Here is a 557,129-nt window from a genome sequence, read left to right on the forward strand (position 1 = left end):
AAGTTATTTTAAGAATGGATTTTGACATATGTCATTCATAGTTTAAATATGACTTGTTCAATAACATGTTCAGTTGTAATTAGATAATTTAATGTCTACTGACAGGTCTTTTGTGACTGAGACCCAATTTTAGCTCTGCATACCAAGGAGCTTGCCAAGGAAAAGCAACCCCTTTTACTCAGTAAGGAAGGATAATGGATAACTTCTGGAATTAAGTGAAAAATTGAATCCAGCTTCCTGTGTGCACTTTAGGTCCCACACTGGGATTACAGAGCTAGCTCTGAACTGCTTGGCTGCTGACAATAAAGATTTTATGTATGTCATGTTGAATTTTCAAAAAAGTTCTCAAATCAAAAAGGTCATTTTTACATTGAGTCCAGGCTGTTTGTTTAGGAATTTAAGTGCTTTGCACTGGCTTGTCTTCTGTGTAGGATTCAAGTTTATGTAGCCATTTTGGAGAACAATGGAAATATACCAGTTTAAGGAAAGGGGAGAAAGAAAAGAAGGTCATATGCAAACAGAATTTCAAAGTGTTAGCCTACTTTCCATCATTAAGAATTTATCCACTGCTCTTATTGGCCAAATGCTTGCTTGCCAATGAGTTCACTATAACAGGAATTTTATAAACACAGACATCATGCCATTTTGTTACATTATTATATATTTATATCTATCCATATATCTGTGTATGTATAAGCAATGCATAATTGGTATCTGTGCCAATGAAGGTGCTTTTGCCCTTGGTATGAGACAGCAAATAAAAGCAAAGATGCTTTTTCATGTATTCTATATTTTGAAATATTTATATGCTGTCTTCTGTGGCACATAACCTATTGCATTATAGGTCATATTTTCTGTACAGTGTTTCATTCTGAGAACCGCTTGACTGTGTCATGTAATCACTGGGAGCAGGCATATGAGACCCCTACAAAAAGGATATGCCATCATTTCTAATCTGTGCATTTAAATGGATCATGCAAGACAAGACCTATATGAATATCCACTTTGAAAAATTTTAAAAGTCTGTATTAAAAGTTCTTCATTCTAAAATACCATGCTCACATGCCCACAGAGACTTTTTGCAATGCTCCATTAATCAAGAAAAGCTTCATTAATCAAGATATAGTCTGAATTTTTGAAAACATATTTAAATTAAATACTCAGTCCTGCCAGACTATATTTTCTGATGTATTTAGCTAGAACTGTGTGAAACTCTCAGTCAAAAGAAGATCAGCCGGTCTTAATGCAGACTTCAAAATAGGGTGTCTTTAACTTTGAATTTAGGTTTCTTTTGGTATGAGACAGATTTACAATCTCTTTTTGTAAAGGATTTCTATATTTTATATAAAACTCCTGTGTGTACTGATGGGAGAATATTTTTCTTTGAAATTCCACTGTGTGAATTCCACAGGAAAATAACCAGGAAGCCCTGTGATGTGATATTGTTACCAGACTCACACTTAACTACTCATTTGTCTTTTAACTCGGTCGTGGGAACAGTAATTTACTAATCTAATTCAATACATTTGTTGCCTTTAGAGATCAATGCTGCTCCAAGCAAAGTCAATAACAAAACTTTATTGATTTTACTGGGACCAGATCAGCCCCTTTACACATGAGTGAGACCTTATACCATCATTTTTTTTGTATAATTGCTGAAATATTAACCAATGTTTTTGTCCAGCATAGATTCTGACAAGCTTTGTAAAAGGGAATTCAGAAGGCAGCTGACTTCCCCAAAGAGCTGTAACAGGTCAAACATACAGCCAGGATTTCCAGTCCACTGAACCACCGTGCATAGGAGGGCTCCACTGTGAACACATGGCACAAAGAGGTAGATTACCAAATATGTTATTAATATCCTTGATAATTATTGCTTTCAACTACTGAAGTGACTAATTTTTCATTCCCAGGCATAAATAAGGGCTGAAGTTTTCAGAAGAAATCAAATAAATTATAAACCAAGTATTTTTGGGAGGAAATCTAATTTAGTACCAGAATAGTTGTGCTTTTTGCCAAGAAGTAGGAACTATCTTTCAGTCTGTGCTATTGAATGTACTGTACATCCAGATTCTTTCTGGAGTAAATACAATGAAGAAGTGAGGGACTGAGACACTGTTCATGGTGTCAATCCCATGTCTTTCTCATATTCTGGCTCTAGACCAGTTGTAGGATTTCACAACTAGCACAGAACGATTCTAAAACCCATCAGTTGTGTCTGTAAAAGCATTCCCAGTAAAACATACGATAATTTGGGAGCTCTTAATCCTTAAAATTTAGACAGAGGGTCATAGACAGAGATTCACAAGAGCCAATAAGGAAACTGCTGGGGGATGTTAAAGTGAAATTCAAATAGATCAAGGTATATGGTGGATAGCCTGAGTTTAGGAGAAACCTGAACTGTTATCTCAATGTACAGAGCTGAAGAGGAACAGGACTATTAGTAAGACATTTTTTAAGATAGACTCTCTCTGTTGGGTTTGTGAGAGGAAAACCTGTAATTAAAAACTTTAAACAAAGAATATGCAAAATATAGAGGAAAGCATGTAGTCTGGGAATAGAGTCAATGAGAATGCATACAGAATGAGATTTGTCTACAGCCTAGCAGCTTTTATCTGAACTGCTTCAGCTCTGTATAAATGACTGGGACATGATTCATAAGCCATTCCGAATTTTCTGATCATGGCTTTATAGAATGAACAACAATGCACAACCTCTGCATCTTCAAACAACCCTAGGTTTAGTAAACTATAAGGATTGTACCTCGCAAAGGTCTCATATGCTGTTTCAGTTTAATTAAGGTATTAAAAACACCGAAACCTGTTCTTGACATTTATGAACATATAGTGTTCTTTTGTGTGTGAAGCAAATTCATAGCTTCGCTCCATCTCCATTTTTTGTGTGTGTGCAGGTAAACTGTGTTTGAAATTATCCTTTATTTTATAGAAATTAGTTGAACCCAGTAAAATATCTCTTCTAAATAACATTTTAAATATAAAGGCTTTGCTGATGTGTGGCTAAGTATTATGAGAACTAATCTATTAAGAACAGAACCAGTAATTTCTTTACTAGAGGATCCTACAGCTTTATCACATCGTGCTATGTTAAAGTAATGCTGCGTCAAGCTCCCCATTAGTTACTGAGCAAGAAACCCGTAGGGCAATTGAAATGAAACAGCTTAATGTACAGAGTACCTGGCAAAAAAATTACAAGGCTGACAAGAAGAATGTGCTACGCTGGAGGTCTGTAACCACAGTCTCCAGGAGCTGAGAGTCCTTGCTGTACAACAGCAGTTGTTACAGACTGTTCTTCCTTGTAGCAAAAAGATCTTCTGTCTCTTTAAGAGTATGGACTGTGTAACAGCTAAGCTGTATAATGTATTTGTAAATTTGTATTTGAAAGGTCTGCACAAGACAGCTTTATTAATATATTTCAGCATGGGATATTGAAAAAATTCCTAAAACTCTTAATTAACCTTTGATGTGCAAACCCCCTTGTTTCATATTCAGAAAATAAAGAAGTTGTTTAATAAACAGGTTGATTGTCTTCTGGAAAGATTTCTGTACATTTGAACTGGTAGATTTAACAAAACTAGCAAAGAACCTGCATATCAAACTTTATTGAAAAATCATTTTTGTAAAGAATTTTATTAGGTTCTTTTGTCAGTTTATATTTGCTTCCACACTTGGAACTGCCTGGCTTCCCAAACAAATGGAGGTAAGTTTTTACAAGACAAATTATGACTATAAAGATTAAACTTACTTTGTTTGCTGTAAATAAATAAATAGCTAGCTTTATTTGTGAATTAGAGAACAAGTTACAATGAAATTAGATAATTTCTGTTTCTCGGGTTTTATTCCAAAATGATAATTAAGAACTGTGTCTGACATGGAATTTTTTTGTGAAATTTCAAATATGCCGGATTTTTAATGAACAAAATTTGTGCTGCTAATTGATTATATGAGTCATTTTATATGTAGCAGTGCGCAGAAGACAGAAATGGAACATTTTATGAGGAAACATAACACAGGAATGCAAACATTTTCTACACTTCAGTCGTAGAGCAAGACAAAATAAATAGACAGTATGAAAGAAAAATTAAATGTGAGGACTCTGCTACTATGCATCCTATACAGGCTGAAACTGTGCTCAGGTCTTTGTTGTGGGTTTCCCAAATATTTTGATACTTTGTATGAGATGACATTGCCAGTAATTTATCTTTTCATTAAAGCATTGCTTGTCTCGTACGTATCTGTATGTTACCCTTCATTGCAATTACAGTTATATTTGTAGATCTAGTATTTGTAGAACGATACATGTTCTATACCTACATGGTATAGAACTATATATGTAGAACTAGTAGGCCTGCGCAAGAAAAACTACAGGTTCAATTATTTTTGTTTGCCTCATTGCTTCAGCTTCTGAAGACAGAGAAGCTGACTGACTATTGAAAATTACTCGAGTGGTAGATTGAAGTGGCAATTACTCTTACACCCTTGACTGGAGTTCTCTCTCATGCTGCTTTATAGCAACTAGTATGTGTCTTTCATTGTTGATCTACAGCATGAAAATTCACGTCAAGAGACGTTTTATTGTAATTTTGGAAGCACAGCATTTCTGCGCTGACACATCAGTTATTTTAATGTTACATATGGAATTAAATTATTATTATCAATGTTACTTCCTTACACTTCTATCAGAGGCAACATTAATTCCCCTATTAATGTGCATATTAATATATGCACCTAAAATATGTCTGATGTTGCCTGAGGTTATTTAGCTCCTAAATCCTAGGCCTTGAAGTTCATAGAATTGTTCTCTCAGCAGAAAGTTACAAAATTTTGTCAATAGAAGTAGGACCTACCTGGTATGATGTTCTCCTTCGTGGGATCCTGAGTTTAAATTAGACACACCACTAAAATCGGAAGGAGCAAGCCTATGAGTAACAATGCATAGGGACAATATGTTTCGATTCTGCAGTCCTCTCTCAATCAGAACTTGATAGTCAGTAATGAATTGTAGGGACAAAAGTAGGGATTGGAAAGTCTCTAGAGTCAGGTGTTTGTATGATTACTGTTATTTTCACCAGCATCTGTGGTTTAAATAACAGAACAGTAACAGATGTGTTACCATCTTTAAATATTAGAGCTTTGTTTATAATTTCACTTTGTTAAAATTTTAATACTTTGAAGTACAAGTGCATGTGGCATAACTGTTGCTAGAATTACTTAAAGGGGATTTAAAGAACTCTTTTCTTAGCCATTTCCTACAAGAAGCCTTTCAAATTCACTCTACTGACTCCAAACCATTTCAATTTCTACTTGCATAATTTTACAAGAAATATGACAAATGTAACTGTTTTCCCAATGTTTTATGTCCCTAATGAGGAGCAAAAGGTCAAGAACTTTGGGATGCAGGGAGAAGCCAATTACTCTTGCTACCATGCTTTGGAATACTGTTTGCAACTTCCACTGATGTTCTACCAGCAGGATTACAGTACAGTTAATTTCCTTAGAAAGTTTATAAGGCTCAAAGGATTGTTTTTTATATTTTTTTTTTTAAATGTTTGTAGTTCTTTCTTGAAAGAGGCTCCACAAAATTCCCTCTGGATATGTGTATAACATATCAAAAAAAAAAAAAAAAGCTTTTTAGAATATTTAGAACTTGAAGGTTAGATTATTTTTAAGGTCATTAGGTGCTTTAAGCTGCAGATAGATGTCTGATATTTTCAAAAGCACTTATATGCCTACCTCATCGGTAAAGGTGATATGCCTAGCCTATGAGGTATTTGTTAAAATCTTAATTGTCTATCTGCTTGTTAGGTACCTTAATTAAAAATCTGGTTCTAAATGTCATTAAGGGCTACGAAGGAAGGCAGTCACTGGAAAATAAAGGTCAGAAAGAAAAACAGTTCAGTGCCATTAGCAAACTTGATAAATTCTTCTCATGTTTGGTTTTGCACAGCTGACTTGAAGGCTGGATACTGAGAGAATCATAGAATGGTTTGGGTTGGAAGAGACCTATAAAGATCATCTGGTTTCAACCCCCTTGCCGTGGGCAATGACATCTTTCATGAAATCAGGGCTCAAAGCCCTCTGATACAAGAAAAAATGTAAGAGCTTTCTTTTCCCATATAGTAATCAATTGAGTTTTTCCAGCATAAGGAGAAAGGTCAGAAGGGCAGGGTCCTGCTTTGCAAAATGTTAGCCCTGGCTTTGGTTTAATTAAGGCTTGTCAGCTCTCGCTGAGACGTTGGGCAAGTCTGTGCAGTAGGTGAAGATCACTTAAGCTAGTTCAGTTTGTGACGACCCCAGAACTGGAAGTACTGGGGCATATGGGGCCTGGTAATCAATCTTTCTGGCCAAACAGCCATGCTGCTAAATATCCTAATGGCTATAAGACCTCAGGCACACCCCACAGTGCTTTGTAGCACCAAGGGGGAGATGGGGACAAAGACTGCTTCTCAGGCCAAGGACAGCACTGCTGCCCCATGGGTCCCACCACCACAGTGCAGGCCAGGCCTCAGCTGGGTTGTCGCTCCTCACAGTGGGGAGTCAGGATACCCCTGCTGTTCGCGTGCCATGTCATCCAGATGGAAGTCATGCTTCAGTTGCCAGCAAACTGCATTCATGGGCTTCTGTAACATGCTCCATTGCATGCTTTAAACACGCCCTTATAGCCTAGGAGTCTGAGACTAACTTTGAGAGTTTTGAAGGTCATTTAGGATCAAATGTAATAAGGGGTTTTAGCCACATAGTGAGCAGCCCTGTAGCAGAACCCATAACCTTCAGCTGGGGTCCCTCTCCATGGGCTGTAGTGGAGATGGGGAAGAGAAGGGAGAGATTTAAGACACTTCAATCTTTCTTCCCAAAATGGCTAAAGACTGCAGAGATCTGTCTGAGATCTGTAGCCCTGTACCCTGTATAGCCTGCAAAGGGATTTCTGTTCGCCTTTGGACTGAAAGTGAAGGTAGTGACTCCCATTTAGCTTTAATTTCCTTTAAAGGTAAAATACAGGCATGGTTGAAGAGCAGAGACAGGAATGCGCTCGTATGCTAACCATGAGAGTGCAGATCTGTCCTTTTGATTCCATGTATCTTGCATTTTTTGGGGGCATGCTGTGGTACAGATTCCTGCAGAAGGTGGGGTGTGCTCCCAGCTTAGGGGTAGTTTAGTGTCGTCACTGGAGCGCTCTAGGGAGAGGGGAGTCAAACCCACAGCTCTACTCAGACAAGGTTTCCCTTTTCTGGACTGAGTGCTCTTACCTACTCACAATATAAAATCTGGATTCCAAATCTTGATGTACTAGGAGCGAAAACACTTTCTCTGAATATGTGCAGAAGATCAAAGATACCTAGATTCTTGTTGGTTTCAGAATACTGAGGAATTCAGCATAACTGTAAAAGACAAGATACTGTGCCAGGGAATGAGATGAAGCCTGAAAGGTTGATCTTTGAATGAAATCCCTCTGCCAATGGAAGCACTTAGAGTTGTACAGAATTGTGATACATAAGACCTTTGAAACTGCTTATCAAAGTAATTTATTTCCAGTAGTTATTTAATAGTGATGCAAGATGTCGGGGTTTGCTCTACTTCTTCATTAAGTGCATGCTCATTTTCGTGCACATTCATAGACATTAGCTTTTCAGTTTCCTCGTTTGATACCCTCTCATATTAAACTGATGTGCCAGGTGGCCAGTAAAAACATATGGTTCCATCAGACTCGAACAGAGTTGCTTAATACACTACTAATTCTTCTCTTCCATTGCTGAGTTCTCTTCCTTCTCCTATCGTGTGTCATGGCCAAAGTCCATGGCTTATGTGAAAATTAATACACTTAAATGTCAAAGCCATCTGAGGATTTGCACAGTCCCTTTGTCCTGTGTTTTGTTTTTTGGGTTTGCTTTTGTTTTTTAATTTTCTCACTTGGATGCCTCTGTGCTTAACTAAAATAGTACTAGTAGTCCTAGAAATAGAAATTGGTGGTCCAGCTTTTTAATAAGCCTGCTTTACACGTTCCAAATTTCAATATTGGATTCATATGAATCTGTTCTAAATCTTATGTTCTGTACTCACCTAACCTTTTTCTAACTTTAACAAAACCAAAAATAATTTAAAGCATTTGAAAACAAGCATTTAGAGAAATCACTAGGTGAATATGGCTATTTAAGTACCGTACCAACCAATTCAGGCAAATAAGAGTGGTTTCTTTCTGAAATAGCCTAGTACTTTGGGTATAAATTTTGTCTGCAGGGGAGACGATTACATGAGATGCATGCTGTTGGGGAATTAAGCAAAATTCAAGCCGTGATTCACTGGCAGAACAGATAATTGTATCCTCTAAGATCTAGAGTTTATATACGAAGAAAGAACTAAGCTCTCTCTGATTAAAGACTGTGCAGGTATCCCTCTGTGATGTGACTAAGCTCAGTCATCAATGAACTTAATTCCTATGATCCAAAACCTTTGCTGATTTACTCTGGTGTAAATGAGCACAAATTCCAAAGCAGCTCTAGTTATATTTCAATGTAATGGAGAGCATAAACCTTTGTAATGGTAGCACAATATGGCAGGTTTTTGACTGCCACTTGACTCCAAATGCTGTTTTACTTGACCTTCAAATAGCATAGTCCCTTCCTAACAGTGTTTGCATTGCTCTTACTGAGTTACAGTATTTCATTTTTGTATTTGATTGTAGAGATACTATGCTAAAAAGACTAGAAGATAAATGGACCAATAAATAGTAACTGATTACTTGAGTGGAGCTTAACTAGCAGAGTCTAAGTAAAGCTCTGGAGTGATAGGAATGTTTTTGGTTGGGAGGTTTTTTGCTTTTACTGCCAGCATGACACATCAAAGTTTTCCTGTGAATGGGGGTGGGGAGAGACATGGATGGATTTTGGTTCTTTCTTTGGTTTCAATTTAATCAAATGGCTTAGGAAGATGCATTGTTTATTAGGCACAGACCACCATCAAACAAACAAATAAGTACAAAACTCCTGGCAATTGTTTCTGAACATTTTGGGTTTCTGTTTTTCTGAGGCTTTTTTTATATGTCTGAGAACATAAGAGTATAATTCTGGTTTTGGTTTCTGCAGCCAAAGTTTTAGAGTAGAGTTGCAGTGGCTTTTTTGTATATAGAATAAATTCCAGCTTTCCTTTATAAAACATGTCTAATGAGACCCTGAGTAGGAATGCTGTGAGACGAGGGCAATGCTCTTCCCCTTTCAACCGCAACTACAGTCTCCAGACTAGATACTCTCCCTGGCAGCGATTATGCAACTTAGACCCAAGCAAGAAAGTCTTATTTTGCCTTCACTTTCTCTCTCTGTCCATTGGCAGAGAACTCGCCTGTACAAACACTGTATATGGTTTGTCCTCACCTTTTCTTACCTAAAGTAGTGAGGAATTTTGGCTTTCCTGGCATGGAAATATATATTTATATATATGCATGTATGCATATAATATATGCACATACATAAATACTGTTTTTTTCAAAAGGTCTCACAAATACTGTCTTAAAATTTTAACCATAATGTATTATGTTTGCACCGTTTCTTGCTATGGTGTTTATAGAGTCTATGTCACAAAGGTATGCTTAGTAATGACGTCTGTTCTGTGGAAGATCTGTCATGCAACAGTTTACCCTGTGATAAGAATGGACAACTACTTTTGTTCTCTTCTACAGCTGCAGTGGCCTGTAAGAACATAATGGTGTGCCTGGCAAATTGACTTATAAAATATGAAGGAGTTCAATGTATTGCTATCTTTCACAGACTGCACTTGGCATTACACTTTGGGTGTCTCATTCTAGTGACAGAGACAGCAAAAAGAACAGACAATGGAGTACAACAGTCTCTAAATCTGATGTGCGACATAATGAAAATGTGAAATGATGCAGTATAACCTGAGTTATTCTCAGTACAGTCTGGATTGAGATTCTTCAATAGGATGATCCAGTGTTCTCCTGCTGTCATGATTTGGACTAGCCACAAACTTGTAGTTTATGAGAGTTCTCTGGGTAGCACTAGTGACTGATGAATTCCCAGGGCTCCTGGCACATATTGTTGAGGGATTGGGTTTAATGATGAATGCCTTTGTTCCTTTCCAAAATCCAGCCCTGTTTCATGAAAAGAAAAAGAGAAAAGACTACTTCTGGAAATGGTAGTTCATATCCACTGCCACATTTAGAAATAATGCATCTTCCCAGAGCAATATGTCCAGAAAAGGAATCAAAAATTTATTTTTTAATCCCCCCTTGCAGATAAGAATCTAACTAATTTTTCAATCAAGTGAAAGTGGAGAATGAAGAAAATAGTTGCGTTGCATTGGCTTGATTTAATATCCATTGGAAACTGTCTTTATTTGCATGTTGGTTTTAGGTTTTCTGAGTAACCATCTGCCCTCATCCTCTGTTCTCCTAGCCCTCTGCCAGCTCTCTTCTGGTGGAGAAGCAGCAATACAGTTCAAGTATTGTCTCATGTGAATCCGTAAGTTAGCCACACGTATACTGCCTCCTGTAATTCTAAGCCTACTGCTTGCATTTGCATCTGTTAGAAAATGAATATGTTAAGCTTACTAATCAGGTAAGTCCCCAAATGGCTTCTCTTTATGTGCCTCCTATTAAATAGCTTTCCTCCATTTCTTAAGTGTTTCATATTTGGACACTAGATCAAGCTGGCCATGCTGCTATAATTGTCATCTTAAAAGAACAGGTTTTTTATGAGAGCTCATATGGTTAATGGAAAACTGAATATGCTTGGGGAATTGCCTAGCATGTTTCCTCAGCATTTTCACTTGCCTTTCCTAGAAGTGTTATGCCAAATTTGTCTTGTCTTTTGTGGTTTTGGCTTCTTAAATATCTTGTCAGCTCTGAAGCTGTAAACTGCAAGTTGAGCATGTTAGTTAGAGAGGAAGTTGAGCTAGTTGACTAGAAAAGGTGGTCATGGAAATAAAGAAAACAAATTCAAGTGGACGCAGTGGGTGGCAAAACCTCAACAGGTGCAGGATGTGTTACTGTAGGAAACAGCTTTGTGTTACAAGCTGTGCAATATAATGTACTTCTTTCTGCTTTGACAAACCTGTGCCTTCAGCCTCATGCTTAATAAAGCACCTAAACCTATATTCTGCTCCCTGTTGTGTCTTTCTGCTTAATTATACAGTATCTGTTTGATATTTGATCATATTTTCCTGCAGGAACAGTTTTGAAAGTAATTACTCAACATGAGCATGGAATTATTTAAGGGTACTTTACAGTGACAATTTTCTGACTGACGTTTCTGCAGTGGAGGCTCAGTGAATTGTCAATTCATCAAGAAAGTTGCATTTGGAGAGGTTGTATGGATGGATGGAAGAGTGTTTTCCAAGTGCAAATTTGAGCTTTCCTCTTTAAAAAGAAGAGAAAAATGCCAGGAAAAAAAAGAGTTATAGGCTCCGGATCCTTTTCTGACCTCTTATTATTAGACATGAAGAATGCTAACTAACAAAGTTCAGATATCTGAGGAAGAGGAGGTCTGACCTATGTATTTTGCTTCCTCCTCCTTGATGCTGTTGTAGCTGCCACAAGGTCTAAAGAAGGCAGAGACTCTTGTCTTCTGTGCCAGAAGCGGATGCTCCCTGCAGATGGAAGCTGAAAGCCCAAGGCCTGGTGCGTCCATTCTCAGGGCAGGGATGCTGAGGGCTGCGCTGTTTCCTGAGACCTAGCGCTTTTTTTGTCTGCTGCAGCTGTATTGTTTTCATTTCCTTTGGTCTCTATTTGCCAGTGTTGAAGCCCAGTTTTAAACACTGCCACTTAATTGCAGTGCCTCTGCTTTTCTTTCAGGTTTCTGTGTTTTTTTAAGGTAGGCGAGGGTCCAAGGAGAGTGATAGTCAACACTGAGGGCTGTGAGAGTGATTCCAAATTCAGTGCTTATTTCCCCTGAAAAAGGCATTGGACACATGTAAATAGTAGTAAAAAAGCAATTAGAAAAAAGATACCTCTCTTCTCTAAAAGCACCCCTGACTAATATGAATGTTTTAATTTTAATTTTTTGTCCTCATCAAAATGACAAACACCAGAAGTGTTTTTCCTCCAGTTTCTGAGGGCTTTTTGCTTTTGCAATAGACGACTAGGATTTCCCAAGAAATATATTTCTTGGGATTTTGTAAATGTAAGTTTTTAAGCATGTTTTGCCTTACTGCAGCATTCAGTAATGAAAATATTGATCTTATTAACTGTGCTAATTAGAGCTGAACAAAATACCTCCAGCAACAGCTAGTGAATATGCAACAGCATAACAATTCTGAAATTGCTTTGCCAGTGTTTACAGGAGATGAATATTGTCAGGGATAAGTTTGCTATTAGGAACATTGTTAGAAGAGATCATGGTAAATATTTGCACGCTTTAAATTTTAAATTCGTATTTTGGTATTAAAAGTTTCCCTTCTAAAGTCAAAGAATACATTTTTGTTTTTCAACTAATCGGCTTAATAGGAGAAACAGAATTAAGCAGGTTTTACTATGCAAGTTCAAATCAGAGTAATCCCCAGTCGCCATAGACTGTGAGTAGTGTATTTAGGAGGTAAACCTTTGGATAGTTTGGAACCAAATAGTGGTGATATCTGTGAAGAAATTACTTGCTCTCTTCTGACCATGACTCTGTGTACAGGATGTGATGTTAAATGTTGAGCGTGCACTGCGTTTACAGGAGATATGCTTTAATGTATATTAAAATAGTGGGTTTAGTACACAGGGAAAGATGACTGTATAAAATACTTTGTGAAAAGGCTGAAGATGATTCAATTTACTAATAGTGTGAGAATCCACTGAACTTTGAAGTAGTAAGTCACGTTTGCTTTTGAGTAACAGTTGTGCAATACACTTGTCTTTTAGCAGGTGGCAAAAATTTCAATGAAGAGAGATTCTAGGCCCATTGCTTTTAGACATGTGCAGCAATGTAAGTATTGAGATTTCACTCTGAGCTATTAAATGTTTTTCTACCATCTTCTTTTACACTACAAGTCTGATTCTGGCATGTGTTCCTGCAACAGAGCTGAGTTACCACTGTTGTAACGAACTGTTTCATTACTAAAATGTTGCAGCCATTTTAAGCAGCATACACAGTACTCATATGATTAATTCATTAGTGTATTAATTAGTTATGTTTAGTTCTAATTATTTGGTTAATGATTGTAGAGTGTTTTTCAAATGTAAAATGATAAGTACATGTTAGGGATTTTCATTAGTATTATGAATCCCTGACATATTTTTGCTTTGCATATGTAGAAAAGAGTTAGTTTTAGACCTACTTCTAACATAAGGGGCCAGAATGAAAGATGCACCAAATTTATGATGCCGTAGTGGCCAAAAGCAGGCAGAGTTAAATCCAAAGTCTGACGTGTGCTCTTTAAAGTGAGGCATTTTGCCATGTTTTTGTTGGAGAAGCACTAACTGTTGGGTAACAAGAATGAAACTTCTTAATTAATAACATCAACTCTTGTGTGATTTTCTTCAGAATAAGGAATTAGCTATTTTTTTTTATTATTTTTTTTAATGCTTAGTTCCTTGGCCTATATTATATTGTAGATTTATGTTCTAGTATCTCGGTTCTTCATGTACTTCCAACCCTGGTTTTGCAACACAAAAATGGAGTTAATTCATGATGGTTTCATTTTAGGCACCCATCCCACAAAGTCTGGCATATAGGAATGTTGGTGGGATGACTCGCATAAAATTAAGCTTGTGTTTAACTAATTGTAGGATCAGAGCTTTAGTCACTAATGAAAATATATACTGGATTTCCTCCTGAAATTAGCATAACAGGGAAAGATATATTCCTAGTGGGAGGGATGGAGAGAGGGTGGTGGTCAGGGAACAGGGACAAGTCCCTGCCCCTCAAGAATTTGTTCAAACTGACAATTTTTCTTGCAAAATGAGAGACTTGAACTTCAGGATTATTTTTATCTTTCAGTATTTATGATGGTTCTAAAAAGAAAAACACCCCCAAAAAAAGAAAAAATCACAATAAAGTAGGATGGCTGGCTAAGATAGATCAAAAGCTTGTGTTCCCTAGTCAGTTGTGTCTCTCTTATGAGATTCCTTCTGCTGTCTTTACAGCTAATGACAACAACAAAAGCCACTATGAGACTCAGCTCTACTGTGCTTCTGCTTTTGGCATTGAAAACAATAACAGTCATACTCTCAACTCTGACCTCTGAATGCTCCAGATTCTGTTTTCTTGGAATTTTATGTTCATACATGTTGTTTTCATTATTATCATAATACTCATAAGAGTACTCCTGCTGCATATGTTTATAGTGTGTGTGAAGCCCTGAACTGTATCTGAATATGTATCTTAGTACCATGCCAAGCTTATGTTAGTTTTTAGCTGCTCAATAGCTTCTCCATATTTTTCCTCTGTTCTCATGCAATGGTCAGATGTGTCCTTGTGTAAAGCAGAGTTAATTGCTGCACTGTTCTTCTGCCCATTCTTCAGAGGAATTTCTTGTCTGCTTTATATCCTATGTCTTCTGTGGTTGTCTTAGCTGGGTGCTTGGCTAGACAAAGCCATGAGTAAGCCGGTCTGGGTAGCCCTACTTTGAATGGTAGATTGGACTACAAAGGTCCTTCCTAGCCTAAATTACTCTGTGTTTTTATTAGAAACATGCTAGTTGCATAGAACCTGTGAATGTTGGCTTTGGGATTGTTTATATTTGGCTATTTCAAATGAAAACCTTAAAGAATGCTGCCTGCGTGCAGCAAGGAGCTTCGTTTGCTGATTTCATTACTCAGAGTGGTGCTTTATCCTTTCTCCTCCCACCACTCAACAGACTTCTGAATTTCTCAGTTTAGCACAGAAATGACAGGTGACTCTGATCACTTTTCATGAAGTGACCCTGTCAGGTTTGAAGTGATATTGATTTAAGTTTGTAGACAGAGGGGTAACAGTACGATCCATCTGATGTGGCAGCCTCAATAGACTCACAGGGATATGACTATAATTATCATTGCCATTAAACACTAATTAGTACTGTTAATTGGTTAAGCACTAGAATAGCTTGTCTTGTTCTGCTGTTGTGTTGTTTATTTATTTATTTAGGGGAAATAGGGAAGGTAAATTAATCTTAGGAAAAATTAATTTGGTCCCTCTCACAAGAAGAGTAGCTCTTGATCCTGTTACTGCTTGTCTGTCTCTATTTTATGAAACCCTACAACTTACCTTGTAGAATAGCTGGAGAAGGGCAGCAGCTCAGCTATATGTATCTAATCTCCTGAGGAAAATCCTTGCTTTTTTACAATAGCTGTGCTCTATAACATAATAGCAGGTCTGTGCCTGTTCAAGCCAGTGGAGGGGTTTGCCTTTGACTTCAGTGGCAGCAGTAACAGGCCCCAAATGTCAGAAATGTATTCGCCTGTCTCAGAAACAGAAGTAGTGACAGGTCTGGAATATGATTACATTTTCTGATTACTCTGCAGTGATTATGTTGAGGTTTTTTTCTATGTATCATGTCAAGAAGTGCTCTCAGTGAGACAGTTCTCTTGGCTCTTGAAGGGCGAATTTGTAGAAATATTTAATTTCCCCTTATGGAGATTTGTGCTGTGAAACAGTAGTTGGCAAGAAAGGATAATGACTCATGGTGCCCTGGATTGCCAGAATTGGGGAAAACTGAAGTGAGTAACTTTGCTCTGTAGCCGTGAGAAAGACATTGTAACAGATTCTCTTGCTTTCAGTCTTACAGTTTGGGGCACACAGTTTTCAAAAACTCGGGCAAAATTCACAGGTTCTTGAATTGGTATGAGAACCACTCCCAAGTAATTTCAGAATGGTACAAGGATGAAAACACAAAAACCTTCTCCTGTAGAAACATGCGTGCTAGCCCAAGCATAGGGTTACCTGTGGGAGGAAGTGTCTTACTGGCATGCATATATAGTCCTTGTTCGCAAGAGTTATTCAAAACAGGCAGGGGGAGGTCTATAATGCCTCTACAAAATAAAGGCATGTAGCTTCAGTTGTGAGTAACCTTTCTCACTTGTCATTTTCTTCAGAAAAGAGAGTGTCTTTGCTGGGTAGTGTTTTATACTGTTGTCTCTCTGAAGCAGGATTCCCTTTTGTCTTTTGAGGTGATGGGCATCCTAAAGGTGTCTGGAGCCACTGCCATACAAACGTTAATGACCAAAAGTGGAAAAATCCCAATGATCATGTCAGATACTGTAGCAGCTAAAAGACTGTAGAAGGGGAAGAAATGTGCACTAATGAGGGGGAAATTATGTGTCTTTGTGTAAATAAAGTGTCAAATATCATTGGGTATATAATTTCCAGGGTTTCTCTTTTAAAATCTTTTTTGAAGTTCCCTTTCCAATTTTAATTACTTAATTTGTTATTTGAACTTTATTTTTTCTCATTTGTACTGTAAATGCTTTTTATCCAATACAGGTTTTCTCTCTCTTTTTCCAGGTCACTTGATCCTGGAAAATGTTCGAAATCTATCCTCATCCTCTGTTTCTAATTAAATTGTCCATTCGTTCATGTAAGTTTGCTTTTGCCTTTTTTTTTTTTTTTTTTTTTAATTTATACGTGTTTTACTTAGTTTCCAGATATGCGGGCCCAGCTTTTGCATGTATCAACTTTTTCTTTTACTTCACAAAATGGGAATTCCCTGTGGTTTTGATTGCATCTGCAATCACATGTATAGCAAGCACCTAACAGTATATAGTAAGGGTGTTTTGATAAGCTGCTGTATAGCATTGAGTAATTGATTATTGGAACAGGTACCTGATGAATCATTAGCTGTACCTGGACAGCTCTATACAGTAATGATCTATGAGTATTTTGTTTTTCAGTGGGGTGGGGAGAGCCCATGAGGTATACACAAATTTCATATACTCATACCTCTTTTGCAGAATGCAGGTGGGATCTGATCCAACCTCTGGAGAGCTGAAATCATGAATACTGATTTCTGCTTTTTGTTCTGGACTCAACTGAAAGCTTTTGTGAGAAGCATCTCCCTCTTCTTAAAAAGAACTCTGCTGAATGCCATACCTCACCATTTTTACTGGAACAACAAAACGTGCTTTCTTTGATTTTCGCTGTTGTCATAAAAGCACATATGACAGGAGAGTCACAAATTAAGACAGTAATTAGAAACTAAGTATCAAATATGCACTAGCAGGTTTCCCCCTTTGAGAAAGCCTGAGCTGCATGTGACAGATCCTCTGCATTGCTCTGTATGTCATTGGTGCCATTGTTACAAGTGTGGTGTAAGAGGCAAAATACCATGGAATGCGTAAGTACCGTTTGGGCTATAACTCAGAAGGATGATGTGATGAGATGAGGGTAGAGCATTAGCTGTAGATGTCAATGGTCTTGCTTTGATTACTTTGTGTCATCATCATCCTAAGATTACATGAAAAACAACATTTTTGGGGTGAGTAATGTTAATGTATTTTACAGTGTGATTGATTTAGCAGAATGTACTAAAATGCAATCATCTGACTCGCAACAGCAGAAACTGAAACTGGAGAAGGGCATTTCATTTCCGGCAGACAAAAGTGGTGATTTCCAAGACTTCCTGAGTTTCTGCACCTTGATTTTGTAATGTTTTGTTGATGTGACTGTGGGTTATGATTTGCAATAGCAAAATAGAGAAGTCTTGTAATGGCAAATCATTAAGGGATAGTTTTGGTTCCCACTGAAGCCTTTGACAAATGCCCTCTTGATGCTAGTGGGAATGTTAGTGAAGTGTATACCTCTAATTTGAAGCATTTAAATTATGAACAAAGGCCAGTCTGACTATTCTTTAAAGTAAAGAACTTTCAACAATGAATCCTCATTTCTGTTTCTGCCCCCATTGTCATCAGCTCTGTTGGTGGGAGAGGATTATAACCTGTCTCCAGTAATCAACGCCAGCCTCAAGCATCTTTCTCTTGGCCCTGCAGAGCACAGGCTTGCTACAGTCAAGGCAGCCGGACGGAGTCTGTGCATTTGGGTGAGGGCTCTGTGGTACCTCACTATTTGCAACTAGAAGTTAGTACTTCGGAGGGAAATAGTTGTGGATTTTTTTCTGAGAAAAGAATAGGGAATTTTCAAAGAGAAGAGCCTTTTGCAAATGCCGGCTGCTTGAATAAGAAATCTGGCTAGCTGCTTAGGCTTGCTGATGTACTCGTTCCTTGTTTTTAATCCTGTGATATGCAATGAATCATTAATGAGCTCAGAGGAGAGCTATAGCCTCCATAAACAAAGATAGCACTTGTACTCTTATTTTTATATCAATAGGTGAAATATCCTCACCTTTCTTTGTTGTCTCCTGTTTCTCCATATTTTCATTTCTTTCCTGTAATCCAGTTTCCTTATGCATCTTTTCATGCATCCTGCTTATAGAAAGCTCATCAGGCTCGCTAGATATGAAAATGATAATATCTTCTAGGAGTTTTGTAATTTCTTCTGCTGTAATGGATAGCCACATGTGAAACAATGAGAAATGTAAGGATATTGAAACCACCTTTGTGTAATGACCCAAGTAAATTATGAAGCTGGGAGTTTCTAAGAAGCCTAAAGGGCTCCTTCAAAATTAGGACATTACTTCCTAATATAAGTTAGCTGGTCCAAAAAAAACCCCCAAACTCCTCCAAAACCCCAATAATCAAAAGTCAGCCTTCACTGGGGGAGCCCCTGGAAGACCTTGTACTCATTTTCTAGTTCATTTGTTTTGTCTTAAAATTCCTCTCAGTGCCTCCTGTTCTGCTTTTTGGCATGTTCAGAAGCATCCTGTTTTAAGCAACATAATTCAGAAATGGGCAGATGGCAGGGTTGGTCCAGCAGCAGGTTCTACTCAGACCATCCCTAACATACATGTTGACATAGACTGCCTCAGAAAAAATGAACATGGCTGCTGTAGATAAATGTGAATCATTTTTTTATATAAGGGCCTAGAAAGTAAAAAAAAAAAAAGAAAAAACCCATGAAAAAACCCTTACTCCTCTAGCTTGAGAGTTAACACCATGTCTCCTTCCTTGGAGAATGCCCACAGAGCTCCCTGACTGGACAGAAAAGGGAGCAAGGATGGCTCCTGTCTCTGTGGTCCAAGTGACTGGTTTTAAAAAAAGCAGAAAAAGTGAGTGCATTTTGACACCAAAAGAGGGCTCTACGGTGTGGACAGAGTGTATTCTCCTTACTGCTTTTAAAAATTTAATATGGGAAAAAGGTTAGAAATATTCTGGTACTGAGTGTGCTGTGCCTGATGGCTCATTGCTTAGCATGTTAACTTCTCTGGGTCACTCCTGAGATGTGGGGCTTCCAGCCTGCTCCAGGGCTCAGCCGCCTTAGGAGTGAGGTGTCCCAGCCCCTTGTCTGTAGGCAGGGAAGTCTATTATTAGCTCTTCTTTCCTTTAAACCTCTTTGAAAATTCTGGATGTAGTACCTGTCTATAAAAAGAGACTAGAATACTTTTGCTGTCTTTTTATTTAAATAGTAAGAATAAAATCCCTAGATGAAGGAGTTAACAACATTGCCTAGATGTAAATGACAAGCAAAACAAAAAAATCGCCAGCACCAAAACCAAATATACATGTATATTTCTTTCATATACCACCACTGCATTGAATTAAACTGCTAAAAAGCTTTGTGCTCTGGCTGACAAGCTGAATGAGAACTGAGACCACGTACAAACTTAAGATAAGCAACAGTTTGTTTGTGGATTGTCACTTTGCTCTGAGAGAAATGTCTCCTTGTTTCTTTTTGGCTATGATAACTAACCTTAAGTCTCTGCAGAGTACTATATGATGATGAGCTAGGGCACCTGAGAGCTAGTGTTTCTGCCCTCTTGATCTCTCTTCTAAGAAATGGGACTTCAGTTCTTGAGGAAGAAAAGAAGAGTGAAAAAGGCCAGTCTGTCAGGGAATTAGAGCAAACAATGCCTGTATACTTTCTGATGACACAAACCGGTTCATCCACATCTAAAAGGATGTGAAAAACAGAGTTTAGAGTGTGTATATCTTTATTGAACAAAACCTGTATTCTGGGCCTTGAGTCTGTTTCAATGATTCAGACATAATTATAGAGGCCTCCTGAAATTCACTTTACATACTACTTTTGGTAAACAAAATGGTTATGGTTTCTGGGGCTGTACTTTAAATTGTACATTTCAGTACGAGAGAAGAAAGAGGAGTGTGAAGGCAAGTTGGTTTGTGGATTCTGCATGCCTCTACTGAAACAAGCAAGATGAAGTGTGATTCTCATTTTAAATTGGTGCTGGCACTTTTTTCCAGGTGAATTTGAACGAGACTTTCACAGAACTCATTCTTCTAATGGCAGGCATGTAGTTCAGATTAGAGTTGGGTCTGGGCTGGAATATTCTGCTGCCCACTCCCACCCCCCTACCCCTGTTCATTTTGCCCCATGTAGATTGCCTTGGCCAAAGCTCTGCTTTCTGTTCTTACTGTTCCTGGCATTGCTGAGGCTGACAGTCAGGCAGAAGGAGAAAGTTATCTTTTGTTAGATGTTTTTCTCTGGTACGTCTGTTAAAAATCTACCTTTACATAAAAGTAAAAGCTAGGTAGTTGTGCCAATTTAAGACTGTATCTCTGTGGAAAAGGCAGCTTTAGGGGGAAAAAACTAGATAGCCTTATTCCTGTATTCTGTCTTTCTGAAAAGAAGAGTCTGCCTGCTCTGAAAACTATTTTGAATAAGTATTTCCATTACTCAGACATAATCAACATAGTAAACTGAAGTAGCAGAACTAGTCGTTTACCTCAGGATGGGTAAACAACTAGATGGGATTAGATGGGTTAGTAGGATGGTCACTAGGTTTTAGTCATGTGATTTATAACACTGAGATTTCAAAAACAAAGCACCATCTTTTATAGTTTGAATTCAGAATACGTAAAATCAGAGAAAATAAGAGAAGTTTTGAGATTGTGCTGAGACAACTCCAGCTGTCTCATCTCTTGCAAATACTTCCCAAGCTTTTTAAAGACTTCTGATGAAAGAAGCACTGCAACTTCCTTGGAAATTTATTCCAGCATTTAACTTTTTATACAGTCAAGGTTTTTCTCATTTCTTGCAACAATTCAAGCCCATTTTTGCACATCCTGTCTAGCACAGATAAGCAGTATCCTCTTTACAATAACTTATGTTTTGAAGAACATGATCATGTCCTCTGGGTTTCTCTTCTGCAGCTTAAACAACCTCAATTCTTTTCTCATAGGTCATGCTTTTAAGACCTCTAGTAATTTTTGTTTGTCTCTCTGGGAACATCTGTAGTTGATCCATCTCATGAAGCAATTTCTAAAACTTGACCCACTACTCCCAGCTGAGGAATTGTTAATGCCCTGTTTTAAAGCTTTTCTTCATATGTCTTAAATGGAAATGTCCAATCATACGTAAGTCGCTTGTTTTATAATAGAATGATTTGCCTTTACATAGGTCTCGTTCTGGTCTTCAATATTTGGATAATTTATTTTCTTCTTAAATGTGAACTGCCATTAATTATTGCTTCACATATTTGGCAATACCTTGTGAATGCTTTTGGAAATATACTTTTAATCTTCAGGTTTTTATGTTGGTGACTTCTGTAACATGATGCAGAATGAAAAAACCCCTTTTTAACCGTGTTTCTTTTTTATTTTCATCTAACGCTATTCTATAACAATATAGGCAATGCAGCCATTCCCCAAAAATCTTTTCTATACCATTCTTTACTTTTCTGTTCTTCTTTAGGCCTTCCCAAGTCTTCTCATGTCCAAAGAAAGCACTCCCATTCTTCTCAGTCTCTCATCATGTTTGAAGCATTCTCTTTGATTATTTTCATTTTTCTTCTTTGAGCTCACTAGTTTGCCAATGTCCTTTGAAACTAGGCTTACCACCACGATAGATGTCTCTCCAGATATAGCCAAAGCATAGATTAGTATTAAAACACATCATGTGTCTGGTAACATGAGATGGAGAAGTTTTTATATTCATCCTTGTAGAATATGATGCATATTGGGATTCTGCTGTTAGCTGTGAATACAATCATTATACTTTGAATAGTTGTGGGGTTTTTTTAATTTTAATTTATTTATATTTAATCCTCTCCTGTCTCTTTTCCAGCATTCTTCCTTGAAATGAATAGGTGATCATTATGAGCCTTCTAAATTTTTAATTAGGTCTTATAGACTAGATAACTGTGTATTTTAATTATTAAAAACCCAAATGTTTTTCTTGATTTCTAGAACAACAATTGTAAAGGGGGTGTTACCCAGGCAGTAATACGTACACTGAAATATAAGGCCTTATCAGTCTATAGTTGGAGAGAAGTCATGTTGAACAGATTCTCCCTGTATCCATGATAAAGGCTCTGGTTACTTCTATGACCCTAAGCCTTACTTTGAAATCTCTGTAGGTCAAGATATGAATATACAAGGGGAGATGGCTGTGACTGAGGTAGGGGTGGGCGTGATTCCCTGCTATGCAGCATCCTGGTATTTATTCTATTTCTTAATATTGTAGTGCAGTTTCTTACACACTTGGCAGGAGTTGCTTTAGAGATAGGAAAGAATGGGTAGCAGAGCTGTGCAGAAACCTTAAGTCTGTATGGCTGCAATACCCTGACTGTAGAAGTTGGCTAAAGGACCACAATTTCTTTGTTTTGAATGCTGAGGTGGCATTTCCAAAGAAGGTGAGAAAAAGAATTTCTGATGAAGTAGTCTGCCTTTTTCTTTATATAACAGAACTCAATGTTTTAACATGGAATTATTCTGTAGATCCACTGAAATTTTTTAATTGAAGTTGTTGGGTGTTTTTTCTTCCCACTTGCAGGGCAGACATTCTGTTTCCCAAATGTCTCCACTTTTTACAAAACTGGCAGGTCATTTTACTTTGGTGCCTGAACTTATGTCTTCAGGTAGCTTCTGACAGACCATACATATTCTTTATAATTCTCCTGTGGTGTATAGCTTCAACAGAAACTTGACGGTTTGTGTGTCTTGTGTTCATTACAGTGGGATGCATAAAGAGGTTTCTTGAAGAGAAATTAGGAGAGCCTTCTCAGAAGAGAATTAGAGGGCAGCAGCCAACTCCTTGCCACTTCCAGATGCTCTGGCACAAAGAAAGAAGAACCTGTTGGGCTGCCTCACTTTGTCCTGTTTGGAGTGGATGACAGTTGAGGCAAGTGCTCGTGTCAAATGACACACTAAATCCCTTATGTATCACAATGCAGATTTCCACTTATTTTAGGGTTCGTGTTACACACTGTGAGCTGGATGGTGATTTTTATTAAGTGCTCAGACTTGTATTGTTCACTTCCTCTGATTTCATTAGACAGCTCCATGACTATAATTTTCACTGGTCCTCTTATTCAGACACATGCATTTACCTGTCATTGGGGTATAGATTATTGGTATTGCAAATTTTGACTTATTAAAGTTCATGTTGCCACAGAAACACTTTTACTTTCAAAATTATTTATATTTCCTTTGGGGCAACTGACTTTTCTGTATTTTTCATCATGCCTCTTATTTCATTTTTAAATGAATTTCATAGCTAGGTACAGTACCCTACTGCGCACAATTATTGCACTAATATAAAATCTAAATATCACAAAGTCACTCCCAAAATCTAGGCAGTTATTGGTACCATCGCAAGAAAATCAACAGAAAAATCCTCTTTTTTTTTCCCTTAAACTGGATGATTTACCTGGCATTTAAAATATTTGCTTTAATATTTCTTTCTACCTCATTAGAGAGTTAAATAATCCTTGAGACAGTGTGTATTAAAAATCAATTCAAAATATTAGAATATTGCTTTTAAAAAAGCCTCAGAAATCTACCTTGTATCCTAAGCTGATACCTTGTATGTTGGTTAACAGCCGAATTAATGGAATATTCATCTGCAATCTCATGGAACTATGTCTTACAGTCTAATTAAAGGTAAAAATCAGGACAACCAGAGTTGTCTTTTGTAAATTAAAAGCCCTCTTTTATGTGCTGTGGAGGTGTCAGCACTGTTATAAGGACTAATTAGACATTTTACAACATCCTGGTACCAGGGAGGAAGTGGTATGGTATGTAGTTTAAAGATTAAGTATCTTTAGCACATTGGGGTTAGATTTTTAAGGATACCTTCAGTGCTCACCTGCTGTTGCAAGAGGAAGTATTTTATTGTCTCGTAAGAAGAAACTGGGCTTTTTGAAGAATTAAATGCTTGTCTGTAATGGCAAGCTTCCACTTCAGAAAGCCAGTAAAAAGAATGAGCAAACTGTTGTAAATGTAGTGGACTCCGTTCATGTCCACTTACAAATCTCAGCCACACAGTATAAATCTAAATTTATCCGTTGTCTGTAGATGGCATTTCATATCAGTTTACTCTATGAAATACATACAAGAATTTCTATTGCTCATCTCCCCTCCCGCAGCATACACCTAGATAACTCTTCTTTGTTTTCCTTAACAGATGTTATTAGCAGAAAGACTGGTCCAATGCTGCATGCCTTTTCCCAATAAGATTAGATTATCCCATTCATGCATAGGCTATGCTCCATTTCATTGGATGGGGCTTTGAGCAACCTGGTCTAGTGGAGGGTGTCCCTGCCCATGGCAGGGGGTTGGAATTAGATGGGCTTTAAGGTCCCTTCCAATCCAAACCATTTTGTGATTCTGTGATTTAAGATCTCATGATTTACAAACCAGACAGATGTTCAGCTTGTATGGTAGGAAAGGTGGGAACAAACTTGTTTACATACTTTTTTTTTTCATGCTTACATTGTTGTCGCTCAGAACTTGCTTATAATCTTGAATGATGCTTCAGTTTTTGCTTCTGTATTCTACCTGTTTTTATGTGCATTCACATCCTGAGTGTGAAAGTCCTTGAGTTTTTCACTTGTTAATTCTTTAAATGCCTAACTAGAAAAAAACCCCAGCAAATACAAATATGCATACACTCACTTTGTCTTTATCTTTAATGATAGAAAAATTGTGACAAAAATTATGTTAACTGTAGTACCTATAGTGCTTGTAAAAAATAAGCATCGCCCTTCGTGAACAAAATTTGTAGTTAGATCATAGATTTATCTGAAGCTTTTAGCATTTATGAGTAGATCTTTAGATGAGGCGTTATGAAGACGTTAATCAGTGTCAGCTCTAAAGAGTCATTTTAAAAATTTCATTTAGTATGTGAAGTTGTTGCAGAAATGTATCTTGTGATTAACCATCTAAACTGAAACGAAGAGAGAAAGTTCTGTCTGACTAGTGTGAGAGCAATGAATGTTTAATAGACTAACAACTGTTTTAAAAAATCCAACACCCAAACGTAATGGGCACTTTTGAAACTAAATTTTAAACGTGGTGTTTAGGGATTTAACCATGCAGCACACATTAGTGTTAATGGGAAATTGTCCAGTCAAATCTCTACACATTATACTGCAAATGTACTCCCTAGTGTTTAAAGCTGGCCTGTTAACACTCATTATGAAACTGCACTCAAGGAAGGCAGATGAAGTATGGTACCTGAACATCTATCACACAGCAATATAATCCCCCATGTCCTCCCAGTGGTTTTTGGTTGTGGTGGGGTTTTTTTGTTGTTGTTGTTGGGGGGGGGGTGTTGTTGTGGGGTTTTTTTATTTTTTTTTTAAACAGAAATTCTGCAAGAAGACTGTATCAGGATCTTCTTGGCTATGGAAAGGCATTTTCCCAGAATGAAAAATAACTGGGTTTCCTGGGGGGCCAGTTGAATTGCTGTTGGCATGGAACCTGTGGAGGGGTTATAAATATGGCAATAAGCTTTCTCTTTTTCTTTTCCTGTTTAATTTCTTCTCTTTTCTTTTTAAATAGTCTTCGTGCCAATCGCAGCTATCCTTATGCTGATTCTGGACCTGATTGAGCTCCAGCAGAATTTAGAGGTGGAGAAAGCCACACATAAATTTGCCAATAGCATTTTTTTCTTTTCCCAATTAGAAAATGCTGGTTTGGCAAAACTGGACTTTGTGCTGAGAATAAGTAAGTTTAGATAAAATTTTCCCTACCCACTGCTCAATTTTTCAGTGATTAATCTTCCACAGCTAGCTATATCTAGGGTCAAGATCTGGTTTCTCCAACCCTTGCAACAGGCACTTCAGCTATTCCAACCCCCTAGGACAAGGTGCGAGATACAACAGAGTTTTTCAGGAGATCTTAGTCATGGAGGAGGTGCATCTACATATGGAATTTTTAATTTTCTTCAAGTCGCTGTGCTTTGTTTTGTTATTCTGGATCTGGCACTGAAAAAATTTGAGATGAAGTGGAGTAGAATATATTTGCCATGGAGTGACTCAGCAGAAAAGCAAAATTGCAGTTATTCTTTCTTTCTCAGTCATTGAAGTGGATGAAATATATAGCTACAGTCTAACTCTGCTTCCATTAATATCTCTCCCTTGAAGAGTTATGACCCTTGGAACAAAATTTCTTATGGTTCCTACCACCTCTGAGAACTTGTGCAAGGAAAATTGAACTCAGGTTAATCCCCTGTTCTTTGGGGAGCTAACATGGGATTTTGTACCTTTAATGATACTAAAGTCCTGTGATAAAAATTCCTTCTTATTTTTCTTGTTCACAATGGGCATTTTATTTTTACTGGCACAGAGTACGTGCTCTAGAGTAAATATGCCTTGTAGTTTTTCACAACTGAAATATCTTAAAATTGGCATGCAGATAAATAACACATGCTCAAGGTGCCCACTAATGCCCACTAATTTCTACAATTAGTGGAAAAATGCCACAGCTTATTCTAAGGAGTTATTAGGGGTATATCTGTAGGAATACAGTCAATTCTTTGCTCTGTATAGTTAGCCAAAGCTAGCAGAGCTAACAAAAAGTCCTTTTAAAGATCCTTTAGAGACAAGTAAAGCTAGATTTGAAAGACTTACCACAAAAATGCTGTTGATCCACTAATTTGGTTGAGGCTCTGATCTATGGTATTTAATTTTACCTCTTTATAATACTTTTTTGAAGGATTTTGAAAGTTATCTACATGAGTTTCCCTTAAGTTGCTGAAGTGGCTCATGCTAATATTTTATTCTTTCTGCATCTTTCTCTGTGATGTATGCAGTGGTAAACTATTCCTGATGAACAAATATTTATTTAATGCTCTTCTCTGCACCTGTTCTTACTACACACCACAATATCACTCCCCCAAACCCATGACTGCTCTCTGCCTTCATTTCAGGTTCTTTGATTTCCATGCTTTGTCCCGTGCCTGTCTTCTCTTCTGACTGCAGCTCACAGTGCTGCCTCTCAGCTGCCTAGCCCGGGCTCTGCTCGCCTGCAACCAAGGCAGCAGATGTTGTGTGTAGTTCCCTGTTTGAATAACTTTACAGAGTTCCTTACAGCTACATTACTAGCAGTAGTGGCTTAGTGCCTCTTGTCATGCAGTCTTTTTGCTTTACTTACTTGTAAGCTCTGCTTCTCTTGCATGTCAAGTATAATCGTAGAATCCTTATGGCCACTGATCCCACCTTGATATTGCATCCTTTGCTTTTGTAATGCCTTCTCCAAATCCTGCTCCACCTAACTTCCTTCTGTCTTCTGCAAATTTTTTTTTATATTTTCCTACCAAACTCAGGATCCCCCGCTCTGCTTATGTGAAGTGCCGCTGTCTTTAAGGACCCTTGGCTAAAGGATCAGCTACTGACTGGGATGTCCATGTGACTACAATGTGGGCCAGGATGTGCTGAGCTACCAAAAAAGGGAAGATTGGATGCAAGACCCTAAAGAGCCTCTGTCAAGCCAGGAGGCTCGCATTATTCCTTCTGTAGGGCAACTATATGATGCCCCATTGCCAAGAACAGATACCTCCTCCTCCTGGCTTGTACCAGAAGTAGTGTGGCCAGCAGGACTAAGGAAGTGATTCGTCACCCTGTACTCGGCACTGATGAGGCCGCACCTCGAGTACTGTGTTCAGTTTTGGATCCCTCGCTACAAGAAAGACATTGAGGTGCTGGAGCATGCCCAAAGAAGAGCAACAAAACTGGTGAAGAGGCTAGAGAGCAAGTCTTATAAGGGGCAACTGAGGGAACTGAGGTTTAGTCCAGAGAAAAGGAGGCTGAGGGGAGACCTTATCGCTCATAGAACTACCTGAAAGGAGGTTGTAGCCAGGTGGGTGTTGGTCTATTCTCCCAAGTAGTAAGTGATAGGATGAGAGGAAATAGCCTCAGGTTGTGCCAAGGGAGGTTTAGATTGGATATTAGGAAAAAAAATCTTCACTGAAGGGCTGTCAGTCATAGGAACAGGCTGCCTAGGGAAGTGGTTGAGTCACCATCCCTGGAGGCACTTAAAAGACATGTAGATGTGGTGCTTAGGGACATGGTTTAGTGGTGGATTTGGCAGTGTTAGGTTAATGGTTGGACTAGATGATCTTACAGGTCTTTTACAACCTAAACGATTCTAAAAGTGTCTTATGCAATGATAGGTATGAGCCCGGTCGTTCCACATGCTCTTGCTTTCTTGTCAAGAGCTACACACCCCACCATTGTTCCATTGCAGCTACAATGAGTTGCTGAAAATAGAACGCCTGAATGCCCAAAGTTGGAGGCAGGGTGACAAGCTCAGCACAGCTCAGCCAGTTCTAGCTGGACAGAATATGTTTTCGGAATACTGGAACTGTTTAAAGCTGCCAAGAGAGTATAAACTGTAAACTGACTAGACAACTACAAACACTGATCTCTGATTAAAAGAACCAAACCTCTAAGTAGGGAGGCTTGCTGAATTAAGATAAGTATGGTAGTTAGTCACTGCTTATCTCACATGATCTTGATGCATCAGCTTTTTGTCTTAACCACATGCACCTTGTGGGAGAATTACTTTTCCATCTGTACTCTTGTTATCGTCAATTCAAATGTAATGTTGAATCCTCTTGGACTGTTATCACAATTGCAGCCTCATCCTGTGCTAAAAGCCCCATAGACGTTAGTAGCAGCTTTGTTTGACCCTTCTAATGAATGCTCTGAATTCTGCTAATACACAACAGAGTAACTGTGTACTCAGAGGAGTGGAATGCTCTGCGTTTACTCCAGTGTAGGGGTATGGGTACTTGGGAGGTATGTATATCTGTACTGCTGTTTGAGCAGAAGAGCAGTCTTCTGATTAAACAGACGGATAATAGAAATAACTGCTCAGGGAAGTTCCTCCCCCTGCCTCATGTAGGCACTCAGTTTCTTTGTTTAAATAATACATATTTTACATTTCAACCGTAGAAAACAGGCAATTGAAGAGTGTTTTATTTCTTCCAAGTTTGTATTCTTATCTGCTGGTGGGTTTCAACTGTCCATAGCCATAGTACAACTTTTTATTACCTTACAGCACTGAATTATGATTTTTTTTTTTCTATTAACTTGACAGCCTATTGGAATACTATTTGAAAATATCCAGACATTTTTAATAAAATATTTTTGGTCATAAATGCCATGGGGATACTTGGCACAATATATCCTGCTTTTAGAAGACAAATTTGCATTTTAGCAGGAGCGGCTAGTATGACAGAATAATTTAGGTGCAACAGAATTTTGGGTGAAATCCAATTGCTACAGCAAAGGTACTATTAGTAATGTGCTTAAATCAATATCATTTATCTTTAACTTTCTAAGCACAACTAGTTTACAGACCTTGGGAAGAAACAGCAGTAATTGGTAAGCAGTGCGAAGTCTGCTATTTTCTCTCTTTATCTGTTGTTCTTATTAGCTCCAATAAGAATACTGCACATTAATTTCTTGTTCATTGAGAGGATAACAGACCTTTTTGTATTCTTAGCTTTTAAATTTGTCACATAACACTTTCTCTCCCCTTTAATATAACATTCCAGGTGTTCTCCTTCACTATGTTTCACCCTTGGATTTCTTTTTTCTTGTTGTCACGCAGCACTGTAGCAGAACCCTACTGTGGAAGTAACTGTTCCCAAATCGTGACTCAAACCAGGTTTTGGTAGCAAGTGTGACTTGGAAATCCAGACTTGGAAAGCGATTGCAGGGATCAAAAAGAAGGTAAGTTAAAACCACAGCACTGCTGCCTTTACCATCCTCTCTCACTGGAGCCTGTGGGAAACCTTCATAAACTGCTTTCTTTCAAGAAGAAATGTTGTATTTCAATCTCAACAACATATGCATTTTTGTTCCTCAAAATATGATTTCAAAGCCTCCTCTTATCATAATGAACCAGCACCATTAGGAGTTGGGATTATATGTTGATAAAAATGTTACCTTCTTTTAACAGTAGCTAGTAAGTATTGTCATTTTGGTCTACACTGTCATTTACTTCAGTGGGGTTCCTTTGTGCTTGTGATGGCATGATACTACAATAGCACTCCTCCTGGATTTCCAAGCAAAAGAACCAATGGGGATGTGTGAAACTAAAAAATCTATCTATATTTTCAGATATACTAACCGGACAGACTTCTAAGGAAGAGAATTTCTATTTGTGCATTATTTATCCACTCTTTACCACCTACGCTTACCTGTAACCTGCAAAGTCATTATTACCTATTGTATCTATCACAGTAGCGCCAACAGGCCCTGACTGATCTTGTCTAGTTGCGCCATCACAGAATGCAAGAGTTGGCGGCCCAAAGCATGGCAATGCTATTACGTACTGTACCTTGGAAACCTCATTCTCTTCTCACTTCGAGAAATCTTCACTGTGCACTTAAGTAGTGTAGGGATCTTCAGTATGTCTCTCTGCTGTTGCCAAACCCAATAATGGGAAAGCACGGTGAAGTGCATTTATTGAGTGTTATTCATTTCAGCAGTGAAACATAACTCTTCAATATTTTGCTTAGCCTAAACTTTATATGGAAGGAACGAAAGTCATGAGCAGAGCTGGCCAGAAACTTCCAGGGGTTTTTTGCAGTAAGAAAAATACTTATATTAGTAAACCAAAGCATTCTGCCCCGTGTAGTGCTGTTATTTAAGTTGCACTGGAGTCTACAATGCATGAGGTTTATTTTGCTCCCTTCAAGGCAAATGGAACCTATGGAAAAACAACTTCTTATCCCCTAAACTCACCAGCCAGAAACTCTTCCTGCATTGCTGTTGGGTGGGAGTGCTGTGTCCATTACCACATATCCATTCCTCTCATTCTATTACATTCCCCTTGACAAACCACGTTTCAATTTGAAAGGAATAAAACGTGGGTTTAATCATCTGACTTTTGTAGATGATGTTCTTTGTTCAGCTTGTAGAGGAGCAAAGCCTGTGTAGTGTTGTTGGTAGACATGCCACTTAAGATCAGCAAACTCAGGAATTGAACAGAGCACTGATATCAGAATCCTGATGCAGTTATCTGAGCAGTTACTTTGTCTCCTCAATCACTTGTCATTCTAGGACAATATTTGTATTGCGTGATGATTTAGCAACATATGATCTTGGAGAACAGTGATTTCCCCTTACCAGACTATTAGACCACCCACTGATGGCCCTACATAGGATTCAGGAAGTTCTTCCAGTCTTTGATGTCCAACATTGTTTTTACGATGTTGTTCCAATCAATTGCCTTGCCTTTCTTGAAGAGTGGCCACTGGGGATGTGTGGTTTATGCTGCAGTAAACTTGCTGAAACTGCAGTGCAAAGGAACATGCTTGTGAGCAGTTCAGCTGGACTGAGACTGTCTGCAAACAGGATGGCATAGTAATCACTAAAGGCTTGTTTGGGTTATTCCCGAAGACCAATTTGAAGGGAACTTCTTTGCCGCAGCCTTTATGGAAATCTGTAGGGAGCAAGAACCCAGAGGATTATGGGTGAAACTAGTCTTTTTGTAAATGCTGTAAACAGAGAACTGTGTATAAGGAGTATCTGGGGAGAGCTTCAGTCATGGTCAGCTTGCATAGCTGGTGATGAGAAGAAACCATTAATTTTCTAGGTGGGATAGGTCAGCTCCCATATTACTGCGAAGCATGCAGTGCCAGGGTTGGACATGAGAGGTTCACATTAGCAGCCATATCACAGTATGTCCCAAAAGCTTCATTGGCATCCTGTCTTTCAGTCAAAATCTCAATACATTATATGCAATAAGTTTTCTCTTTTTGATAAGCCAGCAGTTTCAAGCTAGCAGCTGGTGCAGTCACTTTGTGGGCTGAGAAGTTGACTGAACCTTATCTTTACAAGGTAGTGAAATAATGACAGCTCTTGATTTCCTGTGTTGTACACTGAACTCTGTACTTGCCGCCGTTTTGGATCATGCAGGCCCCAGGGATTTGGAAGATTGTGAAGTACCTGATTTTAAGCATTGTGGTTTCTTGCAAATGCAAGGAGACACATGGGAAAAAGATCTATTGTCGATTTTTAGTAAATGTAGGAGGGCTTCTGATGTAATCTTGGAAACATTCATGTGCCCAGGTAATCACCAGAAATATGTTTTGGCCGTGTTTTTTCCTTGGCAATGCTTACTATTTCTCGTTCTTTTTCTCTTGATGCCTTTTGCTATTTACATTTTCTCTTGTTTAGCTGCTAATGTTGCTTTCTTACATGACATGGCTTTGTTGTGTTGCCTCCTCTCTGACACGCAACAGCTTCTTAAGTCACAAATGATTTATTGCTACCATCACACCAAAGACATTGCTAGTGATATTGCATGGTTTGTGTTAGCATATGAAGGGCTGTGTTAGAGCTTTTAAAGGCTTCACCTCTGGAAAACTTCAGTCTCTAACAAATGTAGTTTTGAAAGGAATAAGGTGCCTGACAGACTGATACTGATATTATACAGTCTTGCTTCTTTAGGAGTCATGCTGAAGGGTAACACTGTTGCTTGAGCTTTTGACCTCAAGAGATAAAATTTGGTTTACTTTTGGCTTATTTTCCAGGCTTGTCTAAAATACCTGGTTCAGTCAGCATTCTCCTTATAAACAACAGGGTTCCAGATCAAGTATTGTGCACTTTGCGTGCACAGATCACACAGCAGTCCCATTGATTCCTCCCAGTACAATCCCACTGTGCAGCTACGTAACACTTGCACTGCTTTATAGTTCAATGGAAAATATCAATTGAAGAAGGTGAGCTGATCCAATTTCAGAGACAAAAGCTGCTCTGCTCTGACAGTAAAGATGTGTTTTCTGCAATTACTATCTGCAAACCTCTTTTGTGGAGGAAATAGGAATTGAATTGAAAGAATCCCTGGCATTGTAATGCTATCAAAGCAAAATTGCTTATTATCAATTTGCCATTCATTCTGAAAGTCTTTAAACCAGTTAGAATTATTTTAATTCAGCACAATCATTGCTTCCAAATTACGGACATGTAATCTTGTTTCAGTAACTCATCAGTGGCTCTTTTTTCATTTTCATACATAATTCTATATAAGTGTTCTTTTTCTCAAAGTGATTTAATATTCATTAAAATATCAGAAGCTACAAACATTGATTTCATTTATAGAATAAATAAATGCAAAATTTTACTTAAAGTACTTCATCTGTGTCCTCCAAATATTGTGTAAAAGGACCGTCTCTGAGATGGAGGAAGTGTAGTCTTTCCATCCACTCAAAGCTCCTGATGTTGCCACTTGTAGCAGGTGTCCACCAAATGAAACTCTCCTCTAGGAATTGGACTGAAACCAGCAAGTCAATGCACCTAAGTCATTGAGTTGTGATGTAGCTGTAACATAACAGCATTGTCACCTTCTTTTGTTTAGAGCGCAGTTCAAGCAAACGCCTTTCCTTTTTTTAATTAATGCTCTATTGTTCTGACCTTTGCTTGATGAACAATACTTTTTCCTCCTTGTTTTTTCTCTATCTTGCCATACTAAAGACAGATTTATAAGGCTGATTGCATTGGCAATGAGGTATGTAAAGTTCCACATTTTGCATTCAGTCCAGACTTGACTATAACTAAAAATATTTTCATTTTAAATTAGAAAGGTTTGTATTCTCAGGCTTGCTTTTGGCTCTTGTAGACCCCATCCAATTTGCTACATGTGAGGAAAACTGTAATGGGAGATGGAGTCTAATGATGGAATTGGTTTTTTGGGGATGAATTCAAAACAGTATTCTCTCTTAACTTTATATGCCAGTGGGTGTTTAATTGAGATTTTTGTAATTTGGTTTGTGATCTGATGACACAGAGAACTTCCCCTTTCACTTCCATGAAAGTAGTTACTACTTCTAAGCAGATTATGTGTTTTGATTCTTTTTGTTGTGGTTGCTGTTGTTTTTTTGTTCATTCTCTGCATAAACAAAGCAATCTAGCCTTGATCTCAGATACATCTGATATCTTTAGTGCAGGCAGAGAATGCTGCCAATAATGTGCATTGAAGGCTAAGTAAGCCTGTAGATAATAAAACCTGCCTCTTTTTTCAAAATTTGAATTAGACCTTTATAGCTCCAAATACTTTCTTTTGCTCAGTCTCAGACACCTGCCTGGGAATACTCTCCAGAACAGTGTATCTCTAGTTACAAAGCCTATGTCCCATGAAAGAGGTGTCTCATATATCAGAATCCAGCCCAAGAGTTCTCTGTTTCAGAAACCTGCAGGCTGGCTTTAAACAAGTTACATCTTTGGACTGGGAGAACATTTTAGGACACCTGTCATCTGCTATATCCTCCTGCCATCAAAAACTTACAAGTTCTTATACTTCTGTTCAATGCATGCATATATAAAAAGCTTTTAACTTTGGCTGATTAAATCTTCTGCACTAATACAAAGCAGATTTTAAACATGTGAATGTACAATTGTAACAAAGTTGCTGCTCTTTTTATTTTACTTTAAAATGTCTCTGAAAAAAAACACATTAAGAAGTTATAAGATGTTTGTATGCCACCTTCTCCTTTTTCCCTTACATTGTAGCAATGACGATGGCATTTATTTTAAAGAATATAAGATTAATGGTAAATCCAGCTAACTCAAGGGCCTCCTTGTCTCTCAGTCCCTGTTCCCCTCTTTTCGTTCCCTCTTACATCTTTTACTGTTCTTGGTGTCTGTCTTTTTCAGGGTTAATTTGTACTCTCAGAAACTCATGGAATAAGCTGCTGGCTGCAACAGCTCATGTTAAGCAGCAAAGATGGTGTGGGAACAATTACTGAGGGCTAGCTTGGAAGTGGCCTTGCTTTCCTAGCTTTCTGATGACTGTCACTGGGGCAGTTGCTTTAGAGGCTCATTCCAGTTTTTTGCTAGCTGTTCTACAACCACTCAGCAAGTGAAATTGAGATGGTATCACTTACAATGCACAATGACCAAAATCCGAGAAAGCATTGCTTTATATTCACAATATTGCTAAAATTCTAGAATGAGAGTTCATTGTCTCGCTCCCCTCTTCTCTCTCCTGCCCTTTAAATTTTGTTGTTATATGCCATTCTGCACCAGAAAGTGTTAAAATCAGGGTAGTCTAATCTGGTCTGCTCTAAAAAAAAGGTGAAAAGGGATTAGGGATGGAGATTTATTCTCAGCCTCTATTAATTTCTCAGGCTGTTTACTTGAATTTTCCTCTCTCTCTCTCTCTCTCTTTGTTTTTTAACAACTTTTTCTTCTTCTTTCTTGGCTCTGGGTGAGGACAAGGCGGAGCAGGGACTTGCTGAACACAAGCTGCTGGTGGAACCCTGCGGAGCGGGTTGCTGCCAGGGGCAGGAAATGGAACACGTGCCTTCCACCAAGGCAAAATTCTTTTTCTAATCAGATCAGCAGTCATGCAGGGAGAAGTGGCACTGACAAAATGTCAAGAACTCAATCCTCACATGCACATGGGTTCCAACTGCAACTATGGATGGAATTCTGGCAGAGAGGAAATGGCCATGGCCAAAATTGGTTGTACATCATGATTACAGCTGGAAGGAACAGTTCATTTAACCCAAATAGTGGGAAGTCTTTACATTGTAAATACCTGACCCAAGTTTCCTAATGGAAAATTAAAGTGAACTTAATTATCAGCTTCAGCTTGTTGTGTTTCTTGTCAGGCTGTATTAGTGCTCTGAGCAATACCTATTCTGCGAAGCTTTGGCTCAGAGGCTGCTGAGTTTCAAATAAATCAACTGTACTCATTTATACGTTTTCACATTATTACTTTATCAACTAAATGTATGCATATATATTCTATATTTTCGCCAAGTTTGAAGTAATGGTTTCCCCTATTTTTAACTATAACTTTCATCTTGGGGCTTAGCAGTAGAGTGCACTACATTCTAGTGCAGAGAGAAAAGCCGAGATGCCCTTGTAGCTGTCTTTGGTATTCATCACATGCAGCTCTGGCTGCTGCCGTGCTGCAGCACTGTAGTCTTCTTCCTTCTGCACAGAACATAAAACAGTCTATTTCCTGGATTCCACAGTTTATATGTTTTACATAGAAGATGAAAGCTACTGGAATTTCTCCTAAATTAGCTCCCTGAAATGGAAAGGACTGGGAATATGTTTCTATCTCTTCAGGCCATAAAAATTCTGGGATAAGAATTTCATAGCAAAAGCAATACAATATCACAGTGCTGTGGACCCTTGATGCATAATTTTAGGTGCAAAGCTCAGAGTAAATATAAGAGCACAGAAACAGCTAAAAAATACCCAAACATTTAAAGAGTTAACTTCATAGTAGAACTGTCATTTGATTAACTTTGATACTTTAGCATTTAACTTCTATTAGCAAAATACTAATATTTCAACCACATAAGTTATAAGAAAAATCTCTAAGGAAGAAAATGTGTTTTAAAAATGTAACTTTGAAGTTTAGGAGTAAATAATGATTAAAGATATGAAGAGTTATGAAGTCTTGCCCATACAGAGAAGCAAGGGAATGATTAAGTCTGTTAAACAGGAGTAGTTGAAGTGATATGAACAAGATATATCTATTTATGAAGAAATGTGAACTGAATATTACTGAGAATGCTTCTGATTTTCTTTAATGTGTTCGAACTAGCGATGTGTAAATGGAAAATAAAGTACATCTTGTTAAATTAACTTGTGGAACTCACTGCTGCAAGATATTGTTCAAGGCAGAACATAGTAATAGTTTGTAAAACGCAAAATCATTTTTATCAGTGAACAGTCATACAATAGGTGAGACGAAGAGCTTGAGATCTATCTGTGACAAATGATATGCTGATTATGGTTGAATTTGTTGTTTGACAGACTATTTTACAATTGACCATAGTATTGTTACCTGTATCACCCTGATATAAACCGTACTGCTGCTGTCACAGAGAGGGCACCATGCCACCTGGTTGAAAGGAATTTTCACGAACAGCTTCTTTTCCTGAGGTATGTAATGCGTGCGTGTCAGGTGAAAACAGCTACTTGTCTTGAGATTTCAGAACGTCTTTGGAGGCCTTTAACATTGGCAAATACAGCTTTTAGAATTTTCTTTCAGGAGCAAAACAAGCCTTTTTTTTCTATGTTTTAAGACTTAAGATATCACTATTTAGCATTTGTTATTTGATACTCATAATCCTAATAGGTGCTAGCAAACATGGGTGTGAATAGCAAGTATAAAACTTTGCATTTCTCTTCAGACCAAGCACAATCTTAATTAAATCTATAAAAGCATGGAAATTCTGGATTAAAGCTGGGAGTCCTTTCCAGTGCATCCTAAAGCTTCAGGCATGAGAAAAGACTGCTGGAATAGCTAGCTGTATACTTGACAGAAGGGATCCTATCCATGGGCTCTAATAGTTGGAGATCAATTTGATAGCTGACTACTTCCAGCATTAGTGAAGGCTAACTCTGAACCTTGTGTAGTTTGCTGATCGTATCAGCGCCCCAGCCATTGAGAATACATCACAGTGACAGCACATATTATTACCCTTTTTCTAAAATATATCCATGACAATTAACTGTCTACCTCTTAATAGCTCTGTTTTGCATTACTGTGGAGAATGAACTCACTGAGGAAGCAGGGGCACTGAAAGAGTCATACAATGGTATGTTCTGATCTATTGAAACATAACATGTACGGTATACATAATTGTATTGATCTGCTGCTGCTAAAAGCACTATATTAAAGTACACTGCTACAGTACTTTAGTCCTGACTACCTCCTCAGTACCCAGAGTGGCTCCATGGACTACTGTAGAGATGGCCTGAAGGAGAATCCTGACTTGGTGATGGAGGATCTTTTTCATATGTATGACCTTTAACATCAACTTACCTGTTAAATCTTTTTTTTTAATGCTGTGAAGATTTTGGGGTCTGACACTTGCAAATATATGTTATCTAATATGTTTTTTTAATATATAGTCAAGCCACATACCTGATATCTGATGGCTTGGTGTATGCCCATTAGTTTTGGAATGAGTTATTTTTATTATTCGCTTTCCTTCTTCTATCTCCAGGCAGAATAAATCTAAATTCAAATTTTAAAGAGGCGGAGGGGGCAGGCAAGAGAAAGAGAGGCTAGCAGTCAGCTCAGCATGCCAAGGTTCATCCCAAAGCAATTTTTACAGCTGCATTTTAAATTCATTTAAAAAAAAAAAGAAGGGGGGCAGGGGGAGCCTATAATAGAGATTTGTACCATTCCCTAACAATAGCAGAGCAGCTGGGTACTGCTAGAATATCAGAGGTTGCTGAGCATTGCAGTTTGAATGAAACTGTCTGCCCAACTTTAAAGATTTCAAGTGTAGACCCTCTCTCACTGAAAAAAGAAAAAAAAAAAAGCGCCTTATTGATCCATTTAGCTGGTAACAGATATGTATCAAACCAAAAAGTATATTCTCTAGCATTCAAGTTAGAGAAATGTCAAGAGCTGCAATTGATCTGGAGTTCACTGCAAAGCCTCATGGCCATATGGTGTTGGAGTAGTGAATTCTGCAAAAAGTAATGACATTCCATAGAGAGATTTTTATCACGTTTTCTGTGAGAAACCACATTTATACGGTAACCTGCTTGAATGATGGGTGTTACAGCATGCGACACTGGTAAGAGCAGAACTGGGCGGAATTCCCTAGTTTTTTGAGAAGGCATGAAAGAATTGTATTAGTTCTCGTATAGGATTTGGCCTGTTGGATTTGCTCACTTTTTCCATACTTTTCTACATAGCACTAGTTATCTTCAATTATATGCTGTCCTGCTTTGTGATGCTTTTATAAGAAGAATAACAATGGCAGTGAGCAGCTTGCTCTATGAAATCTGTTAACTGTGCTTTAACAAATGGTTATTGGCTTATCCTTCATCCTGGGGAATGAAGTAGATCACCCTTACCTCACAGCTGCCCATGCTGACATCCCCTAATCCCCTGAGGAACCTGCCTGCATGTCTGCATCTATCCAGAAAAGAATGACGGCCAATTCTGCGTATACTAAAATGAAATATGGAGCTGCCTTTGACTTGAAGCTCAGCCAGCGTGGCTGAGTCCTGTGCAACTCCTGCTGAAAGGGATTGCACAGCCAGCGCAGACCTGAGCAGTGGCAGGACTAAAATCCTTTTGCAGTAGAATTACTATTTGCAGAGCCCATCGAATGAGGCAGGCTGCAAAACATCTCGGGAATTTCACAGGCTGGATATTATTGATAGCAATGTAAGGACTGTACTGTGGTAGCATATTTGTCAATTTATTAAGACAGGCACCTTAACATCCAGTACTGCAGAGCCAAATTTTTAAGTATGGCCTTTGCCAGCCAAAAAGCAAAACTCATCTCTGCACCACACCTGTATCCAGGATTAAAAAAATGGGAGTTTTATAAAAATGTATTTTAAAAAATTTAAAATAAAGATACCAATAGTTAGAATTAAAGTCTAATCCACAAATACAGGTCAGTTTTCATGTGCTCTGAATTATTCAAAATGAAATGCTCCCAGAAGTATATTTTATGTAATAATGCCAGCAAAAAGTTGGCTATTTTTACCTTCAAAGAATCAAAAAAATATAAATGTAGTGTGTTTTCAAGGTCAGATTGTATTTGCATGAAATTGATTTTATTTATAAAAAATAGGTCAAGAGTCATATGTGCTCAAGATAACCATTTGTAGAAAAGCTCTTACTGTTCTGGACTAAAAAAGAAAAAAACCCATACAGTCATTCTCTGTGATACCATGACACAAAAGTGTTGAAAAAGCTCCAGACAAGGTAAGGAGGTAAGAACAAGGTATGAAAAATAGACATAGCAAATGTCATGGAGTAGATGTCACTCTTGCCTCTGTGACTGCAGAAGCATGGCTGCTGCAGGAGCAGTGAAGGCATGCATGAAACTCGTATTCTCTCCTGAGAGAACAAGGCAGATGGAGTCTGCTGTTTCTTCGGTGGTCCCTGTCATTTGACCAAATTGATCCAACCAATGTCATAGGACAGCATGAACTTTGTGGCCAGGGCTGCAGGACAGGGCAGGCGGAAAAGAAGATATGAGGTAGCACAAAGCTATCCTATTTTTTTAACTTATTCAACCTGTATATCAACATGGAAAAAACTCAAGATATATATTTATGATGTGTAATGAGAAGATAAACTGACAGTCTATTAACACGTAATCTTTTGTGAACTGTGATTATATGCCAGTATGAAATAGATCAGTCACAGGAGCTTCAAAGCTAGATTTTCGGTTGCTCATGTATCTGATGGGATTTTGCAAACACTAAGTAAACCAGCAGTAGGAAGGGAAAAACCCTTAAGTATTTTTTGCATTGTACACATTTGTGAATTTTGCTTTTGCCTTTGATGTTTTGCTTCTGGATGATGCAGTCCTGTATTTGACAAAATGCTGGTAGGCATATAATTAACATTTTAATGAGATAAATGCCTATGTGAAAAAGTTCTGCTTGGTAACAGTGGAGGAAAGATGGTGGATTTGATAAGCAGGTGTCCACCAAAGAATTTCTCAATATCATTGTTCCCAACATAACATACTTCAAGTTTAGCTGAGTACAAGAAAACATCAGCATATGTGAGCCTACAGGATTTGTCCAAAGGGTCTCGTCATGTCTGAATCATTGAGGCAAATGTTTTTGGCACAGAGTGCCCGTTTTGTTCCTCTGCCTGCTTATGGAATGATAGCAACCTGGGAACGATGTGAGCTTGTCCTGGCCTCATCCCATTCCCACCCCTTTGGCATCCTATTTCAAAAATGGTAAAACCATTTTGCTGCCTGAGGAAAAGGCTGCATTTAGTGACATGTGACATTACATTTAGTTTTAACGTGATGAATACACAGTAAATACCTATGCATTCTCAGGCTGAGGAAACTCTGCATTGTTCTAAAATAAATGGAGGAAACAATTCAAAATGTTTATTAGTGTATATATATTTGTACCTGCAATAGATACATGCAAAACCAGTTAATGCTAACGTACGCAGGGAAGGGAAAATAAAATACCACTGTGTATGTGGACAGAGAGAACTAGAGGGGTTTCTTGAAAGTATCACAAATCTTCTAAAAGATTTTATCTCCACAATGACTTATTTTATCCTTCATTGTTCTTTGATTCCCTCCCTCCTCAGAAGACATTTTTTGGGGAAATGAACAGATCAGATAATTAATAAGACTTGGGAGGATTAAACGTTCTGATACCCCAAAGCAAGAGGAGCTTTCTCATTCTTTCTAATCTTTTGAGGGTAGTAAAGGTCTTCAAAGTCCATAGCTCTGAGCACTTTCAAATCTTACTAGGAGCTGAACGTGTTCATATCGCTGACCCACATTCTCAACTTCAGAGTTTTCAACTTCTTACTAAGATTCCTCCTTCCAGTTAAATGAACAACAAATCTATCTGCAGATTTGTTTTTTTTAATGTATGATTATTTAAGGCACAGCAACAGCTCCAGTTGAATTGTTATGAATGATTGATTCTGTCTTCAGGGGCTCTAATCCATGAAGTATGTGTGGAAGATAAGTAGAAAAATTCAGTCCGAGTATTAGCTATAATTGGATAACTATTCTGACTATATGGTATGTGAATATGTTTCATATAATGACTGTACTAAAATGTGCCCTAATGGCACTGGGCTACCAAATCAGCCTCTAAATAAAATAAGAAACAATTCTTCTTGTCTAAACACAAGAGTGGATGTAGCAAGAGTAATATATTTTACCCTTCTTTCCAAAAGGAGTAGAATGAATGTTAGATATGTGGTCACTCTCACACCTTGCATTGGTGTTGCACTCAGTTTCCTAACAGGCCATCGGTAAAGAAAGATGATATTTCCTTAGCCTTAGTAGAGACAATAACCATTATGTTACATTGGACTTTATGAATGGATCTCTAAAAATTTACAAGTTTTTTGTGACGATCCAAAGGAGCCTATGCAGCAAGAACAGTTTGGTGTGGGTTTGGAGCTCCAGAACTGTTGGTACAGAACTCTTGGCAAGTCCTTCCCCTAAGGTATGTCCTCAGTATGTTCTACATATGTCCACTAAAGAGTTAATTTCCACACCCAAGATTAAGACTAAGCAATGAAAGAAAAATACAGAAGCGTCTGAGGAAAAAAAAAAGACTGCATGAAATCTCAGCTTCTGCAAAGTCTAAGAAAATGAGCTTTGTTTCATGAAAATTTGAGATTATAATGAATAGCGGAGCACTTATTTGCCAGTTGAATGGCTGCTAAATATAGCCATTCCATCAGACGTTTCTCATATTGTGGATCACTCCATAAAAGAACAACCTGCCTTTGCTCTGAAGATGCCTTTATCTTTAAAATTCTATTATTTAAAATATTCTTTTTATTCTTTAAAATAACTGCTAACAGAGCTCACTAGCAGGCCAGGCCAGGCCACATGAAAGTCCCCTCCAAGAAGGCTCTCAGCTTAGACTTCTCTTTACAGCAAATTGTTCTAGCCGTGCTGGTTTCATTCTCTTTCAGCCATGAGTTACTGTAGAATTAGAAAGAAAGGGCTTAGGACTTGAAATTACAAATGTTTGCCCCCTTCCCAAAGTCACCAAGTCTGGTACTAAAGATCAGAGCAAACTTTTGTGATGATTCATGAGATACTACTACCCTGCCGTCTCTCTCAAGCTCCCTGGTTGCCTGATTCCTTATATACATCAATATGGTTTTTTATTGCCATTTAATAATAAATGGTATTTTGTTTGCCTACCTGACACTTTTATTAACTTCACTTTTGTGTGTATGTGCACACGTTTCTCCAGGCATGATTTCTCCTCAACACCCCCCAAATAAAAGTGGGGAGAGGGAGAGAAAGCATAGCTTTATTTGAAGAGAATTTGTCCATAATCTGTTGCAGCTGTAGGGGACCATTCGGCCAATTAAAGAGAACAGGCTTTGGCTCCTTCCCAGATGAGGCGACCACATGTTACACTTGGATTGGTCACCTCAGGGGAACGGTGGGTCACAGGGGCATCTGGTTGTCATTTCCTCTCCGGTCAGCATGAGGCAAGCATACAGGAGCAAGAAGAAAAAAAAAAAGTACATTTTCTTTAGGTCCTGTCTTGTCCTGCAACGTCAAAAGGTCCAGCAGCATCCAGTCAGAGTAGGAGAGTCTCCTACAATGTGGTGCAGTTTGGGATTTGGGAATGAAAACTATACATTTGATTTACTTGGTTTTGAGTTGTCGTTAACTTATTTCTGGCTCTCTGCTACAATAGTGTAAATGTGAAGGTTCTGTTAATGTAAAGGAATTATGGTAGATTTATGCTGGTTTAACTGACTTGAGAATTTCTCTTACAGGTGGGAACTGTGTCCCCTCTACAAGGCAACACTCCCTTCCACTACAGACAAGCAAAAAAGTCAAGAGCTGTTAGGCAATAGAGGTTTGATAGAAATGTAAGAAGACATTGCAATCTTCACTGTCTCAAATGAGTGATGTAATCTCATGCGTAGCAAATAGTGTAGATCATGAATTATGAACAATTTTACTAGCTGATCTGTAGCTTAATTGACTCCCAAACTGCACATACACCTAGGGTTGAAGGGAAATACAGGCTGCCAGGGCCATCACAGTGAGGTTTTCTTAAAAAAAATCAGGAACATCTGGTTTCAACTAAACCCAGGCACTAATAAACTAATACTCATCATGAGGGGGGAAATGCTTCAATGAACTAGCCAGGTCACTGAACTCATTTTCCTCTGAATGTGGCTGGCCCCCAGTTTTCAAACTGTTATGGTTAACATAGACTAGTTATTTAGCTTTGTTAATGAAGTAGTGTTAATGGTGAAAAGGTTTTCTTGATCTGAAACTTTCATCTTTTCAGTACAATGAATTTAGAGTTGTAACATTTCCATTCCAGGGTACTGAGCTTCATAGTAGCTAAGGACTCACAAACAAGTTTCTGAATGGCAGCTGAGTTGATAAATGTGTTTTCTTAGCCAGGGTGAGTGCAGCTGTTGCTGTTAAAGGGGCTGGGAGGCCCACTCAAAATTGTTTGAGAGAAAGAGTGCACATGGAGCAGGTGATGAGCCATGGCAGCCTCCTTGTAAGCCTCAGCCTTGATCAGAGGCTAGAGAGGAAGCAATGGGTTGTTCCCCACGTGGTGGAACACAGCAGATTGTGCCATGACCTAGGGGCACAGACCAGTATCAGACCTGCCGCAAGTTTTGTGGGGAGAGAATTTGAAAGTGAAGGACAAATTAAGTTATGGGTGTGTGCTGCTCAAAGCAGCACGCTTTGGTCAGAAATAGTTTCTCTAGTTCTCTTAAATTTCTTCACAGAGAAGGAAGAAAGACCAAGGTTTAATTTCTCTCTGGCCTTGTTAACTCCTTTCTTGTCTTTCCCCCAATAGAATTTTTTCTTATTTTTCTGGAAGCTGCCCTCATCTGAAGCCTAAAACCCAGGGCCAGCCTGCCATCTCCATAGTGACACAATGCTGCTTCAGCTTCATCCGTCCATACATCCCGCTCCATTATATGATCTAGTTTTGTCACATACTTAATTTTCCAAATTGTGCTGTATATGACACATTTGTCTGAAGAATCCTATGATTTCAGTTATGTTTGCTTTTTGAAAGATTTGCTATTTTATTTATTTTTATTTTACTTAAATATTATTTACTTTATTATTTTATTTAATCAACTATACTGTGTTGCAATCATCAGAGTAGTAAGTCAAAACACTTGCCATGACTTTGATGTCGTCTTCAAATCTGAAGCTCTGTCTAAAGCACTGTTAATAGAGTCTTAAATAATGAAATAAGTGTGTCCTCTGATACAGATTTAATTCTCCAATTACTGCCATTTGTTCACAAAATTGGAGGCCATTTTATAATTGTAGTTAAATATACTTAGTATAGTTTTCTTCCAGTTTGGGAGCAGAGACAGACTAGGAGAACTCAGTATACAGGTGACATCCTTTTTGATACATGGAATTGCAGAATGGTAGAGGTAGGAAGGGATCTCTGGAGATCATCTAGTTCAACCACCTTGCTAAAGCACGATCACGTAGACCAGGTTGCACAGGATCACATCCAGGTGGGTTTTGAATATCTCCAGAGAAGGAGACTCCACAACCTCTCTGGGTAGCCTGTTCCAGTGCTCGGTCACCCTCAAAATGAAAAAGTTTTTGCTCATATTCACTTCCTGTATTCCAGTTTGTGCCCATTGACTCTTGTCCTGTCACTGGGCACCATTGAAAAGAGTCTGGCCCCTTCCTCTAGACATCCACCCTTTAGATATTTATAAGTATTGATAGATCCCCTCTCAGCCTCTCTTCTCCAGGCTAAACAGACCCAGCTCTCTCAGCCTGTCTTCACACGAGAGATGCTTCAGTCCCCTCATCATTGTCGTAGCCCTCCGCTGGACTCTCTCCAGTAGTTCCCTGTCTTTCTTGTACCAGGGAGCCCCGAACTGGACACAGAACTCCAGATGTGGCCTCACCAGGGCAGACTAGAGGGGAAGGATAACCTCCCTTGACCTGCTGGCCATGCTCTTCTGAATGCACCCCAGGACACCATTGGCCTTCTTGGCCACAAGGGCACAATGCTGGCTCGTGGAATGAATCACAGAATGGTTTGGGTTGGAAGGGACCATCTAGTCCCAACCCCCTGCCATGGGCAGGGACACCCTCCACTAGACCACGTTGCCCAAAGCCCCATCCAGCCTGGCCTTGAACACTGCCAGGGAGGGGGCATCCACAGCTTCTCTGGGCAACCTGTTCCAGTGCCTCACCGCCCTCACAGTAAACAATTTCTTCCCAATATCTAATCTAAATCTCCCCTCCCTTCAGCTTAAGGCCATTGCCCCTTGTCCTATCACTCCATGCCCTTGTGAACAGTCCCTCTCCAGCTTTCCCGTAGGCCCCTTCAGGTACTGGAAGGCTGCCATAAATTGTCCCTGGAGCCTTCTCTTCTCCAGGCTGAACAACCCCAATTCTCTCAGCCTGTCCTCATGGGAGAGGTGCTCCAGCTTTGTGGCCCTCCTCTGGACTTGCTCCAACAGGTCCATGTCTGTCTTTGTACTGGGGACCCCAGGGCTGCACGCAGTACTGCAGGTGAGGTCTCAGGAGAGCAGAGTAGAGGGGGAGAATCACCTCCCTCAACCTGCTGGTCATGGTGCTTTTGATGCAGCCCAGGACATGGTTGGCTTTCTGGGCTGCAAGTGCACATTGTTGGCTCATGTTGAGCTTCTTGTCCTCCAATACCTCCAAGTTCTTCTCCTCTGAAAAGGAAATCTGTCCTAATATTAATTTGGCTCTAGAAAATGTAAATGGTTTCTACGAAGATCTGACGATTTATCTCCACAGTGGATTTGGCCCTTGGGTATGTGATCAAAGATGGTAATTGTGCCACTATACTCTGGTATACTTTAACCTATGTCTGAATCCTTTGAAGTTGATGATATGGCTGAGGAGCTAATAAACTGTACCTAGTCAGTTTGGCAGTATAGTCTTGATTAAAACCAAGATGGGATTTCACATAGAACTATGGAACAGGAGTCCATAAATCCATTTAATTTCAAAAAGGAAAAAAGAAAAAACACCACTGAAAAACCAAACCAAAAAAAAAAAACCCTGAAGCTTCCTAGGTAACTATGAGAAGAAATGGCGGACTCAGCATAAGCATTTTATTTATTTTTTTTTCTCTGCACATGCTTTTGATCTAGAGAAGGGATGGAAGTTAGCCCCCAGTATTTCTAAAACATAGTAATTTATGAATGCACTATTTGTCTAGAATGGATGGTATAATAAAAACAAGTGACAAAATACTGATCCTTTGCAAATCAGATTCACATTTTTCTTGCATAGCCTACAATATTCCTACTGTATTTTGTGGTTAGCAATGCCAGTTCCAATGAATTCTCAAATTAGAAAATAAGAGAAAACTGGAGCTAAAACTAAACTCTTTCTGCTTTAAGGTAAGGACTTCTGAATCTTTAAAGTTTAGCATGATTTATAGATGCCTTTAATCCATTTTCAATTTAACAATATTGTCAAAATAAATGGCAGATAATAAATAATTGTAGGACATGTGTTTTAATTTTCCAGATACTGCATTTGTTATATCTCAAATACTGTCCCTGAAGTCCAGATAGCTGCTTTTCAATCTCTTTACTGCTTAATATCAGAACCGAAGATAAACAAACTATGGTCTTTTAGCCTGTAGAGTTTGACTGGCATAATGTTAAACTAACATACTTTTACCCTAAGAAAACATAAAGGCAGCTTTTTCCAAGGTGGAAGGAAAACTGCAGGGCTTTTTGGATAAGGTCATGTTCATCCCCCTTTCCTTCTTTTTAGAAAACCTGATTTGTAACATCTTCCAGAAGCATGGAGAAATGGCATTTTTGCTTTGCGTTATTAAAGAACTGCATAGTTTGACTCAGATTAAATATAAACACTTCTAAACATGACTGGCAGAAGTAGGAAAATTTGAAGCCACTGGAGTGAAGGTAGCTTGCATGTGGAGGACTCGAGGTTTTGTCTGTGTAGATTAATCATGTAGAGAACAGTTGACTCATCTTCTGTCTGCTTTTTATTGCCTTAGATTAGGTGAGTGTTATATCATGCAAACTGAAGCATTTGTTACCTGTCTTTCAAAGTTCAAGTAAGGCCCAGTTATGAAATTTGTCACAAAAATGTCTTCAGCTTTTATGAAAATAGACTTGAACTCCTAAAATTAACTTTCCTCTTAAATTTCTCTTGAGAGCAGCAATGTGGTGCTAAAATCCCTGCTGAAATCAGCATCTGCCAGGGTTACCCCTTCAGGTCCTTACCCCACACTTATTTATATACATGAATTTAACTTTTTGTAGGGAAAACCTTCTGTTGAAAATTAATATGTTTGTACAATTGCCATAGACATGTTTATAGGATGTTAGACTCCTGTGCATAAGATTACAATTTAGCCATATGGAAATTGTGTTAGAGTAAAATAAAAATATTCTGAAAAAGTTATAGTGCCGCTATAGTCATTGTGAATAATTCTGTGGAATTTATGAGAGAATTATTCTACAACTTACATGTAAACAAAGGAAACAATATTATTGCTACAGTAGTTCTATGATTTTAGGAAAATGTCTGCATCCATCAATACGCAATAAAATACAGTTCTTGGTCCAATTGATCACATCTCTCTCAATTAAAATCCCTGATCCAATACCTCAGGAGGTAATTATGACCTAACTCTAAATTTCCAGCCTAGTGCCTGGCTCGATGGTGGGCCAGACTGGGACCTGGGTAATGGCAAACCCTGAGGAGGAAAGCTTGTTTCGGCACGTTCTGTTTAGGTTCGTCTCAATGTCTAAGACAGGAAGCCCTAAGACAGGAAAGTAAATATGTGGGATGTGTTTGTTTTCTTTTCAGGCACTAAATACATGGAAACAAGGAAAATGAACTAACAAAAACTGAACAAAGTTACCATGAGGCTCTGTTGACAAAACTGCCAGGCAGTCCAGGAAAGTGAAATTGATTTTGTGATCCCGAGTGCTGTTGTCCTCATTTTGAAGAAAAATAAGTTCTCTCTTGTATTAATATTATTGATTCAGTAAGTAATATGTTGTGATATTTTATCCCATAAAACTACAAACTGTGATGGAAGTTTGCAATATGGCTGAAAGCTGATTCATTTCAAATATGTATCTTAAGCTTGTTTAAGTAGATGAACAAATGAGAAATCTGTAACACGGGTGTAATATTTACAGTTTGTGTGCACAAGAGCTGTAGTGAGCATGCAGTGTTTGTTTGGAGAAGTGCTACTGGGTTTCAGAACTGGCCCCCAGGTCAGTGTCAACACTTCACAACCATGGATAGAAAAATGTTTCAGGAATTTTCTACCCAGGACTGTGAATCAGGTTTTCCCGTATTTGCCTGAGAGTTGATAGATGTAACCCAGTAAAACAAAGATGTCACTCTTGTCATGCTTTTCATGGTTTATACTTGAAATGTAATGGCAATAACTTTCCAACATCTCTGTTTGTTACTGTCTCTGCAAAGTAAGGTGCATCCCTTTTCCCTACAATACACATGAAAATGCATAAGTAGTCCTAAACTCACAAGTATTAACTTGGTTCAGCAACAAAGCCTCCCAGTCTTTTTTAATATCATTATCTCTGTTTTCTTTTAAGTGGTTTTGACATGAGATAGAAGAGGAGTGCTGATATTAAAGATATCTCTAATGAGTTGTGCATGGAAGTAATGGGGGTTTTGTCTTTGTTTTATGGATTTTAAAAACTGAGATGAAAAGGAACGCTTAAGGGTATTTAAGTAATAGGTGAATTGTATGCCAGTCCTTTTGTTGGATTCAGGCCTGTGACTTCCCTTTTTCAATACCTGTATTCATAATGTTTAAGACAAACTAAACAGAGAACAATCATGGGGTAAAGAATCATTTAGCTAGGAGATACACGAACAATATCAAAGCATTCAGAGCAGATTTCTGGAGATACGTGAACATAACAGACACCTAAGATAAACTATCAAAAAACAGAAATACAAAAATGGACCATCAGAAGGGTTTACTGTTTTCTAATCCTACTTGCTGTAATTATAGTCTAACTGTACATAACATGAATTAAACAATTAATCCCTGATTTTGTAAATTCAGATTATTTCCAGAAATAGGTAAGGTGCATCTTTGTTATGTAGAATCTGAATTTCACAACTATTGATGTTCTGAAATGTGCAGCTATATAAAATCAAGAGAATGAGGTAAACCAGGATATATCTGTGCTTTTGCTAGTGAAAAGTTTAGGAGGCTGAGGATATATTCTCCATGAACTCTGCAAATGGATTGATGACGTAAATTGCTAAGTCACATGCTTAAAATCTACCACAGAAAAATACTTCTGATTCTGTGTTGTTGTTGGGTTTTTTTAAACTCTGAGTATCTAGAGAGTCATATTTAATTTCAGCATATTTTAGATCCAGCAATTCTCTTTTTTTAATGGACATGTTCTCTCCTCAGGATCACTTTTTTTTTTTTTTTTTTTTTTTTTTTTGCATATTTCCTCTTATTTTCTGTGGAAGAACAGGGTAGGAGAACACCTAATGATTTGTTTAGAAAGATGCACTTTGACTTCAATAGAGTCTGTAACAGCCTTTCTGGAAGGATTACTGCCTTTTCCAGAGTAACAGAGTAATAGTGCAAATTGCAAGGCCCTGGAAAAACCACCGCCATCACACCTTGGAACTAACTGCAAGGGAAAATAATCAGATGCAAATTTGTTTTGAGTTTCTCTGAAGGTTTTCCACCTCTCTGGGTATCCCAAAAATTGTGCTAGGCAAGGGATTTAGAACCATAGCTACAGTAAGAAGGCTGCTGGCATAACCCATTGTACCACCTCTTCTGATTCCTTCTGGTTTGCCTGGTACCAGTACTGGATTGTAGGAGTCCTCCTCTAAGCAAGGCTTTCCTTGACTGACATTCCTTTAAACTTTCTCCAAAACTCCTTATGGTAGAAACTTCTCAGTTTCCCAACCTGTATCTCACTGCTTCTGCCATCAGAAAGTTACTTTTTGCTTTTGTTTTCCCTGAAGTTGAATCTTTATTTTCCGCATCTTAAGCCCTCTCCTCTGCGTACTTTGAGACTGTTTGTGTCTCTCTGCACCAGACTTTCACATACTTGATGACTTACATTCACTGTCATTCTTCTTGGGCAAAACAAGCCTGTTTGCTCAATCTGTACTCCATTTTTTTTTTTTTTTGGGGGGGGTGGGGGGGTGGGTTGTATAACTCTGCTTTCTGTTACTGCACCCATTGAATTTGTATATGACTCATGCACTTTCTGGGGATTTAGGTAGAAGAAACATCTTTGCAAAACTCCCAAGTCTTTAAATTATGAACACAACTATCCTTTCTTTATCTAATCACATCACTTATGGATTTTACTGGGGAAAACTGAATGTCTTTGGGATGCTGTGTTGTACAGATCTATTACAAACCAGTTAACACAGACATTTCATGTAATCTAACTTTAATTTACGTAACATTTAAAAATTGGATTATGAAGGCTTAGGCATTGTAATGCATGAGTGGAGCAGGGTGCATCCCTGCTTAAAGCACAAAAGTCACTCAACCCTTAAAGAAAGTGCACCATTCGATCTCACATTGCAGATTTGCTGTGGATTTATGTTGTTTTATTGGGAAGCACAACCTAGATGTAACAAACTGAAAAATGTTTCAGGAAAGAGTTAATTTCTTAATATAAATTGTGTTTCCCAACTCTGCTAGATAGAATTAAGTAAGAACTTGCTAATTGGAGAAGGTGGGAGGGCCCTGGATTTGTAGGCAGAGCAGGTGATAATGTAACTGGTAGAGATTACAGACTAATTACGTCAAACTAGCAATTGACTGCCAGGTGTGGAAGATGCACAGCAGGGTGGAGCAGAGGGGTAGGTGGTGGGGAGTAAGCAAGGAAGAACTTTTAGGTGTGCTATAAAGCACTGAGTGAACATAGCTCTGATTAGTACTCTGTTCAAGATGGTTTGTGTGTGAGAGGGAAGGACAAGCTAGTAGTGAAAGAAAGTGGTTGTGTTTTTAGAGATTTCTTCTCAAGCGTAACTTCAAACTTCTGTGTTACCTTTGACCATTGCCTAATGTTGTGTCCCCTGTTAATACTCAGCAGATGCCTGTATATCAGTATGAATGAACAAGAATTCTGCTTTTTGATATTGGTGAAATATCCTTGAAAAAAAGGTAACAGTTTTCTGCTGTATAAAGGTCAGGTTTCCTTCCAATTTAGGCTGTCTTTTGAACAAATCCTTGGTATTAGCTACAGCTTTAGACAGTATGGGGATTGGTGGGAATGCTTCGTTATTCTCAAGTACAGGCACTGAAGAGTAGTTCAGTCATTACATATTTTAATACAAATTACAGCTTCCTGAGGAGCAACTATAAATAAGCCTCTGCTGCCGTGTGCGTAACAGGCCAATGAGTGTTGTGGTCTTGCAGAGCAGCCCCATAATTGAGAACCAGATGCTCCTAAGTTCTAGCCCTGATTCTGGTCTTCATGTGCGTGCTTAAGTGATCGCCTGCATCAGTGAGTTGTAATTAATTAGATAGTGACTGGGAATGTGCAGAAGGTATAAAAGCTCTACAGAAGGTATTTAAGGAGGTGTGTCATTGCTCTGCTTCCTTCCCATCAGATGTAGGTAGTATGACTTGTTGAAATGTACCTAGGTAAGTATATGTTTCACAAAAAAGGAGTGTTAATATTTGTTCCATTTTCTTATTAAGTGAAGAGTGAATGTGAATTGTTACAGTTTTCAATATTATACTGTAATGAAATTATATCTTTTACTTATTTGATAGGTAGGTAATGGTCATGTGTTTAAAGCCTTGGCCGTCAGCTAGGGGGTTATGCTGATGTCAGGTATTAGTGTGAATGTACTGATGGGGATTTTTTCTTTTATATACCACTGTAATCATTATTAACAACAATAATGCTACCAGCTCTAGATGATGATGGTATTGTAACAATAGGATGAAAATATAGTGCTTTCATAGTGGCATAAAGAAAATTTTGTGTATCTATAGGGTTTAAATGAATGACTGTGTATGTTAGGAAAAGGACCAATATAATCATATGTGCTTAACCACTTGTTATATCTAGGGTATGTTGTAGATATATCATATACTTCTAGAGATATTAGGGAAGGTAACTTCATCTTTTAATAGGGCTGTTTCTTGCACTTCTAGCAGTTACCAAAGCATTCAGTCAAATATGAATGCTGTAATTATGGTATATTTTTGGAAATATGAATTAATTTTAGTGTTAGAACATTAATATTCTTTGGTAGGCTATTAATCACTTGTCTACTGGGTGTTTAAAACACAGATCTTTTAAACAGGAGATGTATAAGGAGATGAACGTGCCTTCTATCTTCCTTTGGGCATACAGACCACAGCCATCCACCAAACCATTTATAACACAGGGAAATCTGGTGAGTGAATGTCCTAAACATGAGTAAATAACTTGATGGATAATGTACCTGCCTACTGGATAACAGCTAAGTAACCTGCTGCCCAGCAAAGGCCTGGGGCTTGGTTACCTTGTGTAACATCTGGTGTGAATTTTAGATGAGAGCACCATCTCACATATTTAGGCTCAGCTACAAGAGTAACGAGCTTTACCACGTGTGTTCAGAGCTTGCTAAGGGCTTCAGAGATAGGGCAAGCTGATGAAGAAGTCTCAGTAGCTCTCTGGGTCTGCTGTAATACAAACAGCAACACGTAGCCTGGGAATGGCATCCCCCCAAATATGGTGATCAGGCTATCAAGTTACAGCTGCTAAAAGCATTTTTGCCTCAAAGAGAAAGAGTTAGCTGCAGGTGTTGCCCATATCTTGGGCTTGTAATGCTTGTGGCACAGGTGTGAGTGAAGTGAAGCCTTTCTGCTCCAGTGCAGCACTGTTTTTGTGATGCTTCCCTGCTTTCCCAGTGGCACTTCTCTTATGGATTGCTTGGTTTCAGTCTCTGAAGTTTAATGATTGAAATTTCTTGTTCCTCTGAGGTACGTGTTGTGGATCTAATAAGAAACCTAAGGTTTTGTCTTGCAATGTGAAGTACTATGAAGGGTCAGGGAGAGAAGAGGAGGGCTGGGTGCAACATGGCTTTGCTGGTGACATGGAGGTAGCAAGAGAGAAGTCTTCCCTCTTCTTAGCAGTTAAGAATATTATATTAAACACTTCTCCAGGAGAAAACTATTGTTAAAGTTGTAATATGTCAAATCTTTGCTGTACTAGGAAAGTGATTTTTATTTCATGGTTCTTGATACCAATTACAGTTCCCTTTAAATTAAAATTAATCTAAACCTGGGCCATCAAGGCTAATTAAACCATATTTATTTATACAGCACAGTCTGCTGTCTTTGAAACCATAGGTGGCATCTGCCTATTTGTGAAGGCACAGGAGCAGCACTGCTTTTTTTGAAATACAGGAGTTTTTAAATTGCTGCTTCTTATTTTACTTTACAATAAAATTACATATTTTTTTTTTTTTAGAAATGAGGCAATGGCTGTACAAGTGGAACACCTTGGAACAAAGATTTTGGTTCCAATTTGTGACTTTGCATCACTGTTCTCTCCCTCTTCCCTGGGGAACATCCTAAAGCAACACTTCAAATTGCTGTAAAATGACAATGTGTCCCAGAAAATCCACCCTGCTTTTCTGAGCACTAGTTTCTTTGTGAAGAAGGCAGTTAAGACTCTCTAACCTTGGGAAGATGTCACAACAAATGGGATCTTTGTGCCCATTCTTGATCTTTTTGCTGATTATTGTAAGTATAAATATGAATATAATGAAATATATTGCTGTATGTTAAGACGTTAAGAGAATCCAGAAATCTATACATTCTGCTAAATCTTAATCAAACAACTTTGTATGGCTTGAAACTTATTAAGGAAACAAAATGGTGAATTTCTCCTTTTCCTTTAGTTTTACAGAGTATATTGATAAGTCTATGAAACAAAGTCAATGTGTAGGGTTATTTTTTTATTTGTTGTTTGGGGTTGGTGGAGGGGGTTTAGATGGGATGGATAATGTTTGGGTCATCAGTTCTTGAGTGCACAGGAGTACTGGTATATGAAATTAGAACATTTAACAGAAAATAATTCTGAATAGAAAATAATACTGCATTGTTATAAAACTGAAATTAAAAGATTGCAATGTTAGCAAACTAAGTGTGCCTAATACTTAAATAGTATACAATTTAAATGTATTGTGAGTCCTAAACCTGTGGATTCAGGAAAAAAAAAGTTTACGATTTACAGTCCTCTGCATCTCTGGCTTCTGTTCTGTGTGCCTAGTACTCTTACGATGTTTTGATTTGTTTCAGTTTTTCTTGTTGAAATTTATCCAGAATACTTGATTGTGTTAATGACTCATGGAGTACAGACCTATTCTTTCAAATGAGTTCTATTTTGTGGGCTGGTGAATTCCTAGCAGAGCACATTTTCTTGATTCATTTGAAAATAAAACTTAGCTTCTTTTCTAAATCAAATCAGTTTTATAAAAAGATATACACCACTGAGACTTATAGATAAGACCAGAACTCTAGATATTTTTTTTTTCTCTACATTAAAACTCCACTCAATACTTTCTTGAAGTTGTCAGGGGGGAATTTAGTACTTTTTATTTGAGTCTGTTATTCTGAAATCATTTTTAACCACATATCCTCTATGTGGTTCCCCCTCCCTTCTTTTTGGAGCTCAATACTGTTCTTCTGGTCACTTGGGGTTTTTTTGTTAAATTCTTGTGATGCTAGTCCTGTGTCAGTTAATCTTCATATTGTCTGTGAGGAAAAATCTTTGTCTAAATCTTGCAAGCATCCCTACCTTAAAAATACAAAATGAGCTCTATTTGTAGATTAATTGGTACCTTTTCTCGTACAAATGACAAAAGAAACCTGAAGTATGTTAGTAATGTGATTGAAGTACTGCTTCAAGCACAATTACCTTGTCTTAAATGAAAGATAAGCAGAATTGCAGAATTCTCTCTAGCAATAAAGTCAACTCCTTCATGAGGAATTAGGAAGAAATTGGAGGAATGTTTGTGAAAATGTGTTCTTTTAGGTCTTCGTGGGTTTCTGTCTCTGGTAAAGGCTTGTGGGAGTACCAGGTTGAAAAATGGAAAGTTGTTTGTTTTTGTTTTTTTTTTTTTAAGAAGTATTTTATTACAGTTTCGACGGCTCATGGCTGTGGTAGTTCAGTCTGTGTTATGGACATGTTACCACAATTATCTCTGGCAGCCTGTTAACAAGTCAAGACCAAACCTTGAGACAAGAGGCGTCAAATCTGGTTATCAGACTTTAATTGTGTATTAGTTTTTTCTGCTTGGATGTATCCAACATTGATGTCAATCAGCACATCCACAAAACTGCCTCTTTGAAGTCATTTTTTTAGAGACTTCATACAAGCTATTTTAACAAATTGCCAACAATAGATTTACTAAAATGTAGGTTATAAGCCTCTTTCAGAGTCGATGGGTGAAAACTCAACTGTGGGACATCTATGTGAGGTTAATGTCATCATGTGTTAATATATACTTCAACTTAGTGTTTGGGTCATTCTGTAACTAAACAGCATGGGCCTGCTTGGGTTTCACATTAGAATTTTGTGTATATGTCAGCAAGTAGAAATTCTAATGGAGCATAATGACAAATTAATCCATAATAATATGTGGAGTTCAAATACAGTTTAAAAATATTATCTGAGTTACAAAAATGTGAAATAATCCATTTGTGTAAGGATGTGTCTCTTGAGCTAATCCAGGGAATCTTCCCAACAGTAGTCTCATCCAAGGGGTCAGTAACCTTCTAACAGCTCTGTGTCACATTATTTTTCTTTCTTAAATCGGAAACTCTGCAGGATCTGGTAGATATTGACTATCTCAAGACAAAAAAGCTGATGATCAGCCATTATGCAAGGTCTTGAGTCCTCCTGCAACATGCAGGGCTCCATGGCAGTGAGAATCAGGAGTCTCCTGCCTCTGTCTACTTTGCTGTTGGAGGTAACTGGCTCTCGGCCTACAGTAAACTGGAGGTTACTAGATCACACAGGTCAGGTTCTGATTTTGGACCTGGTTAATGTTTGCTGCTTTAAAAACCTGTTGCAGCTGAGGTTAGGCATTTGTGCCAGGGTCTGCAACTGGAGGTGGCAGAGAATTCTTCTCATGTAGCATTGGTATTTTGGGCTGTGAGCTGATCATTATGGAGATTTTTGTTAAAGAAGGACTTCAAAGAGTTAGAGAAGCATTTTCATTGCGTGATCTGAATTGTAATATACAGATACTTTGACTACTTAAGCAGACTTCTGCTGTGGTATTGTTATGAGCTACTTTTCAGATGTTCTAAAATGTTCTGTTCAATTAACTACTCATTTTCAGCATAAAGAGCCCCCTTTGACTCAATGTGACTGTCAGAAAAACTACTGGGGGGTGTGTGGAATTCTAGTTTTGAATTTTTTAACATGTAAGAGGAGATACTTGTCAGTTGAATTGGAGAAGTCAGTGTGCTCCTTCTGCCCTATTCTTCTCATCAGTACAGCTTTGCATCAGTACAGCTTTGAATGTCAACAACTCATTTTTTGGCAGTGGCAAGATTTCTTGGGAGCAAAGTGTTGGGGGATCCCTGAAGAAGAACCTCTATTTTGCATCATTCATAAAGAAACACTAGGAGACGTTTGCTGTATCAAGAGACCTCAGCTTCTGAGCGCAAAAGTCTGCCTATGCAGAGCTCCTTGCAAAATTAGGGTTAGGTGCAGAACCTGAACACTGGAGGACTTTTCTCCCCAAACTTTCATCATCTTTCCCATCTTCTGTGGGTACAGCCTTTGGAGCTGGTGAGAAACTGAATGCTTGAAGAAATGCTAACAACTCTGGAAAATGTTATGTGTATAAGCAACACTGGATGTGAGAAAGGTGGCTTTTAAAATGTATTGAGAGAAAAACACTTGAGGCATCTGAGGAAAGAGAGAACTATCAGAGGAGTTGCAACATCTGCGAATTCTCTGACGCCAAGTGCGTAAGTTCCTTCTGAGTCTCTTGAATCCTTGCACCAGAATAAAGCTGCTGAAGGTTTTTTTTTTGGGGGGGAAAGGAAAGCTCTTTGGACATGGCATCCAATCTAATTGCCCATTGGACTTCTCTAATACCTGAGAGGAAGGAGAGGACTTGACATGTAAAGAAGTTAAAATTTAAATGTGATTAGATCAGAGATGCAATTATCTACCCAACAGTTTGAAGAAGTTCCAGGGGCCTGATCCGAAATCCATTAAGTTTAAAAGAAATCTTTAATGGGCTCTGGATTATGCCTTAAAAGAGGAGACCTGCAGTAATGTGCCCATTCTGTCTTTCTCTCAATTTCCTGATTTGGAAAACTTAACACTTTATTTTGCCCCTGCAATTTGAAGTAAGAGTGAATTCCTTTATTGTAAAAAAAAAAAAAAACCAAACACTGGAGAGGACCATAAAGATTTAGGTGAATGAAGAGGTGCTGTATTCATAAAGTTGTTTCCAGTAGCCAGTGCCTGGGTGGTTGTCCTCTGGTTTGTAGAAGTAAGTTTCTGCCTAGTGCCACCATGTTATCACACTTGCAGATGGAAGACTGGGCAGTAAATGAAGGTATTTGTTTTTACATCCACTTGCTATCTTTGTAGAGATGTTTTTGTCTTTGAAATTCTATTTTATTTTTTTCTGCAGTCAGATGTTGCCAATCACTTTTGTCTATGGCATCATTCAGTCTGGCATGTAATTTTTTTTAAGAACTTTTTATGGCTTTGGAATTATTTTATCTTTTGATGAATAACAACATATTTTGAGGACAAATATATCTGTCTCTGTATTTCTCCTGTGCTTGAATGGAAGGCTGTGAAGAAACACTGCTTTACAGGCTGAGAGACTGGGAGCGTTTCTACTGTATATAATTGAACAGAAGGTGTACTCCCAGCTTCTCAAATACGAAAGACTGATTTATTTTCAAAGTGTGGCCTTCTCTGTTGCAGATGCTACTCTTTGCCTGATATTGTGTGACTTCTTGATTCTCCTCCCACTTGATGTGAAAAAGTTTTTATACTCAGCAGGTTTGCAAGGGAACCCCTGCCAAAATCCTGTGGGTCAGCATAAATGACAGGACTGTATGATCTTGAAGGTTCCCTCCATCTTTTTAAGAGCTAGACGTAATTTCAAGGAGGAGAATTAGTATTCTACATTTAGGTGTGGTGTTTTGTGGTGGTTTAATTTTTTTGGATGGGATCCAAATGCAAAAAGGCCAGATAAAATAATCATAATTGTTGTTTCACGTATTTCTAGAAATACATGTCTTATTATGATGGCCTCAATTCTTTGACCTTGTGAGGTTTTTTGATTTTTTTTTTTTTTTTTTAAATTAGGTTTTATGACTGGAGGAAAACAAAAAATCCTGAATGCTTTTGTTGTTAGTGGTAACAATGAGCCAGTGCTGTTGGTGAATAGTGGCACCTCTCTGACTGGAGCTTCCTGTTAGCAAAATACACATCAGTTCTCTCCTATCCTGGAAGATTCTGCTTCTGGAGACACTAAGACATATGAGATTTGTTTGTGTTTGCTTTCATAAAGCAGTTTGGAGTTGTAAACCCAAGTGTAATCAATGTTGCATGACTTTTCTTTGAATGGCATAATTACATTCAGATGCCAAGTGTGAAGTGCTTCGACAGTCTCGCAACTTTGAATAAAAGCTTTGAAGCAAAAGAAAGAAATGAAAAATCAACTATTGTCTTTTGGTGAGAATAATAACATTTGAGACTCCATCATGCTTATCCACCAAATGTTATGTGGAATGCTGTTTATATGCAGTAGGCTGTTTACAGTGAGCCATTTAAAAAAGTAGCTCATGAGACTATTCCCTGATGCAGGCTGCTATATCTGGAGAGTTTGTCAGATACCATCAGTAAAATGGACCATAAAAGCAATCCCAACCCTAAATTCTTAGCAGAATTTATCTGATAAATACCTTTCTAAATCCTAAGTGTTTCATTCATCTTTTTAAAGTGTGATACACTGATCTGCTTATCTGTTTAGCCTCACTGGCAGCATTCTCTCTAGAGGTTAAAACATGTAAGGCAAGATACATCCATTCACTTTAAGAGTTATCTCAGGAAGAATGAGACCTGCAGAATCATTAATTAAACATGATCTTACTGGGAAGGTCTCATGATGAAGATGTATGCATGACTCACTCAGTGTCAGTAAACTCTATTTCTGATACAGTTTTTCACATTTGACCATTTTTAGTGTCAGGTGAAAACTTATCAAAAAAAGAGCCCACATATCTAGAAAACATAATTTTTAATAGACATATAACCAATCCCTTTCACCTGCTTCTGCCATCTGTAATATGTGATAATGGAAAGATAACAGATGCATAATCTTATAACGTTGTCATAGGACTGGAAGCCAGGAACTATTTTGCCATCAAAGCTCTGTGGAGGATAGAAATTGTTTAAGATAAAATTTCTGTTTAATCACACAATTGTGTGATTTCAAATTTGATTTTCATCCCACTTCAGAAGAAAATCACAACAATTCTAAGTTCTTGTCAGAGACATTCCAAGAAAAATTTATTTAGCAGAACAGTATTTCAGTCAAAATCAAAATATTTCTGTCAAGTGCGAAATAAATCCCAGTGTTTTACTCAAAGTATCCAAATGTTCCACACTGATGTCTTTTTCTGATGAAAAAACCCTAAATTTCTGTGAGGTATATTTGAAGTCAGAAGAGGTTTAATCTTCCTTTTTTCCTCACCTCCTTATGCTTATATCCTTGTTTATTTCTTATATACATGTCCACCTTCTGTTTCTTCATAATTTCAAACACCTCTGCCTTTTCTTTGATGTGTTCCCTACCGCCCCCCCCCCACTGCCCCCCCCCCCCCCCCCCCCCCATCTATAAGATATTTCTCACAAAATTAAGTAGACCCCTATCTTCAGACTGAAAGAATGGGCGATACCAGAAGCTACTGGAATAGAAGCATAATAAAACAGAGGCACAGAGGTTTTGACTGTCCTTGAAAGTGGAAGAGCAGCCATGTAATCTATGGATCAGGGTAAATTTTCAGATCTACTTCTATCTGGTTTCAATTAATATATTCCAATATAAATGGTAAGCTGAAGGCCTCCTTTTCCTTTTGTTCAAGACCAGTAGTAACTAGCAAAACACCCAAAGTGAGTAACTTTATACATTTCCTTTCTGCACAACTTGGTGGATGCTGGATTCCTTAAAACTTGGGAAACACCAAGGTACCATCCGTTAATCAGTATAGTTCTGAGAGTTTGCTTTTACAAGGTGTGTTGGTTTTGCGTGGCAAGGTTTTGGTAGCGGGGGGGCTACAGGGGTGGCTTCTGTGAGAAGCTGCTAGAAGCTTCCCCTGTGTCTGACAGAGCCAATGCCAGCCGGCTCCAAGACGGACCCGCCGCTGGCCAAGGCCAAGCCAATCAGCGCCTCTGTGATAACATATTTAAGAAAGACAAAAACAGTTAGAGAGAGCTTTTGCAGCCAGAGAGAGGAGGGAGAAGATGTAAGAACATCTGCAGACACCAAGGTCAGTGAAGAAGGAGGGGGAGGAGGTGCTCCAGGCGCCGGAGCAAGATTCCCCTGCAGCCCGTGGTGAAGACCATGGTGAAGCAGGCTGTCCCCCTGCAGCCCATGGAGGGAGGATGAGGGGGTGTAGAGATTCCACCTGCAGCCCGTGGAGGACCCCACGCCGGAGCAGGTGGAGACACCTGAAGGAGGCTGTGGCCCCGTGGGAAGCCCGCGCTGGAGCAAGCTCCTGGCAGGACCTGTGGATCCGTGGAGAGAGGAGCCCACGCCAGAGCAGGTTTGCTGACAGGACTTGTGACCCCGTGGGGGACCCACGCTGGAGCAGTTTGTTCCTGAAGGTCTGCACCCCGTGGAGGAGACTCACGTTGGAGAAGGCCGTGAAGGACTGTCTCCCGTGAGAGGGACCCCACGCTGGAGCGGGGGAACAATGAGTCCTCCCCCTGAGGATGAAGAAGCGGCAGAAACACCGCGTGAGGAACTGACCGTAACCCCCACTTCCCGTCCCCCTGTGCCGCTGGGGGGGGCGGAGGTTGAAGCCGGGAGTGAAGTTGAGCCTGGGAAGATGGGAGGGGTGGGGGGAGGTGTTTTAAGATTTTGGTTTTATTTCTCATTCCTCTGCTCTGTTTTGCTTAGTAATAAATAAGATGAATTCCCTCTCTAAGTTCGGTCTGGTTTGCTCGTGATGATAATTAGAGAATGATCTCTCCCTGTCCTTATCTCGACCCGTAAGTTTTACCTTTTCTCCCCTGTCTAATGAAAGAGGGGAGTGATAGAGCGGCTCTGGTGGGCACCTGGCCCTCAGCCAGGGTCAACCCACCACACAAGGTGAGCAGAGGATGGTATGTTTTGTATTGCGTTCAAGGTATCCTAAAGGATACCTACCTGTAAAGAGTAACAAGAGCGTGATGTGTACGTGAACGCAAAGTTGTGAATGGTTTGTAGGGTAGAAAACGTTAATTTTGGCCAAGAACACAAACATCTGCCATCTATTCCATGAGCCAATTTTGGCAGTAGCTCTGTCACTGGATAGATGGATCAATAGACCCTGTCAGTTCCTGTCTATGAGACCATGTGTATTTATAGGAGGAGTTTGGTCTGGTTGCCTTCTTTTTCTATTCCACTAAAAATACAGAAGTGATATGCAATATCTGATTTGCCTATCATGAAGTATACTCCTTAGACTCTTTTTCAAATTCATGCTGTTCTTTAACAGCAGTACTGGAGAGTGTGAATTTCTTGTGGTCACCTCTCTGCTACAATTATATCAACCTGAGCGGCAGAAGTAGTTTCCAAGCAGCATAGGCAGTATGCAATCTGGCACTTGTCATGAATCCTTTATCAAGGCGGGTGCTTCCTATGCGAAGTGGAAAAGGCTGGTCAAAGTGGAGAAAGGTAAAATAAATAAAATAGCTGATAAGGTAAACATCAGCTCGTCTGATGGGCTGTGATGTGGGGCTTAGCCTCCAAATTATCGCTCAAACATCAAAAAGATGTTCAAGATTTGAACCCCTTGCTTTGCAAGGGAATGACCTAAATTTGTTGTAATGACTTTTTGGAGGATTCCTCTTAAACTTTGTCTGGGGAAAGTCCTCCAGAGGTCTCGGTTTCACTCTCACATAGGATGTGAATCGTGCGGAAAATCTACCAGAGCTCTGTGGGAGCAGTTCTTTCCTACTCAGCTGTGACGCTGAGAATGAGCCCTTTCCTTTGTGACAAGATGCTAGATCTGTGTTCTGAATAACTATCTTCTCTACATATGTGAATCTCTAAAAGGATTTGCTTCTAAGCGGAGTAGAATATCTGAACTGAGATCAGTCATGCAGATCTAAGGGAAGAACTTGGTCTTGAGCGTGAATTAGTCTCAAAGACAAAATTCATAGCAGCCTACTTGTTAATGAAGTACGAAGTCTTTATTTTTAAACACTTTAAGTCTACTTAAGTTCACACGAGGAACTCATTATGCTTTGCACTTGGAAGAATATGGAAAAAATGTAAGTGGCACTTTGGAGGGTGGGGAGTCCGGTTCCAATACAGATGAAGTTGGTGCAATTTTACACATGTAATGTAACTAAAGGTACTGATCAATAGAACATGCATTGTAGGTAGCTGCGTGCTCTAATCTGTGATATGATGCATATTTACAAATGTGAATAGAATTAAAAGTTGGTGCTCTAAGTGTCAATCAGCACAATTTATACATACATAGATTGTTAGAGGAAACTCATTTCATGAAATGCCAGAGTATGTGCAGTGTGGACCTGCTGCATCTGTTGGCTGCAGGTTATGGTTCCCCATTTCTTCATTTAAAGCTTCCTTTTATGGCTAGAGATCTCAAAATTCCTTGAAGATAGTAAGAAGATAAATATTTCTCAAAGTAATTTCTTTTAAGTCTTGAATGTGTGTGGGATTTTTCAGATTTCTCTTTCTTTTTTTGTTTCTAATGTGAACTGCAAAACAACAGAGGCATAATTAATTGAATTTGGAGGACACATTCACAAACTTTTGATATAAGTGTTTAAAATATGCATGGTTTTCAGTATCAGTAGAAATGGAGGAGAATGTCTAGCCATCCAAGGTTTGCTGAAAGTACTCTGGAAAATTATCATTTTGATGTGATAATGTTCTATCATGTAATAGCAGTTATTTCAATGAGATTGAGGGCCATAGTCAGTGAGGTGGCACGTTATTATCAAAGCCCATATTACCTGCCCTCTGGATTGTTAGGGCCTTGATGGGAAGAGGTGCAGACTGGAAGCTACTTGAAGCTCAATGTGGATGACGTGCCCAGCTAAGTTAATAGCTAACACTTCAGGAGGGAGGAGGGTGGGCTAATTTGCCATAGATTGGGAAATACGCTCACTGAATCAGAGACTGGAGTGTATGTGCAACTGGTACCTGTGTGAGGCTAGCAGAAATGCATTTGTCTGGTTGTGGGGGTGGATGGAATTTGGTTCACATATCTAAAATGAGCTTGATTTTCACTTTAGCTTTGTAGCTCACCTTTAAGAGAAAGCAGAACATGAGTGGCTGTCCAGTGAGTGATTCTGTGCCAGCTGATGTGGAATGTGAAGTTTTTTATGTAATTAAAAGCAGTGATTTAAAACATCTGCCCATAGACCTGTTTTTTCTATTTGACTGTTGTTCCATAGTGGATACTTCTTAACTTGATGGAGACTTTTTACCATACAGTATCATATTTCCAGAGTTATCTTTTCCTTCCTTTTTAGAAGTAAATATGTATTATTGTGTGAATGATTGTTTATATCTCTGATAATTTTGGGAGGCTTTTTAGAAGACTCTTTTCCTGTTGTGGCTGTTTAAAACTTCTTGTATTTGTGTTTTAGGTGTTTTGTGGTTTTTTGTTTTGCTTTTTTTTTTTTTCTATGAGGAAAAGAAGTATTAGATGCCATAAAATGAAACAACTGAAGGATAAAAGATGTGAGGAAATGTATGCAGGAATGTTTCCTGAAAAAATTTGTAAATGCACTGACACAGATGAGTATGAATAGAGCAATAGATTTACATGTAGAAGTAAAGCAAGTGCGGTTTACAAACATAATTTTTGGTTCTTTTGTTGCTTTTGTTTGGGTGTTTTCTTATGAACAACTTCAAATCCAATATGCTATATGACTGTCGTGGCTGTTTTAAAAAAAAATTAAAATTGCTAATCCTGCTGTAGGATACAGGCTGCCTTGGTGTGACTGTGCAGATCTGTGGTCTGTTTATACTAGCTGAGAGTCTGATCACTTTTATTTGCTCAGTCAAGGAATAAGGGCTAATGCCACAAGTTTGTGGAAACTGTTCACTCTCCCTCAAGAAGCAAAGGACAGTGATAACTTCTGACCATAAGCACAGTCTAGAAAATTAAGGTAGGTATAGGTTTGGGTAAATTCAATTTAATATACTAAGGGCTTCCATATATTGAGGGTTTGCAGCTTTTTTGATGAACGGTTGTGTGTTTGATATGAATATAGTGTTATGCAGACCTTGTGCTGGTGCATCATTTAAGTCCAACCCAAGCCCTGTTCTGTATATTAGGATCTAATATGGGGATCTCTTGTAAGGTGTCTAAACACAAGTATTCCCTCTGTCAAATGCTGTTACTAAATAATAATTTTTTCAATTACCAAATGCTAACCTTGATCGTGTCTAGACTTGCTGTTGCTCGCAGCATACACTGCAACCACCTTAATTTACTCTTTTTTTTCAGGGAAATAAGAACTTTCAATTAATCAAACTTGTATAAAATTCTTTGAGATGGTTCATTCTTGTTGAAAATTGCCCAATCTGACAAATTAAAAGGAAGAAAAACAGTCAACTTCAGGTTTTATTGCTTTTTTTTTTAATATTAGCAAACTATTTTTTAACTTTCTTTAGAATTGGTTTGTTAGAAGCTACCCATTTGCAGTTAATATGTAGTTATTTTTTTAGGACCAATGAGTTATGAAAATATTTATATGGTTAATCAGACATATTATTAATGGACAATGGTTAAAAATATAGTAAGTAACTTTATAGTTATTTATGGCTTATAATCTTTAGAGGGTTATAGGTCTTTAACTACCCAGTAAAACTATAGAGAATTTACTGATTGCTGTTTTATTAGTATTATAACTTAACCACTTTGAAGTTTCATTACTGACTGTCGAGGCTTTTTAAAGGATGACAATATCTATTTTACATTTTGGTTATTAATTCAAGAAATCTGTGAGATGGAAGCAATATATAACGGTATTTTAGGTAAGATTGAGAAATTGAGATAAATGAGAACAATGGTAACTGAAACTGTGAGATGTTCATAACCAGATAACTTTGTACTGTAGTAACAGGTTAACAGAAAATATCCCTATTGTGTCAGTGTTAATGGTCACAGAAGCATGCCAAATAGGAAAGTTGTGAAAAATGACTCCTAGATTTTTCAAATAAGTGTGAAATAAAATCGAATGTATGTCTAAAACAAGTCATGTCACTATGAGGTTATTCCCTTGATTCTTCTAGTTATTTGGAATTCAAAAATCTACAAATATATGAATACTGTGCTGTTACTAACCTGGGAGTAAATGTATCTTATAGTATTCTGCCTAGTATCACTAAGAGTGAGGAAAGAAAGAATGCTGAGGGTTCAATTTCTAGGTACAATTTCTGGGTTCAATTTACCACCAAATGGATATAAATTATTGAAGTCTCTGTGGTCACAGGGCTGTGAGCAGCATAAACAGGAAAAGACTTGGATTTAAGTAGTGGATATAACCGCTAATAATCCCAATTAACATTAGAGTAATTGGGACTACTCTCATAACTAGTTGGAGCACGTTCTTGCGTATCTTGCTGGCTTAGACCAGTTGTCCCAAAAACTTGCAAATTCAAGTTTAGCAAGTGGACTTCTTCATTAAGCAGAAGCAGCAGTGCTGTGCAGGGTCTTGGTCTCAGTGGGCAGAGCCCCACAGCTGGTGTTGGACAGCCCTGAATCTCGTGTTATGGGGCTGGAGGACCTTCTGTTGCCCAGTGCTTAAAATGGAAGTACAGGTCCTTGAGGTGGAACAAGAAAAAGCTACTTATATGTGCAAAATACTATGAGGAATGTTTCTTCTTCCTCCCACCCATCTTGAATCCAGTTCTAAGGTGTTTTGTTAAATAAAATTGCAATGGTCAGGAAGGACAGTTTTCTTTCAGAAGGTTGCCTAGGATTTTATTGTATGTTCAGTTCAAAGTGTCTTATAAAATTAACTCTGAGAACAAAATTATGAATATGAAGTCTTCCATAAAACATGGTTTTCAGCTCATAACAGCACAAAAATTTACTCGAGATAATTGCATGGGCTGTCATCTTCAATTACTTTCAATAAAACTGAATATTTGCAGCTCATGTTATACAACACAGTCCCAAGATTTGGTTTTGAGTAGCCTGTAAAATGGTCTGTGCCTTCTCTTAGGTCAACAAATTTCTCTTAATACTGTTTTTCCCCAATACCATTATTCTAGCTTTTAAACTCTAGCTCAAAAAACAGGCAGCTGTAGATATATGGATTTTTTCGAAGTACTAAACCACACTGAGCTTTCTAAGTACTAAACCACACATTTCATCTGAACTCACATCAAGTAGGTAAATGTTTATGTGAGTTTGCAACAAATTCCATGTGTAAAGTCTTTCATTTACTGAAAATCCTTCATTTACTGAAGCCAATAGCATATGTGCCAAAACTTTGCGGTATGTTAGATGTGCAGATTGTTTTCAGTGCTTTAGTTATTTGCTATTGTGTCCATTTGCCAGGTGGAGGCATAGTTTCATTAATGAATAGAAGTGAGGGAGAGGAGTGGGAAGCCAAGTTACTCAAAGGCTTTGTTCTTTTTCATTAATTAGCCAGTTTACACCTAGGCTATTAAATAGTTGAAGGCTTTTTTGCTGTGAAGGCTGTAGCTAATATGAAAAGGACCTAAATTTGGAATAACACAATCTAAGCCAAGTAACTTTTTTCTCCACCTTCAAGTAATAGATTCTATTGCCCTATAAACTCAAATGATTCTTGTTGCTCATTTTTCCCCTCTTGCTTCTTCCTGCTATTCATTCTTTTTCTTCCTCTTAATATCCTTGAAATATGGAAAGCATTTGGATTTAGTAGAGCTGCTTTTGTTCTCAGCCTTAAAACATCAGTCTCTGCCATCCATATGCTAACTGGATCAGTTTGTGGGCTTTTAAATGTTTCTCCAAACACGTACACAGAGTAATGCTGCCTGTTTCCCTTTATTTTTGGTGGGCTGTGGACATGTATAGGTAATCTCAAATTATGGAATATAATTCACGTATCAATACTGGGTTATCTGGATTAACCATTGTGTTGTAGGTTGAGGGGGAACAAATTCAGATTCTCCCTTGGTTCTGTTGTCTTACTGACCCAGGGCAAAGAGGAGATTCAGGGAAAAGGTGTCTCATTGCCTCTGCTGTCCTCTCCTCCAGTCTTATTAAATACTCATTGAAGGATGTTGGTATGTACTGGGGAAACTTCTTATGCCTCATTCTGGGTAGGTCTTTTCCTGAGTAATCTGACCAGTGTTTTTTTCTTTCTATGAAAGATGGAAATTTGTCAAAAGTAGAATCTTTTGCAGAGAATATTATTCACAATGAGTGTGTTATCCGCTCATCTGTGTGGCAGTTTGTCAGATTGTCTTGTTGATCCAAGGAAGATTTACACTCCAGATTTTTGGTAGTTTAAGGTTTCCATACTCTTTCTTGTGGTCTTGGAGCCCCAGGTCTGCAGAGGAGAGACTTGAAGCTCTGGCTATGTCAGCTTTAAAGTTTAGCTCCCTGCTGCGCATCCAGGATCTCTGAACAGCTGCATGTAGAAGACTGATTCAGTAGCCCCGAAGGCATCTTAGGTTGTGTTGACCAGAATAAATAGCATTACATAGGCAATAAAACTAGAATTAGGTCTCCTCTTTCACAGTCCTATCTCATATCATGAGGAAAAAGTTTATTATCCAAATTTTATATTATATTAAAGTTAGCAAATCAAAGCAAATGTGTGGGGCTATTAGAACTTTATTTTAAACTCAAATGGAGCTGGTGTGCTTCAAGTTTTTATGGGGTTGAGGGACAAGAGTTTGGTGGGGTTTTTTCCTTTTTCATAGGTAAATTTAAATATAAGCTGGAAACAAATTCAGTCATCTTCCCCTTATGAGGGTGAACAAAGCATCACTGATGTTGCACACAATACTGGTAGAGTGACTAAAGGACATCCACATTCTGCAAAAATTTAGCTTAATCCCAGCTCACCATATAATTAAATTGCTGAGATTGAGTTCAGTAACCCTAGGTGTTTTCCCAGGCCTACTGGTCCTCAGAAGGGCGTCTCTATGTGTTGACTGTGGAGGGAGCCTAGGGCAGCTGTCGTCTGAACAGGCACACCGGTGCTAAGTGCTTAAATGAGGTGGATCTAGTTCATCTGGGTCTGAAAACCTCAAGGCATAGAGGGAACCAATGCCAACTGATTGGGAAAGGAGCATACATCCACACTGACAAACCTCTGTTGGCAAAGAAGGTTGTTTCTCTCTCCAGCAATGTATAAAAAATGGGTCTATGCTTGCTTGACTATATTCAGTGCAAAACAGTAGGTGTGGAAAAAAATATCAGAGAGTGTAAATTAACAATCCAAATACTACTTTTTAATTATCAGAACAAAATTAAACAGCAAACATCACAAGAGGTATTAATAGCAATCAGTATTTTTCCTTTAATTTTCCTAAAGTCTAATTTAGTGTTGATATGCTTAGTATCATACTACTGATATTTTTTCTTCCCTTTCTAGTGTCTTTGATTTTTAAAATGTGGATAACCATTCACACGCTGAACTAAAAATTTATTAATTGCTGAAGCATTGTAATTGTCCTACCCTTATGACAACTGATGTGACAATAATGCTTCAAGTTCAGTCAAATGGAAGTCTGTTTAAAAAAAAAAAATACTCAGAACTCTTGTGATGCTCATTTTAATGTATATATTAAGTTTCAAAAACATAATTGAGAAGTATGGGTATCTATATATATTAAAATAATGTATCTTACACTAGGAACCGGATATATACTAGGTTTAACAGGTTTATTTCCACTTTGTGGTTCTCAAATTTGAGCAGAAGTAGCTGTCAAGAGAAAACAATCAGGACTGTATTTTTCAGTTTGTGGTATTGATGGCTGAATAGTCTCTGTGTTTTGGGGGGAAAATATCAAAATTTGTCAGTTGACCACAGGTAATTTTCCTTGAGTTGTGTTAGTCCTACTGTTCAAATATGTCTCAGAGGAGACAACAAGCCTAGCAGAGTCTTCATTCCCTGTCCTGAACCTGAATGGCTGGTGCTGTAGACCATTGACTTGCGCAATCCAGCAGGTTGGTGTGGCCAGCGGCAGGAGGAACTGCTGCTTGTCACAGATCACTGTCAGCTGCTGCACCACCAGAAAGATGTAACCTGAGCTTGTGTTGATACTCCTAAGATGTTGTGTGTCTACCACACATTCACACTCGCTATGCCTTATGAAATGAGCTTGAACTTCAAATTGATATACTGTCTTCAGCTCTAGGTTTGAAGTATAACAGTTCCTGGTTTAAATCAGCTTATAGTCCACAGGGAGAAGTATCCTTGGTGGTTCCTGGTTATAAGTCAGGGGAAAAAAGTCAGAGCAGTCCTGCTGTGTCTCTGATTTGCCTATGGCTCTGAGGTCACTGGCTCAGATATAGAGGAAACCTCAGCAAAGAGGAACCTCAGGGCCCCAGTGCTCACCTGTCAACCATGGTTGCAATGCTATTCTTCATTCCTCCTGCTTATCCATCAGGCAGACACATTTATACCAGAACCAACAACATGGTGTTATTCACCTAAATCTGAGTTTATTATCTCTTTTTACATTAGAAATCACTAACCTCATTTATATGGGAACCTCATACTGTACAACGTAGAAGTAAAGAATCTGATTCCTCCAAGCTGCCTTTTTAACTCTGCAGGAGACCTGGAACAGGAAAGGGCACTCAGACCATTTCAGTATTTGTTCTTGTAGTGGGTTTGCATGGCAAGGTTTTTGTAGTGGGGGTGGGATGGTGGCAACAGGGGTGGCTTCTGTGTGAAGCTGCTATAAGCTTCCCCTATGTCTGATAGAGCCAATGCTCATCCCACTATTGGAGATGTCATATTTTCAGCACCCTGTCTGCATAATCTTAATAGCTTGGTGCTCGTAACGTGGCTGTAGAGGTGCTGTATGTGGATATCGCCCAAAAGAGCTCTCTGTAGGTGAAACAAGGAAAAACTTCCCTGTTCTTCAGACCAAAAATAGTATTTCCATTTGCAGCTTAACTAGCCTAAGTGATCTCTCAGCATTCATCGTATGTACATTATGCTAAGCTTGGGAACACAGAAGAATGGCATACAGCAGAGGTGATCTGACTGGATTGCTAATCATTTGTTCAGCTGTCAAATAATCTCAATGAAGATGGCTTCATGTCAGGCATCCTGTTACAGTTGTGGCTACTTCATGCTTATTCTTGTGTAATTTGTTGCCTGGGTGAAGTTGGCAAGACTCACCGCAACACAAATGATCTTGCACCCGGAATCTTCAGCTTTTACCTAGGAAATCTGTTCAAAATCCCTGTGTTACCAAAATGGCTTGCATCCTGCCTGTTTCATGCTAATATTGATATAATTAATATTGATCACAGCTTAAGCTTCTATCTTCAAAGCAAGATAACTTTAATTCTGGCTGAAGTCCTCCGCTGTGCTTTAATTTATAATATTTTACTTTGAAGTTGCAGTGTTTCTCTGGGTACCATTTTCACATCTAAATATATTGTCATGTAAAGCCCACTAAGCTGTTTCGTGCCCATTTATTGCGCTTAAGCATTAAGACTTGATTCCGTCCCCTCAAGCATTTCCTTATTTTTTGAGCGTGTGCCTTTGTAGACTTTACAAGATGTGTTACCACATTAATCACTATAAATTCCAGTGTATGCTTAAGGTCTTTAATGTTTAGTCCCAAGAGTCTTCATATATAATACATAAGTTAGTAACTCGTTACGGTTTGACAAATGTGCAGAATAAAGATGTTCTGTAGAACTTGAAACACTTTGTGAAGTGGTTTGTCCTTTACAAGTGTTGCTATGCTTTGCATTCCTCTACCTGTAGCAGTGCTTTTCTTTTGACACACTTGGTGCATTGGACCTCTGCACTGTGCAGTTAATTTAAACATTTAACTATGCCTGACCAAAAACATTTGATGATTTTTCCTTTTAATAAATAATTCTGATTGTCCTAAACTCCAAAGCAAATAAAAAAAATATATTTGTATTTAGAGATAAATGCAGCTCGGACCTTCAACAAGATCTGTAAGCTATGGTGCTCTGCTTAAAAAAAGAGCAGGACATATTAATCAGAAATGCAGATACTGATTTGCAGGAGTATTTAATTAGAGACCTGTTTTAGAGACGAGAAATGAAGTGAGAATTCAGCTGACCACAATGTGTTCTTTGAGAATTCATTGCTTGCTGTGTTGGAAAACTAACTGGTCAAGGAAACTTACAGTACCTGTCACGGTTGCTATTTCAGAAACAACAATCGCCTCCATCAGCACAGCTATTTAGATAAACCGATCACTTCTTTAATCAATTCTGAGTGGTGAAAAGTTGCCATGGATACAAGATCCTGCAGCAATCAAAACAGAAAGTAAGTTTAGAATTGGAAGTGACAGATTTATTCATCACATACTTAACAAGCCTTTGAAGGGAAAGAGCGAGTTTGTCGGAGTCCTTAGGCTGTATATAAAAAGCTTGTGGAGAAATACTCGCAGAATTGCCAATAGGCACTTCAGTTGGAGAGGACTGGGTAATATTTGCGTTAGAACTATTGCGCAGATGTGTTTGCTTGAAACTTTTGCTCTGGATGACAGAGCCATCGAAGTCTGCAAGCCTGTTGTTATTTATCTTGGTGCTCAGCAATAAATAGTCAGCTGAAAATTGCTCTGTCTTGTTGGTGGAAGGTTTCAAACTGTTCCAGGCTCAGCTTAGGAGGCAATGAGGACAGGGCAACCACTTTTGAAATCAAACTGTTGGATCCTTCTTTCGTTCTACACAAATTTCAGAAAGTGCGTTTTCAGTGTCCCTTGCTAAAAAATGTTAGAATCGTGCAGAAATATTTATTGGATTTCTGTGGGATCCTGCTCAGCTGCTTTCCACTGTACCTTTTGTAGTTTTGTAAGTTTAGCAAATTTTTCAGCTTTGTATTGTAAGGATGTTCCCCCTTCATTACCTGATGATGCCATGTAGCAGTTTGGTACACAGGACTCTGTCCTCAGAAATTCACTCACTTGTAGGTGTGAGATGGGAAACAAAACAACAACAAAATATTTCTCTTAATAACTTTGAAAGGTCATGGAAGACAAAACAAATTAAAACAACCATTAGAAACAACTACAGGAAAGCATTACAGTCATCTCATTCTCTTGTTGTCTTAGAGCTGTGCTGAAGTTAATTTCCTCTCTTGGTCCTTTCAAACTCCCCAGTGATCACCTTTCCCCTTCCCCCTGATTTCTAAAATGAATATATATTTAATAAGAAGACATGCAAAACCAAACTAATTTCCTGATTTCTTCTATGTATAAACATAAAATGCTAACTGAATTTTTTTTTAAATCAACGTTCACCCAAAAAAGAGCATGTTTCCTCAGTTCAAAGCATTACTGAGTTGAAGGGGTTTGTGTTCAAATCAAGAAACCTCCTTGGCATTATTTAAACATGCAAAGAAAGTCAGTATAATTTATGGGCTTTCTTTTTAATTTTTTTTTGTTTATTTCAACCTGAGGCTCTATAGAAAACTTGGACATGCATACTCACTTGCAAAAATCCAAAAGAAAATATTCAGTGGATCTATGTGTGACAGAACAGCTATGTGTAACTGACTTCTCATCCCAGTGAGGTGATCCACCATCTAGGTGCTCATACAGCATTTAGTGGACATGGGGAAAGACTTTAAAACACGCAATTTATGTCTTGATCAAACTGGCTTTCTCTGAATCAATATACTATGGTGCTTAGTTACGTGTTCCTTTGAGATGCTCTCCAATATGAAGAGGTTCTTGTTTCTCTGCATTCTCTAGTACTCTTGCCTCTACTTAGCAATTTAATTCTTGTACATACTGCGTTTACTAATACAAAAAATGAATCAAATTTCTATAAAATCTTCAATTTGTGGATCTTAGTATATGTGAGTTAATGCTTATATATTTAAGTTCACATACCCATTGTAAACACGTACATTGCATTCCATTATTAGAGATGAATAATGAAACATATAATATTTATTTCAATTGAAATAATCCCATAGAGCTGGCTAAATTAGTATAATATTATATATCTTCTTCATTATTCTGAGGGTTCCAAATGAATGAAGCCCATCTGATGACAAAAAAAAAACCAGTCATAAACAATTCAAGTTTTTGTTTGGTAGTATTACTGAAGCTAGTGCTATTCACTATTCATGAAAACTTGGGTGGCTGCCCAATGTTCTTTTGCAAATCCTCAATGCTTCACAGATATGCACAGGAGTGTGGTTTACGGCACTTTCTTGTATCCTGTGTGTCTTTCTCCTTTGTCTCAATCATCCAGTCACAGAGGAAGAACACCACCTTATGGCCTATAGAATCATGCAAACAAAGAATATCAAACATTTGTGGGGGGGACGGCCACACTTGAAATGCATTTATCCAAAATATTGAGGCTAAGATTATGAGTACCTAGTACCTTCTAAGAATTTCTGGAAGGATAAAGGAGAGTTAATGTTCACAAAAGTGTTGCATGAGTGTCTCTTAAATTATACCTTTTTTTAATCTCTGTAATTGCAAAGAATTATTATTGTAGTTGTCCATTGTCCCACTGCAAACATATCAGCTCCTACCTGAGCACTCCTGGTCTCTCTCGGTGCATGGCCAACTTTGTTAGCGTAAACTCATTTTATCTGGAACATCAGAGGTACACGATTTGGGCAGCTAAGCGTTATAAGGCTTTTTTGTCTTGTTAGACTAGGTTTAGGTTGATGTTTTGCTCTGAAGCAAACTCACGTGGTCGTCTTGTGGGGCTGCAGTATTTTAGTCTACTCTGAAAGACCAAATCTGTCTATGTCGTTCATCTGCAAGGGAAGATGGACAAATATAAGACTTAATCTTACGTCTCAATTCTTTCAATAGTTTACAAATGTTTACGTGACGTATTTATGAATAGAATTTGTGTTATCTTTCCACTTATAATTAACTCTTTAAAATCTAATACCTATTTAAGAAAAAAAAAATCCTCGTGCAACGTGGAAATTGTTTGAATGTCAGTTTTCTTGGATAACCAAAACATGAGAGAGAACATTACAAATGTCATTGTGCATGGCATATAAGGAAAATATTTTTGTGGTATTTGTTCCAGGTTAATTGTTACATTACAAAATCAAGTTGCTTTGTTTCACAGCTTATATCTACAGTAACTTGTCCTTAGTTGTGTGTTAGCAAGTACAGTGTGACCTTATTAAAATAGAAATTCTATTAGTCCTTCATATCAAAAAAGAGAGTTGCACTTGAATATGCTGTGGTAGACAATCAGGTTTGAAAACTCTGAACTTAACTTACTTGGGCTATCCTATAGGTGTGACAGTTTCTTGATGTATATAACTATTTTTCTATACATATATTCTCAGTGGACTTTATAAAATACGTGAAATAAAAGGTTAGAGATCAGACTTAATTTTATTCTCTTTATACAGCACAGAATCAATCCTTTTCAACAAACTCCAAAACTGAACTGATCCTATTCTGAGGATATGTGGTTGTATATATTACCCAATAGATCAATTCTCTACTTTTCCTTATGAAAAATAAATTTAGATGTAGAAGAATTGTTGCAGTATGTTTATAAAGAGAGGAAGGAAATGATTTTATACAAAAGTAATGAACTGTAATTCCCAAGAAGGTAATGGAATCGTTGTCCCTTGAAAAGCTCAAGTTGAGATGTAATGACTTGCTTCTTGCCTTGGTAGGTTGTACTGAGGGCAGGCCAGCTGGAATGGCCACTGGTTTAAACTGGCAACACCTGATCATAGGTTCAAAATCTTGGCAAATTTTGATTTGTATCCATGCAGGTTTAGTAACTAGGAGTAACTGGACAGTTGCGATACTCCATTAAGCCCCATTGTATCTGGTTAAATACTTTGCCCTCTGAAGAAGAATGCTGCAAAATAGTATTGGAGTTATACATGCATGCTGGTCTCTTTGTGGTGCTGCTGCAATAGAGTTGTACTGAAATGGAAAATTCGTCCTGACAAATGAGTGAGCCATCTATTAATTCTGCTAGGACTGAAATATATTGCTCTAAAGCTAGAATCTCTAAAGGAATGAAACCAAACTCATTTCATCTTCAAGCTCTCAAGTACAACTAGAATCTAATTTTAAAAAAAACCTCCCTTTTTTTTCTGACATTGATTCCATTTTTAGAGTGAACTTATTTAATGCTTCCTGAAAGGCACTGAACTGATCTGGATTTCTGGAGAGATTCTCAGAGTTGCACGTCCTGGTTAACAGCAGGGTGATGTTCATTAGTATGACTGAGCAGATAATTAGGCTGATAATACTAATTCAGATCTTGATCACGTTGATAACAGCAAAGAATGAAGCTGATAATTAGGAATTGTAATTTGTTAAGTGGATATTTGTTCACAGAGCCTAGATCAACTACCAAAAAAGATTTAAATAAATAGTTTTTTGCTTTCAATCTTATCTTTTTGGTGGTTCAGAAACATTTTTTGGGGGGATCACCATAAATTATTACTAAATTTTGGGAGAGTAAAAAATGGTTGGCATATGGAGTCACTAAATAATTCATTACCTATTGAACTATCAATAATTAGTTTTATATTTTTGAGAAAATATTGATGGGCTCTTTAACAAAATAGATTGAAGTCCTTAATTCTGGGGAAAAAAGTCACTAACACTATTAAATATATTAGATGTAAATGTAAAGATGAAGTTTAGATAAACTTACCAATAAATGGTTCAGCATGCCAAGCTAATTTTATACATTAAAAAAATATTTTGCCCAGAACCTTTTCATTTCTCTAATGAGAAATACCTGCTTTGCCTCTCTGCGTAATGGAGACATGTGAATTGCTTCAATTTAAGATCTTGTGATCTCCGAAAGTTCCAAGCTGGTTTGTGTCAGGACATCCAGCAAAGGCTACACTAACCACTTTGTGGACTTCCCTCCTGTCTATGTGGCTTTCCCTCTTCACGGACTTTTCCCAGTGCTCAAAATCTATGCCTTCAAAATGGTGCACTGAATTTTATTCATGGTTATGTAAGGAACAGCACATACTCATAACACTTTAATTTCGTACTGTGAGGGGAGGACCATAAGAATTCCTCTTGATGCTGATTTAAAAAATTAGTTCGATTGTATAGATCAATTGTTTGATGTTTACTCTCCGAATATTTAGTGGCAGAAAATTGTTGTCAGGAATTATTACTGACACAGCAAATTTTAAAGTGACACTAGGGAGCATTTGTGGGAAATATGTTTCACAATTGGAGTAGGAACTTTCAGTAGAAAGTCATCACCTTAATACTCTGTGATCTACATGGTTAAAGAAATTGGCATGTTTCAAATGTTTACAAAAAATAGTGGAAAACAGGCAGCAGAACAAGCATTTTTAGGAATTACCTGTAATATAGCTTTTAAACAGCATAAAATTGTAAGTGGCACAATCATCTAGTAGAGGAGTCCTAAAGAGAACCCTTTTCCTCTGAAATTTGCCATTAAAAGTAGGTGAAAATTCCATAGCTTTATGGAGGGAGGGTTGGTTGTTGGATGGTTGTCTGCAAGAGAAATAAACAATTTTCAGTGGTAATGGACATAGAGCTGAGGCCAAAACTGTATGCTTGTATAATGTGAAATATAGACACATGAATGCAAGTATATGAAATAGAATTTATAGATTTCCATGTATGCTTTCTGAAATTTTTGTACTAAGGGCATCATTAAATCATAAGTGTAATGGAGTATGCTGATGCCTTCTTTCAGTATGAAAGAAAGTTTGCTCTTCCTTTCTTTTGTGCCCTTTAACAACTAGTAAATGCCAAAAATAAACAGAACTATTATCTTGAGAATTAATGAAATTACAGAAGTGTTGGACCACGATAATTGGAAAAAAAACATAGAAATGTATTGGGTAGTTTCAATATATATGTGGTACAGAAACCATCTTTTTTTTTTTTTTTCCCCCCGATGTAAAACTTTTGAGATCTGCTGAAAGGTGACACAGAGCAGGATGCTTTTTGTGTGCACTAAGTTATTTTTTTGATACTTTCATGAATGTCCTCTGAATCTCCTTTCAATAAATTACTTTATATCAATTTTTATATCCAATTATTTGCAAAGCAAATTTAGACAGTATTTTTTCCTAGCTTAATGTCGAGGGAATCTCAGGTCTTTGCGTCTCTGGACAAATTTGTGTGGGCAAAGGATTGCAAGCAGTTGTCTCATGACATCTTCGAAACTTAGTACCTTTCAGCTATGACCTGGTAATGGCAGGCAGCATGGATTGTTTCTAGTCCGAGGGAAACACAAAGCTGAAGAGATGTCCTTAACCCTCAGTGGTGGTGGTTTGATCCAACTCTGTACTTTGCATTTGCGCTGGTCTGGGAAGGTGACTGGTACAGTAACTTGTCTCAGCTGAGGCTTAGCAAGTTCTTAAAATGTGGTGAATCATTGGCTTGTGGTTTCCTGATCATCACCTTTATGTCCTTCTGACAACATAAAAAGGCTGTATAAGGCAGGTTTAAAGAATTTTCCTCTTGATTTAATAAATAGTTACAGAACCAGAGTAAATTAAAAGGACCCTGGTAAAGAGTTAATAGATGTTTCATAGAATCATAGAATGGTTTGGGTTGGAAGGGACCTTAAAGATCATCTAGTTCCAATCCCCCTGCTGCGGGCAGGGACACCCTCCACTAGACCATGTTGCCCAAAGCCCCATCCAGCCTGGTCTTAAACACTTCCAGGGATGGGGCCTCCACAACCTCTCTGGGCAACCTGTGCCAGTGCCTCACCACCCTCACAGTAAAGAATTTCTTCCTCAGATCTCATCTAAATCTACCTTCCTTCAGCTTAAACCCATTACCCCTTGTCCTGTCACTACACTCCCTGATAAACAGTCCCTCACCAGCTTTCCTGTAGGGCCCCTTCAGGTACTGGTCAGCTGCAATTAGATCTCTCCAGAGCCACCTTTTCTCCAGGCTGAACAGCCCCAACTCTCTCAGCCTGTCCTCATAGGAGAGGTGCTCCATCCCTCCAGTCAGCTTCATGGCCTCCTCTGGACTCGCTCCAATAGCTCGATGTCTCTCCTGTACTGGGACCCCCAGAGCTGGACACAGTACTCCAGGTGGGGCCTCACAAGAGCCGAGTAGAGGGGCAGGATCAGCTCCCTCGACCTGCTGGTCACGCCTCTTTTGATGCAGCCTAGGACACGGTTGGCTTTCTGGGCTGCAAGCGCACACTGCCGGCTCATGTTGAGCTTCTGATCAATCAATACCCCCAAGTCCATCTCCTCGGGGCTGCTTTCAATCCATTCCTTGCCCAGCCAATAGTCGTACTTGGGATTGTGCCGACCCACAGGCAGGACCTTGCACTTGGCCTTGTTGAACTTCATGTGGTTCGCAGGGGCCCACCTCTCCAGCCTGTCAAGGTCCCTCTGGATGGCATCCCTTCCCTCCAGCGTGTCGACCACACCACACAGCTTGGTGTCATTGGCAAACTTGCTGAGGGTGCACTCGATCCCACTGTCCATGTCGCCGACAAAGATGTTGAACAGTGCCGGTCCCAGTACTGACCCCTGAGGAACACCGCTCGTCACCGTTCTCCACTTGGACATTGAGCCGTTGATCACAACTCTTTGAGTGCAACCATCCAGCCAATTCCTTATCCACCGTGTGGTCCATCCATCGAATCCATGTCTCTCCAATTTAGAGACAAGGATGTCCTGCAGGACAGTGTCAAATGCCTTGCACAAGTCCAGGTCTTCTAGAAAGCCATGCGTTCAATACTGAAAATGATACTTTGGATGTGCTTATCCAGTGCTTTTGGGTAATGTTTCAGACAGCAGTGTTGCAAGCTGGAGTTAAGGGGGAGGGGGGAGAAAATAGTGATAGGTGATTTTCAAAGCTTTAGGTATCATTCTAAAACAAATTGTACGACCTTGGATGTGAATTGTTCCACTGAATTGAACACACTTATGTTCCTGAGGGAACATAGTTCCTGTCAAAATGAGACATAGTCTGAGTTGTCTGAGGCCAGTGGACATCAAGATGTGTTGTTTGCAGCTACTGATACAGGATAGCTCATTTATAATGAGAAGTCTGAGTCCAGCTCCTTGTTGTTCAAGTGAAAAAAAAAGGAACAATTCTTTGCTTCTTTCAGTTGTGCAGTGTGAGGTTTAATTCCTCTTCTCTTGTTACCTCCAAATACAAAGTGTTTCAGCAATATGCCCATGACTTGGTGAGGTTGTCTGTTATAAATCTATTTCCAGTGCAAAGTACATCTAGTTATTATTAGAGGCTGGTGGTGGCTGTGTTTACATTGGAAGTACAGACCTTCCTAAGTATTTCAAGAAAATACTGCAATACTACATGCACTTCCGTTCATATAGTTTAGTTTGTTTTCACTAGGCCCTAGATTTTTTCTCCAGATTTTCTATACAGACCCTGAAATTCATTAATCACGTAATAGCTCTGGGGTACTAACCCCAACTTCACAAGGGACTGGAGGGTGAAGAGTGAGAGAGGGGTTGGTTTTTCCTCTTGGAAATAGCTCTTAGGCAAAGCACTTCTTAAAGCAACAGATTTTTTTGCTATTAAGTTTCCTAGTCCCTTGTTGCTCCCCACTATTCTTAAGAAAAGACTAGTTCTTGATTTCCTGAGTTAGTGTGCTGTGTGCCAGAGGAGTTTAAAGTTTTCTGAATACTAAAATTGAATGCTACGCATTAATTTTCTTTGCTAAATTACATGTGCACTGCTATGTTTCAATCTGTCTTTCATTTGATTTATTAGGCACACATTATCAGTGTATAATGAATGTACAAAGTTATTTCTCTTAGAAATGACAACTATATAAATAATTCAAATAGTCAGAAATCAAAATTACTGTGGCTTGCCTTGTGGCTCCTGCCCTAGAAATCTGACACCACAGAATTATATGGGTAGGGAACGCTGCTTTTGAATGATCGACAAAGGATTTCACTTCCTCTACATGTGAAGCTAAATATTGTCAAAATATGAAAGAAAATACTAATATACTGTGACTGGTCAATAGATCCCTAAAATTGAAGAAGACTCGAAGGAGATGGGCTAGGGCAATGTGCCTGTGAAGCTCAGAGAATAATGCTCAGGGAATAGTATGACTGACCGCAGCTGTTGCAGTGAGCTGTGACAAAGGGGTTTGGAGGGTGGCCCTTGTTTTAGACAAACAGCTATCAACAGTTGATGGATCAAATGGTGGTGTCAGTGTTTCTCCCTGAGTTCACTAACGAGCATGGATGTCTCCCTGAGTTAGGCAGACCAGCGCTGGGGGAGCAAATGGGTGGCTCAGCCCAACATAGAGTATAAAAACCAAAGAGAGCAACGGGCTTGGGCTGGCTTCAACCCATGTACTCTTTCCCTGCGACTGGGGAGGCCCAGCATCCTGATGGTGAGCGTGTTCTGGAGACCAGTAATGGGAATCGCATTGGCATCATGATTGAACTGTGTATTGCAATTGCTATATATATAAATAATTTTCCTAAGTTTAAGTTACATTTGTATTGTTATGCAATATATTTTGTATCATTCCACTAAATCAAAAATCCTGTGTAAGATCACCCATCTTCAAATAGTAAATTTGATATTAAACATTACACTCTCCACACATGGAATATCTGAAAGAATCTGCTCTGAGAGTATTTGACTCTGACAAATACTACTAATAAGGATGGTCTTGCTAGAATGATTTTTCTCACGAAAGCAAGATCTAGGCATAAAATAAATGTTCGTTCTATATAATTGTTTTTGTTTTTAATTTATCTATATAATTGCATTTTTCTTTTGTTTTCTGTAGATTTAGGAGATACTGTAAAGAGATTGGGACTTCAAAGTTTACTTGAATGACAGAGTCTGATTTTTCTTAAAGCTCAACTATCTTGTGTGGAAATGAAATGCAACAGATCCTGATATTTTACATAGCAAGGAGTAATTAATATGAAATGAATGGGAGATAAAATACCATCTTTACAAGTGAAAACATAAACAATGTTTTCCCCTTTGAAAATAAAAGTGGGTGACTACAGCAGTTGGAAAACTATTTGAAATTTATCAAATATTATATAACTAATAATATTTTGTTTGGGGGTTTGTTTTTATTTCAGCTGTCCTTATTGGTTACTTTTATAACGTTCATTGCTAGCTAGAATTGTAATGTAATTTTAGTACCTCTCATGTTAGTGGTTTTATTTCAACCACAACAAAAAAAAAAAAGCCCTGTGTGTGCAAAAAATGCTTGCGATCCCAGCGTGTAAGTTTGAAGGGCAACACAGATTGCAAAGGATTCAAATGCCATTTATCTGCATCATGATGTTATTTATAAACATTTTTTGAAAATGCCCTTTCTTTACTTGCTGATTATAGTATGATTCACATTATGAGGAATTTGTATCCATATATCTCTCTACTAAAAAAAGCTTATAGAAGGGTTAGTTTGGTGTGATTGCTGATGTCCTATGTTGCCAGGAAATGAAGTAATTTCATGTCTTATGAATAAATATTTCATATAAGATAAGCTATGAAAAATATCCTTAAGATATCTGCTCAAAATACTTATGAAGTATTTGAAGACCCATAACTCTGTAACTGACTACCACAAATTATATTAAAGAAGAAGAATGAAAAAAGTAATTCTTTTGCTGATGGAAGTTGGCAGCTGTATCACTCATTTTCTTAGTGAAATGAATTCAATGGAATTAATGTTGGACATAAAACTTACTTTGAGAGGCAAAACTGCTTAAATTACAACCTTATAAATATGATAGGTCTTCTATAGTAATAAGAATGAAGATTTCTAATAAACTACAGATTTAACGGGAATGGTGGTTTAAAAGCAGGGAAGTGGGAGTGTACCCATTTCCAAGAACCAAACCTGGGACTCCTGCTGAGTTGCAAACCCCTGCTCACACAGGCAGGACAGTGGTTTGGGTTTGCGCCTGGCCAGCTTGCAGTGCAAACACAGCCATTGGTGTTGGAAGCCTTTCCGACGTTCTCAACGTTCAGGATTGTGGACTTGGTTTGGGAGGCTTAATTTTTAATTTTTCTTTTTTTTAATCTTCAGCTGTTGTAATTCTTTCTTTCAATCTAGAGGTAAATTTGCAGACTCTTAATCAGTACAGTAGCCATCCTGCAAACCACAATGCACGCACTTTTCTCAAGTTCATCATTCTGTTCTCCGGTCTAAACAACTGTCTTATTTGAAGCAGCTGCTTGCATTTTTAAGGGTGCTTCTGACCAGGAACTAAGCAGTTGCCTTGCTATTAATATTATTTCTTTTAATAGGGAAGGGATGACTATCTTGTATTTTGGCCAAATATTTATTTTTCATTTCTTTGTGGAATAACTTTATCTCTTTGGAAACAGGCATTCGGGGGGGGGGGGGGGGGGGGGGGAAGTGTGTTTTATACAGATCATACAATAACTCTCTGGGTCAGTAATGATGCCTTTATTGAAATAATTGCTCTAAGGATGCTGCCTGTAGGCATAGAGAATTGCATTCATTTAGGTAAGATTGCTAGCATTTACATGAGAGTATGGGCACATTCATTTCTATCAAAGCGTTCTTTTTTCCAAGATAATTTTGTATTGTGTTGTTCAATTAAACACACTTTTTATAGACATTGTTAGACATCACAAAAGTGTCTTCTTCAAATGGACCTTTTTTCAATTGATTAAGTTGCTATTTTATTTTTTCAGTTTGTTCTGACAAACGTTGTGGGAGACAGGGACTTAAACAGTCAAGCAATAATTTTTATGCAGGTAATTTAAATATAACTAAATCAAATAAAATTGAAGTTATCTGCCAGCTATCTAATTTTCCAAAATTCAGACTTGCTCAGAATTTAATTTCCTAGTTTAGTCCTTGACCAGTCTGGCCCATGTAAAACTTTCCTCTGCCAAGTTACCTCCCTACTCATCCCCTTGTTCTGTTACTACACTAACATGGTAGTTGCTGCACTCACTGTGCATTTTTGGAACCTTCCTAATGTCAGTGAATCTGACAGCTGGAGAGACATTTATGATGAGTTTGTTGGCACTTTTTTAGCCTTTTGTTGCTGGAGTACCTTTTTAAGCACTGCAATGTGAATTTATCCATGAAGTAATGAATATAAAAGCCAGGTGACCGTTCCCTTGCTCAAGTTACTGTCTTTGCCTTCGCTGGGACTTATCCACGTGCAGTACTCGAGAAAAGTGAAGTCAGTCCTCTAAGTGGAGAGAAGTCAATGTGCTCAAAAGCAGAAAATATTAGAATCTGTTTGTGGATGCTCTCATCCAGAAGTGAAGTAGCCTTAGACTGCTATAGCTTAATCTTTGGAGCAACAGGTGGCGTCACGTTTTCTGAAGAGGGTTAGATTACAACAGCACTCCAAGAAGTTGCCACGCAAGTTTAATGTGCTTTATTGCACTGCTTTCCCAGCTTTACCTGATTTGCTCGTATTTATAGAGAGTTTAGATAAGTGCTATATGATACAGGTTACAGAGAGTGTAGATAAGTGATTTTTTTTTTCAGTTCAATCTGTGATTCAGTGCTTAAATCTGATTGACTTTTTATTTGGCTGTACTAAACATGTGGCAAGTGCCTATACCAGTTTTTTAAAACACAAATTAGTTTTTTTCATCAGTCACTGCTTTGTTTAAAAAAACCAGACATCTTAGTGTGTCCTTGGTTGTTTAATCTGTCCTTAGTACTCTAGCTAAAATACATTTAGTTTTATCTTCTTTTGTAATTCACAAAGTGACTTTGAGCACAAGCTATCAAAATGATGTGGCTAGCAGGGTGAGAGATCTGCAGCTGGCAAGTGGGGGTACACTAAATGCATCTCACTTGGCTTGGGAGTTAGCAGAAATCTCAGATTCGGGAAATGAGTCAGTACGTCACTCAGGAAATCAACATAGGTGTGACAACAAGAAGTAAGACACCCAAAAGATTTTGTTTTTTCCTTTCTTCTTTCAAAAGTAAAATGCAACCAAAGCCACTCTTAGTCTCTGTTCCCTCAAGGATGTAATTCATTATTCTATGCAGGGTCAGGGCAGGAAGGAGGTGGGTTAAGCTGTGCTTAGCAATAGGCCTGAAGAGCTTAACCAAATCAGACCAAGGATGAAGGAGTTGATAGTGAGAGACAAACAAAATAGTGCTGCTCTCTGAATATCACATTACTGTCACGTGTTTTCCTTTCTGTTTTGTGAAAGAAAAGATCTGGTCACATATGAATATCTGTTTGTTTGTCTGGTGAGATGGGGTTAAAGAACCCCCCCTCCCTTTTTAGCAACAGAAAAACAAAAACAAAGATGGATGGGGGGAAAAGGTAGAATACAAAAGTGAGTGGGATGAAGTTAACCCGGGGTTCGGCAGTAGCTACAAGGGAGAACAAAGGGGATCACCAAAATGAAAAGACACCTCCCCCTCCCAACCCCCAAACAAACAAAATGCCACCACCACCAACTAAAAACCCTACTGCCCCACGCATTCTAGCAGTTTTAGGGTAGGATTAATCTATCCCAAGTTAGGTGTCTAAAGTGTAGATTTTTATATTTGACAATTTATATTTTATAATAAAAGAAAAATAGGTGCTGTCAAATAATAATTAACCTCATTACAAAGATAGAGATTGGGAGAACATGTAAGTCCTAGCACATCAGTAATATTGTAGTATCATGGTCTGAATGTAAGTGTGGGTATTTCTTTCTATATAAGTATATATGCATATATTTATTTTTCCTGCTTTTTTCTTTTGCTATTTTTGGGAAAGGGAAGGGTTTGTGGCTGCTTTCTGTTTGTTCCTCTGATGGTTTTACTAGTCAAAACGCTACTCCTTTCCTTGGCTTTTTAATCCAATCATCTAGATCTGTATGCAGATCTGTGGTTTACAGTCAGCATCATGGAAAATTTCAGTTAAAAATAACCTATGCTGAATTGTTAATGTTTTCATTGAATTGTCAAATTCAGTGAATTCTTGGTTACTGAGTATGAATTCTCTTTGTATTGCTGAAACTGATTTTTGCCATTCTGCTGCATTGTATTTGGCTATAAGAATTACAGCTTCCAAATTATTGGTGGATAGAGAAGCTACATTCTGAGAAAATTCATAGAAATGTTTGTTTTCAAATTTGTGGAGAAAAGGGAAAAAAATACCAATCGTTGTGGTTTTGCCTATATTGCCATACCGAGAAGTTTCCATACCCCCTAAAGATCATATTCTAGTAGAGTCAGTCTAGATTTCCAGGAATAGGAGTAATTTCTGGGTAAACATGTAAAAGGAGAGTATGATTCTTTTCTTCCAGAGTTCAGAACTATAGTTTTCTCTCTCTGACAGCATCCACTTTTAACTACAGAGCTATCCATTCGATGTTGTGTTCCTGACACCGAACACTGCATGAGGCCATTGCATTTTTATTCCTGACTTTATAGAAATAAGCGTTACGCTGTCGAATTGTAGGCATCATGGAACTTTGCTGTGACAGAGTAAAAAAGTAGTACTGGAAAACAAATAATATGCAATAGATTAAAAAGGTCCAAGCTCTATCATGAAGGGAAAAGAACCCCAAACTGCTCATGACCAGTGGAAATGAGATGAAATTACTGAAGGAAACATAATTATCTGGCTTTATGAGGAAGGACACTCTGCCAAGTATATGGTACAGAAGAGCCTGAATTGAGGGTTGTCTGCCAAAGAAGCAGAAAAGAAATGAAGGGAAATTTCATTCCTACATAGAGTCCAGCAAAACTGTAAATGAGTGAGAACGTAGAGTGGAGTGCCATCCGCTCATCTGGAAATGCTTTTTGAGAGTCCTGTAAAATGGATGCACTTGGCAGAACATTTACCTGAACAACAGCAAGTAATCCCTAATTGAACTTCCAGAGTCTGTTTCTTGATGATCCAAAGCAGTTGCACTCATCGAAAAATTTTTACTTTTATCCTCCTCCTTGCTGGTGCTGATTGGTAGATAGATTGATTCTGCAGTTGCCCCTGTAATAGAAATCATCAGAATACAACCAAGTACAGCTTGGTGGGGTTTTTGTTGCGTTCTCTTTCTTTACAGTAAATTTATCAAGAGCAAAACCAACCAATTGGATTATAAACACTCGAACTATTTAAAAACAAATCCATGTGTTCGCTGTTTTGATTTACAAAAGTCAGCCAAAATTTAAAAAAAAAATTAATCTTAAAACAAAAGTTTTATTTTTAAGTAAAAACATCCATGTTCCAATATGCATTGAAAAGTCACTTAGAATTAAGTACTTACCATGGGTCTAGGTTGTATATGTATATATAATTTAATGAATTTCTTGCTATCTCTAAATTTCTATTTTTTTAAAAAATATTATGTTTTAGTTGCTGCTGTGGCTAAAGCCAAGAGTTCATAAGAACTTACAAAGAGGAGAATATTTCTTCTTTGATGCCTGGGTCTAGAGTATTGTTGTCATTAAAACAGCAAGTTGGGAAAAGAAAATATGTTCATGAAACAAGAAACATCCACATGCCACGCACTTAGAGTCTATATCAATTTGCACAGCCTGCTTTCACGGAGCCCAGCCTTGTTCACATATGTTGCATCTGGTGTCAGTTGATACATTATATATAAATATGTTATATTTTTCAATTCTTTGTCAGACACCTACAAGTTTATTTTTGTAATTTTAGTTTTATTACAAGAATATTGTACCTGGACCCTTTGTTGACTTTGTGCATCACTTTCACAGCAAGACTCTGCTTGAAAATCATTAAAGACTCAATGAGTCTTACAGATGCCATAATGTATGTTCTCATCTTTCTTCCCATAGGTGGTGGCCCCTATCGAGTATGTAAACAGAAACGCAACCAACTGTTGGCTACCAGAAACGATGAATTAAATTATTTAAACAATGCCAGGAGTTTGGGTGAACCAGACCATGTTCTGGTACTGTTGTGCTTTCTAGGTTCTGTAAAAGGGAAACCCTACAGCATTCAGAACAAGAAATCTCTTCTCCCTTCCCCTAATAATTTATATCTTTTATTACATTTTTAAATTTTTTTTCTACTTTGCACTTGAGGGCATGGAACAGGTAGTGATGTTGTCATATACATTGTACTGAGGAATCCCACCATTATGTTCACTTCGATCAGTCATGTGTGACAAAAATATGTAACTGCAGCTGAAAATGCCGGAATTAGGAATTACTGTTACTCCGATGCCTACTTCTCATCTGTAAGTATTGGAGGAGTTACATTTCATCTGTTATCTGTGAAACTAATAGGGAAACCGAAGTGAGAGAAATTCAGCAGCTTGTCCAAGTACAGAAACTCATGGGCAGAAACTATGATAGATTTGTGTCTTTTAATGTCCTTTATTCCAGCACTGTTCTTGGTGCCCTTGCTGTTCTTCCCAGGGAGAGCGATTTGGGGCGTTTCTCTCTGTCATTTGAAGAACTTTCTTCTAAAGTACTCAGATGTGTTTAAGCAGTTATTGCAGGGAAGGGAAAAAACTACATGGTTTTATTTATTTAATTTATTGTTTATTTTTAAAGAAAATCTTGAAAGATGTCACCTGGAATTTCTCAAAATGCTGATGCACTGTGCCCCTAAAAAAGGGGAAGTTATTGGTATTTTAGGCCATTCCTGTATTCAGTTTGGTGATTTCTGATTTATTTATTTATAAATCACACTCATGCGCACACACACATTTAAGAAGGGATTGATCTCATCCCAAAATTTGACACAATTCTGGCAAAAATTGAGGCGATTAGTTTTACCCTTTAGAATAAAATGTGGCAAGTGAATAAAGCCTGATGGCATGGCTGTGCAAAATTTCATTTAACAGCTCATTGCAGGGAGGCCAAGCTGGATTGCCAAATACATCAAATCACTTTTATAGATCTAAGCTGTCTACCTCCTGATTTTCTTAATCGTAAATGGTATAACAGATATTGCTATAGTTTTCCCATGCATTGTAAAAGGAAAGTGTTTTAAATAAGGAGCAGAGCAAGCTGATTTGTTTAGTTAAGTTTACAGGTATAGGTTGTATGTACTCCAGATGTTTGCACACATTCCCAGAGTCCTAGGGCCCTTTATTTCTCCTGCATCCAGTCTGAATACTCCAAACATACCTATTCAGTAGGCGGTTGCTGTCAATGAGTTACTAAAAGGGCGCATCTGTTATATTTATGTACTTTTCATCCAAGAATGAATAGTTCTTGCTGTGCTGTTTCCAATTCCAGATATGAAGAAATATGCCAGACTACAAGCTGCTTGCTTTGTTTGCAGCTACTTTGTTGGTTCTGACTCTTAGTACACAGGATAAAAAGAAAGGGGAATAATGAAATAAATGTCAAATTTATCTGTTCCTCCCTTCTTAGCGTTGAAATTTTATCTAGATTCTTATCATGGATTTAATCTGTGTATCTATAATAATATCATGTAGGTATTTCTGCATCATCAGTTTAATATACATGATCTCTAACACACTTAGCATGCATGTCCTGGGAGTTAAGGAAGTGCTATTATCCCTGTTTGAAAGATGAGGAGATGAAGAAAAGTGATTTGTTCGAGATTATGCACAAAGCTCATGCTGAATTGGGGATAGAAGACAAAACTGTTCGGCTGATGCCTTAAGTTGATTCTGCTTTGGATAGTTCTCAAGCTCTAGAGCCCACAACAACTTCTCAACTCCTACTGATAGCAGTTAGTCTGGGGGAGGGTATGGTAGGCTCATGAAAAATCTGAAAGCATTCTTATGCTTTCAGCTTACCACTTATTACTTACAGCTACCCATAGATTTTTTGCTTCTGTTTGGGAGTGTTCACTTTAAAGTCTGGTTTTGAGTGTTGGGGAGAAAAGTGGTGTTTATTTCATCAAAATTATTGTCAAAATTGAAATTTTTGAGGACAGGAACATTTTTCAAGGACTCTATACTTGCGGGAGTCCTTAGAAATAGTAGATTCTTACTTGAGTTCTTTCACTTCTTGAGTGCAGATTATTCAAAATGCAAGGAAGACATTTCTCAGACTGTCAATTTTTATGTGGTAGTTGGATGACAGCAAGTCTGAATGACTGCTTTTCTGTTCATCTAATTTCATTACAAAGTATGTATTTACAGGTAAATCTATTACATGCAGAATTATTCCCTTTAGAATGAAATCTGATCATTGGTGTATGTTATGTATTTGAGAAACCAAAAGACCAACCATCAATTCATCACGTGCTACCAAAAAAAGTTCCAATAACTGTGTCATTCCTTCAGTGAGCAAAGTCAAAGTAATGTTTCTATTAATTTCTGTGAGCATCAGTTATATGGATACCTCCTCATTTATACACTTGTTTTGAGTGAATATGAAGGATGATCAAGGTGTCTGTGGAAATCCTTTCAGGTTGGAAGAGTTGGTTTTGCTTATTGTGCTTTGGAGGCTTTCTGCTGCTTTTCCATTTCTATAATTGGGCAGAAGTAGCTTGATCTATGCCCTTATCTAGGAGAAAGAGGTTTGTTATAGCCATTGTGCAGCACTGTATCCTGGAATACTGGTTGCCTTGAAAGCAGAAGTATTTGCTGAGAATCCAAATGAATGTTCCCTAGATGAGAACAAGTCTTCATGTCTTCTGTCCTGAATTAGGCAAAGCTTCTCAGACTGCCTTTGAAGGTCCCATATGTCACTTGCTAAGGTCTGAGGCAGCTCTGCTGCCTGTTAGAGTCTGATCTTCAAATGGTTGTAGCCAGAACTTAGTGCTGGCTGTCTTGAACAGGCATTGGGAAACCTCCTGCCCTCTCATGCCTACTTCCTTTCCACTGTAGTCACAAGGGCAGTAAACAGCATTACCTAGTTTCCCTTTCAACTAGGTTGAATAGGTACCACTCAAGTGCACTGAAAGAAAATTACCTGGCAGACACCTTCTAGATACCTGATAGGCAGTTTCTAGATGATACTTCTCTAGTATCTCGCTATTCTTTGCCTTGAGTCTTGACTAATGCCATTTTTGATGTTTTGAAGCTGAGAGATGATATACATCTCATTATACAGAGTGAACAATTGTGGAGTAAGTCATGGGCTATTATTCACCATGGCAGTGCGACTGTGTAATATATGGAGACACTAATAATGGTGCTGACAGGTCTGCTGTTCTTTTGGACTTACTGATCTCTTAAAGTTTCATGTATGGCACTTGAATTCATCATATATGTCAAGTATCAGGGAAAGTGCTTTTGTTTTCATCTGAATCTAGAGATTTCAGGTGTCTAAATGGTGAGGGGTTCTTTCTAGATATCAGAGATTGTTTGCAGTATCAACTCATGCTGCAATTAGTATTTAAACCCATAGTACCTTGTACCCTAATAAAAAACACTTTGTAGTCCTTTGAAGGTGCTTTAGCCACATGAGCAGATCAATGCAACCTCTAACAGATGCTAGAAGCATGCTACAATTACATATATTTGCACTGGTACACTCAGCTACATCATTTTGGGCTTCTAACTAATCAGAAGACTATTTTTTTTTGCCCCCAGTATAGTTAAATGAGCAAAACCAGTAAGTCATTCTCTGTGGAGGTTTATGTTTCAAAGTTGACTATGTCATGGTCCTAGAGAGGACCTCATCATGTACATTGGGTGCTTAAATGTATGCCCTGTGGTGTTATTCTTAAATGTGTTCCTCTGATTATTTTGGCATGGGTAGATTAAGGATCTGGCCCTGCAGAATTGAGCGTTTTCTTCATGGTACCACAATACATTTAGGAATATCTGTACCACAGTGGAGGGCAGTGGTGTGTATCGCAGTATTCATTTTGACACTCTCATACCTTGAATAAAAAAATGTGTTCATACGGGCTTCTCTAACCACCTATATAAATGTAACAGGCTGAATGTTGTGGTATACCTGTATACTAATATAATATCTGAGTTGCTCAAATATTGGATCATTTCTCTTCATAATATATGAAATCTCATCTAGTTAATGTATTAATTCAAGTCCCGTTGATTGACATGGACAGCTTTTTGCAGAGTATGAACACAAAAGGAAATAGGAGCAGCGGCACTAATTTATTGACACAAAGTGATAACTAACTCTGTAGATGTTCAGGATTTTCATTTGCACCTCTGTGAACAAAAGGTACCACTACTTCTAATACATAAGATTCTGAATAATCATCAGAAATGTCACTTGATAGTGAAGAACCCTCAGTTCTACTTTTCTAGACCCAGTTAATCCTGGATGAAATGTCAATGGTTTGGATGAGTATAATTTATTGAAAGGACCTTTGTTGCTTAATAGCAGCATGATTTGTCAGCTAGATTAGAAAATTATAGTTAGTATGAGTTTAGTATAATATTTTCTGGTGTTAGAAGTGTTAAATCTCACTATGGGAATGTAAATTAATGTGGGAAGGTTCACGTGGGTGTCAGTACAATTGTCTTATAATGCTTAACCAAGTCAAATTAACTTCTAACACTTTGTAGAAGGTGCTTTTATTCAAGGGATTATTCAATATTCTGCAAGCTAAAGGATCTTCAGAACTAAGATGTCAAACCTCTAGAACATAGTTGTATGACCAAAAAAGTGCAACAAACCCAGGAAACTAGAAATTAGAGTTCAAATTCATTTTGGCATTGTTTGAGTAGTTCACTGCAAAGTAAATTTATATGAACAATTACTGCTATTTAATAACTAAGTTTGGATTTGAAAATAACTTTTTTAAAAGTTTTTGAGAAAATATATTCAAATTGCTTAGCTTGATGTTGTTGGTGACTTTACTTCTTACTTTTTGCTCTTATAGGAAGAAATCCTGGGATATCTTGGGAAAAGCCTTTTCTCATGAGATTTACGGGGGGGGAAGCTAGTAGACAGAATGAATCTCGTTAATGTGGCTATGATGTGGAATAGGAGACAAAGTATTTTGAATTAAGCTGAGTGAACTCAGCATCAGATATCATAGCCTTGGGAATAGTCAAAGCTTTATATTCTCTCTGAAGTATTATACTGGTTTTATTTTTTTCACATTTTACCTCATGGAGTGGAGGGAGAGAAAAATTATTTTGGGTAATGGAGTGCCATCTAATGCAGCTATTACACCTGTTTTTTACCAATTAAAGATTTTGTGGAATTCTGAGAATATCTGTCTTTGTTCTTGGCTTATAAAGAAAGTAAAAACTTAGTTTGATACCCATTTAAATCAAAAGCACGTTCACAAATTACTCCAGTTGACTCTGGGTCGGGACTGGGCTTCAAATGAGAAAAGAAAGCATGTTCAAAGATCAAGAGTAGTCAGGCATTTTGGCTACATTGTTTTACTTGTATATTTGTAAATATACACAAGATAATTTTTTTGGTTTAGCCTTTTCTTAACAGAGAACAAATATTTTGTTGAATCAAGTGTACTTTGAAAGACAGAATTGTTCCACTATAGAAAATGTGCAGAACACATAGAATTTTCATACTGAAATTCTCTCTGATAATTTTCATCTCTTCTCTGACAATATCTTATGGTTTACTAATTACTGATTTTCAATTGTTCTGGATACGTTAGCTCTTTATAGGTTTTAAACTGGAAGCTTCAATTTATATGAGAGTATTTCTTCTAGACAGGACGAGTATAGCCTGAGATAAGTGTATATGGTGATTTTCAATGTTTACTTCACGATCACTGGCCTTTGCCAGTAGAGTATCTTACACACAAATAAAACTGCATATCAGAAGAGTTCAACTCTGCCAGTACGTGCTGCTTAGCAAGAGGAATATAGCATTACTTTTCACTCAGATTGGTACTTAGAGGCCTAAAAATGAACTGTAATTTACCTAAGTGATGCACTTTTACCAATCATAAATATAAGTAAATCATCAACCTTTGTGGCAATTTTTCCAGAGAAATGAAGATTTATGTGATTGTGCTATTTATGAATGTATATGGGTAGAGATGTCTCAGGATATTTTTGTCTTTCCTTAAGAACTATTGGCCCTCTTTAGTTGAACCTAGACAATCCGGTCTCAAAAACTCAACAGATGTCAAGGAATTAAAACATTTGGTACAGAGTGATATCCTGCTAGTGTATCGTATTCAGGAAAATGTGAGGGTATGAGTTCAGCCCTTACTGGGCTTGAGACAACCTGTACTGATGTCTAAACAATGGGAAAATGTCTGTTGGAGCTTTTACCAATCAGTTGCACGTTCTTCTTAGTAAATTCAGTCAACCTTCACTTGTTTTGCTTCTTATAAAGCTACTTATTTCTCTTTGGATGTTATTTGTGCACAAATATTCCATGTTAATCTTAAATTCCAGACAAACTTGTATATCTCTTTCTGTACATCATCTTTTTAGAAGAAAAATAGAAAGAAATAGTAAGAAAGGACATTCGATTCTCTGCACAATAATCAATATAGACACCTTGGATACAAAGCAGCTCTTAAATAAGAGCTAACATAGGCCTTGTTTTTATAAAGAACCTTTAATCTACAATGCTGATTGACTATCCACTTGTAGATGAATACTGACAAGCATTGTGACTCTGATCTGAGATATAAATGAGATCCTCTGGATACTGCCTGATTTTTCACCATCTATCCAGTCAATCATAAATGAAGTTATACAAGTCAGGTGGTAATTAGGAAAGGACATACTCGTTTTTCCTTACTTAAAATACAGGCTGCAGGATATAGGAAGGAGTGAATAACAGTGGGGGGAATATATTCTTATTTATTTTTTTACTTACAAATAAGCAAAACAAAGTAAGAAAATATTCTATTCCTTAAATTGTTTTGGGACATATTCCTGAAGTACATTTTATTCTTTTGGATTTAGGTCTACGTTACAGGATTATATGTACGACTTCCTGCTCTGTGCCTTGCAAATCATTCCTAAAACTAATTATTCCTAAAAATACCCCAAAAAGACCCCTCCAGGAGAGAGCTACACTTCACATTATTTTTGACTATACTTGTTAGTATTTTAGAAGCTCTGTTTGCTCAAATAGAAGGGCATCCATCAAATATAATTTCAAAAAGAGCTTAAAGGATTTTTCTTCCTGCCTCATTAAAATTGTAGTTTGCAACCATGTAGAAAATGTCACTTGATGTGTAAACGCAAAAATATTGTCTTGAACTGTGCGTGATGCATTAGGCAGGTTCTCAAAGCCAGTTAACAAGGGTTATTTCCTCCTTAAAGCTTGAATAATCTGACTGAGGAGGTTTTTAGATTTGACTTTCTCTCTTTTTCTTCCCCTCTCCAACTTTAATTTGCAGTGTTCATAGAGTGCATTCATGTTCTGCTGATTGGCACATCAATCTTGGGCTATATTCTTTTGTGCCTTATTAGTTACTAGTAAAACAGGTACTTTTTTGGTTAATGGGTCTGCTGAGCTAATCCCAGTCGGTGGGAGGTGGACTGTGGGTGCCTGAGGGGAAAGCTGAAGGTGGGAAGGTACAAAGTAAGGAGGTGTCTGTAGAGACAAGGAAAAGGGAAACATTTCCAGCTGTTTATCTTGCTAAAAGAGGAAGAATCTGTAATAGATGATGTTAGAAACAATTGCTTAGAGTCACATCAAAAATTGTGTCTTACCTTGGTAACCTAAGTAGCTGTGGGTGGCAAGGAAGGGTGGTAGTGGCCCCGTAGACTTCTCATTCTTTGCTATACAACAGAGGGCAGTTTGGCGGTGTTAAGAATTCAGCAGTCATTGATGTGGTGGAGAACGGCAAATAAGGTATTACCATAAACATCTATTGAAAGGCAGCATTTACATCATTGGCAAATTTGTTCGAAGTCTGCAAATTGCAATTGGATCATAGAAAACATCGTATTGAGGGCATTAGCATCAAGGATTAACAGGGATTAAATCTCTTGCTTACGAGGGGCATGGTAATGTAATTTAAGATTTCATAAAAATCACTAGATGTTTGCAAGGAGGTCGAAGATGATTCAAAACACAGTTTAAATCTGATTTAAAGTATTTTAGACTAAAGAAAAATATTTGCACTTTATTTTAGCCTAGTTTTCCTAATGAAAAGAGATTAATATCATGAAATTATTTGTCCATCCTGTGCCCCATCACTTGTTACAACCAAGTTTGACAGTAGACTAATATTTTAGAGTAATATTTACAAAGAGGACAAAGAGACAGCAAAGGCAATATTATGATGCAAGTCATACTATGATGTGGCCGGTGAGCACATGTGTACTTGTTGCCTGGGCCTGCGTGGCACAGAGCAGGAAAGGGAGAAGAAGAAAAGAAGCTGAGGCTACTGAAAGGCTTTGGAGGACATGGGTGTATTGAGATGGGAACCTGGTGAAGACCAGGAGAAAATGCAGATGGATTCCTAGGTGTAAAACAGGGCATACTGTTAAAGTGAGGAAGTGTGGGGATTCCAGGCACAAAAATACTGAAGTGAGGTTTCACAAGCTAAGTAGAAACAAATTGTTACATACACACTGAGAAACTGTGTTCCTGTGTTTGAATATCAACATGTTCAACTAGGCTTTAAGTCTTGAACTGAAAACTGGCTGATTTGTTGTCCAAGGCAGTGAAAAATAAAAACACACAAATAGTAAAATCTTCAAGGAAAAAAATTGCTGCATCATTAATGCATTGAGTTATGACTAGTAATGTAGTAAGGAAATCTGAGTAAACCTCTCCTGACAGTGTTCCTTTAAAGAGTGGCTTTTTGTGCTGGTTTTGGCTGGGATGGAGTTAATTTTCTTCACAGTAGCTAGGTCAGGGCTATGTTTTGGATTTGTGCTGGAAACAGTGTTGATAACACAGGGATGTTGTCATTACTGCTGAGCAGTGCTTACACAGAGCCAAGGACTTTTCTGCTTCTTGTCCCACCCCACCAGTGAGTAGGCTGGGGGTGCACAAGGAGTTGGGAGGCGACACAGCTGGGACAGCTGACCCCAGCTGCCCAAAGGGATATCCCATACCATATGATGTCATGCTCAGTGTATAAGCTGGGAGGAAGGTTGGCAGGGGGGCTGCTGCTCAGAGGCAGGCTGGGCATCGGTTGGTTGGTCATGAGCAATTGTTTTCGTCTGCATCAGTCGTTTTTCTTGGGGTTTATTTCTCTCTGTTATTTTCTTTTTAAATACAATATTATTATTATTCTACTCTATTTCAATTATTAAACTGTTCTTATCTCAACCCATGAGTTTTCTCACTTATACCCTTCCAATTCTCTTCCCCCCATCCTGCTGGGGGGAGTGGCTGCATGATGCTTAGTTGCTGGCCGGGGTTAAACCACAACAGGTTTCTAACAAGTCTGTGGAAAGCCTGCTGCGAGGAGAGGGTGAGCACAGAGGAAAAGTTAGGGCCAATGTATCTTTCTGTGTTACAGAAAGACAGATTTATGGTTTGGGATCTGTCTTTATCAGGTTGATCTGTTTTGTAGATTGAGTATTAAAATGACTAGCTCTGGACAAATCCTTACCCTGCTGAGAACATTAAAATGTCATAGAGTTTAATATAGAGTAATTGGAGAGAACTCTACTTGAGAAGGAGATAAAGTGAAATTCCTAAAACAGATTTTAAGACTGCTGTGAACCCTTTTTGTCTGTCTTGAATAAGTGTGTTCCACTTTAATGAGATTATTCTGAGGCTCCCATCAGGTTTTATGCACAATTTTCTGCTGGTTTTCCAACAAAGACTTCTTTCTGTTTTTCAATAGAATTTCCCTTCTATTGAGTTAACAGTAATGTCTTTATAGCTGATCAAATGTAGTCAAGTTAACTGACAGGCAAATTATTATAAACAATTATTGTCCTGATTTATAGATTTCAATTATGTCGTTACTTATTTTGTTGTTTGGCTGCCTATTCAAGTTTCTCCTTAGTAGCTCTCACAATCCAGTTGCAAGAGCTTTTCCTTTCCCCGTTGCAGGCTTGTTGCAGGTTTACATTTTAGGGGTATTATTTCCCTGCTGCATCCTATCATTCTGCGTGAGGAAAAAGCAATTGGAAAGTACTCAGGAGGAAGGTAAATAGAAGGGTAAAGGCAACCTATAGCCTAGCATCATTTGCATACCCCATAAAACTCATTTCAAACAACTCCACTCCCTGTTGTTATGAAAGAAAAATAACGCACATCTTAATTTTGTACTTTAGCCATTGTTTCTCCCGAGAGAAAAGGCGTTATTGTAATTCCAGCTTAGTGGAAGTGTGTAAGGCTTTTACCCATCTTGTGCGTAAAACTGATAACCCATGCAGTTGGGAGTGCTTATTTATTTCTTATTAATTCATTTCAGTCTTTATAAGTCAACTGAGCATTCAGCATTTGTAAAGTGATTCTGGAAAATTATTTTGCATAAGTAATAGTAAACACTGGCGTTGCTTCCTGGCAGGGAATGAAAATGATTCATACAATTCCCAGTGGCCTAATGAGCAGAAACAGGGACTGGAGCCATGAATAGCTCATTGGCTGAAGTTTGGCAGCAGAAAAGCCATGTTGATCAGCTGTGCCTTCACTAGCAGGCATCTTTTGAATCAGTTGGAATTATTTATTGTGAGGCGTAGAGGGGCACAGAGGGAAGATTTGGCAGAAAAATTTGAAGCAGGGGGAGATGGAGAAAGAAGAAAACCTCATACCTGGAAAACAAAATTAGCTGTAAACTGTGTTTTGCTTTCTCCTATTAATTTATCAAGATTTGTAACAATGCCAAGAAGTTTTATATTCTGTGAAGCACTCCAGCAAGCTTCCAAAGTATGCCTGAGATTTTACAGCCTATGCAAATTCAGTGCTGCTAGGTCTGCCAAGTTCTTGGTATTTAAATGGGACCCCATTACTTCAATTTCACTGTCAGCCATTACACAGGAAATTCTTCCTCTCTCTCTTGTTTGTTTTTGAAGTAAATCCAGTTTCAACTTAATTGTAATTTGGATTTTTATCTTCAAAAATCAGCAAGTGAGCCAATGAAAGCACTCTATAAAAACATAAATAACAGCGGTAATCAGATACCAAAAATAAAATACATGAAACAAAATCTCATCAAGTAATCAACTGACACAATTTTCTCATTTCTGTCTTTGTTTCGCAACAGCTAGATTGTCAGATGACTCATCTGCTTTGATTTGAAAGAAGATGTGTGTCTGTAGATTCCCTTATTTGTATCACTGCCTTTTGTCAATGTGAATTAGGGAGGCTTTCAAAAAGCTGTACAACTTAGAACAGTTTACAGTTGTTATTATATTGTTGGGATATTTTGTTTTCTTCACATCTGATGTTACTGTTTAAGTATTTGTCTGTGCTGTGATCCAAAGGCCGTTGCAGAGAATACTTGTGTTTCCATTGACTGCAGGAAACTTTAACAGCCTTTCAGAAAGCTTTGATTCATTCCGTTAACTTCAGACCCAGAATAGGGCTCTTTCAGCCCTTCTATATATCCTGTTTGTTGTGTCTACAGAATGCTCTTGCTCCAGATCGTAATGAAAATAAATGAATGCTTAGGTTTAAGCACTTGAGTAAGTGCATCTGTTGATGCTCTCAGTCAAGCTGGAAGGAATCGGATGCTTCCACATGCAGGAGGATTACTAGTGTGAGCCAGGTTGACAGGAGAGGACTGTGGGTACAGAATGTATTTCCAACAACCCGAAGTGTATTCAGTTCCCTCTAATGCTCTGTTCAAACCAGTAAAATAACAGTGCTGAAAAATAATTTCTGTATAAATTCTTGCATGATTTCAAAGGGAAATGTCAGTGAAGTTTTGGGTAATTTCAAGTGCATTTGTCTAATGAGTATTAGTGAAATAAGGAATGGAAACAAATAAACTGAGCCCGGTATTGTTAAGATAAAAATATTTAATATAATGGAGAATGGGAATAAACAGTGAATAAAAAAAAGAGTAAGGAGAAATGAAACTAATATAGAGGTTTTTACATTACCTTGCAACCCAGGTGGTTGTTTTGTGTAACTCTGTAGTTCTTTTTACCAGTAATAATGAACAACTGTACTATAAAATATATGGCTGTGCACATGGCTACCACAAAAGCTACAGGAAAGCCCATTAGTAATTATTATGAACTTTTTTTTTTAAAACAAAAGCTACTCTTTTGCTATCTGCACATGGTAGTCATCCTGCCTCAGTCAGCTCATTAGAAAAACAAAGTGATTTTGTTTGATCATGATGTAAATGGTACTCTACAGGGACTTCAGCAAGTGTTTCCTAAAGCAAAGCCAGTGTATGAAGCCCATGTTCTTCTCATGGGGTGTGTGAGGGGGGAAAATAAAATCACAGCGCTCTACATACCACACTAGCATGTTTTAATATCACAGTATGTGGAAATGACTACTAAATGCAAATACAAGATAACAGCAAATGTGTTCATAGATTAATGTTCACAATCGTGTTATCTTGATTTATTGGGAAGACGATTATGTTTAGCTGGGTCAATAATTAAACACTTCCATTGGTTTTCCGAATCATTGCCAGACAAATGTGGAGGCTTTACAATTTCTTACCTCAAAGGATTGCTTTGTTGCTCCCAAAGGAGTTCTCTGTAGCTTTCTTGGACTCTTCAGAACTCCATCTTAAAGTTTGGTTTTGGGTTTGTTTGGGTTTTGGGGGTTTTTTTTGTTTTTTTTTGTTTTTTTTTTTTTCTTTGTGAGCTGCTCTGTAAAATTGCCTATTAGTTTATAACCAATAGCAACTGAAAATGCTACAAATAGCCAAACTAAACATTCAAGACCACGAAGAGATCAGTAACATTTGAAGCAAGTTTGGGCACGGTATCAAGATTAAACCAGTATGGAGTCATGCAAAATTGCTTAGAAAATCATAATTTATCAATGTTAAAACAGAAGGAGGTGCTGAGAGGCGTTTCCGTGGGTAGCTATTCTGCATAAAGTATTATTTGTTGATTGCAATAAAGTTGTGGATCAAATAGAGATATATGGATATATATGTTTGCTAAATCTGTAAAGACATCTAGCAGGCAGGGAATGCAGTCTGCTGTGTTGGTGCAGAGAAAATGGACCATGGATTGTTTAGGTCCCTTTTGATTCTTTGATTAGCCTTGAAGGAGAAAACGTATGGATGTAATTTTAGGTCATGTCCTACACTGAGCTTTGTATTGAATAGTCTCTGTGTAAAAATGAAGTACTACCCGGCAATGAACCATGGTCACCAAATACAAAGCACTACTTCTCTCTCTTGTGAAGTAAAGCTGCTCAGGTGAGCAAGAGAGGTGTTTTCCTTCCCTTCAGAGGAATATTGAAAATCTGGGTGATTTTTATTGATTGCTGAGACTGCAAAAAAAGTTATAGCTAGCAGCTAGCTAGAGACCACAAATGAGGTCAGGGACGTTTATTTTAACTTTAACTTGTGGGGTCACTCGGTCCATCTTTAAAATAACAGCTACGCTCCAAATCTTGTCTGTATTACAGCACAGAACTCTTGGCTGTTAAAACACAGCGTTGAACTGTATGAACCATGTGGTAAATTCCAGTAAAAAAATTTTAAATATTTGCATTGTGAAGCTAACTTAAGTCATATTCAGTTTGTTGAACATATTTAATCAGAAGAGCATAGAAATACCTTTAAGGATAAATACCAAGAGATGCTGTAGTGTAAGCAGTGTCAATACCTCACTAAGGAAATATTTTTCTCTTTCTTCGTTGGTGTCTCTAAATTCATCCTCAGGAACATTTTGTGGGGAACAAGAATTATATACACAAAACAAGTCTGAAATGATTCTGCAAAATACAGCCAGCAAAACCTGTCTGAAATTCCTGGAGTATAATCATACCCTTTGCAGCCACATTACTCAAAAGCTAAATCTGTTGTTTCTTTGTTGTGTTTTTGTTTAGGAAAGCACTGTCATGTAGATCAGACTTTAGCTTTGCTTCTTATTTTTATTTCCATCCTCAGAGTTCAGTGGAAATTAACTGTCATCCTCTTCCCTTGAACAGCTTTGAGATTTTATTTCCTTTTAAGAAAATATTTCTTTTTAATAAATATTATTTTTTTAATTAAATTGCTAAGCTAATCTTGAGACAGCTCCAGAATTGCAAACACAGAATAATTAGGAGATCAATAAACAGTTCAGTAATTCTGAGATGACTTTGAGGTGACCTTCCAGAATAAAAAAGCCCAAAGCTGTGTAGGACATGCAAATCTTAAATGATAGTTACTGTGCCAAGAGAATTTGAGTAGGTTGGTAATGTTGATTTAACTGTCTTAATTGTGTTGAGCTCTGCAAGTCACAGAATAAAAGAGCAGCGGTGAGAACAAAAGCAGCACACACAGTAAAGAAATACTTGTGGAAAAAATATACATGAAAGAAACAGTCAAAGTGAAATAATAAAATGAAGTAAGGAAGTAAGGACTGAACACAATAAATAACATTATGGCAATATTCAACCAAAACCTCCTCCATAATTCCAGGTAAAGCACAATTCCATTCTGAAGCACAGTATTTTAACTGCCTGTATCACGTGTAGCGAGGCTAAAAGCCAGGACTCTTGCATAACAATGTGGAAAATGATGCCTTCAGCCCCTCCAGTACAAACCTCAATTATGATGATGTATGCTTTTTAAATTTATTTTATCATGGTTTTTGAGGTCAGTTAGGTACAAAAAAAATTCTTGTGCTTTCATGTAATATTCCTGTAGCACTTAACGTTTCCCCAAGACTGATAGCAATATTGTTTGATTTTCTTTAAATTTTAATTTTTCAAATGACTGTCTTGAATATGCAGAAAGGATTTTCAATCCACTTACAGTATTTCCTATGTAATGTTCCAAGAGGCCCTAATGTATGGGACACAAAAAATTGTGGGAGAAGATGGAGTGGTGCAAGGTATGTGAAGATGTGATTCCATGCGGCAATGTTCGTGTCTCTTGTTAATTTTTTTTAGCACTATTTGAATGTCTAACTCTGTTCAGATACTACTGCTCAGACAAGTACATTTCCCTTTACCCTAGACAGACTTATTTTATAGGTGAATTGCTATTCTCCTTTTTGTCAATTAAACAGTTGAGAAAAATGGGGACAAAGGATACTGTTTGATAAGTCCAACCTCCTCCGGTAAAGCCCGTATAATCTTTGCTGTATCCATTGTTGGAATAGTGTATCATTCGTGCTATCAGCAGTTTGTGTAGATGTGGCTAATGTGTTTCACACCTTAGCCGGAGGAAGCTGGATACAAAACTGTACCAGCATAAGCTTCCTCATGGGCTGTGCAAACCCAACAGGATACCTGTGCTGATAGACTGTCATTACATCACATCTTTTGGTAGGGGCCGGGGTGGAGAAGGAAAATTGGAGGAGAACGACACTTCAGTTTGGGAGATGTCAGCACGCATGTCAAATCAGCTCTGGTTTGAGCCAGGTAGACGTAACCTTCAGAAGGCAGCTTAAATGCTGCTGTTCACAGTGCGTCGCTAGGAGTCAGCAGTACTTGACTAGATAAGCTGTATTAAAGAATTCTTTACGGCAGAGAGATTTGGAAAGATTATGAACTATTTGGAAATAGAATGTAAACAGAGAACAAGTTATTGAATTATGGGTTTATTCCAAATTGTTTTCCAGTGATAAGTTTGAAGAAACCTTCTCAGTAGAAAGAAAACAAGGGAATAGGAAGGTGATGTCAGCCTTGAAAAATAATAATAAAAAAATTAGTAAAGGTTCACTTGTTGTTGCTTCTTGTCTTAGACAAATAATACCAGGCGACCACTACTGTATTTCTAGCTTCACATTCCAGTGTAAAACAATACATTTCTTTTGATTTCAGATGACATTTTATGTTAAGCCTATGACAGTTTAATTTCAGTTAACCACTGCTAATGGTGCGAACATACAAAGAAAGCAGGCAGTCACGCAGTCATTGACTGTATGTGTAAATGAAGTAATCCATTGTGTTGGGTCATTGTGGAGGATGCTGATTATTAAAAATTTAAAAAAAAAAAAAAAGGTTCTTCCCCCATCATTCTGAAAACCTTTCTGCCTGAATGACACTTATAAAACATTTTGTCTGTGGTTATGGAAAACTACCTGAGGCTGTAATAAGTTGCAATGTTAGAAGACTGAAATATTAAGTCACAATTTTATTGTTGATTCAGTGTTCCAAGTGTATGTCTGTTAACTGACTCTATTCTGAAGTTTAACTATCTTTTTAATGTTCCTTTCATTTCGTTTGTTTTCAGATGTGTCACTGTTGTCTAAACACATTGTAGTTACGTTATTTTGAGAAGTGGATAGGATGTTCTGTGTGGTGCTAACTTGGTTAACTAGAGAATCGGAGATTCTGGAATGCAACGTACTCCTGAAATTTCTGTTGTGCTATAGGAGCGATCCATTTTTTACGTCTTTTTTAATTACTATCTATCGCTTTAAGTGCTTTATCCAATATACATCTTATAAATATGCCAGTAACAATCCCCTCTACTTACGGGGTAGAGTCAAGCACAGTTTTTTCCTGGAATCATAGAATCATCTAGGTTGTGAAAAACCTTTAAGATCAGTGTGAGATGTTTTGTAACTTCTAAGGGACCTACCAATCACCAAAGACTGCCAAGACATATAATGATTTAATGTTGTTTGTTCTCAACCACCAAAAACTACATACAGATAATTTCCACAAATACCTAACATGGAATTTCTCCATGGAGTGATGCTATACATTGATTTGGTTTTGCTGCTCCAAATTGTATTTGTTATTCCATAAATACACTTAATTTGTCCTTAGGCAAAGAAACGGCAATATACAGTTTCTCAGTAGGTTAATGTAAGATTATGACTTTCTGCTGGGAAACATTATTACTTATGGAAAAGGAAAGGAAAAGTCTCCATGTGCAAAATTAAGAAAAAAAGAGGGTGGATGAAGGAAAGGAACAAAGATGATAAATAAAAGGATATCTGAATATCCTCCACCTTTACTAGCACTTTTTTTTCTCCATTGAATTGGACAGAGCGTAACTGCATTGATTTCATGGGACTGCTTTTAGAAAAATTAAGAGCAGCAGCAGAAGGGGGTCACTTTGAGGAAAGACTTGATTTTTCTGCAAAATAAAATACCATTCTTTAAAACATGAAAAAAATATCAAATTTGCTTCAAAGGAACCCCTTCTGTCACTCTTATTCATGCTTGGCATCTTGTGCTGAAATTAGTCCTGTGGAATCAGTTATTAAAATCTGTGTAAAGGCTCTCATTAACTTTGCATTGTAGCCTACAAATGGGTCTCTTAAATGTATAGGCTGTTCAGCAAATGCTTGGCATCTTAAAAATAATAGACTAGTCATTAAAAACATGCAATAATATTGTTATAACAATATGATTGTTGTAATGCAGATCATTTACTGGGCACTCTATAGATTTGAGAATTACATTTGTGTGGCATAATCAAAGTCAATGAGAGTCTTTCCTTTGATTTCAATAGGCTTTGGATCAGGCTTTTTGAGAAGTACCATTAGCTGTCAGATGTGTTTTTGAGACTATATGTATCAATCTGATTAATTAGTAGCAATCTAAAATGTTTTCATGAATGGTTTCTTCAAATTCAGGCTCACATAAAGAACTCTGTAATATCTCATTGTTGTGGTTCCTCCTACAGCTCTTTTAAATTCCAGTTAATTCCCATTTGATAGTTAATTTAACCTCCCTACCAAAATAATTGATTAAATAACAGGGATCATAATGAAATTCCGGTAATGCTTTTCTGCATGCAAAGCTGAAAAGGGAATAATTACTGTCAAAGAAACTTCTGGATTCATCTTTCTCAAATTCTACTTCTTTCTTTATAAAAAGTAAGAGTTCTTTTAATCTTTTAAACTCCTCCAGTTTTGTTGTACTGTGTAAATAAAGATGCTCTTTTATAATTTCCTTTTTACAGGGAGGTAGCACATAGAGGTGACCCCCACATCAGTGTGTTCCTATGCAAGCCTTTCCAAAGGCACAGTTTGTACCCACAGCAGGACTTGTTTTTTCTTCTGGCAGAGCATTTAGTGTGTTGGAGATTGACAACTGTGTTGTCCCAATGTTAGGGCTGAGAAGCAAGAATAATTTAAGTTTACATAATGCTGACATTAGCGTACACTGACATCAGCACTCATTGTGTCAGTATTATTTAAGAGGAACTAGAGCTCTGGAGATTTAAATAGTTCTACAGTCTTTCAATTCAATCAGTTATTTTATTGCAATCCTCCCATTTGGATAATTTTCAGATCACATTTCAACAAGCAAAGCAAAAAAATCTGATTAGAAATAATTTCTGCAGCGTTTTGCTCTTAACTTATTGCTTATTAATCAGAGCAATGAATTCTGTAGCTTTCATCATCAGCCAATTTCAGCCTGCTAAGAAGCATGAAATTTTATCTTCATCAATAAGTTTTCCTTTAAAGAAGCTATATAAAAATTGATTACAATGAGTACTGTGTCTTTGCCATTAAGAAAGATGGGTTTGTTTTCATCATTAAAAAAATTAACTAGATTTTATAACTGTTTTTCTTAAATCCCTGAGGCTGATCGTATTTTCCCTTTACTTCTATTTCACTGAAGTAACAATCATACAGAAAATGAACCTTTTCTCTTTTAACTGCTTAGTTAGGCTAATAATCTTTGATTGTAAAGTCTGTCATTGAATTGAATATTGATTTTATTTATTTTTTTTACCTGTTAGGTACACTTAATATCATACTAATTTACTAATTTCCATGAGTCTTTGACTGAATTATTTTTATATGAGTATCACAAATAATAGTTCTTGAAGGATCTGGTTTTGTTCTAATAATGGTGTTTTGGCATACTAAATTAAGTGTTTTGCAGAAGTTTATAATAAAAACTTGACAAATATAAACATTAAATTTGCCTGTATGCAATGAGTCTGAGCTCAAGGTATTTCACATGTCTTCAAAGGAACCAGAGGCACTGAGGAAAACTATAACATAAGATTAGGATGGGATTTTCCTAACCAAATTCTTCCATGGAGAAAGTAAAATTTTGAAGGTGAAACAGCTTTAAAGAAGGCCTTCACACAGTCTTTCTACAATATAAATCTTACTTTGGGTGTATAACAGGGCCTTATTATTATTATTTTTTTCAAGTTCTTTGAAAGTGTGGGAAAATTCTCATATTTTTACTCTTAGTGCTTATTCCTGGAAGGATGTGGTTCCACACTGTGGTTTTCCTCTTGATTCTCCTTCCCTATCCTCATCTGACTTTGGGAGTTACTTGGATTGCTGCTTTATCCCATCCACTGTCGTCTGCATCTCCATCCCCTCCCAATACTTGTATACAACAATGCTCTTGGAGCCAGAAAATGACATAGAAACCATAGTAATTTAACATAATCTTCCAGCACCCTTGTCTTGCCATCTCTGCGGGCTTGCTGGCTCCAGGCTTCCCAGATTTCTTCGTGGAGAAGCAATGAGAGAGACAAATGCCTACTTAGCTAGGAGTTGCTTCTCTGCAATACCAATGCACTCTTCCATCATCGTGCCTTGTGAAAGGGGGATTTGGGCCATCAGGGAGGCAGACTGAGTTTTAAAAATGGATTTGCATTAGATTTTCTTTTACAGCTGTTCATACCTACCAATCACTTCAGCACAACATGCCTTTAAAACTGGCTTCCATGTGAATATCAAAGATCCTTACTTTTGATAAGGTAGTTTATAAAATAGCTTAAATATTTTTGTTACTTTGTGCTTCATCTTCTTACCTTCTTTTCATCGTTCCTCCAGGTGATGGATAGATATCTGTATGCTTGGTAAATGCTCCTGGCCTTTTTTGCTGATTTTGAGCAGTTTTAAGGGTTGTATATATGCTCTCCCCCTTCTCAATGAATGCAGAGTACAACGTATCCTCACAAACCTTCAGTCTTCTCCTCCTTTCATAGTATCACAGGCAATAAATAGCTAGGCCCTGCAGTCTATTTATGGAAAGAAAAAAAAAGCCTCTCAGTGGGACATCAGTGTCAGTTTTTCATGGACTTTTCAGAATGTCATTTTCTGGGCATAAATGTTACTGTAATTAAGTATTCTCCATGCAGCAAAATTGATTCTCTATTCTGCAGTTTATAAACTTAAGGATTTCTTTGTGAATCCACAGCTCATCTGCAAAGCACTGTGCCTGTTTCGCTCAGCATGCTCCATTTTCATGTTACTAATAAAGCTGCTTGTTTAAGAGAAAAAAAAGGCTATTGAAATATAATCAGATGCTATGTGGGTTGTTGTTGTATTAATTCTATTCTAATTATGTTGTTGGCATCCAGATGAGTCACATTGAATCTAAAAATAATGTTGATAGAAATAATTCCCTCATAGGTTAAAAATTTATCTACTGAGAAAGCCTATGAATTACTATGCCACATACCTATCTAGGACTAAATAAAAATGTATTTTAGCTTGTGTGATTTTTAGTCACACCAAGTCAAGAAATGAAGATGGATCCTCATTTAAAAATTCTATTTAAACATACTACCTTGCTCCTTCCCCCAGGAGCGCATACAAAGAATGCAGGATCAGTCCGGCAAAACTTTGGTTATGTAGGTGTTCTATCTTTTGGATACATTCATGTGGACAGATTAAAAGGATACTATTGAGGGCATGGATCTGTATGTTTTACTTTGTCAGTGAAATCAATGAATCAGATTTGCACTCATTTTGCATGTTGCATCACTTGTATGCATTTCTAAACAACTTTGTCTCACTAGTTTTTGATATCACGTGATGTGTCAGTTCTCCTGAGCTAAGCAATACTGGGACAAGCCTGTTCTTAAAAGTTTCTTAAACCACTTCATAATACCTAGTGAAAGAAAGTCATCTTACAGGGTTAGGAGACAAAAAGATGATAGTTCCTGATTACTTGTAACAATTGGACGGGTTTTACGTTTTTGTAAGGGACGTAGAAAAGAGAAAGGAGGGGGGTTTGGGTATGCACGCGTTCACACATGTTTTGCACAGTTCTGTGTTTTCAGCACATTTTGGTGGTATAAGTAAAACATATGTACACATTAAGCAGTTACTTGAAATCTCAGATTTTGATTAGAAAGTAGACTTTGATGTAAGTGTTTTTATGTATGACTGGTGCACTGATCCTTGTTGGCTGAAATAATTTGACTCCCCTTTCTTCCTTCCTCTCCCCTCTGACCCTGCAAATAGTATATTGAAAATAGTTTTAATTATTTCACACCTGAAAAGGAAAAACAAGGGGGTTTTTTTTGTTTGTCTGTTATTTGTTTGTTCATTTAATTATAGTTTTCTAGCTCACAATTGCCCGAGTACCTGAGTCCTAAAAAATCTCATTAATGCAAACTCTGGGAAGAGAGGAACCATTTAAATGCTGCCATGTTCTCCAGCTGAGTCAGGTGAAAGGGTTGTACTTATCAGCTGGCTGCCAATTTTAAACTGTTTCAATAGGTGAACTTTCCATTGTTGTTGGTCCTGCTTGCTTTTATTATTTTTCCTGCTAGGAAAAAAAACGTTCTCCTGCTTGAGGTTTTTATGATATATGGGTACCCAATATTGATTAGTACCTTTCAAAGAGAAAGTGTTTCCTGTCCTTTTTACTCTAAATGTAACAGTTCAGTAAATGCATTTCTGCTGACTATCGTTCATCCAGGCTGTATCCCTTGGACAGAGGAATACTCCTGTCTTTATGGGCCAGCAATTGGGGGACTTATGAATTTCTTATTTGCTGTAGGATCTCATGAATGGCAGTCCCCATATGAAAGTCTTGTTGTCAATTTGGACCTGTGTTGTTCATCTGCTGTAAGAAATGAAAGACCAATGTTCTTACCCTTTTAGTAGAAGCAAAAATAAGAGCAGTTTCGAGTTCTCTTTGCTGGTTCAGACTAAACCAGATGGGACCTTGCAGCAACTATCAACTTGTCCGCTTACAAAAAGTCAGAATGCCAGGATTAAAGGAAAGAAAAGTGAAGGAGGAGAAAGCCTTCTTGTGACCTAATGAGACCCAAATGCAGAACAGCAAACAGAGAAGACAGCGGAGGAAAATTCTACCCTCAGAGGGTAAGTTTGCAGTAAATGCAAACCATCCACCATTGTTTGGTCTTGCCTGCTTGCCAATCAGTCAGTAAAACTGGCTGCCAGTAAGGAATGATTATAGCTTTAGCTCCATGATTGCTCCTCTTTGCCGGAGAGTGTTCATTAGGAGGAACGTTACTATTCCATTCTTTCTCTTAGCACTGTAGGATGCTACTTGATTTTTTTTTTTTTTTTTTTTTCAACTGTTGGGGAGGCGGAGGGAAATCTGAGAATTCATTCTAAGGAGGTCTGTGATAGTTGTTCCTTTTAATGAAATACTTTTAAAATGCCTTGAAGTCAACAAGATCCTTTTTCTTCAATCTCCCTAACTTTTCTAACGAACTATTAAAACTAATCTTGCTTCTAGGCTTCTGAAGCACTGTGGGTGGGAAAGCCAATTACATCAATATTTTATTTTTAAAAATAGCATGTATTTTTCCCCCTATCGAGACCTGTTACATTTCCAGCAGCATTCAATACAATAGAGTACTGTTAAATATACCATTGGCATACAATCAACTACCATTTATTTTACTGTTGAGTGATTTGTTACAGTAGATAGAAACCATTCAATAGCATTGACAAACAACAGACAGTCCATAGCTCTGAATTACTGTTAGACTATTTTTGTAATGAATAGAGACTTAATTTCAGCTCTGTTTTCTTGTGGGTGCCAGACAGAATTGTGCAGGGCAGAACAGCAACTTTATTTATTAAGCCTTGCAATGCAGTTTTGTCTAATTACTGCTGACTTGTCAGACAATAGTCAATGACCTTCATCAGGGAAAGTGAAACAACTCTTCTCACCTGATTTCTCTTGGCCAAACATCTTTGAAGAAAAACACTGGATTGTCTAATTGATTACCTAGAAATATTAGAAACTAGTACAGTTTTAGAGGCCTTTAGGGTCAAGCTGTGTTTTTAGATATGGAAATTTCCCTTTCTATCACAATATTTTGGCAAAAAATTAAAGGTATTGTGGAGTTTTTAGTCATGCCTGTGTTAGGATACTCAAGGGTCCACTCTGAAGTGTTGATATTGTGCAAAAAATTTATTCTCACTAATGGATTTCTGAGATCAGACCAAGTGTTGTGTAATTTATTCCATCCATGCTCTGTAAAACAAAAGGTATGAAGCACACTCTGCAGGTAGATTGCCCTGGCATACCAATGCACATCTGGCACACAAGTGTTGGGTTCCTTTTTATTTGTTGGCTAGTAACCAGTGTTTACCTGAAACAGTTGAGGAAAAAAGCAGGCAATAATAGAGTTGGAGAGTTCTCACCTATGTACTGTAAGCTATACACTAGACTCTCGTATACCAATAAGCCTATACAGAATAGCATTAGTGACTTCTCTGCAATTCTTGTTTCCATCTCCAGACTCGAGAACATTCCACAACAACTCAAATTTACTAAAGTATTCTCCATCCCAGTTCATGCAGAGATACTCCCAGCAAGTTCTGGACATTCTTGCAGAATTGACTTTATCAATAACTGGCACTATACCTTTGCAAAAGTCCTCAGGGAGTTTATAGAGTAAGTTTATGACACTACAGTTATCATTCCACCTCAGTAATAAGAGTCTTTTGAGTTCATTCTTCATGGGAAAACTATAGTCCTCCTCCTCTTTGGTTATGAGGAGAAGAAAGATCCAGATATTGTTGACAGAGACAAGCTCTGAAGCTATGGAGCCATGATTAACTTATTAAAAGACCTAAAGAGAATAGCACATGACTGGGAATAAGATTGTTTTCCTTAACAAAAACAAAAGGTAAGCCAGCTGTTCAGAATGAAGACCTATATGCACTCTCAGTTGAAAATAGTTTATTAATTCATAGCTATTGAAGATAATATTCTACAGATAATGATAAAATGGGATCCCCACCCACTCAGTGATTGTTTTCATGCTTTTTGAAGACAACAAATGCAACAACCATCTCTACTTAAAGTTAAGCAGAGAGACAAATGTGCTCTGATATACTGTGACAAGGACAAGCAGGACAATACAGTCAAAAGCTGTAGAACAAATAGAAAACCTCAGAAATGCTGGACTAGCATAAGTGTTACCACAAACAGAAGCTATTAAAAAGAAACAAAGTTTTAATAGCACTGCCTAAAGGAATATTTGACCAAATAAACAGGTTATTGAGCCTGCAATCATAGTTATGTTAAAGTCCATTAGAAACTAGAATAATTTTATTCTCTGGAAACATCAGTGTTATATCAAGAAGTCCTGTTTTGTAATAAGAATTTAAACATGCTATTAGAATGTGATCTGTTGACTTTTTTTTTAATGTGTGCTTCTTCACGTTATTGAAATTGCATTGACTGTTGAGTGAATAACACTGATAAGGATTGAACTAATTGGAATAACTGAGGTCCACTGATTTCTCACCAATAACATTTGCTTCCTGAAGAAACAAGCTAAAGAGGCTTGGGCTAGATGCTCTGAAATGTCATCACAGGGAGCTTGCAATCAAAGAATGCATTCCATCAAAATTTGGTCAGCTTTAATAGCAGGAGAGTTTTGGAATATGTGACCAGCCTGAAGGGCATACTGGCTTCACTAAAATGACATAGTTATCGAATATTGGGTTTTATTTCAGTAAATTTGTGGCCTATGTGTATAGCCAGAGGATTTGAGGCAGAAGTAGTGACCTACCAAAAGCTTTGCACTAAAATCTTCAGCTACAAAACAGAAAAACAACCAAACAAAAAAAAAAGGAAAGAATATTTTGCCTTTTAAACCAAAATGAATTTAAATTAAATTGTTCTTTAAACTGTTGAACAAATGGAACAATGAATGCAACTGGAGTTGTAAATGTTGTTGAAGGATCTTTGTTTAACTATTCATATAGTTTTAAAAAGAAAAGCCAACTACTTCATATGTCTGTGCCTGAAGCCCAGCAGTCTTCAGGCATAACAACTTCTTTAGCTGAAATAATAGGAGAGAGTAGGTAGCGCCAACTAAATAACACATTTTGTCAATTTTGTTATTGTCCACGAACAACACGTGCTGAGCCAGTACATTTCAATAAAGTGTGAAGACTGAAATATATCTAAGAAAATTATAAAAACACCAAGGGGATAAAAAGATTGTTAAATGGAAAAATAACAACTGTATTTGATAAACAGCCTCTAAGGGATCTCTTGATTTTGCACAAGCACAAAACAATTAATAATTTCCTGAAGCAAAGGAGTGTGCAGAGCTAGACTGGCCCTTCTACAAAATAAACATATGAAGGACAGGCAACCTGGGATTCTCACAATGAAATTTTCTGGCTTAGGTTACTGGTTATCCCCCATAGCAAGAAACACCTGCATATATCTGGGGATACATTAAGGAGCTAAAGAAATCTTAATGTAACCTTTAGGTCCCAGCTTTACCCTGCACCTCCATCCCACACACTTCAAGAGCCCAAAATCACTCACTGTCATCCAGGACTTCATCACTCTCAAGGTAGAGATTTATGACTGGGCGGAGTGGGCAGCCTTACTTGCCAGGATATTTTATGTCCTGTGAGTCTATAGGCACTTTTTAGAGCCTATATATCCCAGTTTATCCCTACTGTACTTTACTAACTCTTGAGAGTTGACATAAATAAGAGAGATCCTAAAAACTCATGACAGGAATTAGGAGGTGAAAACACTCTTCCTAAATATTTTCAGATAATTTTGTTTTATAAAAACTTTGACAGAGAGAAGAGGGTACTCAAGAGCAAACATTAGGAGTATAAAGTCCCTTACATGGCCCAAGTGATATCTTCCAAAGAGATGTAAAGGACACTGAGAAGTAGCTGCAGTAGTGGGGAGTTACCTGGCAAAGAAATGCTCACAGTTAGCCACAGACATTCAAATACAGTTCTGTGGAATCTATAGAGGACAATTCAAATCCTCTTGAATTGCAGTTTCTGTTAGGGGAAAAAAAACAAGAGTCAGTTTGGAAATCAATCAATTTAGAAATTATAGTCAGGTTGTGTGAAGTATAAGATAGGGCAAGTTTAATATGAGCTCAGCTGCACTGCTGAGAGCATGCTGCTGCATTGTGCGCTGCTGCAGGCAGTAAGAGAAGACCTTGTGATGCAGCTGGTGGACTCCAGGCATGTGGATGTAGGGTTTAGGCATGGCTATGGAAGGTACAGTTTTAGGTCTATTTAGGGACCAAAACGTTTCACCTTATATATGTCTACATACTTTGTATCCATAGCAAGTGAACGATTTAACAAAACAATCCCAAAGATCCTTGGCTGGCATCCTCTTTTCACAATATATGTCTGCTTCTTCCTTCTTCTGTGGGCAATATCAGGAAAGGTCAGGAACTCTTTTCATCATAATTGTGATAAATTGAGGTAATCAGGCTAGGAAAACCTAGTACACCAGGACATCACTGATGTGGGTTCTCCAGACAGGCAATAGGTTTAGGAGCCTGTAGTTTTCTTTAAAAAAAAAACAAAACAAAACAAAACAAAAAACCAAAAACAAAAAAACCAACCCGAAAAAACCCCACAACAAAACCAAACAAAAAACCCCCAAACCCTAATGAGACTTTGGACTGGTTGTGGAGAATAACTGTGACTGTATACACTATGTTATTTCACTAGAATATTTACTAATTGAAGTGGCGAGAAGCGCAGGCTGAATAGACCTGTTGGTCATTCTCACTGGACCTGGACGGAGGAGGAATGAATGCTGCTGGATTGCTTAAAGGGAAATTTGAAAGACTCTTTGCAAGGGAATGACTGGAAAACGTACTGATGAGATGATCTGGAGCTGTAAAACTACATTTCATGTGTTGTTATCTGCTATTTCATTCATGACAAAAATTATGGCTTTCAAAAGAAAAACAAAACAAAAATACCCTGCTTTGGTAACTTCCACAGTTTTCTTCTCAGGGTCCAGTTCAAAGTAGAAACTTCTGCTATTTCTCTTTTCATTTAATAATATCCTGGAATAAGTAACTGGGAAAACAAAAATTGACAAAACATCAATGAAAAATACTATGTACCTGTAATCCATTTTGTCTGGATGGGAATTTGTAACCAGCTCCATTTAGCACCTACCTACTGTTTCACATTCACTCCTGCTGTCTGTCCAGATTCTAACAGAATTTTTTTTCATACTGATGCTTTGTCTAAAATACTTTCCATGCCTCATTCACTTGCCATCACTTTTCAACCACAACCATTTTTATTTTCCCCCCCTTGATCTCTGTCTCCAAATTTCTTTCTCCCTATGTCATTATTTAAGCTGTGTGAATACATTACCGACTAGTGAGCTTAAGGTTTTATTACGATTTTGCTTGAAATACAGGTTTTATTCAAAAGTCTGTGGAAATGAGAGCCTGAAACTAAATATTTAAATGTGGCATTTCAATGTGATATCTGCAAATAGAGCCTTATATAAATGGCAATGAACTAGGAAAAAAAAATTCTATGATTAGCAATCTTATTTGTAAAACTACACTGTTATTTATTCCTCACGTATCACTTTAAACCAGAGGTGAAAATTTTGTTTCAGAGAAGTTGTGAAGTTTTAAAATATATTTTAATTTCTTAAATGAGAGATAAAATGTTATAATTTTCCTCAAAAGAATTTACAAATAATTGTTGCAGTTTAATGAAATGAAGTAATTTCTGGTCCCTTCTCCCTCCCCCCTCCCACGCTACCACAATAATAAAAAGCGAAGGTTGAAATGACAAGCCTTTTTGGAAAGAAAGCACTAAAATATTTTGTTATAAAATAGGGGGAAATTAGTTATTTTTAAACCACTGTGATTTTTCACTTCCTCTCTCAAGTTAACCTTCAGCTAAATTGCAGTATTTCCATGCAGCAGTCAATTACTCCATAGTTCTCACTGCCATTTCCAATTGATCTGCTCATTTTAAGGACAGTGGAGTGGAGGTGCTAAAATATAGTATTACTCACTGGAACCTACTACTGAAATAAAAAAGTAATAAAATCATCCCTCAGGATTAGATGAAAGCAAGAAATGTCTTTCTCCACCTTTAATTTGGCTTTCTCAGAAAAATTCTTTACTGAGCCCTGCAAACAACTGGAATACTCTCAGTATGTAACATACGCCTTATAGGGGATCATACTCTGAGTTCACCATCTAGTTGTATCTTGCGCCTCAAATTTATTTGGATATCTTTGTACCATTCCAAAGAGCTTGAGAAAATATTTTAAAAAGGTTGGACCTAAATGAGGGGAAGGAGACGTTAGGTTATATCTTGTTGTTGTTGTGGGGAGGAGGGTGTTGTTAGTTATATCTTTCTTCAGTTAGTCCAAACTCTCTTTTCCATTTATCTTGTATCAGTAAGATCACTGGTTTAAGTTGAGCAGTGATCAGGAATGAAAGGAACCTTTGTGTTAAACCATCTATTTAAGCTGCCCCTGAGGCACACTCCTTTCCTTCATTTGTCTCTCCTCTGCAAGATGGCCTACTCATTCAAGGGCCAGTGGATATAGCTAGCGACTTCCAATCATGAGGCAGCAAAGGCCATTCATAAAGCTGTAGAAATTGTAACGTGGGCCCTCCTTTACTAAAAGGACTGAGGGGAGCACATCTTTAGGCCATATTTGAACTTGCGGAACATTTATATGTGAGTCACTGAGCGATTTGGTGCAAATAATAAAAGCAATTCCCCTCTGCTTATGAACTCGCTAAACACATTTGTATTAACATCCAAGTAATTTCAAAGAGTTTTTAATAACTTTATTTTTTTCTGATGCCTTGTGCGATTCCATGAGTCAATCAGCTGAATATATGCAACAGCTTACATACCAGATATGAGCTATCTGCTGCTGGGGTGGTTTGTTCTTGAATTTTTTTGCTGATGTTAGATAATCTGCAAATTTGTTTGTTGACCGTATGGATGCATCCATAGAAAATTAGACCTACGTGCCTTTCTATATTGTATCATACGAGTATATATGCTTGGACTACTAGACCTTATTACATGATGGTGCTTCATTCTGTGTTGATTACGTTTGTGAGTTTTAGTCAACACAGTCCAAAACTTAAATTTAGAAGCTGATCATATTGCATTTGAAAATTTCTGTAGTGAAGAGCAGTTTGGGAAAAAAAAAAAAAAAACAACCAAAAATGAACCTTTGTGAGGCCAGGGGGCTATTTTGCTGGCAGGAAAAGTGTGTTTTCACTGTTTTGCATCTCCTGAAGATGTAAAATGGCTACAACAGGAAGTGGCAAATCTGTCCACAAGTTTAACATCAATGAAGTACAAACCATTAAAAGTACTAGATGAGATTATAATGCAGTCAGTATTGTCAGATAAAAATGATGCTTTAGGGGTAAATTTCCTCTCTGAGAATGAAAATGGTATGTATAGTAATTAAATGGGACACCTTTAGCAATATATAATCTACAGTTCCATCATACACCTTCATTATTTCCCCTATAATTAGGATTTTAATCCTTGTATTTGTTCTTTTTAAAAGCATATTAGCATTGCAAGGCATTCCTACTGATTTATTGATTTATTATGTATATCATGAATGACTCCTGAGGAGCATAATAATGAAGGAGAATGTTATTTAATTCTACACAAATATTTAGGGATGGAGCCAATATTGCATAGCTTTATTATTAGAAGCCCTATTTCTTCTAATATCAATATCACCTTACAAAGCTCCTCATCTGCTATGATGAAGGAAGGATTATTAGAACTGACAGAGTACTTGGCTTTTCAAGGCTATTATATTTCTTGTAATTATTCCTTCTGAATTTCTGCGTGCAGTGCGACTTCTACCGAAAACCTGTTTTCCCTGTTAGTCTGATAGCAATTTAAACAAACAAGTTGCTTCCTTCAGAATTGTTGAAACAAAACTGCTATTAGATAATTAAATAAGACACCTCATATGATTCTTAGGCTTTTATTTTGGGAACAGGAGACATTGGCAGTTATCTTCATGTGGCCTTCCATTAGCCACGAGTTTTAACAGATGTACTTAAATTTTAATCAAATTGAACACCTAATCTTCCTATCTATGCATAAGGGGTTTTTTTATGGTCATTGCCAGGGTTCTCATGGTTTGGGAAGAGAAGACAGTATTTAAAAAAGAAAGAAAAAATAAATAAAGGAAAACCTAAAAGAAAAATCTATAGAGAAAAAACCTAATAAATTTCCAATTGGCTAACAACCATCGTTATATTTTTCCTGTTCACTATATAGTTTGGCATTTATCTTTTACAAGAAATGCTGCTGGTTTTAGTAAGCATAAATGGCTTTCTCTGGGGTTTTCTATTAAAGGTAGGGAAAGGGAATAGCATGAAAGCAGCATGTATGTTTTATAAATTATGTTCTTTTTTTCTAAAGAGAGCTGTACTAATCTGCAGTCTCATGTGGCAGAGACATTTTCCATATGTTTCCATATGTGTGTATATATGTGTATATTAGGTATATATACATTTAATTTTTTTCTTTTTTTCATTTTGCCTGGGGTTATAATCACATCAGATGTCCAGGCCCTAGGCTGAGGAGATTCTCTAAGGAATACGCAGGATGCCACAGGAGCTGTTTCAGTGGGTGGTACTCTTCCTTTTGAGTCAGAACTGAATGAATGCCTTGGCATGTGGTTCTGGAAGGAAGCATCTGAATGAGAGAGAAAATTGGAGTCTATCAGTGGGGAAGTAAGCTGTGTTGTCATAACCTGAATACATGTCAGTAATAGTAGTAGATTAAATTAATCTTGGGTAAACCTTCACTTTTAAGGAAATTCTTAATTCTCTATGACTGGAGGGATTGCTTTGTTCAAATGAGGCATCTAAAGAAATAAAAAGTTTACAACCATGTAAAAATGGCAATGTCGTGTTCTGTATTTGGATTGCACTTTGGACTTAAAGTCTCCTTTTAAAAAAAAGCTAGGAGCAGATGCCCAGATGCAGGACTCCATGTGTTTGTGGTAGAGGACTGTATTTCTCAGAACAGAGAAACTAGCTTTCCATCACTCTGATCCCAGAGACCATCTTTACCATGCAATTACTTACACACAAGTCTTCCTGATTTCCTTAAAGAAACTCAAAAACTGCTCACTAGCAGCTGCTAAAAATAATTTTTGTATAGCAGTCACAGAGGTGGCTTTTCCTGTCTTCGCAGATGCAAACACAGGCATGGTGACCTATGCATTCACAATGCACATGAGCTGGCAATAAAAATGCTGGCCTTGCAAAAAGTATCCAGACTTTTCACCTTGAAGAAACATAACCAATAAAGCAAGACAGATAATTGTAACACTGTACTATCTGGGATCAGGCAAGCTCTGTTGAAAAATAAATTAAAAGTACGGGAATTTATGTTCAAACACCTTCTTCAGCCAGGTTTAAATATTTTTTAGAACTAGTCTTGAGGAGGGGACTTTGATTTATCATATCAGACACTATATATGTGAATTGTGATTTATTAAGATGTTACATGTGTCTTTCTTCAACTTAAACTGTATCTAGTTAAATTTCTTCTGGAGGTACAATAATCATAAATTACTAGTGAGAAAATCTTTTCCTGAGGATGAAAAATTCAGTTTGCATCTTTACTATAACTTTTGCTGGTAATGATTATTCTGAATCTGCTTGATATCCATAGTTTCACAAATTCTACATTTAGACTCTGTATAGAATTCACGTAATGTTGTTAGACGCTCAGATACCATAGCAGAGTGTGCAGAGGGCTGCCACACAGAATGATTGATCTGACAGATTATCTGTGAATGATTCTGTGAAGGAAAACAAGCATGTTTATCAAGTGAAGCATTTACCTTCATGTAGCAGGCATCTTTCTAAAAAGTATTAAATTTGAGTATAATTTCAGGGTGGTTCTTAATACAGTGAATCAAGTTCTCATAGTATAAGTTGGCAGTCCTTCATGAAAGTCAATGTACTGAAGTCAAATAATGTTTCCAATGTATACATGAACTGAGTATCTGCCTTATGCTTGGTGTTTGTCACATCCTTGAAAGAAGAGGTGAAGCGGAAAGGTAGACATTTTCAGGTAAACAGGCCTTCATTTGTGTTATCACAGTGTACATAGTAATGAGATGTTGAAATTAGGACCAAAACTACATTTTCAAACCTGAAAAGGAATAATAAGGCTATTTAAAAAATAGCTATGCCAGCAAACCTCTATGGTGTGGTCAAAGGAGACCTTTCTGACTCAATAATCTTGGGTAATTACCACAACAAAATGTAGAAAACAATAAGTCTGAGGACATGGTATAACCAGGTATATTTGTCACTGCTGCTTGAACTTGATCTTGACTTGTCAAAAGGTCTTCTGATTTGCTGAGGAGCACAGATTACCTTAAAGATAATTAAGTATAACTAGTGCTATTTCAGTGAATAACTTGACCTGAATTATTTGACGTTTAGTACGAGGTTTCTGTTTTTGTCTAGGAGGAAGATGTGAACATCTGTGCTTCTGAAGAGCTCCGATATATGCCAGTTGGCATGGATTGTTGTGTTGAATAGAAGATTAGCTCACTCGGTGCTGATCTGTTAAAACTGAGGCTTGGATTATGTGCACACTGATAATTATCCACAAACTCAGAGCGTTATACTATTAATCCAAATCATAGGGCTTGCTATTTTATTGTCTACAGTTCACACTGTGGCCTGTAACAGAGTCACCATGCTGCACTAGTTGCATCTGAGGGTTCCCTTGGATTGTATGAAACTGAAATTTTAGGAATTGCTTCTCTGCACCATTGGCTTGATTTTGCAAACACCTTCGGCCAGCTTTCTGGGCTGTAACGCATCTTTGCTCCTTAGTTTATTGCCCATTTTACTCTGTTCATAAGATAGGGAAGAGACAATGGATTTGGTGTGTCAGCTTAATAGGTGATGGATGGTGTAGGTGCATCAGCCTGGCTCGAGGTGTCTGCTCAGCAATCCTGTGTGGATGGGACAGAGAAAAGAAGCAGTGAGAATACTCGTTTCGCATCTAGCTTCCAAATGGATCTCAGATATGTCTATGAAAAGTGACAAGGGCTGACAAAGCAATGTGTAATAGCTACTGTAACTGTAACTATGTATTACATTATTTTGACTTCTACCAGTGCCCTGTAAGAACTGTACTCTAATAATATACAGAATGGAATGGGTCATATTACATTGAGAATGGACAAACATCACTACTTCCTTTCTTCTTTTTTCTGTCTGTCTGTCTTTCTTTGGCCAGTTTATACAAATGCTGTGTCTGAAAAAAATGTGCAAGGTTTCAATCAATTCTTGTAATGGAATCATGACTAATCCCAATCCTCCCTTTTAAATAGCTCTATAAATTCCTGAACTGAGATGGAAAGAGTGGTGGTGATGGAGGGTGGGCAGGAAACAGGAAAGTTGCTTAAATTAGCAACTGCTGGACTTTATGGTATTTTTGTGACACTTGATCACAGTGTAGCCAGAAGCTACAGCACAAAAGCAGTGGACTTGAATCTCACAAAAGAAAGGACTAAAATCAAGTCTAATTAGCTTTCATTTAAAAAAAAAAAAAAGAAAGAAAAGAAAAGTTTGTAGACATACTTCCCTTCAGGACATTGCACACTGAAATGTTTACAGCCTGTAAACTAATAAAAATAGACAGCTACACACAAGGCCGTAAGTCTTGCTGGGTGGGAAGGGTAAGCCTTATTTCCTTCACTCTGAAATGGATTGAACCTTGTTGTATATATTTGCCAAGCTAGAGAGAAAATAGATACATTCAGCTCTCAAGCTAGCTCAGCACCACAAGGCTCATCTGGGTTGCATGTGGGAGAGAGCATTGTCTTAGGAGGAAGACAGACAAGATTTGAGTTGTTTGTCTTTAACTTGCCTGCAAATTTATTTGAATTTTCCTGGGTTAGCTGACAACAACTTCTCCCAAGGAGATGATCATCCCTTACTCTCACTGCACAGATAAATGCTGCTTCCTCTATTCAGCTTGAATTAAAAAAATGACACCAACTACAAAAACTTTTCCATGCCCCCAAAGGCACCTAGTCCTGTGCTAACAGTGCAGCTTTAAATGGAGAGGAAAAATGTGCTGGAGGGTGGGAGGGGGAGAATGCATTTCTTTCCTGGATGATCTGATATTCAGAAGATGTTATACCTGTTCCCATAAAAAACCGGACCACGAATCCTGCTATTTTTCTTTTCCCTTTTCTCAGCCTAAAGCAGAGAGAATATTTAAAGATTCTTCCTTTCCATATTTCTCATTTAACTAAAAATACTATTTCTTTCTTCTCTAATTTCCTACTTCCAATTTTTTCTTTTTTTTTTTTTTTTTTTTTGGTTTCCCAGATCTCAACTTTGAAATCAAGCTTGAACACCCAAATCTTTACCAGTTTCCATATTGCTTTAGAAAGGCACACCGTTTCCACAAAAAAGGTGTAACGTGAATACTTTTGCATCAATTTTCTGCCAGCAAGTCAACTCAGGTGCCCACCAACAAGACTTGGCTTGAAAATGGTATGTTTGTCTTTGTGTATTTTTTAAATTCACTGTGAGTATTTTTGTAATCTGGAAACTTCAGGTATGGAGGTGTAACTAGAAGGCTTTGAAACAGAAGGTCTATTAATGTGATTTGTGAGTTTGTTGCAGACTTATGTGCGGTTGCTAGTGAAATCATCTTTAAATACAGTGCTTGGGTATCTCCTCCACCAAACAAGACTAGGGTGGAAAAAAGAAGCAGTTTAGTTGTCTGTCCCTGGACCACGTGTGAAATTTTAAGCCATTGTCGCCATACGTTCTTATTCCTCTTCTCGCTTGCTCTGTATAATTGGTTTTGATATATAGCATGCATTATAAACAGAGTCTGAGTTAGTGAGTTTGTTACAAAAGGACTTCTGATTTGCATTTAACAATAATTCATAAGTTGTAGTTGACTCCTAGGTACTCCCACAACAGAGGGACCAATAGATTAGAACTCAGCTGGTGATCTGGCTCTTGAAATACTGTGTCAATGCTAAATTGTCTTTACATTGCTTTTATTAAACAAATACTGCTTCAGAAAGTAAAGCTCTCATCTGCTTCCCACTGAGCAGGTTTAAAAGACGTTTTCCTCCTTTTCTCTAAAGTCTTACTGTGGAAACCACATAGTTGTCCCCACTGTGATCTGTTTTGCAAAAGTAGGCTATTAATTGAAGATGTTTTTCAGTATTGCCAAAAGGTCACTACAATCAATTACAGAGAATATTTGTAAAGAAGAAGTCTTGCCTATAAAGCAATATATCCTGAGTTGTCTAATTTGTTCACTGTAATAAGGCCATGCCCACTTATTGATTAATCAATCTTTGTTTTCTGTTTGCTGATTATATCAGGAAGTCTCTTAATGTAATGGAATATCATATACAGAGTTGGCTCTGGGTAATGTATTGCAAAAATATTTATTCCTAATATTATAGTGCATATGTTCAACCTGAGGAGATGACTTTTCCAGGACAGACCACTCTGATTTGTTATGGTAAGCCTAGAACTGAGAATGAAATCATATTTGGATTTGAAACGTGAATAGTAACATGACTAAGGTCACCAACAGAAATTTTTCTGTTGTGATCCAATTTGTAACTCATTACCTGCTGTATTCCCTTCAGAAGTCTTAATGTTATGCAATTATACTGCATTGTGGATATACAATGCATGAATATAATTGATCAAAATCAAGCTTATGTTGTCTGCCAAAAACCTGGTTGTGGACAAATTCAAACTGGTTCTCAGGCTATCTTTAAAAGTGTAAGATTTGGCTACTTTTGAGAATCATAAAAGAAACCCCGAGCATATTAAAATTAATTCATCTTCATGTGCTTCATGTAATCAAGGTTTTTATCTTGTCACAAGCCTTAATGTGATTTGTAGGGGACAGAGTAGTGGCAAGAGTTATGTACACAGAAGATGTTCTGAGTTGTGGTATAATTATCATTATCTCTGTTGGCATGAGTGCATCTTTTCCACTAAATAGTATGCCTTATTTTGCTGTGATTCCATGATTCATTTGTGTTCTTTCGTACTGTAGTTGATGTAAATGAACCACATTAAACTGCCCCCCTGCTCACTTTGTGCATATTTAAGCATTTATAATGTCTCAAAAATCCATTATCACTCTGTGACAGAAAGATGAGAAAAATGTGTGAAAAACTCATATACAGGTAGAATTAGAACATGTCTATAAATTAACTTTTGACAGGTGTAAGATATCTAAGATTTAAGCTTGAATTTGTGTTGGAATTCAAATAAAATAATGCTACATTTTAAATCGAGGAGAAATAATGAACTACTGATGCTGATACTTGGTGTTAGTATTACAAAGCAATAATGTTTTTTTCAAAACTCATGAATTTTCCACTAAATGAATACTTGATGATCATAGCATCTGCTGTTAAAATACTCAGTAGGACCAGAGAATCAAAGGGAGAAACAACAGAACACAGAAATAATTTTCCATTAATCCTTACTTCAGTATTTAACGTGCTAAAGTGTAAGTGCCTCTTTTTTTGCTGTATAAAATGCTCATAACATGATTTAGCATGATGCAGATCTCATGGTGAGTAGTAAAATGGAAAGAATAAAAATAGGCCCTAATTCTGCAAGCATTTATGCACACGCCGCTCTGTTTGTATTACTTATGTACATTAAAATTTACTGTGATATATAAGGAATATTCAAAAATGAAAGGACTTCAGTGACAGGACAGTTTTTATGAAACAGTGGCACCACATATCAAAAATGCCAGGCTTAACATCAACAACATGTGCAATGTCTGCAGTGCTTTCAAATTATAAAACAATGTTTTTACCAGAAGGGTACTTAAAGTCGCAAGTTCAACTAACACATCCATTGAGAATGAAAATGTAACAGTTCTCTCTAAAAATTTTAATATGTATATTGATTCTCAGTGCATTCTGGAATGTGGATTCAGCTTTTCCGGCTCTGGAAATCTAATGTTCAACACATGGCCACCTGCAGTTTCTTTTTACCATGGTAAAATTTTTGTGCCTTTCCCCAGGGAAAAATCGAGGTATCATAGATGTTTTCTGGTTTACACATGTTATGTAGATTACACCTTAAATACGTGACATGCAATTTAAATCCAGACAGATTTTTGGCACCGATATTGATGGCTTGAAAGGTATCATACTACAAATTTTTAATTCATTTATGTGGTAATCACAGTTGTTGGAAATACAACCTGTTTGCTTCGCTGCATCAGGGCTCCATCTCCGAATCAGTGCCAGCCAAAAACCTCAACTTCTCAGTACTGACCCACTTTGGGAATGCTGCAGTGCTATCGCATTCCTTAATCCTAGGGAAACTGAAGTGGTGAAAGGGTTGTATAGTTCTGCTGTCATTACTGTCAAAACCAGGACAAAACATCAACATCTCCACAGAGGAAAGAAATACTCTCTCTGAGTTTTCACAGTAAGGACTGAAAAAAAGAAGTGAAATAGTGTCACTAAAATGCCCCACTGTGTGTTATTACCACAAGATTCTTCCAGTGTTTAAGTAGGGACATAAAATTTACATAAGTGATATAATGCTTTGACATTTTTTAAGGTGGATCACAAAAATGCCCTAATAGAATAATAAAATAAAATATGCCTTACGTAGCCAAAATACCATAAATATCAGTTTCTTAAACATAAATCATAAAAAATTATGCTTTTTATGATATAGAGTAGTCTCCATAATTCTTTTAAGCAAAGAATTGGGCTTTGTTTCATTTAAACTATTTGTCTGCATTATCTTAAATAAGAATAGAACTTACTGCCATGATATATTTAGCTTTTCTTATCTTTCTTTCAACCGTTATACTATACACAGTTCAATTATACCTTTTTATGTCACTGCATTGAGAAGAGCATGTTGTCCCACGTGGGCAGCTGCATAAGATTTCCCAGCAGTTAGTTACATGCAACAACATCCTTGACTCCAGTGTCTATGGAGGCAAAGTACGCTGACATAAAACAGCTTATGGAAGTGGATGTCTCTCTGCATATGTGTATAGGGAATATACATACAGCCATTAGACTGACAAAGGAAGTTGGTTACTTAAGAAAAGTTCTCTAATACAGATGAACAGTATCATGCTCTTGTGCTCAGGTTCTCCTCTTGTGGATTTCCATGCAAGCATAACTGGGGGTGGTCAGACTGTTATCCTTAGGGAACTCTGGTGTTGGCAGGAGAAAAATCAGGTTTAATCGGTGGACACTTGCATACTAACATAAACTGAAGTACAAGTATGCAGTTGTCAGCTTCAGTTGCTCAATTACAAAATATCAGAGAATCTATAAGCTAAGTCACAAAGGTGAAAAATAATGTTGCGTGTGTCATAGAGTGTAGGAGACTGCCCCATGAGCTCGATGTGTGGATTACTATGATGCTGAGTGATTTGACTGATTGATTTATCTAGTGGCATGCGGTTGATCTTGAAACCAGTTCAGTCACACAGACGTGGTATTTCAGGTGTTCTCAAAGGTCTCTGTCTGTCTGTGTGGGTAGCAAGATATCACTGTGCAACATGATGGTGATGGTAAATATGTTGGATCCATTGATTGTGATCAGCTGAGAGTGAAGTGACAAAAATAGGGATGAACTGTATTCTACATGCAGAGAAGGATACCTTCTAGGGAAAGAGGTCCACAAGATCCTACAAAGATCTTACAGAAGATATTTACCTGTCTTGCAGCAATCTTATTGAAGCTGACATGTGCTGTGGATGCTGGACTTCTGCACACTTCAGCATCGTTCTCCTAACTGTATTGAGGAAGGTAGTTGTAGTCTGAGGTCCTAAGTTACCTTGATGTTTTGAATCTGTCAAGACCCCAAATGCAGTCTATCAGTGTTAAGAGTGTAAGAGTGTGGCACAAGTCTACGCAGGGAGATTTGTTTAACATTTTCTTTTCTACCTTTTTTTTTTTTTTTTAAGAAAAACACATTAACTATAGAAGTTGGAGCTCAACAAAATAATTTAATGTCTTTCCGACAAATTTATTACTGATTTGGTCAATGTGTATTACTCAGAAAAAATGTGCTATTTTCATTGTAATATCTTTAGGGAACTACTACAAAGACAGTAAAAAAGTATTTTTCATATTCCTTATTGCATTAAAGTGTTACATAATGTAGCAATGCAAAGGAAAATAAATGAAGTTTGTCTGGGAGAGGCAAGAAAAAAGTTTGAGGCTTTAAAAGTATATAAGACTAAATTATAGAAGACATATCTAGAAGGTCAAGAAAAACCCCATCTTATATTTTTAGGCTTCAGACTCATGACACAGGGCAATGCTTTTAATAGAGTGAAATATTAATCAGCAGGTAATTCATAAAAGGTATCATAAAAAGTGGCTCAATTTTTAAAAAAAAAATAAAATTTGGCAATCACTATCTTCCATGGCCTCTAGTCCATTTACAGAATGTGTTTGTGTGTACTACTGAAGAGGTTATAAAGCGATCTCCTAAGGTTTGACGGTTGCTCACCCAAGGTTCTTGTGTGTCTTGCTGAAGCATTTAGTATAAAGTATTCATGGAGAGAGGCCATGAGATTAAATGAAATCTAGTTTGACTTGATAGAATAATTCCTTTGGGTTTTTTACTTTTAATTAAAGCTAAATGACACAAGAGATTATTGGCATCATAGTTAAACTTGACAGGTTTTGATAAGACAACAGCCTGAGCATGTCATATTTTTTCTGATTCTAGTTCATCCAGATATAACCTCAGCAAAGCATGTTGTGAGTCAGATCTGAATCAACAGTAGCAGTAGATTTATTGATCTCTTTTGTCAATACCTTTGGACAACTCCTGAAAGAACTCTAATTATCTTAGAAAACAAAGTCCTTGCAAATGGCAATTGCACAATTGATTAGTTGCCACTCTTTTACCTTGTAGTCTGAAACACAAAACTTAAGGACTCTAATTTTGAAGTTCAGCCCTTTGAAAGAGGTCTTTGAATAGGGATTGTTATTTCAGAACAGCTCCTGAAGCAGCAGAAACTTCTAGAAGCAGAAGAATTTTAGAATTTCCTCTTTGCCATATAAAGAAATTAATCTCAGAAGACTGCATTAATGAAGTGCTACATAGCAGTTGACCTATACTGCTATACCCAGACATGGGCTTACAATACGTGACTTTGGATGAGAGAATGCCTCATTTCCTTCAGTAAATTTTTCTACACTATACATGTTTTCTGAAGCAGTAGTACAAAGGGAAATAAACAGTTTGGTGGATAAAAAAAAAAGAAGAAAAAATATTCTTCACCAAGCACTTGGGGATTGAGTAAGGCAAAACCAGGTTTCAGAACCACATAACTACCAAGAAGCTTAGGAGAGTATCTACCACACTGTTTTGTTGCATGAAGACTAAAAGGAAAGAAAGTCTAGTTGCGGGGACTCCATAGAAGTAATCAGGCACACAGGGGGACACTTGTGTGTGTCTGCTCATAAAAAATGCACTAAATTCTTGAGGAATTCCAATAGCTTGATCAAGTAAAATATAACTGTACCAGATTGCCTTTTTCTAGAACTGCATACAGAGCAGGAATGTTTACACTCAGTGCAATGGTTTTCTGATGAGCCCGTTAACTCTCTCAATCTGTAATGAGAAAAGGAAGCACTCTAGCCTGGCTGCAAGTTTTATTTCAAGAACTTTCATAGGCTAGAAGATAAGGATAGAAATGTAGACTTTAATTGGAGATTTCACTGAGATGATAGAAGGTTAGATCAAGCCAGTGATGACAGCGGAAAGTTGAATTCTCAAGTAGTCTTGCCGTTAGTAAGTAATTTTTTATGCTGCTGACATGGTAAGAATAGAGAGCAGACAATGAATCAGAATTATTAAATACCTATGGGTGATAGACCAGATTTCATCTCTGGTTTTGGGACATAGTTGAGTTCCATTTGGAATAAAGAACACCCAGGAGTAACCTCATAGTAACTTGTAAATCCACTAAAATGTCAACTACAGTAAAGGTTAAAAGGGATTTTTTTCCCCTAATTTATGGCACATATTAACATCTTTTAAAAGGTTCACTCTGCTTTGGTAAGAGTTACAATGGAAGATAAAAGAAGTACTTATTTAATCAGAATTCACTCTCGGCATAGTAGCTGCTTTCTATGTCTGTCAAAACATGACAGAAGGAGTCAGCTTCTCTTTATAAATTGAGAAAATGGGATGAGAGTAATTGTAGAGATTCTGAGTTGTCAGCTCTGCCAGAGGACATGTGGACCCCTCTCTTCCATCCTGCAAGAGATACTCTTCTCTTATCACCCCACAACAAATTACTCCGATGTGGGCCACGCTCAGATGCTTCTTTGTTATCTGCCTCACTTTGCACAGGGAGGACAATCACCTCTCTGGAAGGTGGGATGCTCCCAGTTGAGAGTAAGGTGACAAAACCAGTGTTAGCATAATTAGACCAACCCCCAAATATTTGTGGTGAGCTCAGAGTGACTGCAGACCCTTGAAATGCAATGCTGGTAAGCTCAAAAATCATACAGATGCTTCTGAAAATGCTACCATAGAATCATGTGGTTATTAAGTCTAGCTACAGTGTTTCTGTGCGTAGCCCAGAACTCCTGCTCACTTTCTTTAATGTTATTTGCTTTATATAATCAATACCTGTCAAGCTGGGTTTTATGGAAAGTGTATTTTACAGAAAGCAACAGGACAATTTTCACCACAAAATAGTTTTGTGTGTGAAGGAGGAGTACATGTAATTGGTAAGTTAAGATTTACATTGTAGGTATACTCAGCTATCTTATAGACAACTTATTAATGAAAAAGTGGGATGCACAGTTAACAATTATTAAAGGGACATTTGTGGCTTGTCCATTTTATCTCTACACTTGATAGCTCTGGCCATCTCCCTCTCTCTTAAATCCCTTGCAGAAAATAGCGTTTAATATCTATATAGTGCTTACTATAATTAAGATGTCTCCATTTTGCACAAAGAAAAACTTTTTTTCAGTGTGGAATATTTTTTTCAACTGGGTTTTTTTTATCTTAACATCACTAGTTGTGTTAATGTTGTCAAAGTGTCCCACTTTATCCAAAAATTAACTGAAAAAATGAGTAGTGGAAGTAGCTAGATACTAGATTGTGCAATTATTTTTTTTTTTTTTCCACCTACAAATTCCTAAGATTTTTCTTGACTTATATTTGGGCTGTGGACCTTGCAGGTCAGAAGTCTCTTCCTTGTTGCATGTGGTGTGCAGTGCTCAGTGTACAGGGCTGGGCTTGCATGGGAGCAGGGTGGGGAACTAATCACAAGAGCTCAGGCAGGGAGGAATGGCAGTAGTACTCGTGATCTTTAATTAAACCTTCCTAAGAATGAGGGGTAACTGATTCTGCAAGTGCTGAACAATATTTTTTTTTTTTTTGACTGATGTAAACCATAGCTTTCTTTGATGTAACACCTGAATTTAGAAAAGAGCTGACATGTAAACTGTGAAGTTTGCAAGCTATAGGAAATCTGCTTTTGACTCCCTGGCTCATTCTCAGCACTAACCCTGCCAGTGGTGCCATAAACGGCAGTTTAGCTGCATGTAGTCTATTTACAGACAGCAGCATTACAGTCCTTGATTTGTGCATCCTCTTAATTTCTCCCTCCCCACTGTGCCCCCTCAGATGCACCAGGCCATTAGGATTATTAACCTCGGCCAGTTTATTAGCCTGGGATTAGCAGTGGCTGTGATGCGAGGAACTAGTGCAGCATAACTCTGTAGCACCCGTCAGGCCAAACCGGGCCTGCAGCCCAGAAACTGTGCCTTTGACCTTCAAATTCAAATCTTATCCTAATCCCTAGAGTTAGAAGTTTGCTTAAGTCCTGAGTAGTTTTAAAGGATCTGTAATGGCAACCCCAGTCTGTGCTCGTTATCAAATAGACAATTTAGTTGATGGTAGATGGGCTGGGGAGGCTGCCTGGGTCCAGAAGGGCTGTCTCTTCCGTCATACCCACACAAAACACTGCTGGGCTTGCACAAGGCGTTTTTTGTTCCCCTTAGCCCCTAGAAAGGATGGTAACACACAGCTAGGGTTCACAGCCACCCTGTGCAGGTGGAGCTGTGGGGCCGAGTGCTCCAGAAGATTCCAGAAGCTTCTGCAGCAGCACCTAGAGGAGCCCGCAGGTGGGTGGGGCCACACCTGGGGCACCCTGTGGCATTAGGACCTGGCAAGTGGGGGTGAGGCAGCTTCAGCCAGCAGCACTGGACCCGGCATGGCTGCTCTCCAGGAAAGTTTGTGAGGTGTTATCCCCTGTGTTTTAAACTGTTTTTTTCCTCATGATTCATTTGGTGCTCGAGTGGTGTCAGATCCTAACCTGCTTTCCTTCTTTGGCCTTTATCAACACAAGGAATGGCATGAGAACACTGCTCTGAATGTATTACAAAAGCAGCCATTTTAGAGCACGGGACTGTTGCCCAGTCAAATTGTAACACCTTTTCTTACATGGTGAAAGAAAACAGCAACAGAAAAAGGCATCAGCATGATAGCCCCATGTTTGGCTGGGCTCAAGCAGAAGCAGCAAAGTGCTCGTGTTGGCCTTGTGTAGCCTGTGAAGGATGTTTTAGCCTGGCTCTTCTGGCGCTAAAGGCTTGTCCTCTGAGCGGGCTGGCTGATGTGCCTGGGGAAGCTTCTGGCTAGAAGATCTGCAGGGGCCGAGTGATGGTCAGGCACCCCAGCTGAGTTCAAACCTGGACATCTTGGAAGCATGTGGAGAGAGAGAGAAAGAAAAACACTGACCACCCCAGCATGCTGGTAAGGAAAGAAAACACTGGAGGGCTGTTGAAATATTCACAGAGGATTAGCACAAAGTTACTGTGTTTAGCACAGGTGTTTCTGTAGCTGTGATACATTAAGAAAATTTACAATGTTCAATGACTCACACTTTCTCCCATGTAGTGTGGTAGTTTATTTTACTGGGCTAGAGTACAGAGTGAGGAGGAACACCTGCTGGTATTTTGGTTTTTCTGTAATGTCTAAGCTTTGTGAGCTTTTGTGTAATCTAGGTGTGTTTTGGTTGTTGTTGGTGGGTTGTTTGGTTGTTTTTTGTTTTTTTTCCCCCCCCAATGCATGAAAATAAAACATTTTAACACATAATGTTTACAAGGAAACAGATTTCACCAGAGATATGTAGAAATAATCTGTTCTCTGCCTCTGTGGAATTGCATACCATAAGCTACTATCACTAGGAAAATTTTAGACCTAGTTCTCAGTACATCTACAATTTCTATTCCTTTTGGTGATGCTATTCAATTCAGTGAGGGGATCTGAAAAGTGGAGAGCTGGTTATTGAGTGCTGATGTGTGTTCTGTGCTTTTTGTCTCACTAAGTTTGTCAATTAAGTTTTAATTAATATAACTTAAATGTGCTGATTTTCAGCTTAAGTAAAGCTGAACTACAGCTGTATTAGCTCAATTTATCTTGAAATAGGACAGATTTGGGGAGAGAGGTAAGGAAAATAAATTTAGTCGTCTTCCTGCTCTGAGATTGATGAATTATGTGTTGAATTCCTCTGGGTTTTGTGTCTTGTTCCACGGAGAGGCTGAGGAGGGACCTGACATGGCAGTGCATAGGCACAATGGGATGGACTTCCTTTTAAAACTTTATCAGAGATGTCTGCTCCAATGTCTTATAAAGTTGCATATGGTCCAAACTAGTTACAGTGCAGAAGTATAGCTAAGAAAAGATCCTCAAAACTGTTATGAATTCAATATTGATATGAAATGATTGTTTAGCTTGTTTCTCGTTATAAAATGCTCAGTAAAACATTAAGGATCAAACCTGAAACTCCGTAGAATAGATGCAGAAGCTTAAGACTGATCATCTTGCTATTTAAGAAATATGCTTAAAAGGACTAGAGCTGGATTCCTACTCTTTAATAAAATTAATTATTAATTTCTACAAAGGCATTGATGAATTTTTTCCCAAAAGCATAGAAGATTGTACAAGCAATTGAAGGTATTCTCTGTTACATGGGCTTTGCTGCTGTGTGAAGGAATGAAAAACAGATAAAATAGAGCAAAAATAAGGGAACTCAGCTTATTCAGCTGAAACTGTGTTTCAGTGGAATATTGAAGACTGACATTTAAGGGAAAAATCAACTAACATGACTGGAACTTGTCAGCTGAACAATTTGATCTCAAAATCTCTGAACCTCCATGATGTCCTTTTTAAGATTGTTAATAAAACTGTTATTTAGGGGACCTATACCAGTTGTAACTCAATGACTTTGTACTTTTTTCTCTCCTCCTACTTTCCTTGTTAAATCTCTTCCTTATTAAATTACTGTCTACGTTGTAGAAGGAACATAATAAAAATACAGAATTTGTGAGGTGGGTGAGTTGCTGTAGCAACATTATCTTTAGAATTCCCTGTATTGTGTACTTGATTTTTCAACTTTTTTTCCATCTGATACAGTGTATAAAATACACGTTGCATGTTTATTTTGAATTGTTTATTTGAAAATAAGTATTTCAAGATGAGTTTTAAAAAATAGCACCTTCAAAACATCTCCTTATTTTCAAAGGAAGACTTTGATTGCAAGGAAGACTCATGTTTTGTTATATGTTCTGTGACCTGCAAAATGCAGGTTCCAGTACATCATACATTTTCATGGAGAATATGTTTAAAACTCACCAAAGTGATTTGGGAACACGTACTCCACATTCAAAAGTATATCTGTCCTGCAGTCCAAAGTGTGATAGCAGGTGTCATACCTCAGCTAATTTCAAATTGATAACTGTGTAAGTGCAGTAGTGCTTTACAGGTGGTAAAGCCTAAATTGGATAAATTTTTTTTATGAGTTTTTGGTGCATCTTTTACTGAAGCACAGTCTTACTTTTAGTTTCTTGAGAGCCTAAGATTTATGAGATCTCTAGGTCTAATAAGAAAGGTAGTTAAGGACTTGCAGAAGTACATTCCTGGTGGGACTAGGGTTTGTTTTGTGATTGGTTTGTTTGTTTTTAATTAGACAACCATGTATTTCCAGTGTCTTCAGATAATTTTAAAAATTAGGCATTTTCTCTTAAATTTCATTCTCTTGAATCAATTAATTCTCTTGAAGCAGTAAAGGATATTCAGCACCTTATTTTATTAGACTACATGGAAGTTGGCCCAGATTTAGTGATTCAATTGCTCTTGATTCACAAAAATCTGAGAGCACTTTGTCTATTGATAGGGCCAGATACATAGAGGGATTGTTTATGGCCTTCTATAAATGCATATATAAGAATAGGTTATAGGGGACAAGCAAGCACTTGAGTTCAGATGCATTCCACATATGTTCAGTAATCTTACTTATATGAATAATGCCTTTTATGGAAAAAATGCAAATGGGGAGGATTTTATCTGCTAAGAGAGAGTTTTCCATGGGGTTTTTTTCGGGTCTACAAAGCAAGAGGAAAACATAACAGATGTATGCTACATTAAAGGGGAGCAGAGACATACATTAAATTCCTTATGTCTTTTTAATGATGCAATTGTGAATTATATTCTTGTTGCATTTGTAATTAGAGGGCGAAACAGATGGTAAAGGCTTGTTCTGAAGTAATGTGTCTATTAAAATTACCCACGTTGCTAAACTGATGGTTGACTATAAGAGTGTTTCTTAGCCATTGAAGTACTCTGTGTGCTGATATGTACTTGATTATTACAGCTCATTACATATGAGCACACTTGGAACATATATACACACACACAGACACAAATCTATTCCTATATTAGTTATACGCTGTATGTGCCTTTACATGTCACTTATTACAGAAGTAAAATGAAGCCTGATTCTATAAAAAGCTTTCCATGTGGGTAGACAAGATGTGTTGTTGTATGGTCATATATCATATTGTTCTTTATCTCCAATTTAAGCTGAAGCTAAAGTGCAAAGATTAATTTATCCGATGAGATGTTACGATACAGAGCATGACACAGACAACTATGGCATTGTTTTTATTACTCTGCAGAAGCTTTATTTTTAGGCAGTATATTTGACCTATCATCTCTTGTTTATAGATTTCTCTTATTTCAAGATCTGGAGATACTTGTGATGGCAACCATTTTTTTCATGCCACCTGTAATGTTTTCCAATACAAAGCATGGACTGAACAGATATTATCTAATAATTCTGGATAATTCATAAAGTTTTCTCCTGGTACCACACACACACACACACACACACACACACACACACACCCATGTTTTAGGGATTTAGGAAAGTATGAAAGGCACGAGAGGAGAAGATCCTAGTTTTTGCAGCTCTTATTCATAAGCTGTTTGATGAATGAAACAAAATTATTCTGACAACTTTGTATTGACTTAAAAAGGGTTCCATGCAACATCCCCAAATATATTCAAGGGGTAACCTTCTTCTCTGATCTCTTTGTCTCAAATATCTGACTCCCTGATTGCTTCCTTAACCTGAAAGCCCATCTATAATAATGGGTATGATGGAAGCTCCTTAGGGTGTTTCATTTCAAACATCAAATTTCAATGAATTTCTATATCAGGGTGTGATACTTTAGTTCAGAGAAGAGGCTGTGTGCATGCATATGGTTGCATGCTCGTAAGATCATCATGGCTCCATACCGAGAAAGTACAGTAGCTGCTATTTCCATCATGCTGCCAATTCTAGCCAGAGGTGGAAGACAGGAAGGCCACAATAAATGCCGAGCCCATACACTCATGAGGAGAAATCAGCTCATGGCATTTTTTAAAAACAGGATTTGACAGGCAAATGACTAAATATATTTCTTTAGTGATCCAACATTTCTTCTTAATGAGGCAAGTTGTCATTGACTCTGCTTGTTGTCTATAAATTCTGACTGACTCAATCTTCATAATGTCAGACTGGTCAAAGACATCAGTAAATTGCATGAATAAAACATAATGCTTGGTAATTGTCCTTAGCTGGTAACATACTGTAATTTCATTTGTTCAATAGCGTTTCTCCAAAATAGCGTTTCCTGAATTGGCTATTACTTTTATTTTCCTAAAATGGACACCGTAACCTCTGTAAACACTTTATCTACTGCAGTTTTATGCATTATGAAGTTACAAAAGCATTGCAGCTAAAGGCATACCTGGTGAAAGTAAAGCAGAGACTTTGATTCTTTACCTATGTAAACTGGACTGAGTCTCTTAGTAATGTTGTTGATCTTTCCTCTAATGTAAGTACAGTGTCTTTCCTAACATAAGTATATAGAACTAGACTAAATCTTTTAGTAATGTTAAGCTCTCATCTAACATAAGTATAGTGTCTTCCCTAAATTCGATGTAGAAAGTGTAATCTACCACAAATACGTAACTTTTGCTATTGTGACAGGGAAAGCTTTGATTGGGAACTGATTAGTACTAGTTCGTATCAACATGTTCTCTCTGAGGAAAGCAAATTAAGCACTTTTCTGTACCTCTGGAGGCTTCAAAACATGAGTTTCATGCATCTGGCAAATAAAACTCTTGGCCAGGTCTCAGTTATTTTAGAATCACATTTTCTTTGCATGTGAATGACATCCCCTACTATGTCCCACTCCTAGAAGAGCCAAAAATGAAAGACCAAGAATGATCCTGGCAATGCCTTCTGGATTTGGGGACATATCTGGAATAATGCATGTACTGTGCATAGTGCAGTATGTCTTTGAGAAAAATCAAAGTTAATTTCTGTGTTTTGGATTCTTATTTATTAAAAAAAAAAAAAAAAAAATTGTCTGCCAAACACTAAATCAATTGACAGCATTTCTTTCTTATCCTTAGACCAAGTCTCTTGCATACAAATATTTCAAATTACCTCTGCCAAGTAAAATTGTTGTGAAGCAGGCCTTTTTTTTTTTTTTTTTTTTAGGTTTCTTTTGAGAACATATCATTCTAACATGTCCTCTGACAAATGGCCAGGAGGACAATTTTTAACATTGAATGGGGTAGAAAAAGAATTCATCCTATAAGATCCGCTTATAGCTACTTCCTACTGTGCTCTTTACTCTGCACCTGGAATGTTCTTGCTTGCTATGTACTTAAGTGCTTTACTATAATGTACATATCCTCTGGTTTTAGAAGTATGCCTCAATGCATGCCTTTCCAGTCAAGCAGAAAAAAATGTCAGTCCAACTCCAAAGAAAAGAAATCAAAGCTAAGTAGATAGCAAGCCACACTTTCTAGTTGAAGGACCTTCAGGCAATGAAAATGTAAAGCAAAAGAGAGTTCTGTGTTGATTATATTCAACTCATTTTGCTGGACCAGCAAATACATCAAGCATCTGATGAAATTTCAGCAGTTCATCCAATATTTGGAAAGAAACATATAATCAGTGTACAACCTGCAGTGAGAAGGAAACATGAAACTAATACTGAAAAAAAAGCTTTATTGGAGACCCGTTCAGCCAGATGGAATAGCCATCACTTTCTCCTAAAGTGTATATTTCACACCACTGTAAATTTACCCTTGCTGATTCAGAGTCACCATCTCAGAGCCTCTGGTCAGATTCTTATGGGGTGTAAATCAATCTAATTCTATTCATTTGTGTAAGCTATACTAAAGATCTGACTCATTAAAGATTAACTCAGTCTGAGGAATACTTCTTTATTTCCACCCAAAATATAGCATATTTTGTCTGGTTAATCATAGACCACAAAAATTATAAATGCTCAGATGAAAATCTAGCAGATACAATGAAATCAGTTTCATTTCCTTCCCCCCCCAAAAAAACCCCAAACCAAACCAAAAAAAAAAACAAAACCCCAACAAAAAACCAAACCAAAACACAACAACCTAGTTTAAAGTAGGATAAGCTAAAAGTCTGGAACAAGTATTTATGATATTTCAAAAATATGAGGTTTATAGTATCTTCCATTAATTTGCAATCATTGTAAAATTACCTGAAAATAATTATTATCTTTAGCTAGCTTGACACATCTGTGTAGGACAGCTTCTGAGTTTGCAGAACAAAAGATTACTAATAGGAAAGATCTTATTTAAAATAAATGATGTGATCATCCAATATCATTTAGCATAAGTGCTACTTTTTCACCTTGGGTTTATAAACTTGATCTATCAGCAAAACGTTACGCTGGAAAATAATATGTGTCTATTACTTCATTATTGAAGATGTATTAAATATTGTAAGAATCTTTTGATCGATAATAATTTTGGACTTTGTTCAAAGCTTTGATAAGTTGCTGTGGTTTGACTATTCCAGAGCTTTAGACAGGGAAAAGAATTAGATTGCATTATAGAGTAAATAAGCAATTAGTACATAGAATAACCAGAACTGAGCTGGCGCTCAGTGAATTGGAATAGAGTCAATGATTGCATACATCACCCTGATTTACAGATGTGTTAAATCTGTTTCTGCTCTGGTTTCTGTTCTTGGCTAAATAAGCCAAGAATTTTCATAAGAAATTCAGAAACCTGTTTGCTCATCCTTCATTGGTGTCTCTAGTCATATGCTACATAGATCAATTATATCCAAATTTGGTATTTGAAAAATTAAGTTTTGATTTAGGTATCTACATATCTAAGAAAACATCCAGGCTGGTAACTTAGATTTCACACAATGATGCGCTCATTTGTAAAGCAGAGTCCTCCCTCCTTTACTTTTGCGTTTTTTCCTCTCTCTTTTTTTTTTTTTTTCCCTCTCTCTCTCTCTTAAAAAATACCTATTCCCCCTCTAAAGGCACCACTTGAGTCATATAGTTCAGTCTAAAATGGCAAGCAGGAAAAATCTACATTCACTCTTTCTGGTGGGGGAGAAGAAAAAAAAAGCTTTTGGCTCTATGATATAGGAGGGATACAGACTAAACCAGCAACCTGCTGCAATTAATTAACATTTTAAAACTCAGACATTGAGGAGAATGATTGATATGCTGAGATGCTAATGGGTAAAATTTGGCAGAATTTCTAAGGGGTCCTGTTATTGATAGGTCCAAAGTATACTGTCGATTCATCTATCTATTATGTTGCTTAGCTTAGGTGTACTCCAGCATTTAAATGGCCAAAAAAGTTTTCAGGTTTTTTTGTTTGTTTGTTTTCTACTGAGATTTCCAAGACCCTTATCAGGCCCATATCGCTCATGGAAAAAACACTTCAGTCATTCTTCTCACATTATGAAGGACTACGTTAACGTTAAACAATATTCCCAGCTGCATGCTCTGTATTTCCAATTGCTGAACTGAAATCTTTCACCCACCAATTGTGTTGAGGGAGCAAAATAGTCTTTGCTTTTAGTCAGAGATATTACCTTTATAATATTGTAAAGGATTTAATACAATACGTGTGGATTGAATCAAAAAGGGGCATCTAGTTTTAGATACAGAAAGTTATGGTTAATCAGTGTTGGAACCTGAGGAGAATTTAATGAATGGTACATTCTACAATTTTATTTATTTATTTTTTAACTGCTGAAGTATAAATGAGAAAAATGTAGACTGAGAAGGATACAGTTAAAGTGTGACTTTGGTCTTAAAAAATGAAGGTTGTGATGTTGTTAGTGAAACAGTTTCAGAAAATCAAGATTTCTTGACCAACTCACTGACTCAAAATTCTGTTCTGAAGTGGCATAAGAATTCGACTCTTGCTTAATCAAGCCTTTTTTCAAACATTACTGTACATCAGCTGGTCTGTGGAAAGTATCCCCTAAGTGGGCCCTTGCAGCAAATAAAAAATAATTTGACTCAGCCTTGCAGGAAAATGAGTGGCATGACTGCAATTTTCTTGCAGATGAAGAGTGGACTTGCAGATAAGCCATCACAACTGAGCCAATGTGCACTCATGTGCGTAGCCATGAAAGCTTGGTTGGGTGTCAACATAGTAAAGGCTCTTTTCCCAAAGTTTTCTGTTAATTTTAGTCAATCTAAGAAGAGGGCAAGAGGACCTACACTGAACACTTTCTTCATGCAGTTGAAAAGGAGAGAGAATACAGGTTGGTCGCTTTGTGGTTTTGTTGTTGTTTTATATATAGCAATGCATAGAGGCTTTCAAGACACACCCTTGATTAGCTGACGGTTCTGGTTTCTAGTAGACAGTAGGAATAAACCAAATATTAATATATTATCCCTTACTAGCTGGTTAAGCAAGTTGAAGACTATGACTAGTAGAAGGTAACAGTTTCTCCTGAAAAGATTGCCCTGGGTTTTATGTATTTTCCAAACATATTCTCTGCTTTGTGATCTGTCATGCAGTATCAGTGACAGGATAGAGGACACGCCAACTTTTCTCCCTTTCCTTGGTTCCACTGCCTCAAATAGAGAAACCTGTGAGACGTATGAAGTTGACACCTTTTGGGCAGTACAAATGCCATTGCATTCCTCAACAGAGGCAGTCAACACTTTTAATGATTTTTTTTTTCCTTCTCATTATTAAAGTATCTTTAAAAATGCTATTAAGCAGTTTTTCTTTGTGACAAATACCAAGTCTTCAATTATGCAAAAAGTGAAAAATTTGTAAGCAAATAGAAAAATAAAACAAACCACCCAAACCCAACCAACTATTACAAGAGAGGTTGCAGAGGCCCCATCCCTGGAAGTGTTTAAGACCTGGTTGGATGAGGCTTTGGGCAATGTGGTCTAGTGGAGGATGCCCCTGCCCGCAGCAGGGGGCTTGGAACTGGATGATTTTTGAGGTCCCTTCCAACCCAAACCATTCTATGAATCTAAGAGATGGGGTAGTTTTAAACGCACTCGAAAGATTCAAAGCTTTCTCCTATTTTTTAAGTTGGGTATTTAAAAAAAACCCCTCCAATTCCTAGGTTCTGCTTTTTCTCACTAATATTAGCACATTTTTATTATTTTTATTAAGCCTTAGTGATATCTTTTTATCCAAGCGTACTACGTTGAGGCTTTTTAGCTTCTGTGCAAGGATGATACAGTTTGTAAAACAGTAGATGATGTGAATTCTCCTCTTTCTTGAATGTGCGTAAAATTATTCTACAAAGGAACCAAGGGAGCGTTTCGTTATTTTAACAATGTGTGTGCAGACCATTATGCTTTTAAAGACTTATTCAGCTCATTCCTTTTATAGAAATGAGTATTACCACCCTATTATTTTCAAGACAACTAAACTACAAAAAGAGTTATGAGTTTTAAACTCAATGGCCCATTTAAAATTCATTGTTCATTCTCTTATTTAGGACTCAAGATACGTTTATTGTATTTTTATGAGCCACAAAGCATGGCAATCTTATCTGTTAAAGCATGGAAATCTTTAACATACTGATGTAAGATGAGTATTTTTAGGATTGGTTCAAGTGATGTGGCAAGAAGTGGAGTTTAATGTGACCTGCTGAATTAGGAACATAGACTTAGTTAGGTCTAATCTTTAATCCTATTTCTGATTTAACACATGGGTTTGCTCTCTGCTTGAATGTCTGTTTCCCAATGTATTAGCATGAGTAATGATATTTATTAAATTCAACATATGGCTTAACCAAAGAATTATATGAAGTGCTACGAAGAGCAAGGAATAGCCGAAAACTTAAAAGATGGTTAAAACAAGGAAGTTACTGACTTCTAATTTACATTCATGGTGTTTCATGACACAGCACATATAGACTGGCATATAGGATGGAGTTGCATGGCTAAAATAAAAAGAACTGAATGAAGATAGTTCTTTTAAATTTTTTTGAACAACCAGTTCCAGCAGTGTAGTGCGATATAATTACTGGGGTTTTTTGTTATCGTTGGCTTTCATATTGTATAGTAAAGGTGTGATTCTTTTGAATAGTCTTCTGTAGGTTATGATTATATTAATGGAAAAGAATGTGTTTCTGTCCCTGAAAAGTATGTAAATAGTTAACCTTTGGACTGTTTTTGAAAAATTATTACATAACAAATTTTATGAAGATCCTTAATATACACTTAGTTCCTGAAAGATCAATGATGTTCCCTTCCTTCCTATCTATGGAAAATATATAATTCCTTACTCAGAGCGAACTCACATAGTCTTGATGTAGAGACTGTTGTTGCATGTCATGTCAATAGTGTTAATTATTCCAAGTTATCTTTTGAACTATGCCATTAGAAAATAAATTAAAAAAAAAAATCTTAAAACCAATAAATGTGAACAACTACCTTTTTCTCAGCAAATCAAGCAGGCTGAAATAAAAGCTGAGATTCTTAATAATCTGACATAAAGGGAAACATCAGATACTGTAAGACACGTGATTAAGTTCTGAGAGATGATATGTTTGCATGGAGTTACAGCTAACAAAGACAATGGAAATCAGAAGAGCTGTATTTGCAGAAGGAACAGGAGTAGGACTAGATAATACTTTCTGTTCATTTGCTCCTAAAGACAAAGATGACATCCTCTTGTAGAGACAGGAACCCTGGATGTGAACTACTAGCATGTACTTAGACCCACCAAGCCACTAAGAGTTCTGTATATGACCACCTGTGTTGGTTTTGCGTGGCAAGGTTTTGGCAGTGGGAGGGCTACAGGGGTGGCTTCTCTGAGAAGCTGCTAGAAGTTTCCCCTGTGTCTGACAGAGCCAATGCCAGCCGGCTCCAAGACGGACCCGCCACTGGCCAAGGCCAAGCCAATCAGCGCCTCTGTGATAACATATTTAAGAAAGACAAAAACAGTTAGAGAATGCTTTTTGCAGCCAGAGAGAGGAGTGAGAAGATGTAAGAACATCTGCAGACACCAAGGTCAGTGAAGAAGGAGGGGGAGGAGGTGCTCCAGGCGCCGGAGCAAGATTCCCCTGCAGCCCGTGGTGAAGACCATGGTGAAGCAGGCTGTCCCCCTGCAGCCCATGGAGGGAGGATGAGGGGGTGTAGAGATTCCACCTGCAGCCCGTGGAGGACCCCACACCAGAGCAGGTGGAGGCACCTGAAGGAGGCTGTGGCCCCGTGGGAAGCCCGCGCTGGAGCAAGTTCCTGGCAGGACCTGTGGACCTGTGGAGAGAGGAGCCCACTCCAGAGCAGGTTTGCTGACAGGACTTGTGACCCTGTGGGGGACCCACGCTGGAGCAGTTTGCTCCTGAAGGTCTGCACCCCATGGAGGAGACCACGCTGGAGCAGTTCGTGAAGGACTGTAGCCTGTGGGAGAGACTCACGTTGGAGAAGTTCGTGAAGGACTGTTTCCCGTGAGAGGGACCCCACGCTGGAGCAGGGAAACGATGAGAGGAGTCCTCCCCCTGAGGATGAAGAAGCGGCAGAAACACCGCGTGATGAACTGACCGTAACCCCCACTCCCCGTCCCCCTGTGCCGCTGAGGGGGGCGGAGGTTGAAGCCGCGAGTGAAGTTGAGCCCAGGAAGATGGGAGGGGTGGGGGGAGGTGTTTTAAGATTTGGTTTTATTTCTCATTCCTCTACTCTGTTTTGCTTAGTAATAAATTAGATGAATTCCCTCTCTAAGTTCTGTCTGTTTTGCTCGTGACGATAATTAGTGAGTGATCTCTCCCTGTCCTTATCTTGACCCACAAGCCTTTCGTTATACCTTTTCTCCCCTGTCTAGTGAAGGAGGGGAGTGATAGAGCGGCTCTGGTGGGCACCTGGCCCTCAGCCAGGGTCAACCCACCACACCATCCTAGTATAGAAACAAATGGTTTAATAATACTGAAGAGTTATTCAGTTATTTTTCAAATAATTTTTACCACGTTTAGTAATGTCTCCAAGTAATGTAATTGCAATTGTAGAGGCTTAAAAGTGAAGAAAAACACTATTGTTAACATATTCCTAAAATTCTGAAATAATTTCTGAAATAGCTTGTAAGGACATGATGATGTAATTAGTTTTATATTCAAAATGTGTGATTTAGTGTACATTGGTGGTTGGTCATTGGTCCAGAGAAGATATTTGCATCTTTTGGGCTTCTGGCCAGTAAAATTAAGAAAAGAAACAATCTCACTTCAGCAGGTGGAGAGGCAGGACAAGAAAAAGAAAAGCACGATTCTTCTGGTTTACTTTCAAAAAGTTTCCCTTGAAACTACTCAGATTTCAAATGATAGCTGCAGAACTGGGGAAATGAATTGGAAAGAAAAGTTTGGAGTAGTGATCACATGACCGGTAAAAAAGTCAAAGGTCTATGATAAATGTAATTTATAACAATGTTTTACAATTTCCTCCATCACAGCTTGATCTAACCTGTTAGTAATTCACACTGTATTGTGTGGTAATGATAACTCCATGGTTAAAGTTGGATTCTACTTTCACAGCAGGAATTACATCTATTATTTTGTATAAAAGAATATTGTATCCACCAAATTAAGGTACATGCTCTAACTGCTGAAAAATTAATTTAAAAATCAACAGGTTTGAGTTTTGATTAACTTAGACCCTTTTTCTGAAAAGCTACACTATGCTTTTCATTGTACTGGCAATGTGCTTAGTACTGTATCAGGAGCACACAAGGGGTAAAAAACAATGGTGCCACTTTGATAGGTACAAATGTACTGTCAGTACTGTCACAAGCACCTCTATTTCTTGCAAGTCAGTTCCAGACTAATATGGCTTTTGATTTTTAGCTATTGACTTCTTTATTGGCTTTTCCATTTTTCTTTAGCATGAGAAGAGACTCCTGCTACAATTTTCTTTTTTTTTTTTTTTTTCCACTGAGAAAGCATGAGTGGGGCACACTGGTAGTAACAATGTTCCTTAAAGATACCCCCAGGCAGCTTTTAAGGACTGGAATGTCTAATGTTTACTCTTCCCCAAACATCTTCCAGTGTAGTGGGAACACAGGTCTCTTCATCCTCTTTCCTACATTGTAATGCCATCAGTGCTCTTAAACATCTCCCAAAAAAAAGCCTTTTTCTTGCTGCTGTACTTAGTGCTATTCTGATAATGTCATGAGTCAATGTAGGAATTGCCTTGTACTACTACACACTACTGCAGAAAGTTAGCATTTAATGCACATTTGACTGTATTTTATGGTACATTTTGGTGAAAGTGTGATTTTTCTTTTAATTTACCAAATCACTTTCATATAATATGTTTTCAGGCATGATAAATTATGAGTGGCTGAAAAATCTTATTAACTACTCCATGTTCAATGAGGCACATTTAAAAGATTCTGAAAGCTAAAGTAAAATAAAGATTATTTTAAATAATAAAGATTATTTAATTGGAAAAGCTATCACATGTGACTAAATCAATGAGTCAAAATTGTGTGTAACTTGAAAGACCCCTTAGCACTGTTTTTCCTAATAAAAATGTTTTCCTGGACAGGGAAGGTTAGACAGTAATACACTGAATGGGAGCAGATGACTGAAAGATGGACCTCACAGTGAATGAAATTTAGGAAATTTAGTAAACCAGAAATCTCTACATGTCTGAAGACAATGAGCTGACACTGGTAGCCTGCCTGCCTTTCAAATGTGAAATGCAACTATGTATTTTTGAGGGAAGCTGAGAGATATTATATGAGGCAAACCTGTCTTTTCTAATGGCCCATAGATTCTGTTGTTTATATTCTGAAGTGAAAAGCTGTGATTAGGAATCTGAGTGCAAAAGCATTATGTACTTGACCATTTCCTTATAAATACTGTATTTACTGAATTGACTCATTATAAATTACATATTTAAATTATTGCAATTTTCAGCAGCAATACTGAACCCTGAGCTATTTGATTCCTAGGTTCCAGGACTCAAGGAGAGTCATAGGACCTTCTTTCTTAGTGTCTGTGGGTCTTGGACAGTGTTTGGTGGTTCCTACCATGCTTCCTAGTATTAAATCATTGTTACCACAGGAATTTGGTGATCCAGTGAGAGATCATCAGTATTACTTTCTTATAATAAAAACCACAATGATATAAAATCCTTACAAAAATCATTGAGAAAATCTAAATAATCAGAAAGAGAAAAGATAAAAATATCTGAAATAATAGACTAGTATTATCCTGACTTCTAGGTCAAAGTACAGAATGTCAAATGTCAATTTGATACGCAGTATGCTTCCGCATAAAGTTATTACACTTTGGTAATATGGATTTGATAGAGAACTTCCTTGACATGACCTTTGTGATATACCCTCACCAATAAATCTCTGTTGTTTAATGCTTTGTTTTCCCTTTCTAAGCTTTTATTCTCTCTCTTAATCTCATCACATTAAAATTACATCTTTCTTTACTGTAGGTTGTGGTCAGCTGGGGGGGAGGGGGAGAAAAAGAGAAAAGCACTTATGTTAACTAAAAATCCCAAACACTAGAGGATATTTACTGCATAGTTGACACATGTTGCAAATTTTTCTGTGATGGCAATTAAATAATTAGTTATCAGTGACTGAGTCAGTACAATATGTCTCAGACATAATTGGTTGCAAGCTCTCAAGGGCAATATATAGATGAGATTTTGTGGATAACACAGCTGTAAGAATTTTCTATGTATTTCACCTAATTTAATCAACTTGATTTCTGAGAAACCATACAATTTCTTTAATGGAAATTAAAAAGAGTAGAATGGTCCAGTGGCCAACATCCTAGTAAATCGGTTGGCAATGGGTTTTACCTTATTGTACAATAATCTATCTAGGTCTGCTTTGAGCTAAAACTGTAGATTAGAGACTGTGAGGTTGAGAGATACTAGAAAGTGGATGGCTTTGTGATTGAAAGAAGTATGTCCCAGAAATGCATGGAGACTCTCAAGTGTTGTTGGCAAAGTAGCTTTGAAGTGGTTCCAGGGATCTTCAGATCTTTCCAAAGACAGTGGCTAACGGGTCTGCAGTAGGTGGTCCCTCAGGAGCTGAGGGAGGTTTGCCTTTCAGCTTCCTCAGCTCTGGGGATGAAAGAAGCTATGGGTAGGCAGAGCAGATGACTTGCTGCAAGCTAGAAGAGCAGTGGAAGAAAATGGTCTGTAATCGTTTTGTATAAAGTTCAAGGGCTGGAATCTGTAGAATATCAGGGATGCAGGTGGAAGAGGTTCCCAGGAAGAGGGGCCTACTAGGCACATGAAAAGAAAAGGGTTTCTGCAAGGATGATTAGGGCCACAAGAGTGCATTACTGGGAGCAAACAGTCTGATAAAAGTTTTCCATACATGGTAGGGATAAGCAGAAATCCATTCTCGTGTTTCTTCTTTGTGAGATCAAGTTAGTAATCTCTGTTGATTTCATTACTTGAAACAATCAGTTTTTCCAAAGAGTATGATTCTGTAACTTGTTTTGCATATGACATTACTATTGCAGATATTTTTTTTTCCTATGCTGAGTATTAATGAGGATAGAGTAGAGACAAGAGGATTATTGGAGCATGCATCATCCTGCTGTTCATCCCAACATTCAGAAGTCTGGCAGAGTTTGTCAGAGGTTTTCACGTTTAAGAACAGAGGATAAAGTTCTAATGCAGAATTCCCTATGCAGCCTAAATCATCTGTGATATAATTTCTGAATTTTTTGCATTGTTGTTTATTATTATGAGTTCCTGAAGAAATTCACAAATATCTATTTCCTTGTCTAAAATTCTTTGTCTGCTTCCTAAGCCACAGCTGTTGAATATGTGAATTTCCCACAAACATTCTCCAAGTTCTTGTTCCCAAGTTCCTGCCAGCTATACTCACCATGATCTTGTGCTTCTTAAACGTTCAGTCCATATTATTTTCAGAGAACATATGTGGAAAATAGTTAGGAAGTCCTACGGCTATATCTTCATGGAGATATTTTGTGGCTTTTGCCTATGCTTACAGCAAGTCTTAAGGTTATTGCTGACTACTACAGAAAGACTTAGAATTAAGAGCTCAGCAGATTGGGTATACCTTGTCCTGCTGGAGCTATTTACTGGGAAGTGAAAGTTTGGCTTCTGAAGTGGTGCTTAGCAGCGAGATATACCTTCAGTGCTGATGCCAAGGTGATAATAGTCACAACTGAGAGCTAGAGATCCTCTATGAGAGCTAGAAGATCTTAGACTTAAAGGTGTTCAGAAGCCTTAATGACCTAGGCAAGTCATGGGAATGGTCTAGAATAAATAGGTCATTTTAGTGCTATCTGCAGTCAAATTATTAGATATGCCACACCATGAGCTAACATGATTGCTGAAGTGGGAGTGTAGCATTTTTTGTTTTACAAAGGTCATGCACAGTTTATCTATGAATTGTGATAGTGCTGCTTAGCTGAGTAGAACGCTAGGGAACCTAGCAAAGTGAAGAGAGTAACTGTGTCATCACCAGAACAGCAAATACTTGGGCTCTTAGAGTAGCAGAATTATATTCATGTTTTTGATGTCTCTAGGCGGTGTTTATTGTTTTGAATTAAATTCTGAAGTTCCATGTAGTGTTTGTACAGTTATTCCATCAATTTGCACTGTGACTGCAATTATATCAGGATATGAATTTTGTCTGTTCAGATGAAATATGAATGTGGGGATTAGAAGACTCTTTGACTAAAGTGTCCGATCTTATTTCTAAAGGGAATGTCAATAAAAATCCCTTGCCACTCCCAGGCTCCTGAAAATAAGCATATGTTAAAATACTCCAATCTCTTTGGAGACTTTGTAAACAATCATGATTTGTTTTCTGTCTCCAGTTTCTCCCATGCAAGTTTGTATTTATATTCTGTTTTCTATTTTGAGACAATTAAATTAAAACTCACTTTGTTTCATAATTACAAACATTTATTTTGACTAACTGGCAAATCTTGCTGGAATTTTGTTCCCAGACCGATCATTCACCAAGACACACAGCAACAAAATTATTTGGATTCTGCCTAGTTTCTTTGAATTTTCTTCTTTGGAATTACACTGCATGTATTAATTTACATTCACTTGTCTCCCTCCGTTGCTATGTGATTTAAAGGTTTACTGATTTTTTTTTTCTAATTTTTTTCTTACTATAATAGAATTAAGTATAGATAGGAAACACACAGTAGAGCTAGAGAAGTATCCTTGTTACTAGTTACTACAGAAACCTACTCTCTTATAAAGTGACATTCATAGTAGATGGCAGGAGTTTTTTTAAGGCTTCTACTAAACCTCACCTCAGCAAAGGAGTTACGCAATTAGGGACAGAGTCTCATTACCATCTGGAGCGGAATTCAGCTCAAGTGAAGTGAATAGAAACAGGATGATATTTACAGAGAACAGCTTCATGCAAAGATGTCTGTTGTTTGGGTCATGCCCTCTAATTTGGTTCCTTTTATTGGGCAAGTGTGAGCCGGAAATTCAAGCATGTTATGTAAAAACCTGTCACCCCCAGCCAATGAGGAAAATATTAACGAAGAGGAAATTGTAAGACTATCCTTTGCACCAGCAGCTAGAGATGAGCATTCCAAAACAACTGCCCTTTCTGATGTGCTAAACAGTTAATTGTCATCTTCTGCTGGTAAGAGCAAATGTGGAGAGTATGCCCCATCCCTCACACCAAGGCTCCTGAATCTCCTGTCCGCTGCTTCTTGTAGGGCTTCATCTTGAAATATGGGTTTCATTCCTGCTGAAGAGTTGAAATCACCTGTTTTCTTCAGGTGCTGCTGACTGCAGCTTTGCCTCTCATTCCTGTCCTGATAAGGTAAGAGATATTCCAGGTTTCCCAGACACTCCCTATCTCTTTGAAAAGCTCAAGAGAAAGAGAATGCGTGTTAGTCAGGAAGAGTACAAAAGAAACAGCATGAACTGAGGATCAGTTTGAAAGGAAATATGCTTGGCTGACATTCTGAAGTGTTATTTGAATATTCTTTCTTTTGCATGCAGGGTATGCATCTGAAATATGTGAGTCTGGCATTCAGGACAGTAGAAACAGAGGGATTAGAAGACTGTAGGAAAACCTCAGATTTTAGTTTAAATTGGAGACATATAAAATATAGAGTCAGGTGAATAGGAGTAATGTTTAAGAGATTTATAAGTCAACTTTATAACACCTTTATAACACAATACATATTCACATTCACTCTTTATAGCTCTTTTGCATAGCAGTAAGGTCTAAAGCAGTTTCATGTCAAAGCAATTCTAATTTATTAAGACTTAGGGACCATCTCTGAATAGGTTTTCTTGAATGAAAGGCTTGAATAGAAAATTAAATTCAAAGCACAGGTGAACTTAACTGTGTCAGACATCATAAACAGTCCTGGGGATTTAGAATGGTATGGGCCACATTGTGTCCTTGTGTGAATGAATCAAGAACCGATCCTTTTCTGAAGTTTGATGAATAGGATTCTTGGAACAGCAGTTGAAAAGCTACATATTATTGGGATACACTAACTTGATGGGGAATATTTTTCTTTAATTAATTTTGCTTTCCTTTTCTTTTTCAACCTTAAAGTTCCGTGAGGCAGGTTGCTACTTTTTCTCACTTTTTTTCTTCTCTTTTGCACAAAGGATGTAGATGAAAAGCTATAAGCTAACCTATTAAAAGAGTATCTGTAGAGCTGTTTTCTTAAAAAGAATTCATATTTCCGCTGTGGAATTTGAAGAGCTCTGGAAAAAGCTGTATTCCAGAGAGGCCTTGTGAGACATTTAGGTAGAAATCTGTGCTTATAGTTCAATCATGTTCAACAGCTATATAATCCAAATGAAAAAATCTGCATTTAGCTGAGTGTCCAAATACCAAGTCTGCCTCCCTTAGCCTGAGCGTTCCCTCTTTTGTAAAAATAATGGCTACTTCCTCTATTTTTCTTGTTGGCTTGCTCCACTTGCTTGTGAATGTTTAATATTGATCAGCTCTGTCCTTCACTCTGGGATGTCTGCCAAACACCTCATGCTAGCTATTATATGATTAGATATATTTTGTCTATCCAGAAGATTTTTCAGTCTCTGTTGTTCCTTGGCATTCAGCTTACAAGGATAGCTTTAAAATATCTTGCTCTGGGCCAAATCACCCCTGCTAATAATAAAACCTACAAGAAGGCCACCGGCAGGGCAGGAATTTTCATGTGGTTTACAGGGATGAATATTTTAAACATCATCTACACAAAAAACAGAGTTGGAGTGTAGGCTGCTAGCCTTACAGTGCCATGGAATAGCAAGCATCCTACTAATACTCACCCTTAGTTTCTTTGCTGCCTCACCATATGCAACATTTGCTCAGCTTCTCAATTACATTCCTGTATCCTTCCTGGAAGGATAGTAACATACAGATACCAGATACAACATTACACGGTGTTCCTCAGCAATGCCTCAAGCAATATTGATGCCATCTGGGACACCTGCACACATCCAGGCCCTTCCACGCTTGTTTGAAGCCCTTCTAGTGGGCCCCTGACCTGGACTGATCTGGTCTGGACTGATCAGTTCATGCTCGTGGAAGAAACGTTGCAAGAATATTACTGTACTTCAGCCTGATAAGTTTTATATACTCCCCCATTTTCACAGAGGAGTAGCAACATAATCAGCCTGTTCAAGTTATGGCTGATTCTAATCTTTGTGTCAATAGGTAGAAATACACTACACTACTACCGTCTGACTCTTACCAGTTTCTAGAAGACATCTTTACAGCCTTGTCTAAGTACTTAGCTGCTGCTCTGTCCCGGAAAAGTTGAGGTATTTAAAGCATGGGCAGTTCTCATTGTAATTAAAGGCTTTGATTTGGCAATTGCTATATGCAGTATCTTGCTTCTTCAATGCAATAAGCTCTGTTTCTGAATCCTGGCACAGAGCTGTCAGAAAGACTTTTTATTTATAGCCAGAAGATCACGTGCAGTGGCTTAAAGGCATCTTTCTGTCTTCATTGTAAGAGCAGTGGCTCATTGAACATGAGGATTGAAATGCAAATGTCAGAGTACTGTTAAATATTGAACTGAGCAAATAGCTTCAAACCTTCCAGTCACTGAAGGAATTACCATATGATAGCACCTACTACTGAAACCATGTTGCAGGTCTGGTTGCCACTACCCCTTGCAACCAGATAGGCCTTAGAGTAAAATTGTACCTGAAGTTCCAGTGAAATCCTTGGGCTGGAGAGCTGTGCAGGCAACAAAAAAGTACCAGTATGAAAGACTACAAGAAAGGTACCTTACACTGTAGATATTGCATACCTTTAATAAAGGATCCAGCAGTGGTGGATGAGCCTGACTTTTACCCTGAGATTTTGTAATTTTGCTTGTAGCCATTTTTGCTCGTGCTCACATCTTTTATGGCCCCTGTAATGCTTCAGCAACGTAGAGCTCAGCATAGGCTAAAAACCAGCTGAATACATGCTTGTAGCCACAGGCAGCACAAGCTGAAGGAAGTGCTGTGACAGCATTGTTGTTCTGAGATGCTCCCTTATCAAGGACAGCTAGAGCTCTCCCAGGCAAAGCAGCAATGACACCCTGGAGCAGAGATGCAGGCACATCTGGAAAGAGTTGAATGAATGTGTGACTGATTCTTTTTCCTATCTCCATCCCCTCCTACTATCCACCTCCCATAAACTGCTGCATCATTTCTAAGCTCAAGCACAGTATAATACATTTACCTACTGAGGTCCCTAGAGAGCCAGTCAAGAAATAAGACATCAGTGTACTTCCAGAAACTAAGTATTACAATATCTCCATAGCCTTATTCCAAGTGGATATAAATGGATGTTGTACCACTGAAGCTGATTTTCAGCAGCTGAAAATCTGACCTAATTAGTTTCCCTCACTACTAATTTTTCTTTCTCAGCTACTTTCCTTCCATAATTATGTAAAACATTGCAATCCTATTGAAATAGTCTGGGCTGCAGCTACTCCCAGTGACTTACAAATGTTTCTGACTCACTGTGCTCAGACTTTGGAAAATAAAAATAATCTAAAAAAACCCTTCTTTCTAGAAGGTTCTTACTACAGACTTTAAAAGCGTGTGTGTGTATGTTAGTGGTTTTTTGTTTTGTTTTTTTTTAATAGTATTGAATTTCTTCTACAGTACTTAGGTTAAAAAACAATCCTGTGGGGTTTGTTTTTTTTTTCTTTTCTATTCCTAATAATCTATTCTACCCTTCTGATCTCTTATTTAGTTACCTGTTATACCATATATTAATTTTTGATCTTTTTAGGTCAAAAGTGCTGTTTTATTTACTTGATTTCTTTTTTGTTTTTAAAGATTCAGTTCTTTTTCTTTTAATATTTTATCGCTTGTGGACCTCTGTATCTCTTGACCATGATGTCTGATAGGTATCTGAAAATTTATACAACACTGTATCAGTAAATATTCACTGATTTTATAACCATGACTGAATTAGTCATTCCAGTTCCTCTCTGGAAGTCATGGCCTTAATTCATTGGATGCAAGGAATGCAGTACAGTGAGTGTTTTGATTAAGACTATAAAAAAAAGTTATTTATAAAGACAAGAGTTAAATCCAGAGTATATGCAGAATCTAGCAGATGAGTAAGTTTCTAGGGTATAAGATAGTGTGTGAACCTGATCTTTACTACATGAACTATTGAGTGTTACTGCCTATGTGCATATTCTCCTGTCTCAATACTGTATTGTAAATATTAGGAGGCTTATACTTTTTAATTTCTTTCATCATTGGCAGTTACTAGGGAATAGGAGGAATATTAGAAGGTCACTCAATACTTTACTTCATGATACTTGTCCATGTCCACATTTAAACGTGCCTTCAAATCAGCTCCACCATGAGTTCGTCTTCAGAAAAGAAACTCTTCTAAAGTCTTCTTGTTTTTAAACTGGGCTAAACAAGTTTGCATGTGCCTTTGCTCTGTGTGACAGTGCTGAAAATTAATATTTAAAGACATTTCTCTCATTTTCCTTGTATTTATTAGTATGTGCATTTGTGTATATGCTCTAGTCTGTATACTCTTCTATCTGTAATAAAATGAACTTGAAAAGAGAATCAAACAAACATATCTGCCTCCCTATTTGCAAAGTTTTAGTAAAAGTGTTTTCTGAATTCAGGTGCCTATAACAGCACTGTAGAAGATGACAATAGAATATAATGGCATCTATCTGCATTAGTGGCTTTTGTTAGATGCCATTTGGAAGCTCAGAATGTGCTTTCCATAAATGGATACACTTTCTCTTTGAGCCCTATGGTGCCAAGAAATATCGACGATTGGATTCTCTCTGGTTAGAAAATTTGACTTTGGTTTGTAACTGAATCATTGTCATTACTGGGGTCTAGTAGATGCTATGAAGAATAAACTTCCACACTGGAGGTGAAGAAATAACAGAAATATTTTGTATCTATTTTACATTAAAAAAGCTTACATGTGATGGCCTTGTGAAGCTGATATATTAGTTGAAAGGTTAAACATTTATGGAGTTCTCTTATGGAGTAAAAATTGTTTCTCAGCCTACTGTAGTCAACAGGGACAAAACCTGATTTCATTGGCCTAGGACCAGTCCCAAAGTAAAGGAAGAATAAACTGGTTTCTGTTAAGAGTTAGCTATGGTGGCAATCCATTCCTTCCCCACAGGATAAAAATACATAGTGTAATTAACTGGATTAACCCAGTGCTCTTAAATTCAGCATAGGAGGGCAGGCAAGAAATGCACACACCCCATGAATTTTGGAGTGTTGTAGTCCATATTTACACTATCAAGCAGTGCAGACTAACAGGAGTGAATCTGTAGAGCAAAATGGTTTGTGCAATCTATAGAGCAAAATTGTGAGGAGATCTACAGTTTGTAATCTTGGCTGGCCATGGTACAGTCTGTGATACACACGTAAGACTTCATATGACTTTCTCAGTGATGTGGTAATGTAGCCAAAAGCAATATAACTCTGGAAATCATAAAGCAGGTAGGTATTTTTGACAGATGTAGAGCGAGTAAAGTGATCTTACCTCTGCCATACTTGCTTTGCCCACAGGCTGGCTGCTACTCTTGCCCAAGTATGTGAGTGAAATTGAGCGTTTAATAAAACACTAATTAAAGTAAATACTGTAAAAGCATTAACCTCCATAAGGTGTTTAAATTGAATTCCTAGGTACTTTGGCATAGTTCCAGCTTTCAATAAGTTCCGATCTAACTGTATCAGATCACCAATTCAAAGGCTCTGATTTTAGTTTATGGAATATTCCCGTTAATAATGATACCTTAGACATCCATTAAGTCTGGAACATTAATTTTATGGAAAACTTCCAATACAACTCCATTAGATTTTTTTATTAATTTTTTTAAGCTAAATTAGCAGTATAGGCTTTTAACAAATGTCATAAATAGCTACATTTAATGGAAAGACTACCCAAATTAAAACCAGACCAAAATAGAAAATACAGCTCCCTCTGTTTAAGTCATGACCTTCAGAATCCACTTAAAAGTTACAAGCTAAATGAGGCCATGAGTGGTTCAAACTCCTTGTTTGATTGTTGTGTGGGCTAGGAAAATAGGGGATGATTTATGAAACACTGATGTGCTGCTTTTGTTTTCTTTTGTGGAAGGTGCAATCCTTCAGTTACACAGATTGATATGATACTTTTGAAAATGCAATTGTCATATAAATTTGTGGTATATGATACTAGTCATATAAATACCATGAAAATTTGTACAGCATCCAGATACTCTATCTTCCATCTTCAATTTTCATGCTTAGATCATGTATGGGATGATTTCCTAAATGAATAACTGTAAGCTATTGAGCTTACCTGTCATCTTCACCGATTTCTGACCTGCAAGTCACATTTAGCCAGTTGCAACAGGCAAGGAGGAGGAGGACTGTACCTTCAGACATTCAAAACAATTTGAAATGTTTTAATCCTGTCAGGTTGAGCTAGTGTTAAATTTCTACCAGCTAATATTAAACATGTACAGAACTAATGTTATCAAATTCCTTCAAACTGGACTTCTTGATTAGATCTCAGTGACATTGAAATTTTAAGCCAAATATAGAATATGTTCATTTCATGTGTTTGTGTGTCAGACTGTGAGAAATTCTAGTTAGAATTTTCCTTATAACCTGAATATTAAAGAAAATCAAGAAACGTAAAATGACTCAAACCATGTGACATATTTTAATGTACAAAGCAGATGGGGCAGAATTAACACTGATCTTTGGGCTTTAACTCTGCATTTACTAGCTTCCAAGAACAAGCTTTTACTGATGATGTGTTCTCAGCTGTTGCATGTTCATTTTTCAGTCATAAGCTTCTAATAATGCTAATCAGCTATAGAATTTTTTCTTTTTGCATAATAAGACATTTTTGTATATGTCACATTATGCTTTTTTTTTTTTTTTCTTTCCTTTTGTAAAAACCTGGCTTCATAACTGTGGTTCCTGTCCCTTACCTGTTGTCAGTGCTTTGATGTGGAGGGAAACAGGTACTGAAACCACTGTATCCATGCAATTTTGGAGATATTTGTCATTTTTTGTGTTAGGAGGAGGAACCAGAGTTACTGTTGTTAAGTGCAAAGCAAAAGTAACAATAATATTCACTGGATTATAGTTCCTCCTTACATAAGTAACTGTTAAAGCACAGTGACTAGTCCTGTGTCGGGTGTCTTAATAGTCTTCTATTAATACAACTGTATTCATATTTCCCAATACTGGCATCCTTAAGAAAAAAAAATTCTCTGTGGAAATACCTCCTCGCTGTTTTGAAATACTGCAGTGAAATAAAGAGTTGCTTTCTTTGAAGTATTTGTTCCTTACAGTGATATCTCCACTGTGTAGAGATTTGTATTAATATAAGCCATTGAGGTGATCTACTTAAATTTATAAGCCACACACTCTGAAGACAGGCAGTCAAATCTGCTGAAAGATGAAGAAGAAATTGGTTTGTTCTGTCTGAACTCCATGATCATAGCTATACTTTGTGCCTTGCATTCCTGGATAATCTAGACATACAAATTCAAGAATACACTCCCTCAGGAACTTTCAGTGTCTAGCACTATTTCTCCCTTTGTACAGGAGATTGATTTTTGCCACACGATAGGTCATTTTCTCCATCCAGATCACAGATAGAAGACAACTCTTACACACCTATCATTCTTGAGATTAGGAAAGGGTTGAGAGTGCTGCTTGTATAAAAATGTATACGGAACAGAAGACTCTTTACAGGATTAGAGGCTTGAATGTGATAAAAACCGCCAGGTTTTAGCAGACAACATGAGTTAACACTAAATACTATATATAATAATTTGAAGTCCTTAAGCAAAGTTTGTAACCATGTAGGGTATGTATTATTTTTATTAGTATAAAAAGCTGTGAGGTGTAATGCTAGCTTGAAAAATTACATTCACTTAAAATAGCGACACTAAATGATCATAGTTCTGACTCTGCTCCCATGTACAGTGGCTTAGGTAAGCCTTCCATGGTTCAAATAAACTATTCAGAAATATGGCAGTAGAGTCTATGCCTTTAAACTTCACTAGAACAAAAAAGAGGCTTCTCGTAGGCATTGGATTAAGTTTCTAGCTAACTCTTCAACTAATAAGAAAGGTAAATGTGTTGTCCAGATAGCTGACTTACCGTATTTGATGATTTTAAAAAATAGGGAAAATTTTTGGTGCAGAATACACCTTATCTGTTCCAACTGTCATGCCTATATTTTAGCTGATGTACTGCAATTCCCTAATATTTGTCAATTGCTTTGAAGTTTGGTGAAAAGAATATACAAAGTAGAATTTTGAACTAAGCAAACAAATTTTTAGGAAAGAACAGTAATCCAACAAATATGGTGAGCTTTCCTACTGCTGGGTTTCAAACATTTAATGAATAAGTATTAGAGTCAGATTTGACCTTGGCTTTGTAGTTGTATTTAGCACAAGAAACTGAGAAATTTTGTATTTTAAGTAAATCTAGTGTGACAATATTTCTGACAAAGTAACATTATCATTCTCAGTGAAATAGAAAAAAAACCCAGGTTCAGTGAAATGTAGGCATTTAAGTCACTTTGAGTTTGTGGTCCTGAGAAGTGTATCCCAGTTAATCCAGAACAAGGGAGTCATCTGACTCCTCATGATTTTCCCAGGACTGGCAGACATTCTATGTATTCATTCCTACATACCTAAAAGCATAGATTTAGTTTTCATCTGAAAAAAATAACTTATAAAGCTTCTCTAATTAATTCCTTTTTTTACAGTTAACCAAGATTCCAGCGTCCTTTTGGACACGTACACAAGTTTTTCACATCAATAAAAGAAACACTCAATCTACGTGAGAGAATAACTCTTCAAAATTAGAACATCATGTTGTATCTTAGTAATCCTAGCATTGCCTGAAATTTCTCTAACCTAAAGCTTTTGATTTTACTTCAACAGAGGGCTTGATCCAGGTCTCAGTGGAATTAATAGGAGTATTTCTGTTAACTTAAACAGGAGCAGAGTCAGGGCCAAGGTCAACAATACTAATTTGCTTTAGCTTCAGGCAGACTTCCTCCTTTTTCAAGAACAAATCTTCGCTCCACCTTGCATGAAATTTAATAACCATGTATAAAGCTTGAAAAGTTACAGTTTGTCCTAAGGACCCGGGAGTGTCTAATTTGGGTGGCATGCATGTCCTGTCCTCAGGGACACTTCAAGTCAGCCTTTACTTCTCTGTAGATGGGGTTGGGCAGTTCTTTGGGCTAGAATGTGATACAGAGTATTTTGTCACCTCATTTTTCTTTGAGGAGTAATTCAACATTTTTAGGCCCATCCACAAGATCTTCAGTAGCTGGTTTGCATTTTTCTTAATATAATTGCCTAGATAAGCTAAACTGCAGAACACAAATTACAAAAACTTTTTCTTACCAAACTTCCAAATCTGGTTAAGGTTCTGTCTGTCTGGCCCTCTCTCTTTTTTCCCCTCCAGCTTTCCTTTGGATGCTGTCTGCCTTTTGGCAGACTCAGAGATTCATAAAACAGTAACTTCGGCACATCAGTACAAAAACATTAGCAAGCTGATGACAGACACTGTTATCCAGTGTCTCAAATTCCAAGGTCCCAGTTTGTCACTTTGTCATTTTTTTTCTTTGTATTTCATGTGTCTCTTTGGTCAGTAGTACAGAAAATTACCAGTACCACAGCTTTTTGATATTAACAGAACTCATAAGACTAAGCCAGGACCAACCAAATCTAAGATACATGTAGTTACAATGTTTAAATAGGGATAAAAGCAGTAATTATCTTGTAAGTTTGGTAAAAACAAGGAACATATTTTAATGCCATGGAAGATTCCTAAAGTTAACAAACTGCAAAGCAGTAAGAGATAACCCATTAATCTTTCAGAAATAGCCAGTGGTTTACCTTGATACAATGGCAGATTTTCTCAGTTGTTTTTTCAAAGAATTTTCTGAGTGAAGTAAGCAATTAGGAGTTCAAAAAATTCCAATTATTTGCAACGTAACTTTTTTCATCTTGTCAATGAGACTGGGAAATAAAACCTAAAAATGCATATATGTCTGGATATTAGGGATGAGCTTATATGTAGGAGATGTTTGTAGCTGTAAGAAATACGCTCAGCAAATTATCCTAATTCTTAAGGAACAATAGTAAAGGATCAGAAAGAGCATTTCTTTCTTTTTACACTATGCAAGATTTTTTTTTGTTGTTGTTAAAATATTGAAATATACACCTTAAGATTCAAACATGGTATTATAGTAAGTGTTTTAATATGTGGTCATATGTCCTTTTATAACTGTAAGTGTAAAATATTATTGTCATAGTCTATGTGAGTCTACAACTATGTCATAGTTACCTGATTAAAAGTCAGTGAAATTTAAGTTCCTAAGTTAGTGAAATGCTTCTGAAATTTTCTCCTTGCTTTTCACTGTATATTATTAGGAACACCATTTAAAAGGTATGACTGGAAAGATCTGTAATGCCAGTGTCTTTGGGTAAAGATAATGAGCCCTGAAGTAGTTATGAAAAAAGCCAAGAAGCCAGAAGGGAAAAAAAAAACAAAACCAAAAACCAACCAAACAACAAACCAACAACAAGATGGCCAAGAGGGGGAAAATGTAGATATCAAACAAAATGTCTGGCAGCATGCCCAGGCAAAAATATTCCATACTTATCAAGGTCAGACATCACAAGTTTTTCTGAGGATAAATCCCATATATTAAACAGGCGATATCTAAACAAGCTACAAAATATACTTGCTCTCTCTTTCCTGAGGATATTGTGAATGCTAATTAGAACATTTGGACAGCGACGGACACAGCACGTGCCAATTAGGAGGTCACAGACAGTGAATAACACTAGGATCGGCAAATGTGAGCTGCAGTCAGCAAACTTAGCACAGTCACCCAAGGGGATCTTGGTGAACTACGAAAAAAATAAAAAAGACAAAAAAAAAAGGACGCCATGTGACCAGAAAGGCATTGCGGTTCCATATAGGGTGGTCCTGGGCAAGAACCTAATAAATAGCCAAACAAAATTTTCACGGGGTAGGAAAATCAGATCAGCTGCCTTATGCTGTCTCCTAGACATCTTGCTTTATACATTCTGCTATATTTAATGTGTGGAATTACAAACTTATTTTAAATACAGTTGTTAGTGTAAAAGTTACGGAGATGCTGCAGAAGGTAACGGATTGATAAGTATTCTGTAAATTGGCTGTATTTGTGTGTAGCATCCTTTTTGATTAGTCATGTTTGTGTTTAACCCTTTATTTTCTTCTTTAAAAAAAAAAAAAGTAAGGATCTGAGCATTAATATGGACTTCATATTATCCCTGCCTTTAAGAATCTTATTCCTTGAAAAAATGACAGGAAAGAAACCTTTTCTAATGCATACCAATTCATCTCCAAATTTGTGGTACCCTGCAGAACTTTCTCCTTTAAAGTACTTGCACAAAGAGTCACTTCAAAGGTTGCAATCAGTACGTGAAGTACAGATGGGAGAAGTTGTATGAATAAGCTAGGGAGCAAGGCAAATGGTGGCTCATGCTGTCAACCAGCAGTAACTATTTATAAGTGCTGGAAAGTATTGAAATTATTGTAAGAGTGGTTCATCTTAACATTTATAGCCTAGCAACCAGCCGATAGAGACCTGATTTGATTATAGTTTGCCTCAAGTAAGCAATCATTCAGTAGGATTATTGAATTAAACAATATACAAACTGCTCTCCTCTTTGGTCTCCTTCATTATCCCCTTGAATCCTCTGTGATTTCCCTCTGAGGTTCTCCAGTGTGCTTTGCTTTTTTTTATTCCTGCCTTTTTCTAGCATAATTTAGTTCATGTAAATCATTTCCATTCTGACTGTCTAAGCCTGAATGTTTGGGAAAGTCTCTGACAATTTAAACCTCCTAAAATTTTGAAGTTATCTCAGAACATTGTAATCTCATCTTTCCTGAAGGTCTCAGAAGCTCAATTGACTTCAGTGATAAAAACACATGCATAAAAACAGTATTTCATAATATATCTACATCAGTGATTAGGAATTTCCCTCTTTCAGGTATAAATAGAATATTAGCGCATTTTGCTACCTGTTAGCTAGGTAATAAAAGGCATGCATTGGTTTGTAGTGGCAGCTTCACATAAGGCCAATAAGTAAACCGTCTTTTTGATATGATAGAGAAATCTAAATTTAGACATGTCGTAAATTAGAGTACCTCACACATGCTCTGTGAAGTTAGAAAGCAGTGTAGGGTTCTGAAAGTTTCCCACTGAATATTGCTAGGGGAATGAGTGGCTCCTTCCACTGCTGAAGAGCAGAATGCAGCTATGGGGATCACCGTAAATAAAACCGACACAAATTATTATGGTAGTAAAGATTGGATTATGCAAATGATCAGAGAGTGTGAAAATCTATTTGTACTAAATTACTACTGGATCTGACTTTTAAAGTATCAGTCATCAGTTTGTTGCCTGCTGACAAAACTGTCTTCATAAATGCAATACTTATACCTTACAGTCTCTTCCTCAGTCCTTGAAATTATGTGAAATGCTTAGTTATAGCACAGAAATCATAAGCACAGCTACAGGACCAGCCTTTTCTGGTTTATACAGAGACTCTTGCGCAAAGGCATGAATAGGTCTATAACCTACAATACGTCTTATGACATTGATCCAGTACTTGCCCTTATTTTCCTAAGCATTATCTGTGTTCATGAACTCTTTCCAGTAATGAAAGAGTTAATCCAAGTTACAATTAAAGAGTGGTAGAAAATTGGCACAGCTGTAGAAGATAAAAGGTCAGGAAGAGGTGAGGTAAGTGCTCCTCAGAGAAACAAGACTGGAAAGAGCAGAAGCACTGTGGTCTAGTTTCAGGAAAAAACAAAAATTTTTGGCTTCTGAAGGACAATCACAGGCTGGAGGTAAGTTGGATTCTTGAGAAGGATTGAGTATCTGCTTTGAGGGCAAGGGTTTGTGTGATGTGGTCTTTGGAAGAGAGTTTTGGCAGCCATTCTCTTGATGAAGTTGATTTGTTTGCAGTTTGAGTCTATGCTGCTTTTCAGGACAGTGTAAAAACAAGATTGCCCTTGCAGACTTCAAATGTGGCATATATAATTAATTGCACATATACAAAATTGCATGGATAGATACCATATATATGCAAAAAGTCTGATGCTGAACATATTGCAACTATTATCAATGCAGGAGTGGTGTGTTGCTGAGTTATCTAAGTGCCTTGCTGTTCAAAATGTGGTAATTCAAGCTATTTATGGTATTAGTTCTGATGCATTGTGCTAAGCATCCTGAGTAGGTGCTTTAGAAATCCTTGAAATCTGTAAAGGATCCCTAAAGGATCAGATGCAAACTAAGAGCTTTGAAGTCAGCTGCACTTAAGAAGCAAAGGTTTGAGGACAGCTAGATAGCGGTTTTTGCTTCAGGAAGAAGACTTCTTTTTTAGGTGTAATTTTTAGAAAAAACTGTGAACTTGTCACTGTTGTGTTTGCTGATTGTCATGCTCAGACTTGGTCCTGATTTGCTCATGTGAGACTTTCCTGGACACATCAACACTTGGGAATCTTGACTCTTGATCTTATAACAGCTGGTTTTGTGTTCCCTCCTTTGCTTTGGCAATAGTTGTTTTACAAGTTAAACTTTTGTATAAAGTGTTGAAACATAAAACATTTTTTGTTAAATATTTTCTAACCAGTTGTAATTGTAGATTTTTTTTTTTGTTGTTTTCTGTTTCTGCATGCGTTGATGTCTTATGCTGTAACTTGCAGGACTGAAGGAGTCCTAATTACAAACAACTGAATTAATTATTCAAAGGTTAATACTTCTTTTCTGAATCTTTCACATGGCTGAAGTTGGTCTCCTTGTGATCATGATTTTCATTCTTGAGTTTAGAATGGTGCACTTGTGCATTTGACCTGAGGACTAGATTGGCTGATGACTCAGTGGAGATCCCTAAGTTAGCTGAGATACTGGAAAAAACAACTGCACCAGTGCAGTGTTACACCTTTACTACTGAGCTGCATTAGAGGTGGCTTCTTCCAAATAATAGGCTGGCTAGTATGGTATACTTGCATGGCAGTGCATGCTTTCTTTCGGGTAGATTTTTAAGACCATCTGTCAAGAGCTCAATTGAATAAGCCTCTTTACAATGGAGAGGCATAGTCAACTTTTTGGCTTATGGTAAAGCTGAGGAATAGATAAAATTTTCTATAGTGACTAGGTTCAAGTCGAAGTCTCTGTTATTAATATTCTCTGGTCCAGGTGTCCTACTTGAGAGATCAGGGTACCTGTGTTCAGAAACGTTGAACAATTCCATAACTAATCAAACCTTATCCTCTAAAGCTTAAAATCTACATTCTGAACTGTTGCTAACTTCTGTAGCATATGTGTCTCTAGTGTTTGTTACTCATGTACGTATGAAACGGAAAAGGGAGCAAGCATGCATAGTAACAGTAATGTTTTCTATCATAGCTATTTATTATACAGAAAACATCTTCACTAATGATAGAGAAGTTTTTTGTAATAATTTTTCTGCAGAATATCTTTCTTGTTTGTAATATATGGACTAAGTTTTAGCTTTTCAAGCAAGAAAACTGAAAGTAGGAGTGTCCTGGATTTATGGTTTTAAGTAAATAAGATATTTTCTCTGTGACTTTGGAAAAGTCACTTGACCTACTTGTGTCTTATTCAACTGAACTGTAAAATTGGATAAAACCCAGGGCTTCAGAATCTCCCTAATGCTGTAGTGAAGCTTAATCCAAATGAATACTGTAAATATTGTGTACACGTGACCATTGTAAATGATCAGTTTTCCAATGTGCTGATCTACTGAGCAAATACAGCATTGCAGGTAAATCAAAAACATTAAGAATTATTTTGCAATAATTTTACATAACTCTGTATATTCCAGTATTATTTCTAAAATAAATCTAGCATCTTTGGAGCCAAACATTTTATGCTCACTCTTCTCCCCATACCTCCTACATCTCACAGATAGCAACAGAGAAACTTTGTGCATGTGTTATCACATACACAGAGAGAGGTTTTCACAGATAAAAAGGCAATTTTCTTCTCCAGAAAAGTACCTTCACAGAATGTAGTGGAAGTGCAGGACACAAGTCCCTGAGTGTTTAATCTAAACAGTTGTGCACACCAGTAAAAAAATAGCTGTAAAATGTTGGCTGAGAACAGCACATTTACATGTGCGTTTAGCAATCACTTTTGCATTCTTCTCCTTTTGATTGCCATGCTTCTTTAGGATGGCAGTAGGGAGGTGCAGGAAGGAATGGAGTTGTTTTTTTTTCCAGCTCTGTTCCCTCTAGGGTTCAATCTGAAGCTTTATAATACTGATTTTGTTAGCTTCTGTTCTTAGAAAATTCTCAGAAAGCTGACAGTTTGAGACCCAGAAAGAGAGCTGTCTGCTGCATGTGGAAATCGTGTACCTCACTCAATAGACAACACGAAGGCAAGCATTAAGCAGAAAGCAATATGTTAGCCAAGGAAGAAAGTTTGAACTAAGACCTATGCAACAGGATCCTACCCTGGAGACAGCAGAAGGTAGAAGAGAGATCTGTTTGTACCAAAGACTGCAAGGAGGAATTGAAGTTGTCTAATGGAGTGAAGCAGGGCATTATGAGCACATAATGTTCAGGTGGACCTAGCTGAGGCCTTCTCAGCTGCTGGAGGTGCACAGCTCAGTGAACTGCCTGCAGGACAGCCAGCATGGCAAGCATTCAGTGATCCAGTCATTTCAGGGCAGGACCAATAACAGCTCTGGGAGAGTAATTTTTGTTATTAGTTACTCTTGCTCTTGAGTAGCTGCTGTAGTGGAGCATATGCATATGGAGCATTCACATTTTTGCTTACAGAAGAGAAGACAACAGAATGTGGGCAGATCCTTAGCTGTGTTTTTTATCACTACCCAATCAGGTTATACCAGCTAAGCAGCTGCCCCTGCATTAGTCAAAGCAAGACTTAGATTTCCATATGCTTGCCCACCATCTAAATAGCTCCATCATTCCTGTGTTTCTAATGGCTGATGGATGGGGTAGTTTTGTTTTTGACTCCCCCAGAACATGTCATGTGAAGACATAACCAGCTGTCACAGCATTGAAAAGCTTTGCACTCCCAAAGACCTTGCTCTGTTCCAGTAACTTAATCTCCTTGCTCTTGCTGTTTAAGAACTTGATGGAAACAGTATAAAAATGGGAATCTTTATGCACCTACAAAATGATGAAGGTGAAGGTTTCATATGCACCCTGACATTTGTGGTGAGAAGTCTTGTATGTTATTCCTATGTTAGCCCAACTTTGCGTAACAGTTTGGCTGTTCTCAGCAGAGGAAGTACAGATGGTGACTCCTGGCAAGCAGTGTTATTGGAAGACATTATGCTGTATGTGTACAGGTTGTTAAGCTAACTGACAGTTTTTATGCAGCATAGACTGCTGAGATTTTAAAAATCAGAAAATTACCACTTGCAAGTTAGAGGTCAGCTGGTTCTCTAGAAGACTTAAATATCCTAGTCCTGTAGCAATGGTGCCATATGTTCCTCACTGCTTGTTGCCTTGAAATCATAGTAGTGAGAATCAAAAGCTAGTTGCCTGTTGTAATCAGATTGCAGTGAAATATAGATGCACTGCCTGTGAGCCTGTTAGATATACAGTATGTAATGCAGCATGGAAACAGTCCAAATCTCCCCTAATCAATACTGGGAAAGTCAAAGGAGATCTCTAACTGTGAATGATCTATCTCGGTACAAAAAGAGGGAATTTGATGTGCCTGTTCACAGTCCATAATTGAAAGGGACCTCCATCAAGGATGAGCTATTCCAGAGGGATACTGCTGGTGCTGGGATTAAATCCATTTTTGTGATTAAAAAGAGGAAGTAACCAGCATACTAATGGCACTTTCTATTGAAGAAATTGGAAATAGCCCTTTGGAAAGAGCAAACTAATACAGGAGGACTGAGTGAAATTATGAACATAAGCACAAAATAACAAAATGGGATTTGTGAGAAAGAGGAAGATGGCCTGTGTTTGAGGGAAAATTATTTTATATGGATATTCCATTGGAAGAAGGAAGCTGAGTATCATTCCTCATCCTTCTCAAATCCTGGGAAAGAGGAATGTTTGCCTCATGTCCTGCTTAGTCCAGAATAAAATGAGGCATCATGGAACCTATATTTTAATAAGCTGAAGACTGTAGCTCTTAATTAAGATGATAAAGAAACTAGAACAGATTAGTTTAATTTTTTCAAAACTGTTACTTATACTGTAGATATGAGAGAACGTGAGTTTTATACAACCATTTGGAAGGTATAAAGCTTAAAGAACCACAAAGGGACAGAAATTGAAGATAAAAGGAAATCTGAAATGGATACCAGAAGAAGATTAATATGAAAATCTATTAAGGACATGCAACAGCTGCTTGAGGAACAGGATGGAAGAATCTTATTCCGAAGAATTTTAAAATTAAATAACACTGGCACAAAAAACAATTCTACATACACAAGTGTGTGAGGAAGACAATAGGTGGATTAAAAACCTGTAATACGGATGATGTTTAACCTCTATGATGTATGTAGAGAATTCTGTCATCCTAATTTTGAAAATAGTCCTTTAAATTAATCTAATAATGTTTATCCTTACTATAAAAATGAGAACCTACCATCTAATAAAGAAATCAAGTGCTTCTCATGCAATGTTGCAAACATTTGTTTTATTTTTCCTCTAATCTATTACTGAATGTGAAATGGTAGAATTCAAGACACATGTCCTTCCATCCAAATATCTTTATTTACCATGTGAAAAGAAGGAAAAGGTGTTTCTCTCCTGCAGTGGCTGAGGATGTATCCAATCAGCAAATTCACAAATTGGTGATGCTTTGATAATAGGCTTATGTCAAGTAAACCAAGTACAGAGAAAGCTGGTTCATTAAGCAATAGCCGAGTGCTCAGCATTATTAGCTATAAGAAAGTTATTTTCCAGTGGATAGTGTTGCTTTTTGTAAGTTTTATCGCAAATAAAAGATCTTATGGTCAAATTCAGGGATAATTAAACACAGCCTCAAACGTGTCTAAGGTCATGTGACAGGTCACAGTAAAAGTTAGAAAGGGTCCTAGGCTTCCAGAGTTTCCATTTTAATTACTATCTGCCAAAAGGCTTTTCCTTCATGTGGGCAATATTTTTGATGAGCCCCAAAAACCTTTAGGCAATATATTTATTATTCTTCGCAACAATCCTGATAACTTCTGTCTATGACTCAGAGAGCCTGGTATAATTGGCTGAGTATTCCAAACTCTTCTTGAGTTGAAATTCCATAAATAGATTTGATACTAAATGGAATACAGTGATAGAAATTTTTAGTGGAACTTAAAAGATGTACAACAGGAACACCATGATGTTCCTAGAAAACCTATTCTAGCAGTCAAGTTGGTAGATAAGTTCTCATAACATATGAACTTTGAGGAAGATATAGATTAAGCTTATCACTTGATGACCTTTTGAGTGTGAATATGGAGAGCTATGGGCAATCATTAATAGGAAGAAATTTGACAAGTCCAAATGCTGGATTCTGCACCTAGGACAGAGTAATGCCGGATACAAGTATAAATTGAGAGAGGAGTGGCTGGAGAGCAGCCCTGCAGAACGGGATCTGGGGGTGCTGGTTGACAGCAGCTCAACATGAGTCAGCAGTGTGCCCTGGCAGCCAAGAGGGCAAACTGCATCCTGAGGTACCTCAAACACAGTATAATCAGCTGGTCAAAAGAGGTGATTATTCTGCTGTACACAGTTCTGGGACACACAATTTAAGAAGGATGTTAAGGGACTTGAATGTGTCCAAAGGAGGGCAACCAAGCTGGTGAAAGGGCTGAATGGCTCCTATGAGGAGCAGTTAGGGACTTTGGGCTTGTCTAGTTTGGAGAAAAGGAGGGTGAGGGGTGACCTAATTGCTCTCTACAGCTTCCTCAAGAGGGGAACTGGAGAGGGAGCTGCTGATCTCCCTGGTATCCAGTGATAGGACATGTGGGAATGGTTCAAAGCTGTGCCAGGGAAGGTTTAGACTGGACATTAGGAAGCATTTCTTTACCGAAAGGGTGGTCAAACACTGGAACAGGCTTCTTAGAGAGATGGTCAATGCCTTAAGCCTGTGGGTGTTTAATAGGCATTTGGACAATGCCTTTAAGAAAGTGCTTTAACTTTTTGTTAGCCCTAAATTGGTCAGGCAGTTGGACTACATGATTGTTGTACATCCCTTCCAACTGAAATAGTCTATTCTATTTCTTTTATTCTGCAAAAGATGCTTGTATTTGAAGATTTTTCTTCCTCAGTCCTTCATTTTCTTAGGTTAAATAAGTGTGATTGATTGTTTTTTCTTTATTGGTTGCATCTTCTGAACCATTCACAACTCGTGTTGCTGGCCTCTGCACTCTTTGCTGTTGGGTCACATCTCCCTTGACAGACAATATTCCAGTGGAGGCCTTGTCAGTGCTGAGGAGAGCAAAAAGACATTGTGCATCTGGCAGGCTATGCTCGTGTTTATATATCCCAGTACAGTGACTGCCCTTTTGCAACAGCATGACATTTTCTTCTATTCCCTGATGCAGCTATTCAAACACACACTCCAAGAAAATATTTGGGTCGTAGATAACATAAAAGAACATGATTAACAGCATTCTGTTTACAGTGTCCATGGGCACAGGACCTTTAGTTTTTTAGGGTATTTTGGGGGTGGTGGGGTGGTAAAAGTTATGTAAATAACTTGAGACATTATCATTCCACCCTTTTATTTCTTCCCTCTTAATGAACAAGTATTTTTGTATGTTGGATGCTGTCTCTGATTTATTGGAAACATTTAAATCTATATTAGCTTAAATTATGATGTCTAATTGATAATATTAAGGGTATTTATTTAAACTAGATTAATTGAAGTGGACATTTAATATTATGGAGTAGAGGAATGAAGAGGGGTAGACCCACGGTAAACTCAAGCCATTGTCTGGAGTAAGGACATATGTTTCAGGAAACCACTGGGAACTACTACAGACTGTGCAATATCATCCCTGATTGCTTCTTGTGTTGAGGAGGAGTCGAGATTAAAGAAAAAATTGTAGCATTTTGTTACTACCGTGAAATTATGGAACTAGTGAAAAATTTCATACCACCTGTCCTAATGCAAGGGTTGAAGTCTGAAGCTAGTGTTCTGCAGGTGTGTACTACTATCACATTCTAGCTAATGTTCTATTTGTGTGGTATATATTGTAATGTCTGAGTAGTTCAAGTGTCAGTGGGTAGTACTGACTCAGTGTGCTATGTATGTTCTCTCTTTGTGTGATTTTTTTTTTTCTTTCTTCCCCCCCCCCCCCCCCCCCAATCCCTTAAAGATCTCTTCCCTTTCCTCCAGTCTCTCTTGTTAGTAGCAGCTTGGCTGTTCTTATGTTTGCATGGAATGGGGGAATGGGACCTGGGAATCTCTGGTCGTTGAAGTTAAAAGTAGAATTATTGAACCCTCTAGCAATGTGTTATCTGAGTAAATGACTTCCATCTTGTATTAATTCTTCTAAGCACTAAGTTATCACTTGAAGAAAACATGCATGATATCTGAAAGTAAATGAGGTTAAGTATTTCCACTGTGTAGTCAAAGTGCAGAAATACACAGAAATACATATAGTTTGACTCTTCCCTGGCAGTTACCAATCTAGTTTACTTGTAGAGCTGAGTGCAGAACAGAGCTCTCAATATATTTATTTTCATCCTCTTTTGCCTCTGTAATGTAATAATTGGCTGGCAGATTATGGGATTTTTAAATGGTCAACTGATGGGCTCTGACAATGGAACTGAGCATAGTCTGAATCTCCTGCTTTTTTTTTTCTACACTGACTTATAGACCAGCTTCATTGAAATCTGATCACATAAATGAGTTAATGATTTCCTCCACCTATTAGAGCAAAGAACAACCTCTGATGCATTTAAAATATTCATTATACAACTATCAGAGCATTCCCTGTGTCCTAAATGCTTAGAAAATTAGTTGGAAACAACCTATTTAACAAAGCAGTCTCTCATTTACTCTACTTCACATAACTCAAAAAAAAAAAAAAAATCTAAAGCCATTGCTTTTATAAACCATTTAATACAGTTTATGGTAGCAATAATACCCTTGAAATTGGTTATATTACTATAGTTTGTTATAGTGTTAACTGCCCTTGTCTTCAACTTGGTCCATTAACTGAAAATCCAGCCATTAACTTATAATGGGATGATTTCTTCAAGATTATTACCTGATTCTTAGTTTGGAGATTAATATTCTTGAAGAATACTGAAGGAGTGACAAAATGTAATGAAAAGTTCCCGGTTCAGCTTTTATGTAGTAGTGATCTATTTAGACAAGATGTCTCTGAGGCTTGCATGTAGTTTATTTCATTATCTGTGTCACCAGAGGTGGAAACATATAAGCAGCACGTTTCTTTATGAAAAAGAACACTTGTTGGCCCAGATAATCAGTGGCAGATGAGAGACAAAGAAGGTGATGTTAAATGTGACAGTCTAATAATGGGGACTTAAAGCTCGATTCTCAATATTCTTTCAGTGGGACTTTTGCCTATGGCCTCAGTGGAAAAAGATTCAAGGCCAAAAAGACAAGGAGCAAATTATGTTATATCTTTTTTGAAAATACCAAATAGACTTAAAAGGGGCCAGGGGGAAGTCATGAGCAAAAGGCTATTCCAGCTAATGTAGTCTACATCTTTATAAAGAAAAATAAATATTATTCAATGAATTGATAGAAAGGATGGAAGTCCTACAAGAATTCCCTATAGTCTGTCCTTAGCATACTTCTGTGACCTACATTTTCAGTTCCCAGTCATCTTTTTCTTTGCATAATACAATGCCAAATCTGGGAGAGATTAATTATTAGTTATACAGCATTATTAATTAACCCTGCATTCCACTCCAACAAAATATACAGTTATTAATAAAATTTTGAGGTGAGCTCTGGAATTATTTAACTCCTATAGTTGCATCAGACTTCTGGGTTTTCTTCTCACACCCTTTTTAAATTTTGCCAGTTCATCTGCTGAGAATTGTCAGCCAAAATGATATAAAATTATATAGTATCAGTAGGCTATACCCACAATAGCTTCTGGGAGTGATTATCTGACCTGAGACATGTCTTCTCCAGTACAGATTTCATAGGGTAAAGAAAGCTCAGAAAATCCTTTTTCCTACTTTATACAAGATATAGACATCTTGATTATCTCTTCTCTGAGACTAAAGATAGAAACGTGGCAACACTGATTTCCTTTGAAGAAGGGCATCTGGGTTCATTCTGTCACCCCCATATAAACAGCTGTTCCATAGGTGCAGTAGCACAGTATTAGGAAACAGTCTATCTGCCCAAAAGGTAGTGGGAGAAGTCTACTCCAGGCAATAGTAAGAATAACTAAATCCTAAATTTGCTGCTTAGACAAGGTGCTAGAAATTATGTTAATAAGATGGTAAATAAGCATTACTGAGAGGGATGTTGGCACAATTTAATTCTAACAAAAGATTTGCAAATAGAATGGCAAAATATGAATATCTGCAAATACCAATGTATCCCACAAGCAAATATCTATTCCTCTTTCCAAGTGTCTGGGAGAAGAGCTTGTCTGGCACCACACACTGAGAACAGGAAGATCAGCTTGATAGAGCAGGTAGAGGAATGTATTTCCAACTTACAAGTTCCTATGGAGAAACCAAATGTACATTGCTGTTTAAAAATAAGAGACTGGCTGCTAAACACATGGCTTTCCTCCACAATGGTACTCAGAAGTGTGGAGAAAAGTGGTCTCCCTGGTGAAAGGGACCTGTTGTGTAAGCTGAAATCAACAAGTGGAGCCCAGCTAAAAAACTCTAGTGAAATTTCTAGGCCTAGTGGTAAATTATCTGAATCCACCTATTCAAAATGAACATAGTGTTGCTTTTATCCTCTTTTGAGATTCATGAATGCAAAATGTTTGTGTAACACCAATCCTGGAACTTCAGCAACTGTAAATGAAAAAAGGTAGTCATAAGTGCACTTGAAATTAAAATAGGTGAGGCTTATATCATCTAAATTTAGAAGTATTAAGTTTGTTTTCCTGTGTTTAGTTTTGATTACCTCACTTGCACCTCACCTTGCACACATCAGTAGTTGCTCAGTCTTCTGGAGGATATAATAGTTGAAATTCTCATAGCTTCAAGGACCTGCGAATTACTGTCACTTGTTTCTGTCTGTTCCCTGAGAATGGATAAGGTGGCCCTCTTAGCTATTCCCTATTGTGTCATTTTTAATACTAGCTAAAATCAGAAAAGAGATGTATTGAAAGGTTTTGAAACACACACAAAAAAACCCCCATGCTGATGAAAAGCAATTGCTATTTTTTTTTTTTTGCTATTCTTCATTATAAGCAATTTTATAAATTGTACTTCAGAATGAAAAAGATAAAATATTTGCAAGACTAATAAGAAAAAGACATTGTGTCCCTGTCCTTCAACTCCTCCCCTTTCTGCAGTTCACTTCTGCTATAAAAGATGTAAAACCAAAAAAAAAAATTAAATTCAATACAGATTAATTTTCAATTTAATGTCATGGTTCTTGAATAAGATCTATGGTACATTTAGTTTACTGTTTAAGCAATCCTCATGATTTGGCTTTAAGACTGTGATTTACTTCTGCCTGGTGTGTTATCAATCTTTTTCACAAATGATATTGATTATATATGACAGTACAGTATATCTTTCTATCATTTCAAGAGAAAATACTGTTCCCTTCATAAAGGATATATTTCATCAACAAATTAGCACATGCAGCCTCAAAGTAGAACTATCCACCTGTGTTTCCTTCCTTCCAAGATGGCAAAATTAGAAAAACTATTAAAAAAAAAAGTTTCACTATCAATTACTTTCTAATTTTTTTTAAGTTCTAAAATCAAAAAGCAAATTTTTAAGGACAAGTAATTCTGTGAATTTATGCCTTGAGAAAAACACTTGGGATATACAATTGATGTGCAAGGCAATGGTTGCCACTGTCACAGTCTCTACATTAAAGCTGATATCAAATAATCTGCTAAATTTGTACTTTGGAAAGGACTGCGAATACTTAACTTGAACTCTCGAATCACGTTCTCAATACTACTACTGACCTGAGGTCCCACTGAGGGCGAATGTGGTCTATTTTTTACAAGTGTTTATTAATTTCCAAGATATAAATTGTGTTAATCAGCGGGATTCTGTTTTGAGGTGGTTTTGCTACAGTCAAGAAATCAGACAGGAACAAATGCATACTTTTGAGTTGTGTGTACTGCCAGAACTACGGTGGTGCTCTGTGCATCTTTACTGATGAAGTGCATAACTGAATTTCTCATATGGTATCCCATTTCAGTCCATGGTTGTTTCACTGACTGACTTTGGGATTCAGTCACGAGGGCTCATCAGAGTGAAACTGAGATGAGCTGCATTTCCACAATAAAGTAGATACTTGATTATTGATTAAACCCCTGTGACGCTAGAGGCATGACACAAATACAAATGTTTCTGGCAGTGTCCATACTAAGTAAGCCAATTCAAACTTTAGTAGAGTTACCATTTACTAAGTATGGGTAGCTATTAATTTAGCTAATACTTCCATATGGTCAGAGGATCATATATTTGGTATCACAATAACTGGTGTTGAGCGCTTTGATCTCCTGATGGATAACAACCAAAGTAATGAAAAGTACTATATGTTCTTTTATGCATATAGTTTTCAAATGCTATTATGGTTGAAATATCACTGTACCATGGCTGCTGCTTCTCTCCCTCCATTAGTCATGTTTTTTCTTACATTTGAAAGAAGACTAAACTGTACTTTTAAAAACATACATGTTCGTCTATGCTTGCTGTTTGTTTGTATGCAGCACAAACTATAGATAAAATCTAGCCAAATTAAAGGCTGTGGACACGTGTTATTTCCTTAAACCTGCTGCATTCAAGAAGCTACGCTTCATGTGTCAGCAAATAAGAACCTTGAAGTATATTGCCTACCTGAATTACAAACAGTAAGTTTGTGTCAATATCTTATGTGTTGGGCAAGAGTCTCCCAGGGGTATGGCTGTCTAACTGTGTGGAAGCGGAGATAGATACAGGGGATTATATGTTTTACTGTGGTGTATTAGGCTTAGCCAGGTCCTTAGCTGGCCACTTATTGATACTTTAGCTCAGTGATTTTCATTTACATCGTATTCTCTCTTCGTGTGCTTTCCTTTCTCCTGAGCAATATTTCTGAATAATTGAACAAACTTCAGGACACTTTACCATTCTTTTACACTTTGTAGAAGACAATATGTAAATTATGTTCTTATTTGAATTCTTCTCTCCTTGTTTGTATTCAGATGCTGCCTCTATATATTGAAATCAAGCCTCAGTATCTGAGTTAATATTGGAGAGCGTTAATAGATGGCACACATAGCATAATACCCCAGCACACAAACACACAACTGAAAAGCCTCTAAAGCCCTGCCTGACTTTATCATCCAAATTGGCTGAGCATTCTACTGCTTGAGTGATTCAGCTAGGAACCAATAAATCCGCTCTTACTGTGGTGTCAGCACTTCAATCAAATTGTTATTTGTTCATAGATACCTCATGCTAGATCCAATAAGTAGTTTGATTATTTGATCAACTGTAGGTAGTGATGAAGGCTGCTTTGTCATGTGGCAACTAGTAGTATGATATCATCTACCTGCTAACTGAGATAGATGGCTTCTGTAGATTTCAAGACAGTAATGAAGCTGCTGTGGATCTTTCTAAGGGTCCATTAGATGCATGGATCAAAACTCTTAGTAATTGGGGGAGTCAAAAAGGTTGGAAACTATTTAATTTGATCTTTTCAAAGGATTTGACATTGGGTATATTTTGGGGGTTGGCAAGCCCCTGTGTTCATGTAGCTCAATATGAGATGTTATTTTTGTCCCTCCCAAGTTTGGATTTATTATTATAATTGAAAAATACATTCCAGGGACTTTATATAAATTTTCTGTCTTGTGATGGGTTCCAGCATAATGATATATAGAGGAGAAAGAGCAGTACCACTTATTCTGTAACAGGACATCTTCCCTTCTATTTTTACAAATACAGATGACTAGATGAGACTTGCTGCTCCAGCTGCATGCCCATGAATCTATGGGGCCCAATGGGATTCATCACAGGGCACTGAAAGAGCTAGCCAATGTTATCATGGGACCTCTCTCCATTATTTTTCAATGGCTTTGGGAGTCCGGAGAGGTCCTAGTCTACTGGAAGCTGCAATTGTGTAATTTTCAAGAAGGGAAAGGAGGAAGACCCTGGTAATTACAGGCCTATTGTCTCATTTCAGTGCCTGTTAAAATTATGGAGAAGTTTATTCTGGGAGTTATTGAAAAACACTTGAGAGACAATGCAGTCATTATTCACAGCCAGCATGGGTTCGTGAGGGGAAAGACCTGCTTAAGAAACAGGTCTTAAGACCTGTGAGGAGCAGGGAGTTGAACTTGATGAGCCTTACAGATTCCTTCTCACTTGAGATATTTTATGATTCTATTTATCTTCTGAAGAACCAGTGCAGTGTAGAACAGTTCCATCCAACTCCAGTTCTGTGAAGTTGTAAAGGAAAGTGTATTTGAGAAACAGCTGTGGTTGCATATATGCAATGTATTTGAGAAATAAATAGAAATACTTTCCTTGTAGTTTGTCTGAAACACCAGTGATGAATAAGATGCTTGCAGAAAAACAAGCCAAATTTAAATTCAAGTGCTCCCTAAGTCATTGAAGAAACCTATATATTTGGAGATGTATAGATTTGTCCCAAAGAAAATGATGTGGAGGTTTTTAATAATTTTCTGCAATTTTTTCAATGTACATTTATAATACAAATGTGTTATATTAAACCTCACTCTGCTAGATATAGCTACTACACTTTTCATATAGTTAATTTAACCAGAATTCTCTCTGACGAAGAAACTAGAGTTGGTTATAATAAGCACCTCTCTGATTACTTTTCCACTTTTGTCATGTTTTAATGCTGAAAAACATAAAGCATTGTTTTGGCAAGAAGAGGTTTGAGATGACACAGAATACTTGGACATGTGCTAATTTTAGTTAAAGAATATGCTGAATCTTTCCTTGAAAGCAGAATGAAAACAGTATTTGTCATGGGCTGAGCTAAGTTGTATGTAGGGGACTAACCAAGGAAAATATGCTCTATGTATCTGTCTTTGTGGCCTTTTGTTACGCCATATTGCTCATGGCCAGAACTATTAAAACAGGGGGCATAAAATTAATTTGAGAGAGTTCTTCAAAAGCTTATAAAGACCTGTGTCTGAAATCAATAGGGCTGTCATCAGTCATCAACAGTTTAAGATACTTGAATGAGGCTTCACAATATTCTGATAGAGGTATATCATTTCTGTTCTTTGCAAGAGGACTGACCGGTCTTGTTTAACTGGACTATATGCACAGATGTATAGGAAGTTGTGGTGTTTAATGTCACAGGGGTAACAAAAAACACACATGGATGTTAAGACAAAATATTACGGAAACTATTAACCTCAGTCAGATCTAGTGATGTTCTGTGAAGTGAGGTTGGGGAGGGCAGAAGCTTTGTGAATAGATTTGGGTTTTTTCCAGCTTTTTAACCTTCTCAGACCTTCATCTTAAACTGCTTGGCAAAATATTTATTATCATAAATTCTGTTTGTTATTACTTAACCTATACTGATACTAATCCATGAAATGTGAACATAAAATAAATAAGGGCTTACCAAGGAAAACATCACTCACTTGGTTTATCAGGTTAGATAACAGTCAGAAATAGAGATAATAAACTTCCTTTGTTTCAGCAAAGAAAGGGCTAAAATAAACTCCTCTGCAAGGTTTTTTAATTTTATTTATATTTTTTACTATTTTCAAAGAACTTTACATATCATTGACACTAATTCCAAAAGAAGGGAAATATCTTGACTATTTTATTTCCAGCATCTCAATTATATATGAAGTCTGCCCTGGAAAATGATAGCCTTAGTCTAATGCTGCATCAATCAATTTATTTTTACAAGTTCTTACAAACTGATAGAATGATATTATTTTACTCTTAAAAAAAAATCAAACTAAAATGATATACAATTGAGCAACTGTATAGAAGTATAACTGATTATTTTGCAGGCTACCTTGGGTCCTTTGATAACTATTTCGGACTGAAGTTGTACAACAAGTTGTTTCTGAGTGGTGTTAATAACAGTAAAAGGAATCCTTTTCTCCTTACTTTCAGTACAGACACTATAATGTTTACTACAATATAAGTACATTGTCCCTTCAAAATTGTACTCCCCCTTACCCCTCCACCTTCTGAGAAATCTGTAGTTTCTTGTGTGGATGCAGTGTCTCAAACAGACTAAGTAATTTTTAGATAATGCAAGGATACATGTGCCTGTTTTTCTTTTTGTACTTTTAACCCAATGGATAATCTGAAATGTATTAGCATCAGTAAAGACTGTTGAAAGGTAACACTATAGAGAAGTTTACGCCTGCCCTACTACTTGCTTGTGTCTGTTTCTACTATGCAAATCTATGCTGAAGCCAAGAAGAGATACCAAAATTGTATTTGTCTACTCCAAAATACTTCACTGCCACACATAGTGGAAGCTAGATAAGAAGAGAATCTGTGTATTTATATCACATAACACAAAGTATATATGTTATGATTTTAACATTAACAGAACTAGTAATGAATATTCATGTTTATCAGTCATGTTCTAATTAAAACAACTGAGTGTTAGACATTGACGTGAAAGGCCAAACTAGCTCTTTCTAGCTGTTAAAATAAGTTGTTTTAACATTCCATGGATTGTGTGGGCGTCTCATGCTGAGAACTTGTGTGCTAAAAGAAGTAGTAACAACAAAGCCAAAGGAAATTAATGTGAAATGTCCCAAAAGAAAAAAAAAAAAAAAAACAAGACTCCATGTTAGAGCCTTATATGGTGACCAAGAATGGTCTTTTATTTATTTAACTTTACAAATCTATTGTAAGAATAAATGGTTTCAGGTCCATATTTTTCAGAAGGGGGACTAACACACAGAGGAAGTAAGATCCAGATTGCATAAATTACTTGCTTCCCAAATGCTGCAGTAGTGCAGGTCCTGCAGACAGTGCTAAGGGAACACTGTTTGGCATGAAACTGCATGATAGGATAGAAAACCTTTTTGCTGCAGAGTTGTAAATGAAGTTTGGCTCTTATACTTCCTACTGAGTGCAGGGCTGAATTAAAGAGAGTAGATCCTTAAAGGCAATGCTTACATTTAGGACCAGTCCCTAATCACTGAAGCATCTGGTGTCAATGTGCTCAGCCTGTCCACTGCCTTAGCTTCTGCCCCTGTGAAGAGGAAATTATGATCATAGTATGGACAACACTGTGAAGTTATCTCTGCAGTCTTTTTAAGGGTTTTCTCCAGTCTTCATATAGTTACGTGAAATTTGGAAAGCTGTTAAACTGTTCTCCCCCTCAACCCCTCATTTCCAGCCTGTTCTTACTGACCAGGACTGGTTTGTACTATTGACCAATTGAACTGCTTTACTTTTCCTCTGGAACAATGTTGTTTCAACTTTTTTTTTTTTTTCCTTCTCCTAGATAAAGTGTATGTTTATTCTGGCAGAAGTTCAGACTTGCCTGAGTCCATGTCAATGTAGGGTGTCTCAAAGCATTGTTTATAGTCTCTCTGCCAATTTGGAGAGCAGAAACTTTTTTTTTTTTTTCGTAATAGAAGATCATTTTAAAAAATTGCTTTAGGCATTTTCCTAAGATTATGATTTAAAGTTTTACAATCTCCTGAGGTCCATGAGAAATAGGCCAGTCTCTGATCACTTGAGCAGTTGCCAACTTGCCAGAAAATACAGGGAGAAGGATAGGATGTGTCTGCTTTTCTAATTAGCTTTTTCATATAGTAACTTATATAATCCTCTTTTTAAGTGACAAAAAATTAAGCTGCCTAAAAAAATGTATATTTTCCACTGGCTTTTTTATCATTGTTTTGCTGAATTATGTCAAAATGATAGGCAATATTTAAAGTAAACTGATGTAAACTACAGTGGAAAATATATGTCTTTCAGACGATACCTTTAAAAGCTGATAGGAGAAAAAAGGTAATTATGATGTTCTGAAACTCCTGTATGGTGACCTGATTTGAGTAAACTGAAATAATTTACTGTCAGAAGCAGTTGCTAATATACTTTGGCCATGGCAGTGTAGGACAGAATATTTTATTTTTCATGATTTATTTAAGTAGTCTTTAATTTCAGATGGTGTACCTGGATTTGTACAGTATTTGTGTAATACATTTTCAGAAGAATATCTTCAAATCAGCAGAAAGTGCCCCAAATTCCTTTCCTGTCTTTTAGGGATTAAAATGTGGCGTTGCCATACTAGAAAAAGTCTAAGGGGCTCACTAGGGACGCTATCCTGTCACCGACAGTGAGATCACAAGTGCAGGTGAAAACAGCTGTTACAGTTCCAATTAACTTTGTCACTGTTTCACAACTAGAAATTACTATGCCAGTGTCTGAACTGGCACAATTAATGTCATAAGTATTCCTTTATCTATCGCACTGCAAAATTGACTGTGAAGTACAAATAAGCTTCAGCCCCAGTTAACGTCAGGAGAGTGACTTTATGCTGAAATGCATAAGGATTGCCATTGGCACATCTGGGCACTGGTGATGTCTAGTTGAAAACGGGATAACCAACTGAGAAATGGTACAGTCTGAAGTCAATGCAGATGTCTCTGCAGTGGTTGTGAGAACAAGCCCAGATGGTGCCTGGAGCCAGGTAGCTCAGAAGTAGCAGAATTAATCTGGAAGCAGGTTGAGGAGGTAACCAACTCTCCAAGAACATTTGCCCTTTGAGCCATGGAAATGGATTTGGCATGTTGCTTCACTTGTGGATTACATTGTTGACAAACTAATGCATATATTTTCATTACTATAGTATTCTTGTCATTTGTATATACACATTTTCCTTTCGCATCCTCATAATTAAGTAAATGCACAATCTGGGGGAAAAGGTCTGTCGGTCTGCCTTTTGTTGTACTGTTTTAAGAATAAATCCTGTCTTGCTGTCTCTACACACACATGCAATTATGTCATTATATCCAAGTCTTTTTTCTTCTAGAAGCTATGAGCAGGGCAATTTCTAGTTAATTTTGACCATTTGTGAACATTTAGTCTACCAGATAGCCATGCTTTACCACTAAGGAACCATCTCTGTCTATGGTTGCAAGTATATTGCAGGCATTTAGTCACAGAGCGTTAAATATTTCCCTCAGTCCATTTAAAAAAATAAATTTAGCAATGCCTGCATTTGACACTGTATTAAGAAACATGCACCCAAGTCTAGCAACTTCAGTCTTCAATAAGGCAAATTGGAGGTAAAACAGAAATCAAACTGGAGAAAAAAAAAAAAAAAAGCACCAAAAAAGGCAGCTAAAAAATACTACTAAACTTTTTTAAACACTATCTTGTGCCTCCTGGATGAATGTCCAGGATAACATAGATTTTATATTGACTATTAAGTATTAGCGAAGTACCTAAATTAAAAAAAAAAAAAAAAATCCAATGACTTTATATAGAGAGCTTTCTAGAATTAAGAAGCCAGTTAACTCACCTGAGAGGATTATACATGCTCCAATGTTGATGAGATCCAATACATAAGAAAAATGTATTTCGGATATGGCAGTATGATTAAAATGCATCTATTTAAATGCTGAAGGCAGAAGCCAACAGAATGAGCTGGTGGAAATACAGAAATATACCTGCTAGAGTTCCAGATGAAAGGTGTCCCATTCCTTCATCTAGTACAGATTCATCTATTTTTCACTAAAAAGAAGAATAAATAGTCCCACATGCACTTGATCACTGGAAATAAATCTGCTCAGATTACTGCTGAGCTTAATTGGTACTGTTTTTATGAAATTACATGAATAAATGTGGGGATCATGTTCTGCTACTCAAGGGAGAAACTACCAGTGGGTCACGTCTTAAAGAAATATCCACAGTGAAGGCAGAGGATTGAAATGGAGAAAGAGACAGGCGAATGTCAGTAAACATCCCTTGCTTTCATTGTTGTGCATCTTGTATGATCAAGTCAAGGAATTTCTGGGGTCGTTATTTGCAAATGATTAAAAGGGAACAAACAGGAAAAACTGCCACCATCAGGCATTAACATACAGAAAGTACTTTGTCATATTTCAGCACAGTCAGATAGCTTTTCTGACCTGACCTTGCTCCACTGGCTAATAAAGCACATCTTTCCAAACAAGATGAATAGAAATGCTTTTAGTTTCCCAAGGTCTTGCTTGGTACTTTTGTACTTTGGTACTTTTTTCCTTTCTCAACATCTGCTTGATTGGAATGTGACCTCAGCCTTCCAGTACCTCATGGTCTCTCCTGGTGTGTTTAGGTTGCATTAGGCAAAAGCGATTGTGGGAGGTGTATTTCTCAGTGATGAGGTGCGGAGCATTTTCTTGGAGGAGAGTGAAAGAGCAGAAGCAGCCAATTTCTCCTGACCCTGTGACCCTTCAAGTACTCACATACGCTGGCCTCAATCTCAGCCCTTTTGCAGCTGGAGTGCAGCAGCACACAATAGGACTGGAACGTCTCCTGTGAGAATTCCATAAAAGTATAAAGGGGTAGGAAAACAAAAAATGAAATTAATGTAAACTGTGTGCTGGGATATTAAATGAATCCTCTGAAATGGGAACACTGCCAGTAACAATGTTGTTCAATCAGCTGACAGTCTTTGTAAAGAAGGCAATTACTATTTATATGTATATTTTCAACTGAGGAAAATCTGAACTGATAAAAAGGTATGCATTTGTTCAATATAAAACGTGAATGGGTCCATCTTCACATAAATATTGTGCCTCTTAGCTGGTAGGAACAGTTAAATTGTCATAATAAATGCAAATATCTTCTGTGGTGTTTATTCAGCAGTTTGATCAAAATGTTGGTATTTTTATTTTTTTCTTGTGCCATTTCTTTTCTTCTATTCTCATAGCTACCAATTATTCAAACCAATGTTTCAAGCTCCAGAACGATACTGAAGATGATAAAAAGATGTTAGTAAGTTCAACAGTTTTGTTTACAGGGATTCACATGGGTTCGCTCTCCTGGCTCCTTAACAGTTTTTAACATGTTATGTGTCTGTCCAGTTCTGCAGACAGCTTTGCTGTCAAGGTAAACTGGGCTTCAGCATGTAAAAAGTCTGGTGCTGACAAAGCACATCACTCCACTGCTTTATGTAGTTAGAATTTGGATAACAGTGGTTTTTCTCTGAGATAAAATATTTAGGAACTTCTATTCCAAGAAAGTAGAGAGACTTGTTTTCCTTCTTTGTTCTATTAGAGGTTGTGGAATAATTTGGAAAGTTGATCCTACAGCTTATTTATCCATTTCTAGGCTAGCTATATCCAAATACTTTGGCACTTGAACAAAATCACAGAATTAAAGTGGTTCCAGCTTCCCTCTTGGCAGATGGAATGGAGTAATGTTGTGATGCAAACATGTTCCTTAAACTTGTATGGTCCGAAAAGATTTACTTTTCCTTTCCTTTGAAAGAAGGGGAAAATTCTCATTTCCATTTCAGCAACTCTTATAATTAGTCTCCTACCTAACATGCTCTCACCAAATAGTATTCGATGTATATATGACTGCTCAGTATTTCATACGGTCCTACTATGTTTTTTCTATACATACATAAATGGAAATGTTCTTCACAGTGGTTTGATCTCCAAATGATTGTCACTGACATGTAGTATGATACTTAGTTTATGATTTAACTCTATTGCTTGAAAAAGTCTGACTGAAACTTTGTCCACAGAGCATATGCAACTCTATGCAACTCTTGGCAATCCCAGGCACTTATACAGGCTGGGCAGAGAATGGGTTGAGAGCAGCCCTGAGGAAAAGGACTTGGGGTGTTGGTGGACAAGAAGCTCAATGTGTCTCAGCTATGTGCACTTGCAGCCCAGAAAGCTGACTGTCCTGGGCTGCATCAAAAGCAGTGTGACCAGCAGGTCGAGGGAGGTGATTCTCCCCTTCTACTCTGCTCTGATGAGACCCCACCTGGAGAACCGCATCCAGCTCTGGGGTCCCCAGTACAAGACAGAGATGGACCTGTTGGACTGAGTCCAGAGGAGGGTCGTGATCAGGGGGCTGGAACAGTTCTCCTATGAAGACAGTCTTTTTGGAAAATGTCAGTGAGGTGGCTTTTAACCAAACCATTTCATGGAACTTTAATCTAGCGTAAGATGTTTGCAAGGTTACATTATACCTAGCTTGTTCTCGTCCCTTATCTGCTGAGTGGGAGTTTAGCAGTGTTTGGTGTATTCATTCACTCTAAGAGGACACATTCTCTGTAAATAATATTAGCTTATTTTTTGATATGGAAAGGTTCCTCAGTTCTAGCTGACCTTTGAATAGACCAGCAGCTATAAAATGCCACAGTAATGTTATCTCTTAGACTGTTCAGATTACTGCTCAGGTTTTTATCTGCTCTTGCATACTAAAGCATTTACCTTGACTTTTGGAGGTTATGACGTGTAGGATCCTGTTTATGCCAGATGTCTCTGGAAGTGCTCACCAGAAACTATTGAGCTGCACGGAAATGCCTTTCTCTGTTATGATTGTTATCAAGGAAGTAAGGGATTGGGATAGTGACTGTTGGAAACTCTGATACGTCAGGATTTCTGGCAAATTACTTCAGCAATGAAGTACCTGAGAGACTGCTCTCAGATGATGACTCCTTGGAGTAAACTATATGAGAGCAGCTAGCTCTTTTCTTGGAGTAGCTACCTAATTCTTGCAGCAGAACCCTCAAAGAGGTGAGCAGTCAGTATAGCGTATGAATGCTCAGCTGTAACTTGCCATATACCGTGAGTGTTTTGGGGAGATAGCAGGGACTCTAAATGATATTTTGTTTGAGGAGAACTTGGATTACAAGATTAAGAAAGTGGGTTTTTTCTTAATTTTCTTCCCTTTTCCATCCACTAGATGGGCTGATTTTAGAAAACATTCTTCATCTTTGGAGATTATTTCTTTAGGGCACTAGTCCTGGCTAAAAAATTTGTGAATATGGGTTATGGCTTTGCCTTGTCACAGAAAATTGTTATTCCTTGGTTATCATGCACAAATAAATCAGAAGAGCATTTCTTGAAGAATTATTTCATATGACAAAAATGTGCTAAAGATTTGTGGGTTGACAAATGCTTTTCATAAAGAACCATTTGCATTTACTTGGTCTTGGTGATCAAGTTTTGCCTTATTTTGGAGAGTGCCAAAGGGTGTGGATTTCTGTAGATGCTATTCCTTTTTACTCCTATTTCAGAATATTGGGATTCATGCAGGCATGTATCAGGAAAGTATTGATTTTGGACTGACGGTGTCATTCTTAGGAGGGATGCAAGTTGTTGTGGCTAAATAATTGAGAAAACCCACTTGTCTACAGATGGCTGTAGACTCTGCAAATTGCTATAGAATTTGTACTATAGATTAGTGGAAGATAGAATTCCCTTTAAGCATATTTGAAATGGGAAATTTGGAACTGAAGAGTTGGTCTCTTGGGCAGGTGTCAAAGTCTTAACTGTGCGGTATCAACTTGACATTTTTGGTAAACGTTTCCTGGTTAAAATTTTCAGGTAAAATGGCAGTGTTAATGGGCTATTGCGGGGTCATTTCTGTTCTTGCAGTTTTAACATAGTATAACTTCATTGACTTTACACTTGGGCAAATAAGCTGCAATACATTAAAGCGATGAAAATTCTGTGTTTAGGCTGAGATTTTAAAAGGACTTTATGGAGAGACCTGCCATTGTTAACCATTTCTCTGATAAATTCTACCCTGTGCGTTTATTTTTAGACAGAACTCTTGTTTAGCTGTTTAAAAATTTTAGCCACTTGTTAAATTGTTTTAATAAATTTTTGGTGTTTGGATTAGTGTAATTAGAACACACAATCCTTTGATTTGTTCAAATGTGTTACAGCATTTCCACTCTGATTTTAACACTTGTTTTGAGCACTTTCAGCTCTTAGATGCAAGTAATCTGTTCAGATAATGCATTAAGAATATAAATTGATCTGTAGTCTGGCAGAATACCTGTTCCATAACCCACTGTGCAAAGGCGTCAGAATAACAACAAAATGTTTGATGGGAGGCAAGAAATATGCAGTGTTTTGAGGGAAAGATTGGCTAATCCAGCAAACACTGCCAAGCTTTGACTGGCAAATGGTGCTTGTTTCTCACCTCACAAAATAGATGCAAGCCTTCAACCGTGTTATTACTCAGCAGAAAGCTCAATGATTTTTATCCTTGTTCCTTTAACATGAACTATGTTCAGATTGTAAGGATTTCAAGAATCTCATAAATTCCTTTGACTGAAAGCAGTTTTATTTGAGTACTTTGTAGTCATAATTTGAATAGTTCGGGGAATAATTATTGTTCAGAGGAACTGTGTGGTGCTGTTTCTGGTTCCTACTTGAATGATGACAACATCTGATCAATGCGTCTCGGAAGGTCTTTTCTATGCATGTTCACAAGAATATAAGGGCCTGTCACGACCGGGGGCAGCAAACAGTAACTTTAACTTAGGCTTTTAGTCCTGGAGATTGCTGTGTGTCAGCTGTATAGTGGCTATTCTGCTACAAGTACAGATGTGTCTATGTGAAAGTAATTTGTAGAGATCACAGATCACAACTTTGAAATGTGCTTTCTGTTTACACCTATGTTTGTGAAACTTGCTTCAGTTGTTTTGTTTTTTTAAAACAATTGTAATAGAAATAATGGGCCTGAGGAGAAAATATTAGTAGGAAAACCTTGTGGGAATACTTGTGAAAAAGATCCCACAGTATTTACCCATCTTTAAATCTTGGTGCAGTTGAATATCTTGGCCAGTCCATAGCCTCGTATTTTGAAATAAATATGAGTAAGGTTTGGTCATATTTCAGATTCTGATGATGTAACCTTCTTCTGCCTGCATCCTGCTAGGCTTTATCACCCATGTACTGTTTTCAAAACTTACAGCTTTATCCTAGGCTGCCTCTCCGACAGCAGCCTGTAAATAAATTGATGCTCATAAATAACTTGGCAATGGTTAGAGGGCTAACATGCTAAGATCATTGCCTGTCGCAATTACTACCATTCCCTTGGATTGTTCATTGCGCTCTCTGTCAGCAGTGCTCATTTACTGCTCCTTAGTGCAGGGTATTAGCTTTTTTCTTATTATTGCTTTGAAGCAACATGATGCCTATCTTTAAGTAGCACTGTTTCGAGACTAAAGCCCCTGTGCATTACTGTATTATCAAAAAGAAAATGTTATTAAACAAACTTCTCTTTCAGAATGAAATGCAAATCTCATCTCTAACTAGAGCATACCTCAATAACATTTTTTGAACACATGCACAGCATTGCTACCCATGTATGCAAACAAATAATTAAAAGACATTAATGATTTCGCCTAAGGGTGAATTGAGAAGTCCCTGACTGGGTCACAAATATTGTTAGTCATATTCTGTAGGTTTATTTGTTTATTTTTGAACACTACTGCAAAAAGGAAAAGTTTTACAACATGAGGCAGCTCCATTTATAAATAGCGTAGGGTTTTCTGACTGCTGATGAGCACAAGAATGTAAGATTGTTCCTACCCACCCAATCCACTGGGTGATGTCCGTTGGGTCCACTGCTGATGTGCTCAGTAATGAAGACAAATTGAGCAGGTTCTTCTGTTCATTAGCTACGTAATGCTTTATAAACAATAAGACAAAGTTTAGAAAGTGGAATTTAAATGGATAGTATCAGGCTCGACTTGCAATTTTGTTTAATTGAAGGCCATTACAGATTTTTCTATACAATTTCCAGAATATAAAATTTCCAGTTGAAATGAATTTTTAAACAAGCATTCCCTTGTGGTGCACATAACCCAAACACTGAATTAGAACCAGAAAATGAAACTCACTCGAAAGTCTAAACAAACATATAAATGGCTAGTTTATTTTCACTTCCGAAGTAAATGAGAAAAGTAAGCAAGCAGAATTATTGGTCAAATGGAAGGTCAATTGAAAACATTCTTTTAAGTTCATTAATCAAGGGTGAGGTATGTAATATAAGCAAGTACAATTTTTTTTTTTTTTTTCTTGGTATGATTTTGAAACTTGGTATATTTCCTGCAACATGAAGTCTATAGATATCCAAATCTTGGAAATGCTACATACCTGAATGTGTTTAGTTTTGAGAACTACAAGAAAATTCAGTCTTTTTTGCCTTAATTACCACACTAATTACAATGAATATCTAGTGAGGCTATACATGTCAATAATGTTTAGAATACTGACTTAGTTCCAGGCCCAAACTTTATGAAGTCTGCCTAAACCTTTCTTTGTCAGCTTGTTCACTTCAGGGTTGTCTTTAACTGACCAAATTAGATCTGCATACAGAATAGTTACAAGAATTATTTCTATCTAGTTCTATTTTACATATTATCTTATTCTTGGGTACCACTTAAAAGAAGTATCCACATCAGTCAGTCACTATAGTGAGACAAAGTAGAATACATATTATCTAAATAAGCAGAAGTCAGTTGCCGGTATTGGCAATTTTTCCTTGGATTAGTGCAACTGATGGTTTTACTTGTTTTTCATTCCTCCTTAGTTGCACTGTCAAGAAAAGAGAAAGTCTTCAAATTCTGCCAATGTGTTTGCCATGTAGGCAAACAATTCTAGGCACAAAGCACAGAGATCCTTCCTTGGTCTGGCTATATGTGAAAGTTGGTCATGAAACCAACTGGTTTACCTTTCAGTTTACATATGCTGGAAGGAGTAGGTTGTTCAGGACAACATTAGCCAGGGGAACAAGATTATTGAGATAGACAGGACCAAAACAGGGAACAGGGCCACCAGCCTAACCACCAAAGATAGAGCATAAATAGTGGCAGAAGTTGATATTCCAGAAAAAAGAGCAGAGCAGTGCCTGACACAGCACTAAAGTAATAGGGCTTTGAGTCTGACAAGGAATTTCAGGCAGCATAATCTGAAGGGACTCTACTGATGCCAGGGTAAGTCAAATCAGAATTTCAATCTCGACAAGGGATCTGAATATCCGACTGTCAGCCATGGGAGGCTACATCCTCCCACGTTCTCAAGACCTCCAGCTATGGAGAGACAGAGGGATTGAGTCTTATCTGTCATTAATCTTATAGTAGTCATATATTTATTTTCCTTTCACTACTGAATTAAGCAATTGTCACCACATTTTGTGACTTGCCTGATAGTATCTCATGTCCCTTGATGGGGTTATCAAATGGCTGCTCCTGAAAGAGATGTTGTTTACACATTTGTTCTATTTAGACACCTCTGATTCAGCCGCCTGTTAAACAAAGGATTGTATTGATCTTAAAATCACTTATTATTTGGACCCTCAGAACTGGCTGTATTGTATTGATATTTTAATCTTTATTTTCCTGATCTACTTTCAAATTCCACAGAATTACAGGTTTGAAATCCTAAACTGCTTTTTTGTGTAGTTTCTCTGCAGCTACAGAATGAACATTCTATCTTGTGCACTCCTGGCTTCCTGTTGTACTGTACTCAGTCTACAGAGGGAAAAATAAAATCTGATTGCAGTGGATTGAAAATGCATCGTTCTCCACTAAGCCTGTTCATATCAGGCTTCCCTCGTTCTTATGGTGTGTGTGGGTTAATTTATGCTAGCTTTATTGAATGTAGGTCTCTGCATCTACGGCTCTGAAATAGTGAATAGTGAAGGATTGCTTTATACGAGCTCAGAACATCCCCAAAGGGCGGCGGGGGGGAGGCCAGTGCAAGTATTTGACTTTCCTGGGATGGAGCTATTTCAGACTTAAAAGGTGTTGAGAAGTTTTGCTGCCTATTGTTCTAATAAGGTGCATGTCAGTGATGTCAACATAATGTGCTGAGGAAATGTCACATATGTCTGCAATTGGCTACCTCTGGCTAGCCAAGCACAGCTGGAAACCTGGAAAACAGTTGTTGCTTTCAATCAAACAAGGGTCAAAGCAGTCTTGGGACTTAAAAATGTCTGTATTTCTCCATCCAAACAATGATTCTAGGGTAGTTTCATTGGAACAGTAACTATTTTAGCAGCTTTTCTCTCTTTTTCAAATGTGCAGAATTATACCTACAGAAGAAAGCAACAAAAAACAGTGGGCATACATCCAGGCAACATGGGACAATTATTGAGAAAAGAGTCCAAACAAAAAACCATCATTGGCTAAGTTCAGTAAGCCACACCTGGTAACTCTGTAATACTTAACAGTATATACTAAACAGAGTTTCCTACTGACTAAATCATAAAAATTTGAAGCCACCTGGCTGAAGTCTGCTTTGTAAGCCTGAGAACAGCAGTCAGCTTATGGCTCTTTATCCTAAGAGAATTCTCTATTCTTTCTATTTTGTTCTCTGTATACCATCCTCAAAAGATTGAATAGGATTGCTTTGTGACTGGCACATAAAGAGGAGAACTTGGAAACAATGCACTGTACAGATTCCAGTGTGGACTGCACAGAAGCTTTGAAAGGGAACCAAGTCTTTGCTTCCTAGCTACAAATGTGTAGCTGTAAATCTGGACTTGGTTCACAGAAATCAGAGTTAAGTTTCTTTCCCTGTTATGAAAGGGCAACAGCATATGGAGGCTGAAATCTAGCAGTGGAGTGTTGCCAAAAAAGGCCTTACTCAGGAAAAGCAAGCAAAAGCCTTCTGAGCAATCTAGTAGCAAAGCTCCTGGTAGGCAAAAATTGGATATTATCTCTATAACTGAGAAAAATAGAGAATGAGAAAAGAGCTAGAATGTTTGCACCTGAAGTTTTTGCCTCCCTAAAGGGAGGCATTCACTCATGGGTAGAAAAGTGGCAGACCAGAATTTTCCCCTTAGAGCCTTTCTGTTAGAAATGGAAAATGGGACAATTTTAGTCATAAATGAAACAGCATTCCCCTTTTTGTCTTTCTTTTTGTTCTTTTGTGCTTTATTTCCTGTGCAGTCAAGAAATAAACGGCAGCTTCAGTTTCCAACTCTCTGAGCGTTTGTTGGGTTTGGTTTTGGTTTTTTTTTCAGCAGCTTTGTGCAGACATATCTGAATTAGTCTTAAACTATTTAGGTAGGACACTACTACCAATGCAGCCATAGTAGTGAAAAATTCTCCTCCATGACTCTGCCTCTGCTGCCTACAGTTGTAGTTCAAACACATCCTTTATGAACTTTTCTACAATTTTTTTTGCCTCTAGTGAGGGTATCTGTTGTTGATGGAGGTTACTTCCGTATCTTCTTCTACATATTCCTGACTCCCTCTCCTCCTCCTATTTGTAGCTTATTTATGTTGTGTAGCATGCGCTGGTGTCCTGTCCCATGTCCATCATCCATCTCCTTCCTTCTGCTCCCCCCTCCACCCCCCTTCACTGGTGCTTTTTTCAGATCATTTAAATCTTTAATCCTCTTTTCAATTTACTTCAGGTTCTGACCTTCTATTTCAATATTTGGTCTCCCACTGTCACTCTTCTGTTTTTCAGTTTTGCCCGCAGGTGATACCAAAGCCATTACTGTCTGGGTACAGCGGCCCTATTTCAGGAGACCACTTAAGAAAGTATTTTAATCCATCCTGTTAATGGTCATATCCCCTTTCCTATTCTTAGGTGATTCCTTGAATTGGAGCTTCTGTCCACTAATTGAATCAGAACAATCATAGCAATAGCTGTTTGAAGGAAAGATGACAGAAATATCATTAATGAGAGACCTTTGGAGAGGTCATCTAGTCCAGACTCCCACTCAAAGCAAAATAGTCTGTAACACTAGATGAGGTCAGTTATAGCTTTGGCTACCTAAGCCTGGAAGACTTCAAGGATGGAGATTCCCTGGCCAATCTACGTAACTTGTTGCAGTGTTGCCCTACCATCCTAGAGAAGACATTTTCTCTAGCTTTCTCTAGTTTCATTGTTCTTTGCCTGAGATTGAGCGTATTTATCAAAATCTTAGAAGACTTAGGCCAGATTATACAGTTTCAGGGCAGAAGGTAACTATTTAGCCAGAGAGAAACAGGTTTTAGATGTACTTTTTAAAAAAAAAAAAAAAATCCAGTTTTTCCAGTATAAAATACAGTGCAGGCTCAATTATCTGAATGTCATAAGAAACAGTGATTGTGGTGTGCTCAAATAGTCGAGGGAATTTTCAGTGTAATTAATAAATGCCAAGGGACATAACCCTATTTCAGATGACTGACATTATACTCTTGCATGCGAAAAGAATTTTGTTTCTGCATTATAATGTACTGACACATGAAACTTGTGACAGATAAAGAGGTTGTCTGTGCAGAAGTCCCTGCCTTCAAAGCATTTTGTTTTATGAGACAAATAACTGGAAATGTATTAGGGAAGTGAGGGATTGATTATGTTTCATCAAACATACAAAATAAAAGTGTAAAGAATCGAATCTTCTAGAGATTTTGATGCCTTTATAATTTCTTTAGAGATTTGCACCATAAATGGTTTTTGAAAAGATACCATACTGGCAGAATTAGAAAATAAGACTTCGAAGTCCAAAATGGTATTATTCCCTTATTGTGATTGAATGTGCTCTGATGGAGCTAGGCCATTTATGCAATATCTGTTCAGTTTCCACAATTACTCAGTTCTGTTACCAGAAGGATACCAATACATTCATTAAGCCTCAAGTGTTTTTTCAAATGGATGCTTGTCTTCTAGAAGCTGGCCAGATTACCTGCTCATTTCACATATATTACAGTGCTAAGTGGAAGTGACTTGCATTTACTATTGACCTGCTTGGGATTCTAGCCAATAACAAAGCAACAAAACACTCCATATCCCACACCAATTTTTGAAGCTGCCTCTCTCTAGAGGTGAAATATTTTTAAACACTCATTCAAGAAATAATTTAATTGATCTTTCAGCTTCTATTACTCCCTCTCCTCAGGAGCCAGTGACCGAAATTGACTCTATTCCCACTTCAGCCACCTTCCTATAATGTTGCATGCATAGAATCTTGTCAGCCACTTGGTTAAATTAGTGAAAGTTTACCTGGGGTTAAATTAGCCCAGCACTCTCAGAAGTGAAGACAGATTTTGACATATTTTAGTCTGACTAGTAATAAAAAAAAAAAAAAAAGCAAATAGTATGAAGAGTTGATTTCAAAAATGCAAGTGATTAACTTGAAAGTACTGCACTTGACCAAGCTGTTGATTAGAACTTTTCACAAGACTGTTTTGTTAATTGCTACCGATTTTGGTTATTTACGCTTCAAATACACTTAAAGTATTTTAAACTGAATTTTTATTTTTTGAAGCTTTAAAATACTGCTCTTTCCCTGCTCCGCCACCTCTCAACTGGATTATTGTCAAATAAATCTGATACAGATTATGCTCAGAAATCTCAGGTAGGATGGACTTCAGATAGCAGTTTTGCCTCAGGATACTGCTTGCATTACTAGTTTACTTACTTCCTTTATTTATGGTTGTTTTATTTTACTTGGATACAGAAAAAGCAAAGGAAATATGTTGCTATGCTTCAGAGGTTGCTCTGGCTGCTGTTTAACTTCTCATACCTACTCAAAAAGTTCTTTTTGACTTCTAAAGTTTATTGTAGATAATCTAAACTGCATTAGGCTTTATTTGATGATCAAAATCTGTCTGAATCCTCTGGTTGGCAGTCCTTTCATTTACATATCAGAAAGATGCTTCAGGGATGATTTATCCCTAGCAATTTAATTCAGTAAATAATTTTTCTCACCTGAAATTTCAGGGATATTTTTACAGGGAGGAGATAGCATCCATATCACAGTTTGGTCTAGACACCAGACTTAACATCTTTATTCTACTCCATAGTAATACAGTGGTTCTTAGCCTCAGCTCTTTGTGAGATGCTACGTTTGTGCTTCATTGAAATGTGGCACTTCAAATATTCAATGCAAATAGTTTAGTTTCAAATGCCAGGGGACTGCAGTATGCCTTGATGACAGGATTATGGCTTTGAAACTCTAGTCTATAACACACACACACACACAAAAAAAAAAAATTGTTTGTTAACTCCTTTCTGCCAGGATTAAGTTTGTCTGGTCTGTGCTTGGTGAGTACAAAATCACAGATAAAACTGTTCCCTTCTAATCAGAAGACTTTCACGTGGCATATCTTCTGTGCTCCTTTTTTTTTTTGTTTTTTTGTTTTTGTCTTAAACATTTTGAAGATAGGTATTTATTTATGGGTACGTCTGGTCAAATACTAATTTGGAATAGCAACAGAATTTGTTGAATGTTTTATTGTCTCAGTTTAATTACTCTAGTTACATTAATGATATAAAAAATAACCATGAGTAAAAATAGAAGAGCTTACTGCCATCTAGAAGAAGTATTTTTCTAGCGAAATATGTGAAAACTTCTCTTCGCCTCCTCTTAGTCCAGGAGATTTCTGTATTTCATTTGTTATACAATCAAAACCCTCACTCTGAAATGAGAAATGCCCAGCATTACAGTGGCAGTAATGAGCATTAAAAATCTGTTCTCGTTTTGGTGTCTTTTTGTAGTGCTAGGATCAAGTGAGCTCCATCAGAGGTCTGGGACTCTGTTGTACCTACACAGCCCTTTAGGTTATAAGAGAAACTCCTTGGCCCAAAGAACTAATCCTAATCATAGGAAGGCACCAATCAAGCATAATGGACAGAATCAGAGAAATGCATGAGTGAAAATGGAACACAAGGTGTACTTTTGAAAGTAACTCACTAAGTCATGGTGTTCTTTTTCCTATTAGGATGGATAACTATACTGTATAGTCCCCATTCAGAAATGTAGAAAGTTCTACCTAAAAAGAATTTTTAAAAGAAAAGAACAGAGGGTTTTGCCTGATTTTTCTCCCATTAAAAATAGTTCCAGTAGTATGCTCCTGCAGATGAGAAATGCTCCTCAAATTTCTAGTCTTAATGGAATGGTCTTATGCTCTGTAATAAGCACTGGCCCTGATGTTCCAAGTGACTTGCCTTTGACAAGCAATATTGCCCTAGACACGTCTTGGCAATATAAGCCTGACTTCTTTGTACTTTACTTTTGGTATGGGTTGAGTTCTGAAGACCTTGCCTATGTCAGCTGTAAGTATAGGTGCTGCCCCTACTTGACAAGGGTTAGACAGAATGGCCCAAATGGGGAGAACATGATTTCAACAGTGATTTAAAAAAAAAAAAATGGTAAAGAAACAAGTGCTTCTAAATGATCTTGCAAAGCCCTCCACAGGATACGTTGATTCATTTAAGGCTGACTGCTGTAGAAGGAGCAGGGATACTTCCAACTTCTTGTGGATGTCATAGCATAGCTTAAGCCTCTTGCATGCTCAGCCGAAATTATCAGGCAACACATGAAAGTAATGTGTAGCAAATGGCCCTGTCTGTCAACACATTGCCCTTCATACAGCATAAAGGCATTAAAAGAGTGGAAAAGGAGACTTAATATTTATACACACACCTTCCCCCCCGCCCCCCCCAGCATCATAACACAAATGCATCACAGAAGCAGCACCTTTACTGGTGTCTTTAGTGCTAAATGAGAACTAGTTCATTTGAATTTAGACATTGCGCAGTTGTTTTTCTACTTTTTAAATTATTTTAAGACTCCAAGGAGGAGTTCGTTCTCAGGTTACATAGTAACCTGGTATCATAGTCTTCAGAGGTAGGTGTTTTTTCTTCTGAAAGTCCTTCCTATCAGAATGGTGCTGTGGATATGTTGGCTTATAGCTCTGGAGTAGGCTTTCCTTGCTGGGAGACTCTGAAATATGTCAGTTTTGCCCAAAGAGTTTTTTTTTCACATGCTTCCACAAGGCCAAAGGTGAACAGTGGTGGCCAAAGGTGTCTGAGTTGTTATAAATTCTCTTTCAAATAAAATATACTTCCCAAAAATGTCTTGAATCTCAAGGATGATTCTGTCCTGAATAATGACTTTGTCAAGAAGAAGGTTTAAAAGGACTGAAACCAATGGAAACTCTCTGTCCTTTTTGCCCTTTTAGTTATTCGTTGATTTCTGTTAAGGGTCAGGTTCTGAATAATTTCCCATAGCTGCGATATTCATAAGAGTTTTCTCTTTTGTGTGGATCATCCTATATCTGATAAGGGGTAAACTCATGCTATAACCACTGTATCAGTGAAGAACTGAATAGGAGCAGACAGTAGTATTGCACAGGAAGCTTGAATAAAATTGGGTTTGTTTTTTTAGTCTTTTGAGGCACTGATTTCTAACTGTTGCTTGCAAATGAACAGAGATTTTTGTCTTCCTTCTATCTGCCAGCTCAGTGAATTCCTCTGCTTTCCAACAGCTTAACTGAGTTAGTTCAACTGTGGCTTGTTATCATCAGCCAAAAAGATTTCAAAGGCTGACCACATCAGCTTACATGGTCATCAACATGGCAAAATGTAACATGGTGGGACTAGTCAAGAATTATGGGAGAAATAATTTAATCTGTAGACATGCGAATTGGGATTTTGAAAGTATGGGAAAGAACCCTGACAAACCTGTTTCTAGCTACTATATAATGAAACTTTCACATAATGATGGTTGCAAGCCTAAAATGCTGGCTGCAATCTGTGTGCAGTCCTCAGTTGTGAATATGAGTCTTCCACATTTACCAAACTGATATAGCTGCCTTCAGTCCAAATTTGCAAGAGTGGAGACTAGAATTACTCATCTGTTCAATCAGGATGCCAAGTCACTTTGGTGGTTGAGTACTAGCTAATATTTAGGTACACAGAGATATTCAGTCTTTCAGTGATAAAGAACAGGGAGCATCTGAGTCCTTCATACCAATTTGATTAGTTTACTTACGTAAGGCTGCTTTATTAATTTAATGTCCTGCTCTGACAACTTTTGTTGGAATGTTCCCTGTTTAGCTCATCTCACAATACCATTTCACATGTGTGGGCCTGCTTGCCTCTTTCTCCTTAAGTGTTTGAGCACTGCTTTAACAGCAAGAAGCACCATCCCCTCATCTGGAAAGGAAAGTTGGCCGTGTAAGTTGCCAACACTAATTATCAATTCCAATTGCAAACAAGGTGTAGGTTTTCTATGTAGCTGTACTACATATATTGCTCTGTTTCTCTTAAAGGGCAAAATATTGAAAATAGCAAACAATGTTTATAGTATGTTTAGTAACTATGGCAACCACAGACAGCTGAGTGTTAAAACATAGGATGGACTCCTTTACAGATTGCTATGCCCTTTTATCAGACACCGTGCAGTTAATAATCTAGATATATCTATGCACAAAATACCCTCGTGAATACCCCTAAAAATTACTTGGAAAAAACTTGCACTGCAGGGATTCCTTAGGTCTCATTGATGTCCATACTGAAGTTTCTCAGCTGGTAAAAAAAACCAAACCCTCTAACAGCCAGCCATTCTGTACTCTGTGCCCATCAAACTACACACTTTGTTACATATCATTATCATTAACAATGTTGAAGAACTGCAGAATTAGTGTAGGGCTGGCATGATTGTGAGAGGGCTTTCACCCTTTTTGATATCCATGAGATATTGAAATGGATATGGAGACATACAGTGTCTCAAGGCTGTTTCCCTGCATGCAGTAACTTAAAGGGTGACAAAGCTGACCATTAGAACAAGTGTTTTCAGCTCTGTCCAGGTTCCTAATCCAAAGATGGCCTTAGTCAAAGGCCATCACAAGATATAATTGAAACTATTCTAATTAAAACTATTACAATACCAAATTTGAAGTGTGTAATAAAGTAAAGTTGTCTATATATAGTACAATCATAAGCACCTAGTTTTAAAACAGTCTAAGCTATCTAATCAAGGCAGTTCTGTTATACCCAATACTGGTCTTTAAGTTTCTTGAGTATTTTTTTATTATGAACCATAAGCTCTTGGTGTTTCTGTGTATTTTGCAAAAGCTTGTGTTTCCATAGTTGGTGGTATTCATTTGAAAGATACAAAAAGTCATGCACTACTTTAGATAAATCATTAAGAGCAATACATTTTATAGCTGTTTGAGGATCTGTTATTCCAAAATATACCAATCCATTAATAAGTTCTGACCAGATTCTTGTCCCTACAGGATCCCACTATTATTCTCTTCCAGCACCATTGGAAGAGCAGAATCATAGTTACTGTAATAGAAAAATGGACCAAAATGTACATTCTTGAAGGGAAATATAGTAATTTAGACTATATGAGTCTTGGCACCCAGAGAAGGCTGTGGTTATCAGGATACTTAGTATTTACCTTCTTGTAATCAAGAGACCAAAATCTTAAATAATTTTTGAAAATATATTTGACATTCATGTCTTGTGGTACATAATTTCATATTATAGCTCTTTCTGGTGCCATAAATTGAAAGTTTCTAAAGGACCCATTCTTAATGTGATTTGTCACTCCAATTTAGTTTGGAAAACTATGTATTTCAGTCAAACAATTAAATGGACAAATAAAACAGTCCTATCAGGTTATTGGAAGAATGAGCAAATTTTGAATTGCAATGCTATCATAAAATATATCAGATCAATAATGTTAGTCCTGCATCTGTTCTGTGTTCTTAGCTAGGCAGTATTCTATCACAGTTACAGATTGACTGAGAAGTAGGTAGGCATATCATGTTTTTGTCATTGTTTGCATAGGTCTACACTTAATCTTAAAATGTGAAGGGCCTCACATTTGTACATATTAAGATCACGCATGCTGTTAAATGATGATGGATGATGATCATAAAATAAAGCAGCTGATCTGGAAGATTGGCAGCTAATTTTTCTTCTCAAAGAATAAAATCCTTGATCAAAGCATTCAGAGAGATGAAGACAGAATTCTAAGAAAAAAGCTCCTGACTAAAATACTGAAGATGGGCTCTGCCAACAAACGACTGCAGAGGAGGAAATTTTGTTTCAGTATTGCTTATTATTAATATGGCAAGGACTGCATATTAAAAAAGCGGTGAAAAAAGCCCACCAACAACCCACCCCACTCCATTCTACTATTGAAACCATGCCTTTTATTCAGGCTTCAGGTGTCCATGACCAAAACTGGCAGTCCAGAAGACAGGTCTCCCCTGTGCATTATTTGATATGAAAATTGTCAGGTGCCCATGTTCATATGTTGTTCATATGCCCAAAACAGCCTTGGACCAAATATTTGGCTCCTGCATAAACCCCACTGGCTTTCTAGTGAAAAGTCTGATCTACCAGGAGGTTCTGAGCTCAGCAGAGCCACTGACAGAAACATGTCTCACCCAAAGCAGTTTTAGCTGCTTTCTTTAAATTCAAGAGAAAGCAGTAGCCTTCTTTTAGGCATCATCTGGTAGCTAAAACTGGTTGCCCAAGAAACTGAACAGTACAGTTCACTGTTGCCCTCAGGCTGGAGACATTTAAATTCACACTGTTATCTCTCAGGGGAGAGCCCTTGGGTCCAAGTAGGGCATTCTTTTAAGGCACTTCTGGCATCCAAAACAATTCTGCTTCTATCTTGTTGAATCTAGGTCACTATGCAACAAGCAATGCAATATTTAAAAGGGGAACAACCAGCAGGGACATCGAGTTTAAAGCACCCAAGTGAAAGCAGCGAGTTCTTGCTGGCAAGCCCTGCCAGCAAGACTGATTTCTGCATTTTACATTAGACAGTTCTTGGAGAAAAATGGGAAATAATCTTGAAATCATAGTCTGGAATCCAGAGATACCTTTGTGCCCAGCATTTCATACTGGATAGTTCTAACCAACACCAGCATGGGGAGATTTAGATGTTTTACCAAATGTGTAGAAAACTTAAAAACCTCTTATGGTTTTGGATTTCACTTTGGGGCCAACTTCCTTAAGTACAGACTTTGCAGTGCCTGAACTGTAGGCAGTGAAGTCCTTTATTGGACCTGGCCCCATGCCTCTTCATGAGATGGTCATGGTTTTATTCTCAGCAGAAACCAGGTGTTCTTACATCTGTGTATTAAATTTAGAGTCAAAGAGGTTATGGGAGAATATATTCCCTGTATATCCTATTTCCTTTACAGAAACTCCCCCCATTATTAATTCAATCATCCTTAAAAATAGTGGATGAGGAAATGTATTGATATGATACTGTTTATAGAGTTATTTACCACTGACATAATTAGAAATGCATAGATATCAGAATAAGCATTAAAACAATGATTACTAAAACTATTTAAAATGAGATTCTATCCAGAGTAAGAAATACATCCTGCAGACCTGAGGGATGCTGGACTACAGTCTGTAGACACAGTTCTGTCCTTACTTGATTCTGACATTCTTAAGAATTGTATTTCATGATACTTGAAAGGTTATAAAGGATGAAGAAATGTAATACTGTTTCTTTGTGAGAGCTGATAGAAGATGCAGAAATATTGATTAGGAAAAAATGCTCATTGTTTCCAAAGCTGCTCTTTTCTATCTATGAACCCTAAGTTTACGTTAAGCCATCTGTTTTGATGAACTTATTCAAAGCCATTAACATGTGAGAGTGAGACTTGACTGGTGTAAATCACTGCAGCTTCTTTTTTCCCCTCAGTTGAGGATCTGGTCTATGTGCTTTATATGTAATTGTTCAGCCATTCAATTTTTTTCTAACTCAGGGTTTGTTTCCAGCACAGCACAGCAACAGCCATATCAGTTCAGACTAAACGTATGGTGCTGAGTAGGGGCCTGTGCATAGCCAGCTGATATGTAGGACAGCTTAGCATAACAAAAGTGAAGTAGAGTTTAGACTGTGTGATTAAGCTGTACTGGTTTATGAAATCTGCTTGATACAATGAGTGATACCCCTGATTCAGAGAGCAATTGAAACATGGAAGTAAATCAAGTGCTATTATCTCAGAGGTAGTCCATGTGAGTTCTGTTTGTTTCTTGAAAGAGCCTGTGGAGAAGCATTGCTGAAATGCTAGAGGTTGAAGTACAATGTTCCTAGGCACATGAAAGAGACAGTAGGAGATGAGTGAGAGTTTAGCAACGTGAATCCTTGTTCTCACTTCAGGGTTACAAACCTTGTGATACTGAAACCTTTTGACTGGCCCAGGGTCCAGTAAAGTTTGCCTTTTAAGGAGATAGAATATATGCAGTTTGAATGCCACGTACCTTTCCCTTCCTTTTCTCAAATGTATCTGCTGTAAGTCAGGAGCTGTGGACAGGAAAGAGGGATTCATTCTGCCTTTTCTTTCCTTTTGTGAATATATAGACTGGGACTCTGTAATCAGTGTAAAACTTACACTGAGAAAGATGAAGCTGGAATCATAATTCATACATTTAGCAAAAGAAATTACAGTTGCTAAAAGTCTGAGTGACTCATGCTTTATGTTTCTTAATCTTCAGGCCTTGTGAACATCCCCACTTTATTATGCTTTCACTACCAGGAATTTGAATGGTTTCTAATAAAGGGTCACATAATGTTGTTATGCGTAGAAAACATTCCCACAATGGTGTTAATCCTTTTGCCTCTCCCGCCTCTTCATCACGTTATCAGGATTGGCACCTGCCATGAACACGGCGTACAAGGATTTTCGTGTTGAGTGTGGCTGACTGTTGTATGTCAGATGATAGACCAATAAGTGAGAAAATGTGAAAACTCTGAGAGAAAGATAATTCAGAATTCTTTGCATTTTCTGAAGAAATTCCTGCTTTATAATCTGATGCTGAATTTTGACTTAACTGTCAGAGATGGAATGACACCACTTAAATAAGGTGATACGTGAAAGGACGCTTATAATGGTTAGGTGTTTGCTTTATTATTTTTTTGAGACAGATGAATAGCATCAGTTAGCACTTACAGTTAATCACTTGTGGCTGTCTGTTGCAGTATGGCATGCATATGTGGAACTCCTAAGTTTTGAGGTAGAGGTACTCCATGGTACTGGAGGGTAGAGGGAATTTTATTTGTCAGCTTAAGCGTTGTGACAGATCTCTGAAAGCATGATAGTTCTATTAAACAGGAACTCAATCTAAGTAATTCATTTTTTCATCTAAGTAATTTATTACAAAGATGAATATAGCCTAAGCACAATGGTATACTTAGGCATGCCCCACTCCCACCTATCCAACTGAATTTCCTCATATCTGCTTTTGAGTCTCTCCTCACATATGTACTCTAATAGCCAATCTTGGTATAAGCTGCTCACTTGCAGCTACTGCAACACCTAGGGAATCGCTCGCAAATATAGACTTGCTCACATAGGAACTACTAATCACGTAAGGAGGATTTTCAGTGTGGGGTTTTAAGCATCTCAGGAAATAGACTGAGATCTAACTTTTCATTTTCCTATGTAATTACATTAAAATGAATAAAAGTCTTACTTTCTTGTAGTAGTAGGGGATGAGAAGCTACTCTGTCATTCTGTTCAGAAAATGCCCTGAAGTCTCTAGCTATATCATATATTGTTTTTATGAGATAAATTGCATCCAGGTGCACCTTTATTAGCAAGATTTTTGAAATGATCCAGTCCCCTTTTATTTGACTAAATCCTTGTTGCTGCTGTATAAGTCATGTTCACTACAGTGCAGATTTGTTCAAACATACCTTAGGAATTTAAGGTGGGCTCCCTGTTTCACCCCACTTCCCCTGACAGCGAAGAGAGAGTAAAATCATGTGAACGTGAAACTCTGCCTTTGGAATAGTGGGAATCACAGTGAAAGAATGTGCTGAGCATATATAGGTTCAGTAGGGGGAAAATATTAATAAAAAAAACCCCAGCCCAAAAAACCCAGTTACTGTGCTGACTTTTGAGACACAAGGATCCCTTGGGGATAATGGGAAACAGAAGGGTTAAGCAGGAAAAATGAATTAGATGCTGCAGTTTCTATTTTCTGCATGACTCCAGAGGCACTGCAGCCAGCTGTTGCAGACTCAAGCAGACTTGTCATTTGCCTCTTGGGTCTGGCAAGGAATTAAGGAGCAGTAGCCAGTCTCCTATGGGGATTCTCCAGTCTCAATAGACATATCCAGTCTCAATAACTTTCATAATATGAAGGCCAGATCCTCAAGTGCTATGTGAAATAGATGCTCAAATACCTTTATGTTGAGGTCCATACTGTGTGCTGTTAAGTCTTTTATTTTTTTCCTTTTAAAAAAAAAAAAAAAGATTTTGAAGAGAAGTTCACTATTCCAGCACTGGTGGAGGGTGATCATAGAGCCTGATGCAGAGAAAGATGTTTTCTGAATATAGCCTAAACATACTGACAGTGTCTTCTGCAGGGGCCTGCTTGAGCCTTTGGTGTTTTCTGTTCACTGGCAATGTCTAAGCTGGTGCTCTTGTGAGAAGAGAATATTAATGTCTGTCCTGATGTGCAGGTACTTGTTTCTTCCCCCAAGTAACTTGATTTCTGTCACTTGGGGAAAGAGTTTTAGCATGGCTTCTTTGAAAGTATAGTGCCCATTCAGAGCAAAATGACTAGAAGAAAAGAGACAATATCCACAATCTTGTTATTTCTCAGGGCTGCATTGAAACAGGGCTGTTTAAACTCTCCAATGATGTACAAAAACACAAGCTGAGAAACTCTGGAGAACCGAGAAAAATTTTTTCATTATAACCAGAAGTGATAAATTACCGTAACACACATGAACTTGATTGCTTTGGGTTTAACTTTCAATAATACAAATATTATACAGTACAGGTAATATGAAAGATTATACATTCTGCTATAACCATAAGGTCAATATATATAGCTAGCAGCTTATATATTTATTTATTTATTTGCAATAATTATTTCTTGCAAAGTGTAGTTTGTTGTTTTAAGTTTGGGGTAGTTTTTTTAAAAATATATGTGCTTATATATACATATAAATGCTGCTTTAAGCTCCAAGTTGGAGAATTTAAGGCTTGTAATATACTTGGGACAGGATCAGTTTTCACTCTGTCATATTGTTGCTGATAAGGCGACTTTTTTCAGTTGACTCTGACAGGTCCTTATATATAAGCACCCCCTCCTCACTTCTACCAGGAGCAGATTCTCATATAGCTTTGATTTTTTTTCTGCTTGTGAGGCATATTTTCCCATAGTACATCAAAAGCAGGCATGCTGAACATTGCCTTTTCCAACTGGACACAACTATATAAATAGTTGGCATCATCCATGGTAATTACCACTTCAAACTCCTTGAAAAATCTCACTTCCCAGGAGTTTGAAAAGTGAAGGTCTGCCATTGTCCTAATGTGCTCTGTATTTAACTGCAAGCAATCCATATGCTTTGAGGAATTTTGTCTGTATTTCCACAGTAGCTTGAAGAAAATGTTATAGGTTTTTTGTGTTTGGGGTTTTTTTTTGTTTATGGAGGCTTTTTGGTGGTGTGGGAGGTTTTTTTCTTTGTTTTTTTGTTTTGTTTTTTTTAAAGGAGGGAGCAGAAAAGGCAGCAGAAACACCCACAATTTTGCAGCTCTTCTTATTTGATCAAATCTCAGAAACACTGCATTTTTACCATCAACCCTCAAATTAGTTTCACTCTACATGATTTAACAGAGAGCATATTTCAAGGAGAATATCATCACTGGAAACTAAATATCAAAACAAATAGCATTTTTGTCAGAATAATTTAACCCTGTAAGTACTCATACCATATCATCTTTGCATGAACAGTCTTCCAAGCTTCTGTGGTCACAGGGGATGGGAAGGAAAGGGGCAGGGACAGTAGTTTGCAATTTATACCTGTGTTTCCTCAGTATTTTTCCATTTTTTCCTTAAAAGGTAGGTCTTGTAATACAAAACAGGGCTGTGCCATTTTCAAGGCTTGCCTCAGAGCAAGACCTCCTTCATGTACATATGCCATTGGCTGAGGGAGAGGACGGCGGAACATCTTACAGCAACAGGGTTTTAACATGAGATTTGGGGTAAATGTGTTGTTTAATCACCTATAAAATGGGTGTACTGAGAACATGAGTATTTTATGACCTATGAAGAATAACATTTTAGATTCAGATTTTTATAGTCTAACATTGTCTATGTAGATTCTTACTCTGCTCTTTGATACTTGTTAGTTGTTCATTAAGTAATATGACCAACATGCGTTCTGTACAACATAAGAGCTTAGTGCAAATATTCAGTTTATTAATCTCCTCCCATATTCCAAAAACAACCTTTAACCTTTTTAGACCAATCGAAAAAATCGTCTAATTCAAGTAACTTGACATACACAGATTTTGTTTGTCAATTACATCAGTTATTTAAAGAGCATTTTCCTTTCATTTGCGATGAATATTTAGCCTGCTGTACAATCAAAGCTAGCTCTGTTTACTCTGTTTTCCCCTCTTATCACATAACAGACAAATGTTTCCTGCAGCTAGTGTGTTATACCAGAGCATCTGCCTCTGTATGAACAAACTGCCGGATAGCCTTAGCAAGCAGTCAATTTACGCAGTTGACAGGTTTATTACTTTATCAGTTATTTGCTCAAGGACAATTTTATTATATGCAAATCACTGACATAAATTGGGGCAGAATGGATTTATTAAGGGGTCTAGATTAATCTTTCACCATTTGGTATGTGCATTTTTATTATGTAATGTATTTACTTCTAGAATATTCATTTGTGCTCTGCTATAACTACAGAATTTGTCAGGGTTGGGATAATGCTGATTTGTCTGGTGTTTTTAACATGCTCAGCCTTCTAGCTGGTGTGAGTTCAGAGTACATGAGGCATCTAGGGAGTTCTGATTTGGGATAAGGGAGTTAAAAACTCATACTCGTGATTTTACTGGACTTGACTTTTCAAAGTTCAAAATGGAAAAAATTCAAATCCTTACACATGGAAGCAAAAGACTTCTGTCACTAAGTCTGCAGAACTGATCTAGAACTTTACTAGGCAACCATTTTGTAGATAGTATTAAAGAAATCTTAACCAAAAGTTTTTATTTCTTTAAAAAAAGAAAGGAAAGAAACCACCAACACCTAAACAATTAAATTGGAACAAATATTTTTATTAAACTCATCTACTGGCTTCATTCTTGCCCTTTTTGGGTGCACTTCATGTACACATTCATGCTGTTGAAACATGATTTCACAAATACCCATTGAAGATGCCTTCATGTTGACTGCCTCAATGCTGATATCAGGAACCGTACACTTTTTTGCTGTAGAAGAGAGTGAGTGGGTCTGTCTCCTGTGTATCTCCCAAGAATGAGACACAAGTGTCTTCTGTTGAGAGTAGCCTTAAAAAAGTTACATGGTCCACTTGTCCTCCAACTGTGCATGGAAAGCTGTTAATACACTAGTAGCTAATATAGTGTATTTTCCTTTATTTCTTATTTATTTATTTTAAAATGAAAGGGGTAGGGGTTTTTTATCTGCATCAGAAATAATGACATTTCTAAAATCTTAGAATTTCGAGGTGGGAGAAGTCTGCCTTTTTCTTAGATCCAGTTAGGACTAGATGAAGGCTTGAGAAACCTGTGCTCAAATCTTTGTTCTGCCACAGAGCTAAGCATGTAATTTGCTGCACCTGTACTTCAGTCCCCATCAATAAATTGGGAGTAAAAGTAAGGTTTTGGAGGGACGAACACACTGAAAGCTGTCGGATGATCAGGTTTCATGTTGATTGGGGCATAAAATTGTTAGATGTACGTTTGTGAGACCTAGAAAACTTAATAAGGAATCCAATTTATCTGAACTGGGAGTTATAGAGCCATAATGAGCCATAGAGCTCTAAATAACTCTTTCATCCTTTCTGTCTGAGAAACTTCAGCTCCCTCTCTTTTTCTACTCACACTTAGTTGGTAGAGCATTCAGTCATGTTAGAGGGTGCTGAGAAGATATTCCCTTCTTATCTGAAATAACCAAGGTTTGCTGACTTTCCTCTACGTTAGAAGACACTCAATAGTTTCCTTAGCCTGCTGGTGAGGAGGCAGCAGGTTGAAAAAAATATTGATATCCTTGGAACAGGACAAGTACTTAGGATGCATAATTTGATGTGTAGGAAAGGGGAGAAATTCAAGAATTCTCTGAAGTTTCATGGTTGAAGTAAGCTGGGGAGAAAAAGGGAAAATAACTTCTGAAAAAAATAACGTCAAACTAGCTTTACTGTATGTTTTTTCAGTTGTAGGTTGTACCAAAAGATTGGCATTTTAAAAATTATCAATACCACAGTATCTAAATTATGATAAATACTACTCTTTATAGAATTTTTTAAACTTATTTAGAATAGCCTATTTCAAATTTTGTCTCAAAGTTTTGGGTAAAAGAATACTAGTATTTTAAATTGTGATGCCAGCCCAGACATCTTGGCAATGTGTCTTCTGCCTAAGCCATTTCATTCATTTTGGAGATGTCAAAGTGATGTTTTAAGGAGTCTTTGAAGATTTTAATGGATTTTTTTTTTCCCCTGATGGATTATTTTCTAAATCACAAATCCAGAATGTAAAATATTTGTATTGTTTTCTCAGTCATCACTCATGTTTCCTTATGGACTCAAAGCAGTCTACTCAAACCACACATATGGGGAGAAAATAAGTATTAGGGATCTTTCTTACCTCAACCTTACCTTATCTTTCTTACCTAATAATTATTCTTCATAATATTACAGTTTTTTAAGTGGAATAGTGGGTTTCTCTGTGTTAGATGGACCTTCCAAGGTCCATCTAAATTGTGGAAGATCTCTGTATGACTTACTGGGTTTGAATGACAGTGGTTTTGAAGCTTGTCTGTCCAACTTTGAAAAAAATCTTTCATACATCTGATATTCTGCTTTTAAATTGAGACATAAATAAAAAATATAAAATAGAAGATAGGTATATATGACACTAAATGCATCCAGAATTCTTTCAAAACTGAAAGTTTGAAAGATCTGGTTAATTTCTGCTGTAGTGCTACCCACTAGAGGTCTGCTGTTTCTGTTAAAATAACTCCTGAACTGGTGGGTTACACTGGAGCTCTGCTAAACTGTTACTGTTACTCTCACCAATTCATACTCTATTTAGCAGAAATAAAAACATTTAGTGGAAATCAATTAAATATAACATTGAAGGACATAGACAATAACCTACAGATTTGGTATGCTATTCAAGAACAGAACTGGATAATTTAGAGAAACGTACAAGACATTTTATGGAACACATCTTATGCCATACTGTTGATAATCTCACATTCCTCTTAGAAACAGAAAAATAAACTCTGTGGAGGGACATAGTATTGATATAAATGTTCTGTTTCAAGTGTAACCTTAAAAATAGGGGGATCCTATTAGCCATGTGATATTAGGGACCTGGATTCATTCCTAGCCCAGAGAGGAGCTTTCCTCTGCTACTTTTGTTTGAGGATGGGCTTACAATAACTCCTCTAGAGGAGGTTTTTTTCATGCTTATGCTGACAGGACTGTTGACTACATCATGAGGAAACACAGCTAGCACACATTCATGTGCTGCTTGTTTCACCTTTAACTGCTGAAGAGAGTCTTCAGGATGCTTGTTTGCTTGAGTTTTCCCCTGGTACCTAGGCACTTCAATAAAATAATTTTTATATGCATCCAACACAGTACTCCTGTAAACCTAAAAGATGAACTTTAAGTTTAGCATATGATTTGTGGTTGATGTTGGTGAAGGATTATGTGAAAGTATAGAAAGATTTGGGGTTCTAACTTCCACCAGTAAACTCTTGTTTCCATTCCAACCTTTTTACCTTTGGAAGTGTATTCTTTTAGAGTGTCAGTGAGATCCGTCTAAAATGAAAATATCTGACAATACTTATTTTTTTTAAATAGATTTTGCTTAGCAAGGTGATATACTGAAGGAAGTGCTATATGAACTGTATCCTCTGCTGATGTAAATCAGAAAAGTCAAGAATCTCGTGCCACTTATCTTAATATTAAGATGCTTTGTTGATCAATATGTAATAAACCTCAGCCAGAGCATTCAGTGAAATACTTTTTCCATAACAAATCTTTCTGTGCATGTTGTTTTGCCGGTAAGCATACAATGAGATTTACGCTGCGTAAAACTTGTTTGAAACTAATTGTATATATTACATAAGAGTAATATTATTTATGGATACAAATATATATATTGTGTGTATGCACATAAAATATGCAGTGTTATACTTTAAAAGTGTATATGTAAATATATATGATTATTTATGCTTTCCTAACACTTATATAATTGTGCTCATAATCCTCTGGTATTGAAGGGGAAAGGTTATCTTGCCTTCCCTTTCCCAAAACTTCATGATTCCCAACCAAATGCAGTCATTCAGTGATATGAAAACTTTAAGTAGTGCCTGATTTCCTCCTCCTCCTTTTAATTGTGTGCTAATTAACAGATATAAATTCTTTAAATAAACCTTACAATTCTGTGAGTGATAGCTTCCTGCTGGTGGTTTATGACAGAATTGCACTACTTTTTCAGAAAATTCTTTCTGATAATATACTACCACTTCTGAATGACAACAGGAAGCCTTCAATCAGATTAAAGTTCTCTACATTTCACTTAAATAATTAAAAAAATAATAAATCCAATTTTAATAGAGAGAAAGTAGAAGGTCCAAGCAGGAGGAAAAGACATGGCAAGTTGGTGGAGCCACCCAGTCTAAAGTCTCTTAAAAATGTTATTTTTCAAACCATGAAAGGGGAAATTGCAAACCATTTTTATTCCCAGTCAAGAATTCTCAATGGCCAGAATTCTTGGTGCTCTAGTATTGTGTATACAAAACAACCAAACCAAATGGAACAAAACACTCAAACTCACATATGCAATAATCTCTCTTCTGCCTTCTTTTCTTACCTTCCTTCTTGGCCTGTAAGACAGTATTGAATGTCTCTGAAGTAATATAGTCATCTCCTTAATTTGGAGATGGTATAAAATGTTAATTCTAGACTTTTGTGTGTGTTCATATGTTTATATGAAGATCAGTTACAAGTAATTGTCTTCACTTTTGATCTAGTTTTCCAGTAATCCTCAAGTCACATCATTTTCATTTTTGGTTCAGTACATTTTATATAAAAGGCTCTGAGGCACAATAAAACAACCTGTGTTGAAACTGGAGGGACAAATAGAAAGACAGGCTTTCTTTCTTCCTTAAACGTTTCTAGGTAGGGAATTCTGTAGCAAACAGAATGATACAAGAATGGTGTTAGGTGTAGCAGGAGATTGAAAGTGAGGAAATCTGCCATCAGCACTGTGTCAGAAGGAAAAATCAATTAACCCATGCAAGTGAAGCAGTGGTGAAAGGATTTAAGGGGATTCAGATTCAAAGTTCCTTGTCCTATTCTCACTATTGAGTACTTCTAGTGGGTGTCAGTGGCACAAAATGAATGTGAAAAGTAGGAAATAAACATGAGACATATATCTAATGAAATAAGAGTTGCTATCTAGTAAAGTAGACATAACAAAGTATATTGACAATTATTTCATCAGAGACTTTTTCATCCAGGACTCTTTAGTGGTTGGGCTTGGCAGTGTTTGGTTAATGGCTGAACCTGATGATCTTAAAGGTCTTCTTCAACCAAAATGATTCTATGATTCCTTCCAAATTTATGTTGAGCTTTTCTTTAGAAACTTTCAAAAGGTTAATAAATTAGGACATGTTTTCATAAATGTTTGATCAATTTGAATAGATCTCTTTGTAGTTGGGGTCAATAGACTGCTTACAACACATCTCAGAACTAATATATTCTAGCTGTGCATTTAACACCCACAATTCATGTTATTTACTTTTCGCCTATGCTTCTCTGAATTCTTAAACCATCTTTTAAAGCAGAGTCTTAATAGAAAGTGGAACTGGCTGAGGAAAACAAACCTATGACACATCCTGCAATTATGAAGACCATAAAGGAACTAGGGAAGGAAGTATGATCTAGACTTTTAATTAATAGCATTTTATCTTCAGTTTCACTATTGAACCACTATTGATCAAAGTAATGGCAATATATTATAAAGAATATATGTATTTTGTGGGGTGTGGAAGAGATTCTGCATTTCTATTTAAGGTCTTATGATTCTAGGTTTGACCCGTAAAAGCCAAGCTTGAACAACTAAGGCAAAAAAGCACAGGTAATGAAGTGCTGGATTAATGCAATGATGAAACAAAACATCACTTAGCCATTAAATTCTGACAATTTGCAATTTCTGCATTGATTTAAGGTGACTTGTGATTTATACAGATCTGATCAATACAGATCCCGTTGTATCACATCATCAAATACAGTGTGGTTTGATGTCTTGGATTGTTTCTAAGATTGTATTTCAGTATAGATCTCTCTGACCCAAGCAAGGTTGGGTTGTGTTTCCTGTTACGTCCAAAATAAGGTTCCAGTTCTGCCCTGAGTTGTTACTCCCACAGACCTAAGTAGGGCACATAATGCAGACCCTTTTTCAGAAGTACAGTCTGCATTGTATACACTATGTTAGCAACCCTTTCAGCTTAAAACATATTTTCAGGTTTTGTCCATCATCTTTGTTACAAGCAAATAAATTTATTTTATGAAGTGCCTAAAATAACACTTTGTATTTTATATAGTATAAAACACCAGTTCATATTAAAAATAAGAGGAAATAAGGGCAAGAAATTAGAACTCATTCATACATAGAGTGAAAAAATGAGCTGTTGGTGGCCTATCTTGCATAGGTGGAAACTCTTTTTTTTATTAGTGAATGATGTATGCTTGCTGACAGAAAGTGTTCATGGGTTTTGCGCCTTTGTTTGGAGTGATTCCTTTGAAAGATCTCAACCTTCCAATAATAAAAGGACTTGAACAAAACCATAGATCTGATTACAGTTCAACTGTAAGAGTGCTTGGAAGACTAATTCAGATCTGACATTTTTAGAATAATTTCTGATAAAATTCAGCAAACTGATTTCAGATCAGCTGTGGGTAAAACTATTTTCTTGAGCTCTGTGTGAGTAAAGAAATTCCTTTCAAAAGAGGACAAAAGACAAATACAGTGTATTCAGAGTACTCAAAATGCAAGTATCGTATCAAATAGCAGGACCGTGAATAATACAATTTATGTTAGGAGAGTTCATAGTCCAGGCTAACAATTTGTGATATGTCAATGAAATATTTAAAAACTAAGCAGCTAACACCCACCTCCACCACCCCCACTAGAATTTAACTCAATTATATACCTGGTCAATATTTCTCCAGTTCAGAAGACAGTCTGTTAATTACTTAAAAATAACCAGGAATCAGATAGCAAAACTAGTCTCCCACATATAGTGCGGCTGGCATACTAAGAAACTTTAGAGTAGTTATGATTTTGTAAGAGAACCTCTGCCACTTGCATAAACTCGGTACAGTTTCAGTTGTGCAAAACACTGAAAGTCAGAGCAATGTCACTAGAGTAAAATTCACCAATTGTTACTCTTAATTATGTTTCCATGCATAATTCATAAATATACCTCATGGACGAGAGAGGAAAACTGATAAGACTGCACAAAAGAACAGAATTTGTCACAAAACAACTATAATATAATTAGGCAAGACACTTAGTATGCTTATTACCAAAGTGATTTTTAGTTACAGAGCTAAATAATGTCTCCCTTTGGAGAAAAAAAAATAAAAATAAAGGGGGCGGGAATGAAAAAGAAAAACCCCCTCACTTTGCATTATCCTGTGGTGAATGAATCTGTACTTCTAATAAGCTTCTCCTTTCAAAAAATGTAAGAACATAGTTGAGGAAGATCAAACAAAGGGCAGACCAGAGCTGCTCTCATCATGTTCACAGTAGCTGCTGAGGCCCGACTTCAAAAAGACTCGTGGCTCTACTTCATCTCCCAAACAAGGCTTTGTGGAATGGTGACTAAGTGCAGCAGAAGTGAAGAGTTTCTTCCAACTCCTCAGAACACATCAGGGGACAGCCTGTGTTTTCTGAAGACAGCAAACTACATATTACATAAGATAAACCTGATGATTTTATTCAAAATAACTTTTCTATTATGCATCTGCAGAATTTGACTGAAGGCCCATTGGGGAGATTCTCTTTAATTTGAGAATTCTGGATTAGGCCTCTGAATTCACCCCATCTAAATTGTGTGTCATTGGAATCAATGACAGTATGTATTCTAGAAAGGTGACTAAACTTTATGCTTCAGGGGTAAAGAACAGAAGACTACTTACGTTGGAGGAAAATTAGTTTGCTTCTGCCTGGCTGCAGGTTCCAGGGACTGAACCAGCTGCTGGCCTCACAGTCACTATGATGGTTCCTATATTTTTCTCTCTGCAACCCCTAAAGAAGTAAATTTTCAAAATCAAGTTGACACACAAACCTGAAAGGGACCTTCCGAGGAGGCACAAAGGGCAATAGAACAAAAGATTTACTGTATTATAAAATCTCTGATTCTAAAGTCTACAGGATTATTGCCTGTACTGGAAAAAATATTTTATGCTAATACTCATTCATGATCTATCTGTTTAAAAGACATCTTCAGTTACTATGGTGTTATCACCTCATAGTGTGTATCTACCTTCAACAGCCATTAATTATAACCTGTCAAGGATGTTATATTATTTATCTGTAAAATTTTGAGCAAATGGAAAATGTGCCTGAGTCTTCCGGATTTCAAAATAGAATTAAATCCTCTACCTTAGCTAGAAGTAAATCAGAGCTTTAGGAAAGCCCTGGAGGTTTTTTTTTAAGTTAACAAAGTATTGAATTTACTTAACATATCCATGTATGGTTTGATTGAAAGCCACCCTTCTCCTTCTGACTGACCTCAAATGATCAAATTTCTCAGTCTGTGATAACCCTACAATTCATTTTCAACAGTGAGAAAATAATTTATTCTATCAAGATGACACACTTCCTTAGTCACAAACTCCTTAAGACTTCAAACTCCAAATAGCTCTAAAGGCAAAGTATCCGATAAAACTTTACTTTGCAAAGCAGAAAGAAACTCCACACTCAAACACATCACACTAATTCAGAAATTGTTCTATAGCTGCTACTCTTCCCTAACACTTACCTGTTTCGTGTACAGAGGTAATTTCCCAGGGAGGTACACGTTCCCCTGGAACAACGTTGTTCAGGGCTGTATCAAATGGTTCTATAATGTTGAAGTGCACATTCTTTATTCAGCTGAGTGTTCAAAACAAAGAGATTCCTTAACCTCAGCAGATGTTTCTGAAGGTTGTGAGTTGTGATTCAAACAGTAACTGGTCATTTGCAGATCCCTTTGCTGGTCTTTGTTCAGAATTCAAATATTCAATGTTTGGACACTCAACACTGAATGCTTTCCATTCAATGTTTCTTGTACTCTGGGATTGTCAGATTTGTACCTTGCTGGAGAATTGAATCTAGTTCATTATTTAATTAATAGGCTTCAGAGGATAGCCCCTACTCAGTGCTGCCATCTCTGAGGTAACAGGGTGAGTAACAACCTGGGCTTTTAGTTACTACTCCTTTCAAGCATTGCTAGGTCATATTTTGAGTCCATATTCTTCATACATATTCTGGATCATCTAGGGCAAGATTGCCAATGTGATACCACCAAATCTAGTCTGGCATGAAGTAGTAAAGAAATTGGAGTGTGCCATAGGTACATAAGCAGATGACCCAGTGCGTTGACTTAAGGTTGTTACCTTGACTTGCTTAGGAATGGTGTTTCATGGCCAGAATAGCTTTGCCTGCCTCAAAAGCAGAGCTCTGAAATGGTAACCTTTAAAAGTATTGGAGTAATGAAAATAAAAACCTTAGCCTACCTACTTATGGAAACCTTGTAGGCATCTCCAGAAGCTAGTATAGGTGAAAATATTGGTGGAAAGATTGGAAGAAAGGAAATATCAGTTGAAAGTCTTGTAAAGAATGTGTCGGACTGTAATTTTGTCAAAACAAACTAGTATTAACCATCATCTTTTAAAACAAATAAATCAAAAAAACTTTAAAGAATGTCTGCTGTATCTTGCCTCAAATGTATAGTAATACAGCATCAAGCACTTCTATCGGTATTAGGGACACTCAAAATCTGCCACAGAGCAAGTAATAGTAAACAATGTCCTGCTTTCTTCATGGACAGACAACCAGGAAATTTCTGGGAGGATGTCTTCATGCTGTTAAGTAAAGTAAAGCTAAACGATGATAGAAGCTCTACTCCTGATTTGGCTATTGCAGTACCTCTGACTTGGTGCCTGTAAAATAACTTCTTGACTCAAAGGAAACTAGTTTATGAGATCATAATCCATTGCTATGAGCAGCTTCAGAAGAGCAAGCTAGTCCTGTAATAGCATTAACAGAATATCTCCACAGAATATTCAGGTTTTGTTAGCTTTTGTTTGTTGTTTGGGGTTTTTTTAATCACTTGGACCAATTAAATTTTGTAGATGAACACCTAATCTTTGAGAATGTGTAGAACATAGGTTATACATGGGAAGGTTAGGAAAAATTTGTCAGTTATCAAAAAAAAAAAAAAAAAGAAGAGAGAGAGAAAAAGTGGGTGGAGAGTAAAATTATAGACCAGCCAGCTTAACTTCGATTTCTGTAAAAGTATTGAAAGTATCAGTCTATTTTTATACTCTTTCGAAAACAACAGAGATGAGTAAGAGCCAGCATAGATCTATAAAGAGCAAATCATGTACAACTAATCTAATTTTGTCTGATGGTGTAACAGGCTCTTTGGATAAAGTAACAGCAAAAGGATTTTAGCTTGACTTTCATCCTGGCACTCTTGCAACATCCTCATGACCTTGGGGTACGTGTGCTCAGTTCATTCTTCTGCTTTGACAGGGCTCTAAAATACTCTTTCATGAATTTTGGTGATTTCAATATTTTTATTAATGCTTATCAAAGTTGCAGATGACAGCAATGGGAAAGGAGCTGAGAATATGCCAAAAACCAGCAGAAGAATTCAAAATGACAAATTCAAGATCTTGCTTAAAAATATATTGCATTTGTCCTCATTGAAAAACAATCTACTATGTTTTGATAAGAATAAGCTGCTCATCCACAAAATGAGGTAAAATTGGAAATCCTTCAGAAAGGGACCTGGCAATTAGAGGAAATCACATATAAATCATGGGCGACAAATATCACATTGTCACAAGAGAATAAGTACCCACACAATATATCAAAATAATGTTATATATGCAGCACCCAGATATATTCTGCTGCCTGCAAAATTAATGAAATCATTCTGCTGTACTTAGCATTGGGAAGGACTGCCTATTGTGTCCACGTCCAAGCACTGCACTGCAGGGAAGTATAAATTGGCTGGACAAACTGAAAAGGAAATTAGCATAACCTTCAGGAAGAGAAGGAAGAAAGGAAATGGGAATGTCTAGCATCAAGGGGGTGATGTGAAACTGTTTTCCAGTATGTAGAGGTAGGGAACTTTATTCTCCCTGTCTAGAATGGGTAAAATAAGCAACCATGATCTTAAAATACAGTAAGGAAGAATTACGTTAGACAAAGGAAAACTTCCTGGTGAAAAATATCATGAAGCATTTGACTAAATTATTTTACCTCTCAAAGTGTTGCTTACACCTACAGTCTGTATTTCTGTTACATGGATGAAGTAGTTGTACATTGATATGTTCATTGTGTTGTGAGTCTTTCAAATCCAAACCAAATCCCTGGGTCTTTTATTCATACTGTAATTTCAAATTCCCTAAAGGGCTCAAAACATATTTATAGTACGTATAACCATCTTGGTTTGCATCTTTTTAAATGACATAACAGAAACTGTTCCCAGCCAAAAATCTGGATGCAAATACCCTGGAATTTTCTGGAGAGGATTTCAACCCTGTATTCAAGCTTGAATTATGCATCCTAAATCCCTATCTGATTTGGAGCTATTTTGTGCAAGAAAGCATTTGGAATTAATTATTTTTTTGCAGTTTTTAATTAGAAAAAGAATCTGACTGATTACATTCTCCCCTTCAATTAACTAAAATAATTTCACTTCTGGGCTTATACCTTGCATGCCAAATTGCAACTAAACGTGCATAGTAAATCCTGATGGTAGTATCCCTAAAAATAGAGGTTCCAAATAGGAATGCTCTGAGAATTTAAACTACATGAGAATAAACAATAATGCTCTAATGTTTCAGGACAATCTAGGATTCTTTTTTCCTCCTCTATTTGTTCCCAGAAGAACACTTAGTTTTATATAATGCATGAATACCAAGATTTGTGGTGGGAATACTTCACATCTACAAATGGCTGTCCCACTGGGATTTGTAGCACTGTTTTAGATTTCTGTTTCCTGCTTCAGATTTCTGATTCAGTTTCCTGAAGTTTCACCATCACACCAAATGCCTTTTCAGAAGAGTTCTGTTTTAGCACTTTTCTGCTTTATACACAGTTCTCTTTATATACCTGGATTGGATTACACTGAATCACACTATCAAATTAATTAAAAAAATTATGTATTGTCCTGTCATAGCAAAACCATATGTATAAAAAAAGCAGCAAGTCATCAGCATATGCTAAATACAGTTTGATGTTTTAAAAAAAATGGTTATATTAAATCTTCTTGGATTTTTTTTGAGGAGGAAGAGAGAAGTTTCTATTGTACTCACAAATGACTTCAAATACTGATGAATGAGTATACGAATGAAAGTCAAGTCAGCATTGTCAATGCCAAGACAGAACCAAACAATCCCATTCGATATCTAATTTGTTTTATCATCTAGTACCCTGTTTCAGTTTCTTCCTTAATACATTTTGTTCTTTTTAAGACTCACTCAGTTTAAAGCAGGAGTCTCAGTCTATAGCTCAAAAAAACTCAGCCACTGTCTTTAGGTATCTCTGCAGATCCTCACTCACATCCTCCTTATGTCTTGATTATGTTGTCTCATTCTGCCCTGCAGCTCTAAGTCAGTGCCTTTTCAGTCAGTTCACACGGCTAAAATTACTGTCTAGATTCATCAGGTCACTTCTTGGTTAGTGCATATTCCTTTTTTCTTGCCTGTAGTAATGTGATCTTGCTCCCTATGTATCTGTACAGAAGATTGCAGACAGAATAATTTTTCTAGCTCATAATTCAGTTTTCACATCTCTCCACTGATTTTCTGTTACATCAAAGAGAAAGCACTTGTCCTCAATTTCAAGGCTGTCATTCTGCCCAAATTATCCTCATTTGTTCGCACCAGAGAATTTTATTCTTTAATCTGATAATCCCTTCTTTGCCAATTTGACTGAAAGCTGAATAAGTGCTTTTGGGCTGTGTCTCACGGAGACTCCATACATGGAAGACACTCCAAAAGTTCTGCAAACCATTCTTTAAACTTCCATTTGCCCTCAAAAATATTTAGCAAACATTAAGCTGCTCGTAAACTGAGACCATTGTCTCATGACAATATGAATGGTTTCCTCTCTAGTCCTAAATCCTAGTGCTAGATAGCAGATGATTCTGCATTCACTAATCCACTAACGTTAAACCAGGATTGTAAAATTTTTGGAAGTAAGGATTCATTTTTGTTCTGAGCTTGTAGATCACATAGAAATGTGTCTGGGCAGTAGAATAATAGAAAATATACTTAGTAATTCTGTAGTATTCTTGCATTATGATAATTACAGCTATCATAATATGACTATGCGAAAAGATTAATGAAATAGTGGACTTTCCATAGAGTGGTGCAGTTTTTTCCTTCAAAGCCCATAAATTGTCAGGTTTTGTATGGCAGTGGCATGTTGTGATACCAGTGTAGTATCACTCTAGCCTATTTGTTGTAGTCTGGCTCAAAAAAGACAACTTGATTGTCGCATCATTCAAACTGTTCTTCCTTCTAATTGTGGCAGCACAATGATTTTAATTTTAAATAACAAGTAGGCAAAGAAAAGCTCTATATAAGAACTTCCAAAATTTATTTTAAAATCTGTGCTCCACACTGAGAGGCATTGTTCACTAGTGAACTGGGATGCAATATTTATGCTGGAAAAGAGTTTGTTCAACAGAGCACAGGTAGCATAGGTTGACATAGATTGATGCCAGAAGATATTAAGTTGTCTTTATTTTTCTGGTAAACATCTGATGGGAATGACTGGAACTGAGGTTTTGAGAAATAATCAAATATAAGTGGAAAGATCAGGTTGGCTTTCACAGTATTACAGCCTGTGTTGCTCAAGTTGCTCAAGACCTAGATTTTGAAAAGTAATTAGACTGTCCTAAAATCAGCAATACTAGTGTTTGGGTTAATTGCTTGTTCCTTTGTTTTCTGGCTGTTTTTGTTTTGGTTTGGTTGTTTGGGGTTTTTTTAATACATAGAGTATGCATTTTAAGGTTCATCTTTTAGATCGCAAGTGCTAGGATATTGCTTATCTGTCTTTAAAGAACACGTAGAACCTGATGTAGTTTACTTACGTGTGAATTTCAGGAGAAAAAATACAAGACTTTAAATAAAATTCTAAAAGTCAGAAACAACTTGATCTGCAGGACTTCGCAGTTGCTGAAACTGGGTGCATAAAGAAAACTAGAAGAGAAGAATGCAGGAAACAGAGGCTAAAGAGGCAGAAATTCTTGATGTTGTGCAAAATATTTACCACATTTGAGATGCATCATTATTCTGAGCCATGAAAGCAGTGTAATTTCTTCATCAGTACATTCACAAATATTGGAGCAATTCAGATACGCCAATACTTGCAAAGGGAAAACTAGAATTTTGAAGTGTAAAGCAGAAGAGGCAAAGTTGCAAACGTCAATGTTTCCTTCATTCTTCAGGGCTGAGTCAGTGACACTCAGTGACTCTGTTTACAGGCTTAAACAAATTCTCCTTCTAAAGCCCTATCTCTTTATCTTTAAAGGTAATGGATTGGCTGATCTAACTGGCTTGTTAATTATTATGTGGTTTAAACTGAATAGGCTGAACCAAAATGAACTCTAGATATGGCTGAGACAATACACATTCTGTGTGAAGGCCAGTGCTCAATACCAGGAACATTCTTCAATATGGTAACATTTTCTACAGAGACATAAACGCAGCATGTTTTGGGTTTTTTTCTTCTTTATTTCTGAAAACTTAGACATTGAATACAGCAACCATATAAGGAAAGTATAATCATTTTTTAATTGCATTAATGACTATCAGAAACTCCTGAAGAGTTGCAGGTTAAAATCCTGCCTGAGGCACTTGTGCAGTTCAAACCCATTGAGTTCAGTGAATAAAATAAGAAATATTTGGCATGAATTACATTTAGCTGACTTTATAAATGGCTTCCTGGTAAAAATAAGCATGTACCTAATTGTTATTTAAATAATGTTTAAACCTCAGGGGGTGGAAAAGTAAATAAATAATTTCATAACGATTGGCCCTCAACCAAAAGTTGGAAACACGTTCTGATTTAGTTAAGAAATTGATAGGAACACAGAAATTTTGCCATGGACAAAATCAGGTAGTCCAATATCCTGTCTTTAGGAGTGGCCAAAACCAGATTCTTTAGAAGGGCCTATAACAGGCAGATGTACTATGGCACATCTTCATACATGTCTAATCCTGATCTTGCTACAGATTGTGCATCAGGGTTTAATCAACTTTCAATCTTCCTTCAAAATATATAGACTGTCATTAATTATACCACCTCTAGGTAAGTCTGCTACCCGCGTGTACATTTGTAATAGGTTTAATCTTTTGTCTGCAGTAGCTTCCGGTAGCAGACTTTGCAGCTTGTTTTCAGTGTCCCATTTTGTCAATTCTTTTGGGTCTCCTTTTGTTGTTATACACACAGAAAATACCGATTTACGTTTGCTCTAACAGTTTGGATTATTTGTTCTTTTACTGTATCATGCAGACCCCCTTTGTCTTCACTGTTAAAGACACGAGACTAAATCGAGAATGTATCTGATATAAATAAACCAAATCCAACCTAAAAAAGATACAATAGCCTTTTTAAAGGTTCTCTTACAGGCTGCCACGATTGCATGAAGCATGTGTTATCTGTTTTAATAGGGCAGATAATTGTTTAAAACTTCCTAATTCTTAACAAGTATTCATCTGTAGAAAAATCTATCTTCCTTTAGCAGAGCTGTGGAGAAGTCCTATGGCATTTTCTGTGGGAAGTAGCATAAATGTGCACACATGTGCTAAAGTCATTTGATGTAGAGCTCTGTGAATTATATCTTTTCCTCTGTGTTCATCTCTTCCCAGGTAATTTTCCTCTTTTTGTTTTGCTCTCCAGTCTCCAAGCAATTTGATATTCCTCAGATTGTTAAGGTCTTCATATGTCAATTGACCTTCTAAACACCACACTAGATTTTGCTGTATGAAGTATTCCAAAGAAAATACAAGATGAAATATCAAGTTTTGCCACATGCTGGTATTAAACAAAGCATGGGAGTAATGGTCAGTCATAAATCTGGAAAAATAAAATATAAATTCAGATAATCTGGGGTCATTCAGAGAGTGTTTTTTTCAAACCCAGCTGGATCGATGCCTCTTCTCACATGATGCACTGGGCTCTGCGTTGGGTTGGTAAGATTCTAACATAGCACGACACTAATTTTTTTTCGACAGAAACTAATTAACTCCTCACTGAGACTTAGGGGAAGTTCTAGCTAATAATCATTGGGACAATTGCTCCTAAAAGTAGTCAATCAAAGAGCTGAATGCATTGAATCAGAAAGTCAAGAGAGAGCTCATTTTCAGCACAGACAGCTCTCACACAAGTAGTATTAGCCTTCTATCATCAGATCTGCATTTTTATCAGCTTTGGAAAGAGAGAAGCATGCAATGACAGGGAAGTTTAAGGTGCAGCTAGACAGCATTTGATCCAATATGAGCTAACCCAACAACTCACTGCTGCTGAGAGAGGTAGGTAGGCTCATTCCTGATTTTAATATGGTCCCACTCACAGTGCCAGCTCTGGCACTCATGTGGCCTCACAGTGAGTTGGTTCAACCCACTGAATCAGCAGGAAAAAACCCAATTAACTGTACTACAAGTGTCAGGTTCTTTCAGCAGCAACAGTCTGCTTCCACTTCCTTTGAAAGAAGAATAGAAAGCCGTTCTCTGAGATCTTCTTCAGCTGCTAATCCCTGCCTCCATTTTTGTTGTATCTCCCTTTTGCATTGTTAAGGCAGGGACTGGCTGTCCATTTGGCTGCTTCTTGCACAGTAGCGTGCAGATGAATAGAGAAAGCTAAAGGAAAGAAGTAAGCAGAAGGCCTGATTTAGCAGTTTTGAAATTCATGTTTGTCCCCTGGGTAGTCAAGAGATCCCAAAATAGGAGACAAGCTGGGATAGCCAGGGAAGGGGAGAGGGAGAGAGAGACCACTGTTCATCTTGCTCAAAACTCATCACTCTGCTCTTTTTAGCCTCCCATGAGGACCCAGCTGATCCCTTTTGGTCCTCCTACTCGGCTACCTTTCTATCTCCCCTTCCTTTGCACACACTCCCTGACGCTGTTACAAGCTTGATTTTTTTTTTTTTTTTACCTTTGCAACTAAGAAGCCCTCAGACAGCTCATGTATATATTGTTTGGTGTGAGAAGCATCCTTAAATGCTACTAGCAACTAAGATTCTGCCCTGATTCAACCAGCCTTCACTGAACAAGTGAGCTACACTAAGAAAATGTTATTAAAAACTATGGTGGGTTTTTTTTTTCCCTAATACTAAAATTCTGATTAGGGCTCAGTGTGGTCTGCTATTTTCCATTTTCTTCATGTTTAATGCATAGTACCCACAGTAAGAGAAAGAAACTTATTATCTGTGTAGGCTACAGTACTGCTTAAACCTCCAGCAAACTGGAGGAGGAATGATTCAACTGATATCAGGCAGTATTTTTTGTTTTCAACAGGCAGTCTCATTTGTATAGGTTATTTCATTAACTGCCCCACTGGATGTGAATGTGTACCATACATTGCAGTGTTTTCCATCAGTCTGCTTTCATCTCTTATTTTCTTAATTTTTTTCGATCTTTACATCCCATTTTTGTTGGCTTTGCCCTTTGAGCTGCTTCTTAGCCACTCTACATTATACATTTTATTTTAGTCATATCTGTTTACCCTGAAGATTGTTCAAGTGCTTCCGAAAGAACAAAACCAGGCATTAGTCCAAGCTTCAGCTAGTCTATAAACTAATCATAACTGTAAATATCACACATTTGGTGCAGAGAAGTACAAATGAGTAATGAAGTTTCAGCCTCTGCTGCAGGCATCCTTGTAATGAATGTCTTATAATGTACCAAACCATGTTGCTACTTCCATCTGCTTTTTCTACCTTATTTTATTTACTGCTACCAGTTAATCTATAATCCAGTCGTGATTCCTTCCTCTCATTCTAAAATGGCAATGGCTCATGATCTTGTGCTATGCCACTCTCACCTGATTTCATCACCAGCTCCATCAGTTTCTGCTTTCTGCCTTACTACACTTTCCTTTCTGTGCTGCTCCTTCCTGTGCTGCACTGTTAGTTTGGCATGGGTAAGAGGAGCAGTCTTTCAGAGCTACAGTCAGTTTCTCATCTTCAAATTCCAAGGTGCCTGCTTCATCAAAGTGCAGATGTGGGGGCAAACCTAGAAACATTGAAAACAAAGCCCCGCAGGGACTGAGCTCTTAGGCTTCAGGGGGTTTAGAAACCTGCTGGGACTCAGTTACAAGCAGCCATTGGGGGATGATAAGCTCTGTAGTTGTAAGCAAGGAGTACCTTGAATGGAAGACAATTTATCTCCTTTGTGTTTGGAGAGAAGACAAGGGGAATATAGACTTGTCTCAGTAGGAGAGATGTATACTGTTGATACTCTTGCTCACCTCAGCTGAAGTAAATTGCAGTTAAGCTTGTCTAGACTGAGTAATTAAAAACATAGTGAGACAAATTATTTATCCTTTGTCTTCAAATCAGGAAATGTTTACACATAAAAGACTCCTTGATGGGCTCTTCTGAATAGATTGGTAAGTTTTTCTCATATCTCCCCTTCAGCAGTTGCTGAAGTACATCAGTCATTTAGGAGTGGAAACGGGAGATGGCTAGACCATATTTCCCCAAGGATCAAAGCCAGACTGTTGAATTTAGAAGGACCCTGGAGGTTGCTTTTACCTGGCTGAGAGATGGAGCTGTAACTATCAGCTGACCTTTGCAGTATCTCTAAGCGTGCATCTCTAAGCATGGTATAAGTAGCTATGAAATACTTCCTAATCTTTTTCCAATTGTCATGGAGAAAGTCAGAGCTGCTATGGTGTTTTATCTTCTGTTAGATTCTTGGTCAGTGTTGTGTATTGCTGGCTGGGTGGTTTGTTGTTTGGGTGGGTTTTTTTAATAGCATCTGCTATTAAAACATGTAACAAACCACTGTACCTAGAATGAACGTACTAAATGTACTTAACTGTCAGGTCAGCCCTCACTACCACACTTTCACCTGGTTGTGTTATGCACCTGTGGTGTGTTGGCTGCATAATCATTGCAGTTTTGCAGTCGGTATTTGTAGCCATTTAAAGTGTGTAGTAATGACTATTCAGGAGCCCTCAAAGGAAACTATATGGACTTTTACATGCATCACTGAAACTGAAGAGCAAAAAAGTTGAATACCTGCTTTGGTAGACAAGCTTGAGTTAGTAATTGTCAACCAGTTTGCAAGGCAATTACAAGAGACAGATGGAACACTTCATTGATTTGTAAGTAGATCAGATTAGCAGAATGAGAAGATGGTAACCCACTCTCTAGTCATTGATCATCCCTAGGAACATTGAGGTTTCCAGATAGAGATCCTGTATCTTTGGAGAGGGCCAAAGGAAAATGCTGAGAAACCAACTGTGAGGAAATGGATTTCTTTGCTACCATGGGAACTGTCTCTTTTTGATATCTACTGTTGGCTGGATGTTGTCTTTATCTATTGTTTTTATAGTTTTTGCTAATAATCTAGATGAACTGTAAGTCTTGATCTTTTGCCTGAGTTGTTGACTTCCACTGGACTTCAGATATTGCTTGACATGCTTAGCTGAAGTCCCATGTCCAGCTTGCATCTGAGTTGGACACAGGAATCCGCGTTCTTCTGAAAAAATAAGCAGACTCTTGAGTAATATTTAAGAATTTCCTTAGAAGGATTCCTTTATCTGAATTTCTGCATGTCTGTATGTGCTTACCTTCAGTATATTTTTCAGGGTAGCAGAAAAATGTGTGAGGACACATCAGTATCATGACTGCTACAGGGGGGAGTAATTCCAATGTGGACAAGGCAGTCCTTCAGATAGCTTCTCCAAGCACTGGCATGGTGGTGTCCTCAGGTGTAGTTAAGAGAGTAGTTCCATTTCCACATTGACCTGCCCATGCAAGGCAAAGAGTTCATCACTGCCCGAGGAATCAGAAGTTACCTGAGCAACTCCTCTGTCAGTGACAGATATCATTCAGGACTCTACTGGCTGCAGAGGGAATTAGGACGCTGAAGGAATCTGAAGCATTTTGCAACTCCAAACTGTAATAAGGGCTGCTGGCCTGCAGAGCTGGAACTCCTTTACTAAACGGGGAAATAATGTCTTCTGGCCAAACAAGCTATTGGTTTTATACGCATCTCAGTCTGACCTCAGCAAATCTTTCATTTCCCTATACTCTCTATGTGAATGGCTAGAAATTGAGTGCTTATATATACCATGTTTGCTGAGATAGCTTTAATCGACAATCCAGCTGGAGAAAATGGCTCTTCTGGGCCATTTAAAGCTGGTCAGTGATCAGCTCTAGCAAGGTTGATTATGTCTATTTAGCTCACCAGTGCATACTGATTGCAAGAGAGATATAAAACTGGGACTTAAAGGCCAGCAGAAATGTGGAATCTTGCACATGGTGGATTGAACAGTACTTATGAAAAATAGTATCATGTTTGGAACTTGATCACTGAACCATGATGTCAGTATGAAGGCTGAGAACCTAATAATATATGGTTCTTTTTTATTTTTCCCTGTCCTGCATCTCAATGAAGAATAAAATATTCCCAGATTCTTTCTTACACACTGAGAAAAAGTAAAAAATTATGATCAGCTTTTGCCCTCTTCAGCTAGAGCTTTGCTGCTGTACTGGTTTAACAGAAGCCATTGAAAGAAGCTCGGCTTCCTCTTTCAAGCCAACGGTGACTTTTTTACAGCAGCAGGATCCTACATGGGAGCAGAATATTCTGTACTGAATGTCAGGAGCAGTTGTTACTATTTGTTGGATGTGAACTTAATGGATGAACAGCAGTGAGTTTATTTGCCAGAAATATCAAATGCTAACGAACAGCTTGCTATAGTCCTGGCCTTGGCTTCCGTCATTAACCTGATTAGACCAGAATTATCTGCAATGCTCTTGGATGTTCTTTCACTAGTATTAGAAGGTCATTAAACAATGGGCATATATTTTGCAAGCTCCACTGGGATTTCTTTTAATTTCAAACAGGTAGAGAGGGATTTCATGTTTCATTTTGAAATGCAAATTTTTTATATGAGTTGGCAGATTCTCAACTTCAAGCAGAGTGAGCCTGAATTGGCTGAATGTTATTGCTAACGTTTTTGTTGTTTTCCGTTTAATTGTAAAAATTGTAGCAGGGTTGGTCCAATTGTTGTGTGTTTGGTGTGTAGTTTGTTTGTTTGTTTTAGGGTTTTTTTGTTTGTTAAAGCATGATGCTCACTCTTTTAAGATCACTTGAACATCATCTGTTTTGTTTTCTAGATATTTTGTTTGTTTTTAAGGACAAAGTGATTTTGATCATAAGGGAAAACAATACTCATTCAATTAAATATATGCTGTTCTGGTGTTTGTTATTTATATAAAAAACTATATTATAAAAGTTGTTTAATTATCTATCATTGCAAAAAGCCTGAACTTCGCAGCTGAAATATGGGTAGATTAATTGGAAGAAAATAGGAAGCGTTTGAAGACAGTTTATAGCGGGGATTGGTATAGCTCTGTGTTATGTGATGTTATTTTATGGTCCTTAGCAGTAGGTAAACTTGTTTTCTCCCTCCAACATGGTTATCTGTCTCTGGTTTATTTTAATACTTCCATGAGTAGACCCAGCAAGTTCAGAACTGAGTGTTAGAAGTTCATAACTTCAAGATACAGTGTTCAGCTTTTAATAAAGAGACAAGTTTTTAAGTTCTATGCAGGTATTTTGCACCTCCTGCATGTAACAAATTCTATCCAGGTGTTTTATGCCTTTGCCCCAATGCAAACGTTGCATGAGTGCTTCTCACAAATGAAACCGTGCTATTGTACAAATCCTAAATTTGGCAATTGCATCACTATAGCTGTGTATGTCATATTATCAAATCTCAGCATTTTTATTATGTTTTGGCGTTAGTCACCTTAATATTACCAGTGATGAGAGATGACTTTTTATCCCATCTCAGATTCTCTGGCAAACAGCACTCAACTAAAGCTTCACCAGCAGACTCTCCCGTGGTCCTGGTTGGTGCAGCTGTGGAGAGGTGTGGTGCTGAATTTATCCTGTAAAATTCTAAATATTGGCAAAAGATGTAAATGAGGAAGGGCGGGGGGGAGGCACGGAGCTCAGATCTGCTAGGAATCATTGTAGCAAATCACTTTCTGTGACGCCTGGTAGTTCTGTTCACAGTATGTTGCGGTGTTTACGGAAGCAAGGCTTCACACTGCTGCTAAGGCTGCCACATACACGAATGGAGGAGTTTCTCCCAGAGCAGAGCTTAGGGAGAAGGGGCAGGTCAGAGTTCATTATTCAGGGAAAGTGATTTTTGCAATATGTGGCTGAGGATATGCATAGGACCCTTAGAATTACAGTTACTTTTTTTTTTTTTTTTTAATTCTACATTTTTCTAGCTCTCTTGATTGTGATGAGGGTTATCGCCATGTTATTTCTTATTCCTTGGTATACAGGAAATAGGAAGCTATTGTTAGTGCAGAGGAGCATGGACAAATGCATATGCTTAAACAATTTTTTCTTCAGGAAACGAGCTTTTACTACTTAAATATCCTTATTAACTATTTTACTGCCTTCATTTTTAGACATTGAGCTAAGATGCCTAACCCGCAATCCCAAGCTGCCTCCAAGCTGACAACACCCTAGTAGTCTGCTGTCAAAACCTTCACTTCCCACTTGACAGTATCTGATATTTTTATGTGACTGTTAGCACAAAAAAAATACTGCAGAGTGCTGCATATTAAAAATGGAGAGTAAATAAAATAGATGTTGATATGAAGTAATGTGATGGGTTTTGAAGAGACTATTATTAAATAGCATAAGAAATTCTATACAACCTGCACCATTTTCATATTTAATTCAGTAAAAAAATTAATTATTCAGTAGTTGAAGATGCCATAGGTTTTCCACTCTAGTGCACTGGCATATCGCAAAATCCAGTGCTCTACTGCAAACGTACAGGGCCACTTAGTCATCTAAATACATATATAATGCATATAATGCAGTCAGCTTACTGAGTTAGATCAAGGCAATTAATGGATCAAACATGTTTTGAGGTAAATTTGATGACCTCATTCACACTGGGTATTTGCTTTACAGCACCAGCATTTCTACTGAATCCATTGAGGCTGTAAATGAACAGGGAATTTCTCAAAGGCTGCCACTGGCCCAAGACTGTGGCTCATGTTAAGAGTGTGGCCGTCTGCTCCAGCCCAGGAGTCCCTCCTGCCTGGCTGCTCCTGCGTGGAGCTCAGCTCGGGGACTCAGGGTCTCTACCCAGGCTGAGGGATGCAGCTGCCACTTTCCCATTTGCCAGTTCAACCAGTAGCGAAGCCAAGCATGTATCCCAGAGACACGCACACAGAGGATGCTGACAGGGCCAGGCACGTAGAGTGCCATGGACAAGGTGCTGCATTCAACGGCACCTACATATAGGATTCACACAAAACATAAATACACAGTCAAGCCCCCTTCTTCCTTTCCAGCTGGTAGAGACAGAGGGTCACTAGTGAAAGCACACACACGTGACACTCTCTAGGTTCACAAGTACAGGTACATCCCTGGAGTACCAGCATTTGTTGCCATTTTCAGTTACACATTAGGACATACAGTAACATCGTGTTCGTGCATCGGTCATGTCAAGGCACAAGGTCATGTCATGGCAAATAGCAGTAGCTTTAGGTTGCAGCAAGAAAGAGCTTATACTGGGGATTGTTTGAACGCAGGGCTCAGATAGGACAGCTATAGATTCCCTTCCTCTCAGGGACTTGGTGCCAGATGGAGGTAGCTGGCAGGTCTTGGAGAGAGCGAGGTGCTGCAGTGTTTCACAGCTAATGAATAACCAACATATGCAACCGAGAGAAAGTGTGAGGTGGGGGCCAAAAAGCATATCCTAAATAATTCATGGCAGTTGACATATTTGTTTAGGAAAAATAAAAAATATTGCCAAGCTGGGTTTTGACTTTTCAGGCTTGTGCTTCCAACCAATTCTTGTCTGCCCTCCCCCCAGTAGCTACAGCTTGGGTTTTTTTTAAAGGTAAAGAGATTGAGTGGACATTTAAATGAATGCTCCTGAATAAATGGTGTATTAAAGAAAAAGAAAATTAAAAAAAACCCAACGGTCCCATATCCTCTCTAGGTTGAGTATAGTAATCAACCTGAACTTCATACTTTGAATTTCTATTAAGATGCCTGAAAATAAATGTATGGTTGGCTATGAATAAAATAAAATGTATCTGTCACTTTGCAAACAATACAATCCTGCACAATGATATCAAGTAAACAAAACAAAATATTCCAAGCTCATTGTGTTATGAATGACAAAAGTGTCTGACTGAGAGTGCTGTTTGTTGCTGCTTGCATGTGTCTGTGGTACAAATCCTGCATGTCTCTGCTGACAGCACAGCTCAAAATTCTTCAGTACAGGGAAGAATACCTGGAGGACTGCAAAGCTCAGATTTCAAGTTTACTGATATTTGGGGGTATAAAGTATCTTTACTTTTGTTTAGGGGGTATAAAGGTACCTTTAGAATGAGGAGACCAGAACTCTATCTGCTCTGCCAGCATTACTGACATGCTCTCCATCTGCTCTGTTTCTTCATTTCTGTATCTGTAAAATGCAGTAATACTGTTTGAGAGGAGTAGGAAGCACAACTCACTTTCATTTTTTAAATGTTTTTAGATCTTTGGATTAAAGTTGTACAGAAAACTAAAGTGTTCTTGTAGGGTCTGTACCAATACCTACTATTGAGAGTTTTATTAACTGCCTCTGGTGGGGATATGGTTCTCATATGGGCAAGATCTGGATTCTACCTGCACAAATAAAAATCTGGACTCTGTCACCAAAACCACTGTTTTTAAAAAAAGATATGTAATAAAACATATCATAGGGATTTGCCACTGACTGATGTGTGGGAATCCTAGGGAACTAAACAGAACTAAACAGAAGCAACTTTTTCCTTTTGAATATTTGCCCATTGGCACCTCAAACTTTGTAAAGAACAGTACAACAAATTTAACAATTCTTGGTACCCACCCCTAAAAATCTAGTTTTGTAAATACTGATCATATTTTTCTGCAATCTTAAAACCTAGAAATTCCTGTTTAGTTACTTAGAATTTTTGCAGCCTCTTAATGTAAGTTCTTTCTCATGTTGATTCATGAATGTGGATTTGAGATGCAAGCCCCAGTGTTTAAAGTTTGAAAACATTATTAGTCTTCTGCTATAATTTACAGGACATTTTTTTTGTGTACTAGGATTTTTGTCTTAGCTTAAGAGATGGGTTTACTAACTTAAAGCTTGTCAACATAGTGTCTTTGAATATCTTACAATTATTGATTGACTTATTCATGCAAGTCATAGAGCAAGTGGTGTGAAGGCATTCAGGAAAAATCATGGTCTTGTTCTTGAAATGTGTCTTCCACATAATACTATCTCTATATAATATTTTTCCTTACATATGTTTGTTGTTGTGATGAAATGGGTAACTGAAAATAACAGGAATGAAAGAGCCTTTGAATGGTCTTACAGTGGTTTGCCTTGCAAGCTTTCCTTATGTAATTTGTGGATTGGTTCAATGGACTGAGCATCTCTGCTTCTGTGGTTAGATTAATTAATTGCAAAATGCATTTGCTTTAACTCTGAACTTTTTACCTTTTGCATGGAAAAGAAAAACTGGAGAAAATAGTCTCTAAAACTTCTGAGATATCCTTCCCTTTTGCATTTCTTCTTTTCTGCCATCTCCAGTGTTTAATTAGGGTTCTGCTGGCAGTAACTGAAATTAGCGTCTAGTGGTAATTACTTTGTGTGATCATAATACTTCCAAGATGTATAGAAGTTTATATCTGTATCTGTTTAATTTGTCGTTCTGGCAATTATCTTAGTATGTATTACATTACAAAAGAATTTTACTGAATGAACCAAATTCCACTCATTTATTGTGTCTCTTTGATTACAGTATAGCTTCTTCCTCTGTCCCTGTTGGTTATGTGAAAATTATATTTAAATAGCTAAGACAATTCAACAGATTTTAAGTGTGAGCATAGGGATGAAACAGCTCATAGGAGATGAATGCTCATTGTCAGTTTGTGGAGAGATTTACATGATGTAAAGTTTGCATTTGCTCAGATGATAATACCTGGCTACAGGTGACCTTTCAGCAAGTTCCCCCTTCCTATTAAACCTCTGTTGTTGCTTAAAATAAAGTGACTATTTGATAAAACTGAGCAAAAGCTTCAGGGCAACTCACTTCTGAAAAACAAACCGAACCCATCAGATAAAGCCATCAGGGCTTGGGCTTTATCTAACGCTGCACACTCTTTTATAAATTGATTCACTTTTCTGCCAACCCAACATGTCCATGAAATAGCTTGGCTGCTGCTACAAGTACAATTATTATTCCGCCTGAGGTGATTTGTGTGGTCTTAGAGCCCAGCAAACATCCATTTATACTCAAAGAGATTGCAGATAAAGTAGACACAAGCCTGCACTCTAGGCAGGCAATGATTGGCAGCTTCGCCATAATGTGACGGTTGCAGACCGGTATCAGTCTGCAGGAGCTGGCCAGGGCCACAGGCACAGCCACAGAGCTGGGCTCTGGGAACAGTCCTACCAGGAAAAGCGATAACCTTGCTACCTTGCTGCATGCAAATCCTAACCCAGAGGAATCTCAGTCTACTTACTGACTCTGTAGGGGATATGCTTATGGATACCTGCATGCATCTACAAAAATAAATGGCATGTACCTATTTTACCTGTATATATATCACAAATACATGAAACTATGTGCGTGTGTGTTATTGTGTTGGTTTTGTGTGGCAAGGTTTTGGTAGCGGGGGGGCTACAGGGGTGGCTTCTGTGAGAAGCTGCTAGAAGCTTCCCCTGTGTCTGATAGAGCCAATGCCAGCCGGCTCCAAGACGGACCCTCCACTGGCCAAGGCCAAGCCAATCAGCGCCTCTGGGATAACATATTTAAGAAAGAGAAAAACAATTAGGGAGAGCTTTTGCAGCCAGAGAGAGGAGTGAGAAGATGTAAGAACATCTGCAGACACCAAGGTCAGTGCAGAAGGAGGGGCAGGAGGTGCTCCAGGCGCCGGAGCAAGATCCCCCTGCAGCCCGTGGTGAAGACCATGGTGAAGCAGGCTGTCCCCCTGCAGCCCATGGAGGGAGGATGAGGGGGTGTAGAGATTCCACCTGCAGCCCGTGGAGGACCCCACACCAGAGCAGGTGGAGGCACCTGAAGGAGGCTGTGACCCCGTGGGAAGCCCACGCTGGAGCAAGCTCCTGGCAGGACCTGTGGACCCGTGGAGAGAGGAGCCCACGCCAGAGCAGGTTTGCTGACAGGACTTGTGACCCTGTGGGGGACCCACGCTGGAGCAGTCTGCTCCTGAAGGTCTGCACCCCGTGGGAGAGACCCACGCTGGAGAAGGTCGTGAAGGACTGTCTCCCGTGAGAGGGACCCCACGCTGGAGCAGGGAAACGATGAGAGGAGTCCTCCCCCTGAGGATGAAGAAGCAGCAGAAACACCGTGTGATGAACTGACCGTAACCCCCACTCCCCGTCCCCCTGTGCCGCTGGGGGGGGCGGAGGTTGAAGCCAGGAGTGAAGTTGAGCCCGGGAAGATGGGAGGGGTGGGGGGAGGTGTTTTTTAAGATTTGGCTTTATTTCTCATTCCTCTACTCTGTTTTGCTTAGTAATAAATAAGATTAATTCCCTCTCTAAGTTCGGTCTGTTTTGCTCGTGATGATAATTAGAGAATGATCTCTCCCTGTCCTTATCTCGACCCGTAAGTTTTTTTTTCATTGTACCTTTTCTCCCCTGTCTAATGAAAGAGGGGAGTGATAGAGCGGCTCTGGTGGGCACCTGGCCCTCAGCCAGGGTTAACCCACCACAGTTATGATGACTTTATAATTGCAAGGCATTGTTTGCAACTCTGTATAAATGAAAACCAGTATTTTTTTACAGGAAATCTTCTCTCTCTTTCTTTTACACCTTCTCCTCCCTCCCCCCCCAAGAGTTAATATTTAAGCTCATTACTTTCTTGAAGTGAGGAAAAAAGTCAATTTTTAGACGGACACTAACTTTCCAATAACAGACTAGGAAGTATATTATTTAGAGCACATGACTTCTTGTTATCTGTGTTGTGGATCTTGCATTTTCATTTCTTCTTCATGTAGCCCTGAATAGACTTACTTCCTCATGTATAATGGAATATAGGATATGCCTTTATCTACGTAGCTCAGCAAAATCCAGCAAGGATTAAATATAGAATAATCTCAAAATGTAATGACTAGAGATAAAAATAAAATTACTATAGAACTACAAAAGCAGACATTAAATACAGGTATTTGTGTAGTATCTGAAACTATTTAAGTGTATTATAAAGGAAAAAAACCCAACACAACAACAACAAACAAACCACCACACCCTGGCAAAATTTCAAATTGATAATGTCCATTCAACCATATTTTTTTCTTAAAGAGCATGTAACTAATGCAATAAATGTGAAAAAGATAAGTACAAATATGCCAACTTAAATAATCATTATAGGGTATTATTATGTCACATGTAGTATTAGCTTGCCAGATGGTAATTGAGATTACTTTTTGCTAAAAATCTAGTTTGAAATCGGAGGTGATGTGAATGGTTGTGTAAAGTACACAACCTTTTCTTAAAGCAGAAAAAACTACCCTTGTGGGTAATTTCATGTCATTGCACAGCTTGCTAATAAAGCTGTTTGTATTGCATTATGTTAGAAAATTGATCTGATGAAAATTTTCTATTAAAATAGCTATTTTTCCAAATAGAAAATTCAAGAAAAGTCCAGTGTGAGTGAGTTTCAATATTTCATAGAGAAAAAAGGGGTTTTTTGGTTTTATTTTCAATGACAGCAAAACAAATGGCTTTTTTATCACAGGGAATAAACTCAGCCTCCCTATTCCCTGTCCCAATGGCCTGGGGGAAAAAAAAAAGTGATTGCTTTGATAAAAACTTTTTGCCTAACTGGACTTTTAACTTAAACTATCATGAAAATGCAAAATAAAGAGTTCTCAGCCTTGGTAAGAAAGTAAGAATCTGTCTCCGGTCTACTTGGACATACTGGCGTGCGCCTGCTGCCAGTGGAAGGACAGCTGGATGAATCACTTGAGTGAGACTAGACTTCCTCAAGGGAGAGCACCGAATGTTGTTATTGTTTTGTTCTGCTGGAAAAAGATGCCTCAGATATTACTATTAGTAACATTCTTAAATTGGGGATCTAAAGGTACTCTCTAAACCCATTTTTAATTAATTTTATTAAAGAAGAGTAAATAAATATGGAATAGTTCAGAGACCAGCAGTTCTCACTGAAGTGAGAACATGGAAAATATGTTGACTAAGCATTTTTGAAATGTGAGTCATATATGCGAAGCAGTTCATGAAATCCTAAAAGCAAAGGAAAATGAATATATAGGCATTGGAAAATAAAGACAATGTTTTAAAAGGATATGGCAACACGAGAACATATCTCCCCCCTCAGCCAAACCCCAACCAGTGTTCACAGCTGTATTTCTAACCACCATCATCAGTGGTCAGACAAAAAATGTTTTGTGTTTTATGTACAGTACTTTTTATTTGCTGTTCCTGTACTGTGCCTAAAGTAATACAAAAATATATGTGTAAAACGTGCAGAGCAGTATCTACATACTTTTGTTAGTAATGTGCTTATATACTGTGTTGTATTGTGGCCCAAGAGTTAGTTTTTTCCTGTATTAACAATACTACCTTGTGACGAATGAGTGAGTTTGCAAATTAAGATGTTTTATAGGCTTTTGATCATCGCACAAATATGTGAAGCTTCTTTGAAACTCCTGTGTTAGCTTACCATGCTGTAAACCTCTGGGAAAGGATATGACTAAATCATAGGTAGTTTAATGCTTCATCTGGCCTTCAGGCTTCCAGTTAATGGTTTTGAGTGTGACTAAATGTATACAATAAAACAAACAGGTTGTTTGGGGTTTTTTGTTTTGTTTTATTTTTTTTTTTTTTTTCACAATTGTCACAGCACAATGCTATTTAAAGTGTGAAAAGAATGCTACTGAAAGAAACTGTGAAGTGGCAGAACAGGGCTTTCCCCAGAGAGAAGAATTTGCAATAACAAACATACAAACTGTAGGGTCCACTGAGTAAGAAAGGGTACAAGGAAAACTCATTTTGAAGAAGCAGAGATCAATATTCCTTACAGCAAATGCTGGCAAAAAGTAGCATCAAGAAGAAAGATGCTGTAACGTTAAAAGAAACAAGATTTACTGTATTACTTATGGCATAGAAAAGGACTGAGGTATTTTTTTAAATGATTGGTGGAATAAACTCAGGGCTTTGAAAGATATGGCTGTACCAGCATCTTAATATAACATACAGATGAACGTTAGTCTCACAATTTATCTTAGTTCAGTTACTCCAGAGTACAAAATAGATATACTCGTAATTAAATTAAACTTGTTTGTTTCTTTCTTTCAGTATTTGTTAGATAGAAACCATTTTTTATGACTTAGCAATAACAAGCATTGATTTGTGTGCCTTGTAATCTATTTGTTCTTACATGCATCTCGCCCACACCCACCCACGCTCTCTGCTTCAAGTAATCACAATGCTACAGTGCTGGAGGGGTAACACAATTAATTTCTAGCGTGTAATCACTGTGAGGAGGTCATAATCCCTCACTTTTAGCCAGCTGTTGTCACAGTTTCACACTGACAATTCTGGCACAATGAATGAAATATATAAAAATTGGCCTCAACAAGAAATACTCCCCATTAAGCTACTCGATTATATAATATAGAGAGACTGATTTATGCCCTATGCAGTACATATAGTTGTAGTCGATTTCACTTTAGACAAAAATGTTAAATGAACTAATTAAGGAATAAGCCCTAACCAGATGGGTTTGTTGCTGCATCAGTAAATATAGGCCAGTAATAAATGATCTGCAGATTCAGTTTTTAAACTCTCCATGCATAATTCTAATTAAAATGCCCTGCTAAAAGAACACCAAAATATCATATTAAATCCAAAGTATCTGATCCAGAAGAATTGCTGAAGTGTGTTACAGCATGTTAGTCCTATTATGTGAATGGGAGCCCCTGGGGGTCGTTCTGAGGGCTAAACCCCTCCTTCCTCCTGGAGTAGCCTAAGCTCCCTGCCAGAGGTAGGAGCGTATCAGAGTACTACCTGCTTTCCCGTGGGCAAAGACTTAACAAAATCATGTTGTGTATTCTTAAAGTGTCAAACTATGTTTTAGCAAACAGACCTTGGATTTTGGTTCTATACAAAGAGATTCAGGGGGGAAAAAATCATTTACAGAGAGCTGTGAATGACTCTTTTGAAGTTAAGTTAATTTTGAGCTAATTATCTGAACAGATAACTGAAAAGTCTGACACATGGGCACACACCTCAGCTGGCAATTCTGGTATGGGAGATCAAATCGTGGGTGGAAAAGTGAGGGTTTGAGTGTGCAGAGCTCTCCAACTGCATCAATGCTCAGTGGAGCTCCTCCTGCAATAGACTACGTGAAGAAGCTCTGAGACCTCTTTAGAACAAAACATTTCTGACATGTTTAGCTTAGGACTATTAAAGTCTTTTTAAAATACATAATCCTTTTGAGGGAGACTGGAGGAAATCAGCACCCCTCACTTTTGGTCTGCTCTTAACTACAATTTCTTACTAACAATTCTGACACAAGAAATTAAATGTATAAGAATCATCCTACTTCATATATTATAAGCAGATGTTTGTTTCATGAAGTCCGTGTCACCAGCTTTTTCATTTGGCCATATTTCAGGATTCAGCCAAAAGAGAATTGTTTTCTCATTCTCTCTCCCCCCATCTCTCTCTGGCCCCTCTGTTTCTCTGCTCTTTTCTCTCCTCACTTGCTTTCTTTTGCTCATGCATGCTCACACATGCTCTCACACTCTTGCTTTTTTGCTCTTGCATGCTCTTGCTCTCTCTCTCCCTCCTGCTTTCTTTCGCCTCCCTTCTCTCTTTCCTTTCCTTCTCCTATCTTACGTTATCTGAATTTCTGTGTAATTTTTATTGTATCATATGAAAATGAAAATTATATTTTTGCATTTGGTTCTAGAAGTATCAAAGGCCATAAAATAAACTTACAGAATTCTGTATAAATGCTCAATCTCTGAAATTAATAAAATGCCACTGTAGTTGCCAAAACTTTGACTGTTCTTTGTGAGACCACCTTAATACTGGAAGAAAAGTGAACTTTAGAGGTCATCTAGGCTGGTATCAACTGAGGACTTGGAAGATCAGGGTCAGAATTTACAGTATGTCCTTTATTTAGACAACCTAAAGAATTGAAAGATTACATAGTACTGCTTAGATACCACTAATATGTTAATATCTAATCTATTCATGCAAGGAAAGGTCCCAGGAGTTGGAGAGTGCTTGGAGCACCTGCTATCTACAGGGAGGGAGGTCCTTATTAGTAACTGAGTCTGAAGGTGACTGAATCAGCAATATGGGCATTTTCCTGCAAGCATAATCCGGGGGATGGGGGTCGTTGCTGTTGTTTCTTCCAAGGAGGATATAAAACATCCTTGAGGCACTGACATAATATAGTTAAGATTGGCTGAAGACAGTAATTTTCGGTAACATAATGTAACCTTACAGTATTAGATTCCTACCAAACCATGGACATTTTTTCAGACATGAGCTTCTGCTACTGCCTTTGTGACACTGAGAGAAAGTGATGGTTCACTGGAGTGAAGTATTTACCACGGATGTTTGCAGCATGTAATCAATAGATGCTCCAACCTTGGCAAACTGCAAAAAAGAACCCATTGGTATAGGTGTCTTTTAATCCCGCTAACACGTACAATGTCTGCCTCACTAATGTGGCAATTTAATTAGCAGAACACTAATTACTAGAGCTGTGTGATCTTCACAGCCTCATCTCACAAACAAGCTCCCTTTTCCAAAATAAAAAAACCCAGCAAGTTCTATGAATTGTCCTTACCCAGGAACCTCCTCTCTAATTCCCACAGACTATTTTATTACATTTTCTCTGCCTCAGTTCTTTTATATCTTCTGCAAACATAAAGAAAGTTTTGGGGTTTTTTTCTGATTTTACCTATCTTTCCTTTGTTTCATTGGCTACTAGTTTCTCCTGTGTGTCATTTAAAGGATCTTGGTCATGTTTATACATCCTGAACATGGCCATATCAATATGCAGTGCAGGAAAAGAAGATTTTAAAAAATCTGTTCTGTTTATTTCTTTTTGTTGAGCAGGATTTCCTCCTACATCACACCTCTGATTAGTGTCCACATTTGGGAAGCATGTAAATCACTTATTTAACCTTATTCAGGAAACAGCTCAGCACGCTTAAGCCCTATTCTTTTCAGTATGTAAGCATCTTTCTGAATTTAGATAAAGCCCATCTCCACAAAACCACTGACATTTTAGAAAGATTATATGATTTAAGAATAGAACTGAAAATAAATATTTTTATGATGGTAAGCTTAGCAGTGTTGAACTCCTGGACACAGACAAAACTTAGGGATTTTCTATAGCTCCAGAGAGGGCTCTCGAGAGTTTGTATAGCTGCCAATGTGCCTAGTGGCAGGGAGATCAGAGATCTGGAGTGGTGCTGCAGAGAAAGAGGAGATGGTTTACACACAGTAGTTGTTTTCTTTCAGTTTTGTATGTGTCAAGGCTTGGATTTTTTTACATATGCATATACTTGATATTTTGGGAGTAGTGGCATATCTTTACTATATTTAGTTGATGTGTGTCTTTTTCAGCCTTTCCAGTACAAAGTGAAGCCTATACAGGTAGTCAGTGGCCTACTTTGATATTGAAAGCGATTTTTTTTTTTTTTTATTGTTTTCCCTAAACTGTAATAAAAGAGGTGTTATCTCCTTCATTCCCTTGGTGCATTTTAAATTTAAACCCAAGACCACAGTATGTATCTGACAGCCTTAGGTGTGAAGCAAAATCTATTCGGAACTGAAATTGAAATGAATCACTGGGACAGGAAGCGTTTATGAATATTTTGTTGTGGGGAAAAAAAAGTGTTGTCAGATTTAACACCTGTCATGTCACTTCCTTGAAAGAGATGCACATCTTAACTTCTGGTTTTGAGAGGATCTTGGTAGGTTAATTGCAAAATGCGGATATTTGTTAAAGCAATTTCCTTGCTTATAAAAAGGGAAGAGAAGAGCTACAAATCCTTCAGGGGATCAGAAAATCTTGAAGATGGTCTTTTTTCTCTCTTTTTCATTTTAGACAGAGTCTCTTTATGTAAAAAATAAGCTCCATAACACATGTAAAGGTGAAATGGTGACTGTTTGGGATGATATTAGCTGACTACGCACAGAACAGGAATTTAGTTAGGTGCAGCTAAGGTTTCTAATTTTAGAATCTGATTTTGTAAATGCTTCAGCATATACATAACTCTACTCACAACCAGAGAGGAAGGAAGCATAAAGTTTAAGCACATGCACATGTTCCTGCAAGACCTTTTGTGCAATATGTGAATGGATTTTTTTCCACAAGTCCTGATATAATTTCATGGTAATAATTATACGGCTCAACTTTGGTTCGGGTTTTTTGTTTCATTTGTTTTCCTGAAAGATAAAATTCCATTTTCATTTGATGTTGCAGAAAATCTTCCTGTGAAGAATTAAATATTTTTTCCATATTATTTATTAAACATCATTTCATCAGGGGACTTTTAAAATGCATTCAAAACTGACTTAGCCTTTCTTGTTCCTCTTCCGTCTTGTATGTAGCCTTGATTATTATTTTTTTTTAATTATTATTATACGTGCTGTCAACTCTTAAGTCATGCTGCGACTGAATATTGTCTTCCAGAGACCTATGTGGCTTTCACTGGGCTTTTCCTTATAGTGATTAATTTCTCTATGGATTTTTCTCTTCCTGTGCTGAATACCATTTCAATATGCTAAGGCCCTATTAGCTGTGACATATTATAAACATACTGTTTATATGTGTATTCTGTAGCAATATCTTTGAAAGGAAATAAAAATACTGTTCTAGAAGTGGGAGGGAAGTAGATGAAAAAAGCAGGCACCTGTTTTCAACAATTTGATATCTTATTGCATATATAAGGCTTGTGCCTTATAAATGCATTTCTAAAAATCAGGAAAATGACATTTCTTTTTAGGAAGTCTTACAAGTGAGTATCAAGAACAACAATCACTCAGCTATAACCAAGCAATGAGTAAATCAGGCTGGTGGCTGGAGCAATTAACTCAAACACAGCATAGAATTACATCATGGTGATTTTAGGTTTGGACTTATTCCACCATGGCTGAAAATCAGAAAGCAAGAGATCTGACCAAAGTTCTCATTTTACCACAAATTGACCCCAATAATATTTTGTATTAGAAAGCATTTCTCTTTAAAAAAAAAAAAAAAAAAAAAAAAATAAATTCAAGGTATTGAAATCCGCTTGTGTGTCCTTTCTGTGGAGTATGGGAAAAAATATATGGCCTTCTAAAATATTTTTAAGTGGTATCTAAGTTCTTTGCCAAATTTAATTGGCAATGCTCAAAGTTCTTTGAACATATGTATTCCATATTCATGGTAGGATTATGTAGCATGCATATTCCTGTATTAACACATCTCATGGAGAGAAACTTTAAATTCAACATTGAATTTATTAGATTTAACCCCTCGACACAAGCTCTGCATCAGAGGAGTTCAACCAAAGAGACTAGGCTTTCTCTGTCACCAGTGAAGAAAACCTTATTTAAACATACAATCCAATCAGTAATTAAAGGATAATGGAGTCCAGATACAACACAGGAAATTAATGGAATACAGTGCTACAAAATATATGTAATTAGACATTATGGGGATACTAAATAAAATAAAAATAGCTGATAGAAGAAAGAAGAGATATTTAAATACAAACCGGAAGGGTAGTGTGGTGAACACTAGTAAGGAAGTAATCATTTAGGAAAGAAAATCTTATTTGAATGCCTAATCTCAAAGACTAAGTTTGCAAGAAAGTTTTGGAGCATTGCAAGTGGGAACTTCTGTGTGAGAGCAGTTCCATGCTGGAGGACCACTTTGCAGAGCACTTTATTAATATCTTACCCACAAATAGAAAATTATGTGTGGCAATTTGATATGACTAAAATTGTCTTATCATTACGTAAATTAGATATAAGATTATACCAATTGGCTACTCTGAGATTAAGATGACTTTCCAACCTTTTGCTCTTGGAAAGTCATGACCCATTTCTGCCTTCAAAATCTTGAGTATTTATTTATTCTATTACCCTAAATGAATTCAAGTGTATCCCACATATGTATGCTTTAGTTTATGGCATTATTGTGAAAAATAAACTTAAGATTTTCTGTTACTACTAGCTATAAGTTTGACTCTGTGACTCAGAAAATCACAGGACCGAGTCAATGAATGGCAATGATAAGCACGCAATTACATGTGCATGAGCCCGTGAATATATTTACCTTCAGAAACAACATAATCCTTTTGGTTTGGGGTGGTTATGTTGGTTCGTTTGGGGTTTTTTTGGTTGTTGTTGTTGTTGGGTTTTTTAGAAGATTAAGTTTACCTGAAATAAGACACTGTCAAACTAAAAATCATATGTCTACTAATATATATTTATTTATTAAATACTGGTTTAGTTGAATGGGTGTCACAAGGCCTTACTGGATTTATTTTTTATTTTTAACTGAAAATAATTTGTATCTACTGTATTTACAGAAAAGTATTTCTGTCATTTTCCTTGCAAGTTTATTTTAAGGCATTTTAAGGTTTAAAGGAAAGTAGAGCGTAACTTAGAGAGCTTAACTGACCAGACTCCTGATACCACTGTTTAATCAGAAATGTGGGACGTTTACTTTCAGTACAGTCTCTCTGCTGCATTTTAAATCCATTCTTCCATTTGGTTTGTGAGTTTCCCTGATTAGCTATGAATCATAGTTTTGTTTTGATTTGAATAAGGGTCACTGCTAAATAAATGTTTTTAATTCTGGGCTGGGAAGCTGCCTGAAAAGCATAAGGAATGAATTTGTCAGTTCAAAATGTCAATTCAAAATGTCTTTTCAAGTTTATCTGACTTCATTTTTTTCTAACTCTGGTTGAATCAGGGGGAAAGTAGTCTTATTTGTGTTCAGAAATATCATTCCAAATTTGTCTGAAAGGCCATACACAGGAGAAGCTGTAGAGGATGATCGTGTATCACATTCAGAAACATCTAGGGAGTGCCCATGCACTGTTCCCCTCTGCTAGCAGCAGGGATAAGCTGTTGGGTAGAAAGAGGTGTCTGGACCAGCAAAGTGAGTCTGCATTATTATAGGCATTCTCCTTGAATGAATGCCTAGGACTCTTTCTGTGCACTGGATGGTATTTGATTATGTGTTTCATTTCATTGTAGTATCTTACCGTCGTCTTAGCAAAGTCTCTCCAGAAATGGAAGAGATTTCAAGAAAAAAAGAGAGGGATTTTTTTTTTATTTGGTTTGTTTGTTTAGTTTATACATATATCTATATACTATATAGATATATATGCTAGTAGTGTCATTTATCATTTCCTTTTTTAGAAAAATACTATTAGTGATCCACATTACATATATGTTTTAAAATTAAGATGGCAGTTAGTGTCCTTTAGGTTTTCTAGTGTCAGAATTCTCCTCTGCATTTCTCCACTATGCATTTCCCATACAAAATATAAGGAAACATTTGGACACTGAAAGTTATATCACCTTATGTACTGATTATCACAGTTCAGACAACAAGAGAAAATTATGATATTTTGCCAATTTGGAAGCATTTAAGTTCAGGTATTTTGGAAACATAACTTAAAAATAAGGAAGTTGGTGGTACTTTCAAGTACCATCAAGTACCATTGCCTTCAGGCTATCCAAATTTTGTGATGGACGACTGACAAAAAGCACAATATTTTGGGACAGAGGTTTAATACTTATTTTTATAACACTTGTAAGTCGTGTCCTATTACAAAAGATACTGTACAAATGTATAATGAGAAACATGCTCTGCCCTGAATGTCTTATGATTTAAATAAAGGAGATTCCTGCGTGTGGAGAATAAATAATTTATGCAGGATTATGCAGGATCATGCACTGAGTCAGTGTCAAGGCCATGAGAGCAAAATCGCATTCAGCACTATTCAGATAGTACCCATGAGTACCAGCAGAAGTTTGAAGCTTATTCTTGAGTGCTTTTGCAGGAAAAATCTAACCAGCTATATGGTAATGCACTAATAAATGTGAGGAGTCCAAGGTGATGGGTAGGATGTAAGCGTATGAAGTCTGCCTTTTGCTTGTATGGCTGTAGATGGTCAAGGCCTGTCTAATTCCTTTTAGATCTGCTCTCTGAGGCTTTGCCACTGTAACACAAATAGATGGAGAGGAGGGAAATGACGAGCATGTTCTAATCTGTACATATGCAATTAGCTTTGTAAAATTTGTCTGGACTGGTGGGCTGCACTGGATACCCGCAAGTCCAGTAAAGATCTAGAGTAGCTGGAGATGCTCACAGTTCTGGGAAGGAATACAAAGCTTTAGTTCAGTAATGGAAACTTAGACAGAAAAGGCCAAATAAAAGCCCACAGGTTTGAAAATGTTGAATAAAGTTATCACTATGTAGAAAGTTTTCTTTTTTTGCTTCTTAGAATCAAACAAACTGCTCAGTGCCTTCTAGGTGTATATATATATATTTCTAATAACTCCTTATCCTGCTACCTATTTTGAAGCAACAAATAAACCATTAAATATAATAGAGGTGGGGAAATTTTAATGAAACCCATGAGTTAACCTCAACCAAAATCCGTACATCATAAGATGGTTTATTGTAGTAAGAAAATTAATATGGCAGTGAGCTTTCCAATTAGGGCACATATCAATTTATTTTTATGGAAATGCTGTATAGTTTATATTTTTAATACATTATGAAATGTGAAGGGAGTCTACTACCCAGAACCTAAGGCTCCCTGAGGCTCACACACATTACTTAACCCAGTTGTGCTAATAAACCTTTATATACTATGTTTTGCCAGCTCAGCTCTTAGCACAGCCTCAGAAGCTCAACCTGCTTAAATTTATGGGAAAACAACAACAGCTTGAAGAAGAAAAATGTGGTAGTAATGGGAGAAGGGAAAGGAAATGTTCCTGTTTTCCCACTGGGAAGACAAATGATGAGAGATTTTTTCTTTTTTTTTCTTTCTTTTTTTTCTTTTTTTTTTTTTCCCCCAAACCCCACAGTATTCCCCTCTCTTTCTATAAGAAAAATTAGTCTTAAGAAAAAGAAATTCAAAGATCATACAGCATGAAGAGAAAGAGGAATTGATCTTGGATACAAGATGGGATTGAGTTATAATATAACAAGTTACAGGTCTTTTCCTACTGAAAGGCAGAACCAATTGATTTATTATCACGACTCCCAGCTTGCATTTTTTTAGGAAGGAACTGTAGATGCTAGGTAGCACGTCTCCTTTGATTTGCCACACTATGTCTTAATTACCAATGCTAGAAGTTCATGGTAGTATTTTTTGACTTCAAAGGCTTCAGCAGTTTAAACAGCATGAGTGGATGGATTTGTAAGAACACAGTGACAACGATATGGTGTCTTCCTATTTTAGAATTGTCAGTTCATTTTTTATTTATTTATTGTACATCAAAGTGAAAATAAGCACACAGAAAAGATAATAGGTCCAGTCAACATCTTCTTCTTTTGCTATCAGAGGAATTGAAAACTCTCTTGTTTTCAAGGACTGGGATTCACAACTGCAGTTAAAGTATTTTTTTATTCTTATGGCAAGGGCAAATGATCTTAAATGTCTTTTCTAAATATCTTTGAGTTTTTCCCTACTTATTTGTGATTTACACCAGTATATCTCCAATAAGTTCGGTAACTATGCCGCGAAAGACTGGTGTAAGTGAAAGAAAATCTGGCCCATGAGGTAAAGGATCCAGGGCATGGTATGGGAAATTTTACTTCTGTAGAGTCCAGTTCAACAGATCATTTAGGTAGTTCTTTTAGTTTAAGAATGTAAATAACCATTCCTAATAGCACTGCTATCTCATGGTGAGGTCAGAGACATGAGCAAATCTCTTTTAGTGGAACTGCTGACTGGGTGTCAAATTGTTTGCTTCGTGCAGTGGTGAAATACAGCATAATGATGATAAAGCAATGGCACATGATCCATACCAAACTGAAGCATCTTAATTAGTGGGGATGGCTAGTGTACTGAAGAATCTTTAATTAGGTTGCGGATAACTAAAGGATGGTTACCCCAATTAAATGTGAATGTCAGTTTTAAAATAGCAATATCTGTAATGATATAGCAATGTATTTTCTATTGCAGTAGAGAATTGAGAGGTAGCCCAAATTCTTATATAAATTGTCTTAAATAGTTATTTAGAAATGAAAATACATACAGCATGAGTTTATACCCTTCCATTTATTCAGTCTAATAAGGATTCTTCTCTGTATTACCTTTTATTGTATGTTGAATTCTCTTAAATTAGCATTACAGCTTATGAATGCTCTGCTGGAGACTTAAGAACTTGTTGGTTTCTCCTGCAGTGAAATATAGCTGAAAGGTCATTACATTTCTTGCTGGTTTATGAAACCCAGGCTATAATCAGTGCATCAGGTGAAAAATCTATTTTCCTTATCCAGTCAGAGGGGATGGGTTCAAATATGTTTATCTCTGTACTGTAATAAGGAACAAAAAATATTATTGCTCTTCCAAGTGCTCTGGCTGTGACAGTAAATTAAAATAATCAATGTCAGCAAAGAAAACAAGAGGAAAATATTATGATGAAGCATATGAAAGTGAGAGAGAAGATATCTCACACTGACATCATAATAAAATCATAATATCTTTATAAAATGATGGAGATTTTCTTGTCCGGAGACTTTTCAAATCTTTCATGCTTGAAAAATGTTGAGTTGTAAGTAATATGTCTAATAGATCAGCATGCTAAGCACTGATTTGTTAGTACTATCTGCCAATACTGACACTGTCAGGACATTATTTTGTATATTGTAAATCTTGCACAGATGTACATCTTGATCAGCTAAGCTTTTTCAGTGCCCTTTTCCTCAAAGGAAGGAGCATCAAGTTGAAATAACCTTTCCATTATTCCTCATGGAGGACTTTTCTTTCTTCCTTTTTTATTATTTTTTTTTTTTTTTGATTTAGGAATTGTTTACTTGAGCAAAACATCCACTGGTGCATAATATTGAAATGCTTGTACAGTGCACTCCACTTAATTGAGACATGCTTAATCAGGAATCTGTTTAATCTTAGAGAACTGATTTCAAACTAATGGCAATAACTTGCATAATTGGAATGGTAGTTCTGTAAAAAGACGACATCCGTCTTCAGTTTTGTCAAATTTGCCTCCAAACTTTGCATCTGTGACATAATTACACAGCTGAAAAAAGAAACAGGCTGATTTATTTCAAATGAAATAGGAGAACAAGCAAAACATGCTATCTCCTTTGACCCTTCGCTCCCTCAGTTCTGTCTTCACCACTCCTGTTTTTTCTTCCATTTCTCTTCCTCTAATGCAGACCTGTTCCATAGAATCGAAGCACAGTCTGGGTTTCTCAAGCTTTACAGAGGAAGCATTGTACAAGGATCTCAATTAGAAGATCTTAGGCAAAGAAAGCAGAAGGAAAAATTTGAGCCTCCCATCTGTCTCTCCAGCTGACTAATGACTCCTCTCACCCCCTAACTAAGCTTCTTGCAGCCTGCCTCTACTGTGTAATCTGTTTTGTTATCTTTGTCTTGGAGTCCAGAGTGAATTCTTTATATAATTTCCATTCCCTGAAACTGGGGTTGTGAAGGTTTACCCAAAATCTCATTATATCTGTGTCATCCTGTTCATTACAGTCCCCCATCATGTCCCTTACCCGTGTGAGGATGGACATTACTGTTCTGCTCTAATACTAGCCCAGCAGTTGAGCTCTTCAGCCTGCCTAAGGTGTCTTGGCTTGCCTATTCCCTGTCACTTTCTAACCTTTATTTTGCTTAAGAAAGGTGAAGACTGAGGTAATCTGCCTTCTCTGGTGCAGGTGTCAGTGCTATGAATAGGGATCAGTAGGTAGTCATATGACTGGATAATAGGATATTTATTATACTGAAATTAATTGAAAACCTTGTATGGAACTGCGTCCCTATTCTTCATATCCTATGGCAAGTTCTGCAGGCCTAGACACCTTGATGTACAGATTCCGGCCTTTTGGCTCTTCTTTTTAATATTCAAGTGGACACTGATACTGTCCTCAGACATGGTGTTTATAGCTGTGAGTAGTTCTGCCCAATATGATAAATGCTGGCCTAAATTGTAGGGCCTATGTTTTGCAAAATAGTCTTTGTGATGGATATTAGATTTATGACACTGTAAATAGAGGGCAGGACTTTCTTTTTCATCAGTAGGGAATAAAGGCGGCAGTAAAGTTTCTTTTTTTTTTTGTGCTGCTGGGTCAAGGTTTGACTTAAACAATAAGCAGTGAGAGGCGAGTGCGGTCACTGCATCTAATGGCGATGGTGGTATGAATTCACTTTCCTCCAGCTTTTGGTAACCTGTCTTAATAGGGCCCTGACCTCTGCTTTCAGTGTGTCAAGCACAGTAGAAATAACAAACCATGAAAAAGTGAAGTTTGATGGCAGGATCTATTGGGGTTAAATTCTTCCAGCAACCTTTGAAAACTTGATTCTGCAGTAGTAGGAAGAACTAGGATGTCCGTGGCAATCAGTACAGTGATTGTGTCATACAAACTTGCAATAGAGGAATAGGTAACACTGTTGCTTTCAGTTTTGTTCCAGGAAAATGGAGAGAGAGACCGTGTGTGTGTGATCATTTGCACTGACTATTTTAGAATGTCTTTTGAAAAGACTTTGATGCAAAGTTTAATATTAATGAGAAACAGGATCTTAGTCTGTTACTGATATATCTCCTTTCCAACACTAGTTCAATTTTTTTGCCTTACAAATACTGTGATGTTAATCGAGTGGAAACAGATGGAAATACACAAATGCATGACTGCACTTTGCAATGGACACTATTCTATCATATTTAGTCCTCAATGAATGCAAAAGCTAATAGAAATTACTTTGTGCTGTACAGTCATGACCGCAAGTCTTGTTTGGGAAATTCAGGATCAAGATTCTTTCTTTCACGAACTTCAGCTTAGATAATCCAAAGTACAAATCATTAATATAATATTGTTTCTCTAATCTATAGGAGTGATTTAATAATAAAGTCTTATAAAGCTCTTAACTCCTGAGGCAAAAGGCATTGCAGTGAACAAAAGTGTTGTTCTTAGTGAAAATTCATACTCTTACTGGAAAAAAGTGAATAGATTTTTGAACATTGTGACCTGTTTGGGTATTTACAAGTCACACAAGAATACATATAGTTGGAGGAGGTCTTGAGGCAAAAGTAGACAAATTTGCTTTGACAAGTATACATAAAAAAAAAAAAAAAAAAAAAGAAAATTAAGAGAAAAATTCTTATCAGGTTATAAAGTTGTCTAATTTCTTAGTGACTGCATAGACTTCTGTTATAAAGGATTCAGCTCCTTCAGCTACATGCATGTAATACAGATCTGCTTATGCTGGAGTGAGAAAATGGGTGTCATTTTGTTCAGCAGCCTCTTTCATGAAGAAAACAGAATCGTGGCTCAACTAATGTCTCTTACTCAGAGTAGGATTAGATTGTAACATGTTTTCTTTCCATAAGGAAAGAGTTTTAGGAGGAAAGTGGGAAAGGACCAGCTTCTGTGGCTAAATGGCACCAGCTATTTTACCACAAAGGGTTCCCAATGTAGATATAGCTCTCTTTTGGCTAACTTTGGTGCAGCTTAGTATATTGTGACACTGTATAATTTGTGGTAAGATAGATACAGGTTAAAAGACAAGGAAAGCGTGGTGGGAAGAATGCAGGAAAGAATATTTAGGGCATACTAACATCATTAGTAACATAAGGCATAATTGAGAGCATCACTATAGCTGTTCTGAACTTATCAGTACTGCACCTCAAGGTTTCAGCTTCTCAAGATGAATCAGGGTAAAATGTTATTTGGAAATTCAATTATTTTTGTGGAGTAGAAAATTTCTTGCCATTCCTCATATCATCTTCAGTTTGAAAGTCTGCAGTTAAATCCAATACTCTTTATGTCATCATAGTCTGTAAAGGCCCAAACCGAGATCAAGACTCTCTTGGACAAGGTGCTGTAGTATCAGTACTGCTACTGCCATGTAAAAGAAAGCCCTGTTATGAAGAGCCATTGAGATTGCTCAAGCTGAGACAGAAGCTAAGCATCACTGTGGAGGGAAGAAGAATAAGACTGAGTGAGATTCAGAACCCATGTGCTCTGGACCCTCTCAAATGTATTCATTAAACTATTTCTTCTCTCAGTGGACCATGCCTGCAAGAAACTACAATCTAAATATGAGAGGAAAAAATATTGTCTGTGTGTATGTGTATATCTACATATACAGGACCACACTTGAAAAGGAGTTGAGGAGGATTATTAATGATGAGAGAATAAGATGGGGAGATTTACTAAAGAATGTGGAGAAAGGCCTCTGGTGTATGTGAATATAGAAGGCTGTTCCAGATATGCAGCAAGAGAAAAGGAAGGGGGGGGGGGGGGGGGGGGTGGGGGTGTGGAACAGGAGAACAAGAGAAGACTAAAGGGTGATTTCTGGAGAGGAGGGAAAGAGGATAAAGTGTGGAGGAAAGGAATTTATGAAGTATTGTGACTGAAACCATGCATGTATTGCTCAGTGCTCCCCAAAGCAAGTATTACACAATGAAGAACAAATTGCAATGGAGTTCAAACAAAATGTACTCCATTGTTAGAGCAGTGCTGTAAACCACCTGAAATATTACAACTGTTACCTGTAGCATCATTAATGTCCAGGGATTATTTCATAAATCAGGCCCTAAAACATAATAGAGTGGAAAGGGTTGGTGCTTTCTATAAAGATGAGATTGAATTGTAAGAGAATTAATGATACCGTCATTACAGCCTTTAATCTATTTTATAGAGAACTGCTTCTCCTTTTATGAACAATTTGTCCTTTAGAGAATTCTCTAATATTTCTGAGTAAGCAAATTTTTTGAAGTTTTCTTCTGAATGTTTGAAAGAAAGATCTTTTATTCGGTCTCTTCCTGCAGAAAGGAATCAAGTCTGTAACAGTTTCTTTAGTTTTATGCGGATTACACTGAGTTAATTTCTGTGGAAGCAAGTAAATACATGGAGTTTCGCTAAGGCCAAGTATAACTATATGCACTGTGCTCCTGACTTTAAGCTAACCACATGGTCGCTAGTCTAACTTGTATCCCTGCTACTAATGCCTGAGTAATTGCAGATGGAAAAAATAGATGTATATCCCTGGACAATTTGGAGAAACAAAGATTGACTAGCTAAATGCAACAAGAAACAAAAGAAATTCTTTGTTTCTTAAATAGGACATCTACTTTCTTTGTTGAGTGTCTTAATAGAGAAGTTTAACATTTTTTTTATTGGTGTAGCTTTAGCTTTGCATAAGGGAAGAACTTCTATTTTTCTTTTTTTACTCATTCGGTCTTTGCTTTTTACTTTCATGCATCAAATGTTGGACCCACCTTCTCTTTCTGAATTTTTTTGTGGTAATTACTCCAGTCTAAAAATGATGCCAAATCTAACAAAGCTAATGAAAACCTGCCCTTCAATCTAAACTGTAATCAGTTTATAACAAGCTCTCTTTTCCTGTGCTTCATTACTGTGACAAAATCTCTTTTTCATACCTCAGAATGATAAGGCAGGGTAGAAAGAAAAATCATTTTCCATCACCAGGCGTGCATGAAAGGGAGATGGGCTTAAGCATGCAGAATTGATTTATTTGCATTCTTCTACTGCCTTGGTTGCTGCATCTTTGGAAGAAGTTAATATCACATCTTTGATTTAGCCTCTGGAATGGCAGGCCCTGGCAATCAAGCATGCTTATTACAGCAGACAAATAATCTAGACCAGTGAAGTCCCAGTATGTATCAATTCATTTGGAAATGTGGCAGACTCGTAGCAAAAGGCATTTTGGAATCTGTGAGCTGGACATGTGTCAGGCTTTGAGAAAAAAAAAATTTAAAAACATAGTATTTTGGAATTGGTTAGCCCTCCTGACAAAGCTATCTTTATCTGCTTTTCTTAATACTTGTGAATATCACCCTAACCCCACCAGCCAGTTGCTTGTAATGTTTATCTTTTCCACTCATTATTCTACTCTTTACATTTTTGTTTGTCTCCTGCAGGCTACTCACAGTGAGAGTCGCTGGTGTCAGCAGAGAGTGATGGCATAACCATAGGATTCCTATTTGCTTTAACAACAGTACAAAATTCTAGTGTTAATCTAATATCTCACATAATTTACTACAAAACAAGGTTGCTTACTCAAATATCTCCCAGTCTGATTTCCTTGTTCAGCCCTCATCCTCAAGCAATCCCAGTTACACGTCCTTCAGCTCACATAGTGAAAAGTAGGAACGTGCTTCTCTCTGTGACACTGGTATGATTTTGCTCATTAAATTCTGATTCTGCAAAGGGGGTTCATTTTTTAAGAGAGCAAGCGAAAACATGATATGCCAACATTTCTGCTGTTTGCTGATCCTGAAGAGGAACCTTGGCTTAACCACAGTGTTTTCCACTCTCAGAACAGAGAGTCCTTAGTGAAGTAAACACTGTACCATACCTTGAGCTGATCATCATACATATCTCCATTTTAGAGAATGCCAGTTGGAGGCAAAAGACATTTTAAGAAAAAAGTGCCCAAAGCAACAGTGGAAAATTAAGGCCCAGTCAAAATTGGAATCCAGCAGTTCAGTTGTTGTCTATTTAGTCCCTGAAAGGAGCATTAACAGAATTACTCCAAATGACGGCCAAATTAGCTCCTGACCCCTTGAAACCCAGCTGTGGGCTTTGAGTTCATCTTTCTATTTTCCAAGACATTAAAAGAAAAAAAAAAACTGAAAACCCTGACCTGAATTTCCTTGTTCTTTTCTTTCTGAATTAGAGGCTCAATGGTTGAATTGAGTCCTTTTTACTTTTTTTTTAAAGGCAAGCCTTTTCAGAGACACAGCAGTCAAAAATGCTTTAGAATCTCTGAATAAAAGAGTGTCCATATCTTTCTGTATCTGGTTTTGTATTAGATAGGTACACAGTTTAAATGTTAAGCAGGAGCAGCAAAATGTAGTCAGGAGGTACAATAACCAGTAGCAAGTATCTCAACTCAAGTGGAATATTGATCAGGCAATCAAGGAAGCTGTTCTCCTGCCTCTCAATCTAGAACAACTTTGATACTCAACTCTGTTAAAACTGCCAGACTGTCAGTGTATTCAGATTAAGTGTCCACACTTCAAGAAAAGGAGTCCATAAATTAACTTCTAATGCTGATGACATTCAGAAAGAAAGAGGCTTTCATTGGCATTCAGGGTTCAACACCTTTGGACTGGCAGACTTTTAACTGCCATTCGCCACCCAGCCCCACAAGCCATGATGGTTTTATGATTGTAATACGTCAGAGAGCTTTGCAAAAGAAGCTGAGTACAGTCACAATTTCATGCAGTTAACAAAAGGGAGAACAAACCAGCAACATGGCTTGTTAGAGGTGATCCCCAGGAAAGTCCATTTTCATCATACATGTTTTGTAAAATTTGCCATGTAATTAGTGTTGAAATGGGAAAATCACCATTTCATGGTCTTTGTTCTTTCAGAGGTAGACATATAAAGAATAAGAAAAGAGAACTGTATACAAAGCTATTGAGTGCAAATGCTTTTGACTTTGGGCAGTTTGTCCTTCTTCACCTTAGTCTCATCTCTTTCCAGAATTAACTTTGAAAGCGAAGTAGAGGTATTTGTTAGAAGGCAGGTAATTCTTGTTTCGTGATAAATTTTAAGTGGTATTTTGGCAGAGAGTATACAGAAATTCTGCTGTTGGTGACCACTGCAGTAACATTACAGGAAATTATCTGTGTGGTAAAATTTTAGTTTAACTTGTATGTTAATAATTTCTCATATATGTTCCCATAATTCCTGTAAAATTTAAGAAAACAAAAGTAGTGAAGTGCAAGAGTGTTTACTTAAAAAAACAAAGACAAAACCCAAAACCTATTGTGTACAACAGAGTAACTGTTTTTCTCTAGCATTTATAAAGCTACTTTGAAATTTAATGATAAATAATTATGGGCCCACTTAATATTTTACAGGCAATTTTATAAGCTAGATGAAAATGTTTGCAATTTTCTACTGTGTTTTGGAGGACCTGTCATAAGTGCTTATGTGCAGTTTGAACAAGGATTTGTACATCTATGTACCATACCCTGGATAAAATTCTGCTGTAAGGAAATTTCCTCTGCAGTAAGGAAAATAATCTTACCATATCCAGCAGTAAAATTCTTCTATCATTAGGTACAAGAATATGACTCTCAAGTTTATTGCTTCTACAGGAAATAAGTCAAAAGGTTCAGAGTATGGAAGCTGAGATTTTATCTGTTAAGCAGAGCACAAGTGAAACACTTTCATGGAATCTGAAACAAGAATGTTAAAATGCAGTGTTACATCAGCCATTACCTGACTACAGAAAAGGAGGGGGTTCAGCTTGAGATTTAATAAACACACATCTTTGTACATTCAGGTATTTCTACAGTAGTAAACTACTAGTTGGGAAATAAGGAATATTTATTAAGCATAAAATTCAAAAAGAGAAAAATGGGAAAACTGAGAAGTTACTTTGGTAAATATATCCACCAGAAAGAAAGACTCACACATTCACTGGTCATCTAGTGAGATGCATAGGTATTTTATACTAAGAGACATTGATCACATATTTATCTCATCAATCTCGTGAATTTCTGCCCAAGCACTCAGAATAGCTTTCCCAAGAGCAGCCTCCTGAAGAGCTGGCTAGCTGTTATGTTTGAACTCTGACTGGTAAAGTAAAAAAATTATAGCTGATTATTGATTTGTTTCTCTAAATTAAAGGTGTACTGGAACTAGAAATTGTCCGCAAATAGTAAAACATTACTGTCCTGTAAATATTCATTGCTCTGTTGCAGAAAGGAAATCAAATGCAAACGTTTTCTGAACAGCTTATTGCCTGCAAGACTTTTTATTCAAAGTGCAGTCAGACTCTTCCCTATTTCCTCCATATTCATAATTGTAGATCCTGATTATTTGGGGTCATTATGTGTCTTCCACCTTCCAAAGGTCAAAGATACTAATTCTCTTCATGAATAATTTATTCAACAATTGATTGGGTAATGAGTGAAATAGCTGAATACATTTTTCATTGGAAAATATTAGACTATGTAGGGATATAGTAATGAAATAAAAATATATGAAAGAAAAACTGTTTGAAAAAAGTAGTTACAGGAAATAATTCAGTTAGCCATAAGACTGGATATTTTATTTTTCTACATGAAGTTCATCCTCAGAGTATACTTAAACTGTACTGCTATGTACATATATTTGTAGTCAAATGGTAAGAAATTACATTTTATCTTTATTTGCATATGTAGTTCTTGGGTAAATTAACAGTTTGGAGAAATTCCTATCCCTTTTATATTTTCTCTTTGTTATTGAAGGTTTATTTATATCAGAAGGCCTCCTAACTGCCAAAGATTGTCACCTTGTTGTGCTAGATACCACATACGCATCTGATGAAAGGCAGCTCTTGTCCAGATGATCTCAGTTGAAATAAGCAATATAAATAATGAACAGCAGAGGCGTAGGGAACTGCGATTACCTGCCTGAGTGATAGATTCTATAGCAGAAACCAGGAATCCTATTTTCTTGTTTATCGCTTTACTCCAATGGTCTGTGCAGTGCTAATTGCCTAAACTTTTACAGAAAATTACCCTTAAGATGAGTCAATGAGATGCTTTTTAAAAACTTAGAATTTTTAAAATAAGTAATCTCAAACTTTCAGTAAGATTTATTCAAAGGCAACTAGATTTCTGTTAAATTCCCATTGACACCCCAAATATTTTGAACAAATTCTTTAATTTCCAGTATGTGTTGGTATTTGTTCCTTAACTCTGTGTTTGCTAAAGCAATCAACAAAACCAATGTATACATGTAGTCCATCTTGAGTTTCAAATATAAAATATCAAGGGAGCCAAAGAGCAAGTAAATTCTAAAATAAAATGTACATAGGGTTTGATAATTTTGAAAATCCCTTCGTTTTTAAAGGCTGTGTAGAGATGCTCAGGGAGCAGAAAAAAGTAGAAGCCTTTGACAGTGATTTGATATCTGAATCACTTGTTTAGCACTGCAAAATATAGTCATGCTCCTTTGCACTTGCTTCATTTCTCTCATAGGAAGGAGCAGAGCCTGGAACAATGAGGATCTGCCAAACATATTATGACACTACAGATTGTTATTCTCTTTCTAGACCTAAAGGCAAATCTTTTACAGGGACAATCTGTGCCCGATGCCTGCTGTTACTGAATGCAGGCAAAAGGGCTGGTACAGAACAATTGCAGACTCCTGCAGATGATCATATGCAAAGAAACAATCTCCGGATAATTTGACTGACGAGTTCTTATTTGGCTAACCTAAAAAAAGAGGAAATGAACAGTGAACTTTGAGGGTTAAACTTAGGTTTGAAAGTCCATTAGTTGGATCTCAACAAATCAAAATCCCTTATATTTTGCCTGGAATTTCATGCCAATCAGTGCTTTTAAAGTTTGCTACAGGAATGTCATGGGTATATGTGCAACTACAAATATTTTTGCTTTCAAATTGAGTATAAATCTGAAAGATTTTTTTTAAATTGAAATGTGATTTTTTTGTTTGATATTTTTCTCTAAGAATAGAAAACCCATTCCTTTTGTTTTCCAAACAAAGCAGCTCCATTTCTTTTCATTATTTTCCCAGTGAATAAAGTATTTGACTCAAATGTTCATGTATCTCTCATTCTGCTTAGGCATGGTTCTCTACCAATGCTCTAGTTGTGCTGTTTCCCAATTCCTACAAGTAGTATTCTTTTATGCTCTTTTTTCTTTCCTTGTATCATGGTGATAATACTTTTAAATAGGTGCTTATGTGTTTTTATTTATGTACCTAGTTGAATCTTGTTGAAATTATCCTCACATTCCATAGTTATGTAGAATACTAGTTTAACACTGAAAATACCTTTCAGCTGTAGGAAATATCTTGCCCTGTCTTCCAGCAATCTGTTAGGTAGTGTTGGGCAACTTATGTTCACAGTTTGAATTTCTTTTCTATATGTAAAAGAGAAATAAATTCATTTTCCTTGTGCCACAGAGCATTTGAGAATCTACTGAAGAAAGATCAGAGACCCTGATAGGAAAAAAAAAAAAGCTCTCCCCATATCCCCCTTCCCTGAAAAGTACATCATGTATTTATTTTCATTCCAAACCAGAGTTAAAAATAAAAATTGTAATTTCCATTGGAGAAGAAAAAAATTCTAAAGAACATTAATGTAAAGCTATTATCAAATCCATATCAGTGGTCTGTTTCAAAAACTGACCAAAAAAAAAGGTTAAATAGGTAACATTAAATAGACTCTAAACCAATAATTTACTTACTTGCAAAAAAAAAAAAAAAAAAAAAAAAAAAAAAAAAAAAAATTAAAGGTTGTAGAGAAAACCACTTCTAATAAAGGTTATGTGTTTGATAATTATTCCACTAATTATTATTTTTTTACTGGTTATAATGGTGAGTTTCATAATTCAGTTAAGCAACTGTGAAAATATCAGTTTTATTTTTATCTTATTTTTTGTGGTTTGTTGGGATCATAATTCCAGAAGAAACTGCCAAAACATGACTAAGTGTATTCCTATGACCACCAGACCAGACTTTGGGGTTTTTTGTTTGGGGTTTTTTTGGGGGGTTTGTTCATTTGTTAATGTTTGGGCTACCTTATACTTGGCAATGCAGTTTAAAAAAAAAAATCACAAATATTTCTGCAGAGGTGAAATCCTCTAACCCCATATATATGAACCTTGTTGCTACCATCCTGTGTAATAACAATACTACTTAGGTCAGCATATTTGCTGTGCTTTGAGATTATGCTATAAATAACGTTTTTGACTCAATAATAAAACACAATTATAAAAATAAACTGTGCAATGAAAGAGTTAAAGACCTGGTAGGATGTTCGGGGGAAAAGGGAGGTTTAAGAAATACTTTCCTTTCCCAAATACATGCAATAGTTGAATAGCCTGGTAAATCCATATGCTGTGGAGATAGTTTCTGACTTAATTTACTAGTGGCACAGGAATGAACTCAGGCAATGTGTTGTCACACTGAATCGGATTCAGTGCTTTAGCAGTTAGAGACATAACAACAACAACAAATTTTTAAAAAAATCAACTACAAGAATCCTTCTTTTCCTTACCTTTAACTGGAGGATATATCAAAATTTTCCTGAAACCATCTAGCAAAGCATAAATAACATCAGTGAACACAGTAAGAATACAGAGAGTGTCCGTTTATTAGAGCTGTGCCTGTAATGTTTAGGTTTTATGTTTCTTGAGACGTTTTTAAAAAACTGAGGTCACATTGTATTTAGTAAAAATACTACAAGCATTTTCTAGTCTCTGTTCTCTGGAAAACTTTTTGCCATGCCAGAGAACCAATCAGGCTAAAAGCAAATAGAAAGCTGACTTTTACTTGGACATCGTGCATGGAACAACATGGTGCCATAACCAGTAGTATTAATGCTAGAGTTTAAGCCAGAAGTTAGTCACAGTACGAGTGCAGCATTGGGCTTAGTGTCATGATCTCTCTCAGCCAAATTTGTCTCTCAAGTACATAAAGGAAAAACAAGTGGAAGAAGATGCAATTTGTGACACTTCCAGAGGAGAAAAAAACGATTAGGTTAAAATAATCTAATTCAAAGAGTTGCAGGTGGGGAAAAAAAAAACATCTAGAGAGTGTTTGGGAGTGTTTTCTTGAGATAGGAAAGCTGTCAATCAGACACCAAATAGAGCTTACAGATCTCAGCTATCCCCCAACTGATTTCCTTAGGAAAAATTTTCTCATCCAGAGGCTGAAAGAGGAAGTTCTCTGAAAATGATAGAAAAATGTAGGAGAATTGGGGGCGGAGGGGAGTGGGGAATGTTGTTGCTTATGAATAGAACTAAGGGAGATAACTTTTTCTACCACACACTACAGAATAATTTCTAGGACAGGTGGCTGATGCCAAATGTTTTCCTAAGCTTGATAGATCAGCAGGGATCTGGCAGGTTCTGTTGGAAAAACAGAGAATATTTTTAAGCATGGTCAGCATCCCATTTGGGAGCCAGTCTTTCTTAAGACTGCAGTTTGGATTGTGCTTGGCACCCAAATTATTTCACAGGAAAATACAACAAACTTTTCATGTTTCAACCAGATTATGTTTAGATCTAGGGAAGAAAAAGGTATTTAATTAAAAAAACAAAAACAAAAACAAAAAAAAACCAGGACTCTGAGCAGGTTTGAGTAAAGTTGAAGATGCTTGGATAAAACTGAACAAATAGGTAAATTCTGTGCAACAGAGATATCTATCTGGGAAATATGTTAGTATATACTGTGAAAAGGTAGATCGAATCAAGGCTATCAACAACATTTTCCAAACTCCTATAAGATATCTTGAAATGATGAGCAGTTTAGGAAAAATTGTACCTCATTTTAATTAAGACTAGCAATTCAGGAGATGTCTTCTGCATGCATGTGCTATGGGCATTGCATGCACATCTTAATAGTTGACTGTGAACAGGAGGAGGTAGCTGAAGCACTATGACAGTACGTGCAAATTTAAGCTGTGCACATCTAAGGTGGCTGTTGGTCTTTTTACAATGCCAAAGTCAACACCAAAGACTAGTGTCTTTTGTGTAATTGGCACCTTCAAAACCAGAGTGTCCCTGTCCTCAGGTAGGGAAGGAAGTCTGTCTTGCATCATAGTCTAAGGACAGAGTCCTTTCTATGAGAAACTTCTCTTAGGAAAGCAGGCTGTGACTGACTTTTTTAGCTAAAGGAAAATAGCAACTATTTGCCTAAGAATTTTTAAAATTAAAATAAGATTTCAGAAAAAAATTAACAGAAGAATTCACAGGTATTAGTATCAGAGTGTGAGTGCCTGCTTCCTGATTTTCTGTCAGTTTTCTCATTTATGGCAAAGTGCTACAAAACTAAAATTACAGATTCTATACTGCAATATATTTTTCTGATTTGGTCACTGGTTGTCATTGTGTAGCAGGGTTGCTTAAATATTCAAAGAAAGTAATTGGAAGTCAAGTCTGAACTAAACAATTAATTTGTAAATGACGATTGTGATTGTCAGATCTGCTATAGGCAGAACAGAGTTAAGCCTCAACTTAAGCATTGTGGGCACAGGAAAATAGCCATCCTCTGTTACCAGTTTAAGGGTAACAATATAATGAAGATTTCTTAGTACTAGTTAATATTTTGTTAAAAGGCCTCAAGACAACCATTTGTATTGTGCATAAAACAACTTAAAAAGTTATGGTAGATCACGTTGGACTGCTTAAACCAAGAGAAACATCAGAGAAGTTGGATACTTCTAATTCAATGTGTACACCTGGTTTCTGACAAAAGTAGGGATAATTAGAAGGAATTTTTTTTTAAAAAAGTAAACCTACAGTTCCTTTTGACTTTTTAACTTCAGTGCTCCATGAGCTGTATTGGTTGCCTACTTCTTTCTCCACTTAATTTAATGTACATCTACAGACTGTACATGTACATGATGTCTAAGCTACGTCAAACATCATCCAGTGATTCCAAAATAACTAGAAGTTACAGGGACTGGCTGAAGTTCATTTCTGCACATATGAGTTGTACAACATTTTCAGTAAGCAGAAAACTTTCAACTGCTTTATAGTCTACCTTCTAAGGCAAATGGCATTTTTTTTACTTCCAGGATGCATAATGTGGTTATCGGAGGAGAGACCAGGGGAAGAAGAAAAATAATAGTGAGACAAATACCACTGGAAGACACCTGGGCATAGACACTGGAAGAAGGGAAATGGTAAGGACAATTCTAGAACCCACTCAGTGTTGTCTTTGATGCAAAAGTCAGATGGGGATGGACTTCTCATTCTGTGCTTATGTGATACATATCAACAAGATGGTCTGGTCCATGATAAGTACCTGTATCATAATGTAACTATGTAATATAACAATTAAATTGAAGGCACAGCTAAGTAAAGTAAGAATTACATACAGAAATTATGATTTATATCATTCTTCATCAGTAGAGCACTATATACGTAGTTAAATATCACTAACTCTACTTTATAGAAGGAGGTGCTGTGATGGGGTGAATGTGATCCAAACATTTAGTGGCAGTGAAAGGTATTCTAAATTTATAGTATGCTCTCCAACAGATTATCTTACTACAGTTATTAACCAGACATGCTACACTGAACTCCTAATAAAGAAGCAAAGAAACTCCCTTCTCAAACTTGGGTTTAAATGTATTCTTGTTTTACTGTAGTTTTAATATGTAAGTTTTAATACAGAATCATTGAAATCATAAGAAAAAAATAACAGTTAAAGCTCAAGTTCAAATACCATTTTGTGGTCAATGAATAGGATGGGCGCTCAAAAGATTCTCAGATTTAGGAGGCTGTTTCATGTGACTAAATGCAGGAGGCTGAAGGCCACCTCTTCCTTCAATAGAATATATTTTCTAGATCTAAAATCTTCTCTCCATTTGGAAATATATTTGGTTTTAGTCAGTTCCATTAGTCACTGTTCTAATATATAGACTACAGAATTTTGGGCTAATGCTTTACAAAGTGTCATTCTCAGGTTAAGTATCAATAAACAACAACCCATTCCTATGCTAAAAAAACTTCACAGCCATGGTAAATTCAATTTTATTTGGTAACCTAATAGCTAGTTGCTTTGAAATGTTATTTCACCTAAAAAACATCTGCTTTTAATGTGCCTTTGCACTATGATTGTTTAAAAGATACCATCATATTTTTACTTTATCTACTAAAGCTGTTCAGATTTTATCAAAACTGTTAATATTGCACTGCTTTTCTTGTTCCTACTAAGAAAAAATGGTAATTTACAGCAGTAATATAGAATACTTAATGAAATAACTTAAATCTCTATTTTTATTGCCTCATTTTTGCAAGTTGTTTCAGTTTACCTGTAAAATAATCAATGGTACCAAGTAACATAGTGAAGTTCAGAATATGTTTGTTTGTTATTCTTTAAATTCTATGGCTCACTAAACTGAAGGCTACATTAAAGCCAAAAGTTCAGTTTTACTAAAAGTTGGTTGATATTGTATATCCAAATGATACACTTTAATAGCTAAATAGCTAGTAACACACTGCATTTGAAAGCTGGTATTTTTACTGGGAACACTATGCGATACAAAACTGTGTGTGCTACTTCGCATGGAGTGGCTTTTACAGATTGTAACTACTGTTGCAAGGAATATTCAAATACTTACTATGCAAAGACTTGTATCATTCTCAAGACAGTGTATTCACAGAAATAGTGACATCATTGTTGGTTTTCTATTAATCTGAAGACAACAACCCCATTTGTAAGTGTGATATAGAATATACATACGAATAGGTAGTGGCAGTTAGAGATGACCTTTCTGATCTGTGAGTTTCTGAATATGGATTAAGAAGGTCAGTCATTAATGCCATTCAGCTAACAAGTGAGTGATCTTATGGAATTCATTTTAGTCCCAGAGCACCGACTCCTGCATATATTAGTTTCAATATGCAAAATCTATTATTGTTCATAATTTCTAGTCAACTGCTGGGAAAAGAATTCTACATACTGCTCCTGTTGGTTATGCTGAAAGATTTGGCCAGTGGCTTGATGTGAATAAGTTTCCAGAAAGATATTAGCCCAGGTTTTATTCTATGGTGATTCTGCTTTCAGGTGGTAACTTGCCTTAGATTACCACAGTGAATGTCTTAAACAATGGCTTGTTTTGCTTCAGAAATTGTCTGTGCAAACAACTTTCATTCTAATGGAAGCATTTGTATAACAGAAGTGTCCTCCTTTTTATGAGTTGTCATGGGTCTGGTGGTTTGTGGAACCCTGCACATCCAGGTTTGCCAGTCTCTTGTTTTTCAAGGCTGCACACACTCTAACGTTTGCAGACTGAAGGGAAACTAATGCTCTGAGGCTCAGAGCTAACATCAAACATGGAATGTAAATCTCAATATTGGAACATTTTACTTATATGCACTAATCTTAGTGTGGGATCCACAGGTCTGAGTTAAGGACAAGGAGCGGGAAGAAACTACTTAGCTTATTTAACAAATTTAATTTGCTAATCTCCTTACATTCCTTCTGTAAACAAGAGAGAGAGAGGCTCCTTCAGAAGGCAGATCAGAACAGAAATTTATAGAAATGGATACCTTGGAGTAGGTCACTCCTTTGCCTTTTAGAAGGGGGCCTTAGATCAACTTGTTAGCTTTGTCACCTAAATTAGAGGGACTGATGAAGATGACAAGACGAAGTGCTGTGGACAAGGCAAGTTACAATGCCTCAGCTCTTCCAAACAGAATTTAGAGCTATAAAACTCCACAGAGAGGTGGCTGTGATGATTAAGACCTCACTTAAATACAAGTCAATGCAACAGCTAGATACAATAGAATGAAAGAAGCTTAGATTGAATTTTTTCCACTGCCTTCTTGAGAGCAGATATAGTTCCACCTTAAGGATTTTAACCTAAAGGAAATATGATGGTTCTAACACCATCTTCTTTTGGACCAGGTCCAATTTCAGTCTAGTTTTCTGAGAATGCCTGTTGAGGCTGTGAATATGATCAAGGCCTCCCTCAATTTCCTTTTCTGCTGCGATGTATAGGATTCAACCTGCTCTGTCAGCCCTCCAGTCAAAGATATACCTATAAAGCTTACTCTAGAGAAGTGAAGGCAATTTTTCATCTGTGAATTATGTACTCAAAGTTTTAGGAGAAGTCTAGTGTAGTTTTTAAATTGCTGGTGTTTTTTTAAGGAAAACAAAAACAACAAAAAAACCAAAGCCCAACGCTGCCTTTACTTATTTGTCATTTCTTTCATCTATAGGATGCAATCCTCTCACAGCTGATTCCCTGCACAAGGGGATCAGGTGAATTCTTCTATTCCTACTGAAGAGTAAAGACAGCTGGATTAGTTCCTGCTGATAAGGCTTAAAGAACTAAGTTGCGCAGAATAAACTTCACTCAGCTCTCAGTTTCCGTATTTTACAACCTAGTTTATTAATGACTACAGTTTAGATTAATACATAACTGTAAATGGTTTTGATTCTCCATACAACGTTGAAATGCAGGAAATTCTGTTTAAACCTAAGAAAAACTTTTTTACTGGAAAGGAGATTGAACACTAGCGAGGTTGTGGAGTCTCTGTCCTTGGAGATACTCAAAACCCAACTGGACAGGGTGCTGAGCAACCTGGTCTAGGCAACCTTGCTTGAGCAGAGGGGTTGGATCAGATGACCTCCAGAGGTCCCTTCCAATCTCAGCAATTCGGTGAGATGTTTTCAGCTTCCAAAAGAGGGATAGCAGAGCATCATGATACCTTCAGCTAAGTATGCCTCAAGTGTGAATCACATCCCTCATGCAAGGCTGCCTTTGCACTAAAAGAGGTTAAACATGTTCTCGTTATCTTTGTGTAATTTCAGCCATGGGGGAAACACACTCTTTCACTTTTAAGTCATACTAGTGAAAACCTGGGATAGGGGGAATGACAGGTGTTTCCAAGGCAAATGTGCAATCATTCTTTTATTCACCACTGAAAAGTTTAATACATATAAACAAAGCTATAAATACACAAACTCCTTTATTTTCTTTATGGCATAACATTTCATGTCACTGAAAAGATTGCACGTGTCCAATGGCATTTGTAATTGAATTAAAAACTCAAGAAAATAAGATCACTAAGGGAGAGGTGAGTGAGAAATTTACATCTCTGGTTTAACACAGTGTTGCCAGTTGAAGAAGAGTAAGGAATGTCTTATGAATACAGCAAGGATAACAAAAGTAGCAGTGAGCTGTTGCTAGAAAAAACACATATGGAAAACTGTATGACCAAAGTTCAAGCAACAAAGGATAGTGAAATTGAAAGATCAATGTGACCTGGGGCTGCTGAACTCCCTGTTTTCAAACACAAAGCAAATCCAAGCATAAGCTCTGTTTGCTGTAAAGAACCCATGCCCACTTTCTACATGAAGTTCTCTAATATAAAGCAAGAAGTGACCTTTAAACTACCTTGACAGATAGCAGCTGACTAGAAAATTACAGTCATTAACAGGATATCTAGAGAGCAGACTATTGTAAAAAAATGATACTAAAAGGCAGATGTTAACAATTTGTAACCCCAAAAGACAGCTACAATAAAACCCTACATTTCTAGTGTTCTGAAAAATTGTTATTGAGATTCAGCATACACAAAAATAAAAGGTGCATATATTTTTTCCCATCTCTAGAGCCAAGCTTTATGTGGACAAAGTGTAGAAAATATTCCAATTATTCAAACAAAAATCTGTTATAAAAATGCAGTTACTTGCATTCACCGAAAATGAAGGTTCTAAACGAAATCAGTTTACTCTTGTCCAATCCAGCTATTTCTATTAGTTGAAAGACCTATTAGGATTAGATATTTAATATCCTTATTTTAAAACCAATGGAAAAAAAATAACTCTAGAAACAATGCCTTTAGAATTTCTCTCTTGCTAGATGGTAGTTGACCCAAAGAACAAAACCAATTCATTTAAGCCTTTCTTTCTGAATTTCCATGGCAATACAAACATAATTCTCTTTATTAGCAAACATAGTCAAAGCTAAACTGTGGACGTTTTTGCACTGTGCTTAAACTCAGGGGAAATTGTATCAGCATATATTTTTATGAGTCTGTTTATTGTCCAGAAAAGAAATCATGTGGAATCATTCAGTGTTTTGGATTTTTTTTTAAATATTAATTGATGTCACCTGGAAATACAAAACTAAGCAATACTGAAACTTGTAATGCCATAATCCTGATGGTCATTGCAAGCTCATGTCAAAATTACCAACAGTGACAAAGAGGTACATTTCAAATAGAACAGAAAGTTTCAGATGGCCAGTGAATTTCTCAGGCATCCATGGTCAGCAAGAATACAGCATGGGATAGCACCATGTAGCTTCTTTGGCATGCCACCATACCTGGACTGATTCACACTCTTTTGGTACTTTCCTGCCAAAAAGACAATAAAAATTTAGAGGGAATTCAAAGAAACATCAGGAAAGAGGAAATAAGCGTGACACATGGGAAGAAAACCTGATGGAAACTAATAATGGAAAATTATAAGTATGCTATTAAAAAAAGAAAAATAATCACAAAACATAGCTGCAGAATGTAGAGTATGGAAAAATATTTCCCAAAAAAAAGTAATGGAAGTCCTAAATTCTAAATTTAGCTTAGACATGTATTTTGGTGAAAAAGAAAAATCTGCATGTGCAGAGAATGAAATTTAATGAACTAACTAGGTTTTTCCTGTTCTTAGATATGACTCTATTCAGTAATGTTGTTTCACAAGTTACTGAAAATATATATCTTCTTCAAATGTAGAACTTTGCAAATACACTTTCTGTTATGATTCTTGATATGAAGGACTTTCTTCAAGTCATAAAATTTGTTTTGTTAAAATGTTTATTTTCGTATAAATCAAAGCCATACTTTTTCTTTATTTCTCATTTAGGCATCCCACTGTCTGTAAATATCCTTGAGTAGAAGCCTCTCCTTTTATCCAGATGTTTCAGGAATGCAGTCATTCTCTCTTCTTTTTTTTCTTCTTTTTTTTTTTTTCTTTTTTTTTTTTTTTTTAAATCATTAATTGCTCTGTCTTTTAAGGTGGATGGTTAAAAGTTAAGTGCTTGGGAGAATGTGACTGTGAGGCCATGTTAAATTAAGGCCAGTGAGGGCACAAGCGGGGACCATAATTCATGTGTGTTTCTGATCACTGACCCTGAACTTGCCTTACAGTCTTTCACATAAATTATGACAGACTGAAAAGAATTACAATGAAATATTGTTTCAGGGAGTGGCAGGCTTCCCCTCCTGTCTTAACCGGGGACCCTTGGAAGCAGAGCATGTTGCCTTGGATCCTCTCATTCTTCAAATACAAAGTTTGAAGCATTTAGATTTTGGGCTTCTATGCCCTTTGTCTCCACATTCTTAAGAGTTTCCTGAAGCTTCCCCTCCTCTCTATTGCTGGATCAAGGAAACTGCAATTTACAGATTAGCTTATTACTTTGTCCCTGTCTTTTATGAAGCACAGGTTGACTAGATACTTGCCAAGATTTCATTTGCTTGGTTGGTGGAATTGAGGTTTCTTTTATTGCGGCATCTTAAAGAGTTTTTCTCCAAAAGATCAGGTGACACCTTTGGAGGGCTTCACCCTGATTCTGCTTCCACAGAAGTTTTGTTTATAGTGATGTGTTTACATAAAGCTAAGCAACATGTCATACCTCTAATAATGTCTGCAAACTACTGGATGTATGTCAGCAATCCTCAGCCTGCAGGTCTGTCAATTTACTTTTGATGTTTGAAAGTGCAAGGGATAATCTGTAACTAAGCAGGAAAGCAGATAGTAGATTCCAACTGATTTTGGTTACTTGTGCAATTTTGTTCGGTGGGGTTTTTTTGCTTTTCATCTTTTCTTGGGCCTAAGTGTGATTGAAGGTCAGTACAAAAAATGTCTAGGTGACCTAGAGCATGACTTGCATTTGAAAGCCAAAGGGACCTGTGCTCCTAAATCAGTTACATGTGTCTGGGAATCCCACGGAAGTCTGTAAACAGTCCTCTAACTTCACTATGAATTAAATGTGACCTTAGTTCCAAAGATAAATTTCATCATGTGAATTAATTCTACAGTCTCCTTTTGTCTGTAGCTGGGTTAGACACACTGGTAGAATGGCACTGGGAGGAGGCGTGAGTATACTTTTTTTGTATAGATTTATGCCATTTCTATTCCCATAGCAACAGTGTAGCCCTCATTCATATTAATCAGCTCTTAATTTAGAAGCTTTATGGCAATTTGAATGATAACACATAAAACACAATTAATTTGTTATTGCCTTTATCCATTACTTGTGAATTTCTCTAAAGGGATGTTTAAGTTTTGATTGGACCTGTCATGGAGGTAAAGAAGCTTTATATGAACATAAATTTACAATACTGTTATTTAGGAATTTTTTTGTCTCGAGTACTTTTTGGGGAAATTTGTCAGAGGAAAAAACTGGTATGAAAAGCAGAAAAGCTAAAAAAAAAAAAAAAAAAGAAAAAGAAAATAGTTTCTCTTACCCTCCTATTCGTTTTTTTCTAATAATCTGTTTTCAATTGCTACACCAAATTTACCAGACTCAGTAATTGTCTGAATTAGGTATATGGACAGAATCTAAGAACACACACACAAAAAGAAACAAGGCTGAGTGGCAGTGACATTCAGTGATGTGGTGAAACTGTTGACAATTAGTAATAAAGCATCTACCAAATCTTTCCATTTGATTCCTACATATAGAAAAGTCAAAGAGCAAATTTTCTACTGGAATGTGTTGAATCAGTTAACATTTATGACGGAAACCAGGCAGGCGGGCCACTTGGTTAACTTTCAGGCATTTACAGTGGGCAAACTGCCCAGGCCAGCTAGCCATGCCCAGAGCGCTTCGATCCTCGATTGGAAGACTCTACAGGTTTCGCATCCTGAATGCCTCAACTTCCAGGGTTGTGCCTGTGTTTTATTCCAGTGTGATAACTGAGTTTCTCACTGTCACTTGTAATGCACTGAATAATGGATAAAGTCTATTTTTGTAAAACTCTACATAAGTATATAAAGTTTTATGTTATGAAATCCCTATAGAAGTATATGTAATGGAAGCAGGAAGCTTTTTGTTATGTACAGTGTGTATATACATACACCGTATGTGTGCATATATATATTATGCTAAATATATTAATTTATGTATATAAATGTTGTGTTTATGTTTATATACGTAAAACATCTGTATTTAATAGATAAATTGCCAAAACTAGAAATTCCAATTACCAGGTAGGTCACGTAATTGACTGTTTCATGATACATACAAAACCAAATTGAATGCCAGTTGTTACACTAACAGTGAGCAATAAGAATACAATTTACTAATTAGAATATGAATTTCAGAAGCATTCAGCAAATAATGACTAAAAATAAAAATATGAAAAGACTGGAAATATAAGTCTATATTATAATTATAAAATTGAAAACCAAATCATGTGGTGTAATTAAAACATTACAGTCCAACTTGATAAAGTCAAAAGGAAATAATTTAACTATGCTAGAATGACACAGTTAAACTGATTGTGCCTGAAAAATGATATTTCCAGGATCTGAAAAGTGGCATACAGGTCTATCAATGCAGAGCTTCACTACAAAAATGCTTTGCAAAATGGCTACATTTAAATTTATTTGCATGTGTTTTAATATCTGTTGTGCTTTCTGTACATAACCTATCAAGAAATGAAATCTAATTATATCTTTACAAAACATACAGGGCTTTTCAATATAGTGAGAATTTTCAGTGTTATGCATACAATTGATCAGATTTAAAGAAATAGGCAGTTCCACACCAATTACTCAGATGTGAAAGGGTATTATTTTAAATGAAATAAAGTATAACTTGTTGCAAGGACTTAAAGCTGAATTACGCATCCGTACCACAGTGGGAATATATGAAAGCACTGAAGATTTATGACACGGCTCTCGGTTCTATGCAGTTGTAAATTTATTGTAGACTTACATGTTTGAATAATTGCTGATCCACAAATATTTTCCATTTGGATTTTGGTCATAAATGGAGTGTTTTAAAAATCAAGGGTCTGTAAGAAAGACAGAAGATTATAAAGCCAGACCCTTAAACAATGTCTAGGGACTCTTGGAACATCAGACCTGTCTAATTCCATGGGCTATGCTAAAACCTTAGAAGATACACAAATTGCAAATTTAGCAGCATCTATTGCAACAGTGAAAGCGCATTCTTGTCTTAAATTCTTAGTCAGTCTGGCCAAGTTAGCCTTTTTTATTCTTTCCTTTTAAAATTTGAGAAAATATAGAAAGCTTTAGAATGAATAAATTATATCGTTCATGCTAAGTACAGCAACAGAATTACTATCTCTAGGTGGGCAAGGGCTCACCTATATTGCCTAGCTAGCACTGTTTATACCTAGCATTCAAAGGAGGAGGAGACCCATAATGCTTGCAGATGTGCACGGGAAAAGCAAAAACTCCTACCAGAACCATGAATCCATCCCTGCCTATACCTCAAATCATAGAGTGGTTTTGTTTTTGTTTTTTCTGAAGATTGGCAATGATGAAATTTCATTGGGTTTGGATTTTAGTGCGCTCAAAGCAACTTTTTCCAGGTTACTAGCTGCTGTTCACCATCCAGGCAAGGGACTATGCCACTTCAAATAAATCATCTGAACTCTCTTCACTTCAATTCATTAAAACTAATAAAATACTTTATTCCTCACTGCATCTTTATGCCAAAGATCAGGGGTCTTAATTCAGGTTTGTAGGCTGCCTGCAGATGTATGATATAGATAGCATTAATGATGCATTTGATTATTGTTAGAAATTAAATTTGCTGAACAGTCTTATTTAAAAAGGACAGAAAGAGACCGTGTATTGAATTAAGTGAAACAAATCTGTTCTTAAACACATAGACTGCTTAAAGTTGCCTGTTTTCCTAAGTACTTGATCAGGATGCTCAAGAGAATCAGGAAATACCACTGTTTTCTTTACTGAGCATTCCAGAAGTTTCCACAGTATACTAACTTAAGTTATCTCTCTCAGCTCACTCTTTCCTCCCCCTTCTGACATGAAGCCGCTGGATTATCAGTTCACTGCCATGGCACAATAGAGTTGGGGGAGTCTTCTTTCACCCCTTTCCTAGGTAGTTTTATTTTCCTATGTAGTACTGTTTTATCTTGTGTTTTTACAATTTGATAGTGTTCAGCTTTTATGGAAATAAATCTTTAACTAAATGAGGCATAAAAATATATATTTAAAAGAAAATAAATATTGTGTACTTGATTAGAATTCTGGTTAAATGCAACTACCTCAATCTGTCTGTACAAAGGCCCTGTCCAGAAAAGAAACAATTTTAAAAATCCTTCACATGATAAAATCTCTGAGGGTAATTCTGTTTAGTTGAGTCTTATATCTTTTCTAATCTATATGTACCCACTGAAAAAAAGAAGCAGTGAAACTTAAAATGGCTTGTTGGGCTAGGACTCAGGAGACTTAAGGTAAACTTTTGCGATCCGGAACCTTTCTAGGAATTTCTGAGCACAAGTTCCTCAATCCAGAACCTTTCTAGGTATTAGTGATTTCCAAGAATTTTTCTGTGTTTTCTAGGAATTCCATCTAGTATTTTTATAGGTATTTCCTAGTCCTTTTCAGGAATTTCACATTCCAAAACATTTCTAGGAAATGTGCCTTGCTTTCTTTGAATTTCCAGGTACTTTTGAGTAATTTTTCTGTCCATAACCTTCCTAGGAATTTCCCACTGCTTTCTAGAAATTCCAAATTCTAGAACATTTGTAAAAATCTTTGAATGGTTTTGAGGAAGCTCACTGTGCTTTCTGAAATTTCACTAATCTAGACATTTTACAGGACATTCAATGAATATTCTAGGAATTTCAGTGCACTTCTGAGGAATTTCCTATTGCACTTCAGGTTTTAAAACTGCTTTCTAGGACTTTTTCTGTTCAGAATAATTCTAAGATTTCCCTACTGCTTTCTAAGATTATTTTTTTTTCATGTTCTGCAAGAATCCCCTGATCTAGGGCCTTTCTATGAAAATTCCAGTTGTTTCTAGATATTTGCCCATCATGTTCCCTTCCAGGAATTCTGTTTAGAATCTTTCTAGGAATTTTGCAGTCTGGAACCATTCTAGGATTTCTCAGTGTAAAGGCATAAGGAACTGAAAAATGGTCTGTACAGTTATATTTACAAAATAATGTGTGGCTGGATAGAAAGAAACAAGCTTAAAAAAAAAAAGCCTGCAAATTACAGTAGCTTACAGTAGAAATTTAGGTCATGGATCTTTCACCTGCACTAGTTATAAAATATACCTGCCAAATACATACTGCTTGGAGCCAAGTTTTGATATCAGACTGATTAAATTAACACCTCAGCACAACAGGGCCATATGATGCCAGACTTTGTAACAGTGCAAGACGATTTATAGTTGACTCAATTTTAATGATCAGACTCAGGATCACCGTTCTTGAATAAGTTTCATGTCTGCCATGGCAGAGACACCTACAGCCATTTAATTCTCCTTCTGGCTGTAAATTAATTAAATAGGCTGTATATAAATAAAATAACATTAATTTATTTCCTGGCTATTTTTTATCTTATTCATAGCCTATAATTACCGTACCATGGTCCTGTCAGATATATTTTAGGACATATTTAGGAAGGAATTATTTCACCATCTTTCATCACCCTTTGTCTTGTGCCCATAGAGAGTTTCTGGATTTATAGACAGAGATATAAACTTTGTCAAGTAATAGCCTACCTGCTTAAGCCAAATACAATTCCTTTCAAAACTTAGCAGAAATAATTCCTTACTGCAAAGACTATTTTGCATTTCCAGAGCATTCTTTACCTGCAGAATCTGCAAGTACTTTATAAATAACGGTTTTGAGAATCCAAAGCACTGAAGACCTTTGGGATATTACCCCACACTTCTTCCTTCAGTGAGTAGGTTTTTTATGTAGCTCTGTAAACACGGGCAACCATGAACATGAATGCGCTCATGTAGGATACAGTGCCAATTCCTATCAAGGCTCTTGTAGCAGAGATGCAGCACCTCCGAGGACTGGGTGTGCTCAATGTCATATCTCCTGTGAAGATGGTTAGAAACATTCTCTTGTGCACAAGTACCTAGGCATTAAGGTAGTGCTAGTGAATCTGAAAAGGTCACATAAAAAGCAGAGCACAACTGAAGGAGAAATGTTCTAGATCTTAGTTTCTTTGCTCTGTGAATAAATAGGCATTTAGAAAAACAGAAGGCTGATTTCTCCAATTATTGCAATACAACTTTATGTAGTGGCTACAGAAGGAGATAATAAGTAGTCCTCACAGAGAACTCTAAGGAGTTTGCTATAAGGGACTTCAGCCATGAAGTGAGCCTTAAATCTGTTGACTTAGTTGTGTACATAGAGATTAGTGAAACAGTTGAGAAGTGATTCTACCTATCTGTACAGCCTCTTGGATCAGTTCATTCCCAGTCCAATTGCTGAGTGCCTGGCAGAAAATACTACCTAACAGCACAAACCACCACTATTTTTTGTGTATAGCAGCATAATGATTTGTCTCCATTTGTACAGGTGAGATCAACAGTCAAGGTCTTTCAGTGTTAGCAGTTTTGTCCCGGTCAGCTAGAAATAATCACCATCATATTCATCTAAAATATCTTTTTAGAAATCAAATAAAATAATTATATTACTTGAAACTAGAAAGGCTTTAAAGTAGTAGTCCTTTAAAATACAATCGTTCAGACTCGTCTGAGATTTCATGGGTTCTGTAATAATGCAGCTGTTTTCCTCAGGGTGTTCTCACAAATTCATAAAAAAAATCTATTTGTTATGAGCATTCTGAAACCCCCAAGGAAAGCAGCTGTGTTTTTGACAAACTGGGCCACATTTTCAACACCTCTAGCAAAAGAGACATTTATAGAGGAATTCTATGCCTTATATATCCATGAGCAACATAATTTTTTTAACAGTAACAACATATAGTGCTCTTAGCAGAAGTTTACACAGCAAAAAGCAGCCAAACTGAACATTTAGTTGAACCACAATGTGAAATTAAAAACCTGACTTCCAGCAGAAGACTTGCCCTAAACTTAAAATATGCCACCCAGAGTGAACTTAAAGACCACTAGGGAAATCACTGAATAATATAGACATTTTAGATGTGAACTTTTCAGAATTTTTATTTTTTTTCCTTTTTGTTTAATGTGTTCCTGAAACCATAACAATGTAAAGAATGAGTGACGTTAGTAGGGGATCTTGGTGAACATGTTTACTGCAGTATTAAGGAAATATAAAGTCTGGACAAGATAGGAACTTTCTTGCTTTCTGTGTCACCCATTCCTGCAAGGGATTATTTTCTTGTTTTTATCTATTAGTCCAAAAGTGATTATAGACCCAAAATAGATCCTTTTTGCTGCTTTCAGTTTTGCACAAGTTTCATAGATGTTCTAGTCTGTACATATTTTTTATACCGTATCATTTTTTTTCTGTATCTGCTCAATCATATACAGTCCTTCCTGGTTTTTGAAACATTTAATTTCTTTCTTTTAGTATGACATGCTTTACAGACCCATTCTCTATGCAATAAAACCAGAATTTTTCAACAGTATATGTTTTATCATCGGAGGCCCAACTTAAATGCCTCTATACAAACGCACGTAGCATGGGGAATAAACAAGAGGAGTTAGAGATGTGAAGGAAGGGCTGTGAATGTGAAGCTCAAGGGTGGCCTTGGCTGCAGCAACCATGAAATGGTGGAGTTCGAGATTCTTAGGGCAGTGAGGAGGGCACACAGCAAGCTCACTGCCCTGGGCTTCAGAAGAACAGACTTTGGCCTCTTCAGAGATCTGCTTGGTAGAGAGTATCATGGGACAAAGCCCTGGAGGGAAGAGGGGCCCAAGAAAGCTAGTTACTATTCAAGGATCACCTCCTCCAGGCTCAGGAGTGATGCATCCAAACAAAGAAGTCAGGCAAAAATGCCCAGAGGCTTGCATGGGTGCACAAGGAGCTCCTGGACAAACTCAAAGACAAAAAGGAAGCCTACACAGGGAGGAAACAAGGGCAGGTAGCCTGGGAGGAATACAGAGAAATTGCCTGAGTAGCCAGGGATCAGGTTAGGAAAGCTACAGGTCCACTCCATATTTTAATGTTAGCATGGAAATTACTCAGATAAACATCTTATCATTTCCTCTTGAAATGTCTTTACCTCTAGATGTCGCTAAATTTTCTAATTGAGCTGTGGCTAATCCATTTCCTATCAGTCATCCCTTTAACACCTCATTCTTTGATCCTAGTCCATCAAGATATGCTTTCTTCTTGTCCCTTTCTTTGATCTTTATCTCTTTTATTGTACTCAACTCTCTGAATTACATCTGAGTTACATCTCTCTGCTCTCCTTCATTTTGCACTTGCCCCTGTATTGCAGGACTTCATCCATCAACTATATGCATCAGCTACTTTTTTTCTTTTTTTCTTTTTTTTTCTTTTTTTTTCTTTTTTCCCTTTCAGGACAGCACTTATCTGCTGGGTCTTTTGATCCCAGTCTATAGACTGTTTAATTTCATTTCATAGTTCATTCTTTCTTTCTCAGAGATGTCTTAGTTTTCCATGTAACTTAATTGTATCCTTCCCTGATAACTAGCTCTTCTGTTTTCACTTTTTTGGTTGCTCTTAGCCTCAGTTCCCTTGGTACCAGCACAAACCTAGGTTCTGTTCTAATACTTCTGGCTGAAATTAATTAAGTGAACCATAATCTGATTTTTCTCATCAGAAGATAAATAAGTGCACCTGCTTTACATTTGTTCAAAATGCATGATCTTTATCACTAAACCAATCCCTAAGCAGGAATTTGGTTGATTTTACCTATTTTCATTTTCATTGTAAGAACAGTGTTTCCAAAAATTTTACTGATCAAAGAATTAGAATTTAGTTTCTGTTCCTGTTTATTAAGCTCCCTGGTTCCTGAATTTAGAATATATATATATGAAAATTAAAAATTAAGACTTTTTGTAACTTAATGAAAGAATATGAATGATAGATGGGTTATCTGCTGAGAGTGAGATTCTTACTAGTTGTGTATCAGTGAGAAGAGTGCTAGAAGGAAGAGTCTGCACTTCCAGTTCTAAGCACAGGTCAGAAGTCTGTAACTGTTAACTGTATGTAAATTGACATTTTTAGAGGTATTTTGTCTATGTCAGGTGAATGCCAAAGAGTATTGGCATTGTTCTATCTTCACCCTTCCGTGTGATAGAAGATACGGACTAGTTATCAGAAAGAGCATCCTCTGAGAAGTTAAAAAAATCTGAAACATAAACAAGTTTTGGAACACCATTCTTTTTTTTATTGACAGACGCATGGAAGCCAATGACTAGACTGATGAGAGAGACCTTACCTGCTCTAAGCTGGTGTATGTCTGCTTAAGTTAATTTACAATATCATAAAATATCCTAAAATCTAGTCCAGAAAATATAGTCCTGGCTTTTGAATCAATTCTACTAAAGAACAATTAAAATGATGCTTTCTCTTAATCAGCCTCCATTGATTAAGCAGGAATTAAATTTAAAGAACGAGGAGAATGTATTTCTTAAATTTACATTTGTAAATACAGTCAAATGCTCCGAAAAGGCAGACCCCTGTATAAATAAAAATATTGAAATTAAGTGAACATCCTAATTATAGGTTTAGCGCATAAGTTTCACCAGTTTATATCTACTTTTATTTCATCAAGTTCTTTAAAAGAGAAGAGTAGGAATATTAAAACTTTAGGGTCAGGCATGATAAATTAGTGATTTGTGTGAATGGCTTCATGTGAAGCATGATATTAGTCAGTGGAGAGACTCCCATTAACTTCAGTAGCATTTGGATCAGATTTGAAGCGTACTGGATCAGACTTGAAGTGTGTTAAAGACTACACAGCAGCAAATGTTTGCAAGTAAAATCAATGTAGTCTTGCTAAGTATTGTGAATGTGCTTGCAGTTTACTTCTGTTCGTCTTGCCAGTTGTTAGTCTTCTCTAATTTACTTAATGTTGTACAATATGGGTTTACAACTTCTCAGCTACAACTAATGACATTTTGGTATTTTAATATATGTCTAGGCCAGGAATCTCTCCACAAGGTAGAGACAGTAGTAAATGGTAAGATAGTAAATGAAAAGTAAGACTGGAAAAAAACAACTAATGTTTATGGAAAGCCACAATTTATTTATTTTTTTTTACTTTTTTTTTTTACCTTTTTTTTTTTTTACTTTTTTTTTTTTACTTTTTTTTTGGACTGTCTTTTTCTTATTCCCTCCCCCATTGTAAGAAATAGGCAGGAGACATAATCTAGAGAGAGAAATGATAGTGACTTCCTAAAAGAACCCACTCACACTTTCATTCTTATTTGTAGATTAAGATTATTCACATTAAGAAGGAAGTGTAGCTCTTTTGGGGGAGTTAGTATGCCAGTGAGGGACTATATAGAAGAGAAAATCTAGGCATTTCCAAGGGATGGCTTGGCAGTGTTCAGTGCCTTCCTCACTTCTCTAAAGACGTTGCTACAGAGAAGAAACCTTTCTTTTAAAGGGTTAAAAAAGGGGGGGGGGGGGGGGGGAAGGGAGCATTATTAATGATGAGTAGACTTTGCTTCCTGAAAGTTAACTGTGTTCCTAAAGAAGGTTGGATTTTTTTTTCCCCTTTTTGTTAAATTTTGTGATTGCAAAGCCAACCATGTTGTTCAACAAGTTTGAGAATGCCTGCAGTTCTCTTCCATCTACCTCCAGCTGCGTCAGTGTCAAATAGGAAACAATCTATTCTTTAGGAAGCAGTGCAGACTCAGAATATTTCACTCTAAAGAGCCAGCAATAAAAATCCTCTAAACTGTCGATTGTCATGTTTACAGTGTCCAAGGAGCTCTTCGATAGATGATGTCAATAATTTAAAATATCCCTTCATTAAAAACCATTTTCTTTTTAATGGGATACACTTAAACAATGCTTTAGTGGGTAGTGAAAAGTGAGCACAATCTTTATTTCCTTGTCAGAGCACTACATGCCATTTAAAATGCATGTAATATCATGCTCTGATGCTTACAGTTATATAGATATATGTTTTATTAGATCATTCTGTAGTTTTTATAATACTAAAAATTGATGCAAGAAAACTGGAAGATGACCTATAATTGATTTGTCTTATAAATGAAATACCAGACAATTAAATAGTGAGGATGAGAGGGGGAGGAAAAGAAATTAGTGTTGACATTGAATATTGAGTCTATCCTGTGAATTGACTTAAGTAGTGCAAGAAACGACAGGAGGTGATCATGAAACCCAAGAGTATTTCATATTATGTCTGTACAGGAAGGCAGAATTCAGTTTCCTAACTTTCACTGGCTCATTTTGTATCCTTAACAAGGATTTTAAAACATGTTAAAGTGTCAGGGATTTTACAGAGTTACTGACATTACTGTTCGCAATCATGTTATGATGCCAGGCATCATAGGTATTTCATACTTACGTTTTACTGTGGAGAGTATGATCTTTTGAGGCAAATGTATCAAAGCGTAAAGCACTTTGATTTATGACCCCCCGCAACTCCTTACTGACTAGGAAATTAATCAGGCAAAGCTTGCAACACTGGGGATTTTGTTGGTGGAAATCAGGGGGTTGCAGGCTGTGTCTGCACTTAGATAGCAAGAAAGAAAAGAGCACAGTGATCTGTCACACAGATGAGCCCCTGGTCAGCCTGTGACAGGGCTGTGCTCCTGCGATGCCTGCCCTGTGGGGACAACAGCAGTGTGTGCTCAGGTCATTTCCCCGGGTTGAGTTCAGCAGAAGCTTCTGCAGAGCTGTATGTGTCGACCTGGAAACTGAGAAGCAGTCCTGGTTTCTGTCACACTAAGGGAGCTGCAATGAACCGAAGCAGATTGCAAAGGACAGCATAACTGCAAGTTTCCCAGTAGTTTTGGTTCGGAAGTCAGGTAATGGATCAGGTGTAAGTGACTGCCCATACGTACACTGGCCCTGTGACTACACAACACACACTTAAACTCATAACAAGTCATGGCTTTCCCAAAATATAACATTCCAGATGGGAAAGGGCACACGGACACACAGGCATATTAAATGGGAAATCATCTGCCCTCAGTAGGCACAGTATTAACACAGCTCCACCAACTGTGCTGACAGGATTCAGTGGATTTTCTGCAGAGTCCCTGTTGAGTCTGTGTGTTCATCAGGATGGGCTTGCTGAGGTTGTTCATTACCCAAGTGCTTCCTCCCTGTCTTGTGTCTTCTGCTGCTTTTGAAGGAGCTGTGCTAATGTGGCAAGTTGACCCCCTGAAATATACGTGTATTTGCATAGCATAATACTGGTGGGGTGTCACTGGGCATGCCATATGTCAGGAAAAAGCTGTTCTTTTGTTTACACAGACCAAAGCCTTTTCATCTTGGTGTGTAGAGATATGTAACCCATATGCAGTCCTATGCACCTTCAATATCGTCCTTTCTCTTGGAGTTACTGCCTTATTAACAGCAAGGTACACTTAAAACTGAGGAATCTGCTGTGTGTGTATGTGTGGCAAAATTTGGAATAATTGCCAAAACCAAAACAATAATAATAATAAAAATCTTATTGTTTTGCAGCACATGCTCCAGCAGTGTGAGTGAGCATAGGGACAGGATGTCTCCTAAAACATTCAGTTATTAGTAAGAGATGGTAGTTGTGTCTGATTTTACAAATACTTTTTAGAAAAGATATTCAGAGCAAGGTAGCTGACACCTTGTATTTCTGAGCTGCTTAATTCCTGTCCTAATGAATGCCTTGTTTTACAGTACAACTGAAAAGTGCAGTCCTTTTGTGTTATGACAGCCTTCATAGTATGATGGTTGTATGTTTTTAGGAACGTATGTAGAGAATGTGCATCAATGTGTGCATGCATATTTTTATGACAGATGACTGGGGAATAGCTAATTTGATTTTAGTAGTATTTTTCTAATACTGTAAAATTACCTTGAAAGGACAGTCTTTTTTTTGTGTTCCTCTTTGAAACCCATAATACTGATCTTTCAAGGACAGGGTAAATAATTCAAAACAAATTCCAGCACTCAGATTTAGGATTATACTCATGCTTTTCACAATAATTAAATGTGCAAACTTATCATGTTTTGTTTATGCAATAAATTTTTAATATACATTAAATACAATCTGTTTCATCTCAATAAATATATACAATTTTAAAACATTAATTTCCACTTTGTACCAACACCTTTCATTATTTAATACACTAGTTTTTGTCTGTGAAAGAATTGAAGTCAGTCAGCAAGCAATTTCTATTTCAGATTTACAACACTGTACAATACGGGACAGCACCTCTCTTTTCAGACTGCAGAGGGTAAAAGGTTTTCTTGATTTACATATTGATTAGTTAAATGGAGTTTGATAAAATAAATTCTGTAACATTCTCCAGGAGAAACTGACAATACTAAGTTAAAAACCTGTAGTCAACAAAGTTGTGCTATACCACCTATGAATTAAATAATGAGCTTTTTCCATTTAAACATTCATTTTAATTAAACAATTTTTTCCTCCTTCAAATAAATCAGTTACCTAGTCCAGCAATATTATTAAGACTAGTTTATAAATATTCATGCATACAGAATCATAGATTGTATTTCAACATCAGAAAAACTTTTCATTTGCATTCTGCAATTTTGGCAGAGACCTCACAGTAAAGCTGTAACTTTGTGACTCTCTTAGTTCCAATTGTATCTTGTAAACCTTTGACCAGTTCTAGAGATATGCCCATCCTTAGAAAAGTATACCAGAAGGTACTAGGAAAATTGCATGGCTTAGAAATTGAATCGTATCTGATTCTGGTTTAGAACTGGAAAAAATGAGCTCAGTTTTCCATCGTCTTTTTAAGGCATCAACCATGGTTAGTGTCCAGAACATAGCATCTGACAATTAATGTAGGCACCTATACAACATGAACTGGTGATTTTCAAATGGTTCACAACAAGCAGTGACCGCACGCGAAGTCATCATACACTTGACAATATAAGACAGAAGATTAGATACTGAATGAGTGTGATGATCAAACTGCTTTTTTCTGTCCTACAAGTAGTTTCTCCTCAAATGTGGGTGAGCTTTAAAATGCCACTAGGTTGTAGTGGGTAATTTAGTAGCATTCATATCAAGAGCTTTGGCATATTTCACTAGTACTAAATATGTTGCTCTCCTCTTCTTCAAGTGACTGGAGTGAACTACTCGAAATGGGCTTTAGATGCTTTAACTTGTGATGTGTCCTTTTTGATATTTTAATATGATATCCATCTGATGTAGGAATTGCATGGGACGTGCCATTTGCAATTCCAGATTAACAGTAAACACAGGGTTTTTTCCTTTTCCAGGAAACAATGCTTAAATTGTTTAGGCTCATATCAGGTATTTTTTTGATCCCTTTGGCTATATATTAAAATGTCTATTGGCTGAATTATTTTCTTCTTTTCTTACAATATTTTCTATGTTCACTCAAAAAGATCTCCAATAGAAGAGTTTTTCAGAGAACTTTTAAAAAAATGGAAGACTTTCCAAAGGGAGCTATGAGCAAAAGTAGGGTGTGCAAACTGGACAAGTTGAAAAGCAAACTAGAATGGCTCCTGCGGACGGAAAAGCTTCCGTTGAGCTCCAGGAAATCTAACAGTTTCATAACATTTTTTTCTGTAATTCACTATCTGACCAGTTACTGCATCATAATCTTTACCAACTTATCTGATACCAAAACCAGATTTTCTAGGAAGTATCACGAATCCTTCATTCATTCAAAGGTCAGAAAGAGGATTATAAAGATAATGGGTTTCAGAGCAGTTACTGATAGTAAAACATTTGCAGTGCTATCAATGTTTGTCATAGTGTAGAAGAAAGAGAAAAATGGAAAGACTTCTATTTATAATAAGACATTCACTTTCCTAAGTCTAAACCTGGAAATACTAAATAATTTTAAAAATGCAAAATCTGAAAGAGATGACCACCTCTTATTATTCAGACTTGTATATTTTGTTAGTCTTCCATGTAGTATTTCTATAATAATCAGGACTATTTTGTTAGATTTGCTTTTTTTATAAGAACAATAGATATATTTAAACAATAATAACTTTGTGTGTGTGTATGTGGGCATTTATATATTCCTCAATCATTTCTAGAAATTTCTGAAGCATTACTTTTATGACCAGTGGCTATGAAATAAGGCTTTAATGCTAGTTCTACAAAGGCTGGGCCTTTGTGCCTTGTGCTCTGAATAATGCCATTTTTTTTTCAGCTTAGTGGTCTAAATAACAGAAGAAGTAGACTTAAGGAAGAGTCAAGACATTTGACAAATAGACCTTCAGGATTTTTTTAAATAATATATTCAGAACACTTCTGTTTAAAGTAGGAGAACTATCTTGCAATAATATGCTAACTTCAAGTGATTTCTGTAAATACTGAATACAGTTTCCTCTCTTTAAAAAAAAAAGGGGGGGGGGGGGGGAAGGGGCATTTAGAGTGCTCAGCCTGGCATGATTCTCACAATTGTAACCTTTTATTCTGCATTCAGATCTGAGGCTGTGATTATTTTTGCGTGGTGAAACACTTCAAAATATCAATATAGAGCTCACCAAAGAATATAGAAGAGTAAGCAAATTTTGAGGATCCTCACATATGACATCAAAATATTGATGGTTTATAGATCATCTATGCTTCTATAATTTAACTGGATTCTTTAAGGGCAGAAATAAATATGAAGGTAGCTTTAGAGCATCAGGTATAGACCAGATAGAAACAAGCATTGTGCTGGGAAAAGAAAATGCATCCTGAAGGTGAAAAGAGACACTGGGGAAAAAAAATTGCAGCAGGAACAAGTGGAGTAAGGCTAGACCAGTCCTCCCTATCAGGCTTGTGAGCTTTGTGCTGCTGCCTATCTCTGCAGCCCTCACATCCTTGTATCCAGAGAGCTACAGACTCCCGTGCTCCGATCCTAGCACACCAGCTGCTTTCGCCTGCCAATCCGAGACACTCTGAGACTTTTTGAGCCTTTTATGTATTAGAGTAAAAATACTAGCATTTAGAGAAATATTTTACTAAGTTCTGCTACATCAGCAGTTTCTGCCACTGTTATTAGCATTATACCTTCTCGCAGCTTGACCTTTAAGTGTAAGTATCTACCAGCATGAACTAAAAAAGGGGAAAATTGTGATTGTGTAACCTGGTATAGTTATTTCCAGAAGCGCATGTATGCACAAACACACATATGTGTGTGGACACACACTGATAAAAAAATTACACATAACCCTGAAGGAGACTAATACCTGTTTTAGAATCCACTAGAGTAACTAAGACCAAAAGGATATGCGCACTTCATAAAGAAGAACTTTCCTCCATTTTTTCTGACAAACACCTTTTCCCTTGCTATAAAATCTCCATTAAATGACTACATTCATTATGCTCCTACAAAAGCTTCTCCATCTAGATATTAATTTCTTCTTTCTCTTTGGTTTTTGCTTTACTCCTGCCCAGCTCGCTTTCAGTTCACTGATCCCTTCAACTGCATAAAGAGTTTCACAGTATGCAGGAGTTTACAAATGCAGATGTAGTGAAGCAATTCAGCAACTGTCCTCTGCCTTCTCAAACTACTCTCCCTCGTCATTATTGCTATATCTGAAGAAAAATATTTTGGCAGGAGTTTGTTTATGAGTGATATCTCTACAGTATCAACAGAAAAACAAATAGGACTTAAAGAAATAGTTGCATGGAATACTAATGTATCTGTTCTGTAAATAATTTCTCTTATTCCTTAAAGAAAATATCCAGCTGAAACCTCAAGAGCCTCACAAGGACAGAGTCACTCTTTGAACTCTCCTATAAGTAAATATGCTAGTAAAGAGATTGAGGTTTTACCGTTTCCAGGGTTTATTTTATGGTTCAAAAGATAAAATCCTATGCAAATAGAACATGGGTGATTTGTGCTCCCTGTTGCGTGGGAGTAATCCATTGACAAGACAGCCTGTGGTTTCAGTAGTCACAGCCAGGTGGTATAAAACACCACTCTCAAAAAGAAATATATGTAAATTAAAAGGATTTGTATGGCTCACACCCCAATTTCATACCTCTCAATTTCATTTTTGATTTAGAAGCATCACAATTAATATAGAATGAATCTATTGTATATTTATGTCTGATTAAGGTAAGAAATTGATTTGTAAATTCTGAAGTGACTTCAGTTTACCCTAGGCCTAAGACAAACAATATCAATACTGTGTTTGCTGTAGAATTTTTGTGCAGCTATATTTTAAAAATTTCTCAAGCAGCTATTATTTGTGTTTGTGACTACTAGATGTGATTAAAAACCAAGAAAACAATCAAAGAAAACCCCACCACCGCACCCCATACATGTTTGTAAATGTGTTTATGCTATAAAGCAATACATTTCAAACTTGAGTTATTTATAAAAATGTCATACTCTCACAATATTTTTATTGCAATAACTTGGACTTCAGTCATGATAGTGTTCTTCCTCAGCAGTATTCATAGAGGTCCCAAAAATAAATCCTAAGCAAGTTTAAATTTGCATTAGCTTTAATAGAATTATGTCAATTTACATCAGGTTGAAAGCTGGAGCAGAGATTTCAGCTGAATAGCAACTTGGCTGCTATACTGACTGGGAGGGATTCTGTCAGTTGAAAATAATCATGTTGTGATCCAAAATGTAATCTTGGTCATTATCCAAAGTCCATTTGCCTTAGGGCTCACTGGAAGTTGAGCGTAGCTAACAGAAGCACCCATGTTTACTTCAGTAGGTTTTTGGTGAGGCTGTCAGAGCTAGGAGATAGGGACAGTCATAAAAACCTTCCACTGAATACATCTGGGATTGGTTTGGGATTTTTTTGTTTGTTTTGTTGTTGATTTGGGGTTTTGGGGTTTTTTTTGGAGGGAGGGGTGTTTGGTTTATTTGTTTGTTTTTTCACACTTGTAACTGATGCTTAACAGAGGAAACTTGCAGGAGTACGTAAGCATGGCTGAATCAGAGCACTCTGAAATCTCGTATAAGATAAAAATACAGGTGAATGATTCCAGAACTTTCACAAAACAAGGAAATCTACTTAGTGTTGGCAGTTTATGTTTTTAAAACAAGCAGTCTGCCTAGTATTAAGAAATGCAGTCATTGGAACTGTATTAACATAGCAGCATCTTTCCAGACAAGTAAGCACAACAAATAAAAAACAATAACAATTTGAATTCAATTTCATCTAGTTAGTTATGTGCCCAATTAGCTTTAGGTATCCAATTAGCTCTAGAAATCTAGTCTCAAATTTCTAAACTCAAAAGAATAGAAACAAAACTAAACATGAGCAGAGTTCCAATATTAGGCATATATTAATTGTCTAAGAATGCGTGTACATCCTAAAGAAGACATTATTTTATAATATTTACTTATTAGATGCAAACCTAGTAAGGCTTAAGCTATAGCCTTATTAATTTTGACTGGTACGAGCCCAGGTCTCAAGAAAGCTAAGAGAAATGGCCAAAATATACATAAAAAAGAAGAGCTTGTCCAATAAAGCAAGAGTAGGTAATTATATGGTTGTGCAGTGCAAATTTTCTCATTCTATATTTTGAACTATCTGATATAGACCAAAGGTGACTGAATAAAAATACAAGAGCAACACCCATCAAGGCATTTTTTATATCCTAGTTGCGTTTACACCAGACAATGGCATGTTTCTCTCTAGAGAGTTAAGATGTGATAAATCTGATACATTTGGTTGATGTCTAAACAATCTCTTTTCATCCACTTTGTGCAATTTTCCCATCTTGTGCTGCTTTGACCCTCAGTCATGTTATGTATTGATAACCTATAAAGACATTGAGATACCTTAAGACTGTCGATGTTTAATGGTAGGTTTACTACCCACTTCTAGTTTTTCATGGAACTCCTTTAATATAACACAACAAAGTCTACTGCATGTAGCGGTAAAGCTCAGTAAAAGTGTGTACTTTATACCTTAGATGTTGATACATAAATGGAGGTTAGAAGATTGTTTGGAGTCATTTTAAGTAGAGTACTATTATACCTGGGTTTTTATAGCTTTGTAATTATTTTGTTATTTCTTAACCTGAAAAATTGAATGTTTTATTCAAATTATTAATAATAATGGGATTTTCATTTCTTACTAAGAGATTGCAAGCTGGTGATGAGTTTGCACTACTGCAAATTTTACCAGTAAAGTAAGTAAAATAGAGAAGAGAGCAATTACTTGTCATCATAAAAAGGAGAGGTAAAAGAGCTAAATTAATGATTTGCTAATATCAAGCAAGTTATTTTTCATGCTGAAAAAAATCAGGAGCCAAATTCTGACCAATGCCACCTTTGGCAAAACCTCTCTAAAATGAAGAGGAATTAGCAATTAGTCCAAACATCAGAATTTAGCTCAAGGTTCCTAAAAGATGTACAAGTGTTTTTACAACAGAATGGGTCTTTGCTGACAAAAATACTTGCTGGTAGAAAGAACAGTTATTAAACCCTGCTTCTCAGAAACATTATTCTCTAGCCTTATTTAAATTCATAGAGTTTTTGACTATGTGGCTTGGCATTTGGCTCAGTGTTTTGCATGAATATGGACTAAATGAAAATACATTAGTGTATCAAGCAGCTCAGAAACATGGCTGTTCTACAGCAAGTAGATTGTCTGCTTGGGTTGATACTGGAAAAGGAAAATTTTGAATTAGTAATCCCAGTCATGCTGTTTTGGCAGTGTTATAGACTAGCTTGAGATCAAGGGAAGAAATCAGACAACTGCTGAATTGGATCTTTATAAGAAATATTGCTCCTGCAAACAAATTAAAAAAAACCCCTGACAACAAGCTACTAATTATCTCAAGGAAGTTAATAACTTCATTAGCCTGGTTTTATTTCAAAAGGTATGAAAGTGTCAACAAAAACAAAAAAATAGCATATCGACTGAATTAGAAATACTGAGTAATTTCAATTATGTAATCCTCCAGATCGCTTCAGACTGATAAATCAGGGGAAATATTTATATGCAGGTGAGAAGAGTGCTATACACAAATATGTAAGCATCAGGCAAAGCTGTAAAGCTGCTAAAATCATGAAATAGTTGTGGCTGAATAGTAAGATGGGTCTTTAATTTTTAGAGAAGTAATATTTGTAAAGAAACTTAATGTAGATACGACTGGCTAAATAAGGGAAAGAACAATTCACAAATATTTTCAGGATTGATATCCAAATACTGTCTTTGCAGTTATATGTTTTCTTATTGGTTGTTAGCTCATAGACGAGAGACTGATACATGTTTATGAAAGTGCCTTGAATCCCCAAAGCTTCATAAATGTAGCTGTGAATCATTCTGGCTCAAATCCATCTTGAAAGTACAGTGTGTGTCATTTGCTGCTGTGCTTGCATTCATTTCCTGCTCCAGTCCAACACAGTGAGAAAGTAAGGCCATGACGTGATTTAGCTGATCATCATGAAGAACAAACATTCAAAACACTACAATTAGAGTCTGTACATTGTTGCCATAAAATATTAGAGAATAGCCTCACAGATAATTATTATCAAACCTAAGAAGTTTGACTGGTCCATTGAAAATTACAAAACCAAAATTATAGTATGTCTGTCCTACTTTGCATTAGCAATATTGTTCAAAAGGGCAGCTGCATTTTGCAGAATAAAAGAGAGTAGCTAGGAGTGGATTGTGGCAGAAGACAGCCTGTCTCTGGTCACCCTCTTTCCCAGTCGTTCCTATGCCTTAGGCGAGATGTTCATTTTGACTGTCAGTCGAATGCACTCACAGTACAGTTAGTTTCAGCAGGCACAATAACACCAGTACTTCCAGTGAGCATTGTACCAATGGGGCAGGAATTTGTATTTGCTTTGTGGCCTTTGGCTGTCATGACAAAAACCTACATATTCTGTCCAGCAGGGAAGATGGAAAACACTGCTATATGTTATAGATGAGAGATGATCATTCATAAACAGTGAACAGTAAATAATTAGTTGAAAAAACCCTTTCTATCTGAAGATTTCAAGCACATTACAGAAGTAGCTTGACACAGTAATTCCTTATTGTTTGGTATAATTTATATACACAAAAGTTACACGAAGAAGGCAGTGCCACAGTTTTCACATTTTCCATTCCTATCTGCTGATATTTTCTACCATGTAATTGAAAGGCTCAGTCATGTTTCAGATATGTGGGAATGCAGCTTGGCACACAGCATAAACCTGTAGGATTTCAATGGTGTGATCTCTGTCCATGAAATCTTGGTATATTTTTAAAAAATGAAATATTATATTCTGCTCTATGATATCATTGTCTCTGCTTTGCAGAAGAAATGTATTTAGAAGAATACATTTAACTGTATTCTGTGGAAGATTTATAACAGCTTAAGATCTTCAATAGATTTTTAAGGCTTTAAAAAACATTCCCTGTGTTGAACAAGGATGCCAATGCGAAACTGGATAGAGTATGTTTCTGTACTGCCACAACAGTAATAAATAGAAGCTGACCAGGTGCGCTGAATCCATCTGAGAGCTGCCTAGGTGAGAAGAGATATAATGCCAAAAACCAAACCCACAATGCCACATGATTTGTGATGTGTCTGTTGAAGTTGATACAGTGAGAAACGGTGCCCCTCCATAAGCTGCCGCTGCCATTACTAGGCTTATAGAAATTTCATTTGCCTTAAACATTCCAGTTAATTCCAAAAAAATGACAGAACTGCCACCTCTTTGACTTATACTGACACTGTCACCTCTTAGCAGGGAGCTCAAGCCTGAAAGTCTATTTGTGGTAGTTCTTAAAGGATTGGTAATGTCACAACAACATAGGAACAGGCGGTGCCAAACCCCCTCTTGCAGATGCTTCTAATGTTTCCAAAGTATTCTCACTTACATGTTCCCAGACATGGAAGAGAAGCCAAGTTTTTCACTGTTGTATCTAAGCAGACTATTGGAAAGTGTCACCTCTTTCTTGATAATAAATGTGCCTGGGAAGGAAATATATAGACATTATTAAGAATCGTAAGTTTCAGTTTTAGGAACACTGCAGTTGAGAACCATTGATGTGCATTGCTATCTGTGATGTCTGCACAGTGATCAGTACAATCGGTTTAATTTTTAGCTGAGCTCATTTGGCGCTCTCAAGAAACCTGCGGAGACAAATGTTGCTGATACGTGACTGAGGATCCATCATTGATTGAGATAGTTTCATGAGTAAACGTGCACTTGAGATATAAGTAGACAAGTGCCCACTGTCTCCCTAATGTTTCTTGCTTTCATTTACTATTTCGTGATTCAGAATTTTGGGTTTTTTCACAGTAGTTTTTCAAGGCCACACAAATTACACTGTGGTTTGTTAGGAAAAGGGGCAGGGGGTAGCAGGGATAGAACAGCTGCAAGTTTTCAAGATATTTTTAAAAGGAGACCCAAACTCCATCTTTTGTACTCTTCCTGGATATAGCCGTTAACTGAACTTTATTTCCAGTGGAAAACTACTGGAAAAGAACACATTATTCTGGAGTATTAGGATGTGTCAGGTTTTTTCTATAAATTCCCTACCCAGTACTGCTTCTGACACCAGCTCAGTTGGTATTTCATCCTCTATCAAACTTAATCTAACAAGTACTTCCTGTGAGTTACAAGGGAATTCCAAAATGAGCATGTTCACACATGAAAATTAAACTGTTCCTCTAAATGGCTTTTATGGAGCCATTGGATGCCCAAACGATATCTGATTGATGACAGTTCAGCGCTTTCAATTCCTAACCATTCTAAGTTTATTCATGGGGCATACCACAAACATCCAATGTGCTTTAGCCAGTTCCTTCTAATCTGACAGCTAGTCATTTGCGCAGTATCATAATAACTAAATAGCAAATAATTCATCATGAACTCAGGCAGTCAAAAGTGCATATAGAGTGAGGATTTTGTATTGTTAATTAAGCACAGTCAGATGACAAATAGCCCGTGTACAGCGGGTGTGATAACGATTGGCACATAGCAATTACACACTGTGGCAATTAAATCTAATGCAGCAGAACTGTGAGGGTCAGTGAGGTCACAACAGTAAGTAGTAAATGACTGATCAGGAATCATATCAATCAAAGGTATTTTTTTTCCCTCTACACATATAAAACTTGCTATCGTGTCTCCAGTGTTATGTTAGCTGCTTTGTTAATAACGTTGATGTTATTAATACATACAGACCTCCCTCAGGTCAGAAAGATAGTTGCCTACTTAGCTGCAATTCAATGAATTCAATTAAATACTGCAGCCTTAGGCTAGCGTTCTAAAATAATATTCATTTCAAACCTTTCTTACAGCCTTGGAATTTTTCCTTCATCATATTGAACCTCCTCAGGGTCCATGTATGTGAGGAAGGGAGGTTCAGGGTCTGAAACAAGCCATCTTTTCAGATTCACCACCAGATGCATTTGTTTAAGATAAGACCAAATACATCCAAATCTGACAGAGCAGAAACTGGCACTGGTAAAGTAACATTTCCTGAGCTAGATCCTCAGCTAGTGGAAACTGAGAAAGCAGTCTGATGTTACCTGAGTTATGTACATGTTCACCGGCGTATTTGGTCCTCTACTCTGAGGGTATTTCTGTTTATCTTTTGTTGCTATACGTAAAACACAATGGAAGCAGGAAGAATAGAAGTAAGAACAATCTGCGTTTTTTCTGTATCCAGTGCAGAAAATACTGAGAGACGAATGCTTATCAGCAATGAATTTCAATAAATCTTTCATTGGTAGCTTTTATTATTTCAAGAACTATTCACCTTCTTAATATTTTCTTTCAAGTATTTATAAATAAATATTTGCAAAAGGAAAATACAGAAAAATGAAAGATTTGAAAAACTTTAAAGATTCATGGTGGCTCATTTGTCTTTTATTTAAGAAAATAATGATTTTCACTGAGAAATCCTAGAACTCTTGCAGTCAATGGAGACAAGCACGAGAAATGTGATACTTCAGAGTCTTGAATTCTTTCCATCCAAATTCATTACAAGCCACAGATTAGTGGTTAAAACCCAAATTTTCCATACGCTATATATAATTAAGTTTGTTTGTCCTTAAAAGCTTTAAACCTAGAACAAAGATAATGCTTATGAATTAAGGCCTGAAGGCATAGCGTGGAAAATAGTAAAAGATAATTCTTAAATGCTAAAATGTCTTTTGTTTTACAAAGACTATGCAATGGTTATAGAAGCCAGAGTAAATTCTTTAGCTTTAGAAAATCAGTGAAAAGCTCACATACATACTTGTTTTCCCCAAGACTTACTAGAATTCCAGGTGATGTGGTGGAAGAAAAATGATGTAGTCTCCTAATAACCTAGCGTTAAAATGCTCCTGTGACTGCAGGTGAGTATTGCTGCCTTAAAGTACTCAGTAAAACTTAAGATCTGATTGTAAAAAGGTACTTCCGTAGAGTCTCACAAACATCAGCAACTGCTCAGATGGCAGATACAGAAAGCTAAGCTTAAAGATAGCAAAGATGGGCTTATGGGCAAAGAGATAACATCAAGTGTTCCCCTTGATTTGTTTGAAAAATAAAGGTTGAAATAAAATCACTTACACAACCAGAGGAAAGGTAATGTTTTCTATATTACTCACTAGTTTAAGAAAATTTACAGTCACCTTAATCAGCAAGATGCAGTCACTGTATTTTGAGTGATATTATTTTGTGCAACTTGATCAATAATTGATTAATGTAAAAAAACTTACAACATTAACAAAATTCAAGATAATAGCACAGCTGGTATGTTTTTATAGCCAGGACACAAATTCTTGAGCTTGAAAAAATAATGTACTTTTACACTTTTTCAGTGACTTTCTCTTTATGGGTCAGATTCTCAGCTGATGAAGTTATCTTTTGTTCGTTGAAATCAGCAGAGTAATGATAATTTACACTGGCTAAAGATGTGGCTTACTGTTTCAACTAAAATGTTCAGTTGCTGAATTTATGAGGATATAATTGAGATACTCTTAAAAAAAAAAATGCTTTAATTTTCTCATTTATAATGGAGGTGTAGAGTAGGGAAAAAAGAAGGACCATGAAATGATTAGACAGCTTGTGTGACTGTGTGACTAATAGGAATACTGTCCCTAAAGGGAAAAAGAACATCTTACCAATACAAGTGCACTCAATTAGAGTTTTAAATTAGAGTGTAATTATGTTTTTTAAGGAAGAAAAAAGAAGAAAGCTTTTAATCTTCTAGGTGGCCTCATTTTAGTGAAAAGACAAATTTAGGAAGTGTTTTGGCTAAGATGATGCTCTGCATCTTTCATAAATTTGGACTAAATCCAGCCCTGCAGGGCTGGAAACAGTTGTATTAGCTTTCTTGTACCTGACTTTAAAAAGAAAGGAAAAAACACCCCACAGAAACCAGCACAACAGCCCATATACTCACATTCTTAATTACTTATATCTTATTTTTTGGAAAATGAAAGGATTGTTTACTTCAGTTACTTAAATATAATGAAACATTCTAGATTTTTTCCTTAGAGGTGAGTTGTGTCTGAGGAAAAGCAACAGAAAAACAAGAAATAGGCAAGCCTGAATGTGCAGATCCAAATGGCAGGTCCACAGGTTTTCAGGTATTATGGAGACCACGTTGCATGTCTTGTGACTTGACTCCTGCAGAAACAGTGCAGCTTTCGCTATTTCAGTATCTCAGAACTAGGTAGTAACATGATGTACCTTGTGTTAGCTTAACCTAAATCCTGTAAGTTCCAGAAGAAAGCATATGGTGGCTGTCTGAAACCTTATTTATTACTGTCTGCTGTGATCTTGTCAGTTTGCAAAAGCAAGGCTCGGTTAGTACTTCGGTGCAAGACTTCCCTAGTGCTCCTTGATGCAATGGGCAGTGGTGCTAGTAGTTCAGCAGGTGGCATTGAGCGCAGTGGTGCGGCAGAGTACGTTTGAGATTAGAACTGGGAGAATGTTGGATATGTTGTGTTTGTGCCTGAACTGAAAAAGCAGAAAGAAAAAAAATCCAGAGTTCCACTGAAAACATAATGTTTTCTCTAGACTGGTGTTTGATTTTGAGTGGGGGTTATTTATTTAATCTTTTCAGTGCATGTTTTTTTCTTTATATTTTTCCCAACAAGAAAGATTTTAAATACAAAATGCAATCTCAGAATTCAAAGTGAAAAAATTCTGCCTTCAGTGTTTCAATTCAAAATGTTTTGATGTTTCTGAGAAATGCACGAGAATACGACAAATAAGTGCTTAAGTGGCAGGAGCAGAAAGCAAATAACAAGTGATTAAACTACAAATCCACGTGGCCAAAATCCAACAGAAATACTAGGATTAAATAAGCAAACAAAATTTATTGTGTTCATTGGTGTGAATTCCAGGCAGTTATCCTTTAATATTAGGTAAATTAATAACTGGGAGTATTTGTGATGGGAAGAAGAAGGAATAACCATTATGGTCTGGACTAGCCCTCATCAGCAACAGTTTCAGGCAACACCTGAAAAGCTTCAGAGTAAGCTGAGCCATATTTTCAAATATATTTAGGTGCTTAAGGAAGCAAATAAGCTAATGACGAGCATTTCTCAAAACATAGATCTTTCAAGATACTTAGACATCTAAGAGTTTGTAAAACTTTCAGGCCTTAGGGTTTCAGTCTGTCCAATTGGCACTCACCTGCCAACTGAGATTGATTCCGCCCCAAGTTACCACCAGGAAAACTTTCCAAGTACATGTATTTTTGCCACTGGGCTCAACTATCCAGTCATTAAACCCTAAGCAGCATTCATCACAGACTGCCCACTTCAGAAATTCATAAAGATAGCAAAACAAGAAGAGGCTATGTTTATAGCCACTGTCCTAACCTGATAACCAACTTATTACATAGTTGTAAAATATCATATGTCTTTAAGATAAGGATATAAACCTGGTCTCCTGCCTCCCCAGACAGCATTCCTGCTGAACTCCTCTAGGATCTTGAACAGTCTGTGTCTCTTCCTTCTTCTGAATCCATTAACATTCACAGGGGAGAGAGACCTCAGGTATGATTCTGCAAACCTTTCGTTAGTGCATCTGCCAGAGGAACCTGGAGGTATTTTATTTCCCAGTGACAAATGGGGAACTGAAAACAGAGGTACTGCATCTTCTCATGCTTGTGATATATGCAGTGAAACAAAGGGAACATCCTTGCACAGATATATAATTCAAGGTCTAACTAATCTAAGATGAAACAACATTTGGTCCTTACCTTTTATTTGTTAAGAATAAATTAGCATATCTTTAAAGTAAAAATAGTAATGAGTTCATACTTGTGGGGGGCACTGTAGAAATAACAAGTTGAAGTCAAAACAAAAGCTTGCCCAGTTATATGTTTATCAGATTAAAATAAGAATCTAGGGGAATGTCGAACCCTGAATGCAAAGAGGAAGTTGGCAGTATAATGGCGACAGGATGTGCGCATGACTATGCTGTGATCTCTGTTCTATTTCAAAGTATCATTTGGCTTTTTCTTATTTGCACTTTATGCGCCAGCATACAAATGGAATGCTAGCAGCTAAGGCATGAAGGCATTTGTAGTTTTCTTAACCATAAGTACAGTCAAAATTGATTGACTGTATCCAATGTATTAGAGCAGATAACCAAGTAGATAATTGCGTACATTTTTAACAACCATTGGACTGGAAAACTGTAAAAGTAAAAAGAGAAGGTAGAAGCAGGGAGTGAAATGTGCTTTGGTGATTAGCTGGGAAGATTATTAGATTGGACTTTTTCTTGAGATTGTACAAGAAAAGGAAATTTTCACCCATGTAATCTGAATATAATGGAGCCCTTATTTCAATTTTTTCATTTACTATTTTGTCTTTTTTGTTTGTAATAGATTTGACACCTGCTGTTTTTACCTCATGCCTTCAGCTAATATCAACATTTCTCTCAGGGTAAAGGTATTATCTTTTTACAATAATACCTTTGGAATTGCTTTCCCAGTTATAGCCTAAGTATTTTTTATCAAAACAATATAATCTAAGCAATAACCAGGAAGATCATGCAAAGGCATTCATGCTTCCCTATTCCTTTCAGACTACTTTATACAAGTAAGCCTTAGAATCTCTAATTTGCACTCCAAAATACCCACAAATAATCAGAGAAACAAATGACCTGTAACCTGAAATAGTCCGGGTTCACATAATACAATGATTTTGTGGGTCTGCTGTAGACATTCCTGCCTTCATGTAGCACTATCCCATAGCAGGAAGTGCAATGCATTGACATCAGTTGACATCAGATGAATATCTGACTCTGTTCTCTTTCTATATTCTTTAGTGATTTCTGATTGTGGCTATGAATCACACAATTGGAAGAATAGTACAGCAAGGCATCACATAAATCCTATGGTATTTCTATTGTTGCTGCAAATGAATGGCCTGCCTTCTCACAAGTCAGTCAGAATTCTGGGGTTTGAAGCAGCTTTAGGCCCTAATTGGTAATAATTTATGTGTGGTAAAATGTAATGACTCCAACAAGACAGTTCTTGCACAGGAAGTTAAGCGTTATGTTGCTTGGAACATTGCTCTTAAAATTCCAGGGTGTGAACAAGCCTTACTCCTGGCAATACTCTTATGGCTTCCTGCTTAAAATTTTCATCAGTGAGTCTATGTGCCCTTCAAAAGCAACCCCTCTGACTTCAGCACTTTAAAAGAGTATTTTAAGAATGGAAAATAAGAGCATGCTACCAGTTGTATAGGACTGAATCATATTTGTGGTTGGTTGCTGAGAACTGTTCTGCTTTGCTTCACTGTCCATACCCTACAACTCAATCAGTGCTATGTGTTTAGTTCTGCCATAAACAGAGAAGGCCTCTCACAGGGCATAAGCAGGTCCATGTCTGCGCTGTTGCTCTAAGGCTAGAGCAAGTCATGAGGCACAGAACACTGTACGCTGATCACTGGAGTAGTCTATATGCACGCCAAGGAAAAAGCTGGAGTGTGGTCTGACTGGTCTGCAGAAATATAGCACAGAAAGACATTTGAATACCAGCACACATTTATTAGTTCAGTTGGCGCTTTTCAGATACATGGAACAATTCAGATAGTGTGAATGGAAAGCATGGTGCTTGGCCACGTCCACTGGCATTATCTGGAATAATAAATAATAATTATTTTCTGTAATGGGATCAGGGAGCCAATAAGCCACATTGCCATCTCAGCCTTTTAGCTCTGAGTCACAAAAGACTTCTCTCTTCTTCCCTGCAACTGGATAGCAGATTGTTTAGGGTGACATTATCTGGGTCCAGATGGTCCCACCTACTGCAAAATCTGTAGCGTTTGTTTATTTTGTAATGGTTCTATGCCTTGATTTTTTAACAGCTCTCTGGAGAAGGAGGGGGAAGGGGGGAAGGGTCAGTAGTCTCAATATGTTGCTCTTCTGTGCCACCAGTGAATTGTGTTCCCCCATATTTTCTTTTCATTTCAGTTTGTGACTGAGTTGTTTTCCAGAGAAGAGTATTGAAGAGATTAGGATTTTACTGAAAGTAGAAGATGATTATTTAAATTGCCTAATGATCTGCTTCCCATTACAGGTGGGGAAACAGGGAAACTATACTGATGGAAAGGACAGCACCTCCTTGAAGTGCAACTCCTTTCCAAAAAGTAAATTTGAAACTGTTACTGGCAAGTGAGTATTTACTATTTCTCAAGGATCCCATGGTAAACCTACTTAGACTCACCAGATTAATTCAGGTGGGAAAGAACCTCTCAGAAGATGTCTCAACTTCTGGCTCAAAGCAGGGTCACCTATGAGACCTATGGCTTACTTGGGACTGTATCCAATCTTCCTTGAGGATCTCACAGGGAGCAGAGATCATGACTTTGGAAGTGCAACTCTGCAGACTATCCTGAAGGCATGCCTGAGCATACTAAACAGTTGAATATACAATTTACCAAATATTAGCTAGTTTACTGCATTTCCTGATAGGCTGTCAAAGTGAGGCACCTGTGTGGGCAGGAGATGATCAGATTTGGAAGTTTATATGGAAGCTACCCATGAAGTGCCGTGCTTTTAGAGTAGAAAAGACAACTCTTTGATAATTATTGCCAAATTAGGTTCTCCTTCAAGCTAATTAGAGCACAGTACAGCAGTCTCTGAACCCATACTGGCCTCAACAGGTGCATCAAAACATTGCAGAGATACTAACTCTGGCCTTGACAATGTTATAGTTACAATACCACAAAACTGTGCCTCAGAGAGCTATCTGAATCAGGTCACTCAAGATAAACACATGTCTGTGATTTTCACATATGTTAGCAGGTTGAGGTAAAGTCTAGATGTTATCGCAGTCTGAATTCCATGTTCATGTGAAGACTACAAAGTGGCTGGTCCTTGCAGATTGTTCTTCAAGTTTGTTAACAGAAACAAACACCTTTTCTCCTACCAAAAGTAAAGCCACTAATCACTAGATCCCCGAGTTGTCCTTAGGCTAGTGGTTAGGATGCTCTCTTGAGAAATTGAAACCACGGTTTAAGCTCTCTGAGGCTTGCAAGAGGCTAATATACATAGCCACCACTTTGTCAGCCATTACACCATAGAGGGGTACTAGTAATTCCTCTGTCAGTATTTTAGAATGGAACTCTGCTGACTTGTGTTTTCTGTTGAATTCAATGTATTAAGAGGCACTGGGCCTGCTGAGTCAGGCCCTTGAGGAGATAAGCAATTGTTCCTGAACTCTAGGTGACAGCAGTGTGTAGGCAAGAGTGAGAAGACTTACATCTTAAAATAAGGTGCTCTAAATCAAGCTTGGTCCAGATCTTATGTTTAGATAACAGATAGCATACAGGACAGCTCAGGTAGTGTCAGTTAAGATGACTGCAATTAACCAGCTGACCCATATCCAGACCTCAGAATTATGACACTTCTGACCTAGTTTCTCCACTTAGCAAGCCTCCCTATATCTCCAAACCCAATAATCTTCTACCCTTTGCTGTAAGAAGCCAAGCACATGAAGAATTCAAGGCCTCAGTGCCACTCTTTTAACAGCTTCCAGGCTGTCATGTGAGAAAAAGTGTTCATTTCACCTCTTAAATCAATTATTTATTGCAAAGGCAAGCTGTTTCCAAGCTTTTTGTTGTCTTTTACCTTTCAGTAATGTAAGCGGCTCCTGCCTGAGCTGCCTGTTGTTCTCTTACAGTAGGGAATATTTGTGTTTTAAAGGCTTGATCAAAACAGCAAAGATTTTGTTTCTGTCTCCCTTCACAAATCATCCCATATCACCACGTGAGCTGCAAGATATTGGAGAGGGGGAAAGGGGATGAGAATTCTTCTTTTCCATATTTGTTCAGTATTTATAATGAAACTTCGGAATGAATGTTTCTTCCCTTCTGGCTTTTTCGCTGCAAATATGAGCGCTGTGTAAAGAACTCTGCCCTCAACAAGCTGAAGTTACAGTAATTTACTCTTTGAGTGCAAACTGATTATGTAAAAGTGTGGTAACAAAAGCTGATATACTCTCTTTCCTCCTAAATTTTCCTAAATGTGATGAAGAACTTAAAGCATCAGTTCTGCTTCACAGAGAAACTCTCCTCACAGTTCCAGATCAATGCAGAGATTCTTAGCAGTCTTGCACACCACCTAACCATGTAACTTAGCAAGGGAGTCATGATCAAGATGTCACAAAACATCTGGTGTACACCAAATCCAAATTCTTACTCTTGCCAAAACTGACTCAATAATTAAGGGCTTTACAAAAAAAAAGCGGGGGCGGGGGGGGAGGGATACATAGCAACTGAAGAGTGAACACCGCCCTGCCTTGCTGGGTGTCCAAAAGAAGGTCCAGTCCCCTGTAGAATAAGCATGAATCCTATATGCTAGGTGAGGCATATAATTCTGCTCCCTGACCCAGCATTAAAGGAAGCAAGAGTCTTGAAGGAGTAGCCAGCATATATGCAGGGCTATTTAGTGTCACAAACAATTCTTACACGCATTCTTATGTGCTCTGTCCAAATGCACTCTGATAACATTTACCTTTGCATTCTCTATGGAGGGGAAAAAAAAAAGTTTGTAACACAGAATTTTTAGTAAAGGCTAGTTAAATGATGCTAAATCCAAATGGAAGTTTTTCTTCTGAAAAAAGGAAAGGTTAACTAAACTGTACAAAGTACAGTAAATGCCATGAAAAATTTTAGTGTGCTCCACAGTCATTATTATGTTATACCTTTACTATAACCTTTTTTTAAAGGATCAAATACATATGCTTTGTTTTAAGAAGTTTTTCAAAGTACAACACACTTAGTAATATTTGAGTCTTGCAGACTTGGAAGGCAATAGCTACCAGTTGCCAAAGGCACATTGCCAGCAAGAAGGTAGGGATATCTAGACTTTAATCAATTTGAGTTGATATTTCATAGGGAAAAAAATAGAAAAAAGAAGAAAATCCCAATTTCCTCATATTCTTTCTAAAATTCTCTGTAAACTGCACACAGATGAAGCATTTGCAATATGTTGCCATCAGCTGAAATATTTTACATAGCCAATTTGTGCTTTTATCAAAACTAAAGAAAATAACCCCTAAGCCTCTTGCTGTCAATGATCCCCTTCATGACATAAATCACTGTTGTATGTGCTCCTGCATCATCACAACTCTTTTGTTGCAACAGCAGTAGAGATGAGCAGACCTTGACAAATATAAAGATTTTGAGTACTTTATGGGTGTGTTGAAAACTGTTGCTTTTATATAAATGATCTCAACATTTATGAAACTCTCACAAGGCTCATTCCAGCTCTCTTTACGTATGCCTTTTCTATTCTGTCTTCCCCAGCATCTGCTTGTGGTTAGAAATGCAAGAGAGTCATCAGGAAACCTAATTTAGTGGTAAAGGAACTCTCAGAAATTCACCAGGTAGATATTTCTAATATTTTTCAGACATTCTCAATGGTTGTCTCCAACATAGTCTCCTTTATTCCCATGTAAAATATCTCTTTTTTTGTGGGACTATCAAGATAAATGTTTACATAGTTGTCAGATTCCATGAAGTTCAGGTTCCTGCATACTCTGAATGTGAATTGTTTCCAGTATCTTGTTCGGTCAGTAAATGTCTCTGCTTTACCAAATTCCAGACAAGTGTGGTAAGCAACACAAAAAAGCCTGAAATGCCAGTTCTGTTGGTGCCAGTACTTGTTGCTGATTCCCTCAGTAGCTACTTCCCAATTCTGTACCTCATGGCAGATACAGCAGCACCTAACAAAAGGTAGGTGTGGGTGGGATATTGCACTTCAGCTCTTGCCAGTAAAACATTCTAATCTTGTCTAAAGGGAGTTTACCTTTTTGTTAGTCCTGGTGGCTGGACTCATCCTATGCACAAATAGTTAAAGAAGTTCTTGTGGAGTCTCATGCAGATCTTTAGGAAATTAGGAATCACATGAGTGGAGGCATTTGAAACCACTTATGTGATTTAGGAGCGCAGGTCTATTGGTTTTCAGCAAGAGTCAGTGTCTTTTGGATCCCATTAGCCTTGTAACTGTATTTGAAGGGACCAGAATATTTTGAACAATTTTCAGGCCTTTTTTTTTTTTTTTTTTAAACTGCAATTATATTATTGCTCTGAAGTCTGCAGTGGAATTTTCTACCTCCCAAAGCTCACAAAAAACATATTGGGCTTGCTTTCCTCCTCCTCTTCCCTGTGAAGTATCAGTAGTTCCCAATACTCCAGTGCCCTGGGGTTAAAATTTGCTGTAATGAAACATAGTATCAGACAAACTAATGTAAAATCACAGGTAACACCTGGACAGCTGATCAATACTATTTTAAATTCTTATAGGAAAGAATTGCTAAGTAGTTCCTATTATCGCCTTGCTGCTATCTGCATTCATGGTAAACATTCTAAAGTGGGTTTGAGTTTCTATTATTAATCTATCAAAATACTTATAAACTTGGCTTCATCAGTTAATATTTATTTCACCATCATTAAGATCTTCTCATTTTTCAGGTGGAGAGGAAATATTAGTATTAGTATTGTTATTATTAAATTATAATTATTACTATTATTTACCTCACCCTCTTTTCCAGTGCAAATTATATGATTAGGACAACCTTTACATTTCTGCTTCTTAAAAATTAGAATACTGTGAAATTTGATCCCATTTATCAGCTTTCTCTCCTTTAATGGTAAATATACAGTCATGCACGCACATATATCAGCAAAACTTCCACATAAATGATTATTAGACTGACATTTTACTGAGACCTATATTTTCAACGTTTTGACCTTTCAGAAAGTACAACACATCCTGCATGGAATGCTTATTTAATAAAGTACATCTTTTTACAGCCAGTTAACATTTGTTGGAGTATCCATGAAGTAGCAGTGAATGGAAAAGGTGCAGCAGATCTCCCTTTGATTGGAATAACTTGACCTGTTGTCCTTCAGAGAGTATAAAAACAGTACTGGTGGTCTACACTGACCACCTTAATTTGCATCCGACACTCTTCCTTTTGTAATTGGATGCTGAAGAAGTGCTACAGTCCTAAAGGTCATCATTTGACATTTGATGCCATCATCTCAAATGACATTGGCATGCTGCAGTAAGTCCAGAAAATCTGAAAATATATATTGATATTTTTGTTTAGGATTTATTTGGGAACAATACAGGATTATTATTAGAGGACCTTAGATATGCACAGTCACCTATTTTGTGTAGCATAGTGACCCTGATGTGAGCTTTTTCCTCTCCCCAGGAGAAGGGATAGTAGGCATGGAATATTGCCTGTCTCCTTCATGAGAAATAAAAAAGAAGGAAAGAAAGACAAAGATAGATGCTCAGTTCATAGGTTTTTAAGATTCTATTGAACACTTGTCCAGAAAGTTAAATAATAGTTATATATTATATAGTATTCTATTTTATATAATAATATTGAATAATATATACATTATTGATGACACTATCAGTATCATGAAATACTCAAATCATCTTTCTCTGCACATCTAAACCCCCTTCATTTTCAGATACGTGCCAGTGTTTTTAAAATGTTCAGGCCACTGTTTAGTTATCTTTTTTTTTTTTTTTTTCAGTCTCCATAATTCCAGTTCTATCCCTCTGCTATCTTCTGGTATCTCACTGGTATCAGTGATGTAATTGCATAACTTTTTAGATGAATGTAGCATTTCAACACTGTACTTGGGAAAATAAAATTAAATTTAAAGAAAATTTCAAAATAGCATCAGGAAGAACCAATTTCTCTGGAAATGAATAAAGTATCTGTTTCCCTTCGCAGTTTGCCATTTACGACCATTACAAACATGCTTCCCTCAAACAGCAGCACAATCTTTCCCACGTTACGCAAGCCAAAGAGCAGAGTGTAATTGTGGCTCTGTATATCTTCTCATAATGCCATACCTGTTTTACTTTCCTTTGGCTTTTTGAATCCTTGCAGGCTGCCCTCCACCCAGCCTGGGTGAACTGCTAAAACTAATTTTCACCCTGTGATGAGGTGACAACTGATGAACAGTGGGTGTGTATAACTGATTTCTTTTTAAACCAATGATTCTTTTATGTCCAAGGAGAAAGAAAATGCTCTTCTCTATTGGAGACACAAAGCATTTTTGGTGTGAGATAAAATAACCTCCTCCACGACTGACATGACAGTACTCTCACTATTTCCTCTATGATTATATGATCTCTCCCATATCTGGGATGGAAAATCCATGTGTCATGCCAGTTATACAGTACATTCTAGTATGAGGTCATTTCATAGGGCAGCATTAAATTAGTTTCCAAGACGATGACAAACTACAAAGTGGCCAGTTTCACTGGCTGGCTGGAGACACTAATGACATCGAGAAAATGCAGTGGGACTAGATTCTTGTCAGTAAAGACCTCTTCTGAGAATCACAGGTTTGACAGAGAAAATGTGACAGTGAGAAGAATGCAACTGGAAAATCATTCATAAGCTTTTCCTAGTCTATTACTGTATCTCACTTAATGGAACTAAAGTGCTCTTGAAAGCACAGTCCTTTGTACCGTATCAGTTGACCTCATCCCTTGCAAATGGAAGTATTAATTTTGCTTTAGAAAACTATTCCTTAAAGTAGGGAACCAGAAAACATTGCCATGTAATTTACAGCTTAATGAGTCCTTAATACGTGAACAAGCTGGCAAGAGGTAAGCCAAACTATCTATGGGCTAAGTGTTTTGGCTGGAGAAGATGTTTCAGGGCAGACCTGAATATTGACTTTGGTATGGCAGGGGCAGAGCAAGGCTATCATTGACTTTGGGCTTCTGAGTATGGTCTTAAGCACTAGATAGTATCTCCCACACTCCCGCACAGTCATGTCTTGAAATCTCATGCACATCAGTGATTCAGTCTTCATGGAGTGAGGCTAGTCACTTTGGACCAGCCCAAAAATAGTCACCTATATATCCCTGAAACAAATAAGGGAGAAAAGAGAACATTAAGCTGAAGGAAATGCCAGTAAATCATTGTTGAAAACTGAATCAGCACAGGCTTGAGTGCCTTCACTACCTCCACCTAAAAGCACACATTTGGAAAGAAACCAACCACTGTAACAGTAACACTAGTTTGCCCTTCAGTAAACTCAGGCCACCAGGAATCTCAGTTTTAGAATACATCTGCACTGTCGTTATTCTTGTCTAGGGGGTAAGGAAACTGAAATTGTTTGTATAAGGTAGCTTTGTGGAATAAGAGCAAACGCTTTTTTATACTACACAGCTTTGCAAAGTTGTTTGCCTCCTTTCCTTATCAAGCCTATGAATTGTCAGCTGTTGGAGAAATGCTAATGTATATAGTTTTATTAAAACATGGAGAGTTTTAACAATAGGTCAGTGGATATTCCCTTTAGGGAACATCACTAGTTTGTCTATTTATGGAAGCAGACTTGAGGAATTTTGTAAAAATGTAGCTACTTTGAAGATAAGACAAAGCGATCAAAACCACCCAAAGTCAGCTGAATAATTTTTAAAGACTGAGCCTAAGATAACAGGGGTGGATTGGAAGGGATTTAGATTTGGTATCCTACTAACAAATCCATCATGTTTTTCTATTTCCTCTGAAAACCTTTAAATTAGATTAATAGAGTTGATCTGTTTTATGTCTAACCCAGTCTTCAACTCACTCTCCCTCTGACAAAGCCATTAACTTGAATAAGACTTACAGTATGTGTAATCCTGATTTTTTTTCTACATCTGTCTGGCAGGTTTGCATGTTTGACCTGTATCTGTACTAATTGGTTGAAATATCTGTAAGCTCTATCTTCTGTTAAAAGGCTAGCAAGCACAGTAGATTTACAGATTTGCATACTTATTAAAATAACATGAGTTGTCAAAAGTCTTTCCTTGCACAAGCTCTATTACATTCTGGGAACTAGGCATTTAATTCTGGTTACTGCAAATAAAATATATTTATTCATTAAAAAAGAAGAGTAAGAGCATTTGCTGTTTGAAACTTATTTCAGAAAGAATAACATTGATTTGGATCCTTTTAAAAACAAAGGTCTGTGTTGGAAATACACTATTGTAATACAAAGTATGATTAATTTTGCTTAGTATTTGATCAGCTACGATCAGCTGATTCATCATTTCTAAAATGACAGAACATTTTGCTACTTTTAAAAAAGGAAGAGGCCAAATAGCTGATCCTACAACGTGCTACCTCCAACAACTGCCATACTGCCAAGCTGTGGGCTATTTACCTTATTTTCCATATTGCTTAATATCTGATATACAGCTCAAGTTTAATGGCTTGGGATTGCCTGGCAAGTATATTTAAAAATGGGAGCATCATAAAACCTGCTACAGCTACTTCACTGTACTCAGCATTTTCCATAAGATTCCTGTATCACCCATGATTTCCCTATGGAGCTAAATTTGGCCACTGACTGTTAATGGCTGAATATCAAGTGTACAGATCCAGGTGAACTTTATGTAGTCTCACCTGGAATGGGCACTGCGGGGGAATATAACACAGAGGCACTCACACATTCATATATACATGCTTCATTCATACATATTTTTTTCCTGAAGCAGATTGCCTTTCTCCAACCACTCTCTCCAATCTCGTAAACTCTGTCTATAGTTATTAGCTCAAGTACAGCTTGAGTGCAAGAAGATCTACTGATTCCAATATTTGAATTCCTTCCAATACTTCCTCTTGAGTACAGAGGATCTATTGCTTCCAAGTGGCCCATCTGTATGAGACTGTGCTATGTGCATGAAACTGGCTTGGTTTAGCACTAACTCAGGGATCTCTGCATCTTACCGATGGTCAGGGGAAGCCAAGATGCCACTTGACAAGCAGGCAGTGGGTGTGACGGGGAGAATGTAAATGTATACAGAACACAAGCAACGACACATGAATACACACACATCACTACTCTTAGTTCTACCAACTTCTTTTGATTGACTTCAAGACAAGCCAACTTCTAGGATGGATCTGTTTGGTCAGTCCTAACAATACAAATGCTGTAAAACACATAAGAAGTCATTTCTCACAAAGCACATGGGGGCATGGCTGTGGTATCAATTTCAGCAGAAGTACACGGATATAAAGTTCTGTTTTCATGTAGAAAAGGGCATTACAGTATGCTTCCAAGCTTGGTTCAGCCTCAGCATTATAAAACTTCTGTCCAAATCCTCAACTTTATATCAACAATCTTTGATTATATTTATCTAGAAGAGTTTTACTCTTCATAGGTTTGAAATGCATAAATTGTTTCATGTTGAGCTTCAAAAGGTTTTAATCAAGTGTTCATTATCAACTAAGCATATTCATCAGTCAGCACTCTTAAACCTTAACTTTCTATCAAAAATTAACTATTAATGCTATTTTAAGATCCAATAGTAGCAGAATATCTTCATGTACTGATCCCTGTATTACAGAAGCAGCAACAAAAATATTCTAAATAGCCATAGTAATGCCAAAAATTAAAATCTTAGTTACTTGTGTCTCCTTCTTTGTTTGTCCTCTGTGAAAATGTGTGTATATTCTCTCAACTGACTACAGTATGATACAAACGGCATGAAATATGTCTGTGAAGTAAAAACTGGCAACATCTCTGCTTTAGTTTATTTTGCACACAGAGAAGAAACAAAGAGATTTCTTTATCACGTATGCATTAGAAAAAAAGTTTCACTCCTGTTGACATCAATGGCAAATTCTGAACAGCTTCAGTTGAGGTAGGATTAAATTTCAGAAGTTTGTTGTATGCCAGATAACAACTGCTCCATCTGAATCACATGTTCTGTAAAGCACTGAGGTAGTTTCTGGTTTTTGTCAAAGGTACTAGCTATCTGGCTGGATCAAAGCTATCCTTGCCATTGCTATAATTATTAATTAGGTATTACTTATTATTCATTAGGTATTATTCCTTAAATCCATATTTTGCTTGAACTTGGCATCATACTGCCTCAGAGAATTTTTTTACCATCTCTGGTTTACATATTAAAGTTTGGTAAAAATTTTTTGCACCTCAGAAGGTGACTTAAAAAGTCATTCTAAATGAAAAGAGATTTTCTTAATTGTTCATTTTCTGGTATTGGGGATGTTCATGCTGTTTTCTTTAGGGCATTTAACCAAAGTGCCTAAATATAGAATTTTGATTCCCTGTGTAATCATTGTTTAGAAATAGGCTTCTGCATAGGTGCTTTGATTCATTCTTTGGAGGATAATAACTGTGCAGGGACCTTTCCTCCTAATTAAATCATGTAAATTAGAGTCTTAATGCTCTACAATGTGAAAACATTCTGTTGTGGCCAGTATGGCTTTAAATGCTCTGAAGAGCAGACTCCTATGATTTTGTTGGGGATGCATTTCCACAGGTCAGTTTACCATGGGATGGACAGTTTTGCCTGATATTTAATGATAGTTCACCTTCTTTATTCTGGCAGATTACCCTTGTCTGTGAAGGTTTGTTAATTAATGCCTTTTAAGGAGCTCTCAGGCAAGCGTACTGTGAGGGTAAGCATGAGTGGTAAATGGTAAAGACAAAAAAACCTCTTTGTTACAAACCATATGCATACAGGACTATTTATTTTATATATATAGACATAGATACGGTATACATGTACATCTAATAGTTACCAAGTTCATCTTTAACACCTATTCCACTCCTGGGCCAGCTTTGGGATTTTAATTTTTTTACCACTTTTTAAGATCATTCAATACACAATCTGCTGTGTGACAATCATATAAAACTGTGTCAGACTCAGCCAGTGACTTTAAGTGTATCACAAACGTAATGTGACACGAACAATGCACCCTGGTGTTCCAAGGAATAACACAATGTGTCACAGTAGCAATGTGTAAATTAGGCTTCTCCAAGTACCATTGTTCTGGAAACTCTGGCCTCCAAATGAAGCTATTGCACAGGAGTGCAGTAATTTGAGCTCAGGAGTGAGCCCTGCCCTGAGTGATTTGGTTATACCTGCACTGAATCCTTTACTGTGATCTGTAAATAATTTAAAAATGCTTCTAACTGTCCTGGATAGACTTAAAAAGATTTTAATCTAATGTTTATTCTGAAGGCATTTAAATGTGTTGAAAATTTACAAGATTGCAGATACCTTTTTTTTCCTAACTGAGAAGGTGTACTTAATCTGCCAGAGTAATCTGGTCTGTGCTTTCAGAATTTATCAGTTTTCCTTTTTCTTACTCCCCACGTCTACAAGCCTACCTATGCATGTAAGCATTTTAACTATCGTGTGTGTACAACATGGATATATTTTACTTTGAATTCAAAGTTCTATAAATCAGATGTTCCCCAATATTTCCAAAACTTGAACAGATAGTCATTTAACATTTTGAAAGAAGCAGTAATTGGATGTCTCTTGCGTGATAGCATGGAACATTTAAATTGCACCCACCCCTTAGTGTATTTTAAAGCCTAATGCTTCAGTCTATGTGATAGTTATAGTCTGTCTACAATCAGGTGGTTTTTTGTTTTGTTTATTAAAAAGAGATTTTGGTATGTGCTTGGTGTGCTTGGTTAGCAAAGATAACAAGCTTCCACTGTCTCTAGTCTATAATTAAATGATATTCAGTGGACTGTGATCTTTGTATGAGATCGTTATTTAGGTCTGGGGAGCACTGTACTCATAGAGCTTGGTTAAATGTTATTACAATTTAGGTTCATTAATTCTTCTAATTAATCTGATTGATTAAAAAGTAGTTGTGAAGCCCAAATGGAAAATCAGAACACAAAGTTATTGAAAAATCAGCTAACTGTGGAAAAAGATCTGGGAACATGCTACTCTAAAAGACAACAACAAAAAAGAGTGACAGAATCAGAGTCACAAATGTGGACTTGTTAGAATGTTTAGGCTCCACTTCCTGGGGCTAAACCCTCCTTAAGGGTCTTTGTTCCAGCTCAGCTATTTAAGTTAATTAGATAATGTCTTTTTCTGATCTGGCTTTCCATTCTTTTGCTTTTGAAAGTCAAATATATTTCAACTGTTTAGCATATTGTAGGTAAGAGCTGACCAGTTTAATATAAAAGTTGGAAGGGGCCTGAGCCCAGCATTCTTAGCCAAAACCAGTGGGAATACTTAAAGGCTAGCAGCCATATCCACATAGCTCTAACAGTTTAAAAAGCCTTTTCTTGCCAGTACTGTGCACATGGTAACGGTGCTAAAGATCCAACACCCACACTTAGGTATTTTGGTGGTTTGACTTTGTACTAATTATAGTCCAGTCCTGTGGGCTGAATATCCATTAGTAACTGGAGTGCACTGGTGCATTCCGGAACCACATCTCCTGCTTCATTTTAATCTGAAAGGAATCCAGTTTGTGTACTCCCAAAGAATAAACCACAGAGTGGCAAGTGAAGATAATTGGAAGCTTCTCTTTAAAGAACAGTCCTATTCCAAACTAAAGCATCAAGGCAGACTTATCCACTGTGTCTCCTTTCAGACCTCACTCTGTTGAACTGAACCTATCTGGCTCATATGCTTTCCGTTCTCCAGGTCATTATGTCATGACCAGTAATATTTTCTGATAATTACTACCACATGTGTCTCTTTCATGGTTGCATCACAGTAGTGAGGCATATTCATCCTTGGTGAACTGGAGTTTTCATTCAAGTCATAGATTTGGAGTGTCCGTTTTCTTTCTTTACCATTTCCAATTAACAGACCTCTTTTATACTCTTGTCATGAGCCAATGTGCGCTTTACCATGCTGAAGAGATTCGTAATTGCAACTTGTTAATATCTATTCTCTGTTTTCACACATATAATCTCCTTGTAAAAATTAGAGCCACTACTGAATTCTGTAATGCCAATCCAGTTTCAGAATATTCTTTGAGGCTCTGGATGGTTCCCCCAGTGTTCCCAGCAAACAGAATCTCCACACGAATGCCCACAAGCTCCACACATGCCAGCATTCAGGGCTTGATTTCCGAGCTCTGTGTTTCTGCATTCTAAACAGGATGGACAAGTCCTGAACTATGGATCTGTGTACAAGCTAGTCTGCACTTCAGAGTGGATGTCTGGGCCCACTGAAGATAGAAATATATCAAAAGTCTATCTGTGTTCCACCATCACAATTAGACTCTCCAGACTGTGTTGAAATGATTATTGAGCTCCTCAGACATACTGAAAGAACTTGCTCCAGAGGTTTTCATTTAATTAATGCTATCAAATAGGTTGTAGTGTCCTATTGCAGAATAACCCGATTTCAATTATACTGCAGTCAGGGCCCCACAAGACCACATAACATCCTTATTTCTGCAGAATACCCTAAGTTGTGATGATATTTTGAATATTTTAATTTTTCCCTTTGTGTGGTTTTATGTCAGAGATGCAAGACAGATTTCCCCCCCCCCCCCCCCCCAAGGCAACTTTGAGTGAATTATTCAGATAGTAGCCATGTCTGAAATACGCTAAAAGGTTTCTAGAACCTTCATTTCAGCAACTGACACTCACTGTTAATGTCAGCCCCCTCTGTCAGGCAAATCATCCAGCCTTGAAGTGGCGTTCTTTGTGCCAGGATACTTTCTTCATCAAAAAATAGATGTTCATGCTTCATATTCCACAACAGCAACATACAAAGCTTAGGGAGATTCCCTGATTACAATGAATCAAAAAATATTAGCCACTAACATATTGTAGAAAACATTAATAATACGTACAGGCTTCCTTGATATGATTTGCATTGATGTAACACAGAGGAAAATGTAATTCTAGCAATGATCTTATGCTGGCAAAACTTGCTGACTCCAAGAAAAGCAGGATCACATAATAGAGCAGATACAGGAATGTCTGTGGTAAGGCTAAATGTCAGGGTGGTTGTGAGCAATGAGGTGGCTTGTACATCCACGAGAGACCACATTAGTTGCTTCATTTGTGTTCTTGGCTACCAGGACATTTTGTTTAATTAGGTCATACAGACTCCATCAAACACTAAAGTAAATTTTTGATTAATTTTGTTTTGTAGTTTCCATTGGAATCAATCCTGTTTTCTACAAAATACTAAAAAAAGGGCCACATATGGCCTTAACCATACCAAGAATCATTTAAATAAGTTAGACTTAGGTGTATGCCTTCCCTAAAATAGATTATATTTCACTGAGGCTGTCCAAAGGTAGAGAAAATATTTTTCTGAGATCGTATTTAGCCTGTAGTGTATGGATATACTTGTTAATTAAGGCGATAGAGAAATCCAGCTATTTTTTTCTGCAGATACTTTACAAAAAACATGGGTTTTCCCCCTAAGTTTAGTTCATTATGCAGTAGAAATCCAAGAGGTACAAGCACAGTGTGTAAATGTACAGACAGTACAAACAGCAAGTTGAGTAGAACACAGCTGCATTTCACCATTCTTTCTTAGGTCTTTCCGTAATTCATTAGCTGCTTTGCTATCTTTCACCCCAGCCAAACAACTCTAGTCTGCACATGAGCTCCAAGGCAAATGACAATCTGATGTTGTGACTTTAACAATTATTGACTTATATTTTTTCACTGAAAGAGTAATACCAGGGGAAAGCATACTGAATTACTGGTTGCTATACCTTATTATACTGCAAGGACAGATGGTAACTCTGGTTATACCTCAAGTATAAGTCCCAGGAATGTGTCCCAGATCTTGGGAGTAGGAGACTAGCCTCTCAAGGTGGCTCAGAAAAGTTTAAAAAGGAACAACAAATAAAAGAATTATACCATGATCCACTTCTCTAATGACTGACTGAACACACCTACCTCTGAACTGCTGAGACTAACTTTGCCAAATCACTGAAAAAACCCTATAACCAAATACTTTCTACAATAGTGTCATTAGGATGCTCAATAACTTTGTACCCTTTCCTCATTATGATCCTACCCATGAGGTTTTCTTCTAGATTACTTTTTTTTCTTATGAAAAATATAAGTGTTCTTATGAACACTCCTCAGAGTAAGAAAATGCATTTTAAGACTGAATTCTCATGCTCAGTTTTTCTCTATGCTAGAGCAAAACATGTCACTGAATTACTATCCTTTTATGATGGACTCTGAATAGAAAGGAATTATTTATGTATTAAGAACAATGTACATAAGGTAGCACTGTAGTTGATCTTGATCTTTCACTGTTATTGATAAAGAACAAGACTCATAATTGCGGGACTCATCATTATGATTATAATGTCATAGTAACATCACAGGAAAAAGAATAAATTAATTTGATGGTCTCCACTTGTCTCAAATAAAATTTGCAAAGTGATTTGAATGGCTTGGATTGTAACAACTTAGTAAATATAGAAGATAAAGACTAACTAAAATACATCAGAAATTATTGGCAAATGAAAAATTTTAGTAACACAAATGCTACATACAATTAACGTTTGTAGAATATAATTACATTGCTTCACAATTCAGGCATAAGAGGGGAATTCAGTTCCATTATAATACTCTAGTGTGAAATGTGAGAGCTAAAATTCCTTCAATGACCCCCCCATCCAACAGAGGACATAGGTCTCAATGTTCAGAAAGTGATTTTTATGCAAGTTTTTGTATTGCTAGATCTACCTGATATACAGCCTTCATTTCGTAAATACTGTATCTATCTTCTCTGCTGTTTTTCAAATCAATTTCACCTTCTTATTCATTTTGCTGACAACTGTTGTCTATAGAATACAGTGATAAAAGCATATAGAAAATGTAATGACAAAACGTAATGACAACTGTGCACAATGTAGGGTGGTAAACAATCCAAACAAAAGCCAAAAAAAAAAAAAAAAGGAAGAACATTCTTTTAAATGCCACATAGAAGAAAAGTAAAGATCCTAGGAAAGCCTTTCTTCTACATTTAAAATAAGGAAAGTGGAGCAGATGTTTTACACCAAAAAAAGCAAAAAAGGAAAGTGAAACAAAATATTAATACTCAGATCATAAGCAAGCCATACAGCTACAAAATGGGATTGACATTCCTCATGAACAGGTCTTGGTAACGAAGGCCCTAGTTCTGCCTTTGAAGATCATATTCTACCCTCTTTAGCTCACGTACTCTTAGCTCAAGAGTTTTTCTGCTTGGCTATGAATCTTCCAACTTGAGGAAGACACAGGAAAAATTAATAACCACAGAAATACTTGGAAGAGTTCGTAGTTACTGCAGGAGTACAGCACAGTTCTACAGAATGAAAGGGCACCGACAGTCATGAGTTTGACTTTGCTAGTCTGGATAGCCTTCTTGCTCGAGAATTCCTTTCCCCCTCACGCCTATACCTCCATCAGTGGAAAATCAGATCACTAGCTGCTGCATGAAGGTGATTAAACTCTCAAAACATGCCACACACTGCACATGGAAATTCACCAGCAGAAGGGATAGCACAAAGAGCTGAAAAGGCAAAGCAACTACCACATCCATCCCACCAGGACTAGGTTAATAACTTTTCATGGATAATTTAGTCACTGAATGCCAGCGATTTTTGTGTTTAGAAATAGCGTCCAAATAAACCCCAGCTTTCTGTGGTCCATATGCTGTTGGAAAGTAGGCTTTGTATAATTTTTTGCAAACACTGTTCTTATCTTCTGCCAGTTCATGAGCATTTGTGACTTCCAGTATTCAAGTTTGCCATCTTTTTAAGAAATATGCATAACATCGTTTCTATTACATTAAGCAATTAGAAAATGTTTTTAATAAATAACCACAATTATGCATTAACTAGCATAATTATCTAATAGGTAATGCCTACCTACTAATGTACTAAATAACTACTAATCTACCTACTAACCTACTAAGACCTACTAGTAGGTATTAATCACATACTCAAGGCACTGCAGGATAAACACCTTAGGCTGTATACTTTCCAGGGATGTTACTGTGAATACTGGGGCACTAACCCAGTGTCATAGCACATTTCAGATAAATTGTGGTTCCAGACTGGTCGTCTCCATTCCATCCTGGCTTCTGAATCTTCTTTTCTGGGAGGAGCAACAGATTTGGTCCAGTTTTTTTCCTGTCTCCCCTGAACAGCAGTGAATGGAGGAGCTGTGCTCCTTTAACTTGTTTTGTCTGACCGAGGGATAATTTCATCATCACAGTTATTCTGTGAGAGAGAACAGCAGCAGCCATGCTGGGAGACACCAGGTTTCACATCCCTGTAATCCTGTCTGCCCAGGAACTGCCAGCTCTCCTTCCCTACTAGTGTCCCCAGTATCGTCCCAGCACCATCAACACCAGCATCGTGCCGGTCCTTCCCCTTATTACCACACCATAGTATCACGCCCTTGAATCCACTGCACTCTTCAGCACCAGTATCTTCAGCATCTTTCTGGTTGCCAAAGCCTTCAACAATTATTGTTTCAGGCAAGAGGGCCTGGTGACATCTGTATCCTCCCTGCCCATCTTACCATGTCTCTTTCAACCAATATAATCTTAGTTAAATTCAAGGTCATCTCCACACAGATTCCATCCTCGGGATTTTGCAGACACTGCAATAATGTGCTAGCCTAAATATTTACCATCACACATTCCCAGTGACTATCCCACAACCACTCCCTCAACCCAGTATCGTTGCAGCTCGCAGACAATCCCACGACACCATACGATCATCTCCTCCCACCCGCTCACTCTGAAGGGCTATGTGAAGAAAGGCAAGCGTTACCTCACACTAATAAGGAAAGCATGATTAATATTTTCCCTATATTTAATCTAGTCAGCTCCCTCACTGGGTGACATAATTAATGAATATATGGATTCATATTCCTATGTGGTTCTTTGTTCTGAGGGAAAAATAACCTCTATTCAGTGTAACAAGTATGCAAATACCTTGCTCGTTCATGCCTACTTATCACCTTGCCTGTGAGGCAGGAAACATGAGAATTTTCTCAAGAATTGTTCAGCTACAGATAGACGGGGAAATGCTCCTATTGGTATTTCCAGGTGTACACTTGGCAATTGTACTTCTCCCAGTCCCAGTTAAAGGAATTTGAAGGCTGGATGCTTTAATAGAGGTGTAACTCACCTCCTTGGCTCAGAATCATGAAAGAAAATGCATGGTGGGGTAGCTTCTGGCTAAGTGGCTACTGGATGTGGTAGGAATGTCTCCTCCTATCCTTAAGTCACCTCAGCAGCCAAGCTGAGAGAAAAGACATATCTGTGAGAGAGAAAAGAGCACATGTTGCACAGAAAAAGGAAAGTAAGGCAACGTCTGGATAAAAAATCTGCCTCATTTAAGTGCTTATATTCTCCTTCATGAGTCTGATTTGCTTTTGCTGCTTTGACACAACTGAATCAATCATTAAGCTACTTTTAGAGAGAAAACAGCCAAACGGTAGAAATGGTGGAGGAAAATTGTTTCAAAAAAAAACAGTCTATCATGATGAAAACTTTCTTTGTAAGATTAATCCAACTCAGAACAAAGAACTAAAATCTTACGACAAACCTCAGGGAATATGGGATATATATTCCCCCACTGATGTCATCCACATTTTTTTCCTCTTTTTTCTTTTGGCAGCCATGCTCTCTTCCCCTTAAAAAGAAGTTCATGAAATTAAATGCCTCTACGGAAAGTCCACACCTGGGTCACAGTTTAAAGGCTGTCTTTTCTGTGCTGTTAAGATGATACCTTGTCAGACACATGAATGAGTAGACACATGTGTAAGCAACCAGGCACATTCAGGCAAGACATACCTGTCAGCCACTGAGTTTTTGCAGTGATTTATTTGAATTTAGGGTTCACTCCTGCTTTCTGTGCAGATTTCAAAGGAAATTGCAAACATACATATTCATCAACCTCTGTTAATGGAGGGACAGAATCAGGAACTAAATAAGAAATGAAGTTTATTCAAAATTACAAAACAAATGGAGTAGTCTAATACAGTGGTTTTTATAAATTATGATGTTCTATGGACTTTGCACACTGAAAACACTGTGGCTTTTTTATTTTGTTATTCCTTAGAGGCGCATTTTTGATCCCAAGTACACTTGCTTTAGAGTAAAATATAGCATTATTTAGATCACTTTTATTTTCCATTCAGAAAGATCAAAAATCAACTGTATGACTGTGATAGCTGTAGATTGTCCCTGGGGCTGTGATACTCATGTTTTAAGTTCATTTGTCTGAGTAAGAAATATATGTTTCAAACTCCTGCAAAGGTTCTTCATGCTATAGTTGATCAGGTTCAAAGGACAAAATGGAAACCGCATCGTGTCATTTACTACTAGGCACTCCTTGCAGTACCATGGTCTTCAGTTATGCAATCACCATCTGTCTGACCTACTCATGTGGCCTGATTAACTGTAGGATCTAAACATCTCACAATTTCAGATTTATTCCTCTTCACACCACCTAATAAAGCAGTATTTTCCTGTTCTTACAGTTGAGAAACTGAAGTATTTGAGAAAAAATAATTTGTAAATGACTAAATAACTTTTTATATTAGAGTGAAAACCGTTGAACTGTTGTCCGGATCAAGAGAAATATTTAAGTGCCCAACTGCCTTCAATTTTCATGGAAAGCAAAATACTGAACTGGGCTACGATTAGTTTACAGCAATATTCACTTTGCATGAATGGATATGACTTACAGGAATAAAACTTTTATTAATAAAACTCCACATAATGAAGTATGAGCAATACTTATTGCACATATTACTACGTGTCTCGGTTTTGTATATGTAAAGCTTAGATGGAGGCAGACAAAGGTTAGACTGGGGTCCACCAAAGAAAGGCAAGTGCAGTTTACCTGGTCAGCATTTCTGTCTCTTCTTCCTCTTTCCTGGATGGTGAAAGGATTGCTTCACAGACAGGGTCAAGAAATGAAAACAGGATATATAACTTGCATTTGTAAATGTCAGCTCTGACTCTCCATACATCACGGAACATCCAGCAGTTCAAACACTCCTTTTAGCTTACACATCATGTTTCAACATCATTCTCATTTACTTTCATTGCAGCCTCACGTACACTCAATGTGTACAACAGTCAGTCGGTGTGCTCTGTGTCCACAGTCCTTGCACACTTGTGTATTTGTGTAAATACACAAGCACACATTTTTCATGTAGGTGTAACCACCTGGAATGATTAATGGTCAATATTAGTGTATCACCCCTACTTCCCTTGTTCTTTCAATCATTGTGATTACCATTGCAGTCTTTAGGTTCATATTACCTTTCATCCTGAGAGATCATTCTGTATGTACACAGAGGAGCTTGAATACAACCACTTCAAAGTGCAAAGGAAGCATTAAGTTGTAGAAAGGGCAGTGGAGGAGATAGCCTTCAGATTCTGACCCACCAAATTTGCATCTTTCATGCCTACACAGAGAAAGAGAGTTTCGTTTTTAAAGCTTACTCTTGCAGAAGTACCACGTGTGGAGGATTGTACAGGTCGCATAAGCAACACAGTAGTGAAGCCTGGTTTCCTCAGATGTGTGTTCCTGGTGTCTAGAAAAGTGAGCCCAGACCAAGGCTTTCCATAGGCTGCAGGAGTCACAGCATTGCTCTGCTTTGTATCTAGTATCTAGCAATTCATGAAACTGTGCTGCAGGTTATTAGTGGCTCTAACAAGGTTTCTGTCTATTTTTCTGCATTTCATATTTTGAGTCCCCCCCCCAACCTACTAGTCAAGTTGGTTGAAAAATTGCTTGAAACTGATTCAAAATTTGCAAGGAGGACTGGACAGGCAAACTGACAATTGCAGCATAAACATGGATTGCACAATTTTTAGGGAAACAGTTTCAAAATACATATAACTTGTATGTCACATGCTCTATGACCTGCCTTACTCACAATGGCCCAACAAAGGAAGCACTGGCTAAGGGGACATGAGCCCTCTGCGTGACAGTTTTCTTCAGGGTGGTTCTGCATCTCCTCATCTCCCCATCACATGTTCTAGCCCTGTGTCTTGGCATAAAGAGGACTCTCTGCTACTGCTCCCAAATCTAGTGTTAAGGGCTATCAACGGAGGCCTGTTCATATTTTGTCCTAAGCGTTTGGACAGGAAGCTCCATCATATCCTTTCTGCTTTAATTTGGCCCTTTTCTTCCCCTCTACCTCCACAGAGGGCGAAAGGAGTTTAATTCAATTGCATAAAAAATCTGTAGAGAATTTATAGTTGTGAAAGTTTCTTCAGAGAAATCTTTGAAATGTTGTGTGTGTTTATTATTGTAGTCCCATTCCATTTGGTAGTGTATATGTAAGTAATCAGAAGTCTAATAAATAATGTGGTGTAAATTAGGAAACAGCATTGAAAGCCAAGCACTATACAAAATTATAGAGTGATGAGTAATTTCCATTTACTTCACTGGGTTTTGGATCAAGTCTTTATGGCAGAGAATAAAGAACTGGATTCATCTCTTTTCCAATAAATAGTAAAATTGCCACTCAGTGGCAATGGGCACACTAAGAGTGCTCCATAACTATAATTGCTTTTATCTTCCAAAAAACAATTCCATAAACAATGTAGATATAAATCTATATGAAAACACATGACAGATGTAACCAGAATCACACTTCAATGTTCAAGTTTTCTTAATTAAAACTTTTTTATACCCATAGTGTATTACATAGAGCATCTACGTTATCTGATTATTTTTAAAAGAATGCACATGCAATATTACATTTTGGCACTACTAAACCTTCATAAACTCATAATGAAAAGAAGCAAAGATTATTTATCTTTAAAATCCAGACACTAAACTTGAATTTCCTCCTGGAAATTTTAATTAGCAATTTGAAAAATGCTAAGGCAAAGTATCTGTTCCCAGTTGTCTGTTTAGGTGAAATTAAATTATTTCTGAAAGTAATATAATTAAAATCCTTTTAGTTCTTAATTGATATTTTATTTACATTTATTTTCCTTGTAGTACTTGATTAGTTCTTTTGAAAAGGGTGGGGCAGCTTATTTCATGTTTATTATATACTCAGATGTATCTGTGCTTTCACTAATAGAAAAACCTCTTGCAGTACAGAAGCACTGTTGAAATCATAAAATGGTATGTTTTTTCAGGTGGGCAACTGAAATTCTACCATGTCTCAACAGGAATTACGTTAATAAGTTTTTAGCTGATCTAAGTTCCTACATAAAAATATCCTTCACTAGAGATCACGTAAATTAGATATTGCGCAAAGGGCCTGATTCACTTAGTTTCACTTAAGCTTCTGCAAAATTAAAGTGAATAGAAAAAGTAAAAATTATCATTCTTATTTAGTTACACTTTACACTCCAACAGACCAAGGTGAAGACCTGGACTGAGCCAAGCCCTACACCTACTAGAGTTCCACTGATATTAATGCCTCCACATAATTGTCCTCCAACAAACATGCTTTATGACTAGTCACACGACATGTGATATCCCTAATATATAAAGAAGCTGTTGAAGTAGAAACCATATCAACAATGATTGAAAAGGCAAACATTCTCTTTTGTCTATGATAGATTTCTGAAGATTTTGGTTGATCTCTCCTCTCTTTCATTATGACCTCATTTAAATCAATCTTAGACTCTGTTCTGCAAAATGTTGTGAATGTTAGCTCCACTTAAGATTTAAATTGCAATAGCACATGATTAGTTTAGACTGAAGGAGAGACAGAGGGATATATTATGTATTATAATATACTTCAGAAAGTTTTTTCAATTGTACTAGCTAATCATTATTTCCCCAGGAAGTTAGATTCTGTAGAGTTCTTGGGGGCTATCGGTGTATTGTCTTGTGGACAGAAGATGGTGCCCATGACACAGATCTCTGACCATCTCTATGCACCTTTTTAACCCAGCACGTGAGATTCCCAGTGTCACCAGAGCTTGGCAGATGACTGCAGCTCTCCTTAGCTGGTATGAGGAGCTGTGCCCAGCATGCATGGTCGTGGAGCAGGAGCAAGGCAGTGTCTTCCCAGCAGTGTGAGCTGCAGGCATCAGAAACAGGGTAAAGTCAGGCAAGGTGCCTCAGGTTTTATGCACTGTGCTTAAGACTTGACAGGTCTGTTAAGATCTATATACTAGCAGACACATTGTTTACATCTGAGGTTTGATATATTTATGTATACAGTGTGTGTATGCCTAAGTAATGAAAATTAATCAGTCCAGCGTTTCACCGAAACCGAAACAGAAATTTTGCCATGCAAAACAAGTCCTTTATATTTACTTTAAATTGTTTAATTTGCTTTTTTTCTCTCCTGAGCTAGAACTGAAGTACAAACATCAAAATGCTAACTAAAGAAAATGTTCTTCTCAGATCTTTGTGCCTATTTTGCATAACCAAGAGAGTAATTAATCTATTTCAGATAAACATCCAAGCTGTAACTGTCAACCCTCTGTGCTTATAATTAAGTAGTAGAGTCAGTAGTGAGCAGTGATATAAAAGCGACTTTCTTTTTTTTAAGCATTTATAAAGGTCTACATGTACTGTTGAAAATTATGGCAAGTACAAGCTCTCTAGCACCTGCTATATGTCTTTCCCTTACTCACATACCAGATACAAGTTTCAATAGCATAAAGTAAACTTTGGACCTCAAACTTTAGGTCATGGTTTGAAGAGGTTCTAAAAATAGTATAATTGTTTGTACAAATACAAGATGATCCAGGCTTTGGGGCAGAGTGTACCCTCAGCAAGTATGCTGAGGACACAAAACTGGAAGGCATGGCTGATACACCAGAAGGTCATACTGCCATCCAGAGAGACCTCAACAAGCTGAAGAAATGGGATGACCTCTGGAACCTCATGAAGTTCAAACAAGAGGAAGTGCCAACCTCTGCACCAGGGGAGGAACATCCCCAAGCAACAGTATGTGATGGGGGCCACCTGACTGGAAAGCAGCTTTGCAGAAAAGGACACAAGGGTCCTGGTGAACAGCAAGTTGACGATGAGACAGGACTTTTACCTTGCAGTAAAGGAGGAGTGCTGCCAGCAGGTTGAGGGAGGTGATCCTTCTCCTCTACTCCGCACTAGTGAGGCCATACCTCGAGTACTGTATCCAGTTCTGGGCTTCCCAGGACAAGAGAGATACGGACATACTGCAGAGAGTTTAATGAGGGGCCACAAAGATGCTTAAGGGACTGGAGCATCTTTCCTATGAGGAAAGGCTAAGAGAGCTGGGACTGTTTAAGTGAGAGAAAAAAAGCATTGGGAGGATCTTATCAAAGCATACAATTATCTGAAGGGGGGAGTAAAGAAGATGGTGCCCAGTGACAGGGCATGAAGCAATGAGCAAAATCTGAAATGCAGGAGGTTCCAGCTGGAACCTCTTTTTTACTCTAAGGGTGACGGGCACAGGCTGCCCATAGGGGCTGTGGAGTCTCCCTCCTTGGACATATTCAAAAGCCATCTCGACGTGGTCCTGGGCCACCAGCTCTTGGTGGCCCTTCTTGAGCAGAGTGATTGGACAAGTTGACCTCCAGGGGTCCTTTCCAACCTCAACCCTTCTGTCATTCAGTAATTCGTCAGAGGAGCAGTTTTATAATTGTCCTGATCTTTGCAAACACAATGCAGTAACTTTCACTCAAAAGCCTCTCACATGAGCCCTAACAGTAGCATGGGTGCTCAAAGGCAGTTTCCAGCACAGTACAAAGCTACACTCGGTGTATACCAGAGTGCTCACTGCAAGGACTCCACAGCAGTGTTAGACTGGCAGGTTTTTTCCTGTCTAAATAAAGGGCTCTTCTCTTCCGATATTCTGTAACAGAATTGTGTAATAGAAACCTTTTCAGCTCTCCTCCTGACTGTGTCACCTCTCTGTCCAGTCTTTTCTACACTGTCATGTTCTAGATCCTCATCACTAATGGACACTAACTCATTCTGTTTCCCCAGTGAGGTAAAATACAGGTCTGAGTAGAACAGGCCTGTTTACATGTGCTTGTAGAGTCCTTCTCTAGCAGAGCTTTACTGGACTGTTCGGTCAAGACAGAATTTCAACTACCTAAATTAACATGTACTCTCCTGATGATGGGCTGCTTTCTGCTGGCTGGACAGGAACTGTAAGGGCTCTTTTCACTGGATCCCCTGTATAAGCTGCTTTCATTTGTACACCTCTAACTCATCCTGAGGTCCTTTCCAGTAGCAACAAAATGGAATGATCCCAGTCTGAATCTTTTTGAGATCAGAATTTCTTCCATGTAGGAAGAAAATAATAGATTATCTAAGTCTAAACTGAATTTTGCAGTGAAATAGTTAAAAAGCATTAGACTTCTCTGTGGATAAACCATTTTATTCACATTTTAAGTGAACATAAGTAGTTTAATGTAACTCTGGAAGCAAAGTAAGCTAAATCAAATTAAAGCAGCTTTAATTCTAGATAAAACATAGAGTTGTATGCAGTTTAAGGTAACCAATTTTAAAACTATTTTGTCAGTTATTGAACAACAATTCATTGAGCATCCCTGTTTGAATAAATTTTCAATAGCCTCTTTATTTGCCTTCTATTTCTGGTACTGCGCTTCTCATCATATACCTGAGCAGCCTAATTTTAGCTCATTTTTTGAATAGGCAATTTTTCTAGTGGTTGTTTGGAAGGACTGGTTGCCTTTTGGAAGTCATTCCAGACAAAGAGTAGTAATCATCAGTGGTCTTCTCTGCTATTCAAATAAATGTTCTCTCCTCTCTTCTTGACTACTTTTACATGAGATAGCAGAAAAATCAGATAAAGTACAAAAATCTCTAAAAGGTCATATTTTAATGTCATTTATATATATTTTACCATTAATATAGTATAATTATATTCATTGAAACTGTTCCTGATTACAATAATATTAGAGGGTTAGCAATGATGACCCCTAAAGCCTTGTATTAAACTATTTTTAGGTCCTCGTGTGTTACTTAAAAGCTAGTATTACTATCAAGAGAAAATGAATTTATTTGATAAATAATCATGTTATGTTTCAAATAAAAAGAGTGTGTCAGGACTTGGATAGCAATTTAATTTGCTACTCACCCTAATGCATTATTCTAAGTTAATTAAAATGCTTTCAATTTTTTTGCTAATGCTTTTCACTTACGTTCTGACCATTGATGTTTCAATTAGTTTTGTTCACAGACGTGTTATAATAAGCGCCAAGTTAAGATCAAGGGTCACTAAAATTTATGACATTGTTACTCAACCAACCCTTGAGCCCTGTTTGACTTCATAATATTTCAGATGACTTGATGTGTGTAAACAGATAGCTACTTCAGCTACTGTTACATATGTACTTAATGAATGTAATGACACTAGTCAGAATTTTTTCAATGAAATATTTTCTGCTCCAACTGCCATTATGCCAAAACTGGAACATTCTGGAAACAAATACTGACTTTGCTGAAGTTTTGACAGGATTATTTCTAAACTCTACAATAGACTTCCTGGAAGATGAGTAGAAGATGAAAAACCTGAGTTTCTTGAGCCAAATACAAACATTTTGCCAAAGTTCCATTTTTACCAAAAGCTTTTGCACACTTGACTTTCATTTCAGAGTGACACAAAAAGATTTTCAAAGCCAGAGAAAAATGCATAAAATGGGAGGCTCCCCCGCTTAGCTCTAGCTCTTTGTTGGAATTGCCATCGCTGGTCTGTAGCAGTCTCTCTGGTTTTATAATCTGCTCATCATTTATTCAGTTGTCCTATAGTTAGTTGTAAAACCCTAAAAAAATGTGTTGGAAATGGAAGGAAGAGACAGTTGGCAGAGTAGTGTTCCAAATTGCTGCAAATTTTCTCCACAAACTGGATGGCACTAAATTTTGTTGCCCTTAGGATGAAGGAAGGGGAAGGAACCAGGCAGGTTCCTGACAGAGGAAGAGAAGAGAGAACCCAGGATGGGAGCCTGGAGAGTTTGCAAGGCTGGACTGTGGATCCTCCTGATGAGGTGAATTACTGACTTATTCAGTGGGAATTAGGTAGTCAGTGCTTTTGAATATTCAGCCAGACACATTCTTTCATCTTAAAATGCCTAAATGCTTTTAATAAATCTCAGTCTAGGAGACAGAAACAGACATACTGCAGAAAGAAAGAATTAAGATGTCTTAAGATAAAGGCAGGAAGCCTGAACCTGATTTTATAAAACAAGGGTAATTGATGGTTCAGAGGGGTAAGGCTGGTCAAGTCAAAATTGCTAAGGGGCATATTTTAAGTACAGATTTATTTAAGTAATTTGGAGAGAGGACTTTGAAATTTAGGGAAACCAGAGGTGGGGATATTACAGTAATGGAAGAAGGAGACAATGGAGATATGACAGCATATAACAGACGTGAGCATAGATGTCAACAGAAAAAGAACAGATTAAGCACACGTGGAAAAAACAACATGGATGTGTAAGAGAAGGAACAGGTAAAGATGATTCCTAGCTCATAACTATGGGAATAAAAATAAGCTGGAAGAACAGGATACAATAACCTGAACACTTGACTTTCTGTAGTCAATTTGCTGTTACTTGCACACTTAAGGACTGCGAAGGCTCTAATCGTTTTCCCACCCACTTGCAACTCCAGAAAAAAGATAAAAAATTTTCTTAAAATGCACTTTGCTTTGTGTATCTATGCACATCAGTAAGAGCCAGCAGATGTCCTCTCATTCACTAACTACATTCAGTACTTTCCTGGTATGAATTAGTACTCTATGTTCAGTTCAAATGCCAACAATGTTCTGACTTTCTGAAATGGAAAGCGCAAGACATCTCAGAATAAACATAGTATCCTATGACTTACCAAGAATCATATGTTTATCACAGTGTTGCCAAAGTACAGATAAATTGCAAATGGTTTAGGTAATTTCAAATTACTTATGGGGCAAACATCCAATCTCAGAGATCTGAAAACTGAGCTGTTTAAAAAGAATTTTCTTCCCAACATAGTTATTTCATTTCAGCAAGCTGTACCAGTAGCATGCCAATCTGAGGTTTAATCTAGTAGCAGCCTTTGGCCTAATACAGCAACTATAGCTCATACGTTTAAAATTATTTTGTCTAGTTAATCTCATTAACTGTGCTAACAGCATAGGAAGGTATACCTGTGATATTTAAAAGACTGCAGGTAGACAGTTGACTATGTAATTATCACTATGCCTGAACTGACATGACAAATGGATTCTACATTTAACCAGCAATAGAGTTCACATGCATGCCACCAGAAGCACCACCACCACCACCCTGCCCTGAAGTTAACTGGATCAAATTCTGGTACAAAATGTTAAAAGTTTCTTGGTCTGCTCAGTGAATTCTTTCAGACCTAAGAAGGTATAAAAAGAAGTAACACCTTTTCTACTCAGGTATTTTATGCTACTTGTCTAATATACCAAATGTTAGCTCAATTTCTTTTTTAAATAGCTGAGCAATCGCTTGGAATATCTTATGGATACTGTTGTGAGAATAATGAATAACAGCCAGGTTAGATGAATCTGCACTGTAATTCAGACATGATGAGCATATGTGTATATGTGCACACACTTCATGGCTAGAAAAAAACCCAGTAATGCAATCTTTTCATCACAGTTTCAGCTCCTGGCCTGGTCTGTTTCCAGCAGAAGTTGGCAGTGTCTCAGCACTAACACACAAGGAGATCTAGTACCTGATACAAATAATATACAAAATGCCACAGTATCAGTCTCCCTTCTTCCCTCATATACTTCTGCTACTGTCATCCTATAAGGTTTTAGAAAGAGCTTATTATTATTAATCTTTCAGCTATCTCTTTCTTGATTCCTTTTTTTATCTTATCCAGAAAACAAATTCTCTCTTTAAAGATTATTTCAAATAAATTATGCAGTCTCAGACCACCTAGGTTTTCATTTAAGAGGAAGGTGAAATAAATTAGTTTGGTCCTTCATAATATCTATTGATCTACTGGACAGGTTTACAATACAATACAATTTCATTTATAGGGAATCTCATAATCCTGACATCAACAAAATGACTTACAGTGGATTTTAAACATATTATCATAACATATCCATTGACTAAATTAGAAAAATATCTTTGCTTTATTTATTTTTTCAGAAATGCTTAACAAAGAAAGATGTGGTTTATCCTGAAGAATGGAATTCTAAATGGCAGGGTAACAACGAGACAACAATACTTCATCAATAAATATCTGGAGGCAGCAGTTAACAGGTACGCTCAGCTTGCTGCGAGTTATGATACAAAACGCTCACAGTAAGCATCATTCTTTATTGTCCTACAGCTTGGGAAGACATATTCACCATCATTTGGTTGGTGTAAAATAAGGAAGATAACTGATTTGGTAAAACTGTTTGCTTATTTCTGCTGAAAGCAATTTCTACTGAGAGCATTTATGCTGGATTCTGCACCTGAGATGGAGTAATCCTGGATGTACTTACAGACTGGGGACTAGAGGCTGGAGTGCAGCCCTGCAGAAAGGGATGTGGGGGTTTTGCTTGATGGTAAGCTCAAAATGCATCATCAATGTGCCCTGGTGGCCGAAAGGGCCAACCATATCCTGGGTGCATTAAGCACATTATAGCTAACCAGTCAAAATAAATTATTATCCCACTATACTCAGCATTGGTGCAGCCTCATCTCTAGTACTGTGTGCAGTTTTGAGCTTTACAATATAGGAATGATATAAAGATATTAGAATGCATCCAAACAAGGGTAACAAGAATGGTGAAAGGATGAGAGGGCATGACTTATGAGTGGCTGAGGATACTAGGTTTGTTCAGCTTAGAGAAAAAGAGACTGAGGGATTACCTCATTTGCCATCTATAGCTTCCTCATGAGGTAGAGCAGAGAGGGAAGTGCTTTAACTTTTAGGTTGCCCTGTATGGAGTCAGAAGTTGGATTTGATGACCCTCATGGGTCCCTTCCAATTCAGAATATTCTATGATTCTATGACTATGCAAGTGCAAGGTAGTGGAGAGCAATGTCATAATATCATTGAGCAGAGCTATAATAGGTCTTAGATATAATTAAATAATTCTAAAATCAACTGTAACTGGGAAATAAAGCAACTTTTTCTTGATTTTGAGAATTAAGAGTACTCCATATATTGAGACTGATGTGAAGCACCCAAGCTGCTGCATTTAAACACTGAACAGCACACACCAAAACAGCAGCAAAAGCAGCAGGAAAGGAAGAAAAAATATCATTATCATAACAACAGTGTCTGATCTTGAAAAATGTATGTAAATTCTCAGAGTCATATCTTTCAAATGGGTAAAAAAAATCCATCAATGGCTGTAATACACTTTTTTCCCCCACTACAGAGCTAGAAGTCTAAAATGAGCCTAACAATCTTGTTAGAGTTATTTACAAATGGTATTTAGTACTATTTTCAAAATAAAAGTGAATGAAAAGTCACTTTTTTACATCAATTTCTGTATATTAGGCTTCCACAGGATAATACCAGCAGGCTGTCTGGTTAATTCCACAGAACAGCCATGACAGAAACAGAAGGAGGCTTAGGGAAAACACAGAGATAAGCAAAAACATTTCCAAAATTTGCAGATCAGTAAGATTATGAAGATTTGTCTCCCTCCATTAGAATTGTCAAGGTTTTTCCATGCTAGGTACAGCATGAAAAAAACTAATATAAAAAAAGTAAAGTCATTTATTTTCTAAGAGTAAATACTACAGAGGGAAAAGTCGACTTCAGTGGTATTATAACTCTATCCATGGCTGTTTCGGTCCCTCTGGTTACTCTGGTTATCATGGTGATCAATTATGGCTTAGTCCAAGTATTATTGAAGTTGGGAGACTCCTTTTTCTTGAGTTCAATCTGCAGCAAGCTTTTAGAACCTACTTTTTGTAATGGAAAACCCTGAAAAAGTAAATTGAGGCTCCTGGAAAGACCTACTGTTAATTCAGGGCTGATGAAGGTAAATTCACATTTTCTATTTAGTGAAATCATTAGGTCATCCATTAAGGTCATAAAGATTAGACTGTAGAGAGAGCCAATTAAAATTGTGTGTGTGTAATATTTAGTATCCACATTCAGTTCTCCCACCTTTGGGTTTACGTCGATGCCATTATCCACTGAGATATTGGGGCTGCCTGCCTGTGAGCGCTGCTTTAAACTCTTGGTTTTGTATGAAGATGAAGTTAATAAATTAACCCATCAGCTCATACATAATAAGAAACCTAAGACAACCACACTTGCCCTGGCTTTGGTCATTATTTGAGATTTTCAAAGATGGAAAATATTGCCAAGCTTTTTAATAAATTGTTTGGAGTGACAAAGTCAGCCTCATGACAAGTCTATCAGCCTCCAGACTGGAAGATTCCTACTGACAAATACAGATACTCCTGCCAAACCACTAATATGGTCAAGAAACAGAGGCAAGGAAATGTACACCTAAATCTGATGCAGAGATTCCTAATTCAAATAATTTGCATTAAACATAAAATAAACCAAAGAATAACACCAATCCATTTGTGATAACATAGAGGCTGAGCAATTTCAAATCATTATGGTCAATCTTGATAATAGGAACAGTCAGTGCAATTACATTCCAAATAATCAATGGTTTTTTGCCATCAAAATCACAAAAGGCAGGGAATTAACTTACTGTACGAGCACCACAAACATCCGCTACAAATGTGAAGGCAAAGGGAGTAAAGTTATTTATTAATTTGAATGAAGAAGTATTTTGTAGCTCACTCCATGCCCACTCTGGTACAAGAATGTGCTGAACTTCCTCTGTTTCTCCTGGGATAAGCTAGGCTCTTACTTGCTCCTTCTCTTGTCCTAGATTCTCCATGACTTATGATGGTGAGAGACTTAGAAGTAAGTCAATGCACCCTTTGTAATAGCCCTATTCAACCACTGTTCAACTTGTTTGGCTTGGCACAATGAAACTAAACTCCAGGTTGGCTGCGGACAACTGTTACTGTGTTCAGTAAGTCCTGCCATCAGTGAGAGTGTCCTTCCTTTTGGAGAAGCACACAGACAAAATAGCAGGAGCAAACCTGTAGTGTCACACACATAAATCTGATCATCTCTTTCTCTCCAGCCCCTCCCCTGCACTACGTATCTATAGAATATCTGTAATAAATATTCCTATGTGACCAGAACATCAGTTAATGTGAAATTGATTCAGTAAAGGTATTCTGAATGGCGAATATCTTTCTGCATTTTTGAGTATTTTTTCATTGAACTATGCTGTAGTGATTTTTTTCTTAAACATTGCAACTTCTCATTTTTTAAGCCTTAATTCCAAAGTCATTTGATTCTGGGCAGGGGAGAGAGACTTTTAAATGCTGTTCTGCATGTGCTAGCTGCTGTTTCTATCTGTATTTCAAGAGTTTGCTGATTTCTGGAGAGATAAGTTACTCTTCAGGATGATAATTTTCCCAGATTCCAGTGCAGGCTTCCTGTTAGAATTTTACCCAAAGAGGATAACACTCAATTTGTTCAGCACAGGGAGCACTGAGAAATAAAAGTATGATGAATTTTCACATTTTTTGATGTCTTAACTAGCACCGTAATTTTCCTCTTCTCTGTAACTATAACCATTAGGAAAGCTATCAGTCACAGATAGAGTAAAATAAATATCAGCTTTCAAAAGGCTAAAATTCAATATAGGCAGTTTAAGAATTAACAGCATTGAGTAGTGTCTTTTTCACCCTTTTTGCAGTGGAATAAATGACCACAGAAGTTACAAGCGGTTGAGAAAGTAGCACTCTACTCTGCAATTAAAAAGGATGGATAAAATGAGAATAGAACTGCAAGCTGTCATTTTCAGATATTAAAAAGAAGACATGCATTTTTTCTAGGCTAACTGGAAAAATCATTTGCTCATCTACTTATTCTGCTTAGATGTCAAAAAAATAAAAGCTTTATAGCATTTAACATTTTAATGATTCAGGAGAAATAGCAGACTTAGGCCTAGTCATCTTCTCATTGAATATGATGAGAATTTTTGTCTTTAAATTCAAAGTAAGTGGATTTAGACCCTTGGTTTTAAAGAAAAGTACTATTTGAGAAGATGATAATATAAATATAGAATAATGTGCTACAGTTCTGGTAGCATAAATCTGGAGGTAAAAGTAACACTTGTTAGCAATAGCAAATCTGGACAAATTTGCTTATTTTCATCCTGTGCTTTCTTCCAGTTTATGAACTTTCTGAACACTTACATAGGTGTGAGACAGAAATGCAAACTCCAGGAATGAACCACACAAGGTTCCCCTTAAAAAAAAGGGCCAGGCTCAACTTTCCACTTCACCATTAAGCCCATGTTAGGCTTACAGTTGCCTAGACTCAAGGGGAGGAAATTCCTTTGAGGCGGTGACCTTTGCAGTAGACTAGGTTGGTTTTGAGTATTTTCTTGAAAGCAGGGTAATTCCCTAGCTGTGCACAAATGCTTCAAATACATGGTCACTGCTACATCTAAGTAGCAGCAAAAAACCCAATTCTGAAATTCACATTTTTTGAGAAGAATTGGTCAGCGAGAGCTCACCGCTAGGGTACGTTAAACTCAATAGCTTGTCTGTTAAAAGTCTGTGTATTAGTATGACAGTTAAAGATCATAAAAGATGGAAGCTCTGGGCTGGGTTCTCAGCTCCTGGAAGCATCACAGTTACATTGGAGTCAACAGATCAATGTAGGTTGCTACATGTGAGGGCTTGGCCATCCAAAGGCATCAAAATGTATGCCAGGGCTTGGTCTACCAATACCTTTTTGCAGTTCTCCCAGCACAGGACAAACTGTGCAATGTTCTGCAGAACTTACAAAGTGCAAGAAAGGCCACAGACTGCCACGCAACACTAAGTTGATTAATGTTCACCTCATGAAGAATAGCCAGTGCACAACTGCAATAAAAGGCAATAGTTCCTTTCCTAAAGGGATTCTGTCCCATACTAGCAGCTCATTGTTGCACTGCTCTGTTTGCCCTTACTGCCTGGTTGTCTGGGATATCATCTCTGAGATGTGTGTTGAACTAGATGCCACTGGATATGGCCCTGTCACTGTGCACTCCCAAATTCCTGAGATAATGTAATGACATTATAAACTGCTGTCCTCATCTAAATACTTCTCTCTTTTTCCTGCAAAGGAAGCTAAGTAGTATCCGTGTCAGTAGTAAACAATAAGCTAGCAGCCATTTGTAATCCTGACATTATTGTCTCACATTGTGAATTATGACTCTAACAACCATGATGCTATCAAATCACATGTAGCCACTGTCACTGCATCACCATAGCTCCACAGTAGCATCTTCTTCAGCCAGATTAATTTTATACCGTATTTCAGGCTTTTTTCCCCAAGAGCAAACCTGATGTTTCTACCTGCCCTTTAATCACTTCTGGTTCATATCAATCTGTGTAAAAGAACATTACAACAATAATATATCACTCTAGGGAACACTGATATTATATAAACAGCAGCATAATACTTAACATATTAAATTCAATTTTTCAATTTAGCTATTCTCTGTTTTACTTGGCTTTAAACTAAACAAACCTCCAGTGCCAAATGCAGCAGTTGGAACTGACCACCTACAGCACAAGATTAAGGAAATGAAAAAATGCTGTGTATTTGTTCTGAAGCTAAAACCTCCTTCTCTCCAGCAACGGAACTTCATTGATTATAAACCACACTGCTTTAAATTAAATAAAATGGAAATATAATGAGCTATGGTGGAGTGAAGTATAGTTTATTTAAAACTTTTCAATCACATAAACTCTAAGGGAGGTCACTCTTCTGCTAACAGAATTTTCCAGGCTTCCCTATGAAGATAAAGTTCATCTGTAAACCCGGGAACTTTATTATAAAAGAGCAGTTGATTTCAGTTCATAAGAGGCCCTTTTACTTCTTCAATTTTACCCTGTCTGTGAATAATATCATCTTGACAGTCACATCTCTGGGGGCTCTCTGGAGCAAAACCCTGGTTTGCCTCTGCAGTCAGACCTCCAGAGGATTCAGTCTGCCCATGCATGCACAAGACAGGAGCCACATGTTGCAATGTCACCCAGACTCTGAACTTTGTCAACATCTAACTACTGTAGCGTGAAGCAAGAATATAACTTCCTCCACTTGCCCAGACACAAAAGGTGACCCTCACTGATGATATTATTCTAACTCAGGTAAGCGTGCCCAATGAGAAATGAACATCAACAGACAAGAGAAAAGAGACAACCTCCAGATGCAGGGTGGCCCTGCTACCTGTTTCTTACAAAAGAATGTACGTACCTATTTCTGAGGCTTGCCAGCTCACATTATTTCTAATGCTTACCCAACCATCTAAACCAAACAAAAAGTAAGCTGTAGATTAGTTCAGAAATGTAATAAACAGTGATATAATCATCCTATCAGTCTTGGAGTCATTATGATGCTTTCTCAAGTACAGGTGCAGTTGGTTGGAGGATGTAATTGTCTAGTTAAAAAGATGTATATAAACCTAATAGCTATTGAAGTCAAAGAAAACAATGTCATTTCAGTCTGTGTGCTGGAGAACAGCAGTAATATCATAGGTGTTTCTCTGTGAGCTCTCCCCCATCCCCTCTGATTTAAACCCAATATTTAATGTATCACTCAGCATAGATTTCAGTGCTGTCCTTTATGTCCACTGAAGGAGCATGACTGAAGACTCTCCACAGCGTTCAACTCCCATGTAGTGAAAATAATCTCTATTTTCCCATTTATTTTAAAGCTGCTTGACTTACATTCTTTATATTATTACATACTTGTGTGAAATCCAAGAGGCCTGTTTATGTTACAAGTCAGCTCAGAGAGGAGCAGAAGCATAAGAAAAGAAAAACATCGTACGTGTTCAATGCATACCAAGACTAGGAATCGGCAGGTCACTTAATACATAAAATTAATCTCAGCCAGAATATTTGAATTTAACCCACTTTCTAACAATTTAGAATAAGTAATTTCCAACCCAACTTAAATGTTAGTCTTCTTCACAGAGCTCCTACCTTCACTGTAGCTCATAATGAAGTAGCATCATACTGGATAGCTGCTGCTAAGCCTGCTCTTTGTTTCGGTGCACTGGGTTCCCCCTGCGTGGTAGCTTGGAAGCTCAGGAGAATTCAGTGAATCCTGATTAATACGTGATATATCAACAGGAGTAAAGGGAGGTCTGTAAAATTAGGGAAAATAAGACATGTTATAGTAAAAGTCATAAAGCGCTAGCAGATCCTGGTTTGCCATGTCCCTCAATGTAAGCAAGTGAAAAAGCTGTGTTCTCTCGAGTGACTCTCATGAATGAAAGCATCAAGACTTGTAACTCGTTTCTGAGAGAGTGAATAGCAAGAGGCCTTTTAAGAGGTCTCAGAAAGAGGCCACACTACATCACAGAGAGTGATGCTGAGAAAGAGAGAGAGAATGATGTTAAAATGAAGAAAGATCAAAAGCCTGAGAATAGGCATGACTAGAAAGGCCATGGAGGTGAGTTATGTGTTAAGTCTTCTCAAGAGTCAGCCAAGAATTACTACTCAGCCTATTGTGGAAAGACTTTTTAATACCCTTCCCTATAATGATAGAGAAAATTAAACTCTAGTCATTTTATAGTTAACACATTCCCAAACTGTTAGTTTTATTCACAGAGATGGTTCCTCTCAATATATTTTACTAAGCCCCACTCTAGCAGATTGGTAATTGTGGCTTCAGTCCAACAAAGCATACATAAAAGTGAACCTGTGAGCAGTTAAATTGATTTTAGTGAAGTATAGATATGTTTAAGGTATTCATGTGCTTAACTGCTTTGCTGGACTATGGTTTAGATGAACAACATCTCTATATCACCCTATCAGCCTGTCCAGCAATGCAATGGAGCCAGCAAAAAGTTAATGTGATTGTTAAGTCACTGGAAATAGGACATGCACAAGTCTATGAAATGATCTAGTGGAAGCATTTGTCCGAAATGAGTTCTTTTTCAAATTACCTCATTTTTCTGAATAAGAGACCTGACCATTCTGTGCAAAAATGGAGAAATTAAATAAGATTGAACATACTGAGTTATTAATCAAATTAATAGGTGGCACCAAATTGTAGCTTAAGAGCACATCTGAAAGGAAAAACGCTGTTCAAAGAGCAAACGCAAAAGTTTATGCATTTTGTTAATAACAGGAAAATATTATTATTCATGTATTTTATTAGTCCTGAATAGTATCCTCCTAATTAAAATTCATGCCTGCTAAATTTCTCGAATAGCATTTTAGTAACAGTAAAGAAAACAATCTACATTTCCTGTAAATACTTTGTTGCACATTAGAAATAATTACCAATTAATTTACTTAAATACCAGGCTTGTATTACAATAGTCAATGAGGCTTGTGCTATAGAGTAAATTAGATTTCAAAAACCAAGCATGATCAGAATGGCAGGGGCCTATACTGAAAAACCAGGAGCTCAGCAGGTGAAATTCCTCGGGACCTGGGCAGCTTTGAACCACTGGCCTCGATGGGCAGCAAGAGGCAGGTGCTGACACAACACTGTGGGACCCTGAACCATTTCAGTTGCCTAACCAGGCTTCACGCTCACCCTGGTGAAAGGAACCAGGAATGAACATTTGCAGAACCGCCTGGGTGATTTAGGAGATTAGATCCCATTTCAAAGCTCCTTGGGCATTTGAGACTTAAGGAAACCCCGTGACACTTAGTATAAAAAGGCCCAGATATTTTGAAACAAAGCAAAAGATGCATAAAAATTCAGATGATAGGTGTCTCAGTACTCTAAAATACCTCCACGTGCACCTGTGGTTAGAGTATTAAGTAACTTTAAGACATAGGTTATTTCATTTAAATTTTTCTCTTTTTTCTTTTTTCTCCCTTTGAGAACATGGTTCAGAGGATGCTGAAATCAATGGAAAGCCTTTCTTTGTATCAGTGATTTTGAATATTATTTGTGAAAAACAGTCATGCATCATCTCAGTTTGCAGACAGACAACTGAACACAAGCACTACACTTTATTTACACTCTGTACCCAAGTCAGAAGACTATCTGAGATCTCATTTGAGACGTTCTCTATCCTGCCCTGCACTAAATGAGATCAGAAATGAAGTTCATCCCTTCTCGTTGCAAAGACATCCCAAGGGCTTTAAGCCTTTTAGGACATAAGTGGTGCACAGGAGCATTATCAATCTGTCTTCATGGTTTTAAGAACAGTAAGTAAAATAGGCAAAAGTCTACCAAGTTATTGGTTTTCCTCAGGTGATTAGATAGGGACTGTAACATAGAATTTCCTCTACCTATTACAGTAGGATTGCTGTACCCATGATCCGAGGACATAAGAGAAGCAAGGTGGAGAGTATTTTTCTTTTGACAAACAGAGGTGGAAAAGGACCTGTCAAATACCTATTCAAATCTGAAAAGGAGGAGCAAACCTCCACTCAAGTAAAGATTAGAAACAATTGGTCCAAGTTTTATATAAGACAGCTAAAGAGTTACACAATGTAATAATGTCTTCTTCGTTCAGAGTACTATCTTTTACATTAAGACCTTAGTCTTTGCAGCAAGGTGGAGACAAAAAGTCAGTCAAGAACTGTGGGGAGCTAGTTAAAATGAAAGTGGAGAATATTAAAATGTCCCATAAACTCAGTATCTGTACTTAATCAATGGAAGTATTCCCTTTGTAGCCAGTAAAAAAATGTATTTTCATTTCCTAGCTTTTGTTGTGAAGATGTTTTCTAAGTGTACCATGAGGACCAGGACTCAGAATTTGGAGATTAACTAATGCTTTTATGAAAAATAATCTCTCATTCACAATGGAGCATTTTGTTGTTTGTTGATTATCGGTCTGAGCTAATTCTAATTTTTCTTGTGTTTGCTCCATGGAATATTTTAAAACTTCAACTATATGTCCTAGCTGAAAAGTTGGTTTTTTCCTATGGCACAAAGATCTCAGTTTTGCTTAACTTTAAACTTAAGTAGTTAGGTACCCATCAGTCTTTTTATCTGTGTTCATATTCTTAACAAAAATTGTGGGACAGACTATTATTAAAGATGTGTTATGTATTTAGCAACAGAAAGAACATTATTTTCTTCCCATCCAGACAACAGAAGGATAGACAGTATTTAAAAACAATTTTTCTGTAAATATTTTCCTGTGATTAAGCCAGGATAATTAGAACTAGGCTTGCCAAAACCACCAACTAACTAGTTCTATAAAACTATGTGGGGAAGAAGGCTAATAATTTGGGAAGTAAATAAAATATTTGCATTCACCAACCTGATGGCAACATAATGAACATGTGGAAGAAAATCTGGCTGGCCTGGGGGTGGGGGGGAAGCCTGTATTCTGTTCAAGTTACTTACTTAAATACATTTTTTCCACTTTTATCTTAATAGGTCTTACAACATTACACCCCTTATTTTAAGCAAGAGTAGGACCTTCATCTAGTAAATACCATGTGGAAACTTAAAGTAAAAGGCAATCCTCACTCTAAAGAGCTCGGTATCAAAACAAGCAGCATAAAAGGAGAGAAAGAGGAGTGTAATGTTGTCTCCACTGCACATGGGTGAGGCCAAGACACAGACAGACACAGTCTGTCCATGTGTACAGTGACGGCAGAGTTAGCAATTTAGCCTAAGCAGAGTTGCACATTAAGGATGTGTGAAAATGAAACCAAATTGTTTATGTCAGCCCCACACATTAAGGGGGAATTTTCTAAACATGATCTCCAAAACAAAAATTAACCTCAGCTAACTTTAGATAACTAGCATTTGAATCATTTCCCTAAACATAGGCATCAAATGCCACATGAGATATGTTAGGGTATCAAGGACATCTGCAAGGGGCTGGCAGATACAACACAGGGCATACAGGAAATCTAGGCATCTGGATCAGCAGCAGTGGGGCAGATGGGGTGCCCTGCAGCATCTCAAATGGCTGAGATGTCTGTGTTAGGCAACTAAAACAAGCCTTTAAATGAAAAACGTTTATATCAGGCATGTACATTCACCAGGGTGTCTCTATAATCAGTAGAATGAGATACTCCTCATCTTCAGCAAGATGAACAGCGCTCTGGAGGTACCGCTCTTTCTCCACTGACTTCAGAGAGCGCCATGGCCAACTGTGCTTCTGAAGAAGATTCAGAATTTAGGCAGCAATTGTTTTTTCCATATGATTTTTGGTATTTTTCAGAAAGAGTATCCTGGCCAGCCTTAGGCAAACAGTGTTTTTAATTGCTCTTTTTTTGTTGTTTTATTCAACAATCTTATATTTAATTATTAATTTTATTCTTTAAATTATTATTTAAATGGTTAAAAATGGTTGAAAAATGGTAAGCATACATGAAAAAAGAATCAACAGCATTCATTATGTCTTCATCAGAAGGCAAATCCACAGTGATTTTGGAAAAATTTTACTCTCGGTAACAAAGTGCCAGATTTAGCCCAGTGTACTGAGGATTTGGAACAGCAAAACAAACATAAAGATGATGTTGAAACACCTTTAAGTAAGTGAGAACTACATTCTAATTCATTAAGTAAAAGCCTTTAAAGGAATCTACAGATGTACTGTAGTGAAATCAGTTATGGACACTTAGAAGTTTTCAAGGTCAGAACATACATGATCACTTCTATTAGCAATGATGGCTGGTTCAGGACATAGGTCCTCTACACTAATTTTTCAAAATATCTCAGTTTACCTGCTTGTGACAAAACACACATACTTTACATGGGAAGTTTCTCTTCTGAGGTCCGCTTTTCTAACAGGATCCAATTAAAAAGCATACACTATTTTGCTTTGTATTCTTGTTTTCAGAGTCCTGTGTGATCCTTGTCCTCAGGCATCCCATGCATACCAGCATGCCAGTGATGGCCTCGAATGAGAGCTTTAAGATGCCTCCTAGCAGGACCTCCCAAGAACCTTTCACCTACGTCTTCCTCCAAATCTTAATGGTACAGAGGAAATTTTGCAAGTCCAGGTCTGCTCCTTAGCACAAAGCATTTGTCATTGGTGCTCCCCCCTTTAAACACTGCCCTTGTTTCTATTTTCCACTATGCCATACATTGACCCAACACTTGATCCCTTGCTAGTGTCTCATCTGCATTTTGAAATTTCCTGTCTCCTCTCTTAAACAGGTAAGTGACTTAGGCTTCCCAAAGAGTATGTTTCTCAAAGATCCCTTTCAAGTCTAGACCAATAGTCAGTCTATTCTGAAATAAGTGAATGGGTGAGCATTCAGAATTTAGTTATAAATACTGAAATCATCACATTTATCTTTTCAGAGGCTGTGGCTCTTTTACCACCCTGGCATCACTAGAAGTGTTTGTTTATTATAAACACTTGTTGGCTGACAGTGACAGTTTCAATATTTCTCATTGGTTTTATCATTCAAACAATAACTTAGATGAATGCAATCTTTTGCGCTCTTTGTAGGTTGATCTTCACTGTTCAACCCCAAAATATTACACTTCACTTGGAAAAAATCCAGTCAATCATGATATATCCTGAGTTTCTTAAGAATGGAAATTCTACACAACAAAATAAATGACACTCAAATGTGACAACTATGATCACATCAACCAACAAAGACTTGGCACGAATGGCTTCATCTATATCTTCTTATCTGGGTTGAAAAACAAGAAGGTTAATGAATTTGTGATGCTGCACAGAACACATTTTCAGGTGTTAGCCACACCCACAAGCATTCTCAAGTGCGACCCCTGAAATCAGAAAGAAACCAGAAAGGGTCTCTCCTGTCAGCAACTCTTCCTGACAGGTTTTGTAGACAAGAAGTGAACACACGAACACACTTTCACAGAAGCTATAAACATGCTCAAAAGTTTTGCAATTAAAAGGCATATCTTAAAAATGTTTAGAGTCTTTCTCCTTTCAGACCATATGCTCTTAAAGTTCTAAGCATAAATGTTACGTGACAAAATGAAAAGGGAGGCATCTGGTGGAAAGAGGGACCTTAAGCATTAACGTGATTGGTTTTTAGATGCCACCCTACCAAATTAAGTGGGAGATTCATTGTTAATTTCATTCAGACATGAATTTCTGAATTCAGATCTCTTTAGGCAAGATCTCTTATGTGCAGCATGTTGACAGACAGTCACTTCCTTTAACTTCACTGTTCAAGCCTCCCCTGAAGGTTAAAGGAAATTTCTAAAAACTGAGGGGAACCATGAGGGGACTAGCTTGTTAATATATTGCTAACAAAATTAAAGAGAGACCCCAAGAAAAACTTCAGATCCAAGACCACATTTTTCAGCTTGGGATCTCCTTGCAACTGCATGAGTTTGCTATGAGAAAAGGCATCAGACACTTAAAACGTAATAGAGCTGGAAAGCTAAAGGTTGTTCCATATCATCTAGGCACATCATGAATTCGAGTGGTCCAAAGCCAGCTTCTCTTGTCACAGGATATGACAGATTGTGAAGCCAGGTCCCTTTGATTTGTCTTTTGCTTTCCTCTGTAATGGTACTTTTTCCATGTGGAGGAAAAAGCTGAAGAAAGCAACTGCCATAAAATGTGGAGAGAAGGCAGAGAATGCTGCTTCTTCTGGATTAGCCTATCAGAACTTCAAATAATGAAATACTGTCACATAATCATATAGTCTGTCTGCACATTTCACATTCTTCCCTTGGCCTTGGAGGAGAAAAGTTGTCATTATAATATTTATGGTTTGTTAGGCATAAAATATTTTTTGTATATGTGTAAACTGGGTGCAGTTTTCCACGAGTGTTATTTCTGGATCGTTTATCAGAAAAGATAGTCAGTACAATGCAGAGACCTGCGTCAAGCACCTTTAATTCAGTACAGATGCCCACTTGCTGAACACTTGCATAAAAATAATGTTTCTCCTCAATTTTCACTAAGGTTAATACCAAGAAAACTGCTTATACATTTTTGCAGTCCCATCTTGGTAGCTTGACAGGAAGTGATAGCACAGTGGTAATAGTTATCTATACTTCCAGAAAACAGCTCTGCAGAGTCAGTATATTCTGTACGTTCCTGCATTGCCACTTATTAAAACGCATTGTAAAACTGAATTTAAAGGTTTCAGCTTGTGATATCTGTCTAACCATGCTTTTTTCTTTCTTTTTTTTTTTTTTTTTAGTGGAAATGATGTAACTTTCATCCTGCCTATTTTGGATTTCACTCATTGTGATGCCATATATTTGTTCACAGTACCATATCAAGAAAGATCAGATAGATGGATGATCTGGCTCATTCAGGTACTCTTTATCCTTGAAATGGAATTTGCATGCAATAAAATTTCGGGTGTTGATGAAAAAGCTGCTGCTTCCTTTCACTTTTATTTTGCACAATTTTAAAAGTGAACACAGTAATCTTCTATCCTCTTGTCTGCCTTTTAGCAGTGCTTGAGCCTGCACAGCAGCTCAACCTGGTCACATGAGGAAGGGATACATTTACAAGCAAGGACCAGAATCCTTGTCTGGAGTAAATCATTGCAGTTTCAGTGTAGACCATAGATAGCAGTTTAGGATATGACGACTTCTATCAATTCGTAGAAACTGTTTCTGCAAGATGCATGTGTTACATTTATACCTACTCCATGATCACTAATTCACCTCCTTTTCTTTGGAGAAATGAAAGTCAAATTGGCTGACATACTTGGGACAGAAATGGATACGGGAGTAACATGATACCAGAAGACCAAGAAGTGCCCCAGTAAGCGGGCAAATAGGTAGCACGACTTAATTCTTTAATTATTTGTCTTGAAGAGCAACACTGCTGAAGTCTGAATATCATAGAGCCCTTAGTGAAACTTGTTTGAAGTTGATTCGTTTGGTTTCTCATTGAGCTTGTTCCCCAAGGCTAATCTGCATCTCTAATTGTGTTTTATGTGCTTCAAATACAGTTTACCTCTTTTTTTTTTCCCCTACTGTTGCATAAAATGATTCAGTAGTTATTTTGCATCTTAGAATAAATACTCTGTTTACAATATTACAATAAGCTTGTAGGGGAATTCCATTGTCATTCAAGCAAGAAACTGAAAACTCAGTCTTCAAGCTCAAGGGTTTAGAAATGAAAGCTACCAATTTCCGTACCATTCTGGGTAATATTGAGATCCTTATTTTCAAATACACAGAGGAATGGAGAAGGCAGAAGAATTCCCATGCAGCTGCATGACTTCAGTATCCTCAAGCCAGAACTGCAATCCTTGTCCTTGACAATGAACTAAGATGTCTGTTAATTCGAGCCTTAAATAGATGAACTTGTCAGAAGTGCCAGAGAGACTTTTGCCCTGCAAAAATAGCTGAACTATCACTTAGTATACAATATATGCCATCACACTTAACAAACTTCCTATGGCTGGAAGCATGTACAGGAGAGATCACGATACGAAGATGGTTTTCATTGTGCTCTGAACAAAAATTTGACGTAAATTTGTTCCAGAGAACAAAAATCCATTTAAATACCCAATCCTGACAAGCTTGCTTCTGCTCATGTACAACCATGCTATTCAGCAACACCATCCGAGCAGTGAGGAAGACAGTTCTAGACTTGTCTACCCTGTGCTAATGCCAGTGAGATGTTAGAGGAAACCATCCCTCTCTAATTAAAGACCAGGATATTGCACATATTGATAGGGCATAGGGCAAGTTCTATTCTTCTTGATGGTAAGGTTACACATCTATCTTAATCAAAACAACATATTTTGCAAAGAGGGTAAGGAATCTGTCCTTACCAGATCATCAGCCTATGTTGGTCTGTTAATACTCTTCCTTAAAGACACAGGCTTTTCAGATTTGAGGGTTTTTTTCTGTCCAGCCTCTGATAGAGAGTGCTTTTTAAAAAAACCAAACAACCAAAAACATTACAATCCTATACATGTGAAGCACCTGTGTGTACTCAAAATGAGTTTACAAGAGATGAGATGAATGCTAGGGAATATTCTGTAGTAAAGCAGTCAGCCCTGAGCGTACAACATCATCAGTGAAGAGAAAGCAAGCTGAAAAGAGACTCTTTTTGGTTTGATGCCATTCCTATGAAGCCTGTATTTTGCATGATATATGTATACATTTATAAGAATCAGGTACATCAACAGGATGTACCACCCGGAAGTCAACAGAAAGAAGTAGGTAAGGTGGGAACAAAAGACTGTGTTTAGTTGTACAAGTATAAAACAGCTTGTAACTGAAAACAGAAGGAACATCACAGTTCAAGACAGACATTTCCACTGCTAAGAGGAATCTGGTTTTCAGCGTAGGTGAGATGGTCTAAGACTGGGACTTTTGTCTTCTAATGACTTCAGTCTAACTTGCCCATTATTGAAGGTGAATTAGCACAAACCTGGTTAATCTCAGATGAACTGCATATTCTTTGTAATGATATGGTCCAAAACAAAAGGATTAAAATCTGTGAATGTTCCAGCTCTGCAAGAAGTGGTAAAATATCATGTAATATACACTTGAGGACAATCTATTGCTTTTAATCAATGTACAATATATTACTTTTCACTAATGCACACATACAAGCCTTCTTTACATTCTTTCAGCTTTTTTAAAGTGATGCCATATTAATCTGAAGGTCAAGCTGAGAAAACTGATGTAACTAAACAAGTGTTCTTAGGAATTGTGTCACATCGTGTTAAGCTCACAGATAAATGAGCATTAGTTGTAGACAGAGGTACTTACCAGTTCATCAAATTCCTTCACATGTCTGGTATCCTATCTTGGATTATGTGTTATTGGGTTCAATTTAATATTTTATATGTTATTAGTATGTAATTGTTTTCATATATTTGTACATTAAATACAGAACGAGTGGGTTTAACCTGCAGCACAATTCTTTCCCTGTACTACTTCTCTATGATTGGCCACAATATAGATAATCATTATTTATTTTGAAGGTTAATCTTCCTGCAATGAATCAGATTTTATCAGGAAGCAGAATTTGAATTTGTGTCTCTTAAGAATTGTTTGGGGTTTTTTTCTCTTCTTTGTGTCTCATTTGTAACTTTTCTTTATAGCTTGGGAGTTTCATGAGTCAGAGAAGCACTAGAGTGCAGATATGCTGACAGATTTGCTTTCTGTCATTTCATTTAAATGAATCCATTTTCTAAACCTCTAGATAATACACTGCTAAGACATACTTTTCCATTTTTAAATACTTCCTGCTTTTCTTCAGTTGTGGAACAGTTTCTCGTTCCACCACACTCCAAAAAATATATACATTGTACAAAAACTAAAAACAAAATGCAAAACCAACAAAAAAACCCCTAAAAATATGAAAAAAACCCCAAACCCAGCAGCTTCTTTTAGAAATCATGTTATGGCAACTAATTTTCTTCACTTTTTTAATTAAGGACAGTGCAAACTGCTTTTTTGTCAGAACACAATCAGATAAAACAGATATCATTATTCTAAATGTATGAACAAATAAATCATTCTTTCTGTACCTTACACTATGAAGAATTTAATTTAATCAACTAAATATTAGTTAAATAATGATGTATTTCCATATGAATTTCTAGGCTGGATGAGAAATCAGCCTTGTGGTTCATATTCGTGAAGCTGAATCATTTCACTTTTTGTCTACATATTAGAATACCCTAGCCGAAATGTTGGACTGTGTTTCTTGAAAGCAACGAGAGAACTAATAGCCAAGATAATGAAGAGTGAACAGATTTACAGATCCTTTCTTCCCTGACTGCTTCTGGTCTTCAGGGGGGTATTTGTCACACCACCATTCAGACCGTTCAGAAAATAGCCTGAATCTCTCACATTTCCTGCATCATATGGCTGTCTCCCATTTTGTTTCTCAAAAATACTTTTGTTTACTAGTTTCATCTGGGCATTTAGGATGGCTTTAAACTGCTGCAGGCCTTTTTATTTCATAAAAAGCCTGAAACAGGGGTAAAAGTCTCACAACAGTGATGAAAAATGTAAAAGCGGGGAAAAAGAAACTAAGAGCTAATCAGAATTATTTTTTTTACCCCAAATAATATGTGCCTTGAATTGTTTGAGGAAGAAAGGAATGAAAGATTTTATTCATTACTTCTTCTCTTTGCTCAGCTTTGCATCTTTTAAGTATTTCCAGACATGAAATGGGTGGTTGCAAAGGTGTTGTGATACAAGCTCTAGACTGATTCCGATGTCTTGACAGGGAGCACAAGGTATCTCGTGGGAGTCTTAAAAGGAAACGTGAAGCAAGTAAAGAGATTTCAAAGCAAAGTAAAAAATATGAACAGATACAAAAGTGAAAGAATTGGGCTTGTCTAAAAGAAGGGACAGTCATAACAGTTCACATACATACATACATACCAGTTTGCTTCAGTGGAGAAACAATATATGTTACTCTCTGTACTGGGAATGGGATAAAAAATAATAGCGAACACTTCAATACACAAGATGCAGGCTAGCCTGGGAAAAGATTTCATCTGAAAGGCTAATAGATGTTTAACTGCACTAAAAGGGTTGTGGGACCACCATCACTTTAAGAACAGGTTAGGCAAATCTGTCAGAACTGACTTTCATAGGGTTGATCCTCACTTTAGCCTAGAGATGAACTGGATAAACCCTCCAAGTCTTTTCTAGACTCATAGACTAAGATTTGAAATTGATCTTACTGGTAAAAACGTCATACAAGGACTTATGATCTAGCTGAGGCCTAACTTCCTTCATAAGTACCACTACAGTATGGACCAGAGGTTCACTGGATTACCAAAATATTGGGTAAATTCATTTTAATGCTCTAATTTCATGAGAGTCTGACCCATAATTGTATTGACAAGATTGGAATTCACTCTCCTTAAAAAAATAGAGGAGGAGGGGAAGAATTTTCATCCTTGACTGACTGAGAAGGCTAATAAAAAAATCAGTATTTTTCATTCAGTTCTCTGAAAGATGATATATTATGATTATTTTTTGTTTCCGTGTGCATTTGATACAGAAAAATCTTATAGGCTTTCACAAAAATTATATCTGAATATATTGCAAGATCAGTTCTTGTTCCAGCTGTCCAGTTCCAGCTCTGGTTCAGAGCCAAAACTACTGCATAAACCTCAACTTTCAAAATCTGATTTAGCTGGAATGGATTTGACTTCAGAGAAGCTATGTATGAACAAGTTGGTACGCCCAACTTATTAGCAGACAGAAATAGCTGAACGTAGATGATGCAGATGCTATTTATGGAAAATTAAGTTACATTAGTAACTTGTCTGAGAGCAGCAGATATGTTCTGTCTGCCGTTTCATTTTGACTTGAGAGAAGCAAGGCTGGCTGACTTTTAAGGACAGAAAGAAAAGCAGGCCTAGGTTCAGTAATAACACAGATTAGTAGAAAATATGTCTTACCTAGTAAGACAAACTTTAATGGTCACATTATTAATCCTTGATTATAGCTCTTTGTAATGAAAATGTAATGTATCATGGTAACAGTTAATGATTCCAAAAGGAGTGGTACCCATTGTGCTAGGCACTGAGCAACCTGTGCAAATACAAGTTTTTAAAAAAAAAAATCAAATCTGAATCTTGAAGACTTTACTGTCTAAGGAGACTGCAAAGATTTGAACACATACCTAATAGTAGATATTGTCTATTGGCCACTGCCCACGTTTTTCCTTTGTGACTGTGTGACTAGCAGGATTACTCCTACATGAACTTTGCAAACAGATGACCTTTTTCAAGACTGAAACCTAAAAAATGCAATCAAAAGATAAATGATGAGAATGTAACATTTCAAATCAAAAAATATAAAGTAAATATGCAGTTTTGTTATATGACATTTCTGATGAAGCATAACATTAAAGGCTGGTTACTTCTCTGAGCAAATTCTAATTCCTTTTCAGTGGTGACAGAAGCTGTGAGCCTGCTAAGCAACTCGGGATGCTCAGTATATGTGCTTCCATTTTTATTCCTTGCAGCAATTGTTCATAGAGCACACCGCAGACAGACATCTGAGGACTTTTTTTCCTCATAGAATACACCAGAGTTGGATAGCTGAGAAGAGAAAGTGTTAAAGGTTGACTTCAATGGGAATGTTCCCTGACGAAGGTGAAGATTTGACCCAGAAAGGTTTGAAGGTGTTTCTGACCAAACTGAATTATCTTTTGTGCTTCTCAAACATGGGGTGCTTAAAAAAAGTGCAAAAGTTTAGCTCCCAGACCACATCTTTGAGTGAAACTATTTTATATGATTCCTTAAAAAAAGCCCTTCTATTTTACTTCCAAACTGCAGTGAAATGTTAAACTCCAAATAAAAGCTGTCTTGAACATTGCATTTTGTAAATGTAGACTTTATCCACAGCAGTTATTCACTGTTTAGATTTTTATTAATTCTAGACTTACCTCTTTTCATGCAACTCTTTTGATTCCTTTTTTATTTGCATCTTTTTGCACAGTAAAAACATGTATTTTCTAAGCAATTGTTTTAAAATTTGGGTCTTATACTTTTATTACAGAGTATTTGTATTGAACACAAATACCACAATCTAAATGAGGATACAAACTGTGTTTGGTCATGAATAATGAAAACCTGTTTCTTCTGCCAAAGCTAAACTGTCTTCATCCTGGCTCTATAATATTCTTATCTATGAAAATATAATTATCGTTATTCTGAAACTTTTTTAATATACTTAAATTGTCACAGCTTGTTTAGGATTGTTTGATCACTATAGCTTATATACAGCAGTACTTAAAAATAGTTTTTAAAACTGCTGACGTATTTGTAATGTTTGAACGTATTTCAGAATACCTTCTCTATTTTTTTCTAATGTAAACTATGCACTAAATTTAAATTAATTGCTGTGATTTCTCTTGGCTCCTATAAATCTTTTCTCTGATTTTATACAGCAAATCAGCAAGCAATAGTTTTTGTGTAATGTTGATATCTACAGTCTATCATATGCTGATATTAGAATGTTATGTTGTAGACTTTTAATGCATTGATTAAATATTGAAAAGTTAAATCATTAATAACCATTTATCCAAACAGAAAAATAGCCAACATACATGTCATTTTTGTCATGTTGCAGTATTTAAATACTTTTCAGTACAGTTCAGCATATTCCTGTTAACAATTAAACACATCTTGTAACTGATTAAAGGTGACCAGTTCCAAGAAGAAGAAAACACGGAGAGATGCACTTTAAGAAGTGAGCTAATAACATTAAAATGTGGCAAATCATTTTCAAAAACTCTGAATCTAGACTTGTGTTTTATAAATCACAACCCAGAAGTAACTGGGGATTCAGCCAGATCTCATTAATTGCATAGGAATAGAAACTATAAAGACTGAAATTTATGTAAAACCAGTTCACTGGTCTATTCTTTTATGGGAACTATTTGGAATCAATCTGTATCTGCAACTCTTCTATGGGAAATGAGTCAAAGAGCTACAGAAGGTGCTTTAAAGTAATAAGGGATTTCCTATGAAACCCAGTAGACTGATGACTCACCACCTCAATTATGGCCTAGTCTTCTGTTATAAAAGCAGGACAATCATTTTTAAAAGGCTCTTGTTGAGTAAATGAGCTTGAACAGAAAATCTTTGATAGGGAAAGAAGATACCCATATTTTATTTTAAGGAGTGTGTATAGAGAATGTCTTCAGACTACCATGATGATTAGTGTTGTCTGAGTATCCCCAGAGTAGCTGGGTGGATAAGCATGGAAGTTTTTTGTGCAGTCTGGCTTTTCTTATTTCTAATTTCTGACTTATTTTTCAGTTTAGCCATTTGATTTATTCCTAAATTATATATATCCCAGACAGACATTACCATAATTCAAGCTGCTTCAGTATGGTTGGAGTGGTTTTTGTTGTTTGTTTTGTTTTTTCTTTAAAAAGAAGTAACTAAAATTACAGCTACTGTTTCTTAATTTCACAATACCATTCCCTTTTAGCAAGTTGCATATGCCTGGGAAATAGGGCAGGCTTTATAAAATGGTGAACTACCTTATTTTGCTGCCAGTGGGAATTTTACTATTTATTTGGAAAACCACAATCTTTCACCCCATAAAATGGGAAATAAGATCTCCCATATCCACTGCATCTCTGCTATAAGCAACACACACCTCAGATCTGATGAGAGCTGCAGAGGAGAATCTTTCTTCTCAGTTTTAAATCCCAATACCTCAGGCTGCAGCAAAGAGTGACTATTCCTCAGGGATCCTCCCGGAGGAATGTAATGATGTGTCAGTCCTCCAAACATCATTCACTTCCCATGACCCTTCTGCAATTGGCTTTGTGGAGACTAGAAAAGATGCATCTATGATAATGGTCCTCTCTTCTTTTTCCCAGCTGCAACTATCCACAGTGACTGCACCAGCAAGATCCCTGAGGATGAGTGGGTTTGCCTTGAAATAGAGAGCAAGGGTGAAAGTGGGAGAGACTCAGGGTCTGGATATTTAGGAGCCCATTTATTCGAATACAACATGCCATCCTGTGATAAAAGTGATAAAAGTGATAAAAAGCCAGGGAATCATGATATCTGAACCAGAAACCCGCTCTTTACAACATTTATTGCAAAGTAGTAGTTTCCAGTGAAAACTCCACTGATGAAAGTGAAGGAGACTCTGGTATTTAGGGTATGGTAGATGACAACCATTAGGCAAAATGGTTTTTTTCATGGACAGATGGTTCATGTATCCCAGCTCTCTGACACTGTTCATTTTCCAGGTTGGTTGGTTGGTTTCGTTTGACTGCTCTACTCAGAAATCATTAAGCTGATTTTGCCTGTGCCTGTCGTGTCCCTGCGATAATGCATCTTCTTGATAAAAGGTAAACTTTCGGTATCTGGAGGGTAAAGGAAATAAAAAAGACTCATAGCCAATATAAATCAAGAGAAAAAGGAGAAAAGGAAGCCACTTAGAAAAGTAGGTGTCATTGATTGACTGTAATTTTAAAGGGTCTTTCTTATGATGGACAAATTCCTGAAGTGTTCATTAACTAATGGAATTATGGTGGCAGACTACTGCTGTCTCCACAGAACATCAGGTTAAAAAGTGCAGAAGAATAATAGGCTTCTCTTTATCGTGGATCAGTGTCCTCAGTGTCTGGAGCTCACTCAAAGACACTGGAAAGGATCAAGGGGTTTTCACTATTGAAATTCATGTTTATGCTTTCCTCTTCCTCAGTAATAGTGCTCACATGCACTATGGGACTAGACGGAGGGAAGAAAGAAAGAAGGAAATGTAACTGGCAGAGAAGAAAATTCCCCTTCTGTAATTCCTGATAACAAATGAATTTCCTGCTCAAAACATCGAATAAAGCTGAACTCAGAGGGTTAAACAATAGAAGCACAGCACCTGGGCTTTAATATATTCAATTACCCAGAAAACAAAATCAATTTTGTTTTTGTTAATAGCGCTGAAATATGCATTACACTATTTTAATTAAAGCAGTCTATTACACTTGCCATTCAGTTCATTCCTGCATATTCCCTTAGGGCATTAGTCATGTACTGTGATAAAACATAATGAAAATAATTTATAAAGGAAACAATACAATAAATCAATCTGATGCCTAATGAACCTGCATTACAAGAATGGATACAATATTTTTTTAGAAGATGTAGTGCTTTCTCCTGAAACGACTGCAAGAACGCCCTACAGCACTTAAAAAATAGCACCTTGTTCCATCTCAGCATGCTTTCAAAGCACTGCAACTTACAATTTAAGCAAATCTTGGCAAAACAAACAGAAATCTCTTTTCATTTACACCAGCTTTCTGATTTTTTCTGTTATGTTTAGTCAGATTCACCTGCCTCATAGGGACACCTGTAGAGACCACAGGGATTCAACTCATCTCCATACTTCAGCAGTCAGCTCTTTATTGTCTGTATTCCAGTAGACCTAAATTTTATAGCTGAGACCAGGGCTGTCTGGGGCTGTGAGCTCTTCAAACACCAAATGCAAAACAGGTTCTTCCCTGAAGATGTCAGAGTGCCAATAGGCAAAAAGAAAGCTTAAAGGTGAGAGAGAGGGACCTTTAACACTTTCATTCCAGTGGAAGGGAGAAGGGCACTGACTAGAAGTGAGATTCGCCAAAGGATTCGGGATCCGAGCCCTACGTGGCCACAAATGTACCTGAAGGACCAGAATTCGTCAACGACCATACAGCAATTCTATGGCTGAGTCCCGTCCTTCCCTCCTCTGTATGTTGGTCCTGTCAAGAGAATCTTCTTTATGTATTTCTTCAAGGTTAAGTTCTACCTTAGTGTTATTTTCTAGTACATGAAATTGGTAATTGCTGCAGTTGTGAACAAAGTTACTTAGTGAGAATTCTCAGCTATCGTAAAGATAAATAAGAATAACAGTGAAACTCCATTGCCATTGTTTTCTTCTATATGCAAATGACCCTTAAAGACTTTTCTCACATTCAACTAGTGAGTGGATTTGTGAATTACCTTTACCTAAGAACTGATAAGGAATATCTGTCACTAGACAATGTTTCTGTTCAGTCACAGAATGTGTGCATAACAGGCTGATTTAGCGCGGTCTTGGCCATTTGTGTGAAACGTGTCTTTATTTTGAAATCTGCTACACGATCTTCCCACTTGGAACAATCCTTCCTTAAGAATTTGATCACTCACGTATTTATAGAAGAATTCAATTGATTTAGCAAAGTAGATTGACCAGAAGAAGTAGGACAGCAATAATGAAACAGAGGATACAACATAGCCCAAAGACTTTGAAAGAGGAGTCACTCAGGGTGACTGGAATCCTACTGACACAGCCTAGAGGTAGTCTGCTAAAAGTGTATCAAACAAAGGGTGCCCTGCTGTTTTCCCAAGCTGGCTGATAAGGAGTAGGAAAAAGGAAGAACTTTACCTACTTCAGCTGAATAAGCTGAGATGGGCTGTGAATACATTGCAGTATGTTGTCATTCTTACAGCCCACTAATAAGTTGGGAGCAAAGAACAGACAGAGTGCAGAGGTGACAAGAGACAGAGTAGCAGTTCAGCAGATTTCCTCTGGGTATGGTGTTTCCCCTTTATCACTGCAGGGATGGAGTGGCTTGTGCAACATTTAAATTAACTAAAATGGGATAATTTATTTGCTTACGTCTTTCCCTTTTTCCATTAAAAAAACTCCAAACCCCCAGAATGGAGTACCATGCTTTCCAAAAAGGTCAGTTAAATGCCCCTTGCAGAGAGCTGAATTGGGCCAAGAGGGGAACAAACATCCTCCAAATGGTATTTCCTCAAGTGCCATAACCAATCCTTTAATACACCTGGAATTCCTGTGTAAGAATTTACTGCTCTGGCTATTTAATATTTTTCTGGAAAAAAACAACAAACCAAACCAAACAAAAAAAACCACCCAGAAAAGAAGGGCTCGAGATAAATACTAGTAAATACTTAAAGGCTGTTAGAGAGCAGTGCCAGGACTGTTAGCTTTTAATGTTTTTTGTCTCCTCTCACACCAAACCACAAAACCGCTCTGGAGCACAACAGGAAAATCTAGGACCTGCTGCTGAAGCAGAGTTGCAAGAGCCACTCGGCAAGCTTTCCGACAGACACCCAGAGGAGCAGGCTGTGGCAGGCTGCCCAGCAGAAATCTTTTCCCAGAGCATTTATCACCTGGTCAGAGCTGTATCGGCTCACAAAAAAAACTGTACAAAGCTGTAAGTCCCAGCTCACATTGGGGTACAAATTTAGCAGGAGACAACAATCCTTGCCCCACAGTGGGGCAGCAGCTAACATCAGCTACTCCATAACAGCTTGTCTTTTTTGAGAAACAGCATCTCCTGGCTGGTCAATTTACTGTTGTCAGCCCTGAAATTACTGTTACAGGTAGTTGTTACAAGCCTGTCCTCTAATTTGGGAGAGAAGGTATAGTACCTTTGGAAGCCTGCTGACACACGGCATTAAACATGTCTGAAGAAGTCCCAGCTCCCTAGGACACCATCAGCAGCCTTAGGCAGATTAGAAAGACAAGTTGACCGTTCTGTGGTTCTATAAACTGTTTCTTATCTCAAATTCTTATTCCTTTTGCTTAAGAGAACCAAAACCTTTGCTGAACTAGGTGAGCAAACATGAAATGGTCAGCTAAAGCTGCTACAGTCTGGGAGGTGACAGAAACCGTTTGCATTTTATCTCTCCTTATATTCATTGCTTCTACCATAGGTGACTTTTTTCTAGATGAATAATTATTTTGCTTGGAAGAAACCTCTCTGGAAAAGTGTGTTCATATATGAAAAACTGTCCTAAATGGAAGTGATTTCAACTCTTTCTCTTGCCATGAATTCTCCCCTCCTCCAGCCCACTGTTTTCTGATTGCATCAATGTTTTCAATATGGAAATTAGTGACTTTGCTCCACTTTAAACAGCACCATAATAGCACAGAAGAAGAAAGCAAACCATTCAACTCAGTTTTGAGACTCATCTACAGACAGATCTTATCTTTCTAAATAAACTAAGTGGATGGCATTAGATATCAGCTGTTTTCCCTTTTAATGACAAATATAGTTATTTTACATAGAAATGGATAAGAATATAAAACCTCCAGGTTCACAGAGAAGAAGGGAACTACTAATTGCCTCCAAAATTATGCTTCTCCAGGGGTCTGATTACTTTACAATTATTGTTTAGGTGTTTTGCTCATCTTTCTTTCACCTTTCTTGCCATCCCTAGTCAACAAGACACTGTATTTGATGGACTATTGATTCAGGTACGACAATTCCTACCTGTATTATATTCATATGCCTCATGGCATATTAATTGTGTTTAAGAATGTAGATAATTAAAATCAGAATTTTTTTGCCTTTTTTCCAAAAAAGAACTGGCCATTCATTGCAAATATTCCATCTTATTCCGTCATTGCAAAGATAGACATTTTCCTCTGTTCAGAGGCCAAAGAAAAACCTACAGAATAAGGTATACTGTAAATTTAAGTTAATTGAAACATAAAGTGATAAAATTACAGAATACGTTAACCTCTGTCAAGTCTTTATTGGACATGGGTGAACTGAAATCCATGACATGGTCAAATTTGGACTATTTTCAATAAGAAGGAGAAAAGCAGCAGATCGCTGATAAGTAGACAGCAACAACTCTCAATCCAAATGTTGAAACTCACTTAGAAGTCTACAGTCTATAGCAAATCTTTCCTAGAGTCTTTTCTTGACCATGTAAAAATAACATTTCTTAGGGTTTGGTTTTTTTTTTTGCACACAAGAAAAATTTTTAAAGTGTGGCAGATATCCTACAAAGAATTTTTTTTTTCTGAGAAGTATGGCAAATTAACAAGCAACTGGAAAAACTTCGGCTATTAATGGAAAGTTTAGGCAATCTCTAAATATAGGCATCACCATGTGTGCACACTGTAATATACATATACAGTGTATATCTATGCTCATTTCTATACACATTTAATTCTGCTCTCTGTTATAAATCAAAGTCAATACCTGTCTACAAAATGTAAGTCAGGAGAGATTTTTGGCCCCCTGCCTCTTTGGGGCATCTCATTCTATTAAATAACCTACTTCTGAGAAACTTAGCTAGATCTTCACTGTTCAGTAACTTATGATTGCCTTTTTAATTAAAAGCTTGATCCTTACCTTATACTCATTAATCATATTAGATTGGAGTGTTGATATAATGGGCATAGTTCACCCCTCAGACACATTAACGGAAGTTTTATTGAGGTGCAGGGTAAGATGGGTGAGGATTTAAAGATGGTATTTTTCTCCCAGTGTGCTCTGCTTCTGCATGCCTCACCTAATTCCATAGATGGCACAACCTCCTTTCCTGAGGATTCACTTTGTGTCCGTATGATAACACTGCATGAGAGAAGTTAGGCTAACAGGAGAAAAGCAGCAGGACACGACACTCACCTCTATGTGCTGAGAATCTCTTTGCTTCAAGTTCAACGTCAAACCATCTCCTTAGCTTGGTTAGACAGCGCTTGAACTCACCCTGGTACACAAGTAGTACAAAGTCGGGGTACAACTCAAGCCTTACTTCACACCTGCAAGTCCACAAATCTCAGTTACTTACACTGCAACCTCTCTCCTCAATTTTCTAACACATGCTGCATATACGGAAGTGTAGCAAACACAGCTCCTTCAGTGAGCGTCCTTTTTCACAAAAATCCCTAGCAAAACTTCAGGTGATTTCAGTGTAGCAGGACTGGGCCTAACAAGTCTGGCTTTTATAAGAAATACAAGCCTCAGCCTCTGCTGGTATAAATCAACGTAAGTCCCCACTGGAGCTAGGCTAATTTACACCAGAGCAGGATCTAACTTTACATATTCTTTTCTTTTTGCTCTTACTGGCAAGAACCCAACAGCAAAGATTTTTGTGTATTTGTTTCACTTTGTATAAGGTCAGCTAAGGTTTTATGTAAAACAGATGGGCAAACTTAAAAATGATTTTTCACATTGCATTGAAACCCAGTAAAAAAGAAAAAGGGGGAAAATTACTCTTTCTGTTCTTTCAAAGGTTGTTGCAATGACCTTTATTTTACCCAATGCCTCAATTTTAAAAAAGGAAAACAAAACCCTGTTTTTATTACAGTGGAGTTGTTTTCTCTGCTATTCATAGAGGTCTTAAAGAGGATCAGCAAGAAAAAGAAAATTCCCAGTGGTTCATTGGCAGTTTTAAAATGGGAATATAGTGCCCAAGTTATAAAATAAGGACTATATTTAAACATCCTTTAACTTATTCTGCTACATTTTTCTTCTCACAAGTCTGTAATTTTGTGGTAACTAATGTTGTGGGGCTGAAACAGTATGCAGACATATGAGTTATCGGCCTGGAAGGGGATATGGCACAACAATTTTAAATAGTCTGTCCTTTTCTTCTTTAACAAAAAAAAAAAATAATTACACAAATGGGATTTTGTGATTATAGAATTTTTCATTCTAAGGCACACAAAACAGAAGTTTATAAGGCTTCTGTGGCTGTTCTGATTGCTGAAGCAGGGCAGATTTTCTAATGAATCAGGTTCTTTGTCTCTAATTAGGACTGATATATTTAGATATTTCCATTTGTTTAAATTACTGTAGGCTGCAATACGTTATCTGTACTGCTGTGGTACAAAGCAGTGGTACAAAGCCACAGAAAAAAGCCAAGGAGAAGTCAGTTTGTGCAACCTGCAGACATATCCTGGTGCCCTTCCCCTTGAGCCTCAGCTCTGGGTGCTATATTCAAGAGGGATATAGACAGGGTGGAGAGAGTCTAAAAAAAAGATCCAGAGGAGAAGAGTGAGTTCAAACAAAGTACTGTAAAACCTGATCTGCAAATAATGACCAAACAAGTAAGGGACTGGGAATAGAGAAGAAAGGGATGACAGGAAATGTAAGAATGGTCTTCAAGTACACAGAAGAATATTGGAAAAAAAGGAAGTTTATAACTTCTTATGTATCTTTTTAACAAATAGAACTAAAAATAACAGGACATACATTTTAGGAGAAAAAATTTGCAAATATTAGAGAGCGGGACTCACTGGGCCAGCCAGGCTGGTGACCTCCTGGTGCTGCCAATGTCTCTGTAGGGACAGTTTCGACAAACATCTAGTAGGAGTGACACGGGCACGGTTGATTCTGTCCTGGCCACGGGGAATGGACTAAGCTGACCTCACAAGGCCTTTCCAGCCTTGTAATTTTATAAGTAAGGTTGAATGCACGCATATTTATAATATCTAGATCATGCACCTGGTTGCAAAAACATATGTCTGTATTATGAGAGGTTTAGGACTTCAGAAGAGTTTTGAATGGACTAAGGTGCAGTTAGGAAGCCTGTCCAGGTGTTGACTTAATACTATACATAATGGCCAAAAGAAACTTTTGGTTATGCATTTATACATATTTCACGTAGGTTTCGAAGCTCAAAAGAACTAAAAGTGTTAGTGAATTACTGCCATATTGCCAAATATTTAGTTGCACAATTTTTCAAATATTTCAAAGTAATTAATTAATGTGTTTTCAAACAAAATGATAATTTAACTGCTTTGGCAGGCCAAATACCCATATTTCATCTAGCTTTGTGCTTGCTGAATACTGTTTAACCAGTTCAGACATTCACGTCTATTTTAGTCTGGGACTAGCTATGTGTTCTATTAGCCTGACGGATCAATTGACCATGTATTTATTTGCAATCCAGTGCTAAAAAACCCCATCTCTTAGAGAGAGGTTGAGACAAATTGATGGCATTAGTAAGTGTTTAATTCATTGAACTCTAAAGGAAGATAGAGCCAAGCTAACCACATAACTTGAAACCAGCTTACTTAAAATTACTTGGTGGGGGGGAAAGGTGGAGGAAACTGTACATTTGAGCTTCAGGGGCCTTTTCAGAACAGAAATGTGACAGTCATTTAAAATGGAAAAAAAAATCATCATGACAATTTTCATTTTAGTTTACATTCAAACATTTCAGACGACATATAGTCTTTAAACTTTCCAAAATGCTTGGGGTACTTCAAAATTGAAATGCTTTGATGTACTTAGACAAATTGAATCCAGGATGCCTCTGCAAGGGCAGGAGAAGTAATAGAGCTGCTGACTGCTTGCAACGGTTAAATGTTTAGTCTACAAGCTTAACAATGGCTCTGGAAACCAAAGCAAGAATGATTTTTATTGCAGATGGGCATGACGATTTAAGTTAGGAGTGAAGTTGGCACTTTGACATGCTTATGAAACTGAGTATTTGGCTACTTTCATAGGTTATTGAAACAAAGATAACTACTTTAACCACAAATAATTTGAAATGATGCTTTGGCACTTTATAAAGGAATTAAGATGAGCTTTTTTTGTTTGTTTTTAATGAATTATTGCATCCTGAACTTACTGTAGCTCTAGCTATCTCAGTCTGGTATATCTGCATTTATTTGAAGACACTGCCTACAGATTCAATCCAAAATATCTATTATTAAAGTAGTCCACAGGACTCAGGAGAATGCTATATTCGCGCGACTTTCATTAATTGTCTTTGGTATGCATAGGTGGGAAAAAAATCTGTGGGCAGGCTTGAAAAGGCAGATACCCTTGAAAGGACAGATAAAGTAACAATACAAGAAGAGGATATTAGTGAATACTCATAATTATTTCCCCTATGAATTTAAAGAAACTTTAGAAATTTTGTTAATTTAATTGCTAATTTTGACTTATTGCCTGCCAATTTAGTATCTCATCATTTAGAAAGAGTTTGCAACTAGTGGAAAAAGCTCAACATTACTTACAATGGTTTAAATTTTACAATAGCAAAGCACTTGCATCATTTCCCTGAACAAATGGAAATAAGTGATTTCTTGTACAGGAAGCTAAGGAAACAAACATGAAAGGACATTTTCTGTTAATTTAAAATCTACTTCTACATATACACACTGTAAGACTCCAATTATAACTATGTAGAACTGATTGTGCCAGGTGTTGAAAAACAAATGGTCTTATCCTTCCAAAAATCATGAATATCACATTTAAAGAACTTTATTTTTTAAATAATAAACTTTGAGTTCTTTTTATTTGCATTTGGCTTTCAAGCTTTTAGCATGCACTTGGGTCATGTTTTCACGCTTTTCTGTTCAGCTAAAAGAAAAAGAAATTAATTTTTTTTTTAAATGATGCCCAAGAGTCTCACATAATCACATTACCCCAGGAAATGGGACTTGAGGAAAAATACTAAATATCATGAAACTTTTGATAAAAGCATGAAAGCAAGTAACTATAAAATAGTAGTATATTATGTGTGTTTTAAAACAGAAGTCCCTATTGATTTTAGGACAACAGAAGGTTGCCAGACTAAAAATAAGCCTTTCTCAGTTGTGCATTTATGAAATTAAGCTATGTCTAAAAAGTCTGGGATACTCCTGATACAGAGAGCTTCTGACAATGAATAACTAGTCTGTGCTCCAGACAGATAATTGTGTGAAAAGATCCATGGTGAGGAATCATCTGTATCTTGCTAGTCTTCAATGAGAAAACACAAAGAAGTTATTCCACATCTAGACCTCCAAAAGACAAATGGCAGCAAGCAAAGAAAGGACTGGGGGTGGGAGGGGAGTGTAAGGAAAAAAAAAAAGTACAACTCAAACTGTGGTGCTGGCAGCATGTGAACCTCCCAGGCTGAGTGCATCTCACTGAAAAAATAATCCTGCCTAGTGAATTACATCAATTCAGGACTTCTGTCTTAATTATTTACACCAGACTAAATAATGATTTATGCTGCTGAGGTCGGTAATGTAACATGCAAGTAAATAAGAGTGGAATTCCTTAAAAGAAGAAAGACTGAAACATATTTTATGACTCCTCAGAATATTGTACTACTGAATACCTTTACTTTGTGAAGTTTGTAAGCATCTCAACTCTCTACGGGTCTAAGGTCTCCATATAATCAAGGGGTGGGACTTATGATATAATCACATACCAGTAAGAGTAGTTTGTCTCTGAAACTTAAGCTGATGCTTTGTGTTGAGGTAACTTTCTGATCATGCAAAAGTTACTCTTTAAGCAATCCCCTTCTCACTGGTTTGGTAAATGGGACCTACCCTCTGGAGGCTGTGAGGAGGCTTTTCATTCCCAGGCATTCTACAATGTCTCTGTAGACTGGCGGGCTCCACTTTTACACCAGATCAAGACCTTTAGGATACACTGAACTTTTGGCCTATCAAACAGCTAGCATAGATCTAACCCAAATGACTGATGTGGATCAAGACAGAACAGTGCCGAGGATACCCAAAGTGAATGTTTACAGAGTCCTTTGGTATTATGTCACTAGGAACAGGTTCTCCTGAATGTTGAAAAAGTGGAATTCAAGACATTGGTTAAATTTCTAATGCCAACCCTGCCTCATCTGCCTAAATAATTCCCTTATTGTCTAGTTCTAAGATATTTCTGACATTCCATTCTGGAAAGTGAAACTGATGCCTCCATTTTCAAATCAGTACCTAAAGGCAATAAGAACCCTTTCTCTAGGTCAAGGCTTGACTGCAAACTGCCTTGCAGTTTAAACTGATTGTGGTTGCCCAGATTTGATCCCTTTTTAAACACTATAGCTGGTCTAAGTCTAATTTCTTTGACACAAATGCAAAGTCAGAGCGAGCTCAAGAACTGCATTATAGCTGTTCTGGATTTAACCAACATCACTGAGATTTAACGAATGGTCTTTTACATTGTTGTGCTATGGGATGCCTAGTATTAGCCCACCAGCTATTCAAAATAATAATGGTTTTATTGAACAGAAATACAACAGCCAAGGAACTGGCCCTTATGTTTAGCCACTGCTCAATGTAAAAAAATGAATCATATCTGAGCAATGTTTGTAGTTCACCCAGCACCAGCAATTTTACCATGGAGTAAGAAATGCTACAGTTTGTAGGCAGCTATTAAAAAAAAAAAAAACAAACCAGGAAGCCTTTGTACAACTTTTCAGCTAAGTCATTTGCTCGATGACAGCTGCTTTGGCAATTACCCCTTCTCCTGACCTTATGGTCTACCACAGTATGCTTCAGAGATCTCTGGGAAAGGAGACTATTACACCTAATGTGTTTGGACAAGTCTAGCATGTGTGCAAATTAATAAGAATGGCATATTCTATTCTATATTTCCCTTTACAAATGTTGTCCTGCATTCATGCAACCTGCACATCTGCTTACCTGCTCTAACTAATGATAATGGATCTAGCAGGATGCAGGGAACACAATATTCCCTCAAGTGATTTTTTTTTGGGGGGGGGAGTGGGGTGGGGTGGTGGAATCTCCTTCCTCTACTGAAAGGTAAGAACTTGAACCAACTTCTTAAAACAGAGGATAGATTTCTTATGAAAGTCTCCTCTTCGTACACAGGAGGAGGAAATATTCACCTAGCCATAAATGCAGCATGTGAAAGAATCTGGGAGTTGGGAAGAGCACTTCAGGTCAGCCTTTGCAAGACTCACATTTAAACTGTGAGAAGAAAATTTCTGATTTATTATAAAATGAAGCTGCACTTTTGCCTCTGGTATTAAAAAACAAAGTAAACACAATGAATATTAAACAGCTTATGGCAACAGGTGCCTGGTACACTTCATAATGCCAGCTAGGTCTGTAAGCAAGGGCACACCTTGGCTTCATTTCATCTACTACCATTGCATTTCTCTTTCTAAAGTAGTCTTTAAACATTTTTTTAACTAAACTACATGAAGCAAAAGAAGAGAAGGTACTGTAATACACAGCTGTATGTTCAGCAGTATTGCAGAACTTTGAGTGTGACCCTGGAAGCTGTCAGGACTCTTTTGTGGAGGGTTCAACTCCACTAAATTTTGATAATACAAACAGAAATAAAATGTTTCTGCCTTTCCACACTTTCTGGCAAGGGCTCCCTGTAAAGCCTGGTGGACTGGCAGCCATATGACATGCTCAAAAAAAAGTAGTAGAATCCTCCACATACTTGCATAACTTCCTGCTAAATCTTTACAGATATGTTAAATCTTTACACACCTTGTGCAAGTATTCCAAAAAAAGCACCTTCTTTCCTGTTTTCTGCCCAGTACAGCAACATCTAGTTTCTTAAAAATGAAGGAAGAACAACAAATCCAAATAGAATATGATTTCTTTCTTTCTGAAATACCTTTCCTTTTTAGGGGGAAGATATGTTCAGCTCTGTCTATGAGCTAATGCTAGCTTTGAAGCTGCTTCTCATCAAAATTTTAGCATTTATTAACTTTACATATAAGATATATGACTTATAGATTATTAAATTATCCTGTAAATCGTTGCAACTGACTTTTAATTTTATTACCTTTACTTAAATTGTACCGTATTTTACACCCTGTGAAGAAGCCCTTTGCACAAGTCACTAGGTAAAGATGCTATAATGTTTTTAAGAGCCTCTTCTAATCATCGCTATGTATACAAAATGACAAGTGTTCTTGTACAGCACCGAGTACTGAAATACAGATTGCATGAAGATGGTGGGTGTGTGCCTGTTGGTATGTGCATGTCTATGAGGACAGAAGAGTTTTCAGTAGATCATTACTAGTGCTTATTAATTTAATAATAAGCTCATTTTGAAATTGCCAAGATTTCTGTTGTAAGCTACACAGACTTCTTGCTGTAACTTCAAACATTTAGAGGAATACTGCATTTTCTATCATCAGATGAAACAATAAGTATTGACTATTAATAAGCTGTTGAATATTTCAGCACTTCTGAAATATGAACTCCGCAGCTTATAGGATCAGAGCTGCTGTTTGCAATTTGCTGTCAGATACAAAGGGATTGTTCTAATATGTTTGGTGTTACAGTCATCTAATCCTTTTCTGATTTCTGTGAGTATGTCACAAGCTAGTGAAATAAAGCTATGGGATGTTGTTTTATGAGCAGTGCAATAATAAATTCCCAAATAAGGTTTTCCTTAAACCCAATTTAGCCTGCAAGTAACAGCTTGAGGAACGCTTTCTGGAATCTAACCTCTTATGACTTGGACCCAATTTTCACAGGAAAAAGATTTGAAACGGTATCCCAGCATTAAACCGTTAGGGTGGGATTCAGAATATACTCACTCTTTTTAGTCTGTATAGGATATTTTTAGCTTAGTGCATTAATAGCACAACATAGTAAAAGAGGATTATGAGTCTTATTCAGACAAAACCTGGCTATTTTGCTCAAAATTTATAGGATGTTTGAAAAAGACCATTTTGATTTTCTGATTCTATTGTTTGTGGAGAAATATGAGGTCCATGCTGGATTTTATTTAGCTTCATAATAACATTAACAATAATAATCAAAATAACAGCTTAAGTTCAGGAGCCCAAAATCATGTTAAAGTCCCAAAATAAACCTTCCCTTTCATGAAATGTCCCCACATCCAATACAGTCAGTGGTCTTACAAAAAGATTAAACTGAAGTTTTAGAGAAAAAGCAATAAAGAACAAGTTTTAGTTTACTTTACAAATCTCTCTGGATGCTGCCCAGCAGCCACACTGGAGAAAAAAAGCCTTATGATGCTTTGGTAGAGATATTGCATTAACTTGCAACTATTGTCTTGTATATCTATGTCCCCGTTACCTGAAACAAAGTAATACCAGAAAACAAGGGAGAAGTCTTGCAAAATGAAAATCTAAGGGAAAAAAAAATGCATTTTGAGCAAATTAAACTGTTTCATTTCAAGTTAGGTTGCTCCCACTGCACACACGACTCTAGGAAATTTTAAAACATTGAAACACACAATTCTCTTGAAACAGAAAAAAAACCCAAAACTTTTTCCCTTTTCAAAGGCAAACTTCTGATGTTTTTAGAATATTTGATCAAAACAAACTTTACTATGCTGCTGTAAATCTTGGACAAATGACTGGTTCTGTGATGAGAACAGGTTCATGTGGAAAATTTCTGACCAGGGCCATTGAGCTGCCTCTTTTTTACTTTTGTTTGGCAGATGAACATTGGATATCTGGAGTTTGGTCCTTAGGACTTTCATGTCCCACATAACATTTACTCTAAGTGTTTTTCCTTTAGTATAGATAAGTTTAAATCTTACTTTAAGGGGCCTTTCTTTCTCAGAGTTGTGAAATTTCTCCTACCTTGATTAATAGGTCAACAAAGCCTTTAGGGAGTGGATAGACATGAGGAGTAGCAGCAGCAGCAATTGATATCTCAGTATTAGTGGGAAGATAAGAGCAGGCAAAAACATAAAACATGTATAAGTATCTGACATAAACAGGCAACACAAGAGTACAGAAGATGAAAATGATTCCTTAGTGAAATGGATCTTGAAGCATGAGCCTAGTACTGAGGCACAGTATTTGGTAAGGAGAGGAAATTAAATTTTACTTTTAAATTTTAGATCATGTGTCTTTTAAAAAAAGAGATTTACTGATAAGATGGGCATTAACTTATACAAAACATGGTACTAGATGGCCTTTAAATGACAGACTTTCAGAGACCTGTATTTTAATGCGTCATGTCCTGGGATAATACAGTATATCAGACGTTCACAAATGATTTCACAGCACAGATCATCTTTTAAGTGAAACAGCACATTCTTGGATCATTTTCCCTTTGAATGACAATTCTATCACAGCTGCCCAACACCCCCTTAGCAATCAAGCAATGAGTGCACGTGTACAAACACACACATATACACACACATACAAAAAAATAATGGCCACCAATAAAAGCAATCTACTCTTTTTCCCCCTGCAAATACACGGATTTTCTTTCTGCTTGAGACTCTCACTTCAGGTTCTCAGAGCTTTTGCCTGCAAGAGGGCTTTGGGTGTCTAGTTACCTGTGAGGCATCATCTCCATGCTGCAGTTTTGCAGATGCTTTCTGTGGAGACATTAGGCATTTAGGGACTTAGGTGCTCATTTCCGTAATCCCTTAATTGCTCCTGTGGCTCCCAGGATGGGGCAGAGCAGCAGTTTGGGTAGCGTTCCTGGTTGCTGAACAGCAGACGTAAACTCTTGTTCAGTGGCAGGCTGAGAGTCTCTGGGGGGCTCCAGACCCAGTGACCAGAAGGAGCCGTTTACCAACAGTTCTGAAAGCAAATGTATACTCTGTTCTTGTTCTGTTACGGTGTAGCAATTAATTACTTCTTTAAGTAATTAATTACTAACTGCTAAAGAATTATTGCAATACTGTATGTAGATGTAATAAAATTACTTAAGGGTTTTAGAAAATTCTTCAAGAAAGCAATTATTGCTAGTTGCAGTCAAAATTATTTGTTATATTAATTACCAGTAATCTCTGCCTAGACATAATTAGACTGAAAGCAATTTTATAGTAGTGCAATATGATTATGTCATTAATAAGAAACATAACATTATTTTACTTTAATTTGACATATTATATGTTTAAGAGCTTGCCAATTAAAGAACAAAGCGTTGAATTAAAGAACAAAGTGTGCACACAAAGTTTTAGGATAATTTCTTACACACCTTAAAAATCTGTAGATTCTTTTTAAGTGCTTTCAAATACAAACTGAACTTTTTCAATAAATTTCCTTTTCAGAGCTCAGTTCATTACTCTTCTGTAGTTCTAAACTCTTGTGCAAATTCACTCAACCAAATTATTGGGGAATGTATCTTTCAGAGATATCCATCTTCATCTCAATACGAGTGACCTGATGAACAAAATAATATATTTCACATTTGTAATATTGATTATTTGTTACTTTTCTGCTAGTATTAATCTCAGTCAGTCTCATTTGAACATAAACTAAGCACACGTAGCAATAAAGCAAACATTTGAGGCATCCCAGTGAAGTCTATTTATGTAGTCTTCCTTTTTTTCCCCGTATTTTTTTCGTAAGGTCTAAACACATTCTTGACAATATATAAATGTCCAAGGGGGTTTCCAAATTTAAGCACAAATTAGTAAGGAAATTTCAGAGCATAATCATAAAATATTAATTAGTGGTATAGAATGTTTCTCTTTGAAACAACCAAAGAAATGAGTTCCTGGTTTTTAATAAAATGAAACTATATGCCACAAAAAAAAAAATATTTTGCCAAAAACTTTTTGTCAACTTTGGTTTTTTGGGTAGGGGGCAGTATGTGAAACACATTTTCAAATTAGGTACACTTTCAGCAGTAATAATATATCTGATAAGTGCTTATATATTGCTTAGGCAAAGACAAAGCCTTCAGTCTTTTACATGTCTTTTACATGTCTTTTTGATGTCTTATGGATTTTTATTCTACAGAATATCATCAATAGTCAGGTAATTTGATAAGCATAAAGCAAAACCACAACAGAAGGATTAGTTATATCTCAGCTTGTACCAACTATACTAGTACAAGTTTTATGAGAAGTCACTGACAAGAACTGTGAAATAAAAACTATAGTGTTTGGGTTTTTTTTAAGGAACTAGCTCATATTTGTAGCATTGTATTACTGCAATTACTTGCTAGCATGTTTTGACAGAGGCTGTAGCTTTTCTGCTGAGGAATGGAAAAATAACCTATGAATACTGAGAGTCCGTGTCAGGAGCTCTCACTGGCTGTTTCCACACTCATTTTAAGGCAATCCCCAAGGCTAGGTGGATGGGAGGAAAGACTCTGGATGTGTGGCTGACGGGTACCCTGCAAGGGAGACAAAAAGCCACATGTCCGAAGAGTCAGAGAGGCTGGGCGTACCCGGAGGTGGCTCAGTCCTGCACCGGCACACGGCATTCTGCAGCACGCTGGCAACCATAGGCACTGGAGGAAGCCAGGTTGGACTTATGGTCATTCCCAGACTCACTCCTCAGTGGCCCTGTGGACAAGAGGATTTTGGTGCAAGCTTTAACCTGACCAGCAGGTAGTAAGGTTTTATGAGTGTTTAGAGGCATCTCGTACAAATAAAGGCTGATTCTTTCTATAGTCATTGTCTTATAAAGGAAAGATCTGAATTAGCTTTTGTGCAGATCAAGATGCATCACTTTGGTGATGAAATTATTCCCACGGTTTTAATCTGTAAAATGTTGCAGCATCTTTTCAAAGGGGTGATATGTATAGAAGAAATGAACGTAACCCACTTTTCCCAAAACCTTTATGGTTAAAAGAAATACTTTCTGTGATTGCTAAAGCACCTACTAGACCTGCAGATAACACGCAGTGTAGGTACTGAATTAAATTTTAGGAAGATTCTACCTCAGCAAATTCTTTAACAAAAGATACCTGAAGTTCTAAACTATACTATATGTTCCTTCTCTCATATATTTGTCCAGGAAAACCTCATAATCCTGCTTATTTGGCTCAGCTCCTCCCAGTTATTCACTGTAGTAGCACTCAGGAGAGACCTAACCTACTTTTAATAGAATCTGAGGCAAAATTCTCATTCAGGAGTCTGAAAATCATTTCCATTTCAGAATTGAAACAACAAAAACCCATTCTGTTTTTAGTTTTTAGGTAGCTTGTGGCTTTCAAAGTAAATAGCTCATTTTTTTCTATGTGATTAAGATTTTTACAGGAAATAAGTACCATTTGGTTTTTAAGCTACTTTTAAATGATAAGTCACATGGTAAAAATGATGACAATTTATGGACCATTTCAGATTTTGATTTTTCCCCCTCATATTTGGTGCTAATCATAAATCCCTCTTTAATGAAGTTTTAAAATAAAAGCAAATCTCAGGTGGTTTCTTTATCACCTATTTATTTTAGATTAAAACGCTTACTGTCCTGGACTATTATGCAAACTAAAAATGCCATATTGAAACTGCAGTTTTAATCCCAAGCCATGAGTTGCACCATAATTTATTGTACTAAAATTATAGTAACAAATAGCAGTGATGATGTAACACTATATTTCAACATGTTTTACAGCACCACAATGTTATTCTAGTGATTATACTGTAGTTGGAATAAATATTACTAAATTTGAGACAGATTTATTATGGGTTTAGACTTTCTTCTGCTTGGTCCAGGAAACAGAGGATTTATGCAGTAACTCTTATTAACATTAATGAGCATTAATTGCTTATCTGCCTTGTGTACCATGAGGAGTTTCTATCCCTCTGGCTGTCCTGTACGTTAGCACCTTTTAAGGTTTGAGTTGGGACTAGATTGTCCCTCCAATTTCAGCACTGTGTAAAAGAAGGCACCAAGCCAGGAAAACATTTCAATCCTTTATACATTCTTCCCTTCATCTCTATTGCTCGTGAGAAATTGTCCGCTGCCAGTCATTTGGGAAAGGGGACCCAGGCCAAACCACATGCAGCCTTTTTGCAGACACCATGTTCTGCTGTGTGAGTAAGGGCAAAAAGCACAGGCAGGTCAAATCAGACCCAGTCTTTCTGCCTCTCATTCTAGATGCTGAGAGCAAAGAGGCCATATAAAGGACTTGAGGAGATGAAGAATCTCATTTTGCCTTGTCGTCATAAACTGGCAGGTTATGGTCTGATTCCGCATTATATAGTCTGTAAAGATAGTCTCAGGTTAGGGACAAATATATTGTTACCAGAGAAATTTGAACGCCTGTTGGAATAAAATCAAACCAGACTTTTTTTGGTGAGATGCTGAAATGTGGGAGAAACAGGCAGTATCCTATTGACTGGTGACCAATTCCCACATTTCTTACAGTCACAGAAACGACTCTATGCTGCTGAAGAAAACCATTTACGGTATTTCTCAGCTAGCCCCAAAACAGCAGAGAAAAACCAAATTCCCAAGAGAATCTATCCTTACATCAGCAACCCATTTCTGCAGACTGCTGTGGCTCTGGCTGTTCAAGTCATGAAGTTTCCAATAAGCATTTCAATTTCTGACCTGCTTGTCAGTATCTCTAATGAAGAAAAGGCTAGATCCCGCTTTCATGTGTACCAGCGCATTCCATGGAGTTCAATGATCTTGGCCTGGAATAGCTGATTTTCATTTGATGTTTACATTACAGTACAGGAATGGCTGTATCTTGTCCTACGCAAAGTTTCCTTCCACATTATAAAATCAGTGTTTAACTTCTGTCCCCATATTTACTTTTTTTTTTTTTAAATCATTTTTTAACGCCTCAGAAAATAATCTCTTTTAAATATAGTTCCCTGCAAACCTGATCTGTGATTTGATGGGTTATCCTTTACCTTGTGCTCTGGCCAGAATCTCATAGACCAAGTAGCTGATAGAAATGAGTAGAATCCGGGTGATATTTCTCCATTATGAGTTAAATGTTCCAGTGCTTCAGAGTACTTTGGGGCAACAGAAAGGGGGAAAAAAAATGGGAAACAGTTTCAGCTTTTCAATTTGGAATCTGCTTTGCTGTAATTTTGAGACATGGTCTAAAGCACAGGTAATTGATCATAATGAAAAAAAGCATTAATGAAAGTAATTGACAAAAGCCAGTCCACCTGTCAAAGAAGAGAAACCTTGAAAAGAAACGGCAAGCTTTTGAAGGTCAAGGCTCAGTGTGGTGTAATCCCTACCATCTGTGTTCAGGCTGGTGCTATTCTCAGACTGTCATATGCACTCTCTTTGAAAATAATAGACAAGGGAAAAAAAACTTACCCGACAGGGAGCCTAAATGTAGTTAGAAAATGAAAAAGCACCACTGTATAAACTTAAGATGACCCTTAATTTTCCTTCCCCTTGACCTACACACGTCCACAATCGGTTTCAGAGCTGTAGTGGCACTGGGAATGAAAATAACTGAACGACCAATAAAATGTAACAGTATAACAGCAAGTTGGAATACTAGGCAACCATACCCAATGCAATCAGCCACGCATGGTATTGCCCTTCAAGCACACTAAAGTCATCAGGAAGTTTCAGCTTTTGAAGGGAGTGTGGTTCTTGCATTGAGCCTAAAAAAGCTGTGGGTGGACTCCTACGCCCATGCCAGAATTACAATCCTCAAAAGACTTGCCTGACCTTTTGGGTGTTCAGGATGGTTGCATCGCCCCTTTGGGTGTTCAAGATGTCCTGGTCCCTAAAGCTGTGCTAATGGCCATTTTCAGACAGCATGAAGAACTTGACGCTTACACTTGCTTGCACAGTCCTATAGCATCCAGTGACTGGGTACGCATACACGTGCTGGATCCGCAGAGCTCAGACACATAATCTCAGAAAATACCCACTGGCTCACAGTCCATACGCTCACGGCTACAACAGGCACCTTTGACAGCCAGCACCCTAATACAGTTACTACTCCGAATAAGAAAAGCTGGGTTCGATGTCCTATGTTTTCTGAACGCTAACCACAGAGCAATTAGCCTCCTTAATACTTGGGCTTGCGTGTTGCTTGGACATCTTAGAAAGTATAAATGAGAGTCGTCTTCACCCACGAAATACTGTAGCTTGCTGATCAGGTCACTTTGTGTGGTCTGGAGTTCAGATCCCTCAGGCAGAGGAGGAAATTGAATTCAGGTTTCCCACACACTGACAGGATATATTAATCACAGAGTTATTATATTAAATAAGGGCATTAGCTCCTCCATGGCAGTTGTGCTTTGAAAGAAAAGGTTTAGAAATCCAACTCCAGAAGCTGGAATGGGAATTCCAGGTGCCACATCCAAACATCTTCCTAGCATCCAAACATAAAGTCCTGATGAGAGACAACATTTAAGACACAAGCTTGTTCTTAGTATATCATGTCAGAAGCAGAGGCAGCTGCATGCTTGCTTTTTTAGTTCTTACTCCTCTGCTTTCAAATATCCACACACATCCCTCAGGGAGTCTGTTCTGGAAGTTGCTCCTCCCAGAAGGTGGCCAGGTATCTGCAGTTTTAGCGATCTAGCACTTGGTCTCACACAGGCTCTTTAGGCTGCTTTGTTGCGCTAGTCTAGGTTATATCAGACAAGAAACCCAAGAATGCGAAATATTTTCAAAACCATTAAAAAAATTCCAAAATTTTCTAATTTACTTTCAAAATAGAGTGGACAGATGGAGTCAGTAGGCTGTAACTATCTTGGAGACATTTTTGTTTTAGACAGACTTTTTTCTATGAAAAAGTTTCATCTATTAAAATAAAGATAAAGAAATTTTTACAGAGCTTTTTACTCCAGAGTGCCAGACCTATGAAACTGCAAAGCATAATCAAACAGATCCCCAGAAGTCATGTTGCATATATTTTGTGGGAAATGGTGTATATAAAAAGCTCGCTATTTCTATTACTTTTAAGTGATAAAAACTAGGATAGTATATCTAAAGAGCAGGTATAAATAATATATATGTTATGTATATTCCCTGCTCCTAAAAAAAAAAAACCAAAACAAAACATTAAAACTTCTGCCTCCATGCACAAAACCAGAACACACCACATAAAACATCCCTCTATTAAATGCAGATTCCTGGGAAAACAACCACAATAAAAATAACGTATAAAAAAAAGTGCTCCACAAATGTCTAATTAAAAAGGTTCTCCACCTCTTTGGAAGAAACACATTTCATTTGCCCTCATTAAGGTGACCTAATCACTGTGCTTCACCCTTCCCTGCCTGAATGATGTAATCAACACAATCCTTTAAAACAGAATACAAGAGGAAAAGAATCATGCTCTTTCCTTCTCTGAGAAAAACTGCCCATCTTTCTAGATACATAATCACTTTTAAGCATATATTCAATGATTCAAAAGTCAAGGTGTCAATCTGTCAAAGTTTAGGTATAACTCTAGAGTACATGGAGAAGTTCAGAACTGGATCTAAACTGAATGGTGCTTCTAGAGAATATTCACTAATACCTTTTGCTTGTTATTCACATTCACTCAAAAAAACCCCATTTATCCCGCTATTTTTTGAACTACAACCTGAAGATGCACCCTCTCTGAACGGGTTAAGATGATAATGAAACATCTTGCTCCATGCAGGAAGGTAGTCCTTCCTCTCACTTGCAGTAATTTTTTTTAATTCACTCCATTTCTTTATCTTTTTTCGTTGCATGTGTCTCATTATTGTACTGAAGCCATATATGCTAGGTAAGAGAAAATTAGGAAATCTGAAGCTGCATTAACATATAGGAACACATTTGAAGCACAGTTCACAACTGCTTCTTTGGGCAGCCATGAGGATCTCATTTCCAAAGCTATGCTAGATCACGCCACCTTTGACAAAATTAGAAGTTGGTTCAAAAAGCAAGAGGTGTTAATATGTCAGGGAATGCTATTTATTGTGCTACTCACGGAACAGTAATATGGGAGAAGAGATATGACAAAGCCCAGTGCAAGACTAGATTGAAATCTCTTCATTTATATTACTTGAAGTTACATAAAGGAATTAAAACTTCTAAAAATAAATAGAGAAATATTGTAAGAAAATCACGTGTTCAAACTTACCTTTACTGATTAAAAAAATTTAAAATTAAAAAATTAAAAAGTAAAACTGAAATCTAAAATTGAAATGGAAATGCAATGAAGCCAGAGTATTCTCACACTCTTGTGTCCAGTGGCAAAAAAAATGGAAAGACAAAGAGAGAAAGAAATGTGGAAGGAAAATCTAAAACCCAACGAAATTATTATTAAAATGCAGACTGCAAAAAAAAAAAAAAAAAATCTTATTTTGAAATTTCCAACGAGTTTGGTATTTTATGCACTGTCTTGCCAATCTTATGGCACACCCGAAAAAATAAAGTGTGAAAGAAGGAAAAACATTCACAGGGTGAGCATTTCTATGCAGAAAGAGTGAAAGAAGCCAGATCACAAATGAAGCTACTAAGACAATAAAGATTTTCATTTGCAATGAAGCTCGTCATCCTTTAGGAAGAAAATCTGACATTGGCTGGGAATAGCATTCTCAGCTCACAATTCTAAGCAGTTTATGCCAACTTTTTTTTTTCCTTTCTTTTTATCCTCAGGGAAATATATTTCTTCTCCTGCAAGAAGGGTCAGTTCTGGTCAACATGCAGTAGGTGCAAAATTTGTATGTAACAGCATTATTAATATATCTCCTGTATGTTAATTAACTTTACAGGAAAGAGAAAGAGTTGCTTTTTTTCCCTCTTTTATTTTTTGAAATAAAACATTTTACAAAATGAGCTAGCATCTCATTCTACACCATGTGCATAGGGACAGGAGATGTTCTGAAGTATCACTTCTACATTTCAATTTGTCACTATTGTTTTGACTCTCAAGTCCCCTTTGCTTTTTTTCAAAGCCACTGGAGAGCAGGCAGGAGTCACAAGACAAGGCACTTGCTGAGAAGGACTGCACAGTCCCATGCTCAGGCTGACAAGCTGGCAGTAGATATCTTTCATTCAGTACATCTCTATAAATTGCACAAAAAATGCCTGGGGAGCCTTGGTAATGAATACATCAACTTTTACCCTGCTCTGTAAAAACAGCTATAAGGAAATGATTTCTATGCTACAGAGGGGGTACACAGGCTAAAAAGAAAACACAACACTTGCCAGGAAAATAAATGCCCTGCTCCATCAGAGAGATGAGGGAGGAAGATAAAGTGCTCTGTTTACGCTACGCTATCTGAGTTTAAGTAGACTATATACCCTTCCCCTTCTGACGGCGGGGGGCGGGGGGCGGGGGCAAACATCAACACAGGTACAGTTTCTAGTCTTCCATGTGATGCTGCTCACCATTCAAGCAGAAACTGATTCAGGAAGTTCTTTCACTTAAGAAGAAAAGCTAGGAAAAATAAATGAGAAAAAAAACCTGTCATGTGGTATGTTGTTACCAGTCACAGTTATAATCTTAATTTGCAAAATATAGCATACAAAAATGAAGGCTATTGTAGGAAATCTCAGCTGGGAATGTTTTGTTTTGTTTTTTTTCCTAATACATAAAGAAGTGAACAGATGAGACCCAGTAAGTAAAAAAAGGAAGACAGAAAAGAAAAAAAATGTTCCCCAAGTGCGGCTGGCTCTGGTATTTAGGGCTTTACAGATATGGTCAACATGCATGGTAAGAAATATAAGTTGTATAAGATGCTTCCCAACTTCTCCATACATTTCACGGACTATTGATTTCACTGCCCCACTTTGGCAAAACAAAGTTTGGCCCAATCCCTGCAAAGGCCGCCAAGCATATGGAGCCCACTGCCATAAGGAAGAGCTGCTGCTCCCAGAAATCCCCGATTCTGGTTAGCATTCCGTCTGATGGCAGGAAGGACAGCAGTGCCTGAGAAGCCTGTGGTCCCCACCTTGCTTATCTTTTGTCAGGTGCCAGTTAAACCTCTGCAATATTGGTGCTGCACACTGCTGTTCCCAGACTCTGGAGGAACTGGAAATGGGAGGTGTTTGGATAGTTCGGAAACAGCAGGAGTTTTGTGCATTTCACTCTCTGGATTCTCAAGTTTCTCTGCTAAAGTTCAGCTCTCAACTAGCCATAGCAGAACTGAGAACAAAAATAACCACACAGACTATGATTTGAGTTTTGATTGAAACAGCTTTCTGAATTATTTTCATCAGTTAGAATCCTTGTACAGACCCGTGCAGCAGAAATAGCAGAAGCATCTGAGATGGGGAATTATGCGTCCCATCGGCCGGCAGAGCTGGATGGGCTGCTCCATTGTACATATTTATGGATCTGAGTTGAACCCTCAGGGTAAAAGTGAACAAAGAATAGACTGTTCTTCTCCTAAAGCATCTGGGTGTAAGCCTTATTTTGCCAGCAACTGTGGTGTTTATGGGCATGTTTTACTGGAAACCTGCTGCTTCTCACAACGTTTCCTGAGCGACTGTCTTAGTAAAACTGCATCTGGAAATGACAAGCACACAGCTGTAAATCTGAAAAGCAGTGTGCAGCCCTAATAGCTAGCAGCCACAGCACGGCTGCCCTGCTGAACATTGAAAAGATTTACAAAGACAAAGCAGAGCAATGAATACGTTTCTGACTGCTCTGTGATCACATTACACCTCTTCCTCTTCAAAGACTTTTTGTAGACATACAAGGGGCTATCACTGCTCTGAGTTAATGCCTTAGGCAGGTAACCTATTATTGCTTACCTGCCTAAGGCACCCAAAATTTCTGCCCTTCACCTATCTTCCAGAGCAATGGCTAGTAGCGTGATATATCCTTTTTCTTTTTCACCTGAATTGGATCCATGACAAAAGCAAGGCCATGAAAATGAGCCAATTTAAAAAAAAATAATAATGGTTGTTATTCCGGTGTGCATCATTTCATGTAATGCAGGAGGCATTCATAGAATGGTACCACCACAAAATAGATATGCAAAAGGAAGAGATAAAGAAGACTTGTACTTTTCATTATCATGTCCCCTAAGCTGTGAGGTCCCGAAACTGCTCTGGAATCTCAATTTCCTGACACTTTGAAGTTCAATTGCAAGGAAATGATAGTGGGAGGGGAGTGATGGTGACGACCAACACACCTTGCAGCAATACTGACTTGGCTGACAAGGGGAAGCAACACTCCGTTGGACCAGTCATTGTCAGGGAGAACGGGGGGCTGGAGCCAAGGTTTTGGAGTATGAACAACATGGCAAATTGCCCAGCATTGTAACGAAATATACTTGCTCTCTTCAGTATAAAAAGCTAGGCAAAAAGCCATTAAATTAAAAAAAAAAAAAACTTTGAATAGTAATATTAAATTAATAATAAAAATATTAACATTAAAAAAGTAACCGATCTTTTTTATACTCTTAGCGCAAGGAGTTTTAATTCTTTCATTCAAAATATTTTTTCTTTCAAATGCCCTTCAGTTTTACTGAAAAATAAAATACTTAAAGATGCTGGACTCCTTAAACCAACCATCTCACTTGACCTAAGCATTTCTGCAGTTCCTGCAAAGTTAACACTTAAACATATTAATATGTAGAGGTGTGTATTTAAAACTAGGTGTTATTGGTTTTGAACTAGGTTATTTGCTTAAAACTAGTATTAATTTTATGCATATATATATATATGTATGTACATAAGTACTTAAAGTCTGTGTGCCTCCATGCTTGGTTTTGCATTTGCAATGGCAGAAAAACCAAACCCAAATTATTCACTAACTTTTTTTCTGAAGGGAATGCTAGAGGATGTGCAAGATATTAAGGTATGTGCATGATTTGATCAGTACCAGAAATGACCAAAGGATAAGGGGCAACTGAAGAGTGTGGGTCTGGGACATCCTATGGAGCATCTATCCCAAATTTAATTTTCAAATCTACCTGGTCATTAGGGAATGCCAGTGACTATATCTACTTCCTCTGTAGCCAACAGGAGACAGACAGCATGAAACATGAGGGATTTTATATTTTTTTTTACTTAAATCTAAGCAAAGCCTTGAGATTGCTAATTTTGCATCTGACTATAAATTCATACCCACTGCAGGCTTCAGAGAAGCAGACTTTAGAAAATTCATCAAACAGCTTTTCCTGTGAACCCAGATCTCTAGATTTCTGATGTTTTTTTCATAAAGACCTGCCAATGGCTTCATTAAATCAAATAAGCCTTCAGTCAGGACTCATCTATTTATAAGCAAATACATGGTTCCTTTATAGATTAGACATTGTCCTCCTATGTCCCTCCCTGTTTACTCCTCGTAAGTATCTATCCTCTGTTTCTGGCATTTTTCCCATTTTACAGTACTATCTATTGCCTCCATAAGATCCCTCAGGATGTCCCCATACAATGTGGAGTCAATGAAAAGGAATCTCTCACTTTGTGCCCACATTGGATACCTGTAACTTGGGGAGGTGCCAAGGTTGGGCTGGGCAACTCCAGAAACAGTGGCACTGCTCGCTCAGGAAGGGGATTGTGGCAGATGGGTTCAACATAGGGTCTGTGGGACGTCAGAGGAGCTGGACACGACTTTGCTCCATGGTGTCATGAGGAGTGCCACTGCAGGTTGTGCTGCTACAGAGACACGATCTGCTTCCATCATGCCCAGGCACTTGTGCTGTGGTGGCTCTTCCACGCAAAAGCATCCCCATAATGTGACCATAAAGGGCAGTGGAGGCTGCAGTGCATCCCCCTCCTCCGCTCCCCCAAGAGCTGCAGGACTTGTAGGGTAGCACGGCAGCAGCAGTCTTCCAGGGACCCTGCAAGATGCCCAGCTGAATATGCTGAGTTCCCACTTTAAAATAATATAGGGGAATCAGGGTAAATGGGGCCCTTGAGAATCACAGCTCTGGAGAGAAGGAACTAAAATGTCTCTTCTCCTTGACGGTTTATCCACCTGCTGTAACAAGGAACATGTTTGCAGACCCATAGGAAGCATACTCTGGGGTTTGGTTGGTTGGTTGTTTTTTTTTTTTTCCCTAGTTATAACCTTGACTTCACCTTTAGATTTTAAAATAACAGCTATTTAGGATTTGCAAAGAGTCAGCAGCAATCCTCCCCCCCCTCCTCCCCCCCAAGTACCTATCAGGATTAAATCCAATAAAAACCATTTCCTACCAGTCAGGCACAAAGTAGCTGGGTAGAGGCATACATTTCTGTTTCTCTGCAGTGCTGTTCCTTTGCTCTGGCCCTCAGTTAAACAGCAATGTTAATGCTCCGCACTCAGCCTGTTTGAAGATTAAATTAGCTGCTATTAGTTCAGCTCTTTGAAGATGTACCCAAAGTGGTAAGTGCTAAGTATTATTAGATGAATTTTAGTCATTAGACCCTAGAGAAATTTTGTTGCTTTGTATTAGTGCTTGAGCCATGCGAAGCCTTGGCTGCTGGTCCACTTGAGCACCCTGGCCCCTGGGTCCCCCTCCACTCAGCACTGCTAAGTGTCAGACTATGAGTTTCTGTCCTTAAACAGAGACATCTTAAAGGCATTTAAAGGACTAGTCTGCAAACTGGCTTTAAAGAGTAGCCGATGTTCTTCACAATTAAGAAAAACTTTTCATTTTCCAAGCCCTATGTCTGAAAATTTCCCTGCCTCCTTTTTAACTGAACTTTAAAGCAGCAAATCATCTACACAATTTACTAAGCCGAACTTTGATTTAATTGGGGGGGGGGGGGGGGGAAGCTATCAGTCTGTCTTTCAAATTTAAAGAAAAATGAACAACTAGATTTTCCATTAAATTACTCCAGATTGGAAAGGATGTAACAGAGATAAGACTTAGGTCCTTATTAAAGCCCTCTAGTGGCAGTTCCAGTTACACTATTTGTTAACAGGAAATTGCCACATTACTAGACTATTTCATTTAGGATCTTTAACAGCATCTGTCCTTAGAAGCAGGGAGAGGAAAAAGAGAAATTGTTAGTAGCAAGGTAAGTCTCTCTATATAGAGATAATTGTTATTTAAATGTACAGCATAGTAGAAATTCTAAATGCCAAATCATGTAAAGAGAAAAGACAGCAAGTGCCACCCCAATCAAATTACAAGGTCTGTCCTCCAGGAACTGATAACTGGTATGGACTCAGAAAGCTTCTGCAAATTTAAAGCTGACCCAGTTCTCCTACATCCACGGTCACAGTGTCTAAAACTCAAAATTTGAGCACACTGGTGGATTGCTGTGGAGAAGTTGCCAATAAGCATGCTGTACCAGCCAAACAGATAAACATCTTTCATTCCTCAAGGCCATAAATCTACCACTTGTCATCAGCCACTATATTGCCATTATGGTATTTTTCTCAGACTTCTGTCCTTCCTCTGTAAAGTTCTCTTTCAAAACAAATACACAAGTGATACAGTTCAAGGCAGCAGACAGAATAACACAGAAGTAATTCAGTGACAATATTGCTGAAATTAGAAAAAGAAGAGCTCAAGATTAGGAAAAAAAACCAATCAGGTCAATAAAATCAGTATAGGTAGAACCACTGCTATTTCAAGGTGTATTACATCATGGCTGCCTTTTACCAAAAAAACTTGTGTAAAAAAATTAACAGTCAAGCTTAAACCAGTTTTTAGAAAGCAAGACAACCTTTCAGTTTGTTTCCTAGAAGCAATTTCAGGATTTTAACAATAAAACTGATGAGGAAGATCTGCGCAAAGGCTGTCAAAAAACCAGCCTGTGTGTCTCAGCCCCCAGGTTAATAGACTCTATCTGTATATTCTACATAGGGTTGTACCTGAAGCTATCTATCTCAGTTGTTCAATGGCTAAATACTAGCTGAAAAGCCTGGCACTGCATTCAGTGTTTCTCAAGAATAACTCTCCCAGAAAATTCTGGGAGAGAAAAGCATTGCTCTGAGTGTTCCTTCAGCATCTCCTCTTAACCATCTAGAGGATTTTCTGGAGTGCTTACCTGAATAGAGGTGCTTATTAGAAGTACTCATTTCAAGAAAGTGTTTTAAGAGTGAAACAAGAATTACAATAGACAGTCAAGAGATCCTTTGGGGAAATGAGGCTGGTACTGAAAAAGACAGAACATCTTTGCTGAATAAAAGATTTTTGTGAGGAATGTCAAAATTAAGCATGACAAGACACCACTTCCAGAAGAGGATGGTCTTTACTTTACTCCACCATGACTTTTCTCCTGTTCCATGAGAGCTCTAAAGTGTCCAAACCATCTTTGGACTACCCCAAAAAAGCATTAAAGACATTTATTTGTAATGTATTATATTGTATTGTATGACTTTTTGTAAATTATTTTTTTTTTAAACGGTGTATTGGGTTTGTATGGCAAGGTTTTGGTAGCGGGGAGGATGCTACAGGGGTGGCTTCTGCAAGAAGCTGCTAGAAGTTTCCCCTGTGTCTGATAGAGCCAAGACGGACCCACCACTGGCCAAAGCCAAGCCAATCAGCGCCTCTGTGATAACATATTTAAGAAGGGGAAAAAACAAGTTGGGGGGGGGCTTTTGCAGCCAGAGAGAGGAGTGAGAAGATCTAAGAAACTCTGCAGACACCAAGGTCCGTGCAGAAGGAGGGGCAGGAGGTGCTCCAGGCGCCGGAGCAGAGATTCCCCTGCAGCCTGTGGTGAAGACCATGGTGAAGCAGGCTGTCCCCCTGCAGCCCATGGAGGGAGGATGAGGGGGTGTAGAGATTCCACCTGCAGCCCCTGGAGGACCCCACACCAGAGCAGGTGGAGATACCTGAAGGAGGCTGTGACCCCGTGGGAAGCCCATGCTGGAGCAAGCTCCTGGCAGGATCTGTGGACCAGTGGAAAGTGGAGCCCACACCAGAGCAGGTTTGCTGACAGGACTTGTGACCCTGTGGGGGACCCACGCTGGAGCAGTTTGCTCCTGAAGGTCTGCACCCCGTGGGAGAGACCCATGCTGGAGCAGTTCGTGAAGGACTGTAGCCCGTGGGAAGGACTCACGTTGGAGAAGTTCGTGAAGGACTGTCTCCCATGAGAGGGAACCCACGCTAGAGCAGAGGAGTCCTCCCCCTGAGAAGGAAGGAGCAGCAGAAACAACGCGTGATGAACTGACCGTAACCCCCATTGTCCATCCCCCTGTGCCACTGGAGGAGGAGTAGGTTGAAACAAGGACTGAAGTTAAGCCCGGGAAGATGGGAGGGTTGGGGGGAGGTGTTTTAAGATTTAACTTTATTTCTCATTGCTCTCTCTGTTTTGCTTGGTAATAAATTGGATGAATATTTGTCTAAGTTCAGTCAGTTTTGCTTGTGACGATAATTAGTGAGTGATCTCTCCCTGTTCTTATTTTGACCCACAAGCCTTTCGTTATACCTTTTCTCCCCTGTCTAGTTAAGGAGGGGAGTGATAGAGCGGCTCTGGTGGGCACCTGTCCTCCAGCCAGGGTCAACCCACCACAAAAGGCAAAACAAAAGGGTGATCTTGATTAGTACAGTCATGAAAATTAGAATAATAAAATTTATGTTGTTTTGTTCACAGTTATGGTATAAAACAAATAAGACTTACAGTAAACAATGAAATATGCATCACTTATACTAGTCTGAGGTCCGCTGAAAGTTACCTTTTGGAAAAAGGATGACCACTTGGTAATGTATAGGCCATGTCCGATAAAAATGTACAATGAACACACTGTGTGGCAGAGTTTAATTTCCTGACTCTTGAGGGACTTAAATCTCAACTTTAATAAGACTGCGCTGTTGCACAAAGGGCACTGTGAAGCAGTGTGATACAATGGCTACAATGCAAGCCGAGTGCAGAAAATTACATTCTTTTCTTGGATCTACCATTGGCTTCCAAAATAATTTTGTACATGTCACTTCTACAGCTCAATTTCCTCCTTGATAAAAATGGGAATAACAATGGTTTTTCACCTTTGACATTCATGGATGAAAAGTGCTAAGTATTATTAATTCATGAATTTATCAACCTCAAGCAGAGTTGTGACCTTGAAAATGGAGAAGTTCCAAAGAGTCTGCAGAGGCTTCTGGGGAGATCATTAGAGCTATTTATTTTAACAGGCAAGCACATGGATGTTATACTGATGCTTGCAGGGCTGGAGGAGGAGAGGTAGCATGACACACTAGATAGCACAGTGGTTTTCATCCCCAGATAGACAGAATTATGAAAGCACGGCACTGAGCAAAGGCTGGAATGAGCCCATCATGTCTAAGTTGAAGGTCTGCTCCCCTCCTGGGAAATGCTGAGCGATGTTTTGAAAAACTCGCCATGCTTCACTCCCATTCCTTATGGAGCAGTTATAGCAATCAGTCATAACTATTGATTAGCATGGCGGTACCAGGGAACTCACAATAAAACCTACTTCTCAGTAAAGATCACTTGAGAACATTTTTCTTTTTTAAAGTATTAAAATGATCAAGGAAACTGAGGTTGTGAGTGTTTTGTAAATCTTTACTAAAGAATGGCAAAACCAAGACAATTCATCATTTGAGTTCTACAAATTCTCCCTGAGAACATTTTTCATATGGAAGTCAGCCTTAGTCCCTTGAAATTTCATAATTCTATATAAATATAGGGCAATAGTTTGACTTACAAAAATATTCAGTGCTTTATTAACTTGCCTTTTTGCCTTATTGCAAAGAGAATTGGAAAGCCCTGAGTGAGTTACAGCTAAGGGTTCTGCAGCTTTTCATTCTGCTCTACAATTTCCTTTATGCTCTTTTAGCCTATGTTAATTGTGCACCGTTGCTGTCATTTGAGCATCTGTCCCCTGCTGCACTGAATCACCAGAAAGCAGCTCTTCCAGTCCATCTGTGACAGCTCCAAGCTCAGAGGAAACACTCTTTGTGGGAACGCTGATTCAATGTGGCAGGGGATAAGTGGGCTGGCAGAAGTGGCTTTGTGCATTTTAATAACTGACGAAAAAAGGGATGGGAATGACAGACAGGAAGTGAAACAGAATATAAATTCTCTCTTCTCAACCAACCCAACATGTTTGTGCTTAATTCATATTTTAAGAGGCTAGAAATTTATTTTGGGCAATGAGAATTGCATGCATCTCATAGAATATGTTATATTATACTTCAATGTGTGTATAGCAAATTATATGTATTGTATAACATATCTTAATATAGATTATGTACATTTTACTATATAAAAACATAAAGTGTGCTTGAAAAGGTTTGCTTAGGGCTTTTTTGCTGTTGTTTTGTCTTGTTCTTAATGGGGATTAGTGATATATAGTAGCAGCTTGTCTAAGATTAGAGAACGTAGAGGAAGAAACAGAAAAGATCAACCAAGCAAAATCCTTTTCAACTATGCCACTGTCAGTATCTGCATGGGTAAACAGATGTAAGTATATAACCTTTTGTACTGCAGATTTATTCTTAAATCTGATATACACAACATGTTTTTTATCCAGCAAAGAACTAGATACTCTGTTACCTATCGTATAATCTTGCCATTGTAAGTATGAAATCTAGAGATTAATATATGACACATTTCTTCTAACAGTCTTACATCATATTGCTGAAGCTGGAAAGAAATTTTGGATTTCCACAAGAGATGATAATACCAAAAATAACCTCTTTCTTTTCTTCTCTATAATTTCTGAGCCTTCCACACAGATTGGACTGAGACTTCAGCAACTTCCCTCACTCAAGTACAACAAATATATCACAATACTTCAATGGAGATATCACAATACTTCAATGGAGCAGATACCAGTGGGACTCTCAGTTAAGAGCATTCTGCCTCATAGGGAAAATAGTGACCCTATGGATGACTAAAATACTGTTGTGCCCTGTCTTAAGCTGCTGTTAAATATTTATGTTCCACATTGAGCTACTGACCAGCTCCACATGGAGGTGATCAAGCTTCTCTAGGAGCTAAGGGGTTACCTTAGCTATTTATTTTCTGCTTAGTCTCCGTGACATGAAGGAGTTTAGGACCCTTTGAACACGAAAAATATTGCAAGTGTGAGATATTAATATTTTCCTTTGATTAGCTAGTAAAAACAAGTTGAAAAGAGATACCATATTTTTTCCACTTTTCCCAATTCATGCTTTTAGTGGCCTTTGGAAAAAAAAAAAATCTATCACCATCCCAGCAAACAAAAGAAAAAGGAAAAGCATTTGCAATAATGAAAAATCACAAAGCCAGGTCAAAACTCTTCCTGACTTCTCCAAATTTGATTGGCAACATTTGATCAGCAGTAAAGATAGTGTGTGTGCCATAATCTTTAGCCTTTCACTCTGAACCGACTATAAAAGACTCACTTTAATTTAAAACATAAACAAATCTCTTAATCTATCTTTCCTATTTTGGAAGTTCAATGCAAACATAACTTAATAACTAATATAGCAATAAAACTGCTGCAAGAAGAAATTTATAGTACATTAATCTCTAGATTCTGTATTTGGACTGGAAATGATTACATGATAATGGAGTAAATGCTTTGCTAAGTGAATACAAACTCAAATACTGTATATATCAAATGTGGACATGCTGAAGAATAAATCTGCAGTACATTAATTTACAGAAAGAACTTTCTTAAATGAAACCTTCTGAAATAATAAGTCCAGGGAAGCGAGCAGGCCATCATTAAAGGGCAGGAAGTAAATTCAATGTGAATCTATTAAATGAGAGACAGCAAAGTTTTCCATTGAAAACAGTGAAAAATTTCTACAGTTTTCAAAGTTTCCCTCCAAGTATGAATCAAGTCTTTATGCACCCTGGAGATATTTCTAAATTCATTAATGAAAATAGTCCAAATTCTGGAGTTACCTGAATACAGAAGACTGGAGAGTCTGTAGAAATATTTCTTCCACAAGGAGGAGAGTGCAGGCAAAAGAACACCCCAAGACAGTACTCTTCAGTTACCAGACCATCCACTCATCATGAACGGACCTGAAAGTTTACAGTGGTTCATGCATATACATTTCACTCCTACACTCACTACCCCCCCATTTAAAAGTCAAATGCTATGTAAGACTTAGGCTGCAATGCACCATTCATCTTTTTTATGAAAAAAATATATGTAACTGTACTAAGAACTGTGGTTCTGCATGAAAAGTCCTAGTAACCAGCTGTACACAAATGGAAGTCATCAGAGATCAGGAGGAAACAAAATCCTTCCCACCCGGTTTGCTCTAAGGTAGTACTAGCATTTAACCACCGCTATTTCTATAGCTCCAAGTCAGCTGTAACCCTCACAGTCTTATCAAGAGTTTGGCTAAGGAAGCCACTAACAAATTTCTTGTGCTCTTTTCTGTCTGTCTTCTCAAAAAGCAATACTATACTAACTGGACAAAAATAAATAAATAAAAATAATTTCCTTTCCCTTCTCCCACTCCAGGGATGTTCAGTTAAAATTAAACCAAGTTAAACTGCTGAAAAGATCTGATCTGTAGAACTGAAACAGGGGAAAACAGGTTAATCTAAAATAGAATTCATGGTGGCCCATAGAAAGAAACTGCAAGATATGATGGATAGACTTCTGATCACAGTCTTACACCTTTCTCTAAGGTACCCTGAAACAGGGCAGAAAAATTCCACTTTCCCAGTAATACAGATGCATGACTTTGCCCTTGCTGAGATTTAAGCACTTTTACTAATAGTCATGCTAAGAAAGACCAATATACACATAATTTAAAATTAAGTTGCATTGTTCTGTTTGAGATTCTCGAGTATCATGAGGGAAGCAAGGCTGAGATCAGGCTCTTGATTAAATAACACTAAATGTCATACAAGGAAGGAGAAACAGTACCAGTGAACCAACAAATACTATCAAGGTATGTTTTACATCCTTATTTGTCACATCTGCTACTAAACTTTTTTTTTCCTTTGAAGGAAGTCATACTTTCTAGGACTGACACCATTCCGCCCTCCAAAAACTCCTATCTGTGCAAAGGGAATTTAAAAAAAACTGTGTTTTAATTTTGAATTTTAGCTAACCACACTGAAAAGTTGTGAAGAATGAGGTTGTGCTAGTTTTCATGAATAAAGACCTCCCTACAACGTGTTAGAGTGGGCTATAAAGAGATAGGCCCAAGCATTTCAATGGATTAAACATTGCTTCACTCAGTCTTGCCCAAGTTCTCATTCTGAAAATTGAACTGTGCCATTTACGTCATTTCAGCTATGCAACACTATGTACAGCAACCTATTTTTGTAAAACGAGATCTTTGTGACTAATAGCCATCTACCAAAACAAAATGCTCACTTCCACTGATAAGTGCATTGCAGGAAGACACATAGCATTGTATTGGTTGGCAAATAATGTTTCCCAATTTAAGGAAACAGCTGGGAAAGAAGATTGTCAGACAGGTTTGAGAAGCACAGAACAGACAAGAATAGCAAGAAAGGTGAGGAAACATCATGACCTCAACTCCACCCAAACCACAGGCCACCCACATTCATTCTCCAATAGTTACAGATGAAATAGGGATTAACTCTTCCCAGCTTCTTTCTGCTCTCCTGCCATGCCCTAAAGCAGTTAACTATGGCTGCAGCTCCTACACAGGCTCAGTAAATACCCAGCCAAACCCTCTGCATCGCTCCTACATGAACCTCAGGAGATCCCTGAGAGCACACTAGTCCAGCTGCAAGAAAGAGCCACGTCCCTGTCTAGGCACGCAGTGAAAAGGAGACCAAGGAAAGAGAACAATCCCCAAAGCAACAGCCAGTGACAGAGTTGAAAAATAGACTCACTTTCCCTCTCTGTCTCACACACACACACAGAAAGAGAGGAATGAAAAGGCAGTAGTGAAATAAGAGCATGAAGATGGAAAGGATAAAGGGCAAGAATGTAGAAATTTGGAAAAAAAAGACACATTACAGAAAAATAATCCCCTACCACCTAGCTGTCAAGAAGGGCTTTTGGAAGCTGAGCTTTGGAAGAAAACCTTAATAAGAATGCAAAACTTAAAATTATGAACCCAAGAGGGATCTTACAGTTTTCAGTTAGTTTTCCAAGAGAGAAGTAAAAAACTGAGAGAAATGTTGATTAGCATCCTTATGCCACGCCAGTGCTGGTAGATGTATGAATAACTGAAACCAGACCTATACTCCATCCTCCTCTCACCAACTCTTTCCAGCTGCTTTTCTAAGTGTACTGTCACAATCCCTGGAGCAATAGGTGTGCTGTTATCCTTTGATAGCACTCACATATTTCTTTTCTGAATATTTTTGTAATGCTACATTGAGAAAGCTATTATCCTATGTAATCACAAAAGAGAGCTCAGTGTGGCAAATAGATGATCCCTTTGGTGTCCAAATTTTTTCAAAAATTGCTATTATTTCCTTGTTAATAAATGTCTTGGTTTGGATTCTTGAAAGAAAACTCTTTTACAAAAATCATGTACTGCACTCATCATTGGCATCTTCTATCACACAGCAGACTTAAGCAATCTGCAGTTAAAAAGAATAATTTGTACTAACTTGCCATGAACCATTTATGGATTCCACCTGGAATGAACTGGAGTCATTATCAAGTCAGCACAGAGTTACTCTGTAGGTAAATTCATGGATGATGTGCTTTACCTAAGCCTACAGTGCACAGAATAAAAGACCTTACTTATTTACAGTTTTTCTTCCCAGTTACTTTCCTTTTTATTTCCCTCCTCCCCCTTTATTCAGCCTATTTCCAAGAGCTAAGTCTTTTGGAAAATAATTTGCAGTAATATAACTTGTGCATATTTGTACTTTTAGAAGTGATTCCTGATATTCTGTGCTCAGGTGGGAGGAAATGAGTGATAGGGATATTAAGGACTCTTCAAGGTATCCAAGTAATTTTGAAAAATCTAAGCCAACCACAATCAGTTGTCAAGGACTTAGCACCCAAGTAGTTCGTATTACAGACTCCTTGAAATGATCCTCCATCCCTTTCAAGTCACAAGGTCCCCATTGATTTAAATTGTGCAGGATCAATCCTGTTAGGCTACAGCATATGCCAAAAATCTGCCAGAAACTAATAGGCAGGACATTTGACAGCAACACTTAATTCCCTGGACAAATGTAGGGGTTTACCTGATATGAATAAGAGTTACGCCTTCAGAGAGGGCTTTTCTGATAAACCCTCTGATATGTATCAAGTACAGTCACTGTGAATTTTAGTTCTAAGCAACAAACTCAGACACATTTGCAGCTTCCTTCAGCTTTCCCATGCAATGCCAACATATTATTATTTCCTACACTGCCAAATTGGTTTTCATAAACTAGGGTGGGGCTAATTTAGCAAACAGTACATCAGACTTTGCAGAGTAAGGAGAAATGAAGTTTTCTGTAAAGTGATTTTTCAAACATGCCTTCATTAAAAACGTCAGAGAGCCAGTAAAAATATTTTACTGAAAAGGGCCACGTTTGTAAAAACAAACCATTTTTAATGGCACATGGTGGCCAACAGCAACAGTGGCTGGGACACTGCTGCAGAGCAAAGACAGCTTCACTCCTAACGACTGTAAGCCTAAGATGAACACAAATTTGAGTGAGGAATTTGAGACTATAGCCATGGAGCATTATTAGCTTTCATCAGTCCCTCTCTGGCTTATTCATGGAGTCTGGACAGATCCCAGAGGCATGGTTTCTCAGCCCTCATTAGGCTTTGCAAAATGAGCCTCCCTTACTTGGAAATACCTACTTGGCAGGGATTCTCTCTTCTCTCTCTTCTTTCAGTGGGTGTTTTGTTGCAATATTCAGGGTTCATATAGGGCCAGATCCTTTTTCAGGAGCAGGGCTGAACTACACTCACAGCTTGCCTTTAACAGTGAAGGGAAGGCTACCCATGTCCTTATTATTTCTTATGGCAGCATATATAGACCAACTAAAAATGTCTTCATAAAATTAAGTTCACATTCAAACAGTGTGAAACAACTCTGTCACGACCACCTTTGTCACTGTCTGCCCTCACTCTCTTTGATACACATAATGTGCCAGACTTACTCGCTTGCAAACACAGAGTCAGTGACCTGTGAAAATGTTCCTGATCTTTTAAACACAAGCTCTGTTCCCCCAGCCCCTAATCAAACAGAAAGATCATTTATGTAATGATCCATCCACAAAAGGCTTTTATTTAGAACACACAAAACATGTGTGAGACTTTCTGCTCATAACACGTATCATACCAGAGTGAAGGCAAAGTCATGTGGATGAGCTGGCAAAGAAATAGTCTTTTAAGTGGCTAGTCCAACGTTAAATTCACTTGCATTGGGTCAGGTAGGAGCATTTCCTTCTAAATTTAAGATGCTCAGTCTCCTGACTGTAAAGCTCAGGTGGAGCTCAGCCAGAGCTGCCTTGTGTGAGCAGCATAGCATCCAAAAAAGATTGTTTTGCCTTCTAGAAAAAGAAACCCACTGAAGTCAGGAATGTTCTCTGTTTTGAAGAATGGGCATCAGTAATGTGTCAGATAACAGCCTTCTTTTGGTTGGACTCTGGCTTGTTGCCTTCAAGTATTTCATGGACCTTTAAAGTAATTTCCAATTTTTCTAACTTCACATTTGGTTTACCAAATTTTTCAACTTCAGGGGGAGATTTGATGATTATACTCACTAGAATTGTGAGGTGATTTCAACAGCAGCAGTTCTTTTCTATCTTGCTCTTCATGCTTCTCTGGCATAATCACCATATCACCAATTCTGCTATTAATACATTTTTTGCTTCAGTTAGAATAATTAAAGAAGTACCTTTGGCCCCATGGTGTGCTCATAATAGTAGCTTCTTTTCCTAAATCAACAGTGAACAGAGAAAAAAATTACATCAGTCAACTGACATTACTGACTGGCCTCTGGTCTTTAAAGACTCATACATGAGGTTTTCATGCGCTTTTTTCATGTAGCAACTTTTTTATTCCCTCAAGGTTTTAAGTGAATTGGTTACCAAAAGCTTGAGCTTTTGTTAGTCTGTGCTGGTCTATTTTTACATACATAAAGGACAGACAAACCAAAAAGTTATGATATTAATGGGAGATTCAGTTGGCATTGACTATAACCACACACAAGGTTTAGAGTAGATGGATATCTTACAAAACAGGCAGAGCTTTCCAAACGTTTAATAGAAAATATTCAAAATAAAGCAGTAGTATGTCATAAGTGTGCAATTTTTTGTTCCTTGTAAAATCAGTAATAATGCAGCCAGCTATCATCTTTAAGAAACATACAATTAGGGTTTCTTTTCAGTAGTATTCTGTTCAATATTGTAAAAACAAAAATGAATTATGTAAAGTGGACTTGAAAGACTATAAATATAACTATTAATTCTGGGATATTCCACTTTTCTGGCAGCAAAAATTAAGAGTTGGGAATTTGCTATGTCTCAATGGAAAGTTTGATATTAAACAGCTATCATTAGGCAGTATCAAGAAAACCACTTGTTCTCAACATACTTTCCCTTCCATAAACCAGGGAGCCAGAACATTTCCATAGAAAAAGGAAGAGGAAATAAATGAATTTCATAAAAACCACGAAATGGTTTTGGTCAGACCTCAATTGTTTTCAAAAGCTTCATGGGCTGGTAGTGGTTCTGTTTCAAATTAGGGAGATGTCCAAGCTGCACACATCAGATTGGGACCTGACTTCCTCAGAACACAAGGATGCTGCGATCCCAGGCTGATTCAGTTTACTGTAGAAATAGAAAGCATATGCATAGATTTAACATGAATATAACCAAGGAAAGCAGGTGTTTGTTTTGGAGTTTCATCTGCACTCTTTTCCTAGACAACTTCTAATTTGCTTGTTTCAAAACCACTAACTGGGCAAAGGCTGGCTTGCCCAGCCATGATTTCTTCTTTTCTATGAAGCTTTTATACAACACATCTAGAATCAGCTAGTTCCCAGTGTTGAAACTGGCTGCTATTCCCAGAAAAATGGTATTTCTCATTATTCTATGATGTTGAATAGCTAGACTACAGCTGAACTCATTCATCAATCATCTACCTTGGATTTTAATATGAACACCTAGCTGTGCTGCCACTGAAACCCATAGCACAGCTCTCACTGATGGACCTTGCTGGTTACCAAGGAATATACTGTACATATAGCAGAAATGCTTAAGAATCATTAGGAGCTTTGTACATGTACATTTATATAATGTATAGCATTAATTTCTTAGCAGTGGTAGACATGAGTCTAAAAATTTCCATGACCGAAGCCACACTGAATCAATAATAATGATGAATAAATCATTAACATAGAACTTAATTCAGAAAGTAATGCTTATGGAATTCTCGCAAGTAGGCTGTGAATTATTCAAATACACACCAGTACATGGAAAACAAGGAGTTTGTAGCATTGGTCAAATATTCTGAATTCAGGCTGTATTAGGTTTCAGCCAAATCAACCACATGGTTCCTTGATGAAATAAGCACGCTAAAGCCTTTCCTGTAAATCTTCCATAGACGAACATAAGGCTAATATGGATTAGTTCATCCTAATTATTGGAATGAATTCCCTTTTTCTGTAAGTCTGGTATCAGCCTTTAGAACTTTCCTATTTGCTATTCCAGTCCTTTGCAGACTGGATTCCGGGGTTTTTCTTGGGCAGACTTTAAATAAAGTCAACTACTGTAATCCAAAATTTTCTCTTACCTGACTGCATGATGCATGACAGGAGAAAGATGGAGGCGCCCCAGAACTGCCATTCTTCATTGTCCCCCCTCCTTTGTTTCCTCACCAGTCTTGTAATCCATAATAAAATCCCTATTGAGAACCTTTCTTAGGCAGTTCACAAGTCTACCTCTAAAGTCTGTCTGAAGGTCTGGCTCAAACAGCTAATTAGAGATCTTACCTTTTATAGTCTCCTATACCCTTTAGTTAGCTGATCCCTAATCAGCTTTGCCTATTTGAATTCTCCCCCGCATGCCTGATTCGAACTAAACTGACATTTTGTCAGGTTGGTCAGCTGCTTTACCTTCCTTTCAGTCGGTCTTGATAGTTTGGTCACATAGTCAGAACACAATTGCTCTGCAGGCAAGAACTGCAACCTTTCCACAGCTGTCCAAAAAAATAGCATTTTTAGAAATAGAGTCTTTGAAAAACTTTTTAGATGGGGTAAGCTTTTCATATACCTAAAAAGTGAAAGGTAAGGAAATATTTAGAAAACAAACACAATTTTGTAGTCAGGTTTAGTGTTTCTTATTGATTGTCAGTATGAAATAGATTAAATTTTATTTTTCAAAACTGTTAAAGATTAGCAACTCTCCTTTTTCACTGAAATAGTCTCTAGAATATCAGAAAATATGAGTTAAAAATTTAGAGCAATTACTCTGCATCATTTCTGTAGAGGAATGAGATTAAACCACTACTGACACTACTGAAACATTCACTATCCTTTATTTGCTAGACCAGGACAGACCTTTTAGACAATTTACTTCATCTATACAGATTACTGACAAGGGATGTTAAAAGGTCATTCTAAATGGTGTCCCTTCAGGCCATTTGGACTTAGAGTGGTCCTGTCCACAACTTATTTGCTCTGGTCCACTGCTTTTAGGTAGATATGAAAAGAGCTTTGTGCAAAGCACATATTAAGGCATCTCTGCATGACCTTGCTTTACTTTTTCAGAGATTCTGGACAGACCTCATTTTTGTGGCAAAGGTCAAATGGGAAACATCTTGAAAAGAGCTACTGAAGCAACAAGGGAATGTGAATCTTTCTGCTCTTCTGCTCTCAGCCATGAAGCTACTGTACCTTATAAGTTCATGGTTCTTTGTTCCTTTGAGACTATTTATTAAAAAATAAGCCTTTGAAAGCCCTCTTTATTTTCAGTTTGAATCATGTCTTTAAGGGGAGGAGGTGGAAGCACACTTAAAATATTTTCAGTGGAGTCACCTTTGTTAGTTGAGGGGAATGATCTGTAGAAATACAGGTCTATGAAACATAATCACAGAGAATGCATTGGTATTTGAAAATGACAGTTGTACTGAAAAATATCTTCTTGAGTTACATTTTATTATAGAAATCTGACAGTTCAGGAGGCTTGATCATTTGTGAGGTTTCTAATATTGTATTTCTATTCTCTTTTAGCATCCAAGACAAAGAGGAAAAGAGACAAACAATTCCAAGTCTGCCCAGCATCACAAGTTTTACTAGAATATTATTTTTTATAGTTTAAGATCTTATTGTCTTGATATGCCCTCATATCAATTCTGTTTCAGAACAATCAGTTGTTTTTTCTATTAGAACTGTTACAACTCTGCTCTCAATTTCAGAAGAAAACCTCTGAACCTCATTGAGATAAGCAAGTAATAATATGTCACACCCAAAGCACTATCACATTTATAGGAAACATGCTGTTATTAAAGATACCCAAAAAAGGTCAGTTATGAAAACAAGAAAACAAACAGCATTTCCACCCCTAGCCGGCCTGAAACGTTAAAGGCAAAAAATGTTGTTAAGCCCTTCTCTAAGCAGAAGAAAGCTGCTGTTGTGCTGACCACATGCCCAAGGCTAAGCACATTTTGCAGTACAATGCAGAGGGCTCTGCTCATGGGCCAGACCGATCATGGCCATGGAATAGACTTCTGGGTGACAGGCTCTGCCCTCCCATGGCCAAGTATCACTAGCCTGGTTATCAGCTAGGACTTAATTTGATGGTTTAAAGGGACCAGCAGAATCCTGTTGGGCCAAATAATGGATAGATTTAGAAACACCTGTATTAAAGCAAGAGATACCTTTTGAAAATCACATTTCTGTATCTTTCAAACAAAATTTTGGTATCACACGAAGAACAGGCAGCCATTTGAAAAATAGAGAATAAGCCTTTTTGTAATTTACATAATGTTAAATTTTGATACACAGTGGCACTTATGATTTCCATTTTGTGAGACACAGAGAATATTGACTTACTTGATGTAGTATCAAATTAGAGCTCTATAAAATTTAGTATTTCTAGAAATATGTCAGGAAAATGCACTCATCTCAAAAATCAAGCTGAAAAAACATGATCTTCTGGCTTTTAGGAATCTGCACATGCCAATAACCCAAATTCTTTTTTCAGTGTAAAAAATAAGTTGTGCCTATTTAGTGTGATATGACCATAATGTTATCTAACAGAAGTCCACAGAACACATGAAATGTTTGTCTTACAGTCCCTAGGTGAATACATTATTATTTTCTTCTTGTCACTCAACACTGGGCATGTTAGATAACAACCTATAAAAGAATTTAATATAATGGCTTCTCCACTCAATATTGGGATGAAGATTGAGATTTTACTAATGGGATATGAGTAGCCAAATCCCTTAGGCAGTATGGAAGATCGTATCAGTCTTATAATTCAGCCAAGCAAAAAATGACGTCAACAAAATATTGGAAAACAGTCATCGCCTTCACTACCTTAAAATGAAAATTATCTCATATAAATGTATTTTTAATGGAACGTTTCTGAGAGAAACATTCCTTCCTCAAGATTTCTTTTTAAAAGAAATATCTTCTCCATTCACCGAGTAACGCTTCAAGATTTTCCATCTTGCTTCCTTTTTCTATCTTGCTAATAAAAGGAGAAGGAAAAAGAAACAAAACAAAACAAAAATCTGAAATTATTTTTATTTTTAGCCCTGTCTTTTGATACATTTAGCCTCAGTAAAGGCTTAAATGTGAAGAGGACTGGAGACTTTCAAGGAGAGCAGGTAAGAGAAGAGATTTACTGGCTGAGTCACCACCTACATCACACCATTTCTGGGCGCATGAAGAAGCACTGAATAGCTAGTACGTTTTTTAAGAGGAAACCTGAGAGCTTCACGTGTGCCCCAGATGTTCTCACCAACATCCGCATAACCCAGTACAAGTATGCTAAAAAAATATTCCCTCCATGGGTCTCTTTTTATGGGAAAGGGAATACAGCTCTTCTGTTACAATTTACAGCATCAATCTACCTGAGGCTGCACCAATGCTACTCAGGTAGCAACTCTAATCTGCAATTACTTACAAAAAGATTGCAGATCCAGGCATTGACCACAGGCATCCACAAGGAACCAAACATCCTCTTCACCTCTTTGATCTAGTCCTTAAAAATAAGCAGGTGATGACAGGACAGTCCCACCTATTGTTTCCTTTCCTTATATGACAATTAGTCAATTTAACAGAATTCAATCTGATAAACCAACTTTTATCCTCAACTCTTCTGGTTCAATTAACTTGCAATAACTAAAACTACCAAGGCAGCTTAAAACCAGTCAGGAGTGATCTTTCATGTACACTAACATCCGATTCTTGGGAAATGAACTGTAATTATTGAAAAGAGCTCTCCAGTTGAATCCATATAGTGATAGAAGGATATATATCAAGAAGTGATTTTAAAAGTATCAGGGACTCAGAACAAGAAGCATAATTTGATTTATGTGAAATTTAAATGTCACTCTGCACAATATAGCTCTCTTTTATTGAGATATGTGTAATAACCTCTTACTATCAGTATTTTAATAATGCACAGATGTAGTGGCAGTTGTGACACTTGAAAATTTTAAATTATTCATGCAACATTGTGTAAGTAAGCATCACTCAACAATCTGTATGTATTTATATTTACTTTTCATGTATAATATAGAAACAATAGTATTTATATTCTATTATAAATACCTAATATAGTATATAAATCCCTACTTACGTGTATTTTTGTTGAGACCTCCACTTTGAGTCTGGAAAAATACAAACACCTAATTGGAGAAATGGTGTTTTCCTGTAAAAGATTACAGCATAGATGGACAAGACAGACAAAAAGAAAAAAAGAAAGCCTTGATACGATCACTTCATGAGGGAGTAAAAAACTTTTCCCCAAAACACCACGAGAAGCCTCTGACAGAACTAAGAATCAAACCAGAGCTCCTAAACTGCAGTCTTGTGCTCTAACCACATGGCCAAAAATGCCTGTAAAATATTAAACGTTCAGTAGGAAACTACGTTGTGACTTAACATGAACAGTTGCAAATATAATAATTGAGTTTATTTTGCCTATGTGTCTTCTGAACTGCTGGGCATAGCAAAATTCTTCAGGGAGCAGGTGACTGTGTCAATCAAAAGAATATGCAAGTGAATTTCAGATACATCTTTTTAAATCACTTCTGAAGATAACTTAGTGCTGATGTGTTATTGTTGATTGTTTTTGTGAGAAAGAGAGAGAGAGAACAAAATAGATTCTGGATTGATGAAAAAATAATTTGCTTCAAGACTGACTACCACAGGAAACAAAACTGCCTCTTAGGAATCCAAAAGAGCTTTGATTCTGGAGCAAAAAAATAAAAATAAAAGGATTCTGGAAGGTGGATGCACTCCACAATTGTCAGCTGTACCGTACTATGGGTTAAAACATGAATAGACACATTTGGCAAAACTAAATGCAGCTGATAAAACACTGCCTGGCTAATCTTCGGGTATGTTACATTTGAGCTACATTTCTGAAATGCTATTCCAAACTATGGCATGTCACACGGACATCATACGGCTTAGTCCATACTAAAAGCATCCCTGAAAAAGTGATGAGTTGTAATAAAAGAAGGTAAGTAAATGGAAGCAGCTACTTCCCCCTCTTCCCTGTCACACACACACACAAAACAAAGCACAGATTAAAAAAAAAAAAGCCACCTTCCTTTTCTTAAAAAAAATGAGAAAAGTTTAGTGGTACAACACTGGAAAAACAATAAGGCTCTAAAAAGGGCTTTCCCAGAACAATATCCTCTTTCAAAGAGCAACAATTTAATATACAACGGGCAGGAAGATCTTTGGGCCACTGGACTACGCAGAAGGCCATCCTCATCTACCTATACTCCACTGTCCTACAATTTACCTCTGCCCATTTTCAATTCCCTGAAACAAAATAAAATCGACGCCAGGGTAAGTGCCAAGGTCGGAGGGAGATGCCACGTTACAGTGCTGCAACACAGGATGGAGAAGCAGGGTCTGAACAGAGGTCTTGGGTCTAAGTGGTCACTTCCAGCCCATATGTGAAAGAATCAACCAAACCTCTCCAGTGATGAGGGTACAGTCAGACAGAAACCAGTGCGTCTCAGAGAGGAGCACCCAGTGTGGCTCTATTGGGTGAAGGACTCTGCAAAAACCAAGTGAGGCACAGCCAGGCATGGTGGGGCTGGGCAAGCAACTGAACAAAATACACGGTCCATCACTGCAGATGAGCTCCACACGGCTGTTAACCCATGTGTCCTCTACAGACAGCATCTACAGCCACGTCACACCTGAGCAAAGTCCCTGTCTAGCTTTCTCCTAACAAATCAGCCGGTTTGCTCCTCAGGCTTCACCTGGCTTTGGCTGTATAGCCATGAAATCTCCTGTACAGACTCTAAACCAGACCAAAATTTTAGTACATAAAATTGAAAGAAAAAAAATTACAGGAAGCATTAAAAAGCTGGGTGTAACCAAACTTAAAATAATCTCCTTTTTTTTGGTTTAATTACTGTGCTGGTAGAATGTGTTACTGTGCCTTGTTAGTACAGTGCTGAGAGTATGAAAAAAAAAAAAAAAACCCAAAACTACACAATAGAAGTGTAGGAGAAGGAGGAATAGAAACCAGATGCTGAAAAAAAGGTAGAAGTAGGAGTATAATTTGTGTCACCGTACAATTATCCTCCACAGTCTTAAGTCTCACTTGCCTCACCAGGTCAGTGTAATACGATTGTCACCTATAGTCTTGTTTTTATACATATCTCATTCCTCCAGGTTGTACCTCTTTTCAGCCAAAATAACTTCTTTCACAGCATACCACAACAGAAATCAACTCCTCCCACATGCATCACTACCATTCCCAGTTACGTTATATTCAGTTGAATTTACAGACTTGCTGGAACAGGAGACAGCAGGTTTTTAAGTGTTTGTAGCATGTCTATCTGACACTGTAGGAATAATGTAATCTTAAGGGACCACATTTTCCCTGGCCTTTTATGCAGAGGCTAAAGGGGTTCAACTTCTTTCTGCTCCCACTTTCTCACACAAGAATCACAGTCCTGAAAGTTGCCCCCAAATTGCTGCTTGTGGAGAGCATAAATTATCATACCCTAACAATAAATTGAGTAACATTTTAAAGCTTGTATGTTAGCAAATATTTTAGTAGTCATTTTTAAGCATTCAGTTCCTCAGCAAAGCCTCCTATCTTACAAATGAGAGGGGCTGCAGCTCCTGCAGTGGGGTTAGGTTTAATGTTGTCCCCCAATTTTAATGCTTAACTGAAAGATCTCTTTGTGAAATAATTTTGGGCAATTTAAGCAGAACTCATCACAGTACTATATATGTTTCTGAAAGGTCCAGAGGTAGCATCCATAAATCATTGCAGCATACAATTCTTTAAAAGTGGCTGATGGGCCACCAAGGCATTATAAGGAGCAGGAAAAGAAACAAGTCTGGTTTGCTATTCAGCCTCAGCAAATAATTAAACCAGCAGAGTTAAGAAAAGTGGTATCTATCCCTGGAAAAAATCTCTCTCAATCCTCTTATTCAAAAGTTTGAGTAAAATAGGTATAGATATTTTCCAATTAGCAGATACAACCTACCCACTTATATCCAATGCATTCTTACGATTAACTAAAATTCCTAATACCAGCATACAGTACCAGGGCATGCATACAGCGTATTTTAACCAAAGCCTATGCAGGTCCTTGCTGATAATGGTCCTTAATTTTCATAAGGAGTATTAAGACATTTAATAAAAACCTCTTACTCTTTCCTTCAACATTAACCATAGCTTAATGGCAAAAATTATTAAACTTGTCATAAAACTGTTTGATGGATTTAACACATTAACTTCTTCTGCATGTAAACTGACTCCAGTAGAAGAAACAATGTGATCTGACATTGTTATAACTCCAGCCTTCTCCAGGTCTCTCCAAAACTTTCTCCTTCTCTTTCATAAAAGCAACGTCACTTTTCTGCCTATCCTCCTTTTCCAGATCAGCCCTAGTCCTAGCACAAAATTTTGTGACTCCTCCTTTTAATATTTTTCCAAGATAAAAGTGCACCTTTTATTCTTACAACTCTTATTTTTTGTCTCACATAGTCTTTTGATGAATTACTATACTTTGACCCCCTGACTTCATTTTTTCTCCAGTCTCTTGTAATTAAACTTCTCAAAAGCCTTTTGAAATGTAAACAAGTTATACAGACTGCTTTCCTCATCCAGTGCTGCATGGATTTCTTCCAAATACACTAATAAATAGTGCAGCATAATTTTCTTTAGTTAAATCTGAGAAGATTAAACATCATCACAATGAAGAATATTAGATCATAAATTCCCAAATTTTAACTGTTTTGAACATATTTTACATAAAATTTAAGGAAATGCTTTTGAAAAATGTTCATATACATCTCAGTTCCTAAACATGGTGGGGTTTGAATGTATAGAAGACATGCACTAAACTGGATTTAATTTCTGGATATGATAAAAAGACCATTACAATATAGAAATTAAAACCTCCTAAACAGATGTAATTTCCATTTACTCTCACACATATGGAAACACGGGTATCTGCAGGCGTATGTAGAAGTATATCACATTTTGTTCAGCCATGATTCCTCTTGCAGTGTGAGAATTTATAAAAGGGAACTATATGCTCTCAGACTGACCATGAATTTTTAACCAATGTCATAAGCTACTGTTTCTTCTTTGGTAGAAGAAAGGAAAGTTGCTGTTGGCAGTTGTTCTTAATTCTTGTTTTATGTCCTAAAATGCAAAGATTTTTCTTCTTCATCCTTTGATTATAGGGTAAACTATATTACATCCATATTTGCATCTTCTCCCCCAACTCGTATCAAATGTTACAGCTGAAATACATCTCTGACAGAGATCTGGACTCTCAGCCTTTTAAAGCAAATTATTAGTCAACTATTCTTACTTTTGTGGAAGGAGAGGCATTTTACTATTTGACATCTGGCAGTCATTTAAAGCACTAGCAACTCCTCATTCAGAGCAGTACACATATCTGATTTGCTTTCAGTATTTTCTTGGTCTAAATGCCACCCTATTGCTTTTCTTGGCATAAAAAAAAAAATAAAATTCTGTTGGGTGGGGCCAGATTTCAACTGCTAGATTTTCACTGTACTTTGCACTAAACCAGATTCATAAAAACTATCTAATGTGTAAAATCTGTTATTTATACAGATCTGCAGCTGGCTCTGTCCCAGTTGCTTGAGAGTGATATCTAAACATAAAATAATCTCTGTTTAAACTGTGGGTTTGTAAAATATGTAAGCACTCTGTTTGTTCAGTCCAGATCACTTGCTGAAACTGAAGGTTATGCCTGGGTGATAACCATCAGATGTCAAATTCTTCCAAAGTTTAATTATGCTCAAGTCACAAGGACATGAGATGTGAACAGGTCGGGTTGAATTTTAAAGTACAGCATCAGCACATGCAAAAACGAACCCATGGTAACTGCACTTCCTTGAATTCTGTGGAAGTAAAGTCAAGTGAAGTAAACAACTTTGAAATACATACCTAATTATGATATTGCATCCTTTGAATCAGAGCTGCAATCAGGAACAATGCTTCTTTTCTGTTTACACAGAGTGATGATGATGATGCTGTTATGATTAACTGCTGTTAAAGGGTAACACAAGGTAAGGTTAAAACATTTTTCAAAAAAACTTAGGCAAGAAAATACACGACTACTTGAATGGCACAACTTGTCACATTAAGGGTCTTGTCTTCAGTGCAAAAAGCAGGTTAAAGGTAGTCTTTTCAGTTCTGGTACAAGCTAAATTCACCAACCGGCTATAAACCCCCACTCTGCCATGACATTTGGGGTTTGAGGGGTTAATCTTATGACAGCACAAACATATTAGTTACATCATGGTTTAAAAAAGCATCTTTTTATATGGGAAGAGACTGCTATAGGCAATTTAAAATAGTACCTGAAAAAAATTGACAGATATGGTCTGGGTTTGATGCCTGCTTTATAGGAAAACTGACCAGAAAGGTCAGTAGGTAATTTTTTGGCAAATAGATTATTTTAGGCTTTTCAATGCTTTCAATCTGATATAACCATAAATATTGCACCCCTACTTCAGCTACATAGATTACCACTTACTAGAGCGTATTCTCTGCTGTTAGGAGAGCTCACTGTTCAAAAATAGCACATACACCCTGGTAAAATTAATTCTTTCCTCTCTGATCCTTTCCCATAATCTTCTGCAAGCTCCAGAGACCAGGATCTGCTCTGAATTAGACACCACTGCATAAAATACATGGGCCCATTTCCTTAAGGACATATCCCATGAATGAACATGTCAACGCAGCATTCTGCAGTGGAGTAGCTCCCTATGTGATGAGCTCTGATGTGAAATTCACGTTTATTCAAAGTTACCATAGGACTGGTGCTTTGTCCTCAAAGCCTCTCCATCTGAAACCACCAACTGCCACAGAGTATGTCCACTACAAGCAATAAAAATGTTGTGTGACGTTAGGTCAGCTCATACTTACCAGCATGATCTTGCAGAAGTTTAACATATGCTCTTAAATTCATTCATATAATAAAAAAGTGAGAATCCTTGAAATTTATCACTCTCTGAATCTTCAAAGTTTCTTTCTTTTTACCTAGTTGACTGCTCAAAGGAATAGAGTATAGCTGTCCTAATTAAGACTTTCAGCTTAATTTGTGTCAATCTTCTCTTCCAAATCCCATCACTTCAATCCTCTCGGTGTCCTTTCTGTACTTAAATTCTTTCATATTAAATTATTGCAAAATACTCTTTCTGTGTTATAAGACTATTTGGAATACATGTGTTTTATTCAAAACCACAGAACTTGTTGGGTCAGTAGTATTAAGGTTCAGGTGTAAGGATATGTTTTCTATGTGTTACAGTGTTGGAAGTAGGGTAGAGGTGTGCTCTCCCACAGCTAGTGTAACTTAGCCAACATGCTGTTAAACCACTCCAGCTTCGTTATTCTTACAAGCTTTTAGTCACCACTTTGCCTGTGATTGCATGAGGTCTCTATTAAGTTCTGTGGTAAGGCAGTGCACTTGCATTTCTGTCCATAGCAATAATAAATATTATTGGTTGCCTTTACTACTGATACTAGATTTAAGTCTCCACAAAATGATACTCACAGTGTGCAATGGCCTCATTCCACTAGCTTACCTACATCCGCATTTGCAAACCTTTTGGATGAGATATTGATCTCTCTTCCAGCTATGTTCTCCCTACCTGCTGGAGTGATTTACTCTTGAGGAAGCAGGAAGCTGAAGAGACCCAATTTTTGTTTCTGTTTCCCAGTTAGGTTCAGAGTTAATGTTACTTGGGTGACAATAACTATACATTTGGAACATGTCATAAGCTTAACAATTTTGTTTTACCTAAAGGGTACTCAGGTTTGCATTTATAGGATTTGAAATACTACAGCATTTCCATAAGGATTCAGGTAGGGGGAGGAAGGGCTAAACAACTGATAAATTGTCTCAAAAGAAAAAAAAAAAAAAAGGAAATAATATCTCTGCTAACCTAGAGAATTTTGGGATCAGGTAGATTGTTTTCTTTGGGAATAAGGGAGTTCTCTCTTTGGGGATTTTCAATAATCTCAGGTGGCTGTGGTTAACTCTGAGTTTTTACTTCTCTTCAGCCAGCAGCTGGCACAATTTCAAACAACAGAAATATACAACTGTCATATAAAAATATAAGATTGACCATGATAATCAACACATTGCAAATACAATTAGTTAGAGAAAGAGAAGTTCAGTACTTGGATCAAAGAGCGAGCAATATCCTGACATGGCAAATGTGCCTGTTAGGACAGCTGCTGCACCTGACAGCCTCTCTTGCCAGCTAGTGTCTGCCTCTTGTCCTCTACAACCCATGAGCCCGATCCTTCTTGTGGCCCTCAATACTGTGATTTGTGCCTGTTGAGAAGGGGCCAGGCCATCTGCAGCAGTTCTGCAGGCTACATTTTCAGAAATGCTCAGCCCTTACAATAGAGTCCTGATTTTCTGGAGAGGCTGGCACCTATTCAGCCATCTTACTGCAGTGTACCAAATTTTCAAAAGTGCTTGGCCATAAGCAGTTCCTGTTGACATTAAGCATGCCTGTGTGTTTATCCACAGCTGCTGCCTCTTTTGCACGTCTTTTAAGCATCTCCTTTCCCAGTGCCTGTGTCAGCACAACGACCTATCGCATTGTCAGGGTCATCTTTAGGATGTGAGGTCACACGATAGGGGAGCAATCACAGTCCTTGCCAGCTGGTGGGGACTAGACAGCCTTGCTGGGGTTCTGCTAGCAAATGTGGCATGGACCCAGCTGTAGAGCAGTCTCACAAGCTCTCTCACAGCAACCCGTCTTTGGGGGTGGAAGGTCTCAGGACTCTCCTCTCAGTGCTCTAAAATGAATGAGACAGATCTCGGGGGGGGGGGGGGGTGTGTGGGTGGAATGTTGAGGGGTGGGGAGCAACACAAGGTTGAATTCCTGTGCATGAGTCACAGGCTCAGCATTTCAGAGTGTACATGTGGGTCTGTAAACAGAGACAAAAGCAGTTAAACACTGACTGCCTCTACCCAGTTGCACCTTTGCTCATTATAGAAAGAGTTGGTGACATTTTGAAAATGGGTGCTAACCTTAAGAAGAGGTTCACAATAAATTTCCCACATTTATCTCCTCTTTGGAATGCTCCATGCAGATTTTCCTCAAGCTTGTACTATGGACGTAGCACACAGGGCTCTCCCTTGATTTCCGAACGTTGCTCAGACAAAGCCAGCTTCTCCAGAAATTAATCTGGGTGGACACTGTATGTGCAGATATAGAACAAAATATTCTTGTTCTGTAAACATTTTCCCTGTATTTGTTAGGAGTGAGATTGCCACCTACCTGAATAGAAGCACAAAGAAATAAGGCTAAATTCCCTACTCATAGGTAGAATGGGCGTTTTTCTTACAAGCGTGCCTCATAATCTTCATAACAATGAACGTCATTCCCTTCCAACTGCAATTAGCACTGCGTTGATCCTGCAGGTATAAAGGTGACTTGCTTTCATGCCTTTTCAAAATGCACTGTAGCTTGGAAAATGCCAGTCTAACTCATAAGCAACAGAGAGAAAGCATAGGTTCACTCTGAAAAGTGGACTAAGAAGGGGTGGATAGGCAGAAACGTCTACTGTAATATGCTGCTACTATAACTGAGCCAGATTTGGAGGACAACAAAGTCTGCTGAGGGGCAGAAGCACTAAACTACAGGTCATAAACAACAACAGATCACTGGGTCATCTGAAAAAATCTAAAACAATTTTGTCTTCTAAAAAGCCATTTACTTGCCTTCATTTTTGCATTTTCAAAGATTATCCTTTTATACAATGAGTAAAAGAACCCTTTTAAAAGTGATTAATCTGTCATTTTTAAGTTTCACAACATCCCATGCTGTTATGACAAACAGCGCACAGTTCAAAAGAAATGAATGTTTCTATCAAAGTATTCCACACACAAAGAGTACAGAGCCCAGCATGGCCCAAACTACAGCAAATTTTCTTTTTAAGTTTTTCAACCTGAGAAGCATTCAGGTTTATCAAGCTGTGATCCAAATCTTTTCTATGCATACAGTGTCCTGCTGTCTGTCTTGATTCTTTACTAAGCACATCACATAGCAACACAGACATATTGTTTTTTTAAGGGCTCCCCATTCAGCACCATCAAAAATATGGCTTCAGAAATGCATTTACTTGTAGCATGTATTTGCTGATGATTGCTCAAATGGGCAACTAATAAATGGTGCAGATTGAAAAGCAATTATAGAGGATGGTCTTTTCAGGATGGACTGCTTGAAAATAAGTCATCAGTTTGAAGGGAACTTTGATGGGTAGGTATCTTTCAGTGTGGATTATAAAGGATAGCAAGCGGGAGCTTGAGAAACAGACGGAGGCTGTTAATGCAAGGAAATGCTGGGGGAGGTTATGGTCTGTCCAGTGACCATGCAGGTCCCTGAGCTTGTCCTGTTGAAATCAGCTCTAAAAATTCAATTTATTTCAATGAGAACAGAATGTAGTTATGTCATTTAAAGCCTTAAAGATTGAAAACTATTCCTTGATTTTGTGCTTAAGCTCATTTTCAGACCACATGAATTGTAGGTCAAATGCTAAAACTTCACACTCAGCTCTGGCACCACATTACCGGTCTGACAACATGCGCACCTACATTTATGGCTTGAGAAAAAGGAAGCAATGGTCACCTTTACTTACTAGCAACAAAACATGCAGATGCGCTTCCTTGAAATATCTCCATTCTTTTTCTCACCATATCACTCACTGTCCATATGTGGAGTTCTGAAGATTTACCCAAAACCTACTAAAATCAGTGCAAACCTGCAGGTTCATAAACCTGTAAAGGAACCACTTCCCCTCTCCTTGCCACACTTATGTGAGCTCACTAGAAAATTGCTCAGATGATTACTGTTTACAGGATCTGGGGCACTGTTGTTACTAATGGTCCCTGGCATGGTATTTCTGCGTTGCAAACAAAGGGTGCTGATGGCCAATTGCTTGGGTTGATAGAGCAGGTTTACTTAACTTGTGAACTTATGCAGACATTCAAATACATTCATTACATGACTCAGTACACAGTCCTGACTGCCTCTGGTTAGATAACAATCATTAACTATATTATATGAAGAATCCAGGAAAATAAGATGCTCTGTCAATCATTACTATTTTCATCACGACCTTTGCCCACTTTTACTAATCTGGCTAGTGTCTTCTGCAGTAATCTTGTGGCCATCACGAAGCTTTTACTACAAAAATGTGTCTATTCTATTTCATCTGGGGGCCTATTTCTACACTGGCTAGCAGCAATTTAGAAGAAAAATTTAGTCACAGCACTAACAGAGGTGTCAAATGAAGAGCATTAGTCCCATATTTTTAGCTTTTCAATTACTGTGTCTTTTCTCTTCAGCATTAAAAAGAGCAAAAGGAGTAAAAAAGTTTTGCAAATGCTTTAGAGAAATGCTATAGAGAAAGAGGACTTGACAATGAGACAATGAGTTTAGTTATATTTTATGGAAACATAAACCACCAATATTTTGCCTCTTTTCATACCCAGTTCCACAAAAACAGAAACAGGAAATGAAGTTATGGATTCCAAGAGAGAAAGTAGAAAACAGACTCAAACTGCAGATAGTTTCTTCCCTGCTTAATACTTCCTCACTTCCCCCCTCCCAACCAACCATGGTTCTTACACTGAAAATCATTCCAACAAAGGTCAAGGAGATCAGAGACTACTGCACTATTACTTACACAAAGGAGGAAATGTTCATTGCTTTGCTAATGTGCTGTTTCCAGAAATACAGGTTCCATTTCTACGACAGCATTAAAGCAACAGTTAACAGAATTGTTTTCTTATTGTCCTGATGTTCAGGTACAAAGTGGTTTAACTAGCAAATAAACGATTTCTTTTAAAGAAAGCTGCACTGATTCATGTGACAGAGTGGTGCCCTGCCAGCATCTCATTCCAGACCTGCAGCAATAATGCACTACTAGAAAGTGTTTCAGAAGTTTTTAGAGGTGTTTTAGAGTCACGAGAAATCTAATTGTAGAAAAATAATCCCTCACCTGTGGTTTTAAAAAACAATGACGTTTCAGACAAAATGAGCAAACATAAGGCTGACTTACAATTTCTAGGAACTTATCCAATCTGGGGAAAATAGGTGAGCTTAGGGGACCTTAGGATACAAGGATGTGCTAAAGAGGTGCACAAGATGGTCTGAAATTTTACATTACTGGAGACCAGAAGAGGCTGCGTGCTCTTGCTACATGCTACATGCAAAGCCATATAATGATTATCAGCTAGAAACTCATCCCCACATTGGCCTACAAATGTTTGTAGTTGCCCTTCTCTGGTTTCAATGTACCCTTTATTATTTCCAGTACAGGGATCAAAATTAAATTTATCCCTGTAGCAGCAGAAGAAAGGATGTTTTGGGGTTTTTTTAACATGTAGTGAAGCCTTGGAAAGGAAGGCTGGATATTCAGCATACTGGACGCAATCCAGAAGCAGGACGTCTCCTGCGGCGAATGCAATTACTCCATTTTGGTTGGCTGTAGGAGCAAAAGGTATCATCTAACTGCAGGAACTGCTAGGCAAAGGTTACGATTCTGAGTCTGTAGAGCATTGTGTACCTCGGAGTCTGATTTTGTTAGTAAGTGAATTTGTATATGAGAAGCTAGAGAAGAGGGATAGTCCTGACACTGATGGATCTGCAAGCAAGGCAAGGGCTGGGAGTTCAAATACACAGACTTAGGCTCTGACAGAGAGAACAGCTGCATGAGGATGTACCTCTGCATTTCTGCAGAGCAGCTTGCTGAATCAAGGCTGTGAGGTAGTTTATTTCATGGATTATACATGTATTTAATTAAAATTCTAGATAAATATTTACAGCAATAAGTTTTTGAAGTACTGTAAAGTTACACTGTATTAAACATTTATTGCAATCATATGAAATATTCCTTAGGTTAAATATTTACTGTTATTTTCAAGATATTGGTATTGAGCTTATGATAAACATGGCGCAAATGCAAAGCTATCTTTCTCAGAGCAATATACTTTGAGTTGCTTTTAGACTTATTTCCTGATGGATATTTGCCATTAATGCACTATGACATTTTCCTTTATGAAAAAAGGCTCTAGCCCAAGCTAAGAGAAAGTTGTAATTTAAAAGATAGTTTCCACTGTGCTCAGCATTCTCACAGTAATAATAGTTTGTCCTTTTTCTTACTGCAGCTACTGTATTAAATATTTATATTGATGTTTATTTTGTAAACAAAGAAACCAAATTAGGCTAACACACGAAGCCTATGATGTGTTTTAATATCTGCATTTGTTTCATGTTGTGGCCTTTTATGCAATTGATTCAAAGGAACGTGTTAAATAATAAATAACATTTTTAAAATTACATCAAATATTTTTGTTTGTTCACTGGAGGACATCAATTTTTTAAAATAAAAATTTTGTTTGAGAATTTCTTCCCGATCAATAGTTGAACAGTCCAACCAACTTGAACGTGCTATTTGTAGGACAACTGCTCACTTTTATTTAGTGCATTATATTTCCCATGCTATCCTGGGACTTCTAGAGATTTTGTTTCCTATGTAACACTTCTGCTGCTCAAGACTGCACAAAATAGTGTGTTTTGGGTGGGAAGCACCTAGGCTGTAGGCTAGAGGTGGGATGTTAAGGAAGGGTATGCACCTGTCCAGACCTTCTAACCCTGGGATTTGTACATACCTGTTTCTTTGGCATCTTTTGCACAGTGGGGTTTCACCTGTATAAGGGTAACTGCTCTGCATCTCTTTGGCATCAGTGCTAACACAGTCATCACTTCACAATGCCTTATAAAATGTCTGGCCTGTCTTAATCCATACTTTAAACCAAGACCACTTCAAAGGTGTCTTGCTAACAGTTGTCTCAGTCAACCCCTTAGTGCAGATTGAAAGGTTGGATTTTTTTTTTTATCTGGGGAATCTGTCACTAAAAAAGCAAAGGAAATAAGAAATCAACCAAAAAAAGTAATAAGGACAAACTGAGGAACTGAAGCATTTATTATTCTTTAGATAAGGTCAGCTAAGAATATCAATGCACTGTTATCAGAGAAAAGGTGCTTGCGTTTTCCTGTCTAGTTACAGCTGTCAGTGGTCATGACATAATGCACATTCCTCAAGCTCAGTTATCAACACAACTCAGATAGACTTGTATATTTTTATGTTCCTGCTTTAGCCTGATAGTGGTCTTTTGCTGTACATTCTTTAGATTTTACACACATCTATTGGAAGTGTCAAACATTAGTTTGGTGTTCTTAGATCTGTTTGCCTTCTCTTTCAAATCTTATGCTAACTGAAATATTGAAGCAACTGCAGTTACATATTGCTCCAAAGTTGGCTTGGAAGAGGAATGTTAAACTTTAAAGCTGTATCAAACTTAGGATTAACTCACTCCAGAATTTGCATAGTCTATTTTTCAAGGCCTAAGATAAAGACAGTCCTTGTATATGTTGACCTGTATACCTACGAAACTGTTACAGAAGTGCTTTCAAAAACAAGTGCAACTTTTTTTTTTTAATTCAGTGAGCAATAAGAGATCTGAAATGTATCTTTTAGGGATTTTAGTGTAATGGTTGCCTGAAAATCCTCCGCAACTCATCTATAGAAATAGTCTTAAAGTTCTTATGTGCCTATTGGTACAAAATTGGAGTAATTGTAAGGAGAATTTCAATGAGTGTTTTAGACCTAGAATGACTTCAAGTCACCTGAAAAAAATTTGCATTACTTTTGATGCCATATATGCACATTCAACTACTTGTGTGGTTTCTAATTAAGTCATAATTAATTATCTCCACTTGTAAAGTATTGTTTGAATTCCCCAAGCACTTGTTGATGTCAGTTGGTTTGTCTTGCTCAGCGTTCTCTTTGATATCATTTTGCCGACTTCCACTGAACTAACTGAAGGCCCTACTAATATCATTATAGAATCATAGAATGGTTTGGGCTGGAAGGGACCTTAAAGATCATCTAGTTCCAACCCCCCTGCCATGGGGGGGGACACCCTCCACTAGACCACATTGCCCAAAGCCTCATATAGAGGTCAAACATGAGGGCTTCATGCACCATCCAGTGAGAAAGCACCATAATCTTCCAAAATAAGATTAAGAATAATGGATTGTGTTTTACAGTGCTTTGTGTGCTTCTGACCCCAGCTAATCACTGGGAAGATCCAAAGTTCTACAAAGTCCAGTGGGTCCCTTAGTTCTGCTCCTGTAGAGTTTTGGGATAAGGAAAAGTAACACCCCAAAGAAAAAATCTTTGGGGTGAGAGAAAAACCCCACAGGGCATCCCTGGAGGACTTCCTGGAAGTTGAGGGATGCAGGTGCCAAAAAGAAAGAGCAGCATAAAGGTGCAGACCTGGAGGTGACAGTTCAGGAAACATTTCATAGAAATCAAATGCCCTCCTCCTTCCAAAGATCAGTGCCATTCAACTGCAGCAGCTAGGGGATTGCACACTAAGTTGTATTGGGATAAATCGTACTACAGCCACTGACTGCACCCAAACTAAAAATCTGTGTTTATACTAGTAAACATAAAAGCAATAGGAATCAAGCTCAAGCAGTGGATCACTCACTGGTCAGCCCTATTGCTAGCATGCTCTCTGATGCAGCTTTGTCCTCTGCCGCACTAAAGTCTTCGTGCTGATGCTGAGCTATCGCTCAGTGGTGGGACTGCTCCCAACAGGTCACACGGCCTAAACCACCCAGTGCAGCCACTTTCCCCTGCAAGGCTGCTGGAGGCTACGCTAGCAGGCCTGGCACCAGCACCCACAGGCACTCTTATGGTACCCCAGGCTGATGCTCCCTTAAACGGGCTGTGGCACAGAGCTCACATAGTTTCAGACAATCTGTACTAAAAAACCAAACATAGTGAATAATAATCAACGCTTTGGAATAAAGCTGCATCATAAGGTTTTTCCTCAGCTAAATCAAACCTACAGAAAGGTAAGTATACAAAATCACAGGCATTGTTTAGGTAAGGTACGGCACATCAGCAAGCTGCTGATTTTTTGTTTTTACAATGCTTTACAGACCAGGCTAAAATGAGAATCATTCGTTTCCACTGATGATCAAACAAGACTTTTTTTCTTAACTGGGCTGCTGCCTTTTTGGCAAGCTTCAATGGTTAGGCATTCAAAAAGAGCCATTGCTCCTGAAGCAAAGCTATATTTTATTATGGAAAAAAAAATATGCCTTATTAGTCCTTGAATGCACCTCTCAGATTGCAATAATATAATTTGGTTCAAAAAGGTATCCTTTCTGGTCCCATAGGCTTCATTTACTGCGACGTGGAAGGAGCATTATGAGCAGGTTTATCACATTGAATTATTTAGTGAGTCTCAAAGTCTGATCAGGAAAAAAGTGCTGCTGAAGATAAACCAATATGAACTGGGCTATAAACAAGAAGTTCAAGATACTCCAGGAACATCAGAAAAAATTATAAGCATAGGCTTGGAACTGGTCTCTGACCTCCGATCAAGTACTTCTGGAGGGTAATTCCTTACTATTTTGAAGTTGCCAAACAACAGCCTCCCTGACTAACTTTGTATGTTACAAGCAGTACCAGTGATTTTAGTCACTCTTTACTCTCACCACATTCACATGAAACAAAATAACCCAAGACCTCTGTAAGTTTACCAAACATAAACACTTCACTGGATATAGTGCATGAATCTTAAAGTACTTCATGGTATAAACTGAAATATTAATCAATCTGTGATCCCAATCTTTGTGTATGAATTCCACTGACTGACAGGTTTAGGTTTTGGGTTTTTTAGTATTTTGTTATCCATGTAAAACCACCAAGTTCCCACATGCCCTCATTATCTGCCTATTGGAAAAAAACTATTACTAAACTATAGATTCCATACTATATATTTCAATCAAAATATAATTCAAGAGCTAAAGAATATGCAACGTGTTGGTGACATTCCTACCATGCAGAGCACACACTTCAGATCTTTGCCAGTCCCAAGGATATACACTCAGCCTACCAGCTAAGCAATGGGCATAGCAGGAGTCTGGATCTATTTTATACCTCTGACACAAACCTGAGAAAACAGTGAAGACACTCATGTACTGGCAACTGACTTCATTTGGAGTGATGGTATCCTGGGGGACTTGGGCCTTAAAAAATAAAGGCAAGCACCAAACACCAAGCTAACTCATCTATCTGACAAGTCTAAATCCTAACACATTTGACCACGAAAGTTTGAAGCCACGGCTTTATACCCAGCAAATATTTAGCTCTAAACTTTTATTGTTTTCTCTTCCTTTGATGCTCAAAAGGGTATATAGACACTGCTACTTCTGCTTTCTTGGATGCATTGGCACAATTATTCATTAAGATCACTCATGAATCTTTTATTGGTTAGGCCTTGGACAAGGATCTTATTACTCTGTAGAGCTGAAAAGAGGAAAAACAGCCCCACTTCAGGCATCCCATTAGCTAGATGTAGGAAATAAAGCAGCAGGGGCCAGATAAAATGGAAATGTAAAGTGTCTTCAAACTGATTCTTTTATATATTTAAATATAAAATGGATATATATTTAAAGATAAAATGGATAAGACTTGGTCCTACTCTATTCGGAACATATCTGTGATGAATGGGATGGCAGTATTTATGCAGATAAGTATTTTTTGTGTATATTTGTTGCACATTTTACATGATTAATTCTCCTTCTGGCTCACTCTACAGTGACTTGCAGAAGGAGAAGTCAACTACAGTGATAAATTGCATAAGGTACAATGAAGAGTATTCTCTACCAAAATGCAAGTAGAGAAACCACCATGTCCCAAACACTTTTATAACTAAGCCTCAAGGAAATAGCTATTACTGAACAATGTTGTTATTCAACATCAAACTCAGCATCAGAAACACTGGCAGTCAGGCAGTTCCAGCAGTGCTGATGTGCTCATAAAGTATGCTTACCTTTGGCTAGGTCATGGCCCCAAAATAACATCACTGGCACTCACAGGTAAACTCATGACTGTTTAGGTAAAAGATAGTGCTGAATCTACTATATCACAATTGTCAACACTAGTCACTTTTGGTACTGAAAGTTCAACTTGCCTATTAAGAGAGCTAACAGGCAGAGTACTGCACTGGATCCACTTACTGCTTTCTAGTAGGTCCCAAGTAAGTACAAGATACTCCTACTGTCTTTCTCCAGACCTTGGTCACAAATCCTGTCTCTTCCCCATAAAAGCACAGGGCAATACTATACTGCTAGGTAGCTTTGACTGATTCTAACGGTATTGTAAGACTAGCTTTTGTTCGTCCGTTCCAGATAATACATGCTACTTGCATTATTAAAAATGGCTGTGATATGAAAAACACATTCAGGTGAAACACAGCAAACAGTGACATTATATTACTTTGAGGAAGTGATTACTTAATCCTTAACTATCTAATCTGACACATTTTATTCATTCTAGACTCTGCTTTTCCAAAAATGACAGATGTAGCCTTTTCCCCAAAACCAGTTATTGGTTTTTCAAGAGCCATAAAAATTAACCTTGCACAAGTCAGTTTAGAACTGAGATATCAGTACTAGTGTGAAAACAATGGTGCTCCTTTTCTGAAAACAAGTAGAATTATGCATATTGTAGAAGGTTTAGTAATCTAAGACAGCTCATTAATGCAGTAAATTAATGCAGTTGAGTCATCCTGGTATTGCCCTGTGAAGTCCTTGATCTGATAGTGATGTGATACTAAGAACTGCCATGATTTTTCAGATCAGAGTGCCAAAGCTGACTAAGAAACATGATGATGCTGTCTAGAGTCTTTCCAAAAGCTAACTAGAGGACACCCTCTCAAAAGAGTCAAGAAGAAACCAACTGTTAGCAACACTTACAAGTTTTATTTCTCAACTCAATAATGTCTAAAAGAAATATGTCAGATGCATAAAAATAAAATCAGAAAGCGAAAATAAAGCTGAAGAGCATGATAAAGAGTTCCCTACAACTTTCTGTCAAGCTGCTTTGCTTATCCTGGAGTTCTCATTCAATGGTTCTGTGGTTTGAAATATGACACTTTTCAGAACACTGACTTAAAATAATAATTGCAATTAAAATATGTTCTCCTGGTAAAATGAGATTTCTTGTGTTTTGCATCCATCATGTCCTAAAATAACCAGTAAACCAAAAAGAACCTTCTCTGCACTCTCTACCCCAAAAATGGTCTTTTTTGTTTGCACAGCTCAAAAGAGATAACTGAGCACTCGACTGAGCATTTAATATGAGGAAAGTTTTTAAAGTTTTCTGTTGCAGAGAAGGGATTGCTCAGAAAGCTCAATCATTGTAAAGATGCATAACTACATGAATTACTTGCCAGCAATAAGAAAGGGAGAAATGTTGGGTGAAATTGAATGAGATAGAGCAATGGAGGGGAAAAGGAAAGTGCTGGAAGATAAATGAGTGCTAAAAAGGTCTACTTGCTGCACATAGGACTGCAGAGCCAATACTAGCAATAATGGCAGTAGTCTACTGAAATCATGCGTGTGCACAAGTGCAGAAGACAGACTGCACAGTGCCTGTCCACAGGAGCCCAGGCTTAGGCAGAAATATCAACCTTGATTCAAAACTTTTAAACATTCAAACCAAAGAGAAACAACTGTCTTGGACATATAAAAGAAACAGAACTTCATTCTCAGCTGAATTTAGAGAGCTCTGAAGAGAAACTATGGGTAGAGAAGCCAGAGGATTTTCTTGCTGGCATGGCCTGAGATTTCAGGGCTACTCCAGATGGTATCTGAGCTGTTGCTTTATGTGCAGAGCACCCATTATTACTCCTCCATATGGCCCTTGGTGCTGGCCCAGGAGCACTGTGAGTACCTCAGTCCTTGGGTTCCCTGTACAGGCAGAAAGCACGCCAAGGCAGGTGCTGGGAGATCAGTTGATGCTCCATATCTCAGAGCTATTAAGAGCAGACAAGGGGGTGAGAGGAGTCTGTGAAGAGAAAAATCACAGAGCTGAGGAAAAGATTTCCTTTAAATGCTAAACAACCTTGAAGAAACATGATGCCAGTGGAATAACTGATGATAACACTAAATGCTGGTTAAGGGGAGGGAAAATAGTTGTAAATACAAAGTGAGAGCAATAAAGTTCAGGGCAACTTGGATAGATTAGGAGCACACACTTTTAAATAACTGTAGTTCCAAGATGAAAGAGGCAATGTTATAAGGCAATGAGAAAAGAAATCGACGTTGTCCTCTGTTATGAAACACTAAGCATGAAAAGGGCTTTTCATGAATAAAAGTCTTCTTCATGTCTTCCACATGCTGCCTGGTGACAGAAAAACGTCGTATAGCATAAACTGAACAAAATGCATAAACTAACTCGGGGGGGGAGGGTAAGTCCAAGCTATAAGAAAGAGTGAAGGTTCATTTGAAGTATAATAAGAAATATCAGAGAAAATGTCCTATCTCATATTATGACAGGTAGAAATAGCAAGGCTTTTAAGGGGTAAGGTATGTATTTGGGAGAAGTAAATACCAGAGTACATAAATGATAATGCATAAGGGAGGTGGAAAAAGCTACATGTTTCCTAACTCACTTAAACGTTTCTGTATAAGCGCAAACCAGACCTTCAGATCTCAAGCAATATTCTTGTTAATATCCAGACTGTTGAAAACATGTAGAATTTGATGGATAAAACTGAAATATAAGAATATATATAGAAGATCTTGTCCAGTTCTCTGAAATTTATCAGTGTATGTATTGAAATACTGTGTCTGACATAAGTTAATCTGGCACTAAAATATTACACAGGTTAACATTTTCATATGATGGGTAAGCAAATCTACAGTTTCACTGCAATGGATTGTTTTCCATTAGCTTTACTTTTTCTTAGCTAATGAATAAAGGCAGGAGAAAACTGCAAGCTCAGACACTTAAAGAATATACTAACCACGCAATTACTTATGGTGTTTGTGAAGAAACAAGAACAGACATACATAGAAAATGCCGAATAATCTTAAATTATTCCAACACTTACCCATATAGTCCATTTCTCTTCAACACCACATTTAGTTAGATTTATACCTGCAGTACAGTAATACCAAAAGCTTTTAATTTCATTATGTTGCATAAAATTAGTTACAGTGCTTTTCATCATCTCATGTTATAAATGATGGAAGGGGACACACAGAGTATTTAAAATGCTGACTGAATAAACTCCATGAGTTATTAAAGCCAAGTATTGCAAAAGGAAAAGAAAAGTAGGACTAAGGTTGAGAGACCCTGACCTTACTCAGACTTCATTTTGGAGAATGTAATGCAACATATTTTATTTGCAGCTGTATAAAAAGGCATGGTATATGTAGTAAAAAATTAGAAGTTCTAATTCCAAACTGGGCATTTGACATGTTGGTCAAATCCTTACAGATGAATAAAGGGATTTTTTGGAACAAGATTATCAATACATTTAATGTCCTGAATCTATACACACCATAAGAATAAACTTTAGAATTTAAAGGATTATTTGAAACATCTGGTCTTTCGTTTGGTTTGCCTTCCAGTTGTTGACCACAAACACCTGAAACAGACATGGGAGCTTAAAACCCCAGTGCCCAGGGTAGTACAGCCTAACCTGGGCTGGCTGGGCAGTTGTAGCTGAGGCCACAGAGGAAGAGAATCTTTTCTAAGCAAGCATTGGTAGCCCCATGAAAGGCAGTGGGGGCTGAGGTAGAGGAGGAAAGTGCTCCAAAATTTCAATTTCAGTAAAATATATGAAGTTCCCACAGATTCAGAATTAACACATTTAACTTCCTTTTTCATATGGAATTTTAATTATTATACTTTTACAGGCTCTTCTGACTCATAAGTAGCACCACTACATATAGACTATATCATACTACTGAAATCAAGTTGTTAGGAAGTTCCATGTTAAATCTTTTATGAATTATTAAAAAAAATAAAATTAAGGCAGCTGTTGCTCCCTGCTGCTTGACACAACTTGTCTTTTCAAGTGTCCTCTATGTGTGTGGGAATAAACCATTATCAGATCTCAGAACTACACAGTAAGAAATTTCCAAGCCCCAGACTACAGAATATATATGTATGTAGGTGACAGATATGTATATTCATATTCTCATCCTAAGTGAGGCAAAAAAAAAAAACCAAAACCAGTTTTTGAATCAGAAAGTTTTACCCTTAGTACTGATGTAGTTCCCAGGATGTCATAGATTCTGTTCATTAGACACTGGGAAAGGGCTGGTGAATCCATGGACAACCATCATCAGACTTAGAAATAAGATCCTATATCTTCAAAAATTAATGTAATAATAAAACCAGAATTAAAACCAGCAAGCCTGCTTGCTTCCTCCTCATCTCCCAGAAAAGCCACCATTCTGCGTATTGAGAATGTAAATATAGAATCTATTTGTCATGATACAAAAAATCATGTCCAAATTACTGTTTTTGATGAATTTCCTTCTGCAGCAAGAAACCTACAGCTTGTATACATTGACCAAGTCCCACAGGTCATTCAGAATTACAATTCTTTTTTCTTAAGTAATGCCTCACATACCATCATGCACAAGTGATAAACGACAGTTGTCAAACACCCAATTGACAATTCAGTTTCTGACTTTAAGGGTCAGACTGCAAGCACCTGGACTAAAACTCTTCAGAAAAACTCCAACAGCCCACTATTCCATTTTCAGTTACATTGATGTAATTCAGGAGAGGAGAAATCCAAATCCGTCCTGAGCAGTATGAAAATGATACTACTGTGTAACATCCAACTATACCAGGTTCTATTTTAAAATTGGTGTGCTATTTCAGGGATTCATGGTGGGAAGGAAAGTGATGGGGAAGACGTCATCAGTTCTGAAGGTAATTTGGAAGTTATATTTATACATGCCATAGACAAAGTCTTGGCAACAGTATAATACATATATATATATATATATATATATCTCCATGTTGGAACTTTGAGAAAAGAAAATGCCAGATCTATCATAAGTTACATGTTGTTGGAAGCTTGTCAGTAACTTCATTATAAAGGCTGATACCTGCAAAACTTGAACTTTCCTTTGTAAAGTCAACTATGAGGCTTAAATTGTGACCTTTTTTGGCATCCTTCTTGAAAAGGTCACCATTTTGTGACAACACTGCAAATTCAATTAGTTCATCCCTGACATCTGGTCCCACATAATACATTACAACTGATGCCACATGGAGCAAGACAAAAACAGTGACAGAATATCTTTGTCAGAGATCATTAAGTCCCACTGTTTTATAGAGAATGACAATGGAGGAAGTGTGAAAGAACCAGTTCCCTCAAATCTGCCTGATTTCTTGTTAACTTATTTCTTTGGCTGATTGTCAACTGCCCAGTGCAGCAAAGGTTGTGTTATCTTGCAAAGTCAAAAACCAAGGGCTGAGCTCCAGCCTAGTCTGCCAAGAAAGTTTTGAATGAGGAGGTGGGAGAAGGGGCAGAAAGAGCCTTTGTTCCACACCAAACTGCAATTAAACTAAAACATTAGTATCCTCTGAAAGTTAGAGTAAGTTTTCTGTTCATGCCTGTCTCAATTAAACCTTCAATATTTGCAAAACACAACTTTGAACATAGGCCTTACATGAGACAATCAGTTTTCCAAATTGGAAAATATTTTTTGTCTTTGTTTCTTCATTTTCTAATATTATTTCTACCAGTAGTTCAACGTGACAGCTTGGATATGTTACTTGAAAGGGAATTACAGAGATTCTCACTCCTGAAAAGATATAAAACAAGGATTTCATGTAAAGAGTAACACTCAGGGGAGCATAAATAACAGTTCTGTGAAGATGCACAGACAATATATTCAGAGAACTAGCTGTGCTACTAAGAAATCTCTTCATTAAAGGGATTCATTTGTTTGGATTAGACTCTGCCAGTTGAACACAAAGTTTTCTTCCTGAGAGATCCCCTTCATTCACTGACATTTGTGAAGTGCTATAAAATGCTAATTGGTATCATCAGCAAACGATTAGCATTCTGTTTAGTCTTATTCTCACAGCAAAAATTATAATAGGAAATAAAATGTCATACAGCAAAGAGATAGCTGAAGACTTTAACAAGAGGCAATCGTATTTTCCTTTAGATGTTAACTTTACCTGTGTATGACTGGTTGTCCTTATGCCCTTCCAGATATCCATAGCCTCAGCAGTCAGAAACAACAAACATTTTTGCTTGTGACAAGTTGCCTCTGGCCAAGGAAGTTTGCTGCTAAAGAAAAATTAATATTCTAATAAAAATCTGTGTTTGATTAGCTTTCTTTAACCTGTGTCCCTACCATTTTTTGCTAACCCACAGATAGGCCTCAGCTGACCACCAGTTTGCTGCTTTGCCCCAAACTCTGGCTTGTTTCCTCTTGTATTAATAAATCAGGTATATGTTTTCCTCTCCCTGCAACCAGACCTCGGAAAGCGAAGTCGGTCTGCTCTACTGTGCTATAGTACAAGATGCTTTTCATAGCTCTGCTAGGCTAAATACTGCACAGTTCAAGCACAACATGGTATTTGAATTACAGTAACATGTAAAAACATTTCTGGATAAAAAATACTTTATTGCCACCAATTTAAAACCATAAACATGCTTTGAATCCAATTCAATATATTCCTTATTTGTTCCTGATTCTGTCCTGTTATTATTATTAGAAAGCATAAATTTCCAGCAAGGCTTGTGCTTGACAAGACTCCATTATTTGCACACGACAAGGTTTATCAAAAACAGTTGGATTTTTATGAGGAGTCTTTTATGTTTCCTCCATAAAATATAAATAAATGAAAAGGATTAGATGGAGGAAGCAGAGTATAATTCATCACCAATGTGAAGCAGAAGGAGCAGACTGCAGATGGATGAACTGAAGAACAAGGTGACTTGTCTAGAGAAGAAAATTACACTCCTTCTCAACTATTGGGGAGCAAAGAGCATAATATAGGAGCATTGGCTTTTCTTGCCATTTTTAGGTGCCTCTAAACAGACAAATGCAGATTCACCCTAAGATGCAAAACCACATACAAAATAGTAATGCAGCTGTCTAGTTTTATTTGTCGGATATGCGTTTGTTTTGTGGTTACAGAATACATTGAAACACCAGAAACTTAATTCCGCTCCTTGTAAATAGAGAACAATTAGGAGGAAAAAACTTTTAAGGTGGCAGTGTCTCACTCTGTTCTCCATTACCCTCATGTCAGTCAGATAAAAATCCATTAAATTACCTTGTATTCCGATAAAAGTAAGTGGCAGAGAAAACGGCCCAGATTTTTTTGCCCAGCTAAAGCTGAAAAGTCATCCTGCAGTCCTAAGGCAAATCCATGGGATTACTTCTGCCCATCGTATATGCCACACAAAGAAACTCCTGGAACGAGATTGTTTTCTTACACGTTAGGCAACTGCATCACCTTCCATGTCTCGGTCTGTGGTAGTGGCATATACAAATTGGGCACACGGTACTTGTGATTATTTGGATAGAATTTACAAAGTAAGCCTAAAGACTGAAGTCTGATTATTTCATAAGCAAAATGGTCACAAGCTTCAAGTATTGAATTGACTCAAATCTATCCAAGATGAATCTCTAATTTCCAGAAGAACTGAACTTCCATTCTCTGGGAATTCTAAAATTTGGGCATCCACTTTTGGTCCAATTCAGAATGTAAATAGTTTTGCAGACAATAGAAACTCTTAAGTTTAGTTTCAGTAGGGTAAATACGAAAGCCAACATGCACAAACAAAATGTTTTAATATAGCAGAAAGTCAAAATACCTTATTATCCTATCAAAACAAAGTAAAAAAAATATTTATAACCATTTATTTAGGCACTTTTTCCTGCCAAATTTCATCAAAGTCAATATGTTCCCATAGAACATTTCTCTTTTGATTAAACTGCAGTGAAAAACTTCTCAAAATGTTACAGTTTGAAGTGGGCATTTCCAAGGACTCTCTGAAATGAAAGCTGATGGTCATCATAGATATTTGGAGTGGAAGGCCTGCAGTTCTTAGATGCAAGCACTGTGTAAATACTTAGGCAGATGAATTCTGAAAATATTATCTTACCTTAAACCATTGCAGGATTCTCCATATTTTTTTCAAAACAAGTAGAAAGACCCTCTGCTAAGCTGATCTCTTTCTACCTCATAACCTCACCTATAAAAACTTCTGGTTTTTATCTATATGAGGTGTGTCTTTCTTCCCACACCTACACAGGACTCTACCTGTCAGTACTAAATCTGTTTCCAGCAACAAAGGAGTCGGGGGAGAATATCCTTCAAGACCAAGTGAATTATCCAGAATAAATACAAAAGCTTAAGTTAAAATAATAGCTTACAGAATGATGGGTACAAGATGTAGAGGGACTGTCTCAAGGAGATAAATTTTGCTAACAGTTTCCACAGTGAAAACGCATACATTATATTTAACCAACCCTCTGATCCAAGTGTGTGAGCTGCAGCAGAAATCCAATAAAGAAACATTTTCTGGCACTTTTACATCACCTCCTCAAAGCATGAGTTAAATCACAAGTGTTAATGTGCAAGGTGAATAAAAAATTAAGTATTTTATTGCTATATTTCAGACTTCTTTCAAAAAAAGTAACTTCATGTTTCATTCTTTCCTTCATTTTAATATTGGCATTTTTGATCTTGATCCCACAAACTTTTACACATGTGATTTCCCATACAAGCAAAACTGAATGCTTGCATTATGATTTGCAGGATCTGCACCTTACATTGCAAGTTCTTCATGCAGTATTCTAGCAGTGCTAGATAAACAGAGAAATAATTAATGGGCAACAGAAGAGATTCATGTGCTACTTAAGGTAAACTCATTCCCAGGAATTTCTTTTGATGTAGGCTATGTAGTGTTGGATTGACTAGCTAAATCTCTGCATTAATGAAGTCTATCTTTTATTCATGGATCTAAATCTGAATGTTTTCTTTTGTTGGACATGAATTGTGACCTCCTGGTACTTCTCCCTCTGCCAGGCTATGTGATATTTAAATGTGTTGTATATGCCCTGATTTAATCAGGTTGTACAAATCTGACTCAACTGATGATAGAATCTGACCAGATAGTCTTATTATTTGTTTTGGACTGTTGACTAAATCTTTGGCACATCCTGTACTGGATTACATCATGAATCAAAACAGGGAGGAAAAAAGGAGCCATGAAATGATATTTCAATATATGGGAGAACACTTAAATCTGATCTGTAGACATGCTAGTGATAAACACAAGGCAAAATCCAACTCCAGGCAGTTGGGAAAGTTTCTTTACGTACCGTACACAATGGCATCAGTGTTACATTTGCTTTTGCTTCTCCTTCTGATTATTCAAAAAAACCACACAGCTGCTACAGTTAAGCCCCTCTTACTTGTTTCTGGATGCAGAGCAGTGATTTTCCTAAAATCAAAATTAATGAATGTAAGAGGAAGTACTGATACTTAAAACCATACGCAACAAATACATCTGGGAGGTGTTAACTGCTACAACCTGGGCTTCATTCTTCCAAGGCCCATTCAAAAGAAGCAACTGATTTATTGAGAGAAGTCAGCACACAGAGTCCAGCAAAGAATAATTATTATTCTACAGGCCACCAGAGCTGTCCTTCCAAGTCTTTGATAAAAGAGGGAGCTCAGTGATCAACCAGCCACCATCTCTAGTTTTAGTCCCTACTGACCTTCTGTATGTCAACAAAGTGCCAGATGTGATGCCTCTGGGACAGGTGGGATCCCTGGGGCAGGGCACGAAATACAGAAGTGACAGGGGAAAGCTGATTTATGCAGACTTACTCTCTGCCCCACATTAGACATCAGCAGACTGTGCCCACTCCTCCCCTTGTACCAGAGACAAATATCAACTTGAGTCACCAAAAGAGTGAATGAACAGAGAAGTAAAAGTAAACTCGAGCAAGCTCAAGGCTCCTCTGTGCTGTGCACTGAGCTTTGCCATACCAAGAAGGTATTAGGTAGAAATATGGGTTTATAGCATGGGAAGAGCACATTTGAAAAACAGTGCAACAGAGAAAAGAGTCTAGCAGAGTTAAGTGGACATAAAGGAGGCGAGTGGGACATCTCTGTCACAGAGAAGGGCTACAAGGGGTAAGTTCTGAGTAGCTGCAGTTAAAAAAATTGGATTATTTTTCTATTCAGACTCAGTTTAAAAGGTTTTCCAGACCCGCTCAGTACATTGTACAATTAAGCAGCATACATTACAACCCAAGGACACAGAGGACAGGCAGGGACTGACTCAGTATGTGCAAGTTCTCCTTAGACATATGGATTCACTGCTTAACGGACCAACCAGATACAGAGGAAGCAGGTTGCAGGTGCTACGCACATGCCTTCATCTCTATTACAGTAGACATCTGGCATCTCTGAATACCACAATTCATGTGCAACTGCTGGGCCATGTCCCCCTCCTATACCCATTTTGCCACACTGGTGCCACAAAGGTGAGAAGATCACCTAACAACTAGCCAGACTTTGAGTAGGAAATCCCAAATCATTGTAAAAATGATTGTCCTGTGAGGTGAGTACCTTATACCTCAGTCTGCTGCAAGAGCACATGAAGTAGCTGGAACAAATGTTGTGTACTGCTGCTGAATAACATCAATGGCCTTATTACACACCAGGATGAGCTGCCTCTGAGATTGTCTCTCCATTTGTGGCTGTGATTTGTCACTGCTTTCATTCTCAGTAATGGGTTCATAGAATGAATCAGGGAATACAGAAAAATATCTCAGACCATCTGTTTAGGTGTATTTCACACCCAAGGACTGATTCAAGAACTACTAAAAAGGTGACAATTTCAGTCTAGCTCTTAAGAGCTTCTTGTATTGCTTTAATGATAACAAAAAGCAGCCTTTGGCTCCAAAATTTTGCCACATTCTAAAACAGACTAAAATAATCTTAAGCAGGCGATAGTCATATTTTACAGGTCAAATTCTCCCCCACTATCACACCAGATAGCCAAACAGCACATAGCAGTTCTGCCCTTATGTTGTCTGTCATTTCCAGGGGATTCCTCCAAATGCTGCACTGTCATGGGCAAGATGGGAATCCCGCACACTCCAAATCCAATTCAGAAGTATGGACCAGACAGAAAATACATCATATTATTTTCCTGCTCACTAAGAAATAGAAGTGATGACATTATATTCCATTAGTTAGAAATACCCTGCTAAGTTAATTGAGCAGAACATCACTATTTCCTGTCAAAAATATTTGCTTTTCATCTCAAAGGATTCATAAACATTTTGCAAATTCTGTATGTACAGAGCTGTATCTGATCTGTGGACCTATTTCCACAACTTGCAAGTAAGTTTTTAAATAAACGAACTGTGGTTATTTTCATTAGCAGTCTGGCAAATTGGGATCATTTGCCAAAATAAGAAGAAAATATTTCATTCAGGCCAGTGATTGTTCGCCTTGGAAACATGAATGTGCACTAAACACATCCAGTTATGGCAAAGTCACCTGTCCCATCAAGATAGTTTGCTTCACACATCTCCACTTTATATCTGCTGAAAGCCAGTTCCGAACAAGTCAACCAATGTCTAAGAAGCTATACTCTATTGAGAACTATAGTAATGCTCACAGTTTCAAATTAGGATAGATTTGATTTACTTATGCTTGGCCTGCCAGACAGAAGTTGTATAAAAGAGATCACTAACATACAAAGATTTGTAAAATGTTTACATCTTTCTTAAACACAAGCTCCCAGGGGAAAAAAAAACAAAACAAAAAACCCCAAACAACAAAAAAACCCCCAACCTACAATAAGAATAGTTGTTAAATTACAAAATTTGTTCAGATAACACTTTGCAAACTACTCAATAGCTGTTTCACAGTGACTCAGACTGCATTGCAATTCGCCCACCCCTAGAAACCCTCTTCTACATAGGCACGTTTGAAGGAAAGTGAAATTGGTTCAGAGTATGTTACAGTTTGTCTTGGAGTTTGACAATTAGAGATCATTACTGTAAGTTTGGTGAACAGACTGCTGCTTTCATTACCTCATAATTTTCTGAAACCCTGATCAGAACAACCCCAAAATAAAGTAACCCAAATTTAACCACAACAGTATCGGCCTGCTGTACATTTATATAAGTTTGTATAGGTTTAATTGGAAGTGTATGTTCATATATCAAGCTTGGAGACTTGGCTTAAGAAGACAGATAAATAAATGGTATGTGGGCCCCCAGACTTTTGGCTGGAGGTAAATCAAACAGTGCTTTGAAGTTTCTTATAAAATGTAGACAGCAGTACCTGACTCAAAGTGGGAATATGCAGATTAGAATTCCTCAGCTATTAAGCTCTTCTGGCTCACAAATTGTTTGTGTTTGAATGCAGTCTAAAGGAGAGGAAAATAGAAAGAGCTATACCATAAGACTTTTTTATGACACAATTGTGGAAACCATTCCAAATTTTTTCCCCTAACAAGGAGTCCTTTTGGCATATGTTGGAAGCTATTAGATATTGGTAGATTCTATGCTAATTCTCCACAGAGAACAAACTATATAGTCATGATTTTTACAAGAATTTTAATTACCTGTCAAATTATTTTGTGTTTCACCTAGGGGAGGTGCAAGGGTATTTCTTTATCTTATTTTCGGTACTGTTCTCAAATTCCAGTTGCCATCATTTAAGAAATGTTAATGATGCTAGTGAATACTAAAGGTCAGACGCTTAGCTTGTATAAATTAGCACAGCTCAGTTGATTTCTGTAGCTCTACTGATTTACAGTTACTGAGGACCTTAAGATCCTGGCATTGCAATTTATTAGTCTTGGCTATAGATTTTGTTCCATATATTCAGCTGTTTAGAAGTATTTGCAGGGTCAAGTGAAAATGCAGGTTAATGCAGCAAATATCAATCAATGTGAAACAAAACAACTTCACACGTTCATTTCCACTTGCATTCATGGCTACATAGTTTTGACCTTGTTTTCTTCCTTCTTTTTTTTAATATGAATATACACAAAATAGAGTGAAGCTCAGTTTAAACCCTGCAAGTTTGTAACCAAAGCATGTACAGGGCATTACACATGCTTTCAACCAGCAAGCTCCAACCCCACCATTTTTGATTTGCACTTTGAATCCCAGCCCAATCTGTAATTTTAGTTTAAAAACATAATACAGCAATCCTGGACTCACAACTGACGCAATGTATTCAAAAAACAGAGTAGATGCCAACCACCATAAACTCTTTGGAAGAATCTAAATGCCATTGTATTTTAGCAAAACTCCTGAACAGTTAATTTTAGCATGTTTCACAGTTTCATACTGTGTGATTTATCTAAAGGTGTGGGTTTACCTTTACGCAGTATGTCTTAGCATGCATCATATTTTGTGTCATAATTCTAATCCCCAGGTCAAAGTCTACTGTACTGACCAGTCTGACCACTGCATTTGCTCTCTATCTGTATTTACTTATTTCATATGAAACAAGAGCTCTTCGGGGCAGGCCCTCAAGCATTTCTAAAGGAGCCTGAGTTTTAATGGCAGGTCCCAGCCATAACCATGACACAGTTACCTATGAGAAAATTCCTCTTTATTTGCTCTTGGGCAGGAAGTACAGAAGTAACACGGAACTCTGCTAAGCAAAATAGTGACTCATCTGAAAAAACAACTGGACATCTAAAGACTGTTGGCTAATAATGCTGCATGAGATCCAGCCTTTCTTAAAATGGTCAGCTAAAAGCATCATAAGGTAAATGAATATAGCCTAAACAAGACTAGCTGTTCTGAAGACTGAAAAAAATACCAGAGAGATTACCCTCAGGGGAAAAAAACTGAAAACAATTCCACTGAAATATTTGTAAGAATGGGACAAAATATTCAGTGGCCATGACAACTTCCCATTTACATCAGGATAAACTGAAAATGATACTAAGTTTTCTCCCTGACTCTCATCAAACAATGAGATATTTAAATCAGAAAAGAAAATAAGCCATTTGGCCATGAGGTACTGTAAAGACACTGATTTGACTCTGGCAGAAGAAGGATTTGAATATAAATACCTGAAACTAAGACAAGTGTTTTACTCTAGGGGTTAAGAAGAAACAGTGACTGAGTGCATGAGCACACTCACAATTTTCATTCTGGAGAAGGGAAAGAAGAGTTTTGAAGAAAACATTTGAACAATAGTTTTTGTCAAGAAATATACATTTTCTAATCAAAAGACGACACCCATCCAAGCCCTAAATCCCATATTGTTTTGCTGTTTTCACTGTTCTTAAGAATTGCTCAACTACCTCTAGTTTTTAAACACCAGAGCCCACGAGTGCACCTCTATAGCACTTTCCAGTGAATGACTTTCTAGCACCTTGAAAGTTCAAGTGCCGATTTTTCTGAGTGAAGATACCTATTGCTGAAGGTTTGAGGCTCAGAGAAAGAAATCAGGTCTTTGAGTCTGCTATTTTGGAGCTTTATTCTTGTGTGTCTTCCACAAGATCTTTTCTACCATAAAAAAAGTGGAGGAGATCATCAGAGACTAGGGAGGAACCGATTGCTCAGCTGCTCCACTTGGATATGCACAATGAGGCTTTAAGACTTCTGCCATCCTCGTTGACTGTGGCAACACTTGATGGGGCTGGAAGACTTGATATGAAATTATTGCCTTAGCCTTAGTAGAATGTCATTGCATTGGTTTGAGTCAGAAAAAGCGATTAAAGTAGAATTTACTTTTATCACCACAATTAGCTTTTCTACAGAATAAAGTTATATTTAATGTTTTAAGTGCCCGGACAAAAAGCTGGAAGAATCAGTGATTTGTCTTGCCCTTTTTGTTGCTTTGATTTTCAAGCCTTTAGCCTTCATTTATGAATAGTAGACTGCAGCAGGCTGTAGGAATATAAAGTATATTGGTTCCCTCAGTGCTAGGATACTTTAGAAAAAAAAGAAATATAAGAACCCCAGGAAGAATGTGCTTAGCAAAAAAACAATGACTCTGGGTGAATCTGCTTATGTTTTTAAGTAGGGTCTAGCATAACCTGGTGCTAAAGATACATGCTGTATGTTGCAAGTGGGATTTCACAGAACAACTTCAGCAAAATCCCAAAGCTTTCAGGCAAGATGAATGAAAGCAAGGGAAATATAACTACTCCTTTTTCTGAAGGCATCAGAAATCCTGGAGAAGAAAACATTTTCAATAGAAGTAAATGGGACATCTAGAGGAACAGATAAATCTCAGATGGACTCTTAAAACACTTTGGGTTTTTTTTTTGCAGAGAATTACTAGTATTAGTTCACAATTATTCTGAAATTGGATGAAAGTTGCATAGTAATAAAAGAAGACTTTGTGGAGCTTAGGTAATTTGCAAAAGGACCTTGGTTGGATAAGAGTAAAGGCTTGAAAAACTTCTTTCACCACTTTAAGAATTTGAGAACGTAACTCAGAAATTTTGCGACAGATGCTCCAAAATTCCGAGACAGGCCCTCACCTACCTACTGACCATTTTTTTTGGCATAGATTCTTGTTTCTTCCAAACAAACTTGTACCTAAGAAGTATTTGGACTTTTACTCCTATTGCTAACCAGGACACATACGAAATTGGAATTTGTATTTTAAACCAGCTACATAGCTTCCTTTTACATTAAACAGTTTCTTCTCAGTTCATATCTATCTGAAGCACAGTAGCCTCATCAATCTGGGATCTACAGCCTCTATGGTATTATTCTTTCTCCCCACCCACGGAGCAGGCACAAACCTGCATTTTGCAGGCTCTACTCAGGGAAGCTGCCAGAATCCTTGAGCTCTCTGCAATTTGACTGCTATATACATTGCTGGTGTCAGATCCATGAGCAATTTTTGACTCTTCTGTCCAGTTTTCTCACCATAAGCAGACCTCATTTTCCCGTCTCTTCCAAAGTCATGCAAAACAATTGCGACAGCAGTTTATTTTACCTTGCTATCTTCAGTCCTTAATATGCACAAGTACTACTGAATAGTGGAAATTCATATTGTCCTTTGGAACCCATGACAGTCCATGGGAGCTCTTCTTCCATTTCTAGCAGTTTTAGATAAATAGCATATGTTAGTCAGCCCTCCATGTCTCCCACCATCATTCACACCTTGCCCTCCCAGAGCTCCTGCTGTGAGGCAAAATGGCACAAGAAATTTAGGCATATTCACATATCATGTTGCCACAGTACAAGAGTCCAAAACTAAAGTAAAACCCAGTCATTTCAAACAAACTTAATTTAAAGAAAAAGAGTTGGCAGCATGATGTATACATAGCAACAGACAAGCACAGGAAAGATTGAGCTGTCAGACTGTGTCAGTAGTGGATGCTCAAAAAAGGTAACAAGGAGAGAGCAGGTGCCAATCAATCCTTCCCCAATACAGCACCAACATATTGCAGATGTTGAATACACTCCACCAGTAGTAATCCCTTTACATACAGTTCTGTTCTATGCTGAGAAAGGCACTGCACCAGGCAAATATAGCGATAGCAGTTTAACCCTAATTATTTCAAGAAAAACCCAAGACTAGACCTTTGCCACATGACACAATGTAAAATATGTACAGGAGCAAACCAGAGAAGAAAGATGAGGAGAGTATTATTCACTTGGGCACAGCTAACACAACTAGGTAACTTTTGGACCACTCCCATCTGCGAGCTCAGAACAGGGGCACAGTGAAGATACATGTGTCTACCACCAGCATTTTGCATCTGTCTTAAAAATTGCACTCAATCCTTCCATTTCCTTGCAAACAAACTACTCCATTTTCTCTCACTGAGGAAGAAATACTCATTGCGCAGTCAGTCTGTGTATTTCTCCCCATCTTCCCATCCATGCTCAGAGCAGGGAGGAGTCCCAGCTAACCCTGCAACGTGATCATGCATGAAGCAACCTCTTCTCAAAGGTGGGATACTAGGATGGCAGTAACAGGATGTTTTATTCTTCTTTCTTATTAGAACAACGCAGCCATAATTATTATACGTTACCCTTTCCAATACAAATCATTATTTACCCATATTGCCTGGGGGGGGAGTTTTGGATAGAGAATCTCCAACATATCTGCCTGCACTTATTGCCATTACAAGGTTCAGTGTGAGGAGGAGGCTGGAGGACCTCTGAGGGTTCTCAGGGATAGTTGCACAATCACTAATGAAATCCCATTAATCACAGCCCTAGCCATCACAGACTTGTCAGCACAGGAGGTTGCAGACTACCCACAGCAGGTAGAGAGGTTAGAAAAACATGTCACAAGAAGGTACGTGTATGACCTTTCCTGAGTCTGCAGTGCTGGTCAAAACATTTTCGTGCTGCGGCTAAACCGGAGATGGGAGAAAAATGCCATAGGGAGAACATCTGCAAAACTTAAAATGACACAGTTCAGGGAATTTCCACAGTTCCACACTCCACCTATCAGAGACTGGAATGGGAAGTATTTCTCCACGCACTTTGCCAGGCAGGTAATTATTTGTACTCCTCAGTACCCATATTAACTGCACCTGCAAAGGAGTGTTGTTTTCTAAGTATTTTGCATGCAAAACATGGCCAAGGAGAAGACAGAAATATTTCTTACACCAGCATTAAAGCCCAGGAAAAAGCCTTATGAGCAGGAACTACAATACTGTGAAGAGAAATAGCTTTACTTGTCATACAGTCTTCTCTCACTCTGCCTGTCACAGCTGTGCTAGACATACAGTAATCCTATACCTCTCATGTATAGCCCAGGAGATCTGGCACCAGATAAGGTTTCACTGTTCACTCTGGGCCAAGTTCTCTCAGGTACACTGGTGCGAATTTGCAGTTGCCCGCAGTCAGCAGATATTCCAGCACAGCTTAAACAAAAAGTACACTTCTGGCCTCTTGTTACTATTCTGGACACCTCATTATCATGGAGGAATTTAGTATATCTGGAGCAGATCTGGTACAAGAAGGGAAGCCTTTACTGTTCTCCTGTGCCAGATAAAGTGTCTTGGAACATGCTCACAGATGCAGACTCAATCAGATAGAAGCTGCACACTCGTCCCAGGTTTTCTCTGACAAACACAAGCAGATGTAGACAATTGATTGAAAGTATCATTTAATATGAGGTCTCATTCCTAGTGTTCCCAGAACATGATTTGAGGGCCAATTTAGAAGCTGTGGAGCATACAGTTGGGAAGTCACACAAAGGCTTTTTTGGGAGCCTGCAAGAGGCTTGATTGGTCTGTATCACAAGTCAAAAGTAACCTTTTTATAACAAATATGTGAATGAGTTGCTGGGTTTGTATCTCAATATTTGACAAGCTAGGCTTCTTTTTCTGTCAGAATGGCCTGTACTTTTCTGCTGTCCCTGAACAGCCATATTCTGAAAACCTATAGAAAGAGCTATGTGCATTTCCTCCTGTGTATATTTACAAGGCAAATAGTGTATAATGAAATGTACAATAGTAAGGATAATATGTAAGTTTCTGTAAACCATGTTTCTAAGTCATTTGGGGGACTTCACTAACACGAGACAGCGTTCAGTAATATCTTTCATTTGCCTAAATTTATTGCGCTACAACTTCTTTTGGTTAAAAGGGCCGAATTCACAGATTTTTTGTATATTCTTTCATGTGATCATCCAAAGACATTTTTAAAGAAGAAATAGATTGTATTCAAAGAACATGCACAAATTAGTTCAGTATTTCATATGGGATACAAAGAGAAAGGCAGTAATTTGTAAACCATAAGATAAAAAAAAGAAATCAAGAGAAGAGGGATTGCTTTATATAACTAGATTTGATTGTAAATAAAATGTCTGAGCAGGATGTTTAACTGTAATAAATTGACTGTTTGGGTCTTTGCTGACATATCTTTTTAGCTTTGTTGACATTAGCTATATATGTATGGAACTTTATTGTATGGGAAAGAGTTTCTTGTTCAGGATTTGAAAAACTGGCTTACAGTACCAGCATCTTGAAAGCACAAAAGATGCTAATGAACACAGACTGAGAAGGTAAGAAGAAAAGGACTGAGTTTCTTGCATAGAAGCTAAAAAGGTATGTCAGGCAAGATAGGAGATGGAATGTGGATATAATCAATTGCTTTTTAAGCAGGATCAGCATTTTGTTACATTTCTTTTACTAGCCATTTGTAATGCAGTAAGAAAATGGCGGGGGGGAGATAGGGGCGGGGGGGTGAAGGCTCTCCATATTGCAATATTGTAATCTAAGTCACCAGTGAAACCAAAGGATTAGACTTCAACTTTAGTTAGGGATGACATTCCTTCCATCTAGTCCTAGCATTTACTGCTAAATGAACAACAGCTCTGCCCTCAAATTCCAAGACTATGGAAGCGGTTCATCAGCCAGACTCTGGAATGAGGCTAAATGTTACATAAAAGGATCAAATATCTTTCCCAGTCTGTTTCATTTAGTTCTTCAAGAAGAAAAAGAGTATGAAAATACTAAATTTGTTTGGCCATCCCTAGTTGAGATTTTTTTCCCCCATGTTGAATTTTTTTGTTTGCCCAGCGAGGTTCAAGAACCTAACCCAACTCCCTGAGACCTCTGGTTGCTGTGGTCCTTCCAGTGCTTCAGCGGACCTTACCAAGATTCTGCAGAGTGTGTCTGCCCAGAGGTGAGGGCAGGGGGAAGCTGGGAGGCTGCACAGCATTGCCCTTTCCTCCCCAATTCCACAGAGAGGGCTCGCTGCACTGGGCAAGAGACTTCTCCCATCACATGCCTACTCTCCTCTGGTTGATCCACGCTTTTACACAGCATGTGTAATAGTAAAACAAGCCCTTTTCACCCAGAATTATACCACACAGGGCCTTTGCCTTAAAATGTGTCATTTGAGAATGGGAGGATCTGTCCATTTAGGCTTATGTTTGGAATATGGCTGAAGATGCCTTTCTCCAAGCAGGTTCACGCAAGGTAATCGCAAATCCCCACCCCACAAGATGTGTGTTCTCACTCAGACAATGGCAGAACTCCTCCCTGCCCAAGATTTAAGGTATTCTCTCAATTCAGACATGCTAATTTTCATGGCAAGACTAAGGAAAGAAAGGAAGAAACCTCTGCTACACCACACAAGGCAGAAAAGAAAATACCCATCAAACACACATATGGAAAGAGATTAGCACTGCCCTCAGTGGGTCCTGTGTCTCAGTAGCTTGGGCTTCTAAAATCAAATACTAGGGGTCTGAACAGATCAGAAAAGACTTATGGGGGGAAGGAAGGGCAGATGGCTAGAATTTCTACCTATTTTTTTTTTCCTTTCATAAGTCACACTTTTTCCTTTCCAACAGGATGGCTGGAAATTCATCCCTGAATGTAGTAAGCACATGAAATGCATATGCCTTTAATGTGCAAATTCTATACTGCACAAGGGAATAACTAATGAGCCACTATTTTAATGAATCAAGTTAAAATGGCAAGGTGACATACCTCATTTAAGGGAATGAATTCTTAATGTCATTGTATAATGAGCCCCTCCTTCTCCTGGGAAGGGAAGACAATATTGGTTTGGGTTGAAGTCCTACATTTTTTGTGTCAGTTACAGATTTTCCACAGTCCTCAGGAGGGCTTTGTGGATCATACACTTCCAAAAAACAATGGCAATTTTTGATCAGGAAAGTTAATGAATATGAAGAAAACAAACCTAAGCAGTACTCGACAAAGAAGTAAGGTGACTTCATTTCCAAGAGCCCATTCACAGCCCACAGAGTAAGGCCCCCATGGGCACCCACCACCCTGAGGGAGAGATCGCATGGCCACATGTGGCCTGACTGGTGCAGCCCAGGCAGAGCTCTGCAGTTGGCAAGAGGAACCATCAGGGGTGCAGCCCTTCAGGGAACAAACCTCCACACACGGTCTCTCTTCACCTCCCCTCTCCTTTCACTCTTCCTACTACCAAACATCTTCACCCTTCCCTCCTGCCCTGACCTGTTCCTCACATGATTGTTTCCAAACCACAAGTGTTCCTACAAGCAGGGCCTCGTTCCTCACAATGGTAGTTTATGCTAGATCTTGCTAATGGTTTGGAAAAAAAAAAAAAAAACACTTTAAATCTGTGGTAAAAACCAATCATCACCCTAACACGCACCCTTGTTTTCCACATTCTGAAGTTGCATTGGATGTAGGTGGCAAGGAGCTGACGGGGAGGCTGCAGGAGCAGCCGCTGTGAGGAGAGGCCATGGCTGCCCCAACCAGACACAGCCGGTTCCTCAGCCCCACCTCAGGGCACAGCGGAGCCAATCAGAGAAGCCACAGGTGCTGCTGGGAAAATGTACTTAAGAAAGGGCCAAACGCTGCAGCTGAGGCAAGAAGTGTGAGGGGCAGCGCTACTGCTACGGGTGAGAGCAGGAGGGGAGGCGGTGCTCCGGCACCTGGGCAGAGATTCCCCAGCAGCCCATGCAGGAGCAGGTTTATCCTGAAGGACTGCAGCCCATGGGCAGGCTCCACACTGGAGCAGGGGAAAGATGTGAGGAGGAGGAAGGAGCAGCAGAGGAGCTGCTATGGACTGACCACAGCCGCCATTCCACACCTGCCTGCACTGCTCAGGGCAGCCTGCTAGAGGAGTGAGGAATGGAGGAGTGAAGTTTCTCCATCTGTGAAATGAAGGCAGATGCACCTTTCAGGACCATGTCCAAAAGAACTATGTAATACTTCCATTTTGTTACTGATGTGTTTTATATGTGAGATCAGTTTGCATGGGTTGTTTGGATAATGCGCAGATAATATTCTTCCTTTTTAAAATTTATAGAAACTTATTTCTATCCTGCTCTGTAGCATTATTCAATACAATGTTCTGCCCAGTTAATTAACTTAGAAATCTGAAGAAGATCTGCACTAAATTCCTGCATACTGCTGCTTAGGCTCCCATAAATTCTTGATTCACATTGACAAGCCTGATCCAAATCCCAGTAAAGTCAATAAGTCAATAGGAATCTTTCCATCAACTTCCATGTACCTTCTGAGTCATTTCAAAATTCCACGGACTATATAATTTTTCTCAAAGCAGTATTAAAAAAAAAAAAAGGTGTATTTTTAACATTATGCTTTCAATCTTCCACCCCTAATAACAACATAAGATGACAAAAAACACCCCTCTATCATTCAGTTTACTGCACTGATATTAGATACTCATTTGTTTGCAGACAATATTGCAAGAAACAAGAACTGATTCAGTAAAGTCTAATATTTCTCTTAAAGTCCTGGCTCTTTAGTGAGATTCTATGAGCAGCCAATTAATGGACAAGATAGCCAGTTCTCAGCGGGCACATCTAACCATCACTGAGCAAAGAAGAGTGATCCTTCAGAATTATGTAAACAGTTCTCATAAACGTTGCAAGGTGCTACAGACAAGTATTTAACTAACCTCTCCTGCTGGGGAGTGAAGGAGGCTTGAATCATCTGTCTGTGGAAATGGACCAGTGAAGAGCAAGACTCTGATGTACTGAGCGGGAAGGACTCTGCAGCAAATTGCTGATAACCTCTTTATGTAAAGCCTACTAGCTACAAAAGATGGAACGTGATTGCAGGAGGGATGAACAGCTATCCTGGAAACAGGCAAATAATTTATTCAGAACCAATTGTCCATTACTGTTCTCAAAGAAATTGTTAGAGTCTAAAACATATTCATTATTTTGAAATGTTCCATTTATTTCTTCAGCAAATAAGATATGTGTTCTGAAGATATTCAGATTGTGAAATGTACGATTGACTGTTCCGTTCACAATCTGCATTGTCTTGGATAGCTGAATTATTTGCATAATTTAATTACATAACACAGGGCAGGAAAATTGAGCCTTTAATCACCATGAGTAATGTTTGCTCAAGGAAGAAATACTATTGAAGTCCAAAGACTAAAGACTTTTCAACATTAGAAAATGAGTAAGAATCTGGCCTTATTCATAGTTTGTGCTCTGAGGTAGTTTTACTCCTTGCTTTTCAAATATATACTTATCCCACACAGTATTGTCAGGGAGCAGCAATAAATACCTTTTGATTTGCTTAGTCAGACAGCATAGCACCAATTCAAAACTGAAATGCTATGAAGAAGGATCTGAAGTTCAGCAACTCAGGTAGAGCAAAGAGAGATGGGAAATACTGTTTCTCCAGAGTCACCATGTTCATGAAGTACAATCATTCACATTTATTAACAAAAAAAAAAAACAACAAAAAACCCACAATGTTCGAGCTGGTTTCCAAATTTAGATAAATGTTAGTAGGAGAAAAGAAAGTCTAAAACATCATACAGCAAATGAAAAATAAGACACAACTGCACTCGATTAGCTTTTAGCACCACAAACATGAGCTGTTCTGTCATCATTTCTGGACGTCTTTAGGAGGGATCTAAATTGCTATTGTGGGAAGTGCCCTAATAGAAAAAATTACATATGCTAACTTGTAGTGTTTTGTATGCCAACTGACAACACACCAACACCCCCCCAACAAATTAGACAAACTCAGCAAACAATATTCTTTATTAAGACAAGTCTTGTAAAAGAGACAGCAGCACAATGAGTTGAAAAAAGCCCCTCCGTACCCTAGCAAAACTGATGGCGTGAATCTGAAGTGAAACTGTAGCTTCAAATAGGGACCAGCAGAGTCGTCACACAGCGCACTACCCAGTTCCAGAGCAGCAGTACCAGAACTGGTGGCAATGGGTATCTAGCTTATAAAGGAGAGGGTATGGGAGGACTGAAAGAGAAGGAATATCCAAAAGGAAGTTTTCCTATAAGTGAATAACACTTTGTGGGTTTTTTCTTTTTACTTAAAAGGCCAGATTTTCCCAAAAATATGGTTACAGCGGCAAGGAATTTGAACTAAATTAGCATTAGTTTAATTAGCCATTTCAGTTAGGTATCTCCAACTTCCCGTAAGAAAAAGTGAAGAAGAGGTTCAAACCTACTTTGCTCTATTTAGAGATTGAGCCAAAGCAGCACTAAAAGCAGGTCTAGCCAGTAGTTTGAATGTCAAGCTATTCACCTTTCATCATTGTTATTTCAGTTTGTACCTGCTTGAGTAGAGTTTTGCCCACATCTGTTATGCTTGGTTCATTACAAGAGCTTGCTAATAAATAAACTGTTTTAATAATAGAGTTTTGGGTCTTGCACTACAACAAAGTTATCATCTATATCTTAGGCCTTTTATCCTCCTTTTATGTGGAGGATGGAAGTTCCTTTTGTGGAGGATTTCACAATTTCATTTTGCTTTCCTTGGGAAAAAAAACCCTCTGGATTTGCAAACTTTTCCAGATATTGAAAGTATCGCTCTGGATCAAAACATTTCAGCGTTGGTGGACCTGGTGGGGGATGTTATGCAATAGGCCACAATAGGGCAGAAGAGGCAAAAACATTGTCAACTGTTCATATCCAGACACACTACTCACTCCAAAGCATTGAGGGGATGTGGGTTTTCTGGTGGTGGCGGTGGTTTGGGTCTTGTTTTTACATATACCATCTCTTAGATTAAGCATTCAGACTTCAGGTCTTTGAATCCATCAGTTAGGCTTGTGCAAATGTACCCAGTCTTTTTATGCTCTTCTCCTTCCCCTTTCACTCTCTCTTCCTACTTCCCCATCCTCGCAGTGAGGCTGCTCAGACTTGGCAAGAGCTGCTGGGCTCCAGCCAGTTGCTACTTCAGTCCCAGGTCGTGCTTTCAAGGCATAGTCCTATAGCAAGGTGGGGTTGAATTGCAAAGTGCAAACCTGAGCCAAAGCGCACAAGGCCCTGGGAGACCACACCACACAGGTGCTGCATGTGGGGAGCCTCTCCATATTCACCACCCATACAGGCTAGTGGAGACAGGAGCTACCTCAGACCAAAAGCCAGATCAGATACCAGCACGACCGTGTTAACACCGTGCCCTGCCAAAGTTAACACATCCCATTTTTCTAAAACACACTGGAACAGGCAATGGCTTTTCCACTGAAATTGAGCTAGTGCTACTTTTGCTTTATTTATGAGTCTCAGCCAACCGTTGTTTAGTTTAGTTCCTCAGTACTCTACCCCATTTAACACGTTAACTTTGCACTGAGGTCTAAGGGAATAAAACCAGCAACAGAGGAGGCCATTCAGTTTCTCTGGGTCTTCAGCTGGCAGTGTTAATCCTCAAGGCTCCAGAGTCACAAGTCCTCTGCTCTCACAGGGATATTGCTTGTATGAAAAAAGGAATGTTCAGATTTGATGGGGACAAATAGGAGATCTGCATTAAGTTCAGTAAAGCAAAACAGATCCATTTTTCAGTTATTCAATTACCCATTTCTTTAAGACAATCAGAATTAGCCACAGCAGAAAGACCGGTGCAGGGAGCTGTCCCCACAGAAATGGTAACACCTAAGCCTGATGGAAATCTGTGCGAGCAACTGTTGGTCTCTGCCACACCTTCTGCCAGTTGACATGCTAAAGAATCAGCCAACTTTCTAAGACTTCAGCAAAGCAAACAGAGCAGTGGATGCACAATGGAATACATGAGGTAAATTTCACCCTTGCAATGGTGCAAAATGAAAGAGTTAAAAGAAGTTCCCTTGCACACATTCTACACAAACTTACATGCCCAGAGGCTCTGCACTTGGCTTCCTGTACCTTATGTTTTTCCTTTTTACTTACCCCTAGTGGTTCATTATTGCAGGCCTTTTGACTTGTGAGAACAAGACTCACCATTCCCTCTGGGAGTTTCGCCGCTGCCCTCTCGCTCCCTGTTACTCCCTTTTTTGTTTATCGTCTTCCAAATACCTCTCTCATTCAGGTTGGGAAAGGAGGTAAAAGGTAAAATTTCTATCATGATTTCTCCCTCCTCCACAATCTCTTTTCAAAATCATTTTGCTCTTAACAAGAGAAACACCACTGTAAGATGAAGATACTCTGGTGTCTCGAGCCAGGCAGGTTTATTTAGAAAGCATAGAGAAAGAAATCCACGGGCTACCCTAAGAGCACAGAGATATGCACACCACCTTCAGACGCTGAAATGCTGGCTGTAACCTGCCTGAATCTCCCCCTCCCTTTGCCTGCAGTTTAAGCAAAGCAGGTTCCAAATACTCCATATCTGCAAGTCTCCTACGCTTGTTTGCAAGGCTCAAACCCTTAAAACAGGCAGAGGCTGCTTTTGCATATTAACGGTGATCCCAGTCGCAAACATGTTGTTGCACTAAAAAGAAATCGGTCAGATATTAAATGTACTCACAGTAAACTTGAATGTATTTGCCGAGTCAATTATTTTGCATAGCTTTTCACCCTGCCAATCATTTTGTCTACCTGAATGGTTGAAGGACCCAATTTATGAATATAGTAATCCACTCAATATCAGTCTGAAAAATATTTTAATATTTCAGACGTTATTTCTCCCTCTGTTGGGTACCAGGTAGCTTCATCCCCTTTTAACATGAAACTGTGACACAAGGTTTGAAGTAGCAATTGCATCCTTCTCCCTTTTGTCCAGCCGCCTTTAACTTCCACAAGGCAGCACAGAACAGCTGACTGAAAGAGCATGGGAAGCTGAGCTCAAGAGAGATGAAAGTGGTTGGAGGAAAAGGGTAAAAAATATAAAAATAAAAATAATTTACTGCAGGATTTTTCTAAACATATCCATTTTCCTGGTGGATGCAATAGTGTGTGCTGCACATGTTTTGTTTTCTTTTTTAAGAATAAATAATTTGCAGGTGTGTGAAGTTCAACTACAACAAATCTTTCAAACTGAAGCCATATTTTCTTCGTATGATTAATATGTTATATTACAGCTTGCTTATAAATTAAAAGAACAGAATATGATGTACTGCAAAGGAGTTGTATATTTTCCCTGCTAAGCTACAGTGCCTGTAAATCATTTCCATCACGCTTCATTTTTAATTTGAATTCATAAAAGGTTGTACATTTCTTTGTGGTTTTAAATAAAAAAAAGATTAAAGGCTGTAAACTTAAATGTTTATTAAAGGAAAAAATATGCTGATCTGAAACTTCAGGAATTAAAATATATGTAAAATATAAGAAAGGAGAACAAATAAGATTTCTAGTTAAGCTCTGGGAATTTAAAGTGAAATTTGAGACCTTCCACTATAGATGCATCTGCGTTTGGCCAGGGGAGGGTGGGATGGGAAGGGAAGGGTCAGGAAATGGAAGGGTGGAACAAGAGCGGCCCCCCAACCCAGATCAGGAATTTTGTGAGGTCCTTTTAGCCAACTGGTAGCTAATCATTGAAAGAAGTGGAACCTTTGGAATTAAAAACAAAGTAAAATTAAGAACAACTTCCCACAAGATGCCAAACCTCATTCCTGCCCATCTGTAAATACAGGCCACCGGAATGTCTAACCAAATTGGACTTTCAGACATTATCATAACCTCATGAGGCCGAATCCCAAGTGAAGACTCAGATCTTCCTTTTGGTAGCCTCAAGGTTATGCTTACAGAGTAAAAGCTCTGAGGTAAGCTTTAGTAATGATCTTTAGGTGAAATGTTAGTGTTAATGTACAGGTCATGCTTCCATTGAATGGGGACTCTATATTCACGTTCTGTTTATTACACCTCTCATCTAATTTAAGGAGAGATCACCATCACTAATACGATGACCAGCATAGGAAAGTAATTTTAATCACATTAGCAAGAAAGTCATTAACATGGTATCAGACTGAAAATTTGCAAAATGCTTTCTATTACACATATGGTAAGTTAGATTACAACTGCTTCTAATGCCTCCTTCAACAAGGTATTTTGCCTGTTAGTAGCAATCTCGCAGAAGTCTGCTATTAATGAAAACAATGGCCCTGACTCTACACATACAAATTCATAATTCCATAAAAATTTATAGCAGCACCCCGCCTCACCTCTTCATTGATTGATTTCAGCAGGAATGTGTGTTTGAAAGAAAGCATATAAAAATTTTTAATGCATCGGAATGCAAGCAAATAGTTCAAAATCCTTTTTGTCTCCCACATAGAACTGCTTTAGTGTTAAGAATAGTAGATCAGACTTTTCAGAACAAACGGGAAGGCTACATTCAAAACTGCACATCACATTTTTTCAAATGGAAACAGCTCCCAGTTCAGATTCTAGCTGCTGGATGTTCCCATTTCCAAAACTTACAAAAGTTTCACCACAGAATAGTGTGGTACTGGAGATCTACACTCTGCTTAAAGTATTTTAACTTGTACCTCCTTCCATTTCATAGAGAAAGGTGAGTTACAAAAACCCTGAGCTCTCTACCTGACAATGCTGACATTTTTTTAGAGAGTATTGCATAGACATCCCAGGTTTATCTTTCAGAAAACGCTCCTGCAGTGTATGTGTGCAGTAGGACTATTTAAAATCAGAAATTTAAAATTGGAAGGAAAAAAAAAAAAGAAAACGAAAGCCCCCACCATCATGCTTTTGTCTATTTTGTTTAAGCAGAAGAAAGCAGAAAAACAAGAAACTGGCAAATAATTTAAGTTTTAAAAGATGATCAGCTTTACATTATGATGCGTTTTTTCTTGGGCTGATCTGGTGACCAGGGACAATTCCCTCTAAATGCCATAACCGATCATGGGTCAAGTTGATGAAGAAACCCCTGTGCCCCTAGCACACAGTTTCACATAAAGTGGTGGTCAGGTCACGTAGGGTGCTGTCAGGTAAGCAGACTCCAGGCCACACCACCACTACAAACTTCCAGTAACACAGGTCCAGACCAGCTTTAGAGACCCCAAGTGCAGCGGGGAAGCCTCGTGACTGTCTTGTTCTTTAGAACACGCTAAAGGTGGTATCTGTGTAAAATATGCATAAAGTTTGAGATTTATATTCTATACTGGCTGAGAATTTCTGCATCTCAGCCAGGATCACGAACCCTGCACTTCTTTGTGTCTGCAGTGAGTGCAGGGAAGCTCCAGCCAGCAGGACCCAACAGGCTGCTTGGAGAATCGTATTTATATCAGGCACCCAAAGAATGTAGTTTTGCTTGGCATTTCCTGCCTGACTGGTTCTCTTCCTAACAACCAAACTTTGTTTGGCTTAATTTAAGATGTTTACTTTTGCTGTTATTGCAGTAAAAGCCCCTGTCCTCATAAGAAGCAATTTGCAGAAAACAATGCAGGGCAGGAAATCAACTCATAACAATGTCCAACAAACTGAGCCTGTAACATTTCTACTGGGGACAGCGGCAAAGTAAGGAGCAATCTCTTAATTACACAGCAGGTATTTAAGTAAGCACAATAGCCTAGATGATACTAAATTGACACCTCTTGCAGTCAAACTGCTTAGTCACAATTTAGCACAAGCAGCAGCTGCAAACATCTATAGACTGTTCAGCCAATAAGCCTTTGTCAGTGATGCAACATAAAAGCAAAGATTTTCTTTTTTTTTTTTTTACAGATGAAGTTTGTTTTGTTTCACTTACAGATCCACCCTCCTGTATAGTCATATTTATTTCAGTCTACATTCCTAGCAAATTAAAGCCTTCCTTTGAAATCAGCATGCACTGCAAGAACAAAATCATTTCCTAAACTGAGGTCCAGACTCTGATGAAGTCTCACAATAGACCTCAATTGCTGCAGTGTTTATGCATTTATTTATGAAGACCAGCTCTTCTGTATTGAAATCTCCTGCCACAGTTCAGGATTGTTTAAGTATTACAAGGACTACAAAACGAGAATAGCTGCCAGTGAGGAGAAATTATCCATAATATTCAGGCTTCTTATGACAGATTATACACATCAGAAAAAAAATTAATTCCTCTCTGAAAGACACGTCTTGGACATAGTAGTGCATTTTCTTTGTTTGCTATGGTACGCATTCTAAAGCTAACTGGGTAAAGATCTGCCACTCATCTGCAAATTTGTGGAGACTGCACTCTGTCCCACCATGCCAGTAACTTATGAAGATGTTAAACAGTGTGGGCCCCAGCACTGACCCCAGCAGTGGCATACATCACTAGTGACTGGCCTCCAGCTGGACTGTGTGCCACTGATCGCGACTCTGAGCCAGGCAGTGCAGCTCATTTTCAGTCCATCTCACTGTCCGTTTATCTAGCCCATATTTCATTGGTTGCCTGTAAGGATGTTATGGGAGACAGCGCCAAAAGCTTTGCACAAGTCAAGATAAACAATATGCTCTGTTCTCCACAGCAAAGCCTGCTAGCTTTCTGCACAGCTTCCAGCTAGAGTAGGGTTTTTCTTATCCCTTCTTCTTTCCTTAAGTTCAACCTAAAAAAGCTTTATCTGCCTACCATAAAAAAAAAAAAAAACCTAATGTATTTAAAGTGAGTTTGAATTATTTAAGGAAGTGGCATAACTGAGTATGTACGCTTGTAATACTAACTGCAAAATCAAATAATACAGTTGAGTAAATACCAGTTATAGTTTGGACATTAAATTGAAAATTAGGCATGAAATGAATATGCCAACTTTCTCTATGTTCTAAACTTACAATATCTGCTCTCTCACAGCCCTGTAGAAGATCCAGTGCAGCTAATTCAAGGTTTACATTTATTTCAAAGACCTCGAGACCAAATCCCTAGGTTTCATTATCAAGCAGCTATCAGAAAACACTGAGTTCTTTACACACCAGCTTCTAATAGAGATGGGAGACACAATCTGACCAGGAAGCCCAGGCTTTAAAAGCACAAGGCAATAGAATGATGCCTCCCACGAGACCATACATCAGTTCAGGGGGATACAGTTCAACCACAAAACAATCCAAAACAGGACTTTTTAATCTTATTCAACAAACCAAAACATTCAAACATTTCTCATAAGTGCCATGTCCAAATTCTCTGTTCACAGACAGCATCGTGGGAAGCAAGATGCTTTTTCCACTTAAGGCTGTTGTAAACACCTCAGTGATCAAGAGGTCTCTACAAACATTTGCTATTGATCAAAATTACAGTCTGACATTAGTTTGTAAATATCCCAAAAGCCACCAAGTCATTTCCATCTGTAGGGATTTGGTGATACAAATGCAACAACGTACACAAACTCCAAACCAGACCTTCAAGATAGCTCTGTTTTTCTTAATGATCAGAAGGATTTTACCTCAGTTTCCCTCCCAGTTTCCATTCCCACACTTACCTTTAGGAACTGATCCAGGAGTAGGCAGGCTGTTCCCTCTTCTGCCACTGCCAGGTCCTTTGTGGGACTGCAGGGTACAGCAGCCTCCTCTGATGGGGAAGCACCTTGTGGCTCTGTCACTGCTGCTTAGAACGATCAATGGTATTTTTAGAGCATTTTCGCACTTTCTGCAATAGCTTTTGCAGCAGCCAGCTGGAAGCCTAAAGTTCAGAGTCACGTCCACCATTTCAGTGCAGTTAGCAGCTCTTATAAGAGGGAAACTATATCAAAACAAGCCTCTTCCTGTATGTGTCTGGTAGTAAACCAAAAATGAGCAGTCCAAATGCATCCTCATACCTTTTGGGGAGGTGTGGAGGGGGGGAACTGATACATATTAGCTCATTTTCAGAAGTTTTACAGACTTCTAGAAGACATATTAAATTCCCACAGATCTTAAAGCAACTTGAAGTGTACTATACTAGCAAAAATACATGCAGAAACATAGGTATTATGAGTTTCAGTAATGTCAGGGAATTGCAAGAACAGGGCTGCTCCAGGAGGAGCCAAGGGCTGAGGAAGGCTATGGCAGCAGCAGGACACAGTCCCACCGTGCCCAAGCTGGGCAAGCAGAGCAGGGTGGTGACAACAACAGGTCTCATCAACAGTCCAACAATCACCAGGGAAAGGCAAGGTAACAAGTCACATCTGAGGTCAAACAAGGAAATCCAAACAAGTAGTCAGGAACAGCAAGGAAGCAGACTGAAGTCCTGAGCTTCAATGGGGCTCCTGGAGCAATGGGCCTCTGTGGGTGTGGGTGGAGGTCCCACGTGAGGCTGGTCATGGCAATCAAGGACTATTGGTGCACCTGGGGCCCTGACAAGTAATTTGATTTAATATTAAAGAAACATTGAGGAAAACAGGAGGAGGGGTCCTAATAAAGCATATTTGTCCTTCTTCTCAAGTCTGGGGCCTTGCTGCCTCTTCTCCTCTATCTTTTTCATACTCTAAAAAAGGAAAACAGATCCACGAGTGATGACTGTCCTTCATAGAAACTGTGAATTTCCAGCTGAATTGTATTCAGATATAGCCTGCTTGACAGGGCTACAGTAGCTAAGGAGCAAGGCAGGACATTGCCCACAGACGAAAATAATTTTGGAGTTTATGCCACATACTCCATAACCTGAAAGTATCTCTCCCTCTTCCAAAGTCCAGCCAGAGTGCAACATAAGACTATCTGAATCTGCTCACACAGGCAGGACCATAATAATGAAAGCTGATAGATCTATTGTTAATTTCATATTTGCTTCCTTTGCTTTGCAATTAAACACTATTTATTAATAATTCTATACCATATTCTCTAGCCCCTAAACGTGGATTAAAGTACCTTTAATTGCATACTGTCCTTGATAGTTCTTTTTACTACTATCCTAAGAGGCAATGCTCAAAAGAAATCATCTCCCTGAGATAGAGTGACTCACAGTATGACTCACATAGTGTTTTCTTTCATAAAAGGACTGCATTCCACTTGTTCCCTGCTTTAAGTTTTATAATAGGTTGTGTTTCAACCATGATAGAGCTAAGGTATGCACATTGTATAGTCACCACTTTGCAAGTTGATATACTACCGCACAAACCATTTAGAGTTCTCCAAAGAACCTTTGAAGGCTTTAATATTAGAATCTTTCTCCAAGGCCTGCTTTGGTACCAATATTTGATTAAATTAAAACCTAATTAAAGTCTAAAATGAATGATGTGCATTTTCTCTACATTAGACAGACCTATTTGCATTCCATGAAAGATCATTGACATGGCAGCATGCCATTTGATTCAGTTTAATTCAAAGATGTTCCAATGAAATTTGTCTTTTTACCTACCAGTTCTCTGCCTCACATAGGCTATATGTGTCCTTTCTGTCAGGTGCCCAGGGCCTAAAGATTAGACAGATTTCATTACCTGAGGTAGAGAGTGCATAAAAACATTTAATTGGTCGTAACCAGTCCACTGAACCATTCCTTTTCTTTTCTTTGCTTTGTCCCCACCTTCACTGTTGCTGATTACAAGACGTTTTGCTCAGGTTTTGTTCCTGAGTGCAAGAGGCATTCTTCAGTACCCGAAACCCATCATTAACGATCTTTCCCTTCAGGTGTTCTCTACTTGTTCCCAGGTATTTTGTTCAGTAGAAACTCACTAAAGCATAGCAGTGTTCATAAGAATCAATGAATTTTAATTAGCTTCATCCAAGGAAAGCTCTCTTAAAGTTGCAACCAGAACAATTACAGCATTTTAGCTGAAAACAATGGGATGGTATTTTGCTGTTGGAGGTACATTTCAAGGGGGTTGCTTGTTTTAAGGCACAGATCCCTATTGAGTCTGTATTCATACAGAAAAGAAAGCCCTTCTGTGGCATAAAAAGTAGCATTGCTGTCTGCCACAAACATTTGGCAGAAACAATTTTAATTTAGAAGAGAATGGAAGTGAGTTGGTCATTTATAATCAAGAGAGCAGGTAAACAAGGACAGAAAAGCAAAACCTTGATTATAAACCTCCCTTACTCAGTCTTTGAAAGGAATTTGTAAAGAAAGCGTGAATGCAATGATCATGAATGAATACAAGGTTTAAAAGCCCACAAAAATTGATATAAAGAACTTTCATCAAAACTGCTTCCTGACAGATCAGATTTGCAACTGCTTGCTCAGAGTGCTGGCTGGTATTCTTTGTGTGGTTTTTTTGTCATGCAAAACGAGGCACAGGAATGCAAGGTGGGTCTTTTTAAGTCAGTGGCCAATCCATTCATGCCACAAATATAGTCTTCTGATTTTGGGCAACCAAAACTTGTCCTTTATGAAGTCTTCCAAGTGGCAGTCCTGGTCATTTGCCTTCAGGCCCTTCCTTCTTCCCTCTTTGCTTCTGCAGCAGAACAGTCTGCCACTTCTATGTTTTAGGCTTCTGCTGACCAGTGCATGAGACACAACCCAGTCTCGCTCTTCTCCAGCCTTGGATTCAAAAACCCTACACCCAGAGACAGTTCTTGAGATGTTTCCAGCACTAGCTTGCTTCAGGCTATCCAAGATCCTTCTCTGTTACTGCCTTCCTTGCTTCTACAGGTTTTTACCATTCCTTAGAAGCCATACAGTAGACCTCCCTAAACCACTTTTTCCTTCTTTTTTTTCCCTGTGTATCTTCAAAAAGTGCAAATAGGGCTCTCTTCCAGGTCTCATTATAAGGGGCCATGTCAAAATGTAAGTTGGGACTGAGCACCATGTTTTCCCTATAAGTCACACGATGAATATCTAAGAACATTTTCTTCCTATTTGTCCCTGTAGACTACATCTCCTACAGACCTTAATCAAAAAGGCCATTGAAAATGCTAGTAAACCACTTACTACAACATCACATTTAACCATAGTGATTTGTTGCTGCATTTTGGTAATAAGTATTTGGGATAGGAATATTCCTCATTGCTGCTCTGAATTACTGTGATAAACTTTATACCAACTTAAATATTTCAATATTAGTATAATATATAACTGATAGATATTGATGTATCTATTTGTCAGGCATCCTCCATGTAGGCCACATAAGCCATATAAAATCTATACTGAAAGACCAATCAGATTCTCAGTTAACATATTTTTTTCTTCATACAAGTCACTGGAATTTTTCTGAATTGTACCTGCTTGAGCCTGTAATGGAAAACAGCCAATGGTGGATTTGCTGTGGGTAAGGTAGGAAAGAGAGAATTAAGTATTCTTCTGTTAGCCCCTATCTGTTAAATCTCAATTTGTTCTGCTGCTTTTCCAAAATGAAACCTGCTGGTGAGTCTGCTCTGATTACTTCTTACGTTAGGTAAATCTGCTCACTGCCTATTGCAATTCTACTTATTGCAATACCAAAGCACTACACACTCTTTCCTTACAACACTTCACTGATACAGGAAAGAGCTACTGTCCCCGTTTTAGGTATGGAAAAACCAAGGCACAGAGAGGTCAGGTTAGATATCAGTTAGATATCAACTCAAGGTCATACATTAGCCATTGGGCATCACTTTGTTCGGGAACCAACAGAATGTGAATTCCCTCACAGCACTGCCCATTGCTTAATTGCTGATTGCCGTTAACAGCATTATGCCAATCATCTAATCAGCCATCAATGTTTCCTTTGCCATTTTCTCATGTTAAGGAACAAGATTATTTGCAGGTTTCCAAGTTCTTTTTGTTTTTTCTATAAATCTAAATTATGACTGAGTAGTGGCATCCCAAGTCTTAGCTGGGATAGGGTGCAGAGCAGGGCTAAGCACTTTGAGGTGTCAGAAAGATTCAGAAACTGAGCAAAAAGCAAGACATAAATGGCCACTGGCAGCAGAAAGCAGGAAAGAGCACTGCTATTTGTGGGGGGAAAAGTTCATTTGACAGGGGAGAATGTTTAGAGGTTTCTGAGGGATGAGCTGTTGAGAGTTGAACGGGAAGCGAGAAAGACAGACGTAAGCCCCTAACTTTGCGCTGCCACTTTGACTGCCATTGTCACGGCAGACAGTTTTCTCTGGCCTTGATCCATCAGACGAGGCAGCATAAGAATGTGTTTCCCAGGCACTGCTGAGACATCTAATGATGTCTGCAGCACAACCGTAACTCAGCTGAATGTGTGACACCTCAGCAGAGAGGCAGGGATGCATGACTACTATGTGAGATGCATGACATGCTCTCCATAATGTCCCCTTCTTTTATTTCCTCCGCAATGGTCGACCTGTTTGGAGTTAAAGAGCCCTATTTCCACGGTTCACCTCCCCTCCTGTCCTTTTTCCAAGGTTATCTGCAGAGAACATTCTCTCTTCTTGCTGGCACAACATTTGCCATAGTGACCAGTCTTTTCTGAGCAATGTGCCATGTCCAGACCCAGCTTACACGGATGAGTGGTCCTAACCATATGAAGGACACTTTGAGCCTGCTATGTCAGTCAGACTCTTTGGCTGGCTAGTATTACGATTAATACAAATATGCCCTTGAGAAGCTAGAAAATAACTGTGCCTCATACTATTCAAAGAATACCTAATTTTCTCATATCCACTGGCCAGGGTTATGAACAAGTGGCTGTACGTAGAGAAGGAATTATATTAAGTTGATTAAAAATAATTTGACAGGAAACAGAGGATTCACTTTCACAAAACTGGGCTATGAGTCAAATAATAAAACATACTGTCGTCTTTAGCAATTCAGTGTAATTTCTGTTCTATTGCTGGGACATTTACGATACAGCACATGTATCTTGATAAAAACTGCCATCTTACAAACACGCTCAGCATTTGCTCGTGGCAGAGGAAGTAAAGGCAACATTTTTCTTCTGTCTACACTTGGGCATGTCCCCGTACAGGAGTCACCAAATATGGTTCTTTAGTTATTTTAAAGTGATATAAAAAAATCATGGATTAGTATTTAGCCTAATTCTACAGATAGTGTTTATTTAAACATTATCTGCCCAGGATGACCAGTTAGTATTTACATTAAAACTTTCATATTAAGGCTAAAGAATTATATATTTAACTGTATATCTGATCCATTAGTCTCTTCCACAGTTTGGTAGCTGATTTGATATTCAGTGTATCATAGATAACTGTCTTGTTATAGCTAAATGAAATGTGCATTTGAAAATGTTCATTAATACCATTATCATTAATTGATTCTTACCTGAATCTCACTGCTGCAGGAACTCTTCAGATTAAATGACAGATTGCAGCTAGCCTTTTTTTAAAGTAGAATTTTAACAGCCTCCACACATTACAAATGAAGTCTAACGGGCCAAATCCTATTCTCCTACTGATTTAAAAACAAAGTGATAGTGTTTAGGCTATTCTAACTTTACACCAAGATATCAGGGCTCAGAATCTATCCCAGTTTGCTTTTTTTGTATTTAGTACAAAATTATATCTAGGCATCTTAATCTTTGGAGGGAAGAACACACATTGAAATTAATTTCATTTTGCCTTTTACTGAACACAGTTGCTGAGGTGCATATAGAAATGCTCAGGAAAAGCCCGACTTCAGTTGTTCAGCAGTGATCACATACCTGAAGTCTTTCTCTCACTAAGCCTCTCTTACTTAGAACCTCACTTAGACACTCTGATGTCCTTATAACTCCTCTGAGTTTAGCTGTCGTTCACCAGTATAGTCCTGGCACTGCATGGCAACTGAGATACCAGTTGCAACTAAGGATCTGGCCTTGGGAATACACAGTCGCAGGTGTGTCTGGAATGGTCATGCATCAGATACTGCCTGTTCAATGGCCTTTACACCTTAAGTTGCACCTGCAGTGTACTGCTAAGCTGTCAGTCTGTAACATAAAACAACTCAGTGATTGGAATAGCAGCTGGCTTGTGACCCATTAAGACTCTCCCTCACATAGCTCACCCTCCCCAGATTGTTTCTGAGCGACTAAGTGAAACGCTTTCTAAAAGGACAGGCAAAGGAAACCACAGGAGTCATGCTAAAACCCTGGAATACAGAATTTATTCACTTCTACCAATACTGAATGAGTCCTCAAATCACAATGGCTATTGGACTTCCAGCCTCCCGATCAAAATGCAAAAAGATTAAGAAGTATTTTCTCATACACAAAGCTATATTCTATCTGATTAAATGCAAATGAGATTCTTGATCCAACTTGTAGGATTAAGTATGTCCTAGAGAGATGACATGAGTCCCACAGCATACTTAATAATAATAATTTACTCATAAGAGAGTCCACACTGGGATTGACTATAGGTGTAAAGAACTATTTCGTCTTGGTCAGCATATTAATTGACTTCTTGACTTCTCTCATGCAATGTAAAACAGATTGTCTGCTGCAGCAAAGGAAGTGCATTTAACCATCCAGCTGGTGAAGTCCTACATGGCAGACACTTGTATTTGGAACAGCCGTTTCAAAGAATACAGCAGCCATTTGCAAAACTTCAGCAAAGGACATTTGTTGAAACACTGATAAGTGCTGGCAGAGAGAAATGTGTGTGGCCATACACATGAATGCAAAAGAAGGAAGACGACTCTTCTAACTCTCTTTTAATCGTGCAGGAATTCTCCACAGGATTTCAGCATAGAAAATATTTTTTTCTTATCTTGGAAGCTTCTAGTCTGCCAAAATGACACCTGAAGCAGCATTTGAATAAAAAAACCCCAAACACCAAAACCAACAAATAAACAAAAAAACCCACACACACAACGCTCTTCTTTCCCTTCCAAAACCCAGCCCTGGATCTATAAAAGTAAAAGAATTTACAATGTAGGTAAATGACACAGGTTAGTCAGTTTTTCCAAATGAGAAACACTTTACTGAGATGGCAGCAAAATGCAACTTAAAGCCTGGAACACATTAGGTAGTGCACAATATGCTCTTTTAGACTCTGTGAGCAAATCTAGTCCTAGGGTACAATATATAAGTGTGCCTCACATACAAGCACTATTCTTTCTAATGAAAAAAAACAATAGTAATAACAAAGCCTTTCCTCTAATAAAATTACTAGTAAAAATTATCATTAATGGTGAGCTTTATAACAAATTCTGTTGCCCTCCTGCTGTCCTCTGCACCTGCGGACTGTCTGGCATAGCCTGCCTCCTGCCTTGTCCAGCTGTTTTAAACGATACTTCACTCAGCAATGCTTTTTAATGACAAGTGTTCTGGGAGGCTGATTCTCCACGAAGCATGCTCAGTGTGAAACTGCCCCTCTTTGTCCTTATGACACATAAAGGAAGCCTGACTCACCTGTTGGCCTCCTGTTGGCCCAGACTTCTAGCTTATTGGTAGCTCTTTGCAGCACCACAACATTCCAAATTGGTAGTAAACACAGTGGAGTCCATCACAGAAGAATCCTGCCAAAACAACTTTGGATCAAATTATTCTAGTGATTCCCACCTCGTCCTCACTACCACAATGAGTGTAATTGAAGAAAGAAAAACATAAGTTAGTTTCTCAGGCTTTGTTGCTCCCCAGGTACCACAAAAATTAATTGGCCAGGCAGTGTTCACAGCCCAAGTTTTACCAAGTGAACAGGAAACCTCCTCACAGTGGATTTAACACAGAGCATGTACTAACAAAGAGAGTGAAGGGAATAGTGAGATGCACCTTGCTGAACACAGTGAGTCTATTTAAAAGTAGCACAAGGGCAGACTCAGAACTCGCCAGCTGAGTCAGAAAAATGGTTCCCATAAATGTTGAAGTTACCCATCAAATGCAGTCACTGGAGGTTTGTGCCATTTCCATGCTGACTGTAGACAGGAGATAGCATGCCCTCAATTCAACGGGGAGGCGATCTGCCTTCTGTACAGCACTGCTTTTATTTGAGCCAAAGCCAGTGAGCCACTGGGCTCCCTGCCACCTAACAATGAGAAACACAAATTACAGCAGCAAATGGTCTTTTTAGCATAAACAATGTTTCCAACCTTCTCTGATTCTGCTCTTCCCTAATCCATATTTACCGGTTTTGGGGACTAATTCCTCCCGTTTTCCTGTCACTGTTTGCATGATTGCAGGTGCTTTTACTGATGCCCAATGAATTACATGAAAATAAAGATTGAGCGTATGAAAAGGATATAAAAACTACCACTGAACAAGACCCATATTACAGGGGTGTCTCCCCCATTCCTGAGTACCAGACACACACTGCCTTTGTTTCCCACACTAAGCTGATACGGCACAATCCCAAACTCATTTTAGGCAACAGGAATCCTTCGATTGGCTTCAACACATTTCAAAGCAGAGGTAAGGAAGGAAAAGCCATCGCAATTACAAAACAACATTTTTACTATTCAACAAGGAATCACTCAAAAATCAGTTTTAGCCAACTTTTAGCAGAATTCTTCAGGAGGAACAAGCTGTGCTGTACAGCCCAATCCTCCTGAGGCCAATTCTTTATTTTCTAAGCTCCTAATCTTCATTATCTTTGTTGCTGACCACATGAGAAAAGAATCATTTGATCTTACAAGTTTAGCCTAGGAAGAGGTAGGAAATATAATGGAAGAGCACATTCTTATATTAAAAGGTTAGTTTGGCCTCCTTGGTCCACTGTTTCAAAGCTTTCCTCCTGAAGTTTCTACTAAATTTTCCTCTTGAAAAGACTGCTACTGACAATTAAGGGAAACAAGCAATTATGCACTCTTGTAATACTTGAAATATGTAAAACTAGTCAAGCATCTTCATAGTAGTTTCATGAAAAGCCATCTGACTTTATGTATGCGTATGCAGGTTCTGCAATCTGAGTGTGCTAGGAAATTCTATCACACTACTTAGGGCTTCAGTAGAGACTCAGTTGCAGAACAGCCTGAATTTCTCTGTGTTACAGATATTTTTTTGGAAGCTGATGGGGTTTTTTAATCAGATGTCAGCCAATGTTACGGCAATGGCCAGCTAATACCAAAGATGCTGATTAATGACCCATGGACCAGAAGTCACCTGGAAGTCCATTTCCCAAGACATCATTGGGACATCCTTTTCCTGAGTCACCACACCCACATACCAATAAGGAATTTTCATGCTACAGTGACCAAAGCCTCTTCCCTTTTGCATTCTTTACCAACAGTCCAAACACCTTTCTACTTCACGTGGCAAAATATGCATGCATTAGGTGACTTCAAGACAAAGATGTAAGCCCAGTTAGGTGACATCACTGCATTCACCTTAGGCATCTGTCAGTTGTACACCCATGCACGTGACATGTATATTAGATCACAAGATAAGCACACTAACATACAAATGACCTATCTAGTAATATGGTAGAGGAATATCACAACAAACAGCTCTTGAAGGCTTCTGCCTTTTTATCCTTCTCTGTAACTTCTGCCTTTTTTCCCCAGTGATTTTTGGTGTGGGGAAAGGGGATTTTCCTTTATTTGAAACACAGAACCAAGCCACAGATTCATAGCCAGATTCCTATCTTAAAAGTTCCAGTGCTCAGGAATGTTTGGATTTGGGGTTTTGGTTTGATTTGTCAAAGCCAGAGTTAGTTGGCGATGGCTTACTGAATCTCAGGGTTGTTTTTTTTTACAGCCCCCCCAACTTTCGGAACTTCAGGATACATGATATCACACAATCCTGCTCTATATTATTTCTTTTAAAAGTTGGGAATTTCTTTAATCACAAACAATTAACAATAAAAAAAACCCCATGACAAATTATACATTGATAATGTTGCCTTTCCCCACACTACATCAGTGCTTAAATGCAGTATTTTCTTTTTGTGAAACTAATGTGTATCTGTTACTTCTAGCAGTTAGTAAGTGTAATTTCAACATAATTTAAACACACATATCAAAATATTACTTGTGGGAAGAATGATCTGTTTGTTTATAGGGTTCTTCCCACAAACGTCACCATAAAAAATTAACAGTTTTGATTGGATCCCTTTTATAAACACAACAGGACTGGAAAGCATTCCAGGACATATATCTGTCACTGTAGCTGGTATCACCCTATAACTCCGCTTAGCTAAAATCCCTCTCTAATCAGAAAAGGTAATGGATTTGTTCTGATAGCACTGGAAGGTGATCGTGCAAATGACAAATGTCAAAAACATCATTATTACTGATTCTGTCTTCACAGCTGAGATTAAATAGAATAGCCTAATTGCACCTTGTGCTCATTTAGTGTCTTTGGAAATAAGAAGAATCTGTTCTACATTTTTGTAGTCTTAAGCTTGAGCTTTGGTAGCCAGATAGAGATGAAATGCAGCTTCATTTTCTATCTTCTAGGGAGATTAAAAACCCCATTAATTTAACTAGCAGACTCTGTACACAGGGTAGGGGGAAAAAAAAAAAAGATGGCTTGAATAAAGATGAGGCAGAAACAGAACCAAACATTAAGGCCCTCCCCTCTGTCCTGGTTTTGGCTGAGATAGAGTTAATTTTCTTTCTAGTAGCTAGTATAGTGCTGTGTTTTAGACTTAGTATGAGAATAATGTTAATAACACACTGATGTTTTTAGTTGTCTCTGGGTAGTTGTAGTGTCTATATTAATTCAAGGACTTTTCAGCTTCTCACACCCTGCCAGGAGCACAAGAAGCTGGGAGAGCAGCACCAGGACAGCTGGCCCAGACTGGCCAAAGGGATATTCCGTACTATAGAACATCATGCTCCACATATAAGCGGGGAGGTGAGCCAGGAGGTGGGATCGCTGCTTAAAAACAGACTGGGCACCAGGTTGTTTTTCCTTCCGCGTGTGGTAAGCAATTGTATTTGTGCATCACTTGTTTTACATTATTATTATTATTATTATTCTCTTCCTTTGTTATCCTATTAAACTGTCTTTATCTCAACCCTACAAGGTTTTTTTCCATTCTCCTCCCTATCCCCTTGGTGGGGGGAAGAGACGAGCAAGCAGCTGTGTGGTGCTCAGTTAATGGCTGGGGTTAAACCAACCACAACACCCTCCAAGCTCAGAAGCTGCCTGAAGCACGCACTCTAAGGCTGTATATGAGGGCTCAGACTGAATGAAGGCAAAACCAAGTTTGGTTCTGCCCATCACCCTGCATCAGGGAGAGGAATCCAGGCAGCTGCCTTTCTCCTGTTTGTGCACAGCAGGCTAAGGGCTGTGAGGGAAAGAAAATAAAGGTCTATAAAGTTAGCTTCAAGGCAGTCACAGCAGACAAAAGATCAGTTTAGTGCCTTTGTTCTTAGCTGCTGTTCTGTGTGGTGTCTGGGAAATTCCTATTGACATCCCAGTCACACAGAAAGGCACTTCAGGTACATATGGCACAAGTGCAATGTTCCCTTTTTATGGGCTACATTTACCTGCAGGGTTTGGCTATTCTATAAAGTGGCATTTAAGAATATTCTCAAGGGCTCTCTCATCAGCAAAGAGAAAAAATTTACTTGTAGCTTGCCTGGCTTCTACATTCTGTATTAAAGAAAACAACCTGCTCCAATCACACAAAAGTTAAATAGACATTTCACCATCATCTCACTCTTAGCTAGCACTGAGTTTTAAAATTCAACAGCATGACCATACTGAAAGGAAACAAAAGAAAAGACAAGAACAACCCATGTTCTCTGAACCAACAAGTCTTGAATTGCTACAGAAGAATAGGAGAAAAGGATTTGAATTAAATCTTTCAACCTGAATCTATAATATTCAGGCTTTGAGATAACAAGAGAAAAAACATTTCTACAGATGGGTTGGGGTAAGGGGAGGAGAAAATGTGAGAAGTCTGCACAAGAAAACAAATACCCTGTATTTGGTCATCAAACTTGTATTAGGTTTGTAGCCAGATAGCTTTATTTTATTTTTCAATTACCAGACAAGCTCATTTATGGAATAGCATGAGCCTTGCTTTCCTACAGCTTTTAGCATAATAGAAAACTAACTAGAGAAAACTGGCAGATGCAGTTTTTATCAATAAAGCTCTGCTTAGAGGAGTTGAAAATCTTTTCCTTTCATGCTTTCAAGTTCTTATTGTATACAATTGTTTTCCTCAGGGGATTATACCTGATCCCATGAAGCTTTCCCTGCCAAGACAGTCCAGCCTCATTGTGGAATAAGAGCAGACATTGATAGGCAGGGACCACAAGGGAGACTGGCGGCTCTGGGCCCCTCTCTCCCAGCAGGGTTTTGCTGCTCAGCCTGTAAGGGTCACCTGAGCATGGCTTAAAGGATCTGGAAAGGAGAGGATATCTGAAGGCCAAATATTTTAAAAATGCAAGCCCTTTGCCATTTCTTTATGAACCTCTCCCATCAAATAAAATAGATTCAACATTGTTTGTTTCCAAATGTGCTGGAAATGAAAATAACTGCAGTTATTGAAGCTGTGGGAGGTACAATGGATATTTCAGCTGCAACAGAATTAGAATGCCCATTCAAAGGTTCCCTTCAAGCTCTTTATAGCAGACAAATCCTCAAAAGAAAACATACTTTGTTAACTTTCATTTGAATACATCCTGCTCCAGCCAGACAGCCCACTTAAAATGACACAGAGGTAGTAAATTGTTCTACTGATTGGTTAGCTGGAGTTTAACAGCTTGAGCTTATCAGGAAAGCGATAGGAAGAAAAGTGTCGGGCATATCATCGTACAGACAAGACTTTCTTCCGCTCTCCCTGAACCTCTGAGGTGAAGGCCTTTAATTCCTTTTTGCGGTAAAAGATGTGTCATGAAAACACTGGGAGATGGACAAAGGCCACCCAGAAGGGATCTTATTCAACAAGTCTTGCATACAGCATCCTACAAGAAACCTTCTTAATGCAAAGTATTTCAATAGCTGCATTTGTGTATAGGTCCGTGTTTTTCCAAGAAAGTGTTTGCCTCAAAGAGTCCCTTATGAGGTAGAAACAACAGGAGATCTTGTCCTCAAGATACTTCCAATATCTAGCAACTGAAAGATGATGAGAAGCACAGACTTCCTGTTATTTTATTCTGAGAAATCACACCCCAAGGTATTAAAATGCCCATGAAAATATGTAGGGCCAGATTTTCATAGGCACTCGCAGCACACACTATTGAATGGATATTCAAAATGCTCAGTTCCTGTTTTCTGGCCAATTCATTTAGGCTGCCGACTTCTGGCTCTGAATCCCCTCCAGAGCTTAATAGCTTGTGCCCAGTAACATGCACATGCCACTAAGCCCTGAATTGTCAGACAGCTACAAGCTGATCAGAAGCATTTGTAGATTTCGTTATTTCTGTTTGATGTTACAGTCAACCTTTGAATAATCGTCTCTGAAGAAATAGGAGTAAATAACACACATCCAGTCTGGCCAAAACCATTTGATCAATGCCAAAATCTCCACAATGTACAAGACTGTAAAACCGACAAGGACAACTCCTCAAAGGCAACTATGATTGTTGCATGAAAGAGTAACAAAGCTCAATTAACCAATTAAATTGTCTGCTAAGAGACTAAGGAATTCACTGTTCAAACATACACAAAATTAAGCTAAACAGAAAGTGTAGAAGTCTAGTAAGATAGAATGGCCTCACAAGAAAACAAATACCACAGGTATTGGTTGGTAAGGCAGCCCCAAAACCCAAGGGGCAAAGGAGACCATCGGTCATGAAAGGGCTGGAGAGACAGACATTTAGTACATCTCAGTCGTGGTGTTCATTTAACGTCCTGAAATAAAACGCAATACAGAAATCCACCAGTCAGGTATGAGCTCTCATTTGTATTGGGTATGAAGTCAAAGATACACATACCTTGGATCCTCTTAGGATGTTGTCATAGGAGGTTCTATGTGCGACACCACTAATTTGAGCTTCAAGTAGAGAATCCATATGCCAGAATTTAAAATTAAATGTAAGCTTTCCAATTTACCCCATCTGCTATGTTTCTCTGGTTTGTTTTGTAACAACATTAAAAATGTAACTGTAGCCCCTAGTGAAATCAGATGGCTTTATGGAAGAGAAATCATGCCTGACCAACCTGACAGCATTCTATGATGACGTGACTAGCTCAGAGGATGAAGGGAAGGCAGTGGATGTTGATTATCTTGACTTCTGCAAAGCTTTTGACACTGTCTCCCATAACATCCTCACAGACAACTGATGAAATATGGGCTAGATAAACAGTGAGTTGGACTGAAAATGAGCTGCACTGCCTGGCTCAGAGTCGCGATCAGTGGCACACAGTCCAGCTGGAGGCCAGTCACTAGTGATGTATGCCACTGCTGGGGTCAGTGCTGGGGCCCACACTGTTTAACATCTTCATAAGTTACTGGCATGGTGGGACAGAGTGCAGTCTCCACAAATTTGCAGGTGATACACAACTAGAAAGAGTGGCTGATACACCTGCTGGTTGTGCTGCCACAGAGGCAGTAGGACAGGCTGAAGAAATGGAATCCAACAGGAGTCTCATGAAGTTCAACAAAGGGAAGTGTGAAGTCCTGCCCCTGGAGAGCAATAACCTCCCGTGCCACAGCAGGCTGAGGACTGACTGGCTGGAAAGCAGGTTTTCAGAAGACGACCTGGAGCTCACACTGACCACAAGCCAGCAGTACATCTTTATGGCAAAGGCAGAAACAGCCTCCTATGCTGCATAAGCAGCTGCCAGCACAAAGCTGGATTGCTGTGCCCAGTGCGGAGCTTCTCAGGACAGGAGAAGGTCCAGCAAAGGGCCATAAAGATAATTACAAAGGCTTACAGCATATGACAGATGAGGAGAGGCTGAGAGGGTTGGAGTTTGTCAGTCTGGAGAAGACAAGGCTTGGGGGGCAATCTTCTCAATGTGCATAAATACCTGATGGCAGGGATTAAGAAGATGGAGCCAGGCTCTTCTCAGTACTATCCAGCGACAGGACAGGAGGCAATGGGCACAAATTAAAACACAGGAAATTCTATTCAAACATAAGAGAACACTTTCTGTGAGGGTGGCCAAACAGCCTCTCTGCTGCCCAGAGAGGTTGTGGAGCCTCAATCCTTGGAGATAATCAATACCCTGACTGGATATGAGCAGACTACTGTAGCTGACCCTGCTTTGAGCAGGGGGTTGGACTAGACAATCTCTGGATATCCCTTCCAACCTCAACTGTCCTGTGGAAACATACCAATCACAGTTAGCATCTATGAAAAATAAAGGCATCTGTAAAGTGTCAAGTTTGTGTGTATATTTACTAAGAATGTATTTACTACAGGTTTCACAAAAAAAGGAAGCCTTCAGAGGGTGGAAGCAAGGGCAGGTAGCCTGGGAAGAATACAGAGAAACTGGCCGAGCAGCCAGGGATCAGGTTGGGAAAGCCAAAGCCCTGATAGAAATTAGTCTGGCCAGGGAGATCAAGGACAAGAAAAGCTTCTATACATATCTAAGCGATAAAAGGAGGATGAGGGAAAATGTGGGTCCCCTCTGGAATGAAACAGGTGACCTGGTTACCCAGGATATGGAGAAGGCTGAGGTACTCAATGACTTCTTTGCCTCAGTCTTCACTGGCAAATGCTTGAGCCACATTGCCCAGGTCGCAGAAGGCAGGGACTGGGAGAATGCAGAACCACCCACTGTAGGAGAGGATCAGGTTTGAGAATATCTAAGGAACCTGAAGGTGCACAAGTCCATGGGACCTGATGAGATGCATCCACGGGTCTTGAGGGAACTGGTGGATGAAGTGGCCAGGCCACTCGCCATCATATTTGAGAAGTCCTGGCAGTCTGGCGAAGTTCCCACTGACTGGAGACAGGGGGAACATAACCCCCGTTTGTAAGAAGGGTAAAAAGGAAGACCCAGGGAACTACAGGCCGGTCAGTCTCACCTCCGTGCCTGGCAAGATCATGGAGCAGACCCTCCTGGAGACTATGCTCAGGCACATGGAAAACAAGGAGGTGATTGGTGACAGCCAGCACTGCTTCACTAGGGGCAAATCGTGCCTGACAAATTTGGTGGCCTTCTATGATGGGGTTACAGCATCGGTGGATAAGGGAAGGGCAGCTGACATCATCTACCTGGACTTGTGCAAGGCATTGGACACTGTCCTGCATGACATCCTTGTCTCTAAATTGGAGAGACATGGATTCGATGGATGGACCACGCGGTGGATAAGGAATTGGCTGGATGGTCGCACTCAAAGAGTTATGGTCAGCGGCTCAATGTCCAAGTGGAGAACGGTGACGAGTGGTGTCCCTCAGGGGTCAGTACTGGGACCGGCACTGTTCAACATCTTTGTCGGCGACATGGACTGTGGGATCGAGTGCACCCTCAGCAAGTTTGCCAATGACACCAAGCTGTGTGGTGTGGTCAACATGCTGGAGGGAAGGGATGCCATCCAGAGGGACCTTGACAGGCTGGAGAGGTGGGCCCATGCGAACCTCATGAGGTTCAACAAGGCCAAGTGTGAGGTCCTGCACGTGGGTCGGCGCAATCCCAAGCACGACTATCGGCTGGGCGAGGAATGGATTGAAAGCAGCCCCGAGGAGAAGGACTTGGGGGTATTGATTGATGAGAAGCTCAACGTGAGCCGGCAGTGTGCACTTGCAGCCCAGAAAGCCAACCGTGTCCTGGGCTGCATCAAAAGAGGCGTGACCAGCAGCTCTGGGGGCCCCAGTACAGGAGAGACATGGAGCTGTTGGAGCGAGTCCAGAGGAGGCCACGAAACTGACTGGAGGGCTGGAGCACCTCTCCTGTGAGGACAGGCTGAGAGAGTTGGGGCTGTTCAGCCTGGAGAAAAGGCAGCTCTGGAGAGATCTAATTGCAGCTTACCAGTACCTGAAGGGGCCTACAGGAAAGCTGGTGAGGGACTGTTTATCAGGGAGTGTAGTGACAGGACAAGGGGTAATGGGTTTAAGCTGAAGGAGGGTCAATTTAGATTAGATGTTAGAAAGAAATTCTTCACTGTGAGGGTGGTGAGGCACTGGAACAGGTTGCCCAGAGAAGCTGTGGATGCCCCATCCCTGGAAGTGTTCAAGGTCAGGTTGGATGGGGCTTTGGGCAACGTGGTCTAGTGGAGGGTGTCCCTGCCCCATGGCAGGGGGGTTGGAACTAGATGATCTCTGAGTTCCCTTCCAACCCAAACCATTCTATGATTTACCTTGAGACTCTCTTTAACTTCTGAAAGTAAATTAACTTAGTTGCATATGTCAAAACAGAAGCGAATCTCATGAACGATAACTGTAGCATTAAACTAACTTTAATGTCTATGATGCAGGAGGTGGTGGTGTTAAGCAGAAAAGTTTCAATCATCTTTTCACTCCAAATGCACTTCCACTGTCTCGAGCCTCACCAAAGGTATGAAATGCATGTTTGTATACATACAGATCATTCTGTACTTTAAAGAGACTATCCTCTTCTGTGTTTTAGATCATTTAGTTGTTATTTTTGACAAGATTTAGGAGGTACTTGATACTTTTATTCATTTTACCAATATTCTCCCCAGCTCACCCCTCCTTGTATAATACCTTGTCTTTGTTTCTGATTTTTGTCTTTCACCTTTTACTCTTCCCAGCATGTGATTCCCAGTCAGGTGACATCTCATGATAGCCATAACACATCTGAAAACAATCCAAAAGTCACAGGCCTATCAGTTCAGTGCCAAAGACAGCCACTCTGTGTCAATTTGGCAGAGGCTAATCTACTCTTTCGATCCGTTTTCCTCTTTTTTTTTTTTTTTTTTTTTGAGGGAAGAGCGAGTGGAATAGGGGATTTGAAATGGGTGAGGATGAATCAAAACTTTGGAAAAAAGAAGCCAGAACCTCTTAAACTTATTTACCGAGGTCCAGAAATGCAGAATCGCCAGTTGCTGCTGTTCTATTTCCAGACTTAATCAACAGTGCTATAAATCAAACCATAGTACCTCAAGCACACGAAGAGATACAGATAGACTTCAGAGTCATTAAACCCTCAAAACCAGCTGCAGGTCTGTAAACACTGCTCCTTTTAGAGGAGGGAAACTCATCCCTAATCTCCAAAGTATCCTTTAGGAGTAAATTAATAGAAAGAATATGAGTTTAAAGGAAAATCTATTGGAGTCTGACCATTCTAGTATATGCAATGTTTGTAATAAATCCTCCAGTAGTTTGTACTCTCCATTGCAGATGTCCATAAGCTATTTGCTTATTTTCCCAAGCTATTCAAGACATTCAAACATTTATTTATTTTTTTTTCCCCTTCCGGAAATGCTGATATGAATCATATGGACAAAGTAAACAGAGTACACTGTTAGAGTTTCCCTTTTTACAAATGAGCCATAAAATTGTCCATTAATCAGCCTTGCTTCCCCAAGGGCCGGGTTGCATTGTTGAGGTTTCCTTTTCCATTTCTGATCCCTGATTTGTTGAGGAGATTACCAAAAAAAAAAAAAAAAGTCACAATGCAGTAAACTGAAAAGAATAGGCTTTTGAAAACTGCTGTTGTCTCCACAGCCCATGGGCAGAGCTGGAGTTTTGATCAGTGGTAGAGAATTCTAAATTTAAACACTCCCTATTTTTCATCCTTTACCTTCTAGTAAAATAATAACCTTATCACAGCTCCTTCACCTCCCATCCAGAGGACATGGTGTTCCTATGTATTTAAATTACTCCAGCAAGATCCTTAGAACAATAAAAAGGCTGTTTAAGGTCTCCTGAGGTAAGTATCTACAACCAGAGAAATAATGAAAAGCTGAAAGAATTTACTGGGAATCTAGTATTTCAGGGCTTTGCCTCCTGTTAATTCCTGAGAAATGTGTCTGTTCTGAGAGTGCTTGAATTTATCTGGAGGGCATATCCTTTTAAAACAGGGCAGGACGAAATATACATCTATTGTACTTGTCACTCCACAATGTGTGCTGTCTGTGGGCACAGGGATGGCCAGCAACTCTCCTGCACATCAGATCTTTGAAGATCCAACTCTTTACCCAGGACAGCTAAGTCTGCACCTGGTTTTGAAAGTGCATAGTGGGAGTGGGGCGAAGGAATCAACCTCAGTTGCAGTAGGTTTTCTAGCTGACTTCACTGTGTTTTTTAGAATAAGTAGAAAGGTCATGAGGCTTACACAGGAACACCGGAAGCTGGTGCAAAATAGTACAGAATGAACAAACCTGTGCATGATTATACTACCTGTAATCTGGCCTCAAGCTGTCATGGAATTGCTATCATCTAAAAGCTAATGCCTTCTTTGTCTTCTTGTTGCTAGATAATTTAATACAAACTTTGCAATTCATCCTGTCCCTAATTAAAACTTGGGTTCTTATATTGCCCCTTCTGCCTTCCCTGTCTTTCACTATCTGTCACACGTTTGGGGGAAGATGACATAAGCTCCTTGCAGGGGTGTATTTTTAGCAGAGCAGCTTATTTAACATGCAAACCAAATACATAATCAAAGTGGGGTTTTTTTTTAACAGGAAGGTCATCTCAAGGTTGACTTAAAAGCCAAACAGCTTTATCTCACCAAAGTCTCAGTTAAGTGTGGCAGTGTGAAGCCCTATGTGTAAAGCAAGACTGCTCTTTCCAGTGAGGCTCTGTTGATCTATGATCTAATCTAGACTCTTTAAATAAGCTTTTATGTGTGTAACTAAGAACCCCTTTATCTGTTATTAATGTCTTGTTCTGCTATCACTGCAAGCAATTTAAATATACTAGTCATATTTGATTAATTCCTCTACAGATTTCCTTCTTTCCCAAAAATATGTGAAGCCTGGTAAGGAATTTCTTTTTTTTCCTCTGTGTTCCTTATGAGCTCAGTGGCACTCTAACAACATTAGCCTCATGCACATAAAACACTGAAATGTCTGGACATGCATGCAATGTGACTCACTCACACCTAGTGAACAAGTTCTCTCATTCAAAGACTACAGAAGTGTGAGTTTCTTGAATCACTGATTTTATTAGTACAAACATGCTGAACTTTACTAACATACCTTTTGACTTTATTGGCGTACCTTATTTTATATGGCTTAAAGATCTTGGCAATTTTTCCACAGTTAATTTAATCGAGATAGCATTCAGGGGAGAAGAAAGAATACCTAAGTCAAAAAAGGAATTTCTCCTAATCTCTCTCATGTTAGTGGTGGCTGACCTAAGAAGGTACCTGCCACATAACCTGGCTTTTTCTCACGGGGGTTCATTTGTTCTTATCTAAAGCCAAATCGTAGCACAGCTCTGATTCCAGTTCAGTCTGTGCTGTGGGAAATATCTTGTATTTTCACATACTGTTAGGGAAGCCCTGTGTCCTGCATGAAACCTAAAGCAACACTCATTATGCATATTTGCATTGGCTTCTCTGTCACTCAGGAAAACTGTTCTTAAAAAAGAGCAAATAAAAGAAAAGCTGCTTAGAAACAATTAGCTGCCTTGGGAACAGTACCTGCCAAGTCAGCTCTTAACTCGTGCATCCAATTGCCACAGAATTTGATCAGCTCTGTAGCACATTGCATCTGACTTATCCTGTTGCATCCCAGAACTGCTGAGCCTTTTCCTATGGACAAAGAGAAAGATATCGTAAAGGTCACATCTACCCTTTCTGAATCTTCCAGACCTAGGAAAGAAATGTGTTCCTTTTCTTACTGCTGCAATATTTAACTTGGTGGTGAGATAAATGAATGAACATGCAAATGTTAAAATCAAGATCACAGTTCTGTTCTTGCTTAAATAAAAATACCTGCTGAAGTATTTTATTCTCACCTTCAGCTGTCTTATCCACAATTGACTTAGACTTACAATCCTTCAGCAGGCATTATGTTGATGAGAATTTTCTGTGCTAGCTAGGAAAGCAAGTTTTGACTTCTCTGTGAACAAGGAAGTGCCTCTAGACAATTTCAGTCCAAGCCCCCATTCCTCCCTCCAGCAAACTATTGCAAAACTGCCTGAGTAGTATGATCCTAGTGCCTTATGCCAAGTCAGTGACCAAAAGCAGCTCTAAAGCCAGTTAAATGAAAAGAACAGGTGTAGAGCATGCAGAATGAACCAGAGAATCTCATCCTACTGTGTTTTTATATGGAGATATAAATCCAGTACCAAATTGTCTAAATGCTGTAATTCAGCCATGTCTGGTTTTCCATTATTTAGAGATTCAAGAAGAGAACTGTCACCAACTTCCATCTTGTTCACACTGACGTACATATGTATACACACATACTTAAATGTGCATGCACACGTACACACACACAACAGAAAACAAGAAAACATGGATTCAAAAAGAACCCAAGTATCATCAACAAAGCAGAATGTGCAGAGCTGCTTTGAAATGTTAAACCCACACGAATGTACGAATACAGATCTGTGAATAGCGTACAATGTTTTTAAGACACGTTCTTGGCTCTTACTTCATAACTGAGTGTTAAAATTGTAGCATAAAGGTTCCTATCACAATTTAATGTACCATCAAATTGTGATATGTCAAAATCCAGACAAGAAACCACCGAAACCATAAAGTCCTTCAATGCACGTTACTAAGTCTGATGTCTCGGAAAGATAGTTCAGCTAATTCAATCCTAATACATAAACTCTAACTAGTAGAGAATATAGTCTGGGTTACAGCATTACTCCTGAAGGAAGCCTTAGTGAAAGACCCAAGGATATAGCTAATTTCTTATGATAGTCATCAGGAAAGAATGAATTGGGTACCAACATGTCTTCTCTCCTCTTTCTAAATCCATTTTATAACTATAAGAGGTCTCCTTCATTGTCCTCTTGCTTCCAATAATGACTTTATTTTTAAATTATTTTTTTATATTATTATTCCTTACTCTATTAACAACCTTTGCAATGCAGAGGGTCTTGCTGGAAAAAATATGCCTGGAGCCTTCATATCATTTGCATATAATTTTAAATACATTTACATGGTATTTTAATCAAGGAAAATGCAAACGCACAGTTATAACTTTTTATTTATAGAGTTCTTATAAGGCACTCAGCAAAATATACAGACAAAATATGACCTCAGGGCTGAAGAGGAAAAAGTATCAGTGAGAAGACTGTTAGCATGTCTTGAAAATCCATCTAATTAATGTATTGCTTTATATATAGCTATTATTGTTTGAGGCTATTCAGGAACTTGTAATGTTTTAATTTAATTGGTTTTATGATAGAAAAAGTCTGTCTACATGTACCCACAAAATGGCTCACACACAGAGCACACATGACTCACTCCGTTCTGGATGTCATCTGGCAGGTATCTGCTGGGATGGAGATGCTCTAACCCATGGGTGCTTGCAATGGACAGATTCTTGACAGATCTCGCATGATCCTCACCCTCAAATTTCAAAGTTCTGCTGAAAATAATGTTGAAGATAACCTGACATCTATTGCATCGCCTCAAATTGCCATGATCTGGTCAGTCTAGCTACATCTCACATTTCCTTGAAATATGCTGCTAGTAACAGAGAAGGGTCACAATAATGACATTGGCCAGAAAAAAAGCATTCTGCTTGCCTCATGCCAGCTAGCTTGTCACCCACAAGTCTTCCCACCCAACCCTTCACAACAGCAGCACCAGAGAGAAGCTCCATTCCCCACACCAAAAATACAATTATCCCAGTGGCTGACTCACCTTTGCCTCCCAACTTGAGGAGTGGTGCAATCTGCTGAGAGGGAAGTTATATGGGAGCTCTGCAGGCAACAGTTTGCTCTGGAGAGGTGGAAGTAGAGTATGAATTCCAGAAACAGAAGAGTTCTTCAAACATAATCAACCTCTCTCTATAATTGCAGATAAAGCAGCAATAATGGGGAATTTCATAAGGTCGTGCTTTAAAATGTCAAGCAATACCAGAATTAAGGCTATCAGAAGAATTTTAACCCCTTTAGACACATACACTCTTATGATTCTCACAATCATACCAAAAGCCTCCCGAGAACCTGGGACAGAAATAAGACCTGACTGGACACTAGATTTTAAGTCCATAAAAACTGTTCATATGCCTCACCCAAAAAGTTAAAGTTGAAAATTTCTGCACAATTAAAATTCTGAGTCAACTTTCTCCAAGATATTTTCCAAAATGTGACCTTCCTCAAATGAAATACCTTAATCTGATTTCCTCCTGAGCCTCTGGAAGCCAGAGAAGCAGCTGACTGAAAACGAGAAGATTCTTCTTAGCTTAAAAATTACTCACAAATAAAACTGAAGAAAGTCTCACCTTCAAACGTTTTGCTCATTTTGAACAATGAATGAAGTGTCTTCCCTGCTTGGAAGGAAAGAAAAAAGTATAAAATAACGTAATTATTGATAGCATACTAGGTACAAAGATGATGCTTTTAATATGCAAGCTCCATAAATATCTCCCTGAATCTGACAAGCAACGCTATGAGATTTAATAGGTATTTATAAAATGTTTAGCAATTCCTAAGTGAAAAGTCCTTTTGAAGTATTATTATTATTATTGTTGTTGTAGAAAATAGGAAAGGCCACAGTCTTACTAAAGGAATATAAACTACAGGAAATATGTAAGAAAAAGAACAAAAACCCTTGTGAAACTTCAAAAAGCAGTGCTTCTGAAGCCATCACTTACTGTTCCAGAAATGTTCTACGTTTTTTTTCCAATCTTTGCAAAACATCAGCATTTCAGACTTAGGTCTTATTCACATAGCAGAGATATTGTATAATCTAAATCTCTTTCAGGGCAAAGTAAACAAAACCGCTAGTGTCCTGTATAAATTTTGCTTAAGCGCTTTAAGAACACCAATGACATAGGGTGAAAACGTGTTCAGGCCTACACTGGCGTGCCAAGAAGGGAATCAAGACCTTCCTCCTTTCTTCTGGGAAATATAGGGCTTCTCAGGTGAACTAAAGCAGCCCTGGTGTCACCGAGGCACATGATATCAACAGAGGGACTGACTTTTTGTCTGCCCACCCTTCAGACCCCATTAGTGTAGGGGAACAGAACTTGTGAGAGAGGCAGATGCAAGGGAGAGCCAGAGCAGAGTTCTTTGGTAATAGTGAAAGTTAAAACTGGCTCCTCTGTGGGTTTTGAGGTTTTTTGTTGTTGTTTTGGTTTATAGTTAGAAATTTGGGGTTGTTGGGTTTCTTTAAGTATAAAAAAAAAAAAAAAAACAAACAAAAAATGCTTGCCACCACTGGAAAAGTAAAGCTCTTAGAAATAAATGTTATGAATGATAGCTCATAACTCATCCCACGTCAGTACCACATTATCCACCTTTTCTGCTTTTTTACCTCCCTCAAGGACCAATTCAGCAATAAATGTGTTCAAAGTTCAGCTATACTTGATGATCACTGGAATGTCACTGTGCTCAAACATCTTATCTGCAGCTATTAGGATGTTATTCTTTTCACAGCTGGATTGTTCATTCCCAGGTAAGCTATGTGAGTGACCTCCACACAGATATGTGGCTAGTTCTGTCTGCTGTGGGGAAGCCTTCATCCAGATATCATATGACAGCAACTGATGGTAGGGATGATGAAAAGGCCCACAAAGAGGAAAATAAATAAATATTTTCTTGAATTACTCCCTACTTTCTACAAGTTATAAACCACTTCTAGGTTATAAAAACCCAGAAGATGCCAAGTACTTAATTTAAAACAAAACAAAAAACAAACATGTCATTATCTGGGAATTTTTGCATTAAATCATACCACTGACTCAGTGAAATACTTTGCAAAAAAGGACATATCTGACATTCCACATCTTTTTTGAGTGGAATAAAGATTCATATGAGATGTGATTCAGTTCATCTCCAAGTCAGTGTTTCAAATCCATTAAGGCCCATAATAACAACTGAGCTTTATAATCTCATATGAAACAACTAGATAGGCTCCATCCCTTTCAAAATGGCTATTCATACCGAGCATCTAAGCACTACTGCCACACAAGACTTCCATATTATTAACTGCTAGTGTATCAAAAAAAAAGTATGAACTGGTCAGACAGTATAACATTGTCAGCACCTACAATTTTATTGAAATATTCACTGTATTGGGTGTTTTCAAAATCCCAGCTGCAAGGGTCATATGACTGTATGCGAAGGTCGGATTTCAAAATAATTTCTTACCTCTGCTTTTAAGTGAAGCATGATAGCATAAGGCAGCTGAACCATATCAAAAGTACAGAAACCACCAAATAAGATGCTATAAAAACATATTGTTTTAAAACCTCTCTTGAAGGCAAAGACAATCTCATGATTATTATTAACAACACTACATCAGTGTAGATAAAACTTAAGGACAAAAACTGCATTTTAAGCTGTGAAAGGGTCACACTGGTCTTGGTACCTGTACTTGCCAGGTTTGTTTATATTTAATGCCAGCCTGACTGTTACTTATAAAGAGCATCTATATTTTTTCCAAATAAAAATGTGAATGTAATTGTAAGATTCATATAGAACAGGGGAAAAAAATAGAAAGAATTTGTAAACCTTTGTGATTTATAAGAATAGGTTTATATTTTAAAATTACTTCCATACGATGTATCCAAAAAGAGCATTGAGATCCAGAATAAAACTAACTGCGTATCAATTTTTTTCTGTGATTAGTCAAAAATGAGAAATAAAAGAGCTTAATATATTATTACTGTTTAATAAACAATGTATGATATGGGGTTTGTTATGAAAGGCCAGTGTCTCAGCAAAAAGGTTGGCTTCTTAAGTCTTATAATACAAATGCGAAATATCATTAACTGGGCAGGGGAAGGATTTGCAACATCAACAGGTTAAGTTTCATTTTGTAAAGGTAGAAGTAAGCAAATAAAAGAAACACGTCTGTCATCAATAGCACTGTGATGACATGAGGAAGGTCACATCTGCCAGAATTTTCATTTCTTCCCCTAGGAAACATGAAACATGTTGAGTACATGTTCATGTACCTGGAGGAGCAGTAATACTGCTAGTGATCAATCATCCTTTCTGCTTCTTGACTAGAAAGCTAAACTTTCAGGAATCAACAAAATAAATTGCAAAATTAATGCATGTACAGTTCAAGAGCTAGGACCACGATCACTATAAGTGAAATGTGAGGAAACATTCAAAAGTCATTGAACAGTCACCTGTCCCAAAACACGGCAATAATTCTGAATGTCTCAAAATTTTCACTAATAACCAAGACGACGACAAACACTAGATCTTTTTCTTGTCTTTTACTGATTCAGTTGTGAAGTTACAATTTGTGAAGTGATGTTTCTGAACAAATAATGCTTTTATTCTGCATTTTCTCTGCATTTCTGAAATTAATCATTTGGGGGTTTTTCCTGAAATTTCCCTTGTTTCAAGGGCTGCTTTTTTTTTTGACAACTATTCTCATATAGATGTGCAATACTCATCCTTTAAGGTTGCTTTGATTTAAGAATTACTCCAGAGAAATGCTAAAAAAAATTATTTTCTTTTGTTTCTGTAACATAGTCCAGTTCTTTTCAAGATCTCCAGACCTCAGTGATGGGCTATGTCAGTTTTGACTACAGCGCAAGTCAAGCATTGTGAAGTAGGAAGAACAAAAGGTGAAATATGTCAACTAAAGAGCCTAAAATACTTTCATCTATCTTGCTCTCTATATTTGGGTGAAGTATGCAATTTTTTTAATATTTCAGTGTGATCATATTGGCATGTTTTCCTTCACTTGCTTAAAGAGTAGTATTAGACTACTGACAATACAGAATGTTAAACTCGAGAAGTTTATGCTGTCAAATATCATGAAAAATAGATATACAAACATATATATAAAGCTCCTATTTCAATTCAACTTTAAGAAAAAGCCAAGCACACCTAAAGCCCATTTTAATTATTTTTGGCCTTCACATTTTCTTCCTGAGTTATGTTGAGAAAGAGAAAACGTATCACCAATAATATTTTAAAGCCATCACTTAATGTTCTATCATACATCACCACACATTTCAGTTTCCAGACCTTTCAGCAGTTATACAGCTGTTATTTATGGCACTAGCTACTAGTTTTATAGGGTGATTATCAGAAAGGGAATAGTAGTTCAGCTTTTTTTCTGGCTTCTGTCTCTTCAAAAATGAAAGCAGAACAAAACCAGCACAAATAAGAAAGTGTTTCCCCGCCTTCGCTTAGTTTGGGTTGTTTTCCTTTCCGGTTCTCTTCTATGGACTCCCACTGAAAACATGTCTCTAAGAAGCATTTGTTAAGGCTAAACTGACAGGTTATTGGCGGCCTTTGTCTTCCTGTTTTTAACTACTTTAATTCTTCCATTATGTCAATCACCAAAATATTCTTTCCATATTTTTATACTGGTGTCAGGTCTCATAAAGCTACACAATGGCAAAGTAGTATTCAATTGTCTCTTGCTTAACAGCTCTCCAGTATCAAACACCTAAGTACAGCTCCAAAGACACCACAGTACAACATTAAGTGAATTTTAATAGTTAATAAAACATGACAAGTCCTCTCCCTGTCTGCATGTCAAACAAAAATATGTTATATCTATTACATAAAACAAAAGAAAAGTATAATTATTCTAATTTAACAAAACATGAACAGTGACACCACATTTCAACATCAGCAGACAATCACCAGCACGTAGGCCAAGTTATCATAGGAGAAAGGAAAACAGCCAAATTGTTTAAAAGAAATGGTCTGTTACTAGAAACACAAGCTCATCTGTGCCAACAAATTGTATCACAAGAAAGATCAAATTGCCATGCTCACAAGCGTAGGTTATAGAAGCAAAATGGAAAAGATATGCTTTTAGTGATAATTAAGAACTGAAACAATCATATTATAAATATTCATTATAGAAAGATAGCTTCACTCCTTCGAAAACATTTCCAGGTTGCAAATGTGTAATTGACTTTTTTTTCTTCCTTGTTATGAACGATGAAAGACCACAGCATCTGTTGTACTACACAATTGGACTGTTCATAACACTGAAAAGTTGGGCACTTAATGGTGAAAATATGCAAGAGGCTTTTCTCTCATTAGTTATTTCTGCAGGTTTGTAAAACTGAAGGATTAAAACTTTAGATCCATTGACTACAAGCCTAGGGAAAAGACTGGAATGGTGCAGTTAATACCCAGCTTCTTTTTATAAAGAAAGTCACAATGACTTATTCTGCCTACAGAAATAAGAAATAAGAGGATCTGGCTGGAAGAAGATCTCCAAAACGTGGAGGGCAAATCTTAACACAATCAACTTTTTGGAGGATTTCTATTCCCATGGCAAGAAAACAGCAGAGGTGTTAATTGTGAACTACAGTTCAATATAAAAGCCCCACAGAGAACTCGGTACTCAGTTTTTTGTTTCTCATGAAAGGACCTTTTTTTTTTTTTCAGCTAAAAATTCAAGTCTCCAACCCCTCTGTTCCACTCAGAATTCATAGTTATGCCTAATCTGCTGCTTTTCTGGCTCACTTACAGGCCCTGTTGGCAGGTAGTGAATGCAAAAATCATTTTAATAGGGGAACCCCTGGGAACAGGAGCAAAAGTTTTGAGCATTTGCAATTTTACAATGACATACAGCCAGCTGTTAGAGGAAACAGGCCTCCATCACTGGAGCTCATTGGAATGAGACCATTTGCATGGATATTTTCAACTCAACAGTCTGCTAGAGAAGGAAACTAGATCATCCAAACAATGTAAGAACAGGATTGGTCTGGACAAGGAAACATCATGAGGACATATGGCACTTATTAAACCCATTGCACAATGAGAACTCCATCCCCAAATTGAGGGCCACAAACTGTTGAGGCCACAAGCAAAGTGAGGGCCAATAGAGCTTGAAGGCCCGGATGGGAAGGTAAAGCAAATAAAATGGTTCAGAGTGGTAGCAAGCAAAGACAAGAAATTGCTGGATAAGGACAATTTGATACGTTGGAGTTTACACAAACATTAGTTTAATTTGGATCTAGCCCAGAGCACATTTTGGGCAACATTATCAGACACTAATTCCCATCTTTTCTATTACTTACTATCTCCTGAACAATAGCTCTAACTGATGACAGCTCGTGCCAAGTTTAAAGAAAATGGACTTAATTCATTTCCTACTGAAATCAATAGAAATCTCTCATTGTCTTCAGAGGAAGCTAAATTAAGCCATTTATCAGCAAGAGTATCCGCTCATAACAACCCTATTATAGAACAATTAGAGAAATTACAAGAAACTGGAGGAAAAAATTAAGAATAAGCACTGTGGTTAAGAAATAATACAAAACCTATTTTTAAATATGCATCATTCTCCCTTTGATACAAAAGTCAGCCATGATGTCCTATTTCACATTCATTTCTTCCCACTCATTCAACTGATCAATGGTTCCCAAAGTACTTGTTTATCTTGTTTTCCTCTACTTCAGTCTTCTCCGTGGAATTGCTGTCTCAACTGTTTCATATAACACAAGCATTATTTTCAATCCAGTGCCTCCTAAAACATCCACAAGAAAGAGATTAAAAGAAAAACATCTGTCTTAAAAATCTTGTATTCATTTGGGTGTGGGGTTTTCTAAAGGAGGGCAGTGATTTATAGAGCTGAACTCTCCTGAATTCCTTTGAAAAAAATCTCACTTCTAAGTCAAGGATGGTGTCTCTGTGAGGACACTAGCTAGGACTCAGTGAATTCACAGTCAGAAGGTCTCTGCTCAGTTTTGTGGTACAAGGTGCCTATATGGCTATTCTGAGCAAGGACCAAAGCCTCTTTCACACTCAGGAATTAGAAAGGGAGACAGAGAGCTCGATTACACTGGGCCAGGGAAGAGGAGGAACATTCAACCAGGTGGACATTAGCTGGGAGAGGGAGGCACTAGCAGGTCAGCTGTAAAAGCAGCTACTTCTGTGTCTTTATCCATGGAGGTTTTTAAAATCAAAATAGATGAAGCCCTGAGTAACCACATCTGATCTCATAGCTGACCCTGCCTTGAATAAAGTTGGTGAAGAGACCCCCTGAGGGCCCGTCCCACCTGAACTATCTTGTGATCTATGCTTCTTACTGTCTTCTCCCAGCTGAGAGGAAGAAAAAGAAAAAACTGAAACAAAAACCAACAACAACAAAATCAGTCAAACACAGTTACTTAGGTAAAAAAAAATAAATCTGTCTCTAGTGGACTTGAGAAATCCTTGAGTCCATACCCTTTCCTCAAGGGAGGACCATGATATCTGTACCATTCACGACAGTTCTATAGTTTACATTCCTTAAATTTCCCCTGCAGAGAATGGAGACTCAACAGCCTCTGCTAGTAATTTATCCTAATATGCCACTATCCTTCTCAGGAAGGCTTATCCTAACTCAGCATCTAAATCTGTTTTGCTGCAGTGTAGTTCCATAATTTCTTGTCTCAGCTGTTAGACACAGAGGGCAGATTATTGTCTCCCCCTTTGCAGCATTTTGTTCTGCATTTTTAAATGAAATTCAATCTTTTATCTAGTCTGAACAACCCCAGTTTATTCAAACTTTCTCTGTGTTTCAACTCACTGACCGTTCACCTTGCCCTCTGCTGCGCTCAGTTGGCTAATATCCTTCACAACATGCAGTGCCCAGAACTGGACACTGCTCCAGCTGAGACTGCTTCAGGGAACATAATAGAAAGTTCACTCCACGTATCTTGCAGGCTATGCTCTGCAGCTTATTCACAGCACCATAAGGTCTTTGGCTTGAACTCAACTCATAATCAGCTAGAGTTCTAAGCAAGGTGTTTTACTTCAGAACTGGTATTAGTCCATATTCCTACACCCAATACTGAAGCAGTTAATTAGTTCTGCCTAAATGTTGAACCTCCGCTTCTTTCTGGACAATATCCTGACTTTTCCAAGTCACATCTTCAACTCTCCAGATTATTTTGACTTCTCATTTAAATCTAACAAACTTGCAAGTCTTTCATAAGTCTAGCAATCCCTCTATTCTACCACTTGAGTCATTATTAAAAATATTGACCAAAACTACAATTGTGTAAGTAGGAAGAAGCTGTTATTTCCTCAACCTCTCTCCTAACCTCCTTCCCTCCTCATTTCAAGTCCATTTCCTTACTTCCTCCCTCAGGCATCTGCATAGAGCAGGCAAAGAATGAAAGGAGAACATAGGCTTCAGCCAGCCCAGCAGTCAGACATGTAATTTAACAGTGGTAAAGGCCAAAAGCAGCAACAAAAAGATAATAGGGTAGAGAATAATGATTCAAAAGTGGAACTCTGTATAAGGCAGCGAGATCACACCTTGTTTGCCATTTTCCTGGAGTCTTAAAAGTGTGACATTTACGTGTCGAAATGGTCCTGCACGCAAAGCAAGCTACACCTTTGATTATGACACATTATATTGTATCTTGCTGGTCAAAATAAGACAGTAGAAATAACAGTATCTGATATTCCTACATCCCCTGTAAAAGCCTTCTGGCTGAGCTCAGCCCATTCTGATGGCACCCATTAGACAGTCTGCAGTACCTTAGTACTATACAATCTTTCTAACTCTTTTCAAATGTTCTCCTTTTATGCTCAAATCCGGAAACTTTCAGCTTAATGGCTTAATTACGCACTAAGATAATGTAAATACAATACTTTGGCTGCTGTAAAAGAAAAATCCAGTTTTGTCTTCTGGCAGAGCATCTAAGTGTGAAGCAATTTGCAGTGAGGAAAATTCTGCCTTATTCTGAATAGAGCCAGAAATCTTGATAACATTCAGTTGCATTTGAGTGCTTTTAATTTTGTGGTATTGCCAAACACTTGTGCTCCCTTCCTAAATGTGTACTGTCCTTTTTAAGACAATGCCAGAATCAAGGCCAAAGCAGGTAGTCTTTATGGAAAGGTTTAAAATATTACATATATTTATGGGAATTGCTATGACTATCAAAAATGAAAACACTAGTCTATTGCTAATATAAGTCAAAATGGGAACTTTACACTTTGGAATAGCGATTGAGTGCACAACTGGAAATCACCCATAGGTCAAGTTGTAGACAGATGCAACTGACCTTGGCTCTGGTCAGCAGCACACAGTGAAAAAAGAATCTCTAATTAGAAATAAATAAATAAATAAAATCAGAGTGCGCCTTCTCCGTTAGGTATTCCAATTTTATGTTAATGTAGTTGCATTAATTGGCAGTTCAACTATCCTAGCCTAACATTGGTGAAAAAGAGGATCACACAGGTGTAATTCTCCAGAAACTTTTAAATAAAGGTTTAACTACATTTCCCGTCAAAGAATATCTATCGAGGACAGCAAAACATCTTTGCTATTTTCTACCCTATTAAGCACTGAGAAGGATTCTTTTTTCCCCTCACCAAAAACTGTTTGTTCTCCCCACCCCAGTCAGGACTGACCTACTTAAATAGTCCCTGAAATATATAACATTATAGCCAAGTGCATTGTTTTCCTCTACAAGTTCCCTGAGTGCATCAAGTGCTAAAAGGCATCTGCAAAATCTCAGAAGGCAAACATAGAAATCCAGAGAAAAAAATACACTTAGGATATAATTACAAAACTGCTCAAGATTAGACAAAAATTCAATATATGCATTTTTTAAAATAATTTCAAAACCAGGAAGGAGGAAAATTTGAGTGTTTTCCACTTATTTTAAAGAATTGCAGGCTTGTCCTGGCACCTAGCAGTAGCAATACAGGCAAAACATCTCAAGGCATCTCCTCCCTTTTCGCAGTAACTTTTTCACAGCAGTGCTAGGATAAAATAATGACAATCTCACATTCCTGCTGCCAGCTCTTACCCATTGTACCAGAGCATTATAAGCATTTGGCAGCCATCCAACAAGCCAGAACTAAATATGATTTAGCTGAAAAATAAAGCAGGGGTGTTTGCCAGTTTCTTTTTAAGCCAAATCAATTCCCCAATCAGGTTCACCACTTTCTTGTGCAAGAACTTGTGCTAGAATAGCAGTTTTTAACACAAGGGTGAAGACTACATGTGTTGTATTATTAGCCAATCTCTGGCTGCAGTGTCAGAATCCCAAAAAACACATTAGCATGTTTTGAGCAGTAGGTTGGCGGGATGGAGGATTCCGTCACTGAATTCAAACCTGGTCTCACTCACACTAGCTGCACACCAATATGCTGCTCTCAATTTTCATCTCTGTAAGGGAAAAATCAAGACCAATGAGTTAATGAAATGTCGGGTGAAGAATCAGCTAAACATGTCAAAATGCCACAGAAAAATATTGCTCCCAGAAGAGAAAGAATCAAGAGTTCACAAGAAATGGCATATGGCTGGTGATCATTATTAACAGCCAAAAAAGAAAGAAAAAAAAAAAGTCTTCTCCCACACAACAATTCAGTCAGATTTTTTCCTGGCTACCACTCTAAATAAACTATATGCATTACAAAAGATTCCAAAATACACGACAGTCTCTCTAGTTCAGGTTTATTTGCAATGTTTTCAAAGATGCGGACAACTGACAAAGCTCCTCGATAGCTGAATTTCAATATTATTGAATCATAAAAAGTAACAGCAACTGACTCTTAACCACAAAGATCAAATCCAAATCTCACCTCTTCTTAAATGTCATTCTGCTATCATCCTTCTCTTCATTAACGTTCCTTTCCATATCATGTTTTTCATTATCAATTCTATTCAGTAAGCATAGTTCTGCAATTAATTTTGCAGTGTTTTTGTTCATTTTTTTTCCCCGTAATCATATATAGTGTCTTTGTGTAAGAAAGAGGCTTAACAGGGTTAACAGATGCCAGTATTATACAGCACAGGCATAGAATCCAAATACCTAACAGACTGCTACATGATTACCAAAAAAACCAAAAAAAAAATTAGCCTTCTCTCTGTATAACCTTATTACAAGATAGAACAGATATAGAATGAAGTAAGATGAATTTTAATCTGCAATAGACATGCTCTCGTCTGGATTATTAAAGAAATAAAAATAGATTTCAAGTGGATAATCAAACTCTGAAGTTTTGTCATCTTCTTATAAAAGTCCCCTATTGATGTAAATCAGCTGAATTTATTTCATACCATAACATTTATCTTCATCAGTGAAAGATCTGTAAACACAGGGAGAATAGTCTTGCAGTTAAGACTCTAGTCTAGGAATGAGAAGCTCAGAGTTTAGTTCCCAGCTGTGCCACCACTTTTATGCATAAAATTTAGATGCAAATCCCCTCATTCTGAACATCTATTTCTGTTCTACAAAATCGAAATGCAACTTTTCTGGATAGTGTATTTAAACTGCAAGCCATTTAAGGCAAGATAAGCAATTGTTATCAAAGTGTTAGAAACAGTACTCATCCATTTTTTTCCCTCTAACTACTGATCTGGTCTCTGTGGGCCAGTCCAAAAATACTCTGATTCACACTAGCATTCTGTCCACACCAAACGAGATTCCTAGTAAATCTGTCCAAAAAATCTTATTTCCCAACCTATGAACCTCTGAACCACAAAATACTTCAGAATCACAGTATCGAAATGTTGACATTTGTGTTTTCCCCAGTGTTTCCTTGTCAGGTAGCACCTCAAGCAGTTACTAACACGACCATACTGTAGAACATGTTGAATACCCATTCAATAAACAAAGCCCACTACCTTGTGATGCCTGCTAAATCTCCTTCACCACTGCCCTAAGCCCTTCCACCTAACATCTAAGGTCCTTCCAAGACCCTTTACAACTTAGTTACTTCTGTCTTCTGTTTGTAGTCTTCAGCTTACTTGTTCAACTACCTGTTTTCTTTTCAGCTCCAGGATTTCAACTAACAAAAGATGTAGCCCTCAGATATAATTTAAAGTTTAGATTCTCTCAAAATAATACTGTTACTCACTCTGAACCTTATGATTTTATTGCCACTATCTCCCTTTAGTGCTGGTCATTTTTAACTTTCATAAGAACTGTCCCCACAAAAAAAGGAATGTGCAAATATTCTCATAATCATTAAAGAAGGAACTACTATGCCAAATACAAGCACTACAACTGTCTACAAATAGGAAGGTCAGTGAATTCATTTCACATTGCTCATAGGCCCAAGAAAGCTGTTTTATTCAGTTTGAGAAGGGGAAAAAAAATACACTTTAAAATACGTAGCTGTTCTCAAAAAGGCAGGATTCAAAAAGACATTCATATGAAATAGCTTTTGCTGCTGATCTAGGACTACAGAGATTAATAAAATTATACCCACGTTCAAAGCTCAGGCACCCAGGGGAATTAAATAAACCAGACAAAGATCTGACAAACCTTCCAAACAGGATCATGTGAATGAATGCACGTGCAATCAGATGGCATAAATATGATAGCAGAGAAAGAGATCTCAAGTTTCCTGAAATCTAGTAAACCTAAATTATATCTTTCTCCATGGGTCAGAAAAGGATCAAGAAATTTTGATCGCTGGGTTTGCATGTCCAATGCTTTTTCTTATAACATAGTTAGGGAGAACTCTTCATGTCAAACTTCAAGATGAACTCAACTTCTACTTTTTCTTTCTGTCATTCTCTCTGCCTTAGCCCGAGAGAACAAAGCCCCTGTACTAAAGCATTTACAATGCTGCATTAGAAGTAGAAAAGAACAGATTACCAGTCTTGGTGTAAAAAAAATAATATAAAAAAACAACAACAAAAACCCACAAAACAACAAAAAAACCCCCACCACAAACAAAACAAACCACCACACCAAACAAAAACCCACAACCCACCAAAAACACACCAACCACACAATATGAAAGTGATCTACACAGAGCAGATTGTTAAAAAACAGCTGGCCTGAACTTGTTCACACAGAAATAACTACATGATATGAAAAACTAGGCAAGCAAATTTCAGAAAAAGATGCTTAAAATATTTGCAGAAAGGGGTAAAAATCTGTTAAATTATCTGCTCTGAATTGTTCCCCAGTTTCAGCACTGCAGTATGTTCCACTATTTGAGCAGGAAAGATAATTAGACTTCCAAAGTAATTTATACATACCTCAGTAACCTTGTACTAATCTGCAAGGTCTGGAAATCAAGCTGAGATCTCAGGACAGGACTGGTATAAATAGGGAAAATATTTAACAACTATAATGATTAGCTATACTGTTAGGGATAAATGAACAGTGAAACTTTATGAATTTGCTTCCAGTTGTGCAACAACTTGTATAATATACCAAATAACTATAGGATAATAGAAGAAACATGGCTTTGTCTCATTCCTTTTAAAAGAGTTAAAGCCAAGACATATAGGAAATTGATTAGGTTATCCACAAAGCATTATCCACAACCCTGTTTTTTGAAAAACGATTCAAGATTTGAAAGACGCGAAGTTTCAGCCCAGCTGCACGTGAAGTCTAAGAGCTGGCTCATCCTTCCAGAGGTATCCAGAAACAACAGTGACTTATATTTTTTTTGCAGAATAATCTGGTCCAATGAGGTGACATAAGTAAAAAATTTTATTGCTGTTTTCTTTTAGAAATAATAACAAAAACAACTCACTGCACTCCAACATATGCTCCTAAGGATAATACAACCTGGTGAAGCAGTAAGGAAATCCAGCATTTTCATAGAAGAAAATATATATGACGAAAGCCTAGGAGCAAAACTGTGTAAACGATTGTTTTTAAGCAAACAAACTGAAAATTGCATTCAGTTAACAAAATTAATGTCATTTTTTGGTCAATCAAAAAGCTGTATTTCTTTTTCTCCTCTGCTTGATAGAGTTTAAACACTGTTCTTCAGCTTTCCAATGCTTAGTCTAACTACTTCATTAGAAATATTTCAAAACCAGCCTATTCAGACCTAAAGGTTTGGGGTTTTAAATTAAATTAGCAAAGGACTAAACAAAAAAAATCTGTGGTCATAATTTTACATAGTACAAGAGCAAAATAGCAAGATTCAATTTGTGCTGCATGCCTGAGAGGCCAGGAACCCTGCTTGCAGCCCTGCACGCATGAGCTCTTCTCCCACCCTGCAGCATACTGCACACTAGGTTCCACAGCCCTCCTTCCCTCCTGCTTACGTGAAGAGGAGGCAGAGGCCTTACCTTCTCCAGGGTGGGCACACTGAAAAATAATCCTCAAAAAATGAAAAAGTGAGAATGTTCATTTCAGCAGTTCAGAATCAAGCCCGTATTTTTTTTTTTTTCAACTTTTAGATAAAACTGTTGCATGAATTCTAGTCAAACTCGCAAATCATTTCAGAATGATTGAAATTACATTGCTTGGGTAATTATTTGCTGGGGAAAAAATAAAATTAAAAAATTAACAGATCTCCTCTGGAAAGAATGGCTCTGCATTCTCTTCCTGACTATGCTACAAGCTTGTTTGTCTGCTTAGTCAAGTTATTCAAATTCTCTTTGCCTGACTTCTTTTATTGTTCAGACAGCGATCATGATGCTGCCTGTCTCTAAGGGTGCTTCAAAGCTGCTTTGCTAATATCAAAGGTCTTTGAGATTCCTGTATGGAAGACATAATGGAAATGCAAAAATTAAGGTTTTTTCACTGAGCAGCAAAAATGTTTTTACTCCTTTGAATATGAGACAGTGGGAAGAATCAAATATACAGAGTCTGATCTAACTCCAGAAAATAGAAATTGAGAAAATCTACACTCTAAAGAGTGTAATACTGTAAGGAGTATTGCTGGATTTAATAAGCATTCATTAATCCAATGATGAAATTCCAAAACCATCATTCCATCAAATTTTTAACTCCTTGCTGTAGAGATTTAAAATATATATTTTATGATATCTCAACATTTGGTGGGAAAAAGTTGCAATCTCATTTTAAATTGTTTCAAATTAAAATGTAATTTAGATTTAATTAGAAATTAAATGCTCACAAGTGATCACTATAAGTTTGTTGACAGAGACCCCATCCAGCAGCTCTACTGAGCTCTACCAGAGCATGCGAGAAAGAGTAACCATGACGTTGTGCAGAGCTCTCTGAATAGCCTTTAAGAAGTCATTCAGACTACAGACATTTATGCTTCTCTTTTTCAAATTAATCATCAAGAGATCACATTTTTTCCCCAAAGGTTAACCCACCCATTCTGCTGGGGTGGATGGTGCCCTTGCTTAACCACATTTCTCATGCAAGGTCATGAGTAACAGCCTGACTTCCATCTCTAAAGGCACTAGACTCCCTCTATAATGATAGTCTGGGAAGGCAGCAGGAATGGAGGAGGCCTCACACATTAGCAGCATGGTTGAGCCGATGCAGGTGGTCATAACTTATTGCAGATGGAGGTATAAATTGCTAACATCTCTCACAGGACCATAGCATTAAGTATGTATGTACAATACCATATGTATGAGTTTGAAGCCGCAATGACCTCCGCAGAAGAAGCATCATTTAGGGAAGTGAATGATGAAATTTTTTCTTTCATCTGGAGAAAAAGATCCTAAAGGAAAAGAGTGATGAGATGTTTGTTTATCATTTTGAAGTGATCTGCTAGAAAAGAAGAGAAACACTGAAACATTTCCATCCTGGAAGAGAGACATTGCGGCCTTCTATTTTTATCACAAGCCAATAGCATGACAACAGTAAGGGATCTTCACTGTACACCAAGACAAGGTATGTGTTGCAGGAAAAGGAAATAGTTCTCTTGCCCATAGTTTAAAAGAGGGAGAGAGTTGGTGGGTTCTTCAAGTGACTAAATTAAAAAGGCCATCGATTTAAATTGCAACTGTGCATTTCCGGTTTGAAACGTAACAGACTTTATCAGTTTCATACCTTAAACTGAGGAAAAGAAACAACCCATGGCTTCAATCTATGATTTCAGTGAAGAAATTGGGGCAGATTGTGAACATATGTACATCCTAGTGTAGCTGTGGGAATCTTTAACCCTCCAAATGCTAAATAGTGAAGAAGATGCTCTGCTAAGCTAGGAGCAGAGAGATTTACCCAGTTGTTTCTGATTTAGAGATATAGCAGTCCTACAAGAAAGATTACCAAATCGCCCATTCAGATTCTCCTTGTACCCTCTGACTGTATCCTGCTTCCCATATCATGCTGAGTTCTCCAGACATTATCCCCAGATGCACAAAGACTAAATCTGTTTTTTCTAGGCTAGGGAGCCTCTGTAGCATCACAGGCATAAAGCTTGCATTGCTATTGCATCAAATCCAAGTTGTTCTACAGTTAACAAATATATTGGTATTTAATCCACAAAATATCATAAACACTAGTGCAAACATTTTAATAAGCTACTGTATAGTCATTAAATATTGAAATCTGTTCTTAATTAAAGTGCTTTGTTTGACATAAAAAAAATCCTCATTCTCAATGCAAGATTTAGCCCTGTTCCAACACAAGGGCAGCAGCATGACATGATGTGTTAGACCATCTGTGTTTACAATCACTGGCTTTCCTAATGTATATATGAAAATGAGGTCAAGCCTGAAACAGGTTGCTTTATTTAGTTCAAAAATAACTCAGGCTGTTACTAGACATCTAAATCCATGACTTTTCATAGGTCTGACCAATTACAGAAATGAACTGCTCTACTGAAATAGCATTTCTGGAAGTTTTTCACATTTCTTTGAAAAAGATGCAGTGCTGTAGAATTACATGAATTTATCCATTTTTGCTGCTACAAGTACCTGTGACAATCTGTATGCTGAAAATTAGGGGAAAACACAACAATCATGTTTTTCAAGATTTTATAAAAACTAAACCAAGTCCCCCTTTGATTTTTTTTTTTTCCTTTGGTCTATAGAGTTTGTACCTTCAAATAGGATTTTGGTGATGTACAATTTCACTTTAAAATTACATCTCCCAGGCCCATCCAACTTTTAAATATCCTTCTACTACTATTATTTCTAAACACAAGGATAATTACTGGCAGATTAATGGAAGATGATATTCAGCTATGCATCATATGCATTTATACCATCAAAAGTCTTACTTACATTGCATTAGTAAGGATATCACTGTTGAAAGAGGCCAAACCTGTGGGAGAGGCTTGGCATGGGAAGAGAGGGAAGACAAAGACATCACAGCACCGTGGAGAAGTTCATTCTAATACCTACAACAAAACAAAGCCACTCCTTGTGAGAACTGCAGCCACAACTAGCAGCAGTCTGTGGAAATTTATATAGAAGGCAGAAGCACTCTCGGTTTGCCTCAGAGTTAATGTAGCCTAGTAGAACTTGTACAATCTGAGAGATCATTTCCTGCAAATAGACATATGTCACCTACCTCTGCAACTCTACGCTTACAGGCAATAAACTTTTCCCAAGAATAACCAATGAAATATACAAATCCCCAGACTCCTAAGGAGTTACATTTCATCCTGGACAAGGAGATGCCAAGCACTAGGCTTCTGAAATTCAACATATGAATTTAGGGAAGTAGGCTACTATTTCCTCAGAATGTTTGGTGGTTTTCTAAAATCATCAATGCCTGTAGCCATGTGATAATTTGGCATTCTTTTAGAAAAAGTCATGCCTCTAAGCTTTCAAAGTTTCAAAAGAAAATTAAAAAAACTATAAACTATAGTAGCTCCTATAGCCAGATGGTGAATAAAATTTAAAGAAAGCAACAGAAATGTATTTAGAATTTCTAATTATATTGGGCTTGAATTTCTATCACTAGGGCTGGCAAAGCACTAACTTCTATAAATGTATGGAAGGTTGGGATACCCAGGTTGGTGAAGAATTATCTACAGTGACTCCTAGTATTATAATGAGCAAAAGCTGCATTAAATTAAGGTAAGAACATTTAGAAAAATAATGCTAAAATGTGGAAGATTGCAGACATCATTCTCAGGCACCATTTTTCCTTTCTTCTTCCTATGCCTTTGATCTAGAAAGAGGCAATAAAAGTAATATGAGCTATGAAAGGAAAATCATATATAAGGAAGGCATCAGAGGCCCATTAAACACAATCAGTTACAGGGAATGAAGGACAATACATGAGCAAAGAAAAAAGTGCAATTTTAGATTTTTAATCATGACTTTTTTTTTTTTTTTAAATCCAGGCTAGTTTCTTTAGAACAACTGTGGTTTCCTAGAATCTTTTTGACCATTTATAGGCATTGCTATACATTGTTTCTCAATGTTTTAATACTGCATGAAGACTTTTACCAAGCACTTTCTAGTCCGTCAACTATTTGTTCTAAATTAGTCATTACAAAAATTCTTTCTGCATTGCTTGCTGTTTAACTTCTGATAGTGAAAGTCAAAGTATTGTTTTAGGGTGATCAAGCAGGGATGAATTTGCTTAACTGACAGCACAAATAATCAAAATAATCATTTATAGGAAAGATGCACTACAGATGGCAACCAGAACCTTCTCTCCCCCAAACTGCTTCTCCACTGTACTCCCACTCTGATTTGGAGTAAGTACTATGAGAGATCAGACAAAGCAACATATAGGCTTTTTGATGAAAGAGCTAGAAAATATGTAAAGTTCACCTCCTCTCACATGGGACAAATGCCATTTCTGTCACTATTAAGCTGAGGTAGCAACAGGCCAAAAAGGAATACTTAAAAGCACCCAGAAATATTGTGTTTGCTCACTTCATAAAAAATTATTTTGTTTCAAACGCTTTTCCATTTTAAAATATGAAAATTCTGTTTTGAAATTTACAGCAAAGTTTCAAAATAGTGAAGCCATCTGTTACAACATTTTCCTCTGCATTTTGACTTGGTTTTGTTGGGTTTTTTCATTTTTTATTATTTCTAAAGTTTGAAGTAAAAAGACAGTTGAAAACAAATTTTTAATAATAATCCCAAGTTTACATTGTTTGGATTGCATCTTCATACATTTTTATACAATTTTTCTTTCAGGACAGAATTTGGGCAAGCATCAGTATCTTTCTGACAAGCTGGTGTCTTTTAAAAAAAAAAACAACCAACAACCAAAATAACCAAACAAGCAAAAAAACCCACCAAAAATATCCTGCTGGAAAAAAAAGCAAGTATGTTCCAGTAAAAAAAAAAAAAAAAAAAAAAAAAAAGAAGAAAATATAGTTTATTTAGGAGGATTTTTATCCAACAACCTTGGCTACACTCACTAAAGATACCTTACAATATTTAGAGCAACCAATGCAATCATTTGTATGCAATACTCCTAGCTTTATGAAATCACATAATCTGCAAATATAAAGACAGTTTTCTTAATACCAGTATGTATTCAAGGGGCTAATTAAATTGGTCCAAAAAACTCCCATGTCTTCCTTAGCTATGATTTCACATTACCATCATTCCCTTCCTATCAAGGCTAAGTAATGTCGTATGCATTATTGAATTTTGTTTCTAAAATCCCAACACCTATGTTGTAAGAAAAGGTCTGAAACTTTGTCCACATCTATGACATCTGCATGTGAGTGAGAGAAGTCAAGAGAATTTTGAAACTTAAGTACCTGAGAGAAATTAATAGAGGAGGAAAACAGATATAGAGAATCTGATGTGGAACTGACCATGCAGATCTGAAACAAGAAAAAAATAAGGGTGGCTGAGATTCATCTCTCTCATCTATAAATGATTTATCCATTTAAAAAAAAGATAAATAAATGCAGACATGCAGATTAATAAACTGATCGCCATAAGCACTTATCTGTAGGACAGAATGTAAACATGCTATCCTAAGAATTGCACAGCTTCTCTTTAAAGAAAAAAACATGGAGCATGAAGGCACCACTGAAATATTAATTTTCTTAAACAATAAAAGCACTAAAATTGTGCTCTTTTATTTGTTCATTTTTATATGCTACCTTTAATTACAATGGAACTTGGACTACTTACTGGTTTCTGATGGATATGACCAGTCCGGGAATTCCCAAGAATTGTCTGCATAAAAATATTCAATTCAATATTCAAGTTATGTTCAGCAGAATGTAAAGCACATCTACACATAGCTGTTACTTATTTCTGAACTATCATAACCACAATAGAAGGATCAGTGGGAGCACATCATTCATACACTAATAAATAGAAATCAAAGTGGGAACTGCTGAAATGAAATCAGGAGTTAAAAGCCACTTGTTGTTATTCCCTGCACTCTATAGCATGATGCAATTATATAATAGACATAGTTAATTTCAGACATCCCAGGTACAAGGTGGCTATCAAATCGTGTTCACAGCAAGTACTAAATTATACTGTGAGACGCCTCAGTACTTTCAATAGCACCATTAGTTGAATAAATGCTGCATAATACAAGCATTAGTATTCAAATCTGCCCATAATTTCTAAAATGAAATGTGATCACTTTGGATACTTACTTGAAGCAAAAGGTATTATGGTTAGCTATTGGTATTACTAACACAATCACTGAATGTATACATACAACTTCATACAAAAAAAAGTATATGTACAGTATGAATCTTTCATTTATTTGTTCTAAATTGTCATTAAAATTCTCATTCAAAAGCCAACTTCCAAATACTTAGGAAAAGACATTTGGAACTACCTTTGCAATAAATAGTTTGAAAAGTGGAGATCCACATCTAAACTTTTATTTAGTGATGCTAATGAGAGTGTTGTCACAAATTTTAATGGCAGAAGAATCTACTTCTTATAGTACATTGTCACATAACCATTCTTAAGGAAGGACTGTGTTCTTAGGGACTGAAACTTTAGCTGCAGCAGCATGCTGCTCATGTCTGAGCTCTGAGATTGCTTCGTTATTCCTCCCCTGAGAGTTCAATGGATTTGGTTCAAGCACCATTGAATGTGATGCTGTATTAATTGCCCTGGAGGGTAGCAAGGCCTTTGAACTGTGGCTGTGAGTGATATTTTGCTATAAGACATGTGTCAGCACTTGGCTGGTTAACTCTAGGGCTGGGTTGTACGGCATGCTGGGACCAAGTATCTGGAAAACTACTTTGCATCCTAATCTTACATCTGTTTTCTATCATGCTGTGAGATTGACTGGCCATTCTATCAGAGAAGCGTCATTCCGGAATAGACAGTCTAAGTAAAAATATTGTACTGTCAAAGAATATTAAGGATATGCCATCATCTCTCATAGTTCATAAAAACAGCTGGCAAATGGAGACACCAAAGTAATACAGTGGCTGATGCGCTATCCTTTTCCCTTTAGAGGGACAGTCTATGCCCAACTTGGTACAGTAGAAAGTAGAGTTAAAACAGTTCCACAGTCCCCCTTGTCTCTGTGTTTGTGGGTATAAATTTTCTCTAGATGTAACCGCAGGCAGAGTCCCTATCACACAATCAACTAGCACATAATCCATTATCACCAGAACAGCACCAAGAGGTCACAGCAGAGCTTTAGGAGTTACAGCACTCACCTGAACATTATAGACTCCAGTTCAGTTATGTCCTCCCAAAAGATCTCCAATCCCTATCTCCTTTTCCTTTGAAGGGGAGTAAGCCAGAACACCATACTGTATCCTGTCTCCCCACTCCTTTCTAAAGTCACACCACTTTGCATTATAATGCACAGCGAGCACTCCTTCTGCAGCTGAGACCATAAGGGCATTCACCTAGTATTGAAAAACCTGGGCTCTGATTCTTAGTCTAAAAACAGTTTCTGTTTTATATGAAATACCTAACAGTTACATCTAACTCATGCTTTGGCAATATCTTTGAATGAAAGGGATCATTGTCGTCATCTTTTGTGTAGTCCCCAGTCCTGGACTATTTGTTACATGTTGCAAACACAGCAAGCTCCTTAGGGGACATCGGTAGAGAAGTGGTTAGAACGAAGCTCCTGATCTTCCTTAAGCACAGGAGGTTTCCAAGATGCTAAGCTCTGGTAAGAGCAAGGCAGCCATGGTCATGTACAAAAGCACAAATTCTAGGAGCCTGTGGGATTTCAGTGAAGCAGAATAAGTTTCATGATTAGAAGCATATGTGGAGAATAGGGGGAGTTAAACTAACTTGTAGACTTGGGATTAAGATGTCAAATTCCACTTTCAGTGCCTAGATAATTTTTCCTGTTTTCTCTCCTTTTTTCCTTTCTTTTTGCTTTTTTCTTCTTTTCCTTTTCTTTCCCTTCACTTCCTTTTCTGATTTAGCCTATTAGGAATTCTCTGACAAAGCAGGGAACTAAACTTGCCACTGTTATCAAACAAAACCTACCTCTCTTTCCAAAGGACATGGAGCTGCACCTTCTCCTTTTATGTCTGCTAATAGCAATGTTTTAGAATAATAATTAATCTCTTTAGCTTAGAAAGTGTACACAGGGTTCAAGTGGATGCATGAAAAAAAGGAACCATAAACTCACAAGATGTGTCAACAATGGTGTCATGTACACATCTACATATTGACATGTAAAGCAGACATATAAATTCCTGCATAAAATAAAAAACCTTCCCTAGTAATTTATTTGATATTCTAAAATATCAGTCAAAAATGAAAAAAGACTAATAACCCATACTAAACATTAAACCATAGGCTTTTTTCTCTTTTTTTACCTCTTCAACCCATCACAGCAGAAATATTTAGGAGAAAGAGATGTTGATATTCGAAGCTGAATTTTTAAGAAGGGTGTCACTTTAAGATTAAAAAGAGTAATTTTGTAAATGCAAGATGCAGTATTTCAGATTTTACAGACTGGCAGAGCCACACCCTGTGACTTAAAAGAAATACAAAATATAGTCATAGTCTTTTGGTCTAGGACAAAGAGTTGTCCTTCATATTGCTCATAATATGAACTAAATAATAGAAAAATATTACTAATGCACCTGCAGCTTCAACCAATGAAGAGATATATGAAACTTCCTGTTAGGATTTTATTCAGTATGACAACAGCAATTTTGCTCCTATGCAACAGTACAAGAATTTGGATAGAGTCTTCTCTGCAAAGAGAAAATACCCCATAGACACTTGTACTTGATGCTTAAAAATTGAAATAATAACTCTTTACTAAGTAAAATGTCTTAAAACGCATATACTCATCTACTTTGCTAGACCCCAGTGCAATTATTGAAGCTGATGGAAAAAACTCCCATTAAAGGCAATGCATGCAACAAAAGAGATAGTAATCTCCTTAACAGGAGCAAGGGGTTCATACCACAGGATACTCAGTGCCATTGCGCTTCCTCCCTTGGCCCAGATCCCTGACTGGTGCGATATTACCATATGTTACAATTCAGCTGTTGACTGTCCATCTACAAGTGTAAGGACTACTTTTCCATATCCCAAGATATTAGTTTGTATTTAGTTTCAAAGGAAAAAGAGCTATCTAGAAGTCTCTAAATCTGAACTGTCAAACAAGAAAAGTAACAGTATAGTTTGTAGGCATTTATCAAGATAGCCCATCAGATTTACACTTGACATGTAAATTTGACAGCTCAAATATTAATGCATCCACCTAGTTCTATCTTACACAGTTACTACTGCAACAGACTTTTTGAAAGCATCCTTGATATCCATTGCAAATTTGGCCGATTTTTCAAGTTGATATCATATCAACCCAGTTTACTAAAGAACTAGCTATTTGAAAACAGCTCAGTCTGTGATTATTAAATTAATTACTGATGCAAGTGACAAGTAATATTTTGTATTCTTATTAGTTTTTAATCAGCTAAAAAATAAAATCCTGAACACACACACACACACACTATATTTGATCATTTCAATTAAAAGCATTGGCCTACAGGCATGACAAGTTTTTACACTAAACTATCCCTTCTCTTGTAGTTGCTTGCTTTACAGGATATGTTTTCTCCTCATAATAACCTGATATCCAAAGAAGCAATGAGTTATGACTTCCAAGGCCAAGTCAAATACTCCTAGCCACCCAAAAGCAACAGGTCTGCTGTACTGCAAACAATGGAATAGGCACTTTCAAAGCACTGGCGCTATTTACAGCTTTGTGTGCTGTAAGCTGGGGACTGCAACAGAGATCTCAGCATCATTCTGGGTGCTGAGCAACTTCAATTCTTGCTGAGATATGCAAGAGCTCCTTGCAGGACCATCTCCACGTTTTGCAACACTGGGCTGTAGAATAGATACAAGCTATTTTGCAGTATGGGATTTCTGGGCTGCACGCACATGGTCTAGTGTGAATTTTGCTTATACTAGCAAGAGTCCTTTGTAATAGGCAGGTTTAATCTTCCCTAGGAAGAATGGAAACTACACTAGTTTTAAATATGCCTTATAAATAGCAAATTGTAGGCTGAGGGTAGATACAAAATTGAAAACATTGCTATTCTACTGAATAGCAATGACTTCAGCCTTCTTTAAGAATGGCATTTGTATCTATCATCAGACTGGACAAAACACCCCCCCAAACAAACCCCTCTCCCCCCCCCCCCCCCCCCCCCAATGAAAAACAAACCACAAAACACAAAAGACCAAAACCACCACCACATACCTACCACCATGTCTCCTCACAATAGATGTTAAGTGCTATTTTAAAAAACATTAACACCTATTCATTCTATAATCTTTGAATAAGAATTTATAAGAATCATTATCCAGTGGTCATTTGAGTGTTGCAATGATAAATAAAAATAACTCCTAATTTTTTTATCTCACTAATTGCTTTTGACCTTTATTTTCAAGTTTCCTTTCTATTAATTTCAAGTCTCTGATTCATTTCATATCCAGGCCAGCATTTATTATTTAAAAAAAAAAGGTTGCCTTTGGTTTTAGAAATAATCTCCTTTCTCAGTCCTCCATGTTATTTATCAAATTACTCCATCTGTTCCTTAAGGGAATCCATCCAAACAAAAAAAAATTAGAAGTAGAAACAAGAAAAAGAATTTCTTGCCAATCCCATTTTATTTTATCTTTAAAATAATTGGAATATACTTAAAGAGAGAATGTACATGTAGAAAACAATATTTTAGGGAATTATATCTTTGAGGACACGTTCTAAACAGCAGAAACAGACTTCAGGAATCCTGAACTGCACATGGGCAACTGCAAACACGCAACCATGGACAAAGGTCTGGCAGGTTAGTGTGATCTAGCTCAACACAAGCACATGTCTTGATAAACAGTAATAGCAAGACAGTAAATTTACCAAAATATATGGTGCTAAAAATTTGAAGTTAATGGTAGTATAATTATGGCCATAAGAGCATTTGTTTTACATGTATCAACCTCACTGTGCTCAATTAAAAAAAGATATATTGGAACTATCAGGTAGCACTTCTCAGGGAGAGGGGATATAATTTTCATTTTTTTTCTATTTTAAAACCTATTCTAGAACTAAATATTTGTTGTTCTAACAAATACAATAAATATATTCACAAAACAAGTGTAATTTTAATTTCGATCTGCAGTAGGTATAACAAGCTCCCAGTTACACTAAATATGTTAGCTCCTGACTTTTAGATCAAAAGCTTCTGATATGCCAAAGCTAAGATTTCAATGTAGCTAGACTCCAAATATTATTTTAGGTCTACTGCTTTCCTTCTCTCACACCTAAACCCTGTTTCCATCCAGTCTGTTTAATTGCCTATTTTTTGCAGAAGTTTTCTTTTGCTGCTTGAGGAAATATGGGTATTTATCTGGCAGGACCAAAATGACTGTGAGTTTTCATTCCAGTTGATTCAGACAGTTTAATCTCCCTTAAAGGAAGAGAGGTTGGTGACAAAGTTTATCTCTTCCCCTAGTACCACTACTGAAAACAGGGAAAAGAAATCTTTCCTCCTCTTCACAGTTATGGTTGACTTCCCCCTTCCCACCACAGGGAAAGGCACTGCCTTCCTGTGTCTCCAGACCATATGGCTGAAAGAAGGGGAAGTACCTGCTATCTGCAGAGAAGCAGCAGGCTGTGCCCAGAAAACAGAAAAGGAGGCGGCGATGGCAGAAAACCCAAATATCAGCCAAGAAAATAAAATATGGCCATACTTGTATTGGCTAAAAATAGCAACCAGGACAAAGGCCCCAGAGATTTTTATTTTGAAGAACAAAATTCCTAAGGTAGGTATAAATATAAAATAATCAGGCATGTAATAAAAACTGTTGGCAAGAATGATGTAATACACCTTAAATTATTTGGCTGGACTAGCGGATAGCAGTAGAATTGCTCCTAAGAATAAATATTGCCCCTATTTTTCTGCTGACATGGTAAACTCTGATGACAATGGCCTAATGCTTGAAAAAATACTCCTTTGGTTTCAATGTCAGTATTTGGAAAAGCTGATCTGTGTGTTACTACCTCATACCAGATGGTCAAGCAATGACCAGGGAAACATTTTAGCTCTACTGCAAAGTTCAGATTATCCCTCTTTTTAAAGAGGAAAAAAGCCACCCCAAATTTCAGGCTTTATGCTATTTATACATGTACTTCCAGGTTACTGAGAAGTAGCACCAGATTTTGGACTAAAGATTCCCAACAGACTTCAGAAAGTGTTCTGATGAGAATATTTGAAGCCCATTTTGCCCTACACCTTGCCATCACTGAATGTCACAGGTAATTGATCCCATACTCATTTCTCTGCATTTTGAAAATCAACACATTAGGTAATTGGAACATTGAAGCAAATATAATTGTTCAAACATTTCTTATGCTTTATCCTGATTTTGCAGTGCCTATGACTCATTAGTAATAAACAACTTTTTTTCTATCCAACCAAGCACCATATCTTTTCCTGCTTGAAATGGTACACAAGAGTATTTAGAAACATTTCACAGGCAGTTACTACCATTTTCATCTCAATCCCTATGTATTCTGGTAGAAAGACAAGTACTTATTCTTTCCATAACACTTTCTGCTTTTGCTTTTTAACAGTCCATTTAAAACAAGATACTTAGTGATCTTGGGAAGAAGCTGCATATTTCAGATCATCCTAAGCAAGCTCTACAAAATGCTCAAGCATGTAACTTAGAAGTCAGTCATGAGGGCTTCTGAATTTCTCTTTGGGTACCAAGGCACAGCAGAAAGCAACGATGTATCTCATATGCTACAAGGGCAATCCATGTATTGGCCCAACAGGACATGGGAAGTGACCAAAGGAAACATGAATGGATGATCTCTTACAGATGCAGAGATGCTGCAGGTGATTTTGAAATTTGGAGGGGGTTTTGGTAACTAAACACAAAAATTTAGAGAGTCTAGTTCCTTTGTTGCTTGTTGTTACTCTCATTTTCAAAGACTCAGTATACCAATACATTCACCGTAATACAGCACACCTAAAAAATAAATGCAATAAAAATTAATATCCTTTTAAAGTTGAAAATAATATGAGTCCATCTTTCTGTTCTTGTTGCTTTCAGCCTGAAGCAAATATGAGAAAAAGACCATTTTTCCCAAATAGAAGCAGAAACCTCACAGGGGACTTCATTTCACAGGGCTTCTGAATGTGTGCGTGCTGTGTCTGAGTGCTATTCAAAGTCTCGAGATTTATGTGTACAAATTGTTTTAAAAGCTGATCAAGTCATTGTCATTGAAGCAATAATGTTAGCTAATGGATTGGTCTTACCAGAAGAATCCTGTACATTTTATTTATAATTTATAAAATTACGTAGATACTCTTTGTATTCAAGGTATATTGATAAATGAGTTCATTATAAATACCTGTGGATGCAACATATATAAACTGGCCTCTAGTTAAAAGGCAGGGGTTCATGTTTTCTGACAAAATGCTACTTTTTCAGTAGAAATCTCTATGAAATAAGAAATTATACTGAATTCACCTGCAGAGATGCATGTTAATTAAAGCAGTTCTACAATGTATACTGTGGGCAAATGCAAGCTTGCCTCACCTATGCTGCAAGCCAGTCAAAAGCCAGAAAGTCATAAATTAGCCACTGATTAGGTACAATTAGTAGAGCCCGACTGCTTTGCCTAATGTATTAACTTATGTCTAATCTATTCCACTATATAAGTACTTGGTCTGGAGCTGACTCATGTCCCACGGGATATAAGTAAGGACAGAAAAAGTGATATGCTGTATATTTCACATAGATAACAACGTTACAAGGATAATTGTCTAGCAAGCTGCAGGGAGTACCAGGTTAGGAAACTTGACTGTAATGTAAGAAACAATAGTGAAATTAATATCTGGGAAAGTGTTCACTCACTTATCAATCAATATGTATTGATATTAGACATGAAAGTCTTCAAGAGAATTAAATTACAGTTCACCAAGATAAAGAATTAGTAAAAGTTTTGCAGTCAACTCAACAGCTTAGATACAACATTCTTTATAGCAATGTCCTGAAGAAAACCCAAACATCTCTTGTGCTATATATTCCTCAGCTAACAGGTACAGGGTCAAATGTCTGGATATAGGAAACAGGCTGAGACAAGTACAAACTTCTTTTTATGAGGATCTAAGAGTAGGATTGGTTCTTGAGATGGAAAGAGAAAATATATTAAAAATACCATCTTTCTGAGTTTGGAACATTTCATATGAAAGTTGTGTTGTCCTTCACTTTGACTTTCTCTCTTACCAAAAGTACATTACTTATGATCAAATGTCAGATTGACATGACTGAGTTGTGCTGATCTGCCAATATTACCAGCTTTTCTGATCTGATAAGATGTTCATTTCTAAAATACTTTATCAAAGAAAGATGAAGGTCTCAATGTCCTTCTACCATGTTATTTAACACTGAACATGCCCATGAATTCTTCAACATTGTTTCACTCCAATGACTGCATCGCTCCCAAGATACAAAGCAGATACCACATTTTTAAAATAGAGATGTTACTTTATTGGTGATTTTTTTATTTATTGTTTCATTAATTTCATCCTCATTTCAAAATGAGAATGAAATTATACAACCTTCCACTAGCTCACTTTGTTGTTCCTTAAATATTTTCATATCATTAGTTGGTTTGCAAATGTATATGATAATACTGATGAAGGAATTTGACATTTCAAATTATCAATCTACCTGCTAATACACTAGAATGAAGTTTCAACTAAGTTCAAGTCACCAGTAAAAGAGGAACGCTGCTTCCTTAGCCAAGGGGAAAAATACAGTGATCCTCACTCATCTTTCCATCCAGTTTTAGTGTACAAAAGAGCATACTTGCCCCCAGTGGGGGATGTGATAAAACAGCACATCATGGAGAAGAGAGCCTACAAGTTTTAGAAAAAAAATGAGAGATCCTTGAAAAATGTAAAATAAAACTTCTGGGAAATCTAGATGCCTACACACTGTATGTTTTTGTTGCTCATAACTCAGAAGTAAGAGTCAGAGACAACAGGAAGATAAGTAATCTTAATAAAGACAGTTGTAGAAAGCTACCAGCTTCCTCAGCCATATTTCCAACTGGTGCACATCAGCAGAGCTCCACTGAATTCAAAGGCAACAAGCGTGCCAGCAGAAACCTAGTACTTAGCTCAATAGAGATTAGCTAAAGGTGAGATGAACTTGATATGTGTAACACTGAGCTGAGTTTGTTTTTAATGACCCCACCTATCTTTCCTACCAGCACTTTGTTCATCAAAATGTTTGTGTAAAAATAAATTGCAGATTTCCACCCAAGAAACTAAATCAGGTTTGATTAAAAACAAACAGGAACTTTAGAGTTATTGCAGGGTTTTGTTTACTTAACTTTGCTTCAGTCTATGCTTTGTTAAAAGCAATCATACAGGCTTCCTAGTGAATTCAAAATGTGAGCTATTCATGACAAGTACAGGGTGAAACCTGATCACAACTTACTTGTATACCATTGCATTTTGAGTACAATGTTGAATTTATAAGAGGTACATATACAGGACAGACAGGAGCTGTAAATCAGCTCTTCTCTGCAAGCAATTTCCACATCTCTAAGGTATGAGCAGCATCACGGTTCCTCTCTTAGCAGGAAGCAATCAACAGCCAGAGAGAAAAGCCATGAAACGTTTTAATCAATAGCATCAGGTCTAATAATTAAGTTGACTGCTTATTCTAAGTTTCTAAAGACAGGTGATATAATTTTCTGTGTCTTATAAAAGGCTGAATGTACAGGTGTTTAGCAAATATCAATACTTTTTTTTTTTAAATGCATTCAAAATATTTTTACATTTTAAATATATAAATGCAGTCCAACAACATTACACTTCCAGGATATAATGTGCATACTAAAATATAACAAATATTTACAATGAAAACTCCTTCAATTAAAATACTCATTTTCAGTTGCATCTGTATTTTCTGTAAGAGCATATTGACCCTGAATTAACATCCTTCCAACCATACAAAGTATTTTCAGCTTTCCTTTCAAAATGGCTTTCCAAAGACTATTTCAGTTGATCCCAGAAAAATTTTCAGGTACATATTTTGGGGAAATATTTTCTTGTGTCTGGATTTTCATTAAGGATGAAAACAAATTCCTACATATCAGGATTTTGAAAAAATGCAAATTCCATGTTTTACTAGGTCCAATACTCAGAATTATTTGTAACTGTAACATATAGAACAGCAGCTTAAAAAAAATTTAAACTTTTCTTCCTATCATAGACAAAGGCAGGTGATTTCTCACTATGGAATTACCTTTTTTTTTTTTTTTGGTCAAATTTCACTGTTGCTTTAAAAAATTTAAAAGTGCTAAGGCTCTGCTGGCAGAAATCTGGTTATATTCTTTTCACATGTAAGGACGCATAACAAAGTGTGCTGCTTCACATAAAGCGATAAAATTTCAAGGGCCTAATTCTAATATTAATCTGCCATTGTATCAGAAATTAATTACTATGTAATTAGAATTACATAAAATGCAAATGGAATTTCTTAATGCTATAAACAGCTGTTTGAAATTACATTTATCTGAAAACACTGGAAAGACAGAAATGCTCCTTCACAAACCGTGGCACTGAATTTGCTGGCTACCTAGCAAAGTCCAGTAAAACCTTTGCTTCTTACATAAGATGGTCTATATAACAGATGAAATTGTGAATATGTGGCATGACTTATACAGCTCTTCCCCCCAATTCCTGCTAGGTAAGCAAGGACACGTAAGAGAAGCACGTCTGAGAGAATGCCAGAATTCATGACCCCCTCAGTCTCAAGAAATTATCAGAAATATCTACCACAGGGAACTACACAGATAATGAAAACAAAAATGATCTGAACCTCAAGGATAATGATAGCTCAATGTCTAATTATCAGAGATGAATTTTTGATGACACCTCCTCCGGCCAGTTAGTTTGCTAGTCACCAAAGAGTGCTTTTGGCAAGGAGGATTAAGCAGAATGCTGGAAAAATAACAAGAGAAAATAGGACTGAAAATGCTGGAGCCAGAAGAGTCCCAAATTCTTCAGCCACTTCTCTCAGCAGCAGCAGAAGGCTCTGTGAGAGCCAAGAGAGTTAAGACAGGTTTAAACCAGAGTGAAAGAGGATCAGCAGACCCGGGAAGCCTCCCACAGCATCCACCCCCATAAAACCCAGTCTAAGCTGAGTGCTACAACCTCTTCCCATGACCCACCACATTGGTACCACACAGAGCTGCTCAGCCTGCTCTGCTGTTCATCACCTTGATAGACAGGCTCTCTGAGCAAGGACTGCGGTACAACACCCGGAGAGCCCGTCGCTCCCTGTGTTCACCTTTACTAGAAATTGCATGTGCCCCTGCCATGGCCTTGAGGGCTTTGTTCAGCATGTATGTTTCTCTCCCATGACCTGCGGGACTGGTCTCAGATTTTGGCCAGAAAAACATGAAAGGAAATCACTTTGGTTGCCAGTCAGCAATAAAATAAAAAGTAGCTATAAAAAAAGTAGAAAGTAGGCATATGGAAGACCCTGTACTGCGCATATATAAAATCAGCATAGCTGCATTAAACTTCGCTTTAACAAGCCCAAATGCCAGCACCAACTTCAGTCAGAAGGTAAGTTACACTTCTCCTCTGTAGCCCGCTCAGGCATTCAGGACATCATGTGGCAATGGCATTAGTTCACTCTTACTCAACTTCGAGCTATTTCCCCAGCACAAGGAGAAAAGTGACATGGCAACTTCTGGAAAAGACTGATGAAAATTTCACTTACTCAGATTTAGAAACCTGATTGGTGTAAAGCAATTCTTCTCTAAAGAACAGACCTCTGCAAATCATTATGCTAGTGTGGAAAGCTGGAAGAGTGGGGGAAGACAGGCAAACAGAATAAACAGACATAATTTTTCTTGATTTTTCTTCTTCCTCTTTGAATTTTACAAGTTTGCAACCAGCAAAGCTCAGGTTTTTGATCTAGAGCCAGCCAGACAATCTTTTTAACCAGAGCCAGCATTTACTATAGTGAAAAAATATCCAGCAGAACCTTGTATCTTGTCATTTTCAATTATCCTCCTATATCCCACCAGGATTATTCTTTCCTAGGCCATAAATTTGTTCTCACCCAGTAACTTACCACCCACTGATCCCCATTATTTCCGAAGCTTGTTACAGATAGATTTAGTTACAAGACTTTTTTTTTTTTTTAATTCTATGAAGCAGAAGTACTATGTCATACCTGCATAACACATTGCTCATTCTCTCTGAGAAGATACCGAGACAGCTGGTATCTCACTGAAATATATATTTCAGACTTTTCTTTAGCACATAAAAGCAGTTCAGCAAAGGAGGTGCATATAGGACATAAAGCAAAGATCTCACTAAAACAAGTCTAAAGGTCTGAGGTATAACCTGTTCCTCAGTGCTGGAGAACACAAACAAATCAGTTGTGTTAGATTTAGACTTGCTTGACTTAAAATGAATTTCTGCAGTACCATCAAGCATTAATATTGACATTTCATGGTATTTGAGATGCTATTTACACTCTGTACACTAGATATACACCAGACAGTTTACCTTCAATACAAGCAGCTGGTTACTCATTTGGGAAGCCAAGATGGGATGGTGTGGCCACTATCACCTTACAACCCTTAAAGATTACTGAACAAGGACTGCAATGCCAAAATAGCTCCAGACACTGTGTCTTCTATTTGGAATTGACTGCAGTCACCACCTGTACATAGAAGAAATCAGCGCTGCTGTCTTTTTATCAGCCATACTAAGAGACCTATCTTATGCCTGGTTGGCTGGTCACATCCAGCTGAGTTCTGAAGGGCTCCAAGGACCGCGATTCAAGAGCCTCTCAGGGCCCTGTTCCAGTGTTTGACCACCCTCACTGTGAAAAACAAGCATTTCTCATGGCCATTCTTAAGAAACAGCCTAGTGACAAGACCTAAAAGAGAACAGCAAACCATGTTTAAAAGTTTGAATAATTTCATGATATATTGTAAAGACTCTGCTTGTAAGTGGTGGCAGTAGTATGACTTCAGGGTTACTTTATGTTTGCCCTGCCGTAACTGAACACAAAGACGATAGTTGTGGCAAGCTCATGCTGAAACATACATCACAACAGCACTAATGTGGTGTCATCACTCTCCCATTCTCAGCTGGACCATCCCACACATCTCTTCAATGAAGATGCAGCTCAAAATATTCTTGTGATAGTTTTGTCATCAATCTACAGTTCAGATTTCCACATTTTAGAAATTATTTTCCCTCTTCCAGACACAGGCGTATGCTAACTTCCCTTAGGCAAAAACATGATATCATTGATGTGTTTATAATCTAACCTTCTACCAACAAGAAAAAGCAAATTAATGATTTGAAAAAACAGTTATTTGATACAACTTGATTCAGTTATGTTTATTTCCAAAGAATGCCTTGAGTAGGGTTGATCTAAAGCAGTGACAAGCACTGCTTTCTGCTGTATATCCAAACTAAGACTAAATTAACAAACTCTTTCAGTTTGTAATCAGGTTATAAAAATAAAGTGCAGCAAACAGAAACTAACCCGTTTGTTTTGTAAGTAATCTATGTGCTGTATCCAGACCTTAATTAGACCACATAGTAAGAGACTTTTATAGATGGATTTTTATAGACACTTTTCCAGACTTGCTGTGCTCCTGATATTCCTCCCCCAAGCCCCAATCCACACCTTGCTAAATAACTTTTATAGGTCTAATTAAACAGGCTGGTGATTCAGTAGTAATCCTATTAAAACAACAGTACTTGAGAACTGGCATTCTTGCTATAGCATCCTCCTTTCTTTCCAGTAGGATTCCATAAAAAGAGCTACCTGCAAGATCTCAGGACATTTCAATATTGCACAATCTGATGTCATCCTAGAAACACCTCACCTAGTTCTGTGTGAGCTGGAATGTCTACACAGTTCAGCACAGCACCAAAAAAGACACATTAACTCTACTGCCAGAAGCACTATGGCAGCAGTAGTGTGAAACTGCATCCAAGCTCATTACATGCTTTTTTGCTATACTCCTCCTTCATATGGAACTAGGAGAAAGCAAGCGTTAATTCATCGGAGAGACCCCCTGAGATCTTTTATGTCTAATATTATTGGAAGACAACCTAAGCCTCCATCATTGAAGTGTTGCCTAGAATTTAATAGTGATCTATAAGAATTACCCTCCAAAATAGAAAAGTTCAATTGAGAATGATTTGTTTCATTTTATTCTAGCATTATTAAATTTAAGGAACTATTCTATAGAAGGCATGCAGACCCATTAAAGTTGATAACAAAGCTCCTGTTATTGGAATTGATGCCACAATTCCCTAAGATGAGTCAGAAATCTCAGAAACTGGTCACAATACTTCTATTCAACTCTACAGGCATTTTCTGTGAAGAATAAAACATTGGAAAACACTCAGAAATTATTACAAAAAGCTGCTCATGCTCCAGGATTACCACTTTTCCCTTCAGTCGCAAATATGCTTCTCATAAGAATTTGTGTCTGTTGAATACTCCAGCAGTATTATCCAGGTAATACTGGGACTCATGAAAGACTAGAGGCAGTTGCTGTCAGTCAATCCTGCTCTAGCCTTCCAGCATCACCACAGCACATTTTGTGAATGCACATTATAAGTTTGATTGTATTTAGCAAGCTGTTGCTGCACTTTCCAAAATTAAGAGAATTTTTCTGAACTCTATAAGAAATACAAGGTTATGTGCCAAATTTTATTCTCAGTTATATAGGAGCAGTTTTAATGCTCTTATGAGGTATTTTTTTACTGCTCTGAAGAAACAATTTCTATACTATAAGAGACTGAAAAAGACTTCCTATCATGCTTCCTGCAAGATCTTTAAACATGCTGAAGTTATCCTTATGCTTCAAACTCCTTATCACAGTTAGAAGTTTTTTCCTGCATCAACTTTATCAGTCATTTCTTTATGGCAGCAGGTGAAATAGGTTGAATAAAATAAGATACTCTCACCCTAGACTAATTCCATATTTTTAAAGGAAATTTTGCAATTCTAATGTTAAAAAAAAACAAAAAAACCCACAACTTGTTTCACTGTGGCTGAATCAACAATGCATTTCTTCACTGCCTTTCTGGATATGGTTGATAGATGCTGCTGTCTAGAAATGCCAAAATGCGCTGTTCCCGAATCTTGAGCCAAGAAACTAAAAAATGTCTAGAAATAATATACAAATTTCTTGCAAAACACAATCCTAACCCAAACTTATAGCTAGCAGCTAACATTATATGGTGATCTGCAACTACCCCAAAATTCATGAAACACAAACTCTACCTTACATTGTTTTCTAAGAAAGCTCCAGCCAATAAAGAGTTAAGCACTGTGGCAGCAAAACACTTCGTATCCGAGCAATCCATGCCACTAAAATAACAATTCCTCTTATTGCCACCCTCCTCATAGGGAACCAGCAGGCCTTTTAATCATTATTATTTATTTCCTTGATTTCTCTCCCCTTGAACCTTACTGCACTTCCTTTTACAAGTTTTCCAGTTCTTTGGCAAAGGTGTACATATCAACACCATCTGGCTGCATGCAAAGAAACATTACTACATGCTTCCCTGAAGACAAGCCTGCTGTGCTAGCCATGAGCCACTGAAATGATTTCCAGCTCAGCACTTCAGAACAGTTCTACTCAAATACCATTGCTTGCATTTCCTCACAAAAGGGGAGAGGGAAAAAGCCTAAACCTCAACTGGATCTATAATGGTAGGGAATGTGCATCTCATGTTTTATGAACACAAAAATTCCAGGCTCAATTATGAGTTACTACTATGTGCTCTGCCTGCCAAGCCACTGCTCTCTTTCCAGTAAGTACACAGCAATATAATGAAAGGACAAACTACAGAACTTATAAGTTGCTTTTAACTACTGCTTTTTGCACATTAAAACCATCATGGGAGAGGCTGCATCTCAGGAAGCATGTTGGCAAACCTTGTCAATTGTTACTATGTTTTACCAAAATATTTAACCAACTGCACAATAATAACCCCTATTTATCATACTCACAAGCGGTGAGCAATTCCTACTTTTCAGCTCTAGATTTATGGCAAAGTAACATTAGAAGCAGCATTCTTAAACCAAAGCCTGTCATTTGTTAGTTAATTTCCACAAGCACATATTTGTATGTCTAAATGTCGTAGGCAGGACTCCCATGACAAATTAAAGTTAATGGGAATTGTATGCATCTCTTAATTCTTGGAATTGAAATAACATTAGCACTGCGTGCAATATTAAATGAAAGCTCACTATGAGCCTTTTAAGCACAGCACTTTCTTCAGCTTGCTACCTTTGGCTATACAGTCAGTTCTAGTTTATATTCAGAAACTACCCATCATTAAGCTGCTTTGACTAATTAACCAAACTGAGTATTATATTAGTTGAAGTGTCATTGGTTCTTCACATCAAGCTCAGCTCCTTCTAGTGATATACTTACCAAAACCGCAAATCCAGAGGCAAATATTACAATCACTACTTTGCCCTCAGGACCCCAAAGGGTCCAAAGCTGAAGCCTAGACATTGTATTGTCAGCCAAGGTCCTCTCTGCTGCGTGCTTCAACTTGACCGTATGCTAAAGTCAGGTTTGTTCCCATTCTAGCCATTGCACAGAGCGCATTACTGTATTTGGGCCTTAGCTTGAGGACTACCAATGACAATCCTTGGTTCAAAGCTCTGAATGAAATGCATTTACATATGGAGAAGTGATTTGTTAAAAAAACAAGCAAAGAAAATATTATGGAGACAATTTCCACTTAATGGCTGATTGTGCATTTTGAGACCTGCATCTTTTAAAGTAAAACAAATTCAGAGTTTTACTCCTCTATATCAAATTATCCATGACACAGGAGCATGCTGCGCTTAGGCACTATTTTGGCATAATTCTAGTCAATAAATTTTGCAGAGAAAAGGTCAGCACAGGACTCAAAAATAATCTCCTACTTCACTCATTCAAATATATCCACATATGCTCCTGTGCATATGTAACAGTAAGCTGAGAAAGATGGAAGTTTTCAGATCACTGCAAAACCTAATTATATAAGTTAGGTTCCTGAAATACTAGAAATGCAAATAAATTCCTACAACCTTAGAATTTTCAAATAAATTGTTTTTAAGTCTGCCATTTGCATTCTTCTAAAACTACAAACATGATACCAGACATGCTTTATAATCAGCCTGAAGAAAATTTAGATCTGTTCTTTCTCTTAAGATGCAGAGAATGTGCAACTCGCATATACCCTGAATTAAAAAAAAAAAAAAGACATAAAAAAGATTCCACATTAACAACCCTGAAGACAGATATTACGTTATTACATTGGACAGTATCAAGCACAACAGACTCCTATAAAAATGAGAACAATATATCATATACTTTTTATTGCAAGACTAAGTCATTGACAGTGAATTTGGAAGCCAGCTATGCACAGGTCATATCAATAATCTTTAATGTCTTAGTTTATGCTAGATTTCCATGAAGTTTCAGGCTTCTTATTCACTAATTCTTTAAGCATAAAACCACCAGCAAGTGCCAAATGAAATTATCAGGCAGCAGGTTTAAAACAAACAAAAGGAAGTACTTTTTCACACAATGCATAATTTAATTGCTGAATTCCTTGCCACAGGATGTTTTGTGTGCCAAAGTTGTAGGCCAGTTAAAGAAAAAAAAAAAAAAAGCATAATTTAGAGAACAGTTTCACCAAGACCTATTATATAAATAGGACAAATATAATCTACAACTCTGGAATTCCCAAAACCACAGAACACTGGAATTTGGCAGAGTAAATAGGGGGAAGTGTCATTCTACTCTTGACTTACCCCCAATCCCCACCCCTGACAAAAAAAAAAAAAACAACCACAAAACCAAAAAAACCAAAACCAAAAAAAACCCACAAAAACACCAACCACCACACAACACCACAACCAACCACACACCACCAAACATCTGCTAGAGGGTACCATTGGAGGAAGAAGTTGTTGTCCTAGCTGACCTTTGGCTAAGCCTATCTGGCAAGGTTCTTTTTCCTATTCATTTAACTCCAGTGAGAATGCAAAAAACTCTACCTGGAAGTGCCATCTTCTCTACATAAGACTTTTGGCAATACATAGCAAACGTTTACTAAGTTGGGTTTTTTAGCTACTTTTTTGTAACTACATTATCAAGGCAAATGCATCCCAATTTGCAACTGTATAGTCTGTTCTTTTCAGATCAGACATTTAGATAATCATGGCTTATTAAAAATATCTGTTTAATGTTTCTACCTCAATTTAACTATAAACAGGCTATGTATATACTGTGACCTCAAGAAAAAAAATGCTTGCCCCCTGCAGTTAGTTATTACTTTGATATTGAGTTGCAAGATACATGCTGATATAATGTCAGGGATGGATGTGTACTGCCTCTAACTCTTGCACGTGAATGAGCACTGTTACGTGACACATGCAAGATAATAACCATTACCACTGAGGATAGGATTCACTCCTATTCAGAAAAGTGATTCTTTAATATAAAAAAAATACATTGATCAAGGATAGAATATGAATAAATGTACCAGTACAATATACCATTTTCCATATGTTATCACGTAGATTATTTTCCAGCTCCAAAGCAGCTATCTACATGCCTACACATTGGTACCATATTTACTATGGGAAATGATAGCTCAGGCAATGCTTGCCTCTCAGCTCACTCTCTCAATTTTTGCAGTAGCAGATGTTGCCATGATTCTTTTTCACAGCATCACCTTTCCGGTTTTATCTGCAAAGAGGGCTGTCAAATTTATCTTCTGTTTAGATCATCAACCGCAAAAATCAGAGGCTTCTTGAAAAAAGCCAACTTTTTGTGCTAGGTGAAGCATGAATGTTGTTCAAGCTTGTTTTACTTTTCTAGCATAAAGCTAAGGGTACACACATGTGCTTTGTTAAATCATGAAGTAGAGTAACTGAAATTCTTTGGATTTTGTCATGTTTTCATTTCTGAAAGAATTTTCAAAACTGGTTAGGTTAAACTACTATGTAGCAGCTCTCCTTTAGAATTAACATAAATTAAAATATATTTGGGTTAGTTTATTTCCATGTCTAACCTAAATTAAAGCCATTTTAATTTTGAATGAGGGTTGGGAGAAGGAGCTGATGTCATTTAAGCAATCCACATTAAATTCCAATAGATTAAGTTTCAGTTTAACTTTTCTAATATGCACATATCAAGAGGTCATAGTTGCTTTTGAAACAGTAATGGATACTTTAGATAGATACTCCTTAAAAGGTACATTGGGTAACATAATAAATTTTTCTCCACATTATTTCTGGAAAACCAATCTATCCTACAAAATGCATTTAATTTTCTACTGAAACCAAATAACTGAATATTAGTGTATAGCCTTCTTGCCAGAGACAGGTACTTCAAAATCATGTAACAGATTATCAAAATGCATCATTTAATTTTTAACTAACAAAATGTTGATGGAAAATACGTGGAAAGAAGCTAATCAGAACCAGAAAGGGATGAATGTAAGAAACTGTTCATAAAAGTGTTGAATAAGAGCCAGAGGAGTTTTTTGGTTTTTTTTTCAAAAACCCCTGTAACTCTACTGCCTTTATCAGAATTATGTATAGTGTGATTCACAGTCATGAAGAACCTGCAGTTGAGCAAACGTTTGAACAAGTTATTTGTTCTGAAATAGTTTCCAGATCACATTACAGTAGGAAAATATATTTATTCCATAAGGTCGAGTGAAGTGCTTTCATTTATTTTCACATTTAAATAGATTTTCTAATAATGTTCTGAAACACCCTAAAATATTGGCAGTTATGAGGCTGATAGTGTTACTAGGTGTTCCTGTTTGCAGATGAGAATGAATTCCACTTGTAAGAGAAGATCAAATCCCTACACACTGGTGATGCACTTCAGAAAATCCATTAGGGTTAAAATAAAAAAAGAGATTTCATAAATAAATATGTAATATTTCACTTTTTAAAACTATCTTGAGACAAGCCTAAGTTAGTAAAAGCATGCTATCTGCAAAAATAGACTGCAATAGTTCAAACAACAGGCCAATGAGATTGTTTTAGATGGTCTATCCCCACTCTGCTATTTCATTCAGATCTTTAGTGTATGGGATTACAAACTGAAATGACCAAGCCAGCTGTAATTCAGTTCTGATTAACTTGCCCAAGCCATGACTACTGTCCAGTGGAACATATTGTCTACGGTTAAAACACTGATATCTGATTGACTCAAATACTTCACCAATCCAGTGATTTCCCTTATGTGAAGTGCTTTAGGTCAAACACAGCTTGCTGACTGATATAATGGAGATTTAGGTAGTTTTCAGTCCAACCAAGAAAGCAGTATCAATACAGCTTTGATTACAACATATTGCTGTCCACAATGAATAAACAGATTCTTCATTCTTTTGCTTCTCCACACAGTTAAAAGGAGAATGAGCATATTAATGGCAAATTTAAGAAATATACATCCCAAAGAATGATGGTATCTGCATTCTCAGAGGAAAATCATTATCTAGTCCACATGTTGCAAAACATACGGATATTTCTGAGGCCACCTGGATTTCCTGGGATTTAAAAAAGTAGAAGTCTCTCAGGGAGGGGTTATAACTCATTCAAAGGCACATTCATGGTATGATTTGAAAATCTGTAAAACTATGTAAGAAAATTAATGGAGAGTTTAAGGAAAAAACAAAACCCAAGCTCGTAAAAAGTGCACTGTATCCAAACACATTAGCAAATTGATGAGATTCTGAGTAGTAGTCAGAGGTGAGGCAGCATCACACAAGTCTAATAGAAGTTCCCAGACTAGAGATAACATCATCAATACATGACCTCAAAAGGAAACTGGCCAACCTGTCAGCTGCTACAGCACTATATCTATAGAACCTAAACAACCTCAGGTTGTCTCTCCTGGAGTTGTCTATGTCAGCAGTGCAACATTTGGAAGATCAGAGGTCAGTCATTACACTGCTGGTGCCATACGGTAGAGACATTATAATTCAAAGTCAGTAAGAAAAACAAATATTAAATACAGTGAATACTGAAAGATGTTTACCCTCCTGGAGACTATGCTCAGGCACATGGAAAACAAGGAGGTGATTGGTGACAGCCAACACGGCTTCACTAGGGGCAAATCGTGCCTGACAAACTTGGTGGCCTTCTATGATGGGGTTACAGCGTCAGTGGATAGGGGAAGGGCAGCTGACATCATCTGCCTGGACTTGTGCAAGGCATTGGACACTGTTCTGCATGACATCCTTGTCTCTAAATTGGAGAGACACGGATTCGATGGATGGACCACGCGGTGGATAAGGAATTGGCTGGATGGTCGCACTCAAAGAGTTATGGTCAGCGGCTCAATGTCCAAGTGGAGAACAGTGACAAGTGGCATCCCTCAGGGATCAGTACTGGGACCGGCACTGTTCAACATCTTTGTCGGCGACACGGACTGTGGGATCAAGTGCACCCTCAGCAAGCTTGCTGACAACACCAAGCTGTGTGGTGTGGTCGAGACGCTGGATGGAAGGGATGCCATCCAGAGGGACTTTGACAGGCTGGAGAGGTGGGCCCGAGCGAACCGCATGAAGATCAACAAGGCCAAGTGCAAGGTCCTGCACGTGGGTCGGCACAATCCCAAGCACGACTATTGGCTGGGCAAGGAATGGATTGAAAGCAGCCCCGAGGAGAAGGACTTGGGGGTATTGATTGATGAGAAGCTCAACATGAGCCGGCAGCGTGCGCTTGCAGCCCAGAAAGCCAACCGTGTCCTGGGCTGCATCAAAAGAGGCGTGACCAGCAGGTCAAGGGAGCTGATCCTGCCCCTCTACTCAGCTCTTGTGAGACCCCCTCCTGGAGTACTGCATCCAGCTCTGGGGGCCCCAGTACAGGAGAGACATGGAGCTATTGGAGCGAGTCCAGAGGAGGCCATGAAGCTGACTGGAGGGATGGAGCACCTCTCCTGTGAGGACAGGCTGAGAGAGTTGGGGCTGTTCAGCCTGGAGAAAAGGCAGCTCTGGAGAGATCTAATTGCAGCTGACCAGTACCTGAAGGGGCCTCCAGGAAAGCTGGTGAGGGACTGTTTATCAGGGAGTGTAGTGACAGGACAAGGAGTAATGGGTTTAAGCTGAAGGAGGGTCGATTTAGATTAGATGTTAGAAAGAAATTCTTCACTGTGAGGGTGGTGAGGCACTGGCACAGGTTGCCCAGAGAGGTTGTGGAGGCCCCATCCCTGGAAGTGTTCAAGGCCAGGTTGGATGGGGCTTTGGGGAATGTGGTCTAGTGGAGGGTGTCCCTGCCCCATGGCAGGGGGGTTGGAGCTAGATGATCTCTGAGGTCCCTTCCAACCCAAACTATTCTATGATTCTATGTTTGGTAAACAAAAAAAAAAGTAGAAAAAAAAAAAAGAAAACTCTCTTATTCTTCTCAATTTGTTCAATTTTTTTTGCCTTCCTCAATGGTATTACTACCTCATTTCTGCCAGCCTGCTGATCTAGCTAAAGTCTATATGCTAAGCACTACAGTATTTAAGGAGTAACGACAGCAAGAGTAGCAACCTGAGTCCCTTTAATTGCTTCTTGGAGTAACACTTGTATAACAAATGAGTTTGTGTTTCTGTATCTGACAAAGTACCTAAGGACAGGTAAAAGTTTGTTTAGTTGTTTTTCTTTCTTAATAAGAGCAAAAGCTGGAGAGAAGAGTTTTTCTACTTAATTGAAATCTGCAGGGTCTGTAATTGCTTGACAGCTCTTGCAGATGTGAGCTCCTTAGCAAGGTTTTCGGCTCACCAAAACGTCCTGATACTGGAAGAAGCAGAAATACCAGCTGATTTTTAGGGGTTATAGATGTCAACCTCTCAGGGAAAGGTCCGAAAGAAAAATCTCTCACATACTTATAGGCCAGTCCTACAAAGAGTCTTCCATATTAGGCTACAATACTTAAACTGCATTCTGTATTTTAGTGGACAGCTATAGCACAGCTTGCTCACGTTGTTAAAGGTAGAGTCTGCAACATTTTGCAGTGCACACATCTTTTGGTAATGCTTCGTATATGCATTATTATTATAGATTTAACACTACATAAATGTCTGTAAATTTGGTGTTCGTGAAAATGAACAGACTATTAAAAAGAACCCACTGGTCTTTGGGAAAATGTCTCTTTATGACACTCCTCCTCTGTAAGTGGCCAGCTACTGCATTGTGGGGCCTTTCTTGAATTCCTGCCAATGACACTGGATCCTGTAATGGTTTTGTAACAAGGCTAAAATCAACATCTCTAAACTAAATGGGAAGACAAAGAAAAGGGAACTGGGACATGGTGAGAGGAAATATGGTGAGGGCAAAGTCATTTAGATGGTCAGAAGAGAAAAAAGGAAGAGACTAGGAAAAAAATAGAAGGAAGAATGAGAACACTGTACAGTATAAACAGAGTAAAGCAGATTTTTATTCCTCCATTCCCTCCCTGGCACTCAGTGCCATGTTAAGTGCACACTTGTCACCTTTGTGAGAATCCACAATCAGCAGCTAGAAGACAAATAGTCTGATGGCACTGTCCTGCTCTGCAGCTTGCACAAATCAACAGTAGCATGAAACATTCTTTTTGGTTTAAAAAAGAGTTCTTAGCTTGAGAACATTCAAAGTCCTGAACTAGGGAAAAAACACAAACGCATGAACAGTTTTGTTCTATTGCACCCTATTAATAGCTGAAGTTTCAGTCACCAAATACTATGCTCTCAGTACACTGCAAAACCTCATTTATCCAAAACATTTTGTGACAGACTGTGCTGTCATAGCAAATAGCAAGAAACCCAAGGTAAACTACTGAGAATGGCCTGGGGAAGGAGGAGAGCTACAGCATCAGGAGTCCAGAGCAAACCTAAAGTCTGCACTCCTATTCAGATCTTGCTTACCAAAAACAGTTCTCAGAACAGGTTAAGCAGAGAAAAATATTTTAAACTATTATTAGAGTTCACCTATTTCATTATCACACCCTTTAAGTAAGAAAACTCCTAAGAAGGAAGAAAGAATGCTTTTTTCAGGAAATCTAAGCTCAAGGATTGCTGTCAAATATACTCTTCAGACGTTTTTTTGTTGCTATAAGAAAAGTTTTCAGTTTATATTGTATCACTTTTTTTTTTTTTTTTTTTTTTTTTTTTTTTTTTTACAATTCACACAAAATCAAGTTTTTCTTTGTTAGGGATCATCTTCTCCAGTTGCTTTTTATTGCACCCGAGGTTATAATCTTCTGTTCACATCATTATGCTCAGGAGACTGTACAGAGGAGGGGGTAAAGTTTTCATGCAGCAAGTGAGTTCAAATCTCTTCTCACAGAAAATACCTATGTTTTGCAAGAACTATAAACCACAACTAGATTAAAAACAAGATTAAGACATTCATAATGGAAAAAATATAACGTACTGACAAAAATCACTTTACTGAAATGTAGGGGAGCAGGGAAGAGAGAGAATTTGCCTTTGAATGGAGTTTTAAAGTCTTGTTTCCACTTGTGCCATGGGTTTCCTGGATGGCTGTGTGCAAGCTCTTTCACCCCTCTACACTTCTCTACTCCCTGGTTTGTGCACAGTGGAGACAATACTAACTGCCCTTGTGAATTGCACTGAGGTCTATGAAGAGCAAAGTATGGTTAATAGATAACTAGCAATATCACATTTATGCACATCTTTCTAATTTCAGCTCTTTTCATACCAGCATTTTCTACAAGAAGTCACCTCAAACAGCTTTTTTGAGACAAAAAAGAGCAATAGTTTCAAGTGATTACATTTATAATTTTAATAATGTAAGAGTTTTACAGTAAGATACAACACAACCAAGAATTCATTACATTTCCTTTTGGATTTTAATAAAAGTACACTATGAATTATTTAAACTAAATGAAACTTGTCAAGATAAATTAATTTAGTATATGTTGTGATGCCGTATATTCTGCCTTTAATTGTGTTTGCTGCTTAGTGAGTACAGCGATTGGCAAAGTCCAGTAATACATTTTCCCAGCCATTAGAAACAAGAACCATGGGAATGTTGTATCATTTTCATTATTCAGAGATTTTTTACTTATTTTGTGATAAAAAAATTGATGTTATTACACTAAAAAAAACAAACAGTGAAAATACTGAAAGGTTCAGAGGATTTCTCATGTACCTCTTCTAATTCGACTCTAGTCAGCAGTACCTAGGAATAATCCCAGGATAACGAGTTTTCAGAAGCTGCTGTGCAAAAATCATGAGATTTAATTTGGTACTATTTAATTCTCATTATAAAGTAAAAACAAGGTCCCAGGAAAGTCAGTAAAAATTTTGCCTCTGACATGAGCAAAATAAGGCTCAATCCATTGCCTAAACATAGCTGTTAGTGCCATGTGAGATGCCCTGGGGGACTCCACCTGACTCCAGCTGACAGTCTAGCAGTGCTTGAGTTTCCTGTAGGTCCTGTTACTGTACCTGCCAGCCTTGTGGGGAATCCTTGGATGACTGGGACACCTCAAATAGCACTAAGCACTGCTTTTAGATCACTGAACTAAGCCCAAGACATCCCCCATTAGACATCCTAGACTAACGGTGCCTTACACAAATACTGATGTAGATGCCTGCTGACAGCCCCAGCCTAACAGATCTGATGGCATTCCTAACAGAAAAATATGCATTCAGATATTTATATAAAAACATATACTTTACATACCAATATTTTTAATAAAGATGCACATTTAAAAAGAATCATCCTTTCTATTCAGCTATGCTGTCAAGTCTCACAAAGACTACATACCAAAGATCACATCCCATAATATACAGGTAAAAATTGCACAAATCTCTTTTGCAAACCATTTTGCAGGGTAAATTTCTTGAAGGATCAGGTTGCAGAAAGCAGGATTCTCTTTTGGAAGTGATGTACCTTCTTAAGAATAAAATTTGTTTCTAAAGAAAGTAAAGAGCAGAAACTCTTATGAGGTCTTTTGTCATTGTTAGCTTGTGAAAGAGATGTGGTTGTTCACTTTTATCAGAGTGAGATACTTTTCCAGATTTCTCACATTTTAGTGGAAGCTATGAGTTCTCTTCATGTCTAGAAACCAGATTAAATCTCTTTTTCAGTATGTGCTAGAAAGGGTGGTTGTATTGAGTTTTGGGGGAAATTAATCAAGAAAATAATCTCATTATAAGGGAGGAAGCTCAGTTTAGGAAGAATGATGCTACAGTCTTCTAGAGTTAATTAATGCTCACTATCCAGGACAACAACATTTGAAACTGCAACTATGCTAAAAAGCTGGAATAATATAAAAAATAAAGCAAGGTAAAGTTTGTTTGAATGAACTCAAAGTCAGGTTTTTTTCCAATAAGAGTAATGCTTATAGCACATATAATCTTAAAATTGAATTTAAAAACTACTCTTTGTAACAAGTCTATAAATAAAATAGTCATACAGTACTTTCTGAATAGTTCATAAGACATTAACTTGTGTTTACTTAGAGGTCATTCAGTTCAGGAAAACTGATTTAGATCTTGGTACAAGTAGAAATTTCACCACTTCGGCAGAAAAACACAGTGTTTAAGTTTCTGAAAGCAGTACACAAGTCTTGTTGAGATTAGGTGTATTTAAAGATACTGAACCAGGTACTCTGTTTACTACAATTGTCTTTGTGCTGCACCATCTTTCCTCCTCTTGTCCACAAACTGAAGAGGCCACTCCATTATTACTGGACATATTGCACCATATTCTCCTTATATCTCTGACCAAATTCAACAGCAGACATCCTCACCCAAAGCAAATGTCACATGCAGACCCAGTGTGCCTAAATATCAGAGCTGAGTTACATGGTGGTTCAGGCCTATGCAGAGCAACCTGACAGTTATTCTAGATTTCCTGCATTGCAGAGGGCATTCTCACAGTCATTAACACTATTGTCGTAGAGCTGTTTGCTCCTGTTCTTAACTTCTCATTTTCTTTCTCTTTCCAATTTCATTTATTCCTTGAAAGATTTCTTCTGCTCTCTCCCCCTTCACAGCACTTGCTGATGGCTGACAGAAAAGTGACCAGTGCAATACAAACAGAGAAAACATGTCTTGCATCTCAGGGAAGAGATAGACACAAAGATAGACCTTCCCTTGTGTCTCAAGACACAAGATACACCCTAAAATTATACACACCAATTTCCGGGTTTAAAAAGAGAGGTCCAGGGGTTTTCATTAATAATGAGTATCTGTACAGCAAGAATGGAGGGAGGGGTATCACCACACACAAATGGGGTATTTTAGGCTGAATTAAAGGGTGGACATAACAAATTCATAAGTCTAGGTGCCAGGAAAGGGAAGGAGGAACAAACGAGGGTGTGATTTAGAACAGATCAACCTCCTCCAGTGTATTGAGAATATATAGGATGAGCTCTGAAGTGTTATATCTCCTCATAGATGCAAGGAGAAAGTATGTTGGGAAGGGCTGAATTGGCCTCATGCTTTCTCTAAGAAAAATTTAACTTGCATTATAACAACAACTTTTAACATTTATGTAACAATTTTCTTATGGAGAATCCCCAAGTTCTGCTCCCGAGTTGGGAAGAAGTAGCCTCAGTACGTGTTTGTTTATGAGAGGAAACAGAGAGTAGAATACCATATCCAATTGATACTTCAGGGAAGTTTGAGGAAGAATGAATGCATATTTGGAATTAGGCCAGCAACTGGGGCTACTATGCCCTGTCCTACAGAAAGAGCCATTGGAGTCCTAACAACCATAAGCAATCAGGCCATTGGTTGTACATCTCATCAGCAAGACTACACTACACATTCATTCAACTCACGCTTGCTTTTAGGTTCTTCTCAGCTTCTGTTGCTGGTGGGTTTAATTCTTCGTCTTATTGATAAAGTGCATTCCTTTACTTTTCATTCATTGAAATCTGTAGCGGACTCATCTAGCACTACACTGACCAAATCGTAAATGAAGAAATCCCACACTGACAGAAAAAAAACCCAGATCAAGCAGCTTAACATGTTTGTAAAATTTCTCATGTCTATGTACCATTTCTCATGCCACAGGTTTGAAAATTTTTTTTCAGATAAGATCACTCTGAAATCATGAGGTTCTTTAAAAAATAAAAATTTTTAAAAATGGTGGTACACAGTAAAACTTAGACTTTTAAATATGTAGTGATGGAGAGGAGAAAATACATATACAGTAAAAAAATTATTTACTGTAGTGTCTTGATAAGCTGTGACAAACTTTTCCAGGTTTTGAGGTGTTGCTCAATCTTCTGTCTCTATTATTAAATTGTTAATAGACATGATATTAAACTAACAGTAAAACCAATCTGAGGTGGCGGGGGGGAAAACCAGCATTCAATTATTAAGTGCTTCAGGAGAGAATGTTCTTCTAATCTAGCAAGGTAAAAACAAGGTGTAAGTATTTTTAAAAGAAAATGTAAGTTAGGAAGTAGCCTGGAGAAAGAAGCCCTGTTGTGTGTGCCTTAAGCTTCAAAATTGTTTGTTCTATATTCCATATTTTACAAAACACAGTTGTGTTGAAAATGCAAGTCTTCAGAAGCACCTGAAATTTAATTCTTTGGAGCTCAGAAGCCTTCCTGTTTTGACCTTTCTTCAGAAACACATCCATTACATTGTCCAGCTCTTGCAAAGTAATATTTTACAAAACAACACAAATAAGCTCTCTTGCCACATATGCTTCAACTGTTCTGCAAAGAAAACGTGCGTTTTCCAGTATTCAGCTTGAATGACAACCTTCACAGAGCACTACACAAACTTTCTGAAAAGTTGAATTTTTCAAGGCATCTCTAGTTAGATATGCTAAAATTTCTTGTGCTTTTTTGCAAGGAGCATGCACATAGTTATCGCAGTGTAGCCGACAGAAAAAACAAGTTAAATGAACACTCCCTTTGAAATAAGATTCCTCAGTTAAGAAAAAAAAATTATGTTTATGGTCCTGCACATTTCTTAACTGGTGCGGGTCTGTTCATCTCGCTTGGACAACACAGTGAGTTTCCAGACCATGCTAAGCTTTTCACAGTTTCCATCTGTCACTTTCCATGTTAGCTCTGTAACAAGAGTGATGCATGCAGTAACCAGTAAGACTAGATCGCTGAATGATACTATTTTAAAAGCAAGAGAGAAATATCAGAAGGTAAAATTCAGATTTTCCCATTAAAAAATAAATATATATATAAAAAATTCAATCAACATGTTGTGTTAAATTTCTAGTTATATATTTACATGCAATTGAGTAATATTAGCAGTCACACTTCCATACTGTCCATAATACTTGTATCAAATCAGTAGGGTTATAATAAGGTTAGAGTGATATTGCAGTACTGTTTTTAGAGCTGAACAACCCATCAGTTAGACCCTTCCACAGGAGACACGGGTCAAATTCACACAACTGCCATTTCCTGTGCTATTATGGGGTTCCTCTACATATGACTCTTCAAGAAACCCACAATCCTGCAGAGCAAGGGTTATGAGCAGCAGCAGGACAGATCAAGGATAACACTCTGTTTTCTACTCGTGAAAATTAAGTGGGAAAGTCAATTTAAGGCAGCACATTACATCAGTTTAGCAAATGACAACTAAAAGGAGACTCAAAAGGAAAGTTACAGCTAGGGAAACATGCTGTCAGCGTAGCACCACTGAAAGTACAAAGCCTTGCGGAAAATAATGGTAGGGGGATCATCTTATACATTTCTTTTCACCTCTCAGTATAAATTGTATTATGTTAAACACATCAACATTTTGCATGATCTTGAAAGTTAAACAGTCCTAGACAAATGCAGTACAGGATACAAACCACCTGGAAATGGCAGGTATTGCAAGTACAAACCAAGCTGCCACAGTTGAGCACTAGACCACTGAAACTGAATATGCTGAAAGAGTCCCTATAGTCTTATATTATCTACACTAATTAATCGGAGTATAAGAGGAGATACTTTCTGCTTATGGTCTCTAGATTCAGAAGCAGCTATCTAAACTAATACGTTGCACTCTGAAGCTTTTATTTACATCAGCATGATTTCCAGCACCATCTACAGAGGACAGTTATCTGCACAAGGATCCAATGCATTAAAGAAACTGAGCCCACACTGCAGGACATTCCTTATCTATGCAAACACGCTCTCTCTAGACTCCTATAGACACAGGTACTTCTAGCACATCTCAAGCAAAGGAAAAGTAGCAGGTATCCAAAGCAGCTTCACAATATACTGTAACAAAGACTTCCTGATTGCATCTGTGTAAGTAGGCAAGCATTGCAAATTATCTGAAGCAACAACTTCACTCTTGTTATCAACATTCTGAGCTATTTATGCTTACACTGATTGTTATCCTGTACTCCTTGCCAAGAAGCATTTTGAGAGCCCTTTAGCCACCATCCCTCAGCTCTTCAAGAGCTAGGTCAGATGCTGACTATATATAAACAGCCCTTTGTGCTTGAACTTGAAAGAGAAATCAGTCATCTGTATATGATCTGTGTTACAGCAAAATGTAATTTTTCCCTCTGACAACGTGTTTATACTTGTTATCTTGATTGCCAAGAGAAATTTGTTTTCTGCAGAGACTTCTATAGCTTGAAATGTCAATTGTTGTACCCATCCCCCTCTTTCTTTCTTTTTCAACTGATTTGCAAAGTAAGTTGACCCTCTGCTAGGTTAAAAATAATAAAAAAAAAAATTCCTGAAAATTAAAAGTCTGGCAGAATCCTATACTAAGAGTCTATTTATCTTGTCTTTTCTATAAAGATAGTTTGCAAATTCTGGAAAAGATCCCATTTCCAGTAATGAAAGTCCCCAAAGACTTCTTGGTACCTAAGACCTTCTCTTCCTGGATCCTGACCACATTACTGTGATTAAACTGTCTATTACAGAAAATATTGTTTGTATTTATTACTGTAAGAGGAAAAGAGTGCAAAAACATTTGTATATTAAATGCTGGATAATATTGTCACTGATGCATCTGAAGTGACTCTGCAAGCCATAGTTTAAATTCAAAGCCATTATCCTCTCTACACATTGCTTTGTTACCCTGATCTGAGGGATACTGGTATACTACACACAGTATAGGCTTGGACTACCCAGCAAAGTAATGGAATAAGGCAGACTATACAGAGCACAGAAATGAGTCTGATTCTATAATTATCCATAAGTAGGTGCTGTCTGATACAATCATCTCTCTGTGCAAACTATCTGAAACTCAACATCGTTTGTCGCACATAAGCGTAAAGTCTATAACTTTACCTTGCTTAATCTCTGCCTCAGTGAATAAATTCTTATGTACATTCTGCACACCCAGTTGTGAACCAGTACTACTGTACGTATGCACCTCTCCCTGCATCTGGCAGGATGGGGCTTTCCTGGTAACCTCAAGCTTTTGCATTCCAAACATGAAGACTGCTGACTTCCCTGTGGCTCCAACTCACTGTAGTAAAATCATTATACCAAACTGCTTCATCTTTCACAGTGTTGGAGGATAAAGTGTGTGTGAAGAATTGCATGCTTGGAACCATTTCCGAGCACTGAGCAGTTTTGCAGATGGGGCTAGCAGGCTGTTCAAAGCCCTTGTGATATTTCCCTTTCTTTTAACCACAACTCCACTCGCTAAGCAATATAATCTTCCTTTTGCTATGGAGTATGCTAATATAAAGCCACTTTGTCAGCATGTTGGTGACACCACAATTGAAGTATATATCAGTTCAATCATTCATAAATCAATGTGTATATTCTTCCTAAGCTCTAATGTAATTTCATCAATGCACTCCTTATTTTGCAGTTATTGATACTAAATTCCAACATGATTACAAAATCACATTTTTCACTTTATTGCATTTTGAATATTGAAGAGTTTTCCCCTTTATTAAATTACACTATATTAGAAGAGTCTGAAAATCCTCTGATGCATGACCAAGGACATAGTTCCATCTGTTTTGTTTTTCTCATTCATGACATGGATGATTTTGTTTTAACCAGTACATGTATTTCACTTTAATTTGACTTTATGTCTGTCAGGTTACATCAGTTCTGATGCGTGGATACTCTGCTGCAGAGCTTTGCAAAACGATTTAAGTTTAAAGTAAAACCAGCTTTTTGCATAGCTCAGGTGTTCAGAAATAAGATATGGGTACTTAAGTTACTAGTTTAAATCGAACACATGGCAAAAAGCCATATCAAAACCTGGCAAGACCAGTCTGGCTAAAAATAATTCCTATTTGAAGGTTATTGGTAGCTTACATAAAATGAACGAATTTCCTAACAGTTAGAAATGCAGGTGTTTACGCAACCAGAGCTGCTAGCACAATTGGTAGATTGTCAGCAGTCTTAGCCCAAATTCCAGGTGTTTGATTTTGAACTCAAATACTGTACAGTAGACCAGGAGAAACTCGTTCTATGTCTTAGAGTTACACCATGCAAGTTTGTTGTTTGTATTACAGAAGAACTTAAAAGACTATAATTGAGAGCAAGACTCCATGGCATTAGGTGCTGTACAAACACATAGGTGCCTAACACAAGGAGGGATGAATCCAAAACTAACTGAAACTTAATTTAGGAGTCTAATTGTCTTCAGCACTTTCAGGCAACACCTATGGAAGAAGAGTCAGATTGCAGTAGACTGAATCACCTCCTAGAAGCGTCCATCTCTCTCTATGAGGCACCAAGTTAGCATATGTATGGGTCACAATAGGGAGACAGCCCCTGAGCTTATCTATTTAAGAAATAATTTTTCTAACCTTCAGTTTTCCACGTAAAATAAAGAGCAAGAAACAGACCTTAAAATTTTACAAATTTGCCTCATTAACATGTGAGATTAATTTAAAATTTCAAAGCTGTGGAGATTCATTGACCCAGGCTGCTATACTGTCTCTGGTGATAGCACCACCTTACCTCATTGGTATGACAATACTTTCATTCAAAAGTTGCCACATAGCAAAAGAATAAAAATGCACAAATCTAGGAGAATTTACTAGAAATATCATATGAATATATATATTTTTAAAAAGGTTCACTTATTTCCTTGTGGACATTGCACTGTATTAATGATTGTCTGAAAATAAAAAATAATTGTGTCTTTGTCAATCAGCGTATGCTGTCTTTTCCTGTAGAACCAGCACCTCCAGAAGCATGCTAGATGTGGAACTAAACAACCATTGGTATCTGAGGACACTGGGGAGAAGAGCTTTCATTAGTCACTGACCCTGCCTCACCACAGAACAGCAAGAAACCCAAGGACTTTTTTAATGGCTTATTATTTACAACACACAAACTCAACATACAAGCTAAGAATTATTATGTTTTGTTTTCAGGAAGAAAAAAAAAAAAAGCCAAACACACAAAGCCAAAACAAAAAAGAAACATCACCCAAACCTGCCAGGTCTCAGTTTTAAGGTTTAAAAGCACTTCATTGTAACAAAGAGACAGGCACATTTCTTGCCTGCAACAAGGGGTGTTTGGGTAGGGAAGCAGGCAGGAGTAAATCACCTCCATGCACAAAAATAACTGCAGTTATTTGCAGGATCTAAACTGAAGCAGCAGAACTCTCATTTCTCCTTTCTTGCCCAGGTGAATGTTAATACTGCCATGGCACTTTGAGGAATTCCCTTCCAACAGCAGATATCTTCCATTTGTAATGCTGCAGCTACACACATGTATGTGCCTATGAATGTACATGTAAATTTATAATTTTTTTTCAGTAACACTGCAGATAGACATTGATAGACTCATTCTCCTTTTCCCCTAGAGCAGTGATATTAAGACGCAAAATACATTTACACCTCTCCAGAGGTAGTGATTTTGTAGTTGAATGGCAATAAGGATATCCCACAGCAGCAGAGGAAAGCCTGGACAATGGCAGAGGCTGGATTCATGTGCACCTCTATTTCAGAGAATAAATTATAAAACCATAAGTATGTGACCTCTTAAGTTTAGAGCGCATTACCCTTTCTCCTAGTTTAAACTACATTTAGATTAAAGCAATTGAGCTCAAGACAGGATTTCTTACTAGGACAGGAACAAAAAGTAAATGTATCTATGCTCCCCCATTCCCTCTGTTTCTTTCAGCACTTTTGCACTCATGGATTAAAGAGAAATTACTATCTCTATAGCACAACAATTCTTCACATTCTCAGTTCAGTAGGGCACAGCCATGTAAAAATCAAGTATTAAAATAAATTATTTAAGAGATTACAGGCTATATATAGCAATATTCAAAGGTCTTAATGCTTTTTAACACACACTCCCACCCATAAAGAATAACAACATTGTTTAAAGCCCTTCACAAAGATAGGCATTCCACTGAGATCAGTTTGTGTTTTTGTGGTTTGGGGTTTTGTTTGTTTGTTTTCCTACAAGTATAACAGAGAGTAGAATTTGTTCCATTAGCCCTGATATTTAAGGTCATTTTTACAAGTATTTTCTCAGAGATTGCGCTTCCCAGCTGTCCTCGTTACAATTTGCTTTGCTAATGTCATCAGAGGTTTTTGAAACTTGAATACAGGGTGAAAAAACAGCAAAAACCCCAATTTGCTTTAAAGGCAGTTTTCTAATAGAAGTATAATTTTTTTGTTTGGGGGTTTCAGTATTCTATGTAATTCTGTTTAATATTTTTGAACTCACACATGCATGAGCAACATAAAATCAGCATCAGGGTTATTACCTAGGAGACACAGGTGGGTTGATTTCCTAAAGCAAGTACCATTTCCCAATCCATTACTCCTTCCTGTAACTCTATAAATAATTAAGAGAATATGCCTGTTTCAAAGGAACCACTCTTATCAAGTGCCAGCTAGAAACGCCTCCACAGCTTACTGCCCACCGGAGTGTGTGCTGCAAACCATATTGCTTTGATTTTCTATGTGCATGTGTGTAAATGTTTGGGTCAAACACAAAAACAAAGTGGCATGCACTAAATCTGTAAGTCTTCAGTACCTCCACTTGTAAACTAGTTTTACAGCTGTAAGTTAAAGGGATTTAAAGGTTTTTGTGCAGATGCTAATAAATTCCATTCACAAAATCATTTCTCCTCTCCCTTACAGAACTTTCCCATGTGCTTTCACAATACACCTGTTCTCGTTATGTAGGCATATACCTTTGTCCTGTGAAAAAGCATTCCTTCCTTATAGAATAGTTAAATGTCTTTTTTCTCTCATTCCCCTTGATTACTCAGTAAATCCGTGGTAGCAACAAAACAAATTGCAGCAAATGGATTGCACACAGTAAGGCACACTTCAATATTCTGAACAATATCTGACCACAAAAAATTAAGACATTTCCATTTAATATAAATATGCATAAGTAAGAAACACTGTATCTGTAAAAAAAAATAAGTTTATACTTTTCCTATTTTTTTTTGTAACATGTACAATATACGATGTGCAATAAGAATAGCTAAAAACGCATGCATTTGAAGCACTGAATATTGTTCAGCACACTGTTTGGGAACACAAACTGGTTTGTAACTGGGGCACAGCCTTAGAAACAACAAATGATCAGTTCATCAGTTGAAAATGTTGGCTTTTATTCAGTTGCATAAGGCTAATATAGCAAAATGTATTTCTGTATGAGTAAATGGAAAATGCATGAAGGTGACTGACAGAATGAAGTAAACCCTTTGTTTTCTAGAACAACAGCTCCTCATTCTATATTGTAATATTTCTCTTATTCACAGCCCAAGGCAGCAGTAAGGTCCCTTCCTCCTTTTTAGGAAAAGATTATTCAGGTTTTAGAATGATCTCTAAATCTGTCGATGCTGTGGGTTTATCTGGAAAAATGGTAACTGCAGTCTGGTCTGTGGCTGTGAGGAGAGGAGGGCCCCATGACAGCACAGAGCTGTCCCCAAGAGTTCTGTGCTCTGAGTACCTCTGCATACATCCTTGGAGGGATTTCATTGGTCTATTTTAACACACAGACTAAGGTTTGTAGCCTATTGTTGGTAGATGTAAGAAGGACAACCAGAGGTTTGGTCAGCTGGACCCATGTGGAGTCTATACAAGCAGAAGACATGTCCCAAAGAATAGGCAAATAAACACAGAGTGGACCATATTGATTAGCTTCAGGTTTTTATATTACCTACACTAGATCTGAATTACATTCCTATTCACTGTGAGGGGTGTAGGGAGATCAACCAATCTCTAAACTAGGCACTAACAAGGTTAGGTACTGTGCTGTGAATATACTGTTCTCCTCCCACATTCACCTAAACTCCATTTTTCTTCACTGTGTCCAGTTAGGATGCTGTGCTGAACATACGCAACAGAGTGCTGTATAAAAAAAACAAAAACAAACCTCAAAACTGTGGAGAGGAAATTAACCCTTAAGCAGCCTGTCAAGTTTATAGGGCTCTTAGGTCACTATATACGCCAGAAATTTCTGCCTGTGCATCCCAGTTGGTGCAGAAGACATCTCTTTAGCCAGCTGAATTCCCTAGGCCACACAGTTATGCTCCATATCAGGATCTGGAAACAGGAATTTTTGCCCAACTCCTGGCCCCAACTTAGCCAAGCCAGCCACTTCCGTTCCCTACTGTAATCAGTGATTGCTAAGGACACATGCAACATTTGCACAAAGAAAAAGCAGGCAGTCTTTGAAGACACAACCCCATTAAAGACAGGAGACAAAAGGACAAGTCATAAATATGGATATTGTTTTTTTAAATAGGTAGAGTAATGCATTCACACTTGAGCAAGCACATGAAAGACATCAGCAGTGCACAGACATTGTCCAGGTTCTCTGCACAAAAGTGAGTTTACCCAGAAAAGGGAAATGTATTTCCATAAGCAGTTTTAATTTGGGGTTTTTTAATTTTTGGATGCGCTACTTTAGAGGCATAAGCACTATTTCAGTTGCAGAAGCTCTAAGCACATAACACTCACACCCTCCCCACCCCTTGTAATCAGTGGTGTTACAGTGGCATTGGAGAGATCAGAAATATGGACAGAGCACATGATTTTTTCAGTATCATTAAGCGATGACAAATTCTGAAGGGCAAGAGAGAACAGTCTTTTCCAAAAATGCAAGAGAAAAGGAAAGAAATTGATGCCATTTAAATCATGCTTTTATAAATACTAACATCCTCACATTATCTTTATATCCAACTAAATAACGTGTGTTACACAGTAATAAGACCTATATTTTCTGGAACAGGAAATCAGTAAAACAGTTTTCTATCAGACATTACATCTGCTAGTGCCTCAGGACACTCAGACTGACTAATGCTGGTAAGGCTGATGTGTGACAATCATAGGCAAATTACATTTTTTCTGGTTAGTTTACTTTGTTTAAATTAAGTGTATAAATAAATAGCTTAAATGTATTCTGTCCAAACAGAGAAGTTCTTCTACAAAAGCAATAGGATGGACAGTCATGGAGTGCTCTAACTGGTGGGTGTATCTCCATGGAACCTTGCAAGTTAAAACATTTTAATTGTCACTGAGTGGTAAAATTGGGTCTATATATTTATATATCTACCTCTGAAAACTACTGAGAAATCTGAGCAAACCTCCTTTAACTGAACAAACTGAGAACCCTAAGAAGAAATGTAATTGCTTTGAGAAATTATTCCTAATCCTTAAAATTGTAACCATCCTTGTTACTTTAATTAAGTGCGGTTTGGGAGAGTAGATGGCTCGAGAGATTGGTAATCAGCTATTGGTTTACCTCTAGTCCAGGTCAAGGACTCAACAAATGGGATGCTGAATTATTACCTCTCACTAAAATGTGATTCCCTAATCACATTCTCTGGCCTAAGTGCTTGGATTCTGAAGAACCTTAGCAATACCAGTCTAGCAAGCCTGAGTGAGAAATCAGACAACTACTTGGCTCCCAAACCACCTTTAAACTCAAATTAAGTGTACATCATCTACTGTACCGTGGGAAGCAGAGACCACAGATACCTTCACTCTAGTCTGCAATCACCCTGGATCCACTCCCTTTTCTTTTGGACAAACAAGATTTCATCCCCCACAAATTAAGTGCAAAAAAACCAGATATGTTTAGAGACAGGTCTGCTGTTAGGTGGAAACTTGACTTATTTTCACTTATCTTTTATCCACATCATCAGCAAGCAACCAGGTAGTTTATCCAAGTACTTAAAATACTTTCACTTTACAAGCAACCAGCAAGCTCCTGTGCATTTCATAAATACTAACATGATAATCCCTTCTTAATCTGGCAAGGGTTGGATATTTTCATCCTTTGGCATATTGAAATGTAATATGATTGGAGAGTTATTTGCCCATTCCCTGGTGATTGAGTCTGCAGCATTCAGAATTTAACTATGGAAGTGGAATTCTTGCCTTTCAGGGTTTATTTACAGATTTTGCCAGATGAATGTGTAACCTGTGAACTATAATTAGGGATTTCCAGCTGTTACCAGAAAGCCTGGAATGCACAGCTTGCAAGCTTTGAACATATTTAAAACTCACTACTAGTAATCCTAAAATATTATTAAACTACCAGGGATGGAATAGTATATGTTTAAAGGTGTATTAACCCTTTAGTCACAACTATAGCAAACGTATATTATAGAATATACATGCAGACCTTTGAGTCTCTGTGATGCATTTAAGCACAGTCTAATTCAAGTGCCACCAGCTTCAGTATTGTATTTCCCTGGTTTAACCACTGGGCAAAACTGGAAATCCCTGATTTTTGTTTTGACTGATTGAAAATAATTTTGTGGAGCCTGTGAGGGACAGCTTTGGTCCTTTATTTAAGCATGTAGCTAGGACAACCAGCACATAGAAGAGAAAAAGAATCATGTCCATCCATTCCTGTATACTGCATTAATTATCTGTTTTCTAGAAAGCTTTAATTCAGAATGTTTACCCTATTTCCTACAGTACCCATTATAAGAGTTATTCCTCAACAAGTTTTGTTTTAAATACAATTTAGATAGTTCAATGTTCTCCAAAATGAAATCTTTGTAGAGTACCCTGGCATTTAGCTTGTTTGAAAACAAATTTCATCTAACAAACAAAAAACCCCAACAACAAAAAAAAATATGTTTAGGTCAACTAGAAAAGCTAGTTCTGAATTATGAGACTGTTTGAGAAGAGATAGATTTCAGCATATAGAAAGTTGCTGTAATATTTTGGTTCATAACCAGCTCAAGCAGTATTTGAGATAAAACTCCTCAGACATACCTTTACCATTCCCCCCACAAAGAACTAGTGAAGGACCTATTTTTTTACCATGTACTAAATTCTAAGTTATGAGATTTGAGTTCTATACCTCACTATTAGTTAAGGGGGTTTTGTGTTCACAATTTCACAGAGGAATCACATAGCTTTTCAAAACTCTGTCCTGTCTAAATGAACTCTTCAGCTAGGGAAAAGTATATCTGCAGAATAAATAAGAGAAAAATGTAAACAGCTTCAGAATAAATGAGAGAAAAAACTAAACACCATTCTTGTTATGAAGCAGGTCTGAGTGGTTTCCATCAAGTTAAACCATGATAGCCTCATTCCAAAATCCAGCCACAGTCCTGATTAACATATATTCTGAGACCATACACATATGTTCCCAGTGTTGGCCACTTCAGTTTAAGCCATCTAGTTTATTATTATTTCCTCATCTGATTTCTAGTCAATATTTCAAGAGAGACATAAAACAAAAGCAATCAAGAGCTCCTTTTAAAAAATACAGACATGTGTAAGCTTCTATAATTTTTTTTTTCTCAAGTTACTAAGTACAGTAATTCAAGCTTTGGCTGTCTGCCTAAAACTACAGTTTCCTTAAGTTTTAATTCAAACTTTCATCTATAAAATTGATTGTGCTATTAAAATAAAAGTGACATAGTTACCAACTACTCTCTATAATTAGATACTCTTAGGTGCTTCCTGTTACTTGAAAAACATTCTTCATTTAATATACAGAAAGAGGTAGTGTTGACTAATGAGCTGCTCCATTACTAACTTTTACCAGTTAGTAGTAATAGTTTTATCAGAGCTGCAAACACTTTTGAATAGCCAGATCTTTGTTTTGAGAGCTGAACTGAAATGTTCCAAATACAGTAAAACTCTGAAGCCCATGTGCAATATGGATTCTTTGTTCACCTCCTGTACAGGCTGAAAGAGACAACCTAGACATTAATGGCCATTTGTTCTCATTACCAATACAAAGGAATATTGTGAAAGAATGCAGAAATTAATCTAAGTATCCTGGCTATGTTCCAGCTTGGATAACTATATCCTCTCTACCCTAAACACCCTCTATTTCTTTCCACTCTTTAATTTCATTTTAATAAATTACTCATTTCCCCAGTTATAAAACATTGCCTAGTGCTGATGATAAAGAATGACTCCCATGTTCCTCTCTGAGAACGGCTGCAGAACAAGCCTTACCTCCCCAGGGTCATGCTAGCTGAGAAGACAGCATCCCACCCACTTGAGCTGTTCCTTAATTAAAAGTGCTGAGTAAACCTAAGAGATGAGCCAAAGCTAGGAAGAAAAAATTTGAAACAATACATTGCACTTCTGTAAGTAGGACAATGTTCCAACCTAGGAGGGGAGAGAGTTCACTGCCATATAAAAACACAGACTGTGTTTCTCACCAGACTTTGAGTATCTTTAACTTGGGGCTGTGGCTACAAGTTCTTTCTCAACTTCAGCTGTGTCAGCAGAAAAAGTCCCATCAGCCTATGTCCCCATCACAGCTTCCCTCCACACTCTGGCTACTGCTCTCTGAGACCTCCCAGCTAAGCTACTTCTTTGAGTGCTTGTTTCAGCCAAAGTAAATCTGATTAGCATAAACAGCTTAATAACAGGTCTTTGCTAACACTAATCCAGTCCATGTTGACTAGAACAGGGTTAGGGAAAATGTCACAAGCAGCTCAGTGGCAAGATAGCAGAGGACAGTGTATTCTTTGAGTGACTAGGACAGCCACCTGGAAACTGCTCTCTTCATCCAGCTTGTCTGCAGCCAGAGAAGGATCTGTGTCTACAGTAATACTTTAACCAAAAATATATAAAAAGCAGGATGCTCTGTCATTAAACTAGAAAGATCCAATCTCTTGTCATAAAGCAGAGTTTATATGATTGAATTTATACGGAGATGACCTAGCCACACATAAGGGCACAGAAATACTGAAACATAAGCCTAGAAGACCAAAGTACTCTTTGAAGACATCTGACTGTTATATCAAAGAGAGGCTTTTCAAAAACCTTTTATACCCCTACCATATTTTGTTGGTTGAACTAAAGTTTTCCACTGTTGCCATATCCTATTAACACTAGAAAAAAATATTAGTAAGGAGGGAAGTGATTGTCAAAGGTGAGCAGCAACAGGAAGGGAAAGGAAAAAAAAAAAAAAGAATACGAGATCCAAACATATAAAGACCAGTATATGGCAGGGACGCAGCACAAGTAGCTACCCTCTTTAACATCTAGTCCATATTTTCAAAAAGTGAAGTGTGCACCCAACTGCTAATCAGTTTTCTGGAATATACAAACTAAATAATCCTGGCTACAGGATCTTAGAAGAGACTGTGTTCCTGAGTGAGATGGCGAGGTACAAGTGTTAATGGGGCGTGACAAACCAGGGAGGAAAAGAGTTGTCACTTCGCTGCTTTTCCTGGCTGGAGTAGGGCTGATCTTTCCCTGCCTCTCCAGAATTTGGCATCCGACACCAGGCTTCATAGCAATTTGGAGTTATACTTGCAGCTTGTCAAGTGGCCAGTGCCTCAGATCCACTCAAGTTTTCCAAAAGGTCACAACACCCACAATGTTATTACTCCAAACAAGATAGCATCCTGGTTTTGTAAGTATTAAGTTGACTTAAACATCAGTTCAAGGCTGGAAATATTAGAAGTTTATCCTAGCAAAAGAAGATCGAATACTGAAGGTGGATTGCAAAATTGGAAACAAGATTACAAAATAAAACACCAACAAGAGAACTTAAGAGGACTCACTCCTCAGTCCTTTCCCATTAAGTCTACATTTTCCCTTTCTTCAAAACAAACTCCCAAACTATTCACAAATCTCTAGCCAGCAATAGCTCTGATAATTCACATTTGCCTCTGCCTTTTCCTTGTGAACCTGGCTTTTCTCCTTCTTCTTTCAATACAAGTAAAATATTCAGTGACTGGTGCTAGAGCCAATTCAAGGAAAATAAAAAATTTGGGGCAGCTCTGGAAGAGCAGACAGATAAAGGGGAGAGGGGAGTTAACTTGCAAGACTATAAAAAAATTTATGAATCCAGTATCATAGGAAGTGTTCACTGGATGCACATCCTGTCTCTGGCTGTTTAAGCTCTCCACAGGAACCAAACACAGCACATTAATAATACAGATGACGGAACTGGCATCTAGAGTCTTTGTCTGAACCATACTCCCTACTCTCTTCTTGTCAGCTTGGAGGATTGCAACAAGTGGGTTGCTTCATCCATCACTCTTTCATATATCCACAAGGCTAGATCCAGCAAAAAAAACCCAAGTTCAGATATTTCTCTTAAGCATGACAGTAGGATCACAGTTTAAATAAAGATGTTTCTAGTTTTCCTTTATCTTTCTGTTTTATATACTTTATCTTTGCACCAAATTTCTAATGTTTCAGTCAGAAAGAAATTACACTGATATTTTCCTTATTTCTCCGTATAGCTTTTTCCAGGGCACCCAGTCCTTGATTTGCAGTGCCAGTGATCATGCCTAAATGGATAGTTAATCCAGTCTGTAAACTGTGATGGCAGTCCAATTCCTTTACCCTTTCTTACAGAAGACATTACTGTTGCTATCATAGAAAGAGAATTCTCCTATGAAACCATAAAAGCCTGAAAGCTGCTTCCTAACTTTCACCCCTCAGTTTCCCTAAGTAGAAAGTCTCAGCTGCTGTTATCTGGGCTATTAATTGGCTCTTACTATCAGAACAGCTGAGCACCCAACAACTGTTAATTGCAGTTACCCTCTCCACACTCCTGAGGTAAAGCAGCAGCATAATCTCTGCTGTACTAACAGGAGGCACAAAGAGCCTACAACTTGCTCAAAGCATTCACAAGGTCTCTGGTAGAGGGCAAGATTTCAGTCACCCCTTTGCAAGTCAGGGCTCTTATCTCTTCCAAAACCAGGCAGCACAGAAGCAGGGGAACTTATTTGCTTCCTCCCCATCACCCTCCTGCTTTTCCAATTTTGATGGATAGAGGGTGACATATTGGGCACTTGTCTAGAAATCCTTTATTTTGTGGACAGGAGGAATAAATGGTTCTGTGTCACTGAAGGAGATGTTCCTACCAGTTCAGCAGGCCCGTGAATACAATAATTTCCTGTAATGTGCGTCCCTCAAACCAGCTAAAGGTTTCCCCAGCCACAGAAAACCTGGGAATAGAGATGAATACCACTTCAGCCTCTCCAGACATCTGTCATCTTTGCCATCAGTTCATCATTTCACAAAGAACTGGATCAAATATGCAAGAACCTGGTTTTGTATAAGATTTGCCAACCTCGATACAGATTTATAAGGAATTTTATGGGTTTCTGGGTGTTCTGTAGTTATGGCAACTTAACTTGAAAAAAGTAATGGTCCCGTCACAACTGAGACTGTTCACCATTGTACTGAAAAGTGTTCTGTTGTACACTTGGCATTTGTAGCAGGCTAAGCACCCATATCAATAGCTCCATAAGCAGTTTTCACACTTGTACTATCCAATTTAGGAGGGAACGTTGGTTTCATCTCAATTATATCCTGTAATCCTCTATTTAATCCTTCCTTTCAGGTTTTACTGTGATTTATTCTATTCAAACTCTGCCTTTGCTGTTAAAGATGTTACTATCCAGTATGGACATTTGCAATGCACTACTTTCTTCTTATATCACACCAGACCCTTTCCAGGCTATAATAATTCCCTAGGCAATTTTTCACATTTTTTTAACAAATGAAAGTTACAGAGCTAAGCAAATTGTCCTGTGGGTACCATAACTAAGTAAAACAAGTTTCCTACCCATTTGTGTCCTCCATCCTTTGACAGCTCTTCCTCTCCTCCACACCCTTTCCATATCACTCTTGCCTTCGCTTTTAGTTCCCAGAGAACTTTTTAAACCAGAGTGAATAGTAGTCGCAGCTGTCAAACTTAAATTGCATGTTGATATCTGTCCAGCTGGCTGCTGCTTTCTGGAATGGCTAAGATGCCAAGTTATAATCATTCTGCTTTGGGCAGGGGGGGAGGGAGGATATACACTCTAACCTCTTCTGAGCCACCAATACGCACTGCATAACACCTTTGAAACTAATATCCCTCTATCAAATTTGGCTGAAGATGTCCAGTGAGTTCCAAAGCTACTGAGAACTAAAAGATGGACAGATTGACAGCACAGTTGCATGTATTTGTCTTGAAAGCTATTACATCCCCCCATAACAATTCAACCATTAGCTGTCTCCAGATTCAAGACAATGAGACAGGTTTAATGACATTCCAGTACAGTCAAAACCCACAAATTTTAAAAGCATATGGTTAATCAACAATGATTATCCAGACAACAGTAAAAGTCAGTAGATCTGGTTACTACTCTTCTGTTAGAAGCACAAAGAACCAGTGTCAGATGGAAGATCCACATTTAGCTTGTTTTGGAGTTCAGAAAGTTGTCTCATCTCCCACCATACCTACAAGATTGCAGTGCTTTCCCACACACACAAGCCATACCTTCACCTTTGCCACCATCCCTCACTAACTATACTGATGAATACATTCCAGTTGTCATTATAATCCTGCCAGAAGAAGGGCGGGGTGTGTGTGTGTGTAAGATTTTTAAAATAAATCCCTCTGTAAGCTTTACTTAAAAGGCTCAAAATTAGTTCTGAGTTAGCTTTTCACATCCCTTTTAATTTCTTTCGTCTTCTGAAAAAAAATTGCTTGTGATTAACAGACAAAAGCAAGCATTCCAAGGAAGGTAACTCCAGTTGTCTTCAGAACTAACTACTAGAAGCATTCCTAAAGCCTCAGTTATTTCTCACATAAATAATAATGAATAAAAGTCAACCTTATCAAGTCAAGGTCATTGTGGTAAGGATGCATCCACTTCATCCAGATCTTGACAGCCTCTGCAGCGAAGCCTAGGTTGTTAAAGTAGAATATGATCCAATTGTAATCAAAAGTAAGTACCTTCTAACTATTCTACATAGTGACTTTGTCTCCTTTGCCAATACATCTTCCAATCACATGTATCTGTGTTGGGTTTGCATGGCAATAAGGTTATCCAGGAATTGCAGAATAGGTACACAGGAAGCAGTGCAACCATAGATTCAATGCATATGTTGATTCAGTTCCCAGTGCTTTATTATTGCATGCTAAGCACAGCCATGAGGGACACCACAGTACTCAACTTTTTTTTTTTTTTTTTTTAAATAAGACATCTTAGAACTTGAATACTTTTCTCAGAAGCACGTGAGTTTACAGTATCCAGATCATAGCCAAAGGACAACTTACACTTCGTTTTCACTTTTTGTTGAGATAAAGTTTTGAAAACCAATCTAAAAAGTATTAAAAAAAAAAAGTAGCAGCAGTAGTAAATAGGGCCACTTATGCTGTTAATAACACGATACTTTTCCATGGGGATATGCATTAGCATAGATATTCGAGTGTACCAGTTTCTGACTGTGGCAATACAAAGCTTAACCTCTTCTGGTGTACCTGAAGCAAAGTGAATTTACCTTTTTTACAATTTATCACAGCACCATCAAAAAATTTGGATATTGAACTTATAGCTAGGGGTCAGCTGTAAGACAGATATTGCAGTGAGGTGGCAAAGTACAGAGCAGTTTTCAGGAAAAGCAGCAGTGCTGCCAGGACTGAGAAGCATCTTCTTGGAGAAAAGGCAAACAGGAAAGTACAGCAGTGGGAAGAGGACAAAAATGAGCATATGACTCCTAAAAAATTAAAAATAATAATAATAAAAAAGGTAAGTCTAGAACTGAACAAGAAATTTAGGATTCTTTTTACCCCAGAAAGAAGGAAGGTAGAAAGAGAGAGAGGTTGGGACACTAATAGGTCTGGTGAAGTTTTCTGGAATTTCCTTTTCTCATAATTTCTGAACAATGCTTGGAAAAATTTTGCATTTAAAACTGTTCCTCTATAAAACTATGACAGAGTGAAGCACTCCTCCAGACCAATGGGGACGTAAACATCTCTGAGGTATCCAGGATTTTGTTGAGGCTTGCAATGCTGCCAAATATGGAAGACTTAAGAAAGTGTAAGCTGTCTGTTTGTATAATTCCCCTGTTAAGCAGAACCTTAACACTGTTGCCATGCACAACCACAGACAGGTACCTCTGTGCTTAATCCATTGGTTTTATTCTCCCAAAAGGAATTCTCTGCTCCTTGATAGAACACTAATCTTCCATAATCTTACAAGATCAGGTTACCTGTTTATGCCCAGAAACTGTCTCTATCCTTATCCTAGCTTTCTTTCGTGTCTTCTCCCTTTCTGAACTAACGCATTGTTTTGTGACTGAACAGGGGCTTACAACGTATTTTCTCTTGCGAGTGGTATTGACCCAAAGGCACATAGTACACCCTTCACGCAAAGTCTGAGCAACATTTAGCATGACTATAAAAAGGATGGCAATAAAATCTGTCACCCACAGCCGAAAAAAACCAAAAAGTAAAGAATAAGACAAACTCCAAATAAAATTATGAGAAGACAGGGATCAGCACATCTTATATTTACCCGGAGGGGAATTTAAAACTACAGCAAGTTTTGGAATGAGTGAAAAGAACAGAACAGAAAATGCAAAGAAGGAAAAATTCATTGTAATTTCACTGACTGCTTTGCACATGCTTTGAGGAAGATGCAGGGCAAAATCGTTTCAAGATCACAGCATTTTGAGGCAATAATGTAGCTCATTTTGTCACCACTACAGATGGCAGGCTGTAATGAGCCCACGTTAATGACTACTATAGATATTCTATACACAGATATGTAATGGTGTACTGCAAGATGTCGGCAATGAAACCAAATGCTGAGAGCCTTGGCCTCATTTCAGGTTTTGTTACAAGCATGAAGTTCAGACCCAGTTTACTCAAAAGTGGACGTAAGATTAGTCCATTCAGAGAATTTGGTCCAATTTTTAAATAAAAAAAAGTTGATTAATTGTTTTGTACTGAATCATTTTCTCCCAGATAAAACTCACAGGTGAAACTCACAGGTTTTTCCTGAATTGTCACATTCATTTTTGGAAATGATCTGGCAAAAAGTAAAAAACCAAAACTGGACACCACAAAAACTGGAACTCAGAAACACACCTGCTCAGATTGCCTTTAGAGCAGAGAGAGATGCCCCTTTAGTATATAAAGCCCCACAGAAACTCACATGAACATGTATTTTAACTACATACAGTCAGGGCCCCGAGTGCACTAATAGATCCTACCTGCCCCGGCCAGCCTCACCCAGGGCCACCCACAGCCCATCCCCATTCCACATACATCCAGGAATATAATTCAAACTCAGGCCCACAGTTCTGGCCTAAGTATGTCATAGGTGTACCTGTTCCCATTCCTGCACCTGAGCTGCTGCTCTTTAGACTTCCCACATGGACCACAGACCAGATCTGTTACCTTACTTACATCTGATGATAGCTGAACTGCTGCTGTCACCACTCTGCTTCTCCAGCTCAGACCAGGACTGAAGACCCAGGTCTGAGCTTAAATAAGGCTCCTGGATGCAGAAGTGAGGGGTGGAGGTCTCAGGTGAGGCTGGTCAGGACAATTAAGGCTTATTGGTTCACTCAGGGCCCTGACATAAACACCACCTGTGGAAGTTTAAAAAAGACCAAACCAACAGATATTGCTTATAGTCTTTCTAAAGTATTTCAGAATGATAACTCTAACCAGGGAAGATAGAAAACAGCAGATAGACACTTATGGGGACTGGGAATTTACTTTTCTCATTCAAAAAATATGATCATTTCCAACAATAGTTCAGTGAGACATGCTATAGCAATGCCTCTGACTCAACAACAGGCAGGTAACCTGATACATACAAACATAGATAGGCAATTATGCATTTTCATGCAAAGCTGAAGTTTTATTTAAGCCCATAGGTCACATCAAAACAAACACTACTACTTCTTCCTGAAGTAAGAGGTGAGTGAAGGCCATACCATGTTTGCTAGATATAGCATCTCCAAGACATCTATTGCATGGAAGAATCAACCAAAAGTTAGGTTGACAGTTATGTTTTGTGGGATGGAAGTCATTCTGAAGGACAAGAGTTTGTCCTATGAAGAACTGGCATTTGGAATTAGTAAATGAAGAGAGATCATTTGAATAAACTACCAGATGGGAAACACACTTTTCATGAAGGCCTCCTTAATTGGCTCCAGCTTGAGGCTAATCTGAAAAAATGGATTTGGACACAGCAACAAACTAACCAACAAGAATCAATAGCAGTGACTCCGATAACAGCCCAGGAAACAGCTAAATGAATGTGATGCAAGGATTATAAGGGTGTCTGATGTCATAAAATTATAATGGGGAAATTATTGACCTTGTATAATTTCTGCCTGAAGTAGTGATAAACTTCTAATCATTTGTCACAGCCACAGGAACAAAATGAAAACAATGTGAGAATACAAGCTGAGAAGCTTGGTACAGCTATGAAAATGCATTGCCTTGATATTAAAGACATCTTCCACCACCTACTGTAAATAGTTTCACAGAATCATGTTATTCTTTTTGAGATACTGACTGGGAGTGATTCTGATCTCCTTTCCAGTGTTCTTACAGTGATGTCAACCTTTTAATGTCAATGGAAATAGTTCTAATTTATTGCTTAACCAGAAGAAAATTAGATGCATTCACCTTCCAGGAACGATATCCAAACATTTCTAACATGGGCAAACAGACAAGTTGTTTCCATCATTATGTGAACAAATAAACAAATTTATATTCTTCTTCAAGCTGCCACAACTTAGTCCCAAAGGATATAAGACTAATTTACAACCTTCTTACACACTACCTGAAATCCTCTTGGTGTAACCGCTTTTTCAATCCTAGCATCACATAACTGTGTTTCAAATAGGACATTATTCATAAAGCACTCTTTTCCTACTGCAAAAAAACCTCAAGACCCTTAAGCCTTGGCTTCTACCTGAAATATCCCCCAAATATTTGTAGTTCCTCCTGTATAATAGGTTTTCTATATGAGACTCATGTTATACACAAAAAACCTACAGTAATTGGTTTTTATTATCTTAATAATCTTAACATTTCCTCATCTAATAATGGTTAATTTAATGTGCTCCTGTAATGCACTCCTAAATTACTAGTTTATTAAAAAAAAAAGTGCTTATTTCAAGTTTCCACACATTGCATTAATTATCTGGAAATGTCTCTGAGACTTCCTAGAGCAGATTTTCACAATCTCCTTATTATCCTTGTACAGACGTTTTAAACATACTGTAGCTACTCCAAGTTCATCATCCTTGTAATTTACACAAACCTTGTAACTGATATTTGTAAGCACAGAAAATCTGGAAGTGAAAAGAAATATTAGATGGCCTCCTGCTTTTAGCTCACAGATCTTCCACTTGAACAGATGTACTGAGAACTAATGCTATAAAGAGATGCAGACCCCCTCTCCACTGAATCCCAGGGAAATGAGTGAGGGAAGGGTGCACACAGCCTAGTCCTATTCTTCCTTGCACACAGGTTACTTTCAGGTACCTATTTGCTACTTAGGGAGATTTACTTGTGAGGCTAGCAGTAAGAAGAAATTGGGGGTGGGGGGGTGGGATTTGGAATCTGGAAAATAAAACAATGCAAAAAAATGCATGCCTATCAGAGTAGAAAAATGATTGTAATCACTAGTAAGAGAACATGCAAGTACCCAGTAAGCTGCAAACTGAAACATTTAACTAGATTATTCAAAAATTAAAATGAGTTCTTTCCTCTCTCTCCCACCACCAGTGTGAAAGCCGGAAGCCAAAATCCTAAGTTTGCTAAATAAAACCACACACACAAAATCACACAGCTCAATCTAATCTGGATGCAGATAACACCTGTTAGGCAGTATAATTTAACAGGCACGGTGTAGCAGAGTCTGAAGGTCTCTTCCACATCCCATATCTCTGGTGGTACCAGAGTCCAATATGCTTTGGCCAGGTTCTTTTAGATATTCCATACTTGGAGGGCGTAATGTTCAATATCGAATTTCCTTAATTAAAGATAGCTGATGTTACAGAGGATTTCCCATTTGGCAGAGTGATAAAAAAAAATACATTGAATAACACCATGCAAACATAAGTTATGCTTAGCAAAATATATGGCAATTGCAATACACAGTTTGATCACAATCCTAATGCAATTCCCATTACCAGTCTCTAGAATATGCTTATCATCACAATGCTGAGCATCCTCAATTGCCAGGAATGAAAACATGGGTTGAAGCCAGCTCAAACACATTGCTCTCTTCCATTTTTATACTATATGTTGGACTAAGCAACATATTCACTCCCCCCATGCTGGTCTGGCTAACTCGGGGAGCCATTCACACTCTTTTAATGGGCTCAGGGAGTTTATCTAAAACAAAGGCCACCCTCTGGATCCCTTTGTGCTGAGATAGTCAGCTCATTGCAACAGCTGTGGTCAGTCATATCCTGCATTATTCCCAGCACATGGCCCTGGCCCATCTCCTCTGAGTTTTCTTCCACTTCAGGGGTGTACTGGTCAGTCACACAGCTCACAATCGCTGCTTCTCAAGGTACACAGTAACACTTTCTTCTGGGCAAGTCAAAATAGGGGAGAGAGGCTGGGCAGCTTCCACCCTCTGCCTCTCAAGGAAGGAATGAAATTATCTTGAGTGAAAGACTACTTGTATCTGCTTCACCAAAGAAAGAGGACACAGCAGACCCACAATTTACAACACTTTAGAGAGTTTATCGCCTGTTACAGTGAACGGTTCACACAACCAAAACTCAGTTTGTGCCAGTTGCAGACCTAGAAAGATGTTGCTGGACATCGGGTATCCTTCAGTCACATTGTGACGTGAGTCAGAAATATTTTTTTCACAACCATGAAGAATCATTCTTGCTAAAATAAGGTTGTTCAGGCCATGACTTTCAGACTTTTTAGGGCCATGCCTAATATGATTGAGTCTTAATCTAGCTACGTTAGGTACAAACGGTGTGGATTTAAGGACAGCAGTAACGCCAGTCGCTGAATGAACAAATTATGCACCAACAGAAGATATGACCATGTAGTGGCAAAAGCTTTTGTACGTATTTCACTGTCACTAGCAAAACACACCTCCAGCATAAAGTGCCTTTGTGCAACAGCACAAGAAAACTGTAGGGGCTTTCACCACTACAACTTTTCCAGTGTTTGCCTCCAGCTGCCCCCAGAGGTTGCTGACAGCCTCTCACTCTGTCTGGAGGTGAAAGAAAGCACATGGATGAAGTCAAACAGCACTGTCAGATACCTCTGCATTCTCATGGGCAAATGTCATTGACAGAGCATGACCACAAGAGTATTAATGCAGATGCTTTTGTGAGTAGTCCCACTGCAGACAACATGTCTACTCAAAAGAGTAAATTCACTTTAAAACTTGCAAGTAACAGGACAGTTAAGAGAAACCTCTGCAATCAATTCATTTTGTATCATTCCAGAACTCAAGCTAAAGCACTCAGCAGTTTGGATTTACCAGTGTTCGAGGCAGGGTCTGCCCTGTAGCAGCTCCAAGTCAGGTGGGAATGCTCTAATTGTCCTCACCCAGGACCTGAGCAGTGCCAGGCATGGCTAAGGAAGGCTTCTCTTTGTCAGTAGCAGTCCCTTGGACTTTGACCCCAGAAGAATCCTGACAAAACTTAAATTGTACCACTTACAAGTGTCCTTGTTTCCCCTAATTTTATTAGCTAGGACAATGGCATATTCTATTGGTTGATGAACTCTCAGGACTAGCCTGCTTTAGGAAGTTGTACTGGTCTGTGTGAGGGAAGAGAGATTATATGTCTTTTTCCTGGAATCCATGCATGGATCACAAGGAAGAAAAAAAAATTACTTAAAGGCAAACAAGATCCATTTAGAGCAGAACAAATGATATGTATGTACATTAACATGCCCTGAACAGAAACATTCTTGATCAGCAGCATATAAACACTTGGGCAAAGGGATGCTATGTTGATAAAAATGAATACTGAAATATAGTTCCTGACTCATTTCTATATATAGTATATTCCAGTTCTCTTTGATTAGCCACATTGTTCAAGGTGCAGTTGTGGTAGTTGGAGGCTTTTTCCCCCGAAACCCAAGAAAAAACAAACAAGTTACCAAATCACAGGAGTCTTAGAAACTAGCAACTGCATGCTGATGAGTTTGTGCCAGCCAAAGTGCATGAATCATAACAATTGTTCTTTCCCCACCCACTGGATATTTTCCACATTCCGGGTTTCCTTCTCATTTACACCCTCCTAAGTATTTATTTATCCTGCTGCTACTATTCTCTTAACTATTAAGGACTTTGTCCAACTTTGAAAAAGTCACCTCCTGTATCTCCTCCCTTTGTTTCATCTTTAATTGTCAACTCTTCCTACCCTTGTGATTTTTACATACTTGATTTTTTTCCTCCTCTTTTTCAGAAAACCGTTGTTTCCTCAATCGCCCTTTCTTTAGAAAAGATTCCTAGAGTTTATCAGTCATGACATTGCGCCAAACCAGTTATTTGTTAGACCATAGAATTTAATAGGAAAAACTGAGCTCTGGTTTTTATGTGGTTGGATTGTTTGGGTATGCTCCTGTTGTTTTCTTGGGGTTTTTCAGTTGTAGACTCACAAGGACATTGTAACCTATTAAATACTACAGAATGACCTGGAAAGCCTATCAAACCATTCAAAATGTCTATTATATTGTATAAAGCAGTTTATATCACCTTCTTTCCTATAATAACTGAGCATCTTATAATCAATATTACAGCTGTACTTGTAGCATGCAGCATGGCATATAGCAAGTGAATAGTCCTGTTTTACAGCTAAGAGAGATACAGCTCTATATGCATAAAAGAGGATGCAGCAGCTATTAGGAATGCAGGGCAAGCTATTTGTCACTCTGGGTTTTGTGGCAGTGGATCAGTGACCCCATTTGCCAGGTCTACATCCCCACCGGCAGACAGCCTCTTTTCTGACAGGGCTCCTGCATCTCCCTGCAGGCTGTGTGATGGGCCGCTGGAGAGCTGCGTATAGGGAATGCTACCCAGTGAAGCTGACTCAGTGATCAGCCTTTAACTGGTTTGCTCTGGCAGAAAGGACTGTAAGAACACGCTGCATCTGCTCTGTTTCTCTGTTACAGCTTTTATGACAGTCATCTCATTGCAACTAAATTTGTTATAGCAGAAAGATATCTCAAAAGAGCATCTCCTGCAGATTTCAGTCAAGTTGAGAAAAGAAGGATGTCATGAGATCTGATTCTGAGAAGCACTACATCATGGTATCTCCTTATTAGACAGCAGGGAATGCATGGAAACTTTATAAATGTGCAGCCATAGGAAGGATTCCTGCTTCTCAAATACTGAAGGAAGAGCAACATAAGATGCTTCTGTGACAAACTGTAGGATCATACTCCATTTTCCTAGTGTCAGTATTCAAATAATTGTAATTGGTGTCTGAACAAGTAAATTTAAAAAAAAAAATTCAGAATGACTCAAAATTAAAATTCTAGCTTACAAGGTTCTCAACGACAAAAAAATAATCTGTTTAAGATCAAAATATTTTGTGTCAAGCTGAAAATAATTTTTTTTATTTTAAGACATTTAAGAGGATACACTTTCTTATTTACATCTAAATTCTCAACAAAAGTGGCATTTTGAAATTGTACTTTCTTTTGTCTGAAATGATTTGCCTATTTTGACCCTAACTCAGTAACTATTTTTGTTCTCCTCGAACTCCCTTTTTCAGCAAAATCCCACTGGTCTTTATTTTTTGTACAGCTGTATTTCACAGCATTTGAAAACCTCAGTTCTGAAAAGAACTGTTCTCAGTACATTCTCTAGTGCCTCACTGGCCATTTTATCCTACAGACTGAGACAAAAAATATCCACGAAACAGCTTCTGTAGGTGAAAAAAATTGCCAAGTTCGACCTTCACAATTAGCAAACAGGAGAATAGAATGAGATCTTAGGATGAGCTTTTCAGTGTGCATTCTTCATCCAGTGCTACCAGTTTTGCTTTAGATCACACAGAGGCAAATGTTAAAGCCAGTAAAATCTCTCATCTTTATCTCCTGCCTTGTTTTTCTTTCCTCCGTTCACAATAGCAGCCTCCCTGGTGTGGGATAATTCCCTATAAAGATCTGTCTTGCTCTCTGTGCCCTGCGTTGTTCTTCTCTCTTTTCACACCACAAGCATCCCTTGAGTGGAATAATGCCCCGTAAAAGCTTAATAGTACATGTGCTACATGTTGTCTATTTGTGTTTTAAATGCCTTCCCTGTAGATGAATAATACCTAGTAAAAATCTGTCCTCTCTTTATGCTCTGCATTGTTGTTTTCTGATACCAGTGAATTCTGCATCTGAGCAGTGTCAGATCCTTGTAAATGGCAGTGTCATAAAACCAGGTACTAATACTATGAAAATAAATTATATTCTGGAATGTTTCTCCTTAATTTCTAGAACAAACTGTGCCAATAAGAATAGGTGATATTCTGCATAAACCACCACTAGTGGTAAGTACTTGAACTGTAGAAGACAAAGACAGGTGTACTAAGAATTTAGGGACAGACATTCAAATAGTGTAGTTATACAAAGTTCACATCTACTCTCACCCCAGTTTCCGCAAGTAATAATAAACAAAAATTAAACACACAGTTGTCCTTACTCCACCCAGAGTACAGGGCAGAAGAGGGTTTGATCTGGGATGGCTATTTCTATCTGCAATGTTCTCCAGGCTGCTGTTCAGGGAACAGAAAAATTAAGCGGTAAGGCTGTACACAGACAGTTCTCCATAATCCAGAGTAGCAGGAAGCCTGCATATGGTAGATAATGCAAAAGCATGAACAATATAGGTGCTATATTCTGACGAACATGGTGCTGAGACCCCAGACAAGCTCAGATCCACCAAAGCTGCTTAGGTCCTGCTCAGCTAGTTCTCATATCATGTTCATTCCACTTTGGTTTTTCCCATTCTCTCTATCAGCCCTATGCATGCTCATTTTCTTTTTAGCTAAAAACCCTTCATCACCCACAAGTGCAAAAAACAAATCCCAGCAATGCTGGAGTTTGATGATCATTTTTAGTTACACGTTACTGCTTTATATATTTTCTGTGGCAAATCAGCATTTATTCAGAAGTAATTTTCTGGTCTAGACTAATGAGCAATGAGTGTGACAAATACTGCTGTTAGTGATTGTACATTTTTAGGCAATTTTAGAGTGCATGATCTCTGTGGGAACAGCCAAGCACATTTTGCTTCGCATATATATAACTTCAAGTCTCAGTGATAAAGTCCCATTAAAGATATCCTACCCTCTTGACTGGGGTTTTTATCTTTGCTAATGTAACACTAGTGACTCTGATGCAATGTGGATGTCCTTGGACTGACTTAATTGGGCGGAAACCTTTGAAATATGCCACAGGCTAATTCACTTTGAGGGTTAAAACAATGAATCCCTGTAGAAAATAATATATTAGTAGGTAAAAAGATGAATTAATGGCAGTACTCGAATACCATCTCTACAGCAACCAGAACAGCTGAATTAATAACATACCAGGGTTTTATTATGGCTTGAGAATTACAGCTATGATGACACTATGAGTAGCTCAGCCTCCCCTTTATTGGACCTTTGTAGACACGGTAATCCTTTGGCCCTTAGAGAATTTGTTCTCTCTTGATGATCAAGCAAGGTTACTCCATTTACATGATCATCTCCTCCTTTAACCATCTCTCTTGCACATGCATTTCTCCCCCTCCTCCCTTTCTTTCCTTCAAGTTCATACACAGGTCACACACCAAAGTATCTATGTCATACCTGGACTCATGCAAATCAGTAGCTTGAAATTTGATTGCCCTAACTTCAAATCATAGTTTTCAAAGGAATAAGTGAGCTCTCTTTGTGCCCACAAAAGAAGTTTCTTGTAATAAATATATAGGCATTAAAAAAATCCTTTCTAAGTAGGAAATCAGGAGGCAAACTCTCCTGTTATGTGCCTTGGTAAAAAGCTGGAATGGTTCTCTGTACAACCATGTGAAGGATACCAGGCTTACACTGGAGTAACAGTGGGCAGATTGCAGCATGTGGTTTTATTTTTTTTAAATCTAATGACATTGTTTAACAGAGACCTCCTTGTGTGCATCTGACACTGGAATATTTATCTTAATGTACTTTTTTCTGCAGCAAGAATTTCAGGGGAAAAAAAAAACCCTTCAGCTGCAGATTATCTTCAGTTGGCTAAGTGCTTCCTTGTTTGATAGAAGTGCCATCTTGTATCACAGAACCAGGGAGACATTTTTACCAGTATGTCTAGTTCTTGCAAGTACAGGATGAGGCTACTTGTGAATACTACAGACGTCTGCTAATATTATCCATCACTTTGGTCAAGAACTTTAGACTGTTTTATCTATGAAAATTGGTTCAAACACCCCCCTAAAAAAAAACAAGCCTCAAGAATCTTAGGAGGATTTGATTAACTTGTGGGACCAAAAGGGTAAAAAGTCACTTACCATACTTTTTAAATCTCTTTCTTTCAAGTTTGTTGGCGAAGTCAAGGGCTTTGAGTGACACTAAGGGGACCTGAGATTCTTGGCTAGTTTGGGTTTTGGGGTATTTTTTTAATTAGAAGAGGAAATTGCTTAGTGCATATAGAAATTTCTGTAACTACTTTTGACCAGCTCAGAATAATAACCTGAGCTGGACAGAGCAGTAGGCAGAATCACCATTCAACTTCCAAGTCCCTGGAAGAACCTGACAAGAAAATGAGGAAAAAGCCTGTAAAAAGCAGTGGAGGCAATGGTGGAAGGAAATTAAAAGGAGAGGTAAGGAATTCAGTGTGGTAGCTTTACTTTTAAAGCTAAAATTGCTTTCATAGAATCATAGAATGGTTTGGGTTGGAAGGGACCTCAGAGATCATCTAGTTCCAACCCCCCTGCCATGGGCAGGGACACCCTCCACTAGACCACATTCCCCAAAGCTCCATCCAACCTGGTCTTGAACACTTCCAGGGAGGGGGTAACCACAACCTCTCTGGGCAACCTGTTCCAGTGCCTCACCACCCTCACAGTGAAGAATTTCTTTCTAACATCTAATCTAAATCGACCTTCCTTCAGCTTAAACCCATTCCCCCTTGTCCTGTCACTACACTCCCTGATAAACAGTCCCTCACCAGCTTTCCTGGAGGCCCCTTCAGATACTGGTCAGCTGCAATTAGATCTCCCTGGAGCCACCTTTTCTCCAGGCTGAACAGCCCCAACTCTCTCAGCCTGTCCTCACAGGAGAGGTGCTCCATCCCTCCAGTCAGCTTCGTGGCCTCCTCTGGACTCGCTCCAATAGCTCCATGTCTCTCCTGTACTGGGGCCCCCAGAGCTGGACGCAGTACTCCAGGAGGGGTCTCACAAGAGCCGAGTAGAGGGGCAGGATCACCTCCCTCGACCTGCTGGTCACGCCTCTTTTCATGCGGCCCAGGACACGGTTGGCTTTCTGGGCTGCAAGCGCACGCTGCCGGCTCATGTTGAGCTTCTCATCAATCAATACCCCCAAGTCCTTCTCCTCGGGGCTGCTTTCAATCCATTCCTTGCCCAGCCAATAGTCGTGCTTGGGATTGCGCCGACCCACGTGCAGGACCTTGCACTTGGCCTTGTTGAACCTCATGAGGTTCGCTCGGGCCCACCTCTCCAGCCTGTCAAAGTCCCTCTGGATGGCATTCCTTCCATCCAGCATGTCGACCACACCACACAGCTTGGTATTGTCAGCAAACTTGCTGAGGGTGCACTCGATCCCACAGTCCATGTCGCCGACAAAGATGTTGAACAGTGCCGGTCCCAGTACTGACCCCTGAGGGACGCCACTCGTCACTGTTCTCCACTTGGACATTGAGCCGTTGACCACAACTCTTTGAGCGCGGCCATCCAGCCAATTCCTTATCCACCGCGTGGTCCATCCATCGAATCCATGTCTCTCCAATTTAGAGACAAGGATGTCATGCAGGACAGTGTTCAATGCCTTGCACAAGTCCAGGTAGATGATGTCAGCTGCCCTTCCCTTATCCACTGACGCTGTAACCCCATCACAGAAGGCCACCAAGTTTGTCAGGCACGATTTGCCCCTAGTGAAGCAGTGCTGGCTGTCACCAATCACCTCCTTGTTTTCCATGTGCCTGAGCATAGTCTCCAGGAAGGTCTGCTCCATGATCTTGCCAGGCATGGAGGTGAGACTGACCGGCCTGTAGTTCCCTGGGTCTTCCTTTTTACCCTTCTTACAAACGGGGGTTATGTTCCCCCTGTCTCCAGTCAGTGGGAACTTCGCCAGACTGCCAGGACTTCTCAAATATGATGGCGAGTGGCCTGGCCACTTCATCCACCAGTTCCCTCAAGACCCGCGGATGCAACTCATCAGGTCCCATGGACTTGTGCACCTTCAGGTTCCTTAGATATTCTCAAACCTGATCCTCTCCTACAGTGGGTGGTTCTGCATTCTCCCAGTCCCTGCCTTCTGTGACCTGGGCAGTGTGGCTCAAGCATTTGCCAGTGAAGACTGAGGCAAAGAAGTCATTGAGTACCTCAGCCTTCTCCATACCCTGGGTAACCAGTTCACCCAGTTTCCACCACGCTCAAACCCTTTTTACCACAAACACAATGATTGCTTGGCCGCATTCTCTAGCTATTTCTACTCTATTTCATACACATTTCCTGTAAATGGGGATTAGGCCATTTCAATCATGACCTGCTCACATAACAATTACTCAGGCAAAAGAGCTATTAAAATCAATGGGAGAGTTTGGCCCATTTAGAGAATGTAGAATAAAATCTATTACTGCTGGCATTTTCCTAAATCTATGTTGTTATGGGTACTGAAAGAAGTCTTTTACTGTGCAGGGTTTCACAGAGCATAATCTCATCTGTAAAAGACTGCTATGTTAGGAACAGATCAAAATGACTTGGGTAAAAGCAATGCCTAGAGCTCTCAGGGTGAGAACATGGAGCTTGGTTTGGCTCCAGGCTTTTTCAGATATATTTGTACTGTCACTAACCTCTCTGCACCTGGATCCCCACCTGCCTTTTACTGGGTTTGCTTACTGAGATTGGTACTTCTTCAGACAGGAAACAGTGTTTGTCTACGCTACAAACAGGTATGAGGTTGAAGCATGCATACCAAGCTAGCATCTACAGGAAAAAAGATCTAGTGGTAATAACAGTAGGAAAAAATCCATAGTGAAATACAACAGATAGATATTAGTAATTCAGTTAATTCAGACTAGAACTAAAACGCCTATTTTAAAATAGATAAGCTAATTAAGTCATTAGAAGACATTAGCAGAGGAATTGTTTAGTTTCTCAGTCACTTAGGTCTTTGAACTCTTTGTATTTTGATATGTTTCCAGTACATTTCCCCATGTACAAATCTTTTCAGATGCAGTATCACTCAAACTGAAGTGGTAATCTTGAAGCCAAAATTGCTAGTTCGGGTGCTCTGACCTACGTCAGCAGGATGCCAGGTACACTTTAAAGAACGTCTCCACTTACTTCAGAAACTAGGAATTTCCTATTTAATTCCTGAGTGAAGTTCCAGAGACGAACTAGGAAAATATGTTATCAAAAAAATTTCCGGTCGACTTTGTAGATTGACAGCACCTCACATTTTGTATAACTATCTGAATTCAGGGTGTTTATGCTGAGCACCACCTTAGTAAACCTCCTCCTCAGTCCCCTGCATCCATACAAGGAAATATCTCATTTAACTTTGCAAATAGATATATGCGAGACTGAAAATCACATTAGAATTGATAGCAACAGGCCCAACAGAGAGAGAAAGCGAGAATTGTCACTCATTTGAGATAGGGCAAAATGTCATCCTTTGCTATTATAAATACTTCTTGTGTCAAAGCAATGAAATTATATAGCTTGAGCAGAAATGTGAGTTGTTATGAATCTGCCCCAGGCCAGTACGCTATGAACAGCACATTGTCAGTGTTGTGAGTGTAGTAGGAGCCGGTAATCTTCAGAGATTACAGGTGAGGGGGCAGGCCTGCCATTTTAAACTAACAAAATGCATGTTGTCTTTAGCTTACAGTTCCTCACAAACACTACCCGACATTCATTTTCAAGCCACCCTAAATTGGACCCTCAAAATCAGGTTTTCTTTGAGGTTTAAAGGTTGAGTTATTGGCACTCCTCGGGGGAACAGGCTACTAAAGCTTTGCATCAGAGTAATCTGGAGTGTTTTGCATGCTGTTTTCAGATCAGCTAGTTTGTCTAATGAATGAGATGTGAAATGAATTCCTAGGGCTCAGGAGAAAGCTGAAGGAGGATGTCTCAGTCTCTCTGAAACTCATAGCACTAACCCTGCATACACTATTGCATGTCAGTGTGTAACAAACACCTAGACAAACCAATCTATCACCAAACGTTCTGCAAAGCATTAGCAGGGAAAAGCAAGGGAAAAGGCAGGATGACTGCTTTTTGAATTCTAAGAATTTTTAAAGAAAATACAGGCTGACACATGAAGCTTTTGCCAGCACAACAGTATCTGCTGGGGTTCTAAGTTTCTGTGCTGAAAAAAGCCCCACACAAACACAATGTAAGGTATCCCAAGGGCTATGGGTTGTTTCAATCCCAGAACCATACACATGATAAACTGGCAGCTGCACTTTTTTGCTGGTATAAAGAGAGTCCAGACTATGTTTGCCTGTGCAGGCATGTCAGTATTGCTAAAAAACATCGAAGGCACTTGAAACTGTTTTCAAATACCACAGTCTGAACCCTTGCCACAGCTAGATCATTGCAGGAACTAAATGAGGACTCAGATTAAAGAAAAAAAAATGTTTCCCAGTTGCAAACTGCAAGTGCTTTGTCACTTATTTGCATATATAAATGTAGAACAGAGCATGTGGGTGTCACCCTAATCTAAGTGTTTCTTATAAGCTACAATAACATCATGATTTCCATATATAATGTCCCATATATAAGCACTGGAGAGTTTCTCCACAAATTCCCAGGCCTGCCTCTACCAGCCAAGCTGGGCTCTTTCCTTCTCATGCAAATACTGTACAAAAAGGGTGTGAGCAGAGCACGGAGCCACAGTAGAAAGATTCCCCAGGCCAAACTGGAACTTCACTAACATCTATGACAACTCCTGGCTTTATGCCTGTAAAGCCATCCTCTTTGCTATTCAGCTGAAGATACACACCATGTAAGAGAATGGATGACCTGCTGTTGGTTCTCTCTCCAGAAGTAATACAATTGACAAGGATGAAGAGTTCAGAGAATGCATGGACAACTCAAATGAGGGAAGTCATCTGATGTAGGAAAAGGCTTATTTTTCTCATAGAAGAGGAAGAAAACAGGCTTTCAAAAATCAGAATGGCGTAAGCTCTGGAGAAAAGGGAGGGAGTCAAAGCTGGTATTACTGCTGCTTCAGGTATTGTGCTTCTCTCTAATTGCCAGAGAAACTTATCAGTAAATGGCAGCAGTCATATCTATGCATCAATATTTGTAGATAAGTGAGATGCCCCCCTTTCTGGACACTATAAAAATCAGATTGTATCTTCACAGTAATATAGATGTTTAGGAAGTTGTTTCCCAAACAGCAGATGGATGACTAAAACCTAACAAAATCATTTATTAAAACAAAGCCCCATCGAAAGCACACTATTCAGAGCCAACAGTGATCAGCACTTTAAAAAAGCATAATCAACAATAACTGCAACTGCTCAGAAGATTTCCAGTATCTCAGATTCACTCAAGGTTCATATTAGAGATTCTCCTGTGGCTAACACAGTTTTAGGATATAGCAAGCTGCATTCTGATACAGAGCTTGAGAAGAAACAAATCACATCACTCTGTGAGCAACGCTGAAACCAAATCCTTTGAGTATTGCCCATCGTTTGAACTCTCTCACCACATACTTCTTCAGCAAATAGCCTCTGTTACGAAAGTCACAGTTAAATAGTGTTCCTATTTGTCATTTACACTTCATAGATATAAAGAAGTATAGATAAAAATCTGTTAGTACTGTATGGCATCCAACCACCATTCACTGGCAGTAATTAAATCCTGCTGTAAAACTGCTACAAATATTTCTCAAAAGCAGGAGCAGATGGGTTTTTTTGCAACCAAGCAATGACGAAAATCTGACAAGTTCCATAAACCAAAGATGTGGACACTTGAGAGAAAACTTCCTCTATGATTTTGCTACCATGCTGTCTCACTTTGCCAGCAATATTACAGAGATAAAACATGACCATTTTCTGGTATTATTATTCTTGTCTTTAGTAACACAGTAAGTGTCAGGGGAACTGTGGAGTAAAAAAAAAAAAAAAAAAAAAAATCATAATAATGAGGCACAAGGCTTACAAATTTACATTTCTGTTTCCAAACCATAATAAATTAGCACAATCACTCAGACTTAGTTACGATTCACAAATCATATCCTCATGTGGCCTTTATAAACTATGATTGTCTAATTAATATTGGTACTTATAAACATCTCCTGGTTATTCAGTACAACCATATTTTTTTGGTAGGTATTGAAATTCAATTACAGCACATGAGTTATTCTAAGCAGTGCCAAAGCTGTGAGATAGTTAAATGTATTCAGGGCGGGGGGGGGGGGGGGGGGGGGCGGGCAGGGTGGGCACATTTTGCATTTTCTTGGTTTAGGCCTGCTGCAAAGAAAACCTTAGTCTTTCCTTCAAAACATGTCACTAAGCCACCCTGAAGAATTGCTTTACAATAAAGCAAACCTCCCCTCCAGTTCCAGAGTGTATATATTCACCATGGAGTTGTCATGATAGCTTGTCAGTAGGGTGAGGTAAAGAGAGCTATTTGATATGCAGGGACATAAATTGATAGTAGACATACCACATTCAATTAAGAGTCATAGTAGTGACCGGACAGCAAAATTCTCAATTGAGCTGGCTTTAATCCAGTGAAATGCAGTTTAAACAAAGAGGGAGGAGACAGAGACCAGATTTCCACCCCCAACTGGGGCAATATTTTTAAAGAAACGGCTCGAATCCAAGATAGGCACCTGTAAAAACAAAGGATTCTACTCGGTGTCAAGAATTTATGAAACCTGGGCCACTTGGACTAAATGTCTTAACAGCAGCTGAGCTGCCTACAAAATCTGACACATAAATTACTCAGAAAATATAGTGCCTGCATAGGTTCCTTACTGAAAAGCACGATGACACCAGCTACCACTTATTTAAACTAGTGCATTTCATTATGTCAGGGCAATTGCTACCCTGGTACGTATCTTATTAGTGCTTATTTATTATCAATGTTAAGGAGGTTAACTGCACTGTTATTTCCTCTGCTACTGGGCTTTATTACATGTCTGAGGCAGAGTTCTGACTAAGCTCAGGCAGCAAAGGAAATAACAGAGGCCGTGGTTTAACAATAAATATCCTCTAAAGGAATATAGCAATCAGGTAGGGAAAAACAAAGCAAATTTCTTCTGGGGAATATCAGGAGAGGAAACCTAGAGCACCCGCTCTGATGACAGCTAGATGAATAACCCACAAAGGTCCTTTATCCAAGAAATTGAGCCTTTTTTTCTGTTGCAAAATATCTGTAGAGAGTATGATCTTCACTTGCTTGGCAAATTCCCAGGATTCTTTGATTTAACATTATGGTTTGATTCCTACCAGTTGCTGTGGAAAGTCATTTCTTATTGTACAAGTAACATTAATTGGTTGCTTCCTGATCGGAAAAGTTACCTTGTATTACTGCTGATCTATCATTGCATGACCTCAAAAGCACTTCCACTACTGATACTCATAGTCAACTGGAGCATTCACATGTTTAAAGGTTTCCCATCACACCTTCAAACATTTGCCAATGTGATTACAAGGGAAAGTGATATCAATAGGAGTCTATCTCTCAGAAGAAAATGGTGCAGAAAAAGAAGCGTTGCATTAGTAGTGGCATTTTTGTACTATTCATCCACTTAACAGGAGCTCTGGTACAAGGAAACAGCATAACACTTAAGTTACCTGCACACAAGTAAAGAGACATTAAATAGACCACAAAAAAGTGAAAAAAAAAAATTAAGGAGAATAGCTACAATGTTTATCAAGCAGTAAACCAACACCTGCGATTTTTCTGTGCATTTCCAAACACTGAATGGTGAATGCTGTATCTTAAATTCTTTTACATACTATTAAAATTAGATTAAATCACACAGATTTTTGCAAAAAATAAGTCTTGAACAGATAGTAAAACATGGACTCATCATTTCACAAAATAAACTGCTTGTTTATTACACAAAATGATGCTTACCCTCTTGCAGTGTCAAGTAATTTACATGAGCAGGCTCATCTGCACCCACACAAACAGAGATCTCCTCCATAGTCACTGGAGTTCCTGCAACATGGGAGCCAGGAGTCACACCTGGTGTTTCTTAAGGGAGAGAAAAATCCCAGTTCTAAGCAGGAAAGACAAACGTCTTGCACTTTCTGTGTTTGCCCAGAGAGAAGTGAACATGCGACACACAGGGAATCTGAGTAGCCACCTTAGCTGCTGCATGAGGTTTCTCACTAAACGGATATTTTCCTTTATGATGATATTGGGAACACTGAAGCCCAAAGCACCTATCAACCAGCAGTTGATACAATGACTACTTTAGCTGTTGATTTTTACCTAACATAACATTTGGGAATATATTTGTGGGATTTACTGTTACACACTCAGAGAACACATTTTATCCTCACTCCTCTCAGCTTGACTCCCTCAACTACATGTGCATGGATACATTTTGCATGCGTATTTGTAAAATAGCTCTTCACTTTCAACAATGCTCTCAACAAATCCTAGGAGGAATAGAAACAGGAGCAAGTCCCCCCAGCCTGAGGAAAGGCACCCACAGCTAGGAAAGACCCAGCACCCCAGCAGAGGCGGACAGGCAGCCCCAGAGGGGTATGGGGGTCCAGTGCTCCTCCATGGCTGCCCATGCACCCACCTAGCAAAAGTATCTGAAACAGGGGAAGGAAGGCATCCCATTTACCTTCAGTTTGTACCCAAGCACTTTGCTGAACACCATTTGCTTCTGAGCGCTGTAGTTTGTTTTGCTATAAGGCTGCTGCAGGTTTTCCATGAGCTGGGTCAGTTTTGTGGCATTAATGCAAGCTCCCAAACAGTCTATTGTTTTAAAAAAAAAAAAAAAAAATTTACTAGGCTTGTAAAAAAAGGATGTTTTGTGCAGACAAAACCACCACTTACCTTTCCTTTGCATTTCATGCCCTCCCAGCAGCACGGACAGGCCCTTCCAAAAGGGTGGGCAGTGGGTTTTGGAGGGAAACACCCTCCTGCCCTCAACAGCTTTTTAACAAAAGCACTCACGATGCTTGCTAACCCCAAACCAAAGAAATTCACCCACTGGGAGTTAAAATGCAGCTCACAGAAAAGAACATAGGGCTGCAGGAGGCACTGGGTCCCCTCACCCATATGCTGCTGCACCTCAGGCGTGGGCCAGCAGCCATGGCTGATCCAAGGCAACCTCGCCCAGGACACCCACTATCACCTTTCTGACTGGAAACTTTCCACCTTTATCTTTGTTTCTCTGAGGTAGAAAAGATTTTTCTCAATTCCACCAAGTTCCCCTACTTTTTCCTATCAAATCAGTCTTTCTGTCTCTGCCTGCCATGGCTCAGCCAGTGCTGCCATGGCAGGGTGGAGCTGCTGTGGGGCCACTGGGCTTGCAGGGGAGCGCCTGGGGGCTGTGACAGGGCCCCAGGCCTGGCTCCCCAGGACAGCCTGACCCAACTGTCCCAGCCCTGTGGAAACTTTCTTGGTAATGCATTCCCTGGAGGCAAGCTTGTCAGCAGCAGGATGACTAAGAGTGTTAAAAAAAAAAAAGTCTCCTAAATCTGTGATTCACTTCTGCTTGAAGGGATGGGTTAAACCAGGGAGCAGACAAGGACAGCAGCCATGGGGTATGTGAGGAGGGAGGGCCAGTCGCCAGAGCTCCATTCCCCACACCCACTCCACAGAGGCTTCCAGGCAGCGTCGGTGGGGCAGCTATGGGTGCTCCCAAGCAGGTTTCTGTCACTTTTCCTCTCATTGCTCCTTCCCTTGTAAAAGCCTCTGCTCCACGTTGCTCTCCCTTTCCTTGACACACCTCTTAGAAGAGCACTGCGCTGGTACCTTCTGCTCTTCTCCCCTCCAGATGCCTCTTTTCTTTGTCCTTTTCCATTTGGCATCTGCAGAGCTGGCTGACTCCATGTTTCACCAATGGCCAGGTTACCACCTGCCTTGGAGACGTTGCTGCTGCTTTTGCTTCTTTGTCTGCATGAGCCAGAGGTGGTAACGACAAAAACTATTGCACAGATCATTTGGGCAATCCCTCCAGGAGAGATAAAATTGCTGTCTATTGCAGGTTTATTGGTTCTTTAATTAATACCTATAGGATCGATTTTCAAGAATCCTCTACAACCTCACTTGGGATGTTATTTGAAAGGCTAGTCCAGAATATTTTCCCTAATATTCAAATTAACTTTTTATGTTCATTCTACTGCTCCTAATTATATCATAGCTTCTATGGTGTGACTGAATCCTTGTTTTTCTTCTATATAGATCAATTACATTATTTTGCATTATTTTGCTCCTTAGCTGGTATCCTGCTAAGCATGTAATATATACCAGGACGCCTTATTTTTACCTCTATACAGCAGTCCTTCCAGTCCACTTTATTTCTCTTATCAGTATTTTTCAGGTCACTGATGTCTTTACAAGATATCCCAAACACCAGTACGTGAGGATGCATGCAGAGATATCAAGGCCCCAAGATAATACTATGAAAGACTGAGGGCAGCTAATCTGGGGAACATAAATGGCATTAAAACCCCAAGGAGCTAAAAGCAAGACCCAATCTATAGTTTATTTTCTCCAGGACATGGTCCAATGAATGCAGCCCCAGCCGTGCTAGCCTTTCTTCCTGTAATATCACATTGCAGATCAAAGCTAATTTTATGAAAACAATCAATCCCAAACCTATTACTACATCATTTCTTACTATATCCCTCCCAATTTGGAGGACACTGTATATAGGTTTTGCTCTCATTTATGTTAGTTTGCATTTTTCCACAGTATATTTCATTTTATTTTCACCTCAAATGAAATCTACCTGTGGAATTAATAGTTTTCACTAGAAAAATCAGATTTTGTCCATAGGCAAAAGTGGAGTGGGTGGATAATGCAAAAACGCTCAATAAATAAAGAAATCTCATAAGAATATTCATTCAAATTTAAACACAAAGGTGCTCCAGTTATATTAGCATACATGATACCTTTGTTTTCTACAAATACCAATGAAATTGAGTTTTATAAGATTTTTCTCTGAATGCTTGGGAAAGCAAATCTTAACCTTCTATACATGATCATTCACACAGGAATCTGATTAGGAGAGTTATGTTCATCTAGTTAAGAAGTAAAATAATACCACACACTTTGTGGCAATCTGTGCCATAGACCCATGCAGAGCAGTATGGAAGTCATTTCCAGGACTGAATACAAAGTGAACAAACAGCCTGATAGGGACTGCTGAGTATGGAAATAGCTAACTAAAGTGCAAGCAAAATTCATGAAACATTTAATCAAATCATTTTAAAATATGAATGAGCATTAAAAATAATCAAAGACTGTATCCCATCACTGTGAAAAGGAAAAAAAAAAAATTGGAAAAATACTATTCCTGCAGATTTACATACTTTCTTCTGTGGGAGGTTAAGTTGAGCTAGACAGTGTAAGACAGCAATCAGGTGAGGTGAGAAGACTTGTGAGGTATGAAAGGATAAGACTGGGGAATAATAATTCGATCTACTTGATTTGGGTGAGCAGCGTGAGGAGTAGATCAGAGGAGAATCCTACTGGAAGTCTGGACAGGCAGTCCCAGAGGGAACTCTCTTAGGAGCTTCCCAGCCAAGTGCCATCATGCCAAGGAGCACAGAGATGCTCAGTGGTTGGTCTGACCACACTGCCATTGCAGGGATCTTGCAACTCCCTCCCTTTGACCTTGCTTCCTGCCTGAGAGGTAGAAGCAGAGGTGACCCCTACTCGGGATGAAGGCAGCTTGAACTTATTGCTAAATATAGGGCCAAGATTTCCAAAAGTCTTCTCTTCAGGATGCCTGTGCCTTGCTTACAAGCTGGTGGACTTCATACCTTTCTTGCTGCAGACAGCTGCTATGCAGCAGTCGAAGTCTTGTTTTAAAGCAAGAATTCTTTCTGGAATAATGCAATAGAAGAACAAATTTGAAAGCAAATTGTTCTATCGGATTCAAGGCTTTTCTTTCAACGGAAGCAGCCCAGCTGCATCCTGAATACCAGTGTATGGATACTGTGATCACATTGCCATTGTTCTCCTTCCCTGTTTAAAATGGACACCGGATACAGAGAACGTATCTCTCAAGCCATTATGGATACTATATACTGTAAGAGAATACTATTCCTGTAACACCTCAAAGGGGACATGAGATATCACTTTCTTGCCATTCTTAGGTGACCATTGTTAAATAATGCATAGGCAAATGGGTGGATTGCCATATAAGCGGGAAAAAATATTTTTCTGACTTCTGGTGTTACCCCAGTGAAACACCCAAAGACTTTAATTATTTAGGTGCTTTTAGAAAGTGCCTCAACCCCCCAGCTGAGAAAAGAATGAACCAGTGTCCTCTGGAAAAGAAGCTCCTGAATGTAGGTGATATTGGCTTTAATGGAGTTGTGCCTACATTCAAGATGTGTCCTGCAATTTTCTGTCTTGCCAGCCTAGTGGGAGTGCTTTGCATTGCCGTACTGGTGATTCCAGGTTTGATTTTCATTTCCACTTCCCCGTGTCAGATGAAGGTGCCAAATCTACTTAAAGATAGTAATCGAAACCACATTCTCATCTCATACAGCTTTGAAAGACCAGTGTACCCCACTGTGAGGTCAAATTGGCAGGGGCTCTAGGAAAAGGCCTGGCAGGATGAGAAACACCCTGCTCATAACAATCCAGGATCTGCCAGTCACTGCAGCAAAAAGAAAAGCCCAGGAAAACCAAAGCAGCTCTGAACTCTTTTTGGGACCTGCCTTGCTCTGTGCAATACAGATCTGAGGAAATCCTTACTTGGAAGCCCAGTTGATAGCACATAGATTAATCACATGGGTGTGCAAGAAAATAAGTAGGTGCATAAATTCTTTAGCTATGCTATGCATTTCCCAACACAGACTTCCTTCACTTTAATGCTGACAAGCTGTTGATTTTTTTATTTTTAATTATGAACTGAAATACCTTTTGCTATCAGTTGTAAATATAACAAACAGTCTGCTGTTTGACTTCAAATTCCATATCACTCATGCAAGTTGTAAGTTTAGTCAGCTTAGTATCTCTGAAATAAAATATTTGCCAGCAGGAAAATGAAAGGTTATCTCCTATTAAATAAATACATAGTGATATGACTTGCTAGTGAAAATTCCAGCCAGATGAGTAGTGTTAATCTTGTAATACCATTAAACAAATCCACATTCATAAAGGGTTTCTCAACCCATTTCAAACAGTAAAAATGCAGGAGGAAAGATATCCTTGTGATTAAGGAACAGGTTTGTGATCCTAAAGATTTGACTTCTGTTCCTGGCTTTGTCACGTACTGTCTAGGTGACCTTTAATAAAATAACTACCTCTCAGTGTGCCTCAATTCCTACTTTGTTAACTGTGGATAATGAAACATCCCCTTTTTATAAGTAGACCAGAATATCTACGGTAGAGAAACTGTAACTGACATGGTTAAATAACACAAGGGAAGACCGAGATCTTCTGACATCTTAATAGAACTAACCTATAAAAATAGTAAGAAAATTATCACTGTTTTCATCTGGGGTGGAGGAGTTGCTAACTGTGGAAGCTAGTAAGCTGCTAAATTACTTTTTCTTTTACTTGATGTATTCCCAGATGTCAGTCTCTCAGGCTGATCCATTCTGCAGCTGTGGTGTTCGCTTCTGCCCTGCTCTGAGAACCAGCCCTCCTCCTCCGTTCCCTGCCCTCCCCTCAGGTCCTTTACCTCTGTCTCCTTCCTATGTCTCCTTCACTCTATTTTCAAGACTGTGAAGGCTACAAGAGGTTCATGTTTGAGAACCTCTAACACTCAGAAGTTATAAAAAGAGGATGTCTGCCTTCTGCAGAGAAGCAGATAATCTTTCATTTTTCTTAGGACAGCAGTTTTGTAAGTACTCACTTTAGCACACCTTGTCAGCTACTGGGATCAACAAATACTTGAGAGGGAAACACTGTTGCCAAAAATACCTTTGAAAATATAACTGGGCTTTTTTTTTTTTTTTTTTTTTTTAATTTAAGGAGGAGGAACAGAAAACCTAGCCAATCCCTTTGCTTACTTGACAGACATGCTGTAGAAAAAAAAAAAAAGTCTCCAGAAATGAAGCTCTGTTGAAAGGCAGTACAACACCCCACAACTACAGCAAATGGCAATAGGCAGTGTGCAGGAAAACAAGCTTGTCTTGAATTCATGAATCGACAAACTGGTTTCTTATAATAATTATGAATCATCATAAACTTCAAACTTCCAACTCATTATATATTATTAACTGCTAATTCAGCTCTTCTCTTTCTTGTCTTTTGTCTCTTGGGAGAAATGTAAAGGCGTTTCAGAACTTCCTTGGAACCTATACCTTATGGTTGATTACTACACTGCTATCCCCAGGAGTGTCTAGTTACCATCTCAAACAGCGTTACTACTCTAATTTAGAATGGTATTAACAATTCTGTTAATCCATCTATGCTGCAAAAAAATGTGTCCAGATAGTAACTGCACACACTGATAAGGAAGTTTTTATAACAGAAATATGCTTTCATATCTATTATTCTATTCTGAGCTTTTCAGGGTGGGGTAAAACTCTGGCTTTGTTATAGTCTTGAAATAGGAAATAAAATATTTACTAAGCAAAGGTAAGCCTTCCTGGGAATACATGTTGTTAATCAAACTCCCTTACTCTGGAGAATCAATGTCAGAGAGCAGTTGAAGTTCTGCTTCAGTGAGAGCCAGGTATTGTCAGGTCCATGCCGCCCCTATAGCAGCACCAATGTTTACAATCTGTAGCGCCATCTAAGTAAGTAAAATGTACACACACAAGTACACAAAACCTATTATTTTTGCTATAAGAGAATGTATTTTCTTTAGAGAATAACTACTTATAAACTGAAGGTAGAGTCTGTAATTTTCGCATTTTAAGAAACTTGTCACAACAGGTATGCTCACAAGAGACCACTTCCTGCCAGTGAAGTCAAGAATTACAGAATATTTTCCAGTAATCCCAAAGAGGGGGAAGCAAGACCTAAGACCCAGATCTTACATGAATTTAAGCATCTAACCCCAAAAAGTTTGAAATTCAGATGCCATTCCTAAAAAACAGAGAGGCACCCAACCTATGTTCATAGATCTAAAAAGACATGTTTGTGATGAGAGAAACCATCTAGGTTCTTTCACTACCCATATTGCTTTGTAATGCTTTGCTAGCATTAATTGTTCTTGGTGCAGACCTGATTGAAGATCCCTTGAAGGAGCTGGAAAGAGCCTCATGGACTTGATTTCTTTGGATCTTGAGTGAAAGAATACAACTCTTGCAAACATCCTATTTAGAAAAAGTTATTAAACAAAGGCTTATCCTGTCCTTTTAAAATGAGCAGCAGCATAAAGCACTCAACCCCTCCCCCCCCCAACCAAAGTCAACAACCCCATAAAAACTCTTTAGTTCCCAAAGACCATTGTGCAAAGTAGCACATGAAAACACAAAGAGCTATTTGCAGAAAGGAATATAAACTTTTAAATTACAGCTAGGGCAATGTTGTTTGGGCCAATGGCAAAAGCATAGCCATCTGTCTACAGATCAAGGAATGGAAAGCTCTTTTACAGGCTACTAAACAGGTAATTTCTGTTACGTCAAGGCCAAGATCAACCTTTATCTTTCATATGGTATTCATTAGTCTGTTCAGATAGTCCATAATACAGCCCAAACAGCAAAAAAAATTAGCAACAAGAAAGCATTACTTTTAAAAAGTGTTAACACAATTAGGCGAACTTCTTAATTTCCAACCCTGTATGTACTTATCTGAAAATACAAATCCAAATCTAAATATATCCCCGAGAGAAAGTATCCCCAATGCTATGCAACAAAATACTATGCTTCTATTAAAGCCAGGTGAAAACAGAGCAAAAATGAACCTAGTTTATCTCATTATCAGCGTGTGCTTCAACTGTATCAGGACGCAGCCTTGCCCACCTGTACCAACACTTCTGTAATTCATTCCTACAAGTCCTCATACGCTATGGCTTCCAGTTCCATTTAAATGCAGATGTGGACTAATGGAAGGGCTGCGCATTTCTGAACAGAAACTCAGGGAACATATTACTTGCCTATTCAGAGATCTGAATGCTTTTATTCTTTTCCTTAACAGCCTTTATTTTGTTGTGTGTTTGTTTTTTTTTTTTTTTTAATTTAAACAACATGGGGCTTTTTCCACGCTCTGTTAAAAGAGGAAGGGGGAAAAGAGCTAATTATATCTGAACTGAAGTGTAACCATGGCCCTATTAAATAGGTAGCAGTTATGGGCTATTGATCGCAGTTCACAGGAAAAGCTTGTCATGTAGTGTCAAGAGGTTAATGTAATTACAAGAGCGGGCAGCAGGATCAGCTGTGTCCTCGAATAGGCGAATAACTAAAAGCTGCTTTAGAGACACATAATGTTGTCAAAGCATAAATAATTCATCCCAGCATTCGAGAAGAAATTACTGCTCCGTTCCAGCGTATTATTCAGCCATTAAAATCCTGCCCTTGTAAAGTCTTTTGATGTAGTCATATTTTCAGTTCTAAGAGCAGTTTTGGAGCATTCAGCTTTTATTAAGCCTTATATTGTGCAGTTTTCAAAGTATTAAAAAGGATATGAAATAGACTTACAATTTGTTTAATAACTGCATTGCAATTCAGATAAGAGGGAGAGAGCTGTGTGAATTTATGGAGTGCCTGTGCAGCACGAAGAGGAAGCCGTGGCGTGATGTGATGGAATTTTTAACTCCCCTAAGCTGGCCAGAATTAAATGGGCTTCAGCTATTTACTAGCATTGATAGCTGCAGCAGTCTTCACAGCATTTGGTGACCCATTTCTTGAGAGCTAGCTAAGTAGGAGAGCCATGAGAAGTATCAGTGTGCCCAGCTTTTCTCCTCTTACAGCCTCTTGCCTCCAGCTCTTTGCTTGTCCTTATTAAAGTCTGTGGCATTTGGATATTGAATGGCTTCTGCTCTTTGCATTTGTAGCCTGAACTGTGTCTTGCTGTTGGTTGCAATGTCTACAGTTGCCCTTGTTTGCTGTCAGGGGATATGGTGCTAATTTATGTTAAATTACAAGAAAAAGATCCGAAGTAATCGCTTCTCTACCAGACTGCGGCTAGCCCCGTGCAAATGCGTAGTTTGGTGGAACAGAAGAGAGAGAGGAAGGACAGGGTGTTACAAGGAACTGCTCTCTCCTCACCCTCCCGTCCTCATAGCAAGTTAATCTGATGCTCAGACACTGTTACACAGCCAAAGCCCCACAAAATGCCCTTCACTAATAACTCCTAAATGAAATTGCCGGTTAAAAATTGTAAATAAAAAGAGAGCTTTGGTGTCTCAGCCCATCTATTCACAAACTTAGGGTTGCTACGACTTTGACCACGCATGTAAAGGAAAAAACGTGTACTATGAATATATAATATTGATGTCTCTGATTATTTTTTATTTTAATATCCAAACAGAAGAACAGTTGCTTATTTGAGAACAAAGCCGTTAAGAGCTTTAAGGAGAAGGGATGTGGCTTTCATTTCAAGCTGACCAAAAGGAACGTCGCCCTCCGCACACACCCCCAGCCAAGCTCTCCCCACCATACTTACTGGTCTTAGTCTCCCGTCCCAGTCCTTCCCCTGCCCACAACCGTGGGTAGAGCTGGAAAGCTACAGCTGGAGACATGAGCCTTACCCTCCCCTCTGCTAACAGCGCTTCTGAAGAACATTGGCAATATTATGAAGTTTATAGTGAGCTTTCAGATAATGATGGCTGTGGACCACGCTTCACTTCTCATAAAATAAAACAGCAGCCTGTATTTGGTATACAATTACAGAAAACAACCACAGAATGAAACATTACAGCTCTCAGATACTACAATGATTGGTAGCAATCTGACAAAGAAAGAAATAAAAATTTAGTTACAAAGTCAGTACAGGAAAAAAGGAAAATAAAACAGAAACTAAAGGTAAAGCTGAGAAGACTACAACTGCATGAAGTAGAAGCTTAGAAACAATTTCAGAGGGCAGGTTCACCAGCAGAGGAAAAAATACAGAGAAAACATGAAGAAAGCAAAAAAAATAGATTCTCTGTTATCTTTTGTCTTTATGAAAGCCCTTAAAATACCACTATTCTGGCATAGCAGTTACTATTCTGCCTTATTTTCAAGAAATAAAAACAAGTGGAGTCCTGCCAAAAACTGCTATTCTAATTTTAAATCAACTTTTGAATGGGACATCCCCAAATGTTAGAAATTTTGACAACAGCACCTAATGAGACCAAATTTCTGTGACAAAAAAAGAGCTACTTTTAACCAGTCATTCCTCTTCAACATCAAAAAATAATTTTTCAGGGAAAAAAAAAAAAGACTCAGAGCAGTGAATATCTCCTCTTTGAGCCATGTATATTCTGCTTTTCCGTGTCTGCTTCCCATGCACTAGTGTGTGGATGTTTGCTGTGTTGTGAGGGGAGTTTGTCTTGGCTTTGTGTATATCTGTATTGTGTTGACAGTGGGATTTTGATGTTTCTTAGGCTATTTCATTCAGAGCCTGAGGAACAGAGCCCAGTTTATTCCTAAAGGAAGCTGAATTTAGTATCTTAAATTCACCATACATGACTAAGATAGCTAGGAATGTGCCAATATTCTGTATACACAGGTTACAGCTCCACATAGTGAAATAAAAGAGGCAGCGATGTTTGAAACTGCAAAAGCAAGCCTGAATAGCAACCTAAATGTAGCTTTCCGATGGTTCAAAATTTACAAACTCTGGGAAAAACATAAAAGATGCAAAAATAGGAGCTTTATGCTGTTTTCCTGTCCCTTAGGGTTTATGTGGCCCATGGCGGCTCTGAAGTCACATCAGTGTGCATGGGGACAGCTAAAGGCCAGGCCCACATTGACTTCATCAGGTGGAGACTTAGTCCAGACTGTGCTTTTTGTCATTGCCGTCATTAAATCTCATCACCCCCAGTCAGCTGGCCGGGTTCACACCTTACAGTAGTGTTTGGCTCCCTTGAACTTACCCTGTGATAAATGAGGATCAACACTTGCTTCCTACGCATGCCACGTAGTAAACTTGAGACCTATGCGTGTGCTCCTGTGTTAGGTTAACAGTAGCTCA

The 557,129-nt window shown here is 37.8% G+C and overlaps 2 long non-coding RNA genes across 2 annotated transcripts; both read left to right on the forward strand.

The window, feature by feature from the left end:
* The first annotated feature begins 10,524 nt into the window (after positions 1 to 10,524).
* Positions 10,525 to 23,231, forward strand: LOC142602990 (uncharacterized). Its single transcript, XR_012836859.1, has 5 exons — positions 10,525 to 10,585; positions 12,871 to 12,934; positions 16,433 to 16,505; positions 16,879 to 17,963; positions 22,954 to 23,231. It is a non-coding gene; the product is annotated as an uncharacterized LOC142602990 (long non-coding RNA).
* A 2,327-nt stretch (positions 23,232 to 25,558) lies between these two features.
* Positions 25,559 to 259,405, forward strand: LOC142602991 (uncharacterized). The gene is made up of 7 exons (XR_012836860.1): positions 25,559 to 25,850; positions 37,011 to 37,139; positions 37,730 to 37,798; positions 43,486 to 43,581; positions 48,551 to 48,731; positions 53,036 to 53,128; positions 259,314 to 259,405. It is a non-coding gene; the product is annotated as an uncharacterized LOC142602991 (long non-coding RNA).
* Positions 259,406 to 557,129: the final 297,724 nt, after the last annotated feature.

The sequence above is a fragment of the Balearica regulorum genome, chromosome 9 (assembly GCF_011004875.1).
Source record: "Balearica regulorum gibbericeps isolate bBalReg1 chromosome 9, bBalReg1.pri, whole genome shotgun sequence".
In the NCBI taxonomy this organism is placed as follows: domain Eukaryota; kingdom Metazoa; phylum Chordata; class Aves; order Gruiformes; family Gruidae; genus Balearica; species Balearica regulorum.